The 576,716-nt window shown below is 38.4% G+C and overlaps 23 protein-coding genes across 39 annotated transcripts in view; 6 read left to right on the top strand and 17 right to left on the bottom strand.

Moving 5' to 3' along the window:
- Positions 1 to 9,121, bottom strand: part of slc39a9 (solute carrier family 39 member 9) — an 11,069-nt gene extending 1,948 nt beyond the window's left edge. Inside the window, exons 1-7 of the mRNA XM_023280195.3 lie at positions 8,557 to 9,121; positions 8,262 to 8,370; positions 5,398 to 5,601; positions 5,033 to 5,101; positions 4,179 to 4,264; positions 2,636 to 2,770; positions 1 to 1,704 (exon numbers count right to left, since the gene is read on the bottom strand). The exon at positions 1 to 1,704 is cut by the window's left edge and continues 1,948 nt beyond it. Coding sequence (XP_023135963.1) covers positions 1,471 to 1,704; positions 2,636 to 2,770; positions 4,179 to 4,264; positions 5,033 to 5,101; positions 5,398 to 5,601; positions 8,262 to 8,370; positions 8,557 to 8,652 — 933 coding nt within the window. The 5' untranslated portion in view covers positions 8,653 to 9,121 and the 3' untranslated portion in view covers positions 1 to 1,470. The remainder of the gene's footprint in view (positions 1,705 to 2,635; positions 2,771 to 4,178; positions 4,265 to 5,032; positions 5,102 to 5,397; positions 5,602 to 8,261; positions 8,371 to 8,556) is intronic.
- A 12,133-nt stretch (positions 9,122 to 21,254) lies between these two features.
- Positions 21,255 to 37,029, bottom strand: rbm25a (RNA binding motif protein 25a). 4 transcript variants are annotated; one of them, XM_055006179.1, is made up of 18 exons: positions 36,852 to 37,029; positions 36,469 to 36,575; positions 35,128 to 35,177; positions 34,171 to 34,341; positions 33,748 to 33,805; positions 32,570 to 32,730; positions 32,271 to 32,465; positions 32,063 to 32,146; positions 27,741 to 28,009; positions 25,737 to 25,848; positions 25,551 to 25,640; positions 25,391 to 25,464; positions 25,157 to 25,301; positions 23,307 to 23,730; positions 22,916 to 23,220; positions 22,686 to 22,784; positions 22,473 to 22,520; positions 21,255 to 21,716 (listed from the first exon to the last, which is right to left on the bottom strand). In XM_055006179.1, the coding sequence occupies exons 2-18, from the start codon at positions 36,572 to 36,574 to the stop codon at positions 21,624 to 21,626; spliced, it is 2,484 nt and encodes an 827-aa protein (XP_054862154.1). In that variant the 5' UTR covers position 36,575; positions 36,852 to 37,029; the 3' UTR covers positions 21,255 to 21,623. The 4 variants fall into 4 exon arrangements, with proteins under 4 accessions (XP_054862154.1, XP_023142410.1, XP_023142411.1 ...); XM_023286642.3 differs by having other exon boundaries at positions 25,157 to 25,307; positions 36,852 to 37,028; XM_023286643.3 differs by having other exon boundaries at positions 25,157 to 25,307; positions 32,063 to 32,143; positions 36,852 to 37,028.
- An 8,192-nt stretch (positions 37,030 to 45,221) lies between these two features.
- On the top strand, positions 45,222 to 58,307 carry arg2 (arginase 2). The gene is made up of 8 exons (XM_023286632.3): positions 45,222 to 45,438; positions 45,524 to 45,596; positions 52,554 to 52,728; positions 53,342 to 53,501; positions 55,053 to 55,147; positions 55,234 to 55,338; positions 55,431 to 55,567; positions 57,380 to 58,307. Exons 1-8 carry the CDS (start codon positions 45,322 to 45,324, stop codon positions 57,568 to 57,570), a joined length of 1,053 nt encoding a protein of 350 aa, XP_023142400.1. The 5' UTR covers positions 45,222 to 45,321; the 3' UTR covers positions 57,571 to 58,307.
- A 3,973-nt stretch (positions 58,308 to 62,280) lies between these two features.
- vti1b (vesicle transport through interaction with t-SNAREs 1B) lies at positions 62,281 to 67,223 on the bottom strand. The gene is made up of 6 exons (XM_023286658.3): positions 66,982 to 67,223; positions 66,814 to 66,872; positions 65,081 to 65,278; positions 64,424 to 64,597; positions 64,125 to 64,186; positions 62,281 to 62,969 (listed from the first exon to the last, which is right to left on the bottom strand). The coding sequence occupies exons 1-6, from the start codon at positions 67,076 to 67,078 to the stop codon at positions 62,873 to 62,875; spliced, it is 687 nt and encodes a 228-aa protein (XP_023142426.1). The 5' UTR covers positions 67,079 to 67,223; the 3' UTR covers positions 62,281 to 62,872.
- Positions 67,224 to 69,708: 2,485 nt separating this feature from the next.
- rdh12 (retinol dehydrogenase 12) lies at positions 69,709 to 78,714 on the top strand. 2 transcript variants are annotated; one of them, XM_055005748.1, is made up of 7 exons: positions 69,709 to 69,924; positions 71,456 to 71,601; positions 73,511 to 73,666; positions 73,746 to 73,850; positions 75,282 to 75,491; positions 76,316 to 76,505; positions 77,726 to 78,714. In XM_055005748.1, exons 1-7 carry the CDS (start codon positions 69,851 to 69,853, stop codon positions 77,826 to 77,828), a joined length of 984 nt encoding a protein of 327 aa, XP_054861723.1. In that variant the 5' UTR covers positions 69,709 to 69,850; the 3' UTR covers positions 77,829 to 78,714. The 2 variants fall into 2 exon arrangements, with proteins under 2 accessions (XP_054861723.1, XP_023142399.2); XM_023286631.3 differs by having other exon boundaries at positions 69,767 to 69,924; positions 71,483 to 71,601.
- On the bottom strand, positions 78,033 to 121,201 carry zfyve26 (zinc finger, FYVE domain containing 26). 3 transcript variants are annotated; one of them, XM_055005745.1, is made up of 43 exons: positions 121,080 to 121,201; positions 117,439 to 117,714; positions 117,154 to 117,229; positions 116,619 to 116,705; positions 116,380 to 116,529; positions 114,943 to 115,282; positions 111,801 to 111,925; positions 111,460 to 111,624; positions 111,283 to 111,371; positions 110,230 to 110,381; positions 109,916 to 110,125; positions 107,887 to 108,459; positions 107,609 to 107,773; positions 106,395 to 106,546; positions 106,015 to 106,276; positions 104,601 to 104,864; positions 104,335 to 104,454; positions 103,973 to 104,143; positions 103,331 to 103,564; positions 102,903 to 103,008; positions 101,302 to 102,149; positions 99,348 to 99,547; positions 98,998 to 99,102; positions 98,782 to 98,904; positions 98,320 to 98,496; positions 96,936 to 97,185; positions 96,738 to 96,836; positions 96,465 to 96,652; positions 95,031 to 95,167; positions 93,924 to 93,952; positions 93,548 to 93,684; positions 93,029 to 93,249; positions 90,382 to 90,529; positions 90,089 to 90,298; positions 87,650 to 87,865; positions 86,270 to 86,467; positions 85,643 to 85,723; positions 85,407 to 85,534; positions 85,074 to 85,251; positions 84,671 to 84,730; positions 83,645 to 83,827; positions 83,515 to 83,565; positions 78,033 to 82,021 (listed from the first exon to the last, which is right to left on the bottom strand). In XM_055005745.1, the coding sequence occupies exons 2-43, from the start codon at positions 117,627 to 117,629 to the stop codon at positions 81,809 to 81,811; spliced, it is 7,812 nt and encodes a 2,603-aa protein (XP_054861720.1). In that variant the 5' UTR covers positions 117,630 to 117,714; positions 121,080 to 121,201; the 3' UTR covers positions 78,033 to 81,808. The 3 variants fall into 3 exon arrangements, with proteins under 3 accessions (XP_054861720.1, XP_023142394.2, XP_054861721.1); XM_023286626.3 differs by having other exon boundaries at positions 101,326 to 102,149; XM_055005746.1 differs by having other exon boundaries at positions 103,973 to 104,140.
- Positions 121,202 to 123,013: 1,812 nt separating this feature from the next.
- On the top strand, positions 123,014 to 128,196 carry si:ch211-10a23.2 (Galectin-related protein A-like). The gene is made up of 4 exons (XM_023286628.3): positions 123,014 to 123,144; positions 123,439 to 123,524; positions 125,673 to 125,853; positions 127,368 to 128,196. The coding sequence occupies exons 1-4, from the start codon at positions 123,118 to 123,120 to the stop codon at positions 127,509 to 127,511; spliced, it is 438 nt and encodes a 145-aa protein (XP_023142396.1). The 5' UTR covers positions 123,014 to 123,117; the 3' UTR covers positions 127,512 to 128,196.
- A 164-nt stretch (positions 128,197 to 128,360) lies between these two features.
- plek2 (pleckstrin 2) lies at positions 128,361 to 138,795 on the bottom strand. Its single transcript, XM_023286667.3, has 9 exons — positions 138,650 to 138,795; positions 137,700 to 137,864; positions 136,774 to 136,958; positions 136,572 to 136,663; positions 135,170 to 135,357; positions 134,900 to 135,001; positions 133,952 to 134,035; positions 133,648 to 133,726; positions 128,361 to 131,623 (listed from the first exon to the last, which is right to left on the bottom strand). The coding sequence occupies exons 1-9, from the start codon at positions 138,701 to 138,703 to the stop codon at positions 131,496 to 131,498; spliced, it is 1,077 nt and encodes a 358-aa protein (XP_023142435.1). The 5' UTR covers positions 138,704 to 138,795; the 3' UTR covers positions 128,361 to 131,495.
- Positions 138,796 to 144,078: 5,283 nt separating this feature from the next.
- Positions 144,079 to 164,623, bottom strand: LOC111579394 (tandem C2 domains nuclear protein). Its single transcript, XM_023286666.3, has 11 exons — positions 164,389 to 164,623; positions 162,351 to 162,425; positions 162,066 to 162,263; positions 158,119 to 158,289; positions 156,976 to 157,055; positions 153,538 to 153,613; positions 152,730 to 152,830; positions 150,153 to 150,269; positions 149,733 to 149,924; positions 146,377 to 146,491; positions 144,079 to 146,289 (listed from the first exon to the last, which is right to left on the bottom strand). Exons 1-11 carry the CDS (start codon positions 164,606 to 164,608, stop codon positions 145,979 to 145,981), a joined length of 1,656 nt encoding a protein of 551 aa, XP_023142434.2. The 5' UTR covers positions 164,609 to 164,623; the 3' UTR covers positions 144,079 to 145,978.
- Positions 164,624 to 167,196: 2,573 nt separating this feature from the next.
- Positions 167,197 to 186,824, bottom strand: fbln5 (fibulin 5). 2 transcript variants are annotated; one of them, XM_055006225.1, is made up of 11 exons: positions 186,501 to 186,824; positions 186,269 to 186,368; positions 186,046 to 186,094; positions 185,586 to 185,885; positions 175,801 to 175,923; positions 174,096 to 174,212; positions 172,802 to 172,918; positions 172,196 to 172,318; positions 171,812 to 171,938; positions 171,524 to 171,719; positions 167,197 to 168,220 (listed from the first exon to the last, which is right to left on the bottom strand). In XM_055006225.1, exons 2-11 carry the CDS (start codon positions 186,320 to 186,322, stop codon positions 168,059 to 168,061), a joined length of 1,368 nt encoding a protein of 455 aa, XP_054862200.1. In that variant the 5' UTR covers positions 186,323 to 186,368; positions 186,501 to 186,824; the 3' UTR covers positions 167,197 to 168,058. The 2 variants fall into 2 exon arrangements, with proteins under 2 accessions (XP_054862200.1, XP_023142415.1); XM_023286647.3 differs by having other exon boundaries at positions 186,269 to 186,323; positions 186,501 to 186,823.
- A 371-nt stretch (positions 186,825 to 187,195) lies between these two features.
- Positions 187,196 to 214,619, bottom strand: trip11 (thyroid hormone receptor interactor 11). The gene is made up of 21 exons (XM_023286629.3): positions 214,031 to 214,619; positions 210,587 to 210,663; positions 209,379 to 209,489; positions 208,801 to 209,103; positions 207,942 to 208,010; positions 207,673 to 207,838; positions 207,158 to 207,484; positions 206,609 to 206,649; positions 206,394 to 206,492; positions 205,827 to 206,024; positions 201,655 to 204,687; positions 201,399 to 201,539; positions 200,360 to 200,553; positions 198,788 to 198,951; positions 198,494 to 198,597; positions 197,653 to 197,752; positions 195,198 to 195,279; positions 194,605 to 194,719; positions 191,337 to 191,459; positions 188,787 to 188,916; positions 187,196 to 188,635 (listed from the first exon to the last, which is right to left on the bottom strand). Exons 1-21 carry the CDS (start codon positions 214,167 to 214,169, stop codon positions 188,421 to 188,423), a joined length of 5,931 nt encoding a protein of 1,976 aa, XP_023142397.2. The 5' UTR covers positions 214,170 to 214,619; the 3' UTR covers positions 187,196 to 188,420.
- Positions 214,620 to 216,021: 1,402 nt separating this feature from the next.
- Positions 216,022 to 225,553, bottom strand: golga5 (golgin A5). Its single transcript, XM_023286651.3, has 13 exons — positions 225,363 to 225,553; positions 222,988 to 223,644; positions 221,283 to 221,480; positions 220,972 to 221,191; positions 220,423 to 220,546; positions 220,120 to 220,323; positions 219,826 to 219,996; positions 218,792 to 218,920; positions 218,607 to 218,705; positions 218,289 to 218,511; positions 216,711 to 216,810; positions 216,555 to 216,618; positions 216,022 to 216,469 (listed from the first exon to the last, which is right to left on the bottom strand). Exons 2-13 carry the CDS (start codon positions 223,634 to 223,636, stop codon positions 216,392 to 216,394), a joined length of 2,259 nt encoding a protein of 752 aa, XP_023142419.2. The 5' UTR covers positions 223,637 to 223,644; positions 225,363 to 225,553; the 3' UTR covers positions 216,022 to 216,391.
- Positions 225,554 to 226,559: 1,006 nt separating this feature from the next.
- On the bottom strand, positions 226,560 to 244,920 carry rtf1 (RTF1 homolog, Paf1/RNA polymerase II complex component). Its single transcript, XM_035955594.2, has 18 exons — positions 244,762 to 244,920; positions 240,581 to 240,691; positions 240,301 to 240,451; positions 236,501 to 236,702; positions 235,835 to 235,952; positions 234,915 to 235,026; positions 234,696 to 234,834; positions 233,466 to 233,643; positions 233,236 to 233,318; positions 233,027 to 233,114; positions 232,827 to 232,934; positions 232,663 to 232,740; positions 232,424 to 232,545; positions 230,426 to 230,483; positions 229,802 to 229,879; positions 229,408 to 229,509; positions 227,782 to 227,896; positions 226,560 to 227,657 (listed from the first exon to the last, which is right to left on the bottom strand). Exons 1-18 carry the CDS (start codon positions 244,843 to 244,845, stop codon positions 227,551 to 227,553), a joined length of 2,034 nt encoding a protein of 677 aa, XP_035811487.2. The 5' UTR covers positions 244,846 to 244,920; the 3' UTR covers positions 226,560 to 227,550.
- Positions 244,921 to 245,247: 327 nt separating this feature from the next.
- ndufaf1 (NADH:ubiquinone oxidoreductase complex assembly factor 1) lies at positions 245,248 to 249,594 on the top strand. Of its 2 annotated transcripts, none has more exons than XM_023286625.3 (5): positions 245,248 to 245,428; positions 246,514 to 247,050; positions 247,677 to 247,862; positions 247,992 to 248,066; positions 249,142 to 249,594. In XM_023286625.3, exons 2-5 carry the CDS (start codon positions 246,538 to 246,540, stop codon positions 249,280 to 249,282), a joined length of 915 nt encoding a protein of 304 aa, XP_023142393.2. In that variant the 5' UTR covers positions 245,248 to 245,428; positions 246,514 to 246,537; the 3' UTR covers positions 249,283 to 249,594. The 2 variants fall into 2 exon arrangements, with proteins under 2 accessions (XP_023142393.2, XP_023142392.2); XM_023286624.3 differs by having other exon boundaries at positions 245,249 to 245,428; positions 246,511 to 247,050.
- Positions 249,595 to 249,654: 60 nt separating this feature from the next.
- nusap1 (nucleolar and spindle associated protein 1) lies at positions 249,655 to 258,282 on the bottom strand. 2 transcript variants are annotated; one of them, XM_035955599.2, is made up of 12 exons: positions 258,138 to 258,282; positions 255,263 to 255,331; positions 254,966 to 255,166; positions 253,249 to 253,408; positions 253,010 to 253,093; positions 252,757 to 252,863; positions 252,618 to 252,668; positions 252,349 to 252,527; positions 250,562 to 250,725; positions 250,361 to 250,477; positions 250,167 to 250,272; positions 249,655 to 250,077 (listed from the first exon to the last, which is right to left on the bottom strand). In XM_035955599.2, the coding sequence occupies exons 1-12, from the start codon at positions 258,144 to 258,146 to the stop codon at positions 249,990 to 249,992; spliced, it is 1,335 nt and encodes a 444-aa protein (XP_035811492.2). In that variant the 5' UTR covers positions 258,147 to 258,282; the 3' UTR covers positions 249,655 to 249,989. The 2 variants fall into 2 exon arrangements, with proteins under 2 accessions (XP_035811492.2, XP_023142390.2); XM_023286622.3 differs by lacking the exon at positions 258,138 to 258,282 and adding an exon at positions 255,485 to 255,768.
- oip5 (opa interacting protein 5) lies at positions 255,896 to 259,688 on the top strand. Its single transcript, XM_035955600.2, has 5 exons — positions 255,896 to 256,231; positions 257,891 to 257,957; positions 258,144 to 258,266; positions 258,530 to 258,611; positions 258,996 to 259,688. Exons 1-5 carry the CDS (start codon positions 256,060 to 256,062, stop codon positions 259,086 to 259,088), a joined length of 537 nt encoding a protein of 178 aa, XP_035811493.1. The 5' UTR covers positions 255,896 to 256,059; the 3' UTR covers positions 259,089 to 259,688.
- A 9,700-nt stretch (positions 259,689 to 269,388) lies between these two features.
- On the bottom strand, positions 269,389 to 277,149 carry chp1 (calcineurin-like EF-hand protein 1). The gene is made up of 7 exons (XM_023286644.3): positions 276,763 to 277,149; positions 275,509 to 275,581; positions 274,169 to 274,249; positions 273,490 to 273,617; positions 273,318 to 273,379; positions 272,423 to 272,545; positions 269,389 to 270,845 (listed from the first exon to the last, which is right to left on the bottom strand). The coding sequence occupies exons 1-7, from the start codon at positions 276,827 to 276,829 to the stop codon at positions 270,792 to 270,794; spliced, it is 588 nt and encodes a 195-aa protein (XP_023142412.1). The 5' UTR covers positions 276,830 to 277,149; the 3' UTR covers positions 269,389 to 270,791.
- Positions 277,150 to 281,175: 4,026 nt separating this feature from the next.
- lgmn (legumain) lies at positions 281,176 to 296,473 on the bottom strand. The gene is made up of 14 exons (XM_023286648.3): positions 296,316 to 296,473; positions 295,898 to 296,060; positions 295,596 to 295,693; positions 291,487 to 291,568; positions 291,285 to 291,367; positions 291,124 to 291,199; positions 289,033 to 289,095; positions 288,858 to 288,924; positions 287,758 to 287,876; positions 285,887 to 285,976; positions 284,982 to 285,191; positions 284,673 to 284,843; positions 283,265 to 283,332; positions 281,176 to 281,662 (listed from the first exon to the last, which is right to left on the bottom strand). Exons 2-14 carry the CDS (start codon positions 296,036 to 296,038, stop codon positions 281,620 to 281,622), a joined length of 1,311 nt encoding a protein of 436 aa, XP_023142416.2. The 5' UTR covers positions 296,039 to 296,060; positions 296,316 to 296,473; the 3' UTR covers positions 281,176 to 281,619.
- Positions 296,474 to 301,223: 4,750 nt separating this feature from the next.
- pcnx1 (pecanex 1) lies at positions 301,224 to 348,729 on the bottom strand. 4 transcript variants are annotated; one of them, XM_023286637.3, is made up of 36 exons: positions 348,305 to 348,728; positions 345,838 to 346,052; positions 341,209 to 341,314; positions 339,245 to 339,281; positions 338,272 to 338,337; positions 336,448 to 338,181; positions 333,444 to 333,573; positions 331,234 to 331,427; positions 328,292 to 328,385; positions 327,103 to 327,160; positions 326,217 to 326,449; positions 324,805 to 324,958; positions 324,527 to 324,559; positions 323,378 to 323,549; positions 321,722 to 321,832; positions 321,435 to 321,526; positions 319,117 to 319,226; positions 318,649 to 318,754; positions 318,414 to 318,506; positions 317,318 to 317,468; positions 316,927 to 317,068; positions 316,584 to 316,761; positions 316,327 to 316,435; positions 315,961 to 316,090; positions 315,809 to 315,867; positions 314,585 to 314,800; positions 311,882 to 312,135; positions 310,426 to 310,656; positions 309,821 to 309,921; positions 309,370 to 309,520; positions 307,938 to 308,168; positions 306,861 to 307,135; positions 306,599 to 306,777; positions 304,534 to 304,964; positions 302,849 to 302,989; positions 301,224 to 302,482 (listed from the first exon to the last, which is right to left on the bottom strand). In XM_023286637.3, the coding sequence occupies exons 1-36, from the start codon at positions 348,455 to 348,457 to the stop codon at positions 302,342 to 302,344; spliced, it is 7,011 nt and encodes a 2,336-aa protein (XP_023142405.2). In that variant the 5' UTR covers positions 348,458 to 348,728; the 3' UTR covers positions 301,224 to 302,341. The 4 variants fall into 4 exon arrangements, with proteins under 4 accessions (XP_023142405.2, XP_023142406.2, XP_054861745.1 ...); XM_023286638.3 differs by having other exon boundaries at positions 326,217 to 326,434; XM_055005770.1 differs by lacking the exons at positions 331,234 to 331,427; positions 333,444 to 333,573 and having other exon boundaries at positions 326,217 to 326,434; positions 348,305 to 348,729.
- A 3,185-nt stretch (positions 348,730 to 351,914) lies between these two features.
- med6 (mediator complex subunit 6) lies at positions 351,915 to 361,863 on the bottom strand. Of its 2 annotated transcripts, none has more exons than XM_055005779.1 (8): positions 361,800 to 361,863; positions 354,651 to 354,810; positions 354,325 to 354,416; positions 353,928 to 354,010; positions 353,728 to 353,836; positions 353,397 to 353,512; positions 353,259 to 353,286; positions 351,915 to 352,635 (listed from the first exon to the last, which is right to left on the bottom strand). In XM_055005779.1, exons 1-8 carry the CDS (start codon positions 361,846 to 361,848, stop codon positions 352,505 to 352,507), a joined length of 768 nt encoding a protein of 255 aa, XP_054861754.1. In that variant the 5' UTR covers positions 361,849 to 361,863; the 3' UTR covers positions 351,915 to 352,504. The 2 variants fall into 2 exon arrangements, with proteins under 2 accessions (XP_054861754.1, XP_023142432.1); XM_023286664.2 differs by lacking the exon at positions 361,800 to 361,863 and adding an exon at positions 356,653 to 356,742.
- LOC111579393 (tetratricopeptide repeat protein 9A) lies at positions 358,981 to 365,349 on the top strand. The gene is made up of 3 exons (XM_023286665.3): positions 358,981 to 359,649; positions 359,882 to 360,064; positions 364,353 to 365,349. The coding sequence occupies exons 1-3, from the start codon at positions 359,166 to 359,168 to the stop codon at positions 364,433 to 364,435; spliced, it is 750 nt and encodes a 249-aa protein (XP_023142433.2). The 5' UTR covers positions 358,981 to 359,165; the 3' UTR covers positions 364,436 to 365,349.
- Positions 365,350 to 366,866: 1,517 nt separating this feature from the next.
- map3k9 (mitogen-activated protein kinase kinase kinase 9) lies at positions 366,867 to 394,301 on the bottom strand. Of its 2 annotated transcripts, none has more exons than XM_023286652.3 (11): positions 393,645 to 394,301; positions 391,094 to 391,507; positions 385,522 to 385,702; positions 380,823 to 380,971; positions 380,374 to 380,549; positions 378,609 to 378,849; positions 376,360 to 376,482; positions 376,033 to 376,174; positions 375,807 to 375,919; positions 373,317 to 374,096; positions 366,867 to 371,679 (listed from the first exon to the last, which is right to left on the bottom strand). In XM_023286652.3, the coding sequence occupies exons 1-11, from the start codon at positions 394,027 to 394,029 to the stop codon at positions 371,222 to 371,224; spliced, it is 3,162 nt and encodes a 1,053-aa protein (XP_023142420.2). In that variant the 5' UTR covers positions 394,030 to 394,301; the 3' UTR covers positions 366,867 to 371,221. The 2 variants fall into 2 exon arrangements, with proteins under 2 accessions (XP_023142420.2, XP_035811513.2); XM_035955620.2 differs by having other exon boundaries at positions 366,867 to 371,676.
- Positions 394,302 to 397,344: 3,043 nt separating this feature from the next.
- Positions 397,345 to 567,146, bottom strand: slc8a3 (solute carrier family 8 member 3). 3 transcript variants are annotated; one of them, XM_035955602.2, is made up of 9 exons: positions 566,162 to 567,146; positions 556,710 to 558,576; positions 459,921 to 460,027; positions 432,259 to 432,315; positions 413,320 to 413,337; positions 408,758 to 408,882; positions 407,958 to 408,057; positions 404,828 to 405,097; positions 397,345 to 403,040 (listed from the first exon to the last, which is right to left on the bottom strand). In XM_035955602.2, the coding sequence occupies exons 2-9, from the start codon at positions 558,488 to 558,490 to the stop codon at positions 402,664 to 402,666; spliced, it is 2,835 nt and encodes a 944-aa protein (XP_035811495.2). In that variant the 5' UTR covers positions 558,491 to 558,576; positions 566,162 to 567,146; the 3' UTR covers positions 397,345 to 402,663. The 3 variants fall into 3 exon arrangements, with proteins under 3 accessions (XP_035811495.2, XP_023142386.2, XP_023142387.2); XM_023286618.3 differs by lacking the exon at positions 432,259 to 432,315 and having other exon boundaries at positions 566,162 to 567,141; XM_023286619.3 differs by lacking the exons at positions 413,320 to 413,337; positions 432,259 to 432,315 and having other exon boundaries at positions 566,162 to 567,144.
- Positions 567,147 to 576,716: the final 9,570 nt, after the last annotated feature.

Here is a 576,716-nt window from a genome sequence, read left to right as displayed (position 1 = left end):
AGTCGTGTGTAAAACCGTTGAATTTACACGTAAAACTGAGACTCCTGACAGTCTGTAGCCTCTTGAGTCAATGACATCCAAAACAAACAAAATCAGGATAGAAAATTAAAAAAAAGTACTTGCGTGTAAGCAGTTCCGTCTCACACCGGAAACCATGACGACTGTGGAGGGAAGAAGTAGCTCTGTACAGTATACATACATACTTACATACATGTACATACACGTGAGCTCTGCCGTGAGCAGGCACAGTGAAACATTAACGCTCAGATGTCCACGTGTCCTGATTGAAGAGGGAGCAGCCTGCTTACACTTTATGCATCCAACTGGTTACCGCCTTAATGGTGCTGGAGCAGAGACGAGAAGTCAGAACGGGGCTGCGTTCAAGACCTTCTAACCGTCACATCTCGATATGCGAATCGCATAACGAGCCCTGCTGAGAAGGAAAGAGCCCCAGTTTCACTTTTTGATGATTATTGCTCATCTATGATTAATTAATGAGGAGTGAAACGACTAGAAATAAAACGAAGAAAAGCTCAAAATTCTCCTGATCTCCTGAACCGACGGTACCTGAAGGTATCCACCAAGCTAACGCCCTCTATAAAGCAAATCTCATTCACAATAACCCTCCACCTCTAAATAAACATACTCTATACAATCACTTAAGACAATTTTATAGATATTTTTCTTTGCAATCTCAATGACAGTTATTCTCCAGGGTTAAAGGGAAAAGAAATTACCGCATAAAATAAAAAAAGGGACAGTTCATGTTGTGAAAATGAACGGTTTGTCGTCACGCTGGGCTCAGGATTTAGAAGACGAGATTCTCATCATGCCAGGAAACAGACTTTGCCCTTGGTAGACAAACTCATCATCCAAATTAAAAAAGCATCTGGCTGATCTTCTCCTGTTTCATTTCTGTCTGCAGGATGATTTCAGCTCTTCTACAAACTCCTTCTTCAGGGATCTGTTTTGAACTTGCTAATATGGCACTTATAATTCCGTTCAAATTCATCTGCATCATTGCTATTTAGATTTAAATTCTGTACAATTATTCTAAAAAAGTGAGTTTTTGTCTATCTAAATCTCGCTGTGCAACTGCCTTCTAGTAAAAGATCACCGTACTGAAATCAGGGCTCGACTTTGGACAAAAACTCCACATTGATCTAAAGCAACTGAACTAAAAAGCTCCATCTCTTCCTTCTTGTAAATAATAAAAAAAAAAGACTTCTGGTGGAATGAATGCAAACATACAGTAGCTGTTTTCACGTTTTGTTGTCAGTGTCAGCAGATAAAACGTGTAGCTTGGCCGTCACTGCAGCAACTCATGTCCCATTTTCATTTTTCAAGTCATAAGACGTCCCTGGTCCACGACGGTCCACCAGCAGACGACACACGATAAGACATTTAACTCCACGACGTCTGAAGTCTCTGTTTCAGCTTCTTTCTCCTCCTGTACACCCGCCTGAGATCCTAGTGGTGGTGACCGACGGACAGCACCAGAGGAATGAGGCAGCCCAGCACCAGCGCTCCCACCTCCACTTTGCTCAGTCCCTTCCCTCCATTCCCGCCTGCAGGAGCGTGGCTGTGGCCGCCGCCGCCCACCTCGGGCAGGACATGGACGGTGGCCACATAGAGGAAGGTGCCGGCCGAGAAGAGCATAGCGACACCGGTAGCGTTGACGTCCGACAGAGCCTCTTTGCTGCTCTGAAAGGGGGAAAGAACAGGATGAAAACTGACCCAACGAGGAGAAAGATCCTTCCTTGTGGCTCAAATTCTAATAAAAAGCCTTCATGGCATCATTTAATTTGGATTTATATGGCTAATAAAATGTCTTATGTCAAAATGTCTGGTAAAATTTTGTTTTGAAGACAGTCCCTGCTTTATATTTTACTGAGCTGGTTCCTTTCACTGTTTAAAAAAAGATTAAGAAGATTACAGTTGTTTGCCTCAGGCTGGATGTTCTTAAAGTCACAAGATCTTTTGCCAGACCAGTAATAACAAGGTTTTTCCTGGTTTAGAACGAGTCTTTGGGGTGTGTCAAAGCACAACAGTAAGAATGAGTCTGTGTTATGTTTTCTGACACAAATCTAAGCATTTTCCTGGTATTTCTGACCAACTGACAAACAAAAAGGTCTATTATGTTTGAGTAAATGAAACACCAGTTAAGAAAACAGGTTGAATTAGATTTAGACTACTGACCAAATAAGACTAGGACATAAAAAATATATAAATAAGACATCAGCACAAGTTGTGTTGAATCAGACCGTACCTGCAAAAACCAAGTAAAACTGCTAATATAACCAGTCACTGAAGATGAATTACCAGTCACTGTGCATTTCTGACCATTTGACAAACAAAAAATGTCTATTATGCTTGAGTAAATGAAACACCAGTTAACAAAACTGGTTGAAAGGTGCATATATTGGTTTTTAATCTCAATTCCTATTATTCTGGTGTTGGCTAAACCTCTTTAAGTAGGAGGTAAAAATGTCTCAGATATGATGTTTTTTGCCTAAGAGAGCAGAATTTGTTTGCTCTAAAAGGCCAAATATCAGTCAAAAATGAGCGATTTTTGTAAGAATCATAACTGATATTTGACATTAAAAGTCAGCACTAAAACTGTAACAATATTTACCTGACTGAGGCCTAAAAATGTGAGCATGGCGAGGACGGGCGCTGCCAAGGCGAAGACCAGCAGGTGTTTGCGGATGCGATTCCTCTCGAGACCAGCATGCATCAGGAACGACACCAGGCCGAACGCCGCTGGAGCCTGAGGAATGAGAATTCAAACAGATTCTCATTTACAGTTTACTGCAGCAGCTAAAGATTATTCATTGATAAATGTGCTAATTATTTTTGCTGAACAACTTGTTAGTTCTTGGTTGACTGTGCAGATTATAACAGTGGTAGTGGTCTGGAGGTATGCTTGTTTTTCTTTCCTATTCCCCTTTTTTTCTTTTCATTTTAAATATAAACTACCAGTCAAAAGCTTGGACACACCTTCTCATTCAATGCTTTTAATCTATTTGTATTATTTTCTACATTGTCGATTAATACTTAAGAATAACACTTTTTTGTTTACAACATAATTCCATGTTTTCTTTTATAGTTTTGATGTCTTCAGTATTAATCTACAATGTATAAAATAATTAAATAAAAACCATTGAATGAGAAGGTGTGTCCAAACTTTGACTGGTAGTGTATATATATTATTTTAAGGGGTTGAGGGGCAAATTGCTGTTCAGGAAGGGGAAAAAACACAAACCTGTAACAATATCATTTGTGCATTGTACTGCATTATGTTGAATTCTGTAGTTATGAATAACATTTGGTTAAAAAAATTACTAGGTCTGAAAAATGTCAGAAAACAGACAAAACGGCCCATCATAATATCCAAAATGGATTTTTTTTCTCTAAAAATCTTACATTTAGATTTAGACTACTGATCAAGTAAGACAAGAAAAAAAAATATGAACAAGGCATCAGCACAAGTTATGTTTCACTTTTTTTTTTTTTTTTTTTTAAACATTATTTTTGAAAATTGGTCATTATAAAAGTAATTTTAACAGTTTCTGTTCCACTGCAGTCACATACATTTAAGTTATATAAAGTATGTATTCCATATAGATACATAGTTCAAAAAGAGGTTGAAGAAACACGTTCAATCTCAAATCCAAATAATGAAAAAAACAAAACAAGTGTGTGCATGTGATGAAATTCTTACTTGCGAGGAAGCATTTCTGATCTGCTTGAACAAATGTGTGACAACTCTCTATGCACTCACAACTACACAACATTTAATTCCTTGTGAAGCTGACTTTTAAAACTAAATAATAATAATAAAAATGTTCACTTCACCATGAAGAATGTACTGATTGTTACTCTGTCCAGCTGTGGAGTCTTACAGTGGTTCACCACATTGGACAGATAATTACCAAAAACTAAATCTGTCTGTCTTCAACGGTATTTAGTTAAGCAGACGGGAGCTGCAAAAACCAATTAGCACTGCTTATATAACCAACCAATGAAGATGAGTTAGCATCCACTGTCAAACCTCCAAAGTCTCTAACTTCAGCTCGAATCATGTGCATACGCATGTTTTTTAAGTTATGCAGGTTAAATTAAACACCATAAAAATACCACAGGAATCCACAGTGTAAGACATGATGCAGTATGACCTTATGCAGCATGATGGCTACGAAGACGATGAGCTGAACGCTGGTCTGAGAAGTTGAGGCAGCAGCTCCTAACGCCACACCATCAGCTGGAGACAGAAAAAAAAACAAAAAGAGAGAGAGCTGGTCAAATAATTCTAGTATTAGTAGTTTAGTCATCAACACAGCAACATTTAAAAAGCTCTGATTCTGAGATAGATAGATAGATAGATAGATAGATAGATAGATAGATAGATAGATAGATAGATAGATAGATAGATAGATAGATAGATAGACAGACAGACAGACAGACAGACAGACAGACAGACAGACAGACAGACAGACAGACAGACAGACAGACAGACAGACAGACAGATAGATACATAGATAGATAGGTAGATAGATAGATACATAGATAGATAGATAGATAGATAGATAGATAGATAGATAGATAGATAGATAGATAGATAGATAGATAGATAGATAGATAGATAGATAGATAGATAGATAGATAGACAGATAGATAGATAGATAGATACATAGATAGATAGATACATAGATACATAGATAGATAGATATGGGGATATTGGCAGCACACAGTACACACATATAAATGGATATTTTCTCCTTTAAGACAAGAAGTATAAATGTTTATAGTAATAAATATAACAGCATCTGTTTAATGTATTAATCAACATGTAAACTTAGGTGTAGCAGAACATTATTAGCTGTGAAATATTTGCACAATGTTACACAACATGTCAATTTCGCAAAACAGAAACAGCAAGAGGACCATTTATCATCTATCACAGCAGTGATTTACACATATGGTTGATTTCTAAGTTAAACCATAATTAGAAGACATGAAAAAAAACTACCGGCAGCGTGAACCACAAGACCCAGCGTGGTGGTGATTTTTGAGGAAGTGACTCTCGCTGACTCTGGATCTAAAACAGACCAGAAAACACCAGTCAGACACGATTTTTCAATGAGCAAATAGAGTGAAGAAATTGGAAATGACAGAATAGACTCTACATGCTGAGCTAGAAATGTGTAGCATCACATGTTGGCAGACTTTGTAAACAGTTTGCAGAGAATTAGCTGCAACGTTGGCGCATCTGGCAAATCAAAATCTGCAGTTGAGCCATCTGGGGTCTAATTTAACTAATTTCCTTCCATCTCTGGGAGCTAAGCAGTAGATGAAGCTGCTGCAACACGGCCCCATCTTGTCTAAAAAACTGACCTTCAGTGTTGTGAACATGAGAGCTGCCTATCTGGTCCACCAGCAGCATGAAGACGAAGCCCAGGACCAGAGACACTCCGATGCAGGCGTGGAGCTGCTCATGACTGTGTTCGTGTTTCCCGCTGGCGCCCAGAGCTGCTTCTGCTTCGCTCTTCACCTCGGACGCCTCCACAACTCCAACCTGACCGGGGCTGTGATGTCCACCTGCAGAACCAAAGGTCAGGAGGGAACAAAAGAAGAAATATGGACTGTTAAATGACACAAAAACCTTCACAGATCACAACCAAAAGGTTTTAAACACGAAATCCTGACACTGCTCGGCACAGAGACCAACTCAAATCGACTTAGTATGTAAATAATCACAAGACAAACATATGAGTTTGTCTGTTACGTAAGAGAAATAGATGTCACCTGGTCGTACTTTACCACTGTCTGAACTTTGCTCTGTTTGAACATGATTCAAACTGTTAAAAACTACTCAGGCAGCTGTATACAGTGTGTATTATCGGTCTTGATTTCCCTCTAGTGTATTCCAGCCTGGGTCTGCACAAAGGCATCTCAAGCTCTGACAAAAATCCAGAGTATTATTGTAAACAGTGCAAACAGCAGGAAATGAAGTATGGGAAACAGCAGCTGGACTCAAACCAGGGAAAATGAAAACTCATGGTCCGTACATTCAATAAAACCTGAAAAAAACCCACAAACTACTGCCAAAAGCAGAAAAGCACCAACTGTTCAAAATATTGTTTGCCATTTGTGGAATATCTAAACAGGGCAACACTGAGAGCTGCCTTCAGTACTACACGGGTATTATCTGGTATCAGAAAATAAATCTTCAGACTGAAACCTGGACATCAGTGCACTTGATCAACAGGATGTGCAGTTTTTAGTGCCTTATAATGAGATCCTAATGTATGTACTGCTAAGGAAAGCTGCCAGGAAAGCAGTTCTGATAGCTGGAATTGAAATGGGAGCCGAATAGATCCGCCAATTAATCAATTAGTCGACAGAAGTTTAATCTGTAAAAATAGACAGTCGGACGTTTAATCCAATTATCAAGTAAGAAAGTCAGAAGTTCTCTGCTTCCAGTGTCTCCAGTGTGTTGATTTGCTGCTTTTCTACTTCATATAAACCAGTAAGTGCAATCAATGTCAACATTTTGCCAATATTTTTAACAAAGTTCACCCCGGTAGATTTCATTGAAAACTGAATATCTTTATGTTTGGGACGTCTGTCAAACAAAACAAGCAGTTGGAAGACGTCACCTTCTTGTTGCGATTAGACAACGGTAGACAATAAGATTCATTAACATAATCACCAATGAAAATAGCTAAATCATTAGCAAAATAAGCAATGAAAATAATTCTTAGTTCGAGGCTAGTTCCCAAGGGCAATTTACAGCTTACGTCTCTCTTGATTGTTTGATCTACAAACTGTCAGAAAATTTATCTGTCAGTACACAAACCAAAAATGCTCAGATCACAATCATAGTTGAATTTACAGAAATAAATCAACAAAAAAAGGTCAGAATCAGCACACTTCAGAGAACAATCGACTTACTTACTTGGTAATTAAACAATTAACCAACAGATGAATCTATTTAGCTCCTATTTTTGTTTTGTTTAGTGCTTCATTTAATACTGCTTTCTGGACAATCCTGGGTACAGACGTTCAGATCAAAAAATAAAACAATGGGAATCACTCTGAGCTTTGCAAAACTGTGGTATCATTCCTCCCTAAATTAAATAATTAACTACAAATAACTGTCACGATGAGCGGGCAACAATTAAGTGTTTCAAAATCAAAATTGCGATGTGAAACATTGCAATTAGCATACCGAAAAGGCTGTAATTCCGACTATATTACGCAGCATTTCTAATTCAGGGGCTGCACAGTGGCGTAGTGGTTAGCACTTTCGCCTTGCAGCGAGAAGATCCCTGGTTCGCGTCCCGACTTTCCCGGGATCTTTCTGCATGGAGTTTGCATGTTCTCCCTGTGCATGCGTGGGTTTTCTCTGGGTACTTCGGCTTTGTCCCACAGTCCAAAAATATGCTGAGGTTAATTGATTATTCTAAATTGCCCGTAGGTGTGAATGCCACTGTGATTGTTTGTCTGTATATGTAGCCCTGCGACAGACTGTCGACCTGTCCAGGGTGTCCCCTGCCTTTGCCCGAGTCAGCTGGCAACCCTAATGAGGATTAAGCAGTGCATAGATGATGGATGGATTTCTAATTCAGGGTTTAAACGGTCGTGTCAATGGTTGTCAATTGTGTGACAGTCACACCACTGAATCTAAAAAAATCTATTACAACTAGATAATAATTAATCTGCTATCCCAAGTCAAGACTTTGGAAATTTCGTGCTTTGTCTCACCAACAGTCCAGAAACCAAAGATAATCAGCTTATTATCAAGTGAGACAAAGAAAAGCAACAAATACTCTCATCCAAAAAACTAGACAACAATTATTTGACATTATAACAATAAAATGATTGTTACTTAACTAATCTTTGCAGCTCTACAAGAGAATAGGGCTGCGAGTAGTAATTATTTTAACTGCCAATTAACCTGTTGATCATTTTTGCAATTTATTGATTGCATGTTTGTCTATGATATGGAAAAAAAAATGGTGATCTGTGGTTACCAAAGCCCAATATAGCATAATAAAATATCTTGTTTTTCTCACAACTGAAAAATATTCAGTTCACTGTCATAGAGGAACAAGGAAATAAAACAAAAGAACAGACACACACATTTAGGAAGCTGGAATCAGACAATTTAGACTTTTTCCCTCTTAAAACTGACGGACATAAGCATATTAGCTGACAACTAGTCCATTAATGTTTGTAGCTCTGTCGAACTTTACCTTCAAGTAATTCTTCATAAAGTGCATGGACCCCTTCAGGAATGATAACAGCCAGTGCAGTCCCACAGAGCAGCCCGGCTCCCAGCACTGTGACCAGCTTCAGCTTCTCCTGCACAAAAACAATCACACAAAAACCTTCAACACAACACAGACTCAGTGCCTCTACCTCCAGCTGATGATTTGATAACATCACAGAGCTCATGATTGTGATTAAAGGCACCAACACAGACGAACTTTTGGATGGTAGGAATCTGGAAACGTGGCTAACACCGAAGTTCGTCTTCAGAAAACTCACCTCAGAGAAGTTGACAGCTAAAGGTATCGTCCCGGCCACGTAACATCCCACCAACATCGCCAGAGACAGCAGGCTGATCGAGCTAAAATCGTCCATGACTGCACTTTTCTCTTCGGCTAATATACTAGCTAGCTACACCATCAAATCCACCTACACTTTTAGCAGCGACTTTTTTTAGCTCGACAGGTGAACGAGCATTCCCAGAAATATATCCGCAGGCTGTCTTTTAATCTAACAACCGCTACGAGTCTGTTTGGTCTCAAACGGAGCCAAACATCCACGTAAACCTGCTCCGAGACGCTGCAGCCGCCGGCCTCAATAATGTTAGCTTCAGCTAAGCTAACTAGCTTCGGCTAACTAGCTCCGGTTCTCAGGCTTCATAAACACAGAACCCCGGTTCGTTAACATTCCAGTGAAGACATCCGACACCGAGCATTGTTTCTACCGCATTTAGCGGTGAAAAATACTACTGCAGCTTCCCGGACGAGGTGAGCAGTTAGCTAGCAGGCTAATAGAACATCCTCTTGTTTGGTGCCGATAGAAGCGCTTCCGGGTCAGATGTCAGCCGCTCAGGTAGGAGCTGCCACGTATCTGCGGGGCTGCTGGAGGAAACAGAGCCGGAAGAGGCGGTGTTAACCCTCCTGTTGTCTTCCTTTACGGGCACCAAAAAATTGTTCCCTTGTCTGAAAAAAAATCCAGAAACTCAGCAAGATATTCCCCAAATTTGTAAAAAATTGAAAAATCTTTAGGAAGAAAATTCCAAAAATTTCTTAAGAGTTTCCCTTAAAAGTTTTTTTTAATCTCCAAATTTGGTAAGATATAAAAAAATTTTAAAATAAATAAATAAATAAATTAAATATTTTCAAAAAATGAATAAAAATCTTCCAACAAATCCTAAAAATATCTAAACTGATTACATATATATCAGTAAAAGTTCTAATATTTTCTTTAACCCTTGTGTTGTCTTCATTTACGAGCAGCAAAAAATATTGTTCCATCCAAAAATTCAGCAAAAAAACATTCCCCAAATTTATAAAAATTTGCAAAATCTTCAGGAAGAAAATTCCAAAAATTCCTTAAAAGTTTCCCTTAAAAGTTTTTTGTTTTAAATCCCCAAATTTGGCAAGAAATAAAATTTAATAAACACAAAAAAATAAAATTCTTGTAAATATTTTTTTAAAAATGAATAAAAATCTTCCAAAAAATCCTAAAAATATCTAAAGTGATTCCATATATATCAGTAAAACTTCTGATATTTTCTTTAAGAACATTCAGAAAAAATCAACCAAAATCCAGTGATTTTCGCTGGATTTTGGTTGATTTTTTTCCGAATGTTCTGAAAGAAACATTTTTTTTTAGCATTTCTTTATTGCACCAAAAAATGTTCAAGAATTTCCCAAAAATGTTGAAAATGTAGAAGTTTTCACTATGAAAATATCCCCCCCCCCCACCCCCACCCCCCCACCCCCCACATTTTCAAACTTTAAAACAGGTCAATTTGACCCGCAGGACGACACGAGGGTTAAGACCTAGACACACCGGGGGGGACCAGCCCGGTGGTGTACCACAATGGGATCCTCTGCCAAAAAGTGATTGCAATCCACAAAAGTAATTAAAAACTGAATGCAGTCCACAAAATCAATAATGCTCATGTCTCTGCATTACTTTACCTCCTTTGTGTTCTACATTTTTACCAGTTAAAATAGTTTAAAGGGCCAGTTAAACTCATATAATGCCATTTTGTACTTGCCAAAAAGTGACTGCATTGACTACATTGTGACTGAAATGTTATTAATGCAGAGTAAAATTAATTTAAATACTTTCTTTCAACAATGAGCTCATGTTCCACATTAATATCAAACACTGACGAAAAAACTGGTGGAGAAGGTAAAACTTGAGGAGAGAACATTGTAGATACATTTTAGGAACTAATAATAATAAAAAAAAAAAAACACGATATCATTAATTGAAAATGTACACTGCCAGGGCTTGGTTTGCAGCAGCTCCGTGGACTTAAAGCCGACACATGACCCTACTTGTAACCCATACAATGTGATGTAAATAACTTATAACCAATGTTCCCTGTAATTTTTCCTGAGTGTGAGCAAACACACAAACTCCCTGAGCGTCCCTTGGACCACTGTGAAGCAACATCAGACGTGTGCACTGTGGTCACACCAGCATCACATCCATTCAAGTTACATGGTTCATTAAAAGAATCAAATTACAGCATTTACATTTCTGTTAAAACACTTTGTCAACAGGAGCCAGTTGAAGGCTGCAGTGATTTTAGTGACACTACAATGTATAAGAGTGAAGTTATTGAATATTTGTCTCTCTTTACTGTTGCAGCGGTTTTGCAAATTGCAGACGGACCCTGTTCACTCCATAGACACCAATGTTATTCCTGTAGCTTGAAAGACAGCTACTTTTGATAAAACTGGGCTTGTAGCACATTGTCTGCCTTGCAACAATGGGAAAGAGGCACCGTTTATGTTTTGACAACCTATATCTAATGAGTTATTGATGCTGGAAGTTCGAATCTGTGAATATCTTTCCAACTTTACCAAACTTGGGGCCACTACCACCTAAGGAGTGATATATTTAATTTTGAAAAAAGCATTTAGCCATACTTAAAGCTTTAAGTGCTTTATTAACACGGAACTAAAAATTTTGTATTGATTTATTATCACAGGTTCTGTCTGAAAAGAGGTGGCATCATTTTAAACAGTGAAATCAAAATAACAAAATGTAATGACCAACCAGTGAGCAATACTGGATTCTGCAAAAACAGAAACAACTTTTTTTTAAATCTAAATCTTAACACAGTTAATGTATTAACTTACTTTTGTGTGTATGCATGTATTTATTGATTTATTTAGTACTGTTAACATATCAGAGTTCTGAGTGAATTTTTCTTAAGATAGACAAAGGCCATTTATTGATTACATATAGGCTGTTAAATGTTTATTGAAAACTAAAAAGCATTTAAAAAAAACAACGTAGGCATTTATTGAGTCACTAAAATACTGTAGAGTACAGACCACATCAGCATGATTATAAGCATCCTCTGGTAAATTAACAACCAGATACTGATGTCTCTCACCATATGGACTTCAGGAGATGACTGGGGGATGATAAACTGTGACCTACTGGTTGGGTTCTCTCTGTTCTCATGTTTCTTACATGTTTGTACCCTGACAGCCAGGTCCTAATGTTTTTTGAGCAACACACCATACTATGACGTTTTTACAATGATGGTTCTACTATGGAACCAGTTTGACATGTTCAGGTGTTCTTTGTGTGAAAACTCAGAGATTTCAGGTATCAGAAGGTGGTTTTCAACTTTCTTTATTAACTTTCTGCTTCAACTTTAAACTAAATTTCCTTCACTAACCCAGCCCTCTGGACTTCCAGTAAGCTGTGTTCCTATTGGCTGTCCAGGTGGCTGCTTGGTGTTATCAGGAACACCTGAGCAGCTCAGTGTCTTCCTGCTTTATTTAGCTGCAGACAAACATTTCCTCTGCTTCTCTTCACCAGTGAACTGGGTTTGGTTCCGTTGCTTTAGGTTGTTCTTTAGGCGTTGGCTTGCAGCTTCTAGCAGTAAAATCGTCTTTAATGTGTTTCTTGGTGTGTTTTAGGGCTTTGTACTGGATAGTTGTCTTGGTAAATGAGGTTCTTCAGCCACAGTTAGCACATGGTGCTGATGTGTGCAGTGATTAGTGGATTTGGTACAGCTGAGTTGTGTCTTTATCTTGGCTGTAGTGAGTCTTCAGAGGTTTTTGGTCAGACAGATTCTGTATTCTTGTTTGTGAACCAACGTTGGTTGTCCAGAAGGTAAGAGTTCCTGTCCTAATTCTCTGTTCTCAGAGGTTCTCTGGTAGGCTGCAGGAGACTTTAGTGTTTGGGTTGTGCTAGTTTGGTTTTTGTATGGTTTCATTTGGACGACTATCTTGAGGCCCCTCCATGTGGTTTAGTGAGGTTTTCTGGAACAGTTCTACAAAGCAACCTGCAGCAGAAGAGACTTTGAGAGTTTTTAGGAAGTTCTGGAGACCAGACTTTAGAGCAGCAGAAACATTTGTCAGCAGTTTGAGCAGGAGAAGGTGAGCTTCAGAGTAGAAATGAGACGGAAACCTTCTTGACCCGTGTGGTGAGGTCCTGTACCAAGAGTTTGAGCAGGTTGTGAAGAGTCTGTAGTTCTTTGGTCTAAAAGCACAAGAATTGACCCATTAAAGGAGAAAACAGGAGATATTGTTGGTTCTTCTGTCGCTCTGCAGTTTCCTTAGACTGAATATCAAGTTTATATTTTAAATGATTTCCCATGTGAGCCCAAGAAGACTTCAATAAACTCCCTCCATCCCCTGGACACAACACATTTTATTACCATGTTAATTCTTTTTTTTGTTTGTTTGTTTTTGAGTTTTACTCATAGTTTTAGCATAGTTTTTTCTCTTTGCTTGTTTAGTTTTGTCATCTGTGTGAAAGGTGCTAAACAAATAAAGCTTATTGATAAACTGAATAATTGACTAACTCATGATTGTGACAACAGAAGTATTTTCATTGTGATTTAAGGGTTTGTTTAATTTTTAAGGTTGGGGTTAAAATCTTGACAGAAAAAAAAGATCAAAGAAATAAACTACAGTAAAAAAGCAATTAAATCAAAGGAAAAAAACATTTAATATAATAAAACTTTTAAAAAGAAAATTAAACATTAAATACAATTAAATTATATTAGACAAAATATTTAATTAGATAATTAAACAGAAGATACAAAGCATGTAATTATGAAATTAAACAAAAAATTTTAAACAAAAATATTAAACATTAAAGAGGAAATATTTTAGATAATTAAACATTTAAAAAATACAATTAAACAAGAATATTACACATTTAGAAAAATACAAAACATTTAATTAGATTATTAAACCTTTAAAAGTCAAAACATTTAATTAAAAAATTACATGTGTAATTAGAAAATGAAATCTTAAAGACAATAAAACTTTAAATAGGAATTAAACAGAAAATACAATGAAGCATTAAAAAAGAAAATTAAACATTAAAAGGTGGTAAAACATTTAAAAAGAAAAACCTTAAAGATTTAATCGAAAAATTAAACATTGGGAAAGAAAAGGAAATTTTTCAAACAAGCCGATAAAACATTTGAAAAAACAACAACTAAACATTAAAAAGACAAAACATTTCGAAATCAGATCAGACATTAGAACAGAATAAAAGGTGAAAAAAGAGCAAAACTAAACATTTAAGAAGAATCAAACTAAAGATAAAACCTTTGAAAGGGCACCAGTTAAACTTTAGAAGATCAAATTAAACAGAAGAAACAATAAAATGATCAAAAAGAGCAAATACAGATAAAGGCCTCAAAGTGTTTTCTAGTCTGAAATGAAAACATCAAGTTGTTTCTTCAAACATTTCCTTTTTCTATGTCCTTGGTTTGATTGTGGACAGATTTACTAAGAACTCATTTCAGAAAACTGATTTCCAGATAAAGTCTACTAGAGGTTGAAGGCATTTATCAAACTAATGTTACCTTCTGATCTCCACAAACTTTACTGTTCAGTGAAAAGAATCAAAGTTTGTTGAGGATTTCTAAAAAACCCACAGGTGAAGGTCTGAGAAGAACTCAGATGGATGATCTAAATGTGAAATCAAGACTCATGGTCACAAGTTTTAAGGCTTCTGTTAACCAGAAAGTTCAAACTAACAGAGAAGTACTGAGAAAATTCTAAAATTTCAGTCCTCAGACTGTCTGAAGGTTCAAAGTAACAGAGAACTGCTCAAGAAGTTTTAGGTTTTCAGTGCTCAGACTGTCGAAAGGTTCAAACTAACAGAGAACTACTAAGGAACTTCGAAGATTTCAGTCCTTGGACTGTCTGAAAGTTCAATCCAACAGAGAACTACTGTGGGACTTAGAAAATTTCAGCCCTCAGACTGTCTGAAGGTTCAAACTAACAGAGAACTACTGTGGGACTTTGAAAATTTCAGCCCTCAGACTGTGTGAAAGCTCAGGTCCTGAGGACTTGGGAGGTCTGGAGGGTTGGAAAGTCTTGGAACTGAGGGTTCCACCCTCCAGCACAAAGGCTGAAGCCCAACCTCCTGAGAAAAACGGTCGAGTCGAGACTCGAATTAAAAAAAACCTCGAAAACGACAAAAAATAGATGATAAATGTGCAAAAAAAAGAAGAATTAGTATCTGAGCGAGTAGCTCAGGAGGATAAGAAGAGGACTACCAAGTGGAGGGTCGCAGGTTCAAGACCCGCCACTGGCAGTTTTCTTTCTTTGTCTTTGTCAGGATTTTGAGAAAATTTAAGAAGTGTCTGGTCTTGAACCAGCGACCTGCAGCTCCATAGGCAAATCCTTAACTCACTGAGCTACAGATCAGATACAAAGAAATAAATTCGTCGTCCCTTTGGCATCGTAGTTTCCAAGTGACCACACAGGTGGAGTCAAGGCGGAGTCTGGGTGGAGTCAGGGCGGAGAGTAGGCGGGGAGGTGGGTGGCGGCCTCCCCCCCTCTACTCCCCCACTTCCCCCCACTGCCCACCACACCTTCCCCCGCCTGACGAGTTCTTCGAGTCTCGACGAGTTCCTCGAGTCTCGACAGGTTTTCCCGAGTTTCTTGAGTTTCCACGAGGTCAGAAGCAGAACAAGTTGTCATGAAGAGGTGTTGAAGTCGGCCAGGATGGACTGACTTTTTACAGCGACTAGAAGGAAGACCACTAGAAGAGCAGGTCTTTAACCACCATCCATAAAATCCATGGAGTCGACTCCAGAGAAATGAAAGGAGGTCAACTTTTATCAACCTCCATCTAGATGTTCAACTTATCTTTACTTTGAGATTTTTAGCACCACAAACCTTTAGTATCACACTTTATTATCCTTTATTAGGACTTTCATGGAATCCACCAACAGATTTAGTTTTTGTTGAGAAACTTTATTCTTGTCGTCGTGGGACTGCAGTATTTAAAACTGTTCCTTCTATTTGACCTCATGTTTATTAGTTTTAGTGGAGAAAGTTTGAATTGTAAATTAGTCTCTTAAAAACTAAATAATAAATTGAATTAGTCAAGAGGTTTAAATTTCTTACTTTGTCATATTTTAAATATGACAAAAAAATATAAAAATAAAGCATCTTGAGACAATTTGACCTGTAATTGGCATTATATAAATAAATTTGAATTAAAATTGTATGTATCTTGTAATGTTGGAGTAATTCAGCCATATATGTTGGAAAACACATTTTCTTTGTCCATTAATCTGTCGTTTTGTCCAGTAATTCATTTCTTTTTTTGGTTTATAAAATGTCAAACCCAAATATATTCAGTTCACTGTCATAAAAACCAAAAAGATTTACATTCATGATGCAGGAATCAGGCAGTTTTTCACTTTTTATCTTAGTTTAGTCAGAAAGATAGTTGATAATGTGTGAATTGTTGCAGCTTGTGAGCCGTAGAAGGTTTTAATCTTTGGGGCCGAGTGTCAAAAAACATTTAGAAACCAACATCAACAAAATACTCAAAGATTTGAACATCATTAAAGGGAAATCCAACTTTTGCATGACAATGTCTAATTAAAGGACATTTATTTCCAACGTAAATGTGTGATATTCATCCTCTGGAGCTTTCTCTTCACATTGTCTTCCACCTGGACTGGTTTGGTCGGGAGCATGTGCAACAAACATTTGAAAAACTGCACTTTAACATCAATGAATGACACTGAAGTTTAATCTCTACATAAATGAGACTGAGTTTGGATGTGCTGCTCTGTCATTAACTCCTAAGTTTAGGGAAAGTTCAAACAAAAGAGGACAGTTCAGATAAGACTTGAGAATGAGCTTATTTTGAACAAACATCTCAGACTTTCTGAGCTTCAGCAACTCTAGCAAGATATTTTAACAACAAGCAACTCAAGAGATCCAGAAGCTGGCGAGAGTTAGCTTTAGCTGAGCCAAAGAACATGGGGGACGCTAACCTAGCAAACATTTCAGACTTTCCTCTGTGAATTCTGAGAAATAATTTACTATTTAATGACAGAGCTACACATCTTAACTCAGTCTCATTAAAACAGACTCTAATTCAGTGTCATCCATCCATATTAAAGTGCAGTTACCCAAAATGTTTGCTGCATGAGCTCCAACAAAACCTGTCCAGGTAGAAGGCCACTTTGACAAACAGGAAGTGGAAGATTCCAAGCAGATTTATAGAAGGGGGAACCGGACTGTACTAAGTGTGGTCGAGTATAGAGGGGTGTTTTGTGGGTTTTTAAGGCTGATAATGATTATTAGTGAGACATTTGGAGTAGATATTCATTTGCAGTAAATGAAAGTATTTAAAATCTTGAGTTAAACTTAGAGGACCACAAACTCTAACAGGAAACTTTGTTGATACGTTTTTGTTTTGTTTACAGATGTTAAGTTAAAGGAGTTTTATTCGTGACGTATAACCAATCAAATCACTCCAGAAGACAGAGCGACCACAGGTAGATAAAGGCTCAGAGCCAAAGTAGCGCCATTTTTAAATGTATTTATTACCGTAAATCAGTAAAAAATAAAATACTGATAATCAGTAAATCAGTCAGCCCACAATTACTACAATTCTACAATGTATGTCTCTTTCCTTTGACTTGTTATTTGTACAATATATGATGTATATGATGGCGTTTTTTTCCATACCAAAGGTTCTACTATGATGTTTTCTAAGAGACATACGATGCTACTCTGTTTGTTCTGGTCCTGCATTCCTCCTCTGTTGTTTTCTGGATTGTACTCAGCTGCATGCCTTCGTCCACCCGGCCTCCGTTGACTCGTCCCGCCTGCCGTCTCTGGAGCTGAAGCTGGATTGGAACAGACCAAAGTACAGTCCAATCACGATGCCAGCTGCCTCTCAAAAGGCTCCTTCATCTGGCAGGTGGTTGCACTTCTTCTGAGGGGAAGCTGAGCTGGTCCAGCAGAACTTTGGAGATGTGTTCCAGTGGTTGGTGGATGTGTGGGGAGATAGAGATGGACCTTTGAATTGTTCAGAAAGAAAAACAGGAAACCCATTGGTAGTTTTAGTTTAGGGTGCTACTGCGGTGTGTTTTTGGGTTTTAAGAGGTGAACAGGAAGAGTTTTTTTTCGTATTGATTATCTTTTACTTTGTTCCTGGTTGGAATGTCCATCAATGTCAAGGTGAAGTTCACTTTTAGTTCTGTTTATTTATTTTTATTTTACTAACACCCATTTGTTTTTAACCCCCTCACATGTTGTGTTGTTGCAAACTTCCTCTTTCAAATAAATACTCATCTAACCCCCTGGAAACCAGCGTTTGGACTGTTTTTGTGTCGCTCCTCACCTACTGACAGCTGTGGACTAAAGGCTATACTGTGACGTTTTTAGAGCGACATGCTATACTATGATGTTTGTTGGGCGACACGCTATACTATAGGCTTTTTTAATTGACATATTACTGTGATTTTTTTAGTTTTAGTTTTTTTTTAGTTTTTTTTTTAGCAACATATAAGAATTCGAACAGTTTTAAAAGTTACTATACTTTTACTTGTGCAATGAAATTATTATTCTATGGCATTTTTTAGATGACATATTATACTCTGATGTTTTCTTGAATTACATACTATTTTGACAATATACTGCACTATGACATTTTTTGAACCACATATCATACATGACAATTTTAGGCAACATCCTATCATTTTGCGCTTTTTGAACCACATAATAATCTATGTTTTGTTTTGTTTTTTCTTGCCAACATGCTGTACTATGAACTACAGGCCATACTACGTTATTCTTGAGTAAAGCATACTATACTTTGACATTTTCTGAACTACATCCTATACTATGGCGTTATACACAGAGTGCTTTGGTTACATGTTGATTTATAATCTAGACTTTTTTCTGTTTTGTTTTTTTGACATGATTACCACAGACCTGACTGTGAACACCGTCGACACCCACCTCAGGGAGACGCTGCCTAAGATCTCAAGGCTGCTTGGTCGTGGTCTTTCTGGCACGTACTCTTCCAAGATGAGCTGGGAAGTTAAACACTGATGGAATGACAACAGGTCTAAGCAGATAAACTTCCAATTCCTCCTCAACCCATAGTCTCTGGGAAACCTACATGGAGTAAGAAAAGTAGACAGAGAAGTAAGTCTGTACACAACATATTAAAAAGAAATCATGCTAATAAATTAAGTACAAAGAACCAAATTCGCCAATATACTGGAGACCAGCGCTATTTAACTTGATAAGTATAACCTTGTTTAGTAACATTTCAATTATTTGAGAGCAGTCCTAAAGAACTGCCTGTAATCCCAATCATAAAATGGGTTTGGAGGAAGAACATAGATGGTAATCTGGAAATATATGAGTTATGCTTTATAACTACTATTGGTAGTATTGGTGGTAGTAATAGCAATGTGACTACTACTAGTAGTAGTGGTAGTACTCACTTCCTCTGCTGATACTGGCACTGCTACTACAACTTGTAATACTATTACAAATGCTGATACTACTTCTACGACTCTAACAGCTGTTTATTCTACTACTGCTGCTTGTACTTTTAGTATTACTACTACTGCTTGTACAACTATACTACAGCTACTATTAATCGTCTGGTATTTGCTTGTCAAGCTGCTAGCTCGCCTTAGCGTTTTGCTAGTGGCTAACTCGTTAGCTCTCATAGACTGGAAGCTCTCAACAAGATTTCATAATGAAAAAACAGCCAAAAACTATTCTTACCTATGAAAAGTCATTCCAAGTTTCCTTGTCTCAATCGTACGACGCAGTGTGTAATTGTATGCAGCACAGTGAGCCGGCATACTTCTTGTTTCCGTTTTCACGCCGTCTACATCAACGGAATGCACTGAAACTTTTCCCCCACTAGCTTAGCCTCGTTGTAGCACGCAGCTCAAAGGGGCGTGTCCTATCTACTCATTCATATCTATGAGAACAATGGTGGCTGCACATAAGGACGCCTGAGGTTGATTAGCTGCGTAAATACCATTATATACAGTCTATGGTAAATACGTATGTGAATCGCATCATTGGCTGCAGCAGCCAGTCACCGGTCACTCACTGACTCACATTGAAAAATAGCACAGAATGAATTGTTACGTGTTTATTTTATTTATAATTTAGGTTGGATTTTATTTTTTTGTGCGCAGCGCAGATTTTCTGTGCGCGGAGACCGTGTCAGCGCAGCTTAGAGGGAACAGTGCTTATAACTGTATCGTTTTCAAGTTTTGTCAGAGTAAATGGAATAAAAAGCGTGACACACTGTCGTCCAGGCAAAGTACTGTAGGCTAATCCGACTTTCTTTCTACGCTGGGCTCGTGTTCCACACTGACTGTACAGTGGAATTTACATGAGAAGTGCGGAAATTTTGCAATGCAAATTTGTTTTTTTACTCGTCGGTGTAAATTCTCAGTCATCCAGATCATGGTAATTCTAGAAGTTCAGTAAAAAAGCAGCTAAACTTCTCTTTCAGGCTCTTGAAGATGAGATACGATAAGTTTTTATTAATCCCATAGCAAATGTGACACCAGTAGAAAAATAAAACAAGGAATTCACACAAGTACTGTTGATATGACATGTGATATATACACATATATCTTTACATTGGTATTGACACCTATTATATTCTTAGCGTGTTCATAGCACACTGTTCATACTGCACTTTTACTGCTTGTTTTGCACTTCTGGTTAAATGTTAAACTGCACTTTGTTGAATCTAATAGAGATTCTTTTTTATGTAGGAATTCAGATATTACAGATTCCTCTGATTGAGGAAAATAATGATATTGAACAGGGTTATTATATAGAAAAAAAACACTGGTAGCGCAGAAATTCTTCCAAGAGCAGAAAATACTTTAGACGATGAAGAAATACTGATATTACACAGATTTTACTGATATTGCCGATAGTTCTACATGGAGAAAAAGGGAGAAACTGTGGCTTTTAGAGTAATTTCATCAGTTAATAACATTTGTTGTGATTTTTTAATGTCCCATAGTTTCTATACAATGTTATTTCTTCAGGTTTTCTCTTCTCCACCAGCACTACATTCTATGGATTTTTCTTAGTGCAAACATTGACGAATTTAAACCTACTAAATCTTGTGAAAAATACTGGTTTCATAGTGGACTCTATTGCACAGTTCAACTCCAAACAAATTTGTTTGGATATGTGTTCCTATTTGTAATCTGCTTGGCCATATCCCATTTTAATTGCATTTTTGATGCTCATTTTTTGTGTAATGATGCCTGACTTAAGATGTCCTTGTCCTTTTTAAACTTTAAATTATAAGAAACAACATAAAATGTCTACTTAAAGCTCAGTAAAGTATATCTAGATAAGTATATAGTTCAGCATACACGCTGTCAAAGTGTCATAAGTTGCAGTTTTAATTTCTAAGGTCGAGACAATTTAATGTTGTTTTTTGTGAATTAGCATTTATCAATACAATACTTGGCAGGAATAAAAACTGTTATATTAAAAAAGGTTTAATAATAACTGATAGAAATGACTAAATATTTTAAAACCAGTTGTCAAAAATATTTTCCCCACATCAGCATACAGAAGTCTGTGAGAGTTCCTGATGCTGTAGTTAAAGCAACAGAAAACAACCTGTTCTGGAAAATATGAAAAATAATGAACTAGAAAAAAAAGAAATAATAAGTGGGCAATAAATTATATTTTCTAAAAAAAAGCATATTTATTAGTTCACACAACGGAGCAGTGCCTCCATACAACACCAGGAAATCAAAGCAGAATGTGTCCAACGTATCGGCGAACAGGTGGGTGAAACGCGACTGTCTTTTTCCTCAAAAGCATCAACAAAGGAAAAAAAATACAACCAAAGTTTTATCATGCAGCATGTTGGTGCAAACCCTTTCTGTTCACAACTCAGACTTTCTCTTACAAACACATACATACAAGGCAGCAGCTCCTTGCTGATGGAATGGAGGCGTTATGGGCACGTTTACAGTCTGCTGGACCTCAAAACTGCAGGTAGCAGAGCTGACAGCTTAACAAGTCACTCAGAGAGACTCCAGGTCTTTATTTCACCAGTCCGATCTTCTTGGCTTCTGTTTCATATATCAATAGACGCCACATTTTTACTATGAAGACTTCTGCTTCTTCATCGAGAACCTGAAAACAAACAGGTTGGCTGAACTCAATTTCAATTAAAAAGCTCAATAAATCGATGCCATCAAGCTTGTTAGATAAAAAACCGACTACTTATGGTTGACTTTTTACATCCACATGTTGTACTTTATACTTTACTACATTTATCTGACAGATTCCATTACTGTACAAGTTCAGACTTTTGCTCTTAGGACAGTAGACTAAATAGAAAATGCATTGATTTAATGGTAAAGTAATATTTCGATGTCTTGTTTAACAAGTCAGTGGGATAAAAATCTCAAGTATTTATTGAAGCTGCACCCTGATGGAGGGAACTGGAATTCTTTTTGCTCATAAGATCACCTCAGCCTTCTTAATGGCTTTAAAAAAAAGGCCCAAGTTCATTCAGATAAGTGCCAGTGATCTGCTGACCCACTTTACTCTCCACAGGCGACTAAACTAGCAGAAATATGCAAAAGTTTACCCAGATGTAACTGCAAGTGGATTCAAATATTTTCAAGAGTAACATTTGTGCTTCTCAACTTCTGTACAAAGAATGACCTCTGATTTTGCCGTTTTGCATTTCAGGCTGGCATTGGTGTTGAAGTTGAGGGTTAAATAAAAAGAACTCATTCACTGCTACATATTCTGGCAAGTTCATCAGATGTCCACAGTGTGTTTTAGAAAGCACACATTCTACCAAGTCCCGCAGAGGACAAAGTACAAATTGAAATCATTTCAAACAAGCGATGATATTGGAAAAAGTGGATTTAAACTCACCATAGCAACATCATCAAGGATACCCTGAGGGGTGCTGTGTGCCATTACCTGGAAGTAAAAGAACAAAAGTCAATCAGAGAACACAACATGCTCAACACCAAAAACTTAGAAAAAACAAAGAAGTTGTATTAAATTTTGAAAAGGAGGACATAAATCTGACAACTTGAGAACAGTTCATTTCTTTCTGAGTTTCTATCATGAACAATAACTGACCTTAGAACAGACAAAGTCAACCAGAGTGGGTTCCTCCTCGCCGATGTATTCAATAATCTTCTTATTAATCCACGGTCTAATGCGCCGATCCATCAGAGTCTGGAGAAAACACAATCAGAGTAACACAAGGCTTCATTTTCAACTACTAATCATGTTAAGATAGCTTTTAATGTGTGTATGTAAGAAATTAATAAAATATCAGCTAATCAAAATGTTTAAAAGCTTTTTACCGAATCGACCATGGCCCAGTCCAAAGGATAAGAGAAAAGCTCAGGCCTGCCGGTCGGGATCTTCTCTATAAGGCTCTTTATGTGCTTGCGTTTCTCCTCTGTGTTGATGCTGCCTTTGGCCCCTGAAATTTCTGCCCCATCCAGCCCCAGACTCTTGTCATCATCGCCATAATCCAGAGGGACCAGTTTCCTTTTGCGAGGCTGCTCATCAGCCTCCTCGTCATCGAACTTGTTGAAAACACTTTCCACGGTCGCCAGCTTCTTTCGCTTCCCTGCATTAAGCTGGCTGGGACTGTTGGTGGCACCTGGAGTAGAAAAAGAAGAGGAAGTCGAGTGTATTCTGGCACAAATGCTGAAGTAATAGTTCCCTCTGTGTGCTGAGTTTACTCACCCAGTTTGAGACTGAGTCCGATCTTGGGCCGGTGCTCCTCTGGTGGCTGGACCTCAGGGGTGCTCTCTCCTGGAATGATTATGCCGCAGGGGGATTCGTTGCCGGGCGTGTTCGGAGTCACGTTCCCGCTGGCGGAGGACACTGAGGGCGCGGTAGTGATTGGTCGCATGATGGGTTTAAGTTGTGGCTTGGCTTCTTGCGAGTCCTCGCCGTCGTGGTAGTCGTCATCCTCCCCTTCCTCCACATCGTCGTCCGAATGCTGCGGCGGCGGGCCTCGAGGCGCCGGCTCTACGGGCCTTCCTGAGCCTCTCTTCTCCCGATCCCGATCTCGATCCCGATCCCTGTGAGCTTTCTCCTGGTTCACCTCCACCTCGGGTTCAAGCTTCAGAGGAGGCTGTCGTCTGCGTTCTGCCTCCTCCTCCATCTACACAAAAACACATAACACATGAGTAATGGCATCAGGACATCTTTGGTGACTGCTGGATTTATGTAAAGATAATAAGTGCACTGAAATCATTAGTCTGGACTTCCTGCCTCCACATGAAACCTACACCAACAGCGAAAAGTTGCTCTTACAAATGGATGTCATAAACGTCTGAATGGCATATAGATGATGCCGCGTGTGCTTTATGACTGCAAATTTTAAAAAACGCAGCCCAAAACAACATGAATTTTAGTGCAAACACCAGGAAGTATTATAAAACAGGCAAACTGACTCATCATACTACAATTATTTCTGTTGCGTAACACAAAAACAAAACTTGCAGGGCTGTCGTTTTCTGGGACTAATCTACCAGACACTATGTGTGATAGAGCAAAAATGTAATCCAGTTTAAGAGTTCTCGGATACACTGAGTTCTGTTGACATGCAGGCTCCACATGAGCACAGCAAGATGAGCAGCAGAGAAACACTAAAGGAGGAAATAAGGAAGGTTTGACTGCAAAAAGAAACACGATATGTCGGCTACAGAACAGATGACTGTCTGCAGCATCTTCAAGTGTTACCAGAAAATGAGGAACAAAACTAGTATGTTTGTTTAAATTGGCACCATAAAGCTCTGTATGAGTCCAAAGCCAGATCTGAACGTCATCCAAAGCAAAAAATTATTTTGGATGCCATCGCCAGTATTGTACCATACGAGAAAGATTCCAAATGGATTTTTGCAGCTTTTTACTCCCCTAGAAAAAAAAAAACATTCATTTTGTGATGACTAATTCTTTCCAAATACAATTATTTATGTTTTCTGGTGAGAATTCCTGTATTTCTACATATTACAGGAAAACCAAAATATTGCAGTCTCAGTTCTTCTGTATATCGTACAGCCCTAGTTTGGACACTGAATACACAAAATAGACAAACTGTAACAGAAAAAAAGTTTACTACACAGGTTTGTTTCCTGCAAAGAGTTTTTTCTTGGCGATTGCAGTCAACACCAAATGAAAATCACCAGGGCAAATAAATAATAAGAACTGAGAATAAAAATAGAAATGGAATTTCTTAACCAGTTTTGTTAATTTGGGTTTAATTTACTCAAAAATAAAAGGCAGTTTTGTTGACAAAATGGTTGGAAATAAGATAAATCATGGATTTCTGTCAAGTAAAGTTAAAACACAGGCTCATTGGCTTTACTGATCATGTTTACTGTACACAGCCTCCCCAAAATGCCCATTCTAAGCGAGTAAAAACCTGTTACATGTGCCAGAATTCCAATTAAACAAATGATAATCATGCAAATGTGCTGCAAAACAGTCCAAAGAACAAACATATTCTGTGTCTCAAGTGAAAAAAACTCTTGAATGCAAAAGAAAGCATCTATGTCTGAGGGAAAGGAAGCTCCAGGTGGACTCACCCTCAGCAGCTCAGCATCGGGGTCAGGGTGACCCTCAGCCAGCAGCCGTTGTCTGATCTCCTCCAGCTCCTCCTTCTCCCTCTTCCGGTCTCGCTCGTCCAATTCTGTCTCCTTTTCTCGGTCACGAAGTCTCTTCTGCAAAGCACTGCCCCTGACGAACAGAAAGTAAAGTCATGTAATGACAAAAGCAAAAATATATCCCCCAAAAGTTCTAATGTGCATTAAAATAATCACCTGTAGTACTTTGGGTCGTCCCTGTCGTCGTCATAATCTTCAAGGAATTCTTTCAGTCTTTTGGCTTCTTTCATCTGATTTTAAACATAAAGTAACAATTAGTTGCATTAAACCAGCAAGATAATTTCACATATCTGACATTATAAACTTTCATGTGTACCATTTCACGACGCCTCTCATCCTCCCTTTCTGTTTCTTTGCTGTAGTCGCGAGACTTCTTCCTCTCACGGATCTCCCAGTTTTTCAGACGCTGTGAGACGACACAGGAAAATAACACAATCAGCATATATAGTCACCTATGTGCAATTATTTAAAGATACATCTCATCGAATTAAAAATGACATACTTCTTGGTACGCTGCCTCCTTGTCTCTAAGCCTCCTCTCAAGTCGCCGCCGTTCATAAACGTCCTCCTCATCTTCCTCACGGTCTCGTTTTTTATCCTCTCTGGTCCTCTCTCTGCAAAAGAAAGCAGGTTACTGACCAACTTAAGTATATTAAAGCTGAACTGAGAGGGGAAAAAATGTAAAGAAAAAAATCGCCAAGCACTTATTTCTCCTGGGGACAGTCGTGTAGATTTGGTCTAAGCCAGCACCAACTGCCAAACACATTTTTACCACAGTTATGTTTGATGAACAGAACTGCCCTGAAAACAATATCAATATTAGAAATTAAGTTCCACTTTCATTCCTGACTTCGGACACAGCTATTGGAAAAATCCTGTCGTGGTTTATTTAATAACTGCTCTGAAACTTTTCAGAATATTTCAAAAAGGCAACTAAAAGATCCAGAACAGCTACTAAATTGATCTTGAGGTGAGACAATTGTACTGCTATTTTGGAGGCTGTGTAGTTCCGCTGAATAGTATTACATTATACTAAAAGACATTTTGCACCTCCCTATTTAAACCAATGAGCCACATCATTAAAACCACTCATGGGAGAAGTGAAAAACACTGATTATGTTGTTAGAAACTGCTAAACCTTGAGTTTTCAGCTACCATTAAGAGAAGAAACAACATTTTTCAAAGTGGAAGTGTCCGCAATTTCCAAGACTGCATTAGGAGCAGCAGGCCAGACTCACCAAGAGCATGCTTGTTTTTTTTTTTTTTTTTAAACATTCACATCATTGTGCACCGTGAATGAATCCTCCAGGGTTGGACTGTTGGACGTGTCTGAAGGATTCTATGCAAATGATCTGAACAGTGGTGGGATTATATCTGAGTGGTATATAACGCTCTGCTCCCAAGTCACAGAATGGTGAGTAGACATGGGTTTTTGGCTACAACAACACAATCAGCTCCCCCTAACTAACCTACTTGCTAGATGTAGCTCTCTGTAACTTCATTCCCTTCTCCAAAATGACGGGTTGCCATTTTGACAGCTTAGAAGAGTCAGCGCTCCCTGTAGATGGTGCTTGATACCATTTATACGCATTCCAGGGAGCGTTACAAGAGTAGCAGCAGCACTGGAAGCAGTTTATCACTGCGCAGGGAGATGAAAAGGTTGCCAAATTTAAAGCTGATAGTTTTAAAAAAATTTTTATAGGCAGTTCCAAATCTGTCTGATTGCACCTTGATCATATTTTTGAGCTATAATTTTCAGCCCTCTTGGTTTGTCATAGGGATTGACAGATAGGGGTTGGAATACCGACGCTGATTACTAGTTATCAAGAAAGGCCAATGACTGAAATTTGTAACCAATATAGATAAAATGTAATGCTAAACAGGATATCACTATAAATACAATCCCACATATTAAGTGCAGATCATTTTTACTTAATGTTCTCCTTCAGACGCCTCAGTATGTTACAGTAATACTCTGCCTTGACAGTCCAACCCCGGAGCACTAATTCACAGTGCACAACCATGTGAATGTCTTTTTTTAAAAAACAAGCATGCTCTTGGCGCATCTGGAGTGATGCTCCATATGTAGTCTCGGAAATTGCGGTTACTTGCATGGTGATAACTGTTGTCTCTTCTCTGAGTGATAGCAGGAATCTGTCATTCATAACTAGGCTTCTTCGTTAATAAGGGTGATGAGTATCGAGTATATAAAATAGAAATAGGAGTTATTAAATTATCTCCCCTGTTTAAGTGCGATCAACTGAGTTTGATCAGTTTGTCTCCTGTAGTTACATCTGTTGTTCTTCTCTATTTTCTTAGTATTGCAGTGTTCTGTCACTTTTATTTCCCACTATGGTCCAAATCTAAAAGCACTACTGATTAGTGTTTTCCAGATTGTTTCTGGATAATCTGTGGTTGTCCTCTAACTTAGTCAATACGTGTTTTATGTTCCAGAACATAACGTCTTGCAGTAGAAGGGCTACTGAGCATCATGTTTGTTCCTGACCTCGACCTGCTGCGATCTTCGCTGGCGTCTCGACTCCTCTCCCTCTCTCGTTCCCGCTCCTTCGTCCTCTCGCGTTCACGATCTCGTTCTCGTTCCCGTTCGCGGTCTCGGTCTCGTTCCCGCTCCTTGTCCCTCTCTCTCTCCCTCTCCTTCTCTTTCTCGCGGTCGCGGCGTTCCCTCTCTCGCTCTCGTTCTTTGTCTCTCTCCCTCCTTTCTCTCTCCAGCTCCAGTCGCTCCTTTTCTTTCTTCCCTTTTTCCTCCTCCAGTTTCTGCAGGAGCCCAACGGGAAGAAAAGGGGAAAGTGTGTTACTACATGCAAAACACACGAAGACAGTTCATAAAACAAACAGGTTATCAGCACATGATACTGTAAAATGATTGAAATTCCCTTTGCCAGACATGCTCACATACTACTGCCTTGGAGAGGCTGGCTGCTGCAAGTCAGGAAGTCTTCCTAGCCCTGTTGTTTCCTCCAGGAAGTGAGCTATGGGTTCAATGTACATACTGCTCAATTCAGGACACATTGGTGTAAAATGATAAATTGCAGTTTATTCTGGAAAGACATCTAACAACTGAGGTAATGTGGGTTTAAACGATGGATTCCAACAGAAGCAGAAGTTAAAACATCCACCTGGTATTTTATTAACGCATTTTAACGCTTACAGTAATCTATTCTGGTTACATCAACGGGCAAAGAGATCATTAACAGTCCTGGAGTCAATAATCCGCCTTCCTCTTTATAACATATGCTTACATCGAATGATTTTTTCCCCCACATGTAACAGGTCAACTCGTCCTCTGCAGTTACTGTGGGATCTGTGGTGATCTGAGATTATGCTCTGACGTAATACGAGGCCATTCCAATAAAAAAGTCAGCTGTAGGCTAATAAGTGTCGGCCACACTCACATCCGCCCATTTTCCCAATCAATGTGCACTCATGCGAGCACAAAAAAAGATTTGACCTCACGAAGAGACAGCGCAGGTTAAAATGCATAATGTTTGACATGGATTTTAGAGAAACCCCGTAGTTACATGAACCAAATAATGCACTCATCTCTGCGCAAGAGGATTGAACTGGAAATGGGGCTTCTGATACTAGAACCCTGCGGATGGTGATAGAAAGCACTTTAAAGCATCTGCCAAGTCAGCTGTGAACCTTTAGTTCACAAAGACCCAAGTATACACTTAAGATCACGGCTATATAATGCCCTGGTTCACTCTTACCTACCGGCGCCAAGTGGATTAAAACAAGCCAAAGCTTAACACGGCAAATGGCCCAACTAAGTAAATTACATAATCAGCTCCCATGTGTTTTCTACATGGTCATCTGAGACGCAGGAAAGCAATGCCAGACCGCAAGGCAAGTGATCCCCTGCAGCTGTGTGGGAGTTCAGAAGGCAGCCGAGTGACAAAAGCATAATTTGAGATGATATCATAACCTAAACAATTAATTTTATATTTACACATCACACTTTTTATCTTTATTTTGCACTAAAAAACTGATTCAAAAACACCTAAAAGTTGTCACAGCTGTTGAATGTGAATCTGAATTAATAGGAAATGCAAACCCACTCGTCCACATTCTAAATGACATTAAAATCATTGCATTTTCTACAGACCGTTCTGGAGCTACTGGTGTGCAACTTACAGGTGATGAACTACGGTTTCAGCACTTCTCTGCCCCTACACATCCTACAGGCTACGTGTGGGAGGAAAAGCAGGTCAAGTGCAAAGTCAAAATATTCAGGAAAATCGTCCACACGACACCTGTGAAGCAGTTTAATTACAATTCATCCACAAAAATGACACCAAAATCTACTTGCTTTTTTCAATTGAAACAGTTTAAACAAATCAGATATTGAATTTTATTTTGCCACAAAAAAATTAGTGAAGCAGTCTTACCTGCAGGTTGTCTTCTGGTGTCTGTCTGGTCGCTCCAACCCAATAAAAAAAAACTTTTAACGTCAGACCCACAATTCAAACAGTCTCCTCACTGATTGGAGTTAATGCTGCACATTTTGACTGGTTTACAATATTTAAAGAGCAGTGTTGGAATTGTGGATCTGACAGCTATTAAGTAATAAACAAATAATAAAAAGCAGGAAAGAATGGAGGAGGTGCAAGATACCTGTCCTATATGAGCTTTAAGCATTGTAATTTCACTAGACTTGAACCAGTCTGTACACCTTTTTACCTCGAATCCAGAGGACGGGCGTTGACACCTGACAAGTTAACTATGAGGCTCTTATAACGTTTTCTCACTTCTTTCCAACCTAGAACTTACCTCATGTTTCTCATGTTTTAAAGACTCCGTCACAAAGTTTTTCTACATTTTTAGCATGTCCATAGGGTGTTTTTGATACGCTAATGAGTAAAATAAGTAGTCAACTAAATAAGCAGACAGTGTATCAATGACAATCTCAAAAATACGGATTCAGGTGTCCAGGTTTTCATACTTAACAAACCTAATGAACCAATCATTTTTCACAAAAACTGAAAAAAAACCTTATAAATATGCAACTTTGATACACACGGATGAATTTATAGTCACGTAACAGACGTCTGAAGAGAGGCAAAAACATAGTTTTGTGGCAAGTTTGAAACATTCTAACTGAAAACAACTTAATCAGAATATCAAACACCATTAAAGAAGAGGACAATATTAAGTTGAATATAAATTAACAAAAGTTTTAAACTGTCTACCTCCTATTCTCCTACTCTATGTTTTTATTTTTTATATTTGTTTCTGGGAATGTTTGTGCTTTTATTGATAGTAGAGACGCTCATGTGTTACGCAATCTAACCACTTGACTATCAGGTTTTCCAGTCCTGCAAGTTTGACATATTATTACCATAAGTTTTAAGTTTCTAGTTCCTTCTTGTTGATGGCACTTTGTTTAGCACGTGACACCAGCTGTGTTTTTTGTTTTTTTTCGCACCTTTATCTTTTGTACATGTGTTTTTCCCTCGATTTCTGTTGTTTTTCAGAGATCATGGCAGGACATTATTGTACCTGTGAAGAAGTAACAGCGAGAGACACCAACAACTGGTCAAAGATTACAAGGAAAAAGGGTGGTTGTTTGTAGTGGAGATGAGATATCATGGATTCTAAGCTAAACCTGCATGGAGGTAGCAGACAAGATTAGGAATGAGGAATCTAAAAGGGCTGCTAATTGATATTCATCCTAATACGATTCTCCTCTGCAGGAGTGTTTGAAATTGTGATCAAGTTACGACATCAGAGCTAATGTCCAGTTTCACGAGACGTTTACATTTTGTCGCTAGTTTGCAGCTTCGGTCTCCTCAGTCTCATATATTTATTAGCATTTCTGTGTTCTCTTGTTGTCTAATTAAAGGGGTGGGGGTTGAGTCAAAGTGACAGAACAAAAGAAAGGAAGAGTACGTTTGAAAACAAAAGAAAAACAGAAAAGTAAGTTCTTACCTTGCATGTCTTCAGACCACACAGTGCTGTGGAGGGGCGCTCCCTGCTTTAGTTATGCTACAGGCTGCAGTGTAAACTACTGCAGTGGTTAGGCTCATTTAGTCTGTGTGTGTTCTTCAAACACAATTTATTACCTGAGGACGTGCAGAGGTTCACTGAGCTGCCCAAGAGCAAGTTTAAGCGCATCAACACTTAGAAATCACTACCTATTTGTAGATTCTTGTTGCAGCATCGGTGGCGTTTTGCATCCGGTGAATGCACAAATATATAAAATGAATACAAGTGAACCGAGAGCCAGTTGCCCCTCTGCAAACCCTCCAGAAGGGAGCGCCCAACATGAGTAAAGAAGAAATGAAAGATCATACTTACATCCTATCCTCGCAACTTTTTCCAAAGCTGAGTTTCTGAGATTCATCTTGCTCTAGTCACCAAATGAACTCTACCATATTGGTGGGGTTTAATCAATAGATTAGCTTTAGTTGGAATTTAACATTGTGTCCATGCACTCTGTGTGATGAATTTAGCTTGTGCAGAGCTGAAACTTTTAGTCTCAAATCAGTATCATAAACAGTGTTAACGCTTAGCCGGTTTGGAAATACTGACAGGAACTATGAAGCCATCTATGAGTGGCCGACATTGTACCAGAATACTTCAATAGATATCTTAAAATTCTATAATTAACATCGACTACTTTCTGTTCCTTTACTGTTTAAATTTCTAAGTATATGGTTGACAGTAACAAGATAGTCTTAAGGAGGTATTACCTCCATAAATTAACTGTAGATCCATTTTCTCTGGAGGAATTTCTAATAATTAATGCAGAGGATTTCTTCTTCAAAACCTAATTTATGGACTAAAAACATGAGTTTGATACGTTACCTTGTGTGTGTCGCGGAATTTACTGATCTCTCTGGAAATCAAGTCTCTCTTGTCATCCTCCATCTCCATGGCATTGATATCCTCCTTGCACAAAGCAGAGAAAGACAAGAAACAAACACACTAAGTACTCACCAACTACTACAAATGAGCCAAAAAATACAGCAAAAGAAATTACATCTCCAGCTTGTTCTCATTGTGCAAAGACTACCTCCTCTTTCTTCTCTTTGCGCTTCTTGTTGCGAGGTTGACTGTCGGGATCCTGCGAAGGAGCATTGAGCTCACTTGAATACTCTCTGATGAGGACGTCTATGACCCCCTTCACCGCCTGGTCCCGACGCAGTGTCTCTTCATCAAGAACCTCCTCGTCGTCTTCATCCCCATTTTTTGAATCACCACTGGCTCCCTATTTGTTAAAAACAGAAAATTTAAAAACCCAACTCAGCTAAATTGTAAATGTGACGGGAAATATTGAATTCCAATCATGGACTTAACAGGTGAGCACCATACCCCATTGGCACTCCTCTTCTTGGCTTTCCACTCATCCAGCTGGGCCTTGGTCTTGGCATCTACCTTGACCAACAGCTTTTTATCACCTAAGAGCAGCTCGTGCAGAAGCCTGAGGGCTCGCAGGGTGGATTCAGGCTCTTTATACTCACAGAAGCCAAAAGCTTCAAGAAGTAGAGAGCAGAAAGAAAGTTAGTACCATAGGTGTTCAAAATAACAAAACACATGACACCTTAACCCTATGAATCCTAAAATAAGATTGAAACGGCAATATTATCTCAAAATATGTTATGTTTACATATATGTTTTCAACAGCTTTCATTAAAAAAACAAAAAGAATGATTAGTAACTCGAGAACGAACAACAGTCGTGTGACAAATTTTTAAAAACTTTTCAGCTGAACTGCAGACTGTGTTTACACAGAGCAAAGAACAGACACGCAGAAATAATTCAAAGAGAGTGACAAGAAAATAAATCATACTTAGCAATAAAGTTGCCATTTTGGACAAGTTTGACGTCATTTTTAAACAATTTTCAAGCTATATGGGATGATTCATGAGTCAGTCTGGACAAACTCTAAGTCATTTTGTCCAGACTGACTGATTTGTGTGACTTTGGAAAAATGTGGCGTCATTTTGGAAATGCTACATTATTTAAAACCCCTTTTAAATCATTTTGGACAAAAATTTAGACATTTTAGACAATCTCCAAATCATTTTTGGACATTTTTAGAGAAAAGTTAAACATACTTGATCAATAAAATGAATATATGTAAACATTTCAGCATCTAGAGTATGTTGACTCCCCATTCTTCTTTCTGTATTGACAACACCTCTGGGCACTTAACAAAAATGTGTACATGTTGTCTTTTAATGATGTATAACATTATAAATTAGTTTTACGACACAAAAGACATCTTAGTGTTCTCTCTGATTCTAGTCATGGTTGTGCTGTTTCCATAGAGGTGCAGGACTTTATACTGCAGTAAAAAATGAGTCCACAGTGAATAATAATGTGACAGGAGCAAAAAATGCTCAGAAACAGCTTTGGAGTTCAGAAGGTTGAAAATCTACAATAAAAACAAGATTTGAATGAATGCATTAGTAATATTCAACTTTCAAGACTTGGTCTGATGACTTAGGTCTATGCAGGATAAAACTGTTTCACTGTGTTGTTATTACCTTGAAGTTTCCCAGAGGCACCTTGGACCCTCTTCCAGCTTAGAACAATACCACATTTCTATATTGAAAAGAAAAGAAAAAGTTATATCACTCTACAGAATATAATGATCAGTCAATGGCTAATTGATCCCATACAGCATAAGACAGAATATGTGTATCCCTGTAACCTTAACTCCTTGAGATTTGTCAATGGTTAACCCAGAGCATATGTGGTGCACTGTGTTTTTCTGTAAGCAGCTCAGTTGCAGACTACATATCTACTGCTTTACTTTCAAAATTTTAAGCCGAGTGACAAATAAAAAGCTCTAAAATATGTCTGTATATAGACTGATCTGGTCCAAATACACAGATGCTTCATGCCATAAATCAGCAGTTTACCTTGACAGAATTATTTCATTTCATGTACAGTTTGAATCAACTCACTGCTAACAGCTGTCTGACCAACATGTCAGATGCTTTTTCAGAGATGTTCCCTACGAACACAGTGGTGGTTGGACCGCCACCGTCCTCTGTGTCCTTGGCTCTGATGCCACCAGGATCCTTCTTTGGAATCATCGGCTTCTGTGTTATAGTGACTGTGGTTGGGACCAGAACCTGCAGAACAGGAATTTAAATTTTTCAGCATTCCAGTATCACTCTTATCCAGAGTAACAATAAAAGCAACAAGGACAAATAATGCAAAACGTACAAATAACTGTTTGCAGGTGGAACATTTTGAAGGTCAAGTCATATTTTCTGTATGACCAATGTAGAGTTTGAAAGCAGACAAGCATCAGGCTCTATTCATAGCATTATCTATGCAGGTGGTTGTACTGCCCCTCATATCACTCACTTAAAAACAAATAAGGCTACTGTGGCTGTTTTTTAAAGGATCTGACTTTGCATTTTTTTCCAGATACAGCAGCTGGTTACAAATTGGGCTGCAGCACCGTGCCAGGGTAATTATTCCTGAGGTGTGCGGAGCTCAGAGGGTGGACATAGCAAAGGATTTTTGGAGGCTTGAGAGCTTCCAAAGTCCTGCAGCGATGACCTCAAACACAACTCTTTAAATGACGAATTGTGAAGGAGTGAATGACCGAGAATCTCCTCATAAAGTCTCTCTTCATAACATTTGTTTAGAGCACCATTTGTTTTCCTGGCACTCTGCACGCTTGCAGTGTGTTCAGTCTGTGCAGCTGCAAATTTGGGCTGTAGAACCCCGGCAGATTTCACTAAATTTATGTCATGTGGACCCTTGCAGATGGAGAAAGCACGAGTTGATCTTTACTGACTTAATTTTGCTGCATATTCACCAAAAAACTGCATGATGCTAAATTGTTAGTGTAAGGATTGTGTTTCTAATAGCAGGTCACAGAACAGGAATTCCAGTTTCAAACTCACTGTGGGTGTCGGCGTCACTACACCCATGTGGACTGGGATCATGGGGGTACCTGAAAATACAAATAAAATACACTCAAGTTATGTGTGAAGTCATAAAACAACATACACTGATTATTACTATTATCGTGTGTGTGACTGCTAAAGCTAGTAACCATTAGGGTTTAGAAACAAACATGGGCAAATGTTTAACCTTGTGTTTATCTAATAGGCAGATATCTGTGATATGATTATCAAACTTTCTTAGTCAGTATATTGCTAAAGGAATTTCTATGTAATTTGCCACAGTCAGCTCCGATACAGACTGCTAACTTTCATCAGTTTATCAGGCTATTATGTTTCTTGACAATAATCCAATGTACGAACTTTTACATATTTTTAAGAGATATTCCATTTAGGAACTGGTTTCAAATCGAAATTTTAAGACAATGCAATTAGTAAATCGGAAAAGCTGCATTTTATGATATACAGTACATAGCATGTGTGATCCAGGGTTTAAAATGTGATGCCAATGGTTTTACAAAATGATTCTATCAACATTGTCACAGTCACACTTTTGATGGCATTGCATGTTTTAAATCTTTTACACATGAAACAATGAACTGAAGCTGAAACAAATTAGATTGCAAATCAATTTTGCAATCATCTAAGGCTGACAATAGACAATTTTAAAAAAGAAAAACAAAATGTAGTTGTCTTGTACAATGTTAACACAATACACAATCTTGGGACTGAAGCTAAGTTCCCATTTGTGTTAGAAGACAAACCCATGTGCATATGTATAAAAGGTGAAAGACACCAAACTTCTTTTAAATCTATTCTGCATATTTGATTTGTAGACTCAGTCTTTATCTAACAGTCTCTCCTTATGTCAATGTGCAGAGCTGTGTCTGAATGTAGTCATTAGAATAAGGAACTTACATCTGAATGACAGAATAGCTTTAATAAATGAAACAGCAATATTACGTATCCCAAGTCTGAAACCACCACTTTAAGAGGCAGAGAAATATGCACATCAAATTAAAGTTTAATGAGCAGAGTCACGGTAATGAGATTTTTAGCAGAGAATCTGAAGATTGCTAGGTTGTGGTTTGGCTCATTGTGGCCATTATAGGTTTTTAGCCTTTATTCTATCATAAACTGATGATTTAGTCAGACATTAAATCAAATATGTGAGCCCAGAAATTGTAGCTTAGTCACAAATATAACTTTCTGTTGTAATTTTTGAGTCACAAAGTTGGTCTGATTTGATTCTTGGTGACCTCAGGTGGAGTTTTCACCCTTAAGAATGACTAGAAGGGAACCACGGGCTGATTCACAAACACACACGGGGCTGTTCAGTACCTGGCGGGACACCTGGGGCGAATCCTCCGTACTGTGGAGGGGGGATCCGGGGAGGTAACTGTGGGATACCAATCTGCTGACGGTTGAGCGGCGGAGGGTATGACATCCTGGAAGAAACAGAAGCAAATAGGCGAAAGCAGATGTTTACCAGAAGACCAAATGAGTACTGTTTACGTGGCCAGAGAGATCGACTAACTTAGTACTAGCAGTATTTATTTACGTATATAGCACAGCTGTCTGCCTAAGTGTCAAACTAAGCAGGTGCGACAGAAACCTTGAAGTCCGCTACGTTAATTAGCCAAATTAGCTGCAGCTAGCTAACGGTTACTGTGTGGCCTTGCTAGCTAACATTAGCCGCAGCGGTCAAGCTCGGATTTACTCACCTGCAGCTAAGTGTGAGATAAAAACCAGTGTCTAATAATACTGCCGGTTACTTTAATAAAAGCCCATTAAATACAGAGGATGGGTAAAGCGGGCGCTAAAAAGTAGCGGTATAATTGTCGCCGGTGCGCTACGAGAAGCCCAGCAGCAGCACATACAAATAACTGGGACCTATTCTTTCCGCAAGGCATCATGGGATTGATTCGCTGGGCTTAACGGTGGTGACAACCCTGGGTGTTGTCTCTCAGGCAGGCAGTCCTAAAAAAGGATCTTTTTGACTCTTTACTGGACATTTCCGCACCCAGACTGTAAAAACAAGAACAGAACAATTTTAAATATGTGTTAACTTTAATTTTTCCCCACAATATCTTTATTGGATTTTTTTCAAAAACAAAACAACAACAGCAACATAAAAAGATGCATACAATCATAACAACCACAGACAAAATCAAACCAACAGTGCTTCTTTATTTTGACTAAGTAACCTGTTACAATAAGTACGTTTCAAACATCTTAATATAATAATAATAATAATAATAATAATAATAATAATAATAATAATAATAATAATAATAATAATAATAATAATAATAATAATAATAATAATAATAATAATAATAATAATATTTTTTTAAGCAAATTACAAGCATGGAAACTGCATGATCCACACACATCATTCACCTTTTCTTCAGGTGTTACATTTGAGTTCTTAACATAATCAATGAAAGGCCGCCATATCTTCTTAAACTTGTGTTTTTTTCGATTTCATTATATGTTATTCTTTCAAGAGAAAGGTTTGTTAACATCTGTCTCAGCCACTGAGTCATAACTGGTCCATTAGTCATTTTTATAATTGTGCAATGCATTTTTTGGCATTAAGCAGGTTGAGGTCTGTGAATGTTCTTTCATTTTTATTGAAGTTATGTTTTTCTGGATATAGACCCAACAAAAACAGTTTAGGGTTCAATGTGATTTGTTTTGAAATTATTCTTTCAATTGTTAGTCTCACCTCTTCCCAAAACCTTTCTAATTTTTCTACATTGCCATAAACAATGAAATAGGGTTCCTTTACTTTCCATACATTTTGTACATGTGTCTGGTATATTTTTATTATATCCGTTTAGTTCCACTGGTGTAACATACATCTGCATGTTAACTGTAATTTTTGAACCATTTACATGTATTTTAGTGTTTGTTAAATTACAGATAACAACTAGTGAAATCCTAGAAAGAAAGTATCCAGCATTAGAAAAGGGGCATAATACATTTTTAACGAGAAATGTACTGTTTTGGTACATAATATCTGTGCAATATAGATAATAATCTGTGCAATCGTAATACTTATGTCAACATTCCCATTCATGAAAGAATCTGTGCAATGCCACTAACATGTGTAATAATGTTATTTCTATAATTAGTATTTATGTATATCCTGGTTTATTAAGGTTATTTTTTATTTTTGCAACACATTACCAAAATGTTTGCATTTGCTTTGCTGCTGGAACAATGCAAATTCCCCCTCTGTGGGATTAATAGTGTTAATAATATTCTATATTATATGATATCTGGCACAGAAATTTCCTTCAAGATTAATAAAGTTCTCGCTTATCTTATCTATCTTATCATATCTTGTCTTGTCTTATCTTATCAAGTGGTAGGCATGTGATGACAAGTAGTAGAGTGAAAGAAGGATGAAAAGTTATTTTTTAAGCATTGAAGACAAGTTTTTAGACTGTATTTACATATTTCAGACTTCAGACTGACTAGTGCCAGTGTTTACATCCATCTCTTCTTCACGCTCCACTGAACCGCCTCCCAGCTACAGCGCCCCCCTCTGTCCCCACCTGGAACTCCCCCCATCTTCCCCTCCAGCACACCCACTGCCTCCCCCCTCTGGCTCCCCTTGCCCGTCACCCCCGCAGTACCAGAATTCAACAAGCTGCCAAATCCCCACCATCATCAGCTTCAGACAACCTCGGCAGCCCTCCCTCAGAAACTGCCATTTTGCTAACCTTCGCCCACTTCCACGGACCTCACAGCCTTGTCCCCAGAAGCCCTCCCCTAATCACACATCCACACTTCACCTGAACTTTGCCCTCTTCAACACCCGCTCCGTCACCAGCAAAGGCCCCACTCTACAATTATTCATCCTGGACAATAAACTGGACTTCCTCTGTCTAACCGAAACATGGCACAAACCACTGGACTTCTACCCACTCAACCAAGCCACCCCCTCCGGATACACGTACCTCAACTCACCCCGCCCAGAAGGTCGAGGAGGCGGCATCGCAGTCATCCACAAACAGGTCTTCACAACCATCCCACTTTCCATCCCTGCCTCCCCCTCCTTTGAACACCTTGTTTTTAAATCACCCGGTCCCACCCCAATGGTCACTGCTATCATTTACCGCCCACCTAAACCAAACCCCTCATTTCTCCCTGACTTTTCCCACTTTGCCACCCAGCTATTAGCTACATCTCCGTCAGTCCTCATCCTTGGTGACTTCAACTTTCACATGGACAACCTTCACAGTAAATCTGCCTCTGACTTCCTAGATCTCCTACAATCACTCAACCTCACCCAGCATGTCAATTTCCCCACCCACAACCATGGACACATCCTCGATCTGGTTTGCTCCTCTGGTCTTACAGTCCTAAATATCTCCAGCTGTCATCTCTCCATCTCTGACCACCTAGCAATAACTATGGACATCAGCCTCCCCACCCCCCTGCCCAAGGAAAAACGGACAATCTTTTTTAGAAACACCAGATCACTCTCCCCCTCTGTATTCTCCGCCTCACTGACCACTGCATTGTCCGTCTCCCCTCCCCCGTCAATCAATAACCCCACTGACCTCATCAACCACTACAATCATACTCTCTCTTCCTGTCTTGATCAGCTTGCTCCCCTCAAATCCAAATTAGTTACTTTCTCCCACTCTGCTCCATGGTACACCCCTGAACTCCACCTCATGAAAGCCCATAAACGACAGCTAGAACGTCTTGTCAAGAAAACAAACCTGACGGTTCACCGCCAAGCCTACTCCGACTTCCTCCAACAATACAAAGACGCCCTGAAATCTGCACGGTCCACTTTCTACTCTGACCTGATCAATACCAGCTCCAACAACCCCAAATCCCTCTTCTCAACTGTCAATAAACTCCTTGCCCCCCCGGACACCGTCTCAAACTCGTTCACCACTGACAAATGCAACCTGTTCCTCTCTTTTTTTCATAACAAAATCATCTCCATCCACAGCAGCCTTGTCACCTCTCCCACTTCACTTGATCCCCCCTCTCCTCCACCAAACCCTCTGAACTTTCCCCCCCTGGCCCACTTCTCGCCCGTTTCCCCCCTGGACCTGCCCAAATTCATCACTGGAACTAAAAACTCCACATCCTGCCTGGACCCCATCCCCACTGCCCTCCTCAAAAACTGCCTCCCTGTTATCGCCCCCCTCATCTCTAACATCATCAACACTTCCCTCAGTACTGGCTGTGTCCCCTCACCCCTCAAGCTCGCCTCTGTCTCCCCCATCCTCAAAAAACCTGGTTTGGATCCAACCTCCCCTCACAACTTCCGGCCCATCTCCAATCTCCCCTTCATATCCAAAACATTAGAACGTGTCGTCGCTGCCCAGTTGAAAACTCACCTCACCTCCAACAACCTGTATGAAACCTTTCAATCCGGATTCCGCTCTCATCACAGCACTGAAACTGCTCTCCTCAAGGTCACCAATGATCTCCTCCTCTCCTCAGACTCTGGACAAGTCACCATCCTCATTCTTCTCGACCTCTCTGCAGCATTTGACACAATCAATCACTCCATCCTCCTGTCCCGCCTTCAATCCTCCATTAACATCACCGGCACCGCCCTCACCTGGTTCACATCATATCTCACTAATCGACAACAATTCATCAAGGTCAACAACTGCACATCACCCACCGCCCCCCTGTCCCATGGTGTCCCTCAAGGATCAGTACTTGGCCCCCTCCTCTTTATCCTGTACCTCCTCCCCCTCGGCAACATCATCCGCCGCCACAACCTACACTTCCATTGCTACGCCGATGATATCCAACTCTACATCTCCACCAACACCACCGCCACCACCACCCTCCCCTCTCTCTCCAGCTGCCTGGCCGACATTAAATCCTGGATGAGGAAAAATTTTCTCCTGCTAAACTGTGACAAGACTGATCTCATCCTTATTGGACCTAAATCACTCACACCATTTCCCCACCCCCCCATTACCATTGATAACACCACCCTATCTCCTTCTGCTCACATCCGCAACCTCGGTGTGATATTTGACAGCAACCTCACTTTTGAACCCCACATTAATCAGATCACCAAAACTGCCTATTTCCATCTCCGCAACGTCGCCCGTCTCCGCCCCTTCCTCTCCTTCTCAGCCGCTGAAACCCTCATTCATGCCTTCGTCACTTCCCGCCTTGACTACTGCAATAGCGTTCTCTTCGGCTCCACCTCCAAAGTTCTCAATAAACTTCAACTCATTCAAAACTCTGCTGCCCGACTCCTCACCCGAACCTGTTCTCACGACCATATCACACCCGTCCTGCGGAACCTCCATTGGCTCCCCATTTCACACCGCATCCAGTACAAACTGCTTCTCCTCACCTTCAAGTCCATCCATAATCTAGCCCCCTCTTACCTTACCGATTTGCTCCTCCCCTACACCCCCCCCAGGAATCTCCGTTCCTCCCACACAAACCTCCTTTCCATCCCGCACAGGACCAGCCGGCGACATTGGGGGGACAGAGCCTTCGCCATTGCCGCCCCCACTCTCTGGAACTCACTCCCCCATGCCCTCCGTGACTGCACCAACCTCACCACATTTAAATCCCTTTTAAAGACTCACCTTTTTAGATCTGCTTTCCTTAAGTGATTCTGTATTTTATCTTGAACTTGTTTACTATCTACTGATTTTAATTATCTGTTTTGTTCTATCTTATTGTATTTTATGTACAGCGTCTTTGAGCTTTTGGAAAAGCGCTTTATAAATAAAATTTATTATTATTATATTTGCTGTTATTTGAAAGAGAAATAATGTACACTAAAATTGAAAAATGTTTTATTTTACAGATTTTCCTCACAGACAAAATCTTGTAATAATAAATTTATAAATTTTTAAATTTATGAATTTATTTTTAAACTTAAATTTTATACTTTTATAATGTCTGACTTTAAAATGCCACTATATTTAACGGTATTTAAATCAGCAAAAAATAGCATTATTTTACAGATATTTGCCACTGTTTGGGGGGGGAAAGGAAATATATTAAGGACTAAAAAATGGTAAATAATTTTTAAACTCTTACTTTACAGATCTTCTCTGTATTGTTCAGTTACATATAACACATAGCAAAATCACAGACAAAGATACTAATTAATGTTTACTATAAAAAGGCCAACATTGTATATAGTGTCTACATCAAAAATCTGTATTTAAATGATAATTCATTCTTCCGCTTAACATTATTCTCCAAAGTATAACCAAGTGATTTTAGAATATATTTTACTTTCAAGCAGCCGATGGTTTCCATATATTCCAGTTCAGTATGAAATCAAGCAAACAAAGACCCGCAGACAATTTAGGCATGTTCTCTGTGGATCTCAAAAAAAAAAAAAAATATATATATATATATATATAAATATATATATATATATATATATAAATATATATATATATATATATATATATATATATATATATATATATATATATATATATATATATATATATATATATATATATATATATATATATGATATTACTTACTAAATCACTGGAATGACATTACATAGATAGATTAAAAATTAAACTAATAATTAATTGTAAGCCTATATTAAACATCCTGTCTGGTTATACTAATATATTTTTAGTTAAAGTCTAAAGCACCTGTGTTATTATGCAGGATTAAGGTCAATAACATCTTTGTCGCTGCGAAGTGGGCCAAGTTTCAACTCCTTCTGTGCCTCTCATAGTTGAATATAATATAATCAGCAGTAACATGCAGTCTTTTAACCATCTACAACCATAAGTGGGTTTGCAAATCATCTGCATAAATCCAGGAGAGATTTGTGCACACGTGAGACTGTTGCCTGCCAGACTGTACTGAGGGCGGTTAAAATCCTTTTCACATATTAAAACTGTCTATATTCTCCATTTTCAGACACTTGGTGGCACCAAAGGCTTTGCTTTGATTTGCAAAGCGAGGCTTCCAACGTGGAGTTTTCTAGCTTTTGCCTGCTACAATACATTTGGCAGTTATTCCAGTAGACTGGTGTTAGTTGTTGCTGCGCAACCACTCAGTCCAGTTCAGCGTCTGTAACTGTGCTGCATAGTGAAAACTGACAAGAAGTTGCTTTTAAAAAAAAATCTGTATTATTTATTTGGAATTTTTTTGATTGCTTGATTTCATTTGGATCTATAAATGATTAAAAAGACAAAAAAATGAGAGTAAATACCACTTAATAAACAGTACATATACACATACATGTACAGGCGTCAGTAATATATATCTTCTGATAAATATATTTTCACACATAATGTATGACTGTAGTACAAAATTACCAAAAAGGTGTAGGCAAAACCTTGATAAAGATGGACATTTGTATAACATCTTATTCCATCTTTTATAACATTTTGTTGTCATTTTTAGTGTTTTATTGTTGCTCTGTTTTTGTAAAGTACCTTGTAGCTCACTGTGTTGACAATCACTGCAGCCATGTGACTTGTGATCATGAGAGGACCTGAAAATAGAAACAAAATACGGACAAACCATGTGTGAAGCACATACAACAGACACAGCTATGTTCACAACAGTGTGTGTGATTGCCAAAGCTGCTAACAAACCAGGTTTGTCCATCAAATACTGATCAAATACTATTAAATAAAAGTTTAATCATTTGTTTGTCTAACAAGCAGATATTTCTAATATGATTATGGAACCCTTAATGTTTATTATTAAAGGAAGTTCTCTGCAAATTATCGCAGTTTTTAAATTTTTCAGAGCTCATATATGACTAATATTCTTATCAAAGTCATCACTGTTGATCAAAGAATTATCAGATATAATTGTTACGTTGGTGTCACCTCTGGTAGTTCTTTGACAGTATAAAACATATTTGTTCAGGAGATTTTATTTTGTATTTTGAGGTTTTTGGTCCCAAGAATAACTACTGTGGTGGAATTAAACAAATAGTGAATAGCCTATGAAACTTTATTTTTATGTTACTTTACTTCCAGAACATATGAGCTCAAAAATAAACTGTACTGCTGCAAACTACACAGAATATAAAACAGCTCACAGACCAATATTAAACATCTTATACCCTGGGAAGCTTCAATTCTGTGCTACCTTTCTTACATTTATCTGACAATGCAGAATAAGATCATATGCAAGACATATGAGCTTAATAAATAAATTGCAGTTAAACTACCTACAACAGAAAATAGTTCACAGAGCAAATAAACAAGCGTAATAGCCTGAGAAATAAACAAATGAAAAAGAAGCTCATGAATCTAATGAACAGCAAATCAGTGTAGCTGCAATAATCAACTTTGTCTGCTTACATTGTACATTTGGTTGATTACAGTTTTGCATGTCAGTTTTTGTTTTTTTAATAGTGGTGGGATGTGATAAAGTGGCAAGATCTGTGATAATAATCAAATATTTCTCTTTATCTGCTTACATTGTACGTTGCTGCATAAATAAGACTGCATGCCTGTTAGTTTAGAGTCTGACTGAGGAAAGCGCTGAGAGCTGCAGCCTGTAATCAGCTGCTCTACATATTACTGACGGTGTGTAGACGCGGTGTTGTCGTGTTGTGTGTCTGACAGCCGGTGTTGTGTGTTTTTGCTGGGACCTGCTGGACACGTGTCAGGTCCCGTTAATGTAAACAGTCTCATCGGCGCTGCTCGGCTGCGTCCGTGGAAATTTCCACTTCACCCCCATTGAGGCTGCATTTAAGGGCTCCACAACCAACATTTCTAAAGCGGCTCTTGGCCCAGATCGGCGCGGTAAAGAACACGCCTCCCACCCACCCACAGCGAACGCTCTCATTTCCACGGCTCCTATTGGCCAGCGTGAAGGTGTGTCATCCCTGCTGACGTCACACGCCCCTTTTGGAACAGTCCGTGCCCTCAGTAATAAAGTTTCCCAATGTGTGTTTTGTAACCTGTGTGTGTACATGAAGGGTTGGAGATGAGTAAAATGCCTTTTGTTGGTTTAGTGTGACCAACTGAGGGCGTGTCCATCTCCTCCACTCAGCCTCCTCTTTTTTTTAATCCCTCCTTCATGTATGAATATTAATGAGATGTAGCAGCCATAAGACCGGCCCCCCTGCACCACGGCGGACTCATTCAGCATCCAACAGCGCAAGACCTCGTTGCGCTTTCGTCAGACTGTCTGGTCTGAGCTCCACATTTTGGTGTCTGGGAGAGAAAAATGGCTCTGAGAGGATCAGTTATCCGGGCTCTGCTCAGAACCCAGCTCGGCCATACGTGCCAACAAAGCAGGGCGCAATCCGTGGCTGTGCTCGGCGCCCCGTTTTCAAGAGGACAGGTAAGAAGCATGACTTTTGTATGAGTCATATTCACAAGTCATACATTTGAGCACATGTCTAACTTTGATTTCCTGCCCGGCACAGAAAAGAAGAGGAGTGGAACACGGGCCTAAAGTCATCAGGGATGCGGGGCTCATCGAGCGGCTCTCCAGTTTGGGTAAGCGAGACGCAGCGCGGATATAATGATAAATAATGGAAGCAGCCGGTGCCGCCGCGTTATGTAACCGGGGATGGGAAGGCGTTTAGACAGATTTAACTTAGCAACCTCCGGTTCTCAGGCAGCTCGTTACATCACTGGAGAGACAGTAAATATAAGCCTCTGACATGTAACCAAGGAGAGCTTAAAGGCGAACGACGCGGTTTGTGCGTAAAAAAAAAAAACACATGACATGCGTTGGAAACGTCACAAACCTGCCATAGCGTCTAATGAGATGCAGTAAGAAGCAACTAGACTTCTCTTTAAGGCTCATGGAGGCGTTTCATCTCTCCAAGAACCAAAAAGAGAAGGATTTCCTTGACCTGGATGTCTGACACTCTCCCCAGACTCTGCACCATTAAAGGTGCTTTCTTTCTTCTCATTCGGGAAACCGCATGCCCGCTTTAAGTCATGCTTTCCCCTCCTCTGACTGGTTTGTTTCCACTGTGACGTCAGTAAAAGGGCGTGTTATGCGTGCGCGTCGCGGTGGGAACGTCTCCGGTATCCAGCGTTGGAAGGTGGAGGAGCTGAAAGGAGACACCACAGGCGGAAAGAATACCGTTTTTATTTTAGAGCCTGTGTCATGAGGGTGCATTGTGATTGAAATTACATAAGAAAGGGCTGGCAAGGAGAGAGAGAGAGAGAGAGAGGAGGGAAGTAGTCATAGCAGGAGTGGAGATAGCTGCTGCTGCTGCTGCTGCTGCTGCTGCTGCTGCTGCTGCTGCTGCTGCTGCTGCTGCTGCTGCTGCTGCTGCTGCTGCTGCTGCTGCTGCTGCTGCTGCTGCTGCTGCTGAGCGTTTAAAAATACAACCAGGCAGTCTGCCAAGGCTCAGTCAGACCGTTTTTATTTTATGAAATCAAATCAAGAGAATTAAAGATAACTCATCAGTTTGCTTCAGTCTTTTTGAGTTATGAAAACTTCTAATGAAATTGTCCAACCATGAAACTACATTGAATTAGCTTTTCCTCTACAGACACATTGCCAATTATTTTATCACGGTTACCATAAAAACAAGAGATTAAGTTGATTCAACTTAAAAAAATCAAGTTGTTACAAGCAGTATTTATATCTTGTTTAAAATGATTTTTTATGTGTTCACAAATTACCGTAAAAACACAAATTCTAACTGTAGTGTTCTCTTTTTCCAAAACATGGTTAAAAATTCTAAATTTATAGCTAAGATTAGCAAGTAACAGCAGGCTAATGTACAAACTGACAATTTAAATTTAATACTAGGCGACACAAACAAGACACAACAAAAAAATTGAAAACAAACTAGATGCAAAAGAAAAATGAGACATAAAACGACACAAACAAGACACAAAATGACAAAAACAAGACACAAAAGTACAAAAAGAAAACACAAAATGACACAAATAAGAAAAATGAGGCATAAAAGACACAAAATGACAAAAATGACACACAAAACTACATAAAGGAAACACAAAATGACAAAAAATGAGGCACAAAATGACACAAACAAGACGCAAAAGAAAAATGAGACATAAAACGAGACAAAAATGAGACGCAAAAAAACACAAGCAAAATGGTGAAGAAAAATGAGACACAAAACAACACAAGTGAGACATAAAAGCAACATGATACGACATGATAAAGACGAGACACAAGGCATAGACGAAGGTATTGATTATGGCGATAAGATGACATAAATACAGTATTTTATTGGAAAGTCTAGTTACAGTATTAAACAGTAAACCTCATAGTCTACTGTAGAGTCTGTAATCAATGATATAGTATTTAACTGTTTAATTACAACTCTAACGCTGCAAAAACACAGTAAAATACCAGCACTGCTCTTAGTCATGGTGCCGTAGAAGAACTGTTTCTACAAAGATAATTTCCGCTTGGGATTTGGGAAATTAAAACAGGCATTTCTTACTGTTGTCTTACATTTCATTGATCAAATAATTAATCCATTAATTGAGAAAATAATCAGCAGATAAATGATAATAAAACATAATTGTTAAATCCAATAAAAATGAAGGAACTTTAGTAACTACTTTAAAGAACAACATAAAGAATGATCCTGAGAACCAGAGAGGAACCTTTATTCTTCTGTGAGTATTTTTATTTCTTTATGAAGGCCAGACTGCTTTGTGCCCATGAGAACTCCTATACACTATTAGAAGCTTTTCTATGTAATCCTAGTTTGTTCAAATATCAGGAATGGTTGCTGAAGTGCTGCTGATAAAGCTCGTACAGTTTAAACGAGATAAATGGGACACTTATGTAAAAAATGTCCTCGTTCGGTTCGGCTCAGGACAGTCGAGACGTCACGCTGTGTTCATCCAACGTTCGGCTTCTTTTTTTGGCTGCAGGTTCTGGGTCAGTGTTGAATTTTTCAGCAGTTTGTACCACCAGTTTCCAGACTTATTCAAAGTCCCTGCAGAGTTTAGGAGTTTGTACAAGAGCTTCAACTAAACCCACAGCTAAACCTAAAGTAAATGCACTAATTAATGCTATCCTAATACTTTATTTACATATAAAATCAGAGGCATTTTTATACTGTCTGTGCACTTTGTGTTGACAATACTGCAAGATCTTTAAGATTCTACAAAGTCAAGGGTGGTTGTGCAGTTAAAATGCATCTGTATGGGAACAACAAGAGGAATGGTTCTGCAAAAAAGTCCTCCCAGAAAAATAGTAACCTTTGGACGTAACTCCAGTTCTATGAGGGTTTATATGTTTTATTCTTGGGGTTATGGAGATGCCACCCCAGGCCACCCCTTAGCTGCAGCCCTGTCTAGGCTACTTAAAATCTATCTGTGGTCCAGACACAGATAAGTCTCCTTGGAGTAATAAGGACACTGGAGGTTAATATGGGGCCACGGGGCACACAAGATACAGTATTAGCAGCACACTAAAGTCAAGAAAGCTTCAAGTAATTACTGCAGTGTGATTTAAAGTAGCTGTAATCAATCTGGTTTATATTTTATTGGGATAATGACCAATGTGCATAAAGAAATGTCTTTAAATTTCACATTAAGAAAGCAGGAATCATGTTATAGTATACAGTAAAAAAGATAAATACCGAATCTATGCAGGTCACTTTACTGGATGGTACAGCTAAAACACTTAATCTAATTAATCAACGACTATTTTGATACCTGAGTGATCAGGTTGTTTTTTTCCCCTAATTTAAATATTTTCTGTTTTGTTTTTTTTCACTTCTCTGTTACAGTAAACTGAATCTATTTGTGTTGTGGATGGAACAAGACATTTGTCAGCTTAAGAAACCATTTTCTGGCATTTCATAGAACAAATAACAAACTGACTAAGCCAGATAATAATCAACAGATTAATCGACAATGGAAATAATTAGAAAAAGTCAGTTCCAGCTCTGCTCCCTGTGAAACCAGGTGTTGCTGTTGACTCCACACACACAGGACTGAAACTTGGCCTCCATTCACACGATGAAGCTGTTATAAATACACTGACTACAGAGAACACCACAGACTAAGCACAAGTCTACTGTCATGAACAGGGTCAAAATAAAGTCACTGACGAGCACAACAGACTGTTCGGATGCCTATTAATACAACAGAAAAATGACCTTTTTAACAGCAGCTATTAATCTGTTGACTATTTTCTGGATTAATTGATTAGTTATTCGGTTTATAAAAGTGAAATATGTGGATCAGTGTCTCCAAAAGTTCAAGATGATGTCCTCAAGTGTCCTACTTTGTCCACGACCCAGATTTATTCAGTTTAATGTCATAAAGTAGATAATATTTATATTTAAAAAGCTGCAATCAGAGGATTTTGACTTGCATTTTTAACTTAACGGTTGACAGGGAATTAAATAATCGCTGCAGCTCTCGCAGTCATATATAAACATCGAGATGAGTGACAGATGAGGGCACTCCGGACAGATCCGGACAGTTACAGCCAGGTGATCCCTGCGTCTTCGGTTGCAGACATCAGCCCATCAGCTGTAAACATCAGCGGTTACATAACAGGCCTCGGCGTCCTCATACAGAGCATTCAGCAGTTGGCAGACATTTCTACATGTGTAGGGCAGCCCATACAATTACATTTAAATCGAACATAAAGAGAAATATTACAAAAATACTATAAAAAGTATGAAATTATGATTAAACTGCACAAAAACTGACGTCCTCTCTTATTTTTTATGTAGTTTGATTGGTTTATGGTAATACTTTCTATACTGGTATAGACTACTAATAGTGTAATCCACTTTTAAGTATGTAATATATAGGATTATGATCAAAACCATTGCTTTTTCCTTTAATTTTATGTCTCGTGTTTTTAAACCCATTTCTGATGTGCTTTTTGACAACTTTATGTAGGTTGTTTTTTCTCCCTTTATAGTGTCACAGGTAGAAGTAAATTCTATGAAAAAAAAAGAGTTTCAAGAGAGCATTTCCCCCATACTGTTGCCTACAAACAGATTTTTAAACATTCAAATAAGAGGTTGGAGGCAAATACTTGGCTCTGAATCATCTTCTGGTGGCCTGATGTCATATTGGTTGCAGTGAAAAAAGATACAGCTGCAGCATCACTAATGCAGCCCGACACATGAAACCAAACACTAACTGAACTAAATACCAGGTCGTCTTGCCATCTGTAAGCTCTCAAGTCTGCTATACAAACAGTTTCAATAAACAAGTCACACATATAAAGAAACCACTAATCATATAGAGTCAAATGCAGTAAACGGTCCAGTTAAGTGCTTATAGGAGCTCTAATCTTGATTTTTAATGGATGAAAACTTTCTGCAAGTCACTTTAACAGACTTTTGAACTGTCCTGCAAGAGATGTTCATGATTGCATCGACTCATTACTATTCCTGTCCTGTCTACGGATGGTAATGAGGCGCACCGGTTGCCCTCAGATCAGCAGAGTAACACTAAACCGCCATCAAGGCTCACATTGCCACACGAACCCCAATATGGTGATTCACATCGCTTGTTTACTTCGCAGTCCGCATCCTAAACTAAGTGGAAATTTCCCGGTCTTTACATCTGCAGCCACCTAGAATAGGCCAAACTGAAAACTGCAACCTCAGCTACAGCAGAGAAACGGGACCAGTGGAAAGAACTCCATCACTCAAGCTCCTCTGGCATCCAGTGACTCACCAGGCCACAGGCCACACAATCCATGTTAAGTAACACTGTGGCAGCAACAGATTAGGTAGGATTTTCAGTTGACACCTGCAGCGTGGCACCTGGAAACATCCCAAACCCTTAGCTTGCAGGTGTCTTCCATGCTGCAGTATCTGTCCTAACACTGAGCCCAGTTAACCCTTTGAACACCTAAAACCTGCTGGCAGGCTGAAAAGGCATATTATCTTTTAAAAAACTACCAAAATTAAACCACATATCAGATTAAGAAGTTGGGAAAACAGAAAGGATCAACAGATTGTTTACTTTCCGACCGTCTTTGAACAATTTTGTCTTTTAAATTACTTTGTTCTACATGTCGCATTAAACAATTTTGCAAAAATAATACATTTTAATTAAAGAGATTCCATTAAAAAGAAAAAATTCTGTGATTTTCAGCTGTGAAGTCATAACTGCCTCAACTGGAACTAACAATCAGAAGACAAAAATTCAGAGCAGATATGTAGGAGACAAGCATGGAAACATAAAAAAATGGCTAAATAACTCAAGTGTGGTGCTCATATAATGTATAAGTCTCTGAACCCCAAAACCTGCGAGTGGATTATCTTAGAGAAAAACTATAAATCACCATAATTACACCATTATCAGAGTCAGAAACTGTGAAAACAGAAATAGCCGTTCAGCTGTCAACTTTCATTGGTCCTTGAACTACTCATTTGTGATCTGCCTTTCCATCAGAAAATTTTGTCAAATCTAAGCCTAAAATCATGAAAAACAATCTAAATCTGTTTATTTTACTTGTCTCATTTAAAAATTGGGAAAATATCATTTTTAGAAACCAGTTTCTGTCAAAACAAAAAAATTTGCAATCCTCATTTCAACTGTGAAGCTATTAGCAACTCAGAAGCAAACATCAACAATCAGGTGACAAAACTTCTGAGATTTTTCGGCTGAACTGCAGGCTGTAAATATGCATAGTATGTCCCTCATATAATGTGTTATGCTCTGAACAGTAAAACCCACTAGTGGGTTTGAAAAGCATCTTATCTATTAAAGAAAAGTCCAAATGACACCATTTATCAGTCAGAAACAGTAAAAACAAAAAGAATCATCCAGTTTTCAACTGTTGGTAGTTCTTGACCTACTCAAAATCAACCAAATCTAAGCTCAAAATGATAATGTCGAATCAAAATCGCTTTTTCCTACATGCCTCATTTCAAAATTTGCCCAGAATAAACAGTTTGTAACAGATCCTATAAAATACAAAAGCAAATCTACATTTTTTTGGCAGTATTGTAAAGCCTTTAGTGACTCAGCTGGGACAAACAGTCAAACGACAAAAAATGTGGGACTTTCTCGGCTCAACTGCAGCCTGTGTTTATACAGAGCAGAGAGGACTCAAACAAAACAAATGTAAAAATGCAAGAAGTGAAATATCTATAGTCTGTAGCGGCAACATTTTTGTTCCAGTACTGGTAACACCTTTTGACACTGGGAAAAAACACTGAACCTGTTGATTCTAGGTTTTGACAATTTTTGTAAAATAGTCAGTTCCTTTATGTGTTATGTCACTACAACTTAGTGATACTGCACAGTATGTCTTTTTAAGTTTGCTCTACTTCCAGTCATGGTTGTGCTGTTTCCATTGAGGCACACAAATTCATGTTGCAGTGAAAAGTGAGCCTAAAGTGAGTGAAAATGTGATAGGAGAAAACAACACCCAGGAGAGTCATTGTAAACTGCACCAAAACCGTGATTCAGCTTAAAGTTCCTTTGCTTAATGGCTGTTTTGCTGTGTTGTTGTGTTTTCAGACTACTCTGTGCACGACTTTGGAGACCTGAACTTCCACCACCTGGAGAAGGACGAACCCTACATGGACGTGAAGTTCCCTCGCTCTGTGGGCGGAGCTAACAAGATGCTGTCTGGTGCAGTGAGCAGAGCGATCGGTGCTGGACACACTCTGGTCATGCTGGGTGGTGATCACAGGTAATTAGCTCTAATGTGGACTATGCAGAACACAGGTACTGCAAGAACACCTCCCTGAAAGTCATGAAATAAAACTAGCGTAGCATTTAGATATGTGACAAATTACAGGAAAGCCCAACATAAAGTGTTTTTGTAAGGTGTTGGACTATTACATGCTGCCAGAACAGCTTCAGTGCTGCTTGATGTTGATTCACCAAGTGTCTGGAATGCTAATGGAGGGAATAAAACCATTCTTCTAAAAGATATTCCTTCAGGAGGAGGACGCTGTTTAACACGTCGGTCCAGAATCTCCCTTAAGTCGTGAATTGGGTTTATATTTGTGACAGTGAAGGACATGATTCCCATCATTTTCATCATTCAGTAACACCTTATGTACAATGGATGGCGCAAAAAATCACTTTCATCAGAATACAAATGCTTTGATCTCTGGACTCAAACCCTGCAAGCAAAATGCCTTCACCAGATCCCCTCACTGTCAGGATTCAAGTTTTTCTTTTAATTTGTCCATCATTTTATGTATTGATGATACGACTCCCTTGCTAGCCTACAGTCAGCATCTTAAGTGGCAAGATATAAACAGCAGTTATTTACAAAGGCTCTCATCCTTCCACAGCCTTGCTGTTGGATCAGTAGGTGGGCATGCCCAGCAGTGTCCTGACCTGTGTGTCATCTGGGTCGACGCTCACGCAGATATAAACACGCCCATGACTTCTCCATCAGGAAACCTCCACGGCCAGCCAGTGGCTTTCATGCTCAAAGAGCTGCAAGACAAGGTGAGGAAAATGTTAAGCTCACACTAAAATCAGTCACTTTGTAAACAGGCGCTCACAGAACTAGACGCTGTAGCAGTTCAAGCATTTCACATTTTTAGATTTAACATCAAAATGAATGTTGGGATGACGTTTCAGTGTGATCAGCTTCATTGGATTCATTATACGAGAGCAGGCTCCTGTGCACAGACATGTAAAAACTACTATATAAGGCACCTATTTGTGCCTTTTCTTTATCAGTTTATGGTGGAAATGTGTTATTAATGTGAAAGAAAACACACTGTTCAGGCACTAGGTGACAGCTCACAATGTAGCTAAATATAAAGCAGTAAGGCTCTCGGGCATTCTGTGTTCTCAAATATTTATACTCCTGTAAGTCTACTTTCCTCATTTCACATTAAGTCAACACACACAGTGTAGCAGTTTTTTTTCTACGCGCCTCTGAAAACTAAACCCAGTGCTCAGACTGAAAGAGACATGGATTGTAGTCATAATGTGTCTCTTTGTAGTTGTTTTTTTAATCTCTCTTATGAACATTTTGCAGGGAAAGCAAACCTCTCAGGTTCAAAACTTGCATCTGGGTTGCAGAATTTAGTTGTCAGTACAAACTGCTAAATGTGAAACTGATTTAAACTGCTTTACTAATTTTACTTTAAGACAAATGTTGGCTTGGATTTAGTTAACAGTTATTTGATACTGAAATACACTGAACAGGATCCCTATTTTGAATTGACCTGTGTTCCTTTCTAACAAGTCATTATTTCATCCATCCATCCATTATCTATACACCGCTTAATCCTCACTAGGGTCATGGGGGGGGGGCTGGAGTCCTATCCCAGCTGACTCGGGCGAAGGCAGGGGACACCCTAGACAGGTCGCCAGTCTGTCGCAGGGCTACATACAAAGACAAACAATCACTCTCACATTCACACCTTCGGGCAATTTAGAATGATCAATTAACCTCAGCATATTTTTGGACTGTGGGAGGAAGCCGGAGTACCCGGAGAGAAACCCACGCATGCACAGGGAGAACATGCAAACTCCATGCAGAAAGATCCCGGGAAAGCCGGGACGTGAACCAGGGATCTTCTCGCTGCAAGGCGAAAGTGCTAACCACTACGCCACTGTGCAGCCCCCGTCATTATTTCAGTTGCACAATATTAACTCACAATATTCTCAAAGGGAAGCTTTGGATTTGTTGGATTTTTCATCTATAATTTTAGAGGGCATCACCCTAATTTTTCAATTAGTCAGGTAAATTTCAACAATATATTTTATTGGAGGGTTTTAACCTTGATATTTAGTCAAATAAAATCTATATTGTACATAAATATGTAAATGTGTTGGAAAATAATGGTATCTTCACTTAAATAGACTTCAGCACTGCATGAAAATTATGTGGCCTTGTAATTCACTTGAACAAACCTAGTTTGTGGATGCAACGTTTTTTAATAAAAGCTGTGCTGTTTTCGGTTAAATAAAGAACTTTTTTTTGTTGTTTCAGTTTCTCCATATATATCTTCCATATTACATTATGTCCATCTGTCCTTGCAGATGCCAGATATTCCCGGGTTCTCCTGGACGAAGCCCTTCCTCTCCTCAAGGGACCTGGTGTACATCGGACTGCGAGATGTCGACCCAGGAGAGTAGTAAGTACAAACTTTAACCACATGCGGCTAATTTTTCCAACATGTGGGCGCTATGAAACTGATGTTTTTGATTTTGCTGACTGCAGCCACATTCTGAAGGACCTGGGCATCCAGTACTTCACCATGAGGGACATTGACAGACTAGGCATCCAAAGAGTCATGGAAGTCACTCTTGACCATCTTCTGGCAAGGTATGTTAAACATATTACGATGCGAGTTCACTATCAGCTGCATTGTTTTTAATGCATATTCACATTTGAATGTTCTTACATTGTCTGGACAGAAAACAGCGACCGATCCACTTGAGCTTTGACATCGATGCGTTCGACCCGTCTCTGGCTCCAGCTACAGGAACTCCAGTGAACGGAGGTTTGACCTACAGAGAGGGAATCTACATCACAGAGGAAATTCACAACACAGGTACAGATGACTTTTGCCTTCTCAAATAACACCAACACAATAACATCTTATTAAAGACCCTCTCCGGTAAAATCAAAGTGTTTCCAACAAACCCCTACTTAAACAACAATGAGGCATGAAAGACTCTTTAACAATGTAGTCGAGTAAGAAAATAAAAGATGAAACTTAGATAACAATAAAATATAAAAAGGCAATGTTAGTAAAATAACAAAAACATGATTTATAGCATTTGAAGTTTTAAAACAAATGAAATCCCTAAAACAAGAGCAGCTTGAGCAGAAGTAAAATATGATGAAATGAAGAATTGCCCTTTGGCTAAAAATGAGTCAGGCTTTACATTGTTCATCAGGTTTTTCCAGGTAGCAGGAGCACAGTGATTGAAACCAGATTTTCCAAACTCAGTAAAACCAGCTTTGTATGGTTAGCGTGATGAGTACTATAATAATCAGTCACCTGTTAGTAACCTAAAGCAGAGATATAAATAGTCACTGCCGATGCATGCATGTATTAAATGTTGCCATTGCCTCAATAAGCGATTTCTTACAATGCAATGGGAAACGTTATTTATTCCTGCAAAGGAAACACATTTTTTTGTCAGTGTAGCCACCAATGTAGACACATAATACTTAAAAATCTGCTTAACATCAATCCAAGTCTACAGATATTTGTACTCCGTAAGCTTTACAATATTTGTACCATTTACTACTACCACTACTTCTAAATTGCACCTATTTATGCTAAATAAAACTGTAGAATTGTAGAATTTAGAGTTGAGATGTTTACATTGTCGAAGGCAATGTTATTGGCTCTGGTGAAAATCATGTGTTTTGTTTTATCTGCACTGAGAACTAATTTATGCAGCAGAACGTACATTATCTACAGTAAAGTACAACACAGTGTCATCAGCATAAAAAAGGTACCTTAGAATGGGATACAGAAGAAACAGTATCATCTATGTATACAACAAACAGCAAAAGCCCCAGGATTGAGCCTTGTGGGACACCTTTTACAACTTTTGGAAATTCTGACTTCTGATTGCGACACATTGTTGTCTGTCTATGAGGCAGCTCAATTTAAAATGAAAAATTGTAAAATCTTTAAGAGCTGTAGAGTGGTTCCTTCTGTCCAAAGCTGTAATAAAATAATGTAAAAGAACAGTGGCAGGAGCAGTAGTGCTGTACTTTTATCTAACTGGTTTATGTTTACAATAGTGTGCTGCAAGGATCATTTAAGATATTTCTTTATGAGTTATTCCGGGACCCTAGTTTTACCTTGTTTAGAAGTCCATAGAGTGTTTTGTTATGCTGAAAGACACAACGTGAGCAAAATGAGCAACTATGGCTGAGCGTTTTCACCTTACAACTACAGTGCACCCAATGACAGCCTCACAAAGAAGGAATCAATCCTGTCAACTTGCAGGATGAGGCTTTCTTTATCAATATTTTGCTTCAAAATTAGCCTCCAGTTCCAAAATGTATGTCTGAATTACTCCAATATTATAATATGGCATTGTGTAGCGTAAAGTACAGTGTTTGAGCAGAGTTGTAGGTGAGCTGGTGTGCTCGACCTGCAGTAATTAGTGGCCTGAGGGTGTTGATAGAGACGAGAACTTACGTTAAAGGCATTTTAAGTCTCTATTTTAAATTATTTTTATTGTAAAATCTTCTAAGTAAGTAATTTTAAGACACACAGATGAGGTTTTAGGGGTTTTAATTAACCGGAGAGGGGCTGCTGTAAAACATTCCCCTAAATTTTTGAAGAGGTTTTATTGTGAGATTTTGATGTCTAACCTGTGAATGTGTTGACGTGCAGGTCTGCTGTCGGTCATGGACCTGGTAGAAGTAAACCCAGTCCTGGGGGCAAACCCCGAAGCCGTGGAAACCACCGCCTCTTTAGCCGTGGACGTCATTGCGTCGTCTCTGGGCCAGACGAGAGAAGGAGCTCACGCCTCCATCGACTCGATTAACTCTGCGAAAAATGACACAGAGCAGCTCTGCCTCTGAAAACACGGAGCAGAGCTATGAACTTTATCAGTGTCATGCCTGACCATTCCACAACTTTGAAGACAAGATTGACCCTATCAGTAGCTGACTTTTTAGTTTCTATCTCTTTGCAGTTTAGCGTCGTTTAAACCAAATTATTTCTGGATGCATCAAACTACGAAAGGGCTTTAAAAATGTTCCTATTGGTAATACTTAAACAAGCCTTTGATATAGTTAGAAACCACTACACTTATTGATGGGACTACTATTATGTTAAGCAGCAATACTAACTTATTTTGTTCCTGTATGTCATAACTTAAGTGTAAGAGAACACAGCTGCCACATATTTATCATGTGTTTGGCTTACAAGAAACTGAACCTGCCTCAGAGGTATGAAATACTAAGTTTGACTTAGTTTATAAAGTTCGCAGTCTGATGTGGACTTACACTGTTTTGTGGCTGTGCCAGTTATAACTAGTCATGTGCTGTCACTTTTGGACCAGTTATGGTTACTGTATTTACTTTAGAGTTTTACTTTTGTATTTTCACAATATGTGTGTATGAATATTTACTACATGAGTGCTCATGAAAACAGAAAGTATCCAGCATTCACGAAAAAGCTGGTAGGAAACAAGTGTTTGTATAATTAAGCTGATTTACTGCTTGTTCGGTATTTGACTTGATGTGGCCACTGAATGAATATTATTCAAAGAACTTCTATTTTGGTCTTCCATAAATGTGACTACATTTTTTCTTCATTTGCACGTGTCTTATTTCTTCCTTACGCTGATTTTAATTTAATACCAAGGGGTGCCTGGTAATTAAACTGTTTAATTTTAACATGACAAATCCACTAGTCTATTAAGACAGCTAATGTAATTGAGGAGCTCTACTATTGACCAAACAAATTGGTTATTATTGGATTGCAATAAACTTAAGCACAAGACAGTGCAGGTAAAAACATTCTCACAAACACTGGTCAATTTTGAGATATTCCAGATTACTGGAAAGAAAATATCCAAAATACACATTTAGGTGTTTATTTTACGACATTTTTTCCCAGTGGTATTTTTTGCAAATAAGTAATTAGATAATACCTCATTTGCATATTTAAACATATCATTTCAGAAAAACTGAAATACGAAAAAATAACTCTTAACATAGGTAATAAACTGTTGAAGTTTCATGGTGATAAACATTAAATAGTTAATGTACAGACACCAACATTCAACATTCACTTAGAAATGTCCTTATTTTTGAAAGAAAAGTATTTTTTTTTCAATGAAGATAACATTAAATTAATCAGAAAAACAGTCTAGGCATTGTTAATGTGGTAAATGACTATTTTAGCTGGCTGATTGTTAATGGAATATCTCCATAGAGGTACAGAGAAACATTTCCAGCAACCATCACTCCTGTGTTCTAATGCTACATTGTGTTAGCTGATGGTGTTGAAAGGCTCATTGATGATTAGAAAACCCTTGTGCAATTATGTTAGCACATGAATAAAAGTGTGAGTTTTCATGGAAAAAATGAAATTGACTGGGTGACCCCAAACTTTTGAACGGTAGTGTATATCTTTTTTAAAAAAATGCTAGTCTGAGCCTGAAATCTCCTCTTCAGTAGCACCTTCATACACCAAACTTTCCAGTTTTATTTATACTATATTCTAGGGTTTAATCGACAATGAAGCAAAATTTTACCTTCATACTATGAGTATTGTCTAAGTTACTCTCGAAATACATGGATGTGGGTCGAAATGTCCCACCTTTTCATTTGTGTTACTTTTTATCTAGTTTAAAAAGCGAAAGTAAAACTACAGCAGTTTAAATGTCTATTACACAGAGTCGTAGTCACAAGCACTGGTACCCTGGATGTGTTATCTGTTTACTGATAATTCACTGGAGAAAACTGAACAAAAGTGCATTTAGGGTCGACTATGAAGGGTCGTATCAGGATGTAGGTCAGGTGCAGATGAAGGTTCTCATTTTTACCTACATATTGTGGGGTCTTAGAGAGAATATTTACCAGAATATTTTAATTACTCATGTAATTTTGTATCATATACAATATTATAGGGTCTTAACCTTAATATTTAAAGTAGTTGGGTATTTTTTTTTTTACAATAAATAATACTGTAGTCTCTTAACCAGAATATTTAAATTACTCAAGTAAATGTGTATAATAAATAACATTGTAGGGTCTGAAGTTTGATGTTTCCTTTAAGAAATATTGTGGGGTCTTGGACATAATATTCAAATTTGTTGGGTAAATATTAACAATAATGTAGAATCTTAACCCTAATGTTTAAATTTGCATAATGAATAATATTGTAGGGTCGTAACCTTAACATTCACAGTAATGAATTCCAATTCTGCAGGACAAAAGTGCATTTAGGGTCGACTATGACGGGTCGTATCAGGATGCTGGGCAGGCGCAGATGAAGGGTCTCATATTTAACTACATATTGATAGCAGGTTCATTTTCTGTGTCAAAACTATTCTCTGTGCATCATGTATCATAGTGTAGGGTCTTAACTTTCAAATTTTAATGCAGTAAAATGTGTAATACGTACAATATTGTAGGGTCTTAACTTCAATATTTAAATTAGTTCCATAAATTTATATAATAAACAATATTATAAGGTCTTGAACTTAATATTTAAAGTAGTCAAATAATCTGTATAGTAAACAAAATTGCAGCGTCTTAACTTTAATTTTTTGTAATTATTCAAGGAAATTGTTTCATAAATAATATTGTAGGGTCTTGAGCTTAATACTTCATTTAGATGAGGAAAATTCGCACATTAAATAATATTTCAATTACCTACTATAGGGTCCTAACTTTAACATTTAAATTAGTCAGGAAAACCTTTTACAATAGTTAATACTGTAGTGTCCTAAACTTAACATTTAAATTTGTTAGGTAAGTATCAAGAATAATATTGGAGTGTCTCATTGTTAGAATTTAAATTAGTCAAATAATTTGTGTAATAAATAATACTGTGGGGTCTTAACCTCAATATTTAAATTACTTCAGTAAATTTAGATAGTTAATAATATTGTAGTCTTAAGTTTAATATTTAATTTATAATATATTTAAGTATTTCTTGGGTAAATATTAAGATTAACTGTGGGATTTTAATCCTAATATTTAAATTAGTTAGATAAATTCATACAGTAAATAATAATTTTTCTTAATTTTTCTATAAATATTATTGGATGTATTATAGCCTTATTTGTAAAAACTGCCCCAGTGTAATGTCTATTACACAGAATCATAGAAACAAGCATTGCGACCCTGGATGTGTTATCTGTTTACTGGTAATTCAGTGGAGAAAACTGGACAAAAGTGCATTTAGGGTCGACTATGAAGGGTCGTATCAGGATGTTGGTCTTCACCTTAAAATTGATACTAGTCAGTAAAAATTTGTATTACTGCATATACAATATTGTGGGGTCTTAATGATAATATCTAAAATAGTTGGATATATTTGTATAATACACCATTATATTATATGATCTTGAATTTAACATTTAAATTTGGATAATAAATACTACTGTATAATTGTAATAAATAATGCTGTAGGGTCTTATCCTTAATATTTCAATTAGTTAGAGAAATTTGGATAATAAATTATATTGTAGGGTCTAAACCTTAATTTGTTAACGCTTGTTAAACTTGTTGGGTAATTTTTTTAAAGCATCTTGTGATCATATTTTTCTATTAAAGGCACTTTCATCATTTCTGTTGATTTAAAAGTGATATATAGTTTACAGTGACTTGACATGAATTTAAGTGAAGTTGATAAAGACAGTAATAAAGGATTAAACTTTCAATCTCTTTAAATATTTAAATTTGTCAGGCAAATGTGTTTAATAAACAATTTTGTAGGGTCTTTAACTTAATGTTTAAATGTGTTGGGTAAAGAATTAGAGTAAAATTGTAGGGTTTGAACCTTAGCATTTAAAATTGTATCATGAATAGAATCTTAATAAATAATGTTGGGTCTTAACCTTAATATTTCAAACAGTTAGAAAAATTTGTATAACAAACAATACTGTACGATCTCTTAAGATAAGAAGTTTTTTAAGGCATTCTGTAATTTTATTTCTCTGTTGGAAGGCTCATTGCTGTTGTTTTAAAAGTGGTATATAAATTACACAGACTTGACCTGAATATGAGTGAAGTTGCTCCAAAATGATGAGATAGCAAGATAGGAATAAACTTTAAATCTCTTATAATATTTAAATTGTCAGGTACATTTATTGAATATTTAATATTATAGGGCCCTAATCTTAACATTTAAATTTACATAATAAATAATATTCTAGGGCCTTAACCTTACGTAACCTAGTCATGTAAATTACTGTAACCTTATTTTTCTATTGGAAAGCACTTTGGGTGAATGTCTGCTGTTTTTAATGTGCTGTATAAATAATGGTTACCTAACCTGTTCCACACAAGCAGGTCACCAAACATGTTTTTGCATCACACCAGGAAAGCATGATATGGCAGCAGGAGGAAAAACACGGTGGCAGATGTACGGCTTCACTGACGCAGCACCAAAAATAACCTTATCACCAATTATTTGAGAATTAATTCCGTAGTAACAGATGCTGTTTACCAGCTCTAACCTGTCCTGGTGCTTCAGCCTGTAACGCCACAGCGGATGTTTTTCTTAACTCTTAACTGGCTGCCTTCCCTGGAAACACCAGATACAATGCAAACTCAGGTTAAACATTACCTTTAATAACATGAAGGCTGGCAAATAATGAATTTCTGTGCCTATTTGTAACAGTGATTTTTGTACTATACAGTAAATAGACATTAACTGTTAAAAACACTGCATCTGTATTAAGACTTTCTGAGTCCAATTTTCACATTCAGCTACAGATTCAGCTGGTATATTATGTTGATTAATTTTATAAAGCGAAAAAAAAGCAGCTGAATTCCAACAGTTATGTGTCTCAATTCTTTTAAAACTGCAGCATCTATCGGTAACATTTCACAAATACTGTTGGAATCAGTAGATTGTTTGTCCTTCCAGAGAATCATCCGTGGCATCTGTAGCATCATTCTGCAGGGTGTCATTGGCATCAACAGACCAATAAAATGCTGAAAATATCAGTTCAAAGAGTCTCTGTGTGTTTGGTCCATTAACAGGTTCAATAATTAGCTGTTTTTCACCTGCCCATGGACAGAATCTCCTCACAGGAACAGCTGGAAACAGCAGAACAGTGTTATTGCTGCTGGACAGTCAGTGGGGATGGATGAGGAGAGTCTGAATCCACAGCTCGGTCTGTTTTTTTACAAAGTTTGCTCATCGTCCTCGGAAGAACTTCAGGTAAACCACAGCTCCCAGAATGGCCAACTCCATTAAAATGATGACGGCTAATAGCAGCTTGTTCGTCACCAGCCTGCAACACAGAAGAGGATAATCAGAAGAAGCTCTGGTCAAGGACGCCAGTCATGTTCCGTAAATATGTAAAAAATAAGCCAGGACTGCAGAGTAAATTCTTGTATATTAGAATTATCCAATTAATTAATTAGACGATCATCAGAAAATTGTTTCGCACATTATGCTCATGTGATGACTGGATGTCATTCATTGTAAAATAACATTTAAAGATGTCATTTCTCACTACAGTCTGACATTTTACAGATTAAACCATTAAAATTTTGTAAAAATATCATTAGTTCTTCGTATGGTCTGTCAGAAATTCAGTAGTTAGCCAATAAGAAGTGACTAAATAAAAACACTAAATTTATTTTAGTGTGTAATAATAATAATAATAATAATAATAATAATAATAATAATAATAATAATAATAATAATAATAATAATAATAATAATAATACTAAAGACAAAACATAAAGTACAGTCCAAAGTGCTTCACATTAAAACAGAAAAGGTGCAAATTAATCAATACAAGAGCTGCATGATTACGGCCGAAGTAATAATAATTATTTTGATCTATACTGAGATCACACTTATTTAGCACAATTTCATTGCATGTACACATTTAAATAAACAGAGCACTGATTTCACTTGTGTCGTGCTACATTCCTGCAAATGTAAATAACATAATCTCTAAAATTTAGACCATCTCTTACAGGTAAAAAATAAGTAAAACTGTAACCAGAATCCTACCTTGATGTTGCTTATTAACAGGCAGAACAATTTGTCAAAGTTTCCTAAACGCCTCACATGCAGACTATAGATGGCGCTAGCGAGGCGGCTGTGCACAGAGAAGCTTCTAGTCTCCACTCAGTTACCACAGCAACTCAGACAGAAGTCTGACCAAATATTAATTGAGAAAGAGTAAAATAAGGCATCCTAAGTAACTAAGTAATTTGGGTAAAAATCATGATTACTGTTTGATTAATTGATCAACGCTGACAAATACACCACATCACTGCACACAAACGGTAACAACACAGAAATCTGGAATGAAAAAGACACTGACCAAGAGGAACTACATCAAACTCAAGAAATGAACATTTTACATCCAATCATTTAGTTCAATGATAAGAAAGAAAGTAAAATAAAATCTCCTCAGGGAAGCACTTACCGCCGTGACATAGCACGAAGAATTTTTCGACTTCGACTGAGGTTCTCTCCAGTATTTACCAACTACACAGAAAAAAGCCAAAAGACAGATTTAACAGTCTTAACAGCTTCTCCCCACATCGACTTAATAAAGCACACAACTAATCTAAACTCTTTAACCCAGAGCAGAGCTGCACCATCTAGTTTTGTCCCAGAGTTGAATCAAATGCTGCATTGATTGCAGATCACTTAAAACATGAGAAACAGCTGATCAAAACTTCCCCCACATGAAGGAAAGTGTCAGAAGAATTCACAGCTCACTCTGTTTCTGGTTCGGTCCAGCTGTTCTCTCTGCTCTCCCAGCTCCTCGATGATATCTGTACCGATCTGCTCTGTCTCCGCGGCGATTCGTTGACTTCGTTCGATACTCTGGCTGGCGTTGTTCAGAGCGTCTGTGCCCTGGAGGAGCAAAGCTCTCTGGGACTGGAGGTGTGTCTGTACAGGAGGGCAAATAGTGGCAAATTTAGGGTCAATAGAAATAGAATAACAATAACAGAAAAAACAATTACATGACAGAAAAAAATACACTTACATCCTCGGATATTAATTAGTTTGCTGCATCTGTTTCATGACTTACTTTACTGCTAAGTTTCATCTCAGTATGAAAATCTTTCCACCAACTCCTTATGTACTAAAACATACCAAAGCTGTCATTTTCCACTGATAGTTTAAATAGTTCTAACATTTCCTGCTTTTAAATCTTAACTATTCATTCAGCTGCACTGTAAATGTCTATACATGTCATATTGTACAATCAGCCACGAATAGCAGATATAAAAGACAGTATTCACATCCTACAGCTGTATTTTGACATACTTAAGATAAATATGATTACAGAAATAAAATTAAATACGGACTGAAGGTCTGGTGGTTACTCTGGTATTGAGACGACGCTTTGCTCCAACAGCCTACACTCACACTTTGCTGATTCTGTGATGAATAGATGCCGTGATGACTTCCTTGCACCGGCTGTGATGGGGATCCAAACCCAGGTGCAGAGTTCTTCATGTCCCTCTGCAGCTTCCCCAGATCTCGGCGGTACAGACGAAGCTTTGTGCTCATGGCGTTTCGGTAGGACGGAGGGGCGGCACGCAGCTCTTCTTCCATTCCTTGTAGCTGGAGACAGATAAGAAAACTGTATTATGTAACGCAAAAGAAAGAGATAAGATCTGTCTCTAGCTGACAAGAAACTTTAAGCAGAATTTAACATAACTTACTGCATTTTACTGATTTTATTTCAAAGGGCAAATGGGCCAGTTGTTTGTCTAGCTGTCCCTTGTTTTAAAGTCAGTGGTGGAAAATAACTTCCTAGATCTACTCCCCTGCATTTTAAGGGGAAATGTTCTTTATAACTTCCCTACATCTCTTTGACTGTTATAGTTACCTTGATGCTTCACAAACAAACAAACACATGACCAGTTGATTAAATACAATGCATTCTTCAAAGTTTCATCTATTAAACTGTATGAAATACATAGAATGATCTCTAACTCAATACGGAATAATATTAAAAGGCTGTTTACTTTAATGTATAGTTAGAAAATATCACTCATTCTTACATGTGCAGTTCGGAAGCACCACAAACAACAGTCTTTCAAAATAACACGTCTCTATTGCATGACAGCAGAATGTACTGCTGTACTATTACACTACACTATTTATAGTAAGGTCCATCTAATGCTCTGGCAACTGTGTGTATATGATGTCATATGATTTTATGATCTTTTTGATGTTGAATGCATCCCAGCACTGTTGAAAACAAAGCTTTTTGTCTACCCTAAATGTTACACAAATATGATTTAGTTTTAACATAACAGCTTCTTTATGATTGAACACTGAATTGCATGAACACTATTACATGAGGAATTTTGGTCATTCACATTTGATCATTTTCACATGAAACACCATCAAAATGTTAACCGGATGTTGCAATGCAAAGATGCAAGGAGAACTTCAATACATAAATTGCTTCAAACACTGATTTATTGCATTTTAAAAGGCATATACTAGGATACAACAATTACCACCACAGATATAACTGTGTTAAACAATTAAAGTAATAATACTGCATACTGCAGTTGATGCATTGTGTATTTGGACACACTACAGTATATAGTTTTCTTCCATGCCATGTAGTATGAAAGTATAGATATTAAAATGCACTCTTGCATCTGTCAGCCGGAGCTGCAAATCACAGTTTGAGCTGGTTGACTATTGCTTAGTTAGTTGTTACGTAGCACCTGGTTGGAAATATTACTCTCTTTTAAAGCTGGGAGAATAACTAGTTGTGGGAGGAATGGCGCAAGTAAATGTCTTTATATTTTAGCAGCTTTTATTTTACACCACAAACTTTGTAACAGCCACAAAGAACAATAACAATGAATTTTTACAATATGGCACCTTTAAGTTGTGACTATCACCTGTTAGCTTAACTGTGTTTCCTGAATCAGCCAGATGTAACAAACATCTGACAGAGCAAACGAGATGTCTGTAGATGAAACAGGCCTCATATCTGTATCACTGAGACACACCGTTTAGAATGAATTTAACAGATTCCTATGCTAACTAGTCAGTAAACTTCAGACATGGTTTAAGTAGATTTAAGCTAGCAGCTGTAACTTTACAAACAAATAAAGTAGAGAGCAGCTCACCACTTCCTCAGCCTCCCCCTGTCTCTCATCGAAGCTCCTCACCAGCCTCTTCCTCTCCTCTGCAGATGTGACAGCGAATATTTTAGTTTCACAACACACAATTCTTTCTAAACCGTCAGTTACAGTGAAGCTAACGTTAGCTGGCTAACAACAACAGCAGCTGTTTACCTCCGTGGACTTCGAAAGCTCTGTCCGGCATCAGCTTCAGCTCCTCGTACAGAGACTTGAAGATTTCATGAAGCTTCTCGAACTCCTCCGACGACATTGTGCCGATAACTGTAGCTCAGCTGCTTCTTTTCTAATAAAACTTCTTGCCTTTAGCAGCTAAATACAGAAATAACCTAATCCAGTAGTTTTGCTCTCAAGTTAATAAGATCCCCGGGACTCTTCCGCATGATGGCCCTCGTGACCAGGTGCCTGAAACTCCGGAGCAAAAATAAATAAAAACACATTTCAGTTTTATTAAATGTTTAGGCGAATGAACTCTATATTTTGCACATAATTCAACTTATCAAAAAATAGTAAATATGGCGGGGAAATTACATTTTAAAAAATCGTTGATGACTTTTTTCATTCAGGCATGATTCAAGCAGCTTTAATAGAGCCTTCTGGGAAATGCAGTTTTTTGTGTTTTAAGCCTTTATTGACAACAGAATAACGTTACAATACAACAAACAGTACAGGGAGTATTGATGAAGAACAATTAAGCACCTGAAATCACAACACAATCAGAATAAAAACTGTACAGTGCAAAACAATGCAAAATACAGATTTTTTTCCGACTGTGATTTTGCAAGCTATTATCTGTAATTTAACAAAACCTGTTTTGATAAATCAGACTATATCTAGCAAAACCACAGGAAAAAAAATAAATTTATTTTAATGTACATGTTGTAAAAGGAAGAATTACGAGTTGTAAAAATATTATTTTGATGAGGACATTATTTTAGCCTGTTACCATGTAAATTAATGTTTTGTGTAAAATATTGTGTAAAACAATTGTTTACCAATCAAATAATAGCAAATATATGTAAAATAGTTTTTTGTCCTGTTTTAAATATAGTTAAAAAAAAAACTACAATAACAAATTACTTTTAGAGTCAAATGAAAAATGCCTTGTGTTTTTAACGGTTAACATATAAATTAACACTTTCTTTCTGAGAGTTTATTAGTTATCAATGATTAAACAAAACAGGGAAAATATGTAAAATAAGTATAAAAACAATTGTTTACCAATCAAATAATAGCAAATAAATGTAAAATACTATTTCTTTCTGTTTTATATATAGCATAATAATAATAATAATAATAATAATAATAATAATAATAATAATAATAATAATAATAATAATAATAATAATAATAATAATAATAATAATAAAGTGTAGTTTTACAGTCAAATGTAAAATGCAATGCATTTTTAACAGTCAACGTGTAAATTAACAGTTTTTCTGGGATTTTATTAGCCATTATCAGTAATTACACAAACTAAGGGCAGCCTGTAAAAAAAGAGTTCAGACAATTATTTTCAAATAATAGCAAATATATTTAAAATAATATTTCTTTCTGTTTTAAATATAGCAAAGAAAATAAGTGTATTTTTATGGTCAAATGTAAAATGCATTGTGTTTTTGACAGTTAACATGAAAATTGACACTTTTACCTGAGATTCTGATAATTATTATTAGTAATTTTAATTAATAACTTGCCAAGCAAATAATAACAAATATTTGTAAAATATAAATAATATTCATTCATGCTTTAAATATGGTAGAAAAAATATTTTTTTAAAGTGTGCTTTTATGGTCAAATGTAAAATGCGTTGCTTTTTTTTAACAGATGACATGTAAATGAACCCTTTTTTCTGAGATTTTATTAGATACTATCAGTAATTAAATAAACCAGAGTCCATTTTTAAAAAAAATGTCTCAACAATTGTTTCACAATCAAATCATAGCAAATATGTTTAAAATGCTATTTCTTTCTGTTTTACATACAGTAAAAAAAAAGAAAAAATGAAAGTGTACATATAAGGTCAAATGTAAAATATATTGTGTTTTTAACATTTGACATGTAAATGAGATTTTCTTAGATTCTATCAGTAATGAATTAAAAAAAGCAAAACAGTGATGATTTGTAAAGTAACAGAAAACTAGTGAAAAATAATAAAGTCTTTTTTTAATGTAATTTGTGGTGGAATGTCATTTCACAGAAGTTGTCATAAATCAATAATTATCATAATTTTATTTGTCTAGCCCATTTTTATTTGCACACCTTGGTCAACTCTGGTTGTTTTAACCTTCCTGCTGTCCTGACTTAGGGGCATCAAAAAATATTGCTTCCTTCTCTGAAAAAAATCCAAAAATTAAGCAAAGAAATTCCCCAAATTTCTGAAAATTTGCAAAACCTTCAGGAAGAAAATTCCAATAATTCCTTGAAAATTTCGCAGAAAAAATTTATTTAAAAAAAAAAAATCCCCTAATTTTGGTAAGAAAATTCTTGTAAATATTTTCAAAATATGAGTAAAAATCTTCCAAAAATGAGTAAAAATATCTAAAGTGATTACATACATATCAGTAAAACTTCTAATATTTTCTTTAGAACACTGACAAAAAAATCAACCAAAATCCAGCGAATTTCGCTGGATTTTGGTAGATTTTCTTTTTTTCCACCAAAAAAATTTCAAAAATTTCCCAAAAACGTTGAAAATGTGGAAATCAGAAGTTTCACTGTGAAAATATCGGGGTTTGTTTCCCACATTTTCAAACTTTAAAACGGGTTAATTTGACCCGCAGGACGACACGAGGGTTAAAGTGCTTTATAAGTAAATTTGATTTATTTCTAACGAGTCTAACGCGCATGCTCAGTGATAGCAGTAATCATTTCCGGGCAGGCTCTGAGAACTACAATCCCACGCTGCATTTCGCGGCGCCTCCTTCACCCCGCTGCGCTCTGCGCTCCTCTCTGCTTTGACATCAGCTGTTCTGCCTCCACAGCAGCAGCATCCCGCCGGAGGAGACGCAGCAGCGGAGCCGCGATGTTCGTCCTGATCGCCGCCGCGGGACTCGGACTGCTGACGCTGCTGGTCATCGTGTTCGCTCCGAACATCAGGTGAGCCACGAATGAAGCCACTTATCCACTCATCCGGACGCAAATGTGCTGGTTACCACAATCAGGGGCAGGTCGGCTGACAGGACTTCCACTGAGCTCTGGTGGAATTATCACCATCAGATCCGCTTTTAATCCCAAATCAAACACAACCAGCTCAGTTAGGCTCTTATTTATTGGGTGTTTTTCTATTTTTGGCTGATTTTACACGACGCTGGGTGGCTGGGTGGCTGTGTGAGCGGAAAATCAATGGAGATGGAGCAGTGGGAGTTTTTGCACAGATGAACCGGGTGTCTTCCATCCGAGCGCTCGGGCCTATCAGCAGGCTGAGCGGGGGAGGAGTTCAGTCCGTGGGCTTCAGTCCGGACAGCTATTGGTCGCAGGGCGGCTCTGATCCGTGGACAGGCTCGGACCACTATGAGCTGATCACCGTCCAAGTTCTGTCTGTGAATTATTAAACCTCCAGTCCATATGTCTGACTGGAAGCACAACAACAACTTCAGAATCATTCAAATGGAGCTTCCTGGTGCTTCAACTTATCTGCACCTTCTTAAGTCATTTGCACGTTTCTGTACACTCTAAAAAACAATACTGTCACTCTTGTATATTCTGTAGGTTTTTTTCTAGATTATATTTTCTACATTTTAACCCTCCTGGTGTCCTCATTTACGGGCAGCAAAAAATATTGTTCCTTCGTCTGAAAAAAAAAAACAAACCAAAATTCAGCAAAAAAATCCCCAAATTTATAAAAATTTGCAAAATCTTCAGGAAGAAAATTCTAAAAATTCCTTAAAATTTTCCCTTAGCATTTTTTTTAAATCCCCCAATTTGGCAAGAAATAAAAAATTAAAAAATAAAACAAATAAAATTTGTAAATATTTTTAATAAATGAATACAAATCTTCCAAAAAATCCTAAAAATATCTAAAGTGATTCCATGTATATCAATAAAACTTCTAATATTTTCTTTAAGAACATTCCGAAAAAAATCAACCAAAATCCAGCGAATTTCGCTGGATTTTGGTTGATTTTTTTCGGAATGTTCTTAAAGAAACATTTTTTTAATATCTCTTTTTTCCACCAAAAAATGTTCAAAAATTTCCCAAAAATGTTGAAAATGTGGACATCAGAAGTTTCACTGTGAAAATATTGTGTTTTTTCCACATTTTCAAACTTTAAAACGGGTCAATTTGACCCGCAGGACGACAGGAGGATTAATGTGGTAAATGACTATTGTAGCTGGAAACAGCTGATTTTTAATGGAATATCTCCATAGAGGTACAGAGGAACATTTCCAGCAACCATCACTCCTGTGTTCTAATGCTACATTGTGTTAACTAATGGTGCTGAAAGGCTAATTGATGATTAGAAAACCCTTGTTCAGTTATGTCAGCACATGAATAAAAGTGTGAGTTTTCATGGAAAACATGGAATTGTCTGGGTGACCCCAGACTTTTGAACTACTAGTAGTGTACTTTCTGAGACATTCGTGTTGCTTCGCCCTCCGTCGCTCTGCTCTACATCAGTGTGTGTAGTAATAATCTGTGGTCGCTGTTGAACAGAAAATATGCAGCAGGAGGAGTTTGTAAATCTGCAGCCCGACTGGACGGGAAGACGGTTCTCATCACCGGAGCCAACACAGGGATCGGGAAGGAGACGGCGCTGGACCTGGCAGTACGAGGTGAGATTATATTCAGATATGTTTACTGCATGTTTATACCTACAACCTGCTACCATGAGGAAACAGCAGCGTCTTGAGGTAGCATGGCTGAAAAACACGTCAGAGCATTTATTAACTATAAACTATAAGCTATTATTATCCCCAAACCATAAAATTTGCACAGCAATTCTTGCACTGCTGCATCGTTGCACTTTTTAAACTTATTTTTTCAAGCCACTTTATATTGTATTGTTTACAGTGTGTCAGTACTGTACCATTTCATTTTCATTTCTCATCCGTGTACATATTGTAAATATTATTATTATTTTATTACTATTACCATGTTTGTTGCTACATAAGGTGCTGTAACAATGTGAATTTCCCCTGGCGTGGGGAGAAATAAAGGATTATCTTATCTTAACGGAAGTATGTTTTGATATTGGAATATATCACGATCATTATTTTTTCCATATTTTCTTATCAAACCATCTCATGATCTTGAACTCCCTAATTTTGTCTCCAAAAACTCCTCTAATGCTAATATTCAAGACTAAAGCTCAATAATTAAGGGAAAAAATAATATCGATTTTTGTGACAGATATTTGATTTGCAATAGAAACATAAACATGAAGCATGAATTTGTAAACCACTGACATACAGTTTAAAGTTTTTTTTTTTACAGTCACACATTATGATGTTGCATAATGTATATAATAAATTGCTTTCTTTGCCATTTGCTAATTGATTTAAAGTGAAATCTCTTAATTGTGCAGCTATAATGGAGACTCAATCAGTCTGAGTGCTTTTAAACAAACCTTTTCCCGCTACACTAGTAGTTGCCAATATTTTTGACCTTTAATATTGTATATATTTAATTGTAATATATTCTAAATCTTCCAAAAACAGGTTTTTGGTCCTTTAGTAATGTCTTCACAAAGCAGTCAGCATGACTGGTTTGCATACAGTGAATCCACTATTTAGCATTTTTCCAGTTATCAGTATCAATATTTTTTCTTTAACCGATTCCTAATATAATAAATGAATTTAAAAATGCATATATTTTGGCTCTGATGCAGCATCTCTTTCTTTCTGGTATCTCCAGTAACATCCTACCCATCACTCTATTTCATGAATTATCTGACAGGATTAATGTAGATAAAAGTCCTCATTTAATTACATACTTGGGAAATATAAATAAACAAAGGCATTTCAGTAATGCTTTGTGTTGGCATTTGCTATATTCAAAATTTTGACACCAATATTTTCATTTTTACAGCAATCATGATTTGATTACTAATTATTGGTATAATTATTGGCCTGAAAAGAAATCTTATTGTTCCACTGCTAGATACAATGAATCTGTGTTGCCTTCTTAAACAAAAATCTCTGCATTTTTCTGTAATTTCTGACTATTTGATACACAGAAATACCCATTATGTTTGAGTAAATGAATTAAAAAGCAGTTTGTTTTCCATTTGTTGTTGTCTAAAATTACTTGTAGGTGCCATAAATTCCTTTTTGCATGAAAAATCCAGTGAATAGTGGAGTTCAGTGCAATTTTATGTATAAAGAAAGCACTTTAAGGCTACATTTAATTCTTTTCCTTGTGTGGGAAGCTCAATAGGCTTTAGAACAAAGAGTATGGTAGCTTTAGCTTTGTTTTTGTGCAGTTTTGTCCAGTTAAGACATAGAAAGTACATAAAATTGCAGATGAATGTTTGTTGTTTTCATCTTTCAGAGCACCTTAGGCTTTCTTGAATTTACCGCATGCGAAACTCACTGAGCTCTGCACGTTTTGAAGAAATTAAAACACAAAGGAGTCGAAGCCTTTTTTTCCCTGCACACACCCAACACCACCAGAACGTCTCATCGTCTTTGACTGTAATTTGTGTTTTGTTCATAGTCTAGCTGCTTATTTCTCCTCTAACAGGAGCTCGGGTGATCATGGCGTGCAGAGACGTGGAAAAAGGCGAAGAGGCTGCAGCCAGTATACGAGCTTCTTACTCCCAAGCACAAGTGGAGGTCAGAGAGCTGGATTTGGCCGACACCTGCTCCATACGAGCCTTCGCACAGCAGTTCCTGAGAGGTGAGAGCAGCTGTTTAATCCTCATGTCCGCCTACAAACCCCCAGTGTTATTTAACAGTTGCTTTCTCTTCTTCTTCAGAGGTCAACCATCTTCACATCCTCATCAACAACGCTGGGGTGATGATGTGTCCCTACACAAAAACCATCGATGGCTTTGAGATGCACATCGGAGTCAATCATTTGGGTACGACCTCAGAAATCTCCTGCAATCAACTAATCATTAAAAATTCCTCTTTGGTCATTGATGAAGCCCCTAAAAACTCATCTCTGTGTATAAAGATACATATTTAGAAGCTTTTTTTCCATTAAAATGATTATTTCCTGGCTTACAAGACTGTAAAAACTGTAAAACTACTCGACACTTCACACACGTTACAACCAAAAACCAAATCTGAAGGAGGATAATAATAATACAGAAAATCCGGTCTTAGTTTGTACGTATGATACCTTGGAAGTGAGATTCTGTGTTTCTGAGGCCATCATAGCTTCACTGCTGTTTTAATGCTCATTTACAAGTGTTAAAATATGCCAATATCAAAAAATTATTTTGAAACAGAAGGAATCATGGCTAGAAGAGGAGCCTAGTATCAAAGTGTAGCTAAAAATGAGACCTTTCCTAAGACATAACTTCTTTTAACCAGAAACATATCCCACATATGAGAAAAAATTTATCCAAAATGCACTTTTTTAAACATTTTTTAAGTGAATTTTCAAAAAACAAAAACATCCAATTTACCAGTTTCTGTGAAGTCATTGTCAGTAAACTGGTGCAGTTTTGCTACTTAAACTATCATATATCCATTTATATTTATGCTCCAAAACAAGATTTTAGCTTCAGTTTAAGACACCTTGAGTGGATGTAAAACTGATTTACTTGTACTTTTGAACAAAGCTCAAATGTTTTCTCCAGTCCTGAAAGTTTTATGTTTCTCTTTCCTGTATTTGTGAAGTTATGAGGGTTCAAACATGCTGGAAAAAAAGCATACATTTATATACTTCAAGGGCCTGTAAACTCTGAAAATAATCATAGTATCAAGATAAAAACATGCATGGCTTCATTAAATATACTAAAGTTATTGTGCAAAACAAGTCAGCTGAATCTAAGGAGGTCAGATGGGAACTTTTTTTTCAGTTTTGCTTGATTTTATGTGGAATGGCCCACATATATGGCAGAATTACTCCAATATTACAATTTGCCATTGTGCAGCATAGTTTTTACAGTAAAAAAGAGGCAAGAATTTCATAGAGCTGCACTTTCCAGAGGAAGCAAAAGTGTATAGTTACATCTGAGCCATTTAAAGGCAGGACACAATGATTTTTTTAATAGAGAAAACCTCTAAATATGTAACTTTGATACACAAAAAATAGTTTTTAGGAGTGTAATCATCAGTAGGAGGTGGACATAAAGCACTATTTGGGTTTAGCTTTTTCCTAATCTGTCTTTGGACCATATCGGACAATTACAACTTTTCACTTTCACTGAAAAACATTGCTAATTCCTAACGCAAGTACTGTTTTCCATTCAAGACATTATACATTTACATCAAATCTGTGTCCAAAGTCAGAGCTGTTCAGCTATAAAACACTGTGACTGTGGGTTTCTTACCTCCGTCAGGTCACTTCCTGTTGACGTCCCTCCTCATCGGGCTGCTGAAGCGCAGTGCGCCGGCCCGGATCGTGGTCGTCTCGTCTCTGGCCCACAACTTCGGCTGGATCCGCTTCCACGACCTCCACAGTCAGGGCAGCTACAACAGCGGGTTAGCCTACTGCCAGAGCAAACTAGCCAACGTGCTCTTCGCCAGAGAGTTGGCCCGAAGACTCAAAGGTACACAAACACGCAAACAATCACACAAAAAAATGGGAGAAAGGACCAACAGCCTGCTGTGGTCACTAATTAGTGTATCATTTTAATTCTAGACTGGGAATAAAGAGAATAAAATAAAATAGTGAGGGGTAATGTTGATGTTTTAAGAGCATGTAGTGCACAACAGTTTGTAAAATTTTAATTATCGAAGGAAACGAAACTCTACAATTAACTCTTACTTTCAGCATTTTGTAACTACAGAAAAAGAAATCTTTTTATACAAGAACACAAAGGAACTTTTTATTAACCTTTTGAACCCCCAAAGCAACCAGTGGGCTTTAAAGGCATGTTATCTTTACAAAATTGTCAAAATTACACCATTTATCTGAGCCATAAAACTGTAATAACATAATGAATCAATGGATTTTCAAGTGTTCTCGAACTACTAATGAATAGCATTGTGTTGGTAAGACTGGCCAATTCTAAGCTTAATATCATGATATTTAATCAAAATCACTAAATTGTGCAGGTCTAATTTCAAAATTTTCCAAAAATAAAGGTTTTGCACAAAATGGATTTTGTAAAAAAGTTTTTTAAAAATTGGATTTTATATTTTCTGACAATCCTTGAACTACTCGTGCTGTTCAATCGGAAAATTAACCAAATCTAAGCATAAAGTTGTAATATTTCATTAAAATCACTTCATTCTCATTTAAAAATTTGCCAGGTCTTTATAATACAGTGAAAAATGAGCCCACAGTGAATAAAAATGTGACGGGGGCAAATTTTTAAAAACACCTACAAACTGCTCAGAGGGATAATTAAGAGGTGTGTTGTTTCCACAGGTACCAGTGTAACGGTGAACTCAGTCCATCCAGGGACGGTGAACTCTGATCTGACCAGACACTCGACCCTCATGACGATATTTTTCACGGTTTTCTCCATGTTCTTGAAAACTCCTCGGGAAGGAGCACAGACCACCATCTACTGTGCCGTGGCAGAAGAACTGCACTCAATCTCTGGGAAACACTTCAGGTAGGAAGGAACAAACCACAACAGAGGGTTTAAGCAGTTCTTCTAACAACAGAAGGGAAACACAGCCTGCATGTGTGATCCTGTAAAAACCACTTAGGACTCGGAGCTCGGGTTTTTGTGCTTTGTGTATCTTTACTGATTAAAACCACAAAAAAATAAAGCTACAGCTACCGTAAATTGTTATCGATGCCTGTTGAACTTGCCAAGTAATTAAAAGCATTAAAGGCAGCCTTAAACTGCTTTCTTTAAAACAACAACAAAACAACCTATAAAACTGAACTTTAAACCGCTTTTGACAGGGTTTTTATTGCATAGAAGAATTTTCGGCACCCCAAAGGTGTTTTAATGCATGCCACAGAAAATTACCAATGCCGGAATTATATTAACTGAGAATGTTATTAGAAAATCTTTTTTTTTTAATCATTCGACAAGAATTTACTCTACAAAGGTCAAGCTACAGCTGCCATAAGTTGACAAACATTGACCACAATATAGAAACGTCTCTTATTTTGCAATTTTTGGATATTCAGATTTAAATATTCTTGTGCTTTATATATCATTACTGAACTACACAAAAACAAAGCTACAGCTACCATAAGTTGTTTTTAAGCCTGCCAAGTAATAAAAACCATTAAAAGGTAGCCTTAAATATGCCTTTTTTTAATCTAAAATTGCACATCACTTTTGACTTTTTCTGTCATAGAAGAATTTTGAGCACCAAAATGAACCAAAAAATAAGGATAAATACATATGTAAATATTATTTAACCAGTTTTGTTCATCAGTATATTATTTACTCAAGCAAAAGACACATTTTTGTGTGTAAAATGGTCAGAAATAACAGGAAAATGCACAGATTTCTGTCACCCTCTAAAAAGCTCATTCTGGGACAGGAAAAAAACGTGCAATCAGGGTGAAATTTCAGCTTCACATCTTCAAATTTTCTGGATTTATTGACTTTAGGAAATTATAGTAGGGGCAAGAATGCTTAATCTTCAGTCAAAGTATCTGTTATTATTGTCATTTTCTCTTTACCCATCACTGTTAGCTGCCACAGATAAAAGCAGAGGAAAGAACAAAAGGCAGTTTGATCAAAAATGATGATGCTAAAGCTTATAATCATGTGCAAGGTCAAAGAGAAATTAGACGACTGCTCTGAGCGATGACTCACGCCGTCATTATCTCTTATGTAATGACGCTTCCTCCTCCATGTCGTTGCAGCGATTGCACTCCTGCCTTCGTAGCCCCACAGGGAAGAAGCGAGGAGACGGCGAGGAGACTGTGGGACGTCAGCTGTGAGCTTCTGGCCATCGAGTGGGACTGATTCAACTTTTGAACCGACATCTATCTCAGTTCTCCGAGGAGTCCTTACCCTTTCTGTTTCATCATTCACTTCAATATGGTTTCGATGTTCTGTACTTTTTTTCCTACCTAATAAGCAGTCAGGTAAAATTCTGTAAGAGGTACTATAATGTGAAGTTGCTTTTTTGTGTAATAATGCAGACATTACATCATAATAACTTGAGTATTTTGGTGCTCCACGGCGGCTAATCAAACCAAAACCACTCGACTGTATTATTGTGTAACCACAAATACCTTTTTCGACTCTATATTTTTGTGACACAATGTGAATCCAGTGTAGGCAAAAAAGCAACTTGATGTATCGTGTCGCTGTAGGATACAGTGAAAGGTCAACGCAGGGTAAACGACCAGCATTTTTATCAAGTATTGTGTTTTGATTTCTCCAGAATTTGCAGTTAAATTGCTTGACTTTTTGTGCCAGCGTTTCTAAAAACAAGTGCAGGGGTTCTTACAGTGTTTCCAGGTTGATATAAACTTATAAAAACGATCAAATATCCGCGTGAGTCTGAGCCACAACTACCGCTTCAAATGCATAAATGTATTTTGTGATACCTGTATTAGTTAATGAACAAGATAAGGAGGTTTTTCTATCTTTAAAAAAAACATCATTCGCAGTTTTTTCCCACTTGCATTGTCGGCACAATCTGCACATTCCTGGAGGAACGGCAGTTTTACATTTCTAAGGATCTCCCTACTCATGTTTCCTTCGCAGCATTCACATGCAAGGTGGCCAAGAGTTTACATTCTGTGTTTTATACAAATCAAACATGCCTTTTACTACACGTACATTCATGTTTAAGAGTTGAATGTTTACATTTTATGTAAATAAAATGAAATATTACTAGAAACTCGCTTGCATGGATCATTTGAAATCCTTGTTGGGAAGAAAGAAATGCAGGTGAATTGATGATTTTGGGCCAATAAATACTAGACAAGGATGAAATATACACAGAATTAATTAGTCAGGTTTCATCAAAAATGAACTAAAAGAGAAAATATTAACGGGCTTAAAGCAAAAGTTGGACATGTCATGTCTGTGAAACTGGATTATCTACCAGGCAGAGCAGGCAACCGACCAGTGGCATGAGAAACACCAAGTTTTTGCATCATTTAAGTCTACATGGTCCAATTAATCAAAAATTTGACTTCCATCTTGCAGCTTGAGTCTTGTAGAAGGACTATTTTAGGTTTTATTGCATTGTGCATTAGATATTCAGTCTAAATTTCTTGCTTCCTAGTGTTGAAGTTGTTTTATTTTATTTTTCTTGATTAGTAAACTGTGTGTCCAATATTTTCTTGAATAAATAAGCAGATTCTCACTAGAAGAAGTCAGGTCAAGTGCAAGATGGCACACAACTTTACAGGAAAGTGAAGTTTTGTCATGATAATGGAATGAGCTCTTGAATTATGGCAACAAAAAAAGTGCTTTGTGTGAGGGGACAGTGACCCTTAACCACCAAACTCTAATCAGTCCATCTTCGAGTCAAAGTGAACATTTGGGCCAAATTGTAAGAAATTACCAAAAGGAGTTAATCATTTATTCCACTCACAAGATGGTAGGACAACCCGAAAAACTAAATCCTTTATTATTACACTGATTTTTGTTGCTTTGTCTGATCAATTGTTAAAAAACCCCAAAATGTTGACCTACAGTTACAGAAAACAGGCAAAAATTCATATTTTAGAGATTCGAGCAAGTGATTTTTGAGCATCTTTCCTTCTACAATAATAATTAACTTAATTAAAACTAATAATAATATCAGATTTGTTTCCATTTAATTTTCTATCAAGTAACCGACTAATAATTTCAGCTAGAGTCAGGGGAAATAATGCTGTGTGTTCTACAGTAGGGGTCAGTTGGGGCCCAGTAACAAATCTTTTTCTTCAGGCCCCTCAGAAATAATGCAGCACTGCAGGTCTGTAAATTAAATATGCTGCTAGGAGCCTCAACAGTTCAGTAATTCACCTGAAGTGTTCCGTTTGTGTCATTTTGCAAGTTGTAAATGACAAACCTTCGCTTTATGGGGGTGATGTGCGACTGTTTATTGGCTGAGAGAGCAGAATTACGAGAAGTTACAAGCTCCAACCCAAAAATAGTCCAGCACATGACTCTCCAGGCTTGTGGTTATTTAGCAGGCTTCAGAAAAACTCCCTTATTTCTAGCCTTTATGCTAAGCTAAGTTAGCAGCAGCATAATATTTAGCAGACATGATAGTAGAACCAATCTCAGCTAGCATATTTCCCAATACATACACTTACTAATTTGAAAAAAAAAAACATTCAAGTGCAAGAATCCACATTTTTATATATTCCATTTTTATTTTTTTGAATTTCATTTTATTTAACGAGGGATGGAGAAACCACTTACATTTCAAAATCACTGATCCCTGCATCGTTAAAGCAGTTACCGTGTTACATATTTTACAATTATTCCCCATATAATTGTTGTTTTTTTTAAATTCGCTAAGTATAAAGTGCGGCAGTGATGAGACACAACAGTCAAAGTTAAGAAGAATTAGAGCTCATCTCAAGTCTCTACTGGCTTCTTTTCATTTCACGTCAATAAACACTGAATCTGGCTCCGTTTTCCGTCTAGTGCAGCAGCGAAGCGAGGCAAAGGGACGACACAGGATCTCCTCTAAGTAGAGATGTACTACTAGACCACGTGATCACAATAACTGTGAAATAAATCAACTGAAAAAATAACGTGGATATACATTTGCACCATTGTCTGGGTTGCAGGTTTGTGAAAAAAAGCAAAAGCCGTGAAAAAACAACATATGTCAACAGTTAAATCCCTTTTTTGAAACATTATTTGACTCCTTCTGTGTTTAAGTGATTCATTATGGATTTCTATAGTTCAGACAGATGTGGGTCACATCTCCCATGACAACAAAGCAAAAAAACATGATGTAAAATCAGTATTATTTGGAGCAAGTATTGCCTAAACAGGAGAGAAAACGACTGAGTAGAAGCTGAATTACTGGAAAATGAACTAAACTAGTGTGGGTCCCTTTCTGTATCCTCAAAACTTTAACATTTCCTGGAAATGTCTCAACAGTTTCTTAAATATTTTAAATGGTTTGACACTCATCCTTCTTGTACATTTGCTAAAGCCGACCACACAATGTGCTGTACAGGTAAAACAGGTTAACAGCTTCATCAGATTACAAAAACACGACAATTTTTAGATTCTTCAAGGTCTGAATGTGTCGCATTCTTGGCCGAGGACACTTAATTACAAGTAAAAACCTAATTCAAGCACAAAAACGACATAAAAATGGGGAACTAACGACCTACATGTAACACCTTTATAGAGGCCTTCCAGTCAGTTGTAGATATTTTCCCTTTGGGCTGAGGTAGGAGGTAAAACTTACACTAATACCATAAAGATATGCTCATATTGCGTAAGCGTGACTGTACCTGTACACTCCGAAAAGCATTTCTGTTACACAATAGTGGTTGTAGCTCCCGTACGTTCACACCATCCCCAAATACTGTACAGATGAGAGTGAACAGCTAAATATTTCCAGCGTAGAGATAAAGCACGGCGGTGATTCACGAGTTTTACAGCACGCAAGGCGGCCTCAAACAAAAGAGGCCATCAGGGTTTGTTTTATTTGGCGAGGATCCAGTTTCAACATATTTATCTGCTTCAGATTTTTGAAATATTTCGACAATGAAGTAATGTAGTAAATGTGGTGCTTTTGTGCAAAATGTAATAAAGTTTTACAGGAAACGGAACGAAAAAAGTTGTAAAAATTGAGTGTTAGCTGTATTATAGTTGAAATATAATCGTTTCTGGTGTGAACAGTGCTGGATACCAATTACAGACTATGCAAAGTCATGTTATTTCACCTCCCAAAACCCCTGAATCCTCTTTTGCGTATCGTTTTTAAGTGCTGTCTGAGGGATCCCTTGTTTTGCCGACCGACCGGGCCTTTACCTGGCGTTGGGTCGGGCCTGCCGCTGCTGAGACGTCTTGTTGCTGTGTTCGGAGAGCCACTGCCGGCAGATGTTCTGCATCACCGAGTCCTGAGCTCCCTCGGCGGCCTGAAGGACGTCCTGGACCAGCGGACCGGCTCGGCTCGACTCCAGCTTCACCGCCAGCAGGTACGCCGGCCTCAGTTTGCTGCAAACCAGGTAGGCTTTGATCTGCAGAGGGAGCGATGATTAAACAATGAGCATTAAACCACCAAATCTGCTTCAGGCAGATTGCAAATCAAGATGGATTTTACATTTAAAGTGGGTCACTGAGGTCTAAAAACACAAATAATGAGGACATGAAATAACAAAATCAGTAGAAAAACAGGCGTCACAGGAAAACAAAGCATCAGAAATAGAATAAAAGAGCACAGAAAGCCTTTATTGTCATTGTATTCAGGATACAGTTAGTTAAAAAGACATACATTACAATATTTTAAAAAATATTAAAAACATTAAGCACTCCATAAAAATCACTGCCCACAACATAAGAATGTCAACCCTCCTGTTGTCCTCATTTATGAGCACCAAAAAATAGTTTCCCTGTCTGAAAAAAATCCAAAAAAATCAGTAAAAAAATTCCCCAAATCTCTGAAAATTTGCAAAACCTTCAGGAAGAAAATTCCAATAATTCCTTAAAAGTTTTATTTTAAAAAATCCCCCAAATTTGGCAAGAAAATTCTTGTAAATATTTTCAAAAAATGAGTAAAAATCTTCCAAAAAATCCTAAAAATATCTAAAGTGATTACATATTTATCAGTAAAACTTCTAATATTTTCTTTAAGAACATTCACAAAAAAATCAACCAAAATCCAGCGAATTTCACTGGATTTTGGTTGATTTTTTTGTGAATGTTCTTAAGAAACATTTTTAACATTTCTTTTTTTCCACGAAAAAATGTTTAAAGATTTTCCAAAAATGTGGAAAAAGTGAACATCAGAAGTTTCACTGGGAAAATATATATATTTTTTCCACATTTTGAAACTTTAAAACGGGTCAATTTTGACCTGCAGGATGACACAAAGGTTAACTCAGCATTCTAATTACTGTACTCTTTTAGGTTATTTATTCATTTATCATTGGTCTATCTTATATTTCACTGCAAAGTGTTATTTATTCTGTACGCTGCTGGATCTGGGAACAAATTTCACAGTTTTTAACATTTCTGAATGACAATAAACTGAGCTGAACTGAACAGAGAGAATCAATACAGAGTCAGAGCTACTGCACAAGTCTCAGCGGTTATTTACACGTAGAGTAAAGTCTAACTTAAAATACAATGAATATAGAATATGCATAATAATGTCATATCAGTGTAGTGAGAGAGTTATTGTGAGAAAGTGTAAGAATGGACTACAACTGTTCACTTTTATGTTGATTGAGAGACGAAACAGCCGTAGGGAAGAAACTACTACCGGAAATTGAATACTGAAGGTTTCTGACTTCAGGCAAGAAAAGAATCACTTATTAAGCTCATTATTAGATCTATTTTCACATTGTATCTTTTTGCACTTCACTATTTCTCTATTTTATTGTAAATACCAACAATTTTGGCAACGTATTTCTATTTCTTCGATCATTTACATATTAATTGTACATTACTTTCCTTATCTATCCTAACATGTGACCAACTAAATACCTTCTATCTATCTGCATTACTGTACCTTGTTTTCTGTGCTCTTCATCTCCAGAATGAGACTTTCCAGCTCCTTGGCCTGAACCAGAACAAAGATATCAACAGTCAAATCATAATATGCTTCTTTATGCTTCTTTATGTATCTTCAAATCACTCACGTCAGCCGGTGCTTTGTCTGCAGAGGAGACACAGTTGAGGATGAGGGCATCGCAGTCGTTTTTGGTGGCAGTTCCTGATTCGCCGACACACTTGAGCAGCTGCCTCACGGATCCGAACTGCTTCTGTCGGACAAGTCTTTGACCGGCCCGAACGTAGACAGCCTGGGCCTCCAGCTGGAAGTCCTGACCAGAGAATATAGCCACATTAAATTTACAGCAAACACACCTTATCTTACCTTGTTTTTGGTGTGTAAATGATCAATTAGCTGTAGTTTGCTGTATTTAAACTTAATAATGATTCAATTTATGAAGGAAAATCCTGTTTCTAACCATCATGAACTGCTGCAGCTGGTAGAGAGTAATAATAACCCCGTCACTGCAGGAATATAATTAGTGAAATGTCATTTTTAGTGTTTTTTTTTTTTTTGTCTAAATCAAGATTATAAATGTAACTATTCTGCCATCATAGCCGGATAGAAGTTGTCTTTTCATTCTAATTTGTCTGTTAGCAGGAATTTTACTAAAAATTATGGATGTTTTTGTACAAACTTTCTTGGAGAAATGACCAGCTGGAACTGACAAATTAAAACACATTTTCCAGACTTATCCGGTTCAGGGTTTTGTAATATATTAACACTGAAGTCAAATTTCCTCCATAACAAGACGACCATCATCGGAAATCAAAGAAAATGTAAATAGTCTGATATGACAGATAATTGAATGTGGTGCATTTGTGAGAAATATAAGGAAAATTTACAGGAAATATAATGAAAAACTTGAATTTACAAAAGAAATACTGAGAAATATGGACTAATTCCTCCATTTCAAACCACAACTCAATACACATCTGTTCAAAACTGCTTATTCCATCTGATGCCAACTACGCTGTCTCTGTTGTTTTACTGTTTCTAATGTGCATTGTGTATATATGGAAATGTGTTTGTTCCGTGACCTTGAGTGGAAAGAAAGGCGCCTTCAAATAAAATGTATTATTATTATTATTATTATAAACATCTGTGAACTTACCTGTATGACTCTATAAGCAATGCCAAAACCTTCCTCTATGTTTTTTCCTCCAAGCATCACCTGCAGCATCATGAATAAAGAACACATTATTGATTCTAAGATAACGTTTTGACAGCATCTTTGTAGCACATCAAATATCAAACACACTCTAAACAAAGTATTTATTATTATTTACACATACTGCATTGACATATCATGTTAAACACTGTAAACATCTATTATCTTGGTATTTATTTCCATTGCTGGTGAAAAAAATCTGACTTTAAGCCTTTAAAATTCATGAAAAATTGATGACATTTTAATCTTCCACAGCTCTAATATAGGACATTTTAATAAATTTGATATTTCTCAGGTGGATTATAGATTTGTAAGTAAAGTGGGACAAAGACAACCAGAATCTCACCTTGCAGGCAACTTCAACTTTCATAGGACTTCCTCCGAACAGTGTAGGCAGTGAGCTGGATCCAGAGGACTTGGAGGAAGGTGGGTTGCTGGTCTGTGGGGCTTTGGAGGACGTCGCAGTCTCACAGCGGTGAAGGAAACGGGTCACCTCCAGCTGCAGCTCTATCGTATTCATGTGTCTGATTTCAAAGACAGAGGACAGAAAAGTAAGTGTGGAGCAAAGGAGAGCACAAACATGAAGCCTTACTTTATTTTTTCTCAAGCCGTTCTGCTACACAGACAGAAGCAGATTGAGTTCTGCCACATTGTTTGAAATAAGGATGTATTAAATAACCTGGACACATCACTGGAGGACATCATCTTCCTGAAAGAGTTGACCTGCGACCTCCTCCTTCCTCCGCCTCGACCCTGCTGCTCCTGCAGGTACGTCCTCAGGTGTTCTTTGGCTCGGACTAACCAGCGCTGCACAAAGTCAGGTTTAAAGTCAAGGAACAGGGTCAGATTCCTCTTACGTGCATTGAAAATTTTTGAAAAGTTGCATAAACGTGGACAAAAAAAGAAGAGCTGTACCTGCTGCTCTCCCAGCTGGAGGTATGAACTGGCTCCGTGCGTGAAGAATCGGATGCAGGTCATCGCTGCACGTACGTGATCCTACCGAGGTAAACAGCATTTTGCATAATTTAAACATTTTGCAAGATTTAGAATACAAGATGAAGATAACAAATAAATAATAAAAGATGTTGGGACACGATTACAGGAGAACAAAATTAGAAAAAAACAAAACTCTCCTGCACAAGCTTGTTAATAATTGAAACTGTTATCTCACTTTTTTTTTTTGCCTTTTTCTCGCAAAATATTGAACAGTTTCATCACTTCAGGCCTCTAAAAATGATCAAATTGGTGTTTATACAAACTGTGATCGAGGCTGCAGGTTTATAGCTTCATAATAAGGCATTTCTAGCAAAACAGTCCGACAATTACCAATACAAAGGCAAACAGGACACATGACAATGATATTACACTCATTTTCACAATTAAGCTGCTAGAATGAGCCTTTGAAACATCAATATGGGAATAAAAAGGCCTGTTTAGTTGGAAAAATCGAGATTAGATTGTTTTTTGATGCGTAAATGATAAATTAGCTGTATTTAAAACTGAAAAATGATTTGAGATGTGAAGTAAAAACTTGTCTCCAACCATCATGAACTGCTGCAGCTGGTACAGAGAGTGATAGTATGCCCGTCGCTGCAGAAACTGGCAGGAGGCGATGAGGTAGCGGCTGCACGTCTCCAGGCCCGGGTCCAGTTTTTCCAGAATTCCCTGCAGCATGCCAAGACAGCCTCGTTCCAGACTGGGCTGCAGCACACCCTCCAGGAAGATCTCCTCTGGGCAGTCCTGAGCCGCGACAGAGCACAAAAACACATGTCAAACTAGTAACGGCACACGCAGTCGCAGTTTTAGACAAGTGATATTTTCATATTTGACGCACTGTAGCTTGTTTAATTAACCTGCAGCAGTTTCTTTGGTACCAACAGTGTCCTACAGTGTGCTTTGTTGCATTTATGTCTAAAAATGATAAACCAGGGTTTATAAACCAAAGTTATGTGGACCTCAATGGCTGGACAGAGTTCGGGTGACATGACCACCAGCCTGTTTTGAATCTTGGCAACTGAACGGTATCAAAGTATAGCTGAAGCCGGGTTATATAATCCACTAGCTCCACACAAATGTGCAGTTTCAGCAAGAGAATCAATCAAATCTGAGCTTCAATCAATTGTTTAGGCATATGTCATTCAAAATTCTCCAAAAATTAACCTTTTACATCACATTCTGTACAAAAAACTAAAAAAAATTCTGCACTCCACAGCGCAACCAAGAGGCCAGTCATGTGACAAAAATTCCGTGGCTATTCGGCTCAACTGCAGGCAGTGTATTTAAACAAGCTACGCAGATCGAGAGTAAAATACATATTGGAGAAATAAAAACATTGCTGCATTGTTCAATGGTTGGGAAAAGGTAGACAGGAGCAAGTTGTCTGCAAGTCATTGAGAGATACATTTTTCTACATACTTCAGTGCAACTGTAAAGCCATTAGTGACTAAGATTCGTCAGACAAATATTCAAGGACTATTTTGGCTGAACTGCAGCCTGTTTTTACACAGAGTTTAGGAATATGGAAATACTGATATGTAAATATTGCAGTAAACTGTGAACGTCAGTAGTAAAATAACTATAGAAGTGGTAAAACTGTTGATGAAAGGTTTTTGCAAAAAAAGCAACATTTTTATTTCATTTCTCATGATTTTCGATATTCTAACTATATTGTAATGTCTATAACTAGCTGCACATTACACATTAAACTGCACAGAAGACATTTATGAGTTCTCTCCAATTCCAGTCATAGTTGTGCTGTTTCCATAGAGGTGCAGGACTTTATATTGTAGTGAAAATGAGCCCACAGTGAGTAAAAATGTGACAGTAGCAAAGAAAAAAAATGCTTAGAAATGGCTTGGAGTTTCAAAAAACTCCACATAAAATGTCTTGAAAAGGCTGCAAATCCAACAATCTAAGGCTCACCTTGTTAATCAGGTACGTCAGAGCTTCTTTCACACAGTCGTGGCGCATGTAGAAGCTGATGAGCGCCAGGTGGGTCCCGTACGTGTTCAGGTAGTGAAGACACTCCTGGTGGAAGGTGTTGCTCTTCGTCGGAGACTCTGACCGATCCACAGGACCAACATCGTTCAAGGCCTCCTCCAGCTCCCGTAAAGGAGCCAGAATGTCTTCACCAAAGGACTGATGCACAGAAAGAAACACAAAAAATCATGAATTTATATGTGCACATGTTGTCATTCATTCTAATCCAGCAGAAAACCTCTGTGCTTTTACTCATAGGTGCAAATTTTGGAAGCGGACCCAGGAGTCTTTTTCCTTCAGCACTGGGTCTGTTTATACTCTCAAAATACAAATTATGAGCTCAAACAATAATGAATCTATAGTAGAAAACATAACCAGATTCATATACATTCCAGCTTATTATGTTTTGCCACTTGGTGCCTGAATACTGCATTTTTCTTTACATAAATAAAGACATTTCCACCATAAATCGTTGCAGAAAAGGAACAAATCGGTGCATAAGAAATCACCAGTAGCATCTGAGCCTCCAAATGAAACCTAGACACATGCAAAGCACAGTACAAGCAGGTGTCACTGAACCACAAACAGTTTCTAAAGAACACAAAAGTTCATCAGAGGTCTCATTCAGTGTGGAAGCTCCAATGTAACCCCGGTTAATACGTGAAGCGCCACACATGGTAGAACCTGCTGGCTTCCCCTTGGCGTGACCGATAACGTGGGAGATTCCTGAGGTGTCATGTAGCAGAACAGGAGGTGAAACTGTCCAGCACATTCTGGAGGAGTGACTCTATGTGACCTCTATGTTTCTGTACGTTCGGACAAATGACACTGTTGAAAGGATATGAACTGACAAGCACTTTATATGGCTATATATCACTTTTAGATGGATTTGGTTTACTCTAGTTTCTTCAGCGTGTATGAAAGGATATTATTTGGGTAAGTTCTTAAATAAGAGTTTGTTCGATCAATTCCTCGACATCTCTAAGTTCTAGTTGTTGTGATGCACTTATGGCTTAATGTTCATTAATCACTTTACAAAGCAAGCATGTACACACACTTTTTGGCTTCTGTATAAAGAATTGTCCAAAACATTTTAAAGGAGGATGCATTGGGTGACTTTAAAGTTCTCTAAATGCAAGAGTACATTCATTGTTGTACTTCAGTATTTGCACATGCTTTGCCTGATTAGATTCTTGAAGGTTGTGTTAAACATGTAGGAATTATGGTGGAGTTGATAGAGCATAAATTAGAGTTAGGAGACAAATTTTCTCTTTATTTTTCTCTCAAATCTCAAATCATCAGGGCCCTCTGCCCAACAATCTGCAGTTTGCCTGAAATGTATTTTTTTTTATCATAAACTATGGATATTTAAAATGTTATCACTGAAATTGTAGATAGGTTATCTAACAATATTGTAGTTTTGGTAGTACAACCTGTTATACCTGCTCAATCAGTTAAAATAACTTTGGTTTAATTTTTGTGACCAAGTATTTCAAAATTAAAAGTACTCTGTATGTCTAGTTTTGTATTATTGTGACATATAGGTACATGTGGTTCAGAAAACAGTTGACTTCTGCATTATCCGTGATTTTTGTTAATGTGAGCTCAAACATGGGACTTTTTATGACAGTTGAATTTTTTTCATATTTCAACTCACTTATAATCAGACCTTATTTGATCTACAGGTCCAATATTAAAATTCTGAATCAATAACATGATGAGAATTAACAGTGAAAATTTCAGGTTTTTATCTTTAATAGTTCCTGAGATACTGTCATTCAAACAACAATAAATACAAATTTCAATGTGTGAAAAAATGTGCTGAAAGTGGGTCGACACGCATATTTATTTTTAAAATTAACTTGGAAATTATGCGACATATCAAGTTAAACTTTGACCAATACCTTCAAAAATATCCATATTTTATGTTATAAAAATTTCAGGCAAATCAGAGATGGTTTGAGCAAAAACTGTTCTAAAAAATTTATGATTTGAGATTAAATGAGGCTCCAGCACTCATGCAGGATAAATTAGAGTAACTGTAAAAGCAGAGCTTGATACACACTAGTGTATTTATTCTGTTCCCATATCAAATCAAATGTATTTATATGGCACGTTTAAAAACAACCTGAGCTGAGTAAAGTGCTGTTTATGTTATTAGATATGTAGCAACAATTATTTGCGAACATCAACACAATAAACAACTTGTAAAATCAATCTGTAAAACAAAATAAAACAGTAAAAAAAAAAGTTTAAAAACGCACCAAAGAGGACAGCAACTTGCAAGATCAATTACTATAATAGAGTATTATGTCTACCACTGCAGTTGTAAGTGGTGTTTGGATCGAACACAAAGTGAAACCATGACAATATCTTCCTTACCGTGGCCTGAGTGGGTCTCACTGTCGTCTCCAGGTGCTGGACGACCTCCTGCAGCAGTAACGGACCCTGGCTGAGCTGGTTTCGGTCCACCGGAGGCTTCAGGCAGCGAGTGAACTTCTCCCTGGCCGCTGAAAGGATTCCTGTCTTCAGCAACGCCATTCCCCAGGCCTGCCACACTCCGCCAGGGTCCAGGCCACTCTTAGTCGACACCTAGCAAAGCAGAGAAACTGATTACAGCTACGGAATGAAATTTTCTGGGAATTTGCATTTATTTATGAATGAGAGAGCTTCACCTCCACTGCTAGCTGGTAGTATTCAGCTTCCAGCAGCTGATTACGGAGACGTGTGACGGCAGAAGTCTCCAGAATGTCGTCCAGAGAGGGAATATATTTGTAATTTGCCGTCACTAGAATCTTAAGAACGTCGACTTTACTGATGTAACTGCAGACATAGAGAATAAATGGAGGAAAATAGGAAAAAGCAAAACAGTGAAAACCCCGTTAAAGAGAGGAACAGAGTCAGAGACCTACTTTAAAGTAAACAATAGTGACATATTGACCATGCATTAGAGTTTTAGTGCTGATGTCCCTCAAACCACTGGTGCTCATGAGAAGAATAATGATAAAAGGAGAGCAAATTAACTGAAATTTTTTTAAATTTAATAATAAAATCTAGGTTCAGGCACTCAAAGTGGGTTTAGAAAGCAAAAAGCTTTTACATTAGTGGACCAAGACATTAAAAAACACACAATCTGACATTAGTTGGAGTGTTTTTTAATGACTCAAGCCATCTAAAATAAATTCCTTTTACCTTTCAAACTCACCTTCAGTGACATTTTTTGGCTGTAATTCTTCTGCCCTCCTTTAAGGGCACTTGTAAGTTTGCATCTAATAGAGGTTGTGTCCTAATTTGCCCCCTCTGGGTCATGTGGTGAGTTACAGCACAACAACTACCCCTACAGAAGCACGTATAGATTTACAGCAGCCTTCAGTCATATGACTTGGTGTCTTACATGAAGCCAGCTAGAAGGATGCCAGACAGGCTTATTTACATCAGTTCCACTGGTGTAACCTTTTAATGTAGGTGAACCAGAACACAGCATTTTATACTGCACCTGTTAGCGCTGAATAATACATTAAGCGTTAGTTTTTTAATTTAATCACATAATGTACATCACTATAAACAATAATTCAGGTGCAGACATTGTTTTTTTACATTTTACTTGTTTTCATAAGCATGATCTGGCACTTAAACTAGTGAGCGGTTTTTAGGCTACATTATAAGTGGTGGTAATTTGTATTATAATTTCTCATAAACTCCTCACTGCTTTAATTTGCAGCTGCCATAATGCTGAATCATTTAGCTCTGCTAAAAACACACCTGTCACAGTTTCTTAGCGATATTCAGATTTTTTTTATAAGTTTCAGTTCTGAAAGTCAATACTCTGACAGCAAAAGCCCTGTTCCTACCATGCTTTGTCTGCTTTCGTTACAAGAAATGCAATGCATAATGTTAATTGTTTGATAATTTCTCAGTATTTCATTGTGTCTTGCTAGTTGAGAATATATTTGTGGTGGTTTGTAGCATGATGTGACCAATACGCATGCAGAGACTCTCAGTTTAGAGGGTTAAAAGTGTAATTTAAGATGTTTTCTGAAGCTGAAATGTACAGATGTTCCCTAAACGTCTCACAAACATCTATAGATGCAACAAGGCAGCAGAGAAGTTTCTAGTCCACATCAGTTACTGCAGCACAAGCAGCTCAGACAGATATGATAGCCAATAATTAGCTGGTTTGAAAAGAGTGAAATTACCTTTTAATGTCAGATTTATTATTTATAAGCTGAAGCTGAGAGATTATTTCGAATTGGGACAGACATAGACAAAGCTCCCAAATGTAAGAATGATCTACCTCTCAGCTTTATGGAGCAGTTTCCCATCTTTTTACGTCACTGTTTTGGTTTTAAGGTCACATTTTAAGGTCACCAGTTCAAGTAAAAACACTTTTCGGGGGATTTGTTAGGGACCAAACAGAAACTAGAAGATTATTCACATTTCCAAGCTCTTCGTATGATCCACAGACGAGTTCAGTGTCTGACCTATAGCTCCCTCACTCTCCTGTTTTGGTGAAACAACTCATACAGTTGTGACATGAGTATATTAATTAACAGAGTCTGATGTTATAACAAAGTTCCCTGAATAGCTGTAAGCAAATTCAGCCTGACAGATCAGTTTGATAAGAGAATGCTGGGGTGTGTGTGTGGGGCGTTTACAAAAACACCTGGAGCAACATCTGATGATGAAGACAAACAAGACGCTACAGGTCAAGAATTTGTTGTTTTGTAACTGTCACACTTTCCTGTGCTCCTGAACTGACTCTTAAATGACGCAAAATGGCCAAAAAAAACCCAAAAAACAACTATATTTACAGTAAAACAATTAAAAATTATGACAGGAAGCAATCAAATACATTGAAACTCCAAGGTCAAACCCCTCTTTTGTTGCCTCAGATGAAGATTTTCATTTAAAGACAGACTTGCTGAGCTTGTTTATTCTCTGATTCTGGCGAATAACTGTAAATATGAGCATTTAGCAGTTGAGTAGGAGTGAGAAGCCTTTTTTGTTTACATCTGTTTTCTCAAGTTTTACTGCTCTGGAAGCCGAGGTTAGAGTTCTGTCTTCTGTTTAACCTTTGTGTTTGTTATTAAGGAAGTTTTAGGGTTAAAGCAGAAGTTTTTGCTTGTTTTTTTGGGCAATCCTGTTCTCTGAAATACAACAAAGTGGATTTACTGACCAGTGAATCATTTAGTGTAGCTGGCCTTTCTTAAGAGTAGAGCAGAAAAGCACACCAGGTTTTTCGTGGTAACAAGTGCAACTAAAAAACACAAGTTAATGTTCATTTCTCAGTCGGGAAAGTGACTAAAGTTTACGACATCTCACCTGTCACACAAGGCGAGATCCTGGCTGCGGCCGACTTTAACGAACATCAGCTTGGCGCTGAACAGCAGCTGCTTCATGATGTCGGTGAGCAGGCAGGCGTCCACCTCCGGGTTGTTCAGTTTACGAGATAAAGAGCGGCAGTGGCCGATGAGCTGGTGACCGCAGGCTGTTTGGTCGCTGTGCAGAGACAAAATGGTCACGCAGAGGTAGGCGCTGGGAGCCTGCAGGTTGGACCACAACAGTATCGTTAATTTTAATGTAATGACTGGGCGGATTCCACTAAAACACAACTTAAATAGCAGCATAGTGTTCTGGCAACTGGATATGAAACTGAAAACATGAAAAAAAATAGCTCAACCTTCAGCTTTCCATTCAAAAAGTCAGTCACAGACAACGGCTTAATAGATAAGCCTTCATTTTCTCACAACTAAAGTCACAATCGATACCTTTCAAATGACTAACTTTAAAAAGGTGAAATGCACACAGTTCCAGAGTAATAATAAATGTACAAACGCAGACCTGTTCGTAGTAGAATTCGCTCCGCAGCAGCTGGTTCTCTGCAGAGTCTGAGCTGAGCTGAAACTGTCGTTGGACCACTTCAGGCAGATGCAACATCCCATCCAGAGCCGACTCCGTGACGACAGGACTACCAGCCACTGGACAAAAGTAGAAAAGCAGAGAAACACAGAATGAAAGTTCATCATTGAAACCTCTGTTCAGCAGGGATATGGGGATTTCTGCATTTGCAAGAGGCTTTATCAAGATTTTGGAGGAGATGAAGTTCCTACATGCTACTTTTCTAACAAATTAAATGCATTCTTATGCTCTAATACAGTAAAGAAGAAGCTGAAAGCATGAATTCAGCAACATCATATTCTAATGTTATTTTATTTACCTTCAGCCGGTTCCTGCTCATCATCGGAGCTACAAATAGAAGAAAATACAAGCAAATTTCAAATTTAGTTTTGCTTTTTTTTTTATATTCTTTTCTTATTGTTTGCTAGTTTTGCAATAAATTATGTATTTGTAAGTATTTAACATTGCATGTTTGTGATTTATTTAATCACATATTGTGATAATAGGGATTATTCACACAATACAACAATGTTATTACTATTTTTTTAGCTCAGACACGTCGGTGCAAAACTAACATAAGGCCAGAGAAATGTACTGTGAAGCATGTTTGACACAGCTAGGCCTTCTTTATGGAAGCTGGCTCAACAAAGAGGAACAGTTGTTAGAATCCACACATATGAAGAATATGAAACCTTTACTACAGTAAGCACTGTTAATTAAAAAAATGATGCAAGAGAGGAACACTGGTAGAAAACTGTTAATCGTGTAAGTTAATATATATGTATTTCACCACACAGCGACTATAAATGCAGCCGATATTAAACGTTATCATTTAAACATGACACTCAAAAGGTGCGTTTGGATCAAAGTGAAGTTAAGGTTATTAATTGAATTTTCTCTGCGATAAATACCAAACAATCTATTTTCTAATGTGTTCTACTAGCTGCAGTAACAGCAGGTTAAAGCAGACTTGGCAGCACACCAGGACCAAATATAAAAACATATTTAGGCGTTTTCTGCATTGTCGACTGAATGTGTGTAGGTTTCCATGGCAACACGATGCATTCAGCTGTCCCACTGTAACTTCACAGCTGTATTCAGTGGAATTACTAAGGTTCAGCTCATATAACACATTCCCTCAACTAACAGGGTGGAGTTTCTTACAGATGATTTAAATCCCAAACTCTGGACAGAACCTTTAGAGCAGGTGAGCTGTGCAGCATCAGTTACCATGGTGATGAAGCAGGTTGAACACAGCCACATTCATGGCCGGTTAAAACTTCAGACTCAACTTATCTCCCTACCTCCATTAATCTCACTTCCTATAAAGCTCCATGGTTGCTAATATACTTGGATTTATTCAGGCCACACATATCTTCTAATGTTTCCATTATAAACAAGAATCTTTCATTATAAAGGCTCTTACTCTGGGTGAAAGTAGGCATAACACTGATCACAGACTCTCACTTCTCCTCCTGGACATCCTTCAACGGGCATCTTCTTCTCAGAACAGGCGTGACAAACCAGGCGGCCGCATCTCCGACAGTGATGCCGTCTGTTGAACTAGAAGCAGAAAAATCAAATAATCATTATTTAGAATGACGAAGACGCACAAAAATTAGACTTTATCCTCTTTCTGATGAGCAAAGTGAACAGTCGTGTTAAACTTAATAAAGATTCCTGTCACTGTTTTGTTTTTCCATTTCATTTGGATTTGCAATACTAAGGCATTTTGTAATATCATAAAGACAAAAGAGAAAATAAAACACACAAAATGAAAAATCAAATCCAAAACCTAAAACAATGTCTGAAAACGAGTAGGAAGCAGTTTACTTAACTTCAACATGTCTGTACAGCTCATATTTGACCATTTCCTGTGTACTTTTATACCTCTTTAGAAACCCCAAAAACACATATACTGTGCCACATTATTAAATTTTTAGAGCAGTGTTTTTTTTTTATATATATGTTTTACATATATTTATATATTTAAACTGCCAGATGTTCATTTAAAATATTTACTGCCACCTCAAATTTTACAATATCATCATATCGAGAAAAAAGCATTTTTCTCATCGACATATATAAAAAGTATTTCAAACTTCTAATATTTTCAGTAAAATTATGTTTATAATTTGCAAAGACCAAAACCAAAATAAAAAGATTTGTCACTGTTTCTCCCCTTTCCATCTAGTTTTGCAATATTAGGACATTTCAGAAGTTCGGACCTTTACCCTGCTAGACATTCATTTCTCAATTTGATTTAAAGGATTTCATATTTCCTACCATCACAACATTTATAATAATAGCATATAAAGAAGTATTTTTCACATCCACACATAAAGAATGTATTCCAAACTTTCACTTTTAGCAAATTTGCTAGATCAAAAAAAAAAAAAAAAGAGGAAAGATTAAATTTCTTTTTATATTTTTCTATCTAAGCCTGAGTAAGAAACATGTCCTTGGTACAATATGTTCTATGTATCTTATTATTTTAAAGATAAAATACGCTTTATTTGACCCCAACTGGAATTTTACTTTGGACTCTTGTCTTTCAGGATTATTTTTTGAAGGCAAGAAAGAGAAATTCCTTGTAGGAACTTTTGTTTTTCAGGACTAATTTTGGGGGCATTTTTGAGGCTTTTTATGTTGTAGTTGAAGACAGATAGGAATAGAGAGGGAATGTCATGCAGCAAATCTTGCCATTGGTTGAAATTGATCCAACTTTTAGCCCCAAATCAACCAGGTGTCCTACCGTTTTTCTGGACTTTTGCACATAAAATCCAATTTAAAAGTCTGTGGGTAATTCTATTGAATTTGTGACAACCCCACAGAGTGTCAGGCTGCTCTGCCCACTCACCATGGTGAACCTCTCCCTCTGGCAGACCATGCAGACAACCTGCTGGGTGTCGGGGACCCAGTCTTTTTGGGCCGGTGGTTGTTCTGGAGGCTGGAACTTGGTGGACGAGCGACGTTTCTTCCCTGCCGAGCTTCGATCTCTCTCCCTGTCTGAGCTGCTCACCAAGGGGGTGTGTGTCGGGGTGCTGCCTGGAAATTAAACACAAGTAAGCCAGGGAAACACATGAAATAATTGAACTGTCTTATTATTATCACTAATAAGCATGTGTCTCACTTGCGGAGGGCGTAGGAGATTCGATTCGACTGGACATCAGGGAGCTGCTGTCTTGAGCTGGACACTGCATCAGCGCCTCCTGCAGGCTGATTACAGAGTCTGGAAAATAATGTGTCAGACATATATACATTAGCTATGGAAATATCTGGTTAAAGAATAAATAAACAAGATTCTCTGTGTTGTCAGCTCACTACTGACCGGATCGAGACCTCTCTCTGGGAGCACAGGGGAAGTCGAGGGCCTTGCAGGCGTAGTCTGCCAGCAGCTTATCGATGTCCTCGGCGTTAAATCCGGCTTCCTGACCGACCAGGAGGCTCCGCAGGGTTTGAACCGCCACGTTTACCCAGTCCACCTTCAGGTTCATCAGCAGCTGCTCCAGCATCAGCAGGGGATCCGACAGCAGGGGGAAGTATTCCTGCCTGGCAGCCGGGGGAAGAGTCAGCAACACCTGGGGGGAAAAATACGTTCACTGAAACTGATGATTTAAGTAGAGAGCAATACAAAAAGCTTATAAAAACCAACATGTTTGAGGAGATTCACTTATAGGTAACAGTAATAATAGTCCTTGATGGTTAAAAGCACTTAAATGTGATCTAAAAACCTCTGAAACCAATCAGGTCCAAGCATCTGCGGTCATTTCCGGGAAGATTTTAGATTTGAAGTACAATTTGGCGATATAACTTGTACCAGATAAATATTCTCCACATATTTTCATAATCTCTACACAGGTCTTACTTAGGTTTCCCTTCATTGCGTTTAATTGCTTTAAAATGCTGCTGTTCATATGTCTCCCATGATGGTCTTTCTGTCTTCATTTAATTTTTACACTGATTGTAAAACTTTGCGGATGACTTTTAAGGTTCCTCATTATAGTTACAAATCTACAAACCCCTGATGAGTCTGGATGCTACCTTTAAATCAGTAGATTTTATTGATTTTCAGGATGTTCTGGTTGTTCCCAGCGCCTAATCAATGACTAATTTGGACTCCCAAGTAGGAGGGTAGGAAGAGATTTACCAAATATATACATATATATATATATATATATTTTTTTTTTTAAATCTTTCCTTTAAAAAATCCTTTTCTGTGTGAATTTTACTTTACTTTTCTTTCTTCCCTCTGATTTATTGTTTTTTTTTAATGATTTCATAAAGCCCTTTTGTGTACTGTTAAGAAAAGTGCTGCCTATATGAAGCCTATTATTATAGATTCTGCAGAAGTTAAGTTGGAAGTGCTCGCTGTCTTTTCTGCCATTACATAACTCTGAGACTGAAAAAGTTGCCAAACTATTTACCACAAGAGAGTCACTAGAGGTGTACAAGACCGGACATGACGCTTAGATGCAAAAAGGGACTTTCACAGGAAATTACACCTAATGTTGAGAAATCATCATTCTTGCAAACACAAAGAAACTTCCTGTCCTTTGACTGAACTTAAAATCTAAAATTTCAACTAACCACAGGTTGATTTAAATTGAGTTGTAATAGTTTAATGCTATGTTTTTCACTAAATATAGCCACACAAGTGTTATGTCATGTTGTCTTTTGATCATCACGTTATGTAACCGTGCACACAAACAAACCTTGGAGCCCAGATGGAGGGCGTGAATGTGTCGTCGACGTGCCGGAGACACCTGCATCTGGAAATGCAGCGTGAGGTAGTCAGCCAAGAAGTGACAGGCTGACAAACCGGGCCGGCGATCCAGAGCGCGCTCACAAACATCCAGACCGACGCCAAAATCTGAGAGGCCCTCGAGCAACTACACAATTAACAAGATGAGAAAAACACACCCAGCAGTTGAGGAGGGCACAAATGTTCTTAGAAGTTGAAATATTTACAAGGATGATTTGTTTCTCGAGGCAAGAAAAGAATATATCGTGAGAAGACTATATAGCTAATTAGTGAAATTTGAGTTTTGTGGAAGATTTAAAGCATATTTGGTACTTTTGCACAAATCACATCAGTCCTACTGTGTCCTACAATGTTTTGAGCAGCCTAAAAAGGATTTGAATCTTAACCCAACAACAATTGAAGTGTTCTGGACCTGAAAAGCTTCATCCGTTTGTCCCTTCTCCAGCAGATGAAGCAAATGTTCGGTCTGCAGCTGCAGTCTCAGCTGGTTAGATACAGGATATAGCTCTACCCACTGTGCACAAAGAGTAAACTCCTGCAAAAAATACAAAATAAAATAAAAATCATCACACTATTTAGACAATGTGCTACTGTTTTGACTGAACCGCTGCAGATCCACTGTGCCTACTTTTGCCTCCATGATCATAGAGAACATTTTCTCGGAGTCTGTCTTGGATTCGGTTCTCAGCTCCTGCCACGTGGCCCACGGCAACGGTGGATGTAAATTCAACATCTGCGACAAGAGAAGAAAGAACAAACGCTTGACAAGTGACAATTGAAAGTCAAATATAGAGCGCGTGACATAAGATTCAGAAACAGCTCAGCCCAAGTCGTAAATTCTCTCAGCCGCAAAGTCAAGTACTGACATGCAACAGTTACACAAGCTCACTGCACACTGGATTACAGTGGCATGTTTTACCGTACTATGATGTATCCATTTCTCCCTAAAAACAAACAAGTAATCAAATTCAGCTTTACTGCGTGGTAGATGTCCAGTTCTTTCTTCTTGAGCTCCAGCTCTGTCTTCAGCGAGGGCTCTGTGTCGGTGTCATTGAGGCAGAACTCGAGGAGCTCCCGGCAGGACAACAGAGGCCATCGCTCCAGAGCCTGGAGGGCGACTCGGGCTCGCAGGTTGGCATCCTGCACCCGGAACAGATGACCGATACCTTCATCTCCATCTGAACGCAGACAATCAGACAAACAATAAACAGCTGAGTGAGATTTGAAACACATGCAACACTGATATTGTGTTGTTTTTGTAAATTTGATCATTTCTGTGTGACAAAATTGTGGAATTTGTTTGAAAATGTGGTTCACATCTCAACAGATTATCACAGCAAATGAAAAAAGGTTATTTTATATAAACAAATAATTAGCTAGACAAATACTTATCTATCTGGTGATTCTATTAGAGCCAAAAGTGAATAAAAATGTCATGCTTTGTCAGACAAACAGCTGAAAATAGAGTTGAACAGTTTGAGGAAAGTATCTAATTGCAAAGAGATTTTTCGATATCATTTTTCTAAAAATCAAGCTGAAGTTTAAAGTCCCAAGTGTGATACTTTTAAACATATGCAATGGAGGGTTTTTCGCACTAACTACTATCAAAAGTATTACACAAGAAGACATTAATTGTAAAACCACGACACAACAGTGTAAACAGTTGGACGTGCTGCAAAACGTATGTACTAAATTTTAGCCTTAGTGATTTGCTGCTACAATTGTCTCAAACACAGATGTTCAATTTAAATTAATTCTTCAGTCCTAGTTGAAAAAACACAAAGAAAACAAAGAAAGAAAAGCATCAAATAATCATCTTTGTGAAGCCTAAGCAAGCCAATGTTTTGTATTTTTGCTTCACAAGTTATTTACATGATTAATCAATATTTGTTCAAGTAGGTGGGTAAGTTTTAGGAGCTAGCTTTCTACAAAAATACAGTCATCACGTTGGTATTTCTGAGAAGAATACAAGTCTTATAGAAGCCCTTAGACTATAATGAGCTGCTTCTTTTCATGAACCTTTTAAACCCCAAAGCTCTCCGGCTGTTTTAGAAATTCTGTTGTCTTTGGGAAAATGCCAAAAATGACATCATTTATCAGGGCCATAAAACCGTAATAATATAATGAATCACTGTAATTTCAAATTTCCAACAGTCCTTGAACTACTAATGTATAGCTTGGAGTAAATCAAAGCTTAAAATCATGATATTTAATCAAAATCACTTATTTCTATAGGTTTGCCAAATTTGCCAAAAATAAACTTTTTGCGTAAGACAGATTCTGTAAAAAACTAAAAATTCTGCACTTCTCAACGCAACTATGAAGGCAGGAGTGACTCGGGTGCGACGGACACCGACTTCAGGAAAATTCAAGTATTATTCAAATGAATTGGGCTGAACTGCAGGCTGTGCTTAAGGAAACAAATCACAAGTGTAAGCAGTTAAAAGTCTAAAGCATGTGGAGCTCCCATTTTTTTCTCCCTTTTGGAAAAATGTTGTATATGTCGATTTAAAGTTTTTAAATTTTGCAAAATAAGTATATTAAAGAAATTCAACAAAAGTTTGGGGTCACCCTGAAAATTTCACAAATTCACACTTTTATTCATGTGCTAATGTAACTGCACAAGGGTTTTCTAACCATAAATTAGTCTTTCAACAGCATTAGCTAACACAATGTAGCATTAGAACACAGGAGTGATGGTTGCTGGAAATGTTCCTCTGTACCCCTATGGAGATATTCCATTAAAAATCAGCTGTTTCCAGCTAGAATAGTCATTTACCACATTAACAATGTCTAGACTGGATTTCTGATTCATTTAAAGTTATCTTCATTGAAAAAAAACTGCTTTTCTTTCAAAAATAAGGACATTTCTAAGTGACCCCAAACTTTTGAAAGATGGTGTACATACTGAAGAATTGTCAATAAAGCTCACTTTGACGTAAACATCCTTCCTCACCCTCTAGAGCAGCACAGGCCAGTAAGCGGTCTCTTAGCGCCCCCTCCTGGCTGCCACCCTGCCCATAAAGCTCCAGCAGACTGAGGGCTCGGCTCAGGTCTCTGGAGGCCAGAGCTTTCTGGAAGGCCTCAGCAGCCGCAGCCTGAGAAAACTCCTCCTGAGGCCCGGAGAGCAGGAGGCTGACCAGAGGTTTCCCACAGATGACTGATCCAAGACCAGCAGAACTCTCCTCGTCTTCGCCTAACGTGGCTCCCAGCACTGGTTCAGCCATGGTCTGAAGGTAAGACCGCAGGATGGGGAAGTCCTTCAGGAGGCTGTCAGCTTCTCTAGAAATCTGCTCACCATCCAGGACGACCTCTTTACGGCCGCTGCGGAAGTATCCGGACCAGCCAGAGGTTTGTGCCCGAGCAGGTTCTCCTTTACAGGCCGTCAGACAGGCCAGCGTGGCCAGTAAAGGAGAGCGAGACTTCAGGAAAGACAGGGCTGATGGTGTGAGGAGGAAGGAGTTTGAGGATGAAGAGGAGGACGGCGGAGGAGACGTGGAGAGGTTGGTGGGGGTAGCTGAGTGTTCGTCCACTGAGACTTCGGACTCGGAGCTCACGTCAGACTGAGGCTCTGTGATTCCCAGAGTCGTCACGTGATCCTGAGCATGTTGTTGGAGCAGAAGAGACAAACTGGCGACACTGAAAGGTCCGTCGTCTTTCTCGGAGTCTCCGTCATCACCTGGACACGAGATCCACACAGGAAGAGTCTCGCAGCATCGCTGGACGATCACCTGCTGGACGCTCAGACGCAGACCTTCCTGCTGCAGCAACGACAGAACTCTGGAAGTCAAAGAAGACGTGAAAAGGTTTAGGCAAATTGCGGCTTTTACATCCCTCAAAAAAGGTTAAAGCCACCTAGTTTTAATCACATTTTTCCCTGTTTTCATCTTGAAAAGAAATATTAAAGCTAAAACATGCAACTTTCAGAACTTTGCTGTCCTCAAACACATCAAAGCATCAACTACCACTTGTCACATCGCTGGTGTTCAGTAGAATGTCAAATTTAACATTTATTGAGTTCTTTAATGGAGTCATCAACTGATACAACCCAACCAGAATTTCTGAACAGCATGCAGTAGTAGTAGTAGTAGTAGTAGTAGTAGTAGTAGTAAGAAGGAGGAGAAGATGGGAAGAGAAAAGAGAAGGAGAAGAAGGAAAAGGAGGAGGAGGAGAAGGAAAAGAAGAAGCAGAGGGAGGTTGAGAAGTGGAAGAAAGAGAAGATTAAGAAAGAGGAGGAGGAAGAGGAGGAGAAGAAGAAGAAAAGGAGAAGAAGAAGGAAGAGAAGAAGAATAACAACTATGTTCAAAAACAAGTTACAAAGAGCTTTACAGTAAAACAGATGTCAAATTAATCAAAAAATGAAACTACAGTCACCTTAATGTATTGCTTGAATTACCAAAGCAAAGCAATCGTTCACTCAATATAAACCTTTGCTGTGAAGTATACAATTTCAGCAGCAGTTCATGTAAGGAATAATACTGCATGTAAGTTACAGTTTTATGTACACTGATGGAGCTTCACTTCGGTCCATACCTGTCAGGAGACACCTGTCGGTCAAACAGCAGGTGTGAGAAAAGCTGAAATGGGGTTTGAAGCAACACCAGCAGTGGATTCCCAAGTTTCACTTCACTGTTGTGGTCTGAGGGAAACAGTTGGAGAATCAAATCAGAAGAAGACCAGGTGTAGGAGGAAAAAGAGACACTAAAGGCACAAAGGCAGTCACAGTTTGGTTAGAATGGCTGTAGCTTGATAGAAAAATGAGCTTGTTAACTTGGAATAATGTAGTGAGTGACAAGAAGCTATAAGTGAGATGGTGAGGTTAATATAAAACAACATTGTGCACTTAAATGACTTGTTTGTTGTTAGACGGTGCAGTGTCCAAGTTTTTAGATCAGCATCTCTTTCCGAAAAGGAAAGAAAAAGCTTCAACTTCATCTTCCCTCAGCGGCAAATCATTTTACCTTCTGAACTGAGGCTTCGCACTAAAACAGACGCTAATGTGTTGACGTAGTCGAAGAAGCTGCGCACGTAATCTGGTCTGGCGAGTTCTCCGTCTGGTTCGAAGGGGCAGAGCTGATCCAGAGAACGGAGCAGCTGCTTCATGCTGGAGCGAACAGGATGAGCGTCCAGCTCCGACTGCTTCAGACTGGCCTGTTCAACCAGGAGGGCCAGCAGAGAGCTGCCCACACTGCCGTCTGGTATAGGAGATTAAAAAAAAACAACAGGAGAATGTCAGAAAACAGCGGAGGAGGTAGAACTCTGGGTCTCTGCACTTGCTTCCTGTGAAATATAGAATTGATTAAAGGTACTACTTATTGTTTACAAGTCTTGGAATCATCTGGGACCAAATTTAATGGAAAATATTGATCTTGATAGTTTTTTCAGGAAATAATCAGTCAGCGGAGCCCAGAGTTCACACTAGAGAAAGTGGCGTTTAATCTCTTTGCTGCTGGAACAAACTTAGATTTACATCATCATCGTAGGCATTATACATGATGACCCAACATACAAAACAGCTCTAAGACATCTAAATGAAAACATCTGAACACAATCTGACTACCCAGACGCAGTGTAAGTTAAATTTACTGCTTCTTGACATTCACCTGTGCCGTCAGTAGCGGTGCTCAGATTGTGCAGGGTGCTCTCCAGACGCTGAGCGAGGCCGAGCCGAGCAGAAATACACTCTTCAGTCAGCGTTGGGTGGCAACAGAGCAGCACCTCTTGGATGGAGCAACCAAACGGGCTGGAAGACACCTGGTCGTCCCCACCAGCTTCTATGAACAAGAACAAATCAGTAACGAAGGAGCTATTCTGTATATGATGCATCTAAATTAAGTGAATTATATCTAAGAATGACATGCTATGGCAAACTACAGAACATGATAAATTTTTAGCCTCTTCAAACTAAATATTTCATATCGGTTAATATCTATGATTCCTTTAATGAAACTTTTTTTACATTCACCTGTTTTAACGGAGCCCTTATGAGTGGATGAGTGATTCAGGATCTTGCTGATCTGATGTAGTATCATTGGAAATCCACAGATCCCTTCAGCATGAGGCACTTTTGGGTCAACTCTTACTCCTGGGGAAGCAGACAGTGACGTCACATGCACAAAAACCATGACATCGTATTTGGTTTTGCTGCTATCTCCACACCAAAATAAACCTCTTCTTTAACCTGGAGCATCTAAGTTACATCATCAAGACCCAAACACCGAAGTTTCGTACCTCGAGCCTCCAGGCTGCTGTTGAGTCTGCGCTCTGCCGTGTCCAGCAGCTGTCGAGACGTCTTCCAGAGCTGACAGTGGCAGCAGGCCAGGTCGAAGGCAGCCATGGCTGAAGGGCTGAGCTCCGCCAGCAGCGTGTAAAGCAGGTCGGGAGCGTCTGAAGAGCAGCGACTCAGCCAGTAACCTTCCTCCAGGGAGGGCAGCGGGTGAGCTGGGGTGCTGAGGAGACGGTCAGCGATGTCTGAGATGGAGTAGAAGGCAACACCTGGAGGGAAAACAAGTCAGATCTATGAGTCATCTACTTCACATGGTATTATTACATGGTAAGCCTTTAAGAGTCTATGTTTGTACATGTAATATAAACAAATGTACATAAAACAACAAAACTGCAATATATTCTTAACTCAAAACTTGCCAGCAGATTTGAAAGCCATTTTATCTTTTAAAAAGGGCCAAAATTATAGAATTTATTAGAGCCAGAAACAACAACAAAAAAAAAAACTAAGAATATTGGACAGTCCTTTAACTAATCATGTGTGATGTGTGGTTCTGGCAGGAAAATAACCCAAAACTTAAAATTGTGATATTTCAATATAATCACATTATTCTACATGTGTCATTTAAAAAATGTCTAAAATAAACTGCTTTCACTATCAGATTCTGTAAAAAAAACAACTAATTTTGCATCCTTGGAGCAACTGAAAAACTCATAAATGACTCTGTTGCAACCAACATGACAAAAATTGAGGGATTTTTCAGCTGAACTGCAGGTTGTATTTACACTGAACAAATAGGAGACAAGTATGCAAGCAAGTTAAAAATGTAAGGAGTGAAATATCAGAATCAGCTTCAATGGCCAAGTACATATAAAACATACAAGGAATTTGGTTTTGGCTGTTGGTGTCACCCGAGGAATATGGAAAGAATATAATAAAAATAAAGAAACCATAGAAAGAAGAACAGGGGAAAATAATAGTTGTAAAAAATAAATCCCAGGGAGCGCAGTGCTGAGGCTGCCATCTGCAGCGTCATCTAGCAATAAAATAAAAAATATCTATAGTATGCATGTATGTAAAAGGACCAGTTTTTCCTGTATTGGTAACATCAGTGGGCACTTAAAAGTTGTTGTAAATGTTGATTACAGAAATTCAACTTTCACTTTTTTATGATTTAGGCTATGACATCACAACTTTGTCATACTGCAGAAAAGAGATTTCTGAGTTCTCTCTACTACTAGTCATGGTTGTGTTGTTTTCACAGAGGTGCAGGAGTTTATATGGCAGTCAAAAAAAAGGGGAAAAAAGAGCCCACAGTCAGTGAAAAATGCAACAGGAGCAACAACATCAGCAGTTTAAATCATTATTGCTTTAATTAGCACACTGCAAATTAACAACAGCAGCAAGTGAATGCCAAACCTGCAGCAGCAGCGCTTCCAATCGCCTGCAGCGTTGATCTTCCACTGCTGCCCAGACGACTCCTCCCTGGTCCCGGTCCTGGTCCTGTTCCTGCTGCAGCTGCTGTTCCCAAACCTTCTGAAGAGGACGAGGACGAAGACATGGACTGATGCTCCATCTTCTGCTCCACCTGCCCCAACTCCACCAGCACTTCTTTGTAGCGCTCCATGAACACCAGCTCTCCACAGCAGGCCGACGCCTCCAGATCAAACACCACAGACACCTGCAGAGAAGCCAAGCGATTCAGTGAAGGATGATCGTGTTATTAGTAAGTTTATGATAGCAGTAATGGTAAAACGGGAGGTAGTAGTTGTTAACGTGGGTCCAGTTTGCACACAGACCTGATGCGCCTCCATGAAGTTTCCTTGCCGGATGCAGGACATTAGCAGAGACTCTGGAGGCGACAACATTGCAGGAACCAGCCAGCTGTGGGAGCCTCCACACGGACAAAACTCCAGTTCAACACAACCTGCCGCCGGTCCGCCTCCACCATCTGACAAAGGATCAATCAATATTCATAAATCAACACAAATAATATAAGTTTCCCTAAAAATTGCTCAGAATTCTCCTGAATTTGGATGAAATACAGCTCCTAAGAAAATGAAGATGAAAGTAGAAACAAACAAAAAGAAATACAGAAGAAGAAACAGTTTGACTGGATTTATATTGTATTAACCTCAATTTTTGGTATATAGTATATAATATTGAAGGATGTTGACCATAATTTTAAAATTATTTAGGTAAATTATAATTTGACATAGTGTTTAAACTAGTCAAGTGTATAAAGCGCTTAACATTAATATTTAAACTTGTTTATGTACATTTAAAAGTGTTTGTATCAGTAAGTATAAGTAAGTGTTAATATCAGTTTTTTTCCACATATAGAAGAACGTGTGCAATTTCAGTATTTTGTACTTACAGAAGAATCTGTGCAATTTGAATATAATCTGTGCAAAATCTGTATTTTCCTACATATAAAATGAGTCTGTGTAATTTCGTTCTCCACACAGTAGAATCTGTGCAATATCAGAATTTCTACATATGGAAGTACAATATCTGTACAATATCAACAACAGCTATGTGAATTACTTGTTTGTTTTACATTATTTTTACATTTTTGCACTCTCCCTTTTGCTACTTTAACTGCAAATCTCCCAGACGTTTCATTAATAAAGGATTATCGTGTCTTGTTAGATATATTTGTAGAAATTTGTTATCTCTCTATCGGAAGGCACTCTGGGTAGACATCTGTTGTTTTCAATGTTCTAAAGTATTTAAAAATAGTGACTTGACTTTGAGACAAAAATCTGGCTGACATGTATATATGTATATGTACACTTTAGTCTCAGAACTCTACCTCATTACTTACACACTGTGACTTTTTTCAAATTTTCTATTGTTTTTAAACACTTGTCCTTTTTATAATGTCTTCTTGTTATTGCAAAGCCTTGAGAAATGATCACTTTACATTTCACTGCACACTGTATGAGCATGTGGCAATAAACACTCTAGAATCTTTTACATACAAAAAAAAAAAGACAGATTAGTGTCTTACCTGATGCACTCGTGCTGACTTCTCCATTATGTTTCTCTATGGACGAGTGTCTCTCTATTGAATGCCTCCCTGGTTTCCTTCTTCTCCTCAGACTCGAGCTCTTGCTGCGTCTCAGAGACGTTGTACCATGACTGACTGCTGACATCTGGACCGGACTTTCTGAACCTGTAAGCAGATTTATGGTTAAGGCTCAAAGAATGCATGACATCAGTCAAATGTTTGTGGGTTTTAGGTGAATATTCAAGCCGAAAAAACCTGAATAAACGTCTTTGTCTTACCATTTCCGCTGCCCTGGTTGCTGGTGATGATCTGCAGCCTCCACTGAGCCTCCGCTGTCCTTTTAGACAACCTCTGCAGTCGAGCCCCGAACGTCTCTGGAGTCACCGAGCAGCCCAGACTGGCCGCCGCCTCGGCCTCTCGAGGCAGCGCTCTTCCCTCCTCCTGTCCCTCCTGCTGACCCACCACACACATTCCCTCCAGCCCTTCCTTCAGCAGCTTCACAAAACCCTCCATGGCAGTGATGTCCACCAGAAACCCCCTGCAGCCCTGGATGAAGTGTCCCAGGTCCAGGTGGTGACGGTGGGCTGCTGCTGGACTTGAATGCAGCTTCTGGTTCTCCCTCCTTCTGTCCTCAGCCTCACGTATCTTAGTGTCCGATTCTACATTTGTGTTCCTTGTATTTGATAAACCTTCTGACTGAGTGTCTTTTTGAGTCTGTTGGGCAAAGTCAGCGGTGGACAGAAAGAGGAGGGAGAAGATATTCTCCAGGAGCTCCAGGCGGAACATGGCAGGCACAGTTTCTAGATAAAGCTGACACTCGGACAGGTAGTGCTGGAAAACGAAACTACAACCTGAAAAACACAACAAAAAGACAATAACAAAGTCAGCATATAATCTAGAGCTACAGTAAAACACACATCACCTTGTTGGATTTATACTAGTCAAAGATTCTTCTCAAAACAACAAAATCCAGCAAGTGTTGCTTTGTAATAAATGGAGCAGAAGATAAAAATGGGGAGAAACAAGACTCTCCGTCTTCACGTAAAGTAATAATTTATCTTTTGACCATAGAGGCAAACAAACAGAACAACGCTAATCAACTCAAGGTCTTCATCAGGGACTGAATAACCCATAATCAGTTGAGATTATATATCTTAAAAAACAGCTGGCAGCATTCAAGTCAACATGTGTCCTGGAATATCACCTATAGCATGAACTCTAAAGAAGACAGAAAAATGTGCATCTATAATAAGGCAAGATAGCATAAAGTATTTTACATTAAGTGGAAATTAATCCCATCCTGAAAATACTCAACAAATAAATAATTATGTTTAACCCGCTGCTGAACCCCAGAACCTGCCGGCTGAGTTCGAAAGGCATATTTAGGCATATAAAATTTAAGAAATGCCACAGCATTTGGCATTTAATTTTCCAACAGTCCCTAAATCTATCATGAGACACAAAAAATGAACTAAAACTAGGCTCAAAATCAAGATATTTCATTTATTTTTACATGTTTTATTTAAAAAATTCTCAAAAATGAATAAAAATGCCCCCAAACAAATCCTCCGAAAAAAAATCTACCAGAAACATCAGCAAAATTTTTAAAGAATGAAGACATGATTCAAATAAATGTAAATTTTGAACCTTTATATTGTTTCTTTGCAGCTGTCGGGAGATGTACTTGTTTGAAAGCTTTAAAAACATGCGATTCCAATTATCAAGACGATGTTGGAGACTATGTGTGTCAAATAAGGAAAAAAAGGCTTTACTATGAGGAGCTGAAGAAATGTATGGAGGAAATATTTAGGACAGAATTTCCAGCAACATTTAAAGTATTACATTTATGGAAAATATCCACACATATATGTTTGGGATAATTTTAATTAAATATTAAATAATCTTCAAAAACAGATGACTCCTTTTATGTTCTTTTATTTTGTACTTTTCTGGTGCATATTTTTTTAGAATATCTCTCATGTTTAAAAGAAAAAATAGTGGGAAAAAAATTGGGAAAAAAGAGAAAGTGGTGGCTGTTTAAATGCAAAAAGAAAAAAGAAAACATGCAAGTCCACTAAGAGTTCATTTGTAATCTTACCCACACAAGGAATTTTGTCTATTTGTGTTAGATTTAACTGATTTTTTTACTGATATTTCACTTTTATTTTTTTAAAGTTAGTATACTAGAATGATTTAACGCTGCCAGTAACAACTGCACATTTATTTTAGGGTCTTACTTTTTTGCAGTTGAGTTTATATTTAGCTGCATTAAAACTTCACTGCAAAAATAGAAGAAAGTTTCTATACCTTCTGAGGCAGACGAGGTTTTGTTTTGGTCCATTTCTGCTTCAGAGTTGTGATGCTGCTGCTGCATGGACTCACACTCTGTGCAGTTTGAGTATTTGTGTGCATTTACACAGAGTGCGTAGATGGCATACTTCATGGCACAGAAGCCCTGGAACAATATTATGTTCCTCTGCACACCAGGGTTGAGCGTACCGACTGCTTCGGCATCCCCTGGAAGAAATTTAAAAAAGAAACACACACTTTATTAGTAGACACCATCACATTAATCATTTTTTTAGCGTTTTAAACTCATTTGGACATTGAAAAGTGCAAACCTGTTTCTGGTGAATCTGGCAGTTGCTGCAGTAGATCTAATATCCTGCGCTCTTCAAACTGAGCTAAAGGAGTCAGAGAGTGCAGAATATAGAGGGCTGAGTGATTGTCCAGAGCGTGAAGCTGAGCTAGCAAAGCTTCCATGGAAATCCCTCTGCACATAGAGACAAAAGACAAAATAATCAATTTTATTGAAGGTGCAGAGTCACCATGCAGCATGCTATGAAGAATACATGGAACAAAACACACTGACTCAAATGAAATAATATGAATTTGAATAAAGAAACCACATTAAACATCAATGTTAAAGGGAAGTCACAAAAGGTGATGGACCCAATTATTCTGAATTCTAGGAGAGGCTGCAATGAGTTTTGATTTAAAGATTTGAACTAAATATGCCTCTTCATCACATCAAAGGTTAGAACAGATTTGTTGGTAATTGATTAAATAACCTTTAGGCCAGAATTGGGAGACCAAAGAGGTACATTATAGGTTAAAATAAGAACCTTAAAGTCACTCTCCAGTCATTGACTAAACCCCTAAACATTCATTTTTTTAATCAAAATGATACATTAATATGTTTTTAACAAAACAGCTGTTTGAAATCAGCTCTAGCTTGGCCAGAATAAGTGCTATTTGATGAAATGTTTTTGTTTTTGTCAAGATCCTAGGTGCAGCAGATTTCTAGTAGAAGACCAGAGAAAATGGCATTATAATAATCAAGTCTGGAAGATCTAAATGCACTGATTTCTGTCCCTGTTATCCTCACCCTAACCAGTCGAGGCAGACGTCTGCCCTCCCTGAGCCTGGTTCAGTCGGAGGTTTCTTCCTATTAACAGAGAGGTTTTTTTCCCCTTTCGGCAAAGTGAACTTTTGAATTTGTTGGGTTTCTCTTTATTGTCATGTCTAACTATCACAGTGTAAAGTATACTGGGGTGACTTATGTTGTGATTTGGCCTCATATAAGTGAAACTGAACTGACTGAAGAACTGAAAAGTGACTAAGTTGGAAACAAATGGCAGTTGAGCTTAATAAACAATAAAACAAGTGCTTACGGATTGTTGTTTTTACACCATTCAAGTATTTCAAGCTGAGCTGACAAATGATTGGCAAACTCCTGCAGAACAGAGTCATTGGCTGCTGCCTAAAGAGATAAAGAAAAAAATGCATCAGCAAAGCACCAAGAGCCAAAAAAGTAGACATCTGCACAGCTAAATAACTTTGGTTCTGACCTGCTCCTTGTGAAGGATTGTGAGCAGCATCTGAGCAGAGTTTAAACTGCGACACTGAGTCCATCCGAGCAGCAACAGCAGCCGAGAGAGCGGCTGAAACTCCAGCTGCAGTAAGTCCTTCAGCTGACTGAACTCCTCGTGTTTAATCAGGTCGAGTGCAGTAACCTACAGGAAGGAACCGTCTTATTACATTAAAGCATTTCATCACATGCAGCTGCTAACCATCTTTACTCGACCTTCAGGACGCAACAATCCTACTGAAAGAAGAGTCTGTGTGCTCGATTACTTCCTGTAGGAATTTAAATCTGGTTAGTAAACTGGTACTACGATGTTTTACTTACCAAGACTTGCTCCAGGAAGTGCTTCCCACTACTAAGGCACTCAAAGTAAATGGACTTCCAGGCGGAGGGACGATCGTTGTGGCAACATAAACTGAGGGTCAGCTTTTCTGCTTCAGGAAGATCCACTGAGAAAAGGATGTGAAAACAATTCAGATTCAAAATTCAAATTTAAGTTTAAAAAAAAAATGTAAAAACTTGATTTGTCCCATTTTTAGTCCCTAATTTAAGGCATGTGGGGCAGTTGGCTGAGCCAATAAACAATTTAAGGTGCAGGTGGACTGAATATAAATAAGTTCAGTGCCCTGTTGGTGATGTATGGAATATGCAATGTCCCATACATTGGAAACCAACAGATAAGAAGTTAAAAACAAAAACAAAAAAATTAAAAGCAAACCATGTCAGTCTGATTCCTTTTACTCACTGTTCTGTAATATAAACTCAGTTTTTCCTCATTAAAAAAATACACCAGGTTGGAATAAGAATGAACAACATCTCTATATACACCGATCAGCCGCAACATTAAAACTACATGTGCAATTTAGCGTAATTCCTTCTCATGCCACCGAAACAGCTCGAAACCGTTCAGGTTTGGACTCCACAGACTTTGGAAGGTGTTTTGTGGTTTCAAGCACCAAGAAATTAGCAGCAGATCCTTTCAGTCCTGGAGGTTGAGGGTTTGGGACCTCCACAGATTGAAGATGTTCAATCGGACTGTGATCTGGGGAATTTGGTGGTTCTGATGACCCCTAAAGTCCTCTTGAGGGTTGTTCTAATATTATCCTGTATTTTTATTTTTTTCTACAGATCTAATCAGGAGCACCTGTGGCATCCAGTGTGTTCCTAGGTTACAAAAATGCCAGTTGCAGTTTTTAGTGCTGCTTTAGTCTATTCTGTACGCTTTGCACCCTACAACACCTGCACATATACCACTAATTCTAGTGATTTCTAAAACCCCATACCATGCCTGTTTAATTTGGTTTTAACTGTCTCTGACTGTCTGGCCACTTGAGCCAGGCCATAACATAATGAGCCAACATCTTGAGCTCTTGGTCATGTTCCTCAAACCATACCTGAACAATGTTTACAGTGTGACAGGGAGGTTTATGCTGCTGAAAGAGGCCATCAGGTAACACTGCTGCTATGAAAATGTGTAAGATGTGTTTAGGTAGTTTATACATGTCAGAATAACATCCACAAAAATGCAGGACTGAAGGTTTCCCAGCAGAACTTTTTCCAGAGCATCACATTGGCCACAGTTCCTCCTCCTGGCATCTGTTCCCCAAGCAAAACAATGCATGGTCTGCGTGTTACAGTAGCTCTTCTACACTGGACAACCTTCGCTTTTCCCTGATACCCAAGAGTTTAGGGCGTCCCTGACATTGCTGCTGGTTGTCTGTTCTTGAACCACTTTTGGTTCTAACCATTGAATACTGGGAAAACCTGACAAGACCTGCTGCTTGGTCTTTGTGAAAGTCACTCAATGTCTTACGGTGCCCATTTTTCCTGCTTCCAACAGATCAGCTTCAAGCATTGACTGTTAACTTACTGCCTGATATATCCCACCTCTTGACAGGTGCCTTAATAATCAACGTTATTCACGTGGTTTTAATTCTGTGGCTGATCTTTGTACAGGCCGACCCATCAACTTCCACACATATATCCAGCCAATACAAGCTCTAAACTGACAAACAGAACTCTATGACATAAAATAAAATCTAAACAGACACCAACAAAGAAACGAAACCAGACAGAAAACGGGTCGAAGCTGTCACATGTCAATTTTCCTGACACCCATTTAAAGCTGCCTCAGATTAAAGCCGCAGAAGCAGAAGTGTGAATAAAACAGGAAAGGGGTCAAAGTTTCTCTTCTGAGCAAAGAAGGCAACCTTTTAGTCTACAAATGTCTGAGCAGTATCAGAATAGAAGAAAAGAAAAGTCAAGCTAACCACAAAAACAGCTGATGGTGATTTATAGAACATGCAGTTGTTTTGTCAAACTGACTGATATGAAAATCAATTGCAGTAAATGGCTACATCACATATTTTAGCAGAAATCTGTAATTTACTTCAAATATATCAATCAGACTATATTTATAGCGCTTTCATGTACATGAAATGTAACCCAAAGTGCTTTAGAAACAAAAGAAATAAAAAACGCAATAAAACAAGACAATGCAAACAGCCTCCCATCCCCAATATTGTGTTATAAATGAAGAACTCAAAAATAGAGATTGAGGAACTGAGGAAACATGTGCAATAAGGAAACACCAGCTGAGATAAAAGGAAATATAATAAGATAAATATAATAAAAGAAATATATTAAAATAAAATGAATGAATAAAATAAATACATAGAAATTAAATTAAATTAAAAGTATATTATTAAAATATAGATGAATAGGTGAAGGGCAAAACAGAAGTCAAAAATCATAAAAACTAAATAAAAAAATAAGAAAAATGAAGTAATAAACAGAACAATGATTAGACTAAAATATGTAAATAAACTGTATTTATGTATGCAAATGAAATAAAGAAACAAAAAAATGCAATAAAACAATAAAAAAAGATAATTCAAACAACCTCTAACTCAACATTGTTTTATAAATGAAGGACTGAGGAAGCGCAAGACTAAAAAATAAATAATAAAACACGCAATGAGGAAACACCAGATAAGACAAAATAAAATAAAACACAATAAATAAATAAAAGAGAAGGAAAAGAAATCCTAAAATTAAACAATAATTTCCAAAATAATGTTAAATTAAACTAAATAAATTCAAACAAAACAAAATAAAATGTCTATTAGTAAAATACAGGTAAATAAATGAAGGTCAAAATAGAAGTAAAAAAAAAATCAATCATAAAAACAGAATTAGAAAATTATAAAAATTAAGAAATAAGCTTAACATTGAACAGACTTAAGGATGTGAATAAGTGAATAAACAGCAAAATCAACAAAAAAAATGAGTAATCAAAAGCCTGACTAAAAAGCTTGAGCTTGCCTATAAAAATATGACACATTATTGATCCTAAGACATGAAATAATGCCTGGAATTTTGTCATAAAGTTAAGTGAAGAAGATGTTAATATGGCAGCACAAACAGTAAAACATCAGAGCTGTGTAAACTTTCTTCAGTGTTCTACCTTGTGTCTGAGGGGAGTTCCTCAGCAGATGATCCCTCTGCAGCCTCAGAGCCGTGCAGCAGTAAGTCGTGACCAAAGCGTCGCATCGAGGACGAAACAGGCAGCTGAGGATCCTCTCCTCCTTCAGGGGTCCTTCTCTAGCCGCCCACAGAGCTTCACAAAGAGCCTCCAGCTGCCCGTCGCCTCTCTGGGAGCTCCACGGCATCACGGCCAACACTCCGTAGATCTCCTCCACCCAGACCTCCACCTTCTCCGGGCTGCTCTCCGGCTTCCCCAGCTTCTTCAGCAGGTGCTGGATGAATGTGTGCTGCAGGGTCTGGTCCTCCGAGCATGACTGGTCCTGTAGGAGAACACGAACAAATCTTTATACACGCTGCAATTACTACTGTTAGTTATTCCATCTCAAATCAATCACTAACATGCCAGTATTTAAGATTTATTCTCCAAGTTGTACCTCAGAGTTCACAGCTCTGTTCTACTCAGATTAGGCTACCAATGTTTTTATTTTTGCTGTCATACCAGCTCAATCAGCTAAGAAAGTTATGACCAGGTATTTCACATTAAAAGTATTCTTTATGTTTTATTTTGCATTACTGTGTCATGCAGCTATATATGGCTAATTAAACATCACTTGTTGACTTCTGCATTGTATTTTTTGGCAATGTGAGCTAAAAAAGATGCGATTTTTCATCATAGCTTCATTTTTTTGTCTGATTTCAACTCCTTAATAATTGATAACAATAATAACAGTACATTTTATTTATGGGCGTCTTTCAAAACACCCAAAGACACTGTAAAAAGTAAGCAAAGTTAAAACAAAGTAACAATACAAAACTTAACGATGGAAAAGGTTTGACTAATTTGAGACTATTTCATCTACTTGTCCTGTATTGCAGATTCTAAATCAATGTCATGATGACAAATAAGAGTAAATTTATGGCCTTTATCTTTATTTATTCCTTAGATATAGTCATTCAAACTTAGCCTCAAATTTCAATGCGCGAAAAATGGGCTGAAAGTGAGTCGACAGGTTGTTTTTTGTTGTTTTGTTTTTAAACTGGAAAGTATTTGATATATCAACATAAAATTTCATAATTATCTTTATAAATATCTATATTTCATGCTGTAAAAAGTTCCTGCAAATCAGAGATGGCTGAGAAGAAATTGCTCTGAAAATTGGATTATCTGGGATTAAATTACCAAGAAAATAATAACCTTTTCAGATAAGATTCTTAAACTAATCTCTTTTGGATTCACAGAGTTTTAGATATAATTTTCATTGTGATATAAATAAGAGTAGGACATAATTTAAATAAACTTTCTAAACAGAACAGTGTTTAATCCTATTTCAAATTATATTAATGTTTATACAATAAGGTCCAATCTGGGAGCAAACTGTATTAAGGCTCCTCATATTAATGATACGTTTGACTCGACCTGTAAGAAATGCGCTAAAGTCTGGGCGAGTCTCGGCTTCTTTTTCTCCAACAGGGTTTGCAAACACGACTCCACGGCAGCATCTGTTGTTCCTGAATCTTCTAGGGTCTTATGCTCAGATTGTGAGTTTAAGAAGGCTTGACGCAACTCCTGCTGAAACACAAATTACACTTAATTAGGAATTTTATTACCAAACACAAGCTCAAATGCAGACCGGAGTAAAAAAAGAGAACACTGACCTTGAGAACAGCCTCTGATATGCCCTGTGACTCCAGCTCCTCCAGAAGTAACAGAAACTCCAGTTCTTTTTTGATGTTGGGAGAAACCTGAAGTGAAAACAAAAACAGTAAAGTTACTGCCTTTTCAGTGTATTTTCACAACAAAATATTAGCGTTTTAACCTTTTTCATAGCTATTTTAGTTCATTCTTTAATATAATTACTGTTTTTCTGCTCAGTTTTATCCCCTTAATCTGCTTTATGTAGAACGTTTAATTAAGTTATTATATGCAAAATGATTTCTTTCAACTATTTGTACCTATAATTAATAGTCCAACATGTTGGGACAGAAAGTGGGACTCAACAGCTGTCGAGTGTTCAGTCAGAGCCGTTACAGAGCAAAAAAAACACTTGAAAAATGTGGGGGGTTTTTTCCCATCTGATGAGATTTGACTGCAGCAATACTACAATAATTTGTAAAATGCAAAGTGCAAATTCTGAGGTTTCCCTTCTAGTCAGAATAGTGATTATTTTGTGTATAATTTCTTCTGAATTACCTGTTCTTCTGTGCATTCTTCCAACACCTGCAGCCAAAACCAGGCCAGTCTGTGAGGACTTCCTATGGACTCCCATCTACAAAACCATCATCAGTTATAAAAAAAAAACAAAACACTGTACTGCACATAATAGGGAGAATTGTATAAAAGCCAGAACATTTAGCTGCCTCATATAACCAAATATATATGATCAATTTAACTCCAAACGACGCTATAACATTGTAGAAAACTATACAAATACACTGCATGACATGGAATTGTTCTGATAATTTGCACGTGACTCACTTTAAGCTGTAAGGATGGGTGACAATAGCTCTGATTATGACTCGCAGCTGCTCTGAAAGTTCTCCTCCTGAGTTAACCAGCTGTGGAACACAAGCTCTGGCCAGCTCCCACTCCGCATGCTGCAGACACCTCTTGAAATACTCAAACAGGTCCTGAAGCGACGTCTCAGCTTCACGGCCGAACGGATGCATCGTCACCTTCACCGGGATTCTCCTCGGCTCAGTGGTCACAACTGAAACTGCACCTTTACTAGGAGCAACCTGGAGCTTTCAGCACCTGAGACACAAAGAAAAACACACCTGAGTTTGTAGCTGCAGCAAAATTTATTTCACCAAGACGTTAGAAGACAAAGGAAAGAATTTCTAGCCCTGACATGCTAACTATGTGTTTCCTGCATAGAGGAATTTTTGGCATCTCCCAAAAGGACTTTATCTAGTACCAAAGAAAAACACCAGCGATAAGATGATAAGAAGTGAGTTTTGTTAACCAGGATTTCTTTAACTGAAGCAAAACAGAAATTTTTTGTCAAGTTAGGGCCAAAAAATACATTATTGACGTGCAACAGTCACATCATAAGAAGTACAATGTGAAGTAAGACAAATTAACTCAAATACGCTACTGTTCAAAAGTTTGGGGTCACCCAGACAATTTCATGTTTTCCATGAAAACTCACACTTTTATCCATGTGCTAACATAACTGCACAAGGGTTTTCTAACAATCAATGAGCCTTTCAACACCATTAGCTAACACAATGTAGCATTAGAACACAGGAGTGATGGTTGCTGGAAATGTTCCTCTGTACCTCTATGGAGATATTCCATTAAAAATCAGCTGTTTCCAGTTAGAATAGTCATTTACCACATTAACAATGTCTAGACTGGATTTCTCATTCATTTAATGTTATCCTCATTGAAAAAAGATGCTTTTTTAAAAAAAAAACAAAAAAAACAAGGACATTTCTAAGTGAGCCCAAACCTTTGAACGGTAGTCTATATCACATTAGAATTTATTTTCTGCTTGAGAAAAGAGAATTCGCACAGTTCTCATTGTTCATGACTAATCTATAAGAGAAGTCTGATATAATTCACCCTGATTTAAGTGCTTTTCTTTAAAACTTTTTTCTAGCAAACCATTTGTTGAAAGCAGGCTAAATGAGTGAGAAACATGAGAGAAACCATGAAAAGGAAGATTTGGTTGCAAAAAGAAACAGTGCCAGTTGCATAGGAATACTCCAGCTAGAGAGAGGATGATATTGATCCAAGTACAGTACTTGCACTGCAGTGTTTTGCACACAAACACAAGTAATTTGCACCAATAGCTCTGTATGACAAGCGTAAAACATGATCTGAAAGAATTCAGTGTAACAAAGTTCGCTGGAGGCTTTTGCCAGAGTTGCACCATATGAGAAAGATTCAAAACATCTTTTTTATTATCATTTTTTCTGTCAAATTAGGGCCAAATAATACATTATTTCAACACTGACACTGCACTATTGACATACAACAGTCATGTTATGGGAGGTACAAGATGAAATAAGACAAAATTAGGCAACACAACTTATTTTCTGCTTGCTATGAAGAGAAAACTTGCATGTTTCTCATTTTTCATCACAAATCTACAAGAAAAGTCTGATATAATTCACTCTGATTTAAGGGTTTTCATTTAAATTTTGATCAGCAATGAGGTTTTTGACATGCAGGCTAAATGAGTGAGAAACAGGAGCTGAAAAGGAAGATTTGATTGCAAAAAGAAACACAATGTCAGCTGCATAGAATATTCCAGCTAAAGAGAGGATTATATTGACCAAAATACGGTACTTTGTCTGCAGTGCTTTGCGCTACACAATGCAACACGAGTAATTAGTTTGACTATTTAAATGAGCATCAACATCTCTGTGTGACAAGCATAAAACATGATCTGAAAGAACCCAATGCAACAAAGATATCTGGATGCTTTTGCCAGTGTCACACCATATGAGAAAAAGTTTTTTTATGATCACTTCGTATTTATTATGCAAATACACTCCTTCTAAAAATCACTCCAAACATTCCAGACAGATTAATTCTTTAAAAGTTGAATTACTGAAGCAATTTAATGAAAATTGCTGTATTTTTTTCCAGCTTGCAATACATCACAGTGTCAGTTTTTTCCATAATCATGCGGCTCTACATGAAATGGTTGAAAATATCAGAGAAGGGCATGAATTTCTGTCAAGAAAAGTAATAAAAACTCACTGGCTCCTGTTCAAAGACTTATTTTAAACCAGGCAGATTCTGTTTCTCTCTCTGTCCGTTATTAAATAACTTGAGAAGTAAACAGTTTTTGCCATTATGCATGACTTGTGGTGTTTAATTTACCAACTCTTTGTGTTTTACAGCCTTTAATCTAATTCGCATGAAAGGGAATGGATCAAATTTGCCCTTTCTTCCACACTGACAGTCATGCATGGTTGTAAAAAGCCAACGAATCTCAAAAACTGCACAATGAGGATCCATTTAAGATGGTTTAACACTTTTACATAGTTTTAAAAATCAATTTATCAGAGTAGAGCTGCAACTAACTTATTTTCTGTGTTGATTAATACGGTATTCAGTTTGTAAATTATCAATATATGCCTTGTTTTGCCCACAGTTCAAAATGTTTTCAGTTTATTGTCACAGAGGAGTAAAGAAAACAGAAAATATTCCAAATTAAGAAGCTTAAATAAGCAGAGTTTAAGTTCGCTTACCTAAAACTATAATTGACAATTAATGTAGCGGTTTCTAAACGAATCGATTATTAAAGCAATCACTGTAACTCCAAGTTAGAGCATGGTTTATTATCTGCATTCAGTGCCATGAAACTGATTTAGTACAGACTCTTTTCACTTCTGGCAAGTTCGCTTTACATATTTGTTACACCTTTTCCAAGGAAGATGAATTTAACGTACTACTTGACACCCTTTATCCATGGATATTTTATTTACTGACACACTACACCACTCAGAAGCAATAACTCCTCAGTGTCTTCTACTGAAATATTCCAGAAAAAATCTCTTTTACAATAACAATTAAAAAGAGCTCAACAACAAAACAAATGTCAAATTAGACCAACAACAACAACTTTTCTTGCAATTTTCACTTAATTTTTAATATATTTTTACTATCTTGACTTGCTTGTCCTTATATCCTGTGTATTGTGGCTATTTTAGTTCGATCTTTAATATATTTTATTGTTTTTAACGCTTTGTTTTATCCCCTTTATCTCAATCTGCTCTGTGCATAAGCTTTCTTTAAAAATGTGCTGAATAAATACAGTCAATTAATACAAAAACTGATTTCTTTCAATCACCTGTGCTTTTAATTAACTGTGCAAACAAACCACCATGTTGAGACAGAAACGTGGGACTAAACAGCTGTCCAGTGTTCATTCAGAACCGTGAGATACCAAATAATTCGCCTTAAAACGCTTTCATTTTCGCCTCTGATGAGATTTGACAGATACCTTACTATTGTAGTTAGCATTAGCATTAGCTGAGCATGTTTCTGACAAGCAGGCAGCCGAAACAAGTTCACTAACTTCCGTAACAACGAGCGAGAGCACAAAGTTACACACATATGAAGCTTTTCGGAGTTTAACAGGATGAAATAAAGTTAGTTACTCATTTCTTTGGGCTGTTTCCCTTCAGTCCGGGCTATTTACGCTCCCTGCTACACGGCTTCTATCGACCTATTATGCTAACAGAGCAGCGGAGGTCATGTGACTGGATCAGCTGATTCTCAGACGCTGGTTGGTCAAAGGTTGACACAAGGGGGGCGGGGCTTCTTCCGCTGCGTTCAGTGCAGTCGGACAAACAGACTTCAGAGGAGAAGGCGTTTCTGCAGCAGAGAAAGCGGTATTTTTAGCACCACAGCTGCAGGACCCGCTTCTATTTATTACCTTCTTTTGAGCCAGACAACATGGCGACCACTTTCTTACTCAAAGTTCAAGGTTCAAGGTTTATTGTCAAATGCACAGTAAAGAAACTTGTAACTTGCTAACCACAACGAATGCCAAACAATATAAATCTTGAAATAGATAAGAAAAAAATAATTAGAAATATAATAAATGAAATTTTAAAAAAGAAAATGTAAAACAATAAAATAAAAAAGATAAATAAAGGCAATGCTATGTACAAAATAAGGCATACTCAAAGGCACAAACAGTAGTTTCTAAATTTTTTTTTAAAAATGTACAGTTTTAGGTGCAATAAATCTTTAAATCCATAAGTGTTTGGACAGTAAGTAGTGTTATTGGAATAAATCATTAAAAGCATAACTTCAATAGGTTCAAAAGTACTAATTGGGTGGGGAAAAAACTAACTTTAGAATTATATGTACTTAAATCCCTGAAAAAATACTGACAAATGTCCACAACCCAGACATACTCGGTTTACTATCAAATTAACTAGAAAGTTAAGAAGTTGGAATTAGAAAACTTGGAGGTTTTTTCTCCAAAAAAGAGATGCATTTATTAGAGAAAAAGCTGGCTATTAATTTAATAATTGACAACTGATACATTAATTATTGCAGCCTTATTGGAGCTTTTTAAATACAGTAAAACTGCACGATTTAGGTGATTTTATGTGATTGCAGGTGATATTATCTGCCAGTTGACAAAAACAATCTGTGAAACGACAGTTTAATCATAATTTCCATGTGTAATAAAAATATCTATTTTTTTTAATTAAATGGAGTAAAAAATATTACAGTCTTACAATCAAACATTGTAAAAACAAACAACTATTTGTCAAAATGCAGATTTTTGATTTGGACATCATTAACAGTTTTGGCTTCATTTTTCATGGTTAGCATGTAAATTAATGTTTTTTTCTCTTTTTATTTTACTAGCTTTTCTCTGTAGTTGAACATAAGAAATCTGTAAAATAAAAAAGCAAATCTTTGAAAAAATATTACAGTTGAAAACAGTTTTAAAAATTGTCCTCTTTTCCAGGCATTATGTAAATGTGTACCTTGTCTCAGATTGTATATATCTGAAATCATGAGATCTTTAAATTGAAAAAAGAGCAGCACAAATCTGTAAAAATAAAATTTAAAAGGTTGTTTATTTGTGTTTATTCTATAACAGACATGTTTTTCTTTCAAATAGCAGCAAATATCTGGAAAATATAAATATTTTCGCTGATTTTAACACAGTAAAAACTGTATAATTTTATAGTCAAACACATACATTTTTTGGCTTCATTTTTAGGTGTGAAATAATACTAGAGAGAAAATCATCTGTTTTTTTAATGACTCTTAAAAATGTTAATTCTTACAGTGTATTACCCATTGTCAGTGAAGGCATCTTCCTCAGGTTGATATCAGGGATCACTGTGTACTTTTTCACTGACAATGATGAAACTGAAATTAAAGAAACAGAGAGGTAATCAGATGACAGTCAAGTGATCCAGCATAGTTTTATCTTTAAACAAGCTTCCATCCAAATTATGAGGAGTTAATTAACATGTGATGGATAATAGACTCTCCCCCTCCCTCCCTCCCTCCCTCCCTGTCTTCTCCCATCACCCTCCTCATCCTGGAGCCTGTCTCTATGACAACGTGGAGCAGGCGGGGTTTGCCAGCTGGAGTCAGAGTCCCTCAGTCTTCAGTTGGCATCACCGCTAGAAAACCTCCACAGCGCATCACGCCCCGAGTGGAATGGAAGAAAAGGACCAGAAAGAAAATGTACGTAGCTTCCTTTTTGTTCGCATTGTCGTGTTTCTGCAAAAAAAAGAAAGAAAGAAAGAAAGAAAGAAACCCATTACAAATGTGCAGCTTGTTGAGCAGAAGATTGATGGTTTAACAGTGGATCAATAAGGCTATTGTTCCTGCCGCTGCCACAGACTGCAGATGGAGACATGAGCAGGCTGCACGATGAGGAAGCAGCTTTTATGCACTGACACGGTGGCAAAGTGGGAGTTTTGTGGCCGTGCAGCGGCTCAGGCCTCATCCTGCTGATGCTCCTCTATTGTTCCACAGGGGGAGTACACCGGGGAGATAAAGGGGGGGCTGCGGCCTTCCATGAAGCTGGTGGTGATGGGGATTGTTAACAAAAAACCCAAGAGGTCAGTGCATGTTCTCATTTTATGGCTCATGCATTATTTACGCAGACTACTGTTGCACGCATTGCGTTGCATGTCGCGCTCGTTAAACTTCCCCGGTTTGCAATAAAGCAGATTTAAGTTCCTGTTTTTGGGTAAATATCAGCGTTGGTTCCTAATTTAGGTTCATCTGTGTGGGAGAGCTGCAGTTCCCATGAAATCCGAAGACTCGCTGTGGAAATTCTTGTGCTGGATAACATCAGCAGACTGTTTGTTCAGTCAGTCATCAAATTAGTGCAGTAAAAAAAAGAGACAATTACTCTGCAAAAATAAGCCATGACGCAGAAGTTTCTGTTTTAAAAACTTATTTTTAGCTGCAGGAACTTCAGAAGTGTTTTAAGGACAAAGGCTCCCAGGAGACCTTTACCCCATATACTGACTGTAACACAAGCCTGATGGTGTTTTAGATCTTTTTATCCTCATTTTATTTCTCTGAGTCAAAACTATCCTGATAGGTGATGTGCATAAAACTCAAAAATTATATTAATAAAGGTGCTAATTGGAACGAAAATGCTCACTTTGCCGTGCATTAGAAGCACAATTTTTAATTCTGTAAAGAATTTTTAAGAAAGAAGCTCTTTAATCAATCATTTCTGCAAAAAGGTTCCAAAAGGTGCCTCAAAAAACATCAAAAATCCTTCTTTTAGTTCGGTAAATGGTGCTCCAATTTCCATTGTTCCACAGTAAAGAACAGCTTTTAAATGGCTCTTAAATAATTTTTCAAAATAAAGTATTCTTTGAACGTTTTTTGAATCACGTTATTATTTGTAATTTGAAAAACAAATGCATGAACATAGCTGCTGCTGGTCATTTTAAAAATTTAATTAAAAATAAGCATTAAAAATCAACCATATTGACCAAACAACCACAAAATTAATCATTATTAGTGAAACATGGACCCTAAGAACTTTAAATTAACTTCCAAACTGAGAATGAACATACACTGAATGTGCATTCAACAGATTGATTCTAATAACAACTGGAAATATACAAATTTGAAGCATTTCCAGTGAAATACATTTAATATTTAGGGTTCCCAATTGTTAGTCAGGCAGAACAAAACATTACAAGATGCCAAGTTGGGATTAAAGAAACTGTGACACAAATTTCTCACTGTTTTCTGATGTTTTATAGACCAAATGATTTATCAAAATAATCAAATAAGTAAGAAATTATACTAAGTTGCAGCTCTAATTTCATGTTATCACCTGCCACCAAATAATTCCAATAAAATGAAGAACCTTTAATGCTTTAAAGAACCGTGTAAAGTCTTCTAAAGGTCTATTTAAAAAAACAATATTTTTCTGAGATGATTTATCTAAACACAGCGCTGACATAAAGTAAGTCATCTTAATACTATATATTTCTGATTCTCATAAAAATATGAGACCAAACACATGCTGTCTTGGTTCTCAGACGCTCCTAAAATAGATTTAAAAGGACAGAAACTGTCCAAATAGCTGAATTATGAAATGACTCAGTAAAATGGAGGATTCTTACAAAGGTTTGTTTCCCAAAGATGGTCAAAGAAACATTCACTGGCAGTGGTGGGAGAAATATTTGGACAATTCTTAGTAAGTAAAAGCAGCAGTTCCAGGAAATAATAATAATCTGTTGCAGCTAAAATCTCCTTAAATGGCTGTTTTTTTAAACAGCGCTTCTGTCAGTTTGATATAATTCTATTAAAATATCTTGATTATTGGTGCTTTAACGTGTATAGGCTGCATGTTTTAATACTTTATATCATAAAAATGTAATATTATGTGTACCCATCATGTTATTCTGCAAATATCATAACCTGCAGAGAAATTTTATGAATGTAGAGTTGAGAATATTATTGTTTCTGATGGAGGAATAAAACAACATGCCCTTAACTTGTTTTCATTCAAACTATTATCTCTCTTCAAGCCTATTTTGTGTAATAAATTCCCATATTCCTTAAATGTCTCGTTACTACATTGATTGCATTTGTGATAAAAACCACAAGATGTCACTGTTGTCCAAAGAATCTATAAAGGTGAACAACCCCAGAAAACGCTATATGTTGCTTGAAATTTAAAGTGTCTGTGTTCTGCTCCTTGTGTCTGTTTCTGTTGTGTTTGTTTATCGCAGCATGGAGGTTATTCTGTCCAGTCGGCCTCAGGAGGAGGACACGGAGGGCGACGTTGGTCTGCAGCTGAAGGTCAGCTTCAGAGAAAAGGCCGTCCAACGCAACGCCCGCCTGGCTGGAAAATGGGGTTCTGCTGAAAATACTCTGTCCTTCTTTCCTTTTGCAGCCGGAGAACCCTTCAAGGTACTTTGCTGATGTAAAATCTACACTCCCAGCCCTGAAGTGAAACAATCATATGTAGCAAATACCAGCAGTTTGCACAGTTCAATAGGCGTGAACATATGAAATGTTGTAGGAGAGCAGTCATGTTCTGAGTTTTCTGAGCAAAAGCAAAATTTACAGGAGAATAGTTGCTCCAGTTGTTGTCATTGACAGGCTGTATTTTGACAGGCTGTTATATGTTTTATGTGGGAGTAGATGTGAGGTTGAATTTGTAGAGTCGGCTGATAAAATTGCACTGTAAGCAACTCTGGCAGCTCCAGTAACAAGATATTGTTTCTCCAGAGATAGATAGCATATAACAGGACTGTCCATTATGCCTCTTCATCATCATCATCATCATCATCGATCATAAAGAGATGCAAAATGACCACTCATATAATAATATGAGAGAAAACTGTGCATAAAATGTCCTAAATATGATGCTAAACAGTCAAAATAATAGCTAGAATTACCTGAAAGAGACACAGAATGGATACAGAGATCAAAAATAACCCAAATGTGACACAATACAGACTAAACTAAATGCAAACAACCACAGAGAGATCCAAAGCAATCAAAATTAGACACAAAATGACCAAAGTGGGACAAAAACAATCATATACAGAAGCAAAAATGACCACACTGACTTACAAAATTAATACTATCAGACACAAAATAACCTAAATGAAACGCGTGCCCACAAAGAGATACAAAATGATCAAAATGAGACACAAAATGTTTAAAAGGGAACAAAAGCAACCATGCAGTGATGCAAAATGACCACAAAGAGAAACAGAATGGCTACAAAGAGAAGGAAAACAACCTACATTTAGCACAAAACAACCCGGATTACATGAAAACAATCACAAAGAGATGCAAAACAATCAAAATGAGACAAAAAAGACCAAAATGTGACAAAAACAAGCATGTAGTGATGCAAAATGACAACAAAAACCCCAAAAATTAATAATATGGGACACAAAATGACCAAAATTAAATATAAGTGCCCACAAACAGTCAAAAAAAGTCAATGAATGACCAAAATGAGAAAAAAGACAACAATATAGTATTGCAAAATGACCACAAAGACTCAAAAAAGACTCATAATATGAGACACAAAATGACCAAAAATAAATGACAGTTTCTCCAACGAGACCGAAAACAATCAAAATTAGACATAAAATGACCAAAGTGGGACAAAAACATATAGAGATGCAAAACAGTCAAAAGAGACACAAAATTAACACAAAACGACCAAAATTAAATGCATGTGCCCACAAACAATGAAAATGAGACAAATAATTATCAACATAGGATAAAATCCATCATAAAGAGCTGCAAAATGACCACAAAGAGACTTTTATTTTGAAAGTCTGACCTCTAATTTTGTATAAATGAGACTTTTCTTGTTAATCTCTCAGCTGCAGTCCCAGTTTGTGATTTAGGCTGAAAGAGTATGTCTTTTTACATGACTGTGACCTTTCTTTGCCCTGCAGATGGAGATAGTTTGTGAGCACCAGCAGTTTCGTATCCTGGTGGACGGTCAGCCTCTGTGTGGCTTCACCCACCGACTCTCCCAGCTCGCCTCCCTCACTGCCTTACGAGTCTTCGGCGACCTCCAGCTCACCAAGGTGGCCTAAACGCCTCGCACAGGTGACGCGAGGACGCCCAGGACAGCTATATAATACTTAAGATTAGAATAGGTCTACTTTGAGTGAATAATTTAACCCTCGGTGGGGATGTTGTGTTTCCATTTTCAGACTAAGTCACACCTGCCTCGTAATCACGTGTTAAGACAAAGTGCCTTCACTAAGATTACCTGTCTGGGGACTTGAAGATACTGACTGAATGTAACAGTCTTAAATCAAATGTGATTTGAACTGAATTAAACAATGCGATCGAAGCTGTAATATTTTTCCTGAATGAATATTTGTACAAACACTAGAAAAAAATGTCTGTGATTTAAGAAGGGAAAAAAAGGGAGATTTCAGACTTGATTTCTCTGGCGTTAACCTTTGAAAGCACTTACGTTTACGAGCGCCTGCATGAAGATGAACGTTTCTGATTGCGTCACCAAGATTGTCATTCTGTGCCCGACTACGTACTGTAACAGGTGTAATAATGTAAAACTTTAGTGCATGATAGTAAACACACACAGTGTGCTTCATTTCTCTCAGTTGGAGTCCAGATTAAACACAACGTTGGAAGGGTTTTCTGTTGTTGCACCATCATCAGCTCTGAGTTGGTTTCTTTCACCATTAGCACTTTTTATGTGAATGTTTCATATCGACTTTACTTCACTGCAATAAATCACTTTTGTTGTTATTTGCTGTTGTCGCGGTTGAATGACTGCTGCTTGGATTCGCTCCAGAACCTACTTCCACAGCGTCATATATCATGTTGTGTCTCTTATAATTTCACTGGGCGCACAATGACAATATAATATGACAGAAAATGAGCAAAAAATGTCCCAAATGTGACACAAAACAGCCAGAATAAGACCTCAAATTACCTCAAAGAGACACAGAATGGCAACAAAGAGAGAGAAAAAAACAAAATGTGACACAAAACAAACAAAGCTACATGCAAGTGCACAGAAAGAGATGCAAAAAAATCAAAAATGTACACAAAATGGGACAAAAATAACCATAAAGTAATGCAAAATGACCACAAAGAGAAGTAAAATTAACACATATTGGCCAAAATTAAATGCAACTCTCAAAATTAGACACAAAATGGAACAAAAGCAACCATATGGTAAGGCAAAATGACTACAAAGACTCACAAGCATAAAATTATAAGACAGAGAGCGACTAAAATTAAATGCAAGGCCCCAAAAATAGATGCAAAATGATCAAAATTAGACACAGAATGACCAAAGTGGAAAAAAAACAATCACAAAGAGATGCAAAACAGTCTAAATGAGACACAAATCCAAGTCCACGCTACTCAAAATGAGACAAAGCAATGAACAAATCGAGACAAAAACAGTCATACAGTGAAGCTAAATTACAACAAAGAGACATAAAATGTACAATACTTAACACAGAGTGACCGAAATTAAATGCAAATGAAACAAAGGTTAAAAAAACAACCATTCAGTGATGCAAAATGACCACAAAGAGACATACAGTCAAGAATCTGTGACACAAAATGATCAAAATGAGAGAAAAACTATGATAAACAGTTGCAAAACAACCAAAATGTGACCCAAAACAAGCTAAACTAAATGCTAGTGCCCACAAAGACATCCAAAACAATCAAAATGAGACATAAAATGACCAAAATGGGGCAAAGACAACCATATCTCAATGCAAAATGACTGCAAAAATAAACTACTCACAAAACTAAAATTCTAAGACAAAAAATGACCAAAATTAAATATAGGCGGCCACAAAGAGATACAGATTAACTGGATAAAGGTACAATCAGTGCTTGGACTCGCCCCAGAACCCACTTCCACAGTGTAATATAGCACTGGGTGATTGTGTCACTCCTGATTTCCCTGGAAGCAGACAGTAAAACAACACCAGCTCAGCCTGAGTCACTCCGATAAAGGCTCGACTCAGCTTGCACAGTGGGAGTGTCTGGTTGTGGTTGCTGGGAGCAGCCAGACTGAACTGAAGATTTAATGATTGGGACAAATACCTCTGGAGGTTTTTCTAGTCTCTACTTGTACTGTACTTCCTCGACTTTTGTTAAAGCAGAAGTACAACATGAAGGAATTCTACCCTTTAGGGCTGGAAAAGTTGAATTTATGACTTTATCATCACATAGGAGGTAATTTAAAACCTGTTTTGTGATCATATGGGCCAAAGTAGGAAACTATAATGGAAATCCAATGAAGAGGATGTTGTGTTGAATATATACATTTATATACAGTTGTGTAGACAAGTTGTGGAGACCATACATATTCTGGCAGTCTCGAAGTTCTGATTTTCTATGATGTAATCATTGAAACATATTTGTCTTTGTCACAGAAAAACAATCGTATTTTGGATTTTTCACAGATTTATTATAGGTCTTTTGGAAATATGACAAAATATCAAAAATATACATACAGTAACTTTAATTATCAGTTTTGGTGATTTAGAAAGGTGTGTTAATCCAATTTTCTTAGTGCCATGGCCTCTTAACTTCTTGTGAGTGATTACGATTGACTACAGCTGGTGACTCCTTTGAGTCAATTTAAACAGGGCCCATTTATACACTGATTAGACTCAGCAAAGATTTAGAAAAGCAAATTATTGACTTTAACAAGTCAAGAAAGTCCCTTGGAGCCATTTCAAAGCAGCCACAGATCCAGAAATCAACCGATCGTAAGCATAAAGTTCATGATACAGTTGTGTCACTGCCACAATTAGGAAGAAAACACAAACTATGGACCTGCTGCAAAGAGACAACCAAGAATCACCAAAAATCAGGTTTGCAATGAATTAGAAGCTGTTGAAACACAGCTGTCAGTGTCCACAGACAAGTGTGAGGCTGATAAGCAAGAGGGAAACCCTAAAAGTAACACCTAAAAGCTTGAATGAAATTTACTGCTGATCACATGGCCATTAACACCAAGAACACTAAACCAACCATCCACCAAGCATGGTGGTGGCAGTATCATGCTCTTGGGCTATTTTGGTGCCAATGTAAGTGGTGCTTTACACAATAATGAAAATGTTGGATTAATACTTTGAGTCTTTTCTTGAAGAAGTTCTCTGGATGACTTTTCAAGACCTGCAGACTACAAGTAAAAGTAACATCAGCAACATGTATTTAAAGCATCAAAGTTCACATATTCATCAATCTTATATCAGTAGATTATTTTTACTGATGCATTAGTGTGTATGAAGCATTTACTTGGAGTTAGTTCTAATAACTTGATGCACAGTTTAGTTGCTTAGTTTAGGAGTTTGATATTTTTCATTGAGTTACAGAAGAACATCAAAGGTTGTGAGACTGTGAAGTGGTTGGAAAGAAAAGAAAACATTGGATTATTTTTTCTATTTGAGGTTTAATTCAAATAAAATCCTTTAAGACGTTTAGATGAGAAATGACTCTCACAAACCTATCAAAACTAATACGGCAACACATTACTTTTCTGTGATGGGTAAGAGGCCCAAAGTAATGGGAACCACTGGTTTAATCCTTAACTGTGTGCTGTAATTAGTGTGTTGATCACATATTGCATTGAGTACAGCTGTCAATTTTTTTTTTAAAAAGTTGTAAAGTTGCAGTGGTAGTAAAAGATAAATTTTCAAAGAGAAATTTTCAATATTTCTCTTTGAATTAGAAGCATAAAACTGCATAAAATATAAATTACAAATATAGTAGTTTTCAACTTTGGTGTCTGGAGTTGGAGTAAAATTCCATTGAAAGTAGTTATTATTAATTTGAAAAACACATGAAAAATTACCAACTTAAAACAAACTGCTACAACTTTTAAAACTCTAAAAGATACAATAATCAGACTAAAAGTGCCAGAATTTCAGAGACAAATGAACAGAAATGTTACGAACCGCTGATGCTTTCATTCATTTTGTTGCTACAGCACATTCACAGAATGTTTGAATTCAATCTTCTTCATAGCAGATTAAAAGAACAAGATGCATTTTTACGTGGAATGAGCAGCTTTATGTTTGCTCTCTGATTGCATCGATCCAGTCCATCTTGTCCTGGTGACTCGGAGCCTGGATGAAGTAGTGCGTGTCCGACTGAGTGATGATTTTAAACAGGTTGCCTTGAATGTTGCCTTTCACACCTGCATGGGAGGAGAAATTACAGTCAGTAAAGTTTATTTGCATGGGGATTGACATAATAAACCTGCGTTAGATAGACACACTGATAGGTTAAAGCAGAAATACTTAATCAGGAGCAGATAGTGCAGGTCTGTGATGGGATGACAGGGAAGACAAAACAAATAAATGTGACACAAAAGAAGGACAAAAGAGATACATAATAACTCAAGCACAACACAAAGTGACCTCAAAGAGACACAGAAGCTACAAAGAGAGAACAATCAAAATGTGGCACATAGTAACCTAAATTAAATACAAACAACCAGAAAGACATGCAAAATGATAAAAATGAGACAAAATGACCAAAAATGTATAAAAAGAACCATAGAAAGATGCAAGATGATCACAAAGAGACCCTAAATCAACAATATGGAACAAATAAATCACAAAAATTAAATGCAAAAATTCCCATGGTGATGCAAAATGATCAAACTGAGTCACAAAATTACCCAAACAGAATAAAAAGAACCATAAACAAATGCTTGATAACTACAGAGACAACAACATGAGACACCAAATGATCAAAATTCAATGCAAGTGCTCACATAAAGAACCCAAAACTACCATACAGTGATGCAAAATCACCACAGAGACAATATGAGACAGAAAATGACCAAAATTACATGCAAACAACTACAGAGAGATTCAAAATGAGAACTGTCCAAAATGGGACAAAACTATCCTAAAAATATACAAAACAACCAGACAGGGACACAAAATCCACATTATGAAACACAAACTGAACAAAGTCAAAGTCGAGCACCTACAAAGAGTTGCTAAACGCTAAAAATGAGACAAAAATGACCAAAACAGAATGAAGACAACCATAAAGAGAGGCATAAAATGATCAAAAGAGGACTAAAACAACCATGCAGTGATGCAAAATGCTAATATTAGACACCAAATTATCAAAGATAAACACAAATAGCCATAAAAAGGTCCAAAATAATTCAAATGACACATGACTTGATCAAACAGAGGTAAAAGAGATGTTAAATGACCACAAAGAAATGTAAAACTAACAATATGAGACAAAAATTGACCAAAATGAAAAGCAAATACACACAAAGACATGCAAAACTATTTAAAAGTATCACAAAATGACCAAAATGGGACAGAAGAAAAGCCCTCAGAGGGCGCAGTACTCCACCAAGGCTGCTCAGTCGTTGTATGATTTCCGATGGTTAAGTCCACAGCAGTCAATTTGTAGTAGGATCGCAATCATGTGATCATCAGCAAGCAGCTGACATAGTGTTCACTTGTTGTCATAGTTACAGTGCCGCTATCTTGCAATGATACAGAAATCTTTAACAAATCCGTGGATCCAGACTATAAGCCCCATCACTGCCAAAATCTAATCAGTTGGTCCTTGTATCATTTCTGACCTTCCCTGAACATTTCATCCAAATCCGTTGCTAACAGACAGACAGACAGATTCACAGATGAACAGACAAATGTACGGTTATCGTCACATAACCCTACTGCATTCCTTGGCAGAGTAAAAAACATCCCCAGCGACATAAAATTAACAATATCAGACAAAGAGAAACCTAAATGGGTCAACAAAAGGATGAAAGACAAATGATATGATGCAAAACTCCAGACACAAAACAACCACAAATCCTGTCTGTATGACTTTGTCTGGGTGTGGCGCTCCTCTAAGTGGCTTTATAAACATCTGTCTCCAGGATCTGATCGTTTCATAATCTGTCCATGACGATACATTTGTTTCTAAACACTGCTACACTTCCCTCAGTATTTTACTTGCCTAACAGTCATCAAAAACATTGTGTTCATCATAATGTAGGCATTTTTGGACAAAATGGGGAAGTTCAGGCTTTGAACCCACAGCTAAAACTTTGCTCATCGGATCAGTTCATTGCTGTTTTAGTTAAATAAACACGTCTGTTGTTGCATCTTGTAACTGTGTAATTGAAAAGGTTACATTAGAAGTGCAGAAGTTTCTCAAGAGTTACTGTCGGCTCACCTGAGGGAACTCCGTTATCATCCAGAGACGACACCAGACATCCTCGCAGCGAGAAGCCGCCCACGGGGCTGATGTCATCCTGACAGGTGACAAAACAGGAAGTGGATCAGACATAATGACGTGGAGAATTTACAGGGAATGATGTGTAACAGCAGCTTCAGAGTCACAGCTGGATAGAACAGCTGATGTACTAAGACTGGGATCTGTTCTGTTCAGTTTGTCATAAATAAAGTATTTAAAATCACTATGAATTACAGTATATTGTTATGTTTTTGCCCTGTCATAACGCTGCCTGTTCACTCACCGAGGTGGGATCATAATAGTGAAGGAAAGCAGGTTCTGAACGCAACACGAACAGTCGCACCTTCCAGTTCTTCCTCCTGTGTCCCTGTTTAAATGAAAGTTAATTTGATTAATTCATACAAACGTGAACAAATGAAGCCAAAAAACCACAAATACACCTTTATTTTAGTCAATGAAAGGTTTAATAATGCTTACAGAGCACTAAAACAATGTTAATAAGAACAGGCTTTGGGTTGCCAGGTTAGGAAAGCTGATATTGCTGTTATAAATACTAATAATCCATTAAGTTTGATGTAAATACTGCATTTATTCATCTATTATTATCAAATTTAAATAAGTGTTCAAAAAGTCTAATTAGAGGTGCTGCAATATAATTTAATATTTAAAATGTGAAACATTCTTATCATGGTCCATGTGATAATATTGTAAATAATTCTAATTACTGCACCAGTAATAATCTGGTTGACACAAACACAAAAACAATATAGCTATGATTAAAGACTATCTGTTCACACACGTGCTATTTTAAGTGTGATTAATCCACCTAAAGAAGATACAAAGGACCCAAATAACCCAGTTAACGATAAATTTGAGTCATAATTAAGTTTTTGCTCATAATTTCTACAGATATTTGGATAACATTGTGATAGTGAATTGCTTTGGCATCAATAATCGTGTAGTGAAAATCTCATATATTGACAGCTTTCACAACCTGTAAACTGGAAAATTCACCAGATATTAAACTTTCCAACTGTACTGGAATGGATCATATGTAGCTTAAGGTTCCTTTAAGAAAATTCATTGAATCAAACCTTAAAATCACAACATTTCATCAAAAATCAATGGTTTAAAAGTAACCAAAAACTCATTTTTTATTGACTGATTAACCACTGGAACCATACATGATGATTTATAAGTTATTTCATTTGTAAAATTGGTGTGTTTTCACCTGTTTGAGCAGAAATCCTCTCTTCATCACGGTTCCACTGAGCTCCACTGCAGAAAGCGACGTCTCTGCCTTCACGCTGCCTCTTTTCTTTAAACTGTCAGACTGTGATGAAGCACAAACAGCATTAAACCAACCAGAACTCCAGCTTCCTGTCTCCCATCTCAGAATAATGCAGTCAGTGAATCAGCTCTGAGAATCTGTGCTTCATGTGCAGATGTTCTCAGTGAGGTGTTATCCAGCAGTAATATATTCAGACTGAGTGGAACATACGAAGCTGTAAAGAGCAGTGGAGTCGTCCATGAACTGCTCGCTGAGTCCTGCAGTCCTGAGAGCGGCGACACTCTTCAGGCCGACGGTTCTCAGGAAACCTTCCTCCAGCAGAGCCGAGGCCAAAGTCACGGCCTCCACACGGGTCAGAGCGAGCTGCATGAACACCAGCCAGTCCACCACCGCTGAGCCTGCAGGAGAGAGACACATTTATAGACATAAGCATGTCCAATAAAGGCAGAGATACATGGTTTGAAAAAAGAGGGGGAAAATCCTCATATTCCAGCAGCTAGGACGCTGTATGGCTTGTCTATAACAAGTTTTAAAGCAGAAAAGTTAAACAAACCATACTTTTGGAGACATTTATTTGCTTTTTGGAGTTGTATGATAAAAAAACTAACCAAAAAAGTCAATATTCTGACAGTCGGAGAGCCAGAAAATATTGTATACTAATGGAAAATAACTATTTCATTTAGAAAAAACATATTTTCTCATGTTAATATTACATGAGATCATTTGTATTTTGTGCTTTTTAAATGTTACATGAACAATATTTGCATGCAAAACCAAAAAAACTACATATATTATATAATTAGAATTAAAAGATATTTTATACTTAAAAATACAGAACCAAAAGCTTTTTGTTACTTATCATTAACTGTATCTACTTTAGAAAAATATTTATACTGTTAAACTCATGTTTAATTTTTGTATTTATTAAATAAAAAGGGAATATTTGTGAAATTACAATATATTTGTTAATGTATTTCAACAGTCTTTTAATATCAATAAAATAAAAACTTTCATACTTTCTGTGTTTTCAATGTTTTCCGCAGCTACAGATTTTTTACTCTTTTTGTTATTGTAATTTTATTGATATTTTTGTCTATTTAACGTTTCCACAGTACCAGGTTTTAGTTGTTTTTAGATTAGATATGTACTTTTGCAGTATGTTTTTTATAAACATGATCATTATTATTTTGCTTATTGTGTATACATTTTTTGGGGGGGTTAGTAAAATGAAAAGGAAAAACATAACATTACAGATTTTTTTCTTTTTTTTAAAAAAAAATGTAATTTGCATTTTCTTCTCTGATGTAAAGCACTTTGAATGTTTCTAAAACTTGAAAACTTAAATCTAAATAACTATAGCGGCTAAAGATGCAAAATCATTTACAACAGTTTATTTGTAGTGGTTTATATATTGTATATATATATATGAACATTTTGAAGTATTTTTAATTCTAATGGGCTTTATTAGGATCAGCACTGCAAGAGTTATCACCAAGTAGCAGCACAAAGCAGCACGAATCCAGTTCTGTGCATTTTTAGGTGATAATTATGATTCATTTAAAATATTGTCCAGCGTATTAGAGCTCAGATTGTTGATGTTTCAGAGGCTGACCTGAGAAGCAGTTGCTGTAGGTGCTGCCCTGCTCCACATGGTTGCTCATCTTGATGCCGCTGTGCACGTCGTACATGGAGTCCAACACTTTACTGTAAATACAAACAGAAGCTGAGACAGTTAGAAACACGGATATAGTCGAAAGAAAACAGGGCGAGACATGCAAATCTGTGGTAAATCTGTGGGAGTCAGTGGCGTTTACCTCAGGTTGATGTTGTGTAACTGGGAACCACCAGGTTCTTGCTGCTTGGTCGCCTTCACACCTTCATTCGTCTGCAGCTTGTTGACCTGGACGGTGATCTCTGCTGCCCACTCGTCTCTCTGCTCTCTGGAACAAGCCTCCAGGAAATGGTTCACGCCGTGCTTCGTCTGCAGCTTGAACACCAGCTAGTCAAAAACACAGAAAGGAGACTGAAGTTTAGGTTTGTTGGTGCCAGAAAACTTGCCAAATTGCAAATTGTTCTTCAAAGTTCAGGTCTGGACAAAACAGAAACCTGAGGCAACACATTTTCCCATCAGTGAGGTTTGGAGCTGGTGGAGCCACACCTGCACTGTGGTTTCCACCAAATAAAAATGTAAACAAAGGAAAACAATGATTAGAAAATGTGATGCATCCATCACAAAGTGCAGTTAAATGGGAAATAAAGTGTTCGTGAGCCTTAATGTGATGCATATTTTGCTTTACAGAAGAAATTATTCCTTCATTTTGATTAGAATTTTGTCCTTTAGTGAATTTTGTTACTTTTTCCAACTTTAGCAGGAAAATTAACCCCATAATTTGTCAACAAAAAGCTGCAGATGTCTACACTGAAATGTTCTCAACAGTCACATTTCAGTGCATATACTACAATCATAATTTTTTTTTTTTTTTTTTTTATGTTTTGAGACATTTATTCAAAACAGTGACAGCTCAATAAGTCTGGACCACAGCTTAGAACTGGATGACCTGGCCCTTTCTCTTCTTGTCACCACCCAACTGGAAGTGCTTGCACCTCTTGATGGCCAATCATAATATTTTAATTACTGAGAGATGACAGTTTTCACTCAAGCTGCATCTACTCTGAATATGTCTATAGTGTTTGACTGAAAGAACTTCTCAAAATCTCTCCGTTTGCAGAAATGACTCACCGGTCGATTTTCAAATTCCAGGAAAGGACAAGTTATCACACAGTCCTTCAGCAGGATCTTCCCTCTCTGACACGAGTCTCTTCTGCTTCCATCGTATTTGTAATAAAGCAACTTCTCTGGTGTCAGAACAAACCAACGGGCCTTCCAGTTGTGCACAACATGACCCTGTGAACATAAATACACAAGTAAATAAACATAGATTAGATAAACAAGATCCTAAACAGCACGGACATGAAGGGAAAACAGCATCCTTTCTGCAGCAATCACAACATCAGTGATTCAAAAGCCTATCTGCAAGTGATCCAGTTTACACAGATCAAACTTGTATTTTAATTAAATGAAAAAGAAATATTACATGAACACATACGCTATTTTAAAAAACTATGATTCTATGAAAATTTTCCTATTTATTTCTTAAAAATCTGTATTTTTGAAGCACATGGAAATATCAATAAAATGACAAAATGGACCAAATTTATTTGTTTAATATAAAATAACATTAAAACTCCTTAACTTTGAATAACCATAACATTTCTATTTTTGCAAAGTTTTTCCCTAACAAAAAATGCTATTAAAATACAATCACAGATTTATTGTAATTTCACAAATAGTAACTTTTTATCTAACGAAACTGTTTAGTTTCAATGAGTTTAATGAGTATTGGTTCTATAATTTTACATAGATTTACATAGATTAAACATCTTATGTAATTACAGAATATTTCAGCACAAAGATGTTGAACAAATGTGTTTTCATTGGTGTACAATATCTATAAGCACTGGTAATCTGGAAAATTCTTTTTTTTTCATTATATATATCATTTATTTTATATTATAGGTAGCGTCCTTGTTTTCACACATGTAAATATTCTTCATTAAGCATTTAAAAGCCACAAAAAATACACGTCATGTAAAATCTATATTTTACAGTAGTTCTAATAAATCTCTTACCCTTTTCACCAAGAATCCTTCCCTCAGAATAGTGACTTTCTTGTCTGAATCCATTCTCTCCAGTGTGTTCTTGCCAACTGAGCTCTGCTTGTTCCTGCCTGCTCCAGTCTTTCAGTTTAAATGTGTCACACCCACATTTACTCCCACACTCCTTTCTAAAACACTGCATCTTCCCCCCATTAACACATGATGGCGCTCTGACTCCTTCACTACCTGGATCAGGATGTTCGCTTGAGACTACAATTCTTCTGCTCTACAACAGCTTTACTCTCCATCAGTTTAGGCATGAGAAGAATTTAGATCCTGGATATTAAACTGTGGCTCACATCCTCCAGAGTCTTTATCCCATTTTGATGAACAAACAGCTGGACTCCTCTGCAGCAGCTAGATTGTATTTAATTTTACATGAACAAAAATGGCATTTTCCCACTCAATGGTTTTAAAAAAAAAAAAAAAACCTTGTAGACATTTTTGCTCATTTATTAAGATGATTACTAGATTAAAAAAATAACCAAAATAAGACACTAAATAACCTCAGAGACACAGAATGGCCACAAAGACATGCAAAAAACAAATGAAGTTAATAAACAACCAAAATGAGACACAAAATAAAGCGAATGTGACACAAAATGACCAAAAGATGACAGAATGACAACAAAAAAGAGAAAAACAAAAGTGCTGCAAAGAGATGTGAAACAACCAGAGTGGTACAAAATCAACCACTACGAAATGCAAAATGACCACAAACACAAAATATCCCAAATGTGACACAAAAAAGATTAATAGCAACTAAAATCATGCACAGAATATGACAGAGACAAACAGAATGGACATAGATAGGCCACCAAGATGCAAATGTGCAAAAATGGCACAAAATCAGCCACAACAAAACACAAAATTACCACAAAGAGATACAAAATTGGTGCAAATATGATGAATGAGAGATAAAACAACTAAAATGAGACACAAGATAATCTCAAAGAGACACATAATGGCCTCAAGACATGCAAAATAACCTAAATATGATAATAATTAACAATTATTAGACACATAATAAATCAAATATGACACAAACTGCCCGAAAGTGACAACAAAAAGATGCAAAATGGCCGAAATTAGGGAATAAATGAGCAAAATGAGACACATGGTAAGCAACTGTGACTCAAAATGATGTGAAAGAGACAGAACGGCCACAAAAAGTTGCCAACAAACCAAAACACGACACAAAATATAGCTAAAGTGACATAAAATGACCTAAAAAAAGGAGAAGGATGGGATGGCTGTTCCTCTGCTCAATGATCCCAAATGGCTCATGGACTTAGCTTTTCTTGTTGAGCAGCTGAATGTACTGAACAAGAAGCTGCAAGGCCAGGAGCAGCTTGTCAGTGCTGCCTATGACAAAACTTGTGCTTTTGAAAGCCCAGCTCTCTCAGACAAACCTCTGCCATTTCCCAGCATGCAAGGCACTCATGGACATGGTCACACCATTCAGTGGGGAGAAGTATGCTGATGCCATTGTGAAGCTACAGGAGGAATTTGATCACAGGTTTGCAGACTTCAAAGCAGTGCAATTCTGAACTCAAAGCCAAGTTCAGGGAGGTGAGTGGAAAAGCAGACAAGCTTGGACACTTTCTGAGAGAACTGCCCCCAACCTTCCCTGAGCTTTCCAGGATGTTCCAGCAAACCATGTGCCTTCTCCACCATGAACTTCAATAAGTCAAAGTGCAGATCCAAACTTAGTGATGAGCATCTTCAAGCCATACTGAAGGTCTCAACTGTTTCCTACCTCAAGCTAAACGTGGCTCAGCTGTGTGAGAAGAAGCGCTGCCAGGTCTTCGGCAGCAAGGAGTGGGCAAGAGAAGCCTATGTTCAGAAGAACCGTTCATGCTGAAGAATTGTTAGTCACCAAGATTGAGAAGACTGAATCAGTTGTACTTTTCTTTACTTGATGCCGCCCAGCCTCACTCAGACTCTACCTCCAGCGGCCCACAAGTAAATAAAATAAAAAATAAATAAAAAATAACCAAATGTGGTGCAAAATGACCCCAAAGAGAAACAGCGTGGTTACAGAGAGACCAAAGCAGTACAAAATGAACAACAGCGAGATACAAAATCATCACAAAGACACACAAAAGGTCCCAAAAGCGACGCAAAAGAGATTAATAACAACTACAATGAGTCACAAAATAAGACATTAAGAGACAGAGCGACTACAAAAGGATGCAAAATGATGAAAATGTGGCAAAAAATGATCATAAAGGGAAGTAAAATGATGAAACACCTGCAAGATGCACAACCGCCGACACAAAATAATCATTAGGGGTCCTTTGCATCCATTTTTAGTAGAACTGAACTATTATTAACATTATTAATTCCACCTGTGCTTTAAATGATGCAACAGCCCAGAACATCTGCAGTGAAAAAGGTCTCTTGCAGTGCCACAAATGTGGGGAAATGACTTAGAAATACAGTCACAGTAGTTAATAGACCACAACTGTTTAAAAAAAAAAGAAGTTTATGTGTTGATAGAAAAACTATTATCAACAGATTTGTTTTAAAGATCAAATATCCGACAGAGTTCCGTTTTCTTTTTGTTTTTCTTCTGCTTATGTAACAGTTTTTCAGTGTGCTTGAATAACCTTGTTTTGACTAAAAAGCACCAGGAGAGTTTTCTCAGAGCTTCAGGATTCCTATAAACTCTGCATTGTGTCTCCCAGGTGAGGAAACCTGAGAAAACTGGAATGTGTTGAGCACACAGAGGAAACAATAACCCCGAATCCTGCTTCTTTAGGCTCGAGCACCTCTCCTGAGTCAAACATGTTTTCTGTGAGATGAGAGCTGAGGTGTGTCTGGAATGCCCTCTGTGTAACATTAACCATAGACCAAACATTAATTACGGCAAATAAAAAAGAGACGGTGGTGTTTCGGCACGCCAGGATATGACGGCTTGTGACGCAGGTTGTCTTGGTCACACACTCTGAAAGCGCAAACACTCGAGCGACTCTGTTTTCTTGGTCCACAGACTTATTGTTTGCTGGGTGTGTGTTTAAGTGTCCACGTCCACAGTTGGTTACACAGAGCACATCGCCAGTCAGACTCACGTTTTATGGCACTGAAATGGAGACAGAATCCCCACTAGAGGTCATAAACCTGACTGGTTTATTCCCAGATGTCCAAAAGTTCAGAATCCTTTACCTGAAAATGAAAAAAAAAAAACTACTTTCATTTCTTGCAAGTAAAAACTTTCAGATTTCCCATAAAAGAGAGAAAAATATGTTACATTAGACACTATATAACCTCAGAGAGAGACACAATGTTATGGAACAATGGAACAAAATGACCCCAAACACCAAAAAAGGCACTAAAAAACCCTCAAAATGACCAAAATGAGGCACAAAATAACACAAATCAGCCTCAAAATGGCTTCAGAGAAAAACAGGATGGCCACAAACAGATGTGAAACAACCAGAGTGGTACAAAATCAACCATAAGGAAATGCAAAATGACCACAAATACACACAAAATGTCCCAAATGTGACACAAAATAGATCAATAGCAACTAAAATGGCACACAAAATATGACAGAGAGAAACAGAGTGGACAGAAGTTGCACCAAAAGATGCAAAATTACAAAAATGGAACAAAATTGACAACAACAAAATGCAAAATTACCCCAAAAAGATACAAATTGGTCCAAATGTGACACAAGCATGATTTTAAAAAAAAAGCTAAATTAGACACTATATCACCTCAAAAAGACGCAAAGTAAAGCAAAGGTGACACAAAATGCCCCCCAAAATAGACAAATGCAACAAAATGATGCAAAAATGAGGGACAGAATGGCTGTAAAGGGATGTGAAACGACCAGGGTGGTACAAAACCAACTATAATGAAATGCAAAATGATCAGCAACAACAACAACCAGCACAAATGGTGTACAAAATTATCTTAAAGAGACAAAAAGAGATTCAAATGGCCAAAATGTGATGCTAAACTCTGAAATTTAGACACAAAATAGATCAAATGTAACATAAAATAACCTCAAAGAGAAACAGTGTGGCAACAAAGACACAAAAGTGGTACAAAATCCATCACAACAAGACGTAAAATGGCCACAAGCACACAAAATATTCCAAATGTGACACAAAAGAGATCAAAAGCAACAAAAATGTGAAACGAAATAAAGAAAATGTGACACAAAATGACCTGAGAGACAGAATGGACATAGATTGAGTCACCAAGAGACGCAAACTTAGAAAAATGATTGAAAATCGGTCATAATGAAAGGAAAATTACCACAAAGAGCCACAAACTGGTCCAAATATGACACAAAAGAGATAAAAACAAACTAAAATTAGACACTGTTGCATGTTTTTGTTGCCTCTCTCTCTTTTGGGGGTAATTTTGTGTCATATTATTTTTATTTTGTGTCTCTTTGAGGTTTTAAATGCCTAAAATGAGGCAACAGAAGGAGCAAAATGTGACACAAAATGACCCAAAAAGACAGAAAGGCAACAAAAAGACGCACAAGTGTCTAATTTAGGTTATTTTGATCACTTTTGTGCCATATTTGGACCAGTTAGTGTCCTTTTGTGGTAATTTATGGTCGATTTTGTAATTTTTCATGTTCTTTCCGTTTCTCCCTATTATATTTTGTGTCTCATTTTAGTTGCTTTTGATTTCTTTTGTGTCATATTTCGGTTACTTTTTGTCTCATTTTGCATTTTTCTGTTGCCTTTTCTCTATTTGGAATCATTTTGTGTCACATTTGCTTTACTTTGTGTGTCTTTGAGGCTGAAAACGCCTAAAATAAGGGGAAAAAAATGAGTACACCGTGACATAAAATGACCCCAGAAGAGAGAGAGGCAACAGAAAGATGCAAAATGAAGCCAAAATCAACAAAATGAGACACAAAGTGACCCAAATGTGACAAAAAATGTACTGAGAGAGAAACAGAATGGCTACAAAGAGATGGGAAACGACAGAAATGTGACAAAAAAAATGACCATAAATCAAACAGGAAAGTGTTTTTCTGCAAACAAATGCTTTTTTCCATCATCACTCTCTAGAAGCGGAGGGTGAAACTCTCCACACACAGTAGTGACATTAAATTGCTCTATAATATACAAAGAAATGGAAAAAACAGGATGTTTCGGAGTGAGGAGGAGGAGAAACACTGTTGGCTTCGAGGTTTCTTCAATAAAAAGTGACACAGTGCTTTATGGTTGTTGACCTGTTTTACAAGAGCTGCACTGTGTTTACTGTGCAGGAAGACTTTGGCCTGTTTTCTCTCCACGTTTGTGTTAATAATAAGGTCACGCATCATTTGTTTCGAAAATTAAATTCCTGCCATATCAGACATCCTTGTTTAATGTTAGATTATATAGAAAACCATTAACACTCATTCAATAAACACACTTTGGGACAGCTTGCAAACAAAACCTACTTTTAATCACAGAAAACTTTCAACATTAAATACATTTTAAAAAAATTAAAGTGCTTTTATCAAAAGCGCAAAGCTGCTGTATTGTTCAGTAACATGACACCATATAAAGAGAAAGATAAAACCTTGTAGCTCAATTTTTAGGGAATTAAAAGATAAATAAAGTGACTTTTTGTATTTTTCTGTTACTAAACCCCTAATAACTCATCTTGGTGTATTGAAGTTACATATTTATTGCAAATTGTTCCATTAAAATAGTTCATTCCTGCTTGAAAATGGCTTCGATGTAATTCTATGCTGTTGATTTCTCTAGAATGTGCAGATTTGTGAAGTCTCTGCACACCAGACACAGTAAAACTACTGAAAACAGAAAGTTGCAGTACTGGAGTCACTCAGATATACATGTTCAAACTGATTCTGAAGGAGAGAAATGATACAAAAAGTCTCATATTGCAAGTCGACAGGATTGGTTCTTCAGGTTTGTGATGAATGAAACCCGGGAAGTCTGAATTTGCACGAGACACTGTAGTTTCAAGGTGGAAATGCTCAATAATGGTGCTTTGCTTCATGATGCATCTAAAAAACACCACTTTAACAAGGTAAAAAAAAACTTTGATCATCACTTTACAGCATATTTGTTGCACTTTACAGCATATTTGTTGCACTTTACAGCATATTTGTTGCACTTTACAGCATATTTGTTGCACTTGCGGCATCCTTCTACATTATTAAGAACATGGATGCTGTAGTTTTTCAGGCTAACATCTGTGAGCCACTGAGCAATTTTCTATTGATTAGACACCAAAAAAACAAAAAAAACAAAACAGCAATGGAACAGAGTTGTCTCGACTAAAATCTGGAAAAATTGGGTTGAAAAGTTAAAGTTTACTAGACATCTAGATCACTCTTAGCTGTTCCTTTAATCAACAGCTGTACATTTAAATACATAAATGCTAAAATTACATAATTTAAACATATAAAATGCAGGATAAATGTTTCAAAAATTCGGATATACAACGGCCCCAGGAAGGGATCATATCTGCAACCCTGAACACGAATCAGGGAAGAACAAGTAGCAAACAGCGGGGTCCTAGTCAGTCTTTCCAAAATTCTCAGTTTCTGCCCATCCAGACTGAAATATAGCCCCAGGATTTTCAAAATAAAGGTCAGCAAAAGTCCCTTAAATGCTGGAATAATTACACTCGGTAGAAAAATGTTACCTGGCCAAATGTGTATAAATCCACCAAAAACTGGTCTTCACAAACAAACTATTTGCTCCTCAGTTTATGTAATGTTTGCTAAAAACTACAAAGCCCAGCTGTTTTAAGAAGCTCCTTAGTATTTTTTTTAAATAAACTAAATAATTATGACCTTTTTTTTTTTTTAAAGATTTGCATCTGAGAGAAACTACTGAGAAACAGTCATTTCTAGTGTTTGTTTACAAGAAGAAAAATACAGAACACCACTATTTACATCCTTTAAAATTTATCTTATTTACAGACTAATAACACAGGGTTTCTAAAACAGTGAGTTCATGGTCACTATTTCCTGCTTGTAAAATTTCTATCCAGCAGAGTGACACCAAACAGCAGTAATACAAAACGCAGCATCATATACAGCTAAGTTAAGTTAGTTTTTTGCAAATACTTTACTGTTTCTTAAGAAAAATCCCTCATTTAGTCTAAACACCAAAAGCCTTTCCAGCACCTACGCTTTGTTCGAAACCCCTGACTGTATTTACAAGCGATGACTGAACACCTGAAGTGTCTTACGGCTCATTCAGAGCAGTTTACGGTCCATCAGAGCTGATGGTCGACCGGAAAAGGAAGCAGCCGGACCTGCAGCACGAGAGCGTTACGTCAGCAGCATGTGAAGCGGAAGTCGCTTCAGGTGGAGCTCAGTCTGTGCCACCCTGAAACCACTTTCTCTGGATGAGCCATCGTGTCCTTCCACTGGTCCACGGCTTCAGGGACGGGGCTGTCGAATCCCAGATGGACCTGTCCGAGACACTGTTTCCTCCTGACCGAGCTGCGACTGTAGAGTTTGACCGTCAGCGAGCAAGCGTGGTCTAAAGACGCCAGCAGAAAGTGAAACGTCTCGGCCCACTGACACTGACCCCCTGAGGCCTTCAGCACCCGAGTCTTCTTCTTCATCACCACCTGGTCCAGCTGCTGCATCTCCACTTTGACAAAAAACGCTGCAGGGGAGGGGCAACAAACAACAAATATGACAAACACAACTACTCATTTTAGTGTTTAAACGTTCAAAATAGAGATAAACTTACCTTGTGTGAGCGGTGAGGAGGATGCTGGGAGGTTTTGGGCGGCGAGGACCTGAAGCTGGATGCGACCGTTGACTGGCTGAAAGCAGGTGGTGAGATGGAGCTCAGAGTGCGACACCTGGCAGATAAACAATTATCTATTAATAATTTTAGAATTTTGAAGTGTATAAAATACAGACGTTTCACATTTTCATGATCCAGAAATCCATTTTAAGAGATAAAGTACAATACATACATCAAGAAAACAAGACTTTCGAGCATTTTTGGATGTTTTCTATAGTGCAGGGTTTGTAAAAGAGCTTTAAAAGCATTTTCAAGCACTTACAGTAGCTAGCTGGCTTAATAATGAATGAAGATATGTACACAGAAAGCTGCTCTAATATTATACTTTCTAGAATAAGCAGCCACTGAGCACCAAAGATTGACTGTTAGCATCAAGTAAATGCACTGTTCATCCATTGGGCCGGCACTGCAGCAGCTACAGTCTTGCACAGTTTGACATTTTGACCTTTAATCACAGTTTTCCCTCCAGAACCATCAGCGTAAAAAGCCAGAACACGCTGTTAGATGTCATTTAAAGACCTTTTAAGACTGGAGAACCTCAGGGCATCAAAGCTACAACACACTGACCTTTAATTGCGGGCAAAAAATACGATTTCTAGAGGCCATAAGAACATACAAAGAGCATCAGCTGTTCAAGAAACAACAAGTTTGAGGCGTTTAATATGCTGACCTTTAAACCTAACCTAATGCATTTTGTACAACACTGGAAGAAAGTGGAGAAATGTCAAAAATCTAAACTGCAGTGATCATATGTTATAAATTTCATACTATAGCAACTGATGCAAACTAGAAATTTTTTGTTGAATTTTACATTGAGGAAGCACAATAATACTCAGACTAGACATGCAGAGCAAATTGATCTGTTTTAGTTCTATTGAAACAGTTTTTAGCCACACCAGTCATACAGCTAAGCTATGCTAGCAGGGATGTTGGTCTACCACCTAAATAAACGATCTCCACAAGGTTAGAATAGACTGTAAGATCAGAACATTATTATCTGCAGTAGGGTTGTCACAGCATCTGTGGTCCAGGGTTTCATACAATATCAAAGAAGGTCTTCCTGTATCATTATCCTTCTTTAGAATCAGCTTCTGGTTTGAACACATATGGCCAAACTACTCCAATATTACAACTTGCTACTGTGCACACCATCCACTGGAAGGGAAAAAGGGTGCCAATATGTTTATAAAATAGTAGAATACTGTAACAACCAACCATCCAACCAACTAACCCATCAACCAATCAACCAAATAAAAAATGAATAAATAAATTTTGCCTGCTTTGTTTGTTTGCTTGCTTGTTTTTGTTTTGTTTTTCTTTACAGTCAAATGTAATTTAATCCTTTTTTGCCATTTTACTTGTCATTATCTGTAATTTAACAAAACTACAAAAATCTGTAAAAATGCCTTTAAAAATTGGTTAAAATTGTCCAACTTTTGACAAAAAAATAACAAATATCTGGTAAATAATGTAAATGCAGTAAAAATATTCAAATTTTATGATGATATATTGAAGAAGAACAAATTGTGCTATTGCAAAGATATTGATTTTTAATTTGGACATTAGATACAATTTTGGCCTGTTTTTATTTTTTGGTTACCATATAAATTAATAGTTTTTGTAGTTTTATCTGTTATTTAACAAAACTGCAAAAAATATTGTAAAATAACAATAAATTGCTCAAAAAAATTGGAGTTAAAACTGGATAAGAGTAGTTTTACAGTCTTACAGCAGACTTGTAGGTGAGCTGGTGTGCTTAAGCTGCAGTGAGAAAGGAAGGAACTTTATAATATAAATATGTAACTTTTATACACAGGGAGGGGTTAAATCAATGACAAGAGAGGAATTTTAAGGGTTTTTTTTGTTGGTTATTAGTTTAAAACAAAACTAACATCTTTTGGTGTACTTTGTGTTTAATGCTAATTAGCAATAGGCTAAACTAAGATAATGAAGTGCAGCTAACATTATCATCTACCCTCTTATGAAGCCTCCCAGAGCTGTGAGTGTTGCTGTAAACCTGTTTTCTCCTGATTCATCTTAGACATCCTGCTGTCCTGCTTCTTTTCGTAACGCTGCTGATACCTTTCTTCTTTGAGTTCAGCCGTCTTAAGAGCCTCCAGCGAGTGACGGTGATTTGGACAATTTGACTCCTTTGTGTCCACAGACGGGTGAAATCACAGACAGAATCAAATGAGCCCTCTGAGAAGCTAATGATGACTCACTGTCTGATCCTCTAAGTACAGAAACAGTCACATTTTACCACCAGACATACATCCATTTATCAACAAAACCACTCTCTGCTGCTGAAGTGCTTTGAGGTTTGCCCTACTTTCTATGTCTTATAATTTATCTCCAAAACAGCCTGTTTCCCAGTTTCCCTCGAAAATGAATCCGCTTTCTGTTTTTCCTGTGATTATGCAACAAAATCTGCTTCGACAGCGTACATATAATTCACCGTGGAGAAAGTTTTATGAGTGCTTGGTCCTTATTTACTGAAAGCATACAAAGGAGTGATAAAAGACAGCAGCCAGTGGAGGAAACGGTAGAGAATAAGCAGTAAAAGAAACTCTGGGATATTCCCACACAGAGTTTTTCCTCTTGGAAACAGCAGCTGAAGAGCAAGAAAGACAGCATCAGCTGATTGTATAATAAAGAATATATTTACTTTACATTGTAAACAGTGAGATACCAAACAGAGAAATTATTGCTTAGACAGTTTGACTCCAACCATATAAGTCAGCAAACACCACTCATTATTTGTCTTCCTGCATTTTTTTTCTTACTTATAGTTGTCACGTTGCGATTATTAACCAAAATCCTTCACCTGCTCAGTTCAACTCATGTTTAGCCACAATGTCTATATTTTAAAGAGCCCATGTTATGCACTTTACAGGATTATAATTATTATTTTAAAAAAAAACTGATTTTCACAACCTTGGGGCTAGTCTGATTCCAGACCTCTGAATCAAAAAATCTTACATTTGTCAGTGATTTTACTGACCAACTGATTTTAAACTGCATTTTTTCTGAATGTGAAAATAATTTATAATGTCTTTCTTAAAGGTGAAGATGCACAGATCAGTCTGGTTAAAGGTGGATCATATTTTACAACAATCTAATTAGATCAATGTAAACTCTAACAAATACTTTCTACCAGTTCTTGGTTGAAATAAGAATCTTTCCTTCCTGGTTATCCAGTAAATGTTCTCAGTCTGTGTTACCATTTTAAACCTGAGCCACAGACAAAGAAATGGAAACCAAAACCAGAGTTTGGCAGCTCACTTTTGAACTCTTACCGAGGATTTGGACGGAGGGTTGAGGTCGAGCCAGTGTTCGGTCTCCTGAAGGTCGAGCTGTCGCAGCGAGAGGACGCACTCGGCCACCGTACGTTTCTTTGGGTTGTGCGTCTGCAGCCGAAGCACCAAAGCGCTGCATCGCAACTGCTGGAGTCGCAGCGCAAACACAAAGGTCTCCATGAAGGACACATCCTGAAAGCAGAGGAGGCGTAAATGAAAGATCAGGTGGCTCTGACATAGCTCAAATAGTCAGATTCAAGCTAGAAAACTGACCTTTTATTCATATATCTAATCCAAATCAGGTAATAATCTGAAGCCTGAGCTACAGAACACAGATTTTAACCGCAAACATAAAATCACAACCTGTAAAAATGTATACCTGAGTGTGAATTGTGTATCGTGTTTTTTAAGCACAAATACCTGAGCGTATTCCTTGACGGAGCTCTTGAACTGGATGGGTTTGGGGATGGTGATGATCGCTTTAAAGCCAATCCTTTGTTGCTCTGCTCCATCTGGAGTCAGATTTAGGTCTGAACACTGATGAGAAAAAAGAAAACAGTCAAATCTACTTACAGTGGCACATTAAAAAGTAGTGTAAGTAAAAGATGATTGGATATCCAAAAAGTATAAAATTAAAAATGACACATTACTATCGTTTTTTTAAGCAGGATTATTGTTTTTAACACCATCTTTTGCAGTTTTAAATAACAGAAAAGGAAAATGAAAAGGCCTGAACCAACGGCATCTTTGGCAAGAATTAAACCTTGTAAATGCTTTTAGTAGCAAATATGAGTCTTTCAGTTCTTGTTTATGATATTATCTTTCTGTAAACACTTCTACTTTTGTTGAGGTCTAGCCATAGATTTATAATAATGTTTAGGTGAATGGATTTTGTAGGCAAAACCTTCAGTTTGCACTTCCAGAGGTCATCCGTTGTGGATTTTTAGATGTTTTTGGATCATTCATTATCCTGTTGAAGAATCCATCCTCTTTTCATATTCAGCCTTTTTTTTTTACAGACGGTGTGATGTTTCCTTCCACAACTTGCTGCTATTTCATTGAATAACTACATTTATTCTTCCCTCTACAAGTAATATGTTCCCGCTGTCACTGGCCCAAAACATGATCGATTAAACCCCACGTTTCACATTTGGAGAGGTGATCTTTCCATGACATTCTGCACCATTTTTTCCTCCAATCACACCTCTACTAGCTCCTGTCACAAAGATCTATGTCAACTTCATACTGTGCATTAACTGTTTCCATTATATATCAGGATTATTTGCAAACTTACGACACTGAATTTTGTGGTAAAGATGCAGAAATGGGTTTCTTTTGATAAGTTTTTTTTTAATGAAGGTCATATTTCTGCACAACATAACAGCATCACTCCAGAGTGTGCTAAACCTTCCTGGAGGTCTTTCTGTAAACTGCCTACCTGAACACAATCTGCTGTCTTCTTCTAGACGTCTCCTGCTTTGTGAACATCACTTATTTTAATTTTCAGAGTGCCTGGCGGCTGTTCAGAAGAGCAAATGCCTGCTTTTTGCAGGGAAAAGGTTGGAGGAGCATTTTTAAAGCTTTGAAATATTCATCAGCAGGCCTTTTACCAACGATGAGTGTGAACAAGCCACAGTCCGAGCAAGCTATTCAACCCTCTGAAATCAAAACCTACCAGAGGGGTTGAAAGGCATGTTATCTTTATAAAAATGTCAAAATTACACCATTTATCAGAGCTAGAAACTGTGAAAACAGAAAAAATTATGGACTTTCAACTTCTGTGGAGAAAATGAGCCAAATCTAAGATTAAACTTGTTACAGATTCACTATATTCCACATGTCTCATGTAAGAAACAAAGAGCCAAAAATAAACAATTTCCTTTAACCGCATTCTCTGAAAAACAAAAAAATCTGCACTTCTCAGCTCAACTGTGAAGTCATTGGTGATTCAGCTACCTACTTGTCAAAAATTGGGAGACTTTTCAGATGCACTTGATTGAACTGCAGGCTGTGTTTGCATACAGTAGACAGGAAACTATGGAAACAAAAAACATAAAACAATTTTTCTACTAGTATATTCATGTTTTCTAGTATTTAACATGGATCTTTTGGGAAATATTGCATTTTCATTACAGTTTCTCTTTTATCTTTCAATTTTTGTGAAATAAATAATGAAAGAATTTCAACTTTAGTTTTTTCATTCTTCGTGATTTACGGCATTATAACTGCATTATACTGTGCAGAACAGATCTTCAAGTTTTCTCTACTTCCAGCTATGGTTGTGTTGTTTCCACAGAGGTGCAGGACTTTAAATTGCAGCAAAACATGAGTCCACAGTGAGGAAAAACATGACAGGTGCAAAAAAGACCACGAGAGCTCAGTTCTCTTGGGATGTCCAAACTTTTGCATTCCACTGTACAGGCTAAAGTGCTCTTAAGAAGGCCAGTTTTGGTTGAAGTGCTCTGCTTAGCAAAAAAAAAACAAAAAAAAACCGACCTCCATTTACACTCTAAGAAAGTCACCAAGTCACACAATAAGGGCATTTGTGTAACGACATTGCTTTACCTGTTCATCTAAATGTCCCAGCGGAAACTTCAAGAGCTGCACTGATGTGACCTCAGGACAAAAACAAACCCCGAACTAATACCACAAACTTAATCTGGGGTGGGAAAGATATGCCACTTTTCTATTTTCTGTCCCTGCGCCTTGAAGGTTTTGCTCACATCTCTGCATGAAAACACCAAAACTGCAAACAAACACATCTTGAAAACACTGATCGCTAAAATCCATCAGGAAAGTTCAGTTGCTTAAAAAAAAAAAACACCCAACCTTTTCCTCCTCAGCGTTCGAGCCAAAGTTAACAGAGCACTGAGAGGAGCGAACAGAGGCCTGTATTCTGGACTAACAGAGGGTCCATTGATAAACTCTGCAGGGGAGAAACAATGAAGCTTGTTGTCAGTTTCAATCAATCCTTCCACTCACTGTATGTAACCTTACCTGAACCAGGGTGATCCACACCTGCTCCACAGCCTCCTGGTAGCTCAGCCGAACGCAAACCTTCCCCAGGTCGCGCTCGTCTCCGGACAGGGTGATGGATTCTGTAGCATTTGGGAATAAGAGGACGGAAGCATGTAGTGGTGTTCTACAAAAATTAGCTCATAAATCAAGTATAATATGATGTTAATGAGTGTTCGACGAGATCAATTTTGAAAGATTTTGTGCCAAATTTAATGTCTGATATAGAATTTTTGGATTTCCCACAAAATATGTTAAACTAACCCACCTAAATATCACATAAAGATCAACAAGATCCTCTCAGTGATGTGAAATTTATGCTTAAATTCATTGAAATAATTCAAATCTTCTCTATGTGATCAAGATTTATTTCATGTTCTATCCAACATAAATCTTTACAGCCCCAACAGCTGTAGTTAATTGTGCATATTATGGTTATATTAAAGGGTTTACATGTAAGAAACAAAGAGGCAATTTGGTATTTGCCTTGCAGAACCTTTTCAAAGCAACATGAGTTGAATTGCTGCCTGCAAAGCTGCTTGTCTTCATGCAGTAACACAATCTTTCAGGCTCATCTCTGAAGCTGAAAGATGGACTGTAGTGAAAATATTTAGAAGGGACTTTTGTGTCTGTCTTTTCATTGCTGCACAATGCAAAGTGGTCTCGATTAGATTTAATCGTGTCCATTTTTGTTCTCGGAGCAGCAGTTAGCAGGGATTTTCTCCTTCATTACAGCAGGAAACTAGTAGGAAAAAAAGAAGGTTTAATCAGTAATCGGGATTTTAGTTACCAAGGCTGCTTTCCATGGAGCTCATCATAGAAGAAGTGCCGCTGAAGACGCTGGACGTGGAATCGAAGCGCTGCAGCTGAAATCAAACGCAACAAAAACAACATTAAAACTTTAGATTTTTATTAAGATTGGGATTGCAGCTCTGTGAGGCTGAGTTTTGATAGAAACAAACCAAAGTTCATCCTCACAGAGCTATGTTTGGCATCTTAGATTAGCGTGTTAGCATGCTAATATGTTCTATTTTGTAAATTGCAAAGCACGATTAAGGTTGCAGGTACAGACTCTTTATAAAAGATGGATGTAGCATCTGAAAAGTGAAGCAAACGCTTCACTGCATTCATTCTAACAGCCTGCAGGGGGCGACTCCTCTGGTTGCAAAAAGAAGCCTGATTGTATAGAAGTCCATGAGAGAATCAGTATACGTCTCCCTTGATTTGCTACCTCAGTGAATGTTTTCCTGTTGAGGTTGTGGTCTCTGCTACAAGTTTCAAGTCTCTTTTAAGACAGCATGATTGTCATTTAGTACATTTTGGTCCCATTGAGATGAAAATAGATGATAAAGCAGGGTTTGTTTTGGTCTAAATGGTAGAATGCTGATGTTTTGCAGGTATAATTTGTACCATGTTTGGCATCTTAGGAAGCATGATTGTATATAAAAGATCGAGCCTGAAATGTAAGGCTAATACGGAAGTTTCTATAACTCGCATTTTTTCTAATGGCCAGCAGGGGGTGACTTCTCTGGTTGCAAAAAGAAGTCAGATTGTATAGAAGTCTATGAGAAAATGACCTGACTTCTACCTTGATTTACTGCCTCGGTAAACATTTTTCTATGGAGTTTATGGTCTCAGTTGCTAGTTTAGAGTTTCCTTCAATAAGCATGATGTTCATTTAGTAAATTATGGTTCCAGTGATAAGGAAAAAACAGAATAAAGCGGGGTAAGTTTTAGGATATTACTACCTTGCGACCTTATGTGTAGCGTCCATATTTTATCTATGGCTGCAGGTATTTGGTCCAAAAAACAAGTGTTGGATGAATTCTAATTTAGGCCTGATAAAGGCTCTAAATGATCAAAATGGATCCTCTTGTGATCATAAATGTGTGCACCAAATTTCACAGCAGGATCCATAAAGACTCATCCTTAGGATACTTTAAATATCTGTACAGTATCTCATGAAAATACATTCAACAGTTGCACAGTTGAGAAGTACCTATGTGCATTACAGTTCTGAGTTACTTGTACTTGAGTATTTTCATTTTCTGCTACATTTTAAGACATGCAAAGTACAATAAAAAAACTAATTTTCACAATAAGGACCTCTAAAGAATGGCCTATGTCCCCACATCCTCCTTAAAAAGTTGTTTTTTCTTAACTGCACTTGTTGTTTCACATCGTCATTCTTAATTCTGGTTTGTTTGTTTTCTCTTCGATCTGTTGCCAAGGTGCTGTAACTTTCCTGCTTTCAGTTCTTACTACTACTGTTTGCTCTTGATGCTGCCAAACTAAACATTTTAACTGCAACAAACACTGCATGCTGAGCCGGGACATCAGAGAAGGTGAAAAAAAAAATGCATCTGTGTTGGTTCACATCACGCTCTGACGTTTATCACAGTGCGGCCAATGAATCAGCCATTGTGATGTTTATCGAGGTTTTTTGGGCGAGACGTTAGATCGATTGTTTGCAATACAGTCTCGAGTATTGCTGTTCATCAATAAGCAGCTGACTTACAACACCACATCCGCTATTTAACAAAGAAATACACCCCAGCCTGGCCTTTGTTTAACTGATTAAAAACCACTTTTGTATGTTCCATCAGAAAAGCTGCAGCTGAATCACAGGTGACAAACTGAAGTAGATTCATAGAAAGAATAAGTGCTGAAATGAATAATCACTTTCCTATTGATTTGCATGTTTCAGATCCAACCTCCACTGTTCACTGCAAAAACAGACTTGACAAGTTGACAGTAATTAATAACTGAACACTTCATTAAATCACACAGTTATATAATTAAAATGGAATGTAAACAGACTTTAAAAACAATAACAGAACTCCTTCAATCTTAGATCAGTTGGTAAAGGATTTTTTTTCTCTTGCCAAGAGATACACAAAAGGACAGATAATAGTCTAATGTCTGGACGGTAAACACAAAGTTTAGCCGTTTAGATTAGCTTAGTATAAAGACTGAAAACAGAGGGAAACTGCTAGCGTGGCTCTGTCTGAATGCAACCAAAATCTGCCTCTCTGTGCATCCAAAGCTCACTTATTACTACATTATATGAAAGTCCTTTCCATTTACCAAACAAATTGTTGGCAAGAAAGCCAATCCGTGTATTTGCTAAAACCCCCCAATGGGTTTGAAAGGCATGTTGTTTTTAAAAAGTCGTCAAAATTACACAATTTTTCACAGTCAGAAATGGTCAAAACAGCAAGAATCGTTAGATTTTCAACTTTCAGGTGGTCTTTGAACTAACCGTCTGTTAGGTGCCCTTTGGTTGGGAAATTTAACCAAATATAAGCTAAAATCAACTACTTTTTTCTAAATCTCTTACTTAAAAAATGCCAAAAAAACCATAGTTTGAACCCAGTTCAGTAGAAATGCTGTTTTTTTGCTTTTCAGCACAACTGTGAAGCTACTAGAAACTCCAACAAACACTCACGAAACAAAAATTCAGGGACTTTTTGGCTGAACTGCAGGCAGTGTTTACACAGAACAGACAGCAGACAATTATTTAAACAAATTAAACATGCCAATAGCAACACACCAACGATAAATAGTCACTTTTTCCAGTAATGGCAACACCTGTAGGCACTTAGAAAAAGTATTGTACATGTTGACTTCATGTTTATTTCAAGAATATTAACTTTTTCCTTTTTTTCATGCTTTCTGGCACTATATCTGTGTCATACTGCACAGAGGAGATTTTTGAGTTCTTTCTACTTCTAGCCATGATTGTGCTGTTTCCATTAAGGTGCAGGATTTTATATCGCAGTGAAAAATGAGCCCATTGTGAGGAAAAATGTGACAGGAGCCAAAAAAAAAAAAAAAAACACCCAGAAACTCACATATGTATACCCCATTTTCCTACATAGCATTTTTTTTTTTTTTTTTCCATTAAACTCCTGTATGGCACATTTGGGCCTCCATACATATATCGCATATTCACCACTTAGGTTGATATGTTGATATTTCAAAAAACAGGTTAACTAAAAACTTTTAGCTCCAATCTTCCAGTAACACACCTGCATCTGTTTCACCTTGTCGGGATGAAGTGACCTCCTCACTTTGCCCCTTTGAATCAAAAAAAAAACCACCTTGTGCTGCTTGTTTGCAATGTTCCACTGTGCGCCGCTGAGGGCAGTGGAAACTATAAAACTATATTTAGTCTGGGTTGACACAAGGTGAGAAAGAATACAGATTAGATTGGGACCATGCTCACCTGCATGTGACTCTGAGGGCTGGACAGATCAAACATGGAGCTGCTGAGTCGCTGCTGGACGCCCGGCTTCAGGGTCCAACCTGGAGATGTTAAAATGCATTAAAGTGCTGTCATTTAGGTGGTAATTATAGATTCATGTGCAGGAATCTGTTATGAATTCAGATACGCATTTAAAACATTCACAACACTTTTCACTACAGCTGTAAACACACGTGAATGCAGACAAACTGTTGAGTCGCTGTTACATAATGAAAGATAAGGATGTGTGTTTAGCTGTAATATCCACATGTATGTAACAGACGCTTAATCTAGATACAAACTCTAGACTACATATTACAGCAAACTACCCGTGGAAAGTAGCTAAATGCATTTACTCAAGTGCAGTTTTGAGTTATTTGCAGTTTACTTATGAATTTCCCCCTTTTTTGTGCAACTTTGTAACTCTATTGTACAACAATTCTCAGACAAATATTTTACAATTTTCTTTAACTTAAGCTACTTTACAGATTTAGTATAATAACGCAAAATAAAATCCAACAAATAAATTATAAAGAATGCTATTGATTAACAGAAACCTTTGTTGATCCTTGAGTGGAAATTCACAAGCTACCCAGCAGATATCAAGTAGTTAAATCGCCTTTATCAGCTTTAATAGTATGTTGATGAACACTTTAGTGCATAAAAATTATAATCTAACAACTGAATATGCATTAATTTGAAATATGTCATTCTGTTTCATGAGTACTTTCACTTTCAGTACTTTGAATGTATTTTAATACCAATATTTTTGTACTTTTACTTTCAGAAAAACTTTAATGCATGACTTGAAAGTATTTTTACACTGTGGGTTGCTACTTTTCCTTAAATACGAGAGGTGTGTACATCCACATCTGCAGTAAATTCTTTAAAAAGTAAACTTGTGAACAAATTTGTGAGATGCGTAATGTGCCTTGGTCAATATGTTAAACATTTACTAATATTTTTTTCCAGATATCTCTAATTTTACTTTAGTTTTCATATAATATATGATAAAAAGCAGCTATAATGTGATGTTTCTGCACTCGATAACTTTAAACGTTAAAATTATTCTGATTTCCAGTCCTGAAAGTGCAGATTAAGTTTCATATAACTGCTCGATGCTACCTGGGCTCTGAGGACTGGAGTTTTTGCTCCTCAGTGTGTCTCGGCGGGCCGATCCGGGGGAGATGTACTCGGTCATCTGACCCTGACGGGTGCTGGACTCGGGGCTGTAGGTGAAGTGACCGGTGCCCAGCAGCTCGGCCTTCCTCTCTGCATACGTGCTGCGAGCTGAACCTGCACACAAACAGCAGCAGAGCCGGAGGTCAGCATTCCTCCATTCCACCAAATCATCGTCCGGAGTCGCTCGAGTGAAACGTGACAGCCTTTCATTTCTGAGCAGGATATCCTGGTCAGCAGCTGCTCATATCTCAGTAACCCCTGAGCTGATTTTAATGAAATTTCTGTGAGGCCACGAGCACTGGGAGACTTCAGTTCAGACTAGAGCTTGGATCGGTTTAGTCACTTTAACCTTTGCTACCTGAAATCAAGGCAAGATTAGATATTGTACATCCTGAGTTTAGCTGTATTTATTCTCTAGACTGCAGCATAGGGTTTCTGTCCTGCTATACGACTGTTTATCTAAAAGTCCAGAGACTGTGCCTATAAAAATCAAAAACTAATTTAAATTTGGCGGCCATTCCCACTGAAGTACTCTCCTTGTGCAGCAACACTCTGCTCCCAGTGCTCCTGCAACTCTTGTTACACTCCCTGTGGATGTCATGTTGTGTCAACATGTCAAGTACAAATTGTGATGAGCCTGAACCTACTACACTGTGATGATTTCATTTTGAAAAAGAGGAAGAAGTCACAGTGGACAGCACTAATCACAGGGTTGGTGGTTTAATACCTCACACACATTTTTACATGCCAGAGTGTCATTGGTCGAAACACTGAACCCAAAGTTGCTCTCGATGGCAGGAAAGCACCTTACCTGGCAGCTCCACTGCCATTGGTGTGTGAGTGGGTGAATGAGAAACACATCGTAATACTCTTTGAGCCGTAGAAAGGCGCTATCTCGTCTGTCTTTCTTCTATTGTTAATTGCCTTTTCCTCACCATTTTTATAGCAACACACTCTTTTCTGCAAAACAATAGTGCTCAAACAATGCTCTCAAGTGTATGGTGCTATGGTGTGTTCCAGCACTACTTGTATGCAGACAGAGGGGGTTGGAAGTACTCAGTAAAAGTTGGGACACGTGTAGAATTTGATAGCACCAACTTTCAAGGCTTGATCAACCTCCATTGCTGCAGAACAGCTTTAAGTTGTTAACCCATTTCTTGTTCCCTGAAAAAGACCTTTTGTATGACTCTGAAATGCAGATTATTTTTCAGTTTGGGTAACTTTACCTTTTTCAACCTCTGGCATGTCACCACTTATCTTTGGTGCAGACCGTTTACCATTTACATTGAGTGAAATATAGCGAGTACAGCAGGTGGGAAGCGATGATTGTTTTGTGTTGTATGTAACCACTGCATTGAGGTACCCACATGCATCGGGTAGTTTGCGCCAAATGTCCTTCCTCAGATGCCTCAGTACATGACACTCTGGGGTTGTCCTGATAGTTAGACCTTGGGGAATAGCTTCCTGTTGCTAATCCATGTGGATTTCAAAGAAAACAAGAATCCTCCTGGTGCTCCTCACCTGATGTACCTTGTCCTGTTATGGATACTGGAAGCTTTTAAACAGTAAAAACACTGTGCTGTTTCTTCTCCTGGTGGTAGCTGTAGACCCTGCTCTCATTAACATGGATGATCTTCCCTGTGAAGGTTTCCGCTGACAGACAGAATGTGATGTTTTATTCTCTCCTCCACTGTGAGGTCCAAGGTGAAAGCACAAATGCAAATAACACAGGGGCTAATGTTGATATTGCAATGCTATGTGATGTCCTGAGTCTTGGCAGTTACTACTCACAACATGCTGCCAACACATGATCTTGTCCGTCAACGAACACTACAAACAGTCCCAGAACTTTTTGATTGTCCCTCGTATGTTTAACATCCTACTGTCTGCACACATCCAGGCCTTCATGAATGACATTGAACTGAGGTGTGGCGACATTAAAGGCAATAAATCTTCTGCAAAACGCACTCACATGACTGTTGGTATAGTCTGTCTTGTTTGCACAAAAACCAAACTAAATCAGAGGTTATTTGTGGAGGTGGAAACTTCTGACTGCATTCTGGCGCTGGGAGATCAAACGTATGCCGGATCCGGTACATTTGTGGTGGCCATATTTGCCAGGACTTCATTAACTTTAGCCTCGGGCCAGTGTTCAGATCATATTTGGATTAAGGATTCATCTTGCAGCCAGTAAGGTAGGGCTTTTTTGTGTTGTATCCAAAAAGATGAAACATTACATGGTGCTCAAAGGTCTTCTTAAGTTCTTGACCCTTTGATGCACAACATGGGTCAAAAGTGATCCAAATCCAGTGGAAAAGGGGTATCTCCTGACCCACGCTGCACATCAAGGGTTAAAGAAACTCGAAGTCTGATTTGATCAATTTACAAATCAGGCTTTACAGAGAATAATAAACTCCAGAGTCTGGAAAAGATTGACATTACTGCTAAATGTGTTTTAGCTCACCCCAGTTTTCCTAAATTTGGTGTTGAGGACTCAGTTTTCTTCTATTGTTATGTCCCAAAATGTGCTGATACGACCCAACATTTGTGAAATTTGATTCATGACCCAAAATAGACACTAACATCGCAAAATCTGGAGCATCCAATCACCCATCCTTCAGATATCTGTTACCATTTTTACAGTGTTAAAAAAAAAGAAATAAACTTTTGGAGAAAAAAAACAAACAAAACAAGATGGTATTTTAGAAGCTGTGATGCCAAAAAACAAACAAAAAATGGTGGAAAATAAAGGTTTCATTAAAATAAATACCCATTTCAGTTTTTTTGCAATTAAAAAACTATTTCTAACTTTAATTTTACATGAGATCATGAGTATTTTTTGGCTTTTCCATGTTAAATGAAGAAGATTAATTGTGTAAAAACAAAGAACCTTTAACAGTCATATATAAACACAAAAACTGTATTTTGACTGATTTTGATTGCTATTTTTAATTAAATTATTTAAAGCAGATATGAAGCAGAACATAAACCAAGTGTCCGTTAAATATTTGCCTGACCAACGCTTTACTGATGCGACTGGTTTTATTTACCAACCAGTTCCATGTCAACATTATCACCTCAGACATTAATTGAACCTCTGGCTAATTAAACCAGATGGTTCGTAAATATAATGAATGACACATAACGACCTGTCTGAGGAGATAAAGCTTCTTTTAAATCATTTCCTAAAACCCACTTTTATAGACTTGCTTTTATATGAAGTTTACTTTTAGCTTTAAGCAGTGTTTCATTTTAAGGTATTGAGAAATTAACATGAGACACCTCTTCTGTTCAGGGTGGATTTGCAAATATGTGAAATTAACCATTTTCCACTTATTAAGCCAAGCAGAACAAGCTTCATACCAAAAAAATACTTTTACTCTATATATTTTTTTTTTTTTAGATTTTTTTCACTTTACAATGGATCAGTTTGACTCGCAGCATAACAGGAGGGTTGATTGCTTAACTCTCAAAATTTTTGATTATTAATTTTTAACTTTTACTTTCTTTACTTTTAGCTTTAAGTAGTTTCAGTGTGCTATTCTGTATTTATATACTACTTACCTGTTTATTTTATATGTTCTCTCTTGTTTTATTTTCATTTTACCTGCCTAGTTCTTCGGTGTGATCTTTAATTTTTTATTTCTCAATTTTTTTATATTTAATTTCGAACTTTTGATCTTCAATCTTTAACCTACCTTGTTCCTTTGTTTGATATACATCCTAATCTAACTAATTATTCATTTAACTTATTACTGCCATTTTTACTATTTATCTTATTTGACTGCTCTGCCTTGTTTTGACTGTGAAAGCACCTTGTCAATGCTGTTCTTAAGGGTACTATAAAAATAAAGTTATTACTATTTTAATCCCTTCGCGCAGGTACATACTCTGCAGGCCGGACTGTAGATTGGGGTATTGGGGTCCTCTGGGTTGGATGTATGAAGCTCTGAAGGTCGGCAGAACAAAGGGAACCTCTCGACCGTCCGGCGGCAGCTTGGAAAGGAGGTAATCTTCTGTAACTCCTCTCCTCGTCTCTGCAAGTGCTGAAGTTTCCACCTGATCTGGAGGCATCTTCAGAGCGATCACTTTAAAACAGACAAAAAAAATCCCTCAGTGGGAAACAAACAGTCTCTCAGAGCAGCTTATATAGAGAGGATAGGGTGTGAGTTTACCTTGGGTCTCCTGCTCCTTCCCCCGCTTCTTCATGAAGCTCTTGCAGCAGTTTTTGATGCACTCCATGGCTGTAACTTTAAATGTTGAAATAGTTTGAGGAAGTTGCAGTTTGTACAATGAACAATGACAGCAAAAGAGTAGGTGCCAACATTTCTAGGCACTTAATCAGGAGTTTATAACATCCTCATTGTTGTGGAAGGTCAGTGAAGTCGAGAGAGGATGAGGAGGCAGACATAGATGACTTAGGCTGAGAGTAAGGTTTACCGATATCAGGAGAAGTGACACTGACAGAGCAGCAGTACAATCAAGCAACAGCAGCATTAGTTCTGAGGATTCTCTCTGATCTTTGGGTATATATTGTAGTTGGGAGAAGGTCAGATTTCAATTACAGACCAGTATGGAGACAACTAGTCTGCTTAGTCACGTCAGAATAGACAATATCTGACTCTGACCAGAACAGAGAGTCTTGGCATATCTTCCTCCTACAGCGTCTGCCTGTTGGAAGGCATATTGTAGGATTATTTGGGATGATGTCAGCTAACAAGGAAATATCTTAGCAAGGGGAAAGAGTAACATTTCCTTGACATTTTTGTTTCAAACTGACTCCTGCACACTTGCTAATTTGCAAAAATACATTTATCAAAGATGTTTTGGTGCTTGATTTTCACCAGAAAAATGGTTTGTGACAAAGAGAAGCCATCTTAATTTCCCGCTTTGGGTGATTCAACCTTTAAAATTCATCTTTGTGTTGAAAAGTTACATGTTTAGATGTTCTTTTCCCATTAAAATAATCCCTTTCTCTTTTAAAATTCCAAAGATATAACCCACCACACTGCTGTTTCCACTATAATCTGCAGAACTGTCCACTATTTCTTAGTTGTTGCAGCTCAGCTCACCACCTCACCTACGACTCACACACTGTAAAACTGCTCTACACTGTACAAAGGCAGGTTGTAATATTGGAGTAATTTGACCACACAGGTTAAAACTGGAAACCAGTTCTGAGAAGGAACAATGACACGGAAAATCCCAGAAGTCTGAATCTGTGTTGTTGAGAGTGTCATTGTTACACTGCAGTTTAAAGGTGTTGACTGCTTTTAGTCACACAGACATGCTAAAAATGGAAAAATTGTAAGTCTGCAACCAAACACCAAATATAATTTTACTTTAGTTCCTACAGTGTAAAAAGAACAAAAAGGGCAAAAAAAAAAAAAAAACATCAAAAAAAATTGATATTTTAGTTGCTGGGACGTCAATTAAATACTGTAAAATTATGGAAAATAAGAATTTCACTAATTTCAAGAGCTCGTGTAATTTTCTGTCTTTTTAACATTTAATTAAGGAGATTTACATGTGTAGGAACAAGGAAATTACCTATAACAGACAAACATAATAGCATAACTGTATTCTGACTAATTAGCAATGCGGATATATGTTATACACTGATAAAAAAAGTGTTCTTTCAATAGTGTATAACAGTGAAAATCTATGTAATTATACAAGACATCTCATATTTAAACAACAAATCAAAACAAGCCCATTCGGTAAAATTGCAGAACTACTACTTTAGTTTCTATCACTATTTGTGTGTAAATTGAGAAATAATATTCACAGTATTAAATTTGAATTTAACTGGTTAATCTATCAAATAACAACAATTTGAAAAAAAATAAATTGCAAATGCATTTTAAAGTCTTCTTTTGTCCAAAAGAAGTCATTTATTCATAATTTCTGCATTTAAAAAAAAAACGTGCAATCAAAAGAAAAAAATATTAAAATTACTGATTTTTTTACAGTGTATATTAGTACCCTTGAAGCGTATTCCTCCAAGAAAAAAAAAGATGGCCGCATTGATTATTGATTTACAATCAGCTCAATACAGGGAGTTAAAAAAGTCGAATCATTCAAAAACTGTCCAACACAGTTCACCTGCTGCACCTCTTTTTTCATTGAATTAGTTTAGGTTTAACCTCATCACACATGTAAAACAAGAAATAATCCAGTTTTCCTGTAATAAAAGCGGAGATTTAAACTCACCCAGCGATGATTCCGGTGAATAAAAGACGAACTGTGACCATCCAGCAGCGCAGCTTCTTCTGAAAGGATCGACTGCAGAGAAATGAGCTGATCTGAGGTTTGTGCTTCTCTTTACTCTCAGGTTTCTCCCTCCTTTCTCTCTCTTCCTCCCTGTTTCCTCCCCCTTGGTTCCCGGACGGACTCTCTCCTTCCTTCTTTCCCCGAACAGCCGTGAACGCATCACTCGATGTTTTATTTACAGCTCTGAACATCTTCCAAGAAAAATAAAAGAGGATATTCGTGTCTTTGTTTGCTCTTTTACTAAAATAACGAATGACCAAGTCAGAAAACATCTCAGCCTGATGGTTCCAGCAGCTGTTGGTGAGGATTTGGACACAGTTAACTGATATAATCCCAGTTTCTGCACCAGTGCTCCCCCACTGCAACTAAAATCTAAAATCCTACGAAAACTCCACAAAATAATCTTTAAAAGATGCTCCGTTTATACCAAACTCACATTTGTAACGTCAAAATGTCCCCCAGTTTTGAGTAGCGTTCATTAATTTGTTATGATAATGATGATGATAACAATAATAAGTGAGTAATATTATTATTATTATTATTATTATTATTATTATTATTATTATTATTATTATTATTATTATTATTATTATTATTATTATTATTACTAATATTATCATCAGTGGAAGTTGATAATAATAATAAAAAGCTATTATTATTATTATTATTTTATTATTACTAATAACAATAATAATTGTTATTATAATTAATAATCAATATCTGTAATATTTTATTATTAATATTTGACTATTGTTATAGTTTTATTATTATTATTATTATTAATAATAATAATAATAATAATAATAATAATAATAATAATAATAATAATAATAATAATAATAATAATAATAATAATAATAATAATAATAATAATAATAATTATTATTATTATTATTATTATTATTATTATTATTATTATTATTATTATTATTATTATTATTATTATTATTATTATTATTATTATTATTATAAAGGCACAGATCTTTCTAATTTACTTCATTACACACAAATGTATTTATTATTTTGTTCTCTAAATATCCAAGGCTTTTTTCAAATCTCTCAAATTTAGGTTAAAATTTAATTAGCATCATCCCAAATTTTATTTTATTTTTCGCCCAAAAGTTGGTGTAGTGCTCGAAACTGGACTGATATAGCACTCTTGTTTCTTTCTTTCTTTTTAATGAGTATTATTTACACATCTTACATAACACTCAGTATCCATTGGGTTTGTTATCAAATGTATTGAAATTTCATTAATTTTGCTTCAGCAATTTTATGCAAGAAACATTTAATGTTATTTAAAATGTGGTATTTTGGTTGTGATTATAATCCCAGATTTCATGATAACGTTGTCCACTAGAGAGAAGATGGTGAATGGTTTCCAGTGGAAGTTCACATTTTCACATGTTTATCACAAACTCCCACATTTGAAATTGAATGTAAATATATATTATTAGAGCCTAGAGTAATTCTCCATCATTTGATGATTTAATCTTAACATTTATTCTTAATAACCCACATTTGCAACAAAATGAGCCCCAGTCTTGTGTAGTATTAAAAAAAATGTTATCTTGTACCCAAATTGCTCAAATTTACTTCATTACCCGCAAAAGTATGCATTATTGTTTTGCAAAATCTCCAAATCTGGTGTAGAATCCCCAAAATCAGCTGGTTTATTCCCAGTACAGTGGCTCCTGTTCATACAGCTTAATATAATACATTTAACTTCAGGAGTGTGCTCATGCTGTGAACATTTATTGTTGTGCTTTTGTTTTTCCCCCCCAGATCTTCTGTAACTTAATGTAACTATCATCTTAAATTTTGTTTTTCTGCCCTCCACTGGCCAGAAAGCAGTACAGAGTACAAAGATGTGCAGATAAAATCCCACATTTACCTCAAACTTTTGTCAAAATTCTGTGTAAGCACAGATTTAGAGTGTTGCAGACTTGAGCCAAAACTTGGAATTTGAAATAATCCCACAATTGATCATCGTCCCACGAAATATTATGTTAGAATTCTGTGTAATTTATTCTTCAAACCAGCTGTTTGGAAGTTTTGTCTCCCCCTTCAGGCAGTCAGTGGAATTACACAAACACTGCTTCTCATGATGTATGCCTTTTTAGATTATAATTCTTTCTCTATTTTTTTTAAATTCCTGAAACATCAAAAACTTTTATTTACCTGCCTGCTAGATTACCTCACAGCCAAAACTATATTCCTACACGGTAAAAAGTTAAAATAGAAAAAAATGGTGCAAATCTCACGGCAAGGGTGCTATAAAACAATATTTAAAACATCAGAAGACTGTAATGTTACAAAACTGTGAGAATGTTTTTATTTTATTATATATTTGAAATAATGATTTCATAGTTACGCACTAAAAAAGGACAAATTACTTTGAGTAAAAATACGGATTTGTCATATGGTCATTGTGTACAGTTTTGGCCTGTATTTTTAGTTTATTTAATATATTTATTTTTTACAAGCAACATGTAAATTAACTAATTTTAATCTGTGATTTTACTAGATATTGTGTGTAATTCCTAAAAAAAACTGGTAAAATATACAAAATAGCCATTTAAAAAAATAACATACGTAATCTTTCTTTAAAGTAATAGCAAATAACTGTAAAACAATCATATTTTTGCTAATTTAAATACTATAGAGTAGTAATTTTACAGCCACACATAGTAAAAGGATGAAAAATCATTAGTGAAAATAGAAAATACTTGATGTGGATGGTCAAAGTGTAAATTAATACCTTTATTAATTAATTTCTTTTATACTAACCTATTACTTTTAATCATTTTACTATTTTTACTAGATATATGCAATTTCATAAAGCAGGGAAAATCTGTAAAATAACAGTAAATTATTTAGACAATCAGCGTTGTGTGAACGTTTCTGGCTTCGGTACAAAAGATGTTAATTTATGTGCATTTTCCAGATTTCTTTGTGCTCCCCACTTGACAAAAAACAATCTAGAACTACAAAACTGTGCTCCTAAAACCCCCAAGTTTACCACGTTGCTCCCAGATGTGCTCAAAAGTGTTTCATTATAATAAAAGTTGACATTGTGCACCCAAAATTCAGCCAAAAAGTGTAAAATATGACATGATAAAGCCCAAAATCTGCTACCGTCAGGAGTGGAGCGGCCGCCTCATGCCAGGGACAGCAGTGTGGTGTGAAGACGTTTATTGGTCTAAAAGAAACTGTGATCAATAATTCAGTTAATGACTGCTTCGTTACATCATCTCAGACACTGACACAACTACACAACCGGCTCTCCTCAGATGGCAGCATCCAAGTCACAGCTTCATGTGAAGGGATGAAGATTCACAGAGAAAATACACGCCGATATAAACTTCAGGTCTGGATAGAGGATGTCAGAAATTGTACACCACAAACATCCTTCAGCGTCCAGCCACTAAAAGCTCAGTGTCCATTAAACCGGGGCGGGGATTCAGGCAGAGGAGCGTCTTCCCATCCCGGCCAGAGTCCTGATCGTACGGGTCTTTAAGGAGGATGACATAATGATAGAAATAAAGGGGATGAGCCGTCTCAGACAAACCATTACATCAGCTGCAGGATTTTCTGAAGTTCGTGTTGCTCAGAACGGATGCTCGGACACGAATATCGTCAGCCGGATGATGGAGCTGCCTCTGAAGTTGATGACGTTGTTCACCGTGACCATCTCCAGGTCCAGGACCACCTGCTTCGGGCCTTTGATGGGCCGCGACAGCACCAGCGTGGCGCTCACGTTGCTGGTTTGCTGTGAGAGTTTAAAAAAGTGAAGTGCAGGAAATTAGTGAAATGGGACAGATGCACATGGATCAGAGCCACATTGTCTTATTTCCAGCCAGAAAACAAGAGCACTAAGTCAGGGAATGTGTTCTAAACAGCGTAGGAAGTCAAATCAGGACTTTTAAAACAAGAATTAAAGCAAATTTTTGCATTTTAGCATCTTTATATTTAAAAATATCAGCCTTTCATACACATTAAACACACTTATTGCGCCATCTGCTGGCTGCAGGCTGCACTGACAACATCTTTCCTCTTTTTTGGACTAATTATCTGCATATATTTTTCTTTTTATAGCAATAAAAACACAGATATCTTAATTATTTCGTCCTGGTACTTCAGCCATCAGTCATTTTATTTTGATTATTTACATTTGCGCCTTTTCTGCTGTAATATTTCATAGTGTCTTCAAGGAAAAATGTACATAAATCCCAAAATAGTCGACATTAAAGTTGAATATTTTACGCTTCTTTGGTATATTTTCAGAATCAGTTTCAATCACAGCTATAAATAGTGTTCCATGAAGCATTCAGGTGCTTTGCTGAAGTAAAAGTACCAATATAGTGATGCTAAAATACTGCATGACAAGTTAAAGTTGTACTGTAAGTAGTAGTAGCAAAATGTAGTTAAAGTATTAAAGTAAAAGTGCCGATTTGGCCCATCTGACTGATATAATATTACAATATGACTCGATTAGATAATTAATAGCCATAATGAATAATAGTATATTATTCAATATTCTACAATAATAAATAATACATAAAAATATCTAATTATATTAATAATAGTATGCAATGGTTAAAAAAAACTTTCTGTATTCTCAAATTTTTGACTGTTGGTTTGATATGGGCTCATTTTATTGAAATTAAACCACATAAGAAGCTTAAAGGGAAAAAAAGCACTATTTGCTGGAGCTATTAACAACTCAGTCATCTAAAATGTGACCCAACTACAAATAGCTTTTTGTAAAAAGCTAGAAATGCTGGAAACCACTGATTTAGTCTTTAACTACGTCAATTTGTTGTATTTTAAAAGATCATTCTGTTGTCGATTGAGTAAAATAATTAAAAGTAAAGCTGTCAGGTAAATGTGTAGAAGCAAAGAGTACAATATTTCCCTCTAAAGTGTAGTGAAACACACAAAACTTGACTCAGGAACAAACAGTTGCCATATTTTATTGCTTTTTCTTTGTAGTTCAATGAAGTCAAAATGCAGAGTCAAGATCTTGTGTGATATTTTCTGACAAAAATTGATGCAAGTGACCATAAATGAAGACTTCATGTAAATTATCCTGCAAATTTTGTAGGTATTTAGTGGTTGATTGGATCTGGATCAGTAATAAATAAGTTTATTCTAGTAGAAATAGCAAAATCACATAATAAAAAAATATTATTTTGTTAGTAAAAGTCCCAGAATCAACATCTTACTTCAGCAAAAGACATTACTACTATTCAAAAATGTATCACAATACAAGTACTTATTTTGCAGATAAAAAGGACAATGTGGGAGTTTACTACTATATATCTTATTACTGTATTTGTAACAACCCTAAAAATATCAATCAGAAGCAGTACTTCAGTGCTGTAGTTGATCCAGGTGGTTTATAATAAACTGTTTTATAATGTGGAAAGTATCTGCTGCTGTCAGATTAAAGTGATGCAGTAAAAAGTACAACATCCTCCTCTGAAATACAGGGAAGCTGACGTGTACTACAACACTTCTGCTCAGGATTGTAGCTGCAGTTTGATCATATTTGTGCAGCGATTCTAATAATAAGCATCGTGATCATATGAGACGAGTCCAAGACTGATTCTGGCAACAACTCCGGTAACTAAACGCTCGCAGCTGTGGAGTCTTTAAACATTACGGCCATTTCCTGCTCAGCTCTGCAGCTTCCTTCTACTGCAATGTCTGTAGGTGGCGCTGTTTGTATCTAATTCATACTGACTTCATTGATGTAGCAAAAAAAAAAAACCTAGCTGCTTGCTGCCTTCACTTTTGAGGTATTTTATTTCAATATTTCTATTTTACTCCACTTTAAACTTCTACTTTATTACATTTCAGAGAGAAATATTCTACTTTCTACTCCACTTTACAAAGGTTTTCAATGAATTAACTTTAATAACTTTAATTATTATTTTTATTCTATTATTATATTTCCATTTTCTGCTATTTCATACATCCACTTTACTACATTTCAGAGGGAAATATTCTACTTTCTAGTCTACTACATCTATCTGACAGCTTTAGTTACTCTTAGGATGAAGAATTTGCACAATGGATAATTGTGAATTTAACCATTTGTTTCAAAATGTGTTGGCTTTTTTTGCAGACAACAAATAAAAACAATTTTGCGCATCAGAATTTTGTTTTTCTTTTCTCTTTTTCCTCTGATATTAATCATGTTTGGATCCTTTAGATTTACTGTTGTTTTTGAATATAACATTTTAGATAAAGTAGTTCAAACCTGCAGCAGCTAGAACAGAAACAAGCTGTTTGTAACAAATGCTCCACTACTGATAATATAATAATGTCATATATAATATCTGTGCAATATTTCATATTCTCATTTCTGAGGGGAAATAGTTTAGTTTAATGTGTAGTATTTCATTATGTGTAACATTTTATTGTCCTTTGCAACATTTTGATTACATGTGCAATATCTCACTTTCATATACAACACTGTTGATGTAAGGTACAATATTTCTTTTCATTATCTTGTGTGATATTACCTGTAACCCCAGTGTGATTGTCAGCATTACTTTTTAAAATTCTATTCAACCATGTTTTATCTGACTTATTTTAGTTCAGTAATGTATTTGTACTTATATTTTATTGTTTTTTTTTACTTTTAGGCACTGCATTTATTATGTTGTGTCATGTTTTTTTCTAGGGAATATCTGGCAGAAGAATTTCCTCCAGGATAAATAAAGCTCTATCTCATTGTATCTCATCATATCCTATCTTATTGCATCATATCTCATTGTATCTTCTCATATGTCATCGTATCTCATCGTATCTCAGTGTATCATAATTTTTTCTTGTAGGACTTTTACTTGTAATTTCAGGTCTTTCTTTGCTGTATTGGAATTTTTGCTTCAGTAACGGCTTTAAAAATTTCTGCGTGAAAATATTTTTTCATGTAAAATCCACTTAACAGCACAGGGACGTTTATTTACAGCTATGTAAGTGAATGTGGTGTCACGGTGGTGCTTCTGTATAAGTTCACTGTGTGCATTATTATCTGCAGCTAGTGGATCTCTGAAACACTCACCCTCATGTAAAACTCTCGTCCATCGTTGCCCGACTTTATCTGGAAGATGTAGAAGGCGCCGGGGTAGCGCGTGGTGGCCTGCATCTGGAAGATATCTGCAGGCACACTGCGCCCCGACGACAAGTCCATGTGTCGGTACAGAATGGTGAAGGCTTTGTCCCTGCAGGCAGGGTTCTCTGCTGAACACATGCACTGACTGCAGCGGAAAACAACACAGAATTAAGTGATGAAACAGCTTTCCACTGGGTATGACGGACTGGTCGGTCGATCAGCTGGGGGGAAACTCACTTGTCACTAACTTCGACGTAAGGAGGGCGACACTGTAAAGGATCCAGGCATGTATAGCCTCCCTGGAAATTGAAACATACTTGTGCTGTTGTACAGGTGTTGTTACCAGTGTCACATTCATTGAAATCTTCAAAATCAAACACACAACAGTCAAAGTCAGTTAAAACGTCCTCAGCATCAACACAGAAACACAACAAGAAGCATCAAAAACACAAAGAAATCAGGGAGAATTATTGTGTGTAAACTCATTTAGAATTGCTGACAAATGTGAGATCTTCTCAAGGAAACACGTTCATTAATAGCCAACTAACAAACATACATGGGAATGTAGATCCGAATGATAAATTACACAACAGAGCGACCATCTCCTGCTGTGAACTTTACCTTCACAGCTCCTGCCGTCCTCAAACACATAATATCCAGGCGGACAGATGCAGGAGAAAGAACCCGGCGTGTTCACACATCTGTGCTGACACAGAAACTCAGAGAAACTGCACTCATCCAAGTCTGCACGAAATAAAGAACACAGTTAATACTAAATCAGGACTCAAACTGAAGCAAACCTGCTCTGGTTTCCTCCCACAGCCCAAACCATCCACCAGCCTGCATGTAGGAGTGAATGTTAAGGATTAATCACATCTCTGGTGATGTTGTGTCACTCAGAATTAGATCACGTTTACGTTAGTATTTCACAGTGACGGAGGGCCACAGTACGTTATTTGTCTTTTACAAGAGATTCAACAGAACATCCAGGGATGTATAACACATAATAATGCACTAAAAAACAAAATCTAAACTGATATTTTTAGCAAAAAGCTGATCAAATTGCCCAAATAATCAACTACAAATATATTTATGGCTTTCTAAATAGCAAATTTTAAATCGAATACATCAATTTTACTCTGAGACATCAGACTTTATTCCCCCGTACTCCAAAGATAGACTGCATTTTACATTTTAAAGACAAAACATGTATAAATGAACCCTCACCGATACATGTGGTACCATCGGCCGCCAACTCGAAGCCTTCATCACAGTTGCACATGAAGGATCCGTAGGTGTTGAAGCAGCCGTGACTGCAGGGTTCATCTTCACACTCGTCCACATCTGGAACAACAACAGAGAAAGTTAACACAACTCAGACACACAGTTATTAGACAGCAAACATCATCAAAACACCAAATGATGGAATACTAAGGAGCTCTGAAGCTGTTCTGGCACCAGATTGTGGCTCAACACCTCACAGAGACCCTGTAATAAGGTTATTCCTTTAATTTGTCACCAGTCTGTGTGTTTAACCATTAGATGGACTCATTAAAAGTGCTGCAAATGTTGCAGGATGCAAGGATGATAAATATTACACCTGGTAAGCATCAGCATGTGAGCTGAAGAACTGAAGAAGTGTTCAGATCTTTTACAGAAGCAAAAGTACAAAGTAAAAACACTGCATTACAAGTAAAAGCTCTGCATGAAAAATCCTACTTAAGTAGAAGAATTTAAATATTAAAAGCAAAATGCAGTTAAAGCATCTAAGTAAAAGTTCTGGTTTGGTCCCTCTTACTGATATATTATGAAAATATTAAAATATTAATGAAGAATCAGTGTGTCAGCAGCTTTTACTGTTGTAGCTGCTGCTGGTTTGAAACACTTTATATCAGGTTTTATATTCTGACACAGACGATAGATGTGGGGGCTTCAAACACGATTAATGAAAGAAACAAAGAAGAAAAAACTAAGTTGTGACTCAGAAAATTGCTTCAGAATGTAATGTTTTTCTCTAATCTTTAATTTTTAATTAAACATTGGAAATTTATTGAAACAAAATCACGTGAAGTTATGAAATCAAACCGCTGTCTAGTAGCGAGGTTAACATCTTGCTGACATCTAAAATTTTGTACATATACTATATATAATTTCCCCACGCTGGGAATAATAAAGGCTTTCTTTTAATCGAAAACGGGAATCTTACTATACGCAGATTTTTGCAAGAAGCCAAAAAAGTTGGAAATCACTGCTTTAAGGTGGTTTAAAAATGTGTTTTAAAAGATCGGTATATTATCCACAGTGTAAAATTTTTTATCTTAAATGTAACTAAAGCTATAAAATAAATGTTGTGGCTTCGGAAGTACAATTTTTACCTCTGAAATGTGGTGGATTGGAAGTTTAAAGTAGCAGAAAATGGAAATATTCAAAAAAAACACATCAAAACTATACTTAAGCGCAGTACTTGAGTAAATATGTTTAGCTACTGTCCACCGCTGGGGTCTGATTCTTCATATTTTACCTTGACACGTCCTGCTGTCTGGGTTGAGGATGAATCCAGGATTACAGGAGCAGGAATAAGATCCGGGAGCGTTGGCACAAAGCTGCTGGCAGTAACCGTAGCGACATTCATCAATATCTGGTCCAAAACAAGAACACAAACTGGTTAAAAACGCAAACATGAACACTATCGATCAAAAGTTTGGGGTCACCCAGACAAATTCATGTTTGGAAATACTCATAGCTGCATTACTGTACTAATCCTGAAGAGGGCGCTGTTCCTCTACAGGAGAAGCTTTCATACTCGCTGGTATTTTCTTAATGAAGACAAGAATCTGCATTTTCTTTTCATTATCCAGCACCGACTGCAAGAAATGTGGTTTTCATTTTGGAAATATGTGCACTAATAAGCCGACTTGGCCTTAATCTCAGACTAACATCAAAGTGTGATGATGACTTTGGTGGTTTTGGTTGATTTAGGATATTAAATTAAATAACTTTTGTTTATGTAGCACATTTTTAAACAACCTGAGCTGGCTAAAGTGATGCCATGTGACAAGACGGGCAAAAATATGTACAAAAAGACAGAAAACCAGATAAAACTTGTGAAATCATTGAAAATAAAAAGACAAAACTGGATATCAACTTGTAACATCAATTCTTAAAATAAATGAAACAGAGTGCTAACATTTTAAGACTCAGATCATTGAACAGATGTATGTCTTGAGCTTTTTCTTAAAAATGTCTATGAAGAAGAAACTTTTCCAAAGCTTTGGAGCTGCTACTACAAAGACACCATCATAAATCATGTGTGATCTGTTTAATAGTACCACATTCCTTTTCTACCTTCAACAACACAACTACATTTACTTCTGCTTGATAAGGAAATCCAGCGGAGCAAATAATTACTTACAGCCCTTTTATTTAATGCCAGAAATCACTGATCATCTATTTCACAACAGAAATTGCTCAATCCGTGTTCTCTGGAATTTTTTTCTCCAAACAAAACAAAGAATTTATGCAGTAAGAGCTTGATTTTCACGTCTGAGTGTCCTTAAATGCACCGAATACAAGAGGTTTTTGTAATTAATCCTGTTAAGACACAACAACTATGGATGAGCTTTTTCAGAAACTAGATCATTTTTTAGGACTTGTGCTGCACATGCAATGTCAATTTGACTGACTGGAGTCTCCAAAAGCAGTCCTTGAAAAAGAATTAGAAAAAAATATGATGATTCAAGTTGCTCTTAATCAATATCTCAAATTCAACCAGCAAATTAAAGGATCTACATTATGCTAAATCCATTTTTTTTTATTGTTTGTGAACATAATTACAATCCCCACCTTCAACAGACCCACAATACAGGTAATATCTAGTAATAATTTATATGTTGACTGTAAAAAACACTAAATCATCCACATCAGAAATCTATATTTTTATAAATACTCTTTTACAAGGGGTGACAGTAAACTTACACCATCTTCCTGTGTTTAAATCCAATAAAAATATCGTTATTTTACAGATATTTGCCGTTATTTTTACCAGTTTCTGAATATTAATACTTTATATGATCTTTTCGAACATTTTGTTGCCATTTCTAATGCTTTATCATATTTTCTACAGGTCTTTTATTGCTGCTCTTTCTTGTAAAGCACCCTGTAACTCCAGTTTTGAAAGATGCAACAGAAATACAGTTTATTATAATTACAAAACACCAGCAGCTCACCCTGACACTGTCCACCGATGAGCCAGTAGCCTTCAGTGCAGGAGCAGGTGTAGCCGCCTGATGTGTTGATGCACACCTGGGTGGGGTTACAGTGGTGGGAGTTGGTCTCACATTCATCAATGTCTGCGAGAGAGAAAGGAAAAGCATAAAAATACATAGATAAACAGATAAATGAATTTTTAAAAAAATGCACCAATACAATAAGAGGATGCTCAAAGATGCAGGTAAGAAATAAACAATGACGGCTCCAGAAACTGAACTAAAAACCGTCAAACTTGGCTCATACTCAACAATAATCACTCAAAAACTATTTCTAATGCTTTAAATATGACAATATGAGATTTCATACATATCAAAGCTGGTAATTAGTGCCTAAACTTGAGAATAAACTCTAAATTTTTCTTTTTTAATTGTATGATGTTTCAGATCTTCCTTCAAGAAACAATCATGAGCAGGACAAAGAATCTGGTCTGTTATTTGGGACACTCCCTCATAACACATCTGATGCTGCTTAATTACTCATGTTGCACCACCAGGGTGAGAAAAATAATCAAAGGGCTTTCAGCCAATCAAAAACATCAGACATTTCAACTGACAGGAGCAATGACCAATCAAATTTCTTCAAAGGTCTCATACCACATGCAAACTTGAAACTGTAGGTTACTTTGGGTTAAGAATCTTCCAAAATGTTAAAAATGCATTCACTTTGAAGAGATTTCGACTGAAAAAAGGTTAAACATTATCTCAAAAAGAAATCCTGAACGCCTTTATTGAAAATATTCAATAAATAGAAGCATTAAGAAAGTCAAAATCTATATTCAGGGTTTTCTGATCTGATCTGTTCAGTCCTGGAGAGTTAAACATCCATATTAGCTCCTTTAGCAGTTAGAAAAAGCCGCTGCATGTGAAAAAAAATCTCATTGAAAGCGTATAATAAGACATAAAACACTTCCTCAAGACAGATTTGTATTTCTTTTATAAAGGATGAAGTAGAGGAACACTGATTATATTTGATTTCTATGTGGGAGTTTGTGCTTTTCGCATTTTCTCTCAGACTTTATTTGCACTTTCTGCTCTTCTTTTTCTTTGGAAACTCCACTGCAGCATGCTTGGCTTGAGCTCCACTAGACTCGTATTCAGTGGTAGAAAGTAATTAAGTACATTTACTCAGATACTGTACTTAAGGGAAGTATGTTGCTTGAGTATTTCCCATTTTCTGCTACTCTAAACATCCACTTCTCTGCATTTCAGAGGGAAATATTGGACTTTCTATTCCACTACATTTATCTGAAAGCATCTTAAGATGAAGATTTTACACAACGGATAATATAACAAGCTATTAAAATGCAAAACACTGTTAAAAATGCAACTTTTCAGCCTTTTTTTGCTTCTTCTTCATACTAAAAACAATGTTATTTGCTCATATTTCACGTCTATAAATTGCTAACAGCTCCACTAAAAACTCTAAACTTATCTTATGGTTTTGTTTCAATAAATGCTCAATTTATCTAATATCTCAGCAAAAAAGTAAGGATTAGTTGGAAGCAGATTTATGCATAAGAACGTATAACAATAACAAGAAGAAGAAGACTTTATTTCACAAGGTGCTTTGACAGTGAAAACATGCAAACACACAGACAATCAAAGCAAGATATAGGAGACCAGACAGAGCAGTCAAATGAAATAAACAGTAAAAATGATAATAAGTTAAATGAATAATTAGATTAGGACGCATATCAAACAAAGGAACAAGGCAGGTAAAAAATTAAAGAATAAGACTGAAGGTTAAAAGTTAGAAATTAAAAATCAAAACACCACAGAACAAAAATTAAAATAAAACAAGAGAGAACATCTAAAACAAACAGGACATAATAGAGAATAGAAGACTGAAACTAATTGAAGCTAAAAGTAAACATCACAAAGAAGCAAATCTATAAAAGTGGAAGTGATTTAAAAGAAGTTAGTGACTCTGCAAGGCTTATCTCCTAGTTTGATCTTCTTTTATCTCCCATGAATCATGTTTGGAGTCCTCTAATTTATGTGCTGCCGGTGATATAAAGTAATTAACATACTAATGCTTCACTATTAATAATCAGATATTATAGTATTTCAGTCGGAGAAACCAACTCAGGATTTTTACTTTAATATTTTCACTACATTTTGTTGCAAATACTTACTTTAGTGCAGGATTTTAAGTTGTAACTGAGTAAAGTGTGTTGTAAAGGGTCTAAATCTGGTAGTATTTTCCCTGCATGCCTTGTAGACCGTTCCAGCTGCAGGTTTTCACCACCCCGTGTTTAAAAAAAAAAAAAAACTCTTAACACAACACTTAACCTTTCAATGCAGCATCAGCCTCCGACTGTTTTTTCACAAGATTAGCGATTTCTCCGATTACAATCCGAATTCCTGAAGCCAACACATCATCTTAATGGCCACGCTTCCTTATGAGGATACGACAGATCACAAGTTCCACCCTCTGGTTTGCTGGTTCTCAGACCGTGAAGTCACCGGCGGTGGAGGGGGAGCGGGGAGCGGACCTTTCGGTGTTTGGACAGGCCGCTCTGATAAGCGATAACGTCCGTCTGTGGCAGCTTCACGGGGGCGGAGGAGGCCCGGAGCGTTCAGGCCCAGCGCCAACAGCTACACGACGGCGGCACCTGCTAGCAGTTACTATTTGAAAAGCACATGTGAGGCCTTTGACTGCAGATGTCCAACATGCACCGAGCTGCCTCACTTCACGTCCTTATATAGGCCGTTTCATGAGCTGCTGCTGCTGCTGCTGCCGCCAAACCTGATCAGCCTCAAATAAGACGGGATTTGCTCGAAACGCCTCAACGTCCAGAACACATGTAAAGAAACCCGAGCAGCAGGGAAATGTTGACGCGTAAATTGGTTCACAAATTGATTCAAAAATAACCTTCAGGGGCCCAAAAGTGACACAAATGCAGCTCAACCTGCAGAACATGACAGCTGTGTTCTTTATCTCCAATCAAACCACACATTGAAACCAGAAAAAGCAGCGTGATTGGAGAAAAGCCTCGTTTTTAGATGAAAATGTTGTGCGTTTTTTAGTTTATCCGCTGCCTTAAAAAGCCCACAAGGTGGGAAATTTTTCTAGAGCAAAAGAAGAGCATTTAATCCCTCGACTTAAATAAAAATTCAAGCGGAAATGAGCATTACAGTCAGATGGGAAGTAAAAAAACACAACTTAATGTGTGAACTTTAGAGGTTTTTTAATGGGCTTGACATTAAGAAAAAATGTGCTTCCAGTGTGTTCTGTGCACGTTCAAGCTTGTGCATGTTGCTCATGTGCTTTCATGCAAATCTGGGACTTGTTCACTATTTAAATTTTCAGATTATTTAAATATTGATAACTTTCTTAATATCTTTCTCCAGAATTTCGCCAACTCTGAGCATCACAGAGCATCATATATATCCATAATATTCATAATATACATAATTTGTCATTCAAATAACAGCAAATATCTGTAAATTAATGATAGTTCTGGCTGATTCTGTAAAAAGGTGTCATTTTACAGTGAAATTTAGACAAAGAACAACTTATGATTTGTAAAAATAAGTATTTTCCTGTAGACATTATTCACAGTTTAGGCCTCTTTTTTTTTGTTTTTTACAGTTTTAAAATTTTTTAAATGAATATTTTAAACCTAAGATGCTTTTAAAATTAAAAATGTATCCGTTGCTTTACTAGATATTATTTGCAAGGAAATACTTATTTTAAAGTTTTTTTCAAAAAAATAACAGCAAACATTTGTAAAATAATTTTAAATGAATACTTTAAACCTAAGATTTTTTTTTACATTTTTAAATTAAAAATGTATCTGTTATTTTATTTTAAAAGACATTATTTATAATAAAATACTTATTTTTTAAAGGTGTTTTTTTATGTTTTAATTTTTACATTTTTTCAAATAACAGCAGATATTTGTAAAATAATTTTAAATGAATCTTTTAAATCTAAGATGTTTTATAATTTAAAAATATATCTGTTATTTTACTAGATATTATTTGTAATAATAAAATATATTTTTTAAATGTGTTAGTGTAATGTGTCATTTCAAATAACAGCAGACATTTGTAAAATATTTTTAAATGAATACTTCAAACCTAAGATATTTTTAGATTTAAAAAAATCCGTTTGTTTTTTTACTAGACATTATTTGTAATAAAATACTTTTGTACAGGTGCTTTTTCTTAAAAAAAATTTCAAATAACAGCAAATATTTGTAAAACTATTTTAAATCAATACTTTAAACCAAAAATATTTTCAATATTTTTAAATTAAAAATGTATCTGTAATTTTACTAGATATTACTTGTAATAAAATAGTTTTTAAAAGGTGTTTATTTTTTGATTTTTTAACAATGTTTCTAATAACAGTAGATATCTGTAAAATAATTTTAAATGAATACTTTAAACCTAAGATATTTTTAAAGTAAAAAATTTATCCGTTATTTTATGAGGCATCAGTTGTAATAAAATATTTTTTTATGAATGTGTTTTTGGCAGTTTTTTTTTTTACAATTTTTCAAATAACATCAGATATTAGCAAAATATTTTTTAGCTGATTTAATTGCAGTAAAACGGTGTAGTTTTACGGACACACATTGCAAAAGAATGAATCAGTATTTATAAAAATGCAGATTTCTATTTTTTTTTTAAAGCTAACATGTAAACAAATGCTTTTAAACATCTGCTATTCTACTGGTTATGTTGTGGAAATTAACAAAACCGGACAGAGCTGTAGAATAGCAGTAATTTTTTCAAAAAAATTGCAGGTAAAACCTGTTTAAAAAAAAGCTGTACTTTCTACAGCTTTTCTGTCGTGAATTGGTTCAACTGCTGCAATGAAGCAACACAGAAGTCAGCTCAGAGATGGATTAAATGGATTTATTGTGACTTTGTAAACTTGGAAAAACAAACCAACAAATCCATGGAAGCGAACCAGCGGCCTAATTATGAGAGCTATTGTTCCCCCAGACTGGTGCCATTCGTGACACTGATGGAGTATTTCAGCGCTAACTACAGGACAAAGCCGTGTTTATGGCGCATTCAGACAGGAAGTCACAGTCTGTGTAGTTTCTGCCCCACAGCAGCGTCAATCGGCGACTCATTACATCACCACACACAGCAACACACACTTTAACACACACATGCCAGCCTCCAGGGGGGTGCAGACTAGTTAGTAAGTGGCCCCCACAGAGGCGTTCCAGTCCTCCAGGCCTGGCTGGACCACAGATCTGGCAACACATGACCTCATTTTTTGGCACTGGGACGGTGTAGTTTACCCAAACAAGGTCGTGAGCCGATTCCCTGACAGGCCCTCTCTCCCCTGCAAAGAGAAACACTCCATATTTGTGCATGAGGGAGAAAACTGTACTGTACATTTTCCCTCCATTACAGGGTCACGGCTGATTTATCCAAAATGACAGAAAAAAAACTGCCCAAATGGACTTTAAGGAGGCCGGACACACACTGGGTTAATTATTTAAAGCTGGATTTAACAGAGCTGGAGCGACTCGAGGCTCTTTGCGTTTATCTGACAGCTGGGAATCCCTCGAGGTTGTTAAATTTGACAGACTCGATTAAAAAAAGCTGAAATTTATTCACGGCGAGGAGCTTAAAGGTCCCTGTGCTCCGGCCTGGTGACGGCAGACGGCCGCTGCTCCGAGCATCAAACAACATCTGTCCTGTGATGTGACGGATTCATGCAGTCTCCTCACAGTTTAAGCGCACATCTTTAATGACTTAAAGAATTTCTGGCCTCAGCCCTTTTCCCTTGTGTCACCTCATCCAGCTAGCTTCGCTCTAACATCTAATAAACAGCAGGAGGCGGCAGATGGAGGGACGGACTCTCCCAAAACATGCACATCTTCCAAGCTGAGTCACTGCAGAGATTCAGGAAAGAGGCTGAAGAACGTGAACAGCTGCAGACGAAGACGGACGCCTTCCAGCCTGCAGCTCTCGCAAAAAGATAGGGAGAAAAATTCTTAAAAGGTGACATTAAAGTTCATGTTGCAACCGAGAAAGTCACCAGAAATAAGGAACCCATAGATTCAAAAACGAGAGGTCAGAATCTTATTAAAGGGAAACATGAACTGTTAAAAAAAACTAAAAAGAAGAAAAAAAAAGTGAAAATCTGACATTTAAGGTGCCAGAAATAATACGTTTACAAAACAGTGAAATACTGTAATGACTGAAAAATGTAATTTGAAATAACTGCAAATATCTGTAATAATGACATCAGTCTATAAAGTTATTTGTAGAAAATTTTAATACAGTAAAACTGTATATTTTTTGACAGTTAAACACTGTAAAAGAACAAATTACCATTTTATAAAAATAACGATTTTTGATGTGGACATTATGTACAATTTTCGCCTTTTTTAAAGTTAATATGTAAATCAATACATTTTTAGTGATTTTACTAAATATTATATGTAATAAAATAGAAAAAATCTGCAAAATAACATTTTAAAAAATATTTAGAATTTTTCAGTGCTGAATATATTTAGATTTTCTATCAAATAACAGTAAAAATCTGCATAATATAATTTTTTAAATTTACAATGATGAAATTACGATTTGTAAAATACAGATTTGTGATGTGGACATTATTTACAGTTTTGGCCTGATTTATTTCACAATAAATGTAAATGTGTAAATGTAAAATTAATAATAAAGTAATACTTTTTCTTTGATTTACTTGAAAATTATACCTAATTAAGCAAATCTGTGAAAATCAGTAAAATAACAATAGAAAAATTTAACATTTTTCAAACTTTGACATGCAAAAATTTTGTTTCAAATAACATTAAAATATCTGTAATACAATGTTACTTTCAGCAGATTTAAATACACTAAATTAAGGTCCAACGTAAGAGAACGGATATGAAAATACAGATTTGAAAAAAATAAAACAAACCCCCCCCACTTTTCTCAGAAATTTTATTAGTTATCTGCAATTTAACAAAACTGAGAAATCTGTAAAATAGCAGGTAAAAATGTCAGCTTTTTTTCTACAGTGTAATAAATTAGATGGTGAAGCACGGGAAGCAGAAAAATCTATTTCTCTTCAAAATTTACACATCTGCTGGCGAATTGATAGACAAACATCTTTACCCCTCTTAAATGCTAAATAAAGTGATTTTACAAGCAAAAATCAGCAAAATTTGCACTTTGTGACAGATATTGCTTCATTTCTCGGGGCCACGAGTCTAAAACTCCACAACAAACTGACCTTAGACTCTCTGCTTGAGACAAAAAGGGCGTAAACCACCGAGAACAAGCAAACAAAGTCTTTGTCAGACTGGTGTAAAAAAACAACTGGAAACAACAGACAGGAAACTTGGCTCAGGCAGCGTTTCCTCCACATTTGTAAAATTCGGTCTGAAGACAAGAAGCTTTCAGCAGCAGCTCATGCGTCTGTTTTATGTGACGATTTATCAGCAGATGTACAGGTGAAGATTTTAGAGGGTAGTTAGATGACATGGATTAGGCCCCCTGCAATAAAACCTGACAAGTATGTGCACAGTCTCTATATGTGTGTTGAATAAATAGCAATAATAAATGAGAAAAGTTGATAATTATTTGACAACCAAGCAGAATTCCATAGTACCTGAATGTAGTGTTTTCTTTTACATAGATAAAGACGATTTCTAACATAAATTAAAGCAGAAATGGGACAAACTGATGAAAAAAAGCACCAGAAAGTGGGAAATTAAGCCCAAAATTTCCTAAAGATCTCCCACCTAAATGTTCAAACCTACATCCATGTGGAGATCTGTAGCTACGTGAGCTCTACTGAAGCAGCAAACCAGGATCTTATTAATATGTGAGGAGGTTAAAGTGAATCTGACAGTTAGCGATAGTAATTAAGTACATTAATTCAAATACATTTTAAACTCTACTACATTTCGGAGGGAAATATTACACTTTTTAATGCATGAGTTAACATATCAAGATATGATAAGCTAATAAACTACAATAAATTCCTGCAACAATGCATGGTATTTCACTACATTTAAATATAGAACACATTCAATTATTTCAAAATAATCCAGTTGAGACTTGAGAGATTTTACAAAAAGATGCTTTTGATGTCCTGTTTCACATTTCAGATTACTATGAGTTGTCTGTAGTTCCACCAAAGAGACATTTAGCCTGTAAACTTTACAAATATTCTCATTTAAATAGTGATTTAAAGCGCTAATATCTCTCAAAAAGCTATGATTAGTGAAGAGGACAAGAACGACAATCCTGTTTCTTCTTATCTAATTATAGTTCTTTCTTATGTGCTACAAAACACACAAGTAAAATCTTTGTAACTTTAATACAGAGATGAGTTTTTAGGGCTTAAATCAGCAACCAGTGAGGGACATTGAACCACAACTGTCTCACAAACTACTATTCTCATCTATTAATAGTCACACAACCCTCTCAGATTCATTTCATGACCCTTTGGAGGGGTCTGACCCCTTAGGTTGGGCACCGCTGGACTAAACTTCATGAAAGTAGGTGAAACTAGCAACACAGATCAGCAACTAGTCTGTGTTGAGATTCAACAGTAAAATGCTGTTGAATCTCAACACAGACATAAGTAAAAACATACTTCTCTTTTTCTGGACTCTTTCAGTACATTTTACTGATAAAACTTATTTTGCTTGGTTTTATTTAAAGGTCTCATGTGGGAAAAAACGATGTTAAGATAACAACATTTACTTTTGCCATTCTTGAAGCCTCCACACAACTATTAAACCTCCCAGCTGTACAAGCAAGTAAGAATTCAAATCCTATATAAAATCTAAATAATATTTGGCTCTGGCTGCAGAGAGAGTTTTCTTCCTGAAGGAGGTGGAAAAAGCAGCAGTTCATCGATAAAACCAGTAGTTATACAATCATGGTAAAATTAACCATTTTTGCAGTATTTTGAGCAGGAAAGCTGAAATACAACGCTAAAAAAGAGTCTCAAAATGGGACCTTTAATTATTTGAAAGCTTCCTCCATCACTAATATTTAATTTTCGAGGGAGAATTCAACTCTGGTGCTATCTAACATCTAACCAAAGACTTTTCTTCCTGAAGGGGGCAGGAACAACAGCAGCTCATTGATTATGAAAGCACATTTAGAACAGAACAAAAAGCAGGAGTTATACAATCCTGGTGAAATTAACCATCTTCACACAGCTGAAAAGGGAAACAATATGGGACCTTTATGTGTTTAAACACTTCCTTCACCACCAGTATTTGATTTTCAAGTCAGAAGTTAACTGTGGTGCTGTCTAACATCTAACAAACTAAACTCAGCTCTGGCTGCAGACACAGAGGGAGTTTTCTCCCTGAAGGGGGCAGGAAAAACAGCAGCTCATTGATTTTCAATGCAAAATAGCCCATTTAGAACCAAACAAAAACCAGGAGTTATACAGTCATTGTTAGATGAACCATCTTTGCAGGTTTTAAGCTGAAAATTAAAAGATTTCACTAAAAAGAGAAACAATATGAGGCCTTTAAGTATTTAAACACTTCCACCACCACCACCAATTCTTAATTTTCTAACATCTAACTAACGAATACTCAGCTCTGGCTGCAGACACAGAGTTTTCTTTCTGAAATTTGCAGGAACAGCAGCAGCACATTGGTTTCAGGGTGAAATAAACAGTTTTTGCAGTATTTTAAGAAGCCAAAAAGGAGCTTCAACATGGGACCTTTAAGTATTTAAACACTTTCTCAACCTCCTGAAACCAGAGATAATAACTGAAAACTCACCATTACAGGTGCCATCTTCTGCAAGAGTATATCCCAGGATGCACTGCGCCGTGCTCCTCACTCTGGGGTAGCTGGGCTCTACTCCACCTCGACCACCTCCGCCCCCTGGAACAGCTGGCAGAAAGGTGTCTGGAAACCCAGCCGAGGGGTCCTGGTAAACCGGGTTGGGCAGGGCGGGGGTGTCCGGCCTGTACGGCTGGTTGTACAAGCTCCTGGGGAGGCACAGGTAACCTCCGTTCTGGTTCACGCAGCCCATGTCTCCTCGGCACGCATCTGGCAGGGTACGGCATTCATCCACATCTGGAATACAGAGCAACTGATAAGGACATTCCTGCATCCAGCAACATCTGGGAACCTGCGATCCATCCACTGCTTGGGTTAGTCTGCTGCACAGCTTCAGTTTGTTAAGCTGAAAATGTGATTTTTCACAATAGAAGCCTCTAAAAGGCAGCTCACTCACCTATACACTGTCTCGCCCTGCGGTCATATGCAAAACCTTCTGTGCAGGTCTGAGGAGAGAGTGGATTTATTGACAAAACAATGCAAATAATACACATTCAATGCATTATATTGTGCCAAACATGCATTTCTAGTGTTATATTACTACTTCTTGTGTATTTCAAGGCCCTGACTACAGCTACATGACCTTGACCTCAGCCTAAATGAATGAAATATTGCCTTACCTGTCCATGTCCAGGCTGGACACAAAGCAGAATAAATACCAGAGCTGCCAACATCCTGCAAAAAGGGAATCACGAGTGTTTAAAATCCTCTCAGAGACAGCTTTATGGAGAGAAAAAAACAACATTTGAAACTTGAGACAAGCATCCTGTTACATATTCATTCACACATAACTGAAGCAAAAAAAAGGCAAGTCCAGACAGAGAGAGGAGTTTAAAAAAAGGAAGTACTGACCTCGCAGGAGAGCAAAACCTGAAGCCACGTATGTCCAAAAGCATGTTTTTACGGTTTCTACAGAGCTCCCTGAAAAAAGGAAAGATTTAGATCCCTTCGCCGCCACCCCCCAGAACTATGCGCCTTTTTACGCGAGAGCCGACACCAGGTTTTCATTAACGGCTGCCTGGTCGAGCTGGAGCTTCGGCACATGAAACCAAGTGTTGCAGAGGAAACCGCGACCGCCTCTCGTTTTCTAACCTCCGCTCCGTCCCTTCCCGTCCCGCTGCACAGATTATTTAGCAATGCAAATCCGCGGGCCCCCCTTCCGCGCAACTTTCCCCAACAGCTGGATTCAATCAGCAGAGCCAGCCCCCTCCCCTCCCCTCCCCTCCCCTCCGCTCCCCTCCCCTCCCCTCCCCTCCGCGCCGCTCAGCGCGCACTGCGGCCCCACAGCGGCGCACTCGCTCCGACCAGCGGCTGCTCCTGTGCTGGTTCGGAGGTGGTTGGGGAGGCAAGAAACACACTCAAACACACAGTGGGTGTCTGTTTTCCAAAGTTATAAACAGCCCCCCCACCCCAACTCCACTGAATGACACTGTACATCTGGCGCTCCTGGTAGCCACATCTGGCACACATGAATGCGCAATTTTGGAAAGGAGGGGGGGATAAAAAAAAAAAAAAAAAAAAAAAAACAGGCAACCAGGAAGAGCCTCAGCAGTTGTACCTTTATTTGATTTCTGATTCCAATTCCTCAATTAAAGATCATCCAGGTTGAGGTCTAGAAAAAAAATCTGAGAATTTACAGTTGATACATTTTTTATTTTTGAAATCAATACACCTGAAACCCTGTAACATTCCTTCTGCAACGGATTCTGATTGATGTCTATACAAAAATGTAGAGCAGCTCAGTTACTCTCTGGTCTGGTATAGCCTCTTAAATGTGCAGCTTTGTCTTTACATTTCTGTAAATATATATATTTATATTAACCATTTACAATCCTGATTATACAACTATCTAATTAGCAAAAAATGCAGGCACTTCTCTTCTGCCTTCTGGTGCCTATAAATAGGAAAATACGCCACTCATTTACATATATATAACTATATAATAGTACTGTACTTTAACATAAGAGCAGTCTCTCATCAACCACAGTCAGCAGCTTTGGCCATAATTACACCGCTTATTGCATATCACAGTCTGGCCGTCTGGAAAAGACAAGACTTTGCACCAAAAAAAAAAAGTCTTTATGGTTTTAACAGATGTACTGAACCACATAAATCTGTACGCAGTCTGCTGCTGCTGCCGCCAGAGAGCTTTTAGGCAAAGTGCTGGATCAGAAACAGCTCGCTGCACTGCTGAAAAGAAAAACTACTCCGAAGACGAGGAAATAAAATGCAAGTCAATGGATGAAAACTGAAGGCTTCCTCTAGCAAAAACGGAGGCGACGACGACGATGATGAGACTCAACCCACATGTATCGTGCTGCACACAGCGAGTCTACAAGGTCACTTGTGTTCAGAACTGGAGCGATGAGTAAAGATCAAAGCTTAAGACGTAACTTGTAATCAAAAGAAGTGTTTTTTTTTTTTTTTTTGAAAATCTAGTCTGTTACTCGCACGCTGAATGACCCACATTTTAAAAACATTCTCACCCTGCATCCTTTCTGTGGAGTCACGTCATTGTTAATGTTGTGGGTTGCACTGATGTGTAAAGGGAGAGTCTGTTGCATAGAACAGCAAATTGCGAGTAAAACAGACTTTAAAAAACTAACTTTACTTTCAATCCCCTTCAAAAAATGGTGATATTGAGCCTTTACAAAGTCTCTGGTCATTTATTTTTGCAGGAAATAAAAAAAAAAAAAAAAAAAGAAAAAAGAGCAGCAACTGGTAGCAAAACTGCCCAAGTATCTCAGTTTAGTGTATCTCATGTTGAAGCGATCACTGCTTCAACAGGTCTTTGAGCACGGCTCCGCCGCTGGCCTCGGCCGACACCGGCACCGGTGTGAAGGTGGGAAGAGCGTCGGAGATGGGCTTCATCAGCAGGTGACCTCCGGGGCCGCCGGAGCTGGAGCCGGTCATCAGCGGCACGGCGGCAGAGCGAGGAGCCAGGAAGGGATTGGACTCGCCGGCTCGCTTTCCGGCTGCTGCGGCTCCTGCGAGGAGAAAGAGGATCACGTTTAAATTAAGGTTGACGTGTTTGGGGAAGCGGGAAGAAAAACGCCGCCTCCAGTCTGACAGGAGCGATTAAAGCGCACGAGAGGAAGAAACGTCCTGGCGGTGGGTTTTCCCAGAGGGGTCGTTTACCTGCGGCGCTGCTGGTTCTTCTGGAAGGCGGAGCGCTCAGAGGCTTGATGTCGTGAACCGGGAGCTTCGGTGCCGGCAGTGTCGGGGTCGACTCCATCTCCAGGAACTTTACAAACATCTCTGAGAAGGACTGCAACACAGGACAGGACAGTAACATTTTCAATGAAGAATAACAGTGATAATTCTTCTTTTACGTCCAAAACAGGGAGCTCAAAATGAAGACTTAGCTTCAAAGTAGCATCTTGTTAAAGAATAAGAGTCGAGCACATAATTGCTGGCTGAAAAACCTGTATATTCTTGCATGAGTAGGGATAAATTACAACCTGATGGAGCACAGACTTTTACTTTGGCAGTTTCACAAACACGTAAATGGTTCTGTCTTTGCTATTTTTCTTACCTGAAGTCACTGTTCTGATATTTATATAGCACATTTCAAACAACATACACTCAGCTACAGGGCTTTCCAGTACAGAAACAAGAAAGCAAGATTTAAGAAAAGTAGCATGTTTTCATGAATCATCTGTACACAATTCCTATGAAAGGAGTTGTGTTAACATGAAGTAAAGTGCCTGTATGTTGCAATTTCACAACCTCCTCCTCAAGACTTTTCCCTGGAAGGATAAATACATTCTTGTCTCTACTCTGTGAGTGACGCAAAGTGAAACTAAACAAACGAGAGTAAATGCATTCATATTCCTTTATTTTGAAGAGTGGTTTGATTTATTTGAGTGTATAAATTTACTAATGAGAAAAAACTGGCTTTAGAGGTAAACACAGTGAACCTCTGTTGCATCTTTCTACTGTTAAATTCCTGTCAAACTATTTTAAAACAACTTGAGATGCTTGTCAGAGGATGTATGAGGAAGATACTGGCGTGGTGATTCTGCTATATTCCATTCATCACAAGATCTGTGGAACTGAAAAACTAAAAAAAAAAAACCTCTAAAAAGGAAAATAGCAGGACCTTTGTATTTATTCACAGCATTGTGGTGTGAGTGTATTATCACGGTTATTCAATTTTATTTAAGCATTATTGATTTAAATCACTTTTTGATTTGTTTTTCCATCTCAGAGTTCCTTCTTCTTTACTGCAGGTTAGGTCACTTTTGTTCACTTTACCTTTGTTCAGTTGAGAAACTCCAACATGAGAAACAGGAAGTAACAACTCTGGAAAATTAAAGTCATCATACCAATTCATTGGGAGCTCCTTCATGTCTTAATAAAATGTCAATATTTGGTGCTAATATATCCTTGATTTAAAGCAAGAGGTAGTGACATGATACACTGCCTTTCTGGATTTTCTGTTATTTCTAGTTGTGGCCATGATGAGTGGCATGGACCGTATAGTGACTGAGCATGTACACTAACCAGGGAACATTTCAAGACATTATGAAGTTTTGCTTTGGATCCTGCATTAATGTGGATGTTACCTCGACACATACCACCTGACTTACCACTGCTGCAGGCCAAGCAAACCCCCCCATTGCAACCTGATGGCAGCAGCCTCCCCCAGTAGGACAATGCTTAATGCCACATCACAATAACTACCCAGTAATGGCTTGAGGAACACGACCAAGAGCTCCAAGCTCCTCTAAACTCTTTAGAACCAAATCCAATGGAGTATCCTTGGAATGTGTCAGAACAAGTACCAACTACAGATGCCCCATCCTGCATCCCACCCAAAGGATCCACCATCTCATGTCAGAGCCCCAACAAATTACTGCAGGTCTGGTGGTACAACGTTGACCTACACAATATTAGCCGGCAGTTATAATGTTGTGGCAGATAAGTGTACGTAAACAGACTGTCTGGATGCTCCGTTATGCTATTATTGGACGCTTGTCGATTGATTTTTGACTATTATTGTTGTTTATTTCCCAAAAAGCTTCCCATTTTTCCATTTATTTATTCAATTTGATGGTCTTTGTAATTGTTTATGTGAACATTATGGTCTCTTCTTCCAGTTCTGGACATTCTCTTGGGAAAGGATCATCATTTCTTTACAGTAATGTACAGCGCCTTTGGATAAACTGATGAAAGACAGTCCAGTTAGGTGTTGTGGATGAGTTAGTTTGCGTTTTATGTGCTTTCCAATCATAGATTTAACCAAAAAAACCTCTTTGTATATCAAAGTTATACATTGAGAAGCTTTATTCCATGAAAAGCATAACTTTTTGCCTTAAAATGGCTTAGATGTAACTAAAGTGTAGCCTTAAGTTAAATTTTTGGATCTATGAGCTTCACAACTCTTCTACATCAATCTCTCTTCCATTCGTTGCATTACAAGCACACCAGCTCACCAGTAACTCTGCTAAAACACTGTAAGCCTACTCTACGCTACACAATGACCACACACTGATAGATGAAGTTCCACCCAGCAAGTTAGCAGGTTGATTCTTTAGGTTTGTTACGTATGAAACCCTGGAAGTCTGAATCCATGTTTTTGAGGCTGTCATCGGTTCTCTGCAGTTTCAAGGTGGAAATGTTCAGCTGTAATTTAAAAAAAAAAAACCTAGATTGTCATTGTAGGGGGTCTTGTTTGTTTCTTACCGAGTTGAGCCCTTGGCCACTGGTGGGTCTCTGAGGAGTGTTCGGGACGCTTTGTGCTCCTCGGCCTCCCAGCCAGCCGGACATCCATCCAGTAACGCCGTGCCGACTGTCCTCTTCCAGCATCTGCAGATGGGAGGTGAGGAGTGTCAATAAATACTGCTCCCCAAAACCGACACCTAATATTTCACGATCAGCTGCACAGAAGAAGTCCTTCACCCTTATTTAACCAAGACAAAGGATGCAAAGTGCTGCCACAGTAAACATTAAACTGTACGATTCAGGCTGGAGAGTAGATTTTCTTCTGTTTTCGAAGAAGTGGTCGGATTATTTCAGTTTTAATTGCGCTTGGTTTCCTTTCAGCTTGCCACCGCTTTCTGGAAAATGATTTTGCGGGCCGACTGTCTAGTTAAACTGATGTACAGGCTTCTTGTGATTCTTTGCAGACAGCCCACACTCCTGAAAGAAACCTTATCATTCACTGCCATTCATACTCCCTAATCATCAGCGTCATTTCCCTGGAAGGATTCAGCTGGACGGACCCCATATGGAGTGTCTGGATGACAGCACTGGGATTAAAGGGAACCAGAGGGGGGGTAGGAGCCCCTCTGAGGCTGATTCTGAAAAGTCGGCTGGTTTGCGGGACACTTGGCCGCTGTAATCACAAGTTGAGTGGAAAATTTAAATAGCATTAACAGGAGATGAGGGACAGATGAGGAAAGAAAAAAAGCAGAATGACCTCCTACACAATAAAAAAGGGTCTTCTGAGGGGTTGTAATCGCATTTGCCCCTCACTCTGTATCTGTTTTCCTTTAAGAGAGTTGGGTAATACACTTCTGAATCGTTGGACGGAGTTCCACGAAGCTTCTGCCAGAAGATCTGCATTAGAAAATGCTTTCTCTTTCGGGGCTGAACTCTGAGAGGGCTTTTAAGGGCCTGTTGAACAGTGAGTTTTGTTATCTGACTGAACTGAAGGACATGTTTGCCCAATTATTCACCAAACCAGGTCTGTCGTCACAGGGTTAAAGTGACCCTGTGTGTGTAAACAGTGTAGGGACAGAAAATGTGCCACCCGGACACAGATTCTGGCCATCTGAAGCTTGTGAAGTAGGTCACGTGTTCTGAAAATATTGTGCAACAGCAGCACGAATTCAATTTAAATTCTGAAACCCAACAACAGAGCTGTAAACTGGACGCCCTGTTAACTTATAAAAACCAGGATGTTTTCCATGATTTGGACTGAAGACGTGATTTAAACCACAATGTTTTGTATTTTACATATTACAGTGTTATTTAGAGAGCATTGCTACAGTTACACAGAGTCAGGCTAGTTGTTTCTCCTTGTTTTCAGTATTTATGCTAAGCTAAGCTAACAGTCGCCTGGCACCATACTGCAGAAAATATTTTTTAAAAAAATACATTTACAAAAATCCTGCCAAATATGGCAAAAAAATAGCAAGGGTGCCAGAAAAAATATGCTAAAAAAATTGTAAAACAATGTAAAAAAAATAAAAAATATATATAAATAAATATTTGAATATAAGGCAAATATCTGTAAATAATTATTATTATTAGCATACTGAAATAGAGTAAAACAGTAGTTTTATGGTCAAACATTGTGAAAGAACAGATTACCACTTGTGAAAATACAGATTTTTTTTACATGGGCATAACATGCAGAAGTCAATTAATCGTTTTTTTTTTTTTTGCTTTCGTATATGATATTATCTGTAATTTAACAAAAATTGGAAAAATGTAAAATAACAACTTAGAAGTAATTTCCCATTTTTCACTTTCGAATATACTGAATTTTTCTTTAACAGAAAATATGTGTAAAATAATCATATTTTTGTTGATTTAAATAAAATGAAAACAGTGCAATTTTACATTCAAACATTGTAAAAGAATAAACTACCATTTGGAAAAAAAATACAGATCTTTTTGGGATGTTATTTACACTTTTGGCTGTTTTTGTTTTTGAATCAACATGTGAATTTATACTTTTTGGGTGATTTTATTTGTTATTATGTGTAATTTGCCAAAACAGGGCAAAAAATCTGTAAAATAACAGCATTTCATTCGAAACATTACAATTAAAAACAGTTCTTTAATTGCTGCAGTGTACCAATAGAGTTTTATCCATTCCCTCATCTAAGTCACGTGACTTTACTTGCAAGTGCGCAGAGACTTTGCAAAGAGTTGACCTGAGAAGTCAAGTATGATTTGGTAAAAATGGCCACAAATTTTCAAAATCAAAGCACTTGACAATAATAACACAGATTTGACAGTGACATTTTCACGTCTAATTTAAATGTCTATAATTCAGAGACCTGATATGACTTCTGAACAGCAGCTCTGTTTGGGATCATTCCAGTTTATTGTTTGTCTTTCTGAGTCACTGTGCTTCATCCTGCCCTCTGTGCTGATTATTATACAGTTAGTCAGAAGTTCATTGACGTTTCAGTAGGACTTGTCCGATAGATAGATAGATAGATAGATAGATAGATAGATAGATAGATAGATAGATAGATAGATAGAACAATTTTAATAAAAAAAGAGAGCAGCACACAATGCATAGAAATAGATAAACAGGCTGATAATAGTTTACTGTAGACTCGTATGTATTGGATGTATTGCCATTAATGTCAGTGGAAGGAGGCACTATAAGGGTGAGGTGGTTTAAAAACATTGCTGCCTGAAAAGTACATACCCTCAGGTTTCCTACACATTTCCCATTTCAGAGTTCCAGACTTCTTTGTAAATTTTTCAGCTCATATTTGACATCCGAGTACAAACCGCTGGATGTTTATCATGTAAATAAATGGTTTTAACATGTATGTAACATTCTGACTATACAACAGCAGCAACATCTTCACCCAAAGACAACCACTGCACTTGTATTCTTATTATTTTCTCTTAAAATATGGTAAAAGTTACATAATACCATTATTTTTTTCACCACCTTTAAAAGTAAGAACTGAAACACTGTGTCCATGGGCATGATGATGAGCGATTTTCTTAATTTGATATATATTTTTCCCCAAGAACACAAGAGAGTATTAGAGTTACAACACAGCTGTACTTATGTTTTCTATTAGTCTAGTGACTCGTCGTGCGTTTATTCCCACTATGACATAACACTTCCCGCTAACTGACTGTTTAAGTCGTTTTAATTCCCCTCAGAATTTTCATTGGGAACACACATTGCCTGAAAAACAATTATGTGATCGTGGACGCAAAAACTTTGAATAAGAGTCAAGAAATCTCCCACCTTATCAACATCTTCTCGGCTCAATCCCAAGACGCTTCCCATGAGCCTCAGCACGTCGGCACGCTTGGTTTTCGGTGTGTGGAAGTATCCCAAGAACAGGTTTCGCATCAGGACCCTGCAGACACAATAATATTATTTAGTGGAGTAAATCAGGATTTAAAAGATGCAGACTCCAGTTTTAAGCAGCTGCAGGAATTTAAAGGGAACATTTCTTTTCATAGCATTCCTTTGAAACCAGTGCATCTCCAAAACAAAGCATTTTCCAAAACTATGTTTGTTGCTAAAGCTGTAGGAACATTTTTTCAACCCATAAAAGCTTCACCTAATCCTGCAATTTATCTGGAAAAAAGTATTTCGAAGGCACATAATTTTCACTGGACAGCGACAAACTGCCCAAATCTGCTCCAGTTACAAATTTAATCCCTTCAATGTCACACTAAAGCTTTAAAAATGAGACATCATACAATTTTTTTTGCAGTATGACTTTCCAAAATCCCTGAAAAACAACAAAGAAATTTGGTGCTATGAAAACCATAGACTGGATCTAATCAGACTAATTCAGTTAATTAAACTGAAGACAGGACTGAAGTTACTTGTCGATCTTTCCCTCTGTGCTGTTCAGGAGGTTCATCAGTTTCCTCTGCGCCTCCTCCAACATCTCCTGTCTCACATCCACTGCAGAACAAACAGAATCATGAGAAGTTATTTCAACTTTTATAGTCATATTCATGTCTCAGTTGGACGCACAGCATCAAACATCCACATTCACGAAAAATACGAACTCAGAAATGACTCTTCTGACCATCTAGATCTGCAACATGCCACTTGATATTTCCAGCGGCCACTTTAGCAAAATGGCAGGAAGCCAGAGTGATTAGATAAAAATGAATATATGTATTAATAAAGGCTCATAACTAATCTTTCATTGAAACTAATTAAGTTGATATTAACTGTCCTATATAAACAAACCAAAACTGACTGGGAATTAGAAATTGTTCAGTAGGCCAGATGGTACAGTTACCGCAGCCAAATGAAGCCCACAAGACAAGTACAACTGAGCTTGACTACTTTATGAAATAATATTCTACCCACTACTCACAAACAATAAGATTTAGGAGCCATAGACAGGAGCCGAAAATGACTGAGCTCTTTTTGTATAAATAATAAATATCACAGATTTTTGTCTGAAAATATAAAATATTCTAAAGTAATTTTCGTCTAAGAACGCTGAAGTTCAATGTCAACACCCTCTTAAAACATTGGCCTAAGTCATTTTTTTTCAGAAAACACAAAAAATGAACCATACCACATTGAACCTTGACTTAAGCCATTATACTACAGGGGTAGAATCGCATGATCTGTTCAGCTGAGGATGTAGGCGATTTTACCAGAGGTGGCCAGTATCATGAGGACATGATTTAGGCAAAAAAAATTACTTTTGTCAAAAAATGACTTAGGCCATCATTTTTGCAAGGTGACGATATGGAAGATCTGGTCGCTTACAAAGGCTCTGAACTTCTCTAACCAATCAAACACTCTCCTTTTCTCCAGCCAATCAAATGTCCTCGTCTTCTCTAGCCAACCAAAAGCTCTCCTTTGCCTCTTGCCGATCAAAGGCTCTTGCTTTCTTGAGCCAATCAAGGCTCTGAATTTCTTCAACCCATTAATGGCTTTCTTTTCCTCAAGCCAATAAAAAGCTCCCAAATCAAATGCCTCCATATTCTCTTGCCAACCAAAGACTTTAATCTCCCCTAGCCAATCAAAGGCTCTCGTTGTTCCTCTCTCAGTTATTCTCTGTGGCCTTTAACGCTCACTAACATTTGTTGTAGAGTTCCTTAATCTCACTCGAGGTCATTTTCATCCAAGACAATATATAAGGTTTATTGTCATTAGAGTCTAACCACCAAACTACTCTGATGTAGCATGCTAACATTTCTGCAATAAACTTTTGCTTCCTACTTTTATATGATCTCTCCTTATTGAACTGATAATAGAACGCAAAATTAAGCAAGAAGATGCAATTTCTGACTTGGAAAAGCAAAAAGTCTTGAAAAACAGGGTGTCCAAATAGGCAAGTGGTTAGCAAGTATTCCACTAATGTCCTGAGCAGCGAGTCCCTGGTTCAAAACCCAGCCGGACCATTTCCCTACTCTCTTCCCATGTATCCTCAGTTTCTCTGCACTATTTCCACCAGTAAGGGCATAAAAAACATCCCAAAACAAACACATATTTTGAAAAATCTTATTTATAACACAACCAAGGAGGTATTTTTTAATTCACATGGCTACTATTTTTAACTTCCTCAATATTATTTCATTAAAATTTTGCAAATGTGCTTTATATGTCTTTTCTGGCTACCAAGATAACAAATGCAGACAGAATAATCTTTCATTCACGTGACAAGAGGGGTCTTTTGATTATAGAAATGTCTTCATAACAGCGTTGTGTAACAATGTGGGTTTACAGACTACAGGGAATTCACTTGTCAGAATATCACATATGGGAACAAACTCGAGCTATAGCAGACATACCAGAGTTAGTCTCTCACTGGTGTCGATATACAGCACATTCTCTAATCTGCTATTTATAGACGCAATGTAAGCTCTCCTATAGGTGACTGATTTGTAAAGCAAATATAAAGCCTCATATCAGGTCTGGATAAATAATAAAGTCTGAGCGGTGAAAAAAGAAACAGTCTGAGAATTTGCTGTGATGTAATGCTCATATTTGATAACGGCGAAATCTGCCGAGTGGGACATAAAAATAGATTATAACCCAGGATGAAGGGGGGATTAGAGCCTCACTTCTTCAGCCTGTGATAAGGAAACAAGTTTGCTCGAAATGTCTTAACACACCTTAAAAACATTTATTTTATTACAACCTCATGTGGACTCCTTTATTTAGCCATAAACCTGGAAAGCTGAAGTTTTTACAGAGTTCAGTCTGATAATGCGGACATTCCCATGCAACATTTATAGTGAGGGAAAAACAAACTTGGAGACGACATTTATGGAAGTTGGGAGGTGGAAACACTCAGCTGCACCTCACCTTGTTTTTTCAGCTCTTCCAGTTGCTCCTCCTTCAGGTCGAGCTGATCGGTGAGACGAGACGCCGAATCTAACGCAGCGTTGGCTTCGTCCAGGTTCAACTGACAGACAGAAAAAACACATTTAAGAATATTTGTCTGTATTGGTCTTCATTCAGCTGCAGTGTCATCAAGAAATACAATGAAAAAGAATTTGAAAAGATCTGTAATCACTTTCTGGTTTTGCTGTTGACAGCAAATGTTGAATATAAGTGGTGGAAAGAAACTCAAGTACTGGCCTTTACTTTCATGAATTATTTCCATTTTCTGCTGTTTTATACTTTAACTTCACCACAATTCAGTGTTAAATATTATATGTTTTACTCCAGTGCATTTATTTTACATCTTTGTTGATTTAGCTCAATAACACAAACTATAATCAACAAAAAAATTAGGATGTAATATTTCAGATTTAGGTAAAAATGTACTGATCACTGAAGGGAAATCCATAGGTAACCCAGAAAATAACTATATAAAGTAGTTAAACTGCTTTTACCAGCTTTAAACATAAAGAAATAAACACATTAATGCATCAGTAACTTTAATTCAATGATATATAATTCTGAAATATGGCATTCTGCATAATGAGTACTATTACTTTTGGTACTTTAAGTGTATTTTAATGATAAAACCTTAATATTCTCACTTAGACCTAAATTGAAATTCATGACTTCTGCTTGCAAAGGAGGATTTCTCGTACTAGTACTGGTACTTTTACTCAAGTACAAGATCTGAGCACTCCTTCCACCTCTATCAGATATTGATAAGGTGAATTGTCCGATCAGTTCTGGATTGCTGGTTTACCTGCAGAGCAGATGCTTGATCTTCCAGCTTCAGAGCTTTTCTTCTCCACTCCTCCTTCTCCTTCTTGTGCTTCTCAAGTTCTGCTGAGTACATGGCTTTCTCCTCTGATATTGAAAGAAACAGTAAAAGTGTTACTACAAGCAATATGGAATTTCATTGCAAGGCTACAAGCTCAAACTGAATTATCGCAGGACAGGAAAACATTTGGCAAAACACCACAACATAACAGATGCAACTAGACTGGAGGAGCATTGCAACATCCAAAGGGTAATCATGTCTGAGCTGTCGACTTGCCTTGTTGGAATTGCTCTAGCACCATCTGCAGGTTGGACAGTGACACTGCGTACTGGTTGACCTGTTCCTGAGAGGTCCTGAGTTGGACGAGAGCGTCGTCCCGCTGCTTCACCACACTGATTAACTGCTCCTGCAGAGACTCCACCTGCATGCTGGCCTGTTGGCTGCACAAAGAAGGGGGAGATAAGAAGAAACACAGGAGAAATTTCATTAATAATAATCTGTATTTTCCCCATAAAATCTCTGTAAGGCAACCCTCAGCAATGCTGGCTCTAGTCAAAGAATATACACTACCAGTCAAAATGTTGGACACACCTTCTCATTTAAAAGTCTTTCTTTATTTCATGACTATTTACATTGCAGATTCTCACTGAAGGCATCAAATCAATGAGGGAACACACATGGAATTAGGTAGTAAACAAAAAAAGTGTGAAATAAGTCAAAATATGTTCTATATTTTAGATTCTTCATAATAGCCACCCTTTGCTTTGATTACTGCTTTGCACACTCTAGGCATTCTCTCCATGAGAAGGTGTGTCCAGATTTTTGACTGGTAGTGTAATTAGTAATTAAAGCTCAAGTAGGCAATATTTTTTGGCTTTACTTGGCTAAAAAATCCATAGCTAACACCAGCATATTTTAATTCAGGTGTGTTGAGATGAAACTAGATGTCTGCACTTCATCACTGTTTCATTTTCAAGCATTAGAAAATCTCATCCGTGAATGGAGACTTTGGCCAATCAGCTGTTTTCAGAGAGAAGGTGTTAAAATTGTCTTATTTACAAATGCAGATGCAAAGACATCCTTTCAAACAGCAGAAAGCCGGTTTCAGTGGAGGGAAATCTTGCAGGAAAAGTTGCTATTCCAGCTGTTTACACTGTAAAGCAACCCACAAAATAGGAAAACAGACTTATCAAAAAGAGATGTTGACAATAAACCAAATAAAACGTGTCAATATCAGGGGTGTTTCGGAGTTGGGAGAAATTTGTACCTGTATTGGCCTCAGGTCGACTGCTGTAATCTCAACTGTGTTCATAGGCACACGTGTTTGCAGAGAAAATGGGATGGTATATAACGTCTTTGGCACCAAAATCATCAGGATCAGGATGACAAAATCAATTAGTATGAGCCATACTTCACAGGTTAATGTACTGAGTTATGCTACTAAATTAGTGTTGTGGGCATGTGTGAAGCACATATGGACAGAGAAGGGAAAGGAGGGCTGTAATTTTGAAACTATCAGATAGAACATAATTCAGGACTTGCCTGCGTCACCAGTTTTTTAATCAGGATTTACAGCTGCATGTTACCAGTGTAACAGTGGAATTCAAAGTTGTGATATTAATGATGGAGGAGCAGAAAAACTGAAAATAATAGGACCAAAGATAGAGAGTAGACCACAGAACAGTTCAGTTTGAGGGTGACGGTGATCATACCAGCTTTTAATGTAGTCATCTAGTGTGATAATACAAGTGTGAGCACTGCCGACTACAGTATTCTAAACATCCAAACCACGGTGATGAAGTGTAATGACGTCCCTGGAGATTTTATTTAGGTTTAGTTGAAGCTAACCTGGCGTTCTCCACGGCACTCGAGGATGTGGCCAGTCTCTCGTCCAGCAGCGCCACCCTCCTGCGTAGTTCCGTCTCTCTGTCCTCTGCAGCCAGAGCCTCTCTAGTGTACGAGTCTTCAATCTCCAGCAGGTGGTTACGGAGCCTTTCCAGCTCCAAGTTGAGACGCTGTTCTTTATCCCTCATATGCTGCAGCTGGAAACAACAGAGACGCTGTTAACTGTGTGTATCTATTAAAATCAAGCCTTATAATTCTTGGCAACTTCCATATTTTCTCCAGAATTGAATGCATTCATAGTAGGATACAGTTTTGGGGACGTTAATAATGTGATTTGTGACATTATGATGATTGGATAACATGATGAAGCAGGTCAAAGCTGGCTGTGAAACAAATATTAAAATACTATGATCTGGTCTTTCCGAAAATGTGAAACTGAAAATAATTTTTCTATATTTTTCCAATAGAAATCTGAGCAATATCAAGCTTTTTATTGTTGTAATTGGATGGAAAATTGTTTATTTAGCACAATTTAACATATTTGGATAACTAAATAAAGGGAAGAGTGTGTAGATTTTGATCTGTACAATAAAAAAAACTTACTCCTATAATTACATAATGCATTTAAAGGGCCTATATTCTTGCTCACACACATTTTCACAATTGTGTTTTTGGGACATACTAGAATATGTTTACATACATGAACATTCGCATGCTTTAATGTTCAATAATCACATTACTTGTTCTCATATTGTACATTCCTGCAGGTCTTTCACATGCAGAAGAAATACATTTAGCACAGGAAAACCTCCCACAAAAACACGATTATGGGGTTTTTAATATACAATATATATACAAAAATAATCTAATTTTACTTTGTAAAAACAAATACAGCAATAAAAACAAAAAGAACTGCAAGTATAGCAATGCCTTTTTATATACTCATCATCTGATATCTTTAACTGAATTTGTCTTGCAAATAGCAGGTGCTAACTTTCATGGCTACAACTACAAAGTTAGTGAGTGAATATTATCCTCCTACCTCAGTCTGTACTGCTGTGGTCTCCATTTGCTTCTGCTTGAGCGCCATCATCACCTGATCCCTCTCCTGCTGGAACAACACAGCCTTCTCCTGCATGGACTTCAGTTCATTCAGGAGTTGATTCAGCTCACCTGATTTACCCTGAAGCACAAAACCGACAATCAGTCAGAAATACAAACATTTGAAGAATAAAGAGAAAACACTGTTTCCAGATGAATATCAAAAAAAAGTCAAGAGAAATAAATAGAAGACCGACCTGCTCTTTGTCCTTCAGCATCCTCTCCACGGTTGCAGCCTTCTCGCTCATTGCGCTCAGTTCAAACTCTTTCTCTCTGAGCAGAAGGGAAACCTGCATGTTGGTTTCCTGCAGCGCCCTGAACTCAGACTCTTTCTCTCTAGAACGTGCAGCCACCAGCTCGTTCTCCTCCTTCAGCTTCTTCACGTCCATTTCCAGGATAAGCGCTCGCTCCTTCAGGTTGGTCACGGCCTGCTTCAGCACCTCGTTGTCGTTCTCACGGTTGCGTAGTGACTCGCTCACTTGAATTAGCTGGTCTCCTTTGGTTTTGATGAGCAAGTCTTTCTCCCTCACCGACCTCTGCAGGGCATCCAGTCTCTCTCTGACCTGTCGGGCCTCCTCGGCCTGACTTCTCTGCTCGATCTCGGAGGCGGACGCCGAGTTGGAGAGTCGGTGGTTGTTCTCTTGAAGAGTCCTGATGGTGTTTTCCCTCTCAGCCAACTGCGCTTGTAGTCGTTCAAGTTCCTCCCGCAGTTTGTCGCCGTCGACAGGTGAAGCCGTCTGCTGGGTCGGAGCTTCAGCTGTGAGGGAGGCTGCACTAGACTGAGCGACTTCAGGAGTCTGTGCAACGCTGTCCAGTTTCCCCAGCAGGACGTCCTTGGTGGAGCTGAGCTGGGTGATGGTCTGCTGGACCTGAGCGAGCTCCAGACTCAGACTTCCCAGCCTCCTCTCCTTCTGCTCGTAGCTCTGGATCAGTCGAGTGTAGTCCACCGAGAGTTTGGAGCTGCAGTCGCTGTCAGCTGACACCTGACTCTGCAGTTTGATCAGCTCCTCCTGCAGCTGAGCCGACTCGTGCTGCATGTTTTTAACCGTCGTGATCACCTGCTGCTTCCACTCCTCCATCTTCTTCACCTGCTGCTTCAGCGTGTCCCTCTCCGCCAGCAGCTCCTCAAACTGGTTGCTGCTGACGCCTCCAGAACCGGCGCCGGACTCTCCTCCTGAGGACTGCAGCACCGTCACCAAGGTCTGGCACTTCTGTGTCAGCGCATCGATCTCTATGTCCTTCTCCCGGATAATTCGAGACAGATTCTGGATGGTCTCCTTGAACATCTCTTGGCTTCCTGAGGGATCGCTCATGTTGGAGAGCCGCTGGTTCTCCTGCTGAAGCTTCAGTAGCGCTGCCTCCTTCCCAGCCATGATATCCATGAGGCGGTGATAGTCGGAGCGCAGCTGGCTGTTCTCTCTGGTCTTCTCGTTGAGCACAGCGAGGACCTGCTCTCTCTCCACAGCGTACGCCTGCAGCTGCTGCTGTAAGAACATGATGTCTTGGTTGTGTCCTCCGCCCATCGACACTCTGGCATGAAGCGCCTGAATTTCCAGATCCTTCTGCAGGATCACCTGGGAGAGTTTGCCCACTTCATCGCGAGAAACCACCAGCTGATCCAGCTGCCTGGTCAACGATAGATTCTTCTCGTTCAGCTGGCTGATCTCCGTCTCTTTCTCCTTGATGCCCTTCACCAGTTTTTCTATTTCGACTTTAGACAGGTCGTGCTTCTCGTTGCCGTTCTCCTGATTTAGAGACTGGGTCTTGTCCTCCTGCAGGATGACGTCTCCCTGAACAGGTGGGGAGTTTGCCCGGCCCCGACTCTCACTGAGCTGATCCACCGTCTGCTGGAGGTGAGTTATCTCCTCGTCTCTGGCGTGGATGAGTCTGTCGTAGTTGAGCGTGGTCTGCTGGTGGCGAGCGTGGGCCTGTTCCAGCTCACTCTGCTGAGCCTGCAGAGTCTGCTGAGACAGAAGGAGAGAAGCCTGCTGCTCCTCCAAGGTTCTCCTCAGAGCCTGGACCTCCTCATCCAGACCATTCCTGGAAGATTTAAGCTGGGTGATCTCCGTCTCCAGCTCGGTGATGATGTCCAGAGTCCTGGGCTCAGCCAGAGGTTGAGGTCTGCTCTGCTGATCCCTCAGCCGATCGATCTCCTCTTTCAGATGGCTGTTCTCCTCCTTCATGCCTCCAAGCTGTTTGTCCTTTTCCTCCAGCGCCTGTTTGAGAGTTTCAGCCTCCTTGGTCACGACTGAAATACTGTTCTCCATCTCCGCTTGTAAATCTGCAGCGTTTTGTTTTACAGTCTCCATGAAGGCATCTTTCTCCTGCAGCAGATCTGTCAGCTGCTTCTGTCCCGCGACTGTGATCGAAAGCATCTCGTTGGTGTCTCTGTGGTCGGACGCCAGCTGCTCCATGTCTCTCTTCAGCTGAGATATCTCCAAGTCTTTGTCCTGGTTTAGTCTGATGGTGCGTTCGTGCTCAGTCTGTAAAGCCGAGGCGTCCATGGATCGAGCTCGAGTCAGCTCCTCGATGGTCTGCTGGTACTGTTTCACCTGTTCTGCTAGTGTCCTCTCCGCTTGAGTCAATTCACCTTCAAGCTGGCTTTTCTCAAGTTTTAATGCTTCAATTCTAGTATCTTTCTCTCTTACAGTCCTATTCAGAGCAGCTTGGCTTTCCTTCAGCTGCTTGGCTAGTTCCTCTGCTTTACCCAGAGTCTGCTCACTGTCTTCCTTCAACCTCCTGTTCTCCATCTTCAACTCATAGCCCTCAGACATCACCTTCTCTTGAGCGCTCTTCATCTGATCTAGTTCTCTCCTGAGGTCTGATAACTCCTTCTCCTTCGCTGCATGCTCCTCTTTAGCTCCCTGTGCCTCCGTTACCTTATCTTGTCCCAGACTCAGCTTTGCTTTTGTAGCGGATAACTGCTCCTCCTTCTCCTGCAGGATCTTCTTCAGTTCTCCGACTTCTCTTCGAGCGTCTCGGCTCTGCTCCTGTGCATTTCCCAGTTTGTCCTTCAGCTCCTTCACCGTCTGCTCCAGCTGCTGTTTGCTCATATGCAGGTCATTCAGGGTGAACGCACTCTGGCTCATTTTCTCTTTTTGGTTCTCCAGCTCTTGCTCCAGTGACTTTTTCTGGTCCTTGGTTGTGCTGAGCTCCGCAGTCATTCTTTTCAGCTCTGCATCGGCTTCTTTCAGCTGTCCAGAGAGCTGCTCCTTCACCGAGATCATATGCTGGAGAAAACAAAAAGAGCAAAAAAAACAAGAAAATTAACATTTCCCCCACTGTTTTAACATATATTCCATTTTTTATCCATACCTCTATGTTTATGCTGTGCGTTAAAATGTTTAGAATTGTTGCTCAGTGCAATGTGTTGAGAGAAAGGTCATGAAGGTTGTGCATCTTTGTGCATTTAAATATCTAAATAAATAATACAGCAATGTGAGAGGTGACACTGGGTTCTAAACCATCCAAATGGAAGGATATTTTCCATCTCCTTAGACATGCATGGAGCAATTACAGCACATGACACCAACAATATGACAATAAATGAAGCAGCAAGTCAAGCGCCAGGGCTAAATGGTCACATTTGTGACCTTTATTTGTGTGTGACTTGAAATTTCAACTGGTCGCATCAGTGTGAGTGAATGACGATCGTTAAGCTGTACTGGTGTCACTGCACTACTTTTATAACTTCAGTGGCCTTGTCAGTCTGTGTCAGCCTGCTGCATGAAACAAACTGTTTATTTGTTAGGTGTTAAAAAGATAAAGTGGTGGGCGCCTCTGTAGCTCAATAGGTTGAGCAGGGGCTGAAAGTGTAGAGCCAATTCTTCCTTGCTCCAAGGGAAGGCTTCTTTTAAGCAAACTATTTGGTTTCTGATTTTTTAAAATGTATTTTAAAGGCCAATTCTTACTTTCTGCATTATGTAAATTTGACCATCTGCACAAAACTACGACAGTCCACATGGTCTCCTCTGTTGACGTTTGTGTGCAGCCTAAAATTTGTGGTTGTGTAGACTGTACAGCAAAAAAGTGAGTGTACATGCAGCAGGAAAACAAATGGTGCTTTAAACTAAATGTTTGTTATGTGAAGAGGCATTATCCCCACCTTTACAACTTATCATTGAAGAGCTGTGATTGTAGTCATCACTGCTGTGCTTTGTACTAAAACACAAAGTAGCACCATTTCTTCTAGTAAAAAGTGCAAAGTCACAGCCTGCCTTTTAGAAACATTCACAGAAGCCTCGTGTGTTTTTCTGTGTTTAATATAAGGAGAAATGTGACCGTATGCTTATCAGACCGACGTCTACATTCTACACACTACAAGATGCTGAGATGAAAGAACAAGTTAAACAATAAATAAAGAGCAGACCTGCGTTGCCTCCTGGTTCTGCCGGTCCAGTTCCTCCAGCTCAGACATCAGGTTGTCTCGTTCCTCCTCAGCGGCTCTCAGGACCTTTTCTCTCTTCTCCAGCTCCACCTTCAGACCCTCCAGTGACTCCGCTGCACCAGCTTCATTATTGCTAATTATTTGTTCTTCTGCCACTTTTAGTCTCTCTTGCAGATTAAGCTGCAAAAAACATCCACAAAAAACAAGACTGACACTTCAGGACTTGTTTTTTTTTTTATGGGATCAAATGCACCTCAGTTGTAGAGCCAATCATTAAAAGAGCTTTGCCTTGTTCTTTGATGTTTAAAAATCAATATTTCACTTGACATTTATTTGCTACTCTGGTGCACACTTATCTTTTACCATCTTACCTCAAATTTAACACTAAGAAATGCACATAAAAAGTATTTAAAGAAAAATACATCTAATGAAACACTTACTTAAAAAAGTACAAACCAACAGACACTAATTGAATCAATTATGCTACTACACATTCTTAGGACAGCTGGTAGTTTAACATAATGTTATTTTTGCAGCCCATAAACAAACCTTTTGTTGTTCTAGGACCTCCTTCTCTTGTCTCAGCGTCCCAATAATAGTGTTTAGCTCTAAGATGTCTGCATGCTCCACTTCTTCCTTTGGTTCTGCCTGTAAGTTAACAGTGAAAGAGGTAAATACTTGGAAACATGACAGTTTAAACCAAAACTACACATAGTTTGACTGTAAAACAGGATTGCTAGCTTGTTGTTTATGTTCATACTGACTTCAGACAGGCTTTTCAGTCTCTCGATTTCTTTTTCTGCACCTAGAAAGTAAAAATTTTAGTTAGTATGAAGACAAATTATGACTTAAAGCAGGGAGTAAATGATAATATTGGGTTTCTATACTACGCGAATGTTATGAGGTTATTGAAAATGAAAGTGACACAATAATAATTTAGATATAAATTATATATATTGATATATATTTTACTCAAAAGACATAACCGCACTGAAAACTGCCAAAACTTGAAATGTACAATATCAATTGTCTTGTATGTGAGGTGTGTTGTTTTTTCTTTTTATTATGCATTTTAAAATGTTTCCTTCTCTTTTTAAATAATCTTTTAATAGCTAGATTAGAAGCATTTATTTATTTGTATACCTCTGACTGATGCACTTTACTGTTTGCACTTGAAAGGATAGCATACAATTTTGTTGCACATGTACAATGACAACTTGAAGATATTCAATTCTATTCTGTTCTATAAATAAAAATGAAGAAGGAGACACATCAGTTTGGAGTATTTGTATTCAACACATGTCCAACTGTACCTGTCAGGTTGCTTCTCAACATTTGGATCTCTTGTTCTAGCTGAGCTTTCTGCAGAGCTTTCCCCTCCTGCTCTTGCACTCGTGTCTGGAGCTCGGCCACCGACGCCTGCAGCCTGGTGTAGTTCTGCAGCAGCCCGGCGTTCTCTTCCTGGGCGTCATCCTTCTCCAGCTGCAGCGAGGCCTGTTTCCTCCGAGCCTCCTCCAGGCTGGCGGTGAGCTCGGCCAGCTGCTTCTCACGCTGCTCTGCCGCTTCCTGCAGGGACCGGATGCTTTTCTGGAGCTCGGGCTGTTTGGAGGCGTCTGATGAGGGACTGGCTGGACCACCACCTGGAGAAATTCATTTAGAAGACAAATTCAATTTTTGCGGTACTCGAGTAGCCCAGACACTTAATTAAAGCTGAATATATTTGGTATTTAAGTTGTGATTTCTTGCTCAAACCCATGAATTTCTCTCCCTTCCATGTGTTTTTTTTTTGGTCTAAAGTTTCAACAATAAACACCAAAGGTAAGCTAACCACTCTGGATCTGCTCCTCCAGCTCCTCTATCCTCTCCTCGTACTCTGCCAGCTCCTCTCGGTGCCGCCGCGACACGTTGGCCATCTTCTGCCGCTGGGCGTCCTGCAGAGCCGCCAGTTCATGCTGATGTTCGTCCACCTCACGACTCATCTCGTCTCGTAGCTCCTGTTAAAAAAAACCAACCCAGCAGCATGGAGGTTTGCAGTCAGTGTCAGTACTGTCTGAGTAGGATTTATGCTCTACTACAATTTATACTGGAAACCGTTACCTTAATCGTCCTTTGCAGTTTGAGAATCTCACCCTGGTCGCCGTTACCTGCTCCTGCTGCTGTTGATGCCTGCAACAACAGCATAAACTCAATATACTGATTGATATGAAAACTTCACAGCTCTGGCTTAACGTGTTTCAAACTTGAGCATCGTTTTTTAGAAAGATGTGAGAGAGAAGGAGTAAAAGGGGTCAACCTGATTACAATAAATGCATGTTCTCGGTCTTTTCTAGTAAAGCAGACAGTTTGCTCTAAGTGGCCAAATTCTAAAACATCTGTCTTTGACATTTCTGCCTCAACCACAAGAGATTTAAGATCAGTGTCTTCATTTCAATTTTTGTGCTTCAGTTTTATCAAAAACATCTCATTCCAGGAAATTAGACTCATTCTGAATAAAATCTCGATGGGGGACTGTTTAAAGGGATGATTTTTGTGCAGTTGTCTGTAAATGAAACTGTCCTATTGCTGCGAAAACACTTCAATACGTTGACATTTTTATTTATATGAGCACCACACAAAATATTACCCACCTCACTGTACCGGAGAGGTGGCAAAAATCTCACAGACAAACGCGTGTCTTAAAACCTGGGCAAATAAAACCGAAGCTGCTTGTAATCTGGATGAACCAAACATTGCAGTAACTGGAAAAATTCTGATCTGATCTTGAATTTCCCTTGGGATTAATAAAGTCTAAAATCTATCTATCTATCTATCTATCTATCTATCTATCTATCTATCTATCTAGAAGTCTGTGATACATATTATTGGAATACTGAACTGGACAGTGTTCTTTAATGGTAAGATGAAGGGTAAACATCTTGTAAACTATCTTTCATCAACAAATCCTCCCATATTTTACCTGAGACATCCGCCTCCAGTGCGCCACTTCCGCCTCCAGACGCATCACTTCGGTCGACAGCCTGTTGATCTCCTGCTGCGACCAGAGAACGTCGCTGAGGTCGACTTCGTCGCCGTGGAAGCCCTGGTGAGACCCTGAGTGACGCGACAGGAAGGTGGAAGCAGAAGAGGAGGTAGTGGTGGAGGAGGCGGTGGTGACGGGCAGCAGCGCCGGGCCGACGGAGGCTGACTGGGCCGACTGCTGCAGCTTCTGGACTTCTTCCTGGAGTCCACTCTGCCGAGCTTTGAGGTGGCTGATCTCCACCTGGGAAGACACAAAAATATACAGAGTTAACATTAATAATCTGGTACGAAGAGACCTAGCTGCTGCAGCATGTATATAAAGGTATTCATGTATGTTTACACACCTGAAATCCTTAACGTTGTCCATTTTGTTTTCCAATACACTCTCTATAAACTCCTAAATGATGCTAAATTTGCTCCAATTTAATTGCAAAATGCAACGTAATGGCAATTAATGTTTCTATCTTTTCTCTCTTTACAGATACGTGTGACATATAAGTGTATAAATGTGCATACATCTTTCTGTTGCAGAAGCGTTCTGTACTCTGCAGACTGCTGCTTATTCTGGATCTCTGACGCCTCCAGTTTTTCCTCGAGCTCTGCATGAAGCTTCCTCAGTCTGTCGTACTGCAAGAAACACGGAGTGAGGAGACAAGAGTCGATTAATAAAACAGAAATATGGGAGAAATTAGCCTTTACAGGAAGGTCAGAGGTTGTTTTCAGGTACAGAGCAGCCTCACTGGAGCTTAGAGAGATGGAAAAAGCATTTAAATTAGATGGATGATGGTTATTACAGTGATCTACAGCCAATTCTAAAGAATAAAGTTCATGTTATCCCATTTGTCTTATTGTAAACAAACCTTATTCTTAAATCTTCTTGAAAAACAAATACAGGATTGAGCTTCATTTTTAAAACGGATAAGTAACTTGACAAAGGAGCTGGACTCTGTAGCTTTCAGCAGCTGATACAGGACATTTGTTGGGGGCTATTTTTAGCCACAGATCACACATTTGGTGCCCTAGTGAGTGTTTACAACAGCAGGACGGTCGGTGTGTGTTCGTGGTAATATAAGAACATGTCATCTAGTGCAACAACACTGTACATTTATGTGTATTTAAATAGTTTTAGGGGAAAAAATTAGCTCTAAGGCACAGAGGAATAAGCAATACCTAGTTCTGGATACACACAATTGACACTATTTTCAAATAGTTGTTTTCTGACTTTTTATGTTATTTACTGACATTAAGAACTAGAATCACCACCTTGCACCTTGTTGTCTGTCTCCGCCAATCAGTTAAATTGCAGTTTACGTTCATGGCTGTTCACACTCAAGTTCAAAACCATCATCAAATCAGTATCTGACCAAATGTGAAATATATTCACAACTGCACCATCTCTTTCTGAGTGACGGTGTTTTTGCAAAACATTATAGTCTAACAGTGAAGTTGTTAGACTAATGTTTTGACTGTCTAATGTTTTGGATATAAAACATCATCACTTTTATTAGACATTCGTGTGAAATTTTGTCAGAACTGGCCAAAGAAGACTTAAATTATGACCAGAAATGTGTATAGTGACCTTTAAACTAATAATTTCCTTCTTGAGTCCAAGTGAACATTTGTGCCAAAGCTGAAGTAATTCCTGCAGGTGTTCAATTAAAACAGGATTTTGCAACACTGATATGAACTATACATCACATTTCTCTAGAGGAGGAGAATCTCACCTCAGATTTCTGAGTAGCAAACGCAGTCTCGACTTCAGCCAGCTTGGAATTGGACACCTGGAGTTCTGTGGCAGCATCTGTAGTTAGAGGGAAGAAATAGAATCAGAAATACCAACAGTGTAAACAGGATATAACGCATAAGTCAAAAACATACAGAAGGAATTAAAGCAGGAGTGTCAAACTCATTTTAGTTCAGGGGCCACATTCAGCCCAATCTGATCTCAAGTGGACCGGACCGGTAAAATCACAACAAAATAACCTATAAATAACCGAAAATGCAAAACAAAACGAGAAACAAAGCAACAAAAACATGAGACAAACGACACAAAACAAAAAAGAGATAAGAAATTAGACAAAAACAGTAACAAAGTGAAAAAAATGAGACAAAAAATAACAAAAGCGAGCAACAAAATGATAAAAAACAAGACAAAGGACACGGAACAAAACAAAGCTACACAAAAGAACGAATAAAGCAAAACACAAGATGACAAAAATAAGATAAACACAAGCGAGACAAAAGGGAAAAACAAAACCACAAAAACATGAGAAACGAAAAAAGTCAGACAAAAAAACACAAAAACAAAGCATTACAAAAATGAAACACAAAACGGCAAAAGAACAATGAGCAATCTAGTATTATATTATAAAACAACTCGTCATGGTCTACAAATTATTTTAAATTTCTAGTTTTACTAATTTACAATCAGCAGTTAATGTCTTCTCTGTAATTTTCACACTTGGAGGACCGGATTGGACCGTCTGGAGGGCTGGTTTTGGCCCGCTGGCCGCATGTTTGACACCCCTGAATTAAAGGAAAGAATAATCCATGTTTCCTTATCATTAACACAGCAAGAAAACTAACGGCTGGATTGTTTTTATTCATTTTTATATCAAAAATGTTTTTTTTTTCCTGCTTTATCCACCACAGCACATTCAGGTGACACCAACTCTTTACTATCAGTCACACACAGACCTGCTGAACTCGGCTCACGTGACAAACTAACACGCTTGGCTGAGCATGGCAGCATTTCTAGAAATCTTTTCAGCGAAAAGCGGTCATTCATTCATTTCTACACAAACTGAGTTAAAGCTGCAGTCAGTGTCGTCTGTTTAGTTTAAAGTTTTCTTCCAGCTCCTCCCTGCACTGATAAGGATTCATACTTGTGGTTTTTGACTGCAGCAGTGAGTTGGACTTCTGTGGCCAAAGTTCTCTTTCCGTCTGGGTTTTATCTTTCACCATCTGTTTGCTTTAGAGACTTTTTGGCTTAATTGAGCAAATGCAACAGATCTACAATCTACAATCACCGCATTATGATTTTCAGTCTACAGTTCAGACCTAGCCATAGCAACAACTGAGGCAAATCAGCAACTTAGCGTACCATTGCATTTTAAACTAAATATGAGAAACTATGTCCCAAAACATGAAACTAAACAAGGCGTTCTAATCTGTGTCGCCATCATGATGTTATCTAGAAATCTGTTGACAATATAAAGGAAGTGACAAACGATGTCTGCTTGCAATTACACACCTAAACAAATGTTTATATTCTACTTTTACTTTCAAAGATACTAATTGTTCCAAATGAATTTGTGCATTTGTACATGCATATATAAAAAAATTTCTTTCCGCAAAATAGCAAAAAAAAAAAAAAAAAAAACAACCAAAAATCACTGATTTTATTTCTGTAAATGTGAATATTTGCTTATAAACTTATAAGCTTAAAACTGGACACAGAAAAATGTCATGACAGCATGATTATTTCCTTTGCAGAACTGTTGCATTTGAGTGCATTAGTTTTAGTTAACAACATAGTATATTAGATTTTATATAACATATTTTTTCAACCCTTTTTGTTGCTGATACCAGTATAAGTACATATTTTCCATGTAAATGCAGAAGACATCGTCTCTTCTGTGGTGGAATTGATAAATTACTATGCTTCTTTTACCATGATGGAACACTGGCAGGTGAAAACAAATTACAAAGTCTTTTAAATCTACACATTCACTTGGAAAAGTTAAGAAATCTACTTCAACTGACTTGTCAAGGATGTCGTATTTATTTTTATTAAACACTTTCAAACAAAACTCTAAACCCTGACCCGGATGGGCATCTATTGTAATGTTCATTTTGGGCTTATCATGCCAATAAAGCCTTTATCTGCCAATACTGATGATGTAAACATCACAGACTATCCCTAATTATAGTTAATTTTGGAGAAAAAAAATACTGGCAAGTGAGTACATTTCAGGAGAGTACTTTGAACTCTGCAAGGCTATAGCATCATTTACAGCATATTAGTAAAAAGACTTTTGGAGATTTGCTTGTTTCTAGATGCCAAGAAGTCACTTTTCAATTAATGCCAGTTTCTCTACAAGACAGACAATCAGAGCAAAGTGTTCTTGTTCGCATTTCCTCCAGTGAAGGCAACAAATCAGGGTTCTTATTAGGGCTGAACGATTTGGAGAAAATACTAGTCTTTCCTTCTGATGTTGCAATTTTATTTGCGATAAAATTTTTATTTTACAAGTTTTTAGTTCAATATGCACTGTGTAATAGATTTTAAAAATGCACTGCAGCTTTACCACATCAGATACAATCTAAAGTGTGACTGTCACAACAGGAAGTCGGCATGAATTTGTAAAACCATCAACACAACAGTTTCCACCCTGGGTGAGACACGCAGCGTAAAGTACAGTGTAATTAGCAGCTTTTATCATCTGCTAATTAAATCGCTTCAAATCACAGTTTGAAAAAGAGTAATTCTTCATTCCTATTTCTTAAAAGCATAACATCTGCATTTCAGGAACTACTAATTGGCGAATTAACCGTACATGGAAAATATTCCAGCAGAGTGTCTCATGTTTTCTGTGTCTTTTGGTTGCTCTTAGAGGTCCAGTATTTTATAAAGACTGCTCAAAAAAATTAAGGGAACACTTAAATCATTGATATACAGCTGTGTGATTTATTGAGAACAAAATGATGTAAGGATGTGACCATTGAAAACAAAATTATTAACCAGCTGAATTACAATTCCTAACTGGACAGATCAGTATCCCAGAAGTTTAACTGAACTGATTTTATACTGTGATGATTAAATGTCCCCTCATTTTTTTGGAGCAGTGTATACATTTATGAGAAACTGACTTGCTGCCCTGTTTGAATTGTGTTTTTTTGTGTTTTATATTGATTATTTTGCAGGTTTTATCATGTTTTCTGGAGATAATGTTGTTGTTGCCTGTCTTACAACCTGCACAGAAACTCAGGTTATTTTAAAGCCTGCTATATGAACACACTTAATCTGACAGGTCTTGTTTTGAGGACCCTCAGTAGATGTGTTCTTAAGGCAGCTACCCTCCAGCTACTAACCAGTTAAACCTGCTGGGACCAACTTGTAAAGTCTGCTGCAGGTGTGCAGTTACACAGAAACGGCTCTCTCTTACCTCCGACCTCTTCCATCCCCTCCAGCAGCATGTCTTTGGTGAAGTTTGATATCTGCCCGGTGAAGGACGACAGGCTGCCGCCGACCTGGCCCAGAGACTGGCCGAGGCCGGAGCCGATTCCACCCAGCCACGATGACATGTTCCGGGGAAAACAAACAAAAACAAAGCGGGGCCGCGGAGGACTGGAAGAGCTAGCTTAGCTTGGACTCGAAAGATGCTAACGTTAGCTCGCTCATCAAGCTCAGCTGTTGGTTTTAAACCGCCGAGACGTTATGAACTTTAAATCCCACTTTTTATTTGTCCTCCGAAGCAAAGTCGCTGTTGAGGCTCATTTAACGAGCACCGAACCCGGCTAATAACAGCTGACCGTCCGCCTGAAGGAATCCGTCCAGACACGCGAGGAAAGCGGCATTATCTCACCGGCGGACAGCTAGAAAGTCGGGATACAGCTATACGAAAGAGTCGGTGTCTCCTGCGGTCCGTGTGGTTGTAACATTCACCAGTTTTGAGTCAGTCCGAGCAGCTCAGCGCCCTCAAAGTGCCACCTCGACTGCAGCCATTATCGGCTCGCTGCTGCCTGTCAGCTTTGACGTGGACACGGAGCGCAGCCGCGGTGCATTGTGGGATACTGGAGGACTAACACAGCGAGGTGCGTTCAAGAACAGCAGCAAGAATCAGACACTCAGAAACAGATTATTAATGGTGTACTGTATGTCACACACAAACATCAAACAACTGATAATTTATTTCGTTAATTTTAAAAAAAATTACTTTAAATACGGTATTTTTAAAATCTCATTTGCAATTATCTTAGCGTCTGTGCATCATTTTCACCTACTCTAAGCCCCAAATAATACCATTTTTACAAGGTCTAATAGCTTTCGAGGACCAATTCAGCTCATAGAGTCCAACCCATAAATATTTGGACCTTGACACAATTTTCAGCATTTCGGCTTTGTACACCACAAAATAGATTTGAAATGAAACAATCAAGATCCAAACACATTCTTATTTGCACATTCTGTCACTCAACTTCTGCTGATTTTTTCGACATTGTATTTTTCTGTATTTTTAAAAATCTTTTCACTTTCATTTTATCTTCACTTTATAGCCTAATATTCTGATATTCTGTGTTGTCTTATTCTTTACCCCGTTATTAAATATCCATGCTGCTGTAACAACTTCAACAGCTTTCGCAGTTTGCAGTTCAAATAGCTGTAGAGGACTAATTCAACAAATACAATGCAGTTGATTATTTAATCAATATAATACAGTTCCACTTGCCAACAACGGATTGCAGTCACTACAATGTGACTGGAATGCTATTTATAAAAAGGGCTTCATTTGAAAGATTATAACAGATACAGTGTGAAGAAAATGTGTATTTTTATGGAATTTTTGATTCTACAGATTTTTTTTGGTTTTTGAATTCCATGAAACTATTTTTAAAAAAGCAAAAATAAAGTGAATTTACATGTCTAATGTAAAACATTAAAACCTGTCACTGTGAAAATTAAAATTCAATTTTGTTAGATGATTTTGAAAAAAGAGTGATCAAATATTGGTAAATTTATCATAATTTTATTAACTTTCCCTTTTTATTTAATAGATGAAACTGTTTGCACATATTTCTAAAAGTAAATACAACTAGTGACAATTAATGCACTTTCACAAAATTGGGCAACACAAAAGAGGGAAAAAAACATGGAAATTGAAGCAGAAGTTCAGATATCATGACTTTAGTGCCCAGCAGTGGATTTTACATTTTACATAATGTCACCTTACCTGGTAAAGGTCCCAGTTTGTAGCAGAGGCATAAAAAGTCTCAAACTCAAGATCCATGATCTGTTTTCTTTTACTTAATCTTTCATATACAACCAAAACAGCTGTGTTCACATGCTGACTGTGCTTCTGAAATAGATAATCTAACTTTTATGTGTAAAATCTATCTGTAAATAACAGATAATGTAATAAAAAAGCACCAGTCTGAGTTGTTTCTTCTAACTCGTTTATTAAAAGACTCTTCTTTTTTTTTATACATAGTGTTAAATACAATCTCTCAGGAGACCAGAGGTCTGAAAGCTGATGATGAGAAGAACGGATGTGAGTTCATTTTTTTCATTGATGTTCTTTCAGGAGACCACCAGCACAACATATCACTCTGTAGTTACGTCAAAACTCAATGCTCTTAATCTTCGGTTGGAAACAATACAGAATAAATCAGAGGAAATGTCTTTAATTCATAGCATATCTGTGCAAATCAGGGACAGTCAGGTCCAAGAGCCCATAATCCAGCAGCTTCCTTACACTGAAGGCTGTAGAGAAACATCTCTAAATACCCAACAGTAAAACTCAGGCCTTCTATCTTCCATCGGGGCGACCGTGCATTTCTGGTGTGTAAGTCAGAAGAACGATCATGACCCACAGGTGCAGCACCGCCTGGAAACAAGAGAATAGTTTGATGAATTAAAGATTTTATTAACTAACCAACAGAGCCAACTACATCCCATTTTTAAACACTCACCATGTAGAGGATAACAAAAACTCTGGCCATTGGGTAACGCCTCAGGAAGATTCCCAGTCTTATGCTGCGAGACAAAAAACTGCATTTTACAGGGGAACACAATGCAACTGGAGCAGAGAAATGGTAAAACCTGTATGAAGGGAACTGAATGTTTACCTGAAGCGGTCAATAGTGCTGGCTGCCTTGCGTACTTTTCCGTACACTCCTGGACTGTCCTGGTCACTGAAGAGCACCGGTGTGTTTCTTTGTCGTGCTCCTAACGGTCCAACACAAGGAAAGAAACAACCGTTTGAGTCCAAAAATGAACATTTCTTCACACTTTTAGCTGAAAATGTCCAATTTTACCAGAGGGACTATGAACTATGAAGCAAGTTGGACGGACTTTCTTTGTATCATTTGTCTCGACAAAACCTACAACTGCAATCACAGATGATAGGTTTTAAAAATTTCTTTGTTAACCAGGTTTTATTCACCCAGTTTTGTGTGTGCTCCCATAAAAAGGGGACATTTAATGAGTTTGTTTGACTCTTATTCCACAGAAAATGGACCAATCATGTGCTGCTTACTTCAGGCAAGAGGAAGAGGTTGTTATAACAGAGACCTACAAGGAATATAAAAATATATTACAGTAGAATATCACTGTTAGTGCAAATGATTCAAGAGAGGAATGCTAATAGAAAATAGTTAATATATTTATTTTACCACTCAGTGCACTTGCAATCCAGCTGCTTACTTCTAATCGTACAGATGCACATTATAGCTATTAAACTTTATTATTTAAAAATGATACTCAAGAAGTGCATGTAGGTCTGACACTATCCCATAACAGACACATAGGAATTAAATTCGTTTTGGGGTATCAATCAATAGAATAGAATAGAATAGAATAGAATAGAAATACCTCATTGATCCTTAAGAAGAAATTCTGTTGCTACAGTAGCAAGCAGAAAGTGTAAAATGACCACCACAATAGAGTAACAAAAAATCTAATATAAATATAAATAATATAATATACTGAGATACAAAACACACAATAAAGTGTCAAATATACTATAAATAAAAATGTGCGAAATTAAAAACTAGGCCATAAAGTGTTAAATAATTAAAACAAAACAAACAGCAAAAAAAAAAAAAAAAAAACAGCAGTGCAACAATTGAAAGTAATGCAATGAAAATGATGCCAAGTGAAATTACTTGTATTGATTGAATATGCCGATGTGATAAGTACTAATAGAATGAATTATGCTCTAATCTGTATTCTATTAGCTGCAGTACCAGCAGTGTAAAACAGACTGTGCAAAAAAAAAATCAGCAGCAAGCATAAAAACATAATCATACATTTTCTGCAACACCAAATGAATGCATGTAGCTTTCTGTTGCTATGTGATGCATACAGTTTGTGCTGCTCCTTAAAGTTGCAATACAATCATACAGCTCTACAGGATAAAACAAATCTACATCACTCATGGAAAATATGATCAGAAAAACAGTTGGTGAAATGGTGGCGCTTCTTGCAGCCAATTTAAATCCCAAACTCTGAACAGAACCTCCTCTAGAGCAGGTTAGCTGTGCAGCATCAGTTACCATGGCGATCTAGCAGGCTAAAAGAGAGCTGGCTTTGTAGCATTAAAAATTCTGACTTCAGGCTCAACATAATCTTACTTTATAGCGAACCTCTCTGCTAGATAATGACCAAAACAATCAAAAACAACAACAAATGTCTTCTTCTCCTACCTGGTCCCTCTAATGCGCTCATGTTGATGGCTGGTCCTCCACTCTGTCCCCCCTGAGCGTTCTTCAGCTGCTGCTCCAGACGCTCCAGCTGGAAGACCAGAGAGTTCTTCTCCGTCCCCAGAGCCTCCAGCATCGTCTGCTTCTGGATCAGCGTCTCCGTCAGCTGGTGGAGTCGATTCTCCAGCTCCGTTTGGCTGCTGCTGCTGAGAGTCTTGTTGGTCAACTGGGAGAGTGAATACATACCAGGGTGAGGATTTAAAACATTAAAACTGTCTGTCAAGCCGCTATTGATCTGAGAACCATACGAAGCAAACTGACCTGATTCCTGAGTTTCTGGATCTCATCTTCTCTGTCTTTGATTCGGCTCTGCAACGAGGTTTTGGCTCGATGCTGCTCTTCCTCCAGGTACTGCAGCTCCTACAAGAAACACAAGAACATCTCATACAGGCACACACACAACCGTTGCTTATAGTTGTCATTTTAAGACATGACTTCTGTCTTACCTGTTTGTAGCGCTCTACCTCAGCCTCTACTTCCTGCTTAGCTCTGTTCTGTAAGGCCTGCTGCTCCTGCAGCTGCACCTGCTGCTCCCTCCACGTCTCCGCCTCCACCAAGGCCTGATTCTCCAAATCCTGGAAGGAAAATGACACAGTTGAATCTATGTGGTCCTTTCTACTGGGGAGATTTCAGATGTGTATGTAAATCTGTAAGATGATTCTAATTTTACACCTTCAAAGTCAGACAGAAGACATGCAACTGCATCATTTGTAGTACATTTCGATTATCGGCCTGCCCGATTATTGTGGTTGATATTTAGCATTTTTCTGATTAATGGCATCTGTATTTTTATTGATCAATTATGGATAAATAAATGTGCTACTTCAGGTCTGACACAGCCTCCTCTCTCTGCCTGTCTTCAGACTCTGTGGTATCATAAACTTCTCCAAAGCAGCAAAAACTGAACAAGAAACTCAAGCTGTTGCCACAAACCAGGAAATTAGCTTCTTTCACGGTAGCTAAGGCTACGCTAATGTCTAGCGGCTAAGTTATTAGAAGGCAGCCACAGATTACTCTGATCAAAAACAAACAGATCAATCTCAGTTGATCCACCATGAACAGAGGAGAGAGTTCTAATTGAATCACTCCTATTTCTATTTTACATATTCCGTTATAGTCACCTTTATTAATGAAGGAGCCTAGTTATGAATGACAGGTTCTCTGCTATCATATGGTGTTAAAACATTACATTTAAAGTATATTGGTTCCAAATATTGGTTATGGGCCTTTCTTGATCACCAAACATTGACATCAGCCCTAAAAAAAACTAAACAAAACTGACAAAAACAAAATAATAATAATAATAATAATAATAATAATAATAATAATAATAAAATATATATATCTCAGTCGATCCCTACTCATTTCATGCAGACAAACATCTTTAAACCCGGAATCATTCCTGTGCAGGGTTTTCCACAACAGGATTCATACAATACGACACCACTGAACTCGTCAGAAGCCGTTTACAGCGTCTCACCTGTATTTCTGTCCGAAGCGTTTGCACCTGCCCCTGTAGTTTCTGGATCTCGTCCCTCTGCAGCTCCTTCTCATGTCGTAGCTCCTCCAGCTCCAGAGCCATGGCCCCGCTGCCGTCCAGAGTATCCAGACCAGATCCCTCCTTCAGACTGCTGATCAACTTCTCTTTGGACTGAACAAACATTTCAAACATTATTAGAAACAGTTTAGAACATTTGGATTGAGCTTTAGCCTGGAGTGATTGGCGTAAGTGCTGAAAAAGACAAAGAGAAGACGAGTCTCCAGAGAGTCTTACTTGTAGGATGCGTGAAGCTTTGTGCTTGTAGTCCTGTAACTCCTGCTTGGCAGACTCGGCTGCAGCTTTGGCACTTTTCAGCTGCTGTTGGAAGTCGTCCACCCTGAGCTTCTCCTCTGCTGCTCGCCGCTCTGCTGCAGTCACCGTCTCAGCGAGGGTTTGCCGCTCAGCCTCCACTTTGGACAGACGGCCAGCGTACTCACTCTGCAGGACAACAGAGAATTAATGAGTCTCATGATTTCCATGTGTCCAGTCCAGATGTTACTGTTGTAGATACAGACAGATGAATGATGACTCGTGCACCTGCATCTGCCGGTAGCTGTCCTGTTCCCTCCTGAGGGCCAGATCAGCCTCTCGCAGCCTCTCCTGTATCGTTTCAAGAGCTTGAGAATGCATGCTGCTCCCTTCTGTGTGGTCTTGCATAATTCTGAAAATAGACAAGGAAACAACTCATAGAAATGGTTTAGCTCCACAATACATTACCACCATGTTAACTGCATTTTCTGTGTTACTTATGCCTCAAAACTAAAGGTGATCAGACTTTTTCAGCTCCAAAAAAAAGTCTCTTTTTCAACATTAAATCCTGTCCTTCCATGATGAGTTTAAACTTAAAATTAGACTCTAATCTTTTCCCCTTTCATTTAGTTCTTCCTGGAGCTGCTCCACTCTTGGTTTCTTTTTCTTGCCCCACTTTTTTGTATTGATCAGTTGCCTGCTTCTACCCAGTTTGCTCTTTTAATCGTTTAACTTTCGTCCACGTTTTTGTAGTTCTACCTCTTTTAAATCTCTCCAATATGCTCTATAAAAAGCAGAGTCTGATCTCTACTTCAGAAGCTTGTCACAAGACTGTACCTTGACTTCTCCTTCTGTGCCTCCTCTAATGCAGAACTGCGGGATTTCAGAAGCTGGTCGGCTTCATCGAGTCGGATTTTTAGGACTGCAAGTTGACCGTCTTTGGCAGAAAGGGCCTCTGTGAGGTCATCAACCTGTGACCGAAGCTCTCGTAACGTGCGATCAGTCTGAGACTGTTCCGAATTCCATCTGTCTGCACGTAGACGAGCCTGGTTCAGTTCTAAAGGAGTAGAAAATAACTAAATCAAAACAGAGGGAGAGAGGTAGAAATGTAAAGCACTGCTGTTTCTGTTGTGTTGTTATTCTTTTACCATCTTGCAGGTCTTTTGCTCTCTGGATGACTGAAGCCATCTCCTGGTTGAGGGAGGCCACCTCACTGCGCAGCAGCTGGTTCTCCAGACGGAGGCTGGACAGGATTTGGTTCTGTGGCTCCTCTGAAGGTGGAGGAGGCTCCTGTCTGCTGGACTCCTGAGGAACAGCCAGGTCCAAGTCTGAACCCTCAGGTGTGTCTGTAGTGGTACAGAAAGAACAAACAATAAGCAACAGACATACATTTATAGAGATGAAAAAGGAGAAATTTTGCTGCTGTTGGGATTCTTTTATTGTACAGCTGGACGGTAATAAGCTAGTATAATAGCACATCAATATCAAGCTATCTAAAATGCTCTGCAATACTGATTCTTAGATTATAGTTTTGCACTGGACATTTTGAGCTCTTGCAGTGCTATCGAGCTGTTTTTCTATGAGTGTGTCCTCATATCGTTTATCTTGTGCACGCACTTGACAACACAAGTATGTACGTGGATGATGTAATGCACAGTCCTACCACTGATGTCACGCTATTCCATTGATCTCTTAAGGAGTTTACTACAAAGCAAGTTTGACATCGGCAGGTTTTCTTTGTGTAAGCTGGCTTGATAATATATAAAACTCCCATCAGGGATAACAGGTATCACATCGGTGGTTATCAACTTTCTTTGTTAACCAGGTTTTCTTTATCTGAGTCTGTTCATGCTTACGTAAAAGAAGGCGTTTGACCCGTGATTTGAGTCTTCTCCTGCACAAAACTGACCGATCATGTTCAGACTGCTTCATCTAGAAGTACAGGTTGTTATAACAAAAGCTATGAAGAATATAAAAATTTACGTCAAAAAGGGCTGTTATTGCCACTGATACAGAGAGGAATGTTGGTAGAAAATATTGTGAGTTAATATATTTATGTATCCACTTTATGCAGCCACTTATTTTGAACATGACAGCTGCACATTAGAGCTCCTGAACTATAACATTTACATATTTAAACATAATACCTTAGAAGTGCATTTAGGTCTATCCAATAATGTAGGAAGTTTTACTTTACTTTAGTTTTTGGCCAAATCAAAGTGAATTTAACATTACTGGTTGAATATTCTCTTTTAATGAAAAATGGAATGAGGGAGGAAAATGCACTGGACAGGGCTGCACAGTGGCGTGGAGGTTAACACTTTCGCCTTGCAGCTAGAAGATCCCCGGTTCGTGTCCCGGCGTTCCTTTGCATGTGTGCATGCATGGTTTTCTCCAGGTACTTCGGCTTCCTCCCACAGTCCAAAAATATGCTGAGGATAACTGATTATTCTAAATTGCCCGTAGGTGTGAGTGTTGTTTGTCTCTATATGTAGTCCTGTGATAGACTGGTGACCTGTCCAGGGTGTCCCCTGCCTTCGCCCCAAGTCAGCTGGATAGACTCCAGTCCCCCTGCGACCCTAATGAGGATTAAGCATTGTATAGATAATGGATGGATGGATGTTTGTTTGCGCTTTAGGATACATACAATATATTCTGATGACTAACACTGAATTTAAACAAAGCTTCAGTGCATTTACAAGAAAACTCCACAATGCCAGAATAACATTCTGTTAATTGTATCTTGGAATTTCTCTGCCTGTGACTGAAGAAATATACTTTTCTTTTTCCACCACTGGCTAAAAATAAACTCCATTATATGAGTGTTGTTTGTCAGTGTGGCTGTGCTCAAACCTTGGCTTAGTTCTTTAGCAGAGTTCTCCTCTGATGTTTTGACGCTGTGAGCAGACAGTGAGCTCATGCTGGAGGCCCTGGATACCCCTCTGGTAGAGGGGGGAGTAGACGGGGCTGAGGGAATGGCATGAGGAGTGGTGGAAGGGGGAGGTGTTGGGTTTTGGACCTCTGGAACTGCCGCTTTCACAAGTTCCCTTCTTGAATCCCTCCTGTTGCTGACTGGAGGGTCCGAGCTGTTCAGAAAGTCAAAGAGCATGTCATCGTCCACATCCTGCTCGCTCTTTCTGGGCCTCACGAAGCCAGACGAGGTCTTGGCAGAGTTGGTAGCGCCGCTGCCAGAAGCGGAGGGGGTGCTGGCCACGTTGGCTGTTCCAGCCAGCAGGGTTGCACTGGATCTCTTGATGTTTCCAGCGGCAGCAGAGATGAAGCTCGGTGTGTCGTGAGAGGATGCATAGGCGTGATGTGTCGCAGCTGGGTCGGCCTTGTACCCTGCAGCGCTATAGTCGGTTTTGACAGCAGGCTCTGCTTCATAGGATGACGAAAAGGAGGATGTTCTGGCCTGGTTTGTGCTCAGGGCCGTGGCAGCTCCTTGGTCCACTTTATTCAGGAAGTCTTCAGCTTTCCCAGCCAAGTCAGCAAACCAAGACATTTTGCATCCTAGGCAGAAACACAACAGCAGAATTTAAGAAAGTAGACTTTTAGCAGAATTCCAGAATGCGACATGCTGAAGTATAATTAACAGACAATATATATATTTAGGGTTTAAGATATTAACCGAGTACGTCAACAAATATGCCCTCCAAAAAGATAACATGCAGAGTGGAATTCTAAAATTATTCAGCAGTGTGACTTTCCAAAACTTCAATGATTGCCTCAAGGTCAGGATAAATCTGGGGAGCCAAAAGCCAACAGTCCTCTCTCATAACCACTGATGAGAAGCCCTTGAGCACAGCCTTAAATTCTTAACTTTTCAAGAGAAGCTGCATCAAACTGCAATTTCAAAACAAATAACGTTTATACAGTCTGACTTGAAAATTAACTTCTTGACCATTGTACACTTTATGCCTTTGATAAGCTTCTCCCAACATTGCTGTAGCCGTGGTTATTTCCTTAACAACAATGTAATAATGTACATGTTTCATCAATACATTAAACACATAACTGTGGAACCTCAGAGAACATTTAAGTTAGTCTGACTATTGTGCAATAGCCATAAACTTTGTATTTATTCATTGTGTTTGGCCTGTCCAACTTACCCTTTTCCAATCTGTTACATGTATGTCAACATTCATATCCATTTCCTATCATCAGATTTGCAGTCATTTGTGTGTGAAGAAAGTTACAGCAAGCGCTTTCAAACCAGACTGAAGCAAGAGTCTGATAGATCCAAAACTAGCAGAATATTCCTTTGAAAGGTCCTATATTGTGCCCCTTTAAAGCAAGCAAAGTAATGAAGGTCTCACAAATCCCCCAAATCTTTCTTTTTTCAGCACAAAGTACAGCAAAAATGGCTCATTTTTACCATGACTGGTTTTAGATTTGTTCTAAGCAATTAGTTTCAGATCAGCCTTTCATGACAAAGACTCCGATTGTGTGTTTGAGGACACACAGAAAAACAGTTGACTGCACGACAGCTGACACAAACATGAATGAATGTGTTTGGGTTTCTCATTGGGAATTCAGCTGTATCGAAATGCATTGAGGAGAGAAGCAAAAACATGTAAACGTCAGCTGAATTTAGGTTTCACTGAAGCACAACAGTCCTTGTTTACTGCTATCAAACCAGCCTTAAAGCTTCTACCATTTCTGAATGAGCCTCAGCACTAAAACCCAAGCTAATGCTAACACTAGCCACATCTGTCACACAGTGTTTTTGTTGTAGTGACACTGCCATCACTAATAAAAGAAAAGGCTCTGTCTTATGTTTCTATGTGAACAGCAGCAGTAAACAGAATAAATGATGAATTTTCACCCTATGGGACCTTTAAATAAACAGAATGACAACAACAAGGGACAGGAAGTAAATCTTAACATGACATTAGGGGCACAGCTCAAGTTAAGAAGCCTCCAGTCTTTTCAGAAGCCTGACAGATTTGACTCAGGATTGAAAACTCCCCTATTACTGTATCATTTCTGCTCAGCTAGCATGCTAACCAGGTAACTGCACAGTCAGAGCTGATCAGTCGGTGTTATTTTAAAGGCACCGCATTGATTCTGTTTCAAAAAAATCACTGATATAAAATAGTAACTGCAGGAGTCACCAGCAGCTGCGGCGGCGTCATCATGAAACTCGTGTAAACAGTTTGTTAAGGATTAACTCCATCGATGCTAAAGCTAACATGCTAGCTGGCCACCACTAAAATCTTCCCACGTACCGTCAGAAATGAGTCGTTAATCTCAGAATGTCTCCGGCGAGCCGCCTACCGACCGGGTTTAACCGGAGAACATGAAAAAGTGAAGTTTTTTGGATAAACACAGTCAAATGTCATCATCTGTCACAGAGGATGTTAGGGATCTTCTCAATACGTGGACCAGGAAGCGTTACGAGCGAGGACCCCACAACAGAGCGTCCTCACAGGAGCCTGATCAAAAAGGAGCCAGAGAGGCTTCCAGTGCGCAGCCGCAGCCTCCTGCTTCTTTACACATATCAATATAAACATAAACACAGGTAAACAAAGCTGATGAAACATTTAATGCCTCTATGTACATGCAAAAAGTAGATTACAAACTTTTAATACACATTAAAATCACAATAATACCAATATGTAAACTTTAATAATTAATTTAGTCTGGTAAATTAAAATTAAAATTTAAAAATAATATGCTGCAAGATTTTCACCCTAATATTTAAATTAGTAAAGAAAATCTCGATAATGTACGATCTTGTAGAGTCTTAACTATAATAATTTAATCTAAATTTGCATACTCAACTCAACTTTATTTATAAAGCGCTTTAAGCAGCAGCCGCTAAAACAAAGTGCTATACAATAAACAGTGAATCGCATAATTAAAAATGTTCTCAAATCTTAAACTATTAAAATTTTCTCAGGTAAATTGACATCATAATAATATTGTATCAACTTAACTGTAATATTCAAACTAGTCAAGAAAATCTCCATTATCAATACTTTACCTTAATATTTAATTTAGTTAGGGAAATTGGCATAATTAATAATATTGTAGGGTCGTAACCTTAATATCTAATGTAGTCAGATAAATTACTATTTTATATAATATTGTAGGATCTTAACATATATTTAAATAATCAGGTAAATTTGTAGAATACAAAATATTGTAGGGTGATGACCTTGGTATCTATATTAGTGAGGAAAATTTCAGTTTTATATACAGTATATATTGTAGGATCTTGACCTAAATGTTTAGGAAAATTTAGATAATAAATGTCAACTTAGGATCTTAACTGTAAAAATTATACAACAGAGGTAATTTTACATAATAAATAATATGCAAATGTGCAAATGATTAGAAACATAAGATACCCCATTAAGCAGGAGATTTGTGTTATCACGGTCTCACCTTTGATTGAGAAAACACACAAACTGACACAGAAATTATGAAACAGTGCCTCTTTATTTTTTCCGCACTCACTCGAAAATGCATATTTACATGGCATGCCACATCAATACAGGAACTGACTATGGACACAATCGATAACACGTAGAATCTGCTCTGGGAGTTAAGGGGGCGGGGAGTTTATCCCATGAACAACCAACTAAGAGATAACAGAAATGAAGCCGATACTTTTAGAAGCAGGCCAGCCATAGAAAAGAGTTCCTCTTAAATCGGGTTGTTTCAAAGACTTAAAAAGTGACAAATGTTCAGATAAATGGAGTCAGAGATGTTCATCATCTGCACTCTGCAGATTCAGGATGGACTGCAAGAGCAGATGTTCGTACATTTGGGGGGGGGAAGATTTACAACATTAATTCACTGTTGAAGAGGGCAAGCTGGTCAACTCCAGTAGATGTCCAGTAATTTCAAAATGCCTCAACAACCTAAGTCTTCTAAGATAGCGTCCTCGTTCAAGGTAATAATCCAGAAGTGCAGCGTCCTTTTGGAAACAAAAAGACCAAAAAAAAAAAAAAAAAAAGGAGTGGACTTTAGACGATCCAAAAGAGAGGGAGAGGAGTTAAATACATTAAAAAAACACAACTCAGTATACGAGTTTGTCTGTGATAATGCAAAAATAACAAAACGACAGATATCTGGACAAGTTTTCTTCCGAGAGATCCTTTGAGAAAAATGAGTTGTCTTTGTTCAATCAGTGTTTCCTCTGTGTTTGGATGAACAGTCTGTTGGATCAACATTCGCATCCTCACACACTCACACACACTCATACTTTTCTCAACACACACACACACACACACACACACACACACACACACACACACACACACACACACACACACACACACACACACACACACACACACACACACACACACACACACACACACACACACACACACACACACACACACTCTTTCTCGTGCACAACCAGTTACACATGCAATGTTGCTTCTGAATGAGGAATTGGCCACCTCAGATCAGACCCCTCCGTTTCTTGTAGTCCTCCAGGTTGAGGGACCTGCGGGGGGCGCCGTCCTTCACCGGCAGGGCGTTGGAGCTCACAGACAGAGACTTTGCCTCTGCAGGACACAAGAGTGACATTACACACTGCTGTGGCTGTAACTTGTAATCAGATTACACTGCAACCAAGCGGAGCATCCACCAGAACCACGCCAGGAAACATAAAAGGTAAAAGCGTCTCACCTGCGTTGGGAACCTGCAGGTCAATCTTAACGTCGAAATCGTGAACTTTAAACAAATCTTCTGAGAGGTCAGTGGTTGGCTTGGGGACGTCTTTGTCTTTCGGGTTTGCTTGTCCCTGCAACAGAGGACAGGAAAACTAAATGTAAGATCTCATTGTCGTTTATTCAGGTTAGGGCTCGTTAAAGAGCACATACAGGGTGTCCTCAACTTACGTCGGAGTTCTGTTCCTACGGAGCGACTTAAGTCAACTTTCGCCGTAAGTCCGAACCCCGGCGAAAATGTAAACAAAGCCATTGTCCAGACTTTTCTTCTATTACTTTTCTACGTCACACATTTGCAGAACGGCTGCCCAACAGCTTGTCTAGCACGCCCTCAAACAAAGAATGAGTAGCTGCTGCACTCCGTCATTATTTCCTGACTAGGGTTGCTTTTGTAAGAAATATTTGGTTGCTTTTGGAAGATCATGTTATCGTGATATAAAATAATTCATATCATGATATATGATTTTTTCCATATCGCCCAGCACTACATTAAAGCATGAAAACATATTGTAGTACATCCTCAAAAATAAAATTATGAACATGTTAATTGTGCATACTGTTGGCTCTTTAACCCTCTGAGCCCCAAGCAGCTTCTGGTCATTATTTTTTCTCCCGCTACTGTCATATTTTTACACAATGTGGACTAATTACAATATTAAGTCCTGCTCCTCTATGGAAACAACACAGAACTAAAAAATGTCTTTGGTGCAATATGACAAAGTCATAATGGCATAAATTCTAATAAGAGAAAAAAATGTAGCATTTTTCATTTGTTTTCATACTTGTCTAACATCTCCTCTGTGTAAACAGCCTGCAGTTCAGCCAAGTGTTCCTGAATTTTTGTTATACAGTTCAGTCACTGGCTTCCTAGTTGCAGTTTACTTTTGGTAAAATTTTAAGTGAGACACATAGAGGAAACTTAAATTTTAATTAACTACCCCAATGTTTAGCTTAAATTTGGGTGCTTTTCCCAATGAAGCCTAAAGTGACACGATTAGTTCAAGGACTGTTGGAAATTCTTCTGGTTTAAAATTTTTTGCTCTGACAAATTGAATTGAATTTTGGTGATTTTTTCTAACAAATTACATTTCTTTAAAATCTGGCTGTTGTTTTTTGGATTCACAGGGTTAATGTTAGAATACTCCCTTTAATAAAATCAGTCATTATATACTATGTATATATTTGCAAGTTTCATACCTGAAAATGAAACAGGCTACATTTAACTTTCTATATCTCCAATGGCAGTAAAAGTGACACTTTGCCAGTAATTCAGTCATTTAACAAATTATTTCAGACAAGGATTAGCTCATGATATTTAGACTTTAATAGTAAAATTTTAACAATACAACAAAATGACTTTCTAGACAAAATTCAGCACCAAACTATCCAAGCAACCATCTCCTGTGTAACAACCATTCTGTTTCTGTTTCCAGTCTGCATATGGACATTTATTCTGAACAGGAAGACAACCAGGATCTGGCATTATTTCCACATAACTAAACAAACTCATGTTTAAGAAGTAAACACCTCTGTGTTCGCTCTTTAAACATCTTTCCTGTGAGAATTCAGGGAGTGCTCTGCTTACCAGTTTGTTCTTCTCAGCACTGGAGGCGTCGGGTGCCGACCCAGAGCCATACTTCTGGTTCAGGTGGGCGAGAATAGCTGCATGGACCGACGGATCTCTGGCCTGAGGAACAAAAAGTGACGGATTACAGCAACAAAAGTAGAATTTATTATAAGTACATATAGCAGGGATGTCTTGTGCCAAAGCAGAGCCGGTTCTAATGACTTAGAAGATGCTTGTAAAATATAAGGAGGCCAAATATAGAAGGCAACAGCTGCCACATGCAAATTTTACTGACATTTAAGCAAAGAAACGCATCTGATCGGCAAATACAAACCACTAAAGAAGTGAAATCAGGGCAACAAAAACACTCAACATACAGGAAATAACACATTAATAATTCTAAGAAACTTACATTCGACACCATGGTGGGTTTGCACTGTCTTCGTGTGAAAGGGTCCATTTGTTGGTTTTTGGCATTTTGTCCTTCAGCCTGTTGGAAAATAAACAGAAAACTAAACATCGGGCTATTTTAACAACAGCGCAGCTTTGATATCTAATTTAAAATATTGAAAATTGTGGTAAAATAAATATGTAGGATATATTTTCCATTACGTGCAACCAGTGAGGTGACACTGACAGTTTAACAGAGATAAAGCAGTATTATGGAGACGTCCGGTGCTAAAGTTACTGGACTCTAATCTCATCATACATCGCTGTGAAAGGCCTGAAGTGAACCGTAGAGTAACTGAACACCGTCACACTGGAGCGCTGCCACATTAGCAAAACATCGGAAATGTGGGAGCTTTTCCAAAAGGATAGCACTGACACCTTTTACAACCGGTGTAAAAAGGGAATATTGTTCTCAGAAAACAGTTGTAAGAGGTGGAACTGGTCCTAAATGGTGTTAAAATTCTAATATGTAATCAATATTTCTGTCTCAGTGCAACAGTTGTTTCTTGTTAAAGTCTTATTATTATTAAAAATCACCTGAGGTAACTAAACAGATGTATAAATGTGGAATCAGAGGATCACTTACCACAAGAGCTTTCTCAGATTCAACAATGTTCCAGCTTCTATTCCTCTGATTAATGTAGCTGGAAGAGAAAAACACAATCAGAGTCAAAGATAATCACACAGCAATGATATTAAGGACTGTACTTTAAATAATATGACATGAAATCCTCAAGTACATGTCCACTAGAAGTCCTTTGTGTAAAATTATTTTAATGTGTCGACCCATTTTGCAGCAGTTTTATTAAAACAATCTATCTTGACCTTTAAAGCATGTAGCCAAAGCCAGGAACATCTGATTCTTAATTTATTAAAAACATCTGCAGAGTCAGGCTGGATGATAAATCATTTTCCCCAATCTTGTTTTCCAACTATTGTGAAACTGAGACAACTGAGACAACCGTCTTGCACAATAAATCCAGTTCACCTCTTACATTTCGGCAGGTGTGTTTTCATCGTCCTGCTAAAATCTCAAACGTTCACTAGGTGCTGAGCTGTTCATACACCAACAGGAAGCCTCAGTGTTGTGAGATAGGTTTTCATACTGATAAAGGGTTGCCGCAGTGATAAACCTGACAGGAAACACAGGGGACGTGTTTGGCCGAGGAGCAAATGGTGCAGAGCTACCATCTGTTTGTTTATGACTGAATGCCTTTAAGTCAGAATCCTGCACTGCTTCAGAACTTTGGTTGGCCTCAGACTGCTGGCTCAAGCTCGCGTGGAGAACAGTGTGTTCAAGTTTTGGTTTTTTAATCTGGACTTGTGTTTATGAGTTTTACCATATTTCAAAATGATAACGTTCACACCTCTTCTATCTCACTGCTCATGTTTGTGGAGAAGCTGGTGATGAATCGCTTGAATTGCAGACGATCTGATTTATGTGTTTCTTTTAAACATCTATTTTTTTAAATTAGTTTTTTAGGGGCAGCATATTTCATTTCAAGCAAATCAACTGTACAAAGGTCAATAAAGCAAAAGTGATTAAATTCTTTGTGAGTGACTCAGTAAAGCGTTTTCTATCTCTATATCCATGTTATATTTTTTGTGCTTCACTTAAAAATTAGGAAAGTTGTCACTCTTCTGAACTTGAAGTCTCCCTGGTGAGTTTAAAGGCCTTGTTATCTTAAAAGGGGGAAAAAAAGCCTAACTTATGCCATTTATCAGAGCTAAAAAAAAAGTGTGAAAATAGAAAAAAAACATCTAATCCTTTAACTATTCATGTGTGTCACGCTGTCTGGTGAGAAAAAATAGCAAGTCTAGTTAACAGTATGAAAAATAAATTAATAATGCAAGTAGTAAAATATGTATAGGATAATGAAGTGTGTGGAGGCTTCAGAAAATGTACATGCTGATGTTCCTGTTTATTCAATTTTTGTAAAATTATATAAGAAATTAAACTTTTATGTATTTTTCTAAGGATTTATGGCATTATAACTGCACTACACCATAGACAACACATTTAGTAGTAGACATTTTGTAGACATGAATGCTATTTTCTATAGAGGTGCAGGACTTTACATTGCAGTGAAAAATTAGTCAAGTGAGTTCAGAGGGTCACATAAAAATAATTGTGATAACATTTTTGCAACAAGAAAAGCAATGAGAGAGAGTATTACTCCGCCAAGGCTGCTCGGTTGTTGTACGATTTTCGATGGAAAAGTCCTGGTAAGTCCACAGCGGTCGATTTTTAGCAGGACTGCAATCATGTGATTGTCAACAGGCAGCTGATGTAGAGTTCAATTGTTGTTATGTTACAGTGATGCTGTGCCGCTATCTCGCAATGATACAGAAATCTTTCACAAATCCGTGGATCCAGACTATAAGCCGCATCACTGCCAAAATCTAATGAGGTGATCCTTGTGTTATTTCTGACCTTCCTTGAAAACTTCATCCAAATGCGTTTTTGAGTGATGTTGCACACAGACAGACGGACAGACAAACCAACGCTGATTGTCACAGTAATAATCGATCAGCCCTCTTGCAGACGGATGTAAACATGTTCATAATTGTAGGTTTTGTTTACCTGATGGCAGAGATGTTCTTGGTCCTCTGTCTGTCCAGAGCTTCTGCTCGTTCCTCGAGTTCATTCAGCTCATCCTGGATCACTTTCACTTTCTCACCGTCTCCACTTTCCTCTGCCATGGCCTTCAATCAAAAATAAATGATATTGGAATGACAGTTAAGAATTTATTATTATGAACAAATTCCACCTTCTACATGTGTATTTCTTAAGTTGGTCCAAAAACAGTCATTTTCTTTCACCTTATCTTTGAGTAACTGCGTTTTCTTCATGGCATAATTTGGTGGTGCTTTGCGGAATCTGTCCTTCTCTTTAACGATCTGCAGAGAATTTAAGAACAGAGTTTCATTAAAGTTTTTAATGCATGAAGCCAGAGAAATCAATGACTATCATGCAACTGACTTACATCTTCAATGTCTTTGTCATTGAACTTATAATTCAGAGCTTCTTTGATGGACTGCTCCTTCTTAGTGATTTCATCAAGAGTTGGAACCTGCATTCCAGCGACCATCATCTGAAAAAACAGAAAACCAGCAAATGGAACTTCAGTTTAAGCAATTTTAGAACATAGTTAAAGGTTTTTTTTCTTCTTTTAAAGCCACCTACCGCTTCTTTCCATTTCATGAATTCACTTTCTGTGAACTCTTGATTTGATACGAATTCAAGCCTGAAAACCCGTGTGTCACCACCATGCCTGAGGAGGATTTAGGAACATTTAAAAGGTCACATAACTGATGATCAGAGATAATGAAAGAGAAGGTAAATTAACCAAGGCTTGATGATCTTTTTTAATATGTCTGTAACAGAACACCTACCTTAATTGTAATCCCTTGTTTGTCCGCGTTGATCCAAGCTGGTAAACCTTCGCCGTCTCTACTACATCCACAATTTCAGCCACCTGTCAACAACAAGAAAGGACTAAATGAAATTTTATCTTAATTTAACAGAAACTACTTCTAAAGATAATCAAATCTGCACCATCACCTTTATATTCGAGCAAATTGCTGTCCAAAATTAAGAAATTTTACCTCGAGGCCGAGCTCACCCTATAAACTGGTTTACTGCTGCTGTTTCCGATTCCTATCCTCACAAAGCAGCCGGTCACGGTCTTAGCGAAGAAGGGCATGTGGCACCAGCGCTCCAGCTTGTGTCTGGACAGACGGACCCTGTTGAGCTCGTCTGGGAGTGAAACTGGCTGCGACTTCGGTGGAGTTTCCTCTTTTCTGTTCGCACAACACACAGTTCAAGAAGTTATTGGAAATCAGAGGAAAAATGTGGTACAACATGATTGTTGTGAATCCTTCATATCAAGAACTTTGCAGCATGTGGATGTTTGTAGCTACTATTTATGCTAATTGCATATGTAATTACATACAGTCTGAGCGCTTAATTGATTCATTGTGACGGTGGTTGTTTATGCAGAAGTCAGAGACGATGTACATTTTCTCTGCTGTATTCAAACTATCTTTACTGCCTAATAATGTAGTGTTTAGTTTATCATAGAAGCTTCAGTCCAAATCAACTGGATTTCTCTTATACGTTTTTGAAGATGTTTCACCTTCATCCAAGAGGCTTCTTCAGTTCTAACAGACTAATGGGGAGTACCAAAATTTATAGTCACTCCAGGTCACAGTAAAAACATTCAGCAAACCATGACTGTGAGCTCTCTGATAGGAGCCCCTGAGTGACTATATATTCTGTAACTCCCCATTAGTCGGTTAGAACTGAAGAAGCTTCTTGGATGAAGTTGAAACATCTTCAAAAACCTACAAGAGGAGTCCAGTTGATTTTTACTGAAGCTCCTACGACCACGGTGACCTGGATGACTGAGAATCTTCACAGACATAGTGTTTAGGTTGTTTTCACTTTGTACGTTGATAACTTCATGCTTAACATTTTATCTTTCTGTATAGTGCATTTTATGTTGCGATCTGAGCTAAAGCTATCCATGCTGTAATGTATGTGAGCGTATTGGTGTGTGCTTTTGAAAGTACCATCGTTTAGCAGTACATATAGTTTTTTTGATTATGTTTTTTAGTTTAATATTTAAATGTTGCTCAAAAAAGGAGGCAGTAGTCATGTTATATACTGGATGTTTTCATCTCAGTTTTCATCATCTAAAATCAGATTTATATCCTCTCTCTGAGTAAAAACATTCAGCAAATCATGACTGTGAGCTCTCTGATAGAAGCCTTTTAGTGGTTTAATATATTATCCAGCCAGTCTTATAAGGCCTAACCCTAATAACGGCAAGTGTATTGCTTGAAATACTCACTCGTCGTCATCATAAGACGATGAACGTGAACTCCGGTCGCTTTTGACAGATGACTTGTCATCGTCTTCATCCTCTTCCTCTTCGTCATCGGAGTAAACATCGCTCGCCTTCAGGGGCAGACGTTTGGCCAGAAGTTCGGCTGCAGACATGAAACGTCAGCATCTGGAGATGACCGAACTGCCGCAACAGTTAAACACTAAAGAATAAAAACACACCAACCTGTTTTGTTTTTCTTCTTCTCACGTTCAGCTTTTAGTTCTTCCATGGCCTGCGACTTTTTGTCAAGTTTTTCATCACGTTTGGATCGTCTCTCCTTGTTATGTGACATGACCTAGAGAGGGGAGAAGATGGCAATCACACAGAAACACAGGAAAGAGAAGGGGCTTAATGAGTAATGTTTCCATATATTTCCCAAGTCAATAGCAAAGTCTTGACATGTCACAAAAATTTTTTTAAAAAAGCAAAATTAGAAAGGCTTGTTTTGCTTCGAAGCAAATAAACGAGGCTGAATAATGTTATCAGAAGGTGGCAGTATAGGCTATGTGGCAGTAATACAGATTAGAAGAAGCTGGAAACAAAAACCAATCTTTTGTCAGCCACTAAAAAAAACTCCAACAACAAGAAGACATGAACAACACTTTGGCCATCCATGAGAAAAAAACAAAGGCAGGCCTTCAAGAATTGTTTAAAATCATGAAAGTTAAAAATATTATTTCCTGTCGGCTGTTATCTGCCATGTCTCATGTCATCTGAAAGGTATACAGGGGATAAAAGCAGCTGATCCATCTCCAATTATGCACATTGACTCTTTTATTTTCCCGGAAAGTCAAAAACGGCTTCACATAAGCTTAAACATGCTTGTGATATTGGGAAAGCTTTTTGAACTTTTCCATTAACTTTTTCTCGTGTAATACTTCAAAATATGCATAAATTAGGTAAACACGGCTACTGCAACACTATATCAGCATAACTGTAACGTTGATTTGATGACAGAAAAACAAAACAAGAGCAATACACGACTGAGAAATAGACAAATTTATCTGCGCATTAAGACACCATGCAAAATACTACCCAAAATCTAATTAATTTCTTTAACTTCACTCTAATATTGTTTCGAATGTCCATGAACCTGAACTCACCACTTGTGTGTCTTGAACCTGAGATAGCTTCCTTTTTTCTTGCTCTTCCTCCTGCTTCTTTTTCTTCTCCTCTTTCTCTTTCTTCTTTGCCGTCTTCAGCTTCTTCTTAATTTCAAACCTTTGAAAACAAACATTATCTTTAATGAATAAACTATGAGTTTGAACACAGCAAAGTTACAACACCAGAATTTCTTTTGCATTTCATTGCAAACCAGCTGTTGAGAAATTTTATGAAGGTAAAAGCTACGTGCTGTTTTCTAATACATTAAATATCCATATTGGTTTTTTGTTTTAATGGGCTTCATCTTTTTGTAGAACAGTTTTTTCCACATTTCTTTGGGTGGAGCTGCAATGATTAATCAATTAGTTGTCAATTATTAAATTCATCGACACTTATTCTGATAATAAATTAAACAGTTTGAGTAATTTTGTAAAGATAAAATGTCAAAATTCTCTCATTCTAGCTTAAATTTAAATATTTTTTGGTTTCTTTGAATTGTTGTCTTAACAAGCTATTTGAGGATGTCATCTTGGGTTTTTGCTAACCCTGATTACTATTTTCCACCATTTTTTTTCACATTTCATAGTTCAAACAAGTCATGAATTTAGAGTTTTTGTACCAAGTACCATTTAGCAATTTTTTACTCCCACATTGTTGCCGCTCACCGTCTCTTTAGCACCTCTCTTTTCTCAATTCTGTTGAACAGCTCCTGTTCTCTCTCCTTCTCCGTCATCTGCTCCAGACGAGCTCTGTCCTCGGCGTCGCCCATCAGGTCGTCATCATAGCCGTCCCTGAACACCTCGTCCTCGGAGGAGTCCGAGTCGGAGCTGGAGGAAGAACTGTTGCTCTCCGAGTCAGACACCTCGCCTGAGAATTTCAAAAAGAGTCGCAAAAATGGGAATCATTTAGCTTATTTCAAACACAACATTAGAGTGTGAAGATGTTCTAAACCCATAAAAAAAGTTTGCATAACAGCGACTTACAGCAAATGATGTTGCTGGCAAGTATCAACAAGATTTAAGTCTGAACATATCTAATCATAGGTAGTCTGTTTTTTTCAGCAGTACCCATGCAATGTCAATGTAAGGTGCAATATTTCATTTTCATCTCATTTTTCATTTGAAATGTTTGATCATCATGGCTGATTTTACTTATTACCTCAGTAGAATTGCCAGTGTTATTTTTTACTGCTCTACTCTAGTCTTATTTTAGCTTCCTTATGTCAGTAATGTATCATACTTTTTCGGCTGCACAGTGGGTCGGTGGTTAGAACTGTCGCCTTTCACCGAGAAGATCCCCAGTTTGTGTCCTGGCCTGGGTCTGGGATCTTTCTGCATGGAGTTTGTATGTTCTCCCTGTGCATGCGTGGGTTCTCTCCGGGTACTCCGGCTTCCTCCCACAGTCCAAAAATATGCTGATGTTAATTGGTAATTCTAAATTGTCCGTAGCTGTGAATACAAGTGTGATGGATTGTCTCTATATGTAGTCCTGTGATAGACTGGTGACCTGTCCAGAGTGTCCCCTGTCTTCACCCTAAGTCAGCTGGGATAGACACCAACCCCCACGACCCTAATGAGGATTAAGCGGTATAGATAATGGACGGATCATACTTTAAGCACTGTATTTTGAATTTCCTTCACAATAAATAAAGTATTATCTCATATTATCTTATGTATGAATGTTCAAAAACTATATTTGCATATAATCATTTTCCTTGGTAATGTTGTGGATGTTAAGTGGGATGTGTCTTTTTTTTTCAGGACCTGAGGTGCCTTAGATCAGATTGTTCCATATTAGATAAGATCAGATAAGATCACATAAGAAATGCAGCGCATGGTAGAAACCATTGCTGTTAAAAGCTGTAATTCTATCTCATCACTAACATCCTGTGTGTTTATGCTGAACTGTGCTTCACCTTTAACAGAGCTGTATCCAGTTACTACTAATGCAAGCAAAATATTTCCTACTGCAGCTGCTTTGCATTAAAAGTGCTCAGCTGAAGCAGCCCCAGAGGTTAGCACTGACTGAAATACAACTTTGAAAACAACCCTGAATTTCTGACAGCATATCAGTGCTAGATAAAGCAGGCAGTAATGGAAGGTAAGAACCCCTGTTGTGGCCTGTCGTTCTGTGAAAAACTAGTCAATATGCACAGCAGGAAGTCAGAAAGCGGTTGTTTATATAATAATGTAAAAATGCAGATTATGCAGACTGATGTCTTCATGATTTTGCTTGTTTGACATTTGTTATATTTCTGACAAAACAGCTATTCAGGCAATGAAATAAAGCAGTCAGAAAGGAATCAAAACAGGGACTCACTGCTCAAAGGATTTGCATCCAAAAGATACACACCCAAACCACTTACATATTAGGTTTCTGTACAACAACTTGAGGCTGGACTGAACCCTGCTTCATAATTACACCCAGAATGTCTTGTTAACAGATTTTATGTTGAGTTTTATTAGCATTTTAAAAAGTTCAAATTTAGATAAAAGTGACGCAGTACTTTTCAGAGGGCAGCTACAGCTTCTTTCAGCATAACTAATGCGATTAAAACTGAATATAAAGTGCAAATCAAAAACAATTAAATTATTTGTAAGTGGAAGATGTTTTCTATGAGTAAAAGCATATTATTTTTTATGCTTTACTTGATTACTTCTTTTTTTTCTTAAATGGAAGCCATTAAACACAAAAAATTCTGCGCTCCTCAGTTCAACCGTGAAGCTACTAAACACTCAGCTGTGACCAACAGTAACGTGACAAAGACACGGAGACTTTTGGGCTGAACTGGAGGCTTTGCAAACACACAGAGTGGACTGGAGAAAAGTATGGAAACAAATAAAAACTGGAGGTCGCACAACATCTACAGTAAGTAAAGTCACCAGTTTTTTCCAGTATTAGTAGTACATATCGACACTTGAACAAAGTAAATATATGCTGATTCCATATCTTCAATTTATGGGTTAATATATAATTGAGGGACTTTTGAAGTCCATGGGATATATCTTGCATACATTTTTATTAAGAGTAAAAAAAATAATGTTTTTATGTTCATTATGATCATGTCTTTACAAATTCCATAATTATTTATTATGGAAACAATCACTTATTTAATAAAAAATGACTGGATATCACTAAAATGTCAACTAAATAACCGTCCAAATTCAATAACAAGCACCTTCTAATTAGCTAAACAATAATAAAATGAGCTCATTCAAAAATAGTTTGGCTTGTGTTCTTTTTATTAAGTTGAGGCTTTCTTAGTTATTTAATATAAAGTAGTGTGTGGGTGAAGTGTGGATTTATTGCATGTCAACAAGTTTACTACAAAATCTTTATAAATTACTTTCAACTTTAATTTTACTCAATTGTATATATAATATTTTAGAAGAATCTTTCTCTAAAAATGTCATGTGGTGTTTGGCTGTAGGTGGCCATGCTGATTTTAGGCCTGAAAACAGCAAAAATGTCAACTATGATACCTGTGAACTAGGTGACAAAAAGTCCCGCAATTATATATTATACAATATCAGTAAAAACAGAAACGTATTGATGACATTATAATATTATTGTACTTGCACAGGTTTCCACGAATGCGTGGACCAGTGCTTAGAAGAACAATGTATAGCAACACAAATGAACAAACAACAGCTTAGAGGCTTGACTGAGTGCCTCCTGGGATAAAGGGGATCAGAGGGTGAGTCATTTAATCCCAGTCACCTGAAATACCTGTGGCACCCTGGTGATGTGTAACCAGTTCATCATAAGTCTCTGTGTAAGGTGACACGAAGCTGAGGACGTGTTACGAAACTGCATAGTTACCTGAGATCTGAACTGAACTTTAATAGTAGCTGCGGCTCATTTAACCCTCGTGTCGTCCTGCGGGTCAAAATTGACCCGTTTTAAAGTTTGAAAATATGGAAAAAAAGACAATTTCACAGTGAAATTTCTGATGTCCACATTTTCAACATTTTTGGGAAATATTTGAACATTTTTTGGTGGAAAAAAAGAAATGTTAAAAATGTTTCTTAAGAACCTTCACAAAAAAAAAATCAACCAAAATCCAGTGAATTTCGCTGGATTTTGGTTGATTTTTATGTGAATGTTCTTAAAAGAATATTAGAAGTTTTTACTGATATATATGTAATCACTTTAGATATTTTTAGGATTTTTTGGGGAAGATTTTTACTCATTATTTGAAAATATTTACTAGAATTTTCTTGCCAAATTTGGGGGACTTTTTTTTTTTTTTTTTTTTAAATAAAACTTTTAAGGGAAACTTTTAAGCAATTATCTTTCTTCCTGAAGGTTTTGCAAATTTTCAGAAATTTGGGGAATTTTTTTGTTGAATTTTCAGATTTTTTTCAGACAAGGAAACAATATTTTATGGTGCCCATAAATGAGGACAACAGGAGGGTTAACATGCACCAATTCGTCAACCTGATGAGGATACGTAGATACATACCCTCCTCTGGTGCAGAACTCTCGGCTGAGCTGTCGCCATCTGAGCTGCCGGACGCCGTCGCTTTATTAACCTTCTTCTTTGTAGCGTTCTTCTTCTCAGACCCTTTGCCCGGCTTAACCTTCTTTTTGCCTTTGGTGCCACCCACAGTCCACTAGACAAAGGAGTGAAAAAAAATCATCAGTTTTTGATAAATAACAGTTGCAATGAACAGAGAAGAGTGGTTTATTCTCATATCCGATATGTCCAAAATCTTTCAGTGTAAATACCAAGACTGTCTTACCTCATCATCGCTGTCGGATGTTTCAGAGTCTGTAGAAGCGGCTGGTTTGCTAACAGGCTCCTCCTGCTCACCCGAATCAACCCTCTTCCTCTTTGCCAAAGACAGCAGCTCCTGAAAATGTCAACACAGTGAAGTGGTTCAGAATAACACTCTGTGCAATCATAAACACACAAACTGGAAAAATGCCCCCTGCAGTGGAAACCTGCTCATGCTTGTCAATAAAAATGTATCTAGAAAATGCAATCATGAGCTAAGTATAGGTGTAAATAAGCTCACACTGCGTGGAAGATGTCGGACTTGTGGTGTGTAGAGTGAAAGCGGCTTTTCATTAAGTGTACAGCAGGACGAACATGTCAAACTGGGCGAAAATAGCAAGATTTGAATACTAAATCCGAGGAAAGCTTCCAGATTACCATAATTTTCACCAACTAGCAAGCAAGAGTAAATATGTATTTTTGCGCAGCAGCCCACAGGTAAAATTACATACAACACATTTGTCTCGACCACATTCAGGCTTTGATTCAAGATACTTGCTCTGATCAGAAGCAATTATGTGAGGCTGCACCTTATTCGACTGCAAGAATGTGGAAAAACATCCTTCAACTAGGTCACCTTTCACCTGTGTTGAAGCACAGAGCCTCCACGATGAGACCAATTTGGATTAAATGCAGTTTCTGTGCCTATGTTGTTAGAAAAATCTGTGTCTACAGTCACAGTGAATCATTCACAGTGGGCTGCTGACTTAGTTTGTAGCACCAGAGCACTCTACGGTCTTATGATAATGAGAGAGATGGAGATTTAAAAGCTGCAATTGGTATCAAAGGAAGAAAATATCTAATTGCAATTCTTCTGACAGATACTGCAATTTGAGTTGAGGTACAATTTTTTTATTTCCTTTTTTTAAGTAAAGCTTTGGGTTAATATTCACCTCGTAATTGATTTAAAACATGTGATGCAGCATTTCCACATGAGACGCCATCAAAATCATGACAGTCACACAAGCAGGACAGCATGAAAGTTGAACTCTGGATCAGACACACTGCAGAAAGTGTGACTATTACATAATAAGACTTAAATAATATGTTAATCAAACCACAGCATGCATGATGAACCACATACAATGCAGTGATCAACAGGCAAACAACTCTAAGTTTCGATGTGCTTGAATTAAATAAAACTGAATCACAGCATTAGTTTCATTACTTATTAATCGCCATATCCTAAAATGCAGCCTTTGCAATTTGCCAATTATGTTGGTTAAAATAGCAATTTTATTTAAAAACTGATTAATTGTGCAGCACTAATAGGTCCTCCAACAGATACATTTATTTAGTTATTTGACCTTTACATGTGTCTTCTTTAAGGTGATCTCAAAACACAACTGCAGAAAAGTAGTTAGTACTTAGAGACTGAATACCCATTGATGTTTTGAGCAACCAAGGTAACAAAGCTCTTTGAACCCGTCTCATCTCTTCTGGTCGTTGTTAATTCACCGTCTTGTTTGTTCACTGCATGCCTCGGTATAAAAATGGGCATGATCTCACCAAAAATCTTCCTGGACTCCTCTTTCAATTTCAGTAAACAAGTCAGCAGCGTTGTGAAGGGTAGCTTTCGTCAGCTTGGAACCATCGCCAAGTTGAAACCAATATTATCTCTCACAAGGAGCTGGAAACTGTTATCCATGCTTTTACTAGCCTGCAATACTGTAACTGCGATTGACAGTCCAATCTTACACCTCCACAGTTAGTTCAGAGCTGCCAGACTCTTCACTAGTACAAAGAAAAGTCTCCCCAGTTCAGGCTCATTTGTGTCGGCTGCCAGTGAAAGGCAGAGCTAAGTTCAAAATTGTACTATTTGTTTTTAAAGCCCTTAGTCATTTAGCTCCACAGTACGTTAAAGACATATTACCTCCATATTCTCCTCCACGATCACTTCGGTCATCATCACATTCACTCCTCACCTTTTCTCCATTGCTTTTTCATCTTCCTGAAGCTGCCCGAGTAATGTTCACTCTCAGTTTCTTTTTTAATCATCTTGCTGTTTTTTAATGATTGGCTGATTTAACTCAGTTTTCTCTCTTACTCTTTTGCTGTTACAGTTTTGCCTCTTTTTTAATCCAGCCAGTTTGCTTTACCGTTCATATGGTTGTCTTAACACACATCTATACTCAATTTTTCTGTGATTCCTGCAGTCAGCGCAACATTAAGTGTTATCTATCATTTCTTTACTTAAATTTGTTGTCACACAGATGTCCACTGAATTGTACAATCACAGTTGAATTTATTCCAACCTAATTTAAAATTTGTTGGCTTGCTTCATGTCAATAAGCCTCTCAGAAGTCTTTATCACGGTGCTCCTTTACTAACTAAACTCCCACAATGCTCTTCTAGGTTGGAGATGTGCTCTGATTACTTATTTTATTGCAATGTGGAACTTTATTGGTGAACTTTATCCCCTCATCAGCACCTACATCTCTTCTCTTTAACTATTTAAAGTCACTCAAATGACTATTAAACAGCATGAGATATACCAATTTTCTCTCCAGCTGGCAGCTTAAATTTGACAACCTTGCGCTGTGAAATGTTTTTGTTGCAAGGGACACTTTTACATATGATTATAGCTCTATGAATCATGTAAATAAGGCTTATTTCAAGACACAAGGTTCAAGAGCCACTGGTTTTGCTCGCCTGCATGAATGCAAATGTCGTTATTGTCGTTGCAAGTACAACAAAATTGGATGGCTATACTTTAGTAGTGCAAAGAGCGTCTCAAAAATAATAAAATATTAAGTATAAGAATAGTGCAAAGCGTGTATTTACAGAGAATAAAGCAATAACGTATTGCAAAATGCGTTATTGCTTAGTGCACTTCTGTTCATGTATTTTTGGAAACAATGAAATCAATTTCACTATAATTCACTATAACTTTAGCTAGATTGTTAAATGTTTTTATAATGTAACCAGACAGGGCTATAACTGACAATTGCTTTGTCTTTATTTATTATTTTTCTCAATCAAAGTGCTGAAAATAATAATAAATACAAACGAATCTCTTTTACTATGTGAAGTCATCCAAATTCCTAACTAATAATCTTTAAGATATCGCAATTGCACTCCAGCTGGTAGCTACTAATGAGGAACCCTGATGGAGCTCTGTGGTTTTGCTGCAAGGCACACCTTTATATATGTTTAAAGATCTGTAAATCATATAAATAATGCTAATCTCAAGACATATAGTTTGAGAAACACTGTCTTGCTCATCTGCACGAATACTAATATTGGATTGCCAAACGCACCGAGTAATAATAATATTATTAATAAAAGACTTGCATGGCACTGTAAATTAGGCTGATTTTAAGACACAAGTTTGAGAACCACTGGTCTTTTTCACCTGCACTCAGTGTGATATTTATGTGGAATAAGAGCTGAGCATGGAAAGACAGTTTTACACTAAAACAACTTGAAATTTGTGCAGCTAATCAGGTAAAGTCTAACGTTTTCTGGGTTAAACTGAGGCGCCAATGCTTCAGGAACCTCACAACACCTACACAGCGTGTTGCCAGGTAAATTACACTTGAGTTTAATGCAGATCAGAGCAGTTATAGCAGCGTGTCGGTGCAGATCTTGGGACTAACATGAGTTTGTCAGCTCTTGTTTGACAACAACACCGAAATAGAACTTCAGCTCTGCGCCCATGACGTCATACAGAAGATAAGATTCGAGCTGAACCAAAGGCGACTCCAGTCAGTGTAAACACATCGTATTCTCCTTTAGTCTGAAAGCAAACAAACAAATCCCCCAACAAAACGCAGCCAAGCAGCCTCGAAACCAGTCAAAGGCCCGTGGCGCGGCATTTTCGGGGCAACATAACACTGCATGATGGCTAGCGTTGAGTGCACCTCGTAATGTAACCTTAGCGCGTCTTAGCTAGCTTTCTGTTCAACCTCAAACACTTTCTAATGTGCTGAACACCTCGCACAGGCGCTTGAGAATAAACCCAGCAACGTTTTCATGTTGGACACGCCGTGTTTACCCCAAAATGATCGTAAATAAGACGGGCCCCAGTCTGTTCGAGCGAGGCCAAACACAGCGCAGTCAGTTAGCACACGTTAGCTTCACCTCGAAGCGTTGACAACTTAAGTAACCGTCAGTCGGAGCAGAATGGGGAAAATGCAAACCTACCTGATCTAAATTATCGTCGCTGGCGCTGTCTTCTGAGTCGGAGTCAATCACGACTCGACCTTTCCGCTTCTTTACATTCACCATGACTAGCTGCACGGCTAACTGCTAGCTACCCCTGTGTCGTCTGTTCGAGGCTAGCAGCTGCTGCTACCTAGCTCTGCAGTCAGCGACACAAAGGCGGTACTGAGCATGCGCGCTCGGATTGATAATATTATTGCAGTTTATCCCTCTGAGTGAGATATAAAACACCGCTAGTGTTTCTCATATTATTATTTAACATAATTAAAATGCAGAGACAGCTGTAGAAATTAAACGTGAGCATTTATAATTATCTGAGAGCGGAACTACAGATCTACAGTGAGTGCGACAGTCAGGGTAGGAATCTGTGTTGCACTGAAGCTACATTCAAGTCACAACCTGTCACTGTTGTAAATCTGTGTACGCTGGCTTCAATGTGTTATGTTTCTATCTGTATGTGCCCTGAACGCAGCACAGATACTTCCGCCGTGTGGAACCGGACAACCTTGGGATTGAACACGAGTAGTCGTTTATAAATTGCTTGTGCTTTATTACAGTGATATAACCAGATATCTTCATAGTCTAGCTAAAAATACACCATATTCTGCTGATGTATCCACGAGGCTGAAGCTGCTACAGCGTGGTCACGGTAAGTGGGGATAGATTATGCTAGCAGGATAATGTTTGTGTTATTTGTGTAGATTTCAGTCATTCAGGTCACTGTAAATGCTTCAACAGAAATTGGACTTCTGTTTTTTGGTTATTAAATACGTTTCACCACTAATACAAGAGGCGTCCTCACTTCTAACAGACTGTTCAAGGTGTTTATTCTCACCCATAAACCACATAATTAATGGAAATACTTGTGTACCTGACTGGTCAGGAATGTCAGGACTGCATTATCAGTATCTGATAAATGCTGGGTTAGAGATGACTTCTTCCACTTGTCTTTGTAAACATCTGTCTTCTCTGTCCGAAATGTCAACACAGATGTTCTCAAAGTGGACTTCCAAGTCTTGTTCTGAGGTGTTGACTCACCTGTATTGAACCACACATTTGTTTAGTCTTGCCCATATAAAGGCCTCTCCTTACTGCATTAGACTGCATGTACAACATCATTCAGCTTGTGTTTGACTGTTTTATCCTGAGGGTGCACCAGTTTTTATACGGGATCTGAAGTGCAAAAGGATTGTGTGTTTTGTGGAAACCTTTACAAGACTTCTGTTGTACTAAGTTCTTACTGTGGAGTCTATGTTTTTAGTGTAGTTAATCTGAGATATGTGCTTTTAATCTTACATAAAAGAAAATATCTATTGTTCAACTTAAAAGTCATGCAGTTATTGTATTTTTTAACTATTTACCATCTGAGTGATATTGCACAGGGTTGTTCTCACTTATGTTGAATACTGTATTCCAAAAGGGCATTTGTATAGTTGGTAAATTAAACGACAGCACAGTAAATACAACTGATCATTCACTAAGAGCCCAATCATAAGTGATACATTCAAAAACAAGACCAATTAAGCAGGCAAAACATTTGTTTCGGCAGTTTGAAATATGATATAATCTACTAAATAACTCGATAAAGATTAGTAATATTGATTCCAGCCTGTCAAATGCAATAATATGATTTCATTTAATGTTATTTTCTCTGTAAATCAGCCTTGAGTATGCATCATCACCCTGTAACTTGAGTGTAATGGCACAACTTTCCTGTGTGATGCATCCCAGTAGTGAATCGTCCAGATCAACACTGAAATGTCGCTGCAGAAGATGACACGACTCCGTCCGGTGAGGCTGCTGAGCTCCATCCACCAGCAGCCGCTGCTCCTCCCGTCCACCACTGCTCTCTCTGTTCCCAGAAGGTCAGTGATCCAGGGTGAATACAGACGACCCGGCCAGCCCAGAGAGAACAAGCTCCCGTGGCAGAAGATCAACTTTGACTTCTCCAAGGGATTGCAGGGGATAAAGAAGCATTTCGCTCTGCTGAAGAAGGAGTTTTTCGACCGCTGGGTTGGTCCACAGGGCAAACCGATCCTGGAGCACATGCTGGAGCAGAACAGGGTGATCTGGGAGTTCAGAGGTCCGGAATGTCTGGAGCAGTGGACGTTGTCTTCTGATCGGGAGATAGGAGGCCAGAGTGAAATATACCTGAAGCTGGGAAAGAACACTAATACCTGTTTTCTATACGGGACACTGAGTTCTGTTCCTCCAAGAGATGGAGAAACTCGTTACAGTGGATACTGCACCATGCGATCAAAGCAACCACTAGTTAGTATCCTGATAAATACTGTTTTTTATTTTACTTTACAATCGCTAATATTGAAACTATTTGATTAAATATAGGCTTCAGTGTTTCTCCAATGGGATTTTATTCTTATCCATTGAAGAAAAGTCTTTGAAAACAAAGTTTTGAAAATAAACTGCATAAAAAAATTAATGATTCTGAACATATTATTTGAAAGAATTTTAAATATTTTCAATCAGGATGCATGTTTTTTTTTATTTTGAAAGGGTGGGAGAGCTCATTAAATACTCTAAAGCAGTTACTAAAATAAATACCACATATGATTTTTGAAACACTGAAGACACTTCAATGGACAGTTTTGCACAGCTAACCACATATTTTGACGTATATTGACAACCTTGAAACTATTGTTACATCAGCTATTGAAGAGTGACTAAAAATCTGAAAAAATACGTCCATTTGATGTCAATATTCACTACAAATACCTGAATTTACAGACCTGTCCCTCTTCCTCCTCTGTAGTTTATCGGTATAAGTATATATTGGAATGAAAATCTGCTCATATTTAAGATCTAGTAATATGAGTTCTGATGTTGGAAGCAGTTAAATGACCACTAAAAGTTACCCGACAACCTTTTGTCTCTTCTAGGCTGCGTTCGATAGAAAAGAGCACTACGATTGGACCAGTTTTAACACCCTCCATTTACGTGTACGTGGTGATGGCCGTCCGTGGATGATCAACCTCGCGGCAGAAACGTATTTCTCTCACCAGAAAGACGACATTTACAGTTACTTCCTGTACACCAGAGGAGGACCCTACTGGCAAGACGTGAAGGTGAGCAGAAAACAGATAAAACCCGTTTGATCAACCTGAAACATCACAGAACCTTGAGCACCTTGTTGCCACATTTGCTGCACTTTTAAGGAACACTTCTGAACTAACTCACATGTTGCTCCTTTGCAGATACCTTTCTCTAAGTTCTTCCTCACACATCGAGGGAGGATACAAGACGACCAGCATCCTGTCTGGCTGGATAAGGTAATGCAAAGGAACTTTAATGAACTCCGTGATGGGAATTTAGTAGGCTTTCATTACCTAACTATGTTTTCAACCTCAGCCCTTTTCAGACATGGATTATATAACACTTTGAGCTTCATCAGTCAGTTAAAGTGACGGCATTCTGTCATTCAGACGTAAATCACTTTTATTTTTGCGTAATAACACATTAATAATCACAAGGAAAATTTAAACAAGCTTATTAAACTGCCCAAATAACTAGTAGCCTAGAAAATGCATTGTTTCCTAAACACAGTAAATTCTAAGAGTGATGATAATCTACTACTTTATGGACAGTAAAATAAAAATACTGTATCCAAACAGCTGTAATGAAGCTCAGAACTCAACCTGAGGACAACCGCTATGTAAACTAATGATTTAACTGTAACTTATAAACAGTGACTGTGTGACAGCTCATCTGTGTGAGGTTAACAAAAGTAGTTTTTATAATGTTTCATGTGTAAATTGGTGTAACTCTCTCTTTGGAGACATTCAAATAGATCCTGCTGCTGTCTGATGCTGCAGGTATTTAATACACTCAGAGGAAATAATCCTAAACAGCTGAAAGCAACAAACTAAACCTCAGTTCCTTAATGTTTTGTCTTATCCTAGATTAAATTCATTATTTGTGACTCTGTTCAGTCTGTGTTGCTGTCAAGTTTGGATTTTATGCACATTTCAGCTTCCAATAGATGCAAAATCATACAGTGTATGAAGATGTTTTTTTTTGGCACCAAACCGTCTTTTTGTCTCAACAATACTGGCTAAAATGTAAAGAAAGTCTTCCCTAAATTGCTGTACACAACTCAAACTATCCTGTGATTTCCTGTTATTTCGACTGTATGCAAGTTCAGACTTGCACCATATTAAAAGTGATGTTACTAGATCCAACCAATTAAGACTGCCATCAGTGCTTTTACAGAAAAAGTAAGCAGGTTGCACACTTAGACATGAAACTGCCACATTAAAATGCCATCAAATGAACAGAAAGGATTGTCTGAAAGGGGCTTAAGACATCTTTTTGCTGCTGTTAATGTCACGTTTTTTGTATTTGCAGGTTAACACCATCGGGTTTACTTTGGGAGACAAAGCTGACGGTCCGTTCCAGCTTGAGATCGACTTCATTGGTGTCTGCAAAGATTACGCACACACTGAGGAGTTTGCTTATGAGGTGTACAAGAGGAATCCTGAAGTTTGAGACCAGCCATCACTGGGATGAAATTGAACTGTTATTGGACAAACAATTACACCGTTATTCATGTTGACCCCGTTTATCTGGATTATAATGGATGTTTTGTGAGGAAGCACTGACTTACATCTCTCAGCTGTTTGTAAGAAGTGTTTATCTGGTCTTAAAATTAGGAAATGTGCTCAATTTAGGGCTTCCTGAATGAGGAAACGGTTGTAGTTAATCACATCTTTCAGTTAGAGGACAACGGAGAAGATTTTGTTGCTCCTTTATAAGAAAATCAAGTTGGTTTACCAATAAAATATTTTCCACATAAATTCATCAACATTTTGTGTGATTACGTCTCATAAATCAATATTAAAACACTACACTCTGGAAAACTGCAGTAGCAAATTTATTTGGAAAATGAGAATACAGACAAGGAAATCTTTTGTGTCTCTTTTATATCAAGTTGTTCTCCCAAAAATGTAAAAAGAAAGCATAAAGTGTTTAATAACAAAACGCAGCAAAACAGGACATCGACCTTCTACAAATCAAATACAAAAATGCATCATTCAGAGTTAAAAATGTGCTTTAGTAATTAATGAGTCAAACCTAAAAAACTTGTAAGACGTAAGTGTATCTACTTTCCTACCACAAGCTAAAAGAGATTGCAGACGACAATATTTACAGCAGGACAGCAGGCTTTACAAACGACATCAAAAAGCTGAGTATTTTTACATCATGACGAGGCCTCTTCTTGCACCAAGCATATTTTCTTTCTTCTGCTTCCGGTCCTCCTTTTGTTTTGTTCTCCTGTCGTCCCTACAAACAGTAAGAAACAGAACATCCATAAGAGACATCATGAGACTAAATTGTGATTGAAGTCTAATCGATATTGATTTCAGACGTACCTTGACTGGACTTTGTGCTGTTTGTAATTATCCTGACGCGTATTTGAGTTCACAGATTGGTTTCCTGCCGTGTTTTCTTTGACCTCTCCAAACGGCTTCAGTTTACCTATGAGAAAAAAAAAACACACCGTCAATGCTTTGCCATCGCTACTGACATTACATTTCATCAGGGATCTGGAGGACACTATTTATACCTGTATGAGGCCTGTAGCTGAGAGGACGAGACAGACTCGCCTTCAGATCAAAGGTGGGCTTCTTTTGTGTTCCAGGGGTTGTTAAAGTGCTCGTGTTGCCGGAGAAAACAAACGGCCCTTTAAGGGAGGAAAAACAAACCATCTCCTCAGTCTGTACATGTCTGCAGGACATTCTGATACCACTCCAAGGACGGTAAGTACCTGGAATTTTTGTGGCAGAGAAAGCTGGCGTGTTGACACCGTTGTGTTTTCCTGCATTAGCGGCCTGTCTCTGTGGGGTGCTGGAGGCCAGGCAGGGTGACATGCGTGCCGGCGTCTTCACCAAAGACCTCTTGTGTTCGTTGTCCTGAGTAGCTTCTGAGAATCTGGACACAAACACATCTGGCTGTTAGAGAGTCGCATTAGACACGACATTTGGTTTTTAAGACCTACGAGAATTTCTCACTGAAGTGGAGAGTCCAATGCTTCAGCAGAAAGTTAGTATAAAACCCAAAATGTTACAAAACAGTACTTGGCTACTGTCCTCTTCAATATTTCAGTAGCAATAATCTTGGTGTTGTTTTTTTCTGTCAGAACTTCACCCTTGACAAACATGTTAAAGCTGAGATAAGCAGTATCTTTCTTGGCTATTATTGAGCAAAAATCCATAAAACCTCAAAGCATTTTGTAATTCGTTTTGTGGTCTGAGACTAGAATTCCGCATTTCCTCTTGGCTCAATGTTCAGGTTATAAAAAATCCAGCCTGTGATGTGAGACTTTAACCAATCAGACGGCTTTTTGAGAGAGGAAGTTGTTCTTATTTGCTTGTCTACACAGTTTGATGCATGTGCACACCCCTTTAAATAATGGAAAGCCTGATTCAGTGGTGGACAGTTCTGAAAGAAAAGTTACTATTCCAGCAGTGGCAGTACTGCAACGCTACCCAAAAAGGGAACCCTGACTTTGCATGTCACTATTGGTGAAGCATACTCAAAGCTGAAGTGTTATCCAGTAACTTTAACATTCTAAGTTTGCTGTTTTTCTCCAGGACAGTTACGCTGATAATCTCCTTTTCCTGTTCTATCCCAATGTGTGTTATAGTGGTTGGTTTGGTCATGTAGATAAATTGGCTGTGCTGAATGTTGCTAATAGCTATACCTTCTGTTAACTGTAGCCAAAGGCTTAGGGCTGCAGCTGTGGCTAAATTCCAATTTAATGTTCATGTTTATGATCAAGCTTGCATGCATCTGCCTATGAAGCACCTGCATATGCTCAATCTTGTTTAGTGGAAGGAGGTTCAAGTTTCAAGATACAGTATTTGTCCTGTGCTCATACAGTACGGGAAGTGAAACGCAAAGTGGCAGTTCCACAAAGCTTTGCAATAACAACAAGACGAAATTAACAGATAAGACATTTCTTACAAAAACAGAAAAAATAGTTTATCTCCTTAGGGCAGAAAGGGGAGAGCCAAAGGAGAAGGGCAATATTTTCAAATTCAGGTGTTTGCATTTCACCTACTCTGTTGTTTCTCTGTGACGACATAAATAATTTTTTAAAGACAAGATTAAGTTAATTTTTCACTGTGTAATCGATTTAAACATGTGATATAGAATTACCACATTACACACCATACCCAAGCAGGATGGTGTGGATTTGTAAAAGCACTGACATGACAAAGACACTGACTCAGACACCTGAATAACAAGTATATTATACTGAAGCCTTTATCCTTTGCTACTGGCATTGTTTCACTGCAATTTCAATTGATTGTGATTTCAATTTTTTGTGAATAATCAAGCAAGCATTAAATGCTCTATCACCCTACTTTTTAAATTGTAACTTTTCAGGTGTTTTTTTTTTATTCTCTTTGTTCTCTTATTTTTCATGGCTCTGAGGTTGTTTTGTTTGTGTTTTAATCTCTTTGGTTTCACTTTAAAGGATTTAGCAATTATTACCACTGAAATTACTTCTTCTCCCGGCAAAGTTCTGAGTAAAAAGGAGTGACTCACCGAACATTGATCCTGCGAGTGGAAAGAACAGATGGTCTGAAAGGAACACTGTCCTTCCTGGCAGGTTTATTTGGAGGAGGTTTGCTGGCTGAGAGCAAAGTGTGTCTGCGTCTTTCTTCAGCTGTTTTCTTGTTCACCAGGGCAGGACTGAACATGGTAGCACGGGTGGGATTTTTCTTCTGGAAAAAATATAGATGCATAATCACAGTCGCTCAAATATAAAGTTAAACAATGTGTTCTACAGTTGTTTAGCAGACAGTAATTCTTACCGCTTGAGCTTTGTCATCAACTTGCTGCGGTTTAGTTTTGTCTGAAACCTTCTAAAAATAAAATACAATTTCAAATTAAACCTCACATTCAGATTTAAAATTGAATAAAGTCAGTCACGACTATTTAAAAGAAGAATACCTTCAGGTCTTGATTTTTGTGGGTCTCCATCTGCTTTGTCCTCCTCTGGAAGTAGGAATCAATAGACTCCATCTTGTTAAACTGCGCCTCATGGAGTTTTTTGAAGTCTAAGAGAGATAAGAGATATGATTTACAAAAATGATCATAAGACTTTGTGGGGGCAACTCTGTTTAATTATGTTGTCTCTGAAGTTTTTGTTCAGAACTAGACTGGGTGGGAGGAAGGGAGAGACGAAAAAACAAAGAAAGCTTACTCGGAGTGACAGGTTTCAACAAAGGTTTGTCCTTCTGCTGCAGCCGAGGGATTTTACCAGCTTTGACTACTTTTGGTGCTCTTTCTGCACACAGATATTGAAAACGTGTAAAACAAGTAAGTAAGTATGTTAAAGTCAAGGATCTCTTAGGAAGAACTGCAGTGGCACATGTAGCTCCAGGAGGATAAAGTTACTCAAAGCAGACAGATCTAAAAGTTCCGTCAAACCATATTACTGACCTTCTTCAGCATGCACAGGTGCTTCATCCTTCATATCAGGCTGCTGCTCATTGACAGTGGTTGAAGGCTCTGCTTCAGGTTTGCCAGAATCCTTGGCAGAGGACAGCCTTCTCTTCTTAGCACCCCTGGCATTGCAGGGTACATCCACCTCATTGTTAGCCTGAAAGGAACAACAGTCATTTAAGTCTTTAAACCTTCTAAAGAATTTACACTACAACAAAGCAAGTTGGTGCATAGATACCCGAGTACCAGCTTTACATAGCTGCACTAGGGGTCAGCTTGTCTGGCTCACCGGATGTTGACTCCAGGGTGCATTTCATGTGGTTTTGACTGTTTAGATCATTCTACAATGCTGGAGTTATAGGCCTGGCTATTCAAGACTAGACTTTTTAATATGCTTACTAGCTTTTTCCCATCATAGGCTTTGCCATATTTCTCATTGCTATAGCTTACACATAACTACTAATGCAAAAGGTTGCTGCAGATCCCAGATTTAAAACCTTGGTATACTATGAAATAAAGATTCATCTTGCTCTGATTTAGTCGAATCATATATATATATGTATGTATGTATGTATGTATGTATATATATATATATATATATATATATATATATATATATATATATATATGTATGAAGCTCAAACATCAGCTTAAAGCATAAATACATTTGAACAACCTGAAGTGAATAAAGGTTTGTGCCGGAGGATGTGTTATTATAAACTTTTACACCTTTTTAAGACCACAAATGGATATCAGTTCCAAACATTCATCATCTGTCTCCTTCACTACTAATAATCAATATCAGCAATGCCTCACACCTGAAAAACATATTGGTCAACAGTGGATCTCTACCAATCAGACGTAGGAGGATACACATGTAAAACTGTAAATGTGTTTCTACTCTCACAATATAGAGGCATTAGATTGTATTTTTACTGATCAAAAATATAAATGTAGTATGTAATACTCACGTAAGTGTAATATTCATGGAAGGGTGTAATACTTTATTAAATGTTATATAATTCATTTTAACATAGAGGAATAAGTATTTGTTGTTACAAGAGTTTATACCATATTGTAAATGATAAGAGGGGGTTCAAGAGTGAGGCCATAAAAAAAATAAATAAATCACAGATCAGTAACAAGGGTGTCTGCCGTTTGCATCATGTCGTGCCACATATGCTTAGGTAATGAGGCTGTTGATGCTTGCTTGTTAAATGTTGTCACACTCTTTCTGAAGGCAAATTTGACAGACATTTTGGTTGACATGCTAACATTGTCAGACACGTCTATCCAGAGCCGTACGAAACTAATTCTTTGACGACAAACAGTGGAGATGTGAATATTTCTCTTGTTGCCCTATGGCATCATACTATTTGAAAAAAGTTGCATTTTAAGGTGGGCTTTTATAGTCCCTGGTCAAAGGAGCGTCTGTCTGTGTTCTAGTCACACAATCTGCTCATTGTAGTTTAAAGCGACCTCTAGGGGCTTTTACAGTGTGGATTAAGTCAGTGGTTGAGATCTTGTCTCCACCTGAGCAGCTCAAAACTTTTTTGTGCCGTAACAATAGAAATTAGATATATTTTTAAAAACTTCTTCTCCAAGTCATAAAACAAAACAAACATTTGCATGCTGCATTTACATTTTTGCCCAGCTGTATTTACAATTCTGTTAGTGTTATGCATTTGTTTGAGTATGTTGTTATGTGTCATACCTCTGCATGATTTTTAGGCATCTCAGCACCAGACTTAGTCGCTGCTGCAGCATCAGGGAGCTTTCTCTTGATACAGTTCCCTTTCCCTCGACGTGTGTTCACAAACACAGTGGAGCTGGAAGCTGCTTCCTCAGCTGCATCTTGACTACCCTGAGCTGCATTTTCATCTTCTTGGACAATTGCAGCATTATTATTTTGTCCCTGAAACATCCATATAAATCGGCTTGTACACTTCATATACTGACAAAGTGCTACTGTTTGTGGTTAATATTTGAACATTAATCTGGAGTAGGTTACCTGCGCGTCCTCCTCGTTGTTGTTTTCTTGTTGGTAATGCTGTTTTATGGCTTTCAGGAGTTTATCAGCCTGTTGTTGAAAAAAATTAGGTTTTGAATGCAGGCCCCACATGTATGTTAACGTTTGCAAACAGTTAGCTACCGTTAGCTACAAGTCACAACACAGCACGGTCTCAATAATCTCAGTTACTCAGTTATTTTTAACAAACTGCGGTTCTCTTACCTTCATGTTCGCTTTAAGTCCGAGCTCTTTCGCGAGCTTTTGCAATTCTGCGTATTTCATGGAGTCCAAATCCATGTTAGAGCGATAGTTAATTCCGTTTTTTACAATAATGCTGCTCGTTTTCTTGTTCACCATGAGCTTCGGCGGCGCCTGACGGTTAAAACCGCCTCCGATTCAAAACACAGCCAGGGAAGCCTTTTGATTGGCTCTTGGGTATGACCGGAAGTGCATTGCAGCCAATCAGAAAGAACATGCAGATTGTTTAAATGTTGGATAACGTCTCCGCTTGAGCTCCTTTTTTAAACGAACATTTCAGAAGTTAATTTTGCACAACCTTATTCATTTACGAGACAACATTTTTATTTTGTTAAATTCTGATACAAATAAAATAATTTGGCAGTAAAAAGAAATGTCTTACATTGCACCAGTTGGTGGCAGTGTGGTGTTACGCATACACCGTTTAAATCAAACGGCACTGCGACGACGTAAAAAGAAGACGAGCTGCTTTACGACAATCTCTCCAAATTCACAAGCGGGACCAGTTGCTAGCAAAACTCTGTGAAAACTTATTAAACATGGAATTTAATGAGAGTACTTTAATCAAACGTGTGGACGAAACAAAGCTGGATTCAGGAGAAGAACTCACAACGCGGATGACTCTCCACTGCCAGCAATGTAACCGCGTTCTGTCGGATTCCTTCAGTATCTGTGGGGAGGTTAAATATATGGACTGCGTCATGTGTTTAAGTAAGTTTACTTCAGCTCTCAACGATTAATGTGGACATATGAAATAATACAAAAGCGTTTTAGACGAAAATAACTCAGTTAATGGTGGCAAAACCAGAAATGGACAGCGAGGTTAACTTATTTTGGCCCGAAGGACCAAAAACATTACAAAGTTTTCCCCTTTCCCCACAACATATCATGAATTAGAAAGACAGCCAACTAAAGAATCACGTAAAATATTTGGATTTTTTTTTTTTTTTTTTTAATTTAAAAAATCAAGATATTTTACCGTGGACGCAGTTACCATGGAGACAACTCACTTGACATCACATGACCAAAGATGTAGCTGCAAAAAACCTAATTAATCTATGCTGAGTTTTGGTCAAACTACTGCTTTTAACATCAATAATGGCCTTTTTGACACTCATTTTAATATATTTAAACTTTTGCAAATGATGTTTTTAGTGTTTATTGATCATTTGCTCCTGGCATGCTCTTTAATATGTCTTTTGCTGTACTCTTTCTTCCGTGAAAATAATGTCTTTACTCTGTTATTATGTCCATATAGTGCCTTTCTATATATTATATACATTATGAGCAAAATAATCACTGAATATAGTATCAATATGGGCTGTAAAACACAAGCTGTATGTTGCTGATTCTGATTATCATCTAATTGCAACTTAAGGAAGTGCTTGTTGCATAATAAGATGATAATTCATAATTTTTTAAAACCTTTTTTTGTGTTATACTTGACAGATTTTATCCCGTAGTACAGTAAATTGCCCTACCTGCTCTCTGTGAGTCCTTCTTTCATAAAGCAGACCTCATTATGCAACATCATACAAACCTGATTGTGTTTATTTTTTGGGGTCAAAGACACAAACATCACATCAAGATTACAAAAACAGATTATGAAACTATATAGCAGGTATTTCTGTTGTCTTTCCAAAAAGGGCCTTACTGCACACTAACCATGCTTACATGAGGACGTATTAGTCAATACATGCCTGCACGTGGTTTATGCCACTTACTGTATTTTTCATTTGTCCAGAGCATCCTCTTTGAGGCAAATGTTCCTCTTAGGCTTCACCAAATTGCTGCTTTCCTTTAACTACTTGACCTTCATCTTAAAGACCCCTTCCAGTGAAAATTGATTTTTTTTTTTACACTGTTAACATGTCTATATTCTGTGTTTTTTTATATGTTGGAGTACACATCATGAGCAAAATAAGCAGTCAATGCTATGAGTATTTTCACCTTGAACCTGCAATATACTGATGACAGTCTCAAAAATCCAGATTCAGATCTCCAGGGTTTCATACATGACAAACTAGATGAACAAATCCTGTCAACTTGCAGGGTGGGGCTGCCTTTCAGCATCAATATTCATCTGCAGAATCAGTCTTTAGCTTAAAAATAAAAAACTGAATTGCAGGTGAGCTGGTGTGCTCAAGCTACAGTGAGTAGGAAGAGCTGGATGGGGAAAGATGTGTGGATTTAATAGAGCCACAATTCTGAAGATTTGCCTCTAAGCATCAATTTTAAGACAGGATGGGATTATTTTATAGCAAAAACCTTCAAATATGTAACTTTAGAGACACAGATGTGAGTTTTAGGGGTTAAATCAACAAACAGAGAGGGAATTTAATCAACATTTTGCTGCGTGTCTCCTTTCAGAAGTAACCAATGATGTGGTTGTTAGTGAGTCGGTGGAGTTGGGACATAAAGGGGACATGGCGAATTGGTGAGTATTGTTTTGGCTTTGGAAATATGAATATTATAATAAATTGTATGTGTTTGTGGAGGCAAGTTGTGAATTGACACAAAAGATTAATATAAGAATCAAAAAGCTGTGCATCAACTGCTATACGTGTCCTCTCACAGGTTATTAAAGTGTGTTCTTCGTCCTTGTTGTCTTGTTTACCTGCAGCATCTACAGCTCTCTGGAATGTCACGGCTGCCGCTCTGCTGTGGGGAAAGTAGTTCACTCGGCTCCATCGCGTTTGGCGGCGGTTCGCTCCATCTTTCTCCTCCACAAAGCAAACATCAGCTGGTAAAGCTCTGCCGCTTCTGCTGAGCACACAAGCATATTGACTTCTTGTGTACATGTTTACTGCTGTGTGGAGAAGCCAAAACAAACAAGCGGCTTATGAGCGCTGTCCAGTGTTGGAGGGGATTTTCTTAAAGCTCAGACACAGCCTCTAGATGTTGTACAGCTGATAAATATGCTTGTATTACTTTCTAACAGAAATGGCTGGAAACTGTGGCTATGACATGATTTTAGTCAATCAGTTTTCTATTTATGTCTCCCTACAGTTACATCTTCAACAGCAGCTCGATGGTGAAAGCATCCACACTCACATTTGAAATGAAGCCCCTCACAAAAAGCCTCGATGAGGTGAGACAACAACATATGAACAACTTGATTGAAGTGTTTTTATCTCGGTGTTTAGGGCCTCATTTCACTCCTAACATTCATGATCTACATATTTTTGAGTATATTTGTGAGTCGATCTGGCAGATTTTAATCCAGCTAATTAAAAAACTGTCAAAGATTTAAATTGTTCCCTCAAACGCATAATTAAGTTTGAAAATTCAGGCTGCAGGTGGCACCAGAGTAATATCGTAGCCGCCTCAGCTGCACCGAAAGCAAGAACGATCTGTTGGCAGATCTTCACACATGTTCAGCAGTTCACGAGTAGAAAAGCAAATGAAGCAGGAACGAATTATGCTACGATTTATTTTACTGAACAAACAAATCTGTTCTTTCCTTCCTCTGCAGGTGAAACAGCAGTTTAAGGCTCAGCTGGATCACATGTCTCTTGTTAAGAGCAGACTGGCTGACAGGAGTGTGACAAGTGAATTCAACAAGTAGTTGGATCGATGCAGCTTTTCCTGGGATTAGACACCATGTGTTCTCCAGTCTGCTGGAAACTAGTTTGTGTTGGATGCATTATTGTGTTTTCCTTAAGTGGTTTGTCCCTGCAGCTTGTAAACAAATCTTTTCCTCTTATTCCTTTTGCTCAGTGTTTGCAGACGTATTCTAGAGATCGTTGTTCAGTAGGAATCTAACTCTACCTGCAGTGGGTTTGGAAGATTCTGGTTAACTTCAAGTGAGATGTTGGTCTCAATGTATTTTCTAACTACTGGAACAGAACTTGACAGATTTCTGCCTTATTATTGCACATACTGTCTATTGTTGTCAAACTTCTCAAATCCATATGCAACTTTATACACACTAGTTGGAAGCATTGATAATATTTTGTAGACTTTAGTGACTTTTTGTGCCACAAAAATGCCATAATTTCACACTTGATTTTTTTCTCTAAATCTCAGCTCCACTTTGCTCAACATGGCAAAATACTTCCCTTATACTCTGATTTCATATCTACAGTGTATGAGTCTGTCCTGTTTTCTCTGTATCTTTGTTCTAAATTCTCTTTTGTAAATAAATAAATAAAAAGTTGTCCAATAACTCCCCTGAAACCCATTATTTTCCATGAGAAAGCATTAATTTGCTGTCCTTAAAGATACTAGTAAGCAAGTTTTTGAACATGCTAACATAAGAATATAAGGAGATGCAAATCAGTTACAAAATGATTCAAAATGACCAGGAAGAAAAAGATGCAAAACATGTGCAGACATACACAGCGGCTATACGTGACAGGGCTGCACGGTCTTTGGTTGTTTTGCTTTTAGGTGACATCCACACAAATAAATTTTGAATTGTACACACATACCTTGTGCTACGTTTATGCCAATGTGCTTTTAATTCCAGTGTTTCATTACCCCTAAAACTGAGACTTGTGTGAGTAATTCTGACTCTGTTTTAGTTTTAAAACTGAGGTTGTGTTTTAGTCTGGATGGGCAGAAACAGATTTTTTCAGAAACAGCGATGAAACAAAAATTTGCTTTACAATTGCGGCGTAGCTGTTTCAAGTCATGCCCTGATTCATCACACTACTGACTGTTATGCAGAAGAAATGGACATTTTCCTTCACTAACAGTTAATTCAGCAAAGACAACAAATTATAGACCTGTAATTCAGAAAAACAATGAAGAAATATCTTGTTTTACTTTACATTTTTTTTGCTTATGGTTTGTAGTAGTTTCTACAACTAAACACCAAACTCCTGCATGCACAGTGTACGTGAATTCTCATTTAAATGCGTTTTCAGGTGTTGGTATGCACTGACATTATTTATTAAACAGCTAAAGAAGCTAAAAAAACCACATTGTTCTTGTTTTAAAATGCAGTTTCAAAATGAAAACGTGTGTGGTTTTCATCAATCTGTGGGTCTTGCTCTGCTTTAGGAGGTCAGGGGTCCCTTTTACATGTCCACAAAACTGACCTATGCTTGTCAAAATCTGTCCCAAATTGCATAAAACTCTGCTGCATAGATCATTCATTCTGTAACTTCATCCAAACACCACCACCCAGTCATCCAATTGGCACCATGCTGCATTTTATTGCTGAATTTCTGATACAGATTCATATTTTTTCTTTTTAAGTTAATACAAAACCAGACAAGAGGCTCACACATAATAAGCATGCCCATTTCCTCCCTCTGGAGTGCATAGTTTCTACACAGTCCACCTCCTCAGTGGAAAAGTTGATCAACAAAGTAATGCCGGTAATCTCACCTAAGCTTTTGTTCGTAATTTTCTTTTTTTTTTTCTTCATGGGAACAAAGGTTGATCTGTTTTTCAGCTGCACTGTGGCTGTACCACCAGCTCACATCTGACACAACAGAGAGCGACGCAGCAGAAACTTGTATCACGACTAAGCAGTTAGTCTGTAAAACCACAAGTGATGCACGGAGCTGCTTCCGTCGCCGAACTGCGCCCGAGTCGTCACAGAACATTTGATATGAACATCTCAATACCCTAATTACACTCATTCACATTACAAAGTTGGATTATTGCATGCAATACAAATCATTCGTTATTCTGCTAAGTCATGCATATTTTTTAAACCCATATATTCATGTGCTGCTAGACGCCTACTTGCTTATAAATCGCGATTATAAATCCCCAGGAAAAGACCATAACAGGGTTATTCAGGAACACAGTACTCGAGACAGGATGACGATGATGACGGTGCAAGTCAGTACATAGAGAGAAAGTGCTTTCAAGTTCGACCAGTGACTCTTTGCAGCCACAGAGTTACTGAAAACTCTGTCGATAAGAGGCGGGGGTTGTTCGTGTGGATGTAAAAATGCTACAAGGATTGAATTTTTAAAGCATCTCTCATGTACCGATCGGTTTGGATTGTTGTTTTGGTGTCAAACAAGGCAGGGAAATAAGTAGTTGAATCTGTCGATGCTAATACCACGATGCTACAGCTGTCCTCACATGTGTGCAGGAGGCGTCCCAAACCCCAACGCTGTTTTTTAAAGCCAAATATATGACTCTGGAAAATAATAAAGATAGCAAGCATAGGCATAAAGGGAGTGGGAGAAGGGGGGATCCTTTACACACTTACACCCTGGCACTAAACTCATGCATTATTGTAGGTTATTGCTTCTAAAACTAATCAAATACAATTTTATGGATTAAAATAGAATGCTCCGAATCCCAAAAACTATGAGGTAATATGTACAATGCGATGTCGAGGTGAGATCTTAATTCTAGGACTAAAAACGCTAAATGTCAGATCCAAAGACAGAGATTAAAGTTCTACCGTTTGCTCTAAAGGTTTCTATCATTGACGCGTTTTCAGGGAGATTTTTGGTATCTTAACTACCTAATTCTGTGCAGGAACACAAGAAAGCACTTATTTATATCGAGCATATGTTAAAATGTTGAATCTGTGCTTGTTATTCGAACACCTTGATTGCGACTTTTCAACCTAAACGTGGAACAAAAAATAAGATTTTAGGGCAAAAGCTAAATCTAAATGTGGCGTTTTTACGTCGATCTACCACCGTTCGACTGTACTGAGATGGTTTCCAGAGTTTTGAGCTCCAGCTTAGTCTAGAAATTGGATTTCACTATTCTTCATGAAGCAAGCATCACTACTGGTCATGCATGGCTACTATAATGTTGGCACCACAGTCCCGCTAAATAAGCTAATGCACATGAGTCTATACATATCTTAATGGAAGACATTGGTGATTTTGTTGCTTTCAAACAACTTGTCACTTGTTTATACAATATACAGTTTGGTCAACAACATGACAGTTAAGATCAAATATTGCACAAATCCCGGTAAAATGTGATTTTTATAAAAAAAACTTTTTGTGAAAATCATAAAAAATTAACCAAAGAACGGCGACAAATGACACCAGGGTTTCCCTCAGGTAAGGAGAAAAGGTCAGTAAAAAACAAAAAGTGATCAATTTTGCGGGGAAACAAATAGATTTTGAGATTACTTTGTCAAGATTAATGGCATAAAAGAAGTAAACCCTACTACCCTAGGGGAAAAGACTAAATAATAAGAGAAATTGGACTCAGAATAGACAAAGTTAGGACACTACAAGCTGCCAATTTTCAATTTCAAGGGCTGAACATGAGGAAAATACTGCCAATTTTGCAAAAACGACAACATGGGGTCAAAAATCTTCTTTTAAAAATAGATGCATAGGAGTGTATGCACAGTTTGAGTGAATTAAAATAATAAGTAGATGACGGTGTGTATCATGTGCATGTGGGCTGCTCAGTCTTCTGCCATTTACCCGTCAACCACCTCCCTTATTAAGCCTCCACAAACTAAAAACTGAGGAACAATACACATAAAACTGCTGTGGTGCTTGACAGCCATGAAGCTACTTGTACTGATCCTTCTCAATCCTGTTGGACTTGCTATGGAAATGAGGTAGTGCGAAAACCAAACCAAAAAAAAACCCCACAATGAGTCTAATTTAAATCACAGGTCTTGATCTTTGCTACAGTATCTTGTGTCTTTACTTTCTTCCCAGTAAATGTTAGCAGATAATTTGATCATAATTGTGATTTTTACTTTTTTGGGAAGTTTTACTGACTATGTTTACATGCAGCCCAGAGACTTTCTGGCAAATGTGGCCAGCGAGGCTAACGCTAGGCTACATGTAGACATAACATGATAGAGGTCAGACAGCCTGAAATGTTGGCAGATGTCCTCATTGTGGATGATCAGGCTGCAGAAACAGGTCGGGACTAGAGGGGATGCTGTGAAGGAGAGATGCCCGATGTCCCGGCAACAGCAGGAAGGAGGACACCCGAGTCCCAGAAGCCCAAAACAGGTCAACCCGACTCTGACTCTTTACCTCCGCAGGTCTTCTGGGTGGTGATGGAGGCGATGTGTTGATGAAACTCCTCTGAAGAGAGACGTCTCTCCGGTTTGGGCTTCAGCTGGTTTCATGACTCGATTAGCTGGAAATCTCTGCCTAGAAGAGTGAACCACGGGTTATTTCTTTATTACTGGACACTGGACTATATTACACCTGTTCTCAAATCACTACACTGGGTTCCTGTTAGTCAAAGGATAGAGCTCAAAATGTGACTCCTGGACTAGTGAAGCAGCATTCAGCTATTACGCTCCTCACCTGTGGAACAAACTTCCTGAACACCTGAGGTCTGCTCAAACTGTCGGCGCTTTTAAATCCGGCCTGAAAACCAGACTGTTTACTGCAGCTTTCTCTTCGATATTCAATCTGTTGTCTTGTCTTTTAATGCACTTTTATGATCTCAATGTCTACTTTTCTGTTTTATTTCTATGATTTTAATGCATGTCTACCTTTAAATCATTTTTCTGAATGTATTTCTTTGCCATTGTAAAGCACCTTGAATTACCTTGTGTATTATTTGCACATTTTTGCATACTCTATAAAATATATAAATAAAAGTAATGTGACTTGTATATTCTGTTGATTTTTTTCTATATTTCATTTTTAAAAAATCTTATTTCACTTTATTTTATTCTGCCTTCATTTGATACCCTAATATTCTGTCTTGTTTTATTGTTTACCCCTTTATTGAATATCAATGCTGTTCTAACAACTTAATTTCCCTCCAGGGATTAATAAAGTCGTCTAAGTCTTCAGCTGTTGTCATCTAGACCAAGAGTCAACCAATATGTTTGTTTTTCCCTCAATGCCGATACTGACATTGATTATTAGTAATCTAAGGGACATGAAAATCTTGGTTTCAACACTTAGAATGACACAAAAATCCACTAAAAATGAACTGAAATGTCTTTGTTAGTTAATTAGGACCTGGTGTTTTAACTTAAAGTTTGTTTTAGTTCGTTTAATTATTGATCCTTTTATCCTATTACTCATGAGAAAGAGGTGACTACATTAGAGCCAAAGCAGCGCATTTTTAAATATATTTTAACAGAAATAAGTTCAAAAACATATATCAATAATTGAAAAAAAAGCTAAATATCAGATCAGATAATCGGTCAGTTGATCATCTTGATATCTGCCTATAGGCAACCTGATTAATTAAATTATGTTCTGATTTATAAAATGTCAGGAAAACGGGGAAAAAAACAGTAAATCATCATACTGCACACTGTGACGACTGGAATAACCACTTGTATAATTTACCTGATTATCGAAGTTGCTGCGGATTTATTTTCTGCTAATGTAGTGACTGATGCAATTACTGAGTGTCTCAGCTCAAATCGTGAAAAATCCTGGACTTCATCCATAAACACTGATTACTGCAAAGATTCATAAGAGACTGTGAGTGCAGTGGGGACCGACTGATTACTGGATCTGATATTCAGCATTATTGTAATTATTGTTAGTTTTTAAACCATCCATCATCTATACACCGCTCAATCCTCATTAGGGTTGTGGAGGGGCTGGAGTCTATCCCAGCTGACTTGGGGCGAAGGCAGGAGACACCCTGGACAGGTCACCAATCTATCACAGGACTACATATACAGATGAACAATCGTACTCACATTCACACCTACGGGCAATTTAGAGTAATCAATTAACCTCAGCATATTTTTGGACTGTGGGAGGAAGCTGGAGTACCTGGAGAAAACCCACGCATGCACAGGGAGAACATGCAAACTCCATGCAGAAAGATCCCGGGAAAGCCGGGACGTGAACCAGGGACCTTCTAGCTGCAAGGCAAAAGTGCTAACCACTACGCCACTGTGCAGCCCAAAAATCAACAGGTTTGGAGACCAGCTCACGCCCCAAATCAAACTCAAACCCACAATTTAGGGCTTAGGACACCAGAGCCTTATCCATTAAGCCACTGGAGCTTTGTTTTTAAACTAATTCCCAATTAAATAAATGAATTAAACAAGGTGCTACTTTGGCTCTGATGCCTTTCTGTATCTGAAGTCAAAACTCTGGGATCTAAAGCAATGTCACACGATTGATTATGCAAATAATAATTGGAAATTGGAATGTTCTCTCGTTAATAAGCATAAACACTTCATCAATAGCAATAAGAAAATTGTTCGATAGAATGGTCGATGGTTTCACTTAAATGCATCAGATGCAAAGTACGTAATGAAAATGCAAGGTTCAATCCCTTCCTGGTTCTTAACGGCCCATAATAGCCCGATAATGCAGGTCCTCCTTGAGATCATTCTTTCTTTTTATTTATGTTTAATTGCGGATTTGTGTGTCTTTTTCATTGTTGTGTTAACATTAAATATGTTACCTGTGTACCTTAAAAATAGGCTAAAGCGGTTACATTCAAAGAAAGGTGGTTAAAATCAAATGTTTTTCCTCCTGGTTTTGATTAAAAGTGGGTTCTTAAAAATATCAATAATTATTGATAATGACAGATTTTTTTTTAAATCATAAAAAAGTCTTACTTATGTCTCCTAGCCTTAAACAAACATGTAAAACTTAAAGAAACACAGGCATTTCATTTAAGTTTTGTTTTGGATTTTGCATTATTCTAAACTGTGACACCAGGATTTTACTTCTAACTGCACATTACCAAGTATTACTTATCTTTCCTAATAATTACCATTTTTGAAATCCTTCTTATCTGTTAAATTTCAACCTGCTGCTGTTTCTAGACATCCACTAGATAAGATAGATAAAGTTCTTTATTTCTCCCCACTCCAGGGGAAATTTACATTGTTACAGCAGCTTTATTTACAATATATACAAGGGTGGCAAAATTTTTTAACAGAAAAAATAAAAATAAAAATAAAGTTTAAAAGTGCAGAGATGTGCAGTGCAAGACATCATTTTTAGTTGTGACTGTTTTTTATCAATCTGAATGTTTTAAGTGTTTGCACTGGTGAGGAGCATTTTATTATTTTACCAAGTATGCAGATACTTAGGAAAATGATATTAAAGGAATCTTGATCTTGATCTTAATTACTAATAATTGGTATTGGCCCTGAAAAAAAACTCCAAACCCATCAATCCCTTGGGCTCATTTTGATTAAACTGGAATATGTTAATAGACAAATACACACATAGGCACCTAATAACATTAAATAATTCATAATAAATTCATGTCTGTGATGCTCTGACTTCCAGCTAATTACATGGACATCAGTAGGTCATTAAACATATCAATAATTATGGATATTGACTAAAAAAAATCATAACAGACTTCGCATTTTTGTCTCCAAACCTTAAAAAAAACATGTAAAACATAAAGAAATGAAGTTATTTAAGTTTGAGTTGGATTTTGCATTATTCTAAATTGTGACACCAGGATTTAAACTTTGACTGCAAACGTCCAAATATGAATTATCCTTAATTACTAATAATCGGTATTGGCCCTGAAAAAACCCCAAATCTATCGATCCTTTGGGCTCATTATGATTTAACTGGAATATGTTAATAGACAAATACACATGGAGTAGCCTAAATACATTAAATAAATAAGTTCATGTCCATGAAGCTCTGACTTCCAGCTAATGCAGATTTTAGAGGTGACCACCCAAAATAACTGAAACAGCTCAATAGAAACCCAGATTCTGGATCAGTGCTCCATTTTAAACTCCACTGACAGTTTGTAAAACGAGCCAAATGTGCAGTAAAGTGTTGAAGCTGCAGCAGACAGAGTACTGACCTTGGTGACAGCGGCTCTAACATGATGCTCATTTCCTCTGAGCTTTGAGCTGCAGCTGCACACAACGGTAAACAAAAGCCGGGGGGGTTCTTCTTCCTCTATGGTGACACACCGGAGCTCTGCCCAACCGGACGGACGACGGGTTTATGCCGCCGTTAGGGACCACGTCGGTGAGGACACGGTTCAAGAAAGATGAACCCAAAACCTCCGGACCCTCTTCTCTCCCCGTAAATCACGCCGAAGAGGAGAGAAGAAGGTCCCGTCGTCCCTCTGCTCCTGACACCCTTCGCTCTACGCCATTTTCGCTCTGCTACTACGAGCTAACAGGAGGAGGCGCTGATTGAGCGGGAGAGCTGTCAATCAAAGCTAAAGTCCGCCCCCGGAAGTTTTCTTCTTCTGCTGTCCTTTAGTTGTCAATTAGCTTTGTAGTTCGTTAAAGCCAGTTTGCTACTAATAGCACCCAAATATGACCATAATTAGGTGAAATTACTGAATAATACAATAATAATCTCACATATATGAAAATATAATTATAAGATTTGTATATAAAAATACTTTGTAAAATCTAAAGAGGTAAGAAGGAGCTAACAGTCTGTTTAGCCAAGATTTGTGCATCCATAATGTACTCTTAAGGTTGAATAAAGTGAAAGCTTGTACAAATAGAGAAATGTTCAAGCTCTACTCAAAGTAAGGACAAGGAAACGTAATGCAGGAACTGGATGCTCATTTTCTGTCCACCTTTTTCAAGACCTTAAAAAAGAAAACAGACCAAGTTAAGATTCCAAAGAGAAAAGTGTGTGTAATATTTCAAAGATACAGGACAAAAATTTCACTTTTGACTGAAAGAGTGCCTGGTTGGCAGAAAAACCAAAACAAAACATTTTGTATGAACAAAAACATGCAAAAATTTAAACATGATCTTCAAAATTGTTTAGTTTTATCAACATATTAGAATCAATTGTTTTTACAGAGGAGACTTTGGGTGTCCCTTTTATCACTTCATAAATCAGAAAATAATTTCAACAGCAGAAAAAGAAATATCCACTTTTACCATGTGTAAGGGGAATAAAATGCTATATAAACCAGTAACTGATAAATGAACAAATTTCTGTATATAAACTTCAGACGACACTAGATAGGAACAAAACTGGGAATTTTGGTGTTTAAGTGCTACAGAAGTGGAGATTTTGAGGCCTTTAAATATTGCATTGTGACTAAAAACTGTAAAATCCAATACAGAAGATACAGTAAAATACAGACCTAAATTTGTATTTTAGATGTTTTCTTTCCATTAGTCTGAAAGCCGACGTGTCATAGAAGTAAAATACCCCAAAATGTCAAAATTGACAAGTGCATGAAAAACTGTTTTGGACTATTAATTTAAATGTTGGCTTACATTTCTCATTCTTCTGTAGGTTTAAGCATTAGTTTATATATACACTACCGTTCAAAAGTTTGGAGTCATCCAGACAATTCCATGTTTTCCATGAAAACTCCCACTTCTATCCATGTGCTAACATAACTGCACAAGGGTTTTCTAATCATCAATTAGCCTTTCAACACCATTAGCTAACACAATGTAGCATTAGAACACAGGAGTGATGGTTGCTGGAAATGTTCCTCTGTACCCCTATGGAGATATTCCATTAAAAATTTCCAGCTAGAATAATCATTTACCACATTAACAATGTCTAGACTGGATTTCTGATTGATTTAATGTTATCTTCACTGAAAAAGAACCGCTTTTCTTTCAAAAATGACATTTCTAAGTGACCTCAAATTTTGGAATGGTAGTGTATTTTATTTATCTAAACAATCTGTGAAGTGAGCAGAGACTATATATATAAATCACATTATATATAGTTTGTCACCTTTAACATTTGAGGATTTGCTGCTTTGATGTAAACTGGCTGGCTCACCAAACCGTTTATCCAGCACCTTTTTGGTTGCCTGCTCAAGAAATAATCCATCACTTTGAAAAAGATCATTTGTAAAACAAAGAACTTGAATTTCACCATAAATCCCGTTTTAAGAACTTGATTTTCAAGCAAAACCAAACTATATATAAAAGCAGCAGCAGACCAGAGTTTGAAATGTGGTCGAGTAGCTAAAACGTCACATATTCTCTTAAGTGGAAATAAACCCAGATGAGAACATTTAATGTCCAATAAAAGACACAAAGAAAGCATGGCACTTATTTTATTCAAATCAAATTCATGAATCACTTTGATAATACCGAGACCAACATCACAGAACATGTCAGTCACACCTGACTGATAATCACATAATGATTGATTAAATGGTTGAGCTGTATTTCCTGCACTCTGCTGCTGGAGAGTGTTCTGGTAATGATTCAACAAACTCACATTACAGATTAAAGGGTCAGACATTTGCTCTCCAGTTTATGTGCACTAGCTTTTCCTGAAAATATATATATTTTAATGCATTTGATTCTCTTTTTGAACTAGTCAGCTGGGAAATTGCCAGATGAATGTTGAGCAGTGCATCGATCATTAAAGATTTTTTTCCTTTTCCACAGGCTGACTGATCATATAAATAAAATCGAAGCGTATTTTCTCTACTTGCTCTAAATCCACTAAATGGTCCACAGCCCAGTTTCCACCACAGAACCTGGCACCCACAGCCAGGCTGCTATTTAGTCTCAATCAGAGGGACAAACTTTAGAAAGCGGGTCAGTGGCAGGTGGCAGCTAAATCCTGGTGTTTTTAAATGTACTTCTGTTATCTGGAAGACTCACATACTAAAGAGATAAGATAATTTTGTGTGAAATCTTTCTTATTCTTAACACAAGCCTTTCCTTTGACACAACACTGAACAAACAGACCCCCGGGTGGTTACTGACTTTGAAAAAGGGTCAAACTTGCTTTGGAAAAATAGTAATTACAGTGCATTGGCAGTACTGAGGTTAAAAATAAAACATGGCTACGGATTCTTGCTTTCTGTTGAGATAACTTAAAGAGGAACCACAGCCATGGCACTTCAGTGAGTAAAACAACAATCTGTGGAGCAGATCCTGCTTTGCTTCGAGGGACAAACTCAGAGCTGGCTGGTCTGACTGGCTCTGTCACAAGTGGAAAAAAAAGGATTCAGAAGATCCTGTTAGTGTTAAAAACACTGACTTTTCTGAGGAGGAACCACACGAACCATTGCATACGTATACGGACAAAGATGCAGCAGGTGCTAGATATGCTAAATGGAACAGCATGAGTGAACTGAAACTTAATTACTCACTGCAATAGCAAAAAGCTGAATAGTACCGCACTAGCTATGGTACTAGCTATGACCCTTCTAAAAGTTTACTAATAAATAATGTTCCATAACTAGGAAAAAAAATACATAGTGACATTGCATAAAACAACCCAAGGCACGCAACGTTTCCCTTTGTTGACAGAGAGGTGCAAAGGCAGAAACTCAAAAATCTATGACGTTTTCTACCGAATGCTTGGTCTGACGGCGTGTTACTGGTGGTGACGGGCTGCAGCGGCCCAATGACAAGCTGGATCAGGTTGTTTCCCAACATCAACTGACATGTTCAGGCTCTACTCAGAGTAGGAAAAAAGGAAACTTAGTGCAGGAACCGGATGCTCATTTTCTGCTCCACGTCCACCTTTTCCAAGACCTGAAGAAACAAAACAACAAGTTTAGACTCCAAAAAGAAAAATGTCTGTAATATTTTAAAGCTACAGCACAATCATTTCACTACAGAGTTTAAAGAGTGGCTGTTTGGCAAAAAGAAAACATTTTGTATGAACTACAACATGCAAAAATGTAAACACAATCTTAGTGGTACTCGGTCAGAGCTTTAAATTAAAAAGCTCCCTGCAAATAGCATCTGTTCTGCTGATATGAGAAATGAGCCACTGCAGCAGAAATACTACTGAAATATATCTGAAAATGAACATGTTTTGTTTTACTTTGTTTTCATTTCGTCTTTTGTGCTTCGGTGCAACTTAAAACTCTGAACTCCAAAACTTACCAGCAGCTTTGAAGGGCATATAGTTCTTTAAAAAATGCAAAGATCACACGATTTATGAGAGCCAGAAAGTGTAAAAATAGAAAACAATGCCAGATTGTAGCTGTGTGAAGCAGGTTGATCAATGACAATCACGGTTTTAATTCACATCAATGACTTTAGCCCCAAAAATGTCTGAAGGCAGGCCTGTTTTGAATGATGTCTTAATTCTCATATATTTGAAAATGAATGTAGCTTGGTTTCCAAGTTCCCTTTTTGTGCTTAGTTGCAACTTAACCCTCAATCTCAGGTTCGAAAGGTATATTATCCTTTAAAAATTGCCCAAATTACAACATGTATCAGAGCAAGAAACCGTATAAGTAGAAAAAAAAATCATCAGATTTTCAATTTTCTGATGGTCTTTGAAGCTATCATGTTAAACTTACGGTTGTGCTGGGAAAATTGACCAAATCTAAGCTTTAAATTGTGATATTCTATTAAAATAAATGTATCTACATGTCTCATTTGCCAAAAGCCCACCCATTTAAACTAAGCAGATTTTGGAAAAAACAAAAAAATGTGCGCCTCACGGCACAACAGTAAAGATATAGAGTTAGGGTTATTATATTAGTGACTCAGCTCCAACCAACAGCCACGTGACAAAAATTCAGAGATTTTTCAGTTGATCTGCAGGTTGTGTACTGAGCAGACAGAAGACAAGCAAGGAAACATATTAAAAATGTAAGTAGTAAAATATCTGAAGGATGTCATCAGCATTCTTTTGCACGTTGATTCCATTTTATTTAATAAAATTTTTGTAAAATAAAGAATCTTCTTTTATGATATATGCCATGTTAACTTAGTTAAACTGCACAAACAACATTTCTGAGTTCTCTTTACTTCTATGTATATTTGTGAATAAAAAGCCTTGTGAAACAGCTTGTTTATTGCATATTTCTCCCAAAACCTGTTGGTTCTTGGAAACATATTGACTGCAGCTTTTTAAATTTTTTTTAATTTTAGTTTTCTGTATTTGTACTGATTTACGGCATTTCATAATTGTCATGTTGTACAAAAGACGTTTCTGAGTTCTCTCTACTTCTAGTTATGGTTGTACTGTCTCCATAGAGAAATTTGCAGCAAAAACTGAGGCCACAGTAAGTAAAAAATGTGTCGGGAGCAGAAAATGCCCACAAACTGCTAGGGGGTTATAGAAGTGTATGTAAAGTGAGCACAAAACTTGCCTTGATAAACTCATTGAAGGAAATGGAGTTATCTCCGTTCGTGTCGGCCTCCTGGATGGTTCTATCAGCGATGCTGCCGAGCTGTTCATCTGAAATGTTTACACCAACCATCATCCGTAAGACCTGTGGAGAGTGAAGAGAAATTCTCCGTATAGTTAATGGATACCAGCGGAAAACGGCTCCTGCTAAAGATTAAATGATAGTCATGATGTGTGAACAAACAATATGAAGGAATGTTGTGAAAACAGTCTAATGGTAGGGATATTTTAGCACTATACAAGATAATTCATAGTGAGTTTAGTTCACTGGAAGGTTGAGTGTAAGAATTACACAACTAAAAATATCAATGTTCATATATTTAGTGAAAAATAAGCACGCAAACAGTACTTTTAGTGGCACATTTAGTCTGACAGGCTCGTGCATCAGGTGAAGCAGGTGACACAGAAAATGTTTTGCGCAAAACAAGAGCCCCGTCTGAGTCACTTAACCCGGAGCTTACGCCAATTACAGGTCACACAATGTCACCGAAACCGAGGAGGCTTCACACAGCGACAACAAATAACATGGAGGGAGCGCAGAGGAAGCCAAAATACAGGATATTAGACTGTCTGGTGAAATTGAGCCTGTAGTTAAGGTGAGATATCGCGTCATTATCAGCACAGGGGCAAAGTCTTCTCATCGACACTGAAATCCTTCCCTCTGTAGCACTTTCAAACCGCTGTTGCACAATAGAACATGTTCCTTTGTTAAACAGGCCGTGAACAGCAAATATTTCCACAGGTAATAATAATGGATTTCCATGAAGGGAAGAAAAAAACATGTTTGCAGTGTAATTATTCACCATCTGAGCTGACTTCCTTTGCAGTGACTCAGCGTCTTATTCACACAGACTCACCTGCAGCAGCTCATCCCGAGAGATTTTGTCATCTCTGTCCAGGTCGTAGAGGCGGAAAGCGACTGGAAAAATAGAGAAATAAGTAAGTCATGAGAGGAAATGTTGGTAATGTTCATGATAGTGGTCAGCGGCTCCACCCAAACACGCCTGTATGAGCGAGCTGAACACTCACAAAGCAGCTTGTTTGTCCTGCTGTTTAGAGGCTCGCTGGCTGTGGGATTCTTGCTCTTCTCGTTGTCTTCGATCGGCCTGAAGTGAGCCAAAGTTCGCATGAAGCCCCTGAAGTTTACCTGGTCCTCTCTGTAAACCACAATCAAAGAATAAGGAGAAAGAATATTGGTATAATTTTGAAGGTAAAAGACATAAAATCACAGATTTTTTGTGCAGGCTCAGATTGCCTTTGAAGTCAAAGTGTGAATGAAACCTAGTAGTAACCCAACACTATTGTCCACACTTGAATGCTCTCCAGCTCTATTCTTAAGTAGAGAAAAACAAGCCAAAACCAGAGAAACGAGAACCCATCTGAAGCCATTAAAAAGCCACGGCTCAAATTAAAACGCCTACACATCAGACTTTTTGGGATTTTAATGATACATTCAGGAAACATCTGGTTTTTGACTTCCACACTGATAAAAAAAAAACAGCCAAACAACATTTCAAAACCCAGACCTTGGCAGAAAACACTGAGCTTCTCCAGTCTGGAGTCGTAGAACCGCAGCTGAAAAGCATTACGGCCCGGTTTGGCTTTGCTGTGGTGCTGCTGGTGGTGACTCAAGCCTACAAAAGTGCAGACCCTGGACAGAAAAACAAGATTTTACAAAGTCTGCAGCCCAATAACAGCAGCAACTCACCCCTCAGGGAAGAAGGCGTTGATGATTCTGTCTCCCAGAGGATTGATGGCCAGCTCAGGGATCCTCTGGAAATCTTCTCGACTGCAGATAACAGGAGATACGATCAACACAATGTGTTTTAACAACAGGCACCAGGAGAGACACCGCTCATTTAAAGCTTCACGACAATTTGTCTGAGACTGAGAAGTGATTATTAAGATGAGACAGTGCAAAGACAGGCTGAATAATCACAGAGAAAATATCTAAAGGGACTTTCCTGACAGATACTGCAATTTCATCTATTTTAGGTCAAGATTCTGTCCAATATAGGCATGTGATGGAGCTTTACCACAAAAGACATCATATAAAATGTGACTATGACACAGAGAGGAAGCCATGATTTTATAAAAACACTGACCCAACCCTTTAAATCCTGGGTTAGACATAATGTATAACAGATTTTCCAACTTCAAATCACAATTTCAAAGCTTATTAAACCACATATTGATTTGCTGCTGTATGTAAAAATATTTGGTTTCTGAAAACAGGTTATACTTTGTAACTTAATTTTAGTCTTTGTCAGTGAATGAAAAGGTTTCTTGATTTATCATGTTGAGATTTATCTAAAACCTCACTGTTGTGGCAACTAATGGACGATAAGACCAAACGATAACGAACGTGACTCCTGCTGTGACTGACAGCATCAGAGCAAGGATGAGCGGAAGAAAGAACTTGTTATGAGTAAACAAGACATCTTTCAAAAGACATAGTTCTCCGAAACCTCACAGAGAACATACTGTACTTCTTTTTTTATTTTTTCTTTTGCCCTTCAGAAAGTGACCTGCGAACAAACCAGATGCTTGCGTCAAATCTGGGTTCAAACTTAAGTTTTAGTTGCTTAATGATTACCCGTTTCTTCACTTATCACTGAGGACAGAGTCAGAAGTTAACCACAGAAGTGTCACACTGAGGTGTCAAGATAAAAAGAACTCATCAGCACCCATTTAACACTCAGTGATATCTTCCCAAACCTTTGCCTCCGACCTATTTCTTTTATCTAAGTAGCACATTCATAAAAGTTAAAAGAGTTTGCCAAACTGAAAACACCAAATTGGCAAACACACCAATCAATCTTATCAAATCCAAAGAAATAAAATCTTTATATTACCCTTTACAGATCCATTCTTTCTTTGTTACCATTTAGCCACAAAGTTCTGCTCCTGAAATGATTTTATCCTCAAAAACATTTGTTCTCGCAATGAGGATTAATCGCAGTTTTACATTCATTCATACATGTAAGGACCAAAACTAATTATCTGCAGCATGTGGCTGGTGTTTAAAACGCTTCTATTGTTGCTTACCTCAGGGTGCCGTTCTCCCCTTTATCCAGGCTGGTGAATCGGCTGTACAGCCGAGTGATCTGACTGTGGGAGACTGCAGGGAAACACACATGAGGCAAAGATTTTACAGCCAAACAACCAGAAACTAGCAGATATTCAGGCAAAACAACCTTTAACCTAAATACTGCACCTCATTACGCTACTAGAAGTCTATCCACAGGAGGCTGAACGGCTGCAACTTCCCCCAGTTTCACAGCTGAGAGAACCGGCACAGCAGCCAACAAACGCAACAAATTTGCGCAACTTCCACCGAGTGTGTGATTAGGAGACTTCACTGAAGAAACATTTGGCTTTAAATCAATGTGTAACTGCAGTAAATGACACTTAAAATGTGTCAGTACAACAGGCAGATTTGTATGATTTACTTAGAGCTCAAGGTCTATCTTTTTGTTTCTTTGTTTAGTACAAAAGTGAGAATAATTATTCATCTGGCATCCCAATCATGCATTAAATGCCTTGAAAATAATGTAATTTAGAAGATAAAAGTGTTAGTATTGTATTTTCCTGTTTACTCTCACGTAAAGATTTTCTTTTTCAGCAGGATATCTGCAACTGTGGCATAATTATGTGTATGGATGCTTCCCCGTTATTGCATTCATGTCCTCTCTAATCAGTAAAGTAACTGACATAATGTGGCGGAGGAGCAATAAAAACAACTATGAGTTGCTGTGATTACATAAGCTATCATTATGGTATAGAGAGAATTTTGTGTGTTTTTTGTCAGCAACTTGCTGCAGATTAAGTCAGATTTGTGGTATTGTGTTATGGGACTTCACTTTCCCTTTCACTTAGCACTTGCATGTCTTCTCCTGGATTTTTTAAAAGGATCAATCACCTAAATTACAACTAAATTAACTTTATGCAAACTCATATTCTCAAGGCACGTTTTTACGTTTATATTTATAGTGTAAATCATCAGAAAAAAGACTAAATCCCAGGCTGGTGTAGCTCCCCTGCACTCGCTGTGATATTAAAGTGGATTAAGCTTACAAAGACAATGGGATGACCTTAGTTTACACAGAGCAATGTCTCACGTTTTATGTTAATTTTACTTTGACAAAAGGTGAAACTGGTGGGATTATCAAGTTAAAATCTAAACATCTGAGGGCTGGGATGCTCCTCCAATCTGCCAAGAGCCCGGACAACACCTCAGCATCTAGCTAATGTTCAGGACTCTTCATGTCCATCGCAGGAATTAGTCTGAGCTCAACTTACAGCCGGTCTCCTTCTTAATTTCTTCTATTTCCTCCTCTCGGAGTAACGTGGACGCTCTGGATCCCATGGCGAGACGTCAAAAAGGGCGACAGAAACGAGCTGACTTGCCGTCTTGCGCAACCCCGAGCAGCTGTGGAAGAATCTCTGCCAATGTTCAAGTTAGCAGACAAGCTAACTTAGCTATAAAAAACCGCCGCTCCGCTCGTGTAGCAGCGGGGAACTAAATTAACGGCCGTCACAGCCGGAGTTTAGTCCTGAAAGACAGCTTTCTGTCCGTCTGTCGAAGCGGCTCGGCGGGCAGCCTGTCTCCCGTTACTGCTTTTCTCCGGTCTGTCCCTTTACCATTTCACCGAGACGGGTTTCGGCCAGGCTATCTTCCTGTTTAATGCCGTGGGTGTGGCGAGCGAGGCCGCCTCCCTGACAGGATGGTGTCCCCGGAGTGAGGTAGCCCGGTTCAATGCCTGATTAAAATCCGAGGAAAAACCTTTTATATAATCAAACTTTACACTTTAAAGTCCACGTTATCACCTCAGTTAAACAAACACAGATTATACTTCAATTTGAAAAGAAAACTAACAAGTGACACGTTAAAAATATTTATATTTTCTGCAGTCAAATTTAAGAAAAGTCAACTGCGACACCGTCACGGCCGCAACAAATGCAAATATTTAGTAAATATCTTTTATCGATACCTGCTTGTTTTATTTTCTTCAGTTTTATTGAAAGATTTAAAAGGCTTTTAAAACATCATAGGAATTTTACATAAATTGCAATATTATTAACAACAAAAACAGCAATATTAATACTACTACTACTACTACTACTACTAATAATAATAGTTATCATTATTAGTAGTAGTAATGATCGAAAACAATAATTTCAACATGTAAGCAGTAAAATAAATGACCATTATTGTTTTCATTTGAAATAAACTAGATGAACAAAATAGTATTAGTATAGTATTAGTATTAGTATAGTAGTAGTATAATACAATATTATTAACAACAACTGCAATAATAATAATAATAATAATAATAATAATAATAATAATAATAATAATAATAATAATAATAATAATAATAATAATAATAATAACAGTAATAATAATAATAATAATAATAATAATAATAATAATAATAATAATAATAATAATAATAATAATAATAATAATAATAATAGGTATTGTTCTTATTATTGTAGCTGTCATTATTGTAGTAGTAGTTATCCAAAACAAAAATTTCAACATATAAGCAGTAAAATAAATGATGATTATTGTTGTCATTTGAAATAAATTACAAAAACAAAACAAAATGTGTGTTTCTGGGCATTTTTGCTCCTTTTACATGTTCCCTTTTTTTTTTTTTAAAGAAAGGCTTTAAAACATCATCAGAGTTATCTAGGTTTATATAAACTACAATTTATCAACAACAATAGTGATAATAATGATGATGATAATGATTGTTATTATTATTAGTAGGAGTAGTAGTGTGATTATCCAAAAAAATAATTTCAACATGTAAGCAGTAAAATAAATAATAATTATTGTTGTTACTTTAAATAAATTAGACGAACAGATGTTTTGTTTTTTACTGCAATATAAAGTCCTGCACCTTTATTGAAACCCCACAACAAAAACTCAAGAGACACATTTTGTGCAGAGACACAATTATATAATGCCATAAACAATTGCAAAGAAAAAGTTGAACTCCTGGACAATCTGACTGGGCCTATTTACATTTCTACAACCTCTGAAAACTGATGTTTTTCACAACAGACTGTTGGTTTCTTCCAATAATCTGCTGGCAACCTGGTCCTCTCTATACTGTTTTTAGGCTTTGTTGGATTTATTTTATTTAAGTTTAAGTTTGATCTTAGGCTTTTTTTGTCATTTTCTGTACAAACACTGGCTGCAGTTCACCCTAATAGTCCCTGAATGCTTGTCACATGACAGTTGATTGATCAGAAATGTTTATTTATTTATTTATTTATTTATTTATTTTTTACATGACATCATTAGTGCAAAACATTTATTTTTGGCTGCTTTTACAATGAGATATGTAGAATAAAGTGATTTTGCTGAAATCATTTCAATAATTTCAAGCTCATTTTTTGCTTTTTCTTTTTCTTGAAGGACAGGTATGTTACACATGATTTGTGAATAATCTTCAAAAAACTGTTAAACTGGAAACATTCATACCCATTAATGAGTTTAGAGTATCATAAAGAATACAGTGAGGGAAGAACATCACTGTTTTTCTGTCCTTGATTACCTGTCAGTCTGTTTTATAGTTTTACTGTTTATTCGTGTATCATGTATGTATTTTATATAACTTTTAAAATTTTGTATGGCTGCCACCTTGGCCAGGTCTCCTTTGTAAAAGAGATCTCTAATCTCAGTGGGACTTCCTGGTTAAATAAAGGTAAATAAATAAATGCATTTGAGGACTGCTGGAAAATTGCATTGTTGGCAAATGTGATTGTTTTTACAGTTTCTTGCTGGAATAAATTGCACAATTTTGGCATTAAAAATAAATAAAACAAACAAACAAACAAACAAGAAAAAAACTTTTCTGACCAAGCAGCAGAGTTTGTTATTCAGAGAATTAACTGTAAAAACATCCTTCAAATATCATCTGTTCTGTTGTTATGCTGTCATCTTCACTTGTCTTTGTGAGGAAGACAACTTTCTGTATATCAGCTGTAATGTTTGACAAGAATACACACTCTATTTTATGCATACGTAAGAACATTCTGCAGCTTGTAAAATATATCTTTGGAACATATTTCTATGTGGAGGTGAACCAGCTCCCTCTACATTCTGTATATCTGCTGCAACATGTGATACCATCATGAGGAGAGAGGCTGAGAACTGAACATCTTGTCCAGATTGGATCATTTTAAGATGCAAACAAACATTTCTCCACTAGATGTCACAGTTTCATTATTAATGCAGCTTTGTCTTCTTTTTCTTCTGTGGTTGTGATGTTACTTAGTTGTCAAAGTTCCTCCAGCTAATCAGTCAAATCTGTGGTAAAGAGGTTAATGGGGAAGTAGAGCTGGGAGTGTCAATATCAGTGCAAATATCTGCTTTTAAATGATACTAAAACAAATTAATTAAAATTTTGACTTCATTATATAGCTGGATTGAAGTTCAAGAGGACACTAATGTTCCTGTGATTCATCACTAAAGAGGCTGGAAGGTGTGGAACCTGCAGATTTAATTTAAAAATCTCAAATGTGAAGCTTTTAATGAGATGGAATGTCTGAAGATCATCATGAATCTGCGCAAAACTGATTTTCTTCAGAGGATGAGTGAATATTTTATCCTGCTGGTGGAGTTAAAGTTAAAGCCAATCAGCTCCATCTTGTGGAGACACAAATATCTGTGAAAAATCTGCTTAATTCTTCTGATTTATTTCCTCATTTATCGTTTTCTCTTATTCACGCATTCATTGAATTTTTTCTTCATTTTATTTCTCATTTCCTCTTTTCTTTTCTTACTCATTCTTCCTTAATCATGTCTTTTCTCATCGACTTAATTATTCTATTTCTTATTTATTTTTATTATTTAATATATTCTTAAAAGGTACTTAAAAGCGATTTAAGTAAGAAGAGCATTTTTAAAACTTTGTCTTCAGTAAAATGTTTCATTTGTCTCGTCCTTTTTTTTACTTTAATATAATTTACTATTTTTGTATTCTTTACATTTTTTGTGACATTTTCCATAAACAGATTGTTATAAAGGGGCAGATTACATCAGTTTATTCTTCTCTCTCCTCTCTTTCATTCAGAAGATTGGAAACTTTAGTTTTTGTATTGTATTGAAGTGTTTTTATTTCTTTTGTCAATGAATGAAATAAAAGCTAACTATGTCTCTACTGGAAATCATTTGGATTTAATGTCTGTTGTTGCAGAAATAATCTTAATTTTACTCAACAATCCTGGAAAAATGTCATTTTTATTTGATGCTAAAGTGATTTCTTTTCCACCTTGCTTTGAAAAGGTAGTTTATTTCAGAAAATTCCTTAAAAATATCCTGATTTAATGAGAATGCTTTTGATTTTAAGGAACAACCATGAACTTAAAGGTCACACAGACATTTCTACTGGAATGTAACCTGGTTTCTTTTTCCTATCTTTTGTGATCAAAGATCAAACATTTCCATTCATCTGTAATGACCTCATCCCTTGTTCTGTTGTTGTAAACAGGATGATTATAATCCTCTAATAAAACATAGCAAGAAGCTCTGAGGGAGGGTGAAATCCCCTGAAAGCTGATGGTAAAAGAGGAAACTTGTGGGTTTGACACACTTAAAGTCCTCTGATCTCAGGAAAACAGGATTAGCTAGAATTATTTGGACATCACACAAATCCTCCTCTGAAGACTATTAAACACTCAAACCCCACAAACGTGTCAGTTTTGGTTTGTCAGATTTTATTTCAAGAACCTGAAGTCTCTTGAGGTTCGACAGACATTCATAGTTTAGTGATACGTCCTTTACATGCCGATCAAACACTCATGCCAGACATCGGTACCACGAATAAAGCTCAGAGCAAAACGATTTCACATCAATTCTGTCTTATATTTTATATCAAACACAATCAGAAGGAGTAAAACGTCATCTACAAACTTTCACAGTGATAGTGCAACTCATGATAAAACAATGCGTAAAAATTCTCAGTAAAATCACAAAACAAGGCTTTTAAAAAAATGTTATAGTGTGTTCATAAGATGATAACGCCGACGACTCCGCGGCAGATTGATTCCTATGTGGTGCAAAGAGAAGCTCGGATTTCTCGGCTCTTCCCAGAAGAAGCAGTTTGATCGGAGGCTTTAATGGTTTTTGGGGAAAACCTTTTAGTAGTTGAGGGCACAAACGGAGTCCATGGACTGCTGGATGCTGCAGAGAGACATGGAAAAACAACACGGCTTTAGTAATAAATCACAAAAACAATGAAACTTTCCACAGGGAAGAGCATCTTTCTGTTATTTTCACTTGAGAAAGACTGATTTTTGTTAAAAATATGACTAAAATGAAGCTACAGCTGTCAGGAATGTTCTTTTAAATGAGTAATTGTGAAAAATACGATTCACACGTCCCTAAACCCAAGAGTGTGCTGCCAAATGACTTTAAATCACTGCCTTGAAATGTGCAAATACTGTAGACTGACCTTTTTGTTTATAGTATTGTAGAGCAAATGTTTTAGAGGATATACTAACCAGTAATGCTAATGTGAATCTGGTTACTAAGCTACCTTTGTTGTCTTTTTGTTTTGCTGCACGTAAGCTGCTGAAGACTTGAATTTCCATCGGGATTAATAATCTATCTATCTGACAGTAAACTCTGTGAATTAAACATCAGTTTCTCTCTGATGAAGCTATAAACCGTCTCATTAAACTGATATTAAATGTATTTTACTGGGATGGATTTTGATCCTTAAAGAATTAGTAAAAATATGAACGACATGTTATGAATTTGATATACTACCAGCAGAAAATTTGAGTTATTTTTGTCCAGCACATGTTCTGACACTCACACATAAAACAAGTCTGCATAATGTTGTCAAAATCTGGAACATTCTGTCTCAAAGTGATGCTAAAAAACTAGTTAATGCATGTGTTACTACTACGCTGAACTATTATACTTTTTTATTATCAGTACATCCCAATAACACTCGGCAGAAACCAGTAACACATTATATTTCTACCATTTTTACCCTGTAAAATCCTGATTAAAATTTTAAATCCTTGAAAATAATTCACTGAAAATTGGAGGCGGGGCACAATAATTGTACTCAAGTATTTGTTTTAGAGCTCTCAACATCACAGATTTAGCATTATTATACTATAATCACTATATAGCCAGAGCCTGGTACAGTATATCTAATGGTGACAATAATGTTTGAGATGGAAATTGTCACTTTTATGTAATTAAAGAAAAGCAAAAAACTATTAGACTGAGACAAAAAAAGCAGCGTAATATTCCAAAACCATCTGGGCACTGTAGCTTTTAGTTCAAAAGAAAATTACTGTGTTTTTGTTCTGCAGTGGATTAAATCACACTAGCTAAGATTTTCCAATTATTAATAGTTCTAGAACTGTCTGACACAAGCAATATTTTGTTCATTGTTGAAATACTAAAGATTACTGAGCATTTATACGGGATAATTGTGAACATTTTTTAAAGATGTACTGCATACTTGTTTTATGGCTCCCAACAGCCCCAGTGAATTTTCTAAGGATTTAAAAATTGCGTTCTGGATCTTACATTCGCCAAAGAAGAGGAAGGCGTGCTGATAATACAGAATATCAGCAGATTTATTTTCTCAAGACAGCTCAAAGTCTAATCTGGTTTTGTACTAATCAAACAAAATGACGTTCATGAGCAGCTGGAACACATGCACACAGAAACAATCTGTGTTAAATACGACTAAGAACCTGCGAAGATGCAGGAAACGGCTGGTTAGTTTAAGTGTTTTGTTGAGCAGGAAGTGGATCGTACCTGTCTGCAGGGTATCCTCTCTCACACAGGTTCACCAGAGCGTACAGATGTCTCAGAGCGTATTCATACTGAAACACAACAACACATGTCAGAAACGCCACCACTGTCTGTGATTTACACCAACACTTAAAGACCGATTATTTCCCACCACTGTATTTGTAGAACTGGAAATGTCACAAAGTTCCAAAGAAAGAGAAACATTTTCTGAACTGAACCCTCCAGCTGCATGAGAGCAGCTGGGAAAATACCGAGTTTAAAGTAGACGATTGAAGATTTTCCCTTAAGATGAAAGGTGATTAGTGTTAGCGTTGGGCTAACAGATAGCATTAAAACACACCAAGGCTTCTGGTAAAACCCACATATTACAGTTACATTAAATTTTACCTGAAAAAAACTTAGCATTTAGAGATGACTAATCAATTAATACAAATTTCCTGATCTATGCTCTCGTATTTATTTACTTCTTGGTCTTATTCTTGTTTCTGATTTATTTATTCATTCATTCATTTATTTATGTATAGTTTTTTTCTTATTTACTTTTTCCATTTATTCATTAGATGTTTTAAATATTTATTTTCTAATTTATTTAGTGATGCTTTTCTTTTATTACATATTTAGTCATTTAACGATTTGCTCTTACCTTCTTCCATATTTATGCATTTTATCTTATTCATTTCCCCATTTTCTTCATCCTTTACTTTCTTTTTTCTAATTTACTTTTTCCTAATTTTATCCATTATTTATTTTTATGCCTATTTTTTCCCCAGTTTATTCAATTTTTCCTATCTACTCTCTGCATTATTTGTTTATTTATTGATCTTCTCATTTTTAAAATATTTTCTTCCGTTTTTTTTTTTTTGTTTTGTTTTTTTTAATTAATTTTTTAAAATTTTCATCCTGGTGTCACTTTATTTCCTTGTATTTTCTTCCTTAGTCCTTTTTTTTAAATTAAAAAAGGGAATAGTTCTTTTTGAAATATTTAACATTTTTTATCTTTTAAACATAGTTACTTTATTTCTAGATTTTGTTTTTTCTAACTATTTTCTCTCTCATTTATTTTCTCATTAAAATCCAAAGATTCTCTTTGCGGAAACACTTGCCAACAAAATAAAAATTCAAGCTTCCCTTTACTCTGTGCGGCTTAGCATCAGCTGAAGGCAAAAAGGCAGACGAATGTAAGTCTGAAACCTGCTGATGAATCGCGTATGAAACTGATATGCTGTTTCCTCTTTAGAAGCAGAACCAGACTTTTTGACACGAGTGTCAGTTTCAACCGCAAACTACAGATGAATCCGGCCAAAACTGACACTCATCGACCACAGCTGTACATTAGGTTTTGTAAGACACTTTGTAAATTTGGGTGGGTTTGGTTTAAATTAGCAGAGAGCTTCCTTCTGTGCAGCTCTACCTCAGTTCTGTGCCAGTTGAAGCAGTTGTATTTGTAGTGCTTGTTCACTGCCGTGTAGCACTGATGCTGGGACAGCTCTGCTCTTTCGTTGAGGATCTCCTCGGCTTTGAACTTATCGCCGGTCACCTTCTCCACCACTTTGCGCATCGTCTCGGCCATTATCTCCCTGAGCTGAACACACACAGAGATTCATACCCTGTTAGGAATTTGGAACATGCTTGATCTGTGACGTTAAATCAGCCTCAAATCCAATCGATTCTCACATCAGAACGTTTCATGTCCTCTGATGGCTGAGAGCTGAAGGTTTACCTTGAGGTGGACGTTGATCTCCATCAGCAGGCCTCTGGCCACTCGGATGTCATTGGACATCATCAGCTTCCTCTTGAGGATGGCCAGAGGAACGTCGGGGCTCGGGGTCAGATCTGGATTTGTAATCGGTGGCCGGTTTGTGGAAGGAGAAGGTGGGGTGTATTTAGAGGGATTCCCCTGGAACGCTATGACTTTCATGTGGGCCAGAGTCTGCAGAGAAAATCAGAAACTCAAAAACTACACAGACACTTTCTCACCATCACTTTTCTGCGTCATCACTTCTGTCAGTCCATAAAATTAAACCGTACTTCCCCTCAGATCTGTTTGGTCTCTATTTAAACTAACAGTGAAGTATTTCAGGGCTCCAGACTAACGTTTTCACTAGTAATTTTCTCATTTGGTGGCCCCTCCCACCTAGTCTCAGGCAAAACACATCACCTGCTGAACATCTTTTGATCAACAGACTCCACAATTTACCAATGTTTCCTAAATGCCCCACATTGCAGGCTGAAGTGGCTACAGTGATCAGAAACAAAGAGTTAAACTAGGGCATCTTAATGTCAGATTTGGCCCAGATGAAACTGAAATTTTTTTTCTACATGCAGTCTTTTCTGAGCAGCGCATGTAGGTGTGCTCTACATTTCACAAGAAGACCGCATTTTTAAGCATAAATATCGAAGTGCACCGAAGTTATAAAAGTACTGCTTTCCACCACTGTGGTTACCACAGTAGCTGCCTGTGCCAGTTAGAACGACACCAATTCAGCCTGATGATCATCATGCACTCGCACAACGCAGCACTTTTAACTCACACTCTCAAAAAAAGGTCGCAAATGCAACCATTTTGGTGGCCATCTGGAGCCCTAGTTTGGTTCATATTTCCTCCTCATCAGTGTTTATTCTCACCTTGTTTCCGTACTGCTGGACGTGGCTGGTGTTTGTGAGGCTCCTCACGATCTTGAACTGCTTCAGCAAAGTTTCCTTCGTCAGGTCCTCCTACAAACACACCAACAAACAAACAAACAAACAAAAAAAATCACACAAACAATGTTTATTATTTTTCCAAAAATGACAAATTAAACAATGCAGTGTTATTTCTTTAACTTGCATTTACTACTAATAAAGTTCAACTTTCTGTTTTGTTACGTTTCTTTACTGTGAACCAACCGGTGCTGTTTCATGATAATATAAAAAAGTCCGGCCTTATTCCACTGGATAAAAACAAACTGCTGTTTGAACTATTGGAGACATTCAACAGCAGGCATTTGGAACAGAAAAGTAACTTTTACATACAATCTGAGCAGCTGTTGTATGTTTTAATATCAATCAGAAGAGTAGAAAAACTACCATCATATTGGATAAAAATAAAGCTGGAATCATACCTGCAAACACTGTGAACAAGATAATCGATATGAAGTATTGTGTGGCAAAGCACAATATTGGGATATATCAATATATAATTAGACACATTATCATCAACCATAGACAGAATTCATTAAATCACAGATAACTTGCCTATGGATGAACATTTTTCCCTCTAAATACACTGTAGCATCTCCTCCTGGGATATTTTAATAACCAAAATATGAACTGCATCTGTATTTGTTTCTGCACATCAGATAATTAGTGACATCAATTGTGCAATAAGACACCAAACTATATCAAAAAGGTGATTTCTTAACTCCTGTATTTGACTTAAGTAGGCTTTAAACTACAGCATAACTAAACTCATGAAATTCAATTATAGCTTTAGGTTTTTGTGTGACATTCCAAGTTTTTCAGCGGCTTTATTTGACCAACACTCTAAAAAACTTTGAGGCACCACTGATAATGTTCCCGATGCATAGAACACAAGAGAAGTGAATAGTCTGACTAAAATGAAGCCTTTACAGTCACCAGATCTAAACCTGATGAATCCTATGGGAGATTTTGAACCGACATGTTAGCCAGCGCTCTCCAACACCATCATTAAAACTCCAACCGAGGGAATATTTTTAGGAAGTCGAGTTTCAAAATCAATGTGAAGTGGGTTTGAAGCTGATCTGTCAGCATGTGGTGGCTTAACGCCTTACTAAGACACTTTATGTTGGTTTGTCATTTCATTTGTCTTCTATTATTGAGCAATAAAGGCGAAAAACAGATGAAATGTCAGTCAGTGTCTAAGCCATGAAGCAGTAGTTCAACATTTTGGCAAACACTTTAGTTTGCTTTCTGGCTCTAGCTAAATGCTTCTACTCTCATATCTGGTAAATAAACTTTGCAGGTGGTGAGCTTAGCATGAGGATGATAAAAATAGACGTCACTGATTAACACTAAAACTCAGTGATTGACAAGTTCTATCTCATTTGTCCAAGCCTCACAAAAATGAAATTATAAAAGACAAAAACTGGTCATATTATCATGGATTATGTACATAGTTTTCTTGGCAGTGGAGAGGATTGTATTACCTTTGGACAGAGCCAGGCTAGCCGTTTCTTCCTTTTTCCAGTCTTTGCGCGAAGCTAAGCTAACTAGCCACTGGTTATACAACTTCTATTTCACAGGTATGACAACTCAGCACAAGAATATTCTCTAAAATGCTAAACTTGTCCTTTAAGTAGTCATTTTCACCATCCATCCATCCATCCATCCATCCATCCATCCATCCATCCATCCATCCATCCAGTTTCAAAACATGACACACGGAAACGATATCTTCCATTGTGATAACTGTGAATTTCTAGAGCAATATGCATTAGATGCTGTGAACTGGCAACACGGTAAGAAACACCACCCACCGCATCAGAGTCCTCCATCCAGTTGACGCTGTACCAGTCGCCCAGGTAGGTGTCCCTCTTCTCGTCGTAGTAGCAGGCGTAAGAGGACTCGTGAGGGTTGGCTGCTGTGGTGGCGTAAACTGGAAAACACAGACATTCTCATCATATGCTGTGTAATAGTTTAGCAGAAAATTCTAATTTTCCAACAGGCATACCTAAACGTGACTAACATGTCTGCTTAACAGCCTCAGAATAGAAAAGAAATTGTTTATGTTGACTATCTTTCTTTCATCAATCACAAGTTTTAGTAGATTTTTTCTGTTCGTTGACTCATCAACTCTCTGAATTCCAAGCAGTTTTTATGTGATTTTGCTCCTGTCACATTTTTACTTGCTGTATGTCCACATTTTACTACAATAAAAAAATCCTGCACCTCTGTGGAAACGACACAATCATGGCGAGGAGAAAGAACTCTAAAACATCTTTAGTGCAGTATGACAAAGCTATAATACAATAAATCATTAAAAAAAGAGAAAGTGAAAGCAGATTTTCTTCATGATATAAAAAGTCCTTTTTGTTTGGACTTTAGTTGACTCAGCTGTCATTCAGCCCACAAATGGAAGCGTGTGCAAAAAAAAAAAAACAGAAATTAAAACCGCCTCTAAACCTTGGTCTGTGGCCTGTGCAGGTTATGTTCATCACATGATGCCTCGCACATGACAGGGTGACTATGCTGGTTTATTAACACAAGCTGTAATGCTGAGATCAGTGTTTGAACAGGGACAACGAAGGACCGAGTCTACAAGTGAAGTAAAGTCCACAAAGTTTTGACCTCAGTCTAGTGGAGGCACAACAGAGGACATAGCACAAGTAAAACAAATAAAACAAGTCCTTCACTTCCACCGATTCCTGACAGATGTAAATGAAACACGGGATCTTGGCTCACTGTGGGTTTTTTTTCGTTCAACATCAAATGTAGCTAAAGTGAAACAGTCACAGTCAAGTTCATGCTGCTGAGCATTTGAGTGGCTAATCAGCAGATGCTCTCTATTGATCGATGCTGCTTCATTATCTCTTCCTTTTACTGGGAAGTGTTTCTGATGAGCTAAAGTTCAACTTACCGTCAATGTCAGCAGGCAGGTGGTTCATCATCGACCCGGACTCACATGCTTCAACGTAGAACACCATCTGTGTGTAAGAAAGGACAAAAACAAAACTTAACATCTGATACTGTGGATTTTTATCTCTGGCCTTGACATGTCCACACACGTAGAGCTAAAACATGTTGCTGCTTACCTTTTTGTATTTCCTGTTTTCATGCATGTATGTAATAGCATCTTGGAGGTCTTTAACCTGGAGCTGTAGAGACAAACAGGACAAGTTTATGGTTAATTTAACAGTTTCAAAACAGGTACATCACCATGGAACACTTGTAGTTCTTGGCTTGAATGTATACAAATACATACTATAGTTGACCAAATTAAGTAGTATATGAGCCCCAACACACAATTAGTGACTGAGCATCTGACTCTACAATACGTCAACATGACTTGATATAACAGCTGCTGTTTGCTGACCATAAACTGACCACATATGATCAAAGCTGACCGTCACCCCTCATCTTTTAGATATGTATTATTGTACAGAGTGAATTGTTTTGTGCTAGTGAGCATCACAGGTCGATAATAAAAAGCCTGATCAGACTTATCAGACAGTCTTCTTTTGGACAAACTCCAAAAAGCAAGGCCGCTTCTGCTTTGACAGTTTAAGAACTTTGGGCTCTTCTATGAAATGAAAATAAGCCTGAGAGTGTACAGTCATAACTAACTACAACACTAAATACTGACAGTGAGTATTATGTTAGTTTTCAAAAGACTGGGTGTCATATATCAGGAGACATCTTACTTTTGTGGTTTCCCTACCTCTAAATCGAGTTCAAGATCTGCAACCTCATAAGATTGCAGATGATCAGCTATTTACAGTACATTAGCACATTAGTTTTGATATTTTTCTGAGACTATTGCATTTGTAATATTCTTGTCTCTCTTTAACTGTTCCTGTCAAATACAGGCAATAACAAAGCTTCTCCCAGAGGGCAAATGACTTAAAATCTTCTGCACATGTTGACGACTTCATCTCAAGTCTGCATACTAAATTAGGTATCAACACATGAAAGTGTTTTTAAGATATGTGCTAATTACATCTTTGGTTCCTTCAACACAGAATCTGATTGCCTCTAACTGATTAACTACTGACTAACTGGCTTCGAAAATTAAATCTAATTAAAAAAAAATCATATGATAACTTTAGTGAGGCTTGGTTGGAAGTTCATATGTGTGAATTTCGGTCAACCTTGGAACAAATATGTGGCTTGTGAAAAATTTAAAACTTTTTCAAGCCAATATGGCAGAAAAATCAAAACCTCAAGTCACACTTTCAACTCTGCTTAATGCAAAGAATCCAGCAGCAACTAATGTCTGAAAATCGAGCATAAGGTGCAAAATTTGGACATGAAACTTGGTGAAAAGAATCAGGGGACTGTCCCCAGTCAGTGTCCCAAATTTGCCAACTTTTTATACTTCTAGGAGCAGCCATAGACTCTGAATTCAGAAGAAAATGAAGAAAACATTTAAGAACTTACAGAAACCTATTGGCAGCTTCTGTGGCTGAAACTTAAAGCCAACGCAGAAGAGCCAAAAACTGCAGTTCCTCAAATGGCCACTTGAGGCTGACTCCAAAAGAGGGTCAACCCCCATAGACCTCCATGTTAAAATATCCATACTTTACAGCAGGAATAAACATGTTGACAGCCTGATACAAAAACGGTTTGGGTCTATATAGGTAGTTTTCCCATTCATGACAACTGTACACGGGGTGACTTTAAATACAGTTCACCAGTTTTAATTGTATTAAGGCTTAAATTTATGCATAATTAATGGCCGTGGCTGCTCTAAATGCGAGGTGGGTGCCTTCATGGACCTCTTTTTTAGATTAGCCAGGAGTTGGAGCTTGATGGAAAACTTATAGGTGACGTTATGGAGGTTCATCTATCTTTATTTACAGACTATCATAGAAACAGCTGCATTGTCCTAAATAATAAAATATTTCACAGAAATTTGGGCTCTTGATCTTTGCCAAATGTCACTGTCTATTCTCTTACTTCCATATTACTTTTTTTTTTTTTTTTGCTTTCGTGGTGTAGAATCAGTATGTAGAAAATGTCATAAGACTGACTACAGTCTCTGCATGTGGACATGACACATGACTGATCTTAGGAGTGATAATTATCTGACTAAACAGGTTGGTAGTTCCCTATTTCCTTATTATGGTAAATATGTTGCTTGTCTGTGTTTGTGGCATTGAGGAGAATGTAGAAACAGTCCTCACATCATCATTAGGAAAGGCCAGAATACCAGGCGCCCCGTGGTCAGTGAAGTACACAAACACGAAATCATTAGGACCGCTGCCAAGAAAATGAGAACAAGGTCAGGAAATTAAGCTCGATAAACCAGATTTGATGTTGTTGTTCGTTGTCTTTCATTACTTGCCTCTTCAACACTTTTCCAGAGCCACCTTTGACTTGTGAGGAGTCACCCTTCAGCACTGCCAGGAAGTTTTCTGGGGTCACATCCTGCAGTTAAAAAAAAACAGGTAAACACGGTTATTTTTACACCAAAGTCTCGATGATAAACATTGATTCAAGAGCTCCGATGTGCACTTTAATGCAAATAATTGTGTTGGAGCACTCACGTCCCCGGTGTAGTCTTTAGGAACTCCCGCGTACACATCTGAGCCATTGGGCCTGTTGATCACCACTCCTGGGGTGGGGTTCCTGGAAACAAAAATATGACTCACATAAGGAAGTGCGAACGGCTGACAAAACACTTTGACGAGGTGATAGAGAAGCAGATGAATGATAATGACTCACTGATCAGGTGACTGAGCCTGACTGCTGGAAACTCCACAGCACTTTAGAATTTTCCCCTTTCACTGCAGAACCACTACCTGTACCTCTGTCATGTATGAACACTGTTGTTGATGTTTTTCATTTCCAGTATAAAGTGTCTGATGCGTATCTATGGCCACTGATCTGTGTACTCTGTAACAGGAACTAGCTGCACTGATGTTTGCTAAGTAATAATACAAGTAACTTATTAACTATACACCCAATTGATGCAGATTACAATGTTGGCCACAGAGGAGCATGACGCAGCTACAAAACAATCAATGTTGCATAAAATCTCTCTGAGACTCGGCCTACTTTATGAAATAGATATGAACTATCAGCGAACATGAGGTGTAGAAGCAGTTAATCGAAGCTGTAGAACCATATTCCTCATCCTATCATGAGGTATTACTGGTAAATTAACACGCAGCCTGGACAAAACTCTGTCCAGGCAAGGGTTTACATATAGAAAAAACAAACAAATGGCACATATGTCTTCATTAACAATATCTTTAAAAAAAAGTAATGAGTTGATTAATTAAACCCTATGAACCCCAAAAATGTCTGTAGGTTGGACAAGCATAGCATTTTTTTTTGGTACAAAAATCACCAAAACGTCTCTAGTTATGAGAGAAAAACATCAAAAACAGAGAGAATCATAAACTTTCTGACAGTGCTTTAACTACTCAACTGTGATGTACCAGTTGGTTTGAAAAGCATATTAAACCTGAGCTGAAAAATCGAGATATTTCATCAACATCACTTCATTCTGCATGTCTCATTAAAAAGAAATCCTAAAAAACTCAGCAAAAAAAACAAAACTTCTGTGCTCCATGTTGCAACCAAGAAGCCAGAACTGACTCAGCAACAGTCATGTGACAAAAATTCAGGAACTCTTCAGCTGCACTGCAGGTTTGCACAGAATAGATAAGAGACAAGTACAGAAACAAACTTAAAATGTCTGTAGTAAAACATTTAGAGCATGTAGTTACCATTTTTCTAGTATCGACAACAACTGTTGATGGCACTTCTGTTTTTTTGCCATTTTTGTGAAATACATAATTGAAGAACTTCAACTTCTGTTTCTTTTTATGGTTTATGGCATTATATCTGTGTTATTCTGCACAACAGATATTTCAAAACTCCCTGTGCTTCTAGTCATGGTTGTGCTGTTTTCATAGGAGGTGCAGGACTTTATACTGCAGCGAAAAATGAGTGTACAATGAAAACAAGTGTGATAAGAAACTGCTTGGCTTCCAGAGGTTTAACAGGTTAATTGAGAGATTCAACTAAAAAATGCCCCAGCGTTGTTTTGAATGATTGCTCCAACAAAACAAGACGTCTTAAAAAGTTTTGCTCATGATCAATCAATAAGGGAAGAGAACTATCAGTGAAAAGCTGAAAGTACAGCCATGAACGACTATAGAGTGCTGTATGTGCAAAGTTTTTCACATATTGAATGAGATTAAAATGGTTTATTTCAAATTAAAGCAATATTAGTCAACTCTCCTATATCAACACTAAACCTAACAACTGTTCCTGTTGAGCTCTGGTGTGTTTTAGTAGCCCGTCTTTTAGTACAACTACAACTCCAGCATCAAAATTGTTTCCTTGTGACTCCTCTTAGCGAGACTCTTGAAGTTTTCATGCTGAGCGACACGGGTTCGACATGCCATAGCGACATGAGAAATGCCAGCAGTAGCTTATTTTCTGTGGCTTGTACATGAGCAGACCTTACGTTAGATAAAGCTGCAACTAGCAACCAATTAAAATCCTAAAATATGCCCATCAATCCCCCATGAGAACAAGAAGTTTCTACCAAACTGTTTGTTTTGCCTCTGATACTTTCTAAGATGTTCAGTCTATTATCACTCAAGATGGAAAAAGAGCAACTGCTGACATTAATGAGGCCTAAATAAGTGAATCTTTGAGGATTCAGAGGGGGAAAATAACTTCTATCAACTATCAATAAATGAACTAATCATTTCAGCTCTTATGTTGAATATACTGAATTCTGATAATTAATCTCAGGATTTTTCATTTTAGGGGGAGACACTACAGACAAAATCGTAATTTATCTGTAGGACATTTATGCAAATAAGCATCAATTTAATGAGGTAAAACATTATTTTAATATTTAAACATTACGTTTCTGAAAACTTGTAATATCAGAAATAACTGTCTTAATGCTAGTAATTAACCAGGGAAGTTTCATGATGATCTATTAATTTGAACTGGTAAATACTGGCTTCCAGTAGAAACTGATGGAATTTTATAACACATATCTTTAAAGGCTGTTTTGCCTCATATATTGAGCCAGAAATCTCCACTTTATCAGCACTTAAATACAAGAAAATCTATCATCTGAGAGTTTCTACAGTGAGGTTTGTTCACGCATCATTCATAGCCTGATTTAGAGGACACTGTATATCTAAAAACACTGCAAAATGAGTTTTTTCTTCTAATTTAAGAAGCGATAAAAAAGAGAGTCCCTTCTGTAAAAATGTTTGACTTTAATATGTCAACAAAATGAAACTACCCGGCTTTACCTGTCAGATTTATATTTGTAAACGACAAAATATACGTAAATAATAAAATGAACATTGTCAATCTACTATCAGATTTATGCTCTGGAAAATTACCCAAATATTTTTTTTCCTGGATATACAATACTTCATTTGCATATTTAAACATGACATTTACAAAAATTTGCAAAAAAAAAACAAAACATCATGTCATCATCATGTCATGTGAGTAGCCGACTGGGGAAGATTCATGTAGATATTTATTAATTGTGGATAAATGTAGAGCTGAAATGACTCATCAAAAAATCGATTAGTAGACTGAAAGAAAATTAAACCATAAAATATTTTGATCGATTTGGTGAAAAATGCCAAATGTTGGATGGTTCCAGCTTCTCAAAGGAAGCATTCATAGATTTTTTTTCCTCATTTGAAATTTATAATGAACTTAAGGTTTCAGGCTTTGAGCTGCTGCTTCGACAAAATAAAGAAGAAAAATGTGACGGTCATTTGTAATGTTTCAGTTACGAAGCAGACTGATAACTGTTGCAGCAAATAAACTTGTTTGCTGCAACATTCCTCCTTCATTCTATACAAATACATAGTAATAAAGCTGACATAAACCAGGGATGTATGATATTGGGGAAAAAAGACATTCTAGTATTGTGTTTTAGTGCAATACACAACAATTATTGGAAAGCTAAATTTCGGAAGAGTTTGGAAGAGTCTAGATTGATTGGGGTGATTCTGTAGGGAAGTATATCTGCATAGAAAATTTAAAAAGCATTTGAAGCCATTTTCATGTGGTAGAAGAGAAGTTTTACTCATAAAACACTAAGTTGCACCGCCTTGCATGGTACCAACTACAAGACAAGACACAGCACCTGTTTAAGGTCAACATCATCCTTTATGTTGGCCAAATAATCACATGATGTTGCATTTCTTTTTGCAACCAAACATTGCCTGTTTCTAAATATTTTTCTGTAGAGTTGTGGAACCTGCATGCCAACAAACTCCAAAAAAGTGAATCTAAGAAATCTCACATCTGAGAAAACTGTATCAGACATATTTCTCTTGAAGATTAGTCATTGGAGACGAGAACTGTGCAAGTTTAATTTTGTGCCAAGCAACGGGTGATATGTTTGAGTTAATTTGTGCTACTTATCGCTGGAACTAATACTGTGCAGCTCAAATTTAAAAGGTGCAATTAGGCTGTAAAATGAAGAGCAATACCTCTTGTGTAAAATTTCTTTATGAAATGTAAACTTGAAGATTTTGTGTGCTCATCTTGCATAGAAACAATGATCAATATGACTCTTCATGAGAAACAAAAAAAAACAACCAAAAAAGAAGAAGCCTGTCCGGAAACCAAAAAAAAAAAGCCAACTCACGCTTCATTCTGAGCCAAGTCATCGTACATCATGACCACAATCTGCTCATCTGGGATGCCATTCTTGTGGACGATCTGGTAGGCATGGCATGCATCAGCCTGTACAGAAAGAAGAAGAGGTACATTATCGCAATTACCCTCTGGAAAAGCACAGACAGGGCAATGCACTTGGAAGAGGAAGTGGCTAATCTGGAGTGAAAGTGGATGTAATCAGAAACCAGTATGGACTGTGGGAGAAAACACATGAGTCATGCACAGTCTGCAGCAGTTTCTGGCGGCTTCCTCTTGTTGTGCACGTCTCACCTGGTGTCTGTAGTTGTACCAGCCGTTGGAACCAGCCACAATCAGAACCCAGTGTTTTCCACCTTCCGGCTCCTGGGTGGGAAATCCAGCAACCAGCCCGATGCTCAGGCCGAGCAGGGCGAACAGGACAGGCTGATGCATCCCTCCTCTTTCTGTGGGAGTCCTGTGGGGATGACAGTGGAAATAAAATCTCTAAACCTCAGATTAAAGTCACATTTTAACGGCGACACACAAAATAACGTCTGTCACATGACACCAGGATCCATTCTGGGAAGCAGCAGTTAGCCAGGAGTAGCACAACAAGCTAGCTGGGAGAAGAAAACGACTTTTTAAAATCTCGCAGCGTGTCAAAGCAGATTAGACACATTCAGAAATAATCACAGCGGGTTTAGAGACTCACAAAGACGAGTTCTGATACCTTTTTTTCAGTTGCTGTGTTGCTGGAAACAGGCTGAGAAGTCGCTACACCAACATCCCGATCTGCACTTTTATACGTGACGTTGGGAAAAACCGTTGACGGGAATGCTCGGCCTTCAGCCAATCAGAGCGCTCCGACGCCTCCGGGGGCGGGGCTTCACTGTAAACAGTCATGTGGTTGAAAACAGTAAAAACAAGCAGCAGCCTGCCTAATCTAAAGGGGAAAGTGGAAACTAGATTACTGCAGGTTAGAGGGCAGGTGAAAGCAAACTGAAGGAGTAGATTGTGTCAGACAAGCTGAAGACTCTCTAGGACACAGTTTTTTTTATCTGTTAAACCTTTAATCTATTTGTGACAGTGAAAACAAAAGGAGAGTCCACAGTTTTTTTGGAATGTAGACCACATAAAACCAGATCCAGATTTAAAACCACAACATATAGATGGGTCACATTTAGTTTGGACTCTCTAACAACACTTTAAAATACAGTTTCTGATTTGTGAAAATTTTATGTATGTCTAAGTGCAGAAAAGGGAAGATTTCACTGCCTTTTTTGCAAGTAGGACCCCCATAAGAATATTTTATTTATAAAAAATGCAAAAAGGGAGATATCAATGCTTTTTAAATATATTAACCATATCAAACTAGGTCCAGCTCTGAAACCACTATGTATAGTTTGGTCGTATCTGGATTAGGTTGTCCTACAGAGACTAAGGACTCTGATTTGTGAAACCTTTATCCTATTTGTGAAAGTGAAATAAAAGGAGATTTCGATGGATGTTATGCATGTAGACCACGTTAGACCTGATCCAGATTGAAAACCATGACAAATAGACTGGTCAAATGTGGATTTGATTTCCATATAAAGACTGCAGACTCTTTAAAAAACAGTCTCTGGTTTATAAAATCTTTAATCTATTTGTGAGAATGAAAAAAGGAGATTTCACAGCTGTTTTTTTTAGGCATGCAGAAGAAGATCCAGATCAAAAAACACTACATATAGACCGGTCAAATGTGGACTAGATTGTCCCTACACAGTCTCTCATTTATAAAACCTTAATTCTATGTGTGACATTGAAAAAGAGAGGGACTGCACTGATTTTTTTTGTTATCTGAACTACATTAGACCAGGACAGCTTTAAAACAACTACACATTTGAACTATTGGACACATTTGGACCAGATTGTCCTACAAAGACTAAAGCATCTTGAGAACACAGTTTCTGACTTGTGAAATCTATTTCCACTTCTGAAAATGCAAAAGAAGCTAAATATCACTAGATTTTTGTATGAAGACCACATTTGACCAGGTCCAGCTCTAAAACTGCAATATACTAGTCAAATCTGGAATAGACTGGACCAGAGAGGCTAAAGAGTCTATAAAACACAGTTCCAACACCGTTTTCTGTTGTGGAAGTTCAGCGACGTTGAGAGAGTATGAGGAGGCAGACATGTGGACATCTGGAGACTCAGATGATTTAGGTTGAGAGTAATGTTGACTGATATCAGCAGAAGTGACACTGACAGAGCAGCAGTTCATGCAAACAATGCAAGCATCAGTTCTGAAGATTCTCTCTGATCTTTGGGTATAAATTGTAGTTGGAAGAAGGTCAGATTTCGATTACAGACCAATATGGAGACAACTAGTCTCTTACTCACGTCAGAATAGACAATATCTAATCTCCTGCAGTGTCTCCCTGTCTAAAGGCCATTATGACCTTAGAAAAGGGAAACGAGTCATTTTTTCCTTCACATTTTCTATGTTTGTAAAAATGCAAAAGCGAGAGATTTTACTGCTTTTTAAATATCTGAACCACATTATTCCAGGTCAAGCTCTAATACAACAACCCATAGACCGGTCAAATCTGGACTAGATTATCCTACAGAGACTAAAGACTCTAAAACTCAGCTTTTAATTTGTGAAAACTATTTGTAAAAAACTAAATGAAAAGGGAAAGATAAAACATGCCTGGTCTAATGTGGTCTACATGTGAAAAAACAACAGAGAAATCTCCTTAATTTGCAATTTTTGCAAAAAGAATAATAGTTTTGCAGATCAGAAACCGTGTTTTTGGACTCCTTGTCCTCTCTGCTTTTATCCAGTTGAGTTTTCCTGAACTCCTCCTTTATCTGCAGAATTAGAAGGTAACTTCAGCTTCATGGGGTCCACTGGTTCATTGTGTTTTCGATGAATAAGAACTGCCTTATAAAGATTTTGATCTTTTTTTACTACAGTGCAACATCCCTGCAGCAAAAAATTGATTGCCATCTGTGCTGCTTGGTAAATCTGGATTGCCCAGCTTATCCAGACGTCCGTGTCAAATAATCATAAAGGAATCATCTCTTCTGCAATTTTCCTCATGCGTCTGCATTATTTTACCTGCTCTGTGCTTTGGTTTATAATCAATCCAGTTCTTTATGGTTGAAAATCGCTTTAAAGGACCAATTCAACTCCTGAAATGCAGTTTTTCACTTGTCAAAAAGTGATTACTGCCCCAACACTCCAACTGAAGGTTTATTAAAGCATTAAAATGACATAATTTCATTCATGAAGGTTCACAATTCCTCTCCTAAACACTAGGTATTGTATAGTTGATTTTTATTTCAGGTGTTTTCTTAGATGACAGTGGCCTTGCTAATCTTGAAAAAACATTAAACTCATTTTACTGGTGGGAAGAAACAAAACAAGGGGTTTTGATATAAGTTGATGTAATATTTCAACAGTAAAAAATAAACCTCTTAGTCATATGGAAGCTTATCCATTAGTTTAGTAACAATATATGAGAAACATTTTTTTCCTGGGTCCTGGGGGCTTCTTCATCTTTCCTCATCATGGGGAATGCTGCCTTTTTCAAGATTTTACATTTAGTTTACAATAACAAACTTGTAGCCTGTTATAATTTAATTACTGTACTGCTTAATAAATTGCTAAATGTGTTCACTTCTTGTCCATATCTTACGCTGATACTCCAAAACAATACATTTTAAAATACACTGCCCATCCCAAAAAAATGTTGCACACTAATATCTTATTGGACCGCCTTTAGCTCTGAGAACGACACACATTCACTGTGGCATCGTTTCGATAAGCTTCTGCACTGTCACAGCATTTATTCCTGTCCAGAGTTTCATCAGCTAGGGTTAAATAAGTTGTTGCAGCTGAAACATATTCATCACTGTAGTAATTATCCAATGGGAAGCTCTTACCTATTTGCTCAGTTAAATCCAAGCGGTGACTTTATTTGGGGACAGGCAGTGTATAACAGACATTGTTAAAGTACATTTTGCTTATCTGAATGCCAGGTTTAGGGGTGCGATTCAAACCTGTACATCTCAGGTGCAGGATTTTAATTTCACATTCTTCTGCTGTAATCTGCAGGGTTTTTCAAAAAGAATGAACCGATTTCATCACACAATATTTTAGTCAGGAAAAGCAATAGAAAACTCCAGCCAAGTCACAAGTTTTCTACTCACAATCAACTTTTTATCTGATGTTTAAGGTAATCAAATGACAACAGCGATCAACTCAGCGGAGGAGGAATTCTGGTATTGCATTGATGTTGCCCGTGCTGCAGGTGGTGGCCACATGGAACACTGGTAAGACAGGAAATAAAAGTTGATTGCGAGTAGAATACTTGTGACTTGGCTGGAGTTTTCTATTGCTTTTGCTTTTTAAAATATTGCGTAATGAAATCAGTTCATTCTTTTTAAATAACCCTGTAGATTAAGTGGGTTTAAAACTTCTAGTTAGAGGTCATCCTGTTGTTTTATGTTATTTCTTTATTGCGAGTAGCTTCCACTAACCTGTTCCTCCTGCTGTGCGACTTGTTTTGATGTATTCTTTTACCTCAGTAACCTATTGTTCATTGAAATACTTTTGCTTTTGGTACAACAGTGGTGATTTCATTTTATTTCCGATTTCCCCTGGCGAGCTGGATTGTAACAATTAGACCTGATTTTAAATCTAATTGTGTATTCCATTAGAAGGAATGTGCTGCTAAAATGAATTCAGGAATTTTTTTAAAAAGTTGTAAATCAGAAGGCTTCAACTCACTCCTAAACAAAAAAGAAACAAGTGGTGTCATCCATAGAGAGAAATTTTACACTAAGTTTAACCCTCGTGTCGTCCTGTGGGTCAAAATTGACCCGTTTTAAAGTTTGAAACTGTGGAAAAAAGTATATTTTCACAATAAAACTTCTGATGTCCACATTTTTAACATTTTTGGGAATTTTTTGAACATTTTTTGGTGGAAAAAAGAAATGTTAAAAAAGTTTTTTAAGAACATTCCCAGAGAAATCAACGAAAATCCAGCGAATTTCGCTGGATTTTGGTAGATTTTTTTGTGAATGTTCTTAAAGAAAATATTAGAAGTTTTACTGATATATATATGTAATCACTTTAGATATTTTTAGATTTTTTTGCAAGAGTTTTACTCATTTTTTGAAAATATTTACAAGAATTTCCTTGCCAAATTTGGGGGATGTTTTTTAAAATAAAACTTTTAAGGAATTTTGGAATTTTCTTGCTGAGGGTTTTACAAATTATCAGAAATTTGGGGAAGTTTTTTGGCTGAATTTTTGGATTTTTTTCAGACAAGGATCAATATTTTTGGTGCCTGTAAATGAGGACAACAGAAGGGTTAAAGAATGACCTCATGGAAAATGATAATTCAGATATGAAGTTTACAGCACAAGAAGGCAAAGTCCAGTGCAGTCAAGTGATTCTTTATGTAAACTGCAGCCAAAATAAATAATAAAATCCAAAGTTTTATTTTACATTTACTGCCTGTAGCCCTGTTTGATGACCCAGCTTCCACTTTAGAGATGAAAACTGAAGCTCAAATGTTAAATACGGTTCATATTTTGACGTGAAAACACCTGAAAAGGTGCATAAGCATGTAGAAGAGGCGCATTAAAGACAGCAATAAATCAAACTTTTATTTTTGCATATAGAAAACGAATTAAGTTAAATAGTGAAACAGTCCATCAAAAATGCGGCATCTTGTTTTCAACCAATGGTCCTTAATACATTAACCTTTGTCCGAAAATGAAAAAAAAAGTGTAAATACCATGTTCACAGTAATAAATATTGAAAACAAAATCTTTTATACATTAATATTATATATATATATATTTGTGTAAATATATATATATATTTATAGATATAATCATATACAGTAAAAAGTTATTTTCAAGTTTATCAAACACAAAATATTAAAATAAAAATGGCTGAAAACAGAATAATGATTGCATTATTTTTTTCATTCCAAAGGCATCGGTAACCATGGCCATTCAGAGTCTGTAATAAATAAAATGTGATATTATCTAAAGATTGTAGTGCATCACTGTAAATTAAAAAAAAAAGAAATGAAAAAAATTATAGTGCAAGTTCTTTTTTTTTAATCTTTGCGCAAATTAATCTTGCAAATTTTTCAAAAATAATCCAAAAAAAAAAAAGGAATGACGACAATGAGACAGAGTGGCAGCACCGTCGAGTCCCAACTCCTCTGCGGACTTGGCAGCGAATTAAAAGAAGAAAAAAAAAGCTTTCACGTGTATGAAACCATGGCGGATCTTATTTGGCAAATTATTTAAGGACAAGAAGAAAAAAAAAAACCTTCACGCGCTCCGTACACTCAGCTCTGTCAGTATTTCCAAGAAAAATCGTCGATGAAATGCATAGAAATTAATCACCAGTAGCGAGAACTAACTTAACTTAAGGGTTTTGTTTTACTGTCATGCAGCATTTTCTGAGACGCGAAGCAAGGCAGATACTGTGGCGGTGTGTGGATGCGGTAAAGCATTGTGGGTAAATGTAGGCTCTGCCTGTGCTTGCACTTTTCCCTGGCTTCCTTTTCCCCCTCAGCGGTGAGGGCCGGGGCAGGGGGGAGCTCCCGGGTCCCGTTTGTCTGCAGGATGCCACGTCCTGCTGAATGCCAGGGAGGTCTGGCTTCGTCTTCACACAAGCATCCACGCGTGTGTGTGTGTGTGTGTGTGTTTGATGTGTGTGTGTGTGTGTGCTTGCTCGTCTCAAACCTCTGCACCCAACTCAATGACCCCAGTCTCTATAATGGGCACTAGCTTATCTTCCACCTGTACCAGCAGGATGGTCTTGTCGATATGGGAGCGGTTGGCTGGGTCTCGGCTACAAGGCACCCACCGGTGAATCACCTGCAGAGGGCAACAGAGGAGGCGGCTGTGAGGGGAGGCGTCCAATCTCATTTATGGAGCATTTATTACTGAGCAAGTAGGTCAGTGACAGTGTTACAGGCCAAAAAAAAAAAAAAAAAAGAGGACACAACAGAAGCAAGCTTATCACGGTAAAATCATTCGTCAGACAAGAGGTCAGAGTGTGTTTGTAGCTGAAAAGCTGAACAGATCATATTCACCTGTACAAGTTTGAGCCATCTGAAGATTCACTGTGAAAATATATTTTTTTTCCCACATTGTCAAACTTTAAAACGGGTCAATTTGACCCACAGGACGGCAGGAGGGTTAAAGGTAAACGTGGAGATGCTGCTATATAAAGGGACTTACATGTCCTTCCATGCCCTCTAAAGGGCTCCAGTCTCTCCAGCAGGTCCGTCCTGCTCTCAGTCTCACGGTCTCGTCAGGCCACTGCAGCTCTTTACGCTTCGATAGGCTGATGTTCTCCAGCACCTGACTCACGTCCACGATCTGAGAGCAACAACACAAACACGACAGGAGGAATGATGTGATCAGAGCAGAGCTAAAGTCACAGCTACACTAAACGCATTTGGACTGTTGGAGGAGCGGATGTGCTGCAGAATTGATCTTTTTACTGGTGACATCTGCAGTGCATGTAGGCCGTAGGACTGTGGCAAAACAAGATGTGAGCTTTACAGATCTGACCTGTTTTGAAAAATTGTAGATGATAACTTGCAAAATCACAGAAGAAAGTATTAATTTAGATGTTGCATATCTATAATGTCCACAATTTGTTCTTTTACAACTCTGACTGTACCAATACACTACAATTTAAAGTATTTAAATCAGCAAAAAATATTATTTTACAAATACTGGCAAATATGTTAAGGATCGAAAAATGGTAAATAATTTCTTTAACTGTAATTTTACAGATTTTCCCGGTTTTCCCAAATTGCAAATAAATCATAGCTAATAAAATCACAGAAAAAAAAAACTAAATCCGGCCAAAACTATATATAATGTCCACACAATAATTTGTTCTTTTACAACTTTGACCATACAAATACACGATATTTACTATATTTAAATCAGCAAAAAAGACGGTTCATTTACAAACATTAACTGTTATTTTAAAAGAAAACGTGTGTTAAGAATCAAAAAATGGTAAAGAATTATTTTAACTGTTGTCGTTTTACAGATTTTCTCTGGTATGTTAAATTGGAGATAATAGCTAATAAATCACAGAAAAAAAGGAGATAACGCCGGATTAAAAATCTGTATTTTTACTAAATTTGATCTTTTACAATGTGTGACCATAGAATTACACCGTTTTAAGAAAAAAATCAAGATTTACACATTTTCAAAGACTTTTGGCTGCTTCTAATGGTTCTAATATTTTATTTTTATTTTTATTTCAGTATTTAATCGTGCAAGTTGCTATTTGACTTAGTTTGACTAATTAATTACACAATTTTTTTATATTGTCTATTATATACATATAAATAAAATCTGGCAAATATATAATTAATTTACGGACATTTGTTGCTATTTTCACAGTTTGTTAACTTCACTGTATTACACAACGCATTTTTCCAGGCATGTTTACTACCAAATTATCAACTATTTTTTACAGATTTATTTTTTTTTTTACAACAGTGCAGCACAGTTCGGTGAAACGTTGTCATCGAGTTTGTGCTAAATAGGTAAATTAAGATGTACAGACTACAGTAGATTCTGTAAGGAGTAAGGTTACTAAGCAACTGTCAGCTGATATTTGCAAATGAATGTCAACAGGGTGAACAAGTCACTTCAGTAGATGCCCTGTTTGACATTTCTTGTATAATGGTAGTTTAATTAAAAAATACGGACACTTTATGACCCATTTGTGTGTAAAATGGCTGCGCATACCTTCAATAAAAAATACAAACAGATGCATTATAATGTTTCCAACGCAGATCTCTCCTTCATATATTTGCTCTCATTATACTAAATGTCATTGCCAGTGATGTCTTTTTGATTTAATTCCAGCTTATTTCTATAGAATGTTTACGGACCTGCACTCTGTAGGAGATGTCGTCTCTCCGTACGGTGGAGACGGTGGGGTTGTGTTGCTGCGGGTGGTGATGGTGGTGATGATGCTGGCTGAGAGGGTCCGTCACGGTGCTGCAGAGGCCGTCGTTGCCCAGGAGGCCCACCAGCGTGTGGCGCTTGCAGGGGGGGATGCTGTGGCTGGAGAGGGAGGCGGAGGGGCCGGCGGGGTCCGAGGTGGAGCCCAGCCGCAGCTGCAGGGACGTGGGGAGGGTTCGCAGAGACAGCTGGCTGGTGGAGGAGCGTCGGCAGGGCTCCAGGCCGGTGGTGGAGGTGCGCAGGGAGGAGTGGCGGCTGCTGCTGTAGCGGTACGATGAGGACTGGCTGGCAACAGAGGCTCGGGCAGGAGAGTGACGGACCAAACCAGACTGAACGGACTGAGAACTCTGGCTGGTTCCTGGACAAGGAGGAAGAAGGAGGTCAAATCAGAGGTGGATCAAACTGAATTTCAAAGAGGAGTACCGTCACACTAACTTAATGCTAACTTCACCAGGCTAACATACCCCTAAGGACAACACAAACATGCAACATAGTCTGTAACACCCAATAATTTACCAGCTTAATAAGAATGTAATCAAATTTGTGCTAGACTTGATCAGAAATGCGCTAAATATCAATAATGTCAAAACTTGACTAGTAATGTGATAAAATCTTCCAGCTAAAATTGTAATCAAATCAAATTCATTTTTATAGCACATTTATAAACAACCTCAGCTGACAAAGTGCTGTACAAGTTATCAGATAGGTAGCAAAAACTTATATAATAGAGAATATAAAAAATAAACAAAAACTTGTGTAATCAATGAGTAAAACTAAGTAAAACAGGAACTTGCACGATTGATAACTAAAATAAAAATGAAATATTATAATCATTAGAATCAGCCCAAAGTCTTTGAAAACATGTAAATCCTGAGGTTTTTAATTGAAAATATCAATGGAGGAGGAACATTTGATTCAAAGGGGAGAAAAATAAAATTTTTATCATTCACATAATTTCATTCAGGTGTGTCATTCATTCTTCAGAACTGAGCCTGCAAAACTTTTGACATAAAATGAAACATTATTTTCATTTATGGTCAATAATTCTATATTTTGTGGAATGTAGAATATAAAAATATTAGAATGTAACAAGCCGAGCACAAAGTAAAACAACACAGACAGACAACTATATCTAAAGTTTTTAACAAATTGGAAATATGACAAAAAGCCTCATCAAAAACCTCAACAGAAACAGTTTTATGATACAGTTTTGTTTGTTTTAAACAAATGAAGGCTAGATTCCACAGTTTTTGCAATATTAATAATATTTATTATACCTAGACCAATTATTGTTTGTATTCTTTCCTTTATTTAGAGAGAATGCAGCTGAACCATACAGTCTATGAGCTGAACACTGCAGGAGAAATGCTGTCACCATTCAAAAGTACATTTTTTTATTTCACGCCCATCCCATGTTTTTTCACGTGAAATAGCTAAAATAACCAAAATAAAAAAACATCAACACATCACTCCTGTTTCAGCCTCTTTGAACTGGCTCCCAGTATATTTTAGGGTAGTTTTTAGGATTTTACTGATAACTTTTAAGTCCTTCACAGCTTGCTCTAAGCAACATTTCTGACTTTTTAGTACAGAATGCTCCTTTGCACACTTTGACAAACTCATGAAATGGTCATTTGTTTGTTCCTGGAGCTCAGCTGAAGATTTGAGGGGACAAAGTGTTTGCAGTCGACGTCTCGAGGTCCAAGTTTCCTTTGAACTGTCTTTCATTTTCACTAATATTATTTCTACTTTTTAACACTGCTTTTTTTGTATGTCACATGGTGTTTTATAGCTGGAGGTTTTATTTTGATACTTTTTGTAAAGTGCTTTATAAAAAAAGATTATTCATTTAACTTCATTGGTTTATGTTTTGCTGTGGCATCAATATTTGTAGAATTTTTGTGGAATTTTTAGCATCATGCCATTCCATATTAGTAGCAATTATGAAATGCTGCAAGCAGTAAAAGGTAATACAGGCGTAGCAGTTCTTACCCAGAGGATGTGGCTGGTATGAGTGAGGAGGAGCAGGTCCAGAAGTTCCTCCCTGTGACACCGAACTCTGCTGAGAGTCGCCTCCAGTTCCGTTCCCACTGCCACAGGACAAACCTCCTGCGTCTGAATCCTCGATATTCCCTCCACTGTTACAGCCTGCACCACAGCCCTTCCGTAACCTATGAGAAATACATTTATTAAACCAACAATACCACAAATGTATGTTTTCCAAGCTCCAAACTCAACCTGCTGGACCACCGACCTGTGCCACGTGCTGACTACAAAGTTGCGGATGTTCCCGATGCTGATGGGGCCTCCCAGGATGTGTCCGAGCTGCGGGTGCGAGTTGCAGTAGGAGGTGGTCAGCGGAGACACGTAGATGGGATAACCGATGGGCTGGTCGCATGAAGAGTTGATCATGTTCCGCAGAGCCTGCTTGGCATTCTGGATGCTGCCGCGCTCTGGGTTTCTGTTTCTCAGGAACACCAGCTCCTGCTGCTGCCCGGCCCAAAGGCCTCGGACACATTCTTTATTCACCTGCAGCACAACATAATCACTGAGCATAACAATAACAACAACAATAATAATAATAATAATAATAATAACAATAAGAAGAAGAAGAAGAAGAATTTTATTTGTATAGCACCTTTCAGAAGAACATTCACAAAGTGCTTTCACAGGTAGAACGTAGTGATAAAAGAGAAAGAAAAGAGAACTTTACAGGAAGGCGAGTCTGTAAAAGTGAGTTTTAAGAAGTGATTTAAAAGAATCTACTGATTCCAAAGCCGAGGGGCCCTGATGGAGAAGGCCCAGTCACCCCTGGATTTTAAGCCTCAACTTTGGAACAACGAGGAGGGACCCACCCGAAGATGTAAGGCTGCATGAGTGGACATACAGGCTTAGTGTGTCTAAAATATAGCCAGGGGCAAGGCCCTGGTAAGCTTTAAAAGTGATCAGTAAAATCTTAAAATCAATTCTAAAACGGACAGGGAGCCAGTGGAGGGAAGCTAGAACAGGGGAGATGTGATGTCGTCTGTTAACACCAGGAAGAAGCTTAGCTGCTGTGTTCCGGAACAGTTGGAGGCGGGAGGGGGATTTTTGTGGAATGCCCGATAAAAGGGAGTTGCAGTAATCAAGACAGGAAAAAATAAGGGCATTGATGATTTTTTCGAGATCTGATCGAGGGAGGACTGATTTGGTTTTGGCAATGGTTTTTCTCTGGAGGAAGCAGGATTGGATGACTTTATTGATGTGGGGCGTGAAACTGAGGTCAGCATCAAACAGGAGTCTTAGAATTAGTGGCAAACACTGAATGACAATGACTCCGCTGCGGTCTCACCTTGATCACACGGAAGCTGAGGTATCGTCGATTGAGCATGATGATTTTGTACTCGTTGGTGCCCTCGTCCAGGACGTGGCGCAGGGCGAGCAGCGACGGGGCATTGGACAGCACGGCGCTCCTCCAGGCCGGGTCGCCCTCGTGAGCGATGACCAGGTTCTGCTGGTGGGAGGAGATGGCCTCGAAAAGAACCGCCGGCTCATCGTACTCGTCGGGGGACGTGAAGTGGTCCTGAAAAAGGAAACAAGTGCAGCGTCAAAGCAGTTGAGTATGTGAAACGTTAGGTTATCAGTTACACTGCAAAAACTCAAAATCCTACCAAGTCTATTTGTCTTATTTTTAGTCAAAATGTCTCATCCCACTTGATTTAAGATAAATTCACTTCACTAGTGACATTTCACCAGATGGAGGGACTTGTTTTAAGACAATGCAACTTAAATATCTTGTTAAGTCTAACAATCTTGAAATTATCTTGTTTTGAGTTGTATTTTACAAGAAAACTCAAAACTATTTTAAGACATCTCAAATTAAGAGGTTACATGAAAGCAAAAATCTATTTTTGAGTGAAAAACTGCTTCTTTTTTTTTTTTTTTTTTTTAGCATGTCTGGCTTATTTTAAGACACCTAATCTTGACAATACTGGTAAAATATAGCTTAAAATAAGTTTTCCCAGCTAATTTTAAGCTCTCAATATTCGAAATATCACATCTTATTTCAAGAAATCTTACCAAGCCATTTTTCACTTGTTCTATTGGCAGATTTTTTCACTTATTTCAAAGTAAAAGTTCCTTGAAATAAGTTTTTTTTTCCTGTTTTGAGAGGGGCATTTTTTTCCAGTGTATTGATGTCAGTCATCTGTTAGTCATCCATTAAAGATAAGTTGTTCGTATGTTTAGTCATTTTCAGAGTTACAGCTTGTCTGCTGCTTGTAGTAATGTGAGTTGTGTCTGTTGCACAATAAGAACCAAAAATAGAAATCTCAGGTTTGGAGTTTCAAGACGTTCCTTTGTCGACTTCTGAAATGTAACCGAGGTTACAGGTCCTTCTAAGCAGATACTGCCATCTCATTGTTAGGAAGATTATCTGTCTCAGGAATGTAGAACCTAAAGTTTACATTAAATGGAAAACATACATTAAGGTTTAAACTTTACAACCTATTTACGAGTCATTAGGAAAAGACTTTGTGTTCATTGTCATGTCATAAATAAGCTGTCATTCTTATTCTTCATCACATTGCAATGATATATTTTCATTCTTTATTATTTAATTAATACTTTTATTATTTACTTGTATGCAATATTACATTTACCAGCGACCCAGCAGTGTGTTTGTGTTCTTGTTCAAGTATACGACCCCAACAGCTTTTTTCCCTGAAAAATACGAAGCTGAAGGCACTTTTGTATCGACAGCAGTTCATTCTGTGGAGTCTCACCTGGTGTAATTTGAGAGACATTCGGATTCCAGGCACCACGACCTTCCTGAGGAGTTCCATATCTGCGAAGATCCACTCATCTCGCACCGACGAGATGCGGAAATCTCCCTTAAATAATGCATGAAGTCCATAAAGGAAAGACTCCAGATTGCTGTGATGAAACGGAACAAAGACATAAAAGCGTTATTTACTTCTTTTCATCCAGAGGACAGACAGAAAGGACAGAAGGAAGGAAAACAGCCCAAGTGTATGTCTGTCAATGCATATAAAAATATGTTTGTGTAGATGCTTAGTCATTGTAACCCTAAAATGATACATTTTCATTCTTTTAAATGTTAAACAGGAAACATTAACAGCACGACTGTCACAGGAGGTCCAAGTCTTGTTGTTTGGCCTACATAAGAGAACATTTGAACTTGTTCGCTCATAATAATAAAGATGACTAAATAACCTGGACATATGATGGGCTGCTGTTCCCAGAGCTCTCCGTCCCAGAACACAGAGGCCGAAGCAGAGCAGCACCAGAGCCGAGTCCTTCTCACTGTCCAGCGGCTGCAAACAAAGCACAGACAAGGAGGATTTGTGAAACTATTCTCTGCTAACATTTGTCTAAAAATCTTTACCGTATACTGAAAATATTTCCTTTGGCCCTGACATTTTCAACGCCTTTCTTCATTTATTAAAAACACGTCATCTGACAACAAATGATGCAGTGTCCTGTGGGGATCAAACAAGATGGAACAGCCTTTAAAATTTGATTAAAATCTAATTACTTGGAGGGATTTATGTTTTTTTAAGGCTTTTGAAGTTTGACTGTGAATTGTCACTATGAGGCTATTAGTGTACTTTTATTCACAAACTGCAAAATCAGAGTACAAAGTAACCCTTATCACACTACCATCAAAACTGTCCTGCTTTGTGAGAGGCATCACATGCATCCTACAATAAGCCAGTCTATGTGTATATCTGAATAAATACAGTCAGTGTAGACCAGCGTCCCTCCTTCACGGCGGCTTAGGGAACTCTCTACAAACAGAAAACTGAAGTCAGCGTTACCTTGGCCCTCCGAGAGTTGCAGTACTGGATCCAGCCCAGGTAGACGCCACAGAAACTGTCCCTGGAGACGCCTGCGAGCCGATGGTCGTAGTCCTCGTCGATGTTGGGGTTGAAGGTGGGATCCAGGTCCACGTAGTTCCTCTCCCCACATCCCCGCAGGCCGTCTTTCATGGTCTCATTAGCCAGCCACTCCTCCAGTTTAGGGGACGCAATCACGTAGTAAATGATACCCTGAAGAGGAAAGACATGATGCATTCAGATCATTTAGAAATCCCACAGCGAGTTAAAATGTCAAACTTCATCGTAACCCTCTGAACCCCAAGAAGCTTCTGAGCCGTCATATTTTTGCACACTGTGGGCTCATTTTCACTACAGTATAAAGTCCTGCACCTCTATGGAAACAGCACAACCATTATCAGAAGTAGAGAAGATTCATAAATGTCTTTTGCGAAGTTTTTCTTCTATGTGTGCGCCTTAAGTTTCTATTTTTTATTATTTTATCTGATTGTTTTGTTTTTATACATTTTCTATCTTCAACCTAGCACTTTGAGATTTTGCCTAAATGAAAAGTGCATTACAAAAAAAAAATATTATTATTAGTTTTAAGTTATGACATAAATCATAAGGAAGAAAAAACAAAGTTGAATTTCTTCGTTTTATTTTTCAAAATGGTGGCTCTACATACTAGAGATATTTCACCACTTGCGTTGCTAATTTGGGTGGGTACCAATATCCACACTACTATCCATCTAGCATGCCAGAAAAAAGATTCAGCATATCCCAATATATAACATGTGAAATACAGTTGCAGATTTTGTGGCTATTCTGACCCATAATCTGCACACAACAGATGACAGCTCATTTTGCACAACAGACTGCGACGGTACAAATTTAAGGCACATTATTATGAAAAAGTAGCATGTTGCATATGCCATGTAACAGCACGTACTTTTAATGGCAGCCATAGCGCATACTGAAAGTAAAAATCTAAGTAAGTATGCAATTCAGAAGGCAGCCTAAGTTTTTATACTTGTCTCCTATCAGGTTTGTGTAAACACATCCTGCAGTTCAGCCGAGAAGCTCCTGAATCTTTGTCATCTGACTGTTGGTTCCAGCTAATGGTTTTGCAATTTTGCTATGGAATGCAGAAGTTTTGGGTTTCTTCGACAGAATCTGGTCCAAATGGTTTGCTTTGGGCAAATTTTGAAATATGTCACACAGTATACAGTGATTTTGATTAAATATAATGATTTTAAGCTAAGATTTGGCAAATGTTCCTGACAAAACTCAAAAGCCAAAGTTACACACATCACACAAATCTGACATTTTTTTCTGTTTTGAAAGTTTCTGCTTATATCAAATAGCATACTTATGATGATTTTTACAAAATCAGATGCTTTTCAAACCCAGCTTTTGGGGTTCAGACAGTCAAACTGTTCACTGTGATCAAACAAACCTTGACATAGTAGGTGGTGAGGATTCGTCGGAGGTCGAACACCTGCAGCATGGAGGCGGCGCTATTATCAGTGATGCTGTAGCCCTCCAGAACATATTTGGTGACCAGAACCTCCCAGGCCAGCCAGCGCTGCCCAAAAGCGGCATTGAAGGATAAGATGTGAGGGAGGTGACCCGGCTCGCAGCAGCAGCAGCCCTCGTCTTCCTCCACCCCTTCAGTGATGGCCTCCACTTCCCGCTGCTGGCAGTAGGTTCCTGTGGAGGAGGAAACATCAGCAGGTTAGTGATGCTGTATGCAAAATGTACAGCTTAAGAAATGGAAACTCAAGAGGGACAATGGTTTGTTCTATAAAATGTAAGAAAAGTGTTAAAAATTTCAACCTTTCACATCTAAAGCCTTGTTTTTTTATTGCTGTTTTTTTTTTTTTTTTTTTTTTTAAACTAAAACCCAAAATATTCTGGCTTCTGTGAAATAAATCCTCCTAGCTGAAAAGCAGAACTGGCATTATTGCTTGACAATTTACCTAAATCAATCAATTAACAAAATACCCGAAGAGATTATTTTTCTGTTGACACACTTTTGCGTGAACTGGGTTAATTGTAGGAGCGTTAACACACTAACCCACTAACACCTGAGGCAACATACACGTGTACCTGTTCATGTTTAGAGGCCACCTTAATGGGTTGAACTGCATGTCGACAGACAGAAGAACTATAAAAAGATAATCTGTAACAACACTTTACATTTACAGGCAAAGCTGCTGACAGACTGCTGATGAGTGTCATGCTTTCAGGAGTGTCTCTTAATTCTGTAAAAGGTTGACTGCATCACATGCTCTCAGCAGCACTCGTGCTTCAAACAGGTTTGTTGTGCAGCAGAAATCTTCCGACCGAATCACCCAAAGTCACAATGATAGAGCACGACCAGGTGTGTTTGACAGGGAGATAAAGCACTGAACTAAGACGCTGGAATGCTGTTTTAACTTATAAAATGCTGAGGGACTGGTTACTAATCCTCACTCACTCCAAGGCTGCACCATACAGATAAAAAAATAATCATGAAAAAAGTTTCATTTCTGGTGCTACTGATAATTATCATGGTAATTTTTATTGATCTATTATTAATATGGACCAGGAGAAATAAGGTTTGTTTTAAATGTAATCACATCAGCTTATTTAACAAGGTACACAGATAGTGATTTTAATGTTCACAACAATAAAAACAAACAAAAATCAGTAAATGAACACATGGAAACAAGAATAAATAAGGATAAAGGAATGATTTCAGAGCAGAGGGTGTTTAAGGTGAAAGAGCTGTTGCAAGGCAGGGAAGGAGAACATTTAGAGTTCTTAATGCAGCCAAACATTGCATTCTTATTATGTGCTTTCATGGATGTTTGCATTTCAAGCATTTATGGGAACCTATCAAACAGTTTTCTTATTGCTACTGATGAAGTGTGTGTCACTGATTCATATTGTTAATAGGTCTAACTCTATCATCTAAATCCAGACATGAGTCAAATACTCTTTTGTTGAGTTTAGTTTACCTTTCTTGGGAATAAAAACAGTGTTAGGGTTAGAAATATGAGTAGGAAGTCACTGAAAAGAAGTGTGGACTAAACTTTTAACACATTCCATTGTACAGCATTCTTTGTACCATCTGGTAAACCTCATTCACAGGGAGATGCTTCAAACTTAGCTTTGTGTTTACTTTGCGGAAATATGATGGAAGTGAAACAGCTTGCACCACATAAACTGTTAGTTACATGGAGATTAGTCATTACAGTTTTATTATTCATATATAGCACTACTACCACCTCTACTACTAACACTAACCTACCAGCTAACTGAGCTGTTTGTGACCTGTTCAGTGTGAAAACTGAAAAACAAAATGGGAAGCGGTCGACATATCTGACCTGACTCTTGATAAAATGTTATTTAACAATGTAAAATGGGATGTTTTTGACAAACTTCAACATATCATAGTTGTTTTTTTTGGAGGTTACCGCAGCTTGTCATGGCTTCTGAATTAAAGATTAAGCCATAAATGACTAAGTCCTGGATTGAAAATAGCTTGTTTTTGCTAAAAATATTGCAAAGACTTAGCATTGAAGCCCAGGTTTCTTTAAAAAAAAAAAAAAAATCTTTTATGGACATTTACTTCGGAATGTTTGTGACACTGATCATAGAAACCACAGTTTTGGTTTTTGTTTTTAAGCTATTTTTTTGCGTTTTTGTCATTATTATACATAGGACAGTGGAGAGAGAGACGGGAAATGTGGGTTTAAGAGTAGGGAAATGACATGCAGTAAATGGCCATGAGCTGGATTCAAACCCATGACAGCTGCGTCAGGGACTACAGCCTTTGTTTATGAGTCGCCTGTTCAGTCACCTTTGTATCATTTTTAAAATATTTCTACTGTTGTATCTTGCACCACCGTACATTTGTGCCATTGAAGTCTGAAACAGTGTTTTTGAGTCATCTGTACAAAGCAGCTACAAGGTGGAAATCCTCAGCCATGGCTTTGACTCATCTTATCCCTTCTAGCACTTAAGAATCACCACACAGACACATAAACAAAGTTAAAAAAAAACAAAACAACAACTTGATCTTCACTGGCTAGAAATGGAGATGGATTTTAACTACATTCTTGACACGTTTGGTTCCATGCTCTCTACACGTGCCACACATGGACCTCCTCACCTCTGAACTCCAGCCCTCGGAGCTGGAAGGTGACCAGGCCATTGCCGATCTCTATAAGATGCACCAGAGCGTTCAGGTAGTCGGAGGCCAGGATGAAACAATCCCCGGTGCTGAAGTTTCCCCAGCGGCCCAGTAGGAGGTCTCCACACAGGCTGTGCTGCAGGGAGCGGGTAAGATGCTCGTAGAAGATGGAGTTCAAATTGTTGTCGTCAGAGCCTGAAGAGGGAATGAAGGAAGACAGAATAGTAAATGCATCATATACAGTATTCAGACACTGACATTATGGAAATTGACTAAGGATTAAAAATTGATTCTTATTAAAAGACCTTAAATTAGGCATTAGAATTTAAATGAGGGCATCAATTCTCCCTGTTTGCCAAAAATAAACTCTGGTGACAGTTAGGTCCACCCAAAAACATGTTCAGATGAAACAGTGCTCAGAGCAACTGTATGAGCAGCCTGTATTCTGCTAAAGTACACTTTAACAGGTGCAATATGTAAGATTTTGGAATAAATCTGGCAGTACTATAGCAGTAACTACTTGCAATGTAAAAATGTAGTACAGTTATGGTGTTCTTAGCAGAGAGTTAAGTCAGACGATGTTTTATGTTTAGGCAGTTGGTCTAGTCATGCTCGCATGATGATGCATGTGAATCCCTCCCTTTGAAACTGTTGGCTTTTGCACTGTAACAGCAAAAGTGCAGTACATCATTCAACTGTTTCCCAAATAGTAAAGAATTTAAAAACAAGGTATTTTATTTACATTATTTATGTAATTTATGTGCACTTCCTTTTAGCTCATTGTGAGAGTTTCTACTGTTGTTTTAAGGCTCTTCTCTGCTACATCTTCTTCACATTTATCATTTCCACTCTGGCCTTTGTGTGTTTGTTTCCCCACCGTTCAATCTATGTTCCACTCATGGAAGGAGATTGTAGTAGTGACAGGTCAAGTGAGGACAGCATTACTTGAGTTAACAACAACCTGCTACGAACATTCAATGCATTTCACAATGCTATCATGGGCTAATAGTTGTGGCTGAAGTATTTTTTGTTGCCTCTCATGTACACAACCTTTCTGGTTCCAAATTATAGTAAAGAGATGGGAGGCGTGGCCGACATTCTTGCTTACTTGGGTCTGTGATGCTGCATTAAGTGCTTTTAAGTGTTACATGTAGAACATTTGAAGGAAAAACAAACCAGTAAACTTGAATGTCACATCCTCACCTGGATTTCTGTCCAGCTGAGAGGCCAGCCGAGTGTTAGAGTGATCCACCCTCTTGGTGCTGCATAACAATTCAAATTCACACATTTTAGAAGCAGATTCACAGAAAGTCCTTCTTATATTAGATAATTATTATTTCTGCATTTGTCCCTACTTGTAATCTCTCTCCCAGAACTTGACGGGTCGGACGTAGGAGGTGATGAAGATGGCGCTGCCCAGGAAGGGGTTGAGGGGGGTGGAGAAGACTGCTGACACTACAGCCTGAACAAACAGCATGGCAGAGTCTGGAGGAGCTCAGGTCAAGGTCACTGTTTGCTAAAGAGGGCATCTACTCTCTGTACATTTAACAGGAGCTTCATAAAACTCCAACACCAAGTACGACCTAAAAACTCACCACCAAGTTCAAGATCATTATCAGCTTGACACAGGTAGACTTTACTGTGATGTTAAAGTGACACAAGTGCACATAAGAAACTCAGTGTACAGTTCACGTTAATGACAAACTGCACTGAAAGGATACGAGGCACAGCAAAGGGCTGAGCAAAGGCGTGGAAGGCTGAGCCCCATGTGATCTGCCATGGGGCGATGTAGGTGTAGACAAAGTGCAGCTTGTAGAGCAGCTCCCACAACTGGAAGAAAAGGCAATGAAGTTCAGGATACTGATGCAAGTAGCAACATCAAAACAAAAAAGTCCTTTGACTGCAAATGAGTAGAAATACTTAAGTATGAACCATCTCTAGATTTTACAACTCATTATCATACATATATTCCTCTCACCTTGCTGAAAACAATGGACATGAGGAAGAGGTCGAGCAGCAGCGTCTCGGACAGATGATGGTAGTCGAAGGTGAAGAAGAGGACGGTGAAGAGGATGGTCACGTACTGGTAGGTTGGACTGCTGTAGGAGGAGCGCAGCAGCTTCAGGCCTGCAACTGTGATCATCAGAGCGCCGACCCTGAAACACAAACAGACTGGCCATCAGAAACCATAAATCACCAAGAGTAAAATCAATAACACAACTACTAATTCTGCAGTGCCGTTTTCCAACCAGGAAGCATTATAGATTATATTACATTAGAAAAGTGATGCCGGAATGAAAGAAAACACTAAGAGTCCTCACTCTGTGTCGAGCCTCTTTGGGCTGGCGAGCTCTCTGGCGCTGCCGCTCAGCTCGTTAAGGATGACGAGCGGATAGAGGACGTTCTTTTCCACAAACAGCAGCCACACATGGAGCTTTTCAAACCACATCACATGAGCCGCATCTGAGGACAGACAGTTTAGAGATACAGTTCAGGAATACAGGATTGCTAAGATGTAGAAGCGCATGATAAACAAAGACTGTCAGAAAAAAACTGTCGACTTTCCAATCTGCATTCGCTCTGTTCAGACTGATGATTGACACAACAACAAAGTGGTTGTTTGAGTTTCTATTTGTGAGTCTAGACACAGTTTTTCTTCTCTGGCTGAACAGCCACAACAAACACAAAATGAATATTCCTCAGATGACTTACCTCTGACTTCAAACTGATAGTACTCCTTGGTTTTGAGCAGAGGGTGGGAGAAGCAGTACCAGGGCAGCTGTTTGCGGACTTGAGGCAGCAGATAGTGGGTGAGCAGCCCCACTGTCCCCAACAGAGCATAGAGGACGTAACTGAGGAAAGGCTGAAGGAATACAGAGAGATGATTTAATGTTCTGAGCTTCTATCTGCTGCTATGTAGCTCTTGCGACTTCCCCTTTACACCACTCAAAACCTGCAGGCAGGCGTTAAAGGCACATTATCTTTAAAAACAAAAAAACAAAACACCAAAATTGCATTTATCTTAGCCAGAAACTACAAAAACGGAAAGAAACATCAGAACTTTCCATGTGCTAATCATGTGTGATGTGCAATTCTGCCTGAAAAATAGCCAGAAATAAGCTTAAAATTGTGACATTTCTTCAAAATCACTTAATTCCACATGCCTTGCTCCTAAATTGGCCGATAATAAATGGTTTGAACTAACAAGGTTGAGCTCTGGACAGTTTTTCCACCGTTCACACCAGCCACGCAGACCTGCATGCCTGTGGTTATGAATCCAAATGTGGAAAAGTCGAATAAGGACGCAGAAGGAAGGCTGTCCCGTGTTTATGCAACAATACAAAGACGAATGGAAATGCAGAAAATGTGGCGAGACACTGCTGATTTCAGATAGGAATTGTTTTAGAGACTGAAAAATGTGTAGAGGTTGAAGAAACAGTTGGATATCTTTAGCATGTGGAGACCTGCATTAGTAACACATGGGTTTACTGGGAAAAATGTTTGACATGGTGAGCCCAGGTTTTAACATGTTTTATAAAATAAATATTTCAAGAAATTCAACTTTTTTTAAAATATAATTTATGGCATTAAAATGTTGTTATATTGCTCTCTACTTCTAGCCATGGTTGTGTTGTTTCCATAGAGGTCCAGGACTTTATATTGCAGTGCAAAATGAGGCCACAGTGAGTAAAAACGTGACAGGAGAAAATAAACGCCCAGAAACTGACTGGAGTTTAGAGGATTAATGTATATTTTTGTGGCACACATTACATTCGAACTATTTCCAAAGATGAAATATTTACTGTACCTGCAGCGCTATGAACACTGTGCTGACGTGGATGGCAAAGTAAAGGACAGCAATGACCACACAGACGATCAAGTCCGACTGCAGACGTTCATTCTACACATTTGGAAAAAACATTGTCGATGGTATTAGAAAGCAAGAAAAAAAACCCACCTCATTAAAAGGCTTTAGGCAGAGAATTAGAACTGTGTGCTGCAGTTTTAACAAGATAAATTTGTCTTCTATGTAATAAACTCACCACCGAGGCCCTTAGCTTCTCTGGCAGAGGGTCCTGCACCTCTGACAATGGGTCCTCCGGGTTCTTGTCTTTTAAATTGGGTAAAATCTTGGACTGTATAAGTGAGCTGTAAACCAAAAGGGCAAAAATATCAGCTACCAATCTCCTGGGGATGATTTATCTTAGAGGTAATGTATAATCATCTACTGCTGAAACCACTGGCTGGGTGAGGCGATTTTAAGCTATTTGAACTTTTAGAAATGCTTAGAAAATCCCCTATCTGAGATAATCCACAGAAAATATTGAGTAGAAAAGTCACAGATTATTCTTTAATGTGGATTTCTCTCTTGCAGATATGGGTCAAACAGTTAATGGAAAATATTTTGTGGTGACCCGTTTTTGCCTACTTAAATGAGGGAGTTCAACATTTTTACCACTTAAACACGTCAAGTATGGGAAACTATCTGTTGTTGAGGTGTGTATACTCACATGAGGACAGACGGGTCGCTGCTCTGCCGGCTCAGGTGGTAGGATACTGCCACCAAGAGGCCGCAGAACACAGAAAACAACACGGGGATGTGATGAGGCTCCCACGTCTCCTGAAACACAGACAACAAGATTTTACATACTTATTATTTAAAAGCTTAACAAACAGAAGTGAATGTCTCAATTATTCCTGCTGATGTATTAAGATACAGGGTTGGCTTTCAAATAATCACAGTGCTTCATATACATTTTACATGTAAGTGATGCAAGATAAGGAACATCTACAAGACTTGACAGATGATTTAGTGTGTAAAAGTGTATAATCACTTCTGGATGAGACACAGAATGTTGAAAAATGTTAGAGCACATTTAGTTTTTATTAGCCAGCCATCCACCACTTTGATCCAAACTGAAATGCCTCAAAAACTACTAAATGGACAGCCTGGAAATAATGTTCTGACATCTGTGGCTCACAGATGACGTATCTGACTGACTGCTGTGATTCAGTGATTTTTCCTCTGGTGATGGCATGAAGTCAACATTTTTGGTTTTATAGTGACACGTTGACAACTATTGGATGGATTGTCATGAAATTTCACACAAGAATTCATATCCACCTACAGATGGATTACCAGAATTTGAATGATTTGATTCCGACTATTGTCACCATCAGGAAAAAATATTGTTTTCCTCCTTAACTAAATACTAGTAAAACACTCCTTTATATTAATCTGTACATGTGTTCAGTGCCTATAAGCAACTCCTAGCAAGCTAAGATGCTAACTGCAACAATGAACATCACACCTACAAAATAAAGTCATATTACAATAATTTTAGTATAATGTTAGGTGTATTATGGATTGGGAAACAGCAGTTTGACACAGTTTTAATGGGTGTGTTTTTATTTACATCACCACAACAGGAATTTACATAAAGCTAATACTGCTGATGAACAGATTAGTACAAAGCCTTTGATATCACAAAGAGTTAAGCAGTGTGTCCGCTAACAAATAGAGCTGCCAATATCCAATATTTTCCCAGTCATTTTGGTTGACTGCTTGTTCCGATATATGCACATATTTTTGCCACCAAAATGCAGGAAGCATCAAGTCTCATCTGTCGTGGAATTAACATAATATTATGCCTGCTGTTATCATCAGGGCTCCAGACTTAACTTTTTCTAATGGTAGCGCCGGTGAAACCAACTTTCTCATTTGGATGCACCTCCCACCTTGTCACAGGCAAAACACATCACTTCTTTTGTTTGACCCTACATTTATCAATGCTCCCTTAACGCCCCATAACGCAGGCTGCGGTAGATACTCCAGCCTCCCTGTGACCCTAATGAGGATTAAGCAGTGTATAGACAATGGATGGATGGATTGTCTGATTGCCATTACCTGCCCGTCAATGTGCATTTTGTCCCATTATTCTATTTTAAACATTTGCTCCAAGGAAAATCAACAAATCTAAGAAAGACAAAATTCTTTTTTACCTTGTGAACATGTTCATATGACATTTTTAATATGCTAGAGGACGTACCAGGAGCAAGATAAACTCTCAGCGCCATGGCTGAACATTTCCACTTTGAAACTGCAGTGTGGATTCAGACTTGCCAGGTTTAATGCGTAACAAACCTAATCCTGTTAATTTGTAGCGCTGGGCTTTCATTATCATTATTCTTCTTTAGAATCGGTTTACGGCTCAAACATATATAACTAAATTCCTCTAATATTACAACTTGCCATTGGGCAGCGTAGAGTAAGTTGTACAGTGTTTGAGCAGAGATGTAGGTGAGATAATGTGCAGCGAGAAGTAGAGGGGTGGGTGGTAGATTTGCATATTCTAAAAAAAGGCAATAGCGCAGAGTTACATATGAGCCATTTAAAGGTAGGAAGGGATCATTTTCATGGGGGAGAGAAAATCTAAAAATGTAACTTTGATCCACAAAGATGTATTTTTAGAAAAGTAATCAATGACCAGAGCGGAATTTTAAAGCCTTCTTCAGATGATATCTATGGTGATGCTGATACCTTTGTGCATCTCTACAAACTTGTTGATATTTAAAAGAACTGCAATCAAAGTGAGCTAAAAGAAAGAAAAAAAATCTTGAAAACAAAGTGCTCCTACATCATTAAAGCAGCAAGACTGTGGTACTTTTTCTGTCTCATCAAACACTCTCAAGTCTTCAGCTTTTATCACTTGTAGAGGACATAGTTTCACACTGTGCGCCTTTGTGAACGTAATAATGTTATAAAGTCGCTTTTCATTACAAATAAACGACATCTGGTTACAGACAGCTCGGTCGGCTTTGCCCTCACCTTCAGAGCCCCGTAGCAGAAGCCGTAAAGCAGAGCGACGGTGACGATGCTGCGCAGGATGCTGTACAGCGCTGACAGAAGGCTTGTGGAGGCTGCGGAGAGCACAGAGAGGATGCCAGCAATGAGAGCACTCAAACTGACAGCGACGAGGCCGGGCAGAATGTAAATCAGCACTTGGGGCCTCTGCCATATCATAATGTATAAGGAGCGTATGTGGGTCTGTTGTCTCATCCGGGGGAGGTCAAAGTCACCCCTGCAGAGAGGCGGCGCATTTACAAGTCACTCACCGTTGCCCCCGAACACATGGATGTCCAGCTGCTCGAAGAGGTACATGACGAACGTGTTGACTTGTGGCAGCAGCCCCACGAAGAAGACGATGGGGAAACACAGAGTGAAGACTGCAACGAGACAAGATGGCAGTATTATCAGGAACTAAACAGACTTTTTACACATTTTTCATCCTATAACTAGAACATTACTGGTTCCTACTGGTGTACAGCAGCATGTCTCCAGGGTAACTGCTGCAATTATTGTTTATTGTTTTGTAGGTAGTTTTAATATTTGCTAAGCAAAAAGACACTACCATTAGTAAAAAGACTGTGACTCATACAGTAGTTGAACTCAATCTGTCTCTTGTGTTGGGTAAACAAAGTGTCAGAATGGACTTTATCGTGTACATTTTTTGTGTGTTTTCTGTGATTTCCAACCAGTTATTAATAGCCCACAAACTTACTACAAATCTCCAGCCAAACTACAATGTTTAAACTTAGATAAACTTGATAACCTTACACCGTCCATTAACCCAAGTCCCATTTAGGCGTTTTTATCTTTGATACTAATCTCAGATTTGATTGCTGTGTTAGTGCAGCAATGCTTTCATGTAGGTAAGAAATGATCAGTGTACCTGTGTGTTTCCCTGCCTGAGTGGAAAACCTACTTATGCCTTGAAATTATACAAAACAACTGCAGCTGGGATTTTAACAAGAACAAATGCAAGAAATCACACTACCTCCATTTAGACCTCTTTGCACTGGTTTCCCATTAATTAAAGATACGGTTCATTATTTTCAAGCCAAGGGTTAGAACAGTTTTGGTTACTTCACATGAGAGGTTCCTTTTCTGTATTTGTGTTTTTTGGTCTGTGGTGTTCAGTTAGAAAGAAGATGACATCACACACTTGTGTGCACCAATCGGAATTTGAATCAGTGATCTGCTGACAGCTGGTGGTTGTCTGGCTACTGTCAGTCAAACCAGTGAAGCCACATCCACACAGTGCCAAAGCGGGGGCATTTTTGAGTGTTAGACTCTTAATAAATAATACTTAGGATGTTTTTAATGATATGTATCTGCAGTAAAAATTCAAGTCTTAGCCTGTTTGCAATAGCTAAAGAAAGCTGCAGTTGTATTAGAATCAATATCAATCAAAGATTACTTATATTAGTTCAGTGCAACTGGGAAACTGGACATGCATGTCATCACAGACCATAAGGTTGTGGTACTTATTGCAATGCGGGCAATATCTGCCACACACAGCCTCAAAATGCATTCCTCTGTGTCCATCCTGTGGCACAGTAGCATTCACTGTTGATTGGCTGTTACATGTGACGTGTAACCAATCAGATTGTACTGTGGGCGTGACGCTGCTTTAAGACCAGAGTGACTACAGATAAGAGAGAGGCAGCTGCACTAGAGCCAAAGCAGCACATCTTTAAATTATTCCGATAATCAGAAAAACCCTGTCTATTTGACTCAATAATCAGTTGACACCTAATACATACCTGCACTGAACTTCTAATAAATCTCCAAACAGTTCATCTTTATAAACCTGGATTTGTGCATAAGGTGGTCTTTTTGTTTGTGCAGTTTTATTTTGTGTTTTGTCACGTTTCTAGTACGTGTAAAAAAAAACAACAAAAAAAAAACACTAAAAAAAAGCTGCTCACCTATGACGAGGTCCCTGGCGGAGGTAAGCACCAGGGAGCTGGTGAGTGCGACTCCATACAGGGTGAAGCGGGATGAAGTGGTCCTCAGACTGCCGTAGTGGAGCAGCCAAATGAGGCCACAGCACAGGCAGAAGTAGACAGGCCGGCTGTACGCGATGATACGATTATGGCCCTGCAGGGACAAGGGTATGATGATATAAATGGATCATTATTGGAGCTGGGTTCTCCTATTGTGGCTCATTATTTCGAACATGCACCTACTGTATGTATCTCTATCTATACATATGAAATGTAAGCATGAAAAGGGCTAAAATAGCAAAGTGTAACAAAATTTCTTCAAATATTTATTACTTTTTAGATAGCATATGTCTGTCTATTATTTTTTAACAATAAGCTTTGATAAACTGTGGATAACAGCAGCTCCCCCAATGCAACACAGTCAAACGACAATTACTACTAGGGAAAATATTATTTCTGTGCTATCAGTGTGACATCAGCCCCGGGGACGGTGACACAGGTATAAGCAGAAATAACATCAAGTGTAAGGTGTCACAGGAGAAGGAGGAAGCCTGTCTGCAGGTTTCAACTCAAGACGCTACTCTATGAGCTGCCCTGTTTTCTGCACCAACGGAAGCGCTGACAGTTTACGCATCAACAATCAGATTACACAGACCAGGGCTTGTTTTTTTCTCTCAACATGTCATGAAAAGGGAAGGAAAGAAGTCCTTGAGGTGAGCTGAGGGGACGGAAAAGGGGACGACATAAGGGGAGGGGGGAGATAGACGGAGAGGGAGGCGAGATGCACACAAAAGAGTGAGAGAGTGAGCTGTGGTCTAAACTCTGACCAGCTATTTAAAGCTTGTGCCTGCAGCTGAGTAAGAGCTGCATTAATAAAAGACGCTGTTTCAGTGCAGCCTACTGACGCAAGGGAGGGAGGAACACAGGCTGAGAGGGGGAAAAAACAGCGTCATTTTCCAGAACCACAACAGCAACAAAAAAAAACCGGAGTAATAACTACAGGTCAGGTTGTAAATGAAAGCAACTGATTCTGAACCAGAGTAGTATTTCATTTGTTTTTGTTTAGGTGCTGTTTTTCCAACATGTTGCACTTTTAAAAGAGTGAAAAATGATTTATAATTGGTTACTTACATGCCGAGGGGAAGAGGAGTCTGGCTGAACACTCTGTTAATAAGAAGAAACATAATTCACCTCTCGTAAATTTGTATAACTACTTTATTGCAAAACAGTTGGGAGAAATCATTTTGTAGCATCAATAATTCCTTACAGGCAAACCAAACTTTTAAACTTTTTACTGGTGTGCTGGAACACACGATGGCAGCTTTTCAAATGTTTCTTTGTAACAATGGTTCTCTGTTCCATTTTATAAGGTCAAGTGTAAATGCTACACTGTTAACTCGAGCCCTCACCTTTAATAAGGAATACTGGCAACTTGCAATGACGAGGCAGAACTGAAAGACCCAGATGTCGGTGAAGAAACCGTGGACGAGCAGCACTGAACCCAGAAAGGCCACTAGGACAGCGAGCACCACTGCCAACACATTCTCCAAAACCTCACGGTTCCTAAAACAATCGAGAAAAGTCAGCTCAGAGGGACACTGAACCGTTTTCAGACATCAAACTTACTTTCCCTGATCAGAATCGGACTTTAAAAACATCAAGAAAAGAAGAAAAAAAACTAAACACTAAAACACATTTAATAAAACAGACATCAGATGGGAAACAATATAATCATGATAACAATCCTAAAGACTCATAGAGAACAAAGTGTTCCAGAGCATCAACAGTGAAAAATGATCAGTCACTCTGGACTTTAACTGGCTGCTTGGACTGATGAACAGTTAAGGGCTGTAAAGGAGAAAATGGACGGAAGAGCTCTGAGATATAAACTACTTTCAACCTGTGCAGTACTTTAAAAAACAAATAAAGGAATTGTGTGATCGATTCCATTTTTCACTGAGAGTTGTGGTCGTTCTTCTTGATGCCGGTGAGAAGCTGACAGCTACATTTTCAATGAGCTGCAGACGAGACGAGGCTGACTGACTGACTCCCACATGGAGGGAATTACAGTAATCAAGACAAGAAGAGACACAATCACAGACTCCAAATCCTTTAAACAAAGCGGAATGACTCGAATTTTACAATAGACCTAACAACAGGGCTGATTTGCTCGTTGAATGTTTAGCCAGAAAGGCAAATGACACTCACAGAACTGACATGGGGTTTTTGAGCCCATGGAATCTAACCTTAATATTGTGATATTTGATCAAAATCACGTCATTCTACATGTCTCATGTAAGAATTTGCTAAAAATACAATGTGTACATTACCCAGAATCTGCACAATAAATTACAATTTTAAGCTAATCAGCTTTTCAACTGAACTAGACTGAACTGCAGGCTGTTTACAGAGCATATGAGAAATTCAACTTTTGTTTCATTATCACTTTGTTGTACTGCACAAAAGACATTTCTGAATTCTATTTCTAGTCATGGTTGTCTTATATCCACAGAGGTGCAGGACTCTACATACAGTGAAAAATGAGCCCACAGTGAGGAAAAAATGACAGAAGCAAAACATGTCCAGAAACTGCTTGAGCTTCAGAGGGTTATAAAAAGAAAGAAATTAAATGGGGCCTTGGACAGAACCTTGTGCTGCACCATAAAAGCTGGACACAGAGGAAAACTCTCAGGTTAACTGAGTAAACTGAATTGATTCTATTCCAGTGTCACCATGGGGATTGAATCTAAAAGTGGTGCTTTGTAAAAAATAAACAAAAAACATCAAAATAAGATGCTGATGACCTGCCGTGCAACCTCACCTGTCAAACAGCGCCAGCAGGGTGAGCCGGTCGAAGTGCAGGCCGACCCACATGTAGGGGAGAAGCCACAGGCGGTAGTACTGCTTGGCTTTGCCAGCGGCTGTGGTGGCTGCACGGTCCTCTTGTCCAAGTGGTGCATCCTGGAGCTCCGGGCTCAGATCTCCGTCCTGCTGCTCCAGAAGCTCCGGGTCCATCGTCAGCAGACGGTTCAGACGGATCTGAGGGAGGGAGATCTGCCCCACAGTCAGTCAAACTTATTTGAGCTGCATTTTGATCAATAATACGACTCAGAGAGAATTTACAGTCATGATTTTGAATAATAAACAGTTTACATAACAATCAAACTACAACATGCCTGTCATTGCAGTTAAACTCAATACAATAAGCATAAAATGTTTCATGTGAGTGTTTGATCTTGGCTGTTATTCAGGATAAAGACGGCACCACCACCGTCCCATCCTCTCCCAGACATCTGGACTCTTACTGCAGAAATACAGCCAGCATCAGATGACTGAAGATATCTTACACAGAACAAGCCGGTCAGATATCATCAGATAAACCTTAAAATTGTTTTCAGAGTCACCTGGTAGCCAGTTTAGCTATTTTAAAGTTTGTATAATCTAATTTGTTTTTGGCCCGAGGTAAAAAGAAAGAAGAACAAAAAGGAGAAGGAGGAAACAGCCAATGCAGCAAGAAGGCTGTTTAAACTGACATCGATTCCAAAAATAATATGCAGAAATATGCAAAACTGATGTGCAGAAGACAGAACATTGTTTTTGTCATTGTATGTCCCCTGTTTCAGTCTGTCAGTCTTCTTTCTCTCTCTAAAATGCAAACTCACACTTAGATACAGAGAATAAGAGGAGCTCACTGGTTAGGCACTCACCAGGTCATGAGGGTAGAAGCGAACTGAGGTAGAACTGGAGAGGTGGGAGTCAGTATCCCTGCAGGGCATTAGACAAAAAGGGAAACATGGATGAGAGAAAAGCATCTGCTGCACTTACTGTATTAAACCATGATTCATTTCCTGGTGACCTCAAACTAAATAGCCAATAGGCTTTTTGCTTTGCTTTTGTACTGTACGGTCATGTTTTCTCTAAAAGCCAGAGTTCCAGAAAAAGCCAGGAGCCAGGTGGGGAACTGACTGAACAAAGACCGGCAAAATATGAAATAATAAACTGAAGCTGGGAAACAGATGATGAAAGATACATTCACTGTAGATCAACTCAAGTTAGGATAAGTCATTTTATTGACAGACCTGATTCCAAATGCTGACCAAGCATCAGGGCAACTCACACGTTGCTCAAATCCTTAAAGGAAAATAATGTTTAGATGCTTCCTTGCTGAGAATTCAATAAGAAGGATAAAACCATTTTCAGTGCCTGTAACAGTAAGTTAAATATGAAGCTACAGCCAGCAGCGGTATTCACTTTGTTTAATGGGTTTCATACCGAAAATAAAACTGAAACAAAAATTAAGCAATAATTTAAAAATGGGAGCTATAACAAAATGTTTTATTTTTTCTGCCAACAACTAAAACCTAAATGATCAAGACGGACAATTGGAAAAAAAGAGTGGCAGCATCTGTGGAATAACACACTGCAGCTCCCATTCAAACTTTCTCAAACTGAGGTACTCCACAGGTGACAGAAGCTACTTTCTCAGAGGTATTATCTAAACTACTGTGTTCAAATGACGGATATTGAAATAAACCAGCTTAGAAGATAAATTTGTTTTCAAGTTTTTGCTGCTGTGACTGTCTCATCTTCAGCTCAGTTCATTACTCCCAAAAGTTGAATTTACCCTAAATGCTCAGTCAACTGAAACAAATGGTTTGCTAATTAGCAACTAAAGTCATTCAGCAAAGCAGCCAACAGCACGAAATGCCTTGAAATACTGCTGCCCTCTGCTATATGTGTTTACCTGATGCTGTGTACTTCTGTAACAATGAGCTGACCAGTCTCTATGCTACATGATTAGGAACACAACATGCTCATAACAGCAGCCAGAGGGCGAATGTTATCATCTGAAATCACATTAAACAAATCCGGTGACTTGTCAGTTTTGACACTAACCATATGTTATTGGAGGCTCGTCTGGTTGCAGGTTCAAAATTGACCAGTGACATGTCACATCCGCTGGCCTCATACAGCGAGGGCGTGAGCTTTCCTGCAGAAACACAGACAGAAGCACAGTGAGTCCATGGAAGTCACAAGCAGAGCAGGGCTTCGGCTGTGGGAATAATTTCATTAAACTACATGTTTACATGCCGAGAATTAGATGGCCATGGTAATATTGCTGTGCTCATCTGAGCTAATGAGATTATTGAGCGAAAGTGCCTCCTCCCAGAGAGGCTGCGAGCGACTCAGTCATTTCCTGCTCGTCTTAAAAAGCTGTCAGCTTGTTCCCACCGCACGTCTGCTGCCTCAGTGGAGCTTTAGTCCATTTTATCCTGTGATGAGGTACAAAATTAGGATGTAGATGTAGCGGCTAGGAAGCTCAACAACTACAGAAAGCCAAAGAAACAAAAAAATCCCCGACAGAGAGGCTTATTTCAACAGTACCTCAGAGATTATGAGAGTGATTGGAGTGGCATACTTCAACAACCTGTTCCAGGCTCAATCTAAATCCTCTTTTTAACTTCTCTTGCATTTATGGATATTGCAAGAGACATTTTAAAATGATACCTACAATGCTGCATTATTCCTTGTAGTTCAGGTGGAATACAAAATGTTGCTATGGTAACACACTTCCCTCTCTCGTTAATCTAACCTCGGCTGCGATCCAAATGTTGAATGTATAATGTGAAACTATGGTTATTGAAATTGTTTGGAAAACACTGACAAAAATGTGACTAAGCAAAACTCAGGTGGGGAGATTTGTGCTGTTAGACACATAAATAAAACACAAGAAAACATGTTGCGCAGGAAGTATGACCTTTAAATGAATTAACAAATGAACAAAAAACTCCTTTTTTCTTTCCGTCAGTGAAATAATTGATGGTTTATTGCCTTGTTTTTGTTGATAGTGCAGCTTTTGCAACAGAAAATGGACTCCCAGGAATTTGCCCTGAGACGCATTTGTAGTTATTTAAGGATATTTGATAAGGACATGGCCTATTGAGCAATGAATTTCCCATGAGGAAATCTTCACAGAACTGCAGAAAAGGAAAATATTTTCTTAACACACAGGTGTTGAGTAAACCAGCGGAGATGTGCACTTTGGTTTTCAGGATTGCAATTCGATTTAGAATTGATTTTAATGTTTTATTGCTTGTTTTAAAGCCTACACAGCCAGGCACCAACTTACATGTTTGACATTTTAATTTCTTATGAGCCTGATCGAGCCTTGTGACCAGAGGTGATCGGATTTTTGTTGTTCTTATCTCTCAGGTCGGGCTCACACTGAAGTTTTAAAATCGAGTCGCATAAAAACAAACTTCAAAGCTATTCTTCTCTATTGTCTTAGGCATGCACACAATAAAAGATTGGAAAATAATGACCCATCACACACGACAGGATATTATCAAGATTATCGTGCCAGAGGGAGCGAAGAGGGAGCGCTGAGCCTCGTCACATGGGGAAGCAGCTGTAACCAAATTGGAGACTGTGGAGCAACAACTAATAATATTTTGCCTGGAGAAAAAAACACAACAGCAGAGGGCTAAATGAGCCTGGATGACAAAATGTTCGGGACGATGCAATCAATACGGTTTGGCTATTCCTCAGTGAGAGATGGAAGTGAGATTTTAAGCATCAGTTTTAATATCTGTGGCTAACTTTAGCCTCAAGGGCTGGAATGTCTGTTGCTGCGGGAGCTTTCGTGATAATCATATCCAGCCTGATTTTAACTCGTGCATGTTTGGTATAACTGGAGCAGCACTGATGAGTTTAGGAGGTTTCAGACTGGATTTTACCTCACATTACCAAATAATCTGGGCTGAACACTGACTCAGACCAAGATCCTCGACCAGATTTATCCTCTGAGTTTCAAGACAGGTAAAACAGAGGTAAAATAAACTGAAAGTCCTGTGGTATTAACCTAAAGATCTCAAATTGACAATGCCAGTGTGTTTGAAAACAAAAATCGCAAGGCCTTCTCCTAACTGGTTTATTGTTGCTCTTTTACTTTAATGATCTTACTTTGCTGGCCTGCTTGGTTGTTTTACTTTGCTCTCCTATATATTTGGTGTTTTGTCCACTTGGTATTATCCTCTGCATTTTACTAGCTGCTTGAAATCTTGCTTTCAGAAGATGCATGTAAGTAAAGTTACTATTATTAGTAGTAGCATTCTAAGAACCACATGAATACCATGCATTAACGCTCAAGTGAAATCAGATGCAGACAGACAAATTGGTTTAAAGCTGTGAGGTTCCGAGCACAAAAACACACACTCAGACCATTCTGTGTGTCATAGCAGTAATCTGCTTCTGGTCAAATTACGAGCACAAGCAGTAATCCATTCATCGCTGCTTCAGAGGAGGAGAAGCATATAACAGCTCTTACACAACCTCCACTTTGTTCCACAGTCGCGCCCATTGACGTCCACAGATATCAGTCAAACGCGCTCACGTACAGGCATCAACAGCAATCAGTGACACTGCTGTCAGTGCTGAGGGTAGGAATGTGCTACGCTGTGACCAAAGGTTAACACCTGAACATCCGAATGAGGTCAAGTATTGGCTACAGACACAATATCACAGACAGGGATAAATGGAGCATGGATAACGGCGCTGGGCTTTGACTGATTACGACAGTCCACCGACCGTGGATAATGGTGCTCTGCTATGACTAACTGCAAGAGTCATATCCGTGACCAGCTCTCTTCAAGCAACTCCAAACTCCTCCAAGCTACTGCATTCACTTTCTAACCAAAGCACATCAAAGCAAAACAACACAGCCAAGACACAAATCTGATGACAAAACATCCAAATCGCTCCACCAACTACCAGCCCAGCAATCTTCCCACAGAAATTCCTTTTTCCTAACAGCTCAGCTCTCTTTGAACGCTCCCTACCGAAGTCATCCTGCAAGCTGGTGGCGCCAACAGTTGAGGCCTTGTCCTGAGAACCCTCCAGGTGTGTGCTTCCATTCCTGGCCAGCAGGGAGGCGCTTGCGCTCAGCACTGTCACCTGGGACGGGGTTCTGGATGGCTGACTTTTCACCTGGGAAGTAGAAGGCTGGGAGGCCTGGTTGAGAGCCTCCTGAAGACTGTTGGAGGAGAAGGGAGAAGGGGAGGACATGAGAAGTGGTGGAAGCCAGAGGGTACTGCTGATATACAACAACACAGGCAGAGGGGTGAGACAAGGAAAGTGTACAACAGATGGGATTTCAGGTGATGTGATGCACGTGCACAGTGGAGGTCCCCAAGTCTTGGTCAAAAATACGAGTAAAATGTCAAGAAAATTTTTACCAGTATCATGACTGTTTTCAGACTATTCTATTTTGTCACTTTTACGCTTGATTTAGATCTTGTCATTTCTGTCTACATTGTCAACAATTAGTGTTCACATTAACTACACATATTAGTGACTCGTAGTAGAGGCTAATGGCTACATTTAAAGATAATTTTTCACATTAACTTATTATTTTTATATTGCACGATGGAGCTGGATGAGATTGGTGATGTGAATATGGAAGCTATTTCGAGTACTTTTGAAAGTCAAAAAACAACTATAAATCTGTGTTGAAGTAACTTAACTCTCCATTGTTTTGACTGGATTCTATTCTGTGGAAAATCTATCAAAAGGTGTATGTCCTTTTGGATTTCAGATGGAGATAATCCTCACTAAAACAGATCAATTCTACCACTAACAGAGCGGTAAATTCTGAAGATTTTCATAAAAAATAGTGATGCACAGCTTCCTTCCCTGTTAAACTTAGCCTATATAGTATGTTTTAAGAAATGATAACATTGAGAAAACTGCATGGCAAAGCAGAAGGTGTCTAGTGCACCACTAAGAAAGTTTAAAACAAAAAAGTACAGGGAGTAAAGGGACAGAGGAAGGTGGAGGGATGAGTGGAAGAGGGAACGATTTTGTATTTTGCAAGTTTATTGACCCCTGGCAGGCTGCACACTTGTCTTCCTTACTTAACGTTTTTCAAGGCTCAGCATTTAGAAATGTGACCTTGCAAGACAGATACAGGAAAACATGAAGCCTTGGATAAAGGTGAATAGCTGTTGGCAGCTGTACAACAAAACTGGAGGAGTTTTACAGACCACCAGAAGAGACTGATGTACATCCAGAGAATAAGACATACATTTGGTTGCTAGCACTAACAGCACTGCAACCTTACATGAGTAATAATGTTGTTTTTTAAGATAGAACACTGAGGGGTTTTAAGTTTTCCTTTTCAGGGACAAAGAAGCTGCTGCTGTAACAGAACCTGTGACCTTTCCATTATGACAGAGTGTCTCTAATGAGGCTCCAAGCTCAGGAGTGATAGATCATTTGAGGTATTCTGCAGGGCGGTACTCAATCAGGATTAAAATGTCTCTCTGTCCAAAGACTTTCAAGGTTAGATCCCATGAAGTTAAAAAAAGAGAATGATAAGAGTGCAGAAGTAGCATGCGACCACAATAAAAAAATTTAATGTTATGACAGGAGTGCAATTTGGACAGCAACAACATTTGAATGACGTGATAGCTGGTAATTTACCATTATAAATTAGGTAACATTTCAGAAAAGAAAAAACATTTAATCCATTTAATCATTATATTGAAAACGTTTATGTACTTAGCTGTAGACTTAAGCCTCTGATTTTAAAATGATCAATATAATCTTCAGTATAATCTCCACAGAAAGGTCTTTAAAAAGGGCAAAGCAATGTGATACAGCAGGACGCCTGTATTACTCAACAGCTCATGTGCACATCTGTGAGGAGACGGCGTGTCAGCCAAGTAGATTAGTCGGACCTTGTGGCCCTGTGCCTTTGAATTTGTAAGGACTCCATTCTTTGATCCATGTTCAAAATGTGGAATTTAAAAGATTAGATGGTGTGATAACAGGATGAAAAGAATGAAGTCTTGAGAAAAAGGACGAGGAAAGACACCACATGCAGAGAGGAGACAGCGGTCCATTGACAGATGTCCTGTTTGATGTCATGCACAGCAGAAGACGCAAAAAACTGGTGTTGATGTGGGACAGGAAAGAGCGTCGCCTGGTAACATGCTCATACCAGGCGACACAACGACAGAGACGAGTCGCTGCTCCATGCACGGCGTACCTGAGAGGAGATCCAATGAGGGAGGTGGGCGGGGTGGGGTTACTCCCTGCGTTGTGTCGCCGCCGCACCGCCTGCCGACGAAACGTGCTACGCTCACGGCGAAATATGACCGTCTCCTCACTTCCTGGGGCTGTCATGGTGAGAGACATCATTGGCCAGTTAGATAGGATGCGTTTCCTTTACTTTGAGAGCTTTATGTGGACAGTAGGAGGTGGTATTTCCGTGTGTTATGCGGTTACAAAATATGGTGCATGGACTTGAGCTTGATTCCAAAATGAGGGTAACTATCCAAAAAAAAAAAAGGCACTGACCACAAGCTAACTGTCAGAACAACACCAGAACAGAGTCTTCTAGTGAACTAGAGGTTATGACATAAGCCGCGACTTATTTTAAGAGAGCTTGACAAATTCTGCTGGAAAAAATAGAAAGATCACACTGTGGTCACAAGTGGAACTTAAATGATAATGACTGAAACACTAAATTTGTCTACATGTCCAAAGGTTCACTGGAGTCAGCTACATTAAAGAGAGACCTTATCTTATGGAAGCAAAGGGAACACATTTCTTCTCTCTAGAGTGTTACTTAGTCTGGTGTAATGATTATGTCATGGCAGTCAATGTCTGCTCATACGGTCCAGTCTAGGGATGTTAATAATTAATTGTTAATCCGTTCATTGCCAAAAATAAATTAATGACAACAACAACATATTCATCGATAAGGCAGATGAGAATCAGAAATGTTCTGTAGCACCTGGTTGCACCATGAGGTGGAGCCTCTGACGTTTTAGTGAAATGGAGTTACAGGTGTGTCTGCTGACCGTCCATAAGGGTCACATAAAACAAGCACACCTCCCTGCTGTCTAACTGCTAACTGTGGTGTTGATGAACTCTGCAGCATTAAGTTGTGAAAAAGGTTTAGCTAGCTACCTGAGGCTCATGCTAACTAGTATTTTCAAATGCTAACACAAGCTGAGTGTCTGCAGCTGTAGCTACTAATGATGCTGACATTCAGAAGCTGCAGGACTCTGATTGCATTGTTCTAATACAATATAACGCAAGTTATGAAGTAGATCGTCAACGATCTGCATATATCTGAGTAAATACTGACAGATTCCTTAACAACAAAGTTGCTGCAAAAGCATTTGTGGACATCTGTTTCAGCAGAGCAATTGTTTCCAGCAGCTGGACTAACATTATCTACAGTGAACAAGTCACTCAATCATGTAATTCAGGTATGAGGATTATTTTCATATCAAACTGCTGTGAAAAGATCAATAATATTACAAGTTATTTATTGTGGAAAACTGCAGCTCGTATGCTGCGTTTAATATCTTGTAATTTGTCAGGCCAGTCACTGAACAGCAATTTTAACTAAAATTACTTTCTATTTTGACTTATAATTCAAGTTGCCAGGTGTTCACTTTACCCTTTCTTCAAATTCCTGAAGTAACCGAGTTGATTTGGAGGTAAACATTAAGTGTCAGTGGTTACAACGGTTTTATTAGCATATGGGAAAATGTCCACAGCATTTAATTCTTTTTTTTTTTAACAATAAATTGTTCACATCTCCAAGAATCAGTTAAGGAAATTGTTATAAATACAGTGTGTTCACTTCTTATTTTATTCTCTTCTTAAAATCATTGAAGGGTTCATCTGCAACGTGCTAAAATGGAGGCTAACAGTGACATAAATACAGAAGATTATTAAAAGCAGGAAAGTGACTCATCAGTTTCTGGCTAAAGTTAGTTTACTCTTGCTATGTTTAGGCAGTATTCGCCTCTGGGTGTATGTCAGCTAATAAGACTGTAGTGGAAAAGCCTGAGTGTTTTAAATTGAAAAGATCAGATGCTTACAGCTTTTTGTTTGCTTGATAAATAATACGCAACTTACTCACTGAAAACAGACGAAGGCTTTCTGCAGTAACAGAAAGGGCTCAACAGACATCTTCCAAGTCCAACAAATTCCCATTGATAACACCACAGACAAGTTAAAGTCCAGTCAAGTCAAATATTTTAGCAACTAAACACAACGCTAGATTCAAAACACAATAAATGCCCTGACACTGACTGTGACCCAGCTGGCTTAGAGTCAAATAAATTAAAATCCACACAGCAAGAATCAAATGAGAATACAAAACATGGCATGTTGTGAGCCAACAGTTGATATGTCCAGGCACATCCTGCCTCCCGTTTTGTACACCCCAGGAGAAACACACTCTAGAAAAAGCTGAGAAGAGCCCAAATCATATAAAATACCCACAGCAGACAGAAGCCAAAGACCAAGAATCCAGACAAAGAAGGACCCAGTAAAAATGCAAGATATTAACTTAGAAGTTTGAAGAATGTGGGGGAGGGAATGTCTATTACATGCAGAGTGTATGACACTAATAAGAGAGCTGCTGTTTTTCTAACCTCAGCACAAAGCACACACTGTGCCATCACGCTAACAGCGTTCTACACAGGGAACACCAAGCTTGGGTAAGAATTGTCACTCCATGGAAACTCACCATGGTTACACTAAATGAGCGAGACAGACAACATCTCGTACGCGGTCACACACACAGACACACACAAGCAAATTTGAAGCAGGCCTAATGTTTGGAGGACTACACCCAAAACAGATTCAAGTTTAGCACCTCTACTGTTAGGCTTTTGTTAATAAACACAGAAAGAAAATTAGCAAAATCCATACAGACAAAGCACGTTCAATACATTTCCAAATGATCATTCAGTTATTACCTAAATAATGTTCATCTGCACAGCAAATATAAATAATATATCCCAACTAATAGCATTATCTATACTATGTCTGGGAAAATTAAGTTCTGCTAATAATTCACCAACAAGAGAGCAGACAGAGGCGGTGGTAAACACAACATTTCTTTTGATGCAGTACAGAGTCACTGCACCTACAACAGTAAATGTGGACTAGTCATCAAACTGTAGCGGTAAACCAGACAGAAGGCAATGTGTTCAGTATGTCGGAGCGCTGTCTGTGGTACGTACCCCGCAGGGAAGCAGCAGTGGCATCCTGAGGCTCAGTGAACGCTGCCTGGTTGGGCAGACTGTTTCTGGAGCGGGTCACTGATTCCAGCTGAGAGGCCCGACCCAGCAGAGATGCCGCATCCAGGACTTCCCCTTCTTTGGCTTCCAAGTCCGACTTGGAGGTGGTAAGGGGCCGAGGCCCAGCTGGAGCTCCGAGGCGGCTGGGATCATTAAGGCAGGCAGCCGTACCACTGTCCAGACTCAACACTCTAGCATGCGTTTTGGCACTGCCTGTGCTGGGGGTACGACGGGAGGAGCGCCGCTTCCCTCCGGTTCGCACTCCGGCCTCAGCTTTCACTGTGGCAGAGGAGGAGGAGGAGGGTGCATTGGTGGCAGCGTGCTTGGCTTTCAGGGCCCTGTAGTGGCCCTCTGGAGAGTGGCAGGAGCGGGAGGTGCTAGATGAGCTGTCTGTACTTAGGTGGTGGGTGGAGTGGAGACTGGAGGCACAACTGAGTTCACTCTGATCACTGGAGTCATCCTCTCCACCCCCAGTGAAGACAGCACTACAAGGCTTGGCCATTCCACGCAAAGACATGTAGTCCCGGTGACGGCTGGCATCAAAGCTGCTTGCTCTTTTCTTGCCAGTCCGCCGGCGTCCACTGCGCCCTGCTGACAGAGAAGAAGTCCTCTGAACAGTGCTAGCTGGCTGTGGCTGAATGTCCTCTTTCACCTGATCCTGTTCTGTGGCAGCTACAACTGTTGAGCCATCAGCACTGGTTCTGATGCCGGGCTCTTCTGTGAGTGTGCCAGGTTCTACCAGTTCTTGGGCTCCAGAGGATGCTGTGTCAGCAGTTTGTTTAGCGATCAGCTCATTGGCATGAGGGTTTTTATTGGCCTCCCTGGAGGGAAGGTTACTGAGACCTCGAGAGCTAACACTGCCATGGCTAGAAGTCCTGCCTTCTGCAGCAGCAGCAGATACAGCCTCTCCCCTGTCACGCACACGTTCATCCCCTGAAAGCGAGAGGAGGCTCTCCACATGTGTTGAGCTCGTCTGCTCACTGTGGAAGCTGCTGACAGTGCTGTTGGTGTCCCTGTCTGTGCCGCTGCAGTAGCTCTCTGTGGAGCCACTACTGCGAGTACTCAGGCTCCTCAGGCTTTCAGCACTGCGCTCCCCCCCCTGGGACTTTCCTCCTCCACCAGAGCCCTTTCCACCACCACCACCACCACCCACCTCCATCTGATATAGTCCAGAGCTACCTTCCCCAGCCTCCCTGGAGGCTGAGCGAGCAACCCTGCGTGATTCTTTGTGCCTGTAACCCTCCACTCCAGAGGTGGAGGGCACAGCTTGGTCCTGCAGGTACAGTCGCTCTGCCCCCTCCCTGTCGATGACCCCAGGCCTGTGTGTCCTGGCCGTCTCCAGCTCACACACAGGGTCGAGGCCGCCTCTCCTGGGTGGAGGGTACAGAGCAAAGTCTGGTAGACTCGGGTCTGGGAAAGCAGAACCCGCTGAACTAGAGGTCCGGGGCAGGCCTCGAGAACGGAGCTCCTTCCTAAAGGTCTGGGATTGCATGGATGAGTGAGTGGTCATCTCTGTGTCGCAGGAGGAGTGTGACAGGCTGAAGTGATAAGCAGCAGAGTTACAGAGATCAGCAGGCTCCCTGGACAGCTCTGAAGGACACAAGGAGGTTGACGGCTGCAAGGAGGCGAAGGAGTCGTTGGGAACAAGGCAGTACATCTTTGTGTCGGAGAGCAGATCTAAACAGACACAAACAAAAAACTTATTAAGCAGGGAGCTGAAATGCCACAGTCTCTAACATAGAGTATTTTTCTTACATGTGTGTTTACCATGATCATGGCTGCAGCTCTCAACAAGAGTCAAACTTATGTCATCTGAGGTCTTTCCCACATCTCCTGCAAAGATAAGAAAAAAGCAATCAGGAAATTACAGGTTTAATCAATTATTAATACATTCATAACTGCTATCTTTGGGAATCCACACATAACTGGCCTCTACAGAGGGAAAAGAAATAGACACCCTTGACTTTGACTCAGACATGCTTCTTGTAAATGTGGAACAGCCAAATATAATGGAGGTACGAGTTGTTCTGAATACATTCACTGAATGCCCGAATGTCTGCACAAACTAACATTTTAACAAAGACACAACTGCTTCTATGAGTCTTTGCCATCGCTGTTTTTCAAATCAAGTCTTTTTCACAGTGGCCAACAGCTTTCTATGAGTTTGTGTGAGTGGAGAAGGAAGAGGAGAAGATTTAAAGTAAACCCCTGCAGAGCCCTTGTCCCACTTTGGACCATTTCCTATCATCACAAACTGCCAGATAATTAGAATGGCACCGAACCGGCTTCCTGAATTATTCAGATGACGCAGCCATCGCAGCAACGCTCGGTACAATGGACCCAAAGCGGAGCTACAAGTTCATTTAATGTCGTCTTCTCTGGATTCCAATAAAGTGCTGCTGGAGAATGACTCTCATGCCGGGTCTTACAGCGTATTAGTTTTTATTCCAACCTCAGCAGCGCCTGTCGGAAGCTGCCTCATCCTGGTGTGACTGCTGAGGTCACAGTAATGCTGAGTCAGACTACGACTCCTGTGCAGCCGCGGTGATCATGGTCAAGGATGTGGTTATCCCACAAAAAGAAAATGCAGAAGCAGACGGTAAAACCCAAACCGAAATGCAATGCGTTTGTCACAAGTCGTTTCTTACACTTGAAAATGTACGGAGTTAAACAGGCACAGGAAAAAAAGTAATTTGAATTATGTAGGAAGTATAGCAAAGCAGTAAGCAGCCATAGTTACCTTTGGCAATTGTTGCTCTTCCATGTGTGGATGCAATCTGAAATTTGAATGAAAGAATAAGTCAAGCTCTCTTTTTTGGAAATAAAGGCGACAAGGATTTCAAAAGCAAACTTCTGGAACAAAACGTTCATAAATGTTCAAACTGACAAGGTGTGATTATTATGGAACACAACATGAAAAAGAACACAATCTTTGTGTAGTACAAACAGCCTCTACTGTCATCACAGAGAAAAGTTTGGGCTTTTCTTCCAACTTACTACACAGCAGCTGTGGAGAACATGTTGGCTGATTAGTGACTCAAGGACACGCAGTACAAAGATGCAGAGCGGAGCGCCCATGGGGATTCAGAGGTTAAATATATCTCAGAGAATAAAACGGCTAAATAACTTTGAATATTAAAGGAGATATCTGCTGACAGCGAGCTGAGTGGGGATCATTCCTGATAAAAACATCGTTCAACACACGCATCCACAAACACAATGCAACAGCTGCTTTCTTTGTTGCAGCAACAATTAAAGTCAAATGATTTAAACTATACTTCTATCCCTCAGGTTTGTTAAAGGATCCTTTCAGACATGAATCTGGCTGCATCTGAACATGCTGACCTCATGTCTGAATGAGCACTCTGCTCGCTTTTTAGAAAGGTTGTGATGATTATTTTACTAGCTTGGACATGGTACCATCTCCACATCAGTTCACCCATAGCACAAGTCTGAACTGTATGCAGTCGCAGGAATGAATAAGTACAGAGAATGATGAGCATTGGGTTCAGTAAAGTGATTTAGGGATAGATTGTAACACAGTTCAGCACCAACACCAGTTCAATCAAAAAAGGACATAAAACTACAATTTTACTAAGGTGAAGACAGAGTCTGCAGGCCAGATTAAAGAGACTCATCAACAATTAATCTAATTTGGGTTTTGACAAAATGTTAACAGGAGCTGAAGTCGCGTGTTTTGCTTCCAGATGTTTGGATGAGTTTTTGACACTGCAATGTCAAGTCACAGTTTAGAAGCTGCAGTTGAATCATTTGTAACAGCAGATTTAGGTTTAGTCTTTTGTTTAATATTATAATATAATATATATTATATTATATATATAATATAATATATATATAATATTAAGTGTATTATTATGCAGAAAGTCAGCTGATGTACTGTTGAATCTGGCATCTGTCACTGTGGTGGGTTTGCCTGGATGATGATGTGTGGAACATTACTGTAAATGTGTCTGAACAATAGAATGTCGTCACTTTAACAGATTAAAGACGCAGCAATGTTACTCATCCTGGGTCTGAAAACAGTACGTGTATGTGGGCACCAAACATTAGTTAAAGGAAGCATTATGGAGAATACATACATTAGTCTGACACTAAATCACTGCTGTGAGTAATTAGATTTGGAGCCAACTTTCATTTTCAAAGCTAATGTATTGATTATGTTAATATACTACTGGTTCATAATTGAGTTCATTAAACGACGTGCAATCAAGATATATAAGAGATATTTATACTATACGTCAGGTTCAATAATATACTACAATACACTAATGGTACAGTGATACAAACACACCAAAGCAAAATACTGAGAAGCATAAACCAGCAGATAATTTAGATATTTTATGATTAATTCATACTTTACCACATGACTAATTAATTATATCTTAAGCAGCTAATACCTTGTTTTGCAGGTACACAAGCATTAATATATATATATATGCTTAACTTGTACACAGTTGAGTCAGCGGGACTGATCTATAGGTGGTGCTGGTAATAAAGAAGACGATTGCTAGCTAATAAACATGGATATAAACAATTTAGGGTCAGCAAATGTTTGGAATGTTTGAAATTTCTTTTATATATACATATGTACATTTGTCTTTTCTTCTTAAAGAAGGAAAGCAGTGGGTCTTACATTCAGGCCATCACGGTATGCAGTGTGCAGCAGATTAGTGCTCTACTTACCTGCTGGTTGGACTCCATCCCAATATAGGAGTTCCTAGAACTGCAGTCCACTGGCGGAGTCTCTTGCCGGATGAAGTCTGACATTTCTATACCCCCACCAGGGTCCCTTTACAGAAACACAAACACATGCACACATTTGCATTAGGAGCCCATGTACAGTACAGTCTTCCCTTAACATTTGAACCCCAAAACTCAACACTGAATCACAAGATAACACCATATATCAGAACTACAAACTGTGAAAACAGAAAGAACTGTCAGATTTTCGGCTGTCCAACATTCCCTGAACTACTCATCACTGATGCCAATCTGTCGTAAAACTCAATCAAATCAAAGCCTAAAATCGCAATATCTCATTAAAATCCTCTTATTCCACATGTCACAATTACATTTACTTGCTTGTCATTAGTTTGCACAATGACATTCTGAAAAAGAAAAAAAAAAAATCTGTGCTCTTTGGGGCAACTGTAAAGCCGTTAGTGACTCAGCTGTGACCAGCAGTCATGTGATGAATATTCAGAGATTTTTTCAGCCGACCTGAGCTGAACTGCAGGCTGTGTTTATACAGAGCATGTAGGAGCATGGAAATATGGAAACAAATGAAGTCAAACTAGCAAAATGTCCATAGTATGAAGAGTCATAGTTTCCCCCTAGTTCTGGTAACACCTGGAAGCACTTGAAACAATGTTGTACATGTTCATTCCTGGTATTTTTCGATTTTTGCATAACAAATAATCAAAGACTATTAACTTTCGTCTTTTTCCTTTTTTGTGATTGAAGGCATTTTAATTGTTACATAAAGACTTTTTTGGGTTCTCTCTACTTCTAGCCATGGCTGTGCTGTTTCTATAAAGGTGCAGTGCTTTGTATCACAGTTAAAAATGAGCCAACAATGAGGAAAAATGCAACAGAAGCAAAAAAAATAAATAAATAAAAACACCAAGAAACTGTTGCGGGTTAAAAATCTCAAAGAAATGCAGAGTGAAATATACCGGTCATCCTGTTTCTTGTTTCTACTTCCGGTCATGTTACACGTTATTTATCTCATTTCCTTCAACCACTCAAAAGGAATCAGTTTTGGGGAAAAAAGCACCATGTGACTTATTTATTAATCAGGCTTCTGTTTAATTCTTTGGTATGACTTTTCAAATTTAACTGAGGGATCAAAACCAGAGAAGAGCATCTGTGTAGAGGTTCTCCAGGACTATATTTAGCCCAGACATGCTTGTTTAATGGGCTGGTATGTCGAAACAAACAACTTGCCAGGAATATAAATCATTTTCATATGCCAAAACTGTTTCATAACGGGTCGGACCACAAAACAAACACTCCCGAGTAACAAACTACAACACGTAGCGCAGATGAACGGAGACTGGAAAAAAGGAGCGGCGGGGGGGAAATGAGTAGGTGGTGGAGCAAAGACACCTTCGTCGACTTCTGCTCGGCTTCTGGGCTCCGCTGTAAACTCAAACAACCTGGAATGTTGCTCCAGATGTGTGGGCAAAGCTGCGACTGCAACTGCCCCTGTGGTCGGGAGCTCTCGTTCTCCTTGTTGCCTTTCCCCTCTCTCAGCGTCCTGCTAAGCACTCCCTCTGGAATGTGAATGTGAGTGTGAGTCACTTCTCCGAGTCATGGGCAGTAAAAGGCTGAAACCTCACTGGCTTTTGTTCCCTCTGAATGAGAGCTAAACCTCTTTATTAAAAAAAAAAAAAAAATACAGAGCTGCCATTCAGAGCTGGGGTACAGCATTAAAGTGCACTTTGTAATATGTTAGAGTACTTGTTATTTTGTAGTAAGTGATGTCATGATTGATGTAGTTTACATTTAAACCTGTATAGTTCATTATTAGTGTTATTGTTCTGCCATTTTGTTTCATTTTTGTTCAAATTGAAGACACCTGAGCAGCACACTAATGAGGTCATTATTTACTCTAATTAAAGCGTTAATTAGCACATATTTCACTGCCGTCGTTCCTGTCTGTAATAATAAATGGGTTGCATTTTGAACTCTGTATCTTTTTACATTTTAACTATTATTGCTTTCAAGGAAATCCAGAAACAAAGGAGATAGTTTTTTTTTCCAACCAGGATATTAATACTTGAAATCTGACTTTTATAATCAATCCATTTTAAAATGCTTTGTAATGTGACAAATGATAAAATTCATAAGGAGCACAACTTATCTGTATGCATATTTATCCACTGATACTGGTAAATATCAGCAATGATTTACGTACACGGTTCCTCATGAATGAATACCTATTTTTACAGCAATGTTCTCTACATTCTAGTCAAATCATCTGCTCCATAAACAAACCTGTGGTTGATATAACAAGTTTTATCATGTCGTTATATGAGCTAATATTCATGTGTCTCCACACGTATTGCAGCATTAGACACATAAAAGCCATTCTAACAATGTAGGGTAAGTAAGGCAAAATAACTTTAACACATCATGCCACAATTTTTTTGATGCTTGACACAAAAAACTCACATAGTTCTCATTTTCCATGACTAATCAACAAGAGAAATCCACCCGAGTTCTTGTATACACAAGTTTTTTAATTACTTTACCAACAAGACAGAGCGTTTGTGCACAGCTACATGAACGAGGAATAAAGAAAAACACTAAAAAGGTAGGTTTAGTTCCAAAAACAAAAGCAAAATTAGTTGTATGGAAAAACTTCAGCTATATAAAGGATGATACTGACCAAAAACAGGTCAACAGTGACTAGTAATTGTGCTACTATACAAGGCAACACAACTAGTGAGAAAGCCAGATGTGGATGTCATCCAAAGCAAAAAAAATATATACAGCTACAGCATATCAGAAAGGTTCTAAACAGCTTTGGTGTAGCTCTTTTTTGTTATTTTTAATGCAGATGCACTCTCCTAAGAAATGGAAATAGTTTACAAAGATTAATTTGCACAAATAGTGATTCAAGCCATCTGCTGCAAAGTCCTGATTTTTTTGATATTACAATATACAAAAACCACAATAATGTTGTTTTTATAATATCGTGCAGCCCTACTGCATAGAATGCACAATGGCAGAGCAGGTGTACTGTACAGTACATTGAAATATAAGAAACAAGAGCATGTCGCCAACTGTAAGTAGGGCTACATAATTATGGCCAAAGTGAAAATCAGTTTGATCAATACGCACATTACAGTTACTCATTAACTTTAATTCACTTCCACATTTATATAAAGGAATACTTACTAATCAAAGTACGACTTAAAGAGAAGTTCTTCTAAATATATGTTGAACTGTACCCAAAACGCTTCACATGCTGAAAATCTGCTCATCAACACACGTCACAATTTATCGATGTTCCCTAAAAGCCTCACATGTAGCCTACATTAGACACATGCTAGACAGATGTGCACAGAGAAGCTTCTAGTCTCCACTTAATTAGCAATGCAGTTTATGTGGCCATAAAACAACTTTGAAAAGAGTGAAAAATGGCATGCTAATGTCAGATTTACCCATGCTAAAACCAAGTAATTGTAATTACGCAGGCTGTTGTCTATGAGCTGAGCATTGTAAATATTAATGTCATAGTCAATGATTCCATCACTGGATGAATTTCACTCATTGTGCAGCCATAACTGAAAAGGAAGCTAACTTAAAGGAAAGCAGTGAATTTTTGTCCACCAGTAGCAGTCTGGAGCTCCAGTTTTACTAGTAGGCCCCTGAATTGTTTGTTCTTTTGCAGTATTCATGTGGGTGACGTGTTAGACGTTCCTGCCAACGTTTTCACACTATTTCAGTGGCCTACAAGTGTTGGGAACCTGCCAAGAACCACAGAAATTAACCAGCAAGTGCAGGCATGAAAACAACTGCTAGCAACTAAACATGAAGGTAAACAATACACAAATTTCAAATGAAATGACCTTTGAAAATGTCTCACAAGACAGGATAGACACTCCACACCTGTTAGACCTCAAATTTACACAAGTTTTGGTGACTAATCCAGAATGTAAACAGAACATTTGTTTGCTTAGACGAGAACCCCACAGGGCGCCTTTGAGTATGCATAATAGGAATGAGACCAACTTTCAGAGTCAAAACCAAACATTCATCTTGTCATGAATTCTAAAACAGAGCTCGACTGCAGACGCCTCAGAACAAGACACACTGAGGACAAGTTCAATGTCACCTAACAAGAAAACAGTTAATTGCTTGAAAAGTAATTTTCACAGAGGGTGTCTGGGTTTTTCTTTTTTTTGTTTGCGCGGTATGCGACATCTAATAATTTCGAGTCAGCCGAAAGTATCTGTTGCATTTGCATTTCTGCTGCTTCAGATAAAAATCGACTTTGCCTCGTCACTGCTGCTGTTCCAGACAGCCTTTAAGACGATATACTGACTCTCCTGTGTGTTTTTTTTTACTGTCACCACTAGACAACTGGACCTTTGACCTCAACTCCATTAGACAACTCCAAACCACCTTCTAAAGGACTCGGCCGACTCCACAACCACAATCCATGCGACCCCTTTGCAATCATTGATCGGGGACCATGACGTCTTTGCGCAATTCTCTCTCGCAAAGCCTTTCCAGAAAACTACGTCCGCTCCATCTCCAGATATGACATCCACCATCGGGCTGACTAAGACATGACCTTACCCCGGGCCGTTGCTGTCCTCCCGACGGGTGACACTTCCATCATTAGCTCCCTCAGTGCCACCTCTGCTGCCCTGGCTCTCCTTGGCCTGATGCTCCACCACCTCCCCCTCATCCAGGGCATGGTGGAGGCGGTAATTCACCGTCTTCAGCAGCAGGAACATGGCAGCGATCACACCACAGTAGATTCCCACGATCACCATGGTGGGCGGCAGGGCCTGGTATTAGAGAAAGAAGAAGAAATTCACTTTAACAGGCTATCGGATCAATTGTATGTTTATTATTTTTCCTTTGTTCATCTCAGCAGCCATGACTGACTTGCAGTTAAAGTGGTATTTGTGCATTTGAACATTCTGGCCTGTAGTGTGAAAGCTACGGCTGAACAATTATCTGATTTTAAATTGCAATCTGAAACAACATAATCAGTAAATCTCAAAGGCTGAAATTTAGCATGTATATTTTGCTGATGTACAGTTTAAACTGTAGTGTCAATGCTCCTGAAAACTTCAGTAAAAAGCAACTGGACTTCTCTTTTTTGATTGCTGAAAACTTTTGACCTCTCCTCCATGAGGCTTTTTTAGTTTTAACTACCAGATGGAAGTCTCAGGTATGAAAAACCACACCCAGCTCACATGGCTAGTGATATAGTGATGGCACTGCCTTCCTTTCCTGGGTTGTTAGGGTACAAGGAAGTATTTTAGCACCAGAAAGAGCCAGAAACCCTCAACCTGAGTTGCTCTACTTCTGCTAGCTTGTTGTTTTATGGTTGATTCTGTGGCTGTGATGAGGTCTGCTAATGGGAGTTTTTCAAGAACCAAAACAGAGAAGCTTTTTACTGCAGCTCTTAGGATAACCACGACCTGGATGACTGAGAATCACCAGAATTTAAACTAAAGAGCATTCTGGTCCAAAATAGTTTAGACAGTGGAGGAAGTTAGTGGTTGTTTTGTCAATTTGTCAGCCAGAGTCAGATTTATAAGCTAGTATATATGTGAATTTAATGGTTTCGTGGAATAGTTGGAGCTGATGAATTCCATTTCAGTCATTATCTGAAGTATTAAGGCTCCCTGGAGAATCTACACAGACCTGTTGGGATGAAGATTTTTAAATTCATGCCAGCGTTCTCGAGAATCAAGCATGCAGTACAACTTCCCCACTTCACCAGAGCTTGCCTTGTGTCGCAAATTGCAATATCAGGCAGAAAAACAGGTAGCTATGCAGCTGAGACATCATTTTCTAAAGGGAAATAAACTTGTGCGTTACCTCCACTTACTGCACCCGTTGCTCAAAATTACATACGCCACACATCGGCAGCGTTTTTAAAAACTACTGCATTCAATTATCCTTTTAATGCCTTTTAATGGGGCAGCTGGCAGGGAGGCAGTTACCAGGAGTCTGTATTTGTTGTTTACCACAAGGTGTCTGAGCTCCAGCGTCTCCTGCATCTCTGCTGTCCTTGAGAAATCCTCCTGCATCTGTTTGCAGTTATCAAAACAAGGAAAAACAGCAGCAGCGGTGCTACTCGAACTTGTGGCTCAATATAAACCACAGAGCTGACCAACACATTTCCACTCCAGGAATAGAACGGAAACCACGAACCGATCAGCTTCTCTATATATAAGTTCAAACAGCCTGCGTGCACTTATATTGTAGATATGTATCTGTAGATTCAACTTGCTGGGAATTTGAAAGCTTGATTGATTGATCTGACAACAAACCTCTAAATAAGTTGCATTAGTGAAGCAGATCTGGCATTAATGTGTTGTCAGGTCTCTTCTGAGCAGTTTAAAGGTGTCACTTTTAGGATGTAAACAGGAACTTTTGGAAAACAAATATGCCAAGAAAAAAAAAGACCCCCATGAGCAAACAGCATCCACTCATTTGGCTCTGTCTAAAAACTGCCCGATCCGCTGCTACATCCCTGTCAGCTGTGCTCTTCCAGTCACAGCTGGTAGCCAGTCACAGCTTCTGAAAAACCGGTGATACCGCAAATCACTACCGACAGGAGGAAAACAAGAAGATAAGAGGAGGGGGAAGGGAGAACAAATTCACTGATTACAGCCCTGCCACGGTGCCACCGACTGTTAATATCCGAAGGGCAACAAGAATTTAAACAAAAGAGCATTCTGGTCCCATGTAGTTTATGGACCGCTCACTTGAAAGTGCAGGAAATTAGCCTTTCTTTCGTCCGTTTTTCAACCGGACACGGGTTTATTAGCGAGTATACATGCGAATTTAATGGTTTTGTTTAACAATTTGAGCTGCCGGATGATATTTCGTGGCGTTTTCGTGAGTTTAAAGAACGCTTACATTGTCTACGCTCCAGATAATAGACCGAGACCGACCGTTAGTATCCTGTGGCAGCTAACCTAACGGACACTTGGTTAACTTGCGTTGTCAACAGTCGGGATGGATGAAAATATGCCAAAAAGAGGTCAAAATGGGGTCGAAATAAGACAAGGCAACTCACCATGTACAGCGTGAAGGGGAAACATAGTAGGAACAGCCAGATGTAGAGATGTAAAGCGTTGACGAATGTGTTTTGATCGGGGTCGTAGTACCATCCGCCTGTGACTGAAGCCCAGACCCCCTGCCTCAGGATCTGCAGGGTCTGGGAGCCCATGTCGGCTTTATTCCCCCCTCGGACCGACACCGGGAGGAACCGAGCGACGGAAGAACCGGGGCGACACGCTGGCTAGTCGTCGCCGAACATGACAAACGGCGCTGTGTTTTCAGACGGTGGCCTGAAAATCCCCTCTGCAGCCATCTTCTCTGCAGCTAGCCAGCCAGCTGGGGCACTGTTCAGTCCTCCAGCCAGGAGACTCCTATCCCACCACGCCCTGCGAGACGCTTCTTCTTCGTGGCATCCGTATGCACTAGCCATGGAAGCAGGAATAGCAAATACCCCCCGAAATATCATCACACACCCCGACTTTCACCCTCTCTGTTGTCGGCTACATCTGTTTTGTGTAAATGCATATTATTTATGAGTGGCAAAACGTTTGACCCGAACAGGAGCAGTGATAGAACTGAGCAGAAATTTGTTAAAATAAGAGTTAATATCAGCTGATGAGGAGCTGGAATAAAATATGACCGAGTGGCGACATCTTCCGGTTAAACGCGCCCATTTGCAATATATATACTTTATTATTTTACAATTATTCTTTTTAAATCAAATGATTACTTTTTTACATTATTATTTTTACATTGTGTTGATGTACATTCATGCCTCTATTGTTTTTACTTATACTTAATTTTCTATTAATTTTTGTCTATATATTTTGTACTGTTTATATTTCTGATTTGAATGGGAGCAACTGTAACAAAAGCAATTTCCCTTTCAGGGCTAAAAAAGTATTTATAATTCTGATTCTGATATTATTATTATTATATGTATATTATTGCTATTGCTTTTTATTATTGTTGTTATTGAGTGCTTTTTGCATGCACATACACACAACACAAAAATAAATGGCTAATTAATATACATTAATTTTTTAAAAAGCAATAATAAAAATAATATAAATGATTATGATGTTATAATACTTAATAATACTTAAGCCAGATCTTGCAGTTTTTGTACTGTTGATTTTATATATCTATATCTATATCTATATCTATCTATCTATCTATCTATCTATCTATCTATCTATCTATCTATCTATCTATCTATCTATCTATCTATCTATCTATCTATCTATCTATCTATATATACATATACATATACATATACATATACATATATATATATATATATATATATATATATATATATATATATATATTAGAAAACTATTGATATCTAATTCAGTTGCTCTCTGCCTTGTTGAGGTTCATCAGATGATGAATGGGACAAAGAAGAAAAAGCTATTTTCCATGCCCTAGTTTCTCAGATCTCTGTATCTTACATTTATTTAAATCATCTTTTTAACATCGCCCTGGGCTTTTACAAGCTCATTATGGGCTTAAACATAAAATGTTCCTCTCTATATTAACCAGACACTCTCAGACATATGGTTCTCAGGTCTTGTGAAGATGCAGTATCGAGTAACATTAAATGGAATTACTCAGAGATAGTGGCTCCAAATTTGTGCTTAAGTGCATTATGAGTAACGTTACTTAGATCTTCATCAGTGTCATCATTCATGATCATCGCAGTGAGGCTGGAAATGCTGGATAACAAAACATTACCAAGAGATCAGCAGTAAGGAATAAATTCAGTACTTTTCTATGTTTTTACAAACAGATTGTAGGTGGTTCATAGATTTATTAGCAAATCCTCTTTGTACTTCTCCTATCAACAATAAATGGTTCAAAGAACACAATTTTGGTTGTTAAGCTTTGGTTGAGAGTAACTATTAAGTGTAAAACTTTTAACTGTTAAGCCCATAATTGTTCATATCAATGCCAAATTTTGATTTGTAGTGAATGTTTATTTCCTGAATAGGTTTCTTGTAGCTAGAAAACCATTTAGAAAAGACAGTAAACTGTTATGTTAGAGATATTAATGACACATTAAAACTATGTTTTTTGGACATTTGTGATCCAAAAAAATGCCATTTTCAAGACTGTCCATATTGCTGTACTGTAATCAATAGCAGCACGCTTATTTGGCTCAATCAGTTCTTATAATTGCAAATAAGACTTCTGCATGTGGGATTTTAAGTCTTTAAGATTCTCTATGGGATTCAGGTCTGGACTGTGAAATGCTAATATTTGTTTTGTAATATTTCCATTTCTTCCACCACGTTGGCTGTATGTTTCAGATTTTTGTCTTGTTGAAAGTTCCAATGCTGGCAAAGGAAAAAGGCTATCTGGCTCATTGGCTGAAAAACACCATCAAAGAATTAGATTTTCAGAAACATGCTTGACCGTGAACATGTTGTCGAGGTTGAATACTTGTCGTTTCATTCGCCTTATAAAAAACCACGTCCTTGTGTCAGAACAACTATTTTCACAGCAAAACTGATGATCAAAGGCTTCCTTCTTTGTCTAAGTGAGCTTTTGTGTGTCTGCCTTGAGATGATGTTACCAGAACTACTCAAATCTATCAGGACGGCCTTGGTGGCGATCCTCGTGATTCTTCTTGGCCTCTTGTACAACCATTCTTGAAAGCATAGGCTTTCTGTGATTTTTCACAGTGGGGAACTCCTTGTACTTTTGGATTTTGCTTGTAATTGTGACTTATGGCCATTGAAAACACTTGGATAAGGCTTTCAAGGCTTTTCTTGTCATCTGAGAAGCCACAATGCACAACGCTTTCTCAGTGATGGACCCTAACAGCAGCTCACTATTCTTCTATTTGGAATGGCACAGAAGTTGTATTTTCGCAAAATCTGCAAGAATTTCACAGCATTGTCAATAATTAAAGACATTAACATTGGTTCAAACTACAAATTTTGGGAACAAACACTCTTCAATATCAGCATGAACCCAAATCCAATCCTTTGTTTTCCTTCACCGTCACAAGTTGTAAATTAGAAAAATGTACTAAATATAATAATAAAAACATCATAAATTGAAAACATAAATTCAATACATGTATTTTCAGTCATGTGCCATCATTACTGGCAAAGACATGGACATGTGATACATAAAATATTCCACCTATGTAAAAACAACAATCCTAATTGAGTTTAATTTAATTTACAACATGTACGCTGGCTAGAGGTCATTAAGTCACACAGAAAACTGTCATGATGCCCCTTTACTAGCGAATCCCCCACAATGCTCACTTCCTACTGACACATGCCTGTCTCATCTAGAAGCTACAATATTAAATAGTAAAAGACTCCACCTGGTGGCAAAGTCAGGTGTTACAGTTGGAACCACAATACTTTACGAGTGTATTATATTGAAAAATGGTATCGGGTATACAGATAGATATTAAACATTAAACAAGGGAGAGAAAAAAATGTATTTTCCATCCACACACAAAAAAATCACTATAAATCAAAATATAGAAAATTTGGCACTTTCAAAAGTCGCTCAGAAGAAGGGAAAAGCTGATAAAATTAAACTTTAGGCTGCAACCTGTCATCAATTAAACACATAAAACAAAACAAACACATGAAACAAACTAGTAACCTGTACAATTTATTACAAAGCAAACACAAAAGCAGAATATTTAATTGGAAAACAAATCAAAGTGTACGTAACTAAGGAGATGTGCACTGGTCAGGTTTTTTGCTTTTCAGGAGAGATGATGCATTATGACACATCTCATTATAAAGCAGACACAGAACTAAACTGTCCTCTGAAGTCACTACAGCACCAACACCGTGCTGATGTCAACAGTAAGCTGACACCGATGCTGATGTCAGCTAATCATCAAAAAAGCCTCATCCACTGCAAAACGCCTGCTGACATCAAGCACTTAACCCCTGGTTGTAGTTCAGCTGCCCTGAAGCATCCATGATGTCAACTCTGTCACGTGTACAACACAAAGTTTACAGTGGAAAAGTAGTTCTGGCACTGAGAGATGAAACTTCAACTTTTTGTGCAAGTTCATTCTTAGCATTCGGCAAACTGAACAAACAAGCAGAGGCAGATGATGTTGCAGTTTTTGGGAAGGAAACTGTCAGACTCCTCATGTCAAGCTGTCTCCAGTTAGCGCTGTAAGACTTCTCACTGCAGTGTTCTGATCTTCAGAGTGTGAGGAGAATGGCTGTCACTGCAGTCTCGCTCTCTTCTCAGGAGGAGGTTTGCTTGGTGGAGCTGGAGCAGAAGATTTTGTGGCTGGTTCTCTCTCCTCCTGTTTTACTGTTTCTGTGGGAGGTTCAGGCTCCTTCTTCACCTCAACTAGAAAACAAGAGCAAACACTTGGAAGAATATCTATCTCCACTTCATCCACAATTAAAATTAGAGCACAATCTACTCTAAAATTAAATCCTCTGATACCTAAAGCCTGTAAGTAGGTTTGAAAGGCATGTTGTCTTTACAAAGTTGCCAAAATCGCACCATTTACCAGAGGCAGATACTGTACAAACCAATTGTTGAATTTTGAACATTTCCCACAGCCCAGCTACTCATCTGTGGTTCCTGTTTTAAATTTTTGTAAAATAAATCCTCAAAAAATTCAATGTAAGTTTTTTTCTTTTTAAAATGATTTAAAACATTATAATTCTGTCATACAGCACAGATGATATTTCTGAGTTCTCCCTATTTCTAGTCATGGTTGTGCTGTTTCCATAGCGTTACAGGATTGTATATTGCTGTGAAAAATGAGCGCACAGTGAGTTAAAAATGTGACAAGAGCTAAAACTGCCCAGATGCTGTGCGGAACTCTGAGGGCTAGAAGTTCAACCCAAAGTTAACTTGAACTAATTTGTGAATGTAAATGAAATACTACAATAGTTCAGCCAGTTATACACAAAACCTTTAAAAAAACAAACAAACAAACAAAAAAAACCCTAAGATCTTACCTGGAATAGGCTTCTCACCAGGTTTAGGCTGAAAAAAATAAGACCATATTGGAATAATTTGCATTTTGGGTTAAATTCAGATGAGAAAGCTCTAAAGAATTTGCATTGATTGTGACATAGCATCAGTCTGAAATGTACCTGGTAGAAGGTTGGTGGAAATTTTGACCTGAGGTCCAAAAGAAGTGTGTCAACACGATGCCTCTGAAACAGGGAGCTGGGCTCTTCTTTCTTCTTAGACTTGGGCTTGGCTTTTTCTGTTAAAAAAGTTTCTTTATTTATCATCCCAAACTACAACATCCTATAATAAACATTCTGGGATTCCAGGGTACCCTAGCTCTGGCATCTGTATGCTTGGCCATTTACTGTTCTTATCATTGTATATTCTTGTTAAAGGAACTACACCATTGCTTCTAAGAACACCACCTTAATGTGTGTACTGTGAACATGAATACATTTACAAAAACCTCACCTCTCTCCTCATGGTCCTTGAAGTGCCACCAGTATCCCTTGGAGGGGTGATAGCGGCAATAGGACATGGCCTCATCAAAAGCTGACTGGATTCCATGGACTGCAGAAAGCTAAAACAGATGATTGATATGAATAATAGTAAACTTCCATCACTGACACACACTAAAACTTCTCGTTAACAGTGTTTATTATATTTTTTACCGCTCTGGAGCTGATAACTGTTCCCAGGTCTGGGGCCTGATACACCACTCCTGCTATGATGTAGTAGTCAGCCAAGGGAATTACTAGAGAACAGACACAGAAACAGAAATTCAAATGAAGCTTCAAATGAGAGACTTTGCATGTGTTGTTGCTTTTAGTGACAGTCATAACTTTGGAATCACAAATCCTATTGCTGGCCATTGAATAAATACAAAGGCTCCACTGGTACTACTTAGTATATTTATGCAGCTGAGCAACGACAAGCAGGACACTAGTGGTCCACTGAATAACTGATAATCAAATTCTTACAGTTACTTTTCTGTGATATCACACATGATGTTCACTGACTGACCAGTCTGTTACCATTTAATTCTTTAATGGAAGTTTTGCTGCTTACCTTGTGTTTGTGACTGCCTCTGTTGTTTACGGATTATATAAAGAATTGGCTCCTGAGCATGAAGAAGTATGTACTCCACTCCCACCATCTGACTGAAAATAACAGAAAAACAATACAAGTTATGAAGCTGGGTATTGAAAATATAGTGTAGCCTTCAAAACAAAATAATGCATAGATAATAAACTACTACATCTGTGTGTGTTATTTGGTTTTGTTTGGGTGCAGGCGCCGCATGTTAAGATTTTTTTCTTCAAGCTGAGACCACTCTTGGTTTAAAATAACACTTCGTTGATATGTAACGATCTTACAAATAACATCAAACTTACTTCAAATGCTCCAGAGTGAGCCGCTGCATCTTCACCACCTCATTATTACAGGTTCGGTCATAGAAGGGGTTGCTTCTCTCAGAGAAGTAGTCCAGCACATTTCCAGGGTTAAGAATTGGCACCCAGCCGCTGTCAACCCAGGATATCCCAAGAAGGTTGTCTGCAAATTGAATGAGGAGTCAACATATTTAATGACAACACAATCTGGTAAGTTGCACAGAGAAATGGCAAATTTGAATGTATTTGCGTTAGGGTTCAGAATGACATTATGATTTTACTTAGAATTTTTACTTGAACACTTTGAAGGCATACAGGGACTTACACACACAATCATCATAGCTTCTGGTTTTACTGTCCAGCTGTTTTATAAAGCATAGCCTGAATCATGGACATAGCTTGTGAGTGAAGTCTTCCATTGGCTGCAGAATTCACACAGCTTTCTTTTCCCCTTCTGTTACCGATGTGCTACTGTTTACAAACCCCCTTCACTATGGGAAACAATAACAACCTCAGGGTTAGCAGTATACCAGGGATTTGAATTGTGCAGTAAGGCAGCCCTGTTAGTTTGTTGTAGCCATTAGCCATTTTAATGATAGTGCTCATCTCCACATAACATTGTTCCACCAAAATAATTCCCCTCAACATTATTTTTGAGGGCACACAATTGCTGTATCCTTCGCTTAGCTCTGCCCAGTAACATTGTGATTGGTTTAAAGCCATACAAACAAGTGAGAGCATGCTTTTATTTACACAAGCCAGCTGCAATGAGTAGTTTGCTATCATTGTAAGACACAAGTAAGCATCTCGTTTCCCTGTACCCATTAATATCTGGTCGAGACCAGCCACACGAAAACCTTAACCTCAGAGCGGTGCAGCAGTTTATCCAGCATCTTTCTGTGTGTCTCTAGGTTTTATTTGCGCAATTTCTTTAATGCCCATCAGGGTGATATGATTGTTCTATCTTTATTTATATGTGTAAACTTATGCATTTGTGTGTTTTTCTTTGTTGTGCTAACATTAAAATGTTCACACATGCACTTTGATAAATAGGCTAAAGTGGTAAAATTGAAACCAAATATATTGGATCAGGCATATCTATTGGTCTTGATTGAAAATATGTCATTAAAATCACCAATAATTATCAATAACATCTGAAATGATACATTTCATCTTGAAAAATGTTTCAGGTATATCACTCAGTCCCACACAAGAGAAATTGTCTTTAGGAAACATTAATCATCATTTTTCAAGGTTTTCTGACATTTTATGGAGAAAACAACTAAGCCATTATTCATGAATGTAGTCAACAGATTAACTAACATATGAAAGAATTGTTGATTGCAACCATGCTATATCCAGACTATTTAGTCGATTTTAACATATTTGGGTCTAGATTTCTTCAGATTTTTTTTTTTGCTGTGTTTGAGGTGTCAGGACGTATTCTCCTTCAATACTAAGGCCTGTTACAAATAGTAGTCCCGTTAATACGGGACAAGCATTTCCTACTATTAGTTGTTGCCATTTCCGTATTAATCCTGGCCCAAGTCAGTCCAAATGACTTCACATTAAAGTACAGTGAAGAGAAGTTCTTAGTTTTCTTTGTAGCGAACACAAAAGACTTAAAGTGACCGTAACTTCACTGAATTGAACGTTTGTGTAACGCCATTTTCATCTTCCTTTGCCAGCAAGTAACGTAGCAATCTCTAACATTGCCGGAATTCAAACACGACCTATAATTCATTGCCATGTAGCTGTTATGTTAAAACAAACTGACAGTTGTGGCAGCTAGCCACCGCTAGCTTAGTTAGCGGAAATGCTAATCATTGCTAACGTTAGCTAGTAGTGCTAACAAATATATCTGAGACCTGCCAACAGCAAGTCTGCACGGTATTTCAAAGGTTCGACCACAATATAATATTTTTTTGACTTATAAAACACCACCACCGCGAAAAATACACTTTAAACAACGTTCAAGCGAACAATAGACCGGTGACTTAGCTACCTCTGAAATCCACTGACGCCATGATGTAAACAAACTGTCTCACAAAGATGACGTGTACAGGAGCTTCAGGTCATCGCTTGATGACGGCACTCTAGTCGCCCTAATTAGTTAGTTTGGAATAAAATGCACGAATAAAGTAGATTATTGCATTTTAACAAGAGGAGAGAAAAGAAGCAATGGTGTAATTATGCTTATTTTACTATTTTATTAGTATTTTTGTAGCTAATTGGGAAAATATTATTTTATATGTGTTTTTGTGCGTACTTGTTTGATAACAGCATCAGTTCACATATTACGCAGCCGCTGAGCTTTGACAGTGGTTTTTATTTGTGATCAGCAACATTTGTCCCAGAGAGTTGAAATTCCAGAGACACACCCAGACAGCTGAGCTCACAGCCCCGTACAACTTGACACCCGCTCAGTGGATCTGCTGATGAAACGGCCACTCACAACCACAAGCTCTGGTGGCAGTGGGGGGAAAAAAAAGGGACAGCCTCGCTCCTGATTCGCTTCATAGCAGCATTACCCCGCATAAACCCGGGGCTGGCTGCCATCAGGGACTGCAGTCTGTCAGGAGTGTGCTGGGGCGAGAGGAGGCAGGCTGGATGATCTCTATCTGATTTATCCGAGCAGAGATGACTGCATTCCTCCAGGCTGAGATAAGATCCACTGAAAGGAATATTTAAGGAAAGATGGGGGTTGATATTCAGCTTAGTGGAAGATATTTAGTCTAAAAATGATGAGATTCAGCAGCTTCCAAAAGAACTTGCAAGCCACGATCAACACCTCCGGAATATTTGAATTATTCAGATAATTTTTGATAATAATAATATTGTGAGGTTTAAACCGTAAATTTACATAATAATTATACTGTACTCTCTTAACCTTAATATTTAATTTAGTCAGGTAAATCTTTATTATGTATTTTTTTTAGAGTTTAGCCTTAATATTTTAATTATTCAGGTAAATCTACATAGTCAATAATATTGTATGCTCTTAATTTTAATACTATATATATATATATATATATAAAAAAATGAATTTGTTTGATAAATTTATATAGTCGATTTTATAGGGGTTTAACCCTAATGTAGAATGTTGTGAAGTAAATTTGTATTTTACTTTTTTTAGGAACAAGGTTTACTCTTAATATTTACACTACTCAGGTAAATTTATATAATGAATAATATTATAGACTTTCAACCTTAATATTTTTATCAGTGAGGTGCATTTGCATAATAATCATACGGCCATCACAATAATATTTTAATTATTTGGGTAAATTCATATTACATATACTTTAGTTTGGTTTTTACCCCCAAATTTTATTTTGTCAGGTAAATTTACATAAATAATGACAGAGTGGGCTCTTGAACTTAAATCAATCTAAATTATGCAGTTAAATTTGCATCATACATAATTTTTAATGAGCTTTAACCCTAATACAGAAATTGGTCGAGAAAATTTCCACCATGAATAATAGCCTTAAAAACCTTAATAGCTAATTTAGTCAGGTAAATCTTTGTTTACTTTTAAGTGGTTTTAACCTGATTATTTAAATTACCTAGGACAATTTACATATTAATATTTGGTAGGATCTTAACTATATATACATAGTTAAATTATTCTGGTAAATTTACATCATTTATGACATTGTGCTCTTGACCTTCATATTTAAATTATGCAGGTAAATTTACAAAATAAAAAATATTGTGTGACTTTAACTTAATTATCTAATTTAGTACAGCAAATTTATATGTATAGGGTCTAATATCTAAATGACTCAGGTAAAGTTGAATTTATGACACTGTAGAGTTTTAACCCGTACCTTATACTCTATATACATTTTATATTTACTACACTATTTCATGTGCAATATTTCATTATCATGTGTAATATCACTTTATTACTTCTTACTTGTATTTCTTGTTTTAAGTTTACTTGTTTTCATTCCACTTTATACTCTGGGTTCATTGTCATGCTGTTGTTATTTTTCTGAGCTATATCTGGCATACCAATGGACTTTTTTCTCTATATCACTGAATCTACTTACCATAAATAATAACAGACATTTCAGATTAGATCCTCGACTATCCTGAGCTCGACTGATGCAGGTGTGTATAACAAATATCAGTAACTCTTGAATCAAATGCATGATCTTAACCTTCCTTTGATCTAGTCCAGTTTCCCAACTGCCTCATAATGAAATCACCTCCAGATAAACTGATGATGAGATCAAACCCTGTCTTCCTGCTGAGGGACCCCCATGGGACCATCGCTCCTGCATTTATCGACCAATCGGCTCGTCTGAGGGGAAAAACACGAGAAGAGGCGACTGACGAAGAAGCGCGCATCGCACCGCGCAGCTTTTGCGCACAGAGAAAACGTAGCTGCGACACTGGCGAGGTGGAGACGCGACCAGCCGAGAGGATGCAGTGAAAAGGACCAGTTTCCCAGCTGATCCAGAGCCGGGCGTGAGGGCAGCTAGAATTAAAAAAAAAACACCGTCGAAAATGAGCGTGATCCAGGCTGGGCACGAAGGCAGGGCGGACGGCGGCAGAGGGGGCTTCACCGACGGCGGCGGCTCCCCGAGGCTCCAGCAGTGCGCACAGCCTCCCAACAGCAGCAGCAGCAGCAGCAGCCGGACCAAAGAGAGCAGATACCAGCAGCAGCAGCTCCAGCAGCAGCGGCATCATGGTGGGTCGATGCTCAAACAACCGTCGCACAACGAGCCGGCCGACGTCGTGAGGCGAGCGCTGGATTTTAAGTGCCAGGGAACCCAGTGCTACAAGGATAAGAAGTACCGGGAGGCGATCGGCAAGTATCACCGCGCTCTGCTGGAGATCAAGGGGCTGTGCAGGGTGCTGGGGGACCCGGACACCAGCTCCAAGTCCCCGTCCTCCCTGCTGCCCACCATCAGCAAGTCCACCACGCTGACGGACGAGCAGAAGGGCGCGATGGAGAACGCAGAGCTGGAGTGTTACAACAGCCTGGCCGGTAAGATCTCAGTTCATATACACTTAATGCTGAGGGGAGATTGTGGGAATACTCCAGAGCGCATGCATGATTCATCAGCAGCATGAGTCATTCTCAGGCTTACCCCACAATCCCCCTCACTTTCTTGTCATTTTCACCTCATGTGGACGCTTAGATTCATCCACTGCTGGTCAGATTTATCAATATGTTTGCTTTTAGTGAAAGATCTCTCTCCCCGTCTCCACATTTCTAGCTTGCCTTTTGCAAATGGAGCTGGTGAACTATGAGCGGGTGAAGGAATACTGTCTGAAAGTGCTCCACAAGGAAGGAAAGAACTTCAAAGCTCTGTACCGGTCCGGAGTGGCCTACTACCACCTAGGAGACTTCCAGAAGGCCCTGTACTACCTGAAGGAGTCGCACAAACAGGAGCCCTCAGGTCAGCACTGGCAGCTCATTGCACTGTTTATAGAAATCTTGCACAACTGTAAAAATCAGCATCCCTGTGCATTTTAGATGGAACAGAGTCTGACTGATATATCAGCTGGCCAATATCGCCTCTCATAGATTGGTATCGGTCTATCGACCAATTTGAAAAGTGTATTTTGTACAGAACATACAGCAGAAAAGATGCTTTGGTTCATTTAAAAATTGTGCAGTCATACTGTTTGTCCAGCAGCTCAGACTCCATTCTTCATAATATTCTCAGCACTGTCTGCAGCGCATGTAGCAGAGTACGTATCTGAGTCAAGTCGTGTCATCACAGGAGGCTGCTAACTGGTTTGTGTGAAATAGACTGCTGGGAAGAAAATGAACAGTGACCTCTTATTTTTTTTTCTTATCAGTAGTACTCTAACATAATTGTATATGTCGAGGATATTGGCTAATATATCAAAACTGTAATTTCTTATTTTCCAACAATGTGTGTCGGCGTTGACTCCAAAAATCCAGTATTGCTTGGGCTGTAATGCGAACAATCCTAATTAACATCTAAATTAGAAGTGCAAGTTTTTGGTTAAAAATAATCCTTTAAAAGCAATGAAACATCGTCCTTTTCTCCTGGCAATATTATTCTAACAAATATGGGAAAATGCAAACAAAAAATACTGGCAGATATATCAGTACTAGAGTGTTTTACTCTCTAAGAATCTGTATCGGCATCAACATCAACAATCCAGTATCGGTTATGCTTTAAGACAAGGAACCTCAAATGTCTGCATTGTTGTGCAGCTTTTGACTCAAAACAATCCTTTAAAAGTAATGAAACATCATTGTTGAGAATATTGGCTGATATGTAACAATATTGGGATTTTTTTACTCTATAAAAATCAATATTGCCCCCAAAAATCCAGTATCAGTTGGGCTGTAACATTAAGGATCCCAAAAAATATCTGGATTAAATGTGCAGCTTTTTAGTTCAAAATAATCCTTTAAAAGTAATGAAATGTCATCCTTTTCTCTTTTCGATATTACTCAAACATTTATATGCATATATACATATGCATATAAATGTTTGATAATATAATATAATAATACTGAGTTTTTTAACTCTCTAAAAATCAATATCGGCCCCAAAAATCCATTATCAGTCGGGCTTTAAAATGAGGAACCCCAAATATATGAATGAAATGTGTCGATTTTGATTCAAAATAATCCTTTAAAAGTAATGAAACATCATCTTTTCTCTTTTCAATATTACTCTAACATATGGATATGTTGAGAATATTGGCTGATATATATCAATACTGGAATTTTTTTGTCTAAAAATTAGTATCGGCCCTAAAAATCCAGTATCAGTTGGGCTGTGACATGAAGGACCCCAAATAATATCTGGATAAAATTTGCAGCTTTTTGATTGAAAATAAGCCTTAAAAGTAATGAAACAATGAGAAGCTTAATCGATTGAAAAGTCAGTAGAATTCTTGCTTCAATGCTAAACAGAGATGTTTCAGTCTGGGCCGAGCTAAACATCTGAAACACAAACTGGTTCAAGATACACAACTGTGAAGAGTCTCCTTGTTTTTCTATGTTTCCTGGCATCATGTCGCGTTCAGGAACAAGTAGAGGTGTACTTTTTTGTACTCTGATATGTAAAAATGTCATTTAAAGCTGGCAGGGACATAAGGGAAGGAGGCAGATATCAGCTACACAGTCACCACATTAAAGCCACCTACTTAATATCGTGTAGGTCCACTTTGTGCAGCCAAAACAGCTCCAACCCATGGAGGCATCAACACAGAACCTCTAGTGGGTGTCGGGTCCTTTGGCTTGTTCTGGTGCATCTTGTGGATGGAACTGAGATCTGGGGAGTTTGGAGGTCTGGTCAACACCTTGAGATCTCTGTTGAGGATCTTGGTTTGGAGCATTTAGCTGCTGTCCGCTGCAGGAACCTGTGGGCTGTTTTGGAGCGACCTGGACGTTTCTGCATGTTCCAATCACAAGACCTGGCCCAGTAGAACTTCTTTAAGGGCTATTTTAGAGCAACTGGAACATGTCTGTGTGTTTTACTCAAAAGAACCAGCCCTGTAGAACCTCTTTCAGGGTGTTTTAGGAGGGGAAACAATGCATATTTATGAAAAACTGCTGGATGCTCATCGGCTAGAGAGGACAAGATATGCCATTTTTCCTGCACTCTTGATCAAACATCTAAAACTCCCCATACAGGCCAACCTTAATCCTCCATTGTTCTATTTCCTTCATGCTCATAGAACTGGAGTTAGATCTAGTAGCTGTACCTTGTTGATGTTTTGGTGCACTTAGACTTAATGTTGTGGCTTTAGCTGTAGGATCTCACACCTGAATGCAAACAGAAAGCTTTAAAAGAACCATTGCTTGGCCATTTCTCTAACCCAGTGGTGTCAAACATACAATCCAGCCTGTAGGATGATTTTGGAAAGTGTAAAAATTACAGAGAAGACATTTATTGCAAATTGTAAATTTGTAAAACTGTAAATTTAAAATACACTCTAGATCTACTATATTGTTCAGTTCCAGATACCTGTGACTAAACATTTTGTGCCTCTGTAGACACACTCTGTGATCTGTAAGTTGTAATGCGTAAATGATAAACTGAGGCATAATGTTGTTGAAATTTTACCCATTTTTCTTAAGAAATTTCAAGTTGTTCATAATATTTCGTAAAAAGATAGTTCATTAAATGTAAACATTTTCAGAATTGTACTTTTTTGCACTAAAACAAAGGCGAAAAATCGAAGTTAAAATTATTTATAGCTTATTATGCTGGGATTTTACTGGTCCGGCCCACTTGAGATCAAATTGTGCTGAATGTGGCCCCTGAACTAAAATGAGTTTGACACCCCTGATCTAACCGTTAGTGCCATCTTGCGGCTTCCTGCATTGGAGAACCACCATGTTTCAGTGGGTGGTACATGTAAGTTACATCCACATGAATGTCAACACCCAAGATCCCCAACAGAACATTGCATTGGAAGGAGCTGGTCAATGGTATCCACTTACCTGTGTTTGATTTTAATGTTGTGGCTGGTGGCTGTAAATGCTACAGAGCTCATGTGGAAGCAGGTGCACAGGTAGTTGTCAGGTAATAACTGGAGGCTAAACCCACCGGGGACCTCACCAGGACAGGAGGGGAACAGCAGGGAGTGAACTGAGGAAAAAACTGATGCAAAAAATATCAAGAGCTGGTTGCAGGCGTGACAGAGAAACTACTAATTACCATGTTGTGTCGACTGGATTACGTAAGCTTCTTCTGCTGTAACATCTGGAGGGTGAAATTAACTCTGTGGGGTTTTGGCCGTTTTTTCCGCCTATTCCTGCCACCTTTGGTCTTTTAAAACTGTAAAGATGTACAAAAAAAAAATGATAAAAGCTGTTTTAATAAATGTGCTGCAGTCATGCCATACAATATAAAGAAAAGCTACGTGTATCACAGTAAAACTAGTCAAGCAAAAGGCGCCATCTGATGGATTTTAAAGATCCAATCTAGGAAAAATGAAGTTTTTCACTTTGTTAACGTGCCCATATGGTGTTTTTTATTTGCTAGAAGTTGCATTATAAGCAAAATAAGCAGATTTCAAACCTAATAAACCTAAAAAAGTCACATCTGCTTGCAAGTTGGATTGTTTTATACCCTTATTTGTCTTCAGAATCTGGTAGTTTTGCAGTGTTTGGGTGAAACTGTAGCTACCGTGAGTGGAGAGAGGGGCAGATCTGTGTATTCAATATGTGGTTAATCAAGTTGTAGAGTTGCTTTGAAGACATTTTAAGGCTGTTTTCATGGGCAAAACTTCAAAATATGCAACCGTGATACATAAAAAGTAGTTTTAAGGAGTTAAATCAACATGAGGGACTTTAAATACCATTTTTGTCACTATTTATAGTGCAATTGTGGGCGTATTCTTTCTGTAAATAATCAGTGTGAGACTCTTGTAGATAAAGAAGGACCTGTTGACAGTGATCTGGAAATCTCTTTGCATTTTTGTAAATCAACTGCAGATTTTGCAAAGTTTATGTTTCACTTTATTGATATTATGGCTGTTTGGAGGAACCCTCAAAGTGCAAACTGTGCACAAAAATCTACAAGTGGAACTGTTTTCTGCAGTTTCTGGAAAAAATATGCCCCAAATAATTCAAAGTAGCAGTTTTACTGTGTTTACTTTAGTTAAAGTGGAAGATTTATGAGCGTATTGATGCACCGTTTCCTCTCTGAGCAGGAAATAAATCAGCCTTTTCCTGTCTTTGTTTTCCAGACACCAATGTCATCCGCTACATCCAGCTGACAGAGATGAAGATTCGCCGGAATGCCCAAAGGGAAAAGAAAGAGGCGACATAAGCTGCCGGATGACTCCTCGTTAAAATTTCAGCCCTACCGTGTGCCGCCCGGACCTTTGAAACACCGCGAGTCAAAAAGGTCTCGGTGTGAAATGATGTTTGTTTGCTTTTGCCTTGCACAGCATCCGGTTGCCAGTTCTGTGATTGAAAAAAAAATTTCACTGTTGTGTGCTTGAAGTGTCTGTTTTTTTTTTTTGTTTTTTTTTTTAAAGAAACTGTACCAGATATTGAGTTTCCGTCCCCCCAAAATCCACCAACTTATCTAGTATGAGTATGTTTTAAACCATTCCAAACTGATGCACTGCCAGTCCAAACATTGCACATCCAGGCCAACACTTGTGGAAGAGACAGGAGCAACAAGGTCCACACAGTGAATGCAGCATGTCTGCAGGCGAGTGTAACTGTAAATTAGCACCTGCCCTCGCACAAGATGCCTCTTGAATGCCATGGAGTAAGTGAGTAACAACCACAGACACTTCTGTCACCACTTTGATACTTAAAGTACTATAAAAGTCACAATTTTTTTAATATATATATATGTATCTATATATCTGAAGTAATGGTGCTTTTATTGAGTACTCAGAGTGCATCCTGGTTGCTAACTTGAGACACATATCACAAAATATGTAAATAGGCTATAAACTCACAAGAAAATATAAAGGAGAGGCAAGCTGTTTGTGTTTATTAATGCCAAAACGAAGCACTTCGGTCACAGCATTTACTGTATCTACATATGTTTACTGTAAAGGTATGCGTGTAATAAACGTGTCTGTTGATTGAGATATTTTTCGTGGTGCTGCAGCGGTGGATTTCCCTTCACTTTGACATTTTTATCGAGCTCATAAATGAAAAATAAATGGATGGAGAAGAGCTGATGAAAGCACATGTGTAAATAAACTAATGAAGCAAAGCTGACTGAGATGATTTTATACTTTTGGTGCATGGTGTTGTCTGAAAGTGAAGAGTTAACCACAGTAAAGACCAAAAATTACACATATCCATATCAAATTTAGATTTCTGGTGAATTTTTATTTGGCTTTTTCTTGCATTGAGTGATAAAAAATGGTACGATATTGTGTGCTAGATGTTAACTATAAAGTTTAACTCTACATTTACTTTAAACTTTTACTAAAAAATGCCATGACCAGAAATATTCATACCCCAGACATTGTCAAAACTTGTGTGAAAATGCAGCTTCTATCTCATTCCAAATAGCTGTGGTAATTTCTGATGTTCTGAGTCATTCTAATACGTTATAAATTGAGTTGATGCTGTGATTTTCTACTCGTCAATTGCAAAACCTAAGAGCTTAGTGAGCTTGCTGTTGTCACTGACATAGCATTATGAACTGTGGCTGCTCACATTCTGCTTCTTTCTTTCTTTAATAGCAAAAAGCATTCAAAATACATAGTTATTTTTCTACACATTGTCTTTTTGGGTCTGCAGATTTCTCTTGTAATACATGTCTTGAAAGGCTCCTTTGGCAAAATCTTTTTTTCTCACATTCTGATCCAGAAATCTCCACTTCAATATCAACTACATACACCAAACTTTCCGTTTTTATTCCTATTTATATTCTGAAAGGTCTTACAGAAGGGTTTGTTCATATATCACTGGTCACTGTGGTCTGGTCACTGTGCAGGCAGAGAGTTTTAATCTATTTGTTGATAGCTTTTAGCCAGAAGAGTAAAGTTACAGGCTGGTAAACCAAAAACAATACGTTCAAACAGTCTATAAAGCTCTGTCAAGCTTTAGGTGGAGCTGCAGAATCAAACATTTTAACTTTTAATATCAGAAAGCCATTTAATCTACTGCTATTATAAATAGTAATTCCCTTTAACCCTCCTGTTGTCCTCATTTACAGGCACCAAAAAAAATTGTTCCCTTGTCTGAAAAAAATCCAAAAATTCAGCAAAAAATTCCCCAAATTTATAAAAATTTGCAAAATCTTCAGGAAGAAAATTCCAAAAATTCCCTTAAAAGTTTTATTAAAAAAAAAAAAAAAAAAAAAAAAATCTGCCCAAATTTGGCAAGAAATAAAAATTTAAAAACTAAAAAATGTAAATGAATACAAATCTTCCAAAAAAAATCCTACAAATATCTAAAGTGATTCCATACGTATCAGTAAAAGTTCTAATAGTTTCTTTAAGAACATTTAGAAAAAAATCAACCAAAATCCAGCGAAATTCACTGAATTTTGGTTGACTTTTTTCCAAATGTTCTTAAAGAAACTTTTTTTTCAGCATTTCTTCTTTTGCACCAAAAAATGTTCAAAAATTTCCCAAAAATGTTGAAAATGTGGAAGTTTTCACTGTGAAAATATTTTTTTTCCCAAATTTTTTAAATAAAAAAAGGGGCAATTTGACCCGCAGGTCGACAGGAGGGTTAATTACACTAAGAAATGAAATACAACACAAAGAACACTGCACCAGTTGGATTGTTGGCTATGATTTTACTCAAATCAGTGTGTTCCAGTGCAAATACAAGTCAGTCAATAACAGTAGAATCCCGACCTGAACAGAGTCCATTTAGCAACAGTAAGTTCAGCTTATTCGTGGTCACATTTCGCCGTAGCTTCTTTTCAACTTCAACAGCACCCGAAGTTGAAATACTGTTCGTTCTCCAGAGTCCTCAGAGAAAAGCATTCACATTTACATGTATGTCGGGTCACACTTAGGATAAAGACGAGATCAAACGTCAGAGGTCACTTAACATTCGAAAGTAAAACGAGAGAATCAGGCTTTAAGACCAACGTCAGACAGTGTTTCTGTTAATTATTTTTCTGTTGTCAATCTTTTTGGTTTTTAACCTGGTGGGCAGACAGTTGATTTGTCGAAATCAAGTAAATTCTCCTTTCAATATCTCCTAATTTTGCACGTTGCAGTGTCTTGCAGGTTAACACAAACACAAATATTACTTGAAAATAACATTTAACCCCGGTCTGGTGAGGACAAACCCATGTTCAACGTAGAAACTAAATGGAATTATGTGCAGTTTACATGCATTTAGCTAAGAAAAATATGTGATAAATCATTTTCTCGATTAAAAATGAAATATTTAGTCCATAAAGTGACAGAAAATAATAAAGAAAACGCCCATCACAGATTAATAAAGAGCCAATTTTGTTGGAAAATTGCTTGCTTTCCTTGTGTTTCTGAAAAGACAAGACTGTGATATGTAGTGAAGCTGAAAATAACGAATATAAAGCAACTTTGACGTGACTATAATTTCAGAATAAAAGCAGATGTTTTGCGCAAATGCACAAAAAACGCAAAAAAAAAACATTCACGGAGAACATTAACGAGTGTCAAAAAAAAAATCAAGGCAAATAAGATTAGAAAAATAAACCATTAGATAAATTAACCAATAAATACAATGAAATAAATTAACGCAAATATAAATAATCAGAAATGAGAATCAAGGTGCCACCAGGGCCTGAAACTTTGCATCCTTCGTCTCTTGAGGCAAACATTTTACATTTACAAAGGTCCCTTTTAAGGTTGGACAAATGTTTCGGCCGCTTTAACAGGATCGCACACGGATAACAGACGAGACAGAGAATTCATGACATACTCATTGTGTCTTTCTGACAGTGTTTCGGTCCCGATTGGAAACCAAGCAGCAGTGACATTCCTCGTTTGAAGGCTGCAGCTCGCTAATGCTAATGCAAAGAAGTGCTCGTATCATACAACAGCATCCAACCCGTCCTTCGGGATTTGACCCTGTAGAGGTGACTGGTGACGACAAAACAGGAACACAATCATTTTACAGACGAATTACAAACCAGATGTTTGCTGTTTTGTTTTTTTGTTTTTAAATGGAAAAAAACCTGAAGCTTTACATTCATGATGCTTTCTAAAAGTGCACTTCACTGAATGCACAATCTTGAACTCAGGCTTGAAATCAAGAAAAGTATGTAAAGCTTAGTGAGAGTGTCGATGCTGCTCTGCCGTTTTATCACTTTATGCCCAAAGGAAAGTAAAAATAAAATCCCTCTAGCCGTTCAATGACAAATGACGTGGTTTCTGACTGCTCTCTTCTTCCAGTGTATTAACAAACACACCCGGTCAAATCTGATTTTCAGACACTTTCCGTGGTTTGTTGGAGCAGCTTTAGAGACGAGGACTCGGCTACAGCCTGCAGAATGAAAAAGTTAAACATTTAATCCCATTCATCATGATTTGATTGGTTTAACTACTTAATTTGGGCAACATTTAACATAAATTGCGTAGATCTTGTCACACTGATAGCTGGTGTTTGGAGAACAAATATTGCAAGAGGTTGCAGAGTTTAATAGCTAGACTGGATAAGTTCTGCAGATATCTGTAATTCAGTTCTTCTAAGTCAGAAAGAACGCTTTAAATAAATCCATAATGTCCTTCTTCCTGTACAAATGCACCACTTTTACCATTCATGTGGTTCTCATGTCAGATATTTTCAATTCAGTGGCAAATATCCCGATATCTGCAACTGAATTATGACTAATATTAAGTCTAGTTTTAGATATTAACACTTTAATTCTTTAATTCTGACTTGCTTTAAATCTAGGTCAAGATTTCTTGAATTCCACTCAATTTAAGACATCTACATGGTCTTTTTAGATACTTAAATTAGTTTTAACTAGTCAGAATAATGTAAATATCTCAAACTGGAATTCTGCCTCGTTGAAATCTAATTACAGATATCTTGAAATAGAGTTTTGACAAGGTAAAATGACTTGTAGTTAGGATAGAAGCTGCTGCACTTAGAAGGTGGAGGCAGTTTGCTTTGCAAACATACAATGGCACCGCAATTATAACTGCATATGACAAGCTGTTTAATGCCACATCACCACAACCTGAGGCTAAAGTTCTAGTAAATTTCCAGCGTCTTGTTCGTCACAAAGTCTTCGCTGAAGAGATTTTCCAATTTCACGGCATTTTTTTGCACTTTTCTCCACCACAACAGCCACCATTACCTCTGCTAATGCCGTTCAAATGGCTAAATGCTCCAATATCCAATGGGAAACCTCACATGAGAAACTTTCTGATGATGCTTCCAATGATGCCGTCATAATTAGGGCTGTCTGCAACTATATTCTGACTGCTGAAAACTGAATTAGAAATATCTGTCATTACAACTAACCAGAATGACCTTTTTAATGTATGTAGTTTTAATGCCAGATGGTCAAACTCTACTGTTAACGCCTGCAAAAATGTACGTGGTTCAACTAAATTTCCACAAATTTAGAACCTTAGGCAAAAAAAAGTATACAAGTGTATATCAACCCTGAAAAATAAAAGCGCCCACTGTGCAGAACAATGTTCCAGGTCACTGTTTTGCTTGTATATGTGATGTTAATGATACCGCTGCATTTATGTTCGAGTTGCTTTTCGCTGCTGTTGGTATTTAAGGCTGAGCTTATTTAAACTACTTCATATATTGTTGGGTAGTTTAATCTTCTGAAATGCGTCATATTCAGCTTAATAAGTTGGAGAATGTTCTCATCAACATCTCATGATGCACTGAAGCATCCATGGGCAAGACAGAGAACCTGAGTGATGAAGGCAGACGAGCATCTTGCACGGAAGCTCCGCTGCCATTGATGCATGAATGAGTGAACTAGAAACATTGGCTGCGTCCCAATATCCATCCTACTATAATGTACAGTACACTAGAAAAAGATTTAGCATGCCCCAATACATAGTATGACTAATACAGTACACCCAAAATACCAGGATGTCCTCCTATTTTTGGTTGGATTTTGAAATATGCAAGCCATCATGCTTTTCTGCCCATTCTGACCCACAATCCTTTGCACTGTTAGGTCCCCACATAATGGTGTTGGACAGAAGCTGAAGCCGCCAACCATGCATGAACACATAACAGCCCTTTTTGCATTACAGACTGCGACTATTTAAGTTAAGGTGCAATATTATTACAAATTAGTACATCCCAGTTGTGTGCAATCTGCAAGAAACAGAAGGTACTTTGAGTGAGTAGGTGTAGTTCGTACTACAGTACATATATAAAGTATGAAGTATGTGATTTGGAGTGCAGCCAGAGCGTTAAATGCTTTGTGGCTAACGGTTTTAAAAATAACTTCAAAAGCTGTCAACCATGAAACAAACAGTCTAAATCAGGGGTGTCAAACATAACATGCAAAGTCTAAAAATTACAGAGAAGAAATCAACTGCAATTTTTCACTAAACATAACTATTTTAAATGTGTCCTTTGCCTTAACAGACACTCTGTGACTGTAAATGTAAATGATGAACTGAAGCATAATATTGTTGAAATTGCACTTATTTTTCAGGTTATTCATTCCTGTCTTGTAAAAAGATAATGTGAACATCTCCAGAATGTACTATTTTGCACCAAAACAAAGGGAAACATTTGGAGTTGTGGTTATTTATAGGCTATTATTTTACTGGTCGCTTGAGATCACATTGGGCTGTATGTGGCCTACTGAACTGAAATGAGCTTGACACCCCTGAGCTAAACCAATTAAATCACCATTAACTCCGCCCATATTTGACATTTAAACCAATCAAATCACGGTTGGTGGCATTAATGGGTCAAATCCCGGCCTGTTCTGCAGGCTGCAGCAAGATATTTGGCTTTTGATGCCATATTGAAGATTTTACCGCAAATTACAACAAAAATATTCACAGTAAATGTCTTCCTGTAGTTTACCAACAGTATTGTAGATGGAGAACCAGTCCCAGATTAATTTGTACTAACTGACCCAGACTTGTGACAATCCAAAGGCTACAGCAGGAACAGCCTCCTCGCTATGTGGACCGACTTAGGACCAGAACCCCGGTTTGTAGCGGTACGGAGAGTCTTTGGGAAGGCTGAGCTCCGGTCTGCAGAGCGGCACCGTTCCGTCCCGGTACTGTCCCTCGTCCTGCCGGTCCAGCAGGTTGTGGTTCCTGCGGGGGGAGTAGGGCGTCGGGGCCTCCATGGGGGTGGGCAGCGCCGCCGGGTCTCTGCCGAACTCCACGGTGGGGGGAGTCTCTGTGCTGGAGGTGTGGGCGGGAGATTCACCGCTACCCAGGTTCTGTCCGTTTCCTCGGGGCCTCGCTTCGGCCCAGAACACGTCGCAGCGAGCTCGTGGAGAAGGCCGAGGACGAGACATGAAGTCCAGAGTTTTGGGGCGTTCAGGAGCGCAGCGGCGCCGGGGTGTTGGAGGGAACACAATGTTCGGATTGGGGAGACGGGGGACCTCAGAACAGTCTTCTTTTAAACCCCTGAAACCAGCTGCTGCAGTAAAGAGAAAATTAAAGAGCAAAAAACAGTTAGAGAAGGTCCAACATCACATTTCTAGACTGGAAGTTATTGGGTTTCACCAATATTTTGGGTTGGACACCACTGATACTCACTGACATGAAGGATTCGGGATATTTTACCTACAGAAAAACTGTTATATAGAATTAAACATGGCCTGGATGATTCAGAGGCATGTTTGATAGGCTTATTTGCATGTTTTTTTATATGCCAATTGAAAAATATGAAGAATAATTTTTGGAAAACAGTATGTGGAGAGAATTTAGAGAGAGTAGAAAGAGAACAGAAAGTTTTCCAGGATGATTGAAATCTTGTTGAAGTAGTTTTACTCTCACAGAAATGATATTCTACGAGTGAAAACTAACCAGACAGACCTGACTGAGTGGCACTAGCAATGCTAATAAGCTAATGTTCAGCAGTTAGTGTTTACTAGGTTCAAAATCTTTATTTCATCTGTTAGACTGCAAAAATTTGCCAGTTTGTACAAGGTAAGTAATCATTTATGTGGCTATAAATCTGAAGTAATAGAAAAAAACTAATTTCAGCTGATGAGACATGAATGTTTAACCAAATTTCAAGCAAATCCAGCTAATATTTTATTTCACTGAAAACCATTAATATCAGTCAAAACCTGCAGGAGAGAATTCCTGGTTTCTGCATTTCAGTGCACCGACCGATGCAGACTTTAAAACTGAACAAGCTGTTCTATTCACACCACAACAGATATGCATCAGTCTGCAGCAGACAGTTGCTGCTCGTACTGAATACAGAAAAACACAGAGCTCTCGTGGATGTTTGTCAAAGGCTGAGACTTTGCACTTTTCACAGAATACAGCAGCTGGTTACAGATTGGACTGAACACAGTGTCAGTGAATAATCCTGAAGTGTGCCAAGCAGAGTGGGAGAACGCAGCACAGGCACGAGGGTAAAACATTTCACAGCAATCCGCCTCATGTATGAGACATTTCAGTTTTAACCAAAGCGGAGGAGCAAGTGACCGACATTAACGTCCACAGAGTCACGCCATAAGCTTGGTTAAAAATGAATTTACCATTAACCCTCTGAACCTCAAGCAGTTTCTGGCCTTTTTTGCTCCACATTTTACTCACTGTGGTCTCATTTTTCACTGCAATATAAAGTCCTGTACCTCTATGGGAAGTGATTTAATAATTTTATATAATTAATAATTAATTTTTTGTCACAAGACTGTTGGTTGCAGCTGAGTCACTGATGACTTTATAGTTACATCAAGAAGTGCGGATTTTTTTGTTTTTTACAGAATCTGGCTCGAGCAAATGGCTTATTTTTGGCAATTAAAAAAAAGATGTGTAAAATAAAGGGCTTTTGCAAAATATCACAATTTAATGCTTGGATTTGGGTAATTCTTAAAATAAAAACAAAAGTCAAACATGATTCATTCAAGGGCCGCTGTAAAGTTGAAAATCAGACAATTCCTTTTGTTTTTATAGGTTCTGGCTGTGTTATATGGCATCATTTTTGCATTTTTTTCTAGTAGGCTGAGGTTAATATGGTCAGAAACACAACCTACTAAAAGTGAAATCGTTAGTTAATCCACTAGTCAACATGTAATTACAATTCCTGTCAGGCTCTACCTGTATTCTCCAGTGCCGTTTTTTCTGGTAGTGGTTCCAGATGATTAGTTGGGCAGCTCTTCTTGATGGCTCCGTCCGACGGGGTTCTACGAAGGCTACGGGAGGAGCTCGGGGCCGAGGGGACGTGTGTGGGCGTGAGGGACTGGTGGGGGTTCCGCTTGAAGCTCTCCAGGTGAGTGTTGACCAGAGGGTTGACCGGCGTTTGGATGGCTGGATGCTGCGAGGCAGCAGGAGGAGGCGAGGCGGGACGGTAAACCAGCAGCTCCTCGCTGTCCGAGCGCAGCAGCGAACGAGTGGAGTTGCAGTCGGACACCGACGATAAGGACAGCAGCGTGTACGAGGAGGGCAGACCTCGCTCTGGCAGCGACGGCGCACAGGGTTTTAGAGGGCTTTCCCGCCGGAACAGTCTTCGAGTCGGAGGGCTGGTGCTCCTCCGCTGACCTCCGGACCTGTGGAAGAAGCCCTCCCACCGCGGTTTGATGCTCTCTTCAGGTTGAGCCAAAGTCAGCAGGTTGCAGCCGAGTCCGACGGCCGCCAGCAGAGCTCCACAGCCCAGCAGGACCAGCTCGGAGCGCCGGCCCCCGACCGGGCTCTTCCTGCAGGGTGGAGTTGATGGAGCCTGGCCGCTGAGGCAGTACTCTTCTCCATCACCGTCAGCAGCAGCAGCAGCAGCAGCAGCAGCAGCAGCAGCTGTGTGGGCCTCCTTATGGAAGGGAATGCAGAGGTAGGACTGACCAGGAGCTGCTCCCGGCTCAGTAGTGAAGCAGCAGTCTTCATTTTCTGAAAGACAGCACCACCATTTCATCAGACTGGTTGTCGTACAAAGCTTGTAGATAGACTGAAATAAATACTTTATTCAACGCCTTGGGGAAATTCAAGGTAGCTTGAATTAGCTTACACACGTTACGTTCAAGAAAGATAAGGAAAACATGCATGCAATTATCATGCAAATTGTGCTGGTCGAAGGAATAAAGGGCCAAAATTGTTAGTATTTGCAATAAAAACATAAAATATTTATAGTATTTATAAGAAAGGTGCAAATTTGCTGGTATTTGCAATAAAAGTGAACAACTGTTGGTATTTATAATAAACCAGATTAATACAGAGTATTGTTGTACAGTGAGATATACACTGCTAAGCCAGACATGACTCATAAACATGGCAGATTTTGATCAACAGTGAATATTTATTGACTTCTTATGACTGAAAATGGAATAAACAGGTGGCAAAAAATAGTGTTATAGATGTTACTGATAAATTTTAACTATTATTATACATTTTTTAAAAAACATTTTTACTTAAAAATATCATTAGGAATGGTATCCTCTGTTTTTTTTTGGTAGTAATTCATAGTATGTTTTTTTACGGAATTTGTCAATAACTGCATTAAGAATCCCCATTGAAATAGATGGGAAGCCGTGCGGACAACTGCGAAAACGAAGTCATCTTTGGAACCCTGTATCTCTGGTATATTTTACAGTAGAAATGTCATTCAAAGTCTGAACGGGTCGCAAGGCCTTGAATATGATTTGTCTAAATCAGTATTTTGATATCTTGTACGGCTTTTATATAGTTGCAGTTTAAGTCTTATGAATTTTTTGAAAAGCCTGAATTTTTCTTAAGCTGGCTCTAAATTTTGAGTAAATACTTTTTTGAAAAAAGTGCAGTTACCATTTTCTCCTCAAACTTTCATCTCCACATGCACAAGTTATACATAAAAATGTAGGCATTTTCGCCCTCTTTCACCCAGCGAGACTCTCATTACTACAGATCTTAGTTTTTTCACCTCAGAGCTCAAAGTGTGTCGACCAAAACTCTCATTAACTCCCATTATATCTGAAATATATCCTAAAGCTTTGGGTGGAAATCAGAAATGGTGAGTCTCTCTAACCTGCCATCCAATCTGTCTAATACACAGTACAGACATGAAAATGCATAAGCTTGGTTAAAACAAGGTTGTGAAATAAATTTTTCTGATACAACTGTGGCCGTATGTTCGAGGTTGTAATCCTTAGTCTGCCTGTCTGCTCTTCTGTTCCACTTTTATCACAGATTGTCCTAAATCTTTAAGAGCTTCTGTACAATTCTAAACAGCCCTGGGAATTTCTACAATGTCCTAATACTCAAATACAACATTCGACGTGAATATTTAGCTGTGGAACTTCGCATATTGTAGATGACACACTGCATGATGTTGGAGTTCCTCTAAAAAATCCAGCGACTTGAGGCTGACCGTGTTTGTTTTTGTGTGTTTGCTGCCTGAATTCCATCCCTCCAAATTTAGTTTGCTGAGCATGCACGGCCCGTTCCCCTGCAGCAGCTTGTTTACACTCACACAGCTGCAAACATGCACATCTGTGTTTCCTGGGTCGACCACTAACAGCCGTGTGGGATCCAAGCATCTCCCTCACTGGGTTTCTGCTCTCTGTGTTATCGTGTGAAGTCTGCAGTTGCCAGACAAAATAAATCCGCTAATCCGCTCCTGCTCACCCATCTCCACGAGGCTCGGCACTCCAGGCACCGCCGGACTGTGTCTCGGGGATCTGCGGAGGTTCGGGGCGCTGCAGGATCGCTGCCTGCTGCCTTCGTGGGGAGGCTTCACACTGGGAGGGAGGAAGGGTTTGATTCATACAAGAGATGCTGCTCTACTTACGGAGCAATAACATGTGAAAGGTAGATAAAAGGTGGATTTTTTTTAATCTCCTGATGCCCTCACCTGGCGTCGGCACTGTGCTCCCTGTAGGGGCCACATCCTCGGGATCGGCCCTTCTTCCTAGAGCCCTTCCTCTCGCTTTCCTCGTCGTCCTGCTGAAAACCGGCGCTGCGACCCCAAGCTGTGCAGCCTTCTCCTGGGGTGACTGCAAAAGCAGACATTATGAAAACGAAAGCATACTAGAGGATACATTTAATGATTTTTAAAGAACAATAACTGCAAAAAAAAGAGCGACTTTCTATGTCCATGGAGAATACATGAATCTCGTGCTCCGTGGTAATAATGGCCACTTTAATCAGGTCTAATTTTGAATGTAGGACGTTTGCTTACGCTGGATGGCTCTCAGGCGAGGCAGCATCGGTGGACTAGTTGGAGGACTGGAGCTGCTGCTCAGCAAACTCCTCCGCCGGTCGTGGGAGGGAGACGCCTGCACTGTGATTTTGTGCTGAAAATCTTAAAAGATTTCAACAAATGTCCTTTAGTTTCTTCATTAGTTTCCATATTTTACTCAGTAATGTCATCTGAGTAAGAGAGCCCACCTAGAAATGTGTTGCACTCCAAAATAAACGTCATTTTTCTCATGTGCTTTCTAGATCCTGGGTTTGTGCACAATAAATGTTCTTTACATTAAATGGTTCTCTTCCTATTGAGCTTCCAAAAAGATCAGTTTGTATCTAATCTTTTAACCCTCTGAAGCCAAAAGATATGTTATCTTTAAAAAGAAATTCAAAATAAGACAAGTTATCACAGCTAGAAAATGTAAAAATGGTCCCCGAACTACTCATCTGTCATGTGCTGTTATGTCAGAAAACCAAATCTAAGCTTAAAATAATGATATTTCATCAAAATAACTTAATTCCAGATGATTTATTTATAAATTCACCAAAAATAAATCATTGGCACTGACCAGATTCTGTAAAAAACACCAAATTCTGTGCTCCTCGACACAACTGTGAGGCCATTAGTGACTCAGCTGTGACCAAAAGCCACATGACAACAATTTAGGGACTTTCCAGCTAAACTACAGGCAGCGTTTTCACAAGAAGACAAGTATGGAAACAAACTATAAATGCAATTTGTAAAGTATCAATAGTGTGTTAAGTCCACTCTTATTTTCTAGCGTTGATAACATGTAGGCTGCTTTTTTAAAATTACTTCATTATAAGTATGTCATACTGGACAAAAAATGTTTCTCTCCTTCTAGTCATGGTTGTGCTGTTTTCAGGTGCAGTACTTTATGTTGTTGTAAAAAAATGTGCCCACAGTGAGTAAAAATGTGACATAATATTCAGAAACTACTTGGGGTTCAGAGGGTTAAGCAGTGAACATTTTAAAGCTGCAAAACTTGGCAATAAAATACAGATAAATGTGATATACAGCATTATACTTTTGTTTTAAACCAAAGAAATACAGAAATTAACAAAAAGACAGTAAAGCAAAGCTAAATACTTATCAGAAAACCTTTTCTTATTATCCATTTTCAGCTTTTGGATGAATGTCCAAATGTAAGTCTATCCCAATAGTTCAGTCTGAGTTTTGACTCTAGCAGCAGCTAATGTTGCCCCGAGCAGCAGGCCTCAGTCAGACTCCTCTTCTTATTTCTCAGTTTGCACAACTGTAATTCCTTTCCTCGACTCCTCTCCTCACATCTTAGTCCCTTGTATCTGAGATGTGAGTGGAGGAGGTTCAGGAATGAGGAATGAGGCGACAGGCATTTAACAAAACGAGACATCTTTGCCTTGGAGCTCTTGTTTTAAAGTGATGCCAGTTAAATATGACGTGTGACACAACTGTATCATCTGTCCATTGTTTATGAATCGTGCTCATGACTTCGAGTATAAATTTGTATTTCTTTCATTTCACACGCCTGCCGTAAAGTATAAAAGTGTGACACAAAAGAGTATTACACAAATAAACAGTGACATATTGAGTGACACATATTGTATAAACATATTCTTAAGGCCTGCTCCCATAGTGGTTTGCAGATCTCAGCTGTGTCATCTTTTATACATCATGACTGCCAATAAGACTCCCACAAAGGTCACAGTTACAATCCACCTGTGCATCCTCGCTCATAGCCCCTCAAAATGCATTTTAGGAGCAGACACATCCTTCAAGACGCCTCACCAAGATCAATTTCTGAGTCACAGGAAGACAGAGAGGACAAGGAGGCTTAAAATAGAGAAATAAGAGGAGTCTAGAGACGAGGAGTGAGCAGGTGAAGAGTTCTTTCTAACTCTCTACTCCAACTAATGCTGACTCAAGTAACAACACTGGAGACTCAACACAGCTTCCTCTGGAACTATAAAAAGGCTTCATGCAACTTTTTTGTGAACGGATTATAAATGGACTTCAAGTGTAAAATTAGTACTCTTCCCTACTGAGCAAATTCAAGCTGGAAAAGCAGAAATAACCACAGATTTTTCAAGGGCCTGACAACATTGACACAATCACGATATTAGTTCTGCTATTTGTTGTTGCTTCTATATAAACAGTAGACCAAGTAGTCTATAAAATCATCTGAGCTAGCTGTAATCGAGCCTTTAGGATCTATTAGTACGACGGTTTATCTGCGGTACCTGAAGGGAGGCTGATCCTGTTGCCATCCTTGAGTTTAAGGCGGTTGCGACGGAACTTCCCCTGCCTGCTCTCCACGTGAGGCTTCTCCTGGTAGAGCTGGTGGATGATGATGTTGAGCTCCCTCTCCAGGATGTGGATCTCCCGCTCGGCTAGCTCCTGCTCGCGCCTCCTCAGCGCCTCCTCCTGGCACTTCTGCTGCAGCGCCGCTCGGGTCAGTTCCTCCTCCCAGGACCGAAGCTCCTGCAGAGAAGAGGTGAAGTTGAAGACAATGAAATCTAGAGAACGGCTGAATTCAAACCCTGTCTGTAAACTTTCTGAACTATTATGCTCCATCAGAAAGGTATCAACAAGATGTTAGCAGCAGATCTCAACCATGCAAGTTGCACATCCCACAGAATTTGGAGGCCAAATTGACGCCTTGAACTCTTTGTCATGTTCCTCAACCTTCTCCTGAACCACGTTTGCAGTGAGGCATGATGCATTATCCTGCTGAATGAGGTCATTAGGGGATACTGCTGCTATAAAGGGGGTGAATGTGGTCTGCAACAATGACTAGATGTCAGAGTAACATCCTCAGTTTGCTAAGTTTTATCTGATTCCTCACACTGCTCTGTTACCCAACTGTTTTCTTGCAGGTGTGCAAATGCAAATAGCTAAATCAACCTAATACTAACTAATGCTAAAGGTGTTGTTATTCTGACCCTTTCATTGTTGCTAATCAGTCAGAAATTAACATAAAGTCATATTTAGTGCCTCAGAACTCGGTTATCACAATAAACTTTGGCATAACTTTAGCCAGGCAAGACTGTAACAAACAAAAAAGCTCCTCGTGGATGTTGTCCAATAAATTGTGTTCTTTTGAAGCGTGTCATGAGTTACTGTTACTGATTCTCAGAAAAACAAACAACATAGAAGGCAGAGGCAAGAGCTAATACACCGCTGAGGTGTCATCATTAGTGTTGGTCGCCATGACAGACTATTATCCTGTGCTTTCTAGCGTAGACATCACATGACCACAGGAGCGAAACTTGATTGGTTTGATTTACACTACCATTCAAAAGTTTGAGGTCACTAAGAAATGTCCTTATTTTTAAAAGAATTATTATTTTTTCAATCAAGATAGCATTAAATTAATCAGAAATAGAGTCTGGACATTGTTAATGTGGTAAATGACTATTGTAGCTGGAAACAGCTGATTTTTAATGGAATATCTCCATAGAGGTACAGAGGAACATTTCCAGCAACCATCACTCCTGTGTTCTAATGCTACATTGTGTTAGCTAATGGTGTTGAAAGGCTAATTGATGATTAGAAAACCCTTGTGCACATGAATAAAAGTGTGAGTTTTCATGGAAAACATGAAATTGCCTGGGTGACCCCAAACTTTTGAACATCAGTGTAAGTCTGAATTGATTATTTATGGCTTAGACTGACCTGCGAATTTTTTAACACTGAATTTGGCCTGTTGAATTTAAGCAATTTGACGATTTATGTTTTGAATTTTCACCCCTAAAATTTGATTCTGAAATTGTGAGCATTTTAAATGTCAAAACCTGGTGAGACTAATTTGCTTCTATACCTCAGACACTTACGATGCTCATTTTTCCTGCTTCCAATGCATCAACTTCGAGAACTGTCCGTTCTCTTGTTGCTTAATCACAACCCTTGGCAGGCACCATAGCAACAAGAAAATCGATGTTCACTTCACCCATCAGTGGTTTTAATGCTGTAGCTGACGGTCAAATATTCAGACCCCATCTTTACCTTCTCCTTGGTCCTCAGCTGATTAAACATCTCCTGGATCTCCAGCTTCCAGTCGTCCTGCAGAGAGTGGAAAGACTCCGCCGGCATCTCAAAGAACCCCGACTCTTCGATGGCCGTCAGATGGTCCAACACAGTTGTGAACTGCGGCCGAGAGTGAGGGTCTGAGCTCCAGCAGTCTGTGGAAGAGGATGAAAAACAGCCTCAGAAACTTGGGCCAATTTTGCCTTTAGCAATAAGTATTTTTCCCCTTCAAATGGTTCCAGAAAGTAATAAAATATTCTGTTTGGTCATCTGACGCTTCACAGACATCAGAGCCTGTTTTTGCTGCAGCGGAAAAACACACAAGATGTATCCTATTTTTAACAGCAAATATTCAGGGCAGTTTCTTTATATTTTTGCAGTTTGGATGCGTTTATGCACTTTAAGGAGAAAATTTTTTGCCTTCTTACCCTCCATAAGACGTGCAAAGGGCTCGGGACAAGTCGAAGGAATCGGCAGAGCCAGTTTGTTCATCGCCACTCCGTAAGCAACAGCGAGACCATCGATTCCCCGAAATGGAACTTCTCCAGTCAGCAGCTCCCACAGCAGCACGCCATAACTTTAATGTTGAGAAAACAGGGGAAAAAAAGATAGAAAACAGGTTCAAAAAGTGTGCTTCAACAACATCCTCCAGGGAGAAGAGGAATGCAGAAACACACTGAGGATAAAAGTGTGTTTGAATATATGAAGGTTAAATAGGATGTTTGCAGGAGGAGTGTTCAGCAGACACATTTTATTTGAATAAATGTCAAAAAGAGGATTATACCAGCGATATTTTGCACCCTACTCGTGTAAATGCCAAGGTGAGGCGGAAAAGGTCAAAATAAGAAAATGTGGACGGAGCGGTGCAGCGGCTGACAGATCCATGAGCGTAAAGCCGAGACCTGAACACCAGTGAGCTGGAAATGACCAGCAGATCAAACAAATCAGCTACTCTGCTGTCATGTAAAGACGTTATACAAATCTCTGGCAAATGTGGACAACCTCAAAGCTTTAAAAGGACTCCTGCACAATGTCACTGTCTAACTTTTTAGTGCTTCATCAGGCAAATGATTTGTTACAAGGAGAAGCTTCTTAAACAGGAATTTCTGCAACGCAAAAACATAATTCTACTGAACAAGTTTCAATATCATACAGAAAGTTAGAAAACACTTTACATAGTCATATTTATACATGTACCCCAAAAATTGCTTCATTAAATGGGTATAACTGTATGATGTGAAAGGTTTAAGCACACCGAGGAACAAACTGCATCCCAAAAAAAACACAAAATCATGCAGGTTACATATGCAGATGAAGCTGCAGGGATACATTTACATGGCAAGACCAAAAAGAGCATTGATTAATAGAAAAAAAACTACAATTCTAAATAATAAATTAAATAAATTCTCAAAACATTTCAATCTACAGGGCTCCAGACCAAGTTTTCCACTGGCACTACTGGTGCTACAGCAGGTTAGTAATCACCCTCACATGTTGAATAATAGTCGTCTTAATTTGTAACCTAGTTTTGCATTGATATAAAGACTGAAAGTAAGTGCATTTCCACATGCACAATGCCAAGGGAACTCCAGGGATTTAGACTAAACAGCTATGTAGGTCTGAGAAAACCACTGATCAGTGAGGCTAATCAGAAAAAAAGGCTTCAGTTCGCTATGTAGCATAAAGATTGGACTCTGGAATAATGGAAGAAGGTCATGTGGTCTGATGAGTCCAGATTTACCCTGTTCCAGAGTGATGGGTGCATCAGGGTAAGAAGAGAGGCGGATGAAGTGATGCACTCATCATGTCTAGTGTCTACCAGCCTGTGGGGGTTTGGGTTATGATCTGGGGTTGGTCAGGTTCAGCAACGTTATGTTCCCAAAGAATGAGGTCAGCTGATACCTGAAGATACTGAATGACCAGGTCTTTCCATCAATGGAGTTATTCTTCCCTGATAGCATGGACATGTTCCAAGATGATGATGCCAGGATTCATGGAGCTCACATTGAGAATGAGTGGATCAGGGAGGATAAGACATCATTTTCACACATGGATTGCAATACTCAAAGCTAAAGGTGGTCCAGTGAAATATTAGTGTGCGATTATTTTTTTGGACAGGCAGTGTAGTATGCTAGAAAAAGAGTTAGTATGTTCCAATATACCGTATGTCACATGTAGTAACCAGGATGTCCTTCAGCATCTGGTTGGATTTTGCAGTATGAAAACCAGCGTGCTTTTCTTTGAGAGTGTACAAATAGATGACAGCCGATTTTGCACAACAGACAGTCAAAGCTTAGGCTGCAATGTTATCACGAATTCGTATGTCCCAATGGTACGCAAACTGCATTAACCAGTAAATGCTTTTTAAGGGATGCTGTAGTACTTAAAGTAAAAAGAAAGAATGTGTGACCTGGAATGCATCAACAGAACATTCAGTATGACTAGGTGATGCTAATGTTACGGCTGCTGTAGGCACAAATTTGTCAAAAAAAAAGGGCCAGAATCTGAAAGTACAATCTTCCAACTGCAGCTCCTCCCTCTACTATCTCTATCTGAAACTCCTCCCATCATACAGGGCATATGCATGTGATTCAAAAAAATGTCAAGCTGACACTAAACATTCACTTTGAACCCCACTCAATGGAATGAAAGCCTTCTTTTTAATACACTGAACCATCATGTCCCAGTTTTGTCCATTTCAATACTGACCTTTTCAGAGTTAAAAGAGATTGACTAAAATCTAATGGGGTTTCTAAAGCCTGAGAAAGGAGCCAAGAGCAAGTGTAGAAGCATAGTTTCCTCTAAGACCACTTGAATAGCAATATGCTGACATCTTCACATGGGGTATTTGCTCAATGACTGCCAACAATACTGCCTATCCCAACTTTAAGATCAACTCGATCGCTACTAATAATATTTTGTGATAATGGGAACACCTGTCTATCCAGTCTCTCTGCGCTTCAGGTTTCCCACCTCTTTCCTCACCTACCTGCCTCATTCTCCTCCTCTTCATCTGGATGGTTCATGTGATCTATTCTTAGGCCCAAAAATGGTCAGAATCCACCCCTCCACCTAATAGGTATACCTGCTTTATCCTGTAGAGGTTTGGAGCCTCTTACTACTGACACTGGGTGAACGTCAGGGTAAACCCTGGTCAGGTCACAGGGTTCATCAAGGCTAACACAAAGGCCTAATGCTAATCTCCACTCTGAAGCCTGAACACCAAAACCCTCAAAGGCTCACAGCTGCAATGCATGAGTGCTTGGAGACAACACAAGTTTGATTTTCCTCTGAGTTTCATTTTAAATACATTTCTAAAATTCAGGAAAGCCATCAACATCTGTTTGTCTTTGCTTACATTTGACTTCAAAGTCAACAACTGTACAAACATGCAATAAATGACCACCAGATGTTTCACTTCCAGTTAAACTCAGAGATTTCTTCCCTGCACCATCCCTGCTTGGTTTATGCATAGCCATAGTTTTGCTATAAGATATGGGCAGCTCCCTCAGGAAAGTCTACAGATATGCAGACTCACAGAAAAAGCATCTTATGGCGTAAAAAAAAAAAAGCCTGCATCAGAGCCTTCATGCACTGTAAGATTTGCTGATGAAACACCTCTAAACCTTCTAACACTGAGATGAGACACACCTCAGAATCAATGAGTGTACAACCGTACACGCTCAAACTCACACCTATAGAATCACCAGCTAACCTGCCGTGCTTTCCTTTAGATTGTTTGAGGAGAAAAGCCACGTGGACACATGGAGAACATGCAAACTCCACTCAGAAAGGTCTCCAAGAGGTTCGTAACTGGAGCCAACCACTGCACCACTGTGCCACCTCATCGATCAGAAAATGCAGTGTACAATTTCTCAGCGCTTACAGTGTTTTTAAACTGCTTGTTTTGTGTGCCGAATGATCCAAAAACCCAAGAAAATTCTGCCGATTGTAATGAGAACTATCAAAGTCTTAAGCTTGAAAAGCAAATACTACTTGTATATAACATACATAATGACAGTTACCCAACTGTCAGGTGCAATAAAACAAGTGCAATTCAATCATTCATGTCAACGTTCTTAAATTTGTGTTCTTATTATCCTTGTGTTATTCTGTTCTTCCTATTTATATTGTATATATTAGGTGTAAATCCCACCTCTTTAATTTATAATTGTGTTTTGCATTACTTTTTTCTTCTGTCACTTTGCTGGTGTGGAATTGCAAATTTACCCTTGTGGGACTAATAAAGGATATTCTATTTGATTCTATTTAAAATATGACAGAAAATTAATCTTAACCTGATTAATCCTTTATCAGGTGACTAGTTTTAATCTTTTTTAGCCTGCAATAACAAATCTTTATACATCACATCCCTACAGTCACATTAAATAAGCAGGATTAGATTTGATTTGAAGTATTTATATGTGTGCATCTGAGCAGTTATGAGCCTTATTTCTGAAGATAATACACTTTTTTTACATGTTGACCTAAGATTTAAATATTTCCATCAGCCTGTAAATTTGCTCCTTTGCACAAAATGTTACTGTATAATTTCCCTCACAATTATGGCATTTTATGTACAAAAATCTGCACTATTCACCTACAAATTGAGCTAATCTACACCTTTGAATCTCTATTCCTATTTTAAACACATATTTTGATCTTTGAGGTTTTATTTTCATCTAGTCCTCTTAGCACAGCCTCATAACTATGCCACATTGCCTATGATAATAACAATAAAACTTAAATAGAGCTTTCCAAGACACTCAAAGATGCTTTAAATTTACCGCATTCCACTGTTTTGTGTTAAATGGTTTAATTAAAGGAGACACTCTGTGATGACTCTTTGCACATGAAGCTGAGTGCATATTAGTATGTAGTCGTCTGGTTTGTACCCGTCTCATAAAACTCAACATTCTGTTCTTGTTCCCATGTGCCAGTCTGTGCTTTGTTACTATGGCAACTGCTGCCACTCGCTGAACTTTTTTTTCTCCTTTCGCCTAGCGCTTTAACCCTCTCTGGCTCTGCTTTCGGGCCACTTTTTTGCTGCAACCTGGCGCAGTTTAGTTTTCCTGCAGAGACCACCACCAACAACCCCCCCACCCCCCTCATCCTCTGTCTGCCCACCTCCACACATCGCTGCCTTTGGAGAACGTGGACGAGCGGATGACTTCCGGAGCCATCCAGGCGTAGGTGCCGGCGGCGCTCATCTTGGTGGTCCGGTGCCACTCCCGGGCCAGGCCGAAGTCGGTGATCTTCAGGGTCTTGTTGCTGAGGTCTTCCATCTCGACCCTCTCCAGGATGAGGACTGGAGCGGGAGGTGGTGATGGAGGGGGGAGGTTTTGGTTGGAGGATGAGGAGGATGGGAGGGTGGGAGTCGTGCAGATTGGGTTAAAGTAAAAGGTTTCGGGTGGTAACCGTCGTCGGGATTTGAGATGTCGGGAGAGCAGCAGGAGTTTCACCGTACAACACAAAGCAAATTGGACAAATGATGGGCGAATGAAACACAACAGGGTGCGGTTGGTGGAAGGATGAAAGAGAGAAAGAGAGAGAACAGAGAAACCAAGAAACGGTGAGCTACAACCACACGGAGATGAACAAACAACCAGCCTTGATCAATGCTAATGGACTCATTGTGTATTTTTACAGCAGACAAACACTCATAGTGCAGTTAAACTACAGAAACACGCCCATTTGCTCTATTAACTGCTAGAAAACAAACCCATCCCCAACATGCACAAACACAAGCAGGGCTCCTCCTAGCCACATGCTCCAGCTCCACAATGCCAGGCCATCTGCTGCCGGCCGAGCCCAGCCGAGAGGGTGTGTCTGCAGGCTGCGGTGCACATCAAGCGTCCCCTTCATCTGAGGCACTTTCCAAAAGGAACCCGACACGTGGCTAAAGTGCATCTCGCTCCTGTGCAACATGAAACAAACACAGCTGGTTCCCCCTCGAGGACGATCGCGCTGCAAATGCATGCGCTCGCTGCAATGCGCCGTCCTTCAGATAAAAGCTTCTACCTAATGGCATGTTGAGTTAAAGAGAGGCAGTGGAAGGAGCTGGAAATGACCAGCAAAAACTCCCTGTGGATGAACTGGTTTGGATTTATAAATGGTAAATTACCAAGTGGGTTCCAAATAAAAATTTTAAATAGCACGAGTTACAGGATTTGCAGGTTCTGGTCAGCAAAAGGCGACGTATGATGTTAAAGATTGACAGATGATGATTAAACTGATTTTAGTTTAACCCTCTGAAACCTAAAATCTGACACCTAGTTTAAAAGGATTGGTTTTTTTTTTTTTTTAAAAAGCTAAAATTACAGCATTTATCAGAGGCAGAACCTGTAAAAACAGAACTTTCCAACAGTCCTTGAACTCATCATATTTGATATGCAATCAGAAAACCAAATTTAAGCTTAAAATTGTCATCAAAATCACTTTATTCTACACGCTTCATTTTTTAAAAATTACCAAAAATAAACCACTTGCAGCACTCAGATTCTATAAAAAACTAAAAATTCTGTGCTTCTCAGGGCAACTACGATGTCATTCATGACTCAGTTGTGACAAACAGTCAGGTAGCAAAAATTCAAGAACTATTCAGTTGAACTAAAGACAGGACAGGAAACAAGTATAGAAACAACTTATAAGTAGTAAAATTTGCAGTCTCCACTTGTAAAATAAACAATTTTGGCAAGTCAACTTTCATATTTCTTTTTTTTTTTTTTTTTTTTAAGAATTTAGACATTTTTGAGTTCTCTCTACTTCTAGTACTAGTTGTTCTGTTTCCATAGAGGTGTGGGACTTTATATTGCAATGAAAATGAGCACAGTGAGGAAAAAAAATCTAAGAGAAGAAAAAAAAAACAACCACTAACTGCATTTTAGAGGGTTTAACATGTTTCAAGTTCTGATCCACTAGACTACAGTTAATTCTGTGAATACCACATACGGTCCGCTATCTGTCCGTCCTGATACAAAAAAGTCATCGTGTCTAAACAGGTTTGGTTCTGTAAATAAGAAACAAAGTGTCTCAGACTGATCAACATTACAACATCTCAGTGTGTTATTCAAGCCTGGGCATGTTTGCACTTGTGCACAGGACAGGAAAAAGAGAAGATGAGCTAAAAGGGGGCAGTGGGGCAGTGAATAAAGCACATGGTAACTATCTAAATATCAACAATCTCTCTCCAGATTTACAGCCTCTGATGTAGAACTCAAATGATTTGCACAAAACCCTAACATCAACCTCAGCTGCACTCACTCTGCAATTAGAGAAGAAGTCTGTGATTCTAGAGAATCGAGGGACTCTAGAGAATCACAGATGTCCTCTTTACTTGCATATAGTAACAAGATTATGGCTGAATAGTATGTTTTGTGTCAATTGACCCAGAAGAGCAGGCTGAATTGTCTAAATGCTAAAGAAAGATACCTCAGCTGCTCCTTTCTTATCTCCTTTAGTATAGTAAATACTGGTCCATCCATTACAAAAAGGATAATAACGAGCAACATTCAAAGCAACCATAGACTGTACATAAAAGATGCTCATAGCCTGCAGGTCTGACGAGTGTTGAAGCAGTTTAAACCTACATTCTTCTAACAGCCAGCAGGGGGCAACTCCTCAAGTCTGATTCTATTGAATTCTATTAGAAAATGATCCGACTTTTAACTTTATTTGGTACCTCAGCAACATTTTTTGGGGGGGTTTATGGTATCAGTTGTTAGTTTCAAGACTTTCTGAATGCAGCATGGTGTTCATTTTGTAAATTATTGTCCCACTGAGAGGAAAACAGACATAAAAGCAGGGTGTGTTTTAGGGATGAGTTTTTAGGGGCTAAATCAACAACCAGAAATGCACTTCAATGAAGTTTCAAAGCTGAGAATGAGGCTGATGTTCTGAGCTAATGAAAAGTGGATTTTTTTTTTAGAGATATGTGTTTCTAACTGAAAAACAACATGACAAAGGACACTTTGCTGAGATTAAACCAGTCATCAGTATAGACAATAGTTACAATTAGCTCAAACACAAACATTTGCAGCAGTAAAACGCAAAATATGCATTAACTGTGATGTAATACGGATCGAAAAATAGCATATTTGACAGTAAAACACTCTATTCTACTGCAGAATGAGTAGTTTTACTTTTTATACTTTAAATACATTCTACTGATATTACTTTAACTAGAGTAAGTTACTGAATGCAGAACTCAGTCTTGTATTGGAGTACTTTAATAGTGTGCTATTAGTACTTTTACTTAAGTAATATTTTTTCCAATATTGATTAGCACAAAAATCAAAATACACCTGAGGTAGATGGTAATGTCATTAGTTTTGCAGGCATTCAATCATAAATAAAAGTGCTTTACATTATATTTTGACCTGTTGTTGGAGCAAAATGGAAAGTTAAGGAATCATCAAAGTTAATATGATTCATCCTGAGGGTGACATGAATTTCTGCACAAAATTACATGGTAATCCTCTGAGTAAACATCAAAATTGCTCACTAAAAATTATGCAGTGGCCCTGAAGGAAAAGTCAGGAGGATCACCAAACCCACTACACTACCCTCTGGTTACCATGAAAGTCTGCACGATATTTAAAGGCGAGATTAATTAATATCTGGACCAAGAAGTCGACTGAACATTGCTAGCATGGTTGAAACTGAAACTGCTAAGATGGTTAATTCCCATGCATGAGCTTTTGAGAAAAAAATTTAAGAGATTCAAGAAATAAATCTGGACATTTTAGGGATTGTTCTGCACAATATTCCCATCAACATTGTCACAATGCGGATCTCTAATCTAACCAAATATCACTTTTGACACCACAAAGACCTGCTTGAGATAAAATGAAGATGATTTCTTAAACCGATGCAAACTCAACAGATGTGAAATATGATTTAATTTTGATATATTGAATTAAAAACTCCCACTTTGCTCCTGAGAGTAAATACAAAAAATGACATTTCAAAGCTTACTGTCTTAGACCTTAAAAGTAAGATTGCAAGTAAATAAAATAAAGAAAAGAAAGATAAACTCTTGCATTAATTTGTAAAACCGTGACTAGACTTCCACATCCTGCCTGCTGCTGTGCAGAGAGCACGACTCTTCCCCACAGAGGGCAGGATGGCAACTAGTTAGACTGACTTTAACACTTTAAATCAACCTACTGGAAGTGAAGCGACTGAGCTGATCACAACAGAACGGACCAATGGCAGGCAAGGAGCTGGTTGTATGTATCGACGGAGCCTCCAATCAGGAGACAGGAGCCCAGCGCTGGACAAATCCTCAGTAATAGGATCGGGATTTAGGGGATCCAGTTGGGTGAAATGCAAGATTACAACTGCTGCACAAACATACATGCAAACTCCTTTTTCCTTTCTGCATTGACTTGGACACAGTCGGTATAAATCACACCAAAAAAATCCTTTTACGCCATATAAGTGAGTTTTTACTGTTATGTCTTTGTGGAGGTGATTAATATGTGGCTGCAGATTAATAGCAGAGAGAAAGTCCTTATTTTCATAGATCAGAGCTATAAAAAACACATTTCTTGACCTGCACTTGGTGTAAAAACGACTTTCCTCCTTGCATGAAAAGATATAAGACTTTACTATGACCTCTCATAATTATATTAGAGTCCATTCAGGATGCCATGATTTACACAGACATGATTCACCAGAGATCTCAATGACTTTTAACTGAACAACCTTGATCAGCTATACAGAAAAGACCGCAAAGACACTGAGAACTAGGGTTGTAAATGATTAAAGTATTAATATTACAGATTACAAACGGCTTAGTTCACCCTAAATATGACAAAAACATGAACAAATGCCCTTCAGAACATGCCTAAGCCCACAGAAGTGCTTCAAATTTGTTTAGTGCTCACTATAAATTATGTAAAATAGAGAAAAAATACCTTGTTAGAGCTGCACAAACTGTCTGATTAACTGAATAGTTAACTGATAAGAAGTTAATCAGCATCTAGCTTGAAAAGACAACAAAGACACTGAGAACTAGGGCTGTAAATGACTAAATTATTAACATTATTGAATAAAATTCTCATAGTTGGCCTTAAAATGTGACAAAAACATGGACAAATGCCCTTTAGAGCATGTTAGAGCCCACAAAATTGTTTATTCCTGTCTATAAATGACATAAAATACAGAAAAATATCATGGTAGAGCTGCAACACTTCTTCAATTAATTGAATATTTAATTTAGGGAAAGTAAATCAGAATGTAATTTGATAAATAATTGTTCTTTTTGAAGAAACATCTCAAGGAAGAATGCCCAACTGGCATACTGGACCTAAAGAACGGGCATTTTCCGCTTTTTTCGTGCATTTTTCCCCACAATTTTACACAATTGCAAAAATAAGTAGAGTGAAGGAATCTTGCTGTTGCTGGATTTGAGGTCCAGCAAAGTTAATCAGCATTTCATTAAATTAAAACAATAATATTTTTTAAAGCAATATCTCAGGTAAAAGTGCCAAACTGGCATTTTAAAAGTGTCTCCTCGGGTCTAGAGAAGTTGCACTGGGAATCTCCTACTATTTTCCTGCCTTTTTTCCAACTTTCTGATGCCTATAAGATAAGTTCATTAATCCTGAAGGAACTTCTTGTGCCAGATATTGCTCAGAAAAAAAAAACACATCACATAAGAAATGCAAAAACAAGTAGAACAGGAGAATCTTACTGTTGCTGGACTTGAGGTCCCGGTGGATGATGGGGACGATGGCCTGGCTGTGGAGGTAGTGCATCCCTCGGGCGATCTGCACGGCCCAGTCCACCAGCGTGCACGGCGGGATGCGTTTTCCGGCGAGGGCCCGGTTCAGGGGCCCTCCTCGGGCGTACTCCATGACCAGGCACAGGTTGGGCTCCTGCAGACACACCCCGAGCAGAGCCATGATGTTGGGGTGGTTGAGCATGGCGAACAGCTTGGCCTCCTGCCGGACGCTCTCCAACGTCTGCTCCACGTCCTCGTCCGGGTCACGCCGGGCCGCCTTCACCGCCACCTCGCAGCCCCGCCACACGGCCCGGTAGACTTTACCAAAACCCCCGACCCCGATGATTTCTTCCAGGGTGAGCTCGGAGAAATCGATCTCCAGGACTACAGGACAGAAGAAGAGAAAGACTTCAATAATAAATCCACTTAATATAACACTCTTCTGATGCAACCTTGAGCTCTTAAGGTCAGTTAGGTTTGTGCTGCAAGGACATGAGACATCAGGGTCAACCTGTCTGGAGCCTGGACAAGGTGCACTAAATGGGTTTCTTCTAGGGATAGACTGATTATTATGGCCGATATGTGGCTTTTTTTCTGATTATTGGCCAATTATTGATAGATTAAATGCACTATTTCAGGTCTGATGCAGCCTCCTCTCTCTGTCTGTTGTCACTCTGTGGTCTCACAAATGTCTCTCGAGAAGCACAAACCAGGAAATTACCTTCTCTCACAGTGGCTAATGCTATGCTAACGGCTAGCAGCTAAGTTAGAAGTCTAGTAAACAATAACTAATAATACTTTAAGATATGGAACTTAGTGGACAATAAAAGTGATAGAGTAGAGAAATATTAAGAAAATAGAGAAGAACAGTAGAAGACAAACTGATCAATCTCAGTTGAGAACGTCCTAATTTAAGCACTCCTCTGTCTATTTTACATATTCAGTTAAAATCACCCTTATTAATGAAGAAGTCTAGTTATGAATGATAGGTTCTCTGCTATCACATGCTGGTAAATCATTACATTTAATGTACATTGGCTCCAAATATCGGTCCTCGGCCTTTCTTGATCACTATAATTGGCATCTATATAGGTCCTACAAAGTTGTAAATGGTGCAAAATATCAATTGTGTTTTCCAAAGTCCAAGATGACTACCTTAAATGTCTTGTTTGGTCCACAACCCAAAGATGTTGAGTTTACTCTCATGAATCAGTGAGAAAAAATTTAAATATTCACATTGAAGAAGCTGCAATCACAGATTTAGAATTTATTTTCTTCATAAAGTACTCAAACCAGTTCTCCAAATAGTTGCTGATTATTTGGATAGTTAACTTCTTGCTTAATTGATTAATTTCCTCAATTATTGCGCAATAAAACCCAATAATCATGAATGCACCAGAACCCAAACACCCCTCCTATGTGCTTATTATTATTTTTATTGTTATGCTGTATTTAGACCTTTTAATACTGTGTTTTTGCACATTATTTTTTTCTAAAAGCACAATTTGCATGTTCTTTTGCACATTAGTTTCCTAATTTTTCTTAAATACACCACATGTGTGCTCCTTAAATTTCCCCAAGGGGATGAATAAAGTATCCATCCATCTATCTAATCATTGCAGCTCCAGTCAGGAACCCACCGTTTTCCCCTCCAGCGAGCTTCAGTTTGCTAACAAGGATGTCAAAACCAGGTCATTGAGCTGAAGGATGCTTCTCTCCAAGCACTAAGCCACCCTGCTGCCCCAAATACAGGAAGCATCCCTCCTGCTATTACACAAGGGTGAGCATCTGTCCTCAAATCTGCCTCGGATGCTCGGAGAAGGAAATATTAAAGGTGTGCGTTTGCTGATGTGAGCTGCAGCTTCTCTTTCTGTGCGTGGATGTTGATGTGGTGGATTCCTAACAGTCTACTAAGCAGACTGACCTTGATGAATATTTCAGGTGTGTGAAAGTAGGCCAGCTGCCTGAGAAGATGGAGAGCGCTAACAAAGGCAGTGGATGTGTTGTGCTCCACCTTTAAAACACCTGTTTTAGCTGCATGTTTGTGCTCAGGTGCAGATAGGAGGTTTGCAGCTGCCAGTTGAGTGTGAATCTGCCCGTTGAGGCCATTAGGAGTGAGTGCAGTGATCCTGATTCTGCTTACTGTACCCATCTGAGGCCCTGGCTGCACATTTAGCTTACACAGTTACTCTCTCTCCAGCACAAACATGGTGCAAACACTGTCAAAAACGGCCTCCAAGCCAGTGCATCTCACCTCAGCTTCTCGTTTTGCATCTAAACACAGCATTGCATGTGTAAAACTTGCAGCTGAACGTGTTTAGGGCGAGCACAGAGCAGGGCTGCATCACTTTGTTGTGTGACGCTGCTGATGCTGAGGATGCTTGGAGGATGTTTCTAGGCCAACAGGCTCCACACTGCGCCTGCCATGACACAGCAGTCTGAGCCAGGGTTCCTCCGGCTGCAGCCCGCAACAAAAGAGCGCACTTTCACTCATTTCATTTCAGCACAATGGCATACTCACGGTGCAGAGGAGGCACCGGGTACTGCTGCTCCGACGTGTCCCGGATCTCCTCCGGGATGCCGCTGCCTCTGCTCACATAATTAGACGGGAAAATGCCCACCCGGTCCGCTATCATCCCGGTCCACCAGCCTTCATCCCCGGACACCAGGGAGTCCTTGGACAGCACCTCCACCAGGTCTCCCCTCCGCAGGCTGAGCTCGTCGTCCGCACTCGCCTCATAGTCGAACACGGCCGTCCAGAAGCCCGGGGCGGCGGGTTCCGCATCCGGCGCGGCTCCGGTGCCGCTCTCCGGCCAGCGGAAAACATCAGCCTCCGCTTCTTCCGACGAGGAAACGCACGCCTTGGGACTCAAACTACTGTCCAAAGCGGGTTTGAAGACATCCATGGGGCGCGATCCATAGGGGCGACCTGGATCACTGCAGGCGCATCCACCTGACGCGCGGCTCGGAGCTGCGCTGCGTCTCCAAAACACTCGGAGCTAAGTAGCGGCTAATCCCGGACACAAACCCTGCAGCAGAGCACCGTGCTGCGGCATCGTCCGCCTCTCAGTCCCCCGCTGGCTGCTACCAAACCCTCCGGCGGCTCCAGCAGCCCCAGCCTGCTGATTTTCGATGCACAATTCTGCACCCAATCATCGCTGGAACTTCTGGGGACGCAGAGGTTTTTATTATAAGCCAATTGTGCCAACGTGCGAATGATCCTCGGCCTCCTATTGGCTCACAGACACGTCATTGACAGCTTATGTCCCGCCCTCCTGCCAACGTCAAATCAACCTGCTCCATGCGACACAAACAGGAAAGGTTTTTTGTTTTCTTCAAGTTATCTCCTGTATTTAGTAATTGACGCCCTCAAAAACAGCAAAATAAACAAAAACGTAACAGAATTCCATGCACAGTTCCCTGAAATACAACAGAAATCACTGCAAGAAGTTTAAAAAAAAACTGTAAACATGAAAAACAATCCAAGTGTTTATATGTGTGTGCGTGTAGAATTCAATTTGCATTAAATCCACATAGAATTTTAAGGGATTCAGATCCTCTCAGGTTAGTTTTGACTTAAATAAACTGCAGCCAATTTACAAAAACAGTAAAATTACACCTAAATGTGCTGCTGCAGACAGAAAGCACAAACAGCTGTGGCCACTGCATCCACTTTTACACAAGATCATTTTGCACATTTGGTGTTTGAACTCATAAATCATGTCTCCAAGTTTAATAATGTGTTTGTCTACATGCGGAAATGTTAAGTAATCTATCTGGGAAAATGGACACGGTCAAGATTATGTGCATGGAAGCCCATTTCCTCCAGAAAAAAAGGGAAAAATATCACAATAAAAGTTGAAATACTCCCCATTTTTCTTATATTATCCAAAAATTGAGGCATTTAGTCAAATTATAGCTTATTAAGTCAAAATTCTAAGAAAATAACAGGACAGCCAGGCCGACTGATGCCTCCTTTCTCTAAGATTACTGTTTCATATGATCCCTGACAACAATTGGCATAATAAACTAACTAACAATGAAGTTAGACTTACATTTTGAACAATAATCTCTTCCAATAGTATCCATACAAGAGTCTGAGCAGGTTATGCATTTAAATGTGTGATTTTTGTTGAGCAGTGTGACCTCTGACCCAAGAGATGTTCAGAAAATCATTAGTTAGAAATAGGATATTTTTTGTGCTATTTCCTCACTGATTGAGGAAGAAAATAAATGTTTAAACTTTTGATTAGGTGGGCAAGAGGCATGTTTGAGTGGGACAGTGAGTCAAAATTAGGAGATAGTTTATCAAAATAGTAGTTTACAAAGTCAAAATTGTGACATAATTAATTAAATGTTGGCATTATAAGCCAACATAATGAAATAATATAAAGATTAAGTCACAAATAAACAGAAAAAAAATGTTAAAGTTCAAAATGATGAGATAATAGGACAAAAGTTTACCTCATTAAATCAAAAATATGAGTTTTGAGTCAAAATTTTGAGACGCAAGTTACAAAGTGAGCTAAGTAAGAATTATGGAAGAATAAGTCAAAAGTATGACTTAAAAAGTCAGATTTTATATTATAGTTCATGTTTAAAAGTTCATGAGCATCAATTATTGTTAATCATTTCAAATTTTCTGTCTTTATTTGCAGAAGTGGGCTTTTCCTTTGACTTTGATTTTAGCTTTGGTGAAAGGAAATAACGCAGTACAGATCCTGCTTAAAAGGCTTATTTTTCATCCACCACCAAATAAACACAGAGAAAAGAAAAGAGAGAAAGATGCAGAGAAAAGGAATAAAAAGAACCTTTGATTATCAATCAGGCTTTCATGTCCGGTTACCTGAAAAAACCTGAATAAATTACAGATTTTAGCACAAACATCTATTTAGAGCTCCTTGTTCTGCTGCCTACTGGGTTGAAAAATGTTAGAATTAAGTTTGAATATTCTGTGGATTGCAAAATGTAAACTTTTGTTTGCTGCTGGCAACTTTAAATGCACTATGAAGAACAGAGAAATGCATAAACATCAGCTTTGTAGGTATTTTTTTTGCAGATATGGAGTGAAGTCAATGTAGAGACATCCATACCTTCATGTGTCTGGTTTGGGATGATGGACGAAACATTGGAACTGGCTTCAGGTGTGATTTCTTGGTTGCCAGCACCTGTTACTTGCTACAGGTGAGTTTAACCCTTGTGTTGACCTGCGGGTCAAACTCACCCGTTTTAAAGTTTGAAAATGTGGAAAAAAATCTGTTTTCACAGTGAAACTTCTGATGTTCACATTTTAAACATTTTTGGGAAATTTTGAAACATTTTTTGATGGGAAAAAAGAAATGTTAAAAATGTTTCTTAAGAACAATCACAAAAAAATCAACCAAAATCCAGCAACTTTTTTGTGAATATTCTTAAAGAAAATATTAGAAGTTTCACTGATATGTATGTAATCACTTTAGATATTTTTAGGATTTTTTTGAAAGCTTTTTACTCATTTTTGAAAATATTTACAAGAATTTTCTTGCCAAATTTGGGGGATTTTTTTTTTTTTTTAAATAAAATTTTTAAGGGAAACTTTTAAGGAATTATTGGAATGTTCTTCCTGAAGGTTTTGCAAATTTTCAGAAATTTGGGGAATATTTTGCTGAATTTTTGGATTTTTTTTCAGACAAGGAAACAATATTTTTTGGTGCTCGTAAATGAGGACAACAGGAGGGCTAAACAAGCATCATATGCTTGAAATAAAATGATTTACACAGTTTTAAAAGTGTGCCAACAATTTTGTCCGGCTCATTTTTTGAGTTTTGTGTAAAAATTATGTCAATTTTGGCTTTTTTCTTCTTCTTTTTTGTGTTTTTCCAATGCACATCAAGGAAATGAACACATGTATACCAAAAACATTTGTAATTGCATCAATTTCTGGGAGAAATGGTGTGTTTTCTGGAAAAATTCCATGGGTGCCAATACTCCATGACTGTATATTTGTGCTTTTTTGCTGCAAAGTTCTTAAACAGCACCATATACTGATATTTTATGATTTTGTTAAACTCAAATAAGAGTATTTATGGAGATTTTTATTTAATCTTGAGTTTAATACTTTAGGATTCCTTGTCTCCTTTCAGTCTGTCACCATAATAAAGGCCAAAAAAGCCCATTTTTGGCATTTTGGAGATGCAACGTTACCATTTATGACACGAAATAAGCTTGATTTAAGTCGCTCGTGAATCAGAAAGCCATTTTTATTTAGAACAGTAAAAGAACACAAACTGGTTGATCTCAAAACACCGTCAGCTTTGGAAATTTGCTTTTTTATTTTTGACATCTCATTGCAGGCCAGGAAAAAAAAAACAAACCCATCCATTAAAATGTGCCCCCCTCTTTTTTTTCTTCTCCGTTACACAAAAAAAGAAAATGAGAAACAAAGTTAAAAGAACAGTATTCACCTCATCAACAAAACTTTTCCTCAGTGTCTCACAAACGTCATCGACCACAAGTCCAAGTACTGCACGGTGCTATTTCACTTCCATCCCACAGGCTGAGAAGAAGAAACCAAAATAATCGACTGGTGCCTTGAGAAGTGATGTGTATGATAAATATATAGATATAGAATTCTTTTTTTAATCGTTTTTTTTTAAAATACAGAATTAAGACATGTATTTTTAAGACAAAATGACAGAACCAATTTTCGAGTCGTGCCCTCGTGAACAACAACAGCAGCCTGTGCAACACACAAGTGCGAAGACGCCTCAGCTTCGGCACGGCAGCATGCACGGCAAACAAATACACACTTGGCCGACGTTTTTCTGCTCATTTTAGCACATCCCGGCAGATTTAAAAAAAAAAGAGTCAAGAATACAACCAAATAAAGAAGATAAACAGCCACTGAAGGCAGAGATAAACTTAAGAACACCGGCGCGTCCTTGTGTTCATGGATACCTGCTGAACAAACCAAACACCTGCAGGACTTTAACAAAAAGAAGAACAAAAGGGAACAAAACAAGCCAGAGTGACTCAGAAAATTGACTCCACGCTTCCACTGGCTCAGATGAAGCGACTGCAGAAAAACCTGTAGATGAGATGTGGTCATGCTTGTTTCACCCCCCCCCCAACAGGACACCTATAACTGTGTCTATGTAAACATACACTGAGGATTATGTACATAATGTGGGTTTCTGTGTTGCCGGCTCTGAATGGGACGGTTCAGCCCCTTCCGTCTTTGTGCAGCAGCAGTGGACCCATCGCTCTACTCTGGACGTGTTTTCATATGTGTGAAAGAGAACCGTGGGGTGAGCAGGTGTGGTCCAGGGCCGGGAATAACAGCATCCGAATCAGCCACGACCACAAAGGATGAGGAGGAAGAGGAAGAGGAGGAGGAGGAAGAGTGCTGAGGAGGAGTGCTAAGGAGGAGGGACGACCACAGGGACTGGAGATTGACATCCCCCTTGTGGAAATACAGTGTCACCGCCATTTATTTTCTTTTTTTTGTAACTTTTTCCATTTCTTCTTATTTTTTATTTTTTATGTTGCATCCCACCTCTTTGGTTAATCTCTCGGATGATATTTAAATTTTTAGCCAAGAACCGACTTATTACATACTACACTTTATGCAAATTAAGTCATAAACATGTTTTTCTGCCGCTCTTGGGAGTTTTTTTTTTCTTCTTCTTAAACTCTCATTTTAAAAACAAAAGCACCAGTCATGTGTTTAAACAGCATTCAGCATCAATAACAGGCTACCTGCTGCTCTCCAGCCCACACCAGCAGCTCTCCACCATGCAGCTGCACTCCAGAGTTTCAGGACGAACTGAGCATGATGACCAGGAGCAAATGTTGGGAAAGAAAAAACCAAAACATGTAAAATATGCTGAAATTTTAAACGCACACAAACAAACAAACCAATATTTCTGAGGTTGCAAAATATTTCTGTAAAGTCAAGTTAAGCACAATTGTACTTAAAGCTGCACAGATCAATATATTTTTTAAGATAATTATGAACCAAATATCTAAAAATGTGATGTGTAAATTGATAGGTAAGCATTTTAGCAATTTCAGCTGTATGCTAACTGCCCTCCATGAATACCAAATAAAGTTCTATAATGTCAAGTAAAGAAAGATGGAACTTTCTTAACCCTTTGATGCGCAGCGTGGGTCAGGAGATACCCATTTTCCATTTGATTTGGCTCACTTTTGACCCATGTTGTGCATCAAAGGGTTAAAGCTGCACTCATCAATGTTTTTAATTGTAAAAAAAAGTGAAGTACCTCTTTAAAGTATTCACTCCCCTTGAAAATTTTCCACTTTTTGCTTTTCAACATTGAATCCTGGTCAATTTTCATTTGACTTTTTAACAAAATTTACAAAACAAGACTCTTTAATATCAAAGCAAAAACTGATTTGTACAAAGTTATGTCAGTTATGGAAAGAAATGGAGGTTATAGAGTGATTGGAATATGCAGATACCTGTATTTGGAAGGTCCAGTCACTGGTGAATCAGTGCTCCTGGATACAATTACATCGTAAAGGCAAAAGAACACGCTGCAAAAAAGTTTTTGAAAAGGATAAGTCAGGGGATAAATATGAGAAAATTCCAAGTCACTGAACATTCCTTGGAGCACAGTTAAATCCATCATTAAGAAATGAAAAGAACACATGTAAATATGCCTAAAGAAGGCTGTCCTTCAAAACTTAGTGACTGTAAAAAAGAAACTAGTGAGGGAGGCCACCAAGACAACGATCACTCTTCTGAAGGTGTTACAAGCTTCAGTGGCTGAGAGAGACTTGGTTGGTTTCTTCTGGGGTCAAAGCTTTATGGGAGGGCGACAAAGAAAAAAAACTCACTAAATCTTGACTAGAGTAAACTAGATGACATGAGGGAGACTCTGAAGTCAACTGGAAGAAAGTTCTTTAGTCCCATGAGACCAATATTGAGGTTTTTAGCTATTAGACTAGACACCATGTTTAGTGGACACCAATGCACATCATCACAACCACACCAACCCAACTGTGATGCATGGTGGTGGCATTATCATCATCATCATCATCATCATGTGGGGATGCTTCTCGGCAACAGGCCTTTGAGGGCTTTAAAAAGTAGAAGGTAAAATGAATTCAGTGTAGGGAAAACCTAAAGCCGTCTACCAGAAAACTGTGACTGGGGAGAAGATTTGTTTTCCAGCAAAGTGAATGTTCCAGATTTGGCTGAGTCAGATCCCAGACCTCATTCCAGGTGAGATTTGTGGCTGGATTCACAATTGCTATGTAAAAAGAAGAATGGGATAAAATTGCAGTGTCCAGATGTGCACGGCTGATTAAGACCTATCTGCACAATGCTATAATTGCAACCAAAGGTGAATCTGCTACATACTAACTTGAAAGAGGAGAATTCTTATGCAATCACTTATTGTACATTTTCTATTTTTAATCAGTTGACATTACTTTGTTGAAATCTGTTTTCACTTTGACATGAGAGAGTCTTTTCTTTGTAAATTCTTCTCAAAAAGCCAAATTAAATTGACTATCATTCAATGTTTAAAATGAACAGCATGGGAAAACTTTCAAGGGGGGTGAATATGTTAGATTCTATATGTAATGTGTAAAGTGATATATGTAGCATTTTAGCAATAAATAAAACACAAATGAATGTCTGTAATGCCACGTGAAGAAAGATACTTACTTAAAGCGGCACAAACCAATATTTTTACTCAGTATGAAACAATTTTATGCAACGTATAATATAATCTAACAAATTAAATAACTACAAAACTTACAAATATGTGACTTTGATACAAACAGATGAGTTTCTAGGTGTTAAATCAAGAATCGGAGGAGGGACTTTAAGAAATAAACATTCTAATATTGTTGTATATTTAGAAATTCTGGTTTTAGGAGCCTTTTCAAAGACAACTTACAATTCGCCCTTGCAGGTAAACGTTTATCTATGAGCTTGCAGTGACTTCCCTGCGTGGCTAGTTCAGACATTAGAGATTAGAAGTAAAACGTAGAAAAAGAAAATCGATTTAGAAGAGAGAATTTGAGAAAATCAAGCCGTGATGTTGCAAGCTAATGCACTTTTTTGCATGCTAACAAAAGAAGTATCGATTAAAAATGCAAATGAAAGAAAATGTCACATAAGCTAAGACTTAAACTCTACTATATTGTAGAAAAAAGAAAAAAAGAAGATGTTATTGATGAAAAAAAAAACAATTATGCACCATTTAGGGAAGAGACTCTCAAGTGTTTTTAGCAGAGCAAAGAGCTGGTCGGTGTGGGCAACTGCAGCGAACGCCTCTTCCTCCACAGGCACTCTGTTCAGTCCATAGCAACACCTTTAACATCGGCCTTTTGCACCTGTACAAGTAGAAGTCTCCATAAGTAGAACTATACAGCAAAGTGCATGGAAGGAACAGTACAAAAATACCTCTGAATTTATCTCTGCAGCAACACGATTTGTTTTGTTGGGTTTTTTTTGTTGTTTTTTTTTTCTTGTTCGGATTTCTGATTGAAAAGGTGAAAACTCGAGTGAGACCAAGATATCAGTAAATAAATAAAATACAATGTCATACTTTTACCTAGGCAAGATACATAACTCTTAGAAATGTGAAGACATCGTTCCAGTATATAGTTTGAAGCCCCCCCTCCCCTCCCCTCCCGCTTAGCCACAGCAATCCTCTGTTAGAATAGAAGGTGACCACATTTAAACAAATATTCAAAATATACAGAAAATATGGAAATATATTATATATAGATACGTTTAGAGTAGGGAAGTAATGTTCAGGGCAGTTTGACTATGTTCACTGTGTTCACCTCGTCTCCTGTTTGAATGGTGGTTCATCTGCCAGTGTGTGAACTGTCACTGTCGCTCCTCATCTTCTTCTTCATGTGGGATTTCTGAGAACTCTGCAGTGCTCCTTAGGAAACTATGCAAATAAAAATAAATACTATGAATCCATCCCACTGTCACTCAACAACATATTTCCATTTTCGATAGAATCTTTTATGCTATTCCTTAACATAGATCAGAAAATAGTTCTTTGATTCCTCTTTGTGTGTTTCTGCGTGTGTGTGTTGATTTTTTTTTGTTTCGTTCATTTTTTGCGTTTTTATCCCCAAAATACTTTTTAAAAAAAGTCATTCTTGTCAGATGTTGAGAAAAATATAGACCTCTGATTAACTCAACTCTCTCCGTTTAATAAGACTGCAGCCTCTTTCCAGTGGAATGCGGGACCACCTCTTGGCGTCGGCGTCTTCGGGACTTCGGTGGTAACCCAATCCCAGCTGTAAGCACACTAGCTCAGGCGGCTTTCACATCAGCCAGGCCTGTTCGGCGCTAGAGGGCAGGATTCACACCTCCAAGCATCCTTACAGAAGGGGTTGAGGGAGAGAGTGAGGGAGAGGGAGGGAAGCGTGGAGGGAAACCCCGGGTTTACCTCTCCTGTCCTTTCATACCATACAAGACTGACCCAAATTCCATAGTGAGAATTCACTCTGAAGTTGTACTTTAAACCCTTGCACGTCTGGACTCACTCGAGTCTGTTTGCTTTTTAGAAGCCCTCTATATGACAGTAGGCCTCCAGACTGGAGAAGAGGATGTACAGGAACCAGAGGCTGAAAAAGAAGGCTGACGTGGCCAGTCTGTGTCCCCGGGGCCCGCCCAGTTCTCCTCCAATGTGGGCCCGGCGCCGGTAAAGCAGCACCGAGACGGCCAGGAAGGCGAAGATGGTGAAGAGGGTGACGGAGAAGGCCAGCGAGCCGGCTTCCACCACGAACGGCTTCCCTTTCATGTGCCAGTAGATGGCCGCCACCGACCAGGCCATGCCGATGCCCAGGAAGACGTTGACGGCGTTGCTGCCGGTCACGTTCCCGATGGAGGCATCTGCGTAGGTGTCCTGGACTGCTGCTACCTTACTGGCAAAGGTGTCTGTGGAGAGACAAGCCATTTGTCATTGCCACTTTAGTTTCATTAAAGATGGAGTCTGTGATTCTAATCCAATACACTTTTTTTCATGCCAAAATCCTGGTCTGCTGGCTGCCTGTTAGGTTTCTGCTCTGAAAAATAAACCTGGTGTTCATACACAGCCCTGCCTCTGGAAATGGGAAGCAAACAAGTGAATCGGACCACGGAGATAGGGAAAGGAGGAAGTAGGAAATCTGGACATGCCAACTATCTAAATATGCTAAATATCCACAAAGATTCTCGCAGAACCCCCCTATCTTCATTTTAACATTATTTTAAATGTTGTTGAACAGGTAGAACAATCTCACCAAATTGGTGATTGTGACAATGATTGATGTAGACATTTCAACGTTCAAGACATTCAAGTCCGATCCTTCAACACAGGAGTGATGGTTGCTGGAAATGTTCCTCTGTACCCCTATGTAGATATTCCATTAAAAATCAGCTGTTTCCAGCTAGAATAGTCATTTACCACATTAACAATGTCTAGACTGTATTTCTGATTAATTTAATGTCATCTTCATTGAATAAAACTGTTTTTCTTTCAAAAATAAGGACATTTCTAAGTGACCCCAAACTTTTGAACGGTAGTGTACATGTCAAACCCAACTTGTTTCAAACATATGAGCTCCAGTCAGAGGTCATTAAGCACCAAAAAAGACTTTGCCATGGTTGCCCTTGATAAGTTCAACTCCTACAATGCTGCCTGCTTGCCAACATGGAACTGCCCACAATGACGGCCTCCTTAAATACTGTGTCAATTCATTAGACTTTATTTAGACATTTATTTGCTCTTTTCATACAAATCCAACATAACACAAAGTGTGTTACCAAATGCAAGGAACAAAAAACTATCAAAACAATGCTCCCCAACCTCCACCTTCTCCTTCACATACTTCCTTTTTTAAAAAAAAAAATTCTGTTGCTAAAAACAGGCTACAGGGACCTTTTCCATGTGCTGATGATACAACAGACACATAGCTTGGACCACATATCTCGCCCTGGTATGTTGATCCCACCTTGTAGCAAACATACTAGCTCCACCCAGAGGTCATTAAGCACCACAGAAGACTTTGTCATGGTGGCCCTTGACAAGTTCAATCAATCAGACTTTCTTTGCACATTTATTGTAAGACAAAGTGTGTTTCAGAACAAAAGAAGAAGAAAAAAACTATTCAAAAATATCTATAATTTCCACGTTGTCCTTGGCTTCATGATATTTCCATGCAGGTCAAGGAAAATTGTTGAGGAATTAATAATATTGTTAAGATTATTTTTACTATTTGTCTCCAACCAGTATCTCCAGGAAGGAGGACTATATTACCCACAATTACTGTCATCTGTCTACATGCTCAAAATGATTCTCCAATGATCCATTCTATAAAGGCTTATTTTGTGCACTGGGCTTGTTTGTTCCCAATATTTATATCATTTTTTTTCAAACTGTATGCAGTAATGCCTTATTAATGCACACATAGGACCTTTAATAACAGAAAATGCTGAGGCAGTCCGAGTTTTCAGTGGCATATTGTTCCTATCGGGTGAAAATGTCAGCATGGAGGAAATAAGAATATCAGCCATCCTGATGACAAAGCAAGTTCGAGCTCATGAAGTCAGAACTTTCACAGCCAGAATATGAGCTACGTAATCCATCAACTGACAGAAAAAATATCAAAATAACTTTCAGAGGATGGTTTTATACATGGTAGATATTAACATATTGGAAAAAAGGTGTCCAGTGTGGTGTTTACCTGGGACTGAGGTGCCGAGCGCCACGAAAACCACAGCGGTGACCGAGTCCTTGAGGCCGATGGTGCAGCCGAAGTGGGACGCCAGGTCGCCGATGACGGCCGTGAGCAGGCCGATGATGATGATGGAGACCACGAAGCAGGCCCAGCCATTCAGGTAGTCAGTGGGAGGGACGCAAGCAAACAGGACCTTCCAGAAGACGGTGAGGAAGTGCATGACGTAGTCGAAACAGGACGGCAGACGTTCCTCCCCGGTGTCCTCCTCGTCCTCGTCTAGTGGGGGGAAGATGAGGCCGAGACAGAGGAGGGTGGAAGGTGGGACAGATTGCGATGTAATGGAGGTGACAGAAGAGAATGTAGCAGCAGAGAGGATGAAAACACGGCAAAATATTTGGACAAAGATAAAGAGGGAGAGGGGTGAAGGAGGGGAAGTAAATATGAAGAGAGGAGACAGCAGAGAGCAGATGAGGAAGCACAAGAGACAAGGAGAGATGATGTAGCAGAAGGTTAAAAGGGAGCGGAGAGGATAAAGAGCCAGAGGAGAGTTGGAAAACAGTGGCGAGATAAAGGATCCATAAAGGAGATAAGGGGTGACAGAGGGGGGAGGGGATAGAACAAAACCCACTTAAAAATGGCGTGTCGACTTATTTCACAGCGTGAGACATCCTACAATATCACTTCAGCCTGAGGATGTGGATATCCAGGTCATAGCTGGTTTTTAATTATTTAACTGAGCCCAGTGTTTTTGTCAATTAAGAGATGAGATGAAGTTTATAGATAAATAAATAAAAAGGGTGATGAACTTTAGTTTACACCCAAATATCCTACCTTATTAAATGCCAATGCCAATGAGTCCACTGTCTAAAAAATGCATTGGTGAATAACTTTCAGTTTTATACTAGCGACATCTCCAAGATTTTCACTCATTTTACTGCTAATAACCCCCACAATGTGTCCCAAATCTAAAGTTCTAATTAATTCTAAGTATGTTGTCAGAAGATTGTATGTCATGTAGTGAACTAAAACGGTCAGCCACAACATTAAAACTACCAGTCTAGTATCATGTAGGCTCCTAATGGTGCCTAATATATCCTACCTCTTGACAGGTGCCTTAACAATCAATGTTATTCACATCACCGGTCAGTAATTTTAATGTTGTGGCTGATGGTATAAGTACCTACAGTATGTACAGTTATGAACAAACGTTTACATACATTTGTGAAGACCAAGTACATCATGACAGTCTTGAGTTTTCAATGACTCATAAAACTCGTGATATCCTGTGATGGAATCATTTAAACACATGAACCTTTGTGACAAAAAACAATCATGCATTTTGGTTATTTCATAAATGTATTATCTGGAAATATGACAAAATCTGCTGGGTAAAAAATATACATACAGTGGTGTTAATATTTGGTCATTTTCACCTCCACTAGGTGTGTTTGGTAGCTGTCTGTATGCTTCTGGTTGTATATTTTGACCCTCCTCTGGATAGAATTGGTACATTGCAGCGAAATTAGTTGGTTCTCAGACTTGTTTCTTCATCACAGTCCACAGGTTCTTGATGGGGTTTAAGTCAGGACTTTGGGGAGACCAAAGGGAGGGAGACCATTTACCCATCATTCTTGGAACCCAAGTACATGCGAGATCCAACCTTCTGGCTGATGATTTTAGGTTTTCCTGAAGAACGTGGAGGTAATCTTCCTTCTTTATAATTTAATTTACTTTGTTTAAAGCTCCAGTTCCAGTGGCACCAAAACAGCCCCAGAGTATAATACTGCCACTGCCATGCTTCATGGTAGGTTCAGTGTTCTTGGGGTTGAGGTCAGTAATTAGCTTTTTCAGATCTTTGCTGAGTTCCTCAAGACTTTCCCATTGTAGTGTTTTTGAGTCTAATAAGCGTATCAAATGCACCTATTTAAACTAAGAGGCCATCCCTCTGAGAGTATTTGATTAGCAGAGCGTTCCACATGATCCAAACCGATGTTGAAGTTGCTGTATGTATATTTTTGACCCAGCAGACTCTGTCATATTTCCAGCAGACCTACAATAAATCTATGAAAGAATTAAAATACATGATTGCTTTCTGACAAAGGTGCATGAATTTCAATGACTAATTCATAGAAAATTAAGTGTTAAGGGAGTCATCGCCATGATATACATGGTCTGTACAAGTAAGTGTATGTAAACTTTTGTTCAAGACTGGACATTTGAATGTCATGCTGTGCTGTACAATGGAAATAAAGTAGCTTCACACAGAAATCTTAAAAATAATTTCACAGTGATTTTCCAAAGTCTAGCCTCTTAGGGTGAAATGGCATGTAAGTATGTTTTTGGTAGACAAACTGCTCCAACTACAACAGTTATTGTGAGATTTGGGGACATGCTGTGTGTTTACTCTAATCACTGCTGCAATTTCATCTACCTATTGTGTCTGTTTTGCAGGATGACAAAGTGGCCACGGAGCAATTTTCCCATAATCTAAATGGTCCCCGTCACCACAGCAGCTTCGTGTCCGGGTGAGCTTTAGCAGGACACTTAACCTTGCTCTGCGTGATCTTCTATGGATAAAAGCGCCATCTTTTCACAGCTAAAACTGTCAGTGGTCACCCTCCTCAGGTGGAGGCGTCCTCTGTGTCCCAGCAGCTCACAGGAAACTCAGGGGAACAAACAAGGACTCTGCGATGATTCAAAGTGTCAGGGCCAAGCAAGCTGCATGCATATTTAAGCCACGGGTGGATCATGAAAAAATAAAGACCATCAGTGGACTAAATATTTCAGCAGCAAAGTGACAAACCCCAGGTCCATCATCGTGGCTGTGACTGCAGACTGAAGATGTGATGCTGCTGCTGTTTGACGTGATGGATGAGGTTTGTACATGAGATTATTCAAGAGCTGAGCACCTGGGAGACTTTAACGGATGTGCGTTGTTGAAGGTCGGATGCGGACACCGATATTTTTAGACTGAAGTCACGGGGAATTGATTATTATTTGATGCAAAATCAGTTTGTTAGAGTGTAACAGCTGAATCTGACATTTAGGTAAATGCACCTCATGTTAAAATTAAGGTTAATATTATAAATCAGCAGATCAGAATCCACTGTCAGCCTCCTGGAGCAGCAAATGTTACCTGCACTGACTGTAATGGCCTCCATGAACTGGTCTCTCCAGGAGTTGGTTCCCACCACCAGAGCCAGGTTGGTCTTCTTGATCAGCTTGTCCACTGTGCTCTGCATGTTGGAACACCAAAACAAGAGTGAAATCCATCCATTACTTACACTCAGAATCTCTAATCTGCATCCTTAGAGAGAAATACCGGAGCTTCACCACATGATGGCAGTGCTATGCAGTGCCAGGTAGCAGAAAAACTCCGGTTTGAAGCACGGAAACATGCCAGAAACAAACATGGTGGGGATATTTTTTGATTGAGGAGGTTAGAGGATCCTCCAGAAATAAATCTGCGTGGGCTTGGGAGGCCTCTGAAGAGTAACGCTTCTCTGCTGAAATTAGAAATATGTCGCCGTCCTTTCATGCAAGATGGGATTCAAAGGCTTTTATTGTCATATGCGGCGATAAACAAGTTACCAGTGCAATGAAATTTCTCAGTTCACTCATTCAGATGCACACATAAGTCACAAATATGAATATAGAAGAAGGTTGCAGCAAAGGTTTTGTGCAGAAAAACATATTTACGGTGCAGAGAAGTAAGAATTTGCTCAGAAAACAGTGTTAAAAAAGCATGGTGCAAAGTTGGACATGTGCAAATACATATACAATAGTGCAAGACTGCATTAAGTCCTTTGGCAGTGGTTTGAAAGTGTTCATCGGTCTTATTGCCTGATGATCTGCTTTCTGTTTGACTGCGAGGGAAACACTTTCTACTGATGATCAAGGTGTGTTTGCTGTATTTGAAGAGTGACCTTTCCTCACCTTAAACTCGTACGATTCCTCAATAATGACTTCCAGCTTGGAGTGCTCCCCCAGCACCGGTTTCCCCATCTCCGCGATCCGCTTGGCTTCCTCCTCGTCTGATGTCAGCTTCCTGTCTGGTACATCTGAGCGATCGAGGTCGGGAGGGAGCAGAAAACACACACAAAAAAAGAGAACAAATCACAGTGAGAGAGATGGCAATCAAAAAATACGCTCAGCTGATTATCGTGTTGTGTTGTACTTCACAGCACACAAACAAAACATCAGAAGGTTGCGTTATTTGTCACGGTTATTTATTCAGCCTCGGGCTTTATGGAGAGACGAGGCTTGTTTAATATGCAGTGTTTAAGTCACATCTGTGAAAAGCTACAAGGTTCACTGTGGTAATTCCTCCTCCCTCAACGCTTTTCCTCTTCGTCAGATGTCTTGGTGGCGTTCCAGCTTTGTTATGTAAAGTCTCCGCAAACATGCATTTTTTATCGATCCAAACACAAACTCAGCAACTCTGCAAATATTGGGTAGAAATGTTTTTTCCCTTTGATTTCCTTTTATTCTATTTTTATCCACCAGTGTTGGACTTTGCAGTGACTTTCATGCGCAGGATTCTCAAAATCTATGTGAAGCCTGTCATGTTTTCTCATCAAACTTAATGCAAACTTAATGCCCCAAAAAAGTGTGTCCAATATAAACTGAAAATAAAATAATCAAATGAATGAACAAATATGGTGTACTCTGAATTGTAATTTGATTTCACTTTAGCCGGTTGCTTTATGGAAGACAAGTTGCTTTGCTTTCTCCAAACCAATCAGTAGCAGGTGGAAGCTGTGCAAGTCGCAGTTAATTCAACATTTCTGAGTTTAATCAAAGATGTATGTTGATTTTAGAGATATTTCTGTAAGATGGCTTGGAACAACTTGCAATTCAGAGACAGACGCTTAAAAACTCGAACCAATAAAACCTTATGGAACTATTTTAATGGCTACTTGCTGTGTGAATCAGAGACCACCGTCTTTTACGTTTAATTCAATTAAATTTATATGATGCCAATTTACAGCATAAGTCATCATGTAGTACGGTCAAGACCTTACAATATTAAATTATAGAGAGAAATTTAAAGATTTCCTTTGAGCAGGCAACAGTGGGAATAAAAAACTATTCATTAACACAAAAACCCTCTGGCAGAACCAGACTCAGGGAGAGCAGCCGTCTGCTTCAACCAGTCAGGGTGAGGGGAGAGTAGAGAGGCCTCAGGAGAGCATATTAATATGTTGTAAAATAAATAAATAATTAAAAAATAATAAGAAAAAAGTGAAAATCTGGCTCCCAGCATGCTAGAAAAAAATTAAGTAAAAAAAAAAAAAGAAAAATTGTAAAATAAATGAATAAATAAAAAAATCAAATTAAAAAAAAATTATTTTAATTTAGATTTTTCGGTCATTGGTCTAGATATTATCTGTAATGCAAAAAAACAAGAGAAATCTTTAAAACAACATGTTTTAAATTAAATGTACCATATTTTCCATCTTTCATTTTATACTATCCGTAAAGTATCAAAATTTTTTCTGACATGATCGAACGTTGTAAAAAGATGAATACAAATTTTGGGTGTCGACATTAGGTATAGTTTTGGCCTGTTTTAAACAGAAAAAAAAATAATAAATATAATATAATGATAATATAGTAAATTGTTTTAAAAAATTACAAATAAAAACATTGATTTTACAGTGTAATGGATGTGTTGGCCTTCGAGTTCAGTCATCAGATCCATCCAGCTCTAGAGCTTTTTTTCATGGATGAAGAACTGATCCATGGGTATTTCTTTATTCTTTGTTCTCCACAAAAGAAAAAAACCCTTTCTTCATCCACAAGAAAATGCAAAAACACAACTGAAGTGCTGTCAAGAACATGTCAAACCAAAAGGCAGAGGTACAACTCTAACTGTAAAACCATGCCGTCCAATCAGAAGCCTGAAAAAAAACGCTGTTACTGGTTCTGGCAGGATTCTAACAATGGTGCACTGGGGAAGGTGGAATACATATGTACGGACTGATAATAAAGTAGAGATACTCCTCAACACAATTTATGTGTAAAAGATTGTAATCTCTATTTAAGCCACGTCTGTCGTTGCAAAAAAAAAAAAAAAAATCAATAAAACAAGAGAGAAAATGATGCAAACTCTGAAGTCTCAAGTGAAAAAGCCTGAATTCCCCGTCTACCCTGAGAGGAGATTTCTAAAAGGTCTGTTTTCATTGACCTAAAAGTGTGCTTGCATGTGGACAAAAGGGCAAAACACACAGAAAAAGTGTTAAAAAAAAAAAAAAAAAATACCCATGCATGCTTGGACATGGCCTAAAGTAATGTTGACACTACAAGTTAGAAAACAGCCATAACATGGTGAACTACACTGTCGGCAGTTTGAATTGTTGCTCAGGTGCTGGTTTGTATTGCTGTTCAAAAGCTCTGCAAGATGTTCGGTTGACGCTCCACTGCATAATTGGAGAAAAAAAAATAGGTTTAACTATGATTAGGATATCGATTTGTAGCGTCATTGCACCAGATGAAATTGAATCCCATTGAAATTGACATGTACGACTAGAATTCTGAACACATCAAAACACTGTAACCATGTAGAAACCTCAGGAAATGAACGCATCTTGTCAACTTGTGGGTCATTCCAGAATTGGAGGGCATTTGGGCTTCGAAATTTTTGAAAAATAAACCCCCTCTTTTACAATTTTCTGCTCCATATTCATCAATAATAGGTAATAAACTGTCAAAGGTTTAATAGGCTCAGCTTACACATCAATGGTACCATTTTTATTCCATGTTTTATTTGTTGTTTGCTAACCCTACTCTAATCACAGTAACAGGGTTGCTAATCCATGCTAATGTTAGCTTTTTCTCAGGAGTAGAAGTGAGATATTTAGCTGCTGTTACTGCTGACCAAGAGGACAAACTGACTGATGGAAAAAAGTAAAAAGAATTTGTCTTATCCTGATAATATGCATGACAGGGTTGTATGAGATAGAGTGAGACATTCAAACAAGGCTGACAGTGTTATGAAAATATTAAAAATAGAGGACATAGTTTTGTTCTACCCATTCTTTAGGAAAACTGTTTGATGATGTTAATTCCAGCGTATCATGTGATTTGTTGTTTTCTTCTACCATCTATAAAGGTTATGCTAACAGGGTTGTGTGACACATTCCATGCATGATAATTTTTATTTAAACTATTATGTTGATTTTTAAAAAAATATTCCCACAATTACAAGAGACATCAATGAAAAAAATGATACCAAAAAAAGGAGATTTAAATTTCATTTTAACTGTTTTATTAGAGATTTGGTTATCATTGGGGTAGGACAAGAGAAAAATGTCATTTTAGGGGGAACTCCAGACTTATTTGGCATTCTTTTCTCCTAGCTTTTTTTTAAAATTTTTTTTTAGATTTGGTCCCAGGACAAGTAAATTTACACAACAACTGCATGTTTTAGTATTTTAGACGTGGATTATTTGAAATTTGATGGGTGGGACGTAAAATGTCCTCCAATTCTGGAATGACTCGTGAACTTTAAGGATTATAACGCCAAAATAAACTCTTTCAAGGCCACCCAACGACTGTCACAACACATCAAGGAATAGTTCCATATTGTTTTCATGAATCCAGTCATTCCCATCGCCCGTGGAAGCCTCGACCGACGCGTCTAGCCGCCTGTCAGACGTGTGTCCTGTGAAAAGCAGCTTCACAGAGCTCCTGAGTGCAACGTGCACTACAAAGAGCCCCACAACATCAATCCCACGCTGTCCAACTCTATCAAGAAGCGGCGTCCGTGCATCCAAAGGGCCTCTCATCGCTGCAGCCCCACTGAGCCGCCTGGTGCAGAGGCCTTGTCATCTTTTATACGAGCCCCGAGTCCCATCCTGCTGCTCTGTGCTGACAACACGCTTACCATTAAATATTAACGCTGCCATTAAAGATCACAGCCAAAGTCCCCTTGATAGGAGGGCGTGCCGACAACACACAGGCGTGCATGACATACCGGTGCACACACACACTTTTAAGCTAAATCAATTACACACCCGAGGCAGTGTGTAGCCTCAATTCCTGACAGGATTTCTTTAAAATTTGATGATCCCTCCTTGACAGGGAAATGGAAATATAATAATAATAACACAATCACGCACAAGTAATTAAATTTCTATTTCCAGAACTGCATTTTTTTCTTTCTTTTTATCTTGACGTCTATCAAGTGTTTGTACACTACCTTGCTCCTGACTGGAGAGCACAACTTGGGGATTTATGATTAATTAATCCTCTGATTAGTCCGCAAATCCATCATTAAGTGAGAGAGAGAGAGGCAGGTATTGTTTGCAACAATGACAGTAAAAGAAGACAGCAGCAGCAACATGCAGCTTATTTACATATACCTCTTAAAGTTTGGCTCAAAAATCTTCCTCAGAGGCAGCGTGAATGTTGATTTAGGGTTGAAATTCAAACCAAACCACACACAAATGAGGATGTTAGTGAGGATGCTGATAGAGGAAGAATGGAAAACTTACCATCAGCTAACAACAGGGCTGCAGAGGAGAGGAAAGAGGAAGGATGAGGGCATGGAAAAAACAGGAAAAATGCAATGGGAGAAACACAGATAAGAAAGAAAGCAGGTTAATGAGAAAGAGAGAAATGTGACGGCTGTGTATTGACCCCCAGCTGTAATATATAAGCCGCTGATCATTCGATCGGCCGAGGCAGAGGAAGGATTATGGGAGTTTTTTATGAGCGTGAGGTAAATTAAGGGAGAAATGTCTGATAGGAATCACCAAAACTGTTGCAAATTTTCCATCGTGGGCTCCAGATATCAGTTGAACATCTATTTAAAGCTTTATGGCTCACAGCTCTTTGTCAGATAACCGAGTTTGGAAGTAATAATTACACATGAGCTCTAATGAAGGAAATGAATTTTCCGAAACACTCTGCTACTTTTATTTCCCATCTTAGATCAGTAAATCAGACAACCACTGCCACGGTAGGATGGAACAAGATAGAAGTAAACAGTATGAAAATGTAAAATTAAGCAGTAAATATCTACATATCATTTATTTCCTCAAACAAATTAATTATACATGAACATTTATTATTACATGTGCCAATAATAATAATAATAATAATAATGTATAATAATAATAATAATAATAATAATAATAATAATAATAATAATAATAATAATAATAATAATAATAATAATAATAATAATAATAATAATAATGATACTACTACTACTACTACTAATTATAATAATAATAATAATAATAATAATAATGATAATAATAATAACAACAACAACAATAATAATAATGATTATTATTATTATTATTATTATTATTATTATTGATTTATTATTATTAGTAGTAGTAGTAATAGTAGTAGTAGCATCATTATTAATTGTTTTTAATCATTATTATTACTATTATACTCCTAGTCTTATTATTGTTACTAGTAATAATAATTTGTTTATCTAAAAATAAATTTAGAAAAATAAGAAAAAAAGAAAAATCTAAAAAACAATTTATTTCCTCAAACAGATTAATTATACAGGCAAATTTATTATTGCTACAAATATATAAATAATTATTATTATAATGAAAAAAAAAGGTAAAACATGCAAAAGACCATTCGAATCACAGTTACAATAGCAATATTAAATATTTGGTTGTCCTCCATTCCTAATCTTCTACAAAAAATTGCATTTTCTGGGGACATCTGCAAATCTTGAAATTTAACAGTTGGTGGGATAAATTCTGTGTTATGTAAGAGCCAGAGCTGCTGCTGTCAATATGGCAGGAGACAGGATGACAGGATTTTACTTGGCAGCTTCTGTTGGAGATTTTTTTTTTTTGTGGGTAGCGAGTAAACAACAACAACAACAACAACAAAACCTTCGTCAACCTGTCATGAGTAGCTGGCAGGCAGCCTGAAACCCTGTTAGCATGTTGGAGAGTTTCAGTGAGTCACGAAAGCCAAAAAACAAAACACAAAAACACTCATTCCCTGTAAAGTTTTGGAGCCATTATGAAAATAGGAGCATTAAAAATGAGTAGAGCATGAAATATCTGCAAAATACTCAGCTGTTGGCAACTGGAGCCTGTATTAATTGACAGTGCAACAAGATAAACACGCAACACTAACAAATTATGACCTTAAAGACAGATATGTGACATTAGCATTAATTTAAAGTCATGTTTTCAGCTAACTAGTAAGAGGAAATCCAATATCATTCTCCTTTTAGCTCCATTTTTGGTCTCCACCATCTCCTGAGAACAATATTTAATTCTTGCTGTTAAATTTGATGCTATTTTCACAAGAACAGGCACTGAGTGTGTGTTTTTGTGCTAAACAGGTTGTGTACTATGGGCTTTGCATAGCATTTATTACTGAAAAGAGCATGTGCTGAAGTTTGCAGGCTTTATTCCAAAACAATGAAAGATATCCTCTTAACATTCAGTCTTTTTGTGGAATTCAGTTCATCCAATTCAAAGATGACATATTGTAGCTTCTGAAAATGCACCTGATTAGCATGAGACTAAAACACAACTTAAACTGCATCAATTCAAGCATGGCTGAAAGCTGTCTTTTTTTGTTCCCAGCTCTAATATTTGGACAACATTAACTTCCAGACTTCTAGGCCAAACCTAATAGAAGCTATGACTTCCTGTATAATGATCTGAATATTGTATTTGTAGAGACTCAAGTTTAAACTTTTATATCTTTATGCACGATCCCAAGCTGCTTTGAACTAGAATAAACTGGTCACTGGTGATCTGGTGGAGGTTAAACTGGATTTACCACATTTATTACTGGGCCTTTAAAACTCCCATTTTTGATGAAAATCCCATTGTCCTTCTTCTGCAATTTATAATACCATAGGGTCTCATTTATACTAATTAGATTCAGTCCTGTAATTTATAATACCACGGCTACATTATTACATTAGTTAGGTTATTCTCCATAATTAACAACACTGTCGGGTCTCAGCCTTATTATGCATTATAATCAGGTAAAGTCGTATTTAATATGACTTTTGTTGGGTTTTAATAACTACTCAGGTAAACTTACACCACAAATAATACTGTATTGTCTAAAACCCCAATATCTAGACTTGTTAGGTTAATTAGTTAATTAGTAAAGCCAGACATTATCTTATTCTTTTTTTTTTTTTTTTTTACTAGAAAGCAATTTGGGGCAACGACTGTTGCTTTAAATGTGCTGTACAATAAAACAATGACTATAGATCTAAGCCATTTTTTTTTACTGTTCATCTTATTTATACTGCATATATTTTCCATCTTATATTCACTGTTTATACTGTTTATGCCCCATATATACTGCATATATCTAGCACTGTCCATGTTGTTTATACTGTTGAAACATATACATTTATTTATTACGCTGCCAACGAACACGGTGGTCGTTATATGTTTGTCTGTTAGTCTGTTCATCTGTCTGTGTGCAACATTACTCAAAAACAGATTAACAGATTTGGATGAAATTTTCAAGGAAGGTCAGAAATGACACAAGGAGCAACTGATTAGATTTTGGCAGTGATGCGGCTTATAGTCTGGATCCACGGATTTGTTAAAGATTTCTGTATCATTGCAAGATAGCGCCACAGCGTCACTGCAACCATGACAACAAGTGAACGCTACGTCAGCTGCCTGCTGAAGATCACATGACTACGATCCTACTACAAATTCACCCCTGTGGACTTATCAGGACTTAACCGTTGGAAATGATACAAGGAACAATTGATTAAATTGTGGGGGTGTTTCCGAGTCCCATCAATTCCCACCGTCCAGTACATATCTATTTCATGTGATTCAGTATCCGTACATAACGTACACATGCATAACACACACCGGTGCTCAGTGCAAGGTCATTTTGTTTGTGGATACATCTGTATTAAATGGCCACATTCTATGTTGCCATGATTTCTGCCACAAATTTTTTCAACATTTCAACCATCGGAAATGATACGACAACTGAGCAGCCTTGGTGGACTACTGCGCTCTCTGAGTGCTTTTCTTATGTTTGTATTATTATCTGCAGCTGCATTATTTCTATACTTGGTGTGTTCTACTGTTAATTCTGTTTACACTGGAACATACTGTGTACACTCTGAACTGCATATAATGCCCATTACTGCTTCTTCTGCACTTGTTCTTGCCCTGCTGGTCTAATGCCAAACTGCATTTTGTTGTTTTGTACTCTGTGCAATGACAATAAAGCTGAATCTAAAGTAATCTAACCTTTAAGGGCTACTTTAATTGAAAAAAATAAATGTCTACATTTGTAATTTGATATGTAGAAATGAGTTTTTAGGCATTTACTTACTGACCACAGGGGGATTTTAAAGATGGTTTCCTTCTCATTTTAGGGACTAGATGCCTGTAAGACTGAGTGTGTTAATGGACTATGCAAATGATTTAATTGGAGTAGATTTTAGTGGCTGTTCTTCAACAAGGGAGCACATTTCTATGCATTAGCTCAAATTTTCCTGGTCAGATCTGCTATTCTGCAAAATAAAACATACTGATGATGACACTGTGTCTCACAGCTGCTCAGAAATATCACTCCCCTTTCTTTTGATTTGATTCTGCCTGATTGTTTATCCGCCTGCTGTAGCTGCAGATCAGTGATGACACTCTCAGCTAAAATGTAAACCAGAGCTAATTGAAATGATTAAGAAGACAAAAAAAAAGAAGTTTAAAAAGTTATCCAGCGAGGAAGATTATTACATGACAGAATGTGCCATTAGTGGAGACTAGAAAGCTTGGAGACTCACAACTCTTCCTTCTGACGTCTTCATCATCATCATTTTCTCCTCACATTCATAAAACAACATTGAGATGCTGCTAAAGCGATCAGAGGATCAAAACAAAGCTGTTTACGTCCTCCATGAATGGACCAGGCTCCTCGCTGGAACCTCCTTCACAGAGACGTGCCACTAATTAACCTGTTTGTGTTTGGAGGCCGCTTATCAACTTCCTAAATCAAATACAGTCCACAGTTAATCATCATTAGCAGCAAAGTGCATTAATTGCTGTGGGCGACTGGCTTCATTATCATTAGTACTAGTCAAGCCACGCTGATCTGAAGCCAAGTGTGGAGTAAAGACCAGCTGTGGCGAGTCAAAGTGTCCAGGAACAACAACACGTCATTTAGTAAAAGCTGCTTCTAACATAATAAAGTCACATAAAGAATCCAACTATCTTCAGTGTGCATTTGTGTGTCAGTGATTGTTCTGGATTCCCAATTCATTATTTTGTGGACAGTTTTGTCACAGTCTAAGCGGAAGTCCGTAAATTGCTTGTTTTGTCTGACGAACAGGAAAAAATTGTGTTGTCAAAATGCTGTGTTCAAACTATAATGAATGCAAATTTCCACATTGGTTAACAAAGATGTTTTCTAATGAGACAGAAGTTGTTGAAAATGTATTTTGGAAACTGACGTTCAGTGTAAAAAAAGGCTTTTAACTGTAATGTTTTGAAAAATTCCCTGTTATTTTCAAGATGTTTTTTGTTTTGTGAATGTACAGAAGTAGTAAAATAACCAAAAAAAAGCATTAATTTGCATAGTGACTATAAATAAAACAGGCCAAAACTGAAAAAAAATGTCCACATCATCGCTGTTTTTACAAATAGAAAATAACTATTTTTGCAGTGTTTGACTGCAAAAGCATTCCGTTTCTTTCACTGTATTTAAATCAGCAAAAGGTATTGTTGTCTTACAGATGTTTGCCATTACAGAAAATTGGAAGCATTTTACTTAAATGTTATTTCACAGATTTGTCCTGTTTTGTTAAATTACATATAATTAGTAAAATCAAAGAGAAAGAGTAATAATTTCCACAAATTAGACAGAACTGAAGATCAAGTCTACATCAAAATCAGTATTTTTGCAGATCACAATTTGTCTCTTTAATTTGACTTTAACAAAATTGTCATTTATATCAGCAAAAATATCATGATTTTACAGATATTAAGATCATTTTTAAACTGTTTAGAATGTTTACTCTGTTTTATTAGATTCCAGATAATATCTATACCAGTAAAAGTGCAGGAAAAAAAGCATTAACATGTTTACTGAAAAAAGGCCAAAACTATAAATAATGTCTACATAAAAAACAGCTATATTTTCACAAATGGAAATGTATTTTTTTTTAATATAAAGCATTACCATAAAAGTACACCGTTTTATTGCACTTAAATTAGCTAAGAATAATTGCAGATATAAAAATAATTTACAGACATTTGACATTATTACAATTACTGAATTTTACAGCATTCCACCTTTTTAAACGTATTTTCTTTCTGGCACCCTTGCTGCCAGATGTTTGAGTTTTTAGAGGTTTTTTTGTGTTGTGTTATTTTTTTAAGTGAGATGAGAAACAGTCTAAACAACCTGCCTCTAAATTACCGAAGCAATTATCTGATTATTAAAATTGCTGTGGATTTAAGTTACTCAGAGGAGGTAATTACAGGAGTCCCTGTTTGGTTTCCATTTTTAGCTGCGTTATCATGATGCACAAGGATTTCACTCACTTCATTGACAAAAAAATCACTTATGTGTAAGTTTATCTCATAAGAGGCTCTAGTGGTTGTGTGATTTACTGTAAGGAGCAAAAGCAGAAGTGAAACAAGTTTCCCAATTTTTCCAGCTCAGGTCCAGTTAAACACCTTAAATGTTGCTTCAGATTTATCAAGATATGCATAAAGCATGTGCGACACACCTCAATGATGCACAAAATGTCAACTTTTTGTACATTTTCTGTGGATAAACTGTTATTTTCAGCACGCATCCTCAAACCACATGAGAGCATGAAATCTAAAAAGGGAACAAACACACACAAATCTATGCAGAGACACAATCCACAGCGCTGTTGTCCTGCCAGCAATACAGCCACGATAAGGAAGATTAACCAGAAGGCTGTAATTGGAGGGGTGGAGGAGAGTGTGGAGGGTCGGGTGTGGTGTCGGTGTTTAACCGTCGTCATCATCGGCCTCATCAGATCTGCTACAAAAGAGCGAATCCTTCCCCCGGCTGTCGCACACATCTGGGCTCTGAGTCACAGCGTCAATACGACACTAATGGACACCTCCACAGCTCATTAAGGGAGCATCATCACTCGACTTATCACGGCTATTCTGGTTGCTGAGGACGGAGGTGGGTCCAAGCCGGATGTACGTGGATGGAAGGAAAGGAGGAAATAATAACAGAAGATGGGAGAATCTGGAGGGTTTGCAAAGGAAGGAAAGGGGAGATTTATGGATAAGCCAATGGAGGGATTGTTGGAAAAAGAGAGTATGTATAGGATATGGAAGGATGGATCTGCAGGTGGTGGATGGATGGAAGGGAATGATGGATAGATGTTTGAATGGAGGATGTATGGATGAAATGACTGCGGGAAAGAGCTACCACAATGATTGAAAATTTTAGTGGATACAGGAAAGTAGGAATTGATAAACCGGTAAATGGATTTATGGAGGGATTGACAGGAACAGGAGACCAAGAAGAGGTTATGGAGGAGCAAAAACGGAGAGATTGGTGGAAAAAGAGAGTGGGGATGGGATATGGAAGGATTGGAGGGATAGAAGGGATTATAAAGAAGAAGGAGAACAGAGGTGCAGGGATTGATGAATAGATGCTTGAAAGCAGGATGGATGGATGAAGAGATGGAAAGAAAGAGGTGCCACAAGGAAGAAAAATATGGTAGATACTGAAATGGATAAACTAGAGAATGGATTTATAAAGGGATTGACAGAAACAGAAGAGCAAGAAGAAGTTATGGAGGATGCAAAAATGGAGAGATTGGTAGAAAATGAGAGTATGATATGGAAGTATAAGATCTGCAGGAAAGAGGTTAGAAAGAGGAGGGAGAACAGAGGTGTGAGGATTGATGAAGGGATGTTTGAAAGCAGGATGGATGAGTGAAGATATATGAAGTAAGGACTGAAAACTATGGTGGACACAGGAAGGCAGGAATGGACAAACTGGTGAATGGATTTATGGAGGGATAGAAGAAACAGGAGAGCAAGAAAAAGTTATGGAGGAAGCAAAAATGGAGAGTTCGGTAGAAAAAGAGAGTAGGATATGGAAGGATGGGATCTGCAGGGAAGAGGTTGGAAAGAGGAAGAAGAAACGAGGTGCAGAGCTTGATGAACTGATGTTTGAAAGCAAGATGGATGGGTGAAGAGATGGGAAGAAAGAGGTACCACAAGGATGAAAAATATAGTGGATGCAAGAAATCTGGAATGGATAAACTGGTGAATGGATTTATGGCGGGACAGATGGATGGAATATTGGAGGGACTGACAGAAACAGGAGACCAAGAAAAGGTTATGGGGGAAGTAAAAATGGAGAGATCTGTAGGGAAGATAAGAGTATGAATGGAATGTGGAAGGATGGAACTGATGGAAGGGATTGGAAAGAAGAAGCAAGACAGAGGTACAGGGATTGATGGATAGATGTTTGAAAGCAGGATTGATGGGTGAAGATATATGAAGAAAGAGATACCACAAGGAATGAAAATTATGGTGGATACCGGAAGGCAGAAATTGATAAACTGGTGAATGGATTTATGGAGGCATAGAAGAAGCAGGAGAGCAAGAAGAAGTAATGGATGAAACAAAAATGCAACACAGGGGGAGGAGCATTAAAGAAAAAGACGGTGAGTAGAAGAACGAAGCAATGTAAGACAGATTTATGTGATGGATAGAAGAACAGCAACATAGATGGAGGACTGATTGGGAGAAGGAAGGATGCAGGGGTTGGTGGAGGATGGAGGGATACTGAGATGGAATATGAGTTATGCAGGAATGGTAATGGACTGCACTTAAAGGGAGCTACATCTCTATGTGGGATGAAGAGCTTTACAATGCTTCTCATGAGACACCTGCAACTGTAGAGCTACTAGCGAGGTTTAGGCTTCAGAAACTTGAACATGAAACCACCAACCTGATGATTTATGAGCAACTCAAGACGCAACCAAAGCAAGGAGGGAATATCAAAGACAAGATGGGAATAGCAGAAGGAAAGAACATAGCAGGAAGACAAATGGATGTTTGTAGAGATTGGAGGAGGTGGATAAACTAACAGAAGCGGGAAAGGAAGAAGCTGAGAGGTGTCTGATGGATGAAGGGATACAGTAAGAATGAAGGGTGAAAAGACCAAAGAATGGATTGCTCTATGGTCAGATGAATGGATAGGGAGATATAAAGCCACTGGAATAGTATACAGTAAAAGAAACAGACTGTTGCCTCATGATCACAAAGGGAACACACAAACTGAAAGGCAAAGATGGATAAATTTGAATGATGACATGCAAACAGATGGCGGATGAGGAAAAGAAGGTGAGGAGATGAAATGAGAAGATGGGTTTTTTGTGGGGATGTTTCGAGCCAATCTCAATGACTGGAAATGGGGATGATTAAGGCAGCTATTAACTGATCGGTATCAACAAGGAGAAAAAAGATAATCTCAGAGATAGGAAATCTTGGACATCTGGAAGGAGCTTCAAAAAGGTGCATTAAAAGGAACCAGCTTAGGTTGTTCGGGTGTCTAATTATGATGCCTCTTGTGCGATTTCCTTCGAAGGTTTCTTGGCCATGTCCAGATGGGAGGAGAGTCAAAGGCAGCCCCAAAACATATCTCATCTGGCCTAGGAACACCTTGGAATGCTCCAGGAGGAACTAGAAAGCTTTGCTGAGGTGATTGACATCTAGAATGACCTGCTTTATACCTGCTGCTTCTGTGATCCGAACCCAAATATGCAGAACAAAATTGATGGATGGTATCAACACAAACCTAAGCTTGATCCCTTGTATATGACCAATGTCACACAGGTGTCACGTCAGGAAAGCACAGTTTGTATTCTGATGTTAGGCATGCAAATTTTGAATAGTTGTCGTAACACTGCAGTATTATCAGTCAGTAATGGATTAAACAATGACACAAATTGAACACAGTGAACTACTGTTCTTTGTTGTCTTTCAAAGACCATCAGAAAGTTGAATATCTGACGATTCTCTCTGTTTTTACAGTTTCTGGCTCTGATAAAAAAAAAAAAAACCCACCCACAATGCTTTTCTAAACAGTCGACAGGCCTAAGGTATTCCCTAAAATGCTATTCCTTTAAGAAGGATATAAAAATAACATATTGATTAGCTGTGAGGTTCCTGGCTTGTCTCAAAAATATGGTCTTTTGCTAGAGGTCATTAAGCGGCATTCAAGACTTTGTCATGGTGGCCTGTTGCCAGCTAAACCTCCATTATGCTCTCTCTCTGGAAAACTGGGTTTCTACTGTCATCAGTAATAATAATTATAATAACTTTATTTATATAATACTTCGTAAAAAAACAAAGTTTACTAATTGCTTAATAGATGGGGAAAATAGGGAAACAAGGATAATCAGGACAACCACTGAACAACTAAGGACAGTCAGTCCAAACTGTAGGAAAAGGGCCCGAGAGGCAAAAGTGGAAAAGTAGAATTAAAAATTGTACACAGTACACTGCAGCTTCAAGGAGGAAATACTCAGACATGGTGCTTGTTTTGCTCATGAGGGATCTTCTTGCCAAAAAAGCAGCATAGGGACAAGGTAAATAGGTTAAAAAAAAACTAGTTTTCCACTTGAATTAAAGTGTTATGTTACTTGTTACAACAAAAAATGATCCAGATTGGTCACTAGGTTCCATCATCTGGGAATAACAATGACTGTTTACACTGGCAGTATGGCTGAAAAAGTATATTTGCTGGATGTAAAGATGAAAAAGGACATAGTGAGAGGACTAAAGGGGAATGGATGCATGACGAAACAGAGGACGGAGAAACTGAAGGAAACCAGGAGATGACTGATGCTTCTCTGTTTTCTGCAATTGTCCAATCATGAAGAAACATCATCTACTGTACCAAGGATGAGTCATCAGTCTTCATAAGGCGCGCATTTGCATTTATGAGGATATTTACACCCGTACTGTAATCCACCGACAAACATATTGGCACACACACACAGAATGCGAGTGGAAAAAACACACTGCAAGGAGATCTCAGCAGACAATCATAGTGTTTCCTGCAGCTCAGAGTGATGCGCTAAATAATATCGGGTGAGGATTGCAGCTGAGCGGCCGCCGTCTCCGGTCTGCAACGCTTCTCAGCTCGAACCAAACACACACACTGAGAAACGAGGTGACAAAGATGGATGCCTCAGCTGCCTTTATTATCTTTCAATATGCAGCCTGTGTAACGCGTCCATCATCTTGTTATGCTGTATCCATGTTTCTGGCGGCGTGGAATCGGAAGGAGTCAAAACGCTGAGTACACGCCATACTTCATCTTCCGAGGCAGCGCTGCCAGACTGAATGAACTGATAATTTAACTGAATGCTGGATGATTTCACTTGAGCGTCCTGATGGAGGTCTTTCATGGCTGAAAAGTCGTGTTTTTAATCTCGACGAGCTAATTAAAGAAGCTACGTGTAACATTTTGACATCAATAAATCTTTAACACATTTATTTTTGAGATATTACAGTGATTACTACAAACAAATACAATCATTGCCAAGAAAATTGGCAGAGTCTCCCAGTCACAACATGATATTTTTACAGTGTGTAAAAAGGAGTTGAATCTGGCGGTTTCCGTTACGGCACGAAGAGTTTGGGAGCTAAAGGCTGATGATCTCTTCAGACATCTTTATCCTTAGTGACAAAAAACACAGATTAAAGAGCCCATATGATGTACACTTTTGGGGGTCTAGTGGAATATGTTTACATGCTTTAAATGTTCAGAAAATTCATTACTTTTCTCATATAGTACATTAATGCAGCAGCTCTTTTGCCACTCTGAAATGCTTCGTTTTATCCCCTGTCTCTTTAAGGCCCCCTTCCCCCCTTGCTCTGATTGGTCAGCTGTATTGACAAAAGCAAGGCAACATTGATTACATACCATTATGAAATATCTGAGTATAGGCAGAAGTGGCTCTTGTGAGTAAATAATGGTGAAGGAGTTGCTAATTCTTTGTTTAAAGGCCAAATTTGTTGCTAGGCAGACAATATGCAAATAAGTAACATGGTGATGTCAACAAGTAACAGAAAAAAATCCTGGACTTTGAATGAGGCATGTCTGGCAGGTAAGACAGAAACCCTCTTTATTGTGGATTTTTTAAGTCTGCAGACTGTTTATATATGCAAAAAACAGCTAAATAGTACACTGAATTAAAGGGAAAAACAAAGAAACAAAAACATGACAAGGGCTCTTCAGTCCTCTGAACAGTTTCAGAATGTTTTTTCAGTCCTGTCACATTTTTAATCGCTCTGGGCTCATTTTTCACTGCAATATAAATTCCTGCAGCTCTATAGAAACAGCACAACCATGACTAGAAGTAGAGAGAACTCAGAAATATCTTTTGTGCAGTATAACAATATTATAGTCTGATAAATCATAAAACAGAAAAAATCTCAAGTTGAAATTCTTTGATTAATAACTTAACAAAAAAACAAAAAATGTGATCAACATATATAAAATTTTCTACATGCTTACAGGTGTTATTGAAAATTAATGGTGGCTCTACACACTGTAGATATTTTATTACTTACATCTTTTTATTAGTTTACAGTTACAGTCTTCTATCTGCTCCATGTGAACACTGTCTGCAGTTCAGCCTAGAAGTTCCTGAATTTTTGTATTTTCACGAGTGGTCATAGCTGAATCACTGATGGCTTCACATTTGCACTGGAGAGGACAGAATTTTATATTTGTTGACAAAGTTTGGTAAATGCAAACTGTTTATTTTTGGCATTTAATAAAACAGAAACATAAAATAAAGTGGTTTTGAAGAAATATCACGATTTTAAACTTAGATTTGGTCAATTTCTCCGATACAAAAACATGTCACAGATGAGTCATTCACGAACCATCGGACAGTTATATAGAATATCCGATGATTCTTTCTGTTTTGAGAGTTTCTGGCTCTGATATATGGTGTAATTTTGAGTATTTTGTCAAGAAAAAACATGCCTTTTTTTCTAGCAGGTTTAGGGTACCTTCCAAAATGCTAAACTATTCCTTCAAAAAGGATGTAAAAATAACTTATCAATTAGCTGTGAGCTTCCATATTTGCAGTAATGTGTATCTCTGATGGCGGGTGGTTGGGGAAGCCTGCAAACCCCAGACAGGCTGCCTCGGGACACACCAGAGACGCTGCTAATGGGCCCATATGCTGCATTTCGCATGGGACACTTTCTCATATTAACAAGAGTCCTGCTGCTGTCGCTATTTCAGCCCGACTCTGTGGTGGTTCTCTGTTTGTGGCCTTTTCCTTTGTTCCTCTAAATCTCTCAATTTCCTCTCTCTCGTTCCTTTATCTTTAACTCCCTCTCTGTCTTTCTGTACCTCACTATCTCTCTGACTTACTGTACTTATCGACTGATCTCTTTGCCTTTCTTTCAAGGACGGTGGTTCATGGTCATCATCATAATTAACAATTAAGACTTTTCTTTACCTGGGTGAATAAAAACATGTGAAACTTTCTGAATAGTACAAGAGGTATTGCAGAAAAAAGGAAAAGTGAAGCTTTAAATGGAGCAGCAGGGAAGACGCCCAGGTTTATTTAAGCTGCTAAAAACTCCACTTCCATAACACAATTAAAACATGGAAATTTAATTTTGTGTGTAATGACGGGTTTATCTTTATAAAACTGTCCTGACAGCTCTGATGGAGCTCAGGATTCAAACAGAGAAGCTTCCTGTAAATCCGTGTGGAACATCTGACCCATTGGATGCTTAAAAGAACACTGAACGTTATTTACTGTCAGATCCTGTGTTAATGAAGTCACCGCTGCTGTGCTTAAATGCACACATCACTCTCAATTTAGAGAAGCACGTATCGTCTCCGCCGCCGTGTGAAGCTGCAGGTATTTATTAAAGTCAAAGGGAAGAATCTGACACACTCAGGCAACAAATAGGACATCAGAAGGTCGCCTAACGCTTCTGCAAAATGTAGGTGCAGTGACACCCGACAAACATTTATTGTAAGATTCAGACATTAATCTCTCAGATCTGACTGAGTCGCATTAATAGCTGCATTCTGACAGACATTTCAATATGTTATGTAACAGATGCGGTACAAGAGAGGAGTGAAAAATACATGAAAGTTGATTTGTGATGTCGCGGAGCTGAGCGTGTGCCTTTCAGCTGACTGAAGAACACGGAAGCTGAGGTCTGTGCAGAAATGTGAAGAAAAGCCTGCAAAACTGCTGCGCTCACTGTAAAAAAATAACCTGATTCTGTAATACATGCATGGGATGTATTTGTCTTGTGATGTGCAGCAAGAATCTGCTTTGTGACATTAAATATTAAGGGAAAGAAATGAGCAGAAATGGCAGCTGTCTGTTGGTTTATTGTTGGAATTGTGTGTATTTTCTCCTTTGGATTTACAATTTGGAATTTGCGAGTCAATAAAAAATGCCCAAAGCAATCATTTCTAAGACTTATTAGAAAAATATTCTGCAACTATTAACCGTCTTTGCTGAAATGCGTCTTTCCATCAACAGTGTCGACTCATATTTTTTTTAGTTTTTTACCACTTTTAGAGCTACAGATTAATGCTTTCTTGACTCATTGCTTTGTAAAGAAGGATTAAGGGTGCAGAAAAAGCTTTAAATAAGTTGGAGCAGCTAATGTTTTGATACTTTACAGTTTTTGCACCTGTTTTGACACCTTCTAATGCAATTACTCTCAACCAACAAACTATATTGAGTTGGGTGAAGTAGGTTTTCCTGTGCAAACAAAGGCATTTTTCATTCCTAGTCTTAACCGTCTAAACTGTCCGAGCATGTTAAGACAGAGTTGACCTGAAATCCTGAACTAAAGATAAAGAAAAAATAAGTTAAACCGATTGCATTAAGTTGCCTCAACTTGAATATAGCTTTAAATTGCAGAAATTTGACTTTAAATGACACACAATATTATGTTGAGGCGATTACTAACATTATTATATCAGCCCAATGCATCAAATAATGTTAGATTCAATCATGCATTTGATTAAGTAAAGTGACTGGAGTGCAGTTTAAGCTTCTGTTAGTTGATGCGTGGAGATTCCTACACAGTAGATTAATATCTTTGATTTTGTGCAGAACTTGAAGCTTGTGTTCTATGCAATTCGGAGTGTTGGAGTGGTTTTACACCATTTTACTCGCCAAGTAATGCTGAGCAGCAACAGCCAGCAAAATATGTAAAGGAAGTAAGTTTAAAAATCAACTTTGCAACTGTGTTATGTTGCAGGAAATGCATTGAAGACATTTGTTAGGCCTTTAAGGTGCACAATTTTGCGGCAAGGTAAACATGCAAACGGCATCACCTCTCGTCCAGGTTTGCTCCCTGCATCTCCTCCTCGTTTCCCCATTTCTCCTCTTTTTTTATGCATCTCTGGTTCCCTGCCTCTCCATTTTCCTCCCTCCTCCTCCTCTGACTGGTCCGGTCCAGATGTCACGCCGAGTCGTGCGGATCAAGTGCAGACGAGCTCCCTCTACTTGTTAACAGTCTGTTTATTCTGCAGCCATATCAGCCTCTCTGCCCTGTCAGCAGCAGGCAATTACAGAGCAGATTACCAGCCCTGATAATGTCATCAGACCGAGCCTTCTGCACAAATACACACAGAGAACGCACACCAGCGTACAAACAAATAAAGACCGGAGTTCACCGGTCACTCACCGACACGTGCGATAATATTAACACACTTCTATACACATCACTGATCAGCCGCATTAAACCCACTGACAGGTGAAGTGAATAACAAGATCATCTCTACTGGGAAACCTTGGGCCCTGCATTCATGCTGATGTTACTGAGACACCTACCATCTACCTCAACATCCTTATAGATCATATACAACTAGCTAACATGGCATTCCCCAACAGCACAACTGTTCATACAAAGTTCGAGGAACATGATCAAGAGCTCCACTGCGATGATGGGACCTCGACACTCCCCAGATCCAGCAGATTTAGAATCTGCGAGTCAAAGGATCCACTCCTGACATCCCTGTATCAGACACAATAAGACGCCTCCAGAGGTCATGTGTTTATACTCCAATGGGCTAGAGCTGTTATAGGGGCACGAAGGACACCTAAACACCACAAAGGTACTTCAAAAACTTCTCACCCTTACACGAAAAAGTCACAGGAGGAAGACTATTCTTGCATTATTTTTGAACTTCCTTTAACTTCAGTGCATTTAGTCCACTGATGTTCGAGCTTCGCTATCCCCTCATCGAAACAAGATCACGACTTGAGCCTCCAGATTTTCCTCAACAGCATGCATGACCTTTTCATCGCTCTGAAAATGGCGACCACACAAGCGGGATTTCAGTTTTGGAAGTCAGACAGTGGAGGTCAGATGAGTAAAGTTTAAGAAGCAACAGCTCAAACCACATTTAGCTGCTTCTGCCATCTGTACTGTTTAGACAGTTGTATTGTCCTGGAGCAAAAGCAGCCAAATCGAAGCTTCCCTCTTCTCTTTTGTTTGTTTGTTTCAAATATTTGACTTTGGTGGACAGTGATATGAGGCTTGAAAGAATACAGTTATGCCCCTCAGTAAGAGTTATGCCTCTTGTTTGAGAACTTTTTGAAGGACATATTAGGCTGATGGTATCGATGTTTTGGAACTGAATCGAACCTTCTGTACCCTCAAAACTCACTGGTAGCTTTTATATCTTTTAAGAAAGCACCAAAATTACATCATTTATTGGTAAAAACTGAAAGAGAAGTTGTATTTTAAAGTTTTTTATGGTCCTTGAACTACTCAACATAGCAAAAGTTACTTAAATCTCATTTTCAGTTTGTGATATTTCAACAAACTTCACTTCATTCTACATGTCTCACCAAAACAAACCATTTGCAGCACCAGAATACTGTGAAAAATGAAAAATTCTGCACCTCTTGGCACAACCACAAAGCCATTAGTGACTCAGCTGTGACCCACAGTCACATGATGAAAATTAAAAGACTTTTTGGCTGAACTGCAGGTTGTGTTAGCACAGAGCAGACAGGATTCATATTATTTACAGTATGTAGAGCCAAAGTTCTTTCTTCTATTGGTAACACCTGTGAACACTTGGAAAAATATTAAACATGTTGATTTTAGGTTTTTAAAATTTGTGTATAAAATATAATGCAAGATTTTGATGATTTTTTTCTGTATTTTCTTAAAGCAGAGCTAGTTTTTGCTGTTATGACATCTATTTCTTTAGTAATTCTGCAGTATTACATTGAAATGGTACTGTGAAAAGGTTACAGAAACAAATGCTGGACTGGATTTGGTTGGTATTTTCAGAATCTGGTCTTTTAACTGCACCTTTTCATTTTAATTTTTTTGGTTTATGCTTGCTAAATAAACCCAAAGTCAGACTGAATATCTGCATATTTGGAATGTTTGGAGAATAAGGGACCTTTTAAGCCACCGGAGCACAGAATATCTAAAGCCAATGCTTCTGAATTAAGAGTGAAATTAAGAGTGCTCTGCAGCTCGTACATTTTTTAGATAGATAGATCTTCATCCCCTTAAGGAAAATGAAGGTATCTGGTAGCTCAAACAGCCTACATTTAAGAAAAATAAGGAAAATAAAGTGCAAATCGTGCTGGTAGAAGAACATCTTAGGATGCAAGAAAAAACTGATGGTGCTGGTACAAATAAAAAAAGTAATAAATAATTTAAATACAGCATAACAATAAAAAACTAAGAAGCTTGCAAAAGGACTGTATGATATATGATGCAAGATTTTCTTCTTTTTCTTCTTATTTTCTTAAAGCAGAGCTAGTTTTTGCTGTTTTGACATCAATTTCTTTAGTAATTTTGCAGTATTGCATTGAAATGTTACTGTGAAAAGGTTAAACAGAAACAAATGCTGGACTGGACAACAGAGATTCTGGTTTATACCTGCTAAATATACTCAAAGTCAGACCTTAAACCTCTGAATATTTGGAGTGTTTGGAGAATAAGGGACCTTTTAGGCCACCGGAGCACAGAATATTTTGGAGCCAATGTTTATGAATTAAGAGTGAAATTAAGAGTGCTCTGCAGCTCGTACATTTTTAGATAGATAGATCTTCATCCCCTTAAGGAAAATGAAGGTATCTAGTGGCTCATACAGCTTATGTTTAAGAAAAATAAGGAAAATAAAGTTCAAATTGTGCTGCTAGAAGAACTAAGTTAAGATGCAAGAAAAAACAGATGGTGCTGGTACAAATAAAAAAAGTATTAGATAGTTTAAATACAGTATAACAATAAAAATAAAAATAGTAAGCATGCAAAAGGACTGTATGATATATAATCCAAGATAATTTTCTTATTTTTTTATGATTTATGCTATTGTAATTGTGCCATACTCCAAAAAAAAGGGACATTCCTGAATTTTCACTACTTCTCGTCATGGTTGTGCTCTTTCCATTGAGGTGCAGGACTTTTGTATTGCAGTGAAAAAAGAGCCTTCACTGAATAAAAAACACCCAGAATCTACTCTGGGTTCAGCGGGTTAAGTGCCGTTCTATTTCACCTCACTATATTTAATTACTGGCTGTAATTCTCACTTATTCATCATATTAAGAATTCACGTTCCAAACATGTGATCGCCTTATTAAACACGAAGCGGCAGCATCGATTAACGCCCCTTATTAAACCAGATGTTTGCAGATGCGCTCAGTAAAATGCCAATAGCATCAGACGTGATTTCGATTCTGTTGAGGAACAAGTGCAAACACACTGAGAGGTCAGCGCTGTGCCGGGGGGGTTTCTCTCTGTGGAGACCGTGAGCCGAGTTCATCAGCTGTGATGTATTGAGGCTCTCGCTGATGTAACCCTGAGAGCTGATTAACAGCCCTGCTTGGCCTTTCACAGACGGCGCTTCAGCCGCCACCAAGTCGTCTCATCGGCTTTTCGCAGAGAGACAAAGCCCGAAGGATCCTTCTGAAGCCCTCAATATCCACTTATCCTACACCGCATTAACATCTGCAGGATTATTATCCGTTTCCCACCAAGGACTGCAGTGGAAGTTACTTTTAAAAAAAAAAATACTTTCATGTTTTACCCTCTGGGTGCGAGACAGCCTGCGTATGAATATTTTATCGTGTGTATTTAAAGAATTTTGCTCCTAAATGAGACATCCTTCAGAGTAGCTGCTACGGCACAATTAAAACAAATGATTCGGCAGCTTAACTCGTCTGTTGACACAAAAAGAACCAGTTTCTAGACTCTGCCAACTACTGTTTAATGTGTAAATTCTCAACAAAGACCTGCAGGTTATAGTGTTCCATAGAGCGCATCAGCGGGGAAAATAAACTCGTGTGTTTATCACAGACAGATATGGACACGTTAGAGCCCCTCATATGCAGGAGCAGCACATCCAGGCATTGTTTGCAGTCATTCAGTGTCTTTCAGTGACATTTCATGGCTCACCTCTCAGGGGCCGGCGTTGGCTAAAAAACTGCCCCTGGACTCCAGTATTTAGTCGCTCTGGAGATGAAGATGAAAGCAAATCAGTTCCATAGTGACACTTTTCTGCACAGATAATATACTAAATACCACAGCCACTAAAGAAAGCCTGAGAAGCTGTTGTGTTTTCTTAAAGCAGAACTAGTTTCTGCCATTTTATTTCTTTAGTAATTTTGCAGTATTACATTGAAATGTTACTGAGAAAAGGTTAAACAGAACAAATAATGGACTGAATTTGGTTGGTATTTTCAGAATCTGGTCTTTTAACTGCACTTTGTGACTTTTTAACAACAGATCCCCTGGCTTTTACTGGCTAAATAAACCCAAAGTCAGACCTTAAACCTCTGAATATTTGGAGTTTTTGGAGAATAAGGGCTCTGTGCACCGTTTAGGCCACTAGACGACAGAATATTGTATAGTTAAAGAAGATAACTTATGAAGTTACGTCTGCACTGCCTGTACTCACCACACTTGAACTTGTTTTCTGTCACTTACCCAGGTTGTTTTCTCCTGTCTAGATCCTTGCTTGTGTTGTATCTACTCTCAGATATATGTCACTTTGGATAAAAGCATCTGCTAAATGAAATTGTAGAATTGTAGTTAACTTATGAAATTAAGAGTTTTCTACAGCTTGTTAGATGGATAGATCTTCATCCCCTTAAGGAAGTAGGAGCTCATACAGCTTACATTCAAGAAAAATAAGGAAAATAAAGTGCAAATCATGCTGGGAGAAGAATCAAGTTAAGGCGCAAGAAAAAAACAGATGGCGCTGGTGCAATAAAAAAAAAGAGTATTAAATAGTTTAAATACAGTATAATAATAAAATTCATAATACTGACCATGCAAAAGGACAGTAAGGGGACATAAATCAAATTGCCTGTGCAGTTATGTGACACTAGCCAATGTATGAAAAAGCTAAATTTGTGATTTAACCATCAACCAAACTTCAGCAGTAAGTTTCTCCACATGCAACAGTAAAAATATCCAAACGCTAACAGGCTAACAAGCACTAAATCTACTGTACATAAACAAAAATGACCCAGAGCCACCAAGTGCTCATGTCAAAGCACATAGGCCTTTGGTACAGAACATTAAAAATAAGCTAAGCCACGCTACTCTATGCTAAGCTAAGCCATGCTAAGCTAAGCTAAGATAAGGTAAGATAAGATAGGCCTTTATTAATTCCACAGTGGGGAAATTCGCAGTATTTCAGCAGCAAAGATAGCACAGTTAAGGAATGTAGTACAAATTTTTTTTTTTAAATTAATTGAAACATAAATAAGTACAACTAAAAACAACATTATTGCACATATCAGTGGTATTGCATGGATTTTTTTGATGAATAGAAATACAGCGAGAGTATTATTATCACACACGTAAGTAGAAAACTAAGGAAATAGCATGTATTCTTGTGAAAAATAGATATTGCACATGGTTTTTAAAGTGCAAAATATTCACAATTCACAGAATGAAAATGCTGAGATGCAGAAATTTAAAAATACATTCATATGAATAGATAAATCCAGGGGACTGTAGGTAAGAAAAAGTGCTAGTAATATGCACAGTGTGCAGCAATGTTTAAACTATTTCCCTGTGAATGTGCAAAACTACAGTTAAGATAAGCCTTAATTATTCCCACAGTGGGCGAATTTGAAGTGTTGCAGAGGATAAAGCGCAGACTTCCTTTGTTATGATGCACCGAGGATGGAAGATTGAGGAGTCGAGGAGGCTGAAATTAGTGAAATGAGACGAGAATCACACTCTGAGGTGACCTCTGAGGTGCACGTCTGCTCAGAAATAAATCAAACGAGCAGTCAGATCATCGCTAATGAAACTGACGGACGTTCTCTGCTGCTAGAAAGCTGCTGAGCTCCTCCTCGGAGCTGCAGGTGTGTCGGCTGCAGAAGGTCATCGCTGACACCGACACTAATGAGGGCCACAGAGAAGCTGCCGCCCTGCTGGCCTTCACCTGAGCGTTCACACGGACCCGACGCTGTGCTGCTCATCCACGTCTCCACAGAACCCCCACACACCTCTCAGCAACAATTACTGCTCCTCATAACAGATGGTGAGGCCTTTCAGAGCGACTCCCCTCCACCTCCTCCTCTGTCTCTGTAGTTGACTGTGTCTTGTCTCCCTCCACCTCTTTTTTTTTAATGCTCAGACTATTTCTGTCGCTCCCTCCTCTTCCTCCCCGTCTTCCTCCTCTGCTCGAAAATTCAACAGTTCAATTTAAATCCATTACACCTAAGCCCCTGACAGAGTGTGGCATCCATGGCAACCGTTACCAGACAACAATCTCGGCGCGAGGAGCAACCGGAGGCATCCGTGGTGCCGTTTTGACGCAAAACGCTTGTGTCATTTCGCTAAGCGACAGGTTCCGTCCTTCAAACTCCAGTAAATCACATCAGAAATGAGACGTATTTGTTTAAAAGCAGCAGCGTGACGAATCAAACCAAGACGGGCCAATCTAATTTGATAACAATACGGCAGCAACCTTCCATTTGCCATTCCTGGTGCACGGCCGACCCCATGACCCTCCTGTCTGCTGAGCATGATGCTGAGCAAACGTGGATAAGGTTGCAGCAGCAGCAGCAGCAGCAGCAGCAGCAGCAGCAGCAGCAGCAGCAGCAGCAGCAGCAGCAGCAGCAGCAGCAGCAGCAGCAGCAGCAGCAGCAGAAGCAGCAGCAGCAGCAGCAGCAGCAGCAGCAGCAGCAGCAGCAGCAGCAGCAGCAGCAGCAGCAGCAGCAGCAGCAGCAGCAGCAGCAGCAGCAGCAGCTGCAGCAGCAGCTGCAGCAGCAGCAGCAGCAGCAGCAGCAGCAGCAGCAGCAGCAGCAGCAGAAGCAGCAGCAGCAGCAGCAGCAGCAGCTGCAGCAGCAGCAGCAGCAGCAGAAGCAGCAGCAGCAGCAGCAGCAGCAGCTGCAGCAGCAGCTGCAGCAGCAGCAGCAGCCCCACTTCAAGCCTCCGTCCTTGAAGAAAGAGTAAAGACACAGTAAATCACTAACTACTGTACAGCAGCTCAGTAATCACAGCACAGAAACTCAGCTCTGACCTCCCCACACGGAGGGCGGCGCTGCGGAAACACACTGCCATTGTCTGGATTCACGCAAAGTTGGGCAAACAATGTACAGAAAGATAAAGATGCACAGCGAAAATATGCAAGGTTATAATCACAATCAGGGATAATTAAAGGGACCGCTCGCGCAGCGCTTCCCACAATAACACTGCGTCACTGAATTACCATTTAATTGCATGTTGATACAATCAATGCTGCTTTGACAGTTCGGCTCGGCCCAGCAGCAGGAGGAGGGGGAAGAAACATCATGTATTTCTTCGCTATAATGGAATGACACTGCAAAACAAGACATCTGCCTTTTGAAACAAGTGACAACTATTCTTGGAAAATGATTGCTGCCATTAGCGCCACGCTCATAATGGAGTATTATTGAGGTTAGGAGCTATGTGGAAAACATATTTGAATCCTAAAGTACAATCCTGATGGTTTTCATGACATCAAGTCTGGTTTTTGATGCTATTTTTAAAGCTCAGTTTTCTGTAATAGCTATTTCATGTAGATGTGCTTCTGAGATGCAGTAACTTCTGTTCAGTTTGTTATTTTTGTGTTGGATTCAGCTTCACTCAGACAGTTTTCATAAAGGCGACCAGACTGAGACCTTTACACACTGACTTGGCACAGAAACTAAAATCTTTTTACTTTTTTGGCAAATCTCTGGAGGCCAAATAGTCAATTTTTCTGGTCACTCACTTTTACCATCTGCTTGTTTTTTAACACTCATACACAGACTTTTAATAGAACCCTTACTGAAAACAAAAACCTTATGGTTGTTTCTGTTTTTTAAATCACTAATATTACAATCTAGACTATATTAGGCTTAGAATTTAACTCCAATTCAATGTTTATGAGTCTAGGCTTCAACAAGCATCTCAATTAGTTGAATTTCCATTATTAGTCAGATTTTTGATTGATTTGATGGGTTTGATTAATTTATTACTTCATCCAGAACTAACTTCATTCATTAATTTCTGTATTTCTTCACTTATTTACATATTTAAGTTTATTCATTGTATCACTTCTTACTTCATTTTTAGAATATCTCCTTTTTCATTCATTTTGATTTCTATTTGGCCCTTTACTTCTATATATCTATCTATTTTATTAATAGATAAATACATAGAGATAAAGGTATATTTTATATTTTATTGTATTGTATCAAAAAGTCATCGATATAAGCCTGATTGTTTACTGTTGACTCTAGATGATTTCAAATTTGGGTTTTCAAACTGAAATGTTCATAACAAAAGTGTTCAAAAGATAGGAAATTGGTGACTTTATTGTGAAAAGGGACATAAGCTTGAAATGCATTGAAGACAGATCAGTACAAACTAAGATTGTTAATTAAACTGCTTCTACAAAACAAGAAGAAGGTAATTTTCTGCATTTTACCTCAGAACAACTATTTTAAATACTGCAGGTAATGAGACAACAAAAGGAGAAGCCATCTTGAGCTGTTAGGTAAAGAGCTGCCAATGCAGAAATACCTTAAACCTGCATCTTTTTTGCTAACAGGCTAACAAATACTAAATCTACTGTGTTACTCTCGAACATAAAAATGACAAGTCCCGAAGAACTGTTTAAAATACTGCAGGTAATAAGGCAACAAAAGGAGATACCATCTTGAGCTGTAAAGAGCTGCCAATGCAGAAATACCTTAAACCTGCACTTTTTCGAACAGCCAGCAGGAGGCGACTGTTCTGGTTGTAGAAAGAAGTCTAGTTATATAGAAACCAATGAGAAAATGAGCCTGTCTCTTGCTTGGTTTGTTACCTCAGTAAACATTTTCCTGACGAATTTATGGCCTCCCTTGCTAGTTTTAAGTCTCCTTCAATACAGCATGATGTTCATTTCCATTCATTCATCTTCAGTTGATTTAAACTCAGAGTACATTGAGGTATGAAGGCCTCATTTACAATACAGCCAAGTAAAAGAACAAAAGATGAAACCTGGATAACAATGACATTTTTAAAGGCAAAGTCAGTAAAATAAAAACAATAATTAGTGCATTTAGGTTTGAAAAGTAAATAAATGAACTAAAACAAGAACAGCTGGAAGTTAATAGGATTAAATTAAAAACCTAAATTGCCCAAAAGATAAAAATCTGTCGAGTTTCAGACTGTTTTGCAAGTTAATCCAGGTTGCAGGTGCTCTGTAAATAGAACTAGATTGACCAAACCTCGGTGAAAACATCCGGTACCTGCGGCATAATTTTCATTCCTGATTTTGTAAATGAATGTCCAATTTAGAGTAGAATAGACAATAAAGCAGCACGTTATAGGGTGCAGTATGGCTGTCCAACTTATGTGCAATTTCTAAAGACCAAAAATCAGCCGTCCACAAGCCAGTGAGTGAGATCAGTTTGGCTACATCAATGTTTTTACTCAATTTAGGTGTATAAAGCATGAAATGAGATGGCAGCTGCTCATAAATGATGGAAAAAGTCTAATTGCTGACTGAATTTCTTCATTAAAATCACACGGTTTTGTTTGGCTGCTCTATAAACAGATATATGATCTGGAATTCTGGTGTGTTTCTAACAAAGCAGCTGTTTTCTGCAGCAACAAATCGCCAAATCTCACCAAACCCACCAGGAATCTGAAGTCTTAAGGAATCACGTCAACTTTGAAACGATGGTTTTTCAATCAAACGGAGCCCAGTTATGTAGAAAAGTGCGTTAACTCTTTATAACCTGCATTATCAGGTCACCGCCTGCCTCTGACATTCCTCCCCGTGACCCCAGAAAAGAAGTGGCGCTTTAATGAAGTCGGGCTCTGCGAATGCATGAATAGCGCCGGGCTGAAATTTGAATTAAATCTATTCATCCGTGCCAGCGTGATTTCTCTGTGGTGCCGAGGCAACCGGAGGCCTTCTGAGTCGTGACATTTGTGCCATGGCTGGTGGAGCAGGCTGGGAGGTGAACACCCATCTGCCTGTATCCCTGACCACCAATTCCACGCCCGGCGCAACGCATCGGCTTCGACTGGAATGAGAAAGATAAGAGGGGGAAAAGAAAGGCGTGCAGTGTAAGTCTGGCGTGCCTTTGTGCAGGAGGAAAAAGGGGAAGACACATCTCCAGATTTTGCAAATAAACCACACAAACAAAGAAAGCAGTGAATCCTGCAGGTCACCGGTGATGCAAAGTCCTCGAGGCGTATTTTATGATTACATTATGATCTTTACTTAAACCCATTTCCTGCAGCGGGGGAATAGTATCAGTGTCACACCGTTCTAATTTCAGAAGTCTCCTGACATATTAAGGTAATCCCTCTCAGACTTCAATATTAATTGTGTCATCTGTATTCAAAGAGAGCCTCGTGCACTTTGAAAAGAAGCTGAGAACCAACCTGGAGACTTTGCTGACAACACTGGAGGTATTTAGCAGATTTTTCAGAAGAGTGGTGGCCATAAATGCTAAAAAAAAAAAAAAAAAAAAACTCCACCTGGACTGATGCAAGTTCACAAGGCAGGTGTGCAACATGCAACACAGATCCTCGGCAATTAAGACGAGAGAAAATAGTGCATCAGAGATGTTCTCCGAGCCTCGTCTCATTGCTCAAATGTCAAGGCGGTAATTTGGAGGAAGACAATGCAACACAACCCTCAAAGCACTGAATTGTCTTTCCAGCGGCGCTAATTGACTCAGCTTTAAGACCTACTTCTGCACAAGTGTATTGTATCGCGTGTGTGTTGCAGGATTTTCGTGTCGAGTCGGCGTTCACACCACAGATCATCACACAGCAAATAACTGGGGCTCATCATCGCTCCGCGGAGCTCGTGTTAACTCATATCTGAAGTCAAATCTGACCCCAATTTGAACCAAGATAATGATCAAAGGACAAACACGCTGCTGAGCTCCAAACACTATTTTATTAATTATTGCTGCAGTGCAATGTTTCAATCATTTCTGCAGGCACTTTTTCAGCTCATGGTGTGGTATTTATGGTAGGTGCCTCAGTTTTGACCAAACAAATGTCCTAAATCTGATTTCTCACTGATGTTTTTGTCTTATCTCATTGTTCTCACAGCTAATGCTAACCCTGCTCAGCTGTTAAATGTGCAAATATGAAGCTCAAAGCACCAATGTGAAGGATTTAAGAGGATCTATTAGCAGAAATGGAATACAGCATTCATGCTTGCATTAGTGTACCTGTACCTCAGTATATTGTGTTTAGCTTAGAATGAGCCCCTTGTATCTACGTCTGGAGCAGGTTTCTCCTCTATTAAGCCCATAATGTTGAGCTGTTGTGTTTCTATAAAAACACGGAGCAGACAAACCAAACATTGGCTCTAAGTGACCACTGCAGGTTCTCCTACATGCTTGGAAATTGAGGAATATTTAACTTTACAACCTCATAACTCTTACTGTCATCCTGTATCATTTATTCCTGTGCAAAAACATTTTCTATCAAACCTGTGCAATAGCTGTATCTATGTTCAGTGCATAATTATGGTGTCATGATCAACATTCAACTCTATTTGTTTAGATTTTTTTTGTGTTTTTGAGGTTGCTTTTAATGGAACAATCAGGACTATTTTCCTTAATCTTGTTGTATTATGTACAATACAATGGCAATAAAGGCTTTTTGTTGTCTTCAATTGTATTATATTCTATACAATGGCCCTTTAAAGCAAAGTTACAACATTAACACTATTAATTCAGTCATAACAATGCTATTATGGTAAATAGTGCACCTTTTTCTAATTATTTAATGTGCTTTTCATTCTTACCTTGATGTCTACCGCAGGTGAATTGTTTGTTCTGTAATATCATTGTCATATTTTTGCTCTGCTCTTTGTCAACGTGACTTTCCTGCCAAACAACCAAATTGAATAGAGTTAAAATATCAAGTTGCTTCCAGTTGCTAGTTAGCTTAGCTCAGCTTAGCATCAAGACTTCAGTGAGGCAACTAGTCGATGCTCCAGGAAATTATTTTCCCCAATCAACAAATACTCGTGAACATTAGATGACCTGATGGCTGAATGTTAAAGGTTGTACCAAACAAATGCTGCTGGCAGTGAGCCTCCAGTTTGATTCATGGCTAATAGACCTTGACAATGTGTTGTTTCAGCATTTTTCTTGGCTAAGAAACGACCTTTATGGGGTTGACTATCCACAGCAGTAAGCATGATCAGTCTGCACTCAATAAAAGCAATGAATCTTCATCTATTTATCCACTATCTCTTGTTTATGGATGGAGGGTTTGACATTTCTGCTAAACAGGACATTTCAGATGTCTTTCTCCCCAGCAATGTTTTCCTGGTACTTCTAGGGGATGGTGAAGTCTTCCCAGATGAGATGAGCTATGAAGTCACCTAGCTTTAAGTCTATCAGAAGGTTTGCTCCTAGTTGGACGTGAAAACTGTGAAAACCTCCACAGGACGGTACCCTGGAGTCCTCTGAATTCCCCCAAAGAATCACCATCCTAGCAGGGTGGAGCTACATCATTGGGGGTAATAGTCACTGGTAGGGTTTCTAAAGGAACATTGGAGGGAGCAGACCAAAAGAGATTGTAAGACTGCAATGAAATGGCAAACAATGGGCTGCCTAATGTGGCCCAGAATAGGGAAACCAGAGGGGAGCTCACTGGCAAGTGTTTGGCGGTTGAGTCTTGACTCATGAAGCTCAGCTGGGTACAGCTACATGGAGCCACCACCTACAGATAGAGGTGTTGAACACCTGCAAGGAAACTAGGTGTGATGACTACTGGTGTTGCACGCTGGTTAATCTGATTAGGATGCAATGCGTCTGTGGTACCCTATCTGACAGAAATCTAGTCACTTTCCGGTTATTTTTGAAGCATTTAATGAACAAAAATGTCTATTATGTTTGAGTAAAAGAACCTGCAACAAACACAACTTCTTTTAACTAAAATCTCTTTGAAAGGGGCACAAAAACTTCCACTATGCAGTAAAAATGCTGTTTTCCCTGCTCCCTTCCTCACACCTTGAGTTTATCACTACAGTGTCGATGTAATAAAGGTAAAAGCCCCCAAGAACAACTATCTCTGATCAGAACCCCATGTAAAATGATAACTTGTCCTTTATAACATGTAGATATTAAATGCATGTGGCATAAAGAGTCAAGAAACAGTGAAGATTTTGAAAAAAGCAGGAAGCTAATTGGGCATGGACCAAGGGACCTCTCAGGGTGTCCTATGAGGTCCTGAACCAGGACACTGGCAGTGGATCCTTTGGGTACTCTGGGTTGTGTTGCGGGGCCTTGGTGAATCAAACTTTTTCCACTGCATCCTGTTGATGCTCGATCAGAATGGGGTCTTGGAAGTTTTGGTCAAATCAACATCTTGGGCGATTGTCGTGTTTCTCAAGATGTTTCTGATTGTTTGAAGTTCTTGCGATGTGGTGGGTGCAATATCCTGCGGGGGTAGGCCAATGACATTTGGGATTGTTATTTGCATGAAGGAGTGTTCTTGTTTTGGGACAATGCTTATTTGAGTGTTTAAGTCTCATCAACATGGATGCCAAAATCCAATGTTTTCCAGCAGAACACCACATAGTACCAATATGATCAATGTTATTCACTTCACCTGTCCGTGGTCATAATGTGGCTGAGTGGGATATAAGCAAACACATGCAGTACATTTTTCTAAATACCTGTGCATTTGATAAAAGATGTAACAAAGAAATTTTATATTCAGGAACTTATTTGAGCTAATAAAGCTGCTAGCTGTGGCGTTAAATTGACCAAAAATTCAACTAACTCTAAGGAACAAAAAGCCAACGGAAGTAGTTCTAAATTGTTAAACTCAGGATCCGATTGCAAACTCCATCAAGATTTGATTTAGTGATGCTACATTTTCCCCATCAAGCCAACCCCGAAAATATTTCTGTGCCACTTGAGGTGAAATCCAGATATTCTCACTAGCCTTCAGTGTCAATCCACCTCCACCATCATTCAGTTTTTCCGGCTTTTCCTAAACTACGCTGCAGTACCGAAGCAGACTGAGGTCTTGGGGTCGCGTCCCTGAATCTCCAGCCAACAGGTGGTGGAGGTTGCTGCTCCTGCTGGGGAGCGACAGCTGGTCCCCATCGCTCACTCACCAAGGTCTCGCTGCTTCCGCTGTCAGTTGCGGAAAACAAGGGCAGAGCTTGATGAGCCTCTGGAAAACTGATGGTGGAAGCGCCAGGAGACAGCTAAAACGGCAGGTATTAGCAGATTAGCGGCTCCTGTGTGTCATTAGCCGAGGTAATAATGAATTGCTTTGTGGGAGGTTCTGTTGTTTAATGATGCGTATGATGGCATAAGCCCTCGTTAAGCGACATATCAGGCCTATATTGACGACAATTTAATTGAGACCCGCGTAAAATGTGTCATTTGATCAGCAAATGGCGTTTAATCCATATATCTGGGGAATACCGTTTACTGTGTCCTTGTGACTGCTGTCACTCGTTCTGTGTTTGTCTGTTCAAATTGTAGAAATACTTTTATACCTTTCCCCGGAGACGTGGGGAAGCAGATGTGACTTTATGTGCTGGAGCTGCTGTGGGAGGTTTTACTGTACAATCAAGTAAATGGCAGCGTAATCCAGCAACCCACACAACGATACAGACCAACGATGCTACTGTAGAAGACTTGTTTTCTAATCGGGATGAGTTTTACCCTCTGAACTTCACATTTTTACTCACTGTGGGCTCATTTTTTACTCCAATATAAGATCCAGTGCTTGGAATGGAAACAGCACAACCATGGACACAGATGTAATTCTGTAAGTAAAACTAAACAAACTAACAAAAAATATAAAACTAAATAAAAAAAATATTTAATTTAATGAAACAAAACAAACTAAATAAAATAATATAAACTAAAACTAAACAAATAAAATAAAACCAAAGTCAAATAAGATAAAATAAAATAAATTAAAATAAAAAAAACTAAATAAAATGGAGTTTCCTCTATTATTTATTTTGCAATTTTTTTTTTCAAAATTGGAATCAACATGTACAACATTTTCCCAAGTTCCTACAGTTTTTAAAATCACTAAAAAAAATGGTGGCTCTCCATACTGTAGATATTTGACATTTTTAATTTGTTTCCATACTTGTCTCCTATCCGAGCTATATGAACACAGCTTGCAGTTCAGCCCAACAGTCCCTGAATTTTTCTCACCTGTTGGCTGGACACATCTGAGTCACTAAAAGCTTCAGAGTTTCCATAAGGAGCACAGAATTTTTTGGTTTTACAGAATCTGCTTGAGGCCAACTATTCATTTTTAGTGAATTTTAAAATGAAGAATGTTGAATAATGTGATTTTGATGAATTATCCAAACTTTAAGCTGAGATTTAGTTACATTTTTCAAGGATGAGTAGTTCTAGGACCATTGGAAAGTTCAAAATCCACCAATTCTTTCTGTTTTACAGTTTCTGACTCTGATAAATGAAGTAAATGGATACTTTTTAAATAGACAATTTGCCTCTCAATGAACATTGCTATAAACCCACACAGCAAATGCTGCTTGTGAAGGTATTTTCTAGAAAATGTGCAGCAGCCTTCGTCCTCCAGACAACCTGTCCTCCAGACAAAGTGAACTGAGGTCAAAATTATGCTGAACAAAATGATCTGGCGTCTGTTGTGTTGTGCCACTTTGCTGCCTCGACATTTCCACACTGTGAAACGTTTCAAGGTGGATGGCTTGATGTGAAATTAGTCAGACGTATATGAATTTCTATCGTGTTTTACGGTGCGTGTGCAGCAGACGTCATCTCCTTTCTGGATCACTGCGAAACGTGAGCAGCTTCCCTCTGACCTGCTGGCTCCTCCACTGGGAGATCCCCAGTGCCATCTGTAATGGCTGGTGGGGCTGGTGATAAGGAAATTGAGTCTTTATCTCAGCCCAATTAGGCAGCTAATTGATTCAATACCAGTCATTTAGGTTCCTCCAGGCCCACGATTGAGCACTTCAGCCCTCTGAACAGACGTCAAGCCTCCGCAGGGGTGAAACCAGGGAAACACTGACCCTACTGAGCCTGCAGATTATAATCTGGATGGAAACTGTCTAAAAAGGTTCAAATATACACCAGGGATCAGTATGATGAGAACATTACAGTCTTACATTAACTAATCACCTAATTTATTAAACAAAATATATATATACAGCGAGTAAATGTGTTTAAAATGAGAGTACAGTATCCAATCTGTGTAATCCCAGAATATAATGCACAAACTCCTCAAAAAAATCAAGATTTATAGTTGTAATTTCAGATTTGCATTAATATTTTCACTAAATCAGTGTGCCAAACCACCTGGCAGCTTAAAGAAAAGCAATTGTATGACTTCGTGTTGTCTAAAACCACTATTTTACATTCACGTTACATATTTCCAGCACTAAGATGAACTACTGAACCCACATTTCCAAGATAAGAGCAGTGCTATTTACAGTGGTGGAGGTGGCCTTTTTCATTTCCCATGGTACTAATCCAGCCGCTAGCTTTCCATTTCACTGTTCTGAGGAAGCAAATAACTTTTTTTTCCCTTGACATGCAGAGAGGAAGAGATTCATTTGAGGTCAAATGCGGGTTGACTGCTAACAAAGAGATGATAAGCTTGACTTTTAGAGCCACACAAAGGGCGAGTTCACCAAACTCACCCAGTCACAGAGATTTATGCAGCTCCGTGACCCCGGCAAAGGAAACGTAATGAGCTCTAAGTTCAGCCTCTTGGTTCCATCAGGCTGCAAAAAGCCAGATATTCTTCATAAGGTGGTGGGATGTAGGAAACCATGGATGTGTGTGCTGGAGGCTCACATGACAACTCGAGTGGTTGCATCAGGTTTCATGTGGTTGTGATGGTAAACCAAACCTCAGAGGGACGTTTCATTAGGATTTAATACTGCAGTATCATGGTGTTACACGTAAATCCTTCCTACTCATGCACACATGCAAGAGAACCAAATTTATATCCAGATGCAGCCGTCTAGTTAGAAATCCAGTCTAATTTTACTTCGAGAACACAAAGATGTCATCTTTAACTTGTGAACCATTATAAAAAAGAAAAATCTACATATAGCCTCCACAGAATGATTTTTCCAACCCAAGTTGCTCCATTTAAATCATTTTTACGTTGCTCAAACTATCCAGATTTTCACAATAAAAGCACTACGTGTTTTTTTTTTTTTAAATCATATCCTGCAGCATCATCTTTTACATTTGTCTGGAAACCGCAGCTCAAAAGCATCAGCAATGCATTATGGGACGACACAGTGGAGCAAAGGCTGTGTTTCAGTATAGTATTGCCATTTAGTCTCTGGAAGGTGTCACATGCAGATCGACTTATTGCTGCCACAATTAAAGCACATTTCAGGCTAAACCAGGTTGTTCAGCAGTGCAGTGGTTAGAAATATCAAGATTTAATCACGACATGAGTCTGGGGCCTTTCTGTGTGGAGTTTGCATGTTTTTTTCTTGCACTTGAGCATGTTTCCTTATGTTCATTATTCTCTCTAACCACAAAGACATTCAGCGCAGTAATTAGTTACTTTGCTAAGTAACTGATTTGAGAACAGTTAGTCCCTACCAAGCAAATTATAAGTTATTTTAACCATATATTTTACTTTGCATTTATCTACACTAACTTTAGACTCTCCTGAGAAAAGTGCAAGCTGTCAAATGTTACTTCTTGTTAAAGTTCATTTGGAATATGGAGCTTTTGTCATTTTATTTAAAGAAAATAACAAGACGGTGTAAAATTGTAGAAACTGATGTTTTTTTTAATATGTCCAAGCTTTAAACCTGTATAATGTCAGTCTACAGTGCACAATAATAAAAAAAAAACACTTTTTAAACTTCAGATTCATAATATTTTAATTATCATTTTCCTAAATCTACATGCCAAACCATCTGACTGATGTTAAAACAAATTAACAGCATGGCTTGCTGTTCTCTAATAGCAGTATTTTACATAATACTTTTGCAAAACAGGGTACAAACAGCATATATCCATGCAAAAAGCCGCCCAAAAAACATGATTTTTTGCAAGAATTTGTTTTCAATACAGAGAAATTAGTGCAGCATTGCATATTTTATTCACTTGCCAATGAGTTTGTCAGGCAGCAAGTTGCCCCAGATAGAGATCCCTGATGCAGTTAGCAAGTTTCAGCAGGTGAATTACTGTGTTTACTCTCAGTTAAACTACCAAAATTACACCATTTATCAAAAGACAGAAACTGCAAAAACAGAAAGAATGATGAGATTTTCAACTTTACCTTGTAGCTATGGCTGTGCTGTTTCCATAGAGGGGCAGGACTTTATATTGTTGAGAAAAATGTGACAGAAACAGAAAAAAATCCCTTGAAACTGGTTAACTCAACATAATTTAACCTCAAATTAACTCACCTTCCCTCAACTTTACTCAGCGTATCTTAAAATAACCCAGTTTCGAGCAGGAAGGCTATTATCAGACCAATTTTCTTATCTAACAGGGTCCGTTCTTCCTCACACATTTATTATGCGAGGCGTGGTTTCTGTCGTATCTGTACGTTGTCGCTGCAGGAATCTCAGCCCTTTGACACCACCAGTGTTAAAGATCCCAGGGGGGAGTCTCTCTGGATTGGTTTCATTTTACAGGCTTCTTTCCCAATAAAGTGATTTAACTGACGGTATCCCCACCGAGGATCTTTCACTTTATTGAAATAGAGCATCTGCAGTTCCAAAGGCACTGCATCCACAATACATTCACTAATACAACTGTACCACCCACAGATGCCATTACTCTCATCATACACTTACTTCTACATTGACTTTAACTGATAAAAACAACCAAAAATTATGCTTCTGTACAATGAAACTGCATTTTTGTTTACATTTTGAATGAAAACTACAAAGGTAAGACTGTGTCATTGTTGTCCAGTTTGAAGGTCCACATAAGGAGTTTGTGTAGATTCTCAGTCTTTAAGGTCATAATAATCCTAAATGCTTCAGTTAAATGCAACTAAACTTGTTGTTTTGGTTCTTCAAGATGTTTCACGTTTAATCTAAAGGGCTTCCTCAGTTATAACTGACTGATGAGGGGTTCCAGATATTTACCTTTATCCATAAATCACATGGTTAGTGGCCATTTAACAACCTAACGTGGCCTTAGATGCCTCAAGGTGTAAATAATTGTGAAACTACTTGTGTTAGGAAATGAAGACTGCATTATAAGTACCTGATAAGTGGTGTCATAGATCACCTTCCTCTGTTTAGAGATGGCATCATTCAGTCCTGTCTCAAAACGCTTGTCTTTTGTCCAGAATGTGGACATTGTTGTCCTCGAAGGAGTGTTCCTCGTCCTTGACATGTAGGTGGACACTCAGTCTTGTCTCCATGAAATTACGTTTTCAAACAACTAAGCTGCGTTCTCAGTTACGTTTCACAGAGAATGAAATTCGGATTGAAATAAACATAGTTTCAATCTGTGGGATTGGTAGGAAAGGCAGCCAGTTTACTTTTGGTTTTTATTCCCTTGTTACTAAAATTATGTGCTAAGGTTTAAGAAAATATCACATTTGGTTGATATTTTCATAAAAAACATTTTAGAACATTGGTTGAGTGTAGGCGCCAATATTACTTTGTTAGCTTTTGGAAAAATATTTATATTTGGGTGAAAATACAACAGTATTTATAGCTTATTGAGCAATTTCTGGATCACCAGAAGTAACATTCCCATGTAATATATGATAGATTAGCTGAAAACAGACAGTAAAGCAATAACAGAAACAGCAAAGACATGCTGATTTGCTTGTGATTTGTCACAAGCATAAATAAGAAAACAAGTCTCCCTCAGTCCAAATCTGTGCAGTTTAGCTGTACAGGAATGTCATTTTTGGGATGCAGAGCTATATTAGTTTAATGCTACAGATGCTACTTCTACTGCTTCCCCTACTGCTGCTAACGATGCTAATGTAACTAGAACATGCACAAACAATACAGCGTCTGTTGCAGCTCCATCCCAGCACAAAGCTACTTCTGCTATTGCTAGTTAGCCTCATAAATGTTAGCCTAAACTGCACTATTGCTGAGACGACCATGAGCAGCTTTATATTTAAAATTTTAGTTGAGTGCCGTATTTAATTTGCGTCTCAGATTGACTGAAGGCAAATCTAATTCTGTGCACAAGTGCACCAATAGTTAAATATCTGTTCAACTCTCATTTTTATTCAATATAATAACAGCATAATGGAGACATCGTCCAAATCGTAACGTCTAAAGTGGCCCATTTGAGCTTCATCTGTCCTGGCGTTTGGTGCTTCGGCCTCCACAGTACGGCCCAGCAGCTCATTTGGAAGTAATGAACATGTGTGCGAAATAAAAAAAGGCTGGAAGAAACTCGGCGGCTGCAGTGGCCTCAGATGCCACGAGAGGCGAGCGAGGCGGCTGGCGGGTGGCACATTTCCCCACACCAGGCATGACTGGAATGGGAAGCGGCAGAGTGGGAGATGGATTACTGCAGGCTGAGGGGGGCATTAATCCTGCAGCAGCGCATGCACAAACACGCGTGATAATATAATACAGTCCCACCTTCGCTGTTCCTCCTCATTCAGGTTTATGCACAAGTGGAGGAAACGCAGCGAAGTGCACGAGGCCACACAACACAGCGCTGCACATGAGCGATGACGCTGCCACACGCCGCTCTGTAGCACACTTTCTGCAGTGTCATTTGAAGGTCCCGTGTTTTCAAGCCGAACCATTCCTCAGAAACATTACAGCAGCTCGTTCCGTCCTTCCTGTCGTCTTTTTCCTCAGCCTGCCCGTTCTTATTATTTAACACAAGTGGGTGCACTTCAGATCTATCTATAGCAATTCACAGACTCTCAAATGCTCTTCATTTAGGCAATGAATGATGCCATTTACATTAACATCAAAAGAATAATAATCATCATCTCAGCTGGTGTCTCTGCGATTCTGCAACTAGAGCTGAAAAATCTTGGTCTTTAATCAATTGTTAATCACCTGAAAATTAACTGACAACTATCTTTACAACTAATTAATAGTCTTTAACTAAAAAAAATGGCCACTAATGCGAGGATTTGCTATCTAATATCACTGTAAATGTCATCCTCAAGAGATTTTGGACTTTTGGAGGGACCAAAGCAGGATTTGTGGGACGTTGCTTTGGGTTTTTGAACTTGTGACGGTCATTTGCCACAGATTTTGAGCATTTTGTGGACTGAACAAATACTTGAATATCCATCTGAAACCCAAAACTTCCCAGTCGGGATAGAAAGGCATGTTGTCTTTAAAAAAAAAAAATCTGAGTTAGAAATGAAAAAAACAGAAAGAATCACCAGATTTTTTTACTTTCTGATATTTCATTAGCTATCAATCTGTGATGTGGAAAAATGAAAAAAAAAATCTACCTTGGAATTTGTGTTGTTGAATCAAAATCACATTATAGTACGTGTCTCATTTAAAAATTCTTCAAAAATAAAATATTTGCTCTGAACAGATTCTGTAAAAAACACAAAATTCTGTGCTTCTCTGTGCAACAAAAAAGGCACGAGTGACTCAGCTGCAACGAAAAGTCAAGTGACAAAAACTCGGACACTTTTTGACTGAACTGCAGGCTGTGTTTTCACAGAGCTAAGTAAGGAAACAAATTCAAATTGTAAATAATAAAATATCTGTAGTATGTACTATTTTTTTTTACCCTATATTGGTAACACCTCTGTACACTTGGAAAAATGCTGTATATGTTGATTACAGTTTTTTTTTGCATTTAGTGTAAAATAAATAATCAAAGCAGTTCAACTTTCATTTTTTCTTCTCCTTTTTCATGATTTGCAGCATTATAACTGTCTCTTACTGCACTGAAGATATTTCTAAGTTCTCTCTACTATTAATCATGGTTATGGTTTTTCCACAGAGGTGCAGGACTTTATACTGCAGTGAAAAATGAGCCCACAGTGAGTAAAAATGTAACAGGGACAAAAAAACACCCAAGACTTGCTTGGAGTTCAGAGGGTTAATGGGTAAAAAACCCATTAATAGGTTAATTGATGATTAAAATAGTAATTTATTGCAGTCAGATCTGAGACTTCAGTTAATATCCCACTGCACAGTGCTGCACATAAATATATTATTGCTACACTACAGCATAAAAGCTGATCTCTGCAGTATATAACCTTGAACTAAAGCAGAGGTCAGATGTTGGATACAGAGTCTGGCTGAAGGGCACTTCAGCAGGGCAGATACCCACCGACACATTAACATGAACTCTGCTTCTGTGGGTGAAAGGTTAGACCTCACCGTGTCACCCTGAATTAAACGAGCGTACAGACTGATTGGTCAACCGTCTGCTGTTAGAACTAATCAGCATTCATGAGGCCCTGTTGAACTATCTGCGTCGGCTGGAGGCTCAATCTGACTCTGACACCCAGCAAGGACACCGGCACAGTTACAGCTGTCCTGTGGGTGGCACCAAGCGCTGGCAGGGCTTATCTTGATGCCATTATCTGCATTTGGTCAGTTTAAGGTTTTGAGTAAACCAAGGGGTGCAAAGAAAAAGTGCAAAACAAGAGTATGAACTCGTTAGCTTAAAGTCTTCACTATGTGCTGCAATTGCATTTGGTTATCAATGCACTAAAAGAAGCCGGAATCAGAGAAATTTAACATTTTTTGCTTTTAAAATGACCAAAACCCACTAATTAACTATCAAAATAGTTGGCAATTTATTTAATAAATGGGAATTTATTAGTCAGATATTTTTAAAAAATTAAATGATTACCTCAGAATAAATGAAAACTAAACTTTCATCGCAGTTAAGAGTATTTATCAGCTGATTGCAGCATTTTTTTACATGCTGCTTGTTTTGTTTGTTGTTATTTTTAAATTACATTTATTATTGGGTTTTAGATAAGATACTTATTGCATTTTACTGCAAAATGTTATTTATTCTGCACGTGGCTGCACCTGGATACAGACATGTGTGAATGACAATAAATGTGACTGAACTGAAAATGATATGGTACCTGGTTGACTGGATGAAGTTCTGATAATTTTCATTTTCAGCTATAATCTTCTGTTGTATCAAAAATCAAAGAAAATTTACAGTTAAAATTGTACTAACTTTGGAAGGTAATATCACACAGGTCTGCTTCTCATTTTAATTCCTGTTAAAAACGCTTGAAAAACCTGTGAATATGAGCAGCACTGATACTGTATCAAGTGTTCATACTCCCAAACATGACGAACTCTCTCTATCAGATGTCAAAATCAGTCCTAAAGTTACCGAAAAGGCTATGCTTTGTTGCGTTTTATGTTTTTGGCTCAGATTTCTTTAATTTTCCTCAATAAGCTGCAGCACAATTTGCTTGGATGAGAAACCTCAATCATCTTGAGGTGCCCACATCTAAAAAAAAAAAAAAAAAAAAAAAGACAAATTAAACATTAAGAAGAGACACTACAGGCGAGTGGAAGAGTAAAATTTTTCATACATAATTAAAATTCAACATGAAACTTACCTAGCTGATTACTCATAATCAGAGAATGCATATTTGTATTACAAGTTTCCTGAAATTTATATTTAAATGTGCGAATGAGGTATTATATGTCTAAGAAATTGGGTTTTATCACTCTATAAACCAGCAAATGCTGTCAACAGCCTCTAAAAGCTCATCTTCACCATGTTTTTAGGAATAAAATATCCTTTAAATCAGGGGTTTATTGATCTATGAACAGACCTGTGTGTAAAATACTTCAGAATTCAATTATGAAGAAAAGTGGAAAGTTTAGTGCATGTAGGTGGAGATTTGTAGGTCACAGTATGAGACAAAGAAAAAATAATTTTGAGAAAATGAGATACATTATTATTCAAACCTACTCAAATCCACTCAAACAGACAATATGTGGTAAAGTAAACATCTAAATACATATTCATTTAGGATGACTTCTTTCCATTAGTAGGAGAGAGGACAGATTATGGAAGCTAAATGCTGCAAAATCTCAAAGGAATTGATCACGGCATGCAAAAATTATGTTTTTCCTGCAGTCTCACCTTAATACAACCTGATTAAAGCAAATTACAAATAAAAAATATGGGCAGAATTTGACTAGAAAGTGGCTTTAATTACTACATACAGTACAAACAAAATAAAGGTAAAGAGCGTCGAAATGAGAATAAATGAATCCCAACATTGCAGCTACATTCAAGTAGTCAACTGTGTAGAAAAACCTGAAATTTTCTGTACTTTTTATTTCAGTCAGTTTGTCCTCTTGGTCAGCAGTAACTGCTAGTTAAATATCTAGCTTCTACTCCTCAGAAAAAGCTAACATTAGCATGGATTAGCAATCCTGTTACTGTGATTAGAGTAGGGTTAGCAAATAAAAAAAACATGGAATAAAAATTGTACCATTGATGTGTAAGCTGAGCCAATCAAACCTTAGATACTTTAAGACCTATTATTGATTAATATGCAGCAGAATATTGTAAAAATTAAGGTTTATTTTTCAAAAATTTTGAATGTCCTCCAATTCTGAAATGACCCTTAAGGTGCAATCAAGCAAAAACAAGAGGAAAAAAAAAAATCTAAACATACAGATTTCCTCATGAAAAACCAACATAAATGGTTTGATGTCAGGGAAAGTGGAATGACATTGGTGCAGAGAGGAATAAAAGTCCACACATGTCTGACACAAACACGAACATGCTTCAACACCAGAACAAAAATCCAGTTCTGTCTTCACCAAACTGGGAAAAATGACTCATTGGGACTCAGCAGCAGCAGCAGCAGCTGAGCAGCAGAGGTGCTAATGGTATTGACCACTTCAGTATAAGTTAGAGAAGGGCACTGCTGGAGCCAGCAGTAAACAAGTCCAGACTGACAGGTCAGGGTGACTGTTGGCTTGATTGCTTTCATTACTCACACACTGTCCAAAGTCAGAACCTGCAGCTCGGGACTCGCTCACGTCTGCCAGGTCCTGCTAGCAGCGCACGAACGAACCCCGAAAAATCACAATGACTGATGCAACCGCTGGTAATCACAGTTAAAATGAGATATGATGAGCATTTTTCTGTGTTTTATCATCTAGAATGGGAGGAATAAAAGGTAAAGAAACAAGTTTGTTGCTGTTGTTGTTGGTGCAAAAGGCTGTGAGGAAACAGAACAAGGATGCTGCATATGAAAAAACTAAACAAAGGCTCTCATAGAATATTCATCAATTCTGCTGCTCCACTCCGGCTTTAATAAGGAGGAAAAACAAACCCAATCAGTGGTTATGAACCACAATATAATCGCTACGTTATATATGAAAAGTGAGGAATTATCATATCTTTCACGTCGCTGCGATCTGGCAGCAGCAGGAGAATATACCGTAACCCCTAAAACACTGGCTGCTGTTTTCTCTAATTCAGAATCAAAGCGGTTTCATCAGCGCAGCCACATTCATAAAAGATGATCCTGTGCTGGAAAGTAACGGCAAAGAGCTTTTTCATTACCTCCTCATCATATAGAGATCAAACATTTATTACCCCTGATCAAACATTCATTACCTCCTGCATTAAAAAAAACAAACATCTCATATTACTCTTTGTCGACACTCTCATTAGTTGTGTTGTCATGTGTTTTAATCACTTTTAAGTAAACACAATAAGTCAAAGGTGAAGGAGGTAAAATACAGAAAAAACATGTGGATGGAATTGAGAATCCAGAGTTTCATGCATCGTGTTTCTGATGCTTCTGGTTCCGTCTCCTGCCAGACAAACAAAGCAGCTCCTCTGATCTGTTGGGACTGAACCTGGCCACTGGCACGAGTCTATCGGAGCTCCAGCTGTCATCAGACATTTTCATCTCAGATAAACCCTCGTCTTCCTCCTCGTATCTACACCTCTACAATCCGTCCTCGCTGCAGGGAACCCAACAATCGTAATGCACAAACCTCCATGACAACTTGGTGTGATTTTTGTGTATTTTGACTGGTTTCAAATCAAGTTTTCTTGCATTTTCGGGTTCGCAGTGAGAATCTGCAGGCTGAATCAACAACCAGCTCACATATGCCACATTCTATCAACGTATATTTATTAGTAAGACATGACTAAATGCCATTTTGAGATTATTTTGAAGGCGAACATTGTCTGTGTTGGGTCATTCTGCTTCAGCTGCTGCAGCTAATGTGCTGTTTTCTACTGTATAGTTCACACAAGTTAAGATAAATCTGCAAACAACAGTTAAGCACAACTGACATCTTCAATCTGTCTTTATTGTCACTGTATAAATAAAATGAAATTTAAGGTGCAAAAAGAGCAGTAAAAAGAGTTTATTAAATGCAATACAGTTTGTGCAGTGTCAGACACCAATACGTTTCTAGACCAGCATGAGATGCTGCAATCAGCTGATAAATGCTCTTAAGGATGCTAAAAGTTTAGTTATTTTTCATTTATTTTGAGGTAAATTTAGTTTTTTTTTTAAAATATCTGACTAATAAGTTGACATTTATTAAATAAATGGTCAACTATTTTGATAGTTAATTAATGGGTTGTGGTCATTTTTAAAGCAAATAATGTCTAATTTCTCTGATTCCGGCTTCTTAAATGTGAATATATTTAGTTATTTTTTTTACCTCCTCTTTGATAGTAAACTGTATATTTTTGGGTTATGAATAAAAGTAACACACATTTATCACCATTTTCTGTCATTTTATAGACAAACAACTAATCAATTAACCAAAAAAATAATCAACAATTAAAATGATCGTTCCTTGAAGCCCTACTGTGGACATTTATTTAGTTGATACAATCAAATAAAACTGTAAAAAGACATATATCTATCACACATATCTATCGAATAGGGTCAAACAACTAATTGATTTAAAACTGAAAGCCTAATTTCAACAATTAGCAAATCACAAGGGCTGTGATTCAGGACATACCACCCGTGGCTATTAAATAACGACACTAATGCTGTAATTCATGTATTTAATTTGAGTGTATTGTGTAGTCCAGGCTGCACGCTGTGATTTGACTGATATAAGTCCAGTCTGATTATTTCTCAGCTGCACGTCGTACATTTTGCAGAGCAGCTGACCCACTTTAAAGTGTCGTGTCAGTGGTTTTACAAATTCATGTCGTCCCCATTGTGTGACTGTCACACTTTTCATGTTGTCTCCCTGCGGCTTCATCTCACGTTTTACATCTGTTGTACTGTAAAAATTGAGCTGAGGCTTGATTTTAGAAAACTGCACCACAAATCTGTCAGATAAATCAAAAACAGGTATTTTCTCCTAAATGGTTTCGACCTGCTACATAAGCAGACAGAAACAATACAGATGTCTATTAAAGTTTCACAATTTTATGTCCTTTGTGCTAAGAAATAATCTTCGATGCAAATAAAACGAATTAAAAAATCCATATTATAATATTTATTGCCTGAAAGAACAGCTGTGTCTCCTTAAAAATATGTTTTTATAACTAAACTGCAGCCTCGGTTTCATTCTGAGGGAATTGGATTTGAGTGACATATTACAGATATGTTTTAAATCAATATATCCTATTTACATTTTATCTTTTATTTATTGCTTTACTGTTGCTCCTTTTCCTATATTAGATATGGGAGGGCTCCGTCACCATGGTAACCCTGAAAAATGAAGGAGAAGCTTAAAACGTACTGTGAAAAAATAACCCAACTTGTTTATTTTCCTAAAGCTTAACTGTAATAAATTACTGTAAAAACCCTGCTAAATTCAAATACTTGTGTTTTTTTTTTTTTTTTTTAAATTAAATACAGTTAAAACTGTAATGCTTTTGCAGGCCATTGTAAAAATTAAACAAAACATTTTTTACAGAACAGTTTACAAAACACTATGTAGAGAAGCAACTTGGTTTAGGGAGCTAAAAATGTCATTGTCATCTTTACAGTGTCACACTAAAATAGGACATAATTGCCCTTTTCACAGTTTTCTTTACATTAATTGAGATGATATTTTCCTTGATTTCTAAATTATATTAAATAGACCTTAAATAAATTTTCCCAATCCATAAAAATGTGCCTTGCCTTATTCTTTATCTTGTATTTTTTTTAGGTGTTTTAGTGCTACATGCATTTTTAAATGTTAAATATGGTGGTAGATCTTAATACAGGATCATATGTATTAAAGACACATTGTTAATTATGGTATATGTCTGCAACTCACAGCACTTTCATAGAAAAAACATGTTGTAATTTACAGGCAACTACAGTTAATGTTAATTATATTGGAAACACTATGGAAATATAGTATATTACTAGAAAGTCTAGTCACAGAATTAAACAGAAAACCTCATTTTCTACTGTGGAATTCTGTAATAAATTACATAGTAAATAACTGTCAGCAAAATAAAATAGTAAAACTGTCAGAATACAGGGTGTCTCTAAAGTCTGGACGCAGGAAATCTCATTAACTATAATTATTTTGTCTCCACAGATTAAATATGGCTATTATATGTAATATATATTTGATTAATTATCTCATATATATTTAGTATGTTAAAAAAAACTACACATTGAATAAAATGTTGTTTACGAATATGTAACGAATCTGTATTTTTTTCTATGCGTCCAGACTTTAGGGACACTCTGTACAGTAAAATACACTGAATTTAAATTAAAATTTGCTTGTGTAACTAAACCAAAAGTCACAATAAAAGTTAAGTCTAAAAAAAATCATGTCATGTTGTTGATTTTTTTGGCTCTTTTAAACTTAAAATTTTTCCTACAACATTGCAGTTTTACACTGTGGGGAGAAAAGGTTTCTTTAAAACGTAAATAAGAACGCACTTTAGTCGTACAGGAGCGTATTTTTTGTGAGACACGGTTGGACACAGCTCTAGGTTCCAGTAAATTTCTATTTATTTAAGTTTTTGACTTTCTATTCATTCATGCCAGCCCGTTCTGTTTTTTCTATGTAATTTCATATTTCACGTTGAATATTTCATTACAAGCCCCCTCTGGCTCAGTTCTTCTGTGAACTGGATGATCAGCTGGTCCTGCTTTAAAGCCAGATTATGTAAGTTTATGCTGAACAGCTGAGAGTCCTGTGGTCACTGACAATTAGCCTGCAGGATAATGATGGATGCTAAACTCAGAGCAGCAGCAGCAGCAAACAAAGTAAAGCTACAGAGCATTGTAACAGCAGCAGCTAACACGACTTTGAGGTCATGCAAGATCACATAAGTTGTTTAAGGCCTTTAGATCTGCTCCTATTTACTGACATTACAAAGAGTCAAAACAAGATGTCTGACTGAGGGCTTCGGTTTGTGTTTCTCTGCATGTGTGTGGGAAAAAAACCTGCACCGACATGAGCAGGGAATTAAAAAAAGCAGCATCAGAGAGCGGTGGAGGAGTGTTTGGAGTGATGCAGCCGTCACTCATAAAGCCCTGCGTAGTAAATCTCTCCATCAGATCTGAGAACTCAGATGGCGCTGCCAGACCTAATAACGTAAACATAACGAGCTGGAGCGTTCGCAGGCGACCGCCAAGTGTTAGATTCTGCACCAGCTCGGCCAGAGCCTCTCCCATCTTTCCCTCGGCCTTGAGTGCGGTTAGATAACACATGCGTTAGATAACGGTGCACAAAGAAAAAAAGAAACAATCTCAAGAAAAAAATGCCTGTTGGCTTCTTTCAGCAGACATTAGCAGGCTGGAAACAAAGAAAACAAACAAAAACTTATGACGAAAACCTGATTTGAATTCTTCTTTTCCTGCGCTCACCTTGTTGCCTACAGACAAACAGGATCCTGCAGTGACTAATATGACCTCAAAATGAGCATAAAGTTCATGCAAACTTTCAAATTCAAAGAGTCCTGTCTCATATCTGAAAAATAAATCAATAATCTCACTTCACAAGAGGCAATTTTGCTTGCATTTGTCACCCAAGTTTGTTAAAAATAGCTACTAGATGCCTGCATTTAGGTGAAAATGTCTTTACATAAAGAAAACAAACACATGAAGTTCATTCAAACGCTGAAATTTAAAGAGTCTTGTCTTATAGTGAGAAGTAAATCAATAATCTCATTTCTCTAACAGCAATTTACTTGCATTTGTCACCCAAGCTTATTAAAAAGAGTTACTAGACGCCTGCATTTAGGTAACAATGAGTCTTTATTGGCCACTACTTGTTCCTTCGAGACAGTAAATGAGCAGGCTGGAAACAAAGAAAGCAAACAAAAACTTATGATGAAACCTTGATTTGAATTCTTCTATTCCTGTCTTCACCTTGCTGCCTGAAGACAAACAGGATCCTGCAGTGACTAATGTGGAAAATCTTAACGCAAAATGAGCTACAGTTGGAAAAAATGAACATAAAGTTCATTCAAACCCACAAATTGAAAGAGTCCTGTCTCATAGTGAGAAATAAATCAATAATCTCATTTCAAGAGCAGTAACTTGCTTGTATTTGTCACCAAAGCTTGTCAAAAATAGCTACTAGACGTCTGTATTTAGGTAAAAATGTGTCTTTATTGGCCACTTGCTCCTTTGTGATGGTACATAAGCAGAATAGAAAATTGATTTGAATTCTTCTATTCCTGTCTTCACCTTGTTGCCAAAAGACAAACAGGATCCTGCAGTGACTAATGTGGAAAATTTGACCTCAAAATGAACATGAAGTTCATTCAATCTCTTAAATTCAAAGAGTATTGTATTATAGGGAGAAATAAATCAATAGTCTCATTTCCCTAACAGCAATTTGTTTGCACGTGTCACCCAAGCTTGTTAAAAACAGCTTCTAGATTTATGTAAAAATGTGTTTTCACATGAAGAAAACATATAAAAACTCATGATGAAAATTTGATTTGAATTCCTCTATTCCAGCGTTCACCTTGTTGCCTAAAGACAAATAGGATCCTGCAGTGACTTACGTGGAAAATTTGACCTCAAAATGAGCATAAAGTCCATTCAAACTCTCAAATTCAAGGAGTCATGTCTCATAGTGAGAAATAAATCAATAATCTCACTTCAAGAGCAGTAACTTGCTTGTATTTGTCGCTCAAGCTAGCTACTAGATGCTTGCATTTAGGTAAAAATGTGTCTTTACTGGCCACTTGCTCCTTTGTGACGGTAAACAAGCAGAATAGAAACGTGATTTGAATTCTTCTATTCCTGCGTTCACCTTGTTGCCTGAAGACAAACGGGATCCTGCAGTGACTAATGTGGAAATGTGACCTCAAAATGAGCATAAAGTTCATTCAAACTCTCAAATTCAAGGAGTCATGTCTCATAGTGAGAAATAAATCAATAATCTCATTTGAAGAGCAGTAATTTGCTTGCATTTGTCACTCCAGCTTGTTAAAACTAGCTACCAGGCTTAGGTAAAAACGTGACTTTACATAATAACGGCCACTTGTTCCTTTGAGACGCTGAATGAAAGCAGCCTGCTGGACTCCCTTCTCTGTTTTTATGCAGATGACGCCACCGTCTGGGGAGGCTGTCATTGATTTTGCAGCAGTTTTTCTGCTCTAATGTGAACGAGACTCCACAGCAGGGTGTCAAAAGTGAAGGTGGGAGGGGGAGGAGGATGCAACAGAGCAGCAGAATGAAAGTCGAGGTGGACAGAGAAGATTTAAAAACAGAAACGGAACTCGGTACCGCACCTTTCTGCAGACTCATGTCTACCATGCGAGGCTCGGCCAGCTCCAGGAAGAAGTTCTTGTTTTTCTCATACTCCTCATCGTCAATTATTTTCACGTGAATGAGTTTGCTGCGAGAAGGAAAGAGAGGAAAAAGAGGAGGAGGGAGGGAGTGACAGGAAAGGAAAGAGAAGAAGAAGAAGAGAAAGGTTAATTTGCGATGGAGGGACACAGGAAGAGCACTGTAAGTAGGATTAATAATCAGCAATGAAGAAAAGGTGAGGAGGTGGAAGGTCGGCTGGGCTGTCTGTCAGCAGCTGGACATCACACACACACATATACACACTGATTCCTGCCAGCTGATTGGCTGCCATGGCTGTCATGACAACCACATTCATCACGATACGAGTGGAGGGTGAGCATCTCTCAGAAAGGACACAATGGAGTGAAAACAGCAGCGTGGAATCAATCCAGCTATAGAATGTGTTTAAAAAAAAAAAAAAAACAGGTAAAAAGAAGAAAGTATTGCTATCTGAATCGATTTTCATGGCTTCAGTCGGACGAAACTCCCACATCGCAGTTTATTTGCTCCAGTTTGAGCAGAACAACCCTTTAATGAAGTCTGGAGGAGGTGACATCATCAGAGAGGAAACCGCTCAATATGGCAGCTCGGGGCCCGGCGGCGTCCTCGCCACTGATCGCCCTAATTGATCTTTATAAAGAGTTATTGACGAGTGGAGGCAGTTAGGTGGTCAGTAGGTGCCCAGATGTCTCCGCATCGCAGCAGGAGGAGGGGAAGCTCCTCCAGGAATTGTTGGATTCACTTCAGGATGAAAACAAACCGAGACGAGTCACGACAATCACAGGAAAATGCATCAACAATAGCAGCTAGTAAGGAAATAGGGATGACTTGCTGGAAGTTTAGTGTTTTTCAGTGCAATAAACTGCCAACTATTATAATACAGGGTGTCCATGAAGTCTCTTTACAGTTGTAAGAATTTATTACAAAGGCCGTTGATAAGATATCTTAACCAGATTTGTTTTATTGTAGGAGTGGACAACCAAGAACATCTGAGGAAAAAAATTAGTTTCATTTAACAGTACCTCTACAATTTCAGTGTGATTACAAACTTTAATAAACACTGATGACAATAAAACAAATCTGGTTAATATATCAACTGCCTTTGTAATAAGTTCTTACAATTATAAAGAGACTTCATGGACACCTTGTAGTTCATTTTTGAAGAAAAATGTCCAAATTCTTCAATTTCAGCTTCTAGTGAGGCTGTGATTTGACTGATATAAGTCCAGTCTGATTATTTGGCAGCTACATGTCTTTCAGCTGACCCACTTTAAAGTGTCGTGTCGGTGGTTTTACAAATTCTGTCACGCTTTTCATGTTGTCTAATGTGGTAGAGCTCCACCACATGTTTCAAATCGGTTCTACAGTGAAAACTGTAGCACAAATCAAGGAATTTTCATTTTCTATTATAGAATTCTACAAAAAAATATACGGTAATACAGTGCTTTTCTATTAGCCGCTGCATTTCTTGTCATGTTGCAGTTTTTTCTGTGCAGTGTGCAGTGATAGTCAACAATACTATCTCTGCTAGCCCTGAAATAGGGATGACATACTTTATTATGACATCTTCTACATGTGAGCAAAAAAGTACATTTTTTCCATGTTACATGGAAAAGCATGGGCTAATAAGATAAGTGGATAGCTGCTCATGTATCATGTATGGAGTCAGAAGGAGCAGCTGATGTAGTCGCAGCATCATGACATGTAGCTCACTCAAAGCTGTGCACATGAACACGTGCACACGCCACAATCCCAGCATCTTTAGTTGATTTTTATGCTCTATTCATGTTCCTGACATGTTGCACTATTCTCTTTGCTGCTGAAACACTGCACAAACTTCCCCACTGTAGCGTTAATAAAGGTTTTTCTTATCTTATCTCATCTTATTTTATCCGTTTTTCACCACTAGGGGCAGCACAACAAACTGCAAACATACTACTGACCTGCTATTGGGTGCAATAATCCAATTCCATGTGCAATATTTCCTCATCATAAACAATATTATTTTTGTACTTCAGTATTATTTCTTATTTTTTTATTGTAGCTCCATTTTAGCTTACTTATCTGTATTTTTAGCAACATATCTTACTGTTTTTCTATTAGCCACTGCATTTCTTGTCATGTTGCAACCTTTTCTAAGCAATATCTACCCCAAGAATTATAGATGATGGTGCAGCTAGCCCTGAAATAGGGATGACATACTTTATTATGACATCTTCTGCATGTGAGCAAAAAAGTACATTTTTCCACGTTACATGGAAACGCATAGGCTAATAAGATAAGTGGATAGCTGCTCATGCATCATGTATGGAGTCAGAAAGAGCAGCTGATGTAGTCGCAGCATCGTGACATGTAGCTCAGTCACAGCTGTGCACACAAACACGTGCACACGCCACAATCCCAGCATCTCCAGAGCAAATAAAACGTATCTGCATTCCTGCTGTAATGCATAGCCACATCCCCGTCCCTGCCTGGCTGCTGTATGTAGTTCTGGAGGAGGGGAGTCTGCAACCTAAGAGCCTGTTAGCAAACCACACACAGCACAACAATCCATCTCTCTTCACATTCCACCGGCAGGGCTTTTCCCTCAGATTGCCAGGCGAGATGTCTGCAGTGCCGCCACCGCCGCCTTGAAAAAGCACCTCGGTTCTCATCAGGATTGAATAGAGGAAGCGTTGGAGTCTAATGGACAAGTGGGATCTGGCAAACACACACACAAACGCACACAAACACACCACCTGGCTGTGGCCTCGCCTGACTCCCATACAGCCAAGAGAGAAACCACAAATGCAGCCTCACGATTAATCTATGACCACATTCAAAAAATACAAAACATCTAAATATTTAATGACACAGGAAGCCCTGAGTTAACAAAAAAACAACAACAAAAAAAACAAGCTGCTGGGCCCAGATTTCTCACTTTCTCTATGCAGCGACTACAGTTTTCAACACAGGGATGCTGTCTGGATTCACATTTACAGTGGAAACATTTGGTGTGACGCTCAAACTTAGAAATACGCAGCTGAAACTGTCGGGGTTTACTTCACCACAGGCTTCAAACTTGTGCATTATGTATATTTTGTGCATGTAAGAATTCTGTGCAATATCGGTGCTGTTCTACTCATGGAACAGTCTGTGCACTTCCACTGATATGTGCAATATTGTTATTTGCAACATCTAGAAGAATCTGCAATATCTGAATATTCACATAGAAATATCAGTGCTTATATATATGTTTTGGTACAGTGTAAATAAAAGCTGAGAAATTATTTTTCCACAATGATGCCTGTTGTACATCATCTTATTATCTTTTGGGAAACACCTGTGTCATTTCCATTTAAAAAAAAAAAACTTGCTGGTTGAATAAAAGTAATTTTAAGTCAAAATTTGCTAGGGGTATGAAGAATTTCAGGCTTGACAGTATATATGTTTTCTACTGATGTTCCACATGTTTGATGGGAACTTTCCTCTAACCAGTTAGTAATTTGTTGGTTGGTCTATTCTTGGTGTCAGAACTTTTGATAAATGCAAATATGCCCTGTGTTAGAGTCTGAAAACTGTATGTTGAGTTCTTCAGCGGTTTTGTGAAGCTAAGATTATTTTCTGATGTTCCCTACACATTTGCACCACACCCATGGCTTCAGTAACACTACAGATTTTCCTACTGTGGCATTAATAAAGGCTTACCTTACCTTATCTTCACCTCTAGGGGCAGCACAACAAACTGTAAACCTAACATTGACATATTATATCAATAATATCATGCCCAATATTTCATTTTCACGTGCAAAAATCCAATTTGCACGTGCAATATTTCATTTTCATGTGTAAAATTTTATTTTCATGCACACTATCCCCACTGCCATCACCCTAATAAACAGCTGAGCCATTCCTTTGCACTTGTACAGTATACAATATACCAAGGGATATGTACATTACTTTTTGCACTGAGAACACCATTCCCTGCTTTTTGCACTCTATTATCACTCTAGCAACTATCATTTTATACTACTGTTTATATATTATTTTGTAGCTTGTAAATACCTGCATATATTGCGTTAATTTTTTTTTGTACTATTTTTCCCCTCTTCTTCTGTTCATAGTTTCTTATGATTCTCTTTCCTTATTCCTAGGGTGACATCAACAGCTGAAACCAAATTCCCTGTATGTTGTGTATGCTGATTCTGATTTTATTTTTCTATTTATAGGTCATCTGCAGCTTATTGATCCTACATTTCAATTCCAGCCTTAGCTTTAGCAATGTATCACATGTGTATGTTAATGTTTTTACTGTTAGGCAATGCATTTTATTCTAATGTTGTGTTTTTGTTTTTTTTTTTAGCAATATCTGGTGCAAGAATTTCCTTCTGGAAGTTGATATTTATTTAAACTCAGAGCTACATTGAGGTAGCTGCTTCTTTCACAATTTATGTGACACAAATAAACAGAAGATGCAGGTGTTCAAATACAAGACAACTAAGGTAAAGTTAGTAAAAAATTAAAAAAAATAGAATAAAATAAAAGCATTAAGAATAGGTGAACCTGTTAAGACATAAAGCTACATACAACTGGAGGTGTGCTTATTTCCATTTTAGCAACATAACCCCAATACTTATTCTTCTTTTAGCTCTGCTTTGGTCTCCACCGCCTCCTCAGGGAAATATCTGACTTTTCAGCTGCTAAATTCTTTAATATGTTTCCCAGCTGGCAGTTAACTTCTGTTTGGAGCTCAGCAGAGGGTAAAAAACAGGACATTTGTGAGACATAAAACCAAAACACTGGGCTAAAAGAAGCTAAAAACGCTCAGTTACAGTAAAGGAAACAGTAAAGGAAACTCAATTTAAGCTCAATTAATACTGTACCAAATTTCATGCCAAACTATTTTTCATTAAAATTGCTGCAAATCACATGACATGCAATCAAGCTGCTGCTCTGGAGGCGGGGGAAGGTCATTTTCGTGCTGCTCTAACTTAATATAGAAATAATATCTTTACACAGATCAACAACAAAGAAAATCTGACCCCCTTCAAATCCAATTAAATTAGATTTTGTGCCACAGTTTTGTCTCTGTTTTGCCAAAGGGGCTGATGGGAGTCAATAAAAAACAATCGCGTGATATTAAACAGCCATGTTGTTGTCATAGAAACGCATGACGCAGTTTGACACAGGGTTGTGTGTTATTTCTCCGGAGCTTGACAACATAATTTAAGTTGTCAGCGACACTCTGGGCTCTGCTGTTCCACTCCAGCGACACTCGGCTACCTGCAATTAGTTCTCGTGATATTCGGCTGATAAATGGAGCTGCTCTGGAAATCACAGGGTTTCTGTCATTTTAACCGATTGTGACAGACTGAAAATGCGACAACGTTTGTGTTTGACGCTTTACTACATGCTTGAGTGCATGTGTGTTGAGATATTAAGACACGTGAGGAAATAAATCACTTTTCATTACAATTTTGACAGTTTCCGTGCCAGAAATTCCACCACGTCCTCATGCACATGCACAAAAATCGCAGGTTATTTAACATGCTGCTAAATGCAACTGTATCATACGATGTTGTTTCCTTTTTTCACGATCATAACTGCTCACAAACTGCTCATAATCGCACACAATCAGCAAACACAGTAGTACACAGAGAACATTAAGCAACATTTTCATTTGTCTGCGGCGGTTATCAATTCTTCATCCGTCTATTCCAACATCTGGCACCGTCAGCCACCGTGGAAGCTGCAGAAAGCGGCTCTGAATGGAGTGTGTGTGCGACTGTGTGTGTGTGTGTCTGTGTGTCTGTGTGTGTGTGTGTGTGTGTGTGTGTGTGTGTGTGTGTGTGCGACTGTGTGTGTGCGGGGTGACGGGGACACAATCAAACACCTGCTGTGCAAACAAACACAAATCAGAGTGTTTACAGGGACTGTCCTGCTGCCGGTGCACTGGACGGTGGAGCAATATGGACGGTTTCACTGCGCTGTGTTGACAGAGGAGACTCAGAGGGTGTGACAAAGCACGACAAATGGTGTGTTCATGTATACAACGCACACACAAACACAGGTATGAATACTCACACGAACTTCTGCTGCACTGGTTTTATTTATGTTGTCTTGTCAGCTCTTTATTTTTCTGAGCCTGAGCTGCTGTTCTATCTGTGGTTTAACAGCTTCCTGAATTTGTCATGAGGATCTAATCTGGTGTTTTATCTAAACTTGCATCAGTTTAGGGCATTTTTTACAATGCAGATCACAGACGAGGAGATTGCAGAACATAGGGTGTGTTTTTTAAAATGCATCAAGAAAGACATATATACTTCTAAGACAGAAGAATGTATTGTAGAATTTATTCATTACATCTCTTAGAATTCATTTTATTCATTGATTTCTTTATTTATTCACTTATTTACATATTTTAGTCTATTTACTGTACAGTTTATGACTTAATTTTTGACATTTCTTATTCTGTTTTATCATTTGCTTCTATCTATATCTACTGCTATTTAATAATATATATGTTATTTTATAGAATTATCGATCTTATTTTATCCTCAGTCCCTGTCTTTTAGAGTCATTTATTGATAATTTGACTGTGAGGGTGGGGCATAGTTTGTATTATTGTTTTTTTTGTTTGTTTCTGTTTTCTGTAAAGCATTTTGTATTGCATTTTACCTGTATTGAAAGTCTTATATTAATAAATTTCTAATTGATTGATTAACATAATATCTTGTATCAGAATCTGCTATATCCTCTTAAGACCCGAGCTTTGGTTGGGCTTGCATTTTAGATTTCTTCTAGTTATTTGGGATACGGATCAACCAATAAATATAATAATTGGATAATATATAATAGCGATTATTATATTTATTATATTTATATTACTATAATTGTTATTATTTTTATTATTATGATTATTATTGTTACTGTTTTTACTATTATCATTATTATGAACAATACGCTCTTTTTGAAAAAAAAAATGATGTCCACATCTGTAGATGCCAGGTCCTAGGGGGTTAAACAACAGCATGAAAAAAAATAAATGATGGTTCTAAATACCGCGTACACAAAACAAAATAGCAAATGGCCTCAAATAAAGCTAGAAAACATGGAGTGAATGCAAATATATGTGTGTCGTGTGTGTTTCATGTAATAAAAGGACAGCAAGACAGAAGGTCAACAGCTGAGTAGCTTGATCTGCAGTGGTGGAAGGTAACTAAGTACATTTACTCCTGTGCTCTACTTGGGTACACTTTCGAGGTACTTGTGCTTTACTTGAGAATTTCCATTTTATGCTATTTTATGGTTCCACCCACTACTTTTTAGATGGAAATATTGCACTTTGTACTCTGATATATATATTTATCTGATGGCTTAAGTTACGTTTAAGATGAAGACGATGGATACTAGAACAAGCGTTAATAATACAACACATTTTGACTTTTTTGGCAAACATCAGCGTGTAGTTAGCCTCATATTTCAGATGTCTATGAGTTGTTAACAGCTCCAACAAATATCCAATTTTCCCTTTCGTGTTTAAATGATAAAGCATCTTACCAAAAAGCAAAGACTACAGAAAATGTTCAAAAACTGAAATCATATTTGAGTATCAGAACATTCTTTTCTTTCCTCCTCCTTAATCATGAGACAACCCCTTCATTTTCTGTATAGAAAGTAGTTTAAACCTGCAGCAGCTGCAACAGTAACATGCTGCTGACCAATCAAACATCATTTCATTAGTGAGAGGATAAGAATAACGGTTGGATTATTTAAAATATGTATAGAACTTCTTCTGTCAAATTAATGGATCGCACTTAATGAGGTTTGGAATTGAAGTTTTCATTTCATGCCAGAACAACAGCAGCAGCCGAGGAAGCAGATGAAAATTTGCAGCTGCAGTCTGCTGCACTTTTCATTATGATGCTTTACATTAAATATTAATGTCTAACAAGACGTTATTGAGTGGCTTAACACCAAGCCAAAAAGCAGTGTTTTCACTCTGAAACAGACTCACATCACTGAGGAAAGCTAAAGGAAACAGTGAACAAAAACAAAACAGTGAGTGAAAACAAAAAATAGACAGCGAGTAAAAAATAAAAGCTACTAGCAAGTAAAAGTTAAAGCATGCAGCAACTTAAAGTAGAACTAAATAGTGAAAGGAAACAAAAACAAACAGCAACTAAAAACAAAAATGAACATTGAGTGAAAAGCAAAAGCAAATAGCAAACAGGAACAAGAGCAAACAGCAAGAAAAAACTAAAGTTAACAGCAAATTAAAACAAAACAACAAGCAAATAGAAACAGTGAGTAAAAACCAAAAATAAACAGTGAGAAAATACAAAAGAAAACAGCAAGTGAAAACAAGAAAAAACTGTTACTGAAACTGAATAAAAGTAAACAGTGAATGAAAAATAAATGGCACTCAAAATAAAAGTAAACAGCAACTATAAGCAAAAGTAAATAAAGAGCAAACAGCAACTAAAAATAAAAATGAACAATGAATGAACAAAGTAAACGGTAATTTGAAATAAAAGTAAACAGTGAGTGAAAATAAAAGCAAAAAAAGAGTAAAAACAAAATCAAACGGCAAGTAAAAAAGTAAACAGTGAGTGAACACGATGCAAACGGCAACTAAAAACAAACGGAAACTGCAAGTAAAAAAAAAAGAAAACAGAGTGAAAACATTTGTAAACAGCAAGAAAAAAACAACACGTGAAAATAAACAGAAACAGTGAGTAAAAACAGTAGTAAAGAGCGAACAAAGATAAAAATAAGTAGCTCGTGAAAATGAATGGAAACAGTGAGTAAAAACAGTAATCAGTGAGTGAGAAAGTAGCAAACACAAACTGAAAAAGGAAACGGTGAGTAAAAACAGTAAACAGTGAGTGAGAAAGTAGCAAACAGAAACTGAAAAAGGAAACAGTGGGTAAAAATGAAAGCAAACAGTGAGTGAAAACGCCTCAAAAGCGATGATGATCCCCAATGAGACTGTCACTGTGTTAATTCCCAGGCAATAAGTTCCATTAACTGCTTCTTCTTGTTGCAAAAGAAAGAAAATTACACTCTTTTCTGTTCTTCTTCTATAGAAACAATAATACTCTCTCAAGAATAAAATAAATATGAGCCAATAGAACTCTGATATAAAACTCAGCACAGTGAGGCTGAACTCAGACTCTGCCTTTGTGCTGTGTAGAAACACGACACAATGAAAAACGCAGCTTGACACGTCGCGGAAGTACAATGGAGGTGTCAGTCTTCACAGCGGTGTTCTCGTTTGTTAAATTGAATTACTATAATGTGTCAGAATTAATGTGATAATGATTTATTGACGCCAACATGCCAGACGTGGCACCCTTAAGTCGAGCGTGAGCGTGGGAGGCGCCACTGGGTAACGACGGCCGATTAGAAGGTTCACACCTACGAGGAACTCAACTTCCACGAGGCCGGAGCAGATGGACGAGAGGGAAAAGGAGGTTAAAACAGTAAAATAACAGAGCGAGACAGGAAAGAAGATGCAGAGTGATTCTTCCTACCTCCGTCCTGCATCCAAAAAACCAACACTGTAGCTGAAATTTAGCTTTTAGCCGCCCTCCTCCTCTCAGATTTACTGTTTTGGTCTCCACAAACACTAAATAATACAACCACCAGGAGCGAGAAACCACTGCACTGGAGTAACACATCAGAGGAAGTGATATGTGACACGTGTGATATCCAATTTTTTTCTTGTCGGTGAACACTGACCCTCAAATCGCTCTGAAAAGCTTTTTTTTTTTGACAGAACTGGGAGGATTCAAGGCAAAAACAGCAACTAGAAGTGTTGCAATTAAACGCAACTTTTTATTTTGTGTTGAAGAAACGCTTCAACTGGGCTTCCTGGCTTGTTTGTTTGATTAACTGTTATGATACAGAAACTGCTTGAATCTAATATTTTAGATAAAATATGCACTGTAAATGGGCACAAATGAGCAATAACAAGTACTTTTTTAACTTCAGTTGTAATCAGCTTTGCAAAATAGGTTCAAAACCTGCATACAACATGGAAAACATCAATTCTAAACATAAACTTTGTGCAACTGTGAACTTGATTTTTCATTTACATTTTTGAGTTATCTGTCAAAACGACCTAGAAAGTGATTTATTGAAGTATTGCAGATAAAGTTTGCACCAGAAATGTGTGAAAATTACACAACATACCTCAAGACTGTGTTCAAATGAGTAATAATCAGCACTTTTTAACTTTTGCTGTCACTTTGCATCAGGATTTTGCAATTGTTAGTGAACAGAATTAATGCAAACTTAAGATTAAGGTTCATCTCATTTAATGTTTCCATGTTCTGACTGTATGATTAAGTATCTCTCTGTCGGTTTCTGTGTTTAAAACCCTTTTTTTTTTAGATAAAATGCATGAATCTAATATCTTTTTTCTACAAGATAATTTAATCACTGGGACAGCAAGTTAATCACATTTTAATATAACATCGAGTCCCTATCCATTGAACTAATACTGAAACAAGTAGTTAAAGTTGAATTGACGAATAATTCAATATTTACTGCTTTTTTGTGTTTTACTTTACTTTGAACATAGCTTTTCGACGAAAACATCCAGTCTAGTTTACAAGTTTACTATCAACCTGAACTGATAACAGCGTTGTTAAACTTGTTTAATGGTTACGAAAACATGGCCATAACATTTTTATTTACATTTGATATAACAACAATCACTGGTTTACTGCTTTTGTTGCCTGGACAGACATGATACTAGATGCAAACTCATGTCTCTGTTTTAGAAAGTCATGTGCTCTCTAGGCCCATCATCCACCCCAACCTCCTCCTTCATTCACAATTCTGGATTTTCATTAATTCCAAAATAAGTGGTGTCTTTCCCCACAATCCAGCGTAATCGATGAAAAATCATAATTGAGTTTCTAAAATGTGGGGATTTACTATTTGTTTTTTTTTTTAATTTAACCTTGCCTTTTGAGCTTTTGGTCAAATCTTGTGACCATATTAGAACATCAGTATTAGATAATATGGCAAAACCTTGACAGTTTTTAAAACAGTTTCTATAAGAGGCAATTGCAGTGTGGTCAAAGCTAGAGAGTTAGAGATACTGCAGTTATTGTAAATGAAAGATGTTTAAAGTAGCCTGTGGTTCAAATTAAACACCTAAAAAACTAAAAGTGTTACTGTGTGGGTTTGGGCTTTCTAAAGTGTCCTCTGCCTCCATCTCACTCCTTAATCTACTGAGTGCTTCCCAGTTGCTTTTCACCCTCACGCTAGACTGCATCCAACCAAAAAGCAAGTGTGGGAGCGACTGAAGCATGGTTTTTAAACAGCACCAGTTACTTCCGCTTCGCCGCCGCATGGAGGACCTTGTTGGATTATGAGTTCCTGAAAAGTTTTAGTCGAAAACATCGTCTGTTGAGAAGAAAAAAAAAACCCTGGAACAAACAGATCAGAAAAAAGCAGAAATCCTCTCTCTTGACAGCCTTCGTCAGATCTCGGTGACGTCTCAAAATCCCAAATAAAGTCGAGCCTATAAAGCCGGGAAGAGAGGAAGAGGAGGAAGGAAGAAAAAGGCCCCAGTGCCTCGTGGGAAATCAGTGCCTTAATTAAGCAGGCCTGGTTTCTGTCACCAAGCGCAGGGATTACGGGCCTCGCTCATTATAGTCCTGATTATTGCTTTTCCCCGGCAATCACAGAAAAAAGCCAGTAAACACATTTTGTCGCTGTTTTCTTGCCAATCTGATGACAAACTCGCGTCAGATTTATTATTCCATACCCCAGATAGGGATAGACCGATATGGGCTTTTCCAGGGCTGGTACTGATGCTGATTATTGGTCTTCAAGAAAGACCAATAAGCCATATTTTTGAACTGAAATACATAAAATGTTGTACTTTAACAGCATTTATGAGCATTTATGACCTGTCAGTCATAGGCTTCTTTAATATTTAGGCAGTTTCTAACAATAGGAGTGATGAAGTCAGAACATTACAGAATGCTATGATGTTCTCCTCTGATTACCGATCGATCGATTGAGACTGATCAGTTTGTCTCCTGTACTTCTGTCTTCTCTCTATTCATCTTAATATTGTTTCCCAGACGGCATTTCAGGTTAATCTGTGGCTGCCTTCTCACTTAGCCATTAACTGCTAGCCATTGGCATAGCCTTAGCTACTGTGAGAGAAGCTAATTTCCTTTTTTACGATTGATGATTGGCCAGGATGATAATCAATCCATACCTACTAACAACTCTTCTTCCCCTCTTCCTCCATCTTACTTTTCCTCCTTTTCAAATCAGAGCAACCAACCAGCACAAAGAGTGCAAAAACTTTCTTATAAAATGTCGATCAATATTACATAAACTCAACAAAACCGAGGCACGCAGCCACACAAGACTCTCCACTTGGCCAAAACCCGCCGGCCGAGCTCGAGCCAAATGCAAAAAGCTGCGCCTGCGACTTGTTTAAAGGGGGAAAGCACGAGGGTTTAGCGTGGCGCTGCCAGATGCCGCTTGAATAATACATGTCTCAAAGTGAGTCCCAGTTTAAACATTCAACCCGGAGAGAGGAAGAGAAAGCAAGCAGCAATTTCCTCCAAATTGACCGATACAAAAACATAACCCCTGTTCTGCTCGCTCGCCCCAGATTTCAAACGTCCCACCTGCTGGAGAGTCCTTGAAAGCAGCTCATGAAGGGAACCATCACCCAGGAGGCAGTTTGAGAAGCAAGTGGCTGTTTTTGGAAGGAAATTGATTTGTGTTTATGCAACTTATACTTTGAAGAAATGCTGCAGCTCACACTTGGTTTTTTTTGTTTGTTTTCTGCTCTCCTGGGACTTGTGTGGTGAATAACAAATAATGAAACTGGAAGACAGACTCAGAGTTGCTCTTAATGAGGATTCTTTAATGACAATAACATTTGTCAAACTAATTAACGCACATTCACTTGATGGCTGCAATTTGGATCTTTTCTTAACAGGACTGATATAAAATTAGGATTAATGTTCATATTATTTAGCTTTTTGATGCCTAATTGTTTGATTATGTCTCTCTCTGAAGTTACCCAACCAAACTCAGCATGAAATGTAAGATGTACCATTTCTGCAAAACATCAATGGACCCAATGCAGCCAACTGTGGTGGTAATGAGGCATTTGGGATTTCTAGCAAATAAACATTAATATAAATAACGCATAATATATTCAAGATCTACTTTCAAAATGTTTTGGTGAGAAAAACACTCAATATAAAGATGGGCAAAAAAAATGGGCAACTTTCATTTCGATTTTTCATTTAGATCTTTTGGATTATCTGCTAAAATAGTTCAAAAATTCATTGTTGAACTTCTTTATGGTTATGCAAATACAGCTAAAACATATATTTACATTTAATATAACCACATTTATATGCTTACTGCTTTTTTGCCTAGACAGATGGGATTCTAGATGCAAACCTCCTTTTCTGTAAAAAAAAAAAAAAAAGGTGTGAGTTTTGTACGCCCAACATCCACCCCAACCACCTCCCCAATTCACTAATGTGTAGCTTCATTCCTTCCAAACAAAGAGGTATCTTTCTCCACAATCCAGCCACTTCTTGCCAAAAGGTAATTGAAAAAACACTTCTGTTGTCTGGGAATGTAATTTCTGTGTGACAGAGATGTTCAATAACAAAGCAGTTCTTTGTTATTCATTATTTGTCAAACTGATGACAATATTGTTAAAAGTTTTTGTGGTTGTGTAAACAATTTATTTACTTTTAATATAACCACAGATACTTGCTTCTAGACAGATGGGTTTCTGAATGCAAACTTCCTTTTTCTGTTAAAAAAGTTGTGTGCTTTGAACACCCAACATCCACCCCAACCACCTCCCCAATTCACTAATGCGCAGCTTCATTCATTCCAAACAAAACTGTGTCTTTGTTCACAATCCGGCAACAAATTGAGAAAACAATTGTCTTGTCTGGAAATGTAATTTCTGGGTGACAGAGTTGTTCAATAACAAAGCAGCTCTTTAAATAAGACAAAACAAGCAAACTGGTGTGGTTGCTTCGACCAAACCAGTAAAGCGGCTCTGGTCGATTGGCATTTTTCACTATTGTCTGACGTGTTAACTGATAACAAAAATAATTACTAGTTGCAGCGCTGCACTGAGTTTCCACTTTGGATTCACTGCGACTCTGATCTTGTCTTCATTCTGCCACCACGAACAGTCGGCTGCCTACAAAACAACCAGTTAGAACCCAGCGGTTGGTGTCACATCCACTCCGTCTGTTGTTATTTATTGCCGGCGGCTTCAGCTAAAAGAAACAACGGCGTGTCCGGCCTTCAGCCCGAGCAATCAACCCCTGAATCGCAGATAGAGAGCTGCAGTTTACTCTGGAGGAAGTGTGAGGAGGTCGTGGCAACAGACTGATCAACAGACATGACTTCACAATATCAGTTAGAGGACGTAGTCTCATCAATGGAAGCTTTGCAGTGAAGTCCATGCTCCTCATAATGAGATCTTGCAGCATGAACACAGATTTACAGGTTTATTAACACTAGGGATTGACCGATAGGCGTTTTAATGGCCGATATTGATTATTGGTGATCAAGAAAGGCCATTATTTGGAGCCGATATAAATTATATCTAATGTTTTAACAGCATGTGATAGCAGAGAACCTGTCATTCATAACTATACTTCTTCATTAATAAGAGTAACTCTGACTGAATATGTAAAATAGGAATAGGAGTGATTAAATTAGGATGCTCTCGACTGAGATGAATCAGTTTGTCTCCTGCAGCTCTTCAGCTCTCTATTTTCTTAATCTTTCACTGTTTTGTCACTTTTATTTCCCACTGATGGCATTCAGATCTTAAGGCATTATTTGTTACCGCTTTCCAGGCACCATTTCAGGTTAATATGTGGCTGCCTTCTAACTTAGTCGCTAGCCGTTAGCATAGCCTTAGCTACTATGAGAAGCTGATTTCCTGGTTTGTGCTTCTTGTTCAGTTTTGCTGCTTGAGAGACATTTCTGACAGAACAGAGTGACGACAGACAGTGAGAGGAGGCAGCATTACAGCCGAAGTAGCACATTTATTTATCAGGAAGTGGTCAATTAAAAATACCGATACAGATAATCAGAAAAATGCCAAACAACGGCCATGATTATCAGATTGATCTAATTAATACTCCTCCATGGGTACTCGTGAAGCTGGACCAAGAGTCACAATATTCAGATTAGGGATTGACCGATTATCGAATGATCGTGGCCGATAATTGGCATTTTTCCGATTATCGATACTGGTATTTCTACTGGCCGATTATTGATACATCAAAAGTGCTACTTCAGGTCTGTGTCCATAGTCACTCTGGTCTCAGAAATGTCTCTCAAGCAGAAACAGTAAAAACTAAACAAGAAACACAAGTCATTGCCACCAAGCAGGAAATTAGCTTCTCTCACAGTGGCTGATGCTATGCTAGCGGCTAGCAGCTAAGTTAGAAGGCAGATTAACCTGAAAAAGAGTCTGGAAATCAGTAATTAATTAAGATATAGGCCTGAGTGGGCAATGAAAATGACAGACCAGTGAAAGATTAGGAAAATAGAGAAATGTAACCGCAGGAGATGAACTGATTAATCACAACCGAGAGCATCCTGATTTAATCACACCTATTTCTCTTTTACATATTCAGTTACAGTCACCCTTATTAATGAAGAAGCCTAGCTATGAACTACAGGTTCACTGCTGTCACATGCTGTTAAAATATTACATCTAATTTATATCAAAGTCACATATCGGTTACTGCCATTTCTTGATCACCAATAATCGGTATCGGCCCTGGGAAACCCATATCAGTCGATCCCCAATCCAGATTCCACAGCTGTCCTTCACCTACTTCATCACAACCTGCATCTGTCTCCATGGAAACAGTAAATCTCTCATTAACTCACCTAGTTTTCAGTTTACAGTGTGTCGGCTTTAAGAGAGGCCTGATCGAACGTGGCCTTGGCGACAAACGCCTCTGATCAGTCACATTCAGGCCGAGGACTCGACTGTCTAATGCAGCCGACTCGCTCCCATTTTGCTGCTCTCGCTCTCACTTGTTGTCATGGATACAAAAACCCCCTTTTCCACCAACCGGGCTCCTTCTCTAAATGCGACACATGACACACGAGCACTTTTCTGTAAAAAAAAAACCCAAAAAACTTCAACCTTCTTCCACTCGTTAGTGTTTGGCGGCGGCTGCACGGAGCTAAACCGCACAATGACAGCATCCCTGGAGGGGAGAAAGAGTCCTAACAGGTTTAGCTCTGTCTGCTGACACACAGTCCGTTACTTCATCTGCACGGACCTCCGTCCTGCACACGCACACACACACACACACACAAACACACACACACACACACACACACACACACACACACACACACACACACACACACACACACACACACACACACACACACACACACACACACACACACACACACACAGAAACACCTGCAGGTGGAGGAAGAGTCGAGCAGGAGATCACAGCTCGTTTCCTGTCAGATTACACACCGGTTACTCCACAACCTTAAACCTATCGTCCAAACACGCCACCAGAGAAAAGCTACACGCAGGATTCCTCCTTTGTGCTGCAATTGTGACTCTCTGCACTGCAAAGATGGAACACAGAGGTAGCAACAAAGGCGGGATGAAGCCCTCTGGGGCAGATACAGGTTTGTACATGACCCTGGATCAGAAAAAAAAACATGTTTATAGGTCTTCACAACACCCAGGCCACTGTTTTTTTTGATTGAGTAGTTCTTGAATCTTAAATTTCATGTTATTTTCTGATACTGAAGTCATGTTTTTCAAGCAAATTAATTAGAAATTCACTCATTCCAGCTTCTCCACAATCTGACTTTTTCCATATTTTTTGAAACATTAGAAACAAATATTAGTAAAATTACAAAAAATAGACAAAATTTAATGTCTAATGTAAAGTATTAATGAAACCTGTTACTAAGAATGATCATAAAACGTACATGTTTTCTGACAAAATAGCTTTTTTGACATTTTTATTGTAAATTTATTATAAGTTATGTAATAAATGGAACTATTAAATTTGAGTTTAATGCTGCAAATTTCTAAAATCAGACAATAAACTGGACTAGTTCTGGAATTTTACATAGACTTATTCGTTAAATGACAGATATCTTGTACTGTAGAGGTGAAGTCAACACCTGAAGCTGCTGAGATGCTACAGCTGGATGATCTAGATTGCTGTTTCTGTGTCTACTAAAAAAGCAAACAAACATTAAAACCCCAGAATAACCATAAAAGTTCAGGTTTTCAAAACAAAACAGACATTTTATGAGATTTTTTAATGCAAATTTGTCATAATTTCACAAATATTTTCATTTTATCGAGAAAATGAACCTCGAATTTGAAACTTGAATCTGTTAAATTCAAGTTTAATTCCATAGATTTCTAAAATTAAACAGAATTTGTCACAAATAACAGAAAAAAGTTTGGGTTTTGCAGTTTTACATAGATTTGTTTCTAAATTACAGATGTTTTGTATAATTACATAACTTTTCACAACAAAAATGTTGAATGAATATGTTTGTATATCACTGTTTAATATCTCTGTACACTGGTATTTCTGCAAAAATATAACAGTTTTCATCAATGTCCAAAAAATGCACTGGATCTAATGTAAAGTCAGGCTAGAAAATGTAGTTTAATTACAGAAAATTGCTGAATTTTTACGAGATGATTGATTGGGGCATCTTAGCAGCAAGAATATTTTTTTTTCTTTTTCTCAGTTCTTTTTCCTGTGCAATATGAGCTATGCTACTTCTACCATTTTTACAGTTTCAGTATAAACTGAATCTTCTGGGTTTTGAACAGTTGCTTTGACAATACAATCTGAACATGACATGACATCATACAGTGAGCTATTAAATGTCTGTTTATGAAGCAAGCATGGACTAAAGTGAAATAAAAAATGAAAAAAAAATCAATCATAAAATGGATCCAGTTCTGTTAAGACTTCAACATCACATCATTGATCAACAAGTGGTGGAAAGAATGCATTTGGCTACAAAAAGACCAGGAAGAAACCGACTACTAACAAGTGAAACTGAACATAAACAATGCAGACTTGAAAATGTAAAAATACAAAAAAATCTGGAAGTGCAATCAAGACCTCAAACATGCATACAAGTCTCAGTGAGAATCATTAAAAGTAAACATCAACTTTGAGCATCCTTAATTTACATTTTCAATTTACATGTTTGAATCTTCCTCTAAAATATTTCAGAAAATGACTGATTAAAACATTCTAAATGAGGCATGCATCAGAAATGTGTGACAATTAGACAATATTCCTCATTATTCTACTCAAATGAGTAATAACCACCATTTTTAACTGTCTTGGAAGTTTTTTTTAGCTTAGAGTTGTAATGATTAATACTTCTGATCTGCAGAAAAGGAATCTTCATCACTTTTAATAATCAAATAACAGACAAACATTTGCTGTCTCCAACTATGCAAATGTGACTATTTGCTTTGGCCTTAAGTTATGAAGAAAACATGGTGAATTATGATGAGGCGTTTTAACTATTTACTGTTGGGTGAATAAACAACCAGCAGATTAATCAGTAATACAAACTATTATGAGGCTTTTGTAGCTTAAATCTTGGATCTCAGCACCTCACGCTTTGCAGAAAATACCAGCCGTCTGAAATAAAGTAGCTTTTATTGGGAGAATTACTCTTCCAATAAAATCTGAACTGAAAGGTCAGAGAGCAGACAAACAGAAGCGGCTCAGAGGGAGCAGGAATACTAAAGACAAGAGGAATATGGTGGGGAATAAAATGTACTATTTGGAGGAGGCAGGAGACTGTCACTGATCTAAACAGAGGAGGAGGAAGAGCTGCTCGGCTTCGCTTGTCATGCAGCCTTTGCAACGCTGCCTCCATAAAAACATGCTGACTGCCAGGGCTGAAGGAGAAAAAGACGAAAGGAGGAGATGAATTAGAAAAAAGTAAAAAGGAGGGGAGAGGACACTCAAAGGTAAAGGAGATGATGGGAGGGAGCAGAAAAAACTCGACAGCCACGCTCCATATTTCCTGAGCCAAGAGCGAGGCGAGCGCGAGGCTGAGCGATAGTTTTTTGGATGTCTGGAAGAGGCCCAAAGGTCCTCGTCTACAAGGACACAATGCAATAAAACACTCTGAGATGAAGTGTCTGATAGGCGGCGACAAGGGAGGCAGAGCAGGAAGTAACAGAGGCCAAAACTGGAGAGAACGTCCACAGCTAAAATCTGCATTTTAACAACTTATTCTTTGGCTGCAAAATCACATTACTACTGTATTTAAATCAAAATATTGTTATTTTACAGATATTTGCTGTTAAACTACATATGTCAAGGATTGAAAAATGGTAAATATAACTGGTATTTTACAGAATTTTCAAGACCAATACTATCTGGAAAAATCACAGTTCACTGTAGAAAAACAGGCCAAAACTGTAAAGATGATAACATCAAAAATGTGCATTTTTACTTTTTTTTTTTTTTAACAATTCTTTCTTTTGTGGCTGTGTAATTACACTATTTTTATTGTATTTAAATTAGCACAAAATATAGTTATTTTACAGATATATGCCATTAAGTTATCTATATAAGGGACTGAAAATGTGCAAATATGAATAATATGTTATTTTACTGAATTTCACTGTTTTATTAACATATAAATAATATCCACAAAAAACAGAAAAAAGTAGTAATTTACATGTTAATTGTAAAAAATAAAACATAAAAATCTGCATATTAAGGACAGAATTTTTTTTAAATTACTGTTAGGATAGTAAATTTCTAGTTTTTTTCAAATTTTTTAAAAATTATATCCAGTAAAATAACAGAAAAAAGTAATATTTTAAGTATTTTTAAACATAACAGTTTTGCTAGTATAACACTTTTTCTGTCACCCTTGTTGCCAGATTTTATTGAAATTTTTTTTAAACAGTATATTTATTGTACTTTTTTTTCACGGTGTAGTTGTAAACAACATTGTAGTCCTAAATAAAACAGGCCATGAACTGTGAATATCTGTATTTTGCAAATAGTAATTGACGATTTCAGAATTTGTTACTGTAATATTATTCCGTTTTACTGTATTTAAATGAACTATAAATATTATTATTTTACAGATATTTGCAGATATATTTTTACGGTTTTCAAACATAACACTATTAATATATTTTTTGAGGTACCCTTTTAACCAGATTTTCACTTTTCTTTTACATTGTAGTTCTTTGTTACTGTAAAAAACAAAACAAAAATAATAAAAAAAATTTTCACTTAATTGCGCACAATTTCCAGTCACAGCGAAAACTCACACTGATATATTTTCCTCTTTCTGTGTTCACCTGATAATTTTTTCCGTAAGTTTGCAGCAAGTTGTCCTGACTTTCAGAGAGGAAGCAGTCGGGTCTTCAAAATAAAAGCTCGAGCGGCGCCCTGGTGGGGGTTAAAGGAGACGATTGGCGCTGAGGGCTGGGAAATGTACGAGTTTCAATCCTGGTGTCAGGTTTGGTTCCATGACAGCTTTAAGAACTCGAGTCGACCGAGTCAAAGCGCCTTCAGCTGAGTGACAAACAGCATCTTATATGAATGAGTTGGGAAAACGACGAGCTCCTGTTTGCATCAGGGAAGAATAAATCGTAGAAACAATAAAGCTGAACCCATTTTGTCATGTATGGAAACAAGACAAACTGTTGGAGCTCCAGAAATCCAGCTGTCAGTGTCATGTTCTACGTGATGTTCCATTCCAAAGTTGTTGGTTTCTTATTTTCAGTTGACACTATTTTAAATATGTAGGGCTCCTAGTAAAAATTACAATAATCAGTACACTTGCCTGTTCTATTTTCTATTAAACAATTGTTTAGTTGATGTCTTTAAACTACAAAAAAATAGTTGTAACTTAGTAAAATAGTGCAAAACAGTAGTAACTTCAATGTTTTATTAAAGTACACATAATAGCATTACAAATCTAATTATAAAACTAAAAAAAAATTTAAAATTAAAAGAAAAAAAACAAAACAGGCCAAAACTATAAATAATGTCTGAATCAAAAATCTGTATTTTGTAAAAAGTAATTTACAGTTTTCACAATGTGTTACAGTAGAATTACTCAGTTTTGCTATATCTAAATCTGATAAAATATCCTTAATTGAGAGAAATTTGCAGCTGTTTTCATTATTTTTACAGTTTTTGAACGTTAAAGCATTGTACTGTTTTTTAGTGCATTTTTCAGGCATCGTTGCTGTTTGTTGTCTTTTAATACATAAACACAACTCTGTAACTGAAACACATTTCTTACTCTAACAGTTAATGCACTTAAGTGTTGGATTATTGTACCGTCAACTCAAAGAAAACCTCTGAAATAATGTATAGAGGATGAAATAAAGCAAATAGCACTCTGCCTTTTCTCTCTGATACTCTGAAGTGTCATCATAAACCAAATGTTTATAACCAAACAGTCCGTTACAGCACTAATAAATCCTCTCTCTGTTCCAACTCTTCCATCCTGGTATTGTAAATAAAATGTATTTTGTCTGAATTGTAGCTCTGCATCACACCTGAACGTCTCTGCGGTTCAGGGCTCCGGGCGACTGACCAATCCACGCCACGTTTCACACATTACGCCGCCTTTCCTCTGCACGTTGGTGTTACTACACATGCTGCTATTATTTCTGCATTTGCAGACGGGAACAGAGGAGAGAGAGAAAAAAAATAACACAGTGTCTCGCTTCCGTGAATCTCTAATCAAGCAACAGAAAGCACATTTATGAGTGTGAATATGTGCGAGTCGGTGCAAATGTTCTTGTGCGTTATGTCTTTTTGTGCGTTCTGTGGATGTCACCACTTTTACAGTTACAGTGCAGGAAGCCGGGGACTGGAGAGTTTTCGATTGTAAGTCAGTGTTTTTGAGGAATTTGAGGGTGAGGACAGAATGAAAAGTGAGGACATTTTTTAGGGGGAGGATACTGTTTGACGAGTAATGTCACAAATTTCCATAATGGGATACAAAAACAGCACCCAAGTCATGTATATGATGAGGAAACTCAAGTTCCAGCTGAAATTATGTATTTTTAACTTTCACATGCACTCAAACTGAATATAATCTGTCCCTTATTCACATTAAAACTGCTCTCCATCATAATAATCCACATTTATTTCACTCAGGATGCTAAAATCAGTTGCATTTCCTCAACTTTTGCCACAAATCCACAGAAATCCATCACACAATGCGCCGCCAATTGAACAGTAGCACGAACATTGTCTTTCTCTCGTCTACGACTGTTAACACAGAAGAGAAAAAGAAGCGATGCGTCTACGGATGCCACTCCACATCTCTCTCTGGGATTACTGCAACTTCAGAACGGAGCCCGAGCAGCCAGAAGATCACTGTGGTTCATGAAAAAGTTTCAAAGTTTAATGAAGCCACACAGAAACAGTTCCAGCTGTGCTTTTTGGCCCGTCGTCTATTTTAATCAATCCAGCTGTCGAGCGGTGCTCATAATGACTCGCTTTCTTACATTTTAACTAAAGAAAGTTGCACATTGTGGAAGCAGATGACCTACGGCTCCATACTGTTCCTGAACGCCTCCTATAAAGACATAAACTGCTGCTGCTCTGCTATGTAAACATACTGTAAATAGATAAAGGTGAATGATAAAATTTACAATTTTCAGCATGCAGACTGCCTCACTGCTTTATTTTTGACCCACTTACTGCAGCGTGAACACAATTTTCCTGTGCAATGAGCAATTATTACCAGTGTTTGGGTGCGCTAACTTACAGTACTACCTCTAAATGAACACGGTTAACACACAGGTCTTCTGCAAAAAGGTTGAGACAATTACATTCCTCTAATCCTGTTTCCTTCCTCCTAGTTAAATATAGTATCTTAAAACTTTAAAACTAAGAAGACAAAAGCACTTTTCAATTACAGTGTCTACATGTGTTAGACTGACACCATCTTGTGACCCTCTGAACACAAAAACCCAACCAAGAGGTTATAAAAGGCACGTTATCTTTAAGAAAATTGCCAAAATTACACCATTTGTAAGAGCCAACTTCTAACTTCCTGAAGGTCATTGAACTACTCATCTGTGATGTGCTGCTCCATCAGAAAATGCCACAAAATTTAAGCTTAAAATGATGCTATTTCATAAAAATCACCTTATTACAATTTAAAAATGTGTCAAAAATAAACTGCATAAAATTCTGCATATCTCTGTGCAACTGGAAAGCTATTACTGACTCAAGTGTGAGCAACAGTCATGTGACAAAAATTCAGGGATTTTTCAATAGAACCGGCCTGGGCTGAACTGCAGGTAGTGTTTACACAGAGCAGATAGAAGACATGCATGGAAGCAAATTCAAAATATTATTAAAACATATTTTTTTCAATACAGGTAACACCTGTGGGCAACTTAGAAAAATCTTGTGCATGTTATTTTTAGGTTTTTTCAATTTTTATAAAATAAATTTTTAAAAATTAACCTTCTTTTTTCATTTTTAAAAATGATTTACAATATCATATCTGTCTTCAACTGCACAAATAACATTTTTTTTAGTTCTCTCTACCAACTCTTGGTTCTCAACTCATGGTTGTGCTATTTCCATAGACGTGGAGCATTTTAAATTGCAATGAAAAATTAACCCACAGTGAGTAAAAATGTGACAGGAGCATAGAAACTGTCCAGAAACTGCTTGGATTTCAGAGCAAACATGATACAGCTTTGGTTTAACAGATCCCATTCAAAACTAAACGGCCGAGGCCAATGCAATATCACTCATTTTCAATAAAAGTCCCTTGAATCTGCACAAAAAGTCTTCCTGTGTCCATGCTCCACCAAGTTTCATAAAATTCAGCTCAGTAGTTTTTGTCCTAACCTTGCTGACAGACAGACAAACAAACAGGACTGATCGCATACCTCCACCTCGGCGCAGGAACAAGGTTGGAAACTACTGTTAGCAAACAGATTATGTCAATGAGGGTTCTAACAACAACAAAAACAACTGAGTGTCAGTGTGTGTGTGTGTGTGTGTGTGTTGGCAGTGGGGGGTACATTCGATTTGCTGGAAACACAGAAGCTTTGTCCAGACTACAGACAAATCAGATTTGTTTCTCAAATCAGATCTTTAGGACGACTTAGGACTGTTTGCACTGTCTTTGCAAGTGATCAGATCAGAAATGTGCATCCAAACATCCCCACCCAATCTGCAGGGGTTACCGTGGTGACAGCACAGGCCTCAGCGACCACATAGTTTAGCTGGTGAGACAGAAGATTCTCTTTGCTGTACTGAAGCTTCCTCCCAAAGTACGTATTTGTGGTTATTCCAGTGTTTGTCCACAAACTGTTATTCTCCATGTTGTCCTCCCTGGGGATGGGATATTTATCCTGATAAAATGTTTTGTTCCATTTGATATTGATCAATTCTGAGAATTTCTAATTGCCTATTTTTAATTAAGACCAGCAGGAAAAATAGTATACTTTGAATTAAGCTCTTTACCCTATTTATCCAGGTACACAGGTAATGATTTTAAAGTTAAATCAACAATGACAATCACATAACTAAATATATTTACATGTAAGTAACACTAAGTAAGGATAAAGGGGATGAGCTCACCTTAATGCAATTAAGAAACCCAGGAAAAGGAACATGGAGGATGACCATAGTTCTGCAGCTTATTTATGTTAAGGTTCTGACTGGTTCTAACTTCCTGTTGTTCAGGTTAAGGTTCTGACTGGTTCTAACTTCCTGGTGTTCAGGTTAAGGTTCTGACTGGTTCTAACTGCCTGGTGTTTAGGTTAAGGTTCTGACTGGTTCTAGTTTCCTGGTGTTTAGGTTAAGGTTCTAACTGGCTCTAACTTCCTGGTGTTTAGGTTAAGGTTCTAACTGGTTCTAACTTCCTGGTGTTTAGGTTAAGGTTCTGACTGGTTCTAACTTCCTGGTGTTTAGGTTTAGGTTCTGACTGGTTCTAACTGCCTGGGGTTTAGGTTAAGCTTCAGACTGACTGGCCTGGACCTGGTAACAGCAGACAAGAACCAGCAGCAGCCTCCATGTGATCCCCAACATCAAGCCCGTCAACACTCAGGTCACTAAGAGTGCGTCGCTTAGATGGAGGTGGTGGGAGACATAGGGTTGTTGGTGTTTTAAGATCATAAAGGACATTTTACAAGTGTTACCATTAGTCTAAGCCAGCTTCCTTAAGAGGAAGTCCGTGGGCTGGAAACAGCGTAATAAGAGGCCTAGGGGGCTGCTGACTATCATGCCTAAGAAGACCTACGCAGAAGCCACAGGTTGAGTGATGGAAGTTGAAGGAACTCCAAAATCAAGGGATTGCTCAATATTACAGATTCTGAATCAATGGCAAGATGAGACACTACTGTGAAAATATAGTTTATCTCTAATAGATTGTGAGATATTCTCATTCAAACCTAGCTTCGAATTTTCATGCCCCCCCAAAAAAGTGGGTTGACAGGCGCTTTTTTGGAAAATTATATCTGGGAAAGTTTTTGATGTATGAAGCTACAATTTCACAATTATCTGTATGCATAACCATAGTTTGAAATAAAAAAAAATAAGGCAAAGTTCAGAGTTGCTGGGCCAGGTAACACCAGACAAGAACCTGCACCAGCCTCCACATACTCCCTGACATCAAGTCTGTCAACATTCAGGCCATCAGGAATACACTGCTTAGATGGAGGTGGTGGTGGACATGAAGTTGCTGGTATTTTTAGATCCTAAATGACATTTTAGAAGTGTTACACTGGTCCACAGCTTTCTTACAAGGAGGTCTGTGAGCTGGAAACAGGTTGTCAATATGCTTAGGTGGCTGCTGACTATCACGCCTAAGGAGACCTGCACAGAAGCTACAGGAAGAGCGACGGAGGGTGAAGAGACTCCATTATCAGGAGATTGTCCGATATAGCAGATTCTGAATCAATGCACAATGAGAAGAAAACATGACAATTTGTGGCTTTTATCTTTAAAAATTCCTAAGATATTATTGTTCAGATTAAAATGTGTGATGAAAAAACAACTGGCTGCTTTTTAAAAAATCTCATCTCAAAAAATATTTGATGTATGAAGCTAAAAGTTCCCAAATATCTTATCTTATCTATGATTTTAAAAAATGGTCAAGGAGAACCCATTTCAGGTGAATACCTCATGAAGCTCAAGAGAGAATGTCAAGAGTGTGCAAAGCAGTAATCAAAGCAAAGGGTGGCTGTTTTTGAAGAATCTAAAATATGAAACATGTTTTGACTTATTTCACACTTTTTTGTTTATTACATAATTCCATATGTGTTCATTCATAGCTTGGATGCCTTCAGAGAGAATCTACAATGCAAATAATCAAGAATATGAAGAAAAGCCATGAAATGAAAAGGTGTGTTCAAAATTTTGACTGGTAGTGTACACAACCGAAAAATATGCAAAAGAGCAAATATGGACCAGAATGTAAGCATTATTACAATGTAGTTGCACGGTTAGAGAACTGCTCACGCATGACGATTGCACATAGTATGAATCCACTACACAACCATAAATATTGCAGTTAAGCATGAATATTGCACTTGTAGGCATGTGATATTATCATTCAGAGGAGAGGGTAAAGACATTTGACAGCTCTTAGATAAAAGCTTTAAACGTCTATTGCCAGAACATATCGCTAATGTTTTATCCAGCATGATACCCTAGACCTCTTTAGTGCTTTGCGAGTTGCAGCATGGATGTTTCCTCCATCGCTCTGGATTTGACACCACTGTTGTAAATCATGTTTCAAGTGACGTAAAAGACACTATAAGCGTCCATACTGAGGCGTTCATAGAAATCTGACTGGAATCGCATTTCAGACCACGTCTAAATGTGGTCCGATTAGCAAAAATCGCATTTCGTGTGTTTATTTTTGCTGTCCAGGTTTTTTATAAATCGATGCATTTGAGCCAAAAAAAGGGATTTGTGCTGGCAGCATGAACAAAGCCAGAAAGACATCACTGATTGAGAAGTGGATGGCACAGCGAAGATGCATACGCTTTCTAAAAATAGTCATGGACATGGATTTTCTCTGGAGGGGGCTGAGAGACCGTGTGTGTGTGTTTGTGTGTTTTTGTGTGTGTTACTGTCATCCTGAGACCTCTGCTTCCCTGACATTCAGTGGTTGCACACAAACACTGTGTAATGCAGCCACACACATTAACACACACTGACACTTGAAAACACACCATGAAATTATGATCACTATTCACAGCCCGCGGTCCCGTGCACACAATGCTGCCATACACACTCGGCATTACACACACAAAACACGCCTATAGCCAGCTTTTACACTGCCATTCTCTACAGTACATCACAGTTTCCTAACCTTAGGGCTGGCAACCAATGTGGTGTCTTCTGATGTTAAAACGGGTCCCTTGATAAATTCCTAATTACACAGAAATGACTGTGGAACGCCTTCCAATGGCCTTTGGGCTGCATAGAAACACCATAAACGTCACAGGGCTTGCCAATGAATTTCCACTGACCGGCTGATGGGAGTAGCTTCGTTTTCTGCTCTCTGGAGGATTGAAACTCGCCGTATGCAGCCTGCAGGCTCAACCTAAACATTTCCTTCTATAGTTACTGGGGGTGAAAGGAATATTCTGGCGCCAACACGGGGCCGGATGCCAGAAAGTGAAGGTTGTGAACTCCCCTACGTTAATTTACACCCCTGCTGTTCGCTTCTTAAACTGAGGTGATGTGAGGCGAGCAGGTGCAAGGTTTCATTCGCAAGTGTAGGAGGGGTTTGGGTGCAGGAATAAGGGTGTTAACAGCAAGGTTAACCTTCTCTAAATCAATGCTCCTCTGCTATATGTACTATAATATATTTATCCTTGTCTCAGTGGGTGCACAGAGATGAACCCAGAGGAAGAAGGAAGAAGAAATCCTCCCAGCAGCTGACCAAGAAGACCTGCCAAGACTGCTGGGTTTGTACCCAAGAGGGGAGTTTCAGCTCTTAACTCTTAATTTCACTGTACATTTACTTATAATCTTTGATTTTCAACTGTCAGTTTTTCTCGATTCAGCTTATTTAGCAAACTAAGGATGCATGTCGATATCGGCACATTGCTATTTGCCGATAAAGGTTTCAAAATGGAATATCACATCGACCTAAAATTGACATTGACAGGCAACTTTTACAGTTTTGTTTAAAAATGGTCCATAAAAAATATAGCCTGATTCAAATTGAAGTAGTCTTCCTATTTTGCACAGTGAATATGTACATTTGAAAAACACTGTATTTTATGTTTTCACTACTAGTTGGCCATGGTGGTAAGAATACGCATGACATTATTACGTTATTTTCACAACAGGCAAGGTCTCTGCAGTTGGTTGCATGTATTGGTATTGGGAAATGGCTATAAACAATTTGAAAATATCTGAAAAAAATCCAATTTTCCTTGCAGTAAACCCAACCTTTATTGTTTTATTTTGCATAACTATACAGTTGAACACAATTAATGCCTTATGCATAATTTTACACACATTTGTCTAATTTAACATTGGCTGATGATGCTATACTTGGTATCTTTTGAAACTTTGGGATCTTTGGAGTTTTATATCTTTGAAAACCATTTTAGAGGGACTTCTACGACACTCACATGGCTGACAGACTGTAGCATTAATGAGCTACTGTAATATGCGACCATGTTTACATTTTTTTTTACCATTACACCAGCAGTGTGGGCCTTTTGACTCCCCATCTGGTAGTGGCAGAAATTACACAAACACATGCTCATACTGCATGCCTCGCCATCCATCGATTTCTTTTTTTAAGACTATAATTCTTCCTCGGAACACTGATTTTTCTTGGATGCTTCCTATGTTTTTCCCACCACGCTGCTACTCTATTTTTGTCACTACAGTTGCTCTTGCGAACCTGGTTGACATAAAATGCATGACTTCCAGCATTCCTCAGACGTTTGATTTAAAACTCTGATATACTGCGACATACAGGGAGATTTACGTGACGCTGACAGGCTTAATCTGCATTGTGTGAGCTTGAATGTAACCGACATTCATTTATATGTATAAGTCCTGCATTTGAGCTTTAAATAACTATAAATAATGACTGCAGGCTTTCTTGAAACTAACATTGTGTTGGAGCTGTACTTCCAATTTGTCTTTTTTGCTTTTGCTATTAATGAATTTCAGTGAGATTTCAGGAGGAAATTATAAAAACAATTTATGTACGACATTGAGGAAACGTCTCTCATGCCTGAATCTCTTTGTCACATGAGTTTTGTGGAGGTTAGTGCAGCTTTTATTGTCAACCTATTAAGAAAAATCCCATCTTAAGGGTGTACAACTATATTTCTACTTTCAGATTACTGCCTCGTATTTGACATATAAAAACCAAAGTACAAAGTTAAAGGGTTTTCTGTCTGGGTAACACAAGAAATAAGATCTGACACTATGAAAATTTAAATTTTAAAAGCAGTATTTAACTTTTAACAGGTGTCTGTGGTCATACATAAAATTAACACAACAACAAAAGACAAACAAGGTGAATTACTCTCAAGGGTTTAAGGTTGAAATAGTTCTGTTTATGTCACACGTGTTATGGGTAATATGAGGCTTGAACTTGCATCAGAGTCAACAACTTCCTTGACTGGGTTACACTTTGCATTCACTGACATATACATGCATAATTTCACAGCATTAGTGCACATTAAAATATGCAGAGAAATGTGAAGAGTCCATAAAGTCGCAGTGATGACTTGTATGTTTTGCTCTTAATTAGAAGAGCGTCGCCCCGATCTTCACTTCACAGCATCTCAGCCGACAGTTTGCTTCGATTCCCTTCACAAGCTCACCTCACATGTACATCTGACAGCTCCCCTGACGCGTTACACCTTCCTTTAATGCATTCAAGGATGCTCTCTCACACACACTCACACACACACACACACACACACACACACACACACACACACACACACACACACGTGTAGAAGATACATGGCTGCTTGGTGTATTCCCAGCTCATACACATATATAGCGACGGGGAGAAAAGAGGGGGAGGAAAGCGGTGAGATGAGCCCTGAGAGGAGGATGATTCAACATGTAAGGGAGGAACTCTCCTCCATCACAGTGGATGTCCTCTGGTCTCTGATGAGATTATTGGTCGGCTCCTCCCTCCCTACTGGCCTTCGCAGTGTTGTCTTAAAAAGATTAACCACACCATTGTCTCTGCCAATAATGACGGGGTAAAAGGGCCACTGCCTCACAGGGAAAGTCGAAATGCTCAACGCTAATTCCATCCCATGGAGCGTGTTGCCATCATCCGTCCTCCCGAATCCTAATTACCATTAGCTAACAGCACAGGAGATCCGATTGGACGCTGGAGTCGTGCAATCTGTCCACTAAGAGCTCACCGGGGGACTTTTTTTTTTTTTTTTTTTTTTTACAGCGTTTGACCTGTTTAGAACAGCCTAAAGCATCTTTTTCTTAATAAAATTACTGGCAGGTGCACGCAGCCGACAGACTGACAGACCCTCACCGTTATAGCAGAATCTGGGCTGATTATAAATAACGAGCTGCGTGGGCTGATAAGCGACCGATACCATCAGCCTCCCTCTCATCTTATCATAATGCCATGTCAAATCATTATCGTTTCAGCTCACTACTGAGATCCAAGAGCCTCTGGACTAAACAAATTACATCTACCTGAGCAGAAAGACGAGGAACGATAGCATCTCAAAAATAGCAAGCACGCCTCCTAAACTTGCTCATGCAATATTTGGTTTAACCCTCTGAATCCCAAAACCCACCTACGGCTTTGAAAAGCATGTTGTTCTCAAAATAATTGGCAAATTAACAGAATTTATCAGAGCCAGGAACTGTAAAGACAGAAAAGACACTTAGATTTTCAACTTTCTGATGGCAATAGAAGGTTTTATTTGTGATAAATAATAATCTGAGTTTAAAATCATGACATTTAATCAAAAACATTGTTTTCTCAATGTCTCGTTTAAAAAACTTTGCCATAAATAAAAGTATTTTCACCAGATCCAGTAAAAAATGTACAAAATATAAGCTTGCCATCACTTGTGTCACTAAAGGTGTCAGAAATTTTGAGTTTTCAGATGAACAGGTGAAACTTAGAGCAAAACAAAACCTACTTGATCAATAAAGTAAATGCAGCATGGCTCACAAACGGTGCACAGAATGGCAACTTGTTGGAAGATACATTCCGCACGGTGAAACATCTTTCTAGAGCCGATGAGTGGCTTGTAGGGATTGTAAAAATGTACACAGTCGAATATCTATAGCATGTGGAGCCACCTGTGGACTTTGGAAGGACATTCTGATTCTGTATTTTTTTTTCAAAAAACAAATAATCAAAGAAATACAGATGTGTTGCAGAAAGCAGGATTATATGAAAACTTTGTTGCACCACAGCTTCACTCAGGATCAGAATGTGTCTCAGCAAGTTTCTCCGTATTGATTTTCAGGTTGCATCATGCAACAAAGGTCCCTGAATGGAAGCTTATTTGATATGTATCCAGGCCACTGGAGCATCCCAGTCATGCAGTTTAGAAACAAACCCAAAGGTTATAGGTAAACTTATTCTTAAGAGAAACTGAGGTGAAATGTGAAACTATTACACATAAATCTATGAATCCTGCAGTGGAAGCCAAGAAGTCTTTCATAAATCATCAAATCCTGACTTCCGTTTACTGGTTGAGGCTTCTAGTTTACCAACAGATGCTTCCATAATCTAACCACTGTTCACATCTGGGGATTTTTAAGTCTCCAACTGGTTTCTGAGATGTGACCTCTACTTGTCAGCATCCCTTTGTCAAAAGTCAAAACCAATATTGACGATGATTTCTCCTGTGGACATCACGTTAGTCCTTGTGCTTTGAAAATAAGCTAACAAATTAAATTTTTCATCACTTTTGACCTACAGTTCTTGCTATAGGTGAGCACACGTATGTTTTTTTTCCATGCGACAAGCAGCTTACAGCAACACTTTGCTTTAAAATACTCAACTTCCCAAGAAAAGAAGTTACAATATGTCTTAAACCTGCAATGAAGACCTTCAGCCACTGACAGTAACCACTGGTAACATTAGTCCTTACTGTTGGACACTTCCAGGACTCCTTCCTTTAGATTCTGAGGTTCTTTTCCATCTGGAGGATCAAAAAAAACTTCCTTGGAAGCTTCCTACTAGCTGTACCCTACTGTGTTTTCCTGCTACGGTTGCTTTTTTGCACCTTTAGAAGACCAATTATTGCTGGCTGGCGTAAAATGCATCGCTGTGGAAATGGTGCACAGATGCCAGATTTAAAACTCCAATTTACTGTAAAACACAAAGAGAAAACCTGCTGCTGAATGGCTTCATCAGCAATGTGTTAACTCATTTGGCTGCAATGTAACTGCTGGTTTAAGCGCTGGCTCATTTTACAACTTGTACAATCATTCGACTGCATGTATTTCTTGCTTCAAAGGGTTTTAAGCGGTCTTACTATGTTCTCAGATGGAATCAATGAGCCTGGTTAGATTAACGCAAAGCATAACCATAGAAATAATGTTCGAAGCTGCAGAAATAAGACTCTACAAGTTGTAGAAACCCTCCTGGACCATGTTCCAGTTGTCCTCGGTGGAGACGCTCTGCTCATTCCTGATCATTAAAGCCCATCGCTAGCCTCCTCCTTCACTGCTGCTGCTAAATGGAAAGTGCTCTATGGGGCTGGCTGGTGTGCAGCGGGGTATCTGAATCAGCCAGCCATGGAGAAAGAACATGCAAAGTGCAGCGACTAACAGTGGAGGAAGCGAGTTGTGGTGAAGCGCTGAAACGCTGCTCTCTCCCGCTGCCTGGGGGGAGAAGGGAGACGAAGACCAGCCGGCCGGTCGGTCCTCTGGGACAGAGGCAGAGGAATCAGAGGGAACTAAACCGATCGATCCCGTCCTCCATCATCCTCCTGATTCGCTCTGACATTTGTTGAAAACCTCTCGAGGAGCGACTCCACAGCCGTACATGCCTATTCAATTAAGATGCCTGCCTGATGTTTCGCTTTGATTCACCTCAGTTCCTCCTCTAACATGCCCTATCTTCATCTCCGTGTCCCCACATTATCCCTGTTTATCTCTCCTGTGCCTTTTCCAACAAATATCATCCAGGGACTGAACTCAGGGAACAAAAACACTCTTTTCTGAATCCTGTTTATGTTTCTAAAAGTAGCCATGAAGATTAAATAAAACAGACACCCAAACTAACCCTTTGAACCCCACAACCTGCCAACTAGTTTATCTATTTTTTTAAATCACCAAAATTGCACCATTTATCAAAGTCTGTTTTCAACTTTCTCATGTTAATATGCTGTTTCACTGGACCAAATGTAAGCTTAAAATTGTGACATTTCATCAAAATGACTTTATACTACATGTCACATTTAATAATTTGCATATGCACAGACGAGATTCAGCATAAAACTAAAAATTCAGTGCTCTTCAATGCAACTGTGAAGCTATTGGTGATCAACAGTCAGGTGATACAAAATCAGGGATGTTTAGGCTGAACTGCAGGATGTGTTTACACAGAACAGAGAGATAGATGGGGACAAGTATTGAATTAAATAAAAAAATAATAAGTAGTAAAATATCTGCAGCATGTGGAGCCACTACAGTGGCATGGAAAAGTATCGGAACCCTTTGGAATTTCTCACATTTCTGCATAAAATCACCATCAAATGTGATCTGATCTTTGTTAAAATCACACAAATGAAAAAACAGTGTCTGCTTTAACTAAAACCACCCAAACATTTATAGGTTTTCATATTTTTAATGAGGATAACATGCAAACAATGACAGAAGGGGGAGGAATAAGTAACTGAACCTTAGTATTTAATATCTGGTTGCTAATTGCTCTCAAAGTCTCCTTAGGCAGAAGGTTCAGTTACATATCAATTTAACATTCCTGTCTGTGCACAGACGGAACCAATAAGACCACAACTGCCGATTGTTTTCATTGTCGATTCATTATTATCTTCATTAATTGATGCTTTTTTTGGGCAACAAAGCGTCAGAAAATAGTGAAAAATGTTGATCAGTGTTTCTCAAAGCCTAAATTTCTTCACACAACCCAAAGATATTCAGTTTACTGTCAAAGAGGAGGAAAAAAAGAAGAAAACATTCAACATCTCAGCAGGTGGAATCAGACAATTTTTAAAACTTTTTTTCTCTAAAAATGACTCAAACTCCTGAATTCATTACTGAAAATAGTTGGCAATGAATTTATCAGTTGACACCTAATTTATTAATCATTGGAGCTCTTATTAGATAAACTTAGAGGCGCTTGTAAGTGGAATCACACTAGCTGATTTGTCATTATCAGCTCCTGGCCCAGACCTTGAGCCTTTTAGTCTTTTAAACATCAACATGAGACATTTAGCACTAGCTTACAGTGTGACTGACTGCTGCACATAGCTTGCAGTCACCTTAACTAGTGTTGAACAGGTCTGTCACTTGTAATGTTAATATTTGGCCCCGTTTCCTGAACCATTGGGAGGTAAAACCCCCTGTGCAGGGAGCTTTTCCACTTTAGTAGCTAAGTTTAGGCTCCTGTTTCCTGCAGCTGAAATGCACATACACTTCCAGAAGTTCCTAAAAAGGTCTCTTGTGATCCAGGAAGGAAAAAAAAAAAAACAATCTGCCGCTTATTGCTCCAGCTCTGGGAGGTCGCCCACTTCTCTGTAAATTTATCCCCACGGTACTTCGAGCTGCATCGGGCAAGTTAAAGCGAAGAAGTTTTTGCAAATACTATCTGACCCAGGTCCGACTGGGTTTCATACTCACCCTCCTCCCCCACTGTGTGAGCTAATCCCTCTTTACAGTACGCGTCTCCTCCTTTCCCCTCTTGTTCGTCGAGCTTCTTCTTTGCCCACCCTGCGTGACCGTGTAATTCAGCCTGAACAATGCGGCGCTGCCTCCCGTCCTCGGCTGCTCCGCTTCCTCCTTCATGTCCCCCCTGCTGTGTTTGTCAGGAACACAGTGTGTCAGCGCCTGGGGATGGAGGAGGAGGTCAGGAGGCGGCTCGGCGGGAAGCCTTAACAAGGTGTGGCAGGGACAATCATGGGGGATACGCTGGTGAGCTTCTCCTTTTCCATCCTCATCTTCCACCTCATTTTCCCCCCTCCCTCGCTCCCTTGATGCATATCTTCCACCTTCCTCCGGTTCTCTACAGGCCTCCCCTGCGCTCATCGCATCCTCCGCTTCTGCTTTCATTTACTTTATTTTCCTGTCCGCCCCCCCGTCGGTGACATCGTTATTTTTAGGCACTCTTGGCGGCGTGCGGCTCTGTTTGCGCGAGTTCAGGATGCTGACCTGATTTCCCAGTCGTCTCCATGCCAACTTCATTCCCAACATCTCCTTCAAGTGTGGCCCCCGAGAAGCGAATAACACCTGTTCACGGCCCCCCAGGTGAGCCCACTACAGAGGGGGGGATATTGGGAGGAAATCTGCGTCCTCTACTTCCTCTCCACACACGGTGAAACCTGCCACGCTGGCTGGATTAACCTCTATCAAACAGAGGTCAGCGTCGGAGCCACTGGAACAAAGTCAGAGATGATGGTGTGGATTTGGAGTCGTTCCTGACCGACAGCACATCCGCAAAGTCACAAACAGACAACAAAGGGGAAGCTTTCAAGACTAAAATTTATGCCTTGGCAATTATGTTCTGTGTGAGAACCTTCACATGCATTAGATATTGCATTCAGTGTGAAAAAAAGCTGAATATTCACAGCGTGATTCTGCAGAACCAGCAATTCTGAACACTCAACGGCGATGCATTTAACCTTATGGGAGGCTTTAAGGGTGACAATGACCGGCAGTCTGTTAAAATTGATTTATGGTCTTTCTGAACTGTCTTCGGAAACCCTTTCCAATGTCAGACACTGGGTATCTGTGTCGCACATGATCTGATAATCCAACACTCACATGCAGTGACTGAGCAGCTGTGAAAGAGCTGAGAATTCCCATTCCAGCTCCATTTCCACATTTGCTACTGAACGAATTGTGCCTCTTTATATTTGCACCACTAAGCTCAGCACAAACAATATTTTCCAGGAGATTTTGTCTGAAAATTATGCAATTTTTAAATGATATTACTTTCTACGATGCTTAGTTCACAACATATGTCAAGCCAAGGCAGAATCCCAACAAAACCAAAGTTCTCCACCTTCATATCATTGGAAAAACTATAAGAACATTTGATTTCTGGTGTGGCTATACATCCTAAGAGCTAACTCTGAGATGCCACACCTTTATTCAGTTGGTTCACCTTTAACAGACCAACAAATTGACCATGAATATCTTAGACAATAGAATAAACTCTGCCTGTAATTTTATGCTATAAACATACATGTCTGCTACAGAATTCACTACAATAACCTTACAATCTCTTAACTTTGCACTTAGCACAATTGCACTAATAACTTCCATTTGTCCTAAGTGTAGCACAACTAATGACACTCCCATCAGCCTCCATAATATTTCACATTTACTGCTAATTGCAAACACACGAAAACATTTAAAACATCATCTACTCCATTATTCTAATGGGGTCTGAAGATCATGTTTGAATTAGCATTAGGTCGCTTCTCTGTAAAAGTCAAATCATACTTTCTGGCCCACATTCAGTTGCATTAGCAGGTAGATGCACACAGGATTACCACAAACTGACTGTCCAATCTTGCATATATTGCAAATATTGCATGAGTACAGCTGCTCAGCCTGGTATCATGTGTGAGATGTGTGAATAATGCATTATCAGAATGCTTTTTTTTTCTTTTTGCATTTCGTGCATCATTGAATGCCGTGTAGTCATACCCTAAGCAGTTTGCTTTTATTTTCATGCTGTGAATAATATGTGAAAAGCTTAAAGTGCATAGATGCGGCATGAAAAATGGGTCTCAAATGGCGTGATACTGATATGCAATTCCATGATATCACATAGGAATGAGGCCGTGAGGAACGTTAAAAGTGAGTAATGTCTGAATAACAGAATGCCGTCACCAAACCCAAGAACACCAAACCTATCATCAAGCATGGTGGTGGCAGTATTATGCTCTGGGGCTGTTTTGGTGCTAGTTGAACTGATACTTTACATAAAATGAATAGAATAATGAAGAAGGAGGATTACCTCAACATTCTTCAGAAACAACCAGAAGCTACCAAAGGCACCTAGTTGAGGTGAAAATGGCCAAAGGGCATTTCGCCAAATATTAAAATTTCTGACCCAACAGATTTTGCCATATTTCGAGAGGACCTTTAAAAACACTATAAAAGAACCAAAATACATGACTGATTTTGTGACAAAGACACATGGGTTTCATTTCCAGAGTTATAGGAGTCATTGGAGACTCAAGACTGCTACGATATACACAGTCTTTACAAGTGTATGGAAACTTTGATTAATGACTGTAGCTCAAAAAGCTGCAAGCATGGATGCAGACCTTGTTGTTAATATCCTGTTCATTGAAAACACTTACATCAGTCACATGTTATAGATGCATCGTTGTTACGTTATGCTTAAGAGAACAGAACTACGTGGTCAAAGTTCTTAAAAAACTGCTGCATAACAAAAAAGGCCAGAGTGCATGTAAGCAGTAATGATACCAATTCAGTAACTGCACACTTGATCTTTTCCACAGTCGTAGAAGCAGGTGGGAGTCTTGGGCAGATTACCAGTCCACCGCAGGAGGCAGGAATTTGCAATTTAGAGTCCCAACCCCTCCTGATCTGCACGTCTGTCTCCAGAATCTGTGATGAAATCTGCTTCAGAACTTCACTGAAATAGTTCCGCTCTACTATCTGGTATTAGTCTGATAATGCTGACGTGCAGAGTCACTCAGAGGAAAGGTTACGGCAAAGGAAGACTAATCCTAGAGGACTCTCCAGAGGTCTCTAAGCAGTGAGGTGACACCGCTAATCAGAGAGGACTAATTAAAAGAAAAGATAGAATCATCTAAAAGACAGAGCAGGTCGATATCATTATGGTTTTGCATCGGGGATGATCTCCACCGGCGTCCCTGACCTCTTTGCTTCCCATCATCCCAAACCCCTCTTTATGCAGTCACCAGCTGTTGCCACATCCAAACCTCCTCCTCCCCATTCAATCTGCCAGGGAGGTAACGCTGACTGCTATATCCGTCTGGCATGCAAAGACCACTCTGCTTGCACACAGCAGCCCTCATTCATTCACTCGGAGCTCCACAGCATTAGTTAGCTACCATTAGATTTATCCGTCTGCGTGCAGGAAGGCCGCCAGACAGACTGATGTAAATCAACACAAACAGGGACGACATGCGACAGGGAGGGGAAGGAAACGGCATCGGAACATGGCAGACTAAAACGTGGCCTGCGGGGAAGAGCAGGCTGACATGTTTTAAATGAGTGTCATCTGATCGGGGCGGAGAGTTTGTCCTTCAACGTTGTTTCACTCTCGGACGAAGCAGCAGCAGCAGGAGACTCAACAAACATGTTTAGTGTATTCAGTGAACGATTCATTCCAAAGTATTGCACTTTACAAGCAGGACGATGGTTCTGACTGTGATTCTGCTGGGAATCGAACTCTGGCAGCGAGTTTACTTCACGGTATTATAAAAACACCATTTAATAGACAGATTCTTTTATTGTTTCTATATTACATCCGTGGGACTGAATGTGTTCTTATATTCTGCATGTCCTGAAGATAAAAGCTCTCTTCCACACAAATGCCTTCAGCAGGTCGGCAAGATTGAAACAAGGTTTGAATTATTTATATGCAGAATAAAAATGAAAACTCACTCTATGTTCTACATTTAATACCTATAACAACCACAACTAATAACAACAGCAATTAATACTTTCTTGTTTTTTCTGTGACAAATCTGACAAATAACAGTTACATTTTGCAGACATTTTTTGTCAAACTGAATTTGCAACTAAATTTGCAAAGTAAATCAATCGTACTAGCTTTAGTTAGAATGTTTTGTTCCTTAAAATGACTTAACATGTCAAATCAACCAATCAGAGGTCAGCAGCACCAGCATCCATGTGACCAAGGACCTCTTGTTATTTCAAACTAAACACCTCTAAAATATAAAAATGAGCTACATAGTTGGGTATGAAGTAGAATACTTCGATCTTTATGGATGAAGCAAACAGACGTTTGTGTAAAAGGTGTGTCAGGTGTGTTGAACTATATCTGGCCTCGTTTCTCCCTAATTCCCGCTTCAATGAACACAATGCTGCAGATCAACACACATTTCCACTGCACAACTCTACTCATTCATTCAAACAGTCCTGGTGATTCTCCCCCTCCTCTTTCCTCTCCTTCTGTCCAGTGCACGTTTCCTATCACTGAATATTCAGTCAACCTTTTTTTAGCCTGAGAAAGCAAAAGGGAGAGAAAATGCTCTGGCATGAATTGTTTATACGAGCAGTGAGATATGAATGAACACTGCGTGGGAGCCTCCCTCTCACAGCTGAACAAACGCTGCTGCCCACAAAACCAGGATCTGTCCAAAACCTCCACAACCACAGAGACACCAGCTCCTCTTATCTGTGGCCTCAATGAAGCCTCCAGCAGAGCAGCACCTGCTGAATCCTTCTAGTTCCAGCAGCGCCTTCATCAAATACACGGTCAAAGAAATTACTGGCAGCGAGGGTGTTGGAAAAAAACACATAAAAAAACAGTTTAAAGATTAAAAATAACATCAAATATCTAAAAGATACTAAGGTTTTTGCTGATTTAAATACAGTAAAATGACAGAACTTCACAGTCAAACATTGTAAATAATTAATCACCATTCATAAAAATATAGATTTTTGATATGGATATGTAAATTTTCATCCTTTTTCAATCTCTCTTTATTTTGTTTTTACAGTCTACATGCATTTTTTCAATACTGTCTGTCATTTAAAGCAGGGAAAACCTGAAAATCTGTAAAATATCTGGTTAAAAAGTATCTTATATTATTTGACTCCTTCATATACATATTTTTTCTTTTTAAATAATGGCAAACATCTGTAAAATAATGTTTTGTTCCATTTTTACTCATAAACAAATAAATACAGTTTTAAAAAATCTGTAATTATGCAGTCAAAAATTGCAGAAGAACAAATTACCATTTATAAAAATATAGATTTCTGATGTGGATGTTAGTCACAGATTCGGCCTCTATAGTTTTTGTTGTTTGTTTTGTTTTGCAGTTAACATGTAAAGCAATACATTTTTCCCTGTAATTTTAATAGTTATTACCTGTAATTTAACCAAATACTGAAAATCCCTGTTCAAAAATGTTCCGTTTTTACAGTGCATTGCATATAAATCTGGGAAAAATAAAAAGTAATTCTGTGAGTGCTTATTTTCAGATGAGCTTTCTAAATAGCACAGTTTATACTGCAAATTGTGCAACAACATTTCATCTTTTATTGCTCTCTGACTCTCACGATACAACTTTTATTTGAGGCAGAGCAAGTCTTCATATTCTAATGTGCAAAAGAATAATGAATACACTTCAAGAACACCTTTGCTTCTGTTATTTCCTCCTTGTCCATGTAACTTGTAATGGTCAGTTCATCTCCGTTCTCTCCTCTTTGCTGCTGACTCTTAGCTCGGCCTGAAGAGTTTGAGGAGATTCGTCCATATCAGTCGAACCAGATGCTTTTTTTCATGCAACATTGAGGTGTTTTCACTGGGATGTGACGGCTGAACGTGGTCACACTTCCTCACTGGCTTCAAACCACCAACAGCTTAACCAACGGTTCCACAAACCTGTGCAACGAATGTGATAATACGCTCTGAAACTGGGTTAGCTGTTGAGCCATTAGCTTCCTTTCATTTGGTGAGCTATAACTCTAGTTCAAGATTATCTTTAATTACCCTTAATTCAAGATTTGTACATTGTTGTTTTAAGATATCTTGGATTAGGTTTGAACTAGTCAGAATAATGTTGTAGATATCTAAAAGTGGATGTCTGCCTGGTTAAAACGTATTGACAGAGATCATATGTTACAGTTTTGTTGAAATGACGCTACAGATGTCTAAAGTTACATCAGAAGCTACAGCATGCAGGATTTGGTGGCATTTTGCTTTTCAAACTTCCAACACTTTGATTGTAACTGCACATGACAAACTGCTTTACAATCACGTCCTTTTAGTAAATGTCACCCACAAGTCCACCACAAAGCCCTGTTTCTCCACTGATGCCTGCTGATGAGCTCTTTATTTTGCTGCATTTTCTAATGACAATGTGCACCAAAACACCTGATGGCATAACTTCTGCTAACATGACATTTCCAATGAAAAGCCTCCCAAGACCAGCGTCACGCACAATCCAGACTTATCACAATGACGTCTGCAACTGACACCTTGAATATTCAAAACTAAATAAATACACCTTCAACTGTGATTCTGATTAGTTAAAATGACCCTATACATATCTGAAACAAAAAGTTCTAACTCGTCAGTGTTGTTACCACCATTCTCTATCCAACTGTGCCTTGAATTGACCCCAGGGGACAAATAAAGTTTTTTGAATTGAATTGATTTTTGTAATTTGAATTCCTGATAATCAAACTTAGCTACTGAATATTTAAACAGCTTGCCATTTGTAGGTCTACCAGAGCTTTCTTTACTCTCCAGCGTAAGGGCCAAGATTTACTTGCTTTGTATAATTAGCCAACGAAACCGTTCCCATAACTTCTAATGTCAGAACCTCAAAATCTAGGATCTAGGCAAAATTGAGGGCAATAAAATGGTTAAACGCAATAAAAATCTGCAACTTGTGGCACATGTGGAGCGATGTTAGCGGCTCTGCATTAAATTGAACAACTAGTGGATCCTGTTTTACCTCCTCCGGTACTGTAGGTGGCAGTATACATGTTTCCAGTTGAAGTAGTGTTGGACGTACTTGTAGCTGAACTCTACATATTCATGTCACAAGAAAAAGAAGGCCCAAAAAAAGGCTTGTATTGGAACATTCCATTTTTGATAAAGGCAATTTACCATTTCACAGATGTTGGCGTGTTTTCGGCGCCATAAAGAACGTCACAACCAAACTGCATTTCCTGTGACACCTTCAGTGTGAACAGATTTTCAAGACGTTATTCATCTCGTGATGCTTTCTATTATCCTGTGATCTCCGTTGCCATCGCTCCCTCCACCATCGTGACACATTGAACATCTTTTATGTAAAGTTATTTACTGAAGGTCATTCTGCCAAATGTAAGAAAACCCTCAGTGAGAGCCGAGCAGCCGTCTAGACAAGGTGAGTCGAGTGAAAGCGGATACAAATCACAGCTATTAACTGCATTCTGGCTGCTTAAAATTATCACGTTTCTGACTCTGGAGCTGAATTACTTCCAGATAAGTGGAAAATGAGCGGTTTGCTAAAGTCACGCATTACGTGGGCCACTGCACAAAAACAAACCTCATAAACTAAGAGAAATGATCTTTATTTTTCAGCTTCTAAGCGGCTAACATCCTGACTCAGATGGTGACACAGAGTCATGTGACCAACAGCGAAAATGGTAAAGAAGAGGAGGGAGGAGGAGGATGATGTCACTTCTACTGACTTTTCTATTAACAAACATGAGTAATGGAGTATCTGATCGTCAGCGGTGCAGCTTTTTTCTTTTCCAGGAGATGGAGGGGAGCCGAGGGGGAGGAGGAGGGGAGGAGGAGGGGAGGAGGAGGCGGACAGTTGCTTCCTTTGCCCAAATTCTGTGCAGCCATGCGAAAGGTGTGCACGCATGATTACGTAAAGCTTACATGTGCATGCACATATCTTAGCCTGTGGACACGTGCAGGTACGTTGCATGTTTGTGTGCCAGAGCTCCACTTCGTGAGCTTCGGCAGCGGCATTAGAAGCTCATTAGCATAATGCAGGATGCAGGCAGAGATGCCGTGTACTTCATTTGCTTCTGCTTGATCCTGTCTGACGGTATGTATCACATACACCCCACACAACCCCCACAACCTCCACCACAACCACCCTCTCCTCCTCCTCTTTCTTCATCTGTCTTACTATCTAATAACACTCCTCCTTCCTGCTTTCCTCGTGTTCTTTTTCTTCACTCCTTCACTACTGGTGCTACGCCCAATAAACACAAAATTACCAATCAATGATCAACCATTTGGAATACTGCATGTATATTTTATGCAATGTGCACATGTGAAGGGATTCAAATGAACTCAAATACATCATGCTACAACTTTTCCTGTAGCTTGATTAAAAAAAACTAAGCTTGCACAGTTCTCATTTTCCATAATTAATCTGCAAGAGAAATATGTCTGAATTCACTCAGATTTAAAGGTTCATACATACACTGAGTTTGCTGACATGCAGGCCCCACATGTGCAGCAAAATCAGTAAGAAACAGGTAAGAAACACAGAAAAAGAAGATATGGTTGTGAAAAGAAACATAGTTTCAGTTGTATGCAAGTATTTTGACGACAGACAAGGACTTTGTCGGTACACATGGCAACACAAATAACATGTTTGACCATTTAAATTAGCACCACAAAGCTCTGTATGATGACAGCAAAGCCAGGTCTGAAGCCTACAATGCATATTGCACAAAGTCCCAACAAAATCACCCCAATCATCCTACAAAGATTTTTTTTTAGTTGTAACTCATCAGCATAAAATCTCATATTTCTTTGTGTCGCAACATATCAAGCAGAAAAAAGCAAAACATTGCAACGTAAGTTTTCTTTTCCAACATTGTGCAGTTCCAAGTTCTATCTCCGGTGGTATGAGGGTTTGTTGCTCTGTTTTATGTTACTGTAAAACTGATAACTTTGGATTTTGGTGAAACAAAACATCCAAATTTTAAGATAGAATAAGATAACATTTTCGTAATACAAAATGACATTCTTTTGCTAGATATTGTTCAGAAAACAGTGCCTGACCAAAAAAAAAAAAGAAATTAGATGTAAGTAAAATACATTGCAACACTAAGGCTATAGAATAGAAAAGTATTAAAGTATTACTGGCTGCAAGAAGTAATAAGTAATGCGGCTTTAACACATTATACGGATTAAACATGTTCAATAAAGTGATCCTGGTGTGATTCTGGTCGTGGACATTAATTATACAGCACCTTCCTCTGTCTGTGTCTCTGCTTTTACAATTAAATTGAGGCAAACTATCAAAAAACAAAAATTCCTCTGCAAGTAAAAAAGTCCTAAGAATTAACATATTTGGAGCAAAATGTACTGAAAGCTTCAAAATAAAAGCAGACAAGCAGCCTCTTTCAGTGCTGTATTGGATTATTGGATCAGATATTCAGCATTTTTCTAATGATCAATATCGCTATTTTCTACACAGATTCCTGATCAAATTAATTTATTTAAAATATTCTGCTCTGGATCTGATGCATGTCATGAGCAACAGTCTATACACACTAAATATTAAATGTAGTTTCCTTGTATGCTGTGTACATACTTGACCACTGAAGCTGATTCTGATTATTTGAATTTTCTCTTTGTTAAGTGAAAGTACCACAAAATGGAAGTAATCAAACACAGTACAGGTACCTTCAATTACTGCACAGTACTGGAGTCAATGTACTTACAGCTGCACATGCCATCAAATGAATCAATAATGAAAGTTTCATAAGCTCTAGCCTTCATTCTCTCATCAGTGTCTCTTTCACCATCTCATTTCCTTGCTTCGTCCACCTGTCATGACCCGTCTCTGCCATTAAAAATTAAAAGGCTGTTTTCTTCTTTCTCTCATTAGACAGTATGCAGAAGAAAAACTTCAAGACGTTAAACCTGTAAATACTCGGCACACGTTGGGTGAAGACACTCTGCCTAATTTTCTGTTTCTTCTCCTGCTGCCTCTCGTGGTCTCGTCTTCGTTATTAATCCGACACTTTCCTTCCCCCTGAGTCGACGCTTTCTCTGCTCCATATTGCCTCCAATCTCAGCCAGACGAGAGGAGGGAAAAACACACGGATGCGCTTTGAATTCTGACGAAGGACGCCCAAGTGTTGGAAAGAAAGATTAAAAAAGTAACAGAGAGGCAACTTGACACCTGTCATCGGCACCAATTTGTGATATTTTTAAGACACAGCTTATTGGCTTTCTAGTTCAAACTTCAACTAAGATGAGCAATATCTCAATTTTTCCATTAATCAATAACTATTTGGTTGAAAAAATAAAAGAAAAAGGTGAAAAAAATAACGTCCTCAAATGTAATTTTTGTCTTCAACCCACAGATATTCAGTTTATTTTCATACAAGAGTAAAGAAATCAGAAACTATTCACATTTAAGAAGCTGGAAACTAGAGATTTTAGACAGTTTTAAAAAAAGAAATTACTCAAACTGATTAAAATAACTGGTGATGATTTTACAACTGACAACTAATCAGATATTCAGTGTAGTTCTACTGTCAAAACCACAACTACCCTTATTTATTTGGTTCTTTGAATGGAGAAACCACAAATTTTTACATTTTAACAAGCTGGAAATGGACTATTTGGACTTTTTTCTTGAAAAAATTACTAAAACCGTTTACTTAATTAACTAAAGAATTGACAACTAATTAAATAATCAGTGCAGCTCTACTGTCACACCACAAGTAATCTTATTTACTTGGCTTGGCTTTTTGTGTAGAGAAACAAGAAAATATTCCATTTTAAGAAGCTGGAATCAGAGAATTGTTTTTTTTTTCTTTAAAAAGTACCAACTAAACTAAATAGTTGGCAGATAATCAATTAATCAGTACAGCTCTACTGTTAAACCATAATTGTCGTTACATTGCTTTTTGTCTAGAGCAACCAGAAAATATAAAATTTTAACAAGCTGGAATCAGAGAATTCATGTATTTTTTTCTTTAAAAAAGCACTAAAACTGATTAATTGGTTAACTAAATAGTTGACAACTAATTGATTAATCAGTACAGCATTAATGTCAAACCACAACTTGTTTGTTACTGTAAGCAATTACTTACTCATCAAAATAAGTGGAAATTAATTGCATAGTTGACAAAAAATCTAATTAGTGCAGCTTTCATGTCAGACCACAACTTTTCTTCTGTACATTGCTGTTTGTGTAGAGAAACAACAAAATATTCAACTTAAAGAAGTTGAAATCCAATGATTTGGACTTTATTCTTTAGCAAATTACATAAAGTAATTGACTGATTAACATAAAAGTAGACACATAATTGAATAATCAGTGCAGCGTTAATGTCAAACCACAGCTAATCTTGTTTACATCAGAAAACATTCAATTTTGTCTTTAAAAATTACCCAAACCAATCAACTGATTAACTAGGTAGTTAAAAACTAATTGATTGATCATTGCAGCTTCAGCTAGAACCAGCAGCTGGATAGCTTAGCTTAGCATAAAGACTGGAAACAGGGGAGAACAGCTAGCTTGGCTCTGTCCAAAGGTAACTAAATCCTCTTAACAGCACCTCTAAAGCTCTAAATCTCACTAATTACTGTATTATATCCAGTTATGCAAGCCATACAAAAACTGCCTCTGTGCTATTTCTAGCATATTTGTTTTGTTTGCTGCTGTTCCGTGGTGTCAACCTGACCCTAAATAACCTCATTCTGTCAGTTAACCATCGAAATGTATTTTCCAGTTTGCTGTGCAGCTGTGCACTCGTGCAGCTGTCTTCTTTGCATTCCAGTGTGAGATGAACGTAAATGTTAAAAAAAGAAACTGCAGGGATTCAGCTGCCAGGGGAACGTACATTAAATCAAACCGCCAAACTGAAACCAGAGGTGAATGTCGAGGGACGCGTGAACCCGGAAAGTTCATCAAAGAGTAGAAATATGCGACTTATTGCTCACATGCATTGCAACATGTGCATCCCATATGTACACATGAACACGTATGTGCAGCGAACTCAGCAGCAGCAGCAGCAGAAAAGGTCACTGTTGCTTGCACTGCCTTGAGCAATATGTAATGATGTGTCACTGAGCTGTCAGGATGGAAACTACTGGAAAAACCCTCCATGTGGCTGCTGCATGTCCCCCCCCCCCCCCCCCCCCCCCCCCCAAAAAAAAAAAAAACCCGCACACAAAGCGGCACCTGCACATACAAACATCCACATCCATGCATCTCCGCCTCGGTCACGCCTGATGCCTCCGTATCCGATTCACACACAAACAGCCTCATCTGCAGCCGCCTGTGACCGAACACGACCGTGAAGCAGTAGAGCAGCTCCTCCATGATGCTCACTAACTGCCCGCTTCCCCTCGACTCAGCTGTAAAAACATCAAACCTCACAGTGACTGAGGCCGGATGAAGCGACCGTGTGTGTGTGTGTGTGTGTGTGTGTGTGTGTGTGTGTGTGTGTGTGTGTGTGTTTGTTTTGCTACCAAAAAGCTGTATCAACAACGATGGGTCACCGCTCTGCTGCCTCCGTCTGTAATCCAACATCAACAGTAATACTACAGTGTTTTATCCGCTGCCTGCCATCATAATGCCTGGACGAATGCCATGTGTAATTTCCTGATTGACCTGGGAAGGTTTTTGTTGTTCTTTTTTTCTCCATATTATCAGATTTGACAGCTCAGGGAAACACATCCAAGGTTTTACGCTGGATAAGGTCAAGACAACAATGAGGTAAGAGGTAAGTTTCCAAGACAGAAACGCACAAGTTTGGGATGATTGTTACTCAAAATACAAACATTTAAAGCCGGAATCAGTGTTGAAAGCAGCAAAGCACACGTTATTTGCATATATAAAGACCAGTGTTGGGAGTAAATGCATTACTGTAATCCCATTATATCTGTTTGTGACATTGACGTACCCATCATTTAGAGTTAGTGCTTTTATTTTGAAGCACTGTAAACTACAGCCAGTGCAACTTTGTTTTTTTTGTTTTTTTTAGATGTGCAATTCAGCTTTGTTCTCGCCACAGTATTTTTGTGTGAAGTGCTCTTTGGACTAGTTTTCACCAAGTTTGCTGTTGGTATTTTATTGAAGAGCATAAAAGAAAGGGTCTGTAGATCTGGAGAAGGATGATTGGCTGATCAATGTTTTGATGAATCGGTTAGTTGTTTGAACTATAAAATGTCATAAAATGGTGTTTCCAATCAAAGATAACATCCTCAAATGTCCTGTTTTGTCCACAACCCAAAGATATTGAGTATACTGCCAGAGAGGAGCAAAGAAATCAGGAAATATTCACATTTAGGAAACTGGAATTAGGGAATTTAGGCTTTTATTTCTTTAAAAAAAATGTGTAAAATTGATTAATCGGTTATCAAAATAGTCGCGAACTTATCTATTAATCAAATAATGAAATCAACTCATCTTCTTTGGATTGCTGTTTGTATACAAAATAAACAACACGCCCTAAGTTTATTACCAACTTTACATGTGGTGGTAGCTACATTTCAGGATAATTGTGAAAATAATCAACAATAATTTCACAAATGAAAACATCTTAGAAACTAATGCAACACAAACTATCATTTTACAATTCACCTTGTGTACGTAACAAGATATAGCATTCTTATTAAAGAGCTGTTTTTTTTTTTGTTTTTTTTAAATAAAATTTAGACACAGTCAGGCCAGATGCGGTCATTCATGCTAAGCTAAGCTAATTGCTTCCTGGTTCTAGATCTCCAGTCTTCATGTACAGACACAAAAGTCCTATCAATCTGCTCGTCTATTATATCTATATACTTAAAAAATGTTTATTTCTCAATAAATATAATAAATACATTACTGATTTCTTCCGTCTGGATGCTAGTACATCCTAGCTTCATACCTGTCTCTGTATTAGCTCTGGTAGCTAATAGTTACATTTCTCCAGGGAGCTGCTTTTTAATGTACACTTGGATTTGACAGATCTGTAGAAAACTGCTTTTTCCTTCTTTCAAAATTATGCATCTTGGACATGGAATAATCTGTAGAAGTTAGAAGAATGGGTTTCATTAAAGATGTGGTGAAGGAGGCATGTAGTAGCTCTACTTGAGAGGTCACTGTGTTTTTGTTCTATTGTATATTTTTACATAAAATGTTGAATATATTGTAAGTGGGTGGAAAATTAAATAATAATCTTATGTTCAAGTCGTGGCTATTTATAACCAACTTCAGTTTTCGTCTTGAACTGAACAGATTCCATCTTTCTGTTCCCATTGCTGATAACCTTTAATGCAACCACTCTCAAAGCAGAATGAAAGCACAAACTAGTTAAAGGTTACATTTGTGTTGTGTTACATCAGCTGCCAAAGAAAAGCCTGTTTTCCCATGTTCCTTATAGCGCAGACTTTGCAGGTATGGAGGAAGGTTTCCCTGACAGCCGTCGAGGAAGTGAAGTGAAACAGGCTCCCCGAGGTGTCGGCACATTTCTGTCTCAGGTTTGAGCTGCTGGACAAAACATGTACAACACACTTGCACAGAAACGTACGTAGATGTCGACACACACTCATAAATTCTGCTACACACACAGGTGGATATTTAACGTCCGTACACGCACTTTGGGGAGCAGATCTAGTTTTTTACACAACAGGAGCAGGTATAAGGATGGATTGGATATAAGAGACGGATGCAGTCTCCGGGGCTGAAAAGTGAACCTGCATTCTTTCCAACCACCAGCAGGAGGCGACTTCTCTGGTAAATGATTGTATACAAGTTTATAAGAAAATAGGCCGACTTTTCACTTGATTTATTACCTCAGTCAACATTTTCCTAATGAGTTCATGGTCTCAACTGCTAGTTTCAGGACTCCTTTAACCCAGTATGGTGTTCATTTAGTAAATGAAGCCTCCATTTATAGGAAAATAGATGATAAAGCGGTGATATTTTATGTTAGGGCTGTGTGTTACATCAAATACCAGGCTAAAGGCTTCAAAGCTATAATCCAAACACCAATAGGTGGCGTCAGGATGGCTATGTCCACCTTTTACTGATAGTTTGTGGACTGATGTGACATTTTTTCTTATAATACTGCGTCTCTGTATGATACTACAACAGCCGTACAGGAATCCGGCTTTTTTTATTATTTTCAATGATTATCAGCTGGTGAGAACACTAGCTTGGGACATTAGCTTCTGTATTTTAACAAAAATCACACATACAGGATTCAAGTGCATAATATATTCAGTATGCTTAGCCTTTCCTGTTAGGGGATGGAGGTGCACAAGGAGCTGTTTGTACTCATCTGGTGTTATTGCTAGATCTATACACACCATAATGTAGTCTTCTGGAAACTGAAGACTGAACTTTAGTAAATCTAGCCACATTTTAAGAAATCAAGAGCAAGAGTTGAGCGATCTGTTTACTAAAGTTAAAATATTTTTCTGCCACATCAAGTGTTTATTATGGAGATTTTTCGGTTTCTTAAAGCAGCAGTCTAATTATTGTGTGTATGGATGCCTTTCATAACTATATGTCGAACACGATCCCACTAATCATTAAAGTAATTCAAATCTAATGAAAACTATGTTGCTTGCTAAATCTGCTTCCTGTTTGTTCATGCTACTGCATGTAGTTCAAACTAGTGCCATATTGGAAGTGATACAGAAATGTTACTGGGTCCAATATAGTAAGATTACTGTTGTGACTTTCACAGAAAAGTCATCAGAGCGCTCATTCAGACATGTTTAAATGCCATCCTATTAAAAAGAAGTGCACATCTGAATTTAAAAAAATAAAAAACGGTATATATAATATTCCCATCATAATTCCTGCAAAACTTCATTCGTAGGTAAGGCTGATGATATTTTATATTTCTTTTAACGCCAATAAATCCAATAAAAAGGCCAAATCCAACAAGGGTTGATGAACTCACATTGTTTGTGAGCAGCCAAACTCCAATACAACTTAGCAGTGAATCCCACACACTCACCGTCCTGCTGCTAAACAGTCACTAGAGCACCAAATGTGTATTAATCAGCAGCTGAAAATAGTTCCCAGCTATGGTAGTTCTTCAGGCCTCGTTACACTCTTTAGCAGATGAGTCCTCAGACAGTTGGAGTCACCACAGATGCAGAGTCTGTGTTCTACTACTTAGAGCTCGCTTGGATGACGTGTTCACAAATGTGCAGTAGATGTATTCCAGAGCACACTGGAAAACAATGTTTTTTTTAACGGCTAACTAATATTGTTGAACTATTTATAGTTATTTTGCAGTTGTTGATTTTTATAGTTATTTTGCAGTTGTTTTTTTTTACCTGTTTTTAAAAATTACAAATAACTAGTAAAACCAAAGAAATAAAGAATCAATTTACATGTTAACACAAAAAATAGGCCAGAACTGTAAATAATGTCCACAACAAAATGTCAAATGTTGTTCTTTTACAACATTTGACAATAAAACTACAGTTTTGCTGTATTTAAATCATTATTTTATAGACATTTCCTGCTATATTAAAGACTGAAAAATTATTAATAATTTGGGAATTGTTATTTAACAAATTTTCCTTTTTTTGTTGTAATAATATTTAGCTAAAACACAGAAAAAAGTATTAATTTACATGTTGACTGTAAAAAACACACCACAACTGTTTCCACATCAAAAATCTGTATTTTTACAAATAGTAATTTGTTCTTTTTACATTTGCCCATAAAATGACAGTTTTATTGTGTTTAAAACAGCAAAAAATTTAAGTATTTTACAGATATTTGTGGTTACATTAGGGATTATATTTTTTTGATTAATTGTTATATAACATATTTTCTGTGTTTTGTTTATATAATATCTAGTAAAAACAGAGATAAAAAATATCAATTTACATGTAGACTGTAAAAACAAAACCCCCCAAAAAACCCACCTAAAACAGGCCAAAACTGTACATATTGAACATTTAAAAAAAAAAAAAAAATTATTTCTGCAAACAGTAATTTGGTCTTTTACAATGTGTCAAAAGTTTTACTGCATTTAAATCTGCTAAAAAAATATTGTCATTTTATAGATATTTGCTGTAATTTTCACAGTTTTTATTGTTTTTGAATGTTACAATATTCCACCATTTGTAAATATATTTTCTGGCACCTTAGCTGACAGATTTCACCTTTTTTAACGGATTTTTTTACAGTGCATTTACAGTTTGCGACTTTATCAGTTGTGGCAGTGCAGTCACAAAAAATTAAACAGGAGTTTACGTATGTCCACTGAGAGTCTCGCAAACAACCTCTGATGATAAAATTAAGGTCACTTGGACCCTCGTGTACTCACAGATGCAGAAAGTATAACACCAGCTTCACTCCTGACTAACTAATGTTTGCTAAAAACGACAAATCCGAGCTTTTTTACGGAATATGTGTGCAAAAGAAAACTATATTTGCTATTAAAGATGTACTTTTATGTAGAAATTAATAGCTTTAGGAGTCACAAAAGTATTGAAAAATGGATTTACACATCAGCAGCTCTATCTTTAACTAATAAAACTGCCAGAGTAGCAACAACTGCTTGCATTTTGGAGAAGGAGGGTGAAGGATCAACAAGCCGACTCTAAATCACAGATAAATTAGACCCAAAGCGCTGAGAAGCAGCACAACCCTCCATCTGCGCTACAATCACAGCTGCTTTCGACGTGTCCCTAACTACAGCGTTCGAGTCCCTTCCTGTGAGATACTGGCGCGACCACGTGTCAAGGAAAAAGTAATGAGGCGATAGCGTAAGCACTTTTCTCCAGCGAGGTGCATGCTGCACATACGTACGGCAGACACCATTACTTTCTGATGACTCCTCAAATGTGGCATTCAGCTTAGTAGCACTTGATCACATCAAACGCACCTCGGCTATAAAGCAAATGTCAGCTATTTCTCGAGCAAAACGGCCCCGACGTTAATCCGCCGAGTGGCCGTTTACGAGCGAGGGCCTGTGATTTGCTGGATGTAACAGGAGAAAGGCCGGCTGGGTTATTCCCACCCGCCTGGGCCGCCGCTGCGAGCTTCCACGAGCCCACTCTGCACTGATCCCGCTAACTAATCCTGAAATGTCATCTATTCTTAAATTACCTTACGGAAAGGGCCGACACGGAGGAGGAGAAAGGGCCGAGCACGAGAGCGAGGAGCGCGGCCCACTCAGGATTCTTTATGAGCCTGTCGGAGAGGATCCCTGCTCTGCTCTTCTGGAGAGAGGAACCGTCTCCACCAGCCTCTTTCCATTTCTGTTCTTTCTACCTCTTTACTCTTATTCCTCTCTCTTCTTGCCTCCTCTTTTCTACATCATTTTCTCCAATTCTTTCCCCTCTTTCTGCTTCCCTCATGCAGGTGAGGCAGGAGGATGTGGGAAAAAAAGAGAGAAGAGTCAAATATATAATGAGGCAGGGAGCACAGGGGAGAAGGGAAAGGGGTGGAGAAGTGAGAAAATAATGCAGGAGAGTAGAGGTAGAAACGAAGGAGGGAGAGCAAAAGCGGCAGATAGAGGGTAAAAGGGAATACAGGAGATGTAGGGTTTTTTTTTCTCCCCTTCCTTTTATTCCCCCCCAGTGTCACCCTGATTATATAAGTGCCACGTGCTAAAAATAAAGCCTGCAGTACAAACTGTGAATGTGAGGCTGTGTGTGCATCTCCCCTCCTGCATGCTTGCACTTGTAGAAAACACACACACACACACACACACACGCACACGCACACACACGCACACACACACACACACACACACACACCGCCGACAGCCACGCGTCATGCAGCCACGATGAGATGAGCCGATTTCTTTTTTTGGTGCAAAAAAACCCCCAAAAAACAGCACACATTCATGCATGCACACGTACAACCCGGCTAACGGTAGAGCCGGTGAGACGGGACGCAGGCAGGCAAGCAGGCAGGCAAGCAGGCAGGCAGATTCTTGTCGGTTGCCATGGCGACGCAGCCTCCTTTTTTTCAAAATGGAAGAGGAAGAAGCGGCGCGACTTCCTGGAGGGACGAGAGCAGAGCGGAGCAGAGCAGAGGCGCTCCCACCACCACTACCAACCACCGGCAGCAGCATCACGTCGCTCTTCTGTCTCTTTTCCGTCTAATTTCCGCCTCTCAAGCCCTCACCCGTGTTTCATGTGTCTTATTTTCCGTTCATGTGCGTCCACTTTATTCAGAAACCCCCTCACCAGCCTCTCTGAAGAGGCCTCGGCGTCGGGGGATGAGGCTGCTGAGGCTGCCACTCATCCCCTCCACACCTTCATCAGTAATCTCCTCATGTGCCACCAGTGACGCTCAATCCATCTCTATGAAGGCAGCGGAGGGGGTGACGGGGGTGAGGTAAGAGGGGGGAGAAAGGGGCCTTTACAGCCGGTTTCATCTGTTTCAGCAGCCGAGGACCACATCACATCGACTCCCATCAGGAGGACGCCCGGGGAGGCTGAGTGTTACTGGAAACATGTGATCCATCCGGCTGACATTTGGAGCTGTGGCGAAAGAGCAGCGACCCAAACACTAGCTGGGGCTCAGGTGATTCTTCCTTCTTTTTTTTTCTTTCTACGTGCATTCACACCGTCACTGAAACACTACAGGTGCATTCCTCAAAATAACAGTGATACAGATACAGTACATGTTTCCACATTCTGCCCGTCTCACACGTTGCCTATATTTACACTCACTTTTATGGAGGCTTTTGCGGTTACATCACAGATTCCCTAGCAACAACCGCTGCACTGCCGCCATCATGGATGTCCACTGGAGAATTAGCTGGTCTCAAAATAATAACTGCGGGGTAAAAATATAGCGAGAAAAAGTGAAAGCTGTAAATAACTCAGGTGTTATCGGCACTGTTAACTATTTATTCACCTCAGAGAAGCAGCTGATTCAGAGGAAATCCATGAATAAAGGATCAGTCCACTAACTATCAAACGAACAAACACACCAAAACCAAGAATAAATTGATTCTACTGACAAGAAATGTGTGTTTATCTATAGCCTGATATACCTGATCCACTCTACACTCTAAAAAATCTAATCTACAGTGCTGCATTTGGGTGAAATGCTCTTTAATTGCAATAAATATGGGTGCTGTGGCTTACTTAGAGTCAGTTGTTTACTTTTGTTTCGATAAAGTTTTTCAGTTTGAGGTCATCATGTTTGTTAAATCACTTTTTAACTGAATTGTGGAACCTTTTTTAAAAGAAAAACTATGTATTTTGCTAAAAAAGATGTATTTCTAATTAGGAATAAATGGGTCATTGACCGCTTGTGCACTATGGATGGAGACACCGACTTCCTGGAAGAGACCACTAACATCAGGGTAGAAATGTTTCATTAGAGGATAAAGGTGATCATTCAGAACAACCTTGTATTGATTTGCAGCGACTCTTCCCTCTAAGGGGACAACTGGACCCAAACCATGCCAGTATAACCCCTAACTGTAGTGGATGAAAGGGTTTTTTTTTAAGATTCATGCCTTCAGCAGGAACCAGTTTATTTTTAATGTCACTAAAGTCAACTATTAATGGAATATTCCACAGAAAGTCCATGTTTGGTGTATTAAATGATAATCCCTGAAGGGTAAAGTCAGCAGGACAGAGATTGTTCTTATTTAGCTGGTTAGCATATTTAGCTAATTAGCATGTTCCAGGTTTACCCTCAGTCTCCCCATCATCTATCCTCCTCAAACCTGTCCACCTGTACTGTGAAAAAGCTGGAACATGGACAGGCATATAGTTTGTTTCTCGTTTGCAGAACTAAGGTTGCGTAGAAATGCCGGATTTTCTGTCATTGCACACACAGAACAAACAGCTGGTAGACTGTCAAAAGATAATCACTGAATTCGAGAAGAAGTGTAGTATCGCTGACTCTACCTTTAACCCGCTGAATGCCAAAACCTACCAGTTGGTTGGAAAAGAATGTCATTTTTGTGGGAAAATCGGCAAAATCACACCATTTATCAGAACTAAAAACAGTTTCTGAGTCTTCGAACTAATCATGTGTGACTTGTTCCTCTGGGGAAATTATGTATTTTATTCCACGTCTTACTTCAAAAATTGCCAAAAATTAACAGTTTGCAGTAACCAGATTTTGTAAAAAACTAAAAAATTCAGCATTTCTTGCCACATCTGAGAAGCTACTCCTGATCTGACTGTGACCAACAGTCACATGACAAAAATTCTGAAACTCTTCAGCTGAACTGCAGGCAGTGTTTACACGGAACAGACAGGAGACGAGTAGTAAACTATTGTAGTAAAATATAATAAATATGTAATTTTTTCCAGTAATGGTAAAGCTTGCGGATAGCTGGAATAGATATGTGCATGTTAAGAACTCAACATAAAAAATTTGCAGTATTTTTTAATACTTTACTGACTAAACAACTAACAATTGAGGACCGCTTGAGCAGCATAATAGATACAACCAGCAGGACAGTGTAATTAATGAAACATATGCTAGAATATCTTGGAATAGTCTATTTGGTTTGCAACGTTTGCCAAAAAGTTGAACACCAACTGTTTTCAGCTTCCATTCACAGCAGTTATAATGGAAACCAATGGTAACAAAGGGTCATGGTTGAACCAGTCCACTGAATTTACTCCAGCAGCAAAACTTACTTCTCTGAATCCAGTGAATCCCTACTATAAGTGATGTCTTTATCTAGAATTTGCTGGTTTAGTAATCTCAGTACGGAATATAAAACCACACAAAACTGAAAGAAACAGCAAAAATACAGGAAATAAAGATGTCTGTCTGAACTGTTTGACACAAATGTTCTTTACTGAGCTCTCAGACAGTGATCACTCTCCACCTACTCTCTCCTGCTATAGACTACAGATTAGCAGTAATCGCTGTACAAACATTCATTTGTTCCAAATGCAGTCAGATTATTAAATGGTCATGTATGGACCTTTGAAAGTTTTTCCATCATCTAAGATCTGCATATTTGTTTTTAAATGTATTTATTGTATATTTTCATTATTTTATCCGCTCTGATATTGCATTGTGGGCAAAGGGTGCAACCAAATTACCCATGAGTTCTTAATTAAGACTAAACTGAGATTAAAATGATGAAACTTGATGGTTTTTAGGAGGTAAGAATGTGACAGAAGTTGCATATTAAGCTACATTGTGGAGAAACGAAACTTTAATGACTCATAAGTGGACTACGTTGCTGCATTTGTTTGGAAAGTAGCTTTTATTTATTTATTTTTCATAACTCTGTGTAATCTTTTAGCTGACTACAGCTGCCAGACAGTGCAAAGGAGCAAAATACAAACTTTCCAGAGCCACATTTCAATGCTACAGGCTCCACAACGGGTTTTTTTTTAATTCCTTTTGCAATATTTGGCCGGTTAATTCATCCCCATTGACCAGTTCATCACAGGTAGTTACCCAAATCTGCTAACAGGCTGCGACCATCAAATCGCAACTGATCAGATGTGTCAGCGCCGAAATGGTCGGCTTCGGGGTGAAATCGGTGCCGAAATTAGCCACGTCAAACACGATTTTCTCCTCAGACAGCCTCCGTTATTCCACGTCTTCGGCTGAGAAACACAATCTGACATTCGCAGTCATTGTTGCCAATGACCTCGGGACCTCTGTCATGGCCCCAGAGGGGACGTTACATCATCTAAAGGCCTCCGATGAACTAATGCAGAAATACAAGCCACAGAAACACGCTGTTGTGGTATGAGTTGTGCCTATAGTGATGTATATGAATGTTTTTTCTGCTCACTAAATCACGACAGTTCTTGGATAAAATAACTCGGGATGTCAGAAAAAATGGTGGGAAGGTTTTTAATGCTTATATTATTCCTGCTAACAAACACATACAAGTTGTATTCACTTGTTTCCAAAATCTAACACACAACTAAAAATGTACATGAATTAATCATTTTCCCATTTTTATTCTTGCTTAATTTGCTAACAATTGTTTTTTCCTTTTTCTTTTATTTAACAAATAAATTGTTTACCGCACAAAATTGTAATAAAACACTATTTGCAAGCTGCCTCTATTGAGGTCATGCTGTCAAATTTAGCAAATTTTTGCTAGCTATAGGGGTTTTGAGTAACAAATAAGCACTTACCATGATTTTAGCATTCTTGGGGCTTATTTAAAGGAAACTCTAAGAGACAATACAACATCTAAAGGGCCTCTGTGAACTAATGTAGAAATACAAGCCGCAGAAGCACACTGTTGTGATATCGTCTAGCCTACAGTAACTGAACGTTTTTTCTACTCTATACTGTATAATGTATCCTCGGGTGATATAATTGAGCCTTTGGCATACATTCAGGCTGAGAACTCATCCACATTTGGTCAGGGGGCGACATTTGTAACCCTATATCTCTGAGGCGGCCTCCTGGACCCTACATGAACATTTGAGGAATGTGCTGAGCTCCTTCGTACCCGTATGCAGATCGAGTGTAGACTTAAACACATTTGTAGGCATTCACACGCACCTCTTCTTACAGGGACGCACCATCTGAATGTATCTCACCCTGGAAATATCCCCTTGATCTCTGAGCGACCCTAAAAAAAACCTGAAAGACACGCTGCCGTCCATCTACACACTTCACTACTCATCCCTCCTACGGTCCGTATAATGCTGCACTGAGCTCACAGGCCATGTAGGTACTCGCACGTCTCTTTCTACGTCTGTTAGCATCACAAAGCTACTCATTCAGATTATTTCACGGCCCGTGAACGATGCAGACAGCCGGTTATGCATAAGCTGACGTGGCTTGGCTGACATTATGACAGCCTGACAAAAATGAGGAAAATAGACGCTTAGATTTTTATTCACAGACGGGCTAAAAATACACGCTCCGGCATGGAAACTTCAAGCGGAGGAAGAGAAGTTGTACCCCACCAAGCAGGTCTTATTTTTTCCCTTAACTCCGTGTCTCTGTGTGCATCTATCACTTCACATCTCTCTGTGTTTCCCAGTCTGTCACACAATCCTGAACCGAATCAACACACATGAGGAGTCCCACCGGTTCTCCCTCGTCGCTTCTTTTTGTTCAGCTCTCCAATTATAGTCGCGTTCGAAAGGCCGGACTCGCGCACAAAGACGAGTGTACACTTCCGTTTTTCATTCGTTTTCAACCACAACTTTAAGGCCCGTGAGACTCGACTGGGAGTCTGACATGTTTGTTTTATTCCTTTTGTTTCAGTGCGAGACGGAGAATGACTGAGTGAGAGATGAAATACTCGTGTAATACTGTTGTTTTTATGCAGGAGTATTTATGAAAAGATGTCTCGAGCGAGGAATAAATCATGACAATTCTTGGATGAAATAACTCGGGAAACAATAAACGTCAGAAATAATGGTTCGAAGGTTTTTAATGTTTGTATTATTTCGGCTCACAAACAAACACATGCAGGTTATATTTACAAAACGCAACACAGACGACTAAAAATGTGCACTAATTGACCGTTATTACCATTTTTATTCTTGATTAATAAGCTATCAATTGTTTCTTTTTGCAAAGTGCCTTCACTGAAGTCATGTCATCAGTAACTTTGGTAGCTATAAAGGATTTTAGCAGCCTCTTACTGAGTTTAAGCTTCAGTTTTGGAAAATACAAATTGGCAAGATAACATTAACTGACAATATCCACATAAATGTAGAAATTGCCACAGCTTTTTGTAATTCTCTGGCATTTATGCCATTTTAAAAACACGAATTTGGCATTTTCTGGGCCTGATTTATAATACAACTGTTCGAGTGGTTGCTGGCTTTATGCAAAATATTTTTTTCAAGAAATGCATATAGAATCAAATTAATCAGATGTTACTTATTTTTAGGTTTAAGCTAAAATATTTCACAGTTTATATACCTGGAATTGAATCTCTGGGTTTTAGATCGTCAGACATGCGAAACAAGATGCTTGAATTTGTAACTTTTGGCTTAATAAAACCGTGAATCACTTCCTTCCTTCCAATTAATCAGCTGATCCACAAACTACGGGGCAAAATAAAAAGAAATGTCAACAATTGTGACTCGCAGCCTTGGAAACAGAAGACTGAAAGTCAACATAAATCATGAGAGTAAGAGTCGAACTCAAATGCAAAACGCTTCCACAAATGAACACTCGAGCTAATTCTTATGCATCTGCTGCTGGAGATGAATCGCTGACACTTCAAAAATAACTTGTGTTTGCAGTTCACAGTGAAGATTAAACCACACCATCACTTTCAGCGCTGACAATGAGATTCATCAGCCTGAGTATTCTTGGGGTGGCAAACACCTGCACTAATCTGAGCCTGAATGATGTCCCCCATCCATTATACGATGATTAAATCATTACCCCCCACCCCCATCCCTCAGTCACATCACTGCTATGAACCAGACATTCATCAAGTCTCCGTCTAAGCTTTTTTTGGCAAGAAGGTGAGCGCTGGGAGGCTGAGGACGGGGAGGAACATCCCTGCAACGCAGCCAAGCAGCTCCAGAAGACAGGGCATGATGGGTAAAGACCCAGTGACCCGTCAGGTCTGCGGTCACATTCATACTGGCCTGACTGCTGCTGCTGCTGAACAGAGGCCAAGAGGAGATTAGAAAAAAGGAAACCAACTAATACAGACCATTGCATCCATCACATCAAAGTATACGCTGTAAGTTAGTATTTAAAGGGTTCATCAAACTTCAGACAATCTGCATTTCTTTTCAGATTCAGGCATAGAAAATGTGGCACATACTTGCGTTAATACAATATTTCAAGGTGGAAATCTTTATTCTTCGCATCCTAGGAGAACATCATTACGTAAATACAACACTTTGCTATATCAGAGTTTGCTTTAAAACCAACCCTAACATAACATCTGATCAAACCTAGCGTCGTGTTTGCTAAGCACATTGGCTAGTCCTATTATCTGCGAGTTTAAAAGCGACACATTTTTTGAAAACGTATTTGTATTGCTATGTAGGCTAACTAGCCAAGAAGAGTTAAGTGCAAAGAAATAATCTGATCCACAGACTGCATATAAAAGATGGACGTAACCTTCAAGTCTAAAAAGTGAAATCAATGTGGAAGTGAACAGCCAGCAGGTGGCGGCAAAAATCAGTCGTGCTTATATAGGAATCAACTAATGAGGATGTTGCTTTGGAACATTAGGCTCTTTATTTTAACATATCATCATCTGCTGTGGTACTTATTATGACACCTTTTACATGGTTTTCATTCTGAAGCAAGACATTCGGAAAGAGTGTCTTTAAGATAATTGGCTACCTGAAAAAAACAACCTCCCAGCAACAGTTTAAGTGATCAAAATCTACATGAATATACGGCGTGTGTATATATTTGTTCTTTTCTGTTGGGTTTCAGGTGACGAGACGTCTTTTAGAAAACAGCTTTACAGTGTTTTGGAGTGAAACCTTTCAGCTGTTCCAGCTCGCTGCCACTCCCCATCCTGCCTCTGACAGCAATTAAAGCAAGCGAGGCTCCTGTTCACTAGCGGCTCCTCCACAACGCTCTGCTTTGAAACTGTCACTTCTTCTCTGTGCATGTGTGTCTGTCTGTAACTGACAAAGATGGAGACAGACTAAAAAAAAAAAAGAAAACTCTGAAAGACATAAAGACAAGCAGAGAGCGACATAAAGCGGAGATGAAGGGGAGACGGAGAGTCTAGCCAAAAAAGGGAGAAAAAAAGACGGGGAGGCGTTTGTTCGGCTTCGCAACGTGGGGACACTCGGCGTGGAAACGGTGCTCTGGCAAAGGTGAATCCCTATTTATGGGCTGCAATTACCATTACATAAGACCTCAATTATTCAGCTGCACTTCTTTCAGGCTTTCATCTATTACTCATAGGCAAAAAAAAAAAAAAAAAGTCCTATCAGCTCTCACACACACAACCAGTAAAGGTCTGACTTTCCTCTTTGGCCGAACCCTGTTGTAGTGGTAAACATCGCCTGTGTGTGTGTGTGTGTGTGTGTGGGTTGTATTACTGCTCTTGTGACACAACTCTGTTTCATACCTGCAGCTGGAGGGAGAAAATTTACAGCTTCTTATGAAATCTCATTCCCAGCGAACAATCCCTCATCAATCTATATCTCCCCCAAGTCGGCAGTCGGCCTCTCCTCCCCCTCCGGCGGCCACATTTGTTCTGTGCTCCTTTTTTTTTTTTTTTTTTTTTTTTTTTTGCTGCATTCATCAGTAGGCAACAGAATTTCTATACCTACTTCTTTCCCCACTTCCACCACTTATTGACATTCTGATAAAATGACCTGGCCAAAGATGACAGGCAACAGATTCCCATTAGCCGGGGCTGCCATGCAGCGCACTGCTTCTTCTGAAAGACACGTCCCACGTTTAACCAGGACCCATCATCGGAGGAAGCACCTCCACCTCAGCTGTCGCCTTCATTCTCTCGCTCTCATACGCACTTCCAATTGCACAGACTTGTCTTTAATTTGGGCTGACTCGGAAACAGGCCAAACTTCAAACGTCATAAGATTAAAAGTGTCTCCTTCTGCCTTTATCTCGACGCCAAATTACCTTGTCAGAGTTGGCTCAGTTGTTTCGCTCAAATGAGGAACCGGATGACTTTAAACTTAGTGTATAAGTAAAGAAAAAAAAAACAGAGTATTGTGTTACAGCTAGTAATTTTGACAGATTGACACTGCAGTAATTGCTCAATTAGCAGTTTCATAAATAGCGGTGAAAGGAATTAGAGCAATTTTTGAGGACGTAGCAACTTCAAAGGGAGGATTTCCAGAAGAGGGAAGATGAAAAACAACGGCATCTTCTGAACGAGCTGTTTTAAATATCTCAGAGGACTGACACTCGCAAACCGGAGCGCCGACAGAGGGAGGGAACATGAAGGATGGAGGACGAGACAGGGACCTGCCCCCCAACATGTCAGTAATAAGAGATTCCTGCATTTCTGCTCACTTTGATGTCGACATTTTAAGAGTCAACCAGAAGTTGTAGTTTGAAAGCACAATTTCCCTTTTCTCTAATTTGATCGTTAAATACCAGCCGTGCAAATGTCTCACACATATATTTCCTACATTCTCAAGAAAAAAAAGGGATTTTGTCACCTGATTTATAATGTAAAGTTTGGAGTCTAATTAAAAAATCTGTTTAAAAAGTCCAGTCTGCGGGAGAAAAAGAATTAGCACCGTTACTGCAGTATGGAGCAGAGCTGGTTCAGGAAGTAAATTAAAATCTACTCTGAAATCCCTAATGTTTAGCAAAGTTGTAATTAATGTAATCAATCTAGAAAGAAATTACAGAAAATGAAAGTATTAATATTATTTGTCAAAAAACCTTGGTTCTGTGTCTTTATGGCACAAACTTTCAAAAATAGTTCTCACTTTAAAGGAATAGTTTAACATTTTAGGAAATAGTCTCATTTGCTCTGGGACAAGCAGGTACAGTAGATGAAGGGATGAGATGATTCAGGAGGTGATTTGAGCGAGCATAAGGAGGGATGTCTTCCTCTTTGTAAGCAAAATGATTAAAACACATCCCCTTTGTTTAGACAAGTTCATATTTTCCACTTGATGTAAATATCATCATCAAGCCAAGTCCGCTTGCCAAAACTTGCTACTATGTGGACTGTCGGCACCTACTGCGGAAATTATGCTTAAAACAAATGTTTGTTATGAAGAGAGACTGTACAAGGAGATTCTTTGTCATCCAAACCTTTATATCTCAACATTAAAAGAGCTGCAATTAAAATACTTGCTGCCAGACTTCTCAGACACTTTGATCTGCACGTTTTCCATCAGCGGTGCCCAAACACAGTGAGAAGTTCTAAAATCTCCGGATATCTTGTGCTATATTTGTTCACTGTACAGCTTGTTAATAATCACTGACATGGGGATCCAAATAAATCTGCAACAAGCTATGATATCCTGTAAGACGTGCAAAGTTATAGCCTTGTAGAAACATCTGTGTGTTTTCTGTGTTCAGTATCAGTAGGACAGCGTGTCCGTTTGCTCTCAGGGTTCAAAGATTGCATTGCACAAACCAAAAATTGGCCAGAAAAGATGGAACATAAACCTGAGGTAAGAGTTTGAATCATAATTTACAAACCCTAGCATCACGGCTAACGGGAGGATTTGCTAGTTTCAGAGCAACTAGACACAGGCCACTTCAGAGGCAAAGCATGAAAGTGGATCTTCTTTGTTGGTTTCTGACTCTAAGAAACTACTATATTATTGCTGCATCCAGGAGCAATACAAAAATGACACATCTTGCATTGCTTTTTAATTTGGGATTCATTATTTTACACTGAGATCATCGGTGCTGTCACTAGTTAGCTAATATCAACAATCGAAGGACTACAAAACAAAATAACCTAGAGTGATGCAACATTCTTGGCTTAAACAAAATGATTTGTTTGAAAAACGTAGATTACATATTATTTTAATACAGTACTAGTGACATTATTAAACCGATAAGGGTTATTAGAGTTGGTATCCATCTTGTAACTTATACTAACTACATGTAGTCTCCAACACCGAGTAACAAAGAAAGTACAGGAGAAGACGGGTAGTTTAGCTGAATGTTTTTCTGGTCTGTCTGACTCATTGATTCTTTATCTGACTGAGGTTTGTGTTAAAATCTTTGGCTTCAATGTGGCTCTAAAACATCAGCAGCTAAACTGCACTAATAAATCCATGGAGCTGTCCGTGGTGCTGAAGTTGAAGACAGATTTGTAGGTGCACCTTCTACAAATATTCTCTAAACTATATACTATAAATACTCACTTTCACAATATACTATATTGTTTCTTCTACAGATTAGTGTCACCATGTAGTAACATGCAGTCATGGAAAAGCAGAAGGATTATACAGTTACACTGCTGCCTGTAATATTCCTTTATTAGTCCTCTGATGATTGTGTAGCATCTGTGCTGCTGAAACCAGACCCCAGAGCCTCTTCAACAACAAACACACAGTTAGTATACCAACTACAGATGACTGTAGATGGTTGGAGTAACCAAGTAGTGAAGCAGATAAATAATTTATGGTGAAATTTATACGGCCAAAATTAGAGCACGTTGCTAAAAATAAGCCGTTTGAAACTGCTTAATGGCCACATTCAGTTGAATGCATGTAAAGTATAAACATAAACTGGTGCTTTAATCATAGATTCCACTGCTTTTGCTGGTTATTTCTGGTTTATGAATATATTGTGTTTATTTTCAATAATGTTTCTTGCTCACATTAACTAATCTTAACCTATAACTTACCCAATATTATCACCATTAACAATAATAATAATAACAAAACAATATTAATAATAATCATAATTTTACTTCAGAAAAAAATCATATATAATGAAAAAAAGAATTGTTGGACCAATTTAAATGACTTGCTTCAGTTGGTAACGCACAACTGAATTATGTTTATCCAAATTAAGTGAACAAGTAATTAATAAATGCCACTGGTTTAAGTTAGATCTACTTAAATCACTTAATTCTGCTAAAATTAGCATTAGTCGACTTCATTTGAAGGAATTTGCTACCTACTTTTCCAGCTCAGGTTTGCTTTGCTGAAACATAAAATATAAATCATGACTTTGCCATTAACTTTACAGTTCTCTTGTTTTCTTTACTGTGATTTTATTTTAATTTTTTAATTGAGTTGCAGCAAAAAAAAAAGAAAAAGCACAATGCTAAGCCTAATTGTTGTACTTTCTTTGACATTGGAATACCAGCTTAAAAGGGACAAAATGTAATGTTAACAGAATCCACAAAAGTAAACTCCTGCAAATACACTTTTTACAGTGTAATAAATCAATCAATTTTCTTGCCTTTTCGCCAGACACTGAAGAAGCAAATTCCCCCAAAAACCATTTCTTTACATGAGGCAAAGTTTGTTTGGAAAAAGAAAAAAGAAGATTAAGCCAATATTAACAGATCTAAAGTGGGGATGGCCCTTTGATGTTGCAGCAACCCCGGGGTCTTCCTTAAAAATGCCGATACAGTTCTGTGAAGAATTTAATAAAAAAAAGTTTTTACACATCACATGCAAAACCGATCCCCTTCCTCGGAGAGCAGAATCTCACACCTCCACTCAGAAACATGCTGGTGTAATTAACTCTGAAACATCAATGGAGTGATGCACGCCCATGTAACACGGTTAAATGAGCATTATTCTGAAGAAAACCACAACAGAGGGGCGTCAAATATGAGGAAACGGTGGGTTATAGGACAGAAGTAGAGAGGGAAATGCGACACTGAAGTCGGTCCGCAGGGGCTATATAGAGAGATCAAAGAGAATTCATGGCATTGGAAGTTTTAATTAGGCCTGTCTAAAGCCTCGCTGCCTTTCTCTTTATGAGGTCTCTGACAATGAGGAGAAGAAATACGTGCTGCCTGTCTATTTCTGGTTTCAAAGACCTGGCTCCTTCCTGACACCCACTTTGGTACAGTCCTGTATAGTTCAATGGGAAGCGGAGAGCGTTCATTTCCCTCCGGAGCCACTTGTGGTACAAATTAATACACTGGCAGAGCAGCGAGGTGCCGAGGACTCAAGTGTCAACCCAATAACATCTGTTTTATGTTTGCACGGCCACATGATCCCACAGAATCCCACATCCTGACCGAGTGTTTGGTCTCACAGCTCCCTCATGGAGAGAAAACTGTTATCAGGTGCAAGCAGCTACAATTAGCACATCAGTCCTGCAACTAATCGAGCCCAGTTTCTTTCTGTTTCATGTACTGTAGCACCATTTTTGAATAGGAGGGTATTCTAACAGACCTCAAACACAATGTGTAGCTTCCATACATCAGGCAAATGGTTTGGTACAAAGAGAAAATCCGCCTTATAGAGGAAGTGGCTGCCACTAATGAGGAAACTTCACATACTGTAGGGAGGTATAAAATTTTTAAAAACACCACGATATATACAGTCATGGAAAAAATGATCAGACCACCCTTGTTTTGTTGTTCATTTTGTTCATTTTAATGCCAAAATACTGCATTAGCTGTTTTATGTTTTGTACTGTCTGACCTGCAATGTGTGCAGCAAACAAAATGTATTTTAATCAAGTTAATGGAAAACTCTATAAAAACTGTTAACAAGAAAAAAAAATTCCACTGAATTATTATTTTTAGGTGCACGCCAGAAGTAAGAATTTTTCTATATCTACACTGTAATGATTTCTAACTTTTACTTCTCCTTCTTGCCATGTTTATTGTTTTCTACTAGAATTTTGTGTTTTTTGGGGGAGATTTCTTTCTTCTAATTGCAGGTTCATCTTCATTTGCAACCTGCAAGTCTTGATACTGCAGCAGGCTTTAAGCATTCACATCCCAGGATTTCACAGGTTTTTATTGTATTTCTGATTTTTACTTTCTGTATGCAATTGAAATTTGTTATGTGGCTCATTCTCTGTTTAAGATGGCATGTCTCTTTGAACTAAACCACTTGCTTGAAGAAGGTTTAGCACCAGAATGTTGTGCTAATAAATGCATTTTTGCACGTTAGATAGTATGCGGTGGTCAGACTGAAAGTTTGGATAGGTCCGTCTCATTATTTTGCACCTGCCTCATCAAATATATGTGCAAAAAGTTGCTTTGTTTTAGTCTGACTGACCTCTAAAATCCCTTGAATGTCAAAAATAAAGGCAATGAGTCCTGGTCACTCGCTCCTTTTCAGGCAATCACAAACTTGTCTTGTACCATGTAAATAATGTTATGAAATGGTGCTTTTTATTCCAAACCACGATCTTTTGCTAAAGCCAACCAAGCACTGAGTGAAAATGGAACTTAATCCACAAAATAAGCCAGAGACGGAACACAAATTTCAGTCCCTTGCGTGAAAATCTTATAAAACCAGCATCTTCTTCTGTCTGAATCTCAATGTGGACAAAAACTTTTTGGAAAAAGAGTCACAGAGGCCCAAACTTTCAACAGCACAAACTGAACAGCTCCAGTTTCAACACTTTAACGTGAAGAAAAAAGCTGATTTAAACCACCGAAAAATGCAAGTCAGCGTGGTCAAATGAGAAAAACCGTTTTGTTTCAGGGTAGGATGGCAAAACTAAGATAGAAATAAAGTGAGTGGTACATCCTCTGCCAAGGTCAATGCTTTATCTTGGAGTTTTAATCACAAAAATGCTTAGAATCTGCATAGAAATGTAATGATTTCTTCTTGCTCCACCTCTTCACCAAGTTTCATAAAGTTATTCTTGGTAGTATTTGTGTAATCTTGCCAAGACGAACAGATACTGATCACGAAATTTCAATCTTTAGGGGGAGGAACCCCCTAAAGATTATACCAAAAGACAAACTGCTGTTTCAAGGGTGAGAATGAGCTTACTAGTAGATTAAAAAATACCTCAGACAGGGATGCATCTTTTCCTACTCTCAAAATATGAATTATGAGCTCAAACAAACACAGAATCTACTGTGAAAAATGCAGTTATTTCCATATATATTCAGTTATATTTTGAATTCTCACCTGATGCATGAATTTTAAGTTTTTTCCAACATAAATTGATGCAAAAAAGGCACAAAAATGCAGAAAACGAAGCCCAGTATTCAAATAAAAGTCGATTTCTTGTTTAGACATATGGTTTTTAGTGTATTTTAAACACAAAAATCTGCAAGTAGCATTACAGCAGGTGGTGAGAAGTTCAAAAGATGCCTGAACAAGCTGGGTTCTTTGCTCTCTCATGTCTCTTAATTTTTTGACACATTGCAAACATGTAGAATAAACTCAAGTGTCTCGTCAACCAAAGGCTGAATTAATAAACCGCTATCAAGCCCGTTAATGTTGTGTGTTCCTGTCGCGTTCTAATTTTAACCTCTCCTGTCTGACAGCCCGAGTAGCCGAGGCTGAGATGGCACCGAATAAATAACAAGCGGAACATCAATGTGTTGAGCAGGAAATTGTGTTGTGACTTCTTTTTTTCTCTCTCTTTTCGGTTTGTGATCAAGCACGCATTATCTCGCTCATCTCGGATCTGTCCCGACTTTTTATCTCCTGGAGGTTTTCGCAGTGACTCTAATCAATGCTTGTCGTGGGGAAATTCAATCCCTCCCCAACCTTCTACAGTAGCCGGCACCTTCATCCTCCTCTTCCTCCTCCTCACACCTGGTCAAGCCTCATCAAATCTGCCAACAGGCTGCACGCAATTCTGGGAGGCTCAGCGCTCCTTTTCTCCCTCATTCCTTATTCTATCGCTTTCTTTATCTCTCACTTCCTCTCATTTCCTCCTGTCTGTCTCCTGTTTTTCACTTCTCTCTCTCTCCGTCTGTTTTTTTCTTGCCGCTCATTTCACGTCTCCATCATTATCTTTCTGCACCTTGTTCCTCCCTCTTTATCCATCTCTTCTGGCTGCCTGCATGTTTCATTTCCCTCCTTCTCCTCCTCCACCCCGCCGCCGTCCTGTTGCTGCTTCACTTGGCGGCATGTTAAAGAGCGCCGCTACACCGACTCGGACGAGATCTAACATGACAGATGCCACCACTGCTGCAGGAAGGCCAGCGCACTGTTTGGAGTTTACATCCACAAATGACACCCTCTCATTTCCGCCGACACTGGTCTGGAGGTTATTAAGGTTTTATTTGCTATAAATAACTTTGCACGTACGTAGGCCGGGAACACCCTGCACTGTGTTCTGGTACGTCAGGAAGATCTGGTCAGACAGTGCAAGTAGCTGTGAGCTCAGTTTAACCCTCTGAGTCCTCCAAAAGGCACGTCGTCTTTGCAGAATCGCAGTAAAAATCAACAAATCTTTCAGTTTTTGACAGTCCCTTAGCTATTCCTTGTGGGAAATGGAAACAAATCTAAGCTTAAAATCAGGATATATCATCAATATCATTAAAATTTGTGAAAAATAAAGCATTTGTTGCAATGAGATTTTGTAAAAAACTAAAAATCTAAGAGTCCTAAAGGCAACGGTGAAGCAGTTATTGAGCATCTGCGGCCAATAGTCATGCTATAAACATTCAGGACCCTTTCAGCTGAACTCGACTGAACTGCAGGCAGTGTTCACAAAGAGCTAGTTGTATTGGACCAAAACAAAAATGTAGTATCAACAAAAATGCTGAGAAACTGATTGGGGTTCAGAGGGTGAATAATTCAGTATAGGTTTGACCATCTGAATCCTCTGAAAGACATGTATTTACAAAATTTCTGAAATTATATCATTTTTCAGAGTGAGAAACTGTTAAAACTGTAAAAATAATCAGATATTTAACTTTTTGACAGTCCTCAAAAGCCTCGTCTTTCAGAAACTTAAACAAATCTAAACTTAAAATCATGATATTTCAATAAAATTACTTTATTCTACATTTTATTTTAAAAATTGCTAAAAAAAAATAAACCATTTGCTCTAACCAGATTCTGTAGAAAAAGCAACATTCAACACTTCTCAGTGTAATCGTGGCAGTAACTGACTTGGCTGCAACCGACAGTCATGCTACAAAAATTCAGGAATCTTAGATGATCCCGGCTGAACTGCAGGCAGTGTTTACACCGAGCCAATCTCATGGGAACTAATGGAAAACATAGTTTATTAACTATCTATAGTATCTACAGTCACGGTATGTCAGTGAAAAATTAGCCCACAGTGAGTAAAAATATGACAGTTGCAAAAAAACTAAATGCTTAGAAAGTGATCTGGAAAGTGGTTTGGAGGGTTAAGAGTTCATTATATTTTCAAAGGTTTAACCCTCTGAATCCTCTGAAGAGCACGTTCTCTTTACAAAATTGCTAAAATGACACCATTTATCAGTCAGAAACTGTTAAAACAGTAGGAAAAAAAAGTCAACATACATTAAATTTTTTTCATGTTCCTCAATCTACTCCTTGTAGGAACCATCATCAAATTTAAGATTAAAATATTGATTATATTACATATATTATTTAATAATAATATTTATTATTATACATATTTCAGCATAATTACTTTATTGTACATTTAATTTTTTTCAAAAAATGCTAAAAATAAAGCATTTACTCCAACCAGATTCTATAAAAAACAAAAAAAAAAAATCAGTACTCCTTGGTGTAACTGCAAAGCAGTTACTGAGCATCTGCCACCAAAAGTCACGCTACAAAAATTCAGGAAGCTTTCAGCTGAACTGCAGGCAGTGTTTACAAGAATGGCTAGTAAAATATAAAACAGGATGGTAAATAAAGGAAATATTAAAACATTAAGCAACAAAACATCTACAGTATCTACAGTTGCCATTTCTTTCCAGTACTAGGCACCTGTGGGGACTTTTGTTGTTGTTTTACATGTTCATTCCATTTTTTCCCTGTAATAAATGAGCAAGTAATTTAATCAAATAAATTCAACTTCCGTTTGACCTTCTCTTCAATTTAGGGCATTATAGCTGAGTTCTCTCTACTTCTAGTCATGGCTGTTCTGCTTCCATAGAGATACAGGACTTTATATTGGAGTTAAAAATGAGCCCACAGTGAGTAAAAATATGACCAGAGTAAAAAACACCCAGAAACTTCTTGGGGCTCAGAGGGTTTAGAACTCAAAATGGGCATTTTTCTGTATTTTCTAACACTGTACAGACGAAACAACCAAACAAAACAAACAAATTATCAGTTGCAACTACAGGACAGCTAGTAGGACAATGTTATTCATGACACATACATCAGAATATTATGGAATTATCTGTTCCGTTTTAGTGTGCATGAACAGTTCTGCCAGAAGTTAACACCTCGTCCTGCTGCCGTGACACTCTGAGGGACATCGGTCTGAACAGCTCTCAATCCAAAGCACAATTACAGGTTGAGACAGAAGTAGGGCAGCATCTATAAAGAGGGGAAGGCACATACGGAGGCACTGCTGAGGGCTTAAATAATAAATACGAACAGTAGGAGGGTGAGAAGAAATGAAATGGAATTAGAACGATTAAAATGAAAAGAAATTAAGACCGAGATAAAGGGGAGGGAGAAAATAGAAACGAGGGTAAAAAATCCCAGAAAGGTTGCTTGAAAATAAGCTCGGAGAGATAAAACCGAGAGAAAAATGCGAGGAGGTTGGGGGGGGCAGCGAGCCAGGAACAAGGCCCCCAACACGATAAGACACAGAGGAACATGAAAAGAAGAAAAGGAGAGGGGAAATGAAAGGGGAGATAGTGGAGGAGATTAGGTGCAGGGTTGTAAAGAGAAAGAGGTCCCGCAGGCCTTGGCAGAGCTGTGATCCCAACAGCGTAACCTCTTCATCGTTCGCCAGCTTCCTCGACATGACAGCTCTACCAGCGCCGGACCCCAGAGGGCCAACATGGGCACCTTTGTTTGCCAAACTGACCCTGCATGACCCTCCTACCCACCACCATCCCCGAGCCTCTGGCGGGTCTGTTCCTCCCTGCACACATGTGGGTTACGTCTAGCAGACGTCCAAACCTAAACCACTGGTTTCACGGTGCATAATAAAGGTACTGGATTCGTCTTTGCTTCAGAAGTGACTCCTTTACTGATTTATTTTGGTCACTTTGGCACAGTATTGGTAAAAATAACTCGGAAACACATACCATCACCTTCCATAGTTGTTGTTGTTAATGTGCTAGCAATATTAGCATCCATTTGGAGCCTTTATGCCTTTGTTCACTGACTTTTGAAGACTGCAATGAATAAATAAAATATAACTAAACTAAATTACTTCAAAGGAAAAAAAAGACACAAATCTGTCAGTGAAATTGTCCAAAAAAATCATTAGACAAAGGAGAAGTGCTATAAGGTTCAAAAACTGTGAAAAACAGTTAAAATTATGGCAAATATTTGTAAAATGATTCAATTTTTCAGTGGTGAAATTGTAATTTTCCGATCACACACTGTTAAACAAAAAAATCGTCATCATTTTGTCACGATTGTCGTGTAAATTAATACTTTTTTCAAGCAATTTTCTAGATATTATCTGTAATTTAACAAAACAGGAAGAATGTGCAAAATAACAGTTAAAACAATTATATACCCTTTTCTTTTAAATAATGGCAAATATCTGGAAAAATTTTAGATTTTGCTAATTTTGCAAAAAAAAAAAAAAAAAAGTAAAAGTCCTGATTCATTTATGTTGACATTATTTACAGTTTGGTCCATTTTTCATGGTCAACCAGTAAATTAGTATATGTTTCTGTGACTTTATGCCTTATTATCCAATTTAACAAAGCACGAGAAATCTGTGAAATATATTTCAATTTAATGCCTTACTAACAGGGATGTTGGATATTGGCATAAAAATGTAATATCTGTCAACGTCGTTATCGGGGTTTTTTTGCCTATTATGAAAACGGATAAAATAATGCCTGGATTTTACCGCCGTTTACCCATCAAACTGCATCTAACAATATGTCTGTGGTTTGGAATTCGGTCCAAGCCCATATACATCGGTATCGGTTGATATCGGAATCAGAAATTGAGAATTGGACAATATCGGCATATCGGTTATCGACAAACAAGCCACTATCAGACATCCCTACTTACTAATATTGCCTATTTCATGGCTTGTTGAAAAAACAATATCTACTTGCTCCTCTTATTCAGAGCACATTAAGGTGCGATCATTATCTTGATGTTTTTATTTGTGTGTCCTTTCACTATTGTTAAAAGTTACTGCATGTGTGCCTTTAAAATATAGGTGTAAAATAAGTGGTAAAATTTATGGTAAGGTGGGTAAAATCAAAATTAACCTTTCTTCCCTTCTAGTCTGTATTAAAAACTAAAAATGATTCTAATTTTTCTGCTGCGTCTTTCAGCTTTAATTCTTAACAAAAATGGTCAAAGGGAACTAAACCCAGTGTGGACCACAAAACCAAAACAATAAAACTAATAGATGCAGCTGAGAAAATACAAAAACACATAATCTAAACTATCTGTGGGTTCATCACACTACACAACGTCAAATGACCCATTTTTGTTATAAAAGTTTGGATTTGCGCAGCTTTAAAGTCTTATTTTCCTTTAAATAAATCAGCCTAATGCAAATCAATGCATTTGACACAGAAACTTCATGAAAATTAATGGAGCTATAAAGTTCACAGCTGCTGGAAAAGTTTGATAAACTCCTTCTGCACTGGCAAATGTATTCACTTGTTTAAAATAATAATGACCCTCGGAGTAAATTATGGATTTTTGTTGAATGTACAAACAAATTTGAAGGCAGCTTGTCTGAGAACAACAACTCTTGGATTCTTGTGATAATATATTATGTTAAAAAAAAAAAAAAGAAGAAAAAATAATAATACAAGAGAGGGAAAGACATTCAAACTCCACGGGTAAACTAAAACCCAGAGAGAACTAACAACAACAAAAAAAAGATGACAACAGCATCCCGAAAGAGAAGAGACTAAAAAAAGAGTCGGCAAACAAGTGACAAAAACATCAGACGTCAAGATGGAGAACAAACACAGTTTATCTCTGTAGTCGCTGAAGATTCTAGTGCTGCTGAACGTGGACCCGAAGAAGTCTGCGTTCAACAAAACACATGAAAAAAAACGAGACGTCTGATACCTGAGGCAGGTAAAGCAGATAAAACTTGTCAGAGCTCAGAATCTGCAGGTTTCTTTTTGATTGAAGGCTAAAAACACATAAAACAAAAGAGGAACATAAATATAAACTTCACAGGTGAGATCAAGAAATCCAGTGGGAGTTAGAAGAAGCAGCTCCGCCAAATGAGAAAAAAACAAACGGGAAATAAAAACTCAACAACAGAGATCCAAAAAACGTCTGTTAGCCAACCTTTAACCTGATGAGATGGTTTCTTACACATTTATCCATCATAAACAGGAGGATCAAAGATTATTTCATGATAATTTTTTGTCATGATGCTTATAAACTGCGCTGTATATGCAGCGTTGTAAGTTTTTCCACTGAAAAACAATCTGTAGATGAAAAAACAGATCAGAGTGTCAGTTATATCAGTTAAACCAGTAAATTAAATGCAATAATGATCACAGAACTTCACCATACTGGGAAAAAAACTCTTAGATACTTTATTCATCCCTTTGGGGAAATTCAGCAGCTCACACGTGTTACATTTAAGGACAATAAGGAAATTAATGTGCTAAAGAAAGTATAATTAATGTGCAAATTATACTGGTCAAAGAAATAAGGTGCAAAATTCTTTGTATTTACAAGAAAAAAATACAAAATTTACTCTGTTCATGTTAAATTTTTTACATTGGTGCCTTAAAAATGGGCTAAAGTGGTTAAAATCAAAATAAACCCTTTTGTTTGTTTTCCTTTTCTGTCTTCTTTGAGGTTTTTAGTTGATCTGTGAAGCTTTGGCTCCTAAATTACTTTAATTATGCAGCTAAGAAGCGAATAAGAAACGTAACATTCATATGCACAGAAAAAAGGACAAATATTAGAAGGTCAGGCATGAACCTGTCTTTACAAAATTACTAAAATTGCAGCTTTTATCAGAGCAAGAAACTGACAAAACTGAAAAAATTCCAGATCTGCAATTTTTTGACCAACCTCAAGTTACTCCTTGTAGGAGACATAGCAAAATCTAAGCTTAAAATCATGATATATCATCAAAACACTCAAATTTGCTCAAAAATATAATATTGGCTAACCAGATCCTGTAAAAAGACAAATGAAACAATGAGAAAGGCTACTGAACATCTGCAACCAACAGTCACGCTACAGAAATCCAGGAATCTTTCAGCTGAACTGCAGGCAGTGTTCACAAAGAGCTGATAGCATGGGAATTAATGACAAACATAATTAGTAAAATATCAATAGTATCTACAGTCACTATATAGGCACCCTTATTGATGAAGAAGCCTAGTTATGAATGACAAGTCCTCTGCTGTCATGTGCTGTCAAAACATTACATTTACTTTATATCAGTTCCAAATATCTGCCTTTCTTCAGTACCAATAATCAGCATCGGTATCGATCCTGTAAAACCCATATGAACACTCACTGGCCACTTTATCAGGTACACCTTGATTGTAAAAGGTTGGACCTCCTCTTGCCTTCAGAACTGCCTTAATTCTTCGTGGCATACTTTCAACAAGGTGTTGGAAACATTCCTCAGAGATTTTGGTCCATATTAACATGATAGCATCACGCAGTTGCTGCAGATTTGTATGTGGCACATCCATGATGTCAATCTCCCGTTCCACCACATCCCGAAGGTTCTATTGGATTGAGATCTGGTGACCGTGGACGCATTATCCTGCTGGAAGTAGCCAATAGAAGATGGTACACTGTGGCCATAAAGGGATGGAGATGGTTAGCAGCAATACACAGGTAGGCTGTGGCGTTTAAACAATGCTCAGTTGGTGCTAAGGGGCCCAAAGTGTGCCAAGAAAATATCCCCCACACCATTACACCACCAGCACCCGCCTGAACCGTTGATACAAGGCAGGATGGATCCATGCTTTCAAGTTGTTTACTGAAATCAAGACTCATCAGACCAGGCAACGTTTTTCCAATCTTCTGCTGTCCAATTTTGGTGAGCCTGTTTGAATTGTAGCCTCAGGTTCCTGTTCTTAGCTGACAGGAGTGACACCCAATATGGTCTTCTGCTGCTGTAGTCCATCTTCTTCAAGGCTGGACATGTTGTTGATACCATAGCTGATATTCTGCATTCCTTGGTTGTAACCAGTGGTTATTTGAGTTGCTGTTGCCTTTATATCATCTCCAACCAGTCTGCACATTCTCCTGTGACCTCTCACATCAACAAGGCATTCTGGTCCACACAACTGTCGCTCACTGGACATTTCCTCTTTTTCGCACCATTCTCTGTAAACCCTAGAGATGGCTGTGTGTGAAAATCCCAGCAGATCAGCAGTTTCTGAGATACTCAGACCAACAACCACGCCATGTCCAAAGTCACTTAAATCCCCTTTCTTGCCAATTCTGATGCTCGCTTTGATCTTCAGCAAGTTGTCTTGACCACACCTACATGCCTAAGTGCATTGAGTTGTGGCCATGTGATCGGCTGATTAGCTAATTACGGTAAGAAGCAATTGAACAGGTGTACCTAATATAGTGGCCAATGAGTGTGTATATATATATATATATATACACACACACACACACACACACACACACACACACACATACATAGTTTGTACCTAATAATGTACATATGTACAGAAGAAAAAAAAGGAGATGGTCAGGCATGAATTTTGTTTTAAATTTGGTGAATTAAGGTGGAATGAACAAATAACTCAACCTTAGATGTCCAACAACATGACTAAAACAAAGAAGAGGTTTGTTTTTCACCTCCCTGCAGCCTCCATTTCCATCAAAACACCACCAATATCATCCTTCATCCAGCCTCTAACGTGTCATGATGTCTATTGTGTCGTCTTCCAAAATCCCCGGCGTTACCAGTCAGCGTTTCCCCTGTTGAGAGTGTAAGTGGGAGGGGATCACTGTGTTATTACCACATTCATTCTCCAACCTCTTCAGAGAAGCGACGCACTCCTGCCTAAAGTGCCCTTCCTTTCTGCACCCACTGTTTGGAGTCTGATGCAAATAGGATCGTGCAGGAGAGCGTGGAAAGCCCTGAGAGTCACCCTTCCACTGTCGCCTCACAAGTCTGCCACTCGAGGATCAACGGGGAGGATTAGGAGCAACACAAAAGATCCACTTCCTCCCTCCCACCGGCGAAGATGCATCAGGGACAAACATAAGCGTCCAATATGTGTCCAGAGCGTTTGGACTGTTTTCCTCGATGGGGAGGATTCAAAGTCGAGACAGACGGAGATAAAAGAATGGAGAAGAAACGCACAAAAAATTAAAAGATTTGACAGATTGTCCACTGATTCCAAGTCTTTCTGGGCAGAGATTCATCTGCCTCAAAGCACCAGCAGCCATCAAAGCAGCACAAGTGGCTCCAATCAGCAACTGGCGGTTTGGAGCCACGATGTTGCTCAACAAATACACTGAATCCATGATGAGGGCGTCAGAACACAAACAAACTGCCAATCTGTGTTTTCCCGCCCAACTTATTTATTTATTCTTAATTTGTTGAGAGCAGTTGGCTGCTGGTAGAAGTAGTATTTAGATCATTTCAGTTGAGGAAAAACATATTTTTACACCTAAAACATAAAAATACCAGTTAAAGTTTGGAATTTGACATTTTACTTAAACAAAAAAAAAGCAGAAATATGAGTATCAAACATAAAAACGCTCTGCATTGTATTAGTGGATATTTTTGGAGTATGGCTAACACCTAATATATAACGAATATACCATTAGAAGAAAGAATTTATTCATATTTAGTTGAAGTGTTCAGTATTTAGTTCCATGGAACCACAAGAGCAGATTTACATGATTTTTTTTCAATATGGTGAAATACTGTGATCACTCATGTATTTAATTTACTGGATTAACTAAAAAAACCGACACTCTGATCTGTTTTTTTAATCTACAAATGGTTTCTCAATAGAAAGATTTACAGCACTGCATAAACTATATCAACATCATGATAAAAAATCCTCCCGCTTATGATAAATAAAATGCTCACGCACAAGTAAAGTACTACCACAAATCTGGGCCAAATTTAAAATTAAAATCAAGTTGTTTTTTTGTCTTGTTAACATGTTCCTATCAAATTCAAATCAAATTTACGTATATTACACATTTAAAAACAACCTGAGTTGACCATAGTGCTGTGCATGCAGCAAAAAAAAAACTATGTGCAAACATCGAGACAAGACAGAACTTGAAAAATCAATTCATAATAAATAAATAAAACTGTGTGAAATACTAAAACAAATACTAAAAATCCCAACATTTGCACATCCATTTTTTTAAACAATTTTATCTTCTTTTACTTTTATTTTATTCAATTTTATTTATTTAAAATTTATCTTATTTTATTTGTTTTTCAGTTGTGTGAAGGGAACATAAGAATCTCATTACTCAGGGTAACCACTGTGTTTCTGCTCCGTATATGACAATAAAGTTCTTGAATCTTGAATCTTAAAAGGAGGGAGGAAACTTGAAACATCAATTTTAAAATAAAAATTATTACAGTATATTAGGACCATTAAGAGCAACCAAAAGCCATCTAGTGATTATTAAATACTTCAAGACAGATCAGGAGCATCATCTTCAAACTGCACTGTACTGATGAAGATCTATGTACTACGGCATGTTCTGCTTCATGTAGCAAAGCTGCCAAACAGTCAAACAAAAGGCTAATGTTATCCTTGTTTGGTGCATTGCCAACGCTATAGAGAGCATGGTCTGACTCTCTGGATGTGAACTGAGGGTATAGTCCTGCCATTTCTGCTGCACATTTCACATGGAATTCCTCTGTCCATCTGCTATACTGTTTTCAAATTTACATTCACTACGGGAAACAGCAACAATAACCTCTGAGTAGCAACTTACATGCTAAACATAGCAGGTTTTGACAGAGATTTGGATCCTACTATAGGCAAGCTCTGCTTTTTGGGGTGAATTCCCCATTGGAATGACAGTGTTTGACTCCCTGCATGCAAAACAACGTCTTTATCACTATTTTGCAGGGGCACCATCACTACATCCTGGGCTAAGCACCACCTAAAACTATTGTTATTGGCTTAAAAACATCAAAACAAGTCAGTGCATAGTTTTCCCCTTATAATAGAGAGATAATGTGGTGCAGTCAGACCATTCTCCAGCACTGACAGCGTGCTGTGAAGAATGGTCTGACCATGCAAGACTATAAACCACAATTCTGCATCAGTTTTCTGGTTGGAACATGTACGATTAAATTAGTCCAAGCGTTCTGGTGTGTAGCATAGAGTAGTTTTACAGTGCTTGACCAAAATCAAAAGTGAGCTGGTGTGCTCGAGCTGCAGGTGAGATGGATTGGTGGAGAGGAGGACTAGCAATATTTGTAACCACAAGTATATAGAAACTAGAGCAGGCGAGGGTGTAGTTACATTAAATCCATTCCGAAGATCTTATTTTCACGAGAAGAAACTCTAAATATGTAATTTTCTTGAGCAGAGACGAGTTTTTAGGGGTTGAATCTTTCAATGCAAGAACCAAGTAACTGTACTTTGGTTTCCATCACTTCTGTTTGCAAAATTGATCAGACGTATGGAGCTGCAGAAACGAGACAGAAACACAAAAACGGTAAAAGAAGAAAGAATCACTAAAAAGAAGAAGAAATTTGAAAATAAAGTGATAAATAATGAAAGCAGAGAAGATTGCAAGAGTAGATGGATTTGTAAAAGCTGAGTGGCATCGTGACACAACATTTGCTGTTTCTGCTCCTGACACAGTGTCCAGCTCTGCACTTTCTGGCTGTAAGCAAAATAATATTTAGTAAGAATCAGTATCTACACTCTTTCAACTTAAATATAGAAACCACACTGCAAATAAAAGTGGCTTTTTAAAGATTCCTCACAGAAATCCTGCTGGCTCTGCAAAGCCAAGAGCCGCTGCCTACCTTAATTTAGCTCCGAAACACAAATCAAGCGTTTTTTCTCTCTCTTTTTTTCTTTTAAAACAGCTGAATGTTGAGGTCATGCCTGCTTTTGCACCACGGAGCTGCTGCCGCTGCCCCGACAGGAAAATGATGAGAAAGGAAACAGAAAGAGGAGGAGGAGGAGGGATGAAGGGTTGAGGGTGACATGCAGGAACAGGAAAAAAGGGAAGAGCAGCGAGGAACTACTGATGCATTCTGGCGCATTTTCTGCTGCAGCACCCAGGGAATATTACGGGGAAGCGAGTTTCCCCCACATAAAGGAGGTCCCCTGAGCCGCCTGCAGAGCATGCTGGTCCGGCCTGACGGGGAGGAGAAGAGCAGCTCCGGGACTCTACACCAGGAAAGTGCAGAGTGAGATCACAGCAAATATCTGTTCGAGGTGTTTCAACAGAGCGAATACCCCCCACTGCAGGGATGGAGGAGAGGAGGCTGCTACAAGCTCGATAATCAAAGACAAGAGAAAGGAAAAGGAGAAACTTTGGAGTGGTGCAAGCCCTCTCCTGTGATTTGCAGCCGAACAAAAGCATGAAGCCGCTGACTCCTTTTCTTTGCCTGAGAAACTGAGTTCTCTTTTTTGCCAAATCCACAAATCGCATATCGAAAAAAAAACCAGATTTGGCGTCGCTCTGGCAGGCTGAATGTGGTCTTCTTTAAATGATGGAGGTTGCAGCAGTTCATGGCAGGACGGCAGAGCGAACAGAGACTCTTTCTCACAGTGTTGATGCATTTTACTGTCTGACCGGAGCAGATGAGGACAAGTAAAGAAACAACAAGTATTTTCTATCTATAAAAGAAAAAAAACACTGAAATAACAGCAAAATATAAGCTCTTATATGTACATTTTGCTCATTTTCATTTCATGCAGTTACACTTTGCACTTTAGCAAAGATCATTTACATATTTATGAAGCCTGAAATGTCCGATTGTTTTAAAGAATGTCCTTTAATAGACTTTCTGCGATGTCCGTTTGTATACTTTTGTACTTTTTGCTTTGCACACATTTTACTGAAGGTAGTTTCTTCAAAATCTCACAGTATTTCTGTTTGAAATTGCATTATAATGACAACAAAGCTTCTAATCTGATGTCATGATAAATGATTAATCTGTCAATTGTTGTTAATCTATTAAATTTTTTTTTTTTTAAAAAGCCAACATTTATCAGTGACCAAGTTGACTTTTTTCACTTTATGGCTGACAAGTATTATTTTCTAAAAAGTGCTCCAATCTAATAACTGTTTGAACCATTTTTCACCCATAATTAGCTTCTTATATGAAAAGATTCACTACTTCTGTCTTCCATTGTATTTAATTAAATATGTTAGATTTCTGGGCACTGGGAAAAGGGCTGCACCTAACAATTCTGTTTGTTGTCCTCTTGATTAATTGATCTGGTTGATAAAATGACAGAAAATAGCAAAACATGTGGAGTGGTGCTTTCTAAAGGCAAAGAATATAATTTTTGGGAGACAGAGTTGCAATGAAGGACCATGAGAATCAACAAATCCTGGCGATAAAGAGACTCAAACCTTGTCTGGCATCAGCAGACGAAGAGAAATCAGTCTGGAATCTCTGTTTATTTTTAATTTCAAAGAGGTGAAAAGCTGAATGGCTCTGGATGGAACTGGATCGACTAAAAGAACAACAAAACGTGGATTTGACAGATTTTAGGTGCAGTTGTTTGGACAAAATATACCATCCAGTTCTTTTAATAAGTTTAAGTTGCAATGATTAACCAATTATTGGTTAACTAGACCATTTTTCAAAAGATAAAATGTCAAATTCTCTAAATCCACATCCTTAAATGTAAATATTTTCTGGTTTCTTTTCTCCTCTGTGAGAGCAAACTGACTATCTTTAGGTTATGGACAAAACAAGACATTTGTCATATTGAGTTCTGGGAAATGGATTCCCATTTTCTGACATTTTATGAAGCAAAAAAATTGTTGATTAATTTAAAAAGTTTTTTTAAAAACTTAAGAAAATTACTTATACAGTTATCAGAATTGTAAAAAAAACTAATTTTTAAAAAATCTGTTAAATAATATGTAGAAATTCTGGATTAACTTGCTCGTTAATTCGGTAGTAAGTGAAAATCAGACAAAAAGGCGGCACAAACAGAAATCTTTCCTGAAAAAAACAGTCACAATCTGCTTCCTACCATTTCACTGCTGAATGCTGGGAAATGTAGTGTGAAAAAGGCCTCAGTGTAAAGCAGCCTGCACTGAAGAGGCCACTATAATTAAAAAGGGATGACACAGATTACGGTTTTATGGAAAAGACATAAAGAGAGAAGGGAAAAAAAGAAAGCGGATCCTCATTTGAATTCATTCATTCAGCTTTCCTGCCTGCAGGGCTGCTCAGCGAAGCATCGAGTATACTGGTCAGACATCAAGAGCCAGGAGCCGAAGTCACACATTCAAATCACCACCGCTACATTTGAAAATTTGCAAACACACTGGGTACTTTCATATGCTTTTCTATTACCGTTGCAGGGATGAAAAGAAAAGAGAGAGAGAGAGGAAAGCGCACCTAAAGCCCATAGCTTCTCTCATCTCCTGCAACCTTAGCTGCTCTCACCGCAAGCAGATCGATTTGTGGTCCTGATGCTGCTGCGCTGTGCAGCAGGAAGATGCTGTGGAGCGCCGCTGACCTTTATCAGAGTATGCAGATGCTGGGTGTAGGTGCAGGGGGCAGGAAGGGCATCTCCACCGGCACCGCAGACCGTCACCCTGCAGGCAGGGAATGAAATGGGAGCAGCGACCTGTATTGAACGCCTCCGTCCCTGTTTCAAGTGCAGACCTACATACAAACCAAATCAACTACGGCGTGAAGCCAAAGAGACGAGGGACGTTCAGGCCAACGAGGCCATTTACACACAGTCTGGATCAGAAGGGAAACTATTCATTGATTAATTCATCACTCAATAGAAAGAAAAAATACATGCAAACATGCTGTTCTGTCTATTAAGGTAAGAAAAGCCTTTATTAATCCCACAGTGGGGACATTTGCAGCAAAGATAGTGAAAAAATTCAGGAAGTGTAGTGCAAAAATAAACTAAATAAAACAGGATTACATATATCAATATTGCACAAATTATTATCTATACTGCACAGATTTTATGTAAGTGGAGAAATACCTATGTAGCATCTGTCCTCGTAAATAAATAATAATGAGTAGGGTATTTTAAAAGTCAAGGATATTCATCATTCACAGAATGTGTCTGTAATGAGAAGTATGACAGTTTCTGGGCGTTTTATTTGCTCCAGTTACATTTTTACTCACTGCTGGCTCATTTTTCACTGCAATATAAAGTCCTGCACCTCTATGGAAACAGCACAACCATGACTAGAAGTAGACAGAACTCAGAAATGTCTTTTGTGCACAATAAAAAAAGTTATACTTATAGAATTAATGAAAAATATAAAAACTACAGGAGTCTGTGTGATTTTTTGATTTACAAAAAATAAAATAAATCTAGAATAAACTTGAGAACAACAAGTGCTAACAAGTGTTACCAATACTGGAAAAACATATTTGCTCAACATATAACAGATGTTTCACTTCCTGCATCTTTAATTTTAATTTGTCTACTATGTGCACTGCCTGCAGTTCATCCGAAAGTGAATTTTTGTCAGGTGACCAGTTAAGATAAGTCCTTTATTTCAGTTGAGCGACTAATGACCTAAAAGTTGCACCGAAAAGCACAGATTTTTTTCCTTTTGACAGAATCTATTGGAAAAAGCTAATTTTCTGTGAATTTTTTACTAAGTCGTGTAGAATAAAGTGCTTTTCATGACATTTCACAATTTGAAACTTAGTTTTGGTTCGGTTTTCTGACAGAACTGCACATCACTGAGAAGTAGGTCAAGGATTATTGAAAAGTTGAAAATCTGATGATTCTTTCCCCTTTATTACACTGTCTGGCTCCATTAAATAGTTTGATTTTGGTAACTATAAAGACAACATTCTTTTCAAACTTGCCTGCAGGTTTCAGGGTTCAGAGGGTTAAAAAAAGCCTCAAAAAAGCAAAAAAGAAACGGTATTGAATAAACTCAACAAAAGCAAACAAAGCTGTGGATTTTGGATTCAGACAAACCAAACAAATAGAAACTGTTGCCCTGGGCTTCAGGAAACTGTGATGGACATTTCTCATTCTATTTTGCAGAATAAAACAAGCAATGAATATAAAAAGAAAATATTCGACAGATTATTGATAGGAAGACTTATCTGTTTCAGCAGAAGCTAATCTGTTTGGATTCTGGCCATCAAGTGGGATGAATTTTGAAAAGCGGTTGTTCAAAAGAAAAAAAGGAATCTGAAATTGGATAAGATCAGAAAATGTAGTGAAGTTTTGGTTTTGATCTGGATAAAACCTTTAGTGTGTGTTGATCAGAGCTTTTTAGTAGGAAAAATCTAAAAAATCTCGATGAAAATGATCCCTGCTGAAGTCTGTGCTCAGAAACAAATGTAATAAAACTTTAAACATGTATAAAGTACAACATATACACTCATTTACAATTTGCTCTTGATTAATTTAACCTTTGATATAGATTTTAGGCTACTGATTAAACCTTTCAACACAGTAAATTTAAAAAATTAAAATAAAAAAGATTTTGCCCCAATTAAAAAAATCCCCCAAACAGCTGACAATATCAAAGAAAAACAATATATTTAATTTTAACTGCCATTCATTGTTGTGGTTATTAAAAATACATGAAATTAATGTATATTTATGTCTGTATTCGTTGCAGGTCAGATTAGAGGTCTGACTGGTTAAAAAAGACTGAAAATGTGAAGTTTTCCGTCTCTTGTTGTTCTTTAAAAAGCCAGTAGTCTATATTGAGACATGTAGTTGCATTTAGAGAAGCGGTAATCCAGATTTGGTATCCAAATCATCCAATACTGATTTTAAAAAAAAAAACAGCACAGAAGTAATCTGGGTGATCTAATCCTGAATAGTTAAACATGGGATTTCCAAATCTGGATCATTCTGAGGCAGATTAAACTTTCTGAACAGTTGGACCTCGTTTTAAAACGTTTGCCATCCCATTGTTGCAAAACTGGGGCAATTATGATATATTTTCCTCATGATTAGACCAATCTTTTAGTATGTAAAGTGAGAGAATATTTATCTTTTTTCTTTTATCTCTGTAAATTGAAACATCAAAGATCAAAATGTCCTCATTTTAGTTCCTTTAGCAGTATGGATAAAACATTCTGTATTATATTTAATGCAACATGTGCTAAACCCTCATTTTCTGCTCAACAACCACATACATCCCGTTTACTGTTTGCATACTTTTTGTTCAAGATGTACAGCCTCCAAAACCAAGCAGAGAAACCCCTGATAACAGCATTATGGCTCATTCCTTTTCAGACTTTAGAGTTCTTTCCTCAGAGCTACAGGAGCTTGATGCTCTTTTACCTGATCGTCGTCAACGTTCTGGTTTTTTTTGTCGTTCTCCTTTTCTCAGTTTATCACTCGTCTTGACACACTTCCACGCTCGTGACGTCAAGATACATCACAGCCAATAAAAAGTTCCCACATATCCCACTTGTCACCTCTAGGAGGCCGACATGAAACGTTTTTCCCAGCAGGCAGCTCCTATTTACAGCACATCTGATATGACTGAAGGCAGCATCAGAGTACTCCAAGTGTCTGCTCAAAACTAGCTCACACTAATTAAAGAAACATATCTAATGCCGCTCTGCACTCGGGTTTCAGGCGGCGGATGATCATAACGCGAGCTGAAAACGGGGCTGCCGACGTTACAGGACGCGTTTCATCAGGATCGCTGTTTTGTTTACGTTGTGCTGAAGAGATTTGAGATTCGTTGCCTGGAAAAATGAGATACGGGAGCTTTCAGGCAAGATTTGGATCAGAAAATGAGCTGAAGACAGTTTAAAGGGTTAGCTTAGCACGTCAGCATGCTAGCATTTACCAATTAACACTCAACACAAAGAACCAGTGAGGACCATGGAACAGGTTCGGGCCCAAAACTAGCCGCCATTTTTCGATTCATTTCTGTTGCAGCAGTGGAAAAAGCTGCAGTAGAGAATCTTTGGAACAAGTTCAATAACATAAAGTTTTATATCTCACTCTGATCTGCAGATGGGGGTGCAAAAAATTATTGTATTCCAAAATTCTCAGAAGCGTCTTTTATCCATAGAGCTCAAAATAGTTCAGTTTGGCTTTAGAGTAGAGGAGGTGCTGCTAACTGAATTCAGGAATGTGTTTTCAGGTGCAAATTAAGCTATTTAATGAATCCTGGGTTTAGTTTCGCAAACATAAACTTTGAATTTAGTTAAAAATCTAAATATATTTGCGACATAAATTTACTTACTTCTTGGCTGTCTTAAGTACTTTGCTATTTAATATGGGCAAATTATTCAAGCTAAAAAACATACCTGACCAAACAAATGCATCAAACTGCCTCTTCACTCTAGCAGAAATCTGATGCCTCATTAACAAATGTAACATTAACCAGGACATTTTACTGGGAAAATGGAGCAAAGAATGCGTTACTGCAGTCTCAGAATGTTCTTTATCATCTCGCTGTATAATATTATCTGCAAATTCTGATTCATGGACCAAAGAAACACAAGAATAAAGAATCTAATGGTAAAGTTGAACATTTTAACACTGCAGATGAGTCTAAAATGTCATTGCACAGACCCCTTTTGCTCTGTTCCAGTAGCAGGAAGAATGTATCAAATATCTTTAAAACTCTGGTTGTGATTCTAACAGTCAAAACTTTTCATCCAAAGCCATCATAAGAAACACATCCACTTTTTGAAGTGTGAAAAACACATCAAGATACTCTGTAAAGCTACAAGCAGGTCCTACTTTTTTGTTCATACCATCATCCACTGTGGTGGAGTATACAGACCAGGATCCAGTAGTTTGTCCCTCATTTGTTGCATTTAGATTCAATGCAGAATCAAAAATGTGAAGCCACAAGGGACACTAGTTGCCAATTTCTATTCAATTCAACATCCCTTCTAAAGAGAACAAATTATCTGAACCCATATTTAGCATTTTTTCTCATTATCAGTATTGTAATTTTGTTGTTGTTTAAGTAAATTTGTTAGTGTTCTTACAAACGACTCTTGATTAATTCATTTAAGGACGCCCTACGTCTGAGAAATGTCCCACCAACAGCACTGTCTGATTGGAAGCACTAGGAAGTTTTGGATTGCATTTTGTATTATTATTATGTGGATTACTGACCTCCTTGATTACTAATACTTGGTATCAGGTGACTGCTAATCCACCCATCCAGTTGAAGCAGTCTCTTTGGTTGGAGTAGTTTCAGTTATAAGTGATGAATGACATGATTTCATAACAATTCATCCAGCAGTTGTTGCAATATTTTATGTCATCTCTAAAGGTTGTAGAACTCATCCTTTGGGGAACATGAATGGCAAATTTCACAACAATCTGGCTAATTGTTGTTGAGATATTTCAATCTGAACCAACAGATCTTCCAGTCCTATAATCCTCAGAATATGCTGTAAATGGATTTATGTGAGACTTATTCAAAATAGGCATTTCCTATTGACGCTATAAAAGCAGCCAGACACCATTTGGGTGAAATATTTTGGCAAATTAACCGTTTAAAACATTCCAACTGAATGCTTTGATTTCTCAAACTACAACCCGATTCTATATTCAGCCTCATATTCCTCTAAAGTGAGCTGACGAGAAGTTTTAAGGTAAATATACATTCTTTAAATACAAATATTTTGGATATATAGAGCAAAAAAATCAGTCTCTGAAAGCATTAGCATTCAGCAGCATGAGCATTTCAACTAACTCACTTTTTAAAACTTATTTAAAGTTTGCTCTATCAGTCACTGTGTACAAGCTGCCGTCGTTTCATCTGTTTTATGATGAAACCGAATTATGAAACTGTGCGGCGCTTATTTGTTAAAAAACTGCAGCTACACGTTTTGACAGTCAAATGGGTCAAAGTGATGCACTTACCTCCATCCTAACTCTATTAGGCTGCAGGGACTGTCAGGAGTTTGGGGAGTCTGAATATATGATCCCGGTCAGATTTACACTCACAAACACTCGGAGCTGGCGACACGCCCTGCAAACAACTGCCTTATAAACAAGCTTTAACTTAATTGCGTTCCTCTAACTGGGAGGAACAAACGCTCGGCCAGCATATTTATTACCGCTGAACCTGTGAGGGAGTTAATGTTTGTATATGTGCTGTGTTTTTCTCATGAATCTTCCAGTGCCGTATGTGTCAAATGTGTTAGAAACTGTGTGAGAATCTGTTTTTAATGTGTGTGTGTGTGTGTGTGTGTGTGTGTGTGTGTGTGTGTGTGTGTGTGTGTGTGTGTGTGTGTGTGTTAAACTAATCTCAGACAATAGCTGAGGGAGAAGTCAAAGGTATTATGGCCCTTTTGGACTCATTTTTATACATTATGGGTGAAATTTGAAACATATTTCCAACGTCTCATTTACCAAAAAATGTTTAGAATTTATTAAATCCATCTGACCTCACAGCCCAAATTCCCCTCCGACCTCCATCAGACAGTTTTGGAATAGATTTGCATAAAGTCTGCATTATTCATGACCTCCTACTCTGAATAGCTGGAGGTGTGTCCCCATTTTCACCTCCAGCCAATTGGAAAACTACCGAATGAATATTGAAACAAAGGCTGCAGTTGGAGATACAAAACTGTGGGACAATACAGAGGTTTAGAACTGGAGTCTGATCCTGGTTGGAGGAGGAAAACCTGCTACTGCTGACAATGTAGCTACGAGTTGCTAACTTAGCTTCAGCACAGACAATCAGCTGAATACACATACAACCACTGGTCAATAACAGAAGGAAGATTTACATGAGATTTCATGCAGACGTTCATGGTATGCAGAGGTTGATCCCCTGACTTTTCTTTTTAGGTACAAATTCATTGAAAGCCCTTTGTGAACATGGAAATTTATGGAAAGCTGCATTTTTATGGACATTTTAGTTTGTAATGGATGTGAAATTTTAGAGTAAAAAGGCACAAGAAAGGTGATTTTGGCACCAAACTCTGACTTTCTCTCTACTGGTACTGAAATTTTGGAAATAGTTTTCCCCAAATTCTTCACACAACTTCAAGTATGTTGCATGTTAAACTAGTTGTATGTCGTGTTGAAAGCAAAATTATACAAGAACCAACTTAGTAAGGTTAGTTAGTAAGGTCTGTTGTGAATTTTACAGAAAAGTGACTTCATTCAGACAGGAAGTCGACACAATCGGGCACCGTCAAATTAATGGAGTGGAGTTGATTACTGAAAAGGGTTTCATGGAAATATTTTAACATGTGCTAAATAAAACATTCATCGTCCCCAAAGGGATCAACTGTAACAACTTTGGTGACACTCTGACTTTTTCTATAGTGCCATCTTAAGGTCAAAATTTGGTTGTAACTGCAAAAGAGAAGACTTTCCCATCAGCCAGCTACCAAATTTTCATACTAAACTGAGATAGTAAAAATGCTAAACATTATATATTTGCAAATTATCAGCATGTTAGTATTGAGTTCATCTGCAAGATAGAATCACTTAACATATTCACTGATGTCTTTTTTGTTTTTAGCACACAAGTTGAAGAAATTACTACAAAAGCAAACACATAACTGTTATGAGACATATATTTTGACTTCTTGCCTGTCAAAATCTTCACAAACTCAAAAAGTCCCCCTACCCAAAAAAACCCACATTACAAGCCTCATTTCACTTGTAACTGTATGTAAACTGCAATGAAGCAAACACAAAAGCACTACATAACAACTTTACCACATTACCAAAGAAAACAAAGTGTGACTGCACCCCGAGGTGGCATAAAAAATACAAAGACACATTCCAATTATTGGGAGAACAGAAAAAGCGTGAGGCTAGCATGAATAAAACAAGAGAGGAGCACAGCTTTGAGTAGGATTAAGGCGAACTGGTGCTGGTGTGAGACGGGGCCTGGCTGCAGGGAGGTAAGGTAAACCTCACGGGTCTATTCCAGGATGTCTGCAAAAGTGCTGGCAGGGGGAAAAGCTGAGTGGTCAGCAGGACGAGGATCAGCGTGGACATGTGTTCTGTCAGTCAGGACGCCCAGAGGGGTGACAGCTACACATTCCTGAGGTATTAAGGAAAAAGCTTGGAGGAGGCAAAGGGCAGATTCATGCATCTCCTCGCCGACGGAATGCAACCAGATGCTATTTATACAAAAATATAAGGCAGGTTTCACAGGCACAGGAGAGTCGTGCTCATGCAGGCGTGACCGCAGCGGCCATTTACTTTCAGTGATTCGGGTCTGCACCACTCATTTGTTTATGAATCCATCAGGCCGAGTTAAACATCTGTCTCTCCAGGGATGGAGCTTCTCCACCTCGCAGCTGTGTTATATTCACTGGGTCAGAGGAAACATAAGCCTGCTACCTTTATTCAGGTCTTATTCTCAGCGGCTTTAATATACCGGTGGCTTCCTACCTGGGGATCGGAAACCCTCCCAACGGGCCCCGAGATTAATCTAAAGGGTCTAAATGTGAGGGTTTACAAGGATTAAAGAAAGTTTTAACAACTCATTCATATGCCAGTTATTTTCATAATGAATCTTTTTGTCTTTAAAAATCTTATTCTGTCCAACTTCAATCCAAAATCCAATAATATTCTCTTCAGGAAACCAGCACGTTTTTGAGAAGCTGGAATCTGACAGCAATTTTTTCTCCAATAATGACTCAAAACAATGACTTGATTGTGAGAATAGCTGCTGAAATAGCTGAAGATCACCCAGTCATTGCTGCATGACTGCTCTGACACACAATTGGGTATTTTTCAGACTTTTCTATTTTTTTCTTGTCAAATTGTTATTTTTTTCCTAATTTATTATAGTTTTGTAAAAGATTATTTTTATAAGGTCTTATTGTTATTACACTGCTTTGACAACAGTCACTTTGCATTTTACTGCACACACTGTATGAGCATGTGACCAATAAAAGCTGTAAAATATGTTGAATTCTAGATATTTTTTTCTTCTTCACACCTCCAAAAATTCTTCAAATTAAACAATACAAGACAGAAAAAATATTCTAATGTGCTGCAAAAATTCTGATTAATAAATTAGTTGACAATAAAAAAAATGCAACAATAATAGTTGCTGATCAATTATTAGACTAAATTTAAGATTTTGCTGCCTCTCATGGTTAGAATATTGTCATTTAAACATCTCTGGGTTCTGGACAAAAGAGTCAATTGGTACATGTTTACTTTTGGCCCTGGGAATTTATCGGGAGGATCTGTCACAGCTTTCTCAGAGTTTGGAGTCGAAACCATTAATTGATTCATCCCAAAAAAGCAGAAGCAGTCGATAAAAGATAATTGCTAGTTGCAGCTTTGCTCTGATGTGGAAACAGAAGCTGAATTCTGGGAGGAGGGGTCACACTTTGGAAAAAAGCATCTGTCAAATGAATAAATGTGTTGCCTGATTCCTTTATGTCGCTAAAAAGTTTGGGAACCACTGATCTGAAGGAACATTCTTGATTGATGAAGTTAAGAAGCACCCATTAAAGCGTCAAACTTTTTCTCTTTTGTTCTGGTCACATTTTTAGCCACTGTGGGCTTATTTTTCACTGCAATATAAAGTCCTGCACCTCTGTGGAAACAGAACAAACACGACTAGAAGCAGATAAAACTCAGAAATGTCTCTTGTGCAGTTTGGCACAGTTATACAGCCATTAATCATGAAAGCGAAAAAGCAAAAGCTGTATTTCTTTGATAATTAATTTAACAAACATTGTAAATGCCTCGAATTAACATGTACGATATTTCACACAGCTGTTACCAATACTGGTAAAAATAAATCATGGTTCTGCACACTATAGATATTTCACTACTTACATTGTATTTCATATCCTGCTCTGTGTCAACACTGCCTGCAGTTCAACTGAAAAGTCCCTGAATTTTTGTCATGACTGTTGGTTGTAGTTGTGTTATTAATGGCTTCACGGTTGAAACAAGCAGCACAATTTTTTTTTGTTTTGAACAGAATCTACTTAGTGTGAATGATTTATTTTTGGTCACATTTTAAATGACACAAGTAGAATAAAGTCACCTTGATGAAATTGTATGATTGTAAGCGTAAATTTGGTTAATATTCCTGACAGAGCTGCACATCACACATGATTGGTTTGAAGACTGTATTAAAGTTGAACATTTGATAAATTTTTGTGTTTTAACAGTTTCTGGCTCTGATAAATGGTGTCATTTTCCCATTTTTTTAAACCCAATAAAGTTGTGGCATCTAGATGAAATTGTTAAGTTGAAGAAGAAATTGGACTGATGTGTTCCAGAGCTGCAGATCACAACTGCAATAATTTCCAGTCTTCTTGCTAACAATGGCACCAAAGTGTGTCAGAAGAGATTGAGAGTCAATGCCTCATAAAACAGGACGAGACAGAAAGGAAGAGTTCGAGAGTGGAAGCATTATGAGGTCTAATTGTCCTAAAGGGCATCAAAAGCCTGCTGCCCTTTAGTCAAAGAGCACAGTCTGGCCTCATTCAGCCGCCACAATCAGCACAGAATTAGCAGAGGGAATCCTTCTGCAAAAAAAAAAAAAAAATGGAAATGGAAATGCACATTTTCATTGTCAACTTCTATTCAAGCCGGTGGTGGCATATGAATGTGACGGCGATGGAGGGAAATAAATTCAGTATTTTTTCATGTGACGAGCGTGAAAACAACCCTGAGGAGAGCTTTCAAGGCAGCGGAAGAAACATCATTGCAATTATGCCTTTAGTGAATATTCTACACATTCATTCCCTTTGTTTTGTGTATGGAAATGTTCTCATGAATCTTCTAGTGTGCTCCTGGATGAAGCTGTCACTTCCACTGCTCCTCTTTGTCTTTTTTTATGGATGTACACGAAATCTAATTCATCATCATCCGAGTGTAATTATGGAAATTTCTGGAGATTTGTTGGGAGTTCTGTAACAGCAGTCTGCCATTCTACAAAAGATTCAGAAGTCTCTGAAGAGAGGAAGCAGAGATTTCATATTAATACTCAAACATGTTCGTGCATATGAGCGGTTTTCATTGTTTTAACTGCTCGATTGAATAATGTCCTGTATGTTTTCAGTAATCATATAACATTTATCACGACTCTATATGGAGTACATTAATCAGCAGCGACTCTGGAAGTTTGCTTTCATATCCACAATATGTCTTGTGCTGTCTCTTCGCAATAAAAGTCACTTCTTGTTTATTTTGTACCCTTTGTGTTAGTGTGGACTTTAAAAACTGTACACTGGCCCAATGACATCAATTTTCTTTGACATTTATTCTGCAGATACGAGCCGTCACGTAATTTTGTCCATCGTATGTACAGTAGGCTGCTGGTCCAGTGAAAATGTCAGAGTTTACATTTATATCAAACTGAAAAGCTACAATATGAGTCCAGTTCTCGTTAAAAGGATCAAAGGTTCGACACGATGACCTCTGACCTTAACCTCAACTTAACAGTTCATTTACATGCTGGGTTTTGATTGAATCATAAATCTACACATCCTGAGGGCTGATTTAATGCCGATGTCTCAGTGCTTTAAAAGGCTGCTTCTTGGTTTGAGAAAGTTTAAAGGAGAACGTTTTTCACTCTGGTGCCAAGACTTAGAGGAGATAATCAGTATCACTTCATATCTGACCATTAAACAAAGCAGGAGATGGTTAGCTTAGCTTAACACAAGGACCATGCAGCTGATTGGTCAGCTGGTTCTTCTGAAGTAACTACAGACATGTACATCGTATAATTACATTTTGACTGAGCAGAATTATAGTTTTGTATATCTACAATATCAATTTAAAAAGACAACATGTACATCTTGAATTAAGGGGATTAAATATACCTTGACCTACAATTATGCTAATCAGAATTAAACTGTAGATATTTGAAACTGGAATTATTACCAGTTATAATTAAGCTGCAGACATTGTCAATATCTGCAACTAAACTGCAGACTTCTGTAATGAAAAACCCCATTTACATGAATAGTTAAACTGATTTGAGATATCCTCATCATCATTTTTCTAATGACAAATGACGAAGTGGATATCCAAGATAACAACTGTGAATAGGAAAAATGGCACTTTGGTATTTTAAACATTAAATTTTTTTGACTAATAAGAATTGAATTATGATTATTCGTTATGCATATCCAGACTACCCATTACATTTTAAGAAAGTTTGCTGTAGGTATTCTTCAAATATGCTGCATGGTTACACAAATATGCAAGAGAAGAAAAGCCTGGACTTCTACAACATAAAGAAGAGTGTTTTCTGTGGTAAAACGTAGCTCCATGGGCTTGCACCCAAAAAAAGGCATAATATGGGCTCTTTCATCCATTTAAACACCAAAACCTGAAAATGATAGTTGCTTAACAGATGGATTATAGAGTTTAGATAGATTTACCAATTAGATTTTATATAGACATGTTAAATTTGTTAATTAGTGAACTTTAAAAATGTAGGTAAGTGGATTCTGTTACCATTCTTTAGAGCCAGGCTGCCTCCTCCCTCTGTTTCCAGTCTTTATGCTAAGCTAAACTAACAGGCTGTTGACTCCAGCGAGTATTCATCAGAAATGATGGTGGTGTCAATCTTCTCATTTAAGCCAAGAAAACAAATAATGATTCAATTAACGTTATTATTTCAACATGCATGCTGATTGTTCTTCTAGATTTTTTGCATAATGAACATGAATGTATTTCATTCTTATCTGAGATGTGCATGACTGATAAACCTCTTTAGCACTAGTCTGTACTGTTTAATAGAAATAGTGTGATTCTGCAGGCAGATCTCTAGTATTTATCTGTTCACAGCGTGTCAAGTTGTGCACTCATATCAGAGCTGTGCTGCACCATAAGAACAGCTAACTGGTAGCACGATGAGCAACACAATGAGCCGATCAATACACTAACATTCCCTCACAATGCCAACAACAACACCACAGGAGCACAATAGTCTCTCTCTCTCCACGTCTCTACTCCCTCAGCAGCCTTCAGGCCCGGCCCAAAAAAAGCGTCTCTCACATAAATCAAGTGAAAACCCTGAAAGCTTGGCAGGCCCCAGGAGCATGCTGATCACCCCGACACTCATTCCCCCGCCGCCGGTCTCCTGGGCTGCCTCGGCCCTCAGGAGCCGGCACCCTGGAGCTCAGACCCTGCCAGTCAAGTCACAGAGAGCCGGGAGGGTCCAGATCGGTGGGGAAGGGGACGTCAGAGAGGCCTGTCACTTTGATTCAGTGCCGGCAGACCGATGTGTCAGACGCAAGCAGATGCAAGTTGTGAAATAAACAAATCAATATCTCTCAAGAGGTGCAGCTTTGTATAGTTATGCCCAGAGAAACTGCTCCACATACGTGTGACAAAACACTGCAGCATCATATATCACAATATACGGCCGCCGTACTATTTCTACTACAATGTGATGCTACTATTGCAACAAGCATGCCCACTCAATTGTAAGTCTGTGTGTTGCTGTAGTACAGTATTGTACACAGATGGTAGAGCTGACACGGCTACATAACATCCACAATTTACATAAGACCTCACTATTACTCACAGGAGCTTACAACCAAAATTGAATGCCTTTAGAAGGAATCAAACCTGAATGTCTCATCATTCATCCTGACAGCCTACCTACTAACCCCATGTACTGATTATATGAACCTGAGCCAGACCTTTGGCTTTTGTTGTAATTCTCCATTTTAATATCGCTTCTATCCTCCTGCTCAGTCGAAGCATTCAGCACACAGAAACAACAAAAAAGCAAAAGAGCAAAAACCCAGAGTTTGACAAAACAAAAGCAGTGGGGATTAGAGAGGCAAGGGGAGGGTTACTTAAGGACTTCCTGTTTCCACAGTTGTGTGACGAATCCCAAAGTCGAATCCCTGTTGCATGCGACACACACAGGATTGCTACCAAAGCGCTCTGATGAGAGCAAAATCTCCTGACAGGAAAACAAGGGGATATAGAGTGCATGCTCAGATGAGACGGCATGCTGTGTAACCATGTAAAGAAAAAAGCATTTAAAGTTCACAGAGCGATGAGTGCAAACAGCGCATGAATAGGTTACCGAAGTATGTTCCAAATTAAATGATGTCAAGAGGAAAAGACGACAAACATCTTTGTATCAGAAGCAAATGCTGAATGAGAGTTTCTGGCAGACTGCTGAATGGCTTTGAAGTTTGCTATCATATATACGGTCACTATTGCTCCCTGGTAGGCTTACCGCAATCAAGCTGCCATTCAAAAACACAAATCAATGAATGCAACTCTGAGAAAACGACTTATTCGTGACTCCTAAACACAATGTCAGTAACCAGTGAAGCCGACAACACACTCATGAAAAGCTCCACAAACAGGAGGAAGGAAAAAGAGGTGCTGCCTTACCAGGTCTCGTCGTTTTTGAATTCCAGCTCTCCGTAGGTGTCTTCGAAGTCCTCCCCGCCTCCTTTGGCAAGTCCCTCCACCGTGCGAAAAGGCACAATGACCGTCCCCCTTGCTCCAGAAGTCCTCAGCACTTTCACTTCCATAATGCCGATGCTCTCGCTGACGTGGACCGAGTTGCTCTCGAAGGTGAAGATGCCTGAATGATCGTCATCCAGGATGGTCACGGTGGCCACGGTGGGGAATCCCAGCATGGCCTTGGGGTATGGCAGACTGTTGGGCGATAGCACTTCATCCTCAGTTTCCAGGACTCGCAGATTACTGATGCGAACAAAGAAGTGCTCATCTTCTTCAAAGATGTCGTCATCTATGATTCCGATGCTAATTTCCTTGATCATCTCTCCCGGTTTGAACACCACCGTCCCCTCTGTAAACTCGTAGTCGGCCCCAGCGTTGGCCGAACCATCCTCAGTCTTATAATCCACGTAGATCGTCTTGTTTATGTCGCCGCCCTTTCTGGTGATGGTCAGAATGGCAGCGCCACAGTTCTCGAGGCACTGATAGACAGCAGGCTCAAAAGCAATCCGAGACACATACTCTTCTGGTTCCTCCACATGCACCTCCTGCACGCTGGTGCTCTTCTTCGCTTGCTCTGCGACATGTTTCTTCAAGATGTTTCCGGCGCCCGTCATCATGCGTGTAGCTTGGATTCGGTAGAAGGCACGGCTCTTTTGCTGATGCGATAGAGCGTAGTAATTGGCCATCTCGACCAGCTGATCCAGCTCTTTTTCTGGGTGCTTCTGCTTCAGGTCCTTCAAGATGCGAATCATGTCTCGTCGGGACTCGTCCACCTCTTTGCCCTCCATCAGACCCATCAGATTGCTGGCGGCACCTCCGTCCATGAAGTGGGAGTTGACCATCTTGCCGTCCATCTCAATCCCCTTGGAGCGTTCGGCTTCGGTCTCGATGATGACGCCCCGGTGTTTGTCGGTGCGATACTTCTTGTGCATGAACTTGTAGAAGAGCAGTCGTCTGTCTGCCACCCAGGCGAGGATTACACATATGGGAAAGAAAGCCAGTGTGACTAGACCCTCCCAGACCTGGACTTCATTCGGAGAAAACACAGCCAGGATCATGTAGAGCCAGATATAAGCAAAGATACTCCAGCCTGCAGTGATGAAGAACACTCTGAGGTGCTTGACCTTGCGTACCTCTCCTTGTGGAATGACAGACACACAAAGGCCAATGATGACAAACATATTGAAGGCTGCGCTGCCTACGATTGTCGAGGGCCCAAGCTCGCCGGATTTGAATTCGTGTCCACAAACTTCAATTACAGAAAGCATGATCTCGGGGGCAGACGAGCCCAAGGCCATGAGGGTGAGGTTGGAGACTGTTTCATTCCACACCCGGATTGTGGTGGTGGTCGTTTCACCATTGGGCCTTTTGATGACGATCTCCCTCTCTTGGGAAGTGATGACCTCAATGGCTGCCATGAAGCGGTCGGCGATGATGGACACACCGAGAAACATGTAGATCAGTGCCACGAAATATACAATGACCCGTGCGATCTTGTCCCCCATGGAGGGATCCTCGGGGTACCAGATGGGCAGGATGATCCCTGTGTGACACTTTGAGTTCCCCCTGCAGGTGGCATTGCTGGGGCTGAGCAGAGGGCTCGGAGTGGTCCGGGCCTCTGTGCAAAGGAAGGCTACAGCCACGGAGACCAGCCCCAACCAGAGGCAGGCTGGCGATCCTGGTTTTACAGGCCTTGAACCCTCCATGCACCCTCCTTCGTCTCAAGGGTCCTTACCACACTGACAGTCCCTCTGGGATCCAGCACTGGGCTGTTCTTTTCTCCACCCACCACCTAAACACAAAGATAGAAACAACACAGATTTTAATTAATGTTGTATTATACTTGGGATTATACATCTCATGTAGCCTGGGAACGCCTTAGGAATTATTGGAAAGCGTTACTTCAGTGGGATGTCTGGGATGACCTGTTTCATCTCTTCTGCCTCTGCGACATGATAAGCAGAGGAAAATGGATGGATGGATACGTCATACTTTTACTCCAACAATCAGAGTTTTGCTTCATATTAGAAACAACAGCCAGACAGGGACAACTGTAGTGAAATTGCGCCATGTAGCATTCTATCGTCTAATTAGATATGTGAATGTTTCTATGACTAAATAAATATTTATCATGCGTTAGTGCAATGCATTCACTCTTAGTTACATAATGATTCAATAATTAATGTAATGACATAATGGAAGGAGTATCCAGCCTTAGGGTAGTTTCACATTGTTTTAAATCCCAAGTTTGAAGAGCACAAGTAGTACAAGTAAGTCTGTGTATTTGCATTTCACAGGGAGAAACATGCACTTACTGAAGGAAGAAAGGGTTTTCTCAATTTTGTATGAGAGCAGGAATTCAAATTATCCCACTATCCTTCAATGGGTTTCTGCTTCCTACTTTACAAACCACATTTTCATGAGATCTTTATGTTATCTATGAAAGGCCGGCTGGAAAAATACTTCCCCACGCTCAGAAATTCATGAGATTTTCAGGTCTGTAAACCACTCTGTGAGCAACGTAGATAACATTAGTTTAATAAAATGATAGCCTGTGGGCTCATTTCCAATCATAAAGTTTATTTTCAGTTTAGACGTGGATACGTGCAACCAATAATGTGGATTTGAGCATGATTGTGTGAAATCTCGGGGGTAATACACAGCTCTGAACCAAACAGCTCGCTCAGCAGGCGTGCAATGTTGCCAAACTAAGCACTGTCCAAAATGTCGCATTGGCAAAAAAAAAAAAAAAAGCAGCAGAGGGGAGGCAGGAGACCGTCAAGAGGCAAACTGAAACAAAGGCTACAGATGTCCCGTCCAAATTCATTATATACCGAGCCCTAAATGCACACTTCCGCAAGAGAGAGCAGCATTACAATAACAATGCAGACATTGTCCGAATTCATAAAAGCTCGAGCTAAGCATCTTATGCGCCTCTTCAGCTCTTATAAGATGCGACTTGACAATTCTTTTTGATGCTAACAGCTGAGGCCAGAGGCAGCGGGAGCATGATGAACAGTTGACCACCTCAAACTTAGATGATATAACTCAGGAGATTTGTTATAGAAGCTTTCTCCTTGGTGGTGCCTGATTATTTAGTAGTTCAGTAGGTTGGTTGGGAGCCTCTCTGCAGCCTCCACCTCTGGACCCTTGAGGCTCTCAGGCAGTTTAGTCTGAATTAAAATTATCTCTTCAGAGAGATGCACAGTGTAAGTTAATCATTCTGTCCTGAATTCACTCGAGGATGACAATTTTTTTTATTACACTTGTTTCCATTTGCTTTTGTTGAGCTGAATCTAGTTTGCGTCCCGTCTACATTTTGTACCTAAAAGTGCATTCTTATGTTCAGATTCCTACTTAAAGACTTGATTACCTCTGGGACTGCCTGCACAAAACTGTGTACAGTATGCACTCATGGCACTTTGAGGCACTCTGGATAAAAGCATCCATTAAAAGGCATATGTTATGCTGTGGAATGCAGATTTCTTATTTGATTTAACTCTTACACACTACACTGGAGCTGAAGGCTTTTAAAATTACTCCAACTGCTAGAATTACATCTATCATGCAGGTGGATCGCTGGCCAGATTGGATAGCTGACAAAATTTACAATATAAGTTTGTATAGTAAAACAAGAGGTGGCTTGTTTGATATACTCGCGCCAATTTAAAAGCCAAATATTGTTTCTGGGACCTGAGCAGTGTCAACACTCACCTAATGCCTGCAATAAACTGGCAAAGTTTCAGTCAGCGTCTTGAGTGCAGGCAGTAGCAAAGCCAATTAATCTATTCTGGAACAAATTATCCCTAATATTTCTAATTTAATGCTTCATAGGTACAAATAATTGCATCACTGGCAGTGCTATTATGATGTCTTTTGAGGGATCATAACCTCAATAACATTCACAGAGATAACTTTTTCCATAAGTGCTTCAGCGAGAGGTGATACAATTGAAATGAAATTCCTCAGATGTTTAAAAAAAAGAAAAAAAAAGATGTTGATTGCTGAGCAGCGCACTGATCTGGAGGATAGAAAATGGGATGACGGCAAACGGCAGCAGAACCCGGAGACAAGGAACTTAAATTTAACTGAATCAGCAGAGCTGCTACTATGGACTGAAGCCAGATATGCAATCCCTGCGAGGACCGGCAGCACTGAGCACAAACAAAAACAACGGGGAAATAATTGAGTGACAAAGTTGTAACTTAATGAGAGAGAAACTGCATTTGAAACGTAAGGATTTTGCTCCAATTTGGAAACTCTAACCCCCCTACAAGAGTATACTTTCAGGCATGAGAGAAATACGTGTGCATTGCTCCAGTTACAGCCATAAAAGTGCGTACCTTGTGTTTAAAAACGGACCGCAGGTATGAATAAGTTATTGGAAGCACTGAGAGACTGAGTGAAGTGCCTCTTTCTGTTTAAGACTCAGAGCAGCACTGCTGACCCGCTAGCTTCTCCTTGTCTTTTTTTATTGCACCGTGGCTAGCAGGGGTGGATGGGCAGAAACTGCAATGAGGCATCCAGGATTTAAAGGCCAGGGACAGCCTCTCAATATGTTACAACCTGGGGATGGGAATGATTAAATCACAGGTCATTTAATTGGTAGCTGATATACTGGAGGAGCTGCGAACCTAAATCTGGAGTGTCGGATCAAAATAAACCCGTAAATTTTAGACTTGCTAAAATTGTATCCGTCCAGCTGATAATTATAACAACTCCTGAGGGAAATATGTGCCTTTTTAGCTGCTAAACACTGTGCTATATATTATAACTTTATCTCCCAGTGTGGTGCTGAGTAGGTGGAGTGCAGTCGGGATTTTAGAGCTTTTTCTCTCAAATCGGTTGCCTGCTGCAGCCAAAAATTACACGAGAGCTGCTAGAATTGGAGCTATATCGGCTGCTGTCGGCCTTCGCACAGATATATTAGGATCAGTGTATTTGTTTTTAGATATGTGTTAATATTTTTTTCTGTTAAAAACAGTACAACACGGAAAAAGATGCTTGAGGAATTCACACATGGTATCGTTTGGACGTCATAACAGAAGACGTTGTTGCTGAAAATGTGTTGACATCAATATTTTTTACCTACATGCTCTTTTTTCCATTTTAAATCACTGTAACAAATGTCCCCCCCCCCCCAGTATCTCTATATAATCGTTGCATTATGCTGTTTTTAGCTGGTCAGCTCTACAAATCCAACTACGTTTGGTATAGAAGTTTTCCAAGTATGGGAGTATTCACATGATCACATAACAAAAAGGTGTTTGTACACTGTGAATAGTTTTGGTATCAGACTAAAGCAGCACAACACAACTAAAGAGAAAACACTCAGGTGCTATTCACAATGGAGACACTTTGCATTTGTTTACTTCTCTCCTGCTCTCTGTGCTCACATAAACTGCATTTTAAAACAGCTGAATTCCTAATAAAGCTGTTCTCGCTTGCATATTTTTCTGTTTCTGTTGTCAGGCAACGAAACCAATCTAACATAGTGGTTGAAATGCAGCTTATTAAGACAAAACGTTAACCAGCAAATCCTGATTTTAAAACGATAATGCTACCTGACAAACTCACCAATCACATGAGATAAAGATAACAGGTATGCTGTGAATCCTGCTGTATTTACATAGAACTACTACCAAAGTCAAAGAAAGATAACAAAACAGGTGCTTTAGCTGCTCCATCATGATAAAATATTTACCATGTCCATGTTGCTCAGTGCTTTCTAACTTTGTTAAGGAGCTTAAGAGAAATTTGGGTTTGTTTTGGAGTTGCATTAATGACTTAAATCACGTTGGAATTGCCACTTTAAGACTTTACTGTCTACATCTTATGCTGTGCTCCAATATGCCATGATGTAAAAATTTATTGTATATATTAATCGACTAATCTGTAATAATTAATTGCCAGAAAAACAGTTGTTAGTAGGGATTAACCGATATGGGTTTTCCATGGCAGATACGATTATTGGAGCTTAAGAAAGCCAATAACCAATGTTTGGAAATGAAATACATTAAAGTTTTAACAGCATGTCATTCAAAACTAGACTTCCTCATTATGAAGGGTGCCTATAACTGAACTGTTCATATCTTAAATTACTATTAATTATTGTTTTCCAGACTCTGTTTAAGGTTCATGTGTGGCGACATTCTAACTTAGCCTCTAGCTGTTAGCATTGCTTTAGCCACTATGAGAGAAGCTAAATTCCTGATTTGTGCCCACAGCTTGTGTTTCTTGTTCAGTCTCTCCTTGAGAGACATTTCTGAGACCACAAAGTGACGACAGACAGAGAGAAGAGGCAGCATCAGACCGAAAGTAGCACATTTATCAATAATCAGCCAATAAAAATATAGATACCGATAATTGGAAAAAATGCCAAATGTCGGCCACGAAAATCGGCCAAACTGAAAACCGGTCCATCGCTAGTTCTTAGTGGCTGCCACATTTCCAACTCTCTCCACACTGTTTCTGCAGCACATGTAGCAGAGCACGTCCCAGAGCTAACTAAATAATTGTATGTAAAGAATTTCAGTTCATATATCAATTACAGGAATCTGTTACACTATAAAACGCAGCCTGGGCCCCAAAAATCCAGTTGAACGCAACTGAGAATGAACCAAAACAGCAAAATCAGAGTCTGAGAAGTACGGAGTCGGATGATAAATTTGCAGTTTGGTTCATGGCTACAGATGACAACTTTCTCAGTCTTTATTGTTAATATAAAATTAATGATTTTAGCTGCTTTAGATGAGGTGAAGTTCCCATTTCTCTGTAATGTCCTGCAGCTCTAATGCAGACAGTGGGAGACTGTTAGAAAAGGAAAGTGTTGGAAAACAGTAAAATGTGTTCACAGCCTGCCCTGGATAAACAGAGCTAAAAGAAAATGGCAAACAAGGCAAATACCCATGAATCCAAGAGCAAACTAGTGGGCTGACAGAGGGCTTTTAAAGATATAAGGCCACACAATAACACCGGACAGAGAGAGTCGATTGCCTGGTAACTACCTCCTGCCTTGTCCCATTAGACTTATAAATTTCACACGCTGAATAAAATCATGCTCGGAAAGATTATTTTGCAACTGTAAACTATAGTTGTGCTCATTTCCAGGCCTCCCTAAAGGCGCATTAGATAATAAACACGACTACTTTCACTACCCCGAGCTGCAGATTTACCCATTTTAAAGGTACATTTAGTTCTCATGCACGTAATTAATTCCAATTTCACCTGCAGGCCACAGGACTGACCGACTGACGGACTGCGAAATCATTTAAGAGACACAAATACATAAAGCTGGGCAATAACACAAAGTTCGCTACAGTAATTGCATTAAATCAGGCTGCTCAGGTGTGCGACCTCACAAGGTTTTTGTATTTGAAATATTGATTTTCTATCTGCACACAAATTGCATTGGGGTTCGGTTGATGCGTTTCTCTACGTCACCAACCACGACCCCTAAATTAGGAGCGACACAAAACAATTTGCATACTAATTACCGGTTTAAGGATTGTATTTTGCATTGTGGACGCAGAGACGTTTAATCAAGACTGTTCAGCAGCAAGCGAAAAGCGCTAAAATGAACAGAGAGGCTGTTCACAGAAAGTCAACGTTAGCTCAAGTGCCGTGTTGCAAGTGACATTTCTAAATTAAGGGTGAGGGTCAGCTTTGGCATATTGCAATTAAATCCAACACTGACCTCTTCAGCCACAAATAGTTGAGGGTGAAAACACTTAACTCAACTTTTAACCACTTTTTCGCCACTTTCTCCTTTAGGAAATGCAGCATAAGTGATATTTACCAAGTCAAACATCACAGTTAATTCCTAAATGTTCACAATGTGGTGTTGTGATGAATGAGACGTTTGCATTAATTTTACCCACTTTAAAAGGTGAAAGTTGCAAAATCTGAGTAAAAAGGTCATTATTTTATATCAATATACTGATGCTAATCTCCATTAAATACAACAACTAAAGTGGTGACCTCATTTTATGGTTATTTTAATGGTCAAAAAAGTTTCAAGGACAAAAAGCCTGAAATTGCATTTCGACCATGAAAACCCATTAATACTCCCCCTGTAGGCCCAAACTGATCTCATTCCTTCAGGGTTAGCAGCTCCCGAGACTCCTTTCCTCTAATTAGAGGGGATTTCTAGTAAATATGACCTTTAGCAAAGTGAAATTTGTCAAATAAAATGCTGCTGTGTCAATAAGCAATGGAGGAATTTATGTAATTTGCTAAAAAAACAAACATGAACCAGAAGCTTTGCAGACTTTAGTTATCAGGTAGGAACCTCGAGGAAGCATGCTGAGCAACATAAAAGCTGATATTGCACAAAAACATCACAGATTTTTCCTGGCTTTGGCTGCTAAAATGTGAATTTGCTGCTTTTCTCCTAATCTTAAACTCTTAGTTTGATTTGTTTTTACCATTTGGTTACGTGAGCTTGAGCTAACGGAGACTACAATGTGCATTTCTGATTATTCTTTGCACCAAACAGTGGAACAGTCATCTAGTTTCAGCCTTCATCAGTCAAACTCTGCACACTCCCAGTAGATTTCAGTAAGAGGATCCACATCCAGCACCCAGTGCATGTCTGGGTGCTCAATGCAAACCCTCCTATATGTCCTGACTGATGTTATGGCTCAGACAGTTGCTGCTCTGCCCTCGGATCTACTTTCTCTTTCCCTATTTTGGGAAGAGGGGTCTAGTTTAAGGAGGCTATTTGAGATCGGCGTAAACATGGACTCAGCAGACACACGGAGAGCCTCAGCTGTTGCTGATTAATCATCACGGGGCCGTTTCTCCCGCTGCACCGATGTCAGAGCTACCTGAGGGGGGAATCCCTGCTGGAGCACCCATAGGCCCACCCATAGGAACTTACAGGGTGCGTGCAGGCCTGCATTTTATGAAATCCCTCAGGAGACACTTTAAATCAGCTCCAAGCGCTTGCAGGGCCGCGCAGGAGATAGAAGAAGACGGAATGTTAACGCTTCGCATGTGAAGCTGGAGATCCAGGTGTGCAGCCAATCACTGGCGGACGCCTGGTGTTTCAATGGTACACCCATTAGACGGTATCACGAAGCGTTCAGTGGATCCTATCTGCAGATGAGGCAGGTTTAGGAAGGACTTATCGGCTGCATTTGCATCCTTAAAATGCTGCCTAGAATGATTCATATGTCCGTGTGTCCGTGTGTCCGTGTGTGTGTGTGTGTGTGTGTGTGTGTGTGTGTGTGTGTGTGTGTGTGTGTGTGTGTGTGTGTGTGTGTGTCTGTGTGTCTGTGTGTGTGTGTGTGTGTGTGTCATCAGGACGCACCGGCTCTCACACCGATTATCTAGCATCCGTGAGTTTGCATCATGCTGTGCTCAGTAGAACCTACCTGGATTTGTATTCCGGGGAGTTTTTTTTTTTTTTTTTTTTTAAATGTAGAGGCTGCGAAATATCTCCTGTCCGCCCCCTTTTATTGTTGTTATTGTTAATATCGTTGCTGTTGCCGCGCCGACTGTCTCCAGATCACCTCGCTGTGTCAGTCTAACGTGCTCCTAAATAAAATAAATAAAAACAAATCCCCCAGTGGAAGAAGCGTCCTCATGCACGGAGAGGCAGGTCCCCCCCACCGGCAGCAGCCCCGCTCGGGTATCGGCGTTTTTGGATCGAACCGGCCAGAGGTGATTCGCCTTTCGTCCTCTCCGCTGCCTCTGCGCCCTCCTCCCCAGATCCTCCCCGTCTGACGGACTGACCGGGTCGCAGCGCTGTCAATGACGAGGGAGGAGATGGGGGAGGAGGGGGGTGGGAGGCGGTGGGCTCAGGGTGGCTTTTTTTTTTAAATTATTTTAAAGGCTCGGTACGGACGGATCTCCGCGGCGGCTCTCCCTCCTCCTGCAAGCCGTGAATCAGCGCTCTCCTCCTCCTCCTCTTCCTCGTCTTCTCTCCGCTGCGCAGGAAAATCTCCGGCTGCTGTAAAGCCTCCCCGCCTGCTGCTGTCTCCTCTTCTTCTGCTACGATACAACGCCAAGTTGCGATCAGAAACGCGCTCAGCTGTGTGGCTTTTCTGCTTTTATTTTTCAAATTGCCACCGCTGTGCGCCGGACTTTGCGCACCATGGGAATGACCGCGGTTCGTCTCCTGCGCGTCACTTTGTGGATCTCGCAGAAGCAGCAGCGGGATCCGGAGCCGAGTTCCCTCCGTGGACTGTCATCCTCCGGTAATTGATATTAATTCCGGGCCTGCTTCTCACGCCGTGGAGGTGTGAAACGGTTGCGCCCTACAGCCATCCGCCCCCCGATTCTAAAAGTCACACAGACGGACTCGGTTAAAGGCGCGCAGCTACGTCACCATCAGCTGAGAGAAGAAACCCGCAACAAACCGTGAATCTCATCCAGAACCACAGCCAGGGAGGGGAGAAAGGAGCACAACTGTGGGTTCAGTCGTAATTTTAGCAATAAAAGGAGAAGCTGCACGTTCGCTGTGTTGACCAGATGCCTGTAAAGAAGTGACAGCAGGAGGATGATCACTAAATGAATCACTGACATTTATTCTGGACACCTGCCACCAGCAGCACAGAATGCAGGAGGATTTACACATGCACTGTAAAAAAAAAAAATTTAAAATATATAATTTGTAACTGATTTTCCCCATATCTTTTAAAAACACAAATATATAAATAAAATTACTATAGAGACTGATTTTACGAGTCTCACTCCCCAAAAACCCCAATAAAGTTAAAATTTTTAAGAGAAAATTACTTGTTTACATCACACGATTCCTAAACTATATTACCAGATTTATTCTAATTTAGCAAATATTTCCATATTATATAACAAATCAAACTGTTAAATTCAACTTTTTCCCCATATCTTTTAAAAACATAAATCTATGAATAAAATTACAAAAATAGACTGATTTTACAAGTCTCACCCCCTTTAAAAACCCCAATAAAGTTTAAATTTTTAAAAGAGAAAACTACTCCTTCTTTAACGTCACATGACTCCTAAACTATATTAACAGATTCATTCTAACTTCATAAATATTTATTTTTTTTATAACAAATCGAATTGTTAAATTCAACTCTTCCCCCATATCTTTTAAAAACATAAATATATCAATAAAATTACAAAAATAGACTGTGAATTTACAAGTCTCACCCCAAAAAACCCAATAAAGTTAAAATTTTTTTAAAAGAAAATTATTTTTCTTTTTTAACATCATGATTCCTAAACTATACTAACAGATTTAACCGAATTTCACAAATATTTTCATTTTATGTAACAAATCAAACTGGTAAATTCAGCTTTTATACTGTATATATATTTCCAAAATTAGATGCAATTACTGACAATTGACAGAAAAGGAGTATCTGTTCTATAATTTTATTTGCTTGTTAAATGAGAGCCATTTTTTCAACAAAAAATGCTCAAGGAATTTGTTCATTATAGACAAGAACCTGTAATCTGTCAATATACAATTTTCTACATTTTGTTCAAATTTTAAATATTAACATCACATAAAAATACAGTCATTTTTCACCATGAATAAAATACATTTTAGCTTCAATTTTACATAAGATTATTTATTTATTTATTTATTTATTTATTATTTTTAGGCTTTTTATTGTTTAATGAAGGATTTTCCATGCAAACAAATCACCCTTTTTAGAATTTAGGATACAGTGCATCCTAATCATAAAAAACTGCCTTATTTTTATGAGACGGTTATTTTCCATTAATTTACAATATTTTTTTAAAGCCCGAACTACAGAAAAAGTCTATTTTTTTCATTTCACTTATTTAGTAAAAGTGTGCACAGATGAATGTAGTATAGGGCACTAACCTCATAGCACATTTTTTGGCCTCTTAATGAGCATGATAGGTTATTGTAGTTGCACTTGAACAGCCAGTAGGCTATTTTACATTAAAGGTGCAAAACGTCCATGTATTTGCATGTGCTTTTAGCTGTTGTTGGTGGAGAAAACATCTGCTCAGGCTTAAGCTGAGTTCAGCTAAACTGAGTATTATGTGAAGTTATAACTCCACTATCATGTCAGATTGCAGTTACAGTGTTTACATTTACTCATGTATACAAGTTATGAGACAGAAAGTCCACGAGTATCCAAAATGGTGCATAATCAGACAACCATGAACTGATTACAAAAGATGGATGTTGTCTGGGGATCTGAAAAGTAAAGCTGATTCACTGGTGCCTCAAACCTGCATTCACCAACAACAGCCAGCAGGGGGCGACTCCTCTGGTTGTTAAAAGAAGTCAAACTGTACAGAAGTCTATGAGAAAATAAACCTATTTCTCACTTGATTTGTTCCCTCAGTAAACATTTTCCTATTGAGTTTATGATCTCAATCACTTAATCTAAGTCTCCTTTAATACAGCATGATGTTCATTTCGTAAATTATGATCCATTTAGAGTAAAATAGACAATAAAGTAAGGTATACTTCAACACGTGACATCTTGTGATTGACAGGTTGCCATTGTATTGGCATTCATAGTGTTCCCAAGTTCATAACAAATGGCAAAGTACAAGGCTAAGAAAGAAAGCAAACACGAAACTAAACTGCAGTTTGGTCAACGGCCACTTGAGGCCGACTCCAATCCAATCCCTTTAGATCCCATGTTAAAATGCCCAATTTTACAGAAAAAGTAAACATGTTTACAATGTGCTACTAAAAGCTGTTTTGATCTCTGCAGCAAATTTCCCTGTTCAAGACAGCTGTCTTTATACAACTCACTATTTCAAATGTATTAAGATTAAAGTAAAAGTCCAAAGTTATGCATGATTAATGGCAAAGGTACTTTGAGGTCTGAGGTTCATTGTTGGTTTTTCTTTTTCTTTTGCCAGGTAGAGTTTCCATAGTTACTCTGGTTGTTGTTTAATTGTTAATGTGCCCTTAATTTTCCTGGAACATTTTGTAGTCAGTGGAAGATAGAATTGCATCGTGGAAGGGAGGCTTACAGGGAACCAGCCTTCATGCCATCGGTATTTTTACTCTATAGCCTTAACATTGTGCAATCAACATTTAGGCTACTCCATAATAGTCTGTTTCATTTCATTTCTATTATTTAGATATTGCATGTAAGCCCACCATCCCCACTATGTATTTCACATTGTTTTGTCTTTCTTTGCCAAAAACTGCATGTTACTGTTCCCAAAATCCCCTCAACTCAAATCAATCACACATGAACAACTGCAAGTCGTCAACATACCAATATTTTATCCTGCACCTGCCATGTGAAGACAGCACAGATAAATGGTTGCTTTGGCTTTAAAATGGGCAATATTAATAACAGGAGAGTGAACAATGTGTCAGCCAAGTTAAATGAAATGAATTCATTAAACATAGAGCTGACAGTGGAATGAGCACCTTGGTACCTGCCAAGGGATTGAGGGCATAAATTACAAGATTTTGCTATAATCCAGCATGTTATCAGCTTGTATTTTTAGATTGATGTCCAATAACGTGAACTGTCTCTAATAAATCAACACAGTTCACATCAAAGGGAGGAAATCAGGCATGGTAGGTTAAAACAGCTATATCTGTATACGAAAAGTGTGTAGGGAGTTTAAGTTAGAATACAATTAGTTAAACCACTATAAGGAAATAAAAAAGCTGATGAAAATTTGTAGCTGTGTGCCTATGGTTGCAAAGTTATGCAAATGCAACAAGTTTCCTAGAAATTTTATTCAACAACAATTTCTAGCTCACAATGGTTCGGAGAATTGATCTAAACAAAAGTCGTTCAATAGATTAATTTAGGAAAGTGAGAACTTTAACTCCAAGCTGTGCTGGTAAAATTGAAACCAGATTACAACTAAATAAAACCCGATCAGGTCAGAGTAGAAGCATATCCTCAGTGCATCACTTCCTGCAGTTGCATTGCACAACTCAGTGATGTTAAACCTCCAGTTAGATGCGTTTCTCTCCAGTATGAGCTTCACTGGGCTGCACGATCAGCCTGCCGACGAGACAGACGAAGCCCCAGAGGCGGGAGGATGTTGACACTGCCACCACCTCTAATTACAGCATCATGCAGGCCTCAAGCATTGTGGGTAAAAACGGAGAAAAAAAAATCCTAAAACTCTCAGAGCCAACCAAACAGGATGTAAAATTAATAGCGGCATTTAAAAGTCTTTTAAAATAATTAGCAGTTAATCAATAATGAATACTTATTAATCCATCCAGAAATAACAGTGGAGCAGTCGACCTACTGCAACGTGCCGAGTCTCCTTCTGTTGGGACGGAGCCTATATGCAAAGCAGGGAAAAATCAGTTGGATCCGATTTTAATTACATAGTCCGGCACTGTGGTTCAGAATCTTATTAGCTTGTTCAGACTTCCATGCTTGTTAAATTCAAATGTGAAATTCAAAAAAAAAAAAAATAAAAAACAATCAAATGGACAGGGAGTGTTCGGGAGGGGGGGAGGATATGATATGCTGATCTGTCCAGGCAGCCCCCACCATCACCACCAGCGTCCCACCCTCCACTCCCCTCCATGTAACGCTGTAATTACTATGGAGAATATGGCTGGATTTTTAATGAAGTTTTTCTTATCTGCAGGAAAAAGGGTGGAGGCTGAGAGTACGCCAGGCAGACTGGAGGCTGTTTAAAGTCTACCTGCAGCCAGCACACATTGCAGGATTGGAATTCAATGCCCGCTCCTGCCGCTCTCATCAAAGTCCTCCATGCGTTCAGTGATGATTAATGGATTACACTTGTAATCAACACACCAGGCCTGCTTGTGCTTCCCACTGAGAGCAGCACACTTACAAGGGGCGGGTGGCTTGATGGCTGCAGCCCTGAAACTGACTGGTGGCATCGATTCTCAGAGCAGAGCAACTTCAGCCGTCTCCTCGGCACTGTTTTTGCCACGAGAAGCTTTGACGGCGGTCGCAGCTCTGCATCAGGTTCATTAAAACTTCTTGCATGCAGCAGCAGAGAATGTGGAGCAGGAACAGTGCAGCACAAGAGAACAGTGCTGCACTTGCATTTTCTGCTTTGTGTTTCCGTGCTGCACTCTGCACATGCTGATAATTTGTAGGCTTGAGCTGCAACAACTTCAGTGGAAAAAAATTAAAAAATAAGAGCAATGACAGTGAGGGCCCGGCTGGTGAGAAGAAAGGGGAGGGAGGGGTCATCAGGAAAGTTAACACTGACATCACCCCCCCGGCGACGTCCACTTACGACGCTCAGTAATGAACAGTGAAGTTGTGAAATGAGAAAGGTAAAGAGTCACCTCGAATCAGGACCAAAAGGCCTCGAGGCTGGAAGGCCATTTTCTGTCAGCAGTGGAAGTGTGTGTTTGGACGCTGGTGTGAAGGTGGGGGTCAAACACAGACCAAAGCCCCCAGAGGAAACGCTATAAAAGATGCAGGGAGTTCAGGGATGCAGCGTTTGACTGAAATGAAAATATGGATGAAGGGTCACTTCATTCAAATTACTAAAACATATTATCTCACTTAACTCTAGTGCTTCCTACTCATGTAGTTAGAGTGCATATACAAAGTATTCATGCCCTTGGAACTTTCCTGCTTTTATTACTTGCAAACAACAAAAAAAGATTCTTTCATGTCAAAGTGAAAACTGATTCTATAGAGAAATGTCAACTAATTATATATAACAGGTAAATGGTGCCACCACCATGCTTCACATCATGATGCCACATCAATGGTGTATTTGTGATTATGTGCAGCGTTTGGAGCCAAAAAGTTAAATTTTCGTCTCGTCAGACCAAGGAACTGTCTTTTAGTCAACTTCAGAGTCTCCCACATGCCCTCAGTTGAAATCTAGCTAAGACTTTTTCAAGAATGAATTAATCTTCGATACTTTCCCTTTCGGCTTTGACTGGTGAAGAGAGAACCTTTGTAACACTTGTTGTATACACAGTTTCTCACTTCAGCTTTATACCTTCACTCTACATTTCAGAGGGAAACATTACACTGTCAACTCCACAACTTCTGACTTCATTATTTAAAAGACCTCTCTGACCATTGATTAAACCCTTAAAAACTCATCTCTGTGTATCAAAGTTACATATTTAGAAATGTTTTTTTTTTTCCACGAATTAATACCTTCCTGGGTAGAAGTAGAGAAAACTCAAAAATATTTTTTGCAGCATGAAACAGTTCTAAAACTATAAATCCAAAATAAGCTAAAATTCTTCGAATATTCATTTTTCAAAAATGGGAAACACCCGGAATCACTGTGTACACTTTTCCAAGTCTTTACAGGTGCTGCCAACATAATTACCAAAATGTGGGATGAACAAGCTATAGATATTTGCTTCCATAGGCTACTTGTCTCCTAGCTGCTCTGTGCAAACACAGCCTGCAGTTCAGGTGAGTTGAGTGAAAAATTCTCAGTAATTTTTCCCAAGTGACTGTTGCTTGCAGCTGAGTCTCTAATGGCTTTTTGGTTGCACTGAGGAGCGTAGAATTTATTTATTTATTTATTTATTTATTTTTTAACAGAATCTGTTTAGTTTGAGCAATTTATTTTTGGCAAATTTCTAAATGAGATATAAAATGAAAATAAAATGATTTTGATGTAATATCACAAATTTAAGCTTACATTTAGTCAGTATTTTTGATGGAACGGCACATCACACATCACAGGTAAGTTCAAGGACAGTTGGAAATTTGAATATAATAGTTTCTGGCTCTGATGAATGGTGAAATTTGGTGTTTTTTTCTGTGCTTTTTTGGGAGATAGTGTGCCTTTCAATCCTGCAGGTGGATTTTTGGTGGTTCAGAGCATTAAAATCAAACAGTCTGCAAAGGAAACATCATTATTTGGTGGAATCGCTTACAATTTACCATGCATATACTGTTCAGCCAAACCTGTCATCTAATCATCCAGATGCACACATGCTTTCACTTGATTAGCTGCACATAATCCCACGGAGACGAGAAGCTGCTTATTCTTCATATAATGCAACATAACCTTCATTGCCCTGTGCTAATAAATCTCCTCCTCAAATAAAAACCTGAAAGTCCATAAATATAGTGAATGCAGTGCAGACAGAGAGGCAGATTGGCCCTCAGCTTTCATAATGTATGTACTTTCAGCTCAACTAATATCCATAGAGACCAGTATTTGCCCACATACTGTCTATGGAGAGTGCCACTTCTGCAGCTGCAGCTACTGGAGCTGAGCATTCAGTGGTTCACTGGTCTGGAATATATTTGCAGAGCAAGATGGGTGAGAGAGGGATACCGGCACTGACTCCATTACATCACAGAGCACAGAAGACAAGTGTAGGACACTGGACTCCTCACTCATCTACTCATCTCCCTAATGCCTGATGGTGCTGAATGAAAGAGAGTGAAGAGGATGAAGGGAATCGGAGGGGATGAAGGCGGGGAGGTCAGCTCGTCTGAGGGTCTCTGGATGGACGCCGGCCGGGCCCTCCTCTGCCCGGCAGCCACGTCTCCATGGCAACGTGTGGCCCCTGCCTCGGTCACGGGGAAGAGTGGAAGTGACGGCGGCGATCTGTGCGGCGTTCCGTCTGGCTCATTATGTGGGGAATGAAGTGAAACAGCCAGGGGGTGCATTTGTTCTGCGTGGACTACCCCTCAGCTGCCAAGCATCCGTCTATTTATAGAAATGAAATGAAAGAGAGGGAGGAAGAAAGAAAGGAAGGAAGAGGGCCTAATAAAATAAGCACAGGGGCCATTTCCTGACTCACTTTCCTCCCTCTCCTCTCCCCCCTCCTTCATTTAGGTGAGGTCTATTTTTGTCATTTGATTTTGTAGCACTCTGAGTGACATTTCAGTGAGTCAGTAGAGTAGTGGAGTTGTACTTCACTACCACAGCTGCAGACTCGTCCTGTACAAGCCTGACAGATTCTGCTGCTCACACCATGATGCTGCCACCACCATGCTTCACACCATGATGCTGCCACCACCATGCTTCACACCATGATGCCACCAACATGCTTCACACCATGATGCTGCCACCACCAGGCTTCACACCATGATGCTGCCATCACTTGTTGCTAAAAATGCCGGAGCTCTGGACAAATGTCAACACAAACATATGTGATCAACCAAAATCTGTTCATAAATGTAATTACAAGCTTTAAAGCCACTATTTTGAAGCCTCTAGTTTGGCATTTCACCATCACTGTTTCTGTCTTTTAAAACCAAAACATACCCTTGTCTATTTTACCCAAAATGCGACTATAAGTTCCAAAATGAACATCATGCTGTATTGAAAGAGACATGAAACCAGCAATTGAGATCATAAACTCATTAAGAAAATGTTTACTGAGGTAATAAATCAAGAAAGAAGCAGGGTCATTTTCTCATACAGTTCCATACAATTTGACTTACTTTTCAACCAGAGAAGTCGCCTCCTGCTGGTTGTCAGAGAGAACACAACTCTAAGGCACTTCATGCGCACTTGCTGTTTATGTAGGGTTTCCAACATATCGATGATCCCATACTCGTTTCCCACAAATAAATACTGTTTATGTTAAGATTCAAGTCATAATAATCATTTGAAAAGCTTAGATTTCTCTTAAAGCTCCAATAAATCACTTGTTGCTAGAAAACTTTGAACGTTCTGGACAAATGTGAGCACAAACGGATGTGATCAGTCAAAGTCTGCTGATAAATGTAACTACAAGCTTTAATTTATAGTCACCATCTTGAAGACTCCAGTCTGGCATTTTACCATCGCTGATTTGTCACCACAGTGTTTCACATCATGACTTCATCTTTCCCATTAGACTTTGACTGGTGAGGGGAGAACCTGGGTAACACTTGTATACACAGTTTCTCCCTTTTGGTTGGCTTCACTTATGTCATTCTTTCTTAAACAGTCTATGGTAAATATCAGCATAATTTTGCACTTTATTTCTTCTACCAGCATGATTTGCATGTTATTTTGCACATTGGTTTCCTTATTTTTCTCAAACGTAACGTGTGAGCTACTGAATGACTTAGATTTCCCCAAAGAATTAAATATCTATCTGTATTCAAATCAGAAAAAAAATTTAATGTTGCTGCAGTTCAGCCAGAAAGTCTCTGAATCTAGTACAGAATCTAAATGTTAATTTTGGGCAAATATGATTTTATTTAAATAAGATTTTAAGCTTAGATCTGGTGACTTTTTCTGATGGAACGAAATGTCAAGACTAAATACTAAACAAAAAATACTGAACTGCACTGAAATTATCACATCAGTGTATTGGAAAAATTGTGAAAAAAATACATTTGCGTCAGAATTATTATGGAGTAAAAGCATAAAGTAGCAGAAAATTGAATTACAAAGACACTGAGTAAATGTTGCATGGCTAAAGGTGCAGTTAAATACTACCATACTCTGTGATAACATAAGAACTTTACAGGAGCAGTTAATAAAAACATCAGGACTGCATCAGAAATAACCTAATACAGTTCTAGTGATATAAATGATAAAACGCCATTCTTAAATGTTCTCAAAAGTATGGTTTCATTTCTTTTTTTCTGTAAGTTCCATGAAATATACATTTCCTGGAAACAAGAGCATCTTCAGTGGTAAGATTAAACTACATTAGAAGTAAAAGTCCAACTAACAATGAATATAAACAGTTGGGATGTGAGCCTGGTCTGAGGATTAACTCTGAGAAGAATGAATGAGATATTATTTTGCATTTGTGTCTGAATGAACTGAGCGATCGTGTCTGTAATCTTTGTGAAGAATGTCTTCTTGTGAGATAATACCACTGGTAATTAATCATCATCTGGAGTGTGTGTGAGACAGTTCGGGAGGAGGGATTTTTCATTCATCAAGGGCCAGAAAGGATCGAGAGCTGCCTGCTTCTTCTGCACGGCGTTTCCACATCAGAGCTGCGATGATCTGGCAGAAGCCGGTTGGATTTGATTCATGGAAAAACCCAAACTGCTGCAGAATAATGGAGGAGAAATCGGAGCGAAGCCG

This window comes from Amphiprion ocellaris, chromosome 20, assembly GCF_022539595.1.
Source record: "Amphiprion ocellaris isolate individual 3 ecotype Okinawa chromosome 20, ASM2253959v1, whole genome shotgun sequence".
Lineage (NCBI taxonomy): Eukaryota > Metazoa > Chordata > Actinopteri > Pomacentridae > Amphiprion > Amphiprion ocellaris.
The sequence above is the reverse complement of the archived record's forward strand: the minus strand, read 5'-3'. Positions and strand labels throughout refer to the sequence as shown.

Excerpts from the sequence above, each read along its gene's own strand:
- rbm25a (XM_023286642.3), bottom strand. The coding sequence starts at position 36,574 with ATGTCATACCCTCCGCCGCTCAACCGTCAGCAGATTGGTATCCCACAG. Across the intron at positions 25,465-25,550 it reads ATGAGAGGCGTCGTGAAATG|ATGAAAGAAGCCAAAAGACT; the intron begins GTACACATGAAA and ends GTTTAAAATCAG. Across the intron at positions 23,731-25,156 it reads CCGATGCTGAGCTGCTGAGG|ATGGAGGAGGAGGCAGAACG; the intron begins GTGAGTCCACCT and ends GTTTTTGTGTAG.
- arg2 (XM_023286632.3), top strand. The coding sequence starts at position 45,322 with ATGGCTCTGAGAGGATCAGTTATCCGGGCTCTGCTCAGAACCCAGCTC. Across the intron at positions 45,597-52,553 it reads CGAGCGGCTCTCCAGTTTGG|ACTACTCTGTGCACGACTTT; the intron begins GTAAGCGAGACG and ends TTGTGTTTTCAG. Across the intron at positions 55,568-57,379 it reads AGAGGAAATTCACAACACAG|GTCTGCTGTCGGTCATGGAC; the intron begins GTACAGATGACT and ends GTTGACGTGCAG.
- vti1b (XM_023286658.3), bottom strand. The coding sequence starts at position 67,078 with ATGTCGTCGGAGGAGTTCGAGAAGCTTCATGAAATCTTCAAGTCTCTG. Across the intron at positions 64,187-64,423 it reads TGGACCGAACCAGAAACAGA|TTGGTAAATACTGGAGAGAA; the intron begins GTGAGCTGTGAA and ends TTTTCTGTGTAG. Across the intron at positions 62,970-64,124 it reads CTTCGTGCTATGTCACGGCG|GCTGGTGACGAACAAGCTGC; the intron begins GTAAGTGCTTCC and ends TCTGTGTTGCAG.
- rdh12 (XM_055005748.1), top strand. The coding sequence starts at position 69,851 with ATGTTCGTCCTGATCGCCGCCGCGGGACTCGGACTGCTGACGCTGCTG. Across the intron at positions 71,602-73,510 it reads GCTGGACCTGGCAGTACGAG|GAGCTCGGGTGATCATGGCG; the intron begins GTGAGATTATAT and ends CTCCTCTAACAG. Across the intron at positions 73,667-73,745 it reads CGCACAGCAGTTCCTGAGAG|AGGTCAACCATCTTCACATC; the intron begins GTGAGAGCAGCT and ends CTTCTTCTTCAG.
- zfyve26 (XM_055005745.1), bottom strand. The coding sequence starts at position 117,629 with ATGCATCCGTTCGGCCGTGAAGCTGAGACGTCGCTTCAGGACCTGTTT. Across the intron at positions 97,186-98,319 it reads CCCTCCATCTGGGCTCCAAG|GTGTTGCTGACTCTTCCCCC; the intron begins GTTTGTTTGTGT and ends TTTTCCCCCCAG. Across the intron at positions 96,837-96,935 it reads CAGAGAGAGGTCTCGATCCG|ACTCTGTAATCAGCCTGCAG; the intron begins GTCAGTAGTGAG and ends ATTATTTTCCAG.
- si:ch211-10a23.2 (XM_023286628.3), top strand. The coding sequence starts at position 123,118 with ATGGAAGAAAAGGACCAGAAAGAAAAT. Across the intron at positions 123,145-123,438 it reads AAAAGGACCAGAAAGAAAAT|GGGGAGTACACCGGGGAGAT; the intron begins GTACGTAGCTTC and ends ATTGTTCCACAG. Across the intron at positions 125,854-127,367 it reads CAGCCGGAGAACCCTTCAAG|ATGGAGATAGTTTGTGAGCA; the intron begins GTACTTTGCTGA and ends TTTGCCCTGCAG.
- plek2 (XM_023286667.3), bottom strand. The coding sequence starts at position 138,703 with ATGGATTCAGACAAGAAAGTCACTATTCTGAGGGAAGGATTCTTGGTG. Across the intron at positions 137,865-138,649 it reads AAGGATTCTTGGTGAAAAGG|GGTCATGTTGTGCACAACTG; the intron begins GTAAGAGATTTA and ends TTATGTTCACAG. Across the intron at positions 134,036-134,899 it reads GAGGATTTCTGCTCAAACAG|GGACACAGGAGGAAGAACTG; the intron begins GTGAAAACACAC and ends TCATTTAAACAG.
- LOC111579394 (XM_023286666.3), bottom strand. The coding sequence starts at position 164,608 with ATGCGTTCACGGCTGTTCGGGGAAAGAAGGAAGGAGAGAGTCCGTCCG. Across the intron at positions 158,290-162,065 it reads TCTACAGTCCGGCCTGCAGA|GTTCAGCTCGCAGCACGTAT; the intron begins GTATGTACCTGC and ends GTTTGTGTGCAG. Across the intron at positions 146,290-146,376 it reads CTCCTCACCGCTCACACAAG|CGTTTTTTGTCAAAGTGGAG; the intron begins GTAAGTTTATCT and ends CCTCCCCTGCAG.
- fbln5 (XM_023286647.3), bottom strand. The coding sequence starts at position 186,544 with ATGCTTTTGGACATACGTGGCTTCAGGTTTTGCTCTCCTGCGAG. Across the intron at positions 174,213-175,800 it reads CATCGGTGGACAGTGTCAGG|ATATTGATGAATGTCGCTAC; the intron begins GTGAGCTGCTGG and ends GTTTTGGACCAG. Across the intron at positions 168,221-171,523 it reads GACGAGAGTTTTACATGAGG|CAAACCAGCAACGTGAGCGC; the intron begins GTGAGTGTTTCA and ends AAACTCTCACAG.
- trip11 (XM_023286629.3), bottom strand. The coding sequence starts at position 214,169 with ATGTCATCGTGGCTGGGTGGAATCGGCTCCGGCCTCGGCCAGTCTCTG. Across the intron at positions 198,952-200,359 it reads AGTGCCGTGGAGAACGCCAG|CCAACAGGCCAGCATGCAGG; the intron begins GTTAGCTTCAAC and ends TTCTTTGTGCAG. Across the intron at positions 197,753-198,493 it reads ATCAAGCATCTGCTCTGCAG|TTGAACCTGGACGAAGCCAA; the intron begins GTAAACCAGCAA and ends TCTGTCTGTCAG.
- golga5 (XM_023286651.3), bottom strand. The coding sequence starts at position 223,636 with ATGTCTTGGTTTGCTGACTTGGCTGGGAAAGCTGAAGACTTCCTGAAT. Across the intron at positions 218,706-218,791 it reads AGGTAGAGCGCTACAAACAG|GAGCTGCAGTACCTGGAGGA; the intron begins GTAAGACAGAAG and ends TGTTTCTTGTAG. Across the intron at positions 216,470-216,554 it reads TTTTTGTTATCCTCTACATG|GCGGTGCTGCACCTGTGGGT; the intron begins GTGAGTGTTTAA and ends TCTTGTTTCCAG.
- rtf1 (XM_035955594.2), bottom strand. The coding sequence starts at position 244,845 with ATGGTGAATGTAAAGAAGCGGAAAGGTCGAGTCGTGATTGACTCCGAC. Across the intron at positions 233,319-233,465 it reads GCAGTAAACCAGTTTATAGG|GTGGCTGAAATTGTGGATGT; the intron begins GTGAGCTCGGCC and ends TGTTGTTGACAG. Across the intron at positions 229,880-230,425 it reads AATCTGAGAAAGCTCTTGTG|GCTGAAGGACAAAATGCCAA; the intron begins GTAAGTGATCCT and ends ATTTTCCAACAG.
- ndufaf1 (XM_023286625.3), top strand. The coding sequence starts at position 246,538 with ATGTCGCTGCAGAAGATGACACGACTCCGTCCGGTGAGGCTGCTGAGC. Across the intron at positions 247,863-247,991 it reads CCTACTGGCAAGACGTGAAG|ATACCTTTCTCTAAGTTCTT; the intron begins GTGAGCAGAAAA and ends GCTCCTTTGCAG. Across the intron at positions 248,067-249,141 it reads ATCCTGTCTGGCTGGATAAG|GTTAACACCATCGGGTTTAC; the intron begins GTAATGCAAAGG and ends TTGTATTTGCAG.
- nusap1 (XM_023286622.3), bottom strand. The coding sequence starts at position 255,619 with ATGGTGAACAAGAAAACGAGCAGCATTATTGTAAAAAACGGAATTAAC. Across the intron at positions 253,409-254,965 it reads TGCCTAAAAATCATGCAGAG|GCTAACAATGAGGTGGATGT; the intron begins GTATGACACATA and ends TGTTCCTTTCAG. Across the intron at positions 252,669-252,756 it reads ACAAAAATCAAGACCTGAAG|AAGGTTTCAGACAAAACTAA; the intron begins GTATTCTTCTTT and ends TTTTATTTTTAG.
- oip5 (XM_035955600.2), top strand. The coding sequence starts at position 256,060 with ATGGAATTTAATGAGAGTACTTTAATCAAACGTGTGGACGAAACAAAG. Across the intron at positions 257,958-258,143 it reads AAAGGGGACATGGCGAATTG|CATCTACAGCTCTCTGGAAT; the intron begins GTGAGTATTGTT and ends GTTTACCTGCAG. Across the intron at positions 258,612-258,995 it reads TCACAAAAAGCCTCGATGAG|GTGAAACAGCAGTTTAAGGC; the intron begins GTGAGACAACAA and ends CTTCCTCTGCAG.
- chp1 (XM_023286644.3), bottom strand. The coding sequence starts at position 276,829 with ATGGGATCCAGAGCGTCCACGTTACTCCGAGAGGAGGAAATAGAAGAA. Across the intron at positions 274,250-275,508 it reads GGGGAGAACGGCACCCTGAG|TCGAGAAGATTTCCAGAGGA; the intron begins GTAAGCAACAAT and ends TGTTATCTGCAG. Across the intron at positions 273,618-274,168 it reads AACGCCTTCTTCCCTGAGGG|AGAGGACCAGGTAAACTTCA; the intron begins GTGAGTTGCTGC and ends TGTGGTTTACAG.
- lgmn (XM_023286648.3), bottom strand. The coding sequence starts at position 296,038 with ATGCATCAGCCTGTCCTGTTCGCCCTGCTCGGCCTGAGCATCGGGCTG. Across the intron at positions 295,694-295,897 it reads GGTACAACTACAGACACCAG|GCTGATGCATGCCATGCCTA; the intron begins GTGAGACGTGCA and ends CTTTCTGTACAG. Across the intron at positions 291,569-295,595 it reads GACTTGGCTCAGAATGAAGC|GAACCCCACCCCAGGAGTGG; the intron begins GTGAGTTGGCTT and ends TTTTGTTTCCAG.
- pcnx1 (XM_023286637.3), bottom strand. The coding sequence starts at position 348,457 with ATGGGCTCCCAGACCCTGCAGATCCTGAGGCAGGGGGTCTGGGCTTCA. Across the intron at positions 333,574-336,447 it reads CACTGCTGCTTCCCTGCGGG|CCCCAGGAAGTGAGGAGACG; the intron begins GTACGTACCACA and ends TCACCATGACAG. Across the intron at positions 302,483-302,848 it reads TAGAGGGCATGGAAGGACAT|GTGATTCACCGGTGGGTGCC; the intron begins GTAAGTCCCTTT and ends TGCCCTCTGCAG.
- LOC111579393 (XM_023286665.3), top strand. The coding sequence starts at position 359,166 with ATGAGCGTGATCCAGGCTGGGCACGAAGGCAGGGCGGACGGCGGCAGA. Across the intron at positions 359,650-359,881 it reads GTGTTACAACAGCCTGGCCG|CTTGCCTTTTGCAAATGGAG; the intron begins GTAAGATCTCAG and ends CCACATTTCTAG. Across the intron at positions 360,065-364,352 it reads GCACAAACAGGAGCCCTCAG|ACACCAATGTCATCCGCTAC; the intron begins GTCAGCACTGGC and ends TTTGTTTTCCAG.
- med6 (XM_055005779.1), bottom strand. The coding sequence starts at position 361,848 with ATGGGTTGGAGCTGTTTTGGCTGCACAAAGTGGACCTACACGATATTA. Across the intron at positions 354,811-361,799 it reads GTGGACCTACACGATATTAA|ACAACCTTCTTGGGATATCC; the intron begins GTAGGTGGCTTT and ends TTCAATTTGCAG. Across the intron at positions 353,837-353,927 it reads CAGTTATCAGCTCCAGAGCG|CTTTCTGCAGTCCATGGAAT; the intron begins GTAAAAAATATA and ends CATCTGTTTTAG.
- map3k9 (XM_023286652.3), bottom strand. The coding sequence starts at position 394,029 with ATGGATGTCTTCAAACCCGCTTTGGACAGTAGTTTGAGTCCCAAGGCG. Across the intron at positions 385,703-391,093 it reads GGACCTCAAGTCCAGCAACA|TCCTCATCCTGGAGAGGGTC; the intron begins GTAAGATTCTCC and ends CTCCCGCTCCAG. Across the intron at positions 378,850-380,373 it reads AGCTGAGGACCAAGGAGAAG|GAGCTTCGGTCCTGGGAGGA; the intron begins GTAAAGATGGGG and ends TCTTCTCTGCAG.
- slc8a3 (XM_035955602.2), bottom strand. The coding sequence starts at position 558,490 with ATGGAGGGTTCAAGGCCTGTAAAACCAGGATCGCCAGCCTGCCTCTGG. Across the intron at positions 432,316-459,920 it reads AGACATGAGTCTGCAGAAAG|AGCGACTAAATACTGGAGTC; the intron begins GTGCGGTACCGA and ends CTTCATCTCCAG. Across the intron at positions 408,058-408,757 it reads AGGAATCGTACGAGTTTAAG|AGCACAGTGGACAAGCTGAT; the intron begins GTGAGGAAAGGT and ends TCCAACATGCAG.